At 41.7% G+C, this 464,099-nt stretch overlaps 15 protein-coding genes and 1 long non-coding RNA gene across 75 annotated transcripts; 11 read left to right on the top strand and 5 right to left on the bottom strand.

Moving 5' to 3' along the window:
- Nucleotides 1–12,877: 12,877 nt before the first annotated feature.
- On the top strand, nt 12,878–67,566 carry REV1 (REV1 DNA directed polymerase). Of its 12 annotated transcripts, XM_072030914.1 has the most exons (25): nt 12,890–13,034; nt 15,166–15,305; nt 24,446–24,554; nt 26,105–26,171; nt 27,545–27,677; nt 28,730–28,898; nt 34,053–34,202; nt 36,620–37,335; nt 39,161–39,268; nt 40,374–40,490; nt 44,966–45,098; nt 46,126–46,254; nt 46,982–47,136; nt 49,386–49,505; nt 52,091–52,311; nt 53,365–53,537; nt 54,601–54,703; nt 56,285–56,441; nt 56,748–56,950; nt 59,195–59,428; nt 63,047–63,155; nt 64,165–64,376; nt 64,537–64,696; nt 65,587–65,689; nt 67,132–67,566. In XM_072030914.1, exons 4-25 carry the CDS (start codon nt 26,115–26,117, stop codon nt 67,241–67,243), a joined length of 3,774 nt encoding a protein of 1,257 aa, XP_071887015.1. In that variant the 5' UTR covers nt 12,890–13,034; nt 15,166–15,305; nt 24,446–24,554; nt 26,105–26,114; the 3' UTR covers nt 67,244–67,566. The 12 variants fall into 12 exon arrangements, with proteins under 12 accessions (XP_038029139.1, XP_038029137.1, XP_038029138.1 ...); XM_038173211.2 differs by lacking the exon at nt 15,166–15,305 and having other exon boundaries at nt 12,878–13,034; nt 44,969–45,098; nt 64,540–64,696; XM_038173209.2 differs by lacking the exon at nt 15,166–15,305 and having other exon boundaries at nt 12,878–13,034; nt 44,969–45,098.
- Nucleotides 67,567–69,706: 2,140 nt separating this feature from the next.
- On the bottom strand, nt 69,707–101,519 carry EIF5B (eukaryotic translation initiation factor 5B). The gene is made up of 24 exons (XM_038173217.2): nt 101,350–101,519; nt 88,827–88,952; nt 88,658–88,742; nt 87,607–88,252; nt 86,905–87,125; nt 86,652–86,802; nt 85,628–85,723; nt 84,498–84,590; nt 83,048–83,131; nt 81,400–81,704; nt 80,630–80,737; nt 80,383–80,493; nt 79,249–79,316; nt 77,970–78,111; nt 76,733–76,864; nt 75,962–76,144; nt 75,642–75,803; nt 74,091–74,222; nt 73,222–73,353; nt 73,018–73,094; nt 72,732–72,896; nt 71,622–71,760; nt 70,920–71,081; nt 69,707–70,496 (listed from the first exon to the last, which is right to left on the bottom strand). Exons 1-24 carry the CDS (start codon nt 101,382–101,384, stop codon nt 70,389–70,391), a joined length of 3,663 nt encoding a protein of 1,220 aa, XP_038029145.1. The 5' UTR covers nt 101,385–101,519; the 3' UTR covers nt 69,707–70,388.
- Nucleotides 101,520–102,078: 559 nt separating this feature from the next.
- On the top strand, nt 102,079–112,491 carry TXNDC9 (thioredoxin domain containing 9). Of its 3 annotated transcripts, none has more exons than XM_027446242.3 (6): nt 102,079–102,230; nt 102,642–102,715; nt 103,901–104,117; nt 106,226–106,344; nt 108,699–108,953; nt 110,978–112,491. In XM_027446242.3, the coding sequence occupies exons 3-6, from the start codon at nt 103,929–103,931 to the stop codon at nt 111,093–111,095; spliced, it is 681 nt and encodes a 226-aa protein (XP_027302043.1). In that variant the 5' UTR covers nt 102,079–102,230; nt 102,642–102,715; nt 103,901–103,928; the 3' UTR covers nt 111,096–112,491. The 3 variants fall into 3 exon arrangements, with proteins under 3 accessions (XP_027302043.1, XP_027302032.1, XP_071886992.1); XM_027446231.3 differs by having other exon boundaries at nt 102,138–102,286; XM_072030891.1 differs by lacking the exon at nt 102,079–102,230 and adding an exon at nt 102,494–102,518.
- Nucleotides 112,492–119,320: 6,829 nt separating this feature from the next.
- LOC101790268 (lysozyme g-like) lies at nt 119,321–124,391 on the top strand. The gene is made up of 6 exons (XM_021268043.4): nt 119,321–119,372; nt 120,704–120,778; nt 121,395–121,484; nt 121,840–122,042; nt 122,307–122,445; nt 123,276–124,391. The coding sequence occupies exons 2-6, from the start codon at nt 120,736–120,738 to the stop codon at nt 123,404–123,406; spliced, it is 606 nt and encodes a 201-aa protein (XP_021123718.3). The 5' UTR covers nt 119,321–119,372; nt 120,704–120,735; the 3' UTR covers nt 123,407–124,391.
- A 130-nt stretch (nt 124,392–124,521) lies between these two features.
- On the top strand, nt 124,522–135,994 carry LOC101790069 (lysozyme g). 2 transcript variants are annotated; one of them, XM_072030900.1, is made up of 6 exons: nt 124,522–124,823; nt 132,534–132,607; nt 132,846–132,947; nt 133,122–133,318; nt 133,431–133,569; nt 135,277–135,994. In XM_072030900.1, the coding sequence occupies exons 2-6, from the start codon at nt 132,565–132,567 to the stop codon at nt 135,408–135,410; spliced, it is 615 nt and encodes a 204-aa protein (XP_071887001.1). In that variant the 5' UTR covers nt 124,522–124,823; nt 132,534–132,564; the 3' UTR covers nt 135,411–135,994. The 2 variants fall into 2 exon arrangements, with proteins under 2 accessions (XP_071887001.1, XP_005013440.3); XM_005013383.6 differs by lacking the exon at nt 124,522–124,823 and adding an exon at nt 131,425–131,831.
- An 8,844-nt stretch (nt 135,995–144,838) lies between these two features.
- MRPL30 (mitochondrial ribosomal protein L30) lies at nt 144,839–146,864 on the bottom strand. Its single transcript, XM_027446367.3, has 5 exons — nt 146,718–146,864; nt 146,386–146,466; nt 145,524–145,670; nt 145,115–145,188; nt 144,839–145,026 (listed from the first exon to the last, which is right to left on the bottom strand). The coding sequence occupies exons 1-5, from the start codon at nt 146,760–146,762 to the stop codon at nt 144,894–144,896; spliced, it is 480 nt and encodes a 159-aa protein (XP_027302168.3). The 5' UTR covers nt 146,763–146,864; the 3' UTR covers nt 144,839–144,893.
- Nucleotides 146,802–150,798, top strand: MITD1 (microtubule interacting and trafficking domain containing 1). Its single transcript, XM_005013433.6, has 7 exons — nt 146,802–147,077; nt 147,223–147,324; nt 147,442–147,578; nt 147,658–147,744; nt 148,420–148,535; nt 148,862–148,922; nt 149,010–150,798. Exons 1-7 carry the CDS (start codon nt 146,924–146,926, stop codon nt 149,103–149,105), a joined length of 753 nt encoding a protein of 250 aa, XP_005013490.4. The 5' UTR covers nt 146,802–146,923; the 3' UTR covers nt 149,106–150,798.
- A 2,841-nt stretch (nt 150,799–153,639) lies between these two features.
- LIPT1 (lipoyltransferase 1) lies at nt 153,640–155,499 on the bottom strand. 3 transcript variants are annotated; one of them, XM_027446337.3, is made up of 2 exons: nt 155,345–155,499; nt 153,640–155,102 (listed from the first exon to the last, which is right to left on the bottom strand). In XM_027446337.3, exon 2 carries the CDS (start codon nt 154,835–154,837, stop codon nt 153,716–153,718), a length of 1,122 nt encoding a protein of 373 aa, XP_027302138.1. In that variant the 5' UTR covers nt 154,838–155,102; nt 155,345–155,499; the 3' UTR covers nt 153,640–153,715. The 3 variants fall into 3 exon arrangements, with proteins under 3 accessions (XP_027302138.1, XP_021123716.1, XP_027302144.1); XM_021268041.4 differs by having other exon boundaries at nt 155,340–155,491; XM_027446343.3 differs by lacking the exon at nt 155,345–155,499 and adding an exon at nt 155,210–155,331.
- Nucleotides 155,500–155,587: 88 nt separating this feature from the next.
- On the top strand, nt 155,588–190,516 carry TSGA10 (testis specific 10). Of its 9 annotated transcripts, none has more exons than XM_072030843.1 (19): nt 155,588–156,229; nt 157,534–157,738; nt 160,936–161,147; nt 163,409–163,608; nt 164,060–164,215; nt 164,904–165,077; nt 165,233–165,310; nt 167,778–167,929; nt 169,219–169,334; nt 174,170–174,324; nt 175,519–175,574; nt 175,808–175,976; nt 177,885–177,995; nt 178,559–178,744; nt 180,459–180,668; nt 182,979–183,181; nt 183,592–183,696; nt 185,458–185,580; nt 188,122–190,516. In XM_072030843.1, exons 4-19 carry the CDS (start codon nt 163,582–163,584, stop codon nt 188,144–188,146), a joined length of 2,046 nt encoding a protein of 681 aa, XP_071886944.1. In that variant the 5' UTR covers nt 155,588–156,229; nt 157,534–157,738; nt 160,936–161,147; nt 163,409–163,581; the 3' UTR covers nt 188,147–190,516. The 9 variants fall into 9 exon arrangements, with proteins under 9 accessions (XP_071886944.1, XP_071886942.1, XP_071886940.1 ...); XM_072030841.1 differs by having other exon boundaries at nt 155,588–156,710; XM_072030839.1 differs by having other exon boundaries at nt 155,588–156,714.
- Nucleotides 190,517–192,589: 2,073 nt separating this feature from the next.
- Nucleotides 192,590–245,638, top strand: CRACDL (CRACD like). Of its 9 annotated transcripts, none has more exons than XM_038173201.2 (13): nt 192,591–192,826; nt 208,764–208,879; nt 208,958–209,198; nt 219,603–219,679; nt 220,633–220,795; nt 223,181–223,316; nt 223,677–223,841; nt 224,469–224,537; nt 227,652–227,882; nt 230,004–231,603; nt 238,985–239,184; nt 240,883–241,018; nt 241,830–245,638. In XM_038173201.2, exons 4-13 carry the CDS (start codon nt 219,613–219,615, stop codon nt 241,976–241,978), a joined length of 2,916 nt encoding a protein of 971 aa, XP_038029129.2. In that variant the 5' UTR covers nt 192,591–192,826; nt 208,764–208,879; nt 208,958–209,198; nt 219,603–219,612; the 3' UTR covers nt 241,979–245,638. The 9 variants fall into 9 exon arrangements, with proteins under 9 accessions (XP_012949223.2, XP_038029131.2, XP_038029129.2 ...); XM_072030800.1 differs by adding an exon at nt 214,896–215,080 and having other exon boundaries at nt 208,764–209,198; XM_013093769.5 differs by having other exon boundaries at nt 192,590–192,826; nt 208,764–209,198; nt 241,833–245,638.
- On the bottom strand, nt 197,480–208,846 carry LOC140000641 (uncharacterized). 3 transcript variants are annotated; one of them, XR_011805697.1, is made up of 4 exons: nt 208,706–208,846; nt 208,455–208,621; nt 208,118–208,244; nt 200,775–200,934 (listed from the first exon to the last, which is right to left on the bottom strand). It is a non-coding gene; the product is annotated as an uncharacterized lncRNA (long non-coding RNA). The 3 variants fall into 3 exon arrangements; XR_011805698.1 differs by lacking the exons at nt 200,775–200,934; nt 208,118–208,244 and adding an exon at nt 197,480–198,232; XR_011805696.1 differs by lacking the exon at nt 208,118–208,244 and having other exon boundaries at nt 200,776–200,934.
- An 8,637-nt stretch (nt 245,639–254,275) lies between the features above and the next one.
- On the top strand, nt 254,276–327,841 carry MGAT4A (alpha-1,3-mannosyl-glycoprotein 4-beta-N-acetylglucosaminyltransferase A). Of its 2 annotated transcripts, none has more exons than XM_027446443.3 (16): nt 254,276–254,371; nt 257,168–257,467; nt 280,363–280,530; nt 283,132–283,272; nt 285,085–285,218; nt 296,235–296,281; nt 296,810–296,923; nt 297,520–297,595; nt 299,047–299,161; nt 306,879–307,009; nt 307,640–307,747; nt 308,130–308,323; nt 318,697–318,775; nt 320,955–321,021; nt 321,805–321,917; nt 322,087–327,841. In XM_027446443.3, the coding sequence occupies exons 2-16, from the start codon at nt 257,374–257,376 to the stop codon at nt 322,111–322,113; spliced, it is 1,608 nt and encodes a 535-aa protein (XP_027302244.1). In that variant the 5' UTR covers nt 254,276–254,371; nt 257,168–257,373; the 3' UTR covers nt 322,114–327,841. The 2 variants fall into 2 exon arrangements, with proteins under 2 accessions (XP_027302244.1, XP_038029125.1); XM_038173197.2 differs by lacking the exon at nt 254,276–254,371 and adding an exon at nt 256,026–256,166.
- On the bottom strand, nt 327,757–332,864 carry UNC50 (unc-50 inner nuclear membrane RNA binding protein). Of its 5 annotated transcripts, none has more exons than XM_027446591.3 (6): nt 332,725–332,864; nt 332,082–332,391; nt 331,078–331,198; nt 328,777–328,916; nt 328,598–328,699; nt 327,757–328,066 (listed from the first exon to the last, which is right to left on the bottom strand). In XM_027446591.3, exons 2-6 carry the CDS (start codon nt 332,359–332,361, stop codon nt 327,930–327,932), a joined length of 780 nt encoding a protein of 259 aa, XP_027302392.1. In that variant the 5' UTR covers nt 332,362–332,391; nt 332,725–332,864; the 3' UTR covers nt 327,757–327,929. The 5 variants fall into 5 exon arrangements, with proteins under 5 accessions (XP_027302392.1, XP_027302414.1, XP_038029127.1 ...); XM_027446613.3 differs by having other exon boundaries at nt 332,082–332,385; nt 332,725–332,828; XM_038173199.2 differs by having other exon boundaries at nt 332,082–332,385; nt 332,720–332,804.
- Nucleotides 332,856–335,975, top strand: COA5 (cytochrome c oxidase assembly factor 5). The gene is made up of 3 exons (XM_005013363.4): nt 332,856–332,988; nt 333,095–333,178; nt 335,252–335,975. The coding sequence occupies exons 1-3, from the start codon at nt 332,887–332,889 to the stop codon at nt 335,291–335,293; spliced, it is 228 nt and encodes a 75-aa protein (XP_005013420.1). The 5' UTR covers nt 332,856–332,886; the 3' UTR covers nt 335,294–335,975.
- A 4,546-nt stretch (nt 335,976–340,521) lies between these two features.
- On the top strand, nt 340,522–451,725 carry INPP4A (inositol polyphosphate-4-phosphatase type I A). Of its 21 annotated transcripts, none has more exons than XM_027446459.3 (26): nt 340,522–340,651; nt 399,004–399,067; nt 401,523–401,741; nt 402,562–402,606; nt 404,007–404,125; nt 404,240–404,356; nt 405,084–405,163; nt 407,619–407,772; nt 408,823–408,913; nt 409,561–409,708; nt 412,525–412,655; nt 413,005–413,109; nt 413,566–413,674; nt 416,976–416,993; nt 419,611–419,794; nt 421,173–421,391; nt 424,068–424,365; nt 427,529–427,561; nt 431,673–431,845; nt 433,233–433,356; nt 434,225–434,351; nt 436,498–436,638; nt 437,994–438,091; nt 441,018–441,130; nt 441,479–441,633; nt 444,868–448,758. In XM_027446459.3, the coding sequence occupies exons 3-26, from the start codon at nt 401,636–401,638 to the stop codon at nt 445,046–445,048; spliced, it is 3,069 nt and encodes a 1,022-aa protein (XP_027302260.1). In that variant the 5' UTR covers nt 340,522–340,651; nt 399,004–399,067; nt 401,523–401,635; the 3' UTR covers nt 445,049–448,758. The 21 variants fall into 21 exon arrangements, with proteins under 21 accessions (XP_027302260.1, XP_071886830.1, XP_071886822.1 ...); XM_027446451.3 differs by lacking the exon at nt 340,522–340,651 and adding an exon at nt 366,891–367,166; XM_027446488.3 differs by lacking the exon at nt 340,522–340,651 and adding an exon at nt 366,892–367,166 and having other exon boundaries at nt 407,661–407,772.
- A 152-nt stretch (nt 451,726–451,877) lies between these two features.
- On the top strand, nt 451,878–461,092 carry LOC140000613 (uncharacterized). Its single transcript, XM_072030743.1, has one exon. It carries the CDS (start codon nt 458,567–458,569, stop codon nt 459,815–459,817), a length of 1,251 nt encoding a protein of 416 aa, XP_071886844.1. The 5' UTR covers nt 451,878–458,566; the 3' UTR covers nt 459,818–461,092.
- Nucleotides 461,093–464,099: the final 3,007 nt, after the last annotated feature.

Below are 464,099 nucleotides of genomic sequence, written 5' to 3'. Positions count from 1 at the left end.
TCAGAGGGTGTTGAGGCCCTGGCACAGGCTGTCCAGAGAAGCTGTGGCTGCCCCATCCCTGGGGGTGTTCAAGGCCAGGCTGGATGGGGCTCTGGGCAACCTGGTCTGCTGGGAGGTGTCCCTGCCCATGGCAGGGGGTGGAACTGGGTGGGCTTTAAGGTCCCTTCCACCCCAAACCATTCTGTGATTCCATGATTCTAAGAATGATAAATGTTATTTAAACTTAAAAGACAAAAACCACAGTATCATCTGTTTTGGCAAGTGGTTGTAACCTGGCCAGTCTGGATTTGGTGGATTCTTTTTATAGCTCTCTTCATGACGTTGCCTGGAGTAAAAGCTTCAAAAAGGTTTAGATGGAGCAGCCGTAACTTGTTCTCATTTCATCAGAACATACATTTTGACTAGGGAGAGATTTAAGGACCTAGGCTTAGGTCCTCAGGTATCTAGCTCGAGCTTCTATTTTCTAACCACAATAAAATATGGTAGACTTTGCTGTGCATTGAGCTGAGTCAAAACACTGTCCGAGTGGAGGAATTGAACTTAATGAACAAGGTGTACACAAAACATGTACTCTGTCTTGTCATGCTGCTCTAGGTCACAGTCTCACAAAATTCCTCCTTCCCCTCCACACAAAGCTACAAGAAGAGGATGAAGCTATATTGTCTGTCTCTGAGCATATGAAAGGGGTAAATTGATACCCACATCACAAAGCTCCTATCAAAGCACAGACAGGTGCTTTGAGCCGACAGAAGGCAGCTGGAACCCTGAAAGCAACCCAAAATTCACTTTTGATTATATCTTTGTGTGTGTGTGTGTGTGTGTCCTGAGGATTTTACACTGAAGAAGCAGAAGTGACCCAGCTGCAGCCCAGCTCTGCTCTTTGCCTTTCCATTCGCCTTACAAGTGCCAATTTAAAACGTGTTGTCGGGCACAACTGGCACATAATGAAACGATGGCATTCAGATTGTACTGCCTTCATTAAAGCAATACCGAGTTTCCACTCACCAGGGTCCTTCTCATTTTAAGCCATGCTGCAAACTGTTCTCCGTCCCAGTTGCTTTCTCGAAAAGTAACTGGACAGATCCCTCCCAGCATTTCTGCTGCACCTTTTTGAGTCAGGCAGCAGAAACAAGCGCATGGTGGCACTTTCCCAGGTAATGTTCTTCGGGTACCCTCCCAAACTTCATTCAGTCCACTCCTAATACGCTCCCAACTTCCTACCTTCAAGAATTTATCCATTTTCAGTGTTATATACTGATATGAAAGACACCTCGGTTTATCCAGACAACACAGCAAAACATGGTGGTATGAAGTAGGCTCAAAGAACAAGAAACATTTGGAAGTAAATTCCTTTTTCTACTTCAAGAATGTTTTGGGTTTTAGTTCAAGAAAAGGGTACTTTGCAAACAGGGATCCTGTACAAAAACCACAGTCCACAACAACTGCATGTGAAAGACATCACAGCTCCGAAACTGCAAGAAAGCTTTCTGCAGTGTCATAACGGGATGGGGAGTGGGATTTTCTATGTGGCTGAGATGCATTTGAGTGGCAAGCTCCCCAACAGCCCTGGAGGTCACTGCCTAATCCCACATGAATTATTTTTACCCTTCCAAGGAGCTTTCCATATGAGCAAGGAAGCATAGTCAGAAAACAGAATGCCTCACATCAAAATTACAGATACCTGAAAGGAAGGTGTGGGGAGCTGGGGGTCGGCCTCTTCTCACAGGTAACCAGTGATAGGACCAGAGGGAATGGCCTCAAGTTGCACCAGGGGAGATTTAGGTAAGAAATGAGGAGACATTTCTGCTCAGAAGGAGCAGTCAGGCACTGGGACAGGTTGCCCAGGGAGGTGGTAGAGTCGCCATCCCTGGGGGTGTTCAAGGAGAGGTTGGGCCTGGTGCCTGAGGACAGGGTTAGTGGGTGACAGTGGTGGTAGGGGGATGGTTGGACCAGGTGATCTTGGAGGGCTTTCCAACCTTAATGGTTCTGTGATTCTGTGATCTCAGCACCTCTCATGGACATACCATGTAATTCCAGATTACCCTGCCCTGCTGCCCTTCGCTCCGTCCTGGAGGTAAAACCGGAAAACTTGGCATTAAGGTGGTCGGAACAACTACAAAGTAGTAGTAACCTTATGGTTCAGCACGGAAAAGCTCATCCCGTACAGACTGCATGGGCAGTGTGGGAAAACCATGTCAGAGCTACTTATACATGAAAAAGCAGCCATGAATACTTTGAGGATGGCATAAAAGCAGGCAGATAGCAAAAAGAAGCATTAAAAAGGCCTTTTTTAAATGAGGGTAAGACCTTTCTTCCTGACATGATAGAAAAAGAAGTAATAAGGAAGGTGAGGTAAGGTCAGGTTGATGGATAACGCAGACCGCCTGGGTAGCAAGATATCTGCCAAATGAAGTGAGACAGCATGACTGTGAGAGGTGCCAGAGAGAAGATGCCTACAGAAATTAAGGTCTGAGGTGAAGAGCTCAGCACCAGCTGCCTAAACAGCACTGCAGACAGCTCACTGAAGACATCTGCTCGGGGTACAGCTGCAAGCCAAGCATCTAACAAGGTGTGTGGCTACTCAGTGGACAAGACGGTGGATAAAGCAGAAAATATTCTCCATTTATACCATTCAATGCTGAATTCTCACCTGGCATGCTGTCCATGCCCCTCTGCGAGCTCCAAAAGATCCTGCAGGAATGAGTGGAGGTCAGAGAGTAAGAGTGAGAATAAGTGAGTGGGCACTGGAGGCAGAGGCAGGACTATGGCAGGAAGAGCTTGGAAAGACTGAGGTTTATCTCAGAAAGGAGATGGAAAAGAAGGGACACAGCAAGGTAAAATACCAAATACTCCAGGAGAAGATGTCTCAGACCCTTCACTTTACCTTGCTGTATAACGCAAGAATAAAGGAATGTTCAGCGAAATGAAGAGCTCGTGCATTCAGAGCTGATCAAAGGAAATTCTCCGTCACGTAGTGTGTAATCGGACAGTGGAAGGTATCACCACAGGAAAGCACCGAGGTCAGGAACTTTGCAGGATTCAAAGAAGGATGGGATGGGCTGTATGGATCACAGGAATATCCACTCAGGACAATTATGCTAAACTTTGGAAGAAGCATAAAGACAGGGTTTCAGAGTTTAAGCCAGCATCTGACTACGGGAGAATAAAAATCAGGTTTCTGTAGGGGTAGATTATCCCACATCTGTCTCTGAGGTCCTTCTTTGCCAGCAGCTGATACCTGCTCCTGCCTTGTGTTCCCTTTTACAGAGTTGCCAGCATCAACAGGGAGGGCAAGGCTTAATCATGACCTGAGCTGAATCCCCAGCAAACTGCTCTCTGTTAGGAGGCTCGTGCATACAAACCACCTATTTCCTGACAACATGCTCCTGAAGAACCAACCTTTTCTAAAAGCAGCGGACATACCTCTTCTCTGACCACGATGCAAACTGAAGGGAGCCCAGGCCTTCTGTTGAGGTCCATATAACTAATCCATATGCTCCAAACTGTATCCGCCAGCTCCAGGACCTCAGGGCTAGGCTGGAGATCCAGGCTCCATCCAGTTCAGCCCAGCTGCAGCAGCAGCAGTTTCAGAGCCCCCATCAATTTACTTATTTCAGGAGCCTCTCTCTGACGCCCACACAGTCAAGCATGGATTTTATATGTAGTTCTGGTGCCTGAAGCCCATGTAATTGCAGTTTAAATGCTTACATCCCGTTTTGCAGAAACCAAACAAAACCAAACCCTGGAACACTGCAGAGTGGATTGTTCCCCTAAACCATTTTGCTATTTTTTCTGGGCCTTTACTGCCCTCCCGCTCGTTCCACAGGAGAGTCCCATGCACTCACCGACCTGAGTTAAGTGTTCCCAAGGCTGTATTCACCCTCAGCTAACTCAGTGAAGTCAAAAGGCAGTGATCTTTTCTTTTTCTGCAGCGGTTTGCGAAGTTTCTGCTCTCTGCTCAGTACCTCTTCCTTAATTTTTATAATCTCAGAGCACTCTAAGCATTGTCTGCTAACTGTGCCGATCATTACTATAATTTTAAAATCTCTTTGAGGTCTCTTTGACCCCTCAAAATGAGCCTCTTAACTTTGCCTCAGAACTGAAATCACTGAAACCATTACCGATTAGCTGCTTTATAATGCACCTTGCTCCAAACATAACCTTCCTGAGACGGTGACCCATGCTCCTTGCAGTGTTCTAGCGAGGCCTAATAACCATCTTCCAGAGGACTGTATTGCCTCTTTCCTGGTGCATTATAGCTCATTGTTCCATCGGGCTAGTGTCTTGTTTGCCTTTTTTATTGCAGCTGTGCACTGAAGTGATGGTTTCTATGATTTTTTTTTTCCACGGTAACCCCTTTCTCTCTCTGAGCAGCGTGCCGGATGTAACACCCATTCCTTACATTTGCTCTTTGTTCCCAGACTAATCACTTTTCATTTTCTATACCAAGCAGCATTTGCCATCTGCTGGCTCATCAACTAAATGATCCAAATCCCTTTTGAATCCGCTTGCATTGTTCCTTATCGCTCCTGCGTGCTTCCAGTCTTACCGTCCAACCAGCAGAGATTTCACACGCGCGGCGCTCAGCTCCAGCACGGGAATCCACAGGATCTTCTCACACCATGGGCAGGGCATCCCACCCGGATTTGCCACTTGCTGCCTCCGTACAGGAAAGAAAGGTTGGCTTTGGCAAAAAATTAGGCTCACATATGCTTCAGGCTGCTTGAGAAGGATGGCTTTAAGCCCAGGAGCTGCACCAGGGGATGGCGCAAGGCAGCGTCCTGCAGCACGGATCCCAAGGATTGTGGAAGGGCTGCTGCAGCTTTCAGAGACCCCCACTGGTGTGCCCACAGCAAGAGGCAGCATGCACTCAGCTCTCCCTACCTGTGTTGGAAGGACAGGCACACGCCACATCTCCTTGCACCACGTACCACTTCTGTGTGTGGTTGGAAAGGGAGAAAGAAGAGAGGAACGTGAACAAAACAAGACCTCACCTTTAGAAACCAGGGCTTCTGGCCCCAGAGGCAAAAATATAAATTTCCTCTCACCCCAACAGCGCACTCTCCAAAACTCCAGCACAAAGAAATTGTTCTGACTCTCTCTGGGAAATGCATGGAAGGCCAGACGTGTGGAAGAAGCAGGGGTCAGCTGGGGACACTCACTCTTTTCCCAGCTCTCAGCACCGGTTGTGGCAGGGTGGCGTGCGCTAAGCACTGATGCTTTTAAAGCAGGGTTTATGGGCAAGCCTTCTGCTGAGCTGATGCCTGTGCCACACGGCATTCTCTCAGAAACTCTTTTCTGTCTTAGCAACAGCCGGCCTGACTTGCTGGTCTATTGCCTGCACCTTATTTTGTTTGTCGTTTCAGGAAAAAATTGTCTGAGATTGCCCAGAGTGAGCAATCTTTTGGATGATCTTTTCCGGTCTTCCCTTAAAAGCATTCCTGTATTTGAGGCATTATCAATTGCCTGCCCAAGAAACACTCAGGTAAGAGAAGAACCGGACAACCTGTGCATTCTCTAGTGTATTTTCTAATCATATATTTATGTGGAAAATGACCACAGAGTGGTCAGTTCAGAAAGCTAAGATTTTGCATCTGTTTTGTGGTCCACATGTAAAAAGATCTAGTTTTTTCTTTAAAGTGTGTCAGTTTTTCTGAATGCCACATTCACAAGGGCTGGGCCTGATTTTGAATGACATTTGCTGCTCCCATGTGTAGTTTTTTCTACATGGGGATTTGAGTTCACAACATGAATAAATCTTTAATAAGCTACAATCGGAAATAGCTTGTACTATGCCTTTCTCAGTCAGGACACCATCATGCCCAGCCTAACTGACTTGCCCTTGGCTATAATCGTGATTGGAGATACCAGCTTTTATCCCAGACTTCCCACACACTTGAAAGCAGCTTGGGTTCTAGGTGCTCAGCATTTCTGAAAGACAATTTTTACCTTTATTTGAGCACAGAAAATCAGCATTCACTCCGTACTGTTCATATGTTCTTTCCTGCTAGCATAGGGTGGTAGGAAAAAAAAAAAAAAAAAAGAAGAGAGTTTTGGTAAGTAATGGCAGCATTCCAGTGCTCTTTATTAATACATAAGTCAGAGGAGTTCATCACAGGTATGGGTAGAAAGATTTTTCATAGTCCTCCTCTTAGTCTTACTTAGGTCTCCAATAAGAAAATGAAGCTCACAGACAAATTTAACTTAGTTTCACATCTAAAGAATTTGCATTCCAGGAGAAAAAGAAAAAAAAAAAAAAAAAGAAAAAAAAAAAGAGAGAGAGAGAGAACATTGACAGCCCAAATTCAGCCCTTTTTTAACAATAAAAGTCCTGCAATCTGGTTTAGACCTGTTCTTGTGCATTGTAGCTGTATGATTTGTGCAGCATGCAGCCTCATTAAACTGCCTGGAATTCATGAGTGCGATTTGAGCATGCACCTGTAAGATTATTTGATTCACTGGAACTTCTGAAAATCTCCTCTATTACGACATTTAGACACAGCCTGGCTCTTCTGTCTTCCTCTCCCTTTTGGCAAATTTGCATCCAGAAAAAGTAAGACAGGAATCTTGCAAAAGGGGTAGAACTCCCATGTCCTTTCAATAAAAGTACAATTTTCCCTATTTATTTCATTGTCTGAAGCAACCAAAATTCTCTCCAAGAGTACTGCAGAGCCTCTGCCTACAGGCAAAAATAGATAAATATATACATTGATCAATCTCTTCCTCTGGTTCACAAGCATCCTCCAGGTCTTTTCCTATCTCAGGACAAGATTTCTCTTGTCTTGTAGTAGGAGCCACTAGGCCAGTTGTGATGGTTGTGCTGTTTCATCCTGCTGACATGCTGTCCTCCTTTCCCCACGTTAACATCCACTGTCTACTTCTTTACCCCTTCCTGAAGTGTTGTGGTAATTCTGACTCTCTCTGGCACTCCATGTTGGGCTGAGGGCCTGAGTAGGGTAGAACAGTTCAAGAGGCTGCATTCTCAGGAGCTGTCAGATGGTTTCTCAGCAGCCCAGAAAATTCAAAGGATAAGGTGGCCCCTGTTGCCCTTACTGCACCTTTGATGCACTGAGACTTGCAGGATTCACAGGACTGCCCAGAGCTGTGTTTGAAGACATTCTCTTACCAAGGTTTCCTCATTTCAGACTCATTAGTCTCTCCTACAGCCCATTTCCTAGGCAGCCATTACATGTGATATTTGGGTTAGTAGCAAAAATGTTGTTTTGCCTTATCCAATTGTTTCTTTTCTCCCTATCCCTGTCTTTCCCTGAACCTTTTGTTAACTAGACATAGACAGGTTCTGATCCTGTTGTCCATAATATGACCATAAGAAGACTGTGATGCATGGCAGAAAGGTGAGATGGATATGAGATTGACTTCTGTGAGTAAGATTCATCTTAATTAATATCAAATACTCCAGAGTGTAGCCCTTTACATATGACCTAGTCCCACTAGGGTCATTTTATACTGGGTGGAGACAGCTTCATTCAAGGCTAGCTCAGCTGTAAGTATCTAAATTAGGAGAAATCAATTCAACCCTTCATTTCTGGTTCCAATTGCATCGCTTGTGTCTGCATTCACTGGATTCACTGCATCTACTTCACTGATGTCAGTGGCACTTTTCAAAACTTGCCCTCTTGGAGGTACCAGCAGGCATACCATGCAGAAATGTGCCAGAATACAGCCCTGTCTTCCAAACGTCCTCAAGGTCCTTCCTGACTGTTAACTGGAAGTTCTAATAGGATCTCTGCGACTTGATTTTCTGGATATGCCACCCACTGAGAGAACAAAGGTATCCACTAATTTCTGTCACTGAAAGGATGAGCTCTTCTGTGGCTGTATGGAAAAAGAACCCCTGCAATAAAGCTTTGCTGTCTGTGCAGTAAGAAGAGAATGTGTAAACCTGTTTAAATGCTTTCAACAGCACTCATTAAATCTCTTATCACCATGAGGGGGAAAAAAAAAAAAAAAGGAAAAAAAGAGAAAAAAAACACCTTGGCAACACTAAGAAGTAAAATTTAGGGATTTCCATATAACTAAGCTCTCAAACAATTCTGAGGAGGAGAAAACTGACTCCAAGTAGAAAAAAGGACAAAAATAATTGGGAGTGACTGGCCTAGTAACAGAATAATCCTTCCCCTACCTTAACACAAATACAGACCACATACAGTTTACAGCAGAGAACTGACCTTTCAGAGAAAGAATCCCACTCCTACCTAACCTGTGTATATGTTTGATAAGGGTCAAACTTCACAGCAGGCAGCAGAGAGTCTGTCTTGGTCCCTGCAAGGAGAGATCCACCTTTCTGAAAACGGAGAAGCTGGGGAGTTAGGTGAGAGACACAGCTTTAGGCTTCTTTATGTTTCTGTAATCCAAATTGCCTATTCAGTGTTTGAGTAAGGTATTTTTTCCCAGTTGCCTAAAAGTGAGCAGCTTTGTTGTTTTGCACAGGCCATCCCCATGTTGTAGCAAGCACCTGCTTTTGGCAAAACTCCAAAAATTGAGTGTTTGCGCCCAGCAAAGCTCTAAGCTCAGCTGGGAATGATGAAGAAACTGTAAGAAGAAACACTGCAACTGAAATCACGGATTCCATCTCATCTTATCTTCGGAGTGGGGATGCAGAAGTTATAATCAGTAAGGGAATATGAGCCTAGAAAGACTATTAAAAAGAAAACAAAACAAAACAAAAAAAAAAAAAAAAAAAAAAAAAAAAGGTCAACAGCATAAAGGCATCCATTTTATTATACCTATATATAGAGAAAGCATATTATTATCTAACAATATCTTTGAGTACTGAGTCATGGTTTCAGATCCATGAAAAGCTAGGCTGCAGGTGGCAATCCACTCATGCATATTTGCTCTTCACAAAACCCATTTTGCATTGAGGGAACTGCTAAAACGGAGCTGCCAGAACGCTATCAGGATGGTGCAGAAATCTTTGCAGATGCGCAATTTTCATCTAAAATAAGTTCTACTACTGCAGAGTCCTAGAGTACTTCAACACAAAATTAGCCAAAATGTATTTTTATGTAGTCTTCCCAGTTTCAAGAGCAGATGCAGCCCTGCTGTATGAGTGGAGGAGGACTGTTACCACATCATCAGCACCAGTTAAGTATCACACCAGTAGCAGGCAAGGGGAAAAGAGGACAGAGGGATCCTTAGAGTCCTGAATAAATCCAGACTTTGTGCAAAACAGGTTTGATATATCGGCTACCTTAGCACCTCTTCAGAATGACTACTGGGGAGTAAAGTTGGAAAAATAAAACCAGCAGAAAAGGCTCATGTGCCAGCATTTTTGTTCTTCTTGGTCAGGCACAGGTTGAAGACACAGGAGAAACATCCAATGGTGACATCACAGAATCACAGAATTTCTAGGTTGGAAGAGACCTCAAGATCATCGAGTCCAACCTCTGACCTAACGCTAACAGTCCCCACTAAACCATATCCCTAAGCTCTACTATCTTTCCCATCAACTGACATCTTTCCCATCAACTGCTGGACTGCAGCAGTAACCTAAGAGCTGTATTGCTCCGTTATTAGCAAAATGCCCAGAGCTGTCAGCTCTGGCTCTTTCCATCAGCCTTTCCAGATTCATTTGCTTTTCATATTTGTTTCGCTTCCCACCATTTTTCAGCCAGATCTTTGTCATTGTCTTGAGAGTGCCTTCTGTCCAGAGCCCGCCAGGCATTTCCCCTAATGCCAGGCCCCAATGCAGACTGCTGCTGTCTCTGTGAGTTTTGATCTTGTGCTGCTTTAGCCTTTCACAACTGCTCTTAGTAACACGCTCAGAAAAAAATAATAAATAAATAAATAAATAAACAACAACAACAGCAGATTGTTTGCTAGTGTAGATTATCCTGCAGAGGTTTCTTTTTCCTTTTCTTTTTTTTTTTTTCTTTTTTCTTTTTTTTTTTTTCCTGTGATGTCTAAAAACCATGCAAGAGAGACAGGGATTTCCATCCCTGGCTAGAAATCTTTCCTAGCCTCTTTCACTCTTGAAAGAGCAAAAGTAGCTCTGCCTAGCAGAACTGATTAATTGTGGTTATAATAAAACATATCCCTTCTAAAAATATCTGACTGCATTGTGTTTTAGGAGCTAGAGAAAATTGGCATCATGGCTAAGATGTATGTGTACGTAGTGACAGGCCTTATGTAACACATTAATGCCAGAACTAAACGCTGCAGATTGGATTTTTACAACAGCATTTTTCAACGGTTACCATGAAACAATAGTGCTTGGTCAGGAAACCGCTGCAATAATCCTGCAGCTTTTTTACAAGTCAATATTTAAGGCATCGCTACAGCAGGCTGCGTTACTACAGCATTGCAGGAGCTGTGAAATGAGCCTCCGTCATTCATAATTACCTAGACGTAGCAGACTGCTGCTGAGCACGTCCTCAGCTTCAAATCGGGGGCCGGGGGGGGGGTTTCCAGCCGTGCAGCCTAAGGCGACCCCTGCGGATCGCCAGCAGAGGCAGCGCAGCAGCAGCCTGCAGCCCCTGCCCGGCTCCACGGGGTGTCAGCAGCGGCTGGCGAGGGCTCAGCTGGATGGGGAAGGTGCCCACGTCTTGCTCTCACCTCCCTGTTAGATGCTGTCCAGGTGAGGCAGGTGTAGGAGCCTTCCAACCCAGACCGCCCCGTGGGTCTATCCTATAGGGCATGAGAAGGAAATGGGGTGTTGTCTGCTGCCTTGCAGCTGTTCCCAGTTGGTTGTTGGTCTGCTAGGAGATGCTGGCATGGAGTAAGAGCTGGAGAAGCTGCAGGACAGTGATGTATGGAAAAGCAGAGAACATTAACTGGTAGCCAGTCAGCTTCACCTTACTTAGCCTCTGGAGCTGGTATGAGGATGGTGAGCCATCCTCATGATCACCATGGCTCTAGCAGGGCCAAGTCATTGCCAGTCTTTTTCCTCTAAAACATAGCTAACTATAGATCAGTACAATGTGAATTGTGAAAAACATGAAAAACATGGCCAATGCTAAGTTATCCCCATTCCTCTTTCTGTGTCATAGCAATGGATTGAGTCCCTGTTGGCCCTCGTATTATGATGGCCCAAGACCAATCAAGTAACTGGGAAATAAGAGTAGAAGGAACACACAGAAGTATCAGTGTGAGGACAGGCCTTCAATTAGCGGCTCTACATGCCCTTCCTGGCACAAGGAGGCCCAAAGTTGTCCTGTATTTATGACAACAGCCTTCAAAGCTCACAGCATCTGCAGCCACTGCTAGGTCATGTCTCCTGTATCAGGCTGCAAGTAGCATGACACGAAGTCTCTCATACTTCACCTGAAATTCCCTCATGCTGAACTGATTGAAATTACTTCTTTGGTTTTTGTTGGAGCAGAATTTTAACTCATACAGTAGGATTTATACGGACAAGCTGCTTGCCAGTAACACCTCACTGAGATGCTCCAGCTAAGAACACAGTCCCATTGAACTGAGGCCTGTACATATGTTGCCCTTCTCTCCCCAGCCCCAGATTTGATTCCAAACTTGGTGAAGATAGAAAGAATTATTTTTCTGAAGTCAACACGCTTTAAGCTGGGCTTCACCCTGTAAATATTTACACAATGAGTAAGCCTATGCCCCGGTTCCTGATCTGGCTATTATAACCTAAGATGTTTCTGTCAGCTTAGAAGCCTGCCAGTGCAGATGAAGTGCAAAATGAAGGCTTTACAAGACACAGAATAAAATAATTCCTTTTAATATTTGTCCCTTTACCTAAACTTTTGTACTTTTTCCCTTTTACTTATTTTAACTAATTGTATGTAATCTTTGCTGGAAGTGTTGTATGGCTACTTCACCCTTTTTCACTGTTAACTCTTACCCTAGCTTTACTTCACAAAACTAAACAGCCGTCCCCACATGCCTCCCTAAATAATTGTTGGTTCCTCTTATAATTTGCTAATATGCCAGCTTCTATTTAAAAATAAAATATAATCATTGACTAACCATTTTAAAGCTGCTCTTGCCAACCTAAATTAATCCCCGTTCCACTTGTCTTTCTGCCTTTCTGCTCCACAACTGCCCCCTAGAGAAATAGCTCTGGAAGGAAGCAGTAACGCGCACATCCACTCACACAGCACTGGGAACACTTGGTTTGCTCCAGACTGGCAAGGACCGAGAGCGGTTTCATTAAAATTCTGGGTAAAAAATAAATGTTTTTGGGTTTGTTTTGTGGTTTGTTTGTTTTTGTTTTTGTTTTTTCGCATGAAGGTGCTAGGTTTCCCTTGAACATTTTTCTAAGTGCAATGAAGAAACCATGCCCTGAGGGGCACCAGACTTCAGTCTTCAGACATGAACTTCATGGACTCAACTTTTCCTTAGCCTATGTGGACATTTTGATAAGTGTGAGGTGAGGGGAAAGGTATGGCCAGTGCTAAGGCTTTTGGCTCCCTCACACAGCTCAGGGCAGGAAAACCCTTGAAAACTTTTTCTAAAGCACGGGACAGCCATTTCCGTGCTCTGACAACGCAGGTGGAGGAAGGACGATTATGGATAAGGGCTTCTGTTACAAAGAGGGATGCATTTTATTGCTGAAACTGAATCCACGTGAGGGCTGGTGGGCAAACTGGGGTTTGAGCCAGCGTGACTGGGGTTGTACCAATGTGTATTTGCGGGACTTTTCTCTTTATAAAGCCATTTTCTCTTTATAAAGCCAAATGAACCACAGACAAGCTTCCTATGAGCAGCAGGAGGAACGAGGGCCTCCTTTCTAGGGGCACATCCCCTCAGGGGGCCGCCCTCAGCGCCCCGCCAGGGGGCGCCGCCGCCCCGCGGCCATCCCTCAGCGGGGCGGGGCGGGGCGGGGAGCGGGAGGGGAGCGGGAGCCGCGCGCGCCCGTCCCGCCCCGCCCCGCCCCGCGTCACGTGCCCGGCGGGCGGCCGTTGGTGGCGCGAGGCGCTCCCGTGACGCGCGCGCAGGGAGGGCGGGGGGAGGAGGAGGAGGAGGAGGAAGGCTGGCGGCCGTTACCGGGGGCAGCCGCCATGTGAAGCCCCGGCCGGCGACACAGCGCGGCTGGGAGGCGGCGGAAGGTGAGCGGCGAGCGGCGCTGCGGGCTCCTTGCTTCCTTCCTGCCTGCCTGCCTTCACCCCCCCCCCCGTCATGGCGAGGCCCCCATGGCGGTTGGCCTGAGAGGAAAAGAGCCGTGAGGGGGGGAAGTAGGGGGGGGGGGGGGGGGGGGGGCTGCGGGGCCCCTCCCTGCGGCCTGGGCCTGAGGAGGAGGAGGAAGGAGGGAGGTGAGGAGGAGGAGGAGGAGGAGGAGGAGGGGGGGGGTGGCGTTATGTAACCGCCGGCGGGGGGCGTGAGGGGGGAGGGGAGGGGAGGGGGAGGGGGAGGGCTGAGGGGGCTTGTTAGGGTTGGGGGGGTGTTAAAGATTGGGGAGGGGGTGTTAGGGTTTGGGGAGGGGGAGGTTTGGGGGGGGGGGGGTCTCAGGTGCCCCTCCCCCGCCGGCACCTGCAGGGGGGTACCCGTGTGTGTGTATGGGGGGGGGTGTTTGGGGAGGGGTCGGCAGCGAGGGGTCACTGCGGGGAAATAGGGGAGGGGATAAATTAAGGGGGGGGGGAGCCCTGTCGCAGCCCCGCCGCCCTCTCCTCTCCTCTCCTCTCCTCCCTTCCTACCTCCCCCCCCACCCGCAGCCGGCTGCGGATTTTGCGCCCTGCGTTGATTGTGAGGGGGGAGGAAGGGGCACGGAGGGCTCGCCTCTTCTATCCCCCCCCCTCTCCTTCCCCCCTTTCCCCGCCTGCTGCTGCTGCTGTGTTTTGCTACGTAGCCAGCGCCGGCCTGACCCAGCAAAAGGCCCCTGATGGGAGGGAGGTGCGCGGGGATGGCATGTAAACCTTGAGAGCCGAGGGTAGGGTGAGAGCGTAAGCACGCGATTATTATTATATTTTTTTTTGAAGGGGGGGGGATAGGAAAGCCATGGTGCGTGCTGCAGTGTTCCATTATCCCCCCCGTGCTTTATGGTTAATGTTAGCCTTTGGAAAGGCAAGGCCTGCAAATGCTCGGTTTGTGTTAATGAGAGGTTTTTCTCCCTGAAAAAGAAGAGTTGATGTTTATTATGGATCTTGATTTAAAGTCGAGGTCCAATCTCGAATTTGATAGTGCAATGCAAGGAAGCAAACCCAGCAGATTGCAATTGCATGAGCTGAATTTTAACTATAACCTCTTATATTTAATAGCAATTAGGCAACAGTTTAAAACAGTCCTGTCGGAACAACAACAGCACCTAATGAAAAGGTTACAGCCAAAATACATTTGTGAAACAGCCCCGTTTTATTAAGGTATTTAATGCAGAAATCCAGATCTCTGACAAATTCTCTCTTTGCCATCTTGTCTCAGGCGTGTAGTCGCTGCCCATCCCCACCATAATTGTCTTTCACTCAGCCCAATTCTGCCACTGGACGGTGCACCAAATCCCTGTTGGTAAATAATCCCAAGCTGTCAGACTGGAGGTCATTGCTAGGACAGTTAGTAGAGGCTCAGTGCAGACACCTGCCTTGTGACTTGCTGCTGTTTAACTACTTGGAGATAGATTGTTTTTAAAGTAAAGCTGTGGTAGTATACTGGAAAAAAAAAAAAAACATATTTCAGGCCAATGTAGTAAGCTCCACATGTATATTTTTGTGCACAGTGTATGTCTTCAGTGCATTATTCATATTTCAGTGCATTATTCATATTTGGCCTTCCAAATGTATTGCCAGTCTGTCTGTCTGGATGGTGTGCATCCTCTTACCTAGCCATAGCCTGGTCTGCCTGGTGCAGCCAGTGTCTCGTAAGCGGGAGCTGAGTTTGATCAGTCTTTTCTCATCCCTCGACCTGGATTTCTGTCTTAAGGAAGCTTCATGGCAAATTTTCAATCTTGCTGCCATCCATTTCAGCTACTAGGAAGATTAAAAAAGAAAAAAGACTCTAATACAAAAACTCGTTTCAAGAACATAGGAAAAATGTGATTACAGACTTCTTAATGAATTAGTTGTTCAGGACATGTAGGAAAAGAATAACTTACCTGACCCTGCCATGTGCTTTCCCCCATTTAATCTGTTAAGCTATTGTTTACATTATGAAGAATGATTTTTTTTATTGAACATCCTTCTGCTTTAATTAAAGTACTATATTATCTCTGAGATCTCTGTCGGCTCTTAAGAGTGTGTTTGCCTGGTATAGATGCAGCAAGGGAGCTAAATACCCAAATGCTGAAACCCTCCCCCAAGAATACAACGTAGAGTTTGGTGACAGTGCCATGTGTTTACTGATGAAAGTAAAGAGAGCAAATCTAACTGGATGCAAAAGAGCATGAGGAACAGGTGAGGAATTCTCAAACAGTTCATGCAGTGTAATTGTGGAAATGTCTCTTTTTTTTAAGAGTCAAGTTTGTGTAGAGCTTCTTCTCCCTGAGAGCAGCTTTCTGCTCTGTTGTAGAAACCAGACAGCATTTTAATTGGAGACACAGCTGGTTTTAGGGAGGAGGGCTTCTCATGTCTGTGGTCCCTCTGCTTCTGTATTTCATGTGGAGTAGCTGGTGCTCATAAGATAGGAATGAGAATTAGGAAACTCTTCTTTCTCTTTAGTGGAAGAGAGGTGAGTACGTAGAACAGCTTTAAATTCTGGGCAGTGATGATAACTTCCATTCCTGTTGCTTGTCTTTTTAGAGCTAGCTGGAGGGCTGCTGCTACTGTAGTTAAGGAATCTGTGACGGTTAAATTCATCTGAGAGATACTTTTAATTTGGTATACCCATAGAGATGATCGCTGTATCTTCGATATTCTTTGCTGCAACTGTTTAAGCAGACGGTGTCCCCTGAATTTCAGCGTTAACTTTTGGGAAAAGTAGATGGTGGGTTGTGGTTTGTTTTTTGTGTTTTGTTTTTTTTTTTTTCCTAGTTCATTTCCTATTTCAAAGCTTAAGGTCTCCCAGTTAGTATTCTTCCTGTTTAATAGTGCTGAAGCTGGTGGTTTGGAACTTGCTGGCATAAATAAAGTTTAACCGTGTGGTTAACTCTTTTGTGTTGGTTTTGCTTCCTGTTCCCAGGTATCTGTAAACACTTTAACCAAATCCCAACGTAAGGAGGTAACAACAAACCCTATTTGGGTTGCTTGAATCACAAAGACCTTTTCAGCTTTTTGAATGAAAAAAAAAATCCTGAAAAAATACCTAATTCAGTTCAGGATAAGACACTGCTCAGGTTCTTTGCAGGTTAAGTGCAGATGGATTGGTTCAAATGCCAAAACTTGAAAGCAGTGCTGACGCTTAGTAGGGTTGAGATCTGCTGCAAGGCTTTTTTGTGCTGGCTTAAAGACTTGTCAGTCTTCTGGCAGGGTGGGCTATGGAGTGTGTTTTGGCAGGGGCCTTGGGACCACTGCTGCACCTTTGGGGTCAGCTTCTAGCTGTCAGTGCATCTCCAAAGTGAGCTGCAGTTCTGTCTGCCTTGTTTGCGAGTTCCTCCTCCTGAGGTGGTTCCCCTCAGCTCTTAGTCCAGGACACCATGAGTAAGCATCTAGGCAAATGGCTCTTCTGGGGACCTAGGAGCTGCTGGTGTTTAAAGGAAACCATGACACTGTTGATAATTCTTACAGGTAGGAAAGCCCAGGATGACCCTGCGGCATGTAAGGAGGAGGATTAGTGCCATTTATCAAGTAGAGCAAATGCATTTTACCATTTTGTGGCTTTTTTTAATGTAACTCCCAGTTGAGCTAAAGAAATGAAATAATGGTGTATAGTGGAAGGATACTGTTCTGGTTTGAGTCCACCGGTTGTTTTTAGGAAATATTGGGAAACTGGAAAAAGGGACTTAATAGTCACTATTTCTTAGATTTCCATGCTGAAATTGCATTATTTGGTGAACTGTTAATCCTGTGATAGAACAGTACTGGAGAAAGGGAGTAATGAGTTTTCGCTCTAATCTCTGATTGATCAGGAATTTGAAGTGATAAATGTTGCCCCTCCATAGTAATTCCTGTAATTTCTATGTTGATTTTTAACCTAGTAAGAGCAACAAGCCTCCTGTTTGCCTGAGGAAGGCAGTTTTTGCTCTGTGGCCTTTTCCTATCGATCTGTCTCTACTAAGTAGCAGTGTAACGCTGTTGTTTCAATGTCAGAGGTACTTACAAGACCAACTTGAAACCACATAGGGCCAAGAACACAATTCTGATGCGAGTTTTGTTTAGGGATCCTAAAGAAATAGAGCATTTTTGTTTTCTTGTAAGAACTTACAACTGTTTTTCCAATAAAATGCAGAAACACTGCGCCTGAACCCTGAATATCACTTTCAGCTGAGTCTAGGAGGAAGCTTGAGAATATATAGGATCAGATCAGAAGTTTGCCCAGCACTACTGTTTCTAGAAGTTGCAATAATGGATTCCAAGGTAATATTAGAAAAACAGACATACTGAGACACTTTCCCACAAGTAAACTAGGAAATGGAAAAAAAAAATGGAAATAACAAATATTTCCATTTGTTTTGATCTCTCCAGTTACAAGTTTCATCTGATTTCATGGTAGTTGTGTTGGTCTGAGTGGATGGTAAGAGTAATATCAATAGATTAAGGAAAGATACGGGTACAGAAACCTTCAAGGCCATGGAAGCCATATCTTGTGAAGATTTTACTTCAAAAAAAAAAGGTTGCTGCTTTGAGAGTTTCAAAGGCAAATCCAGAAAAAAAAATGGGAATGGGACTTATACGACGACAGTTGGAATTAAGAAACACCATTCAAAAAGTGCTGCAAACAAAAAATTTATCTGTTTAAATGTTGACTCTGCAGTGAGCACTGTTTTTGCTAACAAAGCTGCTTCATTTCCTCCAGGTTTGCTACCATACAATCTTAGTGCCACCCATATGCGTGTAGAGAGATGGTCCTCCTTAGTATCTGGCATCAGGTCCCACTTGAGATTCGCAAAGTGGATGTCTTATCTCTCTCTTTTTCCCTGAAGAGCTTGGCCTGCTTGGCATCTGCTCAGTGTACGCTGATAACATTGAGTTCAGCATAAAGCACAACTGCCCTGGGCACTTCCACTGAAAAATAACTTGTGGAGAAGAAATGGAGCCTTCTCTTTACGTTAGTTAAAACGTTGGTCCGAGGGCAGGTGTGTTTTGATGCCGTTCCAAAGTAGTTACTCCGGGTACTGGGTAATGAGATGGTCAGCAGCAAAGGCAAGTTGAATGTGTGTATGTACGCACACGCCTGTGCATGCACAGAAACACATACATGTGTATCAAAACAAATACATGACATTTTTGATTAATGTCATCTCTTCTGACAAGATTTTACCAGTCTGCTGACCCAATGCCTAGGGAATCTGGGAGACCTGAAGATGGGTTGTGCCAGAGTTTTTTACCGGCAGCGTCTCTGAATTCAACATTAACAAATTCAGAGTGTTCACAGGTTTTGGTCACCTCTTGAAAATTCTTCATTGTTTTTATTCAAGAATGGCTGTACCCCCTCTTACTCGCTTTTTCTGCTTTGCTTTCTTTAGCTTTCCAGTTACTTTCTTTATGGTTAGGAAGTCTTAAGTCACTCAGTAGCAGCAAGTCTCTTGGTTATCTGAGAAGAGGGATCTTTGTTTACTTATTGTACCTACCCAGGGCTTTACCTACTCTTCAGTGTATGCTCTGCGTGTAAGACACGAGTTGTAGGGCTGGATTATTGTCAGGTTGAGGTCTGCACAAACCCAGGTTTTCACTTCCTGAGCAAGTTCTATCAATTTATTAGGTTAAAAAAAGTGAACAGCCCACCCTCCCTTTTCAAAGAAAAAGTAACACAGTTCCTTTTCTCAAATGCTGTAGCCAGCTTAAATATATATGGACTTGAAGAATACGCAACTCACATGTTCTTCTCACTTGTTCTTTCAGATACTCACTTAAGTCCAAGAGAGAAAGAATTTCCTTTTAGTTTGATTTACAGTCTGTTCACTATGTTGCTATAGAGAATCCTAATTCTGCAAGCTGTTTCTTATCCCGATTTGACTTAATGATTTTTTTCTGGAATCTAGGCACTTAGAAGCTGGCATAAAGATTACGAGTGTGCTACGTCCTCTAGGGATTGAAGTCCCAAAGGAAGATGAGTAACAGAAATAATGAAGCCAGTTGCTGAGGTCTGCTGAAATTTGCCAGCGTATTGTGGCAGTATGAACAGTTGTATCAAAGACGTCATGTTTGAACTAAAAAGTGAACTGAGCTACATGGTTAAATCTGTCAATTAAAATTTATGGGGAGGAGCCACTCCACACTCAGGAACTCTGAAGTGTGGGGAAAATATTACCAAACAATGCAGAAATGTGGAAACTCCAGCCAGAGTCTTTTGTGAGCAGAAGAAAAAGTTCAACCAAGTTAAACCACTGCTTCTGACAAGCTCTAAATGGACTGTAGCTGCTACTGAATGTTATTCCTAGAGGGGAATGAAACATTGACAGTTGGTCTCAAATTGAATCCGGCTTGCTATTTTTCAAAGAACTAACCATCTCAAATGCCATGTATAAAAGCAAAAAGAGAGTCTTGTTGAAAACAGATTGCTCAAAGGTAGTGCAGGCTGCAGAACGATGCACCACCTTGTTTTAGGACAGCAAGTCCTCTGCTGTTTTCTGTACCCCATGCTCATGGTTCCTTAAGTTGTGACAGTTAAAGTTGTATGTCCCAGGCTCTAAGTTGGGTGGGAAAAGATCTCCATGTTGTTGTCCTGTACAGCTCTTGTATAAATGGTTGATTGCTGAGCAACCACTTTAGGCTGATGTGGTGATTAGTTCACAAAATAACACAAAATAATATCTTAGTCACTGCTTGTAGGTAAAGTATTTAGTCCTGGACGTTAAAGTAAACTGATCTGAAATAAAGACCATTTTGAGTTGCAGAAATAGTCTTGGAAACTGGAATAATTTACTTAGCAAAGTAAAAATTTGTCCAAGATTTTCGTGATTGTTGTCCTAGGTTTACTTGCAGGAGAAGGGTGTATTGTCAGTAGGTTTTGGGGACAGATTATTTTTTTTTATGTCTTTTGGCCAGTTTGATTTGTGTTGCTTCACAATATCATCAGAGATTGGATTGCAAACCAGAACTTGCTGGTTGACCCTGTAATACTGGTGCTTATAGTTAGAAGCGATTGTAATATGGGCATGTGTGAGTTAAGTTGGAGAAAAGACTTAGCACTTCTCTGTTGTTCAACTCTAACATTCTTTGAAAACTCTTTCTTATTCTATGGAAAAAAGTAAGGTAGTCGACCCCAGTTGTTTACTAGGGGGAAGAATATAAGCAGGGCCGGTAGTGAGGCCCCGGCTTATTGCAAATCCACATCCCCATTCATACCACAGTTGGTTGTTTATAACCATGACCTAAAAGTTGGTTTCCAGAAACGGCTGAGGGATTCATAAGCTGTCACTGGCACTTCAGGGAACAGTCCCACCCATCTGCCTTGGCTGTGTGTGACCCTGTTGTGACTCGGCTCAGCTCACCGACCTGGTGGAAACTGTCCATTACCACTGTGTGAATTTTCCTCTGATTTGGCCCAAAGTGCCAGGCATAGGGGTTGTGGGAGTGCGGAGCTGGAATGGAGAGGCTGGGCATAAGGGAGGCCAGCTGGCCTCTGTCGGGCCAGCAGAGGTTGAGGATCAGCCCGTTCCTTTTGGTGGCAGGCGGCCATCAAGTTGACTCAACCATCTTGTGAAACTTCACCCTGAGAGTTTATTTCCCGCCTAGAATAAAATTCAGTTGCTTTGCAACATCCAGATTTGTTTATTTTAATATGGAACAGTATTGTTAACTCTAGTGCCTAAAATCACGGGGGTTTAAAAATACAGTATCTTGAAAAAAAAAAAAAAAAACCTCTTAAACTATCTTTTTTAAGTTCCTTTACTGGATTCTGACATTTTTAGTACATAGTAAAAAATAGTTTTAGACCCTGTAGCAGCAGCTCTTTTCCAGAAGACTCATCCAAGAATAGGACTCTTGTGCTGAGAAATGTGTAAACACGTAAGACAGTTCTTTCCTCAAAGAGCTTGCAGCCTAGTGCCAAGCAGAGTGGTGAGTTTGATGTGGGAGCTGGAATGTAGATGCATGGAACTCAAACAGGCCACAAAATACCCATTTGATGGAAACAACTTCTAAGCCCTGCTGAGCAGGGATGGATTCAATCTACGGTTCAAGCAAAAGGTTCTGATATTCATTAGTGGTGGCCTGAGATAGCCGTACTTCTGTTAGCGTTAGAGCTGCACCTTCGAGAATGATGTTTGTGGTATTTGAACACGCTAATTAAATCAGGTTCATTTGTACTAGAGGATGTCAATCAGGTGTTTGTGCTGGTCAGAAAAGCAAAAAGCCTGTTGCTGTGCATTACACTTCGACGCAACGTCCTGTTACCTGTGATTGGATTAATTGGATTAGAAGTTACTTGTACTGTGTATTTAGACACAAGTCTGGCAAGGTTTTTTGTTGAGTCACATTGCAGCGTCTAGTTGCCTTTGGCAATAGTTCTTCTGCTTTTCTGTAGTGCAAAATATAAAATCTGCCTGCTGAAAAGGCAGCAGAAATGTCTCTGCATCATGGAAAAGAGAATGCTGCAGAGCGTGGCACAGACAACTGAAGTTTGGGCAGGACTGGTACTGACCTGGAATCAAAAGGCTTGTGAGGATCCATACTTGCTTCTCAGAGAGCTGCTGAGAACATTTCTGTGCTCCCAAGCATTGTGCTCATAATACCTATGGTTTTGGTCTGTATTTGTCTGTTATCTCTGTAATCCCAACTATCCCAGTTAATGGAAAGCCACCTAACCTATACCACACCATCCTGATCTTAAAGTATTTTAAAAGAAATATCTTTCCTGAATCAGATACTCAAATACTAACTTAATGTCAACGTTCACATCTACGTCGCTTGTTGTGCAGTCTGAAATCTCCCAGTTGCCATGCAACTCTCCTGTATGCATGCACGTGTTTATAGAATTTGTAAAATGCAGGGATAGTAGTTCGTTCTATTCCATGATCTGTACAGTTTGATTAACAAACAGCCTTTAATAAGATTAAGTGGTTGTGAATTGGGAAGTGTGATGTGAGGCCATGAATTAGCATGCAGTGGGATGTTGTGTATCTTTTCCTAGTGTGCTATCTTGACTGTTTCTGAGCTGCCAGTGACGTACAAAGCATCAAAACTCTTAGTTCCTCTTCTAGCTTCAGTTTCGAAAAAGATCTCCCAATAGAAATTTTAAATTAGTTAAAGAACTCTATTTTGCAGAACAGTAAGATTTTACAGTTTGTGTGTGGTCTTGAAAGATGCGGGGCCAAATTGTGTTAATTTTGATGACAGAAGATTTAATTTGACTTTTTTTTTTTTCTTGAAAGGTTGTTTCTCTTGCAATGAGAATTTGGATTCTGTTCTTAGGGATACTGTTTCTGTCATTACAGACTTTCTGAGGAGTTTCAGAATTTGTTGGGATTTCAGAGCAGAAGACTGCTCTGAAACAAGTTAGTATAAAAAGAGAGAAGAATTATTATTGTTTGATCACAAGCAGGCCGATTTCAATGCTTGTCCCCTTTTTTGCTTCTCCCTACCACCACTTCGAAGATTCTTTACAAAGCATTTCTTCTGCTCACCCCTTCATCTTGAGACCTATAGATAGGGCTTTATGTCTTCTTTACAGTTCTTATTTCAAGAGCCAGCAAGTATACCTCAAATCTTATTTAATTTTTCCTCTGATTTAATATATCTTGTGCAAGATGTTTCATGTTCATTTGTTCCTTAGGTTTCAGATAAGCAGCTCTAGAGGTTATGTTCATTTTCGAGGAAAACTGCCATGTAAGCACAAGGACTTAGCAGGATCATAGAACAGTCCAGGCTGGAAGGTACCTTAGAAGATGATCAGGTCCATGGGAAAAGGGAGCCTAGGTGAGGTTACCTAGCACCTGTCTAGTCACATCTCAAAAACCTGCAGTGATGGGGACCCTACCACGTCACTGGGGAAGTTGTTCCAGCGATTGATCCTTCTCACTGTAAAAAAAAAAAATTTTTCTTACATCAAGACAAAACCACTTCTGACACAGCTTGTACCTGTTGCCTCTTGTCTCCATGTGGCTCCTTGTGAAGAGGGAGCAGTGAAGATCCTCCTTAGTCCAGAAACAGTTCCTGGAACTACAAAGGGAGAAATTAATCTCCCAGGTTTTCATATCAGCATTAAGCAAATAATCTATAACTCTTAGGAGGTAAGCCAAAGGCATCTAGTAATCATCAAAATACCATGTTTCTAAGTTGTGTGTTTAGAATTGAAGAGAACAGGCTGAGTCGAAAATCACATCTGCCAAGGAAATTGTAAATCATTATCAGATGTTGGAAGTAAGGCATTACAGCCTAGCTTCTCTAGTTTTGCAGGCTCTAGGAAGACAGCTGAGCAAATGATATGTCATGCTTTTAGCAAGCTAACCTGAAGGAGTCATGTTTTCTGATCTGAAGTTTTAATTAAACTAGGTACATACCCATGATTCTGATTTTGATTGGCCCCACAGGTTGTGATGGCCTGATCCAATGGCGTTTGGACTAGAGGTCTCTCTTCCTCGCCTCCCAGTAGCCTAAATAACAATTAAATGTTTCAGGGTTTCAGAAAAAGTTTACTCCTATGAAAGGCAGTTCATTGGTTTAACAGGCATCGGATGTTTTTGTTTCTGTCTTCCTGATACTGGAAAGACTTATTTGAATAACCAAGAGGTCTGTATAGGGGTCAGAGTAACTGAAGTTCTCAAGAACTTTGTAATTGGAATGAAGAACATCTTAGACTGCTGGTGACATATGTGAGTTTTATACTGTGTTGAGGGCTCTCTTTTTTTTCCACCAGAGTAAGATAAATGTGTGTATGTGTATATATGTATGTACACACACAAGATTTTCTTTTCGACAGGCTTTTTCATCCTTTATTATTAAGGAACAAGAGTAATCAATGCTTAAAATCCTGGTGATTCTTACAATAGCTATGATACCTAAAATCAGTATGTGACATTTTCATGAATAAACATTTTCCTTTCTTGAACCTACACCTTTGTTTTTCTGTAAGAACTTCTCAGTCAGAAGTGATATATTTGAATTACGGTTTACTTGAGTTTATGGGAAAATAAATTTTTTCCATATAAAGGAAATCATCCAACCATTTCCAATTTGTACCTTCTACAGGAGAAAAAAAGTCAATTTTCTATTTCATGTAGTCATCCAACTCATCTCCTCTCATTTCTCCTCCCTTCTCCTTAAGGGGTCTGTGGTATCTGTTGGATAAAATTCAGCCCCCTCCCCCTCCTTCCTCGCCCCCCCTCAAAAAAAATAATTTCAGGAAGCTCAATATCTTGGAAATTGGTCCCTGGGTGAGAAACACGGGTACCTAGAAATAAAATATAACATACTGGGGAGGGGTAGCTTTGTTTTGATTGTTGGCATAGAGCTAATCTTGACAAATGATTAATCATGATGACTCTCTATTTGTGTAGGTTATGTAACAGATTACAACAAATATGAGAAGAATAGAACGAGGTTCATCATGATCTTCCTGTGTTTGAGGAGATCGTGAAACGTCCTACTGAAGTGTGTCTTTTCAAGGTACTTACACCTGATTTAACTCTGTAATTCGATGGTTGCCTGATTTGGCATATTGCTGTTATTCCATGAAAATGATCATGTTTATGAAAAGCTTCCTGCAGCTGTCTCTTACTCTGCAATGAAACTTGCCTGCAGTCCAGGGTGGGTTAGCTGGGTTTCAGAGTCCGCCTACTTAGTAGCTCTAGAACAAAAGGGATTTAAAAGATGAAAGCTTGGAATTCAAGTTTTAGCCAAGTTATTTGGAGGAAATAAAATTCTAATGTGATAAATGAGGTGGTCTCCAGGACATGCAGTAGAAGTTGCTTCCTGGATAGGTAAATGACCAAAATGGATAGTTATCTCCGACTACAGCTGTGTGTAGTTTCTAGTAGGCTGGAGACTGGGTGAAGCTTCTGTGCACCACTAACAGATGATTCTATGGATAGGCCAAAGAATAGGCCTCTTCTCAACAGCACAAGAGGAAGGAAAAGATCAATTGACTTCCTTTTATGTATGAACTGTAGTTTTGTGCATTTTTATGGGTATCAAGATTTATCTAATAAAATAAAGGTGACTGGCTTAAATTTACTTCCTGTTAGTTTCGGTGTATACAAGGCCCTATTCCTGTCATCCCACTCTTAAGAGCTTACTGCCCTAAAAGACAAAGCAGTGTTTTTATTTAGAGGACTGGTTAGAATAGAGAGTGAGAGATGTAGTGTAGCAGGCAGTGACCTCATGATGAGACTACTCCATTAATCAATATTTTAAAATCAGTGTTAGAACAGCTATAGTTAATGTGGATCACTTGGGTACAGTGAGCAGTTGGCCACAGTCCAAAACATTTCTTTTTCTCTCCACCAGTTCTGTTTCAGCTCACTAATAGCTCATCTGGGGATGCTGCTGTGTTCAGCTCATGGTCCAGGGATAAGTGTATTACATAAAGGAAAACTGTAATTTGCCTGGTTAGGTTTGTTTATTTATTTAAAGAAACCTAGCTATAGATCATACTAGATCGCTTAAATGACTGGCTTTTCCTTGAGGAAAACATGACCTTTGATTTTCTTTCTCTTTGTCTTCTTTTTTCTTTTATGTAACTTCATTGTTTTTTGGAACAACAAATGCTTGGACCTCTAATGATCAGCTCTGAACCCATTGGTAAAATTAATCCAGTCTCTCATGCCAGGAGGTGTTTGCCTGTATCCCCCCGTGTAAATAGTATCAAATGGGAAAGAAAAGATTGTTCGTGATTTAGGCAATATTTTGCAGGAACAGTAGCAATTTTATGTAAGAACCTTTTATAGGAGGGGTATGATGAACAGGAAGAATTTAATAAATCACAATGGCAACTGATCTTTGTGATGACTTTTTTATGTGAATTACTACAAAATTGAAAATCTGGAATTCAATGCAATTTTTAGTTTCTATGTTTAAATGCAACTCGTATATTTCAATGCATACACACTGAAAAATGTACTCTTGGTGATGCTCTGTAGATGGCCAGTAATGCATGATTGAAATGTCACTGATGTTACTAAACATCTAATTGATCGTGTGTTTTTCTTTCTGTGCAGAAGCTTCAGTATGAGGCGGGGTGGATGGAGGAAACGGGCTGCTGATGGCGATGGCTGGGGAATATGGGTATGTTTAAAACCAACTGCCTTTTTTCTTTGAAGAGGTAAATGGCAAAATGGGTAAGAAGGGTTTGCAATTTTGTTAAATATGCTAAAGGCATGCTATAAATTGAAACCTTTTGCTTCACTCGAAAAACACAATGTTTAAAAAATCTTGAATTTAATCTGGTGTTGATGTCTTAATTTGTAATCATCCACTAAATTGCATTATTAATATGTGCAGCTTTTGAATAGCTTTAACCACCATTTACAACTTAATTTTAAAATTATTTTTAGAAGTTAGCACCACTTTCTATATAGTTGGACGAACAGTAAGTGAGGCACCTGATTTACGTATGCTTCTATTGTCTTATCTATATTTAAGAACAGAAAATACGTGGAGCTTGACAAGTATTCTCTACATTGTTTCTTTGGGCAATGAGAACTCTGGCTTAGTGTCGTGGTTTAACCCAGCCGGCAGCTAAACACCACGCAGCCGTTCGCTCACCCTCCCCCCTCCCTCTCTGGGACGGGGGAGAGAAATGGAGAGTGAAGCCCGTGAGTTGAGATAAAGACAGTTTAATAAGACAGGAAAATAATAATAACAAAAATAATAATAACAATAATAATAATAATGATACAATGGTGATAATATGAAAGTAATAGTATGTACAAACAAGTGATGCACAATGCAATTGCTCACCACCCACTGACCGATGCCCAGCCTAACCCCGAGCAGTCCGGCCCCCTCCCCCCAGCTAGCCACCCCTATATATTGTTTAGCATGACGTCAGATGATATGGAATACCCCTTTGGCTAGTTTGGGTCACCTGTCCTGGGTCTGTCCCCTCCCAGCTCTTACTGCACCCCCAGCCTGCCCGTTGGCAGGACAGAGCAAAAGGCTGAGATGTCCTTGGCTTAGTATAAGCACTGCTCTGCAACAATTAAAGCATCGGGGTGTTATCAGCACTCTTCTCATCCTAAGCCAAAACACAGCATTCCACCAGCTACTAGGAAGAAAATTAATTCTGTGCTAACTGAAACCAGGACACTTAGCATCCAAACTTGCATTACTCTCTGATCTCTCTTTTTTTCTTCTATAAGGGTTTTTACACAGATGGAATACCTTCCTTATAGAATAAGAAAAAAGGAGTATGAAATAAATCCTGCCACGTTGGTAACGATATACCGTACCTTGCAGATAAATTTTAGTGTAGAGGACTTGCTATTTTTTATTTCGGGGAAAAAAGCATGCATCTTTTGTAAGTCAACAAAAATAGATTCAAAAGAATGCTGCATACTTCCAGTCTTCTCATAATTGACTAGTTTCAGTCTGTAAACACAAGAAAACAGGACTAGCATCATGGGTTTTGTTTTGTTTGTCTGTTCAACTTAAACTAGGGAGGATACATGTCGGCAAAGGTTAAGAAATTGGAGGATCAATTCCGGTCAGATTCAGCCATAGAGCACCAGAGGGATGGAAATTCATCAAGTATCTTTAGTGGAGTCGCCATCTATGTCAATGGCTTTACAGGTGAAGCTTTTATTTTTTAAGGATCTGTTCTGTTTTGTTCCTATGTCTGTTCAATGTCCAAAGTGTAGTAAAGGACTATAAAACACATGTGTTTGTATCTAAGTAAATAAGTAACAATTATCGTATATCTTAAATTTTGTGTATTATGTTCCTTTTGTATTTCATTATTTAGGTTTTCAAAGTAAAGTCACATTTAGTTTCTGAATATATTTGTTACTTTACTAAATTGTTTACATGAATGGGCACTGCTAGAAATAGCAGCAACTTTTTCCACCTTTCACCAGAACTTTCTTGATTTCTTGTGCCCCATTCACTATTCAGAACATTGTACTTGCTTGTGTTGACCCAAACCTTTTGTTGCCAATGTGGCACCACTGTGAAGGTTTTCTAAAAGCTTTTTTTTCCTTTTTTTCTACTTCTGGCAAAGTATTCTTTTTTACATGATGAAAAATATTCCTAATGTGAATAATTACTGGGGTAATCAGTAATGTTAGAGGGAATAAGAATAGATGTTAGTTTGTACGGTAGTCTCTCTTCCTTGTAGTAATTCAAGAATAGTCTGGTAAGGAAATGTTACCTGCTTCATGATGTCAGAAATTATACAGTAGGAGTTCTTTGCTGTTGCTAAACCCTTTTGATATTAATTTTCTGTTCTGTATGTAAACTGTTATCTCAAACCAGTTACAATGTGAGTTAATCTAAGACTGCATTTTGTGTTATGTTGCAGTGAAGTGTGTTGTTTTTTGTTTTTTTTTTTTTAGTTTAGCATTAAATCCACTTGAGTATTCTCCCCCCACTTACTTCATACATATTGTGGAAAGATCCTCTGTGACAATCAGAATGTTTGCATTTTGAATCACTCTTTTCAGAAATGTTTTTCTACATTTCTCAAGAAATGCATTTCTGATTTGGTCTTTGAAAACCTGCAAGGTTTTCAGGGGAAGAACGATGCTCTGTACTTGTTCTGATCATGACATTGTTTCTCAACCACTGTTCTTCTTAATGTATTTGCTGACACAAAGCAGGAATATTTCTGTTTTAAAATTTTATAGATCCCTCAGCTGATGAATTAAGACGGCTAATGATGTTGCATGGAGGCCAATACCATGTATATTATTCCAGATCAAAAACAACGCACATCATTGCCACCAATCTTCCAAATGCCAAAATAAAAGAACTGAAAGGAGAAAAAGTAGTTCGCCCAGAGTGGATCATGGAAAGGTGAGTTTTGATCTACTGCTTTTCGAGATTTCTTCATTTGGAGAGGGGGGGGAAAAGTAGAAAAATAGCTTTATAAAAGGTTTCATTTTGGGATGATGGTTTAGTTTAAAATAAATCTATCCTTGCAACAGCTGAGTAAAAATACCACTGTCACTTTGAAGATTTGCTTCTTGGTGATTGTTCCTTAGGTAACTTAGCAAAGAATATTCAGAAAATCTCAGGCATAGCGCAAACTGAACATTAGCCTGTTAATTCCATTTTAATATCCAGTCAATTGGCCAGCCCTCATCTCAATAAGTTTGAATAAATGTCAGATGATGGTTTTTAATTAACCTCTTGCCTTATGCTTTGCCTGAGTTTCTTATTACCTGTAAATAAAGAAGGTCAAATTTAAAAGCATTTTCATAAAAGTGAAATTAATCCACCCGAAGATTCATCATGTTATATGAGTTTGAAAAAACAAAATGAAACCCAAGGTTTGATTTCCAAATAACTTAAGTCTGTTGGTTCTTCTACTTGCTGAAATATATAGGTTCAACTAAAGTTGTCCTCAGGCCCTTGAAAAATATGATAGCTAGGCTCAGAGCACTTAATCTGGCTTGCATCTGTCTTCTGAGGAGCCCATGGGAAATATGGCAGGCAGGAATACGTTCTGGAAATCATTTTGTCAGTGTCATACTACTCTTAACTAGCCTCTCCTAGATGCCCAGCAGAAATAGGCAAAGAACTGTTTCTGTGTGCATACTTGTAAAATGCTGTTTACAGTTCCATATAACCTCTTGGTTTTGGACTCAAATGTTTCATAGCATGTAATTTCTTAAATGTGATTGTTGTTTGTTTGTTTGTTAGTTTTAATTTTGGTCAGAAAAGGCGGGTTCTTTGGTTTGGAAAAGATGTCCGTTTTTTGTTGTTGTTTTTAAAGCTTCAGTGTCTTACCCATTAACTTCAGTACTTGGAAAATTGGCAGGAAATGTGTTGTGGTTTGAAAGATGTGGATATTTTCATTGCCCATTAAAGTTCCTAGTGATTTTAACCAAGTTGGAAAAATCAGTTTACTTTCAGTAGAGACCTGCTAAAACCTAATCTATGAAATCCCCTAAAATTTTCCTTATGGTGTTTCGCATTTAGCTTCTGCATCTCCAGTTTTTAGAAGGTTGTACTGTAAGATAAGTCAGAAGAATTGAGGCCGGTTCCTGCAATTAGGCACAAGGAAGCAGAGAGCTGACTGTCTCAGTAGAACAGGGTTCACGTCAAAATCTGGAGTAAAAGCTAGTTTCACAAGTACACCCTATTTTTCCTATTCTCTCAACATTATTGAAGAACACTCGTTGGTTAAATACTCCGTCACTGTGTAGTACCTTGCCACATGGAGTACCAAGTGATGTTATCCTCAGTAGTTCAGTTGGTGAGAATCTGTGGAGTGGATCTAGAGGTTTGAAATTTGCTCAGTATTCATGTGCACTTCATGACAGTGCAATCTGATGGACTTTTTTTTTTGAGTTTGGTTAAAGTCAACCCTAAAATGTTACTGTCACGTATTGCCAATAAAACAATGCTGTTAGATCTTTAGTCCTGCCAACCAAGGTTGCAAAATGAAAGATTGTTTGTCCGTCCAGCTTTAATTTCTTTGTGTACACACATTATGATTTTGTTCTTAATTATATGATCACGTGTTGTCTTGTTTCACTATGGTACTTGCCACATTCTCTACACAGAAAAGACTGAATTCAGCTTACAAACTGCTAATTCATTGTCTTGTTTTCTGCTTCTTTTCTTTGTAACCCTATTCCTTATTTACTGCATGTGACTTGAAATCTTTGCTGAAAAATTGAATGAATAATTAATTCCCATCTTCTGTTGGTGCTTATCACTATAGCATCTGACTGCTTTCCAAAGATTAATGAACTTACCACAGCACTTATCACAATAGTTGTTATTTTAATTTTTTGTTTAGGGGCCACCAAAGAGATTTTGGTAAAACACCAAAAATGTCAGTAATTTGGAGTTTGCCATGTGAACTGTGTAAGATAGGATTTTTCAGAGTTACTTATACAAGAATGGTAAGGCATGTGTTGAAGTTTATTTCTGCATTAAAAGCTTTGCATATTCTGAACTGTGAACATTCTGATCTATGGTCCAAGTCAGACATTTATAAACCTGTTGTTAAGTGCAAATAGCTGTATCAGAAGCAAATGGAAGGCCAAAGATATTGCTGGCCTGCTCTTGAATGGCAGGGAAACCTCATGATAAAGAATATGGAAAAAGCTGAGGTGTTCGGTACCGTGTGTTCTTCAGCCTTTACTGGCACAATCTGCTTTCGTGCCTTGAAGGCCTGTGTGTCTAGTGGCAGAGTTTGGAGAAAAGATGTGCTGCTAAAGGTATACAAAGCAAAAGTTATGGTTCCCTTGAGCAAAGCTGACATAAACAACTCCATAGGACCAGGCAGGACCAGGGAAGCTGAAGAAGCCAGCTCATGTCAGTGCTATACTGCTCTGTCATCTCCGAACATTCATGACAATCAGCTGAAATCACAGAAGATTGGGAAAAGGCAAATGACTTGCCTGTCTCCTAAAAGGGAAAGAAAAAGAAGCCAGAAAATAACAGCACTGTGATCAGCTTCACCACAGTCAGTGAAGATAAAGGAATGTGCCTTTCTCGAAGCTATGTCTGGGGTGGCACGCCATGCGTGACCCATCTGGTTGTCCTCTGTGGTGAGGTGACTGGACAACGGGAGAGCAGTAGATAGCATTTGCTTTAACTTCAGTAGGGCTTTTGGCAGTCTTCTGTTGCATTCTTTTAGGCAAATTGAGGAGATGAAGATTGGATAGTGGGCTGCTAAATGGGTGAAAAACTGTCTCGACTGCTTGACTCAGATGGTAGTGGTCAGCATTTCAGTTGAACTAACATCTGTTTACAAGTGACATTTCTCAAGGGTCCATACCAGAGCTGTTGCACTTTAGTGGCTTTGTTAACAATATGGCCACTGGTGTGATGACCAATCTGTCTGACACTTCTGAAGCTACATCTGGAGTTCTGTATCTAATTTTGGGCTCCTCATTTACAAGAGTGAGTGCAGTGGAGAACTACCAGGACGAATAGGGGCCTGGAGCATGTGATGTATGACGAGAGGCTGAGGAAGCTGGTTTTGTTCAGCTTGGAGAGAGCACTTCGAAGGGGATCTCATTGCTGTCTTTCATTACCCATATGCAGGTTAAAGAGAACGTGGAGCCAGATTTCTCTTCAAGGTGCACAGCAAGAAAAGAAGCAATAGGTGCAAATTGCAGCAAAGAAAAACTTGACTGAGTATAAAGAAAAGATTTTTCACAGTGAAGGAGAGTAAGCAGTGGAACAGCTGCCTGAAGAGGCTGTAGACTCTCTGCCCTTGGGGATATTCAGTGTTTGGAGGGAGTCAGCCCTGAGCAACCTGAACAAAGTTAGCCTTGCTTTAAGCAGGCTTTGGACTAGAGACCTCTAGAGGTCCTTTCCAACCTAGTTGTTTAATCATTCTAAATTCTGTGATCTAGGGAGTGTGAAAAGGGGAAGGATGTTGAACAGTGCATCTCCAATGAGATTCCCACTGCTGCCTCTTAATACAGCTTGGGGGGGGGGGAAGAAAACAAAACAGCTGTGTATTGATCTAGCAGCACAGTTATTCCAGTAGCTAAAATCATAGCATGAACAAAATCTGTAAATGCCTTTTTTTTAATGACCTTGAAATTAATGAAATGATTTTGAGATAATTACCTGAGTGGTTATGCAAGTTCACAGAGTGATACAGGAAACATTATAACCACACATTTTAGCAGCTGGTTGGCTGCATCAACATTTTCTATGCATCACCATTTTCTATACAAGAAAGCTTTGGAACTCTACCATGTTATTTTCAACTCTGGCAATATATAGTGTAAATCATATTCCTTTTTAAATGTAATATATTCACGTATCAAACAATATTTAAGTGATATATTTAAGAGTTGTTTCTACTATCCCATTCCCATAGAAACCTTACCATGTATCTATGTGTATGCTAGCTGGTTTTAATTTATCTAATTGGGTAATGCAATCTCCCATTGCATTCTTCCCTAATTGCAGCAAGACAGCTCCTCTGAAGGGCTTCTGTTCCACTGTTCAACTCCCTTGACTGTATTACTGATTGGAGCTTGTTAAAAAGCACATCTCCAAGAGCAAGTGTTCAGGTGTTGAAAAACAGCAAAGGAGTTTATGTCACTGAGCTAAATTCTCTTCAAAAATTTAAATCCAATTGTAACTTCAAAACTGAGCATTAATATTAAGCTGCTTTGATGTGAAAGAGGTTCCTCTGATGCAAGAAGCTTCTGTATCTGTGACAGCGGTCAGTATGACAAGTAGTACATGAATGAGAGGTGGAATATAGGCTGAGAATGTTATCTTTTCTACCAGCAACATCCATTGGGATGGAGAGATGAAATCATGCAGTAGAGTATTTTTGAGAGGATACCACTTCAGTGTCCATGATTTCACTAAGGAGTTTAGCAGTTATTGAAATACAGTTGCAGTTTCAGTGGGAGAAGGAAAAGAAGAGGGAGATACAGTGGACCATGTAGTACAGAACTGGAATGATTGTGGAGTAGATAATTATGGAACGTCTATTTGGATTTTTTCTTCTCTCTAGATTTCTTCAGTGGATTTTCTCACAAGAAGGGGTAATTATTCTTTTGGAATGGAAAAAGTGAGAGTTCCTCTTTAATAGTGAACTGCATCCTACCAGAATTCTTTCAAAATCTGCCCAAATTTACTTGGAACATGTGTACTTGAATTGCATCAAGTTAAGAGATCAGTCAGCATTGCTCAGTTAGAATAACCTGGACCATTCATGATAGATATAGATTGATTAATATCACTTTTGACTAGTTGGTGTGTGTTTTTGAAATGAAATATATGGGTATGACAAACTAACCCCACACAACTGTGCAAATGTCTTTTTTAGTAAAGACAGACATTGCTACATTGGATTGAACTGAGAAGTAATTTCTAGTTACTGGAGGGAAGAGGGTTTTAGAAAGGACAATAAGTGCGTATTGCAGAACAGAAATGGTAATCAACAAAATAATAGCTTATTGTATATTTTTTTAAAATGCTTTTAAATGTAATCTATTCCTTTTTTGTTTGTTTCAGCATAAAAGCTGGACGTCTCCTCTCGCACATTCCGTATCAGCTTTACACCAAGCAGTCAAGTGTTCAAAAAGGTCTCAGTTTTAATAGCATATGCAAACCTGAAGATGCCATGCCAGGTCCAAGCAATATAGCTAAAGATCTCAACAGGGTGTAAGTGTTTCTAATCATATGTGCTGATGCTAATCATTCAACCATAACTACACAACATTTTTAAATTGATTTTAGCTTTATAGGTAGCAAACTCTGAGGAACTGAAATGAAAAGTAGAAGTACATGTGATATAATATTTTCTTCAGCTTAGAGACAATGAGTCTGAGGGTGACCTCATGGCATCCTGCTGTCTACTCATGAGGGAAGCAGAGGGGCAGGTGCTGAGTTCTGCTCTCTGAGGACAGTGACAGGACCTGAGGGAACGGCATGGAGCTGTGACGGAAGGATCAGGCTGGGGGTTAGGAAAAGATTCTTTACCATCTCTACAGGGAAGTGGTCACAGCACCAAGTCTGCTGGAGTTCAAGAAGCCTTTGAACAATGCTGTCAGATCTAGGGTTTGATTTTTTGGGTGGTCCTTTGTGGAGCCAGGAGTTGAACTTGATGATTCTTGTGGGTCCCTTCCAACTTGGGAGATCAGATGATTCCATAAGTAGTTGAAGATGAAACTTCAATTCTCTAGACTCCAAGGTTTGTCTCTAATCTTTAGATGACACTGCTTGATAACATGACCTGGGAGTCCCTCTATATGTAGCGTATCTGTATGAAAGCAACAGGCATACATTAAAGGATTCTGACTAGTAACACTGAAAAGTAGGTCTTCATTTCAATCATTTTTGATTACTTTAGCTAAAGGTATCTAGGAACAAATATTAATGCATGCTACTAGTTAAATTCTTAGTTTAGCCTCTTTTTTAAAAAAATAAGTGTACCTTACATATGATAGCACGAAGATTTGAGTGATGCTCAAGAGAGAAAATGGATTAAAAAATCCTATTACAACAAAGAATTTTCTAAAAGACTGCTAGAAGGGAACAGAATCAAAGACAGTAGCAAAACTCTGGTAGAGAAGTTAGAAGGTGAAAAGAAGCCGTCTACTTGAACAGTGTGTTCTGTAGAGGTGAATTTATTCTTTTTTAATTAAGATGGTTATTGCATTTTTTTCAGAAGAATGTGTTTTACTTTGTTGTACAGAGACGAGAATGACAGTATGGTTGAGGTTGGAAGGGACCTCTGGAGATCATCTGGTTCAATGCCCTTGATCAAGCAATACCAAAGATACTGTACAACATACTATAGTTTGGTTATCGTGATCTCTGTTCTTCCACAGTCCACTGATGAATTTAAAATCCAGTTGTGTGTAATGCTAGGGAGACTATACCATGAATAAGATTTTATATTTTTAGGAACAGATAAAAACTGGAACACAAAACAAATATCCTAAGTGGTATTTCTTACCTATATTTTGAATGGTGTGTGATATTTTCAACATCACCTCTAGCTATTGAGTTGTTGATGTTTTTTTAAATGCAAGGAATGTTCAGATTTCTAAAAATATTAATTTAATCTCAAATTGTAAATTTCAAAGCCTTTACACTGCGATACTACGTACCACTGGATATACCACTTCAAAGCATGCAACTCCTCAAAACTGTTATGTTGAATATAATTTATAATTGTGATAATCTTAACAAAATCATAACAATTAAATTGCTTTCTGGTATACTGGATAGTTAATTATTACCCATGTGTTTTTTGTGAGTGTACTTAAATTGCTAGCTTTGGGAGTTGGGAGTGGTAGTTGTTTTTTCCAGCAGACCTAGAGTATGCACAGCTTTCAAAGGCTATGTTTTTAATTCTGCTTAGGATTGCTATAAAGTTAATTTTTTTTGGAATAAAAGCTTTCTTTACAGCATCAAAGTAAATATAAATTGCCAGTACACTTGTAGAAGAATATTTTGTTTTACATGCTTAAAAGATTAAAATCATTCTTGCCCTTTAAAAAAAAGTTTGATTTACAGTGCTTGAACAGGTTTCTCCTTGAGAGAAGATAAAAAGGAATCTAACACACTGAACTAAATTGCTTTCTAAAAAAATTGAAATTTTCTATTTGTACTTTTTTTTTGGTAAAAAGAAGAGTAAAATTACATCTGATTTAAAAAATAATTTTAAACTCTCCTGCACCATTATTGCCATGCTGTCCATGGCAATACGTTTCTGTTACCAAATAATTGTAATTCCATTGGAGACTGATTATTTTTGACTGGTGAGTCAAAATAAAGGGCTTGGGAATAGGAGTGCCCAAAGTCATGCTCATGTTAGAAAAACTGTGTAATATCCTGGTAATGCTGCATTAATAACAGAGCAAATCTGTGAAATTTTTTGTACAGCTCTGCAATATTTTGTGACATTGAGAGGACATAGCCCAGAATTTGCAATAATTGTCTTGAGACTGTAAAAACTTCCCAGGTATATACTGATAACAACTGATAAGATAATACCTAGCACTTGAAGTGACCTGTAAGTATATCTTTTTTTAAATAAAAGAAACTATATTAAATTATCATATCTGTTTCAGAAATCATATTAAAAAGTGTGAGATGGAAAGTGAGATCACACCCAATGGAACAAGTAGCTGGAATGAAGAAGAGGAAGAAGAAGATGGTGGTTTGGCATTTACAGAGCTGGAGCAGATCCTTCCTGGAAGGAAACAGAATGGCATTCAGTCTCAGAAGGACAGCACTGCCATTTTTAACGGACACACACACAACACTTGTACCAGTGCCTTAAAAACGCAGGATTGCTCGGTGCCCTCCAGCAACAGCGTTGCAAGTAGGTTCTCTCCAGGCCCTGTGCAGGAGGAGGACAAGACTGAAAAAGGCATGGTTGACTTTAGAGACTGCACAATGCAGCAGTTGCAGCAAAGCAACAAAAATACAGACTTTTCGTGGAATACACATAGGACTATGAGTAATTCATCCTCATCTTCATCTTTGCACAGTAATACTAAAATAAATGGTGCTCACCACTCCACTGTTCAGGGGCCTTCAAGCACAAAAAGCACTTCTGTACCTAATCCTAGCAAGGCAGCTTCCTTACCTGTGTCCAAACCTTCAGATTGTAATTTCATTTCTGACTTTTATTCACGTTCAAGACTACATCATATATCAACATGGAAGAGTGAATTGACTGAGTTTGTCAACAGCCTGCAGAGAAAAAACAGCGGTGTCTTTCCAGGAAGGGAAAAATTAAAAAAATGGAAAGCAGGCAGGTCTGCACTTAAAACTGACACAGGTAGATACTTGTTTAAGAAGGTTTATGTTGAGAAGGTACCTTATATCTTTGTTCACACAGTGAATGTCTAAATGAGGTGAATTAGGTTAATGTTCAATATTCACATTACAGGCTGTCTGGAAATGCTTGTGACTTCGATGTGCTGAAAACTAAAAGATCAACTACTTCTGTGTTTGTTAAATTGTGACTTAATGCAATACTCTGGTCTGTTTTCAATACTTCTTGTAGAAATACTGTTCCTGACTTTACAAAGATATGCAGATTGATCGAAGGGGTGAAAATATATCTATCAAAATGTGCAGGTTTGCAGTTGCCATGTGAAAGCCTAAAGGAAAAAAAACACATTGCTGCTTTTATATAGTTCAGTATGAAAAACTGAAAGATGAGTAACATTTGGAAATGAGATACTAACAAAAAACTAATTTAGATTTCTGTGTACCTCTGGGTCTGTTTAAATGAGTAATAGTGTCATATGATACTTCTGAACCTTGCGTGTGACAGAAGAGAAATGTTTTGTCATTATATTGCACATCAAGGGCCAAAATGAAAGTATGTGTAATTTATGAGAGGCAAAGTGTTGCACATAGCGATTTAAGTATTTTGCATCTTTAGAATCTTAATTTAGTCTTATGCAATTAAAAGACTAGTTCTGTTCTGTTAAAGAGAGTGACTCTGCTATGCTACAAAAATATTCACTTATAATCATATGAAAATATGCTCCAGATGATGAAGTACCACGTTCTAAAAATTTATTGTTAGATAAATAATTTAATGGATTTTGTGTTTATGCTATCACGCCCCAGTTATAAAACATGTTAGCTTATAAACTACCTTAATGCATAATTTTCTGACAAAACATGGTATAAGCTAATATATCTTCCTCTTTGATTTGGCCTGGAGAATTCAAATAATTGCTCTGTTTCAGCTGACAAGTAGCAAATTCCGAGGTACCAACTTGATTGCATGATTTGTAAATAGGCCCCTCATAAGACAGTCTTGTTCTTGTTTTGGTTTGTTTGTTTGGTTTGGTTTTTATGAACGAGCCCCAGTGGTAAATTATGAAAAACAGGAAAGCATTTTTTGATTATTCAGCAATTGCCACTGTTGTCAGGCAACACAATTCAGTTGATATGTAAAGTATTTTTTCACTATTACACAGTATGTATTGTTCAAATTACGATATTTTTTGTTAGTTCTAGCTTTCTCTAGTAAGTCAGCAACATAGACTTAGACTTGAGCATCTAGAATAATTGACAAACTATGTTAGCTGTGTAAGTTCTTCAGTCTTTAGTTGTCTTGCTCATGTTAGCGTGAACGTAGTACAGCAGCGATGAAATCCAGTTGTGTAGAATGTTTAACACTCATTTTGTGTGTTTGATGAAGAATCAAAGGTAGTTCTCAGTGTAGCTGAACTTTTTTTTTTTTTAGTCTTTTAGAACAGTCTTCTGATCAACAAACAAAAACGTTCTCTGCTGCGTTGTGTTAACACAGTGGAGTTAAGATTCGGTATCCATAATGTGCATTAATCTCCTTGGGTTGAGGGAACTTGATATAGCAAGGCAGAAATTGTTAATTGCAAGAAAATAAAATGGAAACCTCAAGTTGATGAATTTTTTAGGGTGCTTAGCTACTGTATATTTACATTACTGTGAGAATTTAGGAAATGTGTATGGTGTGGAGAAACAGAAGTCTTTTTAACTTAAAAAGAAGTCTTTTTAACTTAAGATGGTTTAAAAAAAATATATAGTCCTTGATGACTACTGTAATTAGTACTAAAGTATATAAATTAGGGTTCAAGTTTTCTATTGGTATATCTTCATACTAGGTAATGTGTCTGTTGCAAGCTCAGCCAAGCCGCAGAGCTGTATAATGCACGTGGATATGGATTGCTTCTTTGTGTCTGTGGCTACCCGAAATAGACCCGATCTCAAAGGTAAGTATTTCATTCAAGATACTACAATTTCCTCAGTTAAGCCTTAAAAAAAAAAAAAAAAAAAAAAAAAAAAAAAAAAGCTGTACAAATGAACTTTGTTATTCTTTTTTGTTATCGTTGTCTGATACTCAGACCATGTGACTTTCACATCCTTATTTTCTCACAATCCATAAGCAAATGGAAGAGAGAGCCAGAATTGCCATTAGAAGTTGGAGCGTGCGATCATTCTTACAACACGCAAAGAGTTAGTGGAGCTCCTTAGCAAGTTGTTTGTTTGTTTTCTAAAAGCATAACATTCAGAAATGGAAATACTAGTGCTGTGCAAACACTGAACTTTGCTGATGCCCAAGTCTGAAGATAGTGTGACTATCTGATGCCCAGCTGTCATAGACCTTGGGAATGAAGAAGAGAGAGCTGTGTAATTCCTTTCTTCTGCCCAAAAGCAGGAGCAATAGTGTCAAAGATGATTCTAGTCTGTGTGTGTCTTTAAAACTTATTTCCTGCCAAGTTTCAAATTCCTTTACTAGAACATAAAGAGCCGAGGACTTTCTGCAAGTATTTTTTTCTGTTCTGTAGAAGCCTGCCAGAACTTTTACTGTGTAAATTAGCTTGCTGTAGAAAAATTATGGAGGTGTTGATATTACTAAAGTCAAAAGTTTAGCTAGAGACTTGATGTTACACAGGTAATTTAACAAATGAAACTGAGCGTGATGGTATGCATATGCTCTCTTACTTAAGCTAAGTATTTAAAATCAATACGGTGTTTGCTAATACGGTGTAAACTAATGAATCATTAGGGCATTGGTGAAGTTTCACAACTTTGATTTGTAGTAATTAGTAAGGACAAACAAATATGGTTGTGTTTCCACCCTTTCAAAACTTCTCTCTTTGCTTTCTAATTGCAGTCATGAAATCCATAGTGTCAGTGCAAAATCACTTCCATAGCAGTTTCCTCCCTAATGCTGTTGAGAGTGTGTAAGCTTGAAAGAAATCACTAAAAATAGAGCAGACTTCTTTATAATCTTACCTTAGTTACAGAGTTATCAAAATGTAAACTATTAGCAGCGTTGACATAATTCTAAATATGTGCATTTCTTCTCCACAGGAAAGCCAGTAGCTGTTACTAGCAACAGAGGGGCCGGAAAGGCACCGCTGCGCCCTGGTGCAAACCCCCAGCTTGAAAGGCAATATTACCAGAATAAGCTATTGAATGGCAAAGCAGGTACAGATAAGTCTGTTTGTTTAAATTGTTTTGTTATTGAAGACTTTTTCCTTAACGTGCATAATAGAACAATTGTTATTGTTTTTTGTGCAGAATTTCAGAAAAACGTCTTTGGACACTAATGCTCTGTGGCCTCAGTGTTGATGTGCCACTGACTTTTTTATCAGTTTTCTTTGCACAATGTGGGTGAATTATTTTTGAGTAATTTTAGATTTTAATTTATTGAGTATGAGGTATACTAAGTAATCTTAAGTAAGAAATAAAGTCTGGGATCATTCAGTTCTGAGTAAACCTATTATAGAGAAGGTACAAAATGAATTTTATAAGGCTACTTTTTTAATTATAAAAGTAGAAATGACAGATTAGAAAATCAATTGAAGTTGGCTTTTGAATTGTATGGGTACAATATCAGTGTACAGTGAGTTAAATTGGGTGCTTCTTATTGCATTTTGGGTGTCTGGAAGTTCTGTGGCAACTCCCATGAGTAATTTGTTTTCTCAAAACCAGGGCATTTGTAATTTTAGAATTCATTACTTTCCTACAGTAATGTTGAAATTTTTACTTTGTGTGTAAACAAAACGTACTATTAGTGAGAAGCTTTATTATTGTTGGACTGCCTGAACTGCATTTACTATGAGAAAGTAAATTGCTAAACCTAACTAGCAACTTTTCTTCTTTTTTTTTTCTTTTTACAACAGTCTGCATAATCAGTTTGAAGTTTTAAGTAACTAAGTATCTTTGTGCCCTTACTTAATTTCAGTTTAGATTTGGAAATTGTTTTTCCTCTGCCCTTTGTCGGTGCACTTTTCTTACCTGCCTTGCAGTAGGAAATGCTGTTGTTCTAAAGTTTACTGTTGAGTTAGTTTTATTGTTGATGCAAGAGGGGAAAAAAACAAGATATTACAGGAAGTGCTGCCATTTCATTTGCGTTTCTGATGCAGTTTCACACTTTGAAACTGAAGTAGAATATATGTTAGTGGAACCCATTGGCCTTGAACTTTCAAAAGACTCTTCAGGATGCTCCAGACTTAGCTTGTGCTGTGTTGGCAATGCCATGTATAAGCGTGTTACAAAGATAGCTGTGGTTTTTATGGAGTTGGGTTTCTGTAGTAATGGCTTGTGTATGAACTATTTATTGGTAGCTCAGTTTTACGCAGTGGTATCGTAACTTTTATTAGGTCCTTAGACTGGATAAGGATGCGACTTAATATAGTCGAGCAAAATGTGGAGAGTGAAGTGGTTAAAATTAAGGAAGTTTAGCTGATAACCAGCATGTTCTTTATGATTCACAAATTCAGTAGTATCTTTTCTACTATATGTATTGCTTAAAGGTACAGCACACTTCAGCCTCATTGTATAACAAACTCAGTTTCTTACTGCAGCAGCTTTTTCTGAACATACACATTCATGTCTTTTAACTTCACCATCCAATCTCACTGGCTTGCATACAGGCAGGCAGCTATCTCTTTCCTTCTTGATACTTAGTCTGATTATACAACCTGTTGTTTTGGTGAAAGGATTTTTTCTTACCACTCTTTTTACAGTCTCAATCTTATTAGCTGCAGGTTCAGAATATATTTTGGTCTCTAATTTTTATCTCCATATACAATGTTTTTATCAACGAAAATGCAGCATGCTGTTTCTGCTTGCATTTTCGTAAGTACATGAGTTGTCTTTTGGGGAGAAGAAATTACAATTAGTTATAGTCTTAGATGAAAAGATGGAAGTGCAGGTTAGATTTTTCTAACACCACGGTATCTTAGAAGGTGTACGTGAAACACTTCACAGCATGTGCTTAATTGTGCTATGCCACAAGTAAATATGGTCCAGCAGGCACATATTTCACATAGAAAAATGTTTTTTCTAAAATATCAAAAATACCAAATCTTAAAATGTACTCTGTTAAACATACACAATTGAGTTTGGGGGGAATGTTTTGTAAGTTGAAATAAAAAGGTAGTTGGGAACAACTTTCAGCACAAACATATTTTTGCATCCATGTTTCACCATGGAACCAACTTCATTTTGTAATGCTTCATGCTTTTCAGACCGTTGTCTGATTTTTGCCTTCTCCGGGTCTTTCCTATTAGAAAAAAATGTTTTAAATTAACAACCAGCAAAACAAAGGAAAAGAAAAACTTACGAATCACTTAGTTTCACCAAATACCGAATTCTGCAGCTTCAGCTACCTTTTTTTTTTTTTTTTGCACACTACTTCTTTAGTGATACTGGTTTTCCTGCCTTTGATCTGCATTGTTAGACAGATATCTATTATCAAGGGAATCTTGGATCTTTTATGAAATACTTTCTTTTTCTTGTTTGAATTCATCCAAATATGTATAACTTCTAAATTAAAAAAATTCTCTAAATCTCCAAATTGGAGATGGACTTCCTGAGTAGTAGAAATTATTTCTCTACATACGTGCCATCTTTAACATTCATGTCCTAAAGTTAGAGGATTAACATATGTTAATCAAAATTCATAGTTTGTGGTCTTTTTTTCCATGGCCAGGATGCCCAAGATGTGAATGTTTTTTAGGCTTCCTTTCCCCCAACCCTAGTATCTCCCCCTGTTTTTCATTCTAAAGAGCAGCAGTTTTTAACCATCATATTAGTCACAGATTTATTCTCAGCGATTTCTTTTTCACAGACTTGGGTCCTGGCCTCTGATTTCTCCATCCGTTGCTCCACATTCACCATGTGCCTGTCTAGTTTCCCAGCTTTTGGTGAGAGGTTCTCTACCTTGCCTTCCATTGAGGACAATGTGTTCTGCATTGCCCTGAATTTCACATGAAGTGACTCCATCAGCTCATGGGGGGATCTGCTCTGCTGCGATGTGGAAAAAGTCGACGAGTCCAATGAAGATAGACAAGATGACAGCATCATCTCAGGCCAGGGCACAGGAAGGCACGGACTAAAGAAATTGTTCTTGTCATTCTTACCTTTAGTTGGGGCACAATTTTGCTCTAATTTTCAGCTGCAGACATCTTAGGTAACTTACTGAGCTCATCATACATTAAAATATTTAAGACATAAAAAGGTACATGAATTTAGCAGAAATTCTGAATAAAAGCAGCTTTTCATGAGTTAGGTTCTGCCCCTGCTGTCTCCACTCATTACAACACTTTCTCCGGTCTGATACCAACTTGCCTGTGCATGCAGCACCATGTTTCCTTTCAGTCATGTGGTTAGTGTGTAAGTTGTTGGTACGGTGAAATATATTTAGGCACTGTGACACTCTGAAGAAAATTCCATTGATTATAATAAAGGTGTATTGATATTAAATAGATTGTAGAATGAAAAGGAACTACTAGATGCATAGTAGGTTTCATTTTAAGTAAGCAGACATTTTCTGTCTGTGTGATACCTTCTTGTTTTGATTCTGGTGAGCTTGGGAGGGCATAGTGGTTACTGCATCTAGACATTTTTTCAGACTGATCAGTTGTTCAGAGTACAAGCGTGTATCTTTCAAGGTTTGCATACCATGAAAACCCAAATAGAAGGAGAATGTTCCACTCAATTCCAGTATTATGTTATGAAATAGTTTTAGTATCTAGTGTATCGTGGACCTGATGGGCTCGTTAAAACTTACCTGAGAGATGTATAGAATTAGGAAAGGTCTGTCTCATTTTTAAAATTCTGTGGCTGCAGCATTTATAATTTTTTGTCTTTTTGATCCAAGAGAAATTTATGGTGATGCTTGAAAGAAGTTGATATATTTGATGTATTCTAATCAAATATGTAGTAGGAAGAAACAACAAGTTTTGTTGATTAATTTCCCCATAAGAGTGTTAGAGGAAATACAAGGTACTAGCCCGTGTTCTATTTTGTTTTAATTTGATAAAATTAGCCTTCTTGCTATTTCACTTCATCCCTTAAAAAAAATCACTTTGAGGTATCTAGATTAAGTAATTATTAGAGCGTAGTTTTAAATAATAGGTTATAAGTATCATGAACAGTGGAATTGTATTTTGAATGTAGTTGCTTTGTTCTGGTGGTAGGTAGTGGTGCATTCTAGGAAGGAATATAGCTAAGCATCTTGTTCTGGCAAGCACTTGGCAAATTTGCTTACAGGATAGGCTTGGAGCAGTCTCAAGCATTGGATCATTTTATTGTCATTAAAGCTAACTGAGATAAGTCTTATATTACAGCATAGTGTATGTAGCCACCAACAAGCTGTTGTCTAGTATTTGGGGGGAAAACAGAAATAGAATTTTTCTGTAGTACAGTATTCTTTTCAGTAATGTGTGCAGACCTACCTGTAGAGAGAGGTTATTGTGTGGGGGCTTCTGTGTTTTTACTTTATTTTTTGTTTACCTTGACTATGATGTGAATCAGTATAGTATTAATTTCTCACCAACAGTAGTATAGAAACTGTATCAAATATAATCTATTATTTTTACTTAAATTACATTGATTCTGTTGAACTCCTAAGAAAAATATTATAAAAATGAATATAAATATTATTTTCCAAGCAGAAATTAGAGTACCTGATAAGCTGGACTCATCGTTTTGGGAGCATCCGGATTCCACGCACATGAATGGAGGTGACTTCAATCAGACAGTTCTGTCCATGGCTGAAATTGCTTCTTGTAGTTACGAAGCCAGGTAGGTAAAAGTTACCTATCAATTGCTGGAAAAATCTCATACAGATAGGCATAAAATGTAAAACAAAACAAACAAACAAACAAAAAAAAAGGCAGTTGTTAGGTCACACTTCCTTAAACTTACCCAGATCAAGAAAGGTTTTTCTTTTCAGAAGCTGTGGTTAAATAGGCTGTTAGAATTTAGCACAAGGTTTTCACTGTGCATGTTGCTGATTCTTAAACACTGTTTAATAGCTCTCTGCCTAACCTACATGTTACTTAAAACAAAACCTATTAAGGAAAACCATGTCATTCACAGTGATACTGTTGGTTTCATAATGTTATCTTCATTTCATTGCATCCAAACTGCATTATTTCATGGAATTAAGAACACTTTGTTACTGAAGGTTTTAGTTAAAATGAGACAACGGTAAGTGTTATTACTAAGAACTTTCTTGCAAATTATGTTGAGCACCAAGATAGCATAGTTTATAAATATTCAGAATATGGAACAACTTGTTATAAACAACCACAGTGTTGAAAAGTAAGACCTTATTCTCTGATAAAAGTAATACTCCAGAAATTGTGCGTTTGTTGGATCCTTTCTCAAGAGTGCTAGAGTAGGCAAGTTTACATTTCTACATTGAAAAGTTAGCTTGTTTATTACAGCAGCAAAATGTTATAAATCTGCACAGTGGTTAGTGGAAAGTGGAAAAACAGCTATCTTAGTCACTGTAGTATATGTTTGCATTTTATTTAAAAATAAAATGGCAAGTAATTGCTTTCTAGAGACTTTCCATCTTAAGCACGTTTCCAAGGATAGGCTGTCCAAGCTGCATGCCTGAATATTATACAGTTAATTCAAATACTCTATTTGCAGTTGTTTTTCTTGCCATTTGCTAGCAGTTGAACTTAATCCTTTTTATTGATGTTATTGAATTTATTTATTTTTGTGGGAAGAGACTAGTAACTCATTTGGAAACAGCCCATATTAACATAATCTGTGGAAAAGTTGATACAGTATTTGTGTGCTTTTTATTAATTTTTAGACAAGTTGGCATAAAGAATGGAATGTTTTTTGGCCAAGCAAAAAAGTTATGTCCAAATCTTCAAGCAGTTTCATATGATTTTGATGCATACAAAGAAGTTGCACAGACCGTGTATGAAATACTAGCAAGGTAAGGTGTACTGGGTGATTATATGTTCTTCCATGGTAAGATTATCAAGCATATTTTAATATGCTACTGTTAATGCCATTTTTTTAATTTAATATTTTCATTCCACTTTACTCTTTAACTTCATTAAAACTATTACTGTTTAAGTCTTTCTTTTGTAGTATTTTTGTTACTTCTTACTCTGAGCACTGTCCTTCTTCTGAGTATTCTTTTATCTTGAAGCCAAACAGTCAATGTCAGGCTTCCAAAGAAGTCATTGTTAAACTTGCTACTGATAACACCATGAGGAGAAGTGGGTCTCTCCTTACTAATGAGATTCTTCCAAGGTGTTTTATTTTTTTCCTGCCGTTTGTTTGGTGAGGTTGGGTGTGAGGTTTTTTTGTGTGTTTTTTTGAGTAATTTAAGAATGAATTATTGGAATAACAACTATTAGAAACTACTTTCTGATTTAAAATGCACTCGAACAAAACTGGAAATTTGTTAGTGTGACTGAAAAACAAGCATTCAACTTTTGCTCCAGCTGTCGCTTTAAAAGCATGATGCATGTTGAAATTTGTCCTACATTAGTGATGTTACTGTAATGTGCTGTTCTAGGATTTTTAATACTTTGTGTCAAACAAAATAAGCAGGGAAATGCCACCACAAAAGGAAGACTTTATTTGCTACATATTTGTTTTAACAGATGGTGAGCTGTTGCTGGTGTTTCACCTCCTTTACTTTGTGTTGATAGCTATACTCATAACATCGAAGCAGTCAGTTGTGATGAAGCACTAGTAGATATCACTGAAATCCTTACAGAGACCAGATTGACTCCTGATGAGTTTGCAAATGCTATCCGCACCGAAATCAAAGCCCAAACTAAATGCACTGCTTCTGTTGGGATGGGTAAGTACTTTATTTCACTTCCATTTACAGGGACTGCCCGCTTTTGTTAGGCGTATCAAAGCTATATAAGATTGCCATAACTCATAAGTGTTTGTGCAATGTGGAATATATTGCCATTTACATTAAATTACCATAAATGAAAATGCAAGTAAATCTTCATAAGTGGAAAGTTTTTGCTTAAAACTTATAAAATTACTATCACTTCTCCTTTGATATCTGAACAATAAGCTAAAATTCCATCTGTGTGATATTCTTACATACGTTTTAATGAAATGCTACTGTATTTTCCCAGTAAATAGAAAAATGGGTACAGACTCTGTTGCTTATAGAAGAAGGCAGTAAGAGTTTATGAGGATTTAACATAATTATAAGGTGTTGAAAGCAAAGATTTCTGTGATTTGTAGCGGGTATTGTATGTGAAATTACATATCTAAAAAGACTTTTTTGTTGCTGTTCCTAACAGTATTAGACTTAGCATATGTATTTACAGATGCTTAAGTGTACATAAGTATATAAAATCCACTTGTGATGTAAGCAGAATTCTCTCCTTATTTCTTATGATACCATAGTAACAGAGAGACTAGTTCTCTAGATTCCTGTTTGTTTTTTACTCTTATATGTATATTTAGTGTTTCATTTTTTCTATAGAAAGAGCAGATTTACTTTAAAAAGTATATTTTTATAATTTGATATACTAGTTCTCTTTCTGATTTTAAGAGACAAATACATGTGAGGAAATACTTTTTTAATATTTTTTGTGAGGTTTTTGAAAAATGTCCTTTATAGAAATATGGTAGGTATTGTACAAGAACTTTCTTTTCACTCATAATTCATAAAGTAAAGGAATCAGAAGGAACAGTTACACTATTACGTGAATGTAGAGACATGATTTCAAAGATGTGGTCTATCAGAAATACCTTGTGTAAGTGATCTGTATGTTTCCCTGATGGGAAAGCTGTACCAATATAATAGAATGTAAATTTGAACAAATGCTGCTATACTATAGAGATCTCTAAAAACTATTTATTTCTGATTAGAGATAAATTAAGGATACCAGTTGAAATAAATTTAATTTTTACCCTAGAGATTCTAATGGCTAAACTAAACTGATTTAAACAATGCTAGTGAAAGATTAAACACTCATCTGTAAACATCCTGTATCCTGATTTTTCATTTGTTAAGTGAGGTATTAATTTTTTCCTACTTTATTTCAGTGTTCTGGGAATAATGATTAAAGAAGATAAATCACTAAGATTTTGTGGTATTAGAGGCTGTGTTGGTGTGTTTGGTAGATAAGAGGATCAGAAGTCTTCAGTACTCTATAGACAGAACAAGGATCTCCAGAGTTAAACAGCAGATTGAATGGGGACTATCAAGAATTGCTTCATCAGTTAACTTCTCAGGAGAAACAATGGACACAATTCTGTGTTGCCGTGCTTACTTTCTAAAATTTTAGAGTAGACTAAAATAATATGAACACAGATGGAAGGAAAATAGCGATAGTAACGCATAGTGCTGAGAGCTCTGGATTTCCCTGACGTTTTTATCAGCTTGCTTTATCTTAGAATGAGGCACCTGTGTAGCAATAATGAATCTTTTTGGGTATCATTTCAGAGATGTTGTTGGCTGGGCATGAATAAGCCTATGAAGAGGGAAGAAAAAATGTTGAAATAAGTCTTGTTCCCACCACATGTAATGAGTGCACAGAATAATTTAATGAAGTCACTTTTTTTAGTGAATACTTGAAGCCCAAATATTAGCTTAATTCCAGTATTTCACATGTAATAGATACTTGATAGAATTGTCACCTAATTATTACTTACATTGACCACAGTAGACTTTTTGGAAGCTACAGTGTTAAAGTATTACCATTCTACGTTTTTACTCGTTTGCAGTTAACTGTTTTCTTTACCTCTACATGTGTAGAACATCACCAAGACAAAGACTGAACATTCTTTATGAAATGTCGCACACTTGTTGGTTGCTTTGTTTGGGGGTTGTTTTTTGGCTTCTGTTTTTGTTTAATTGCAAATGCAGTTACCACTAGTTACTCTGCTGTAATCATAAATATTGCTAATTTTGGAGTCGAGATAGCAAAATATAAATAAATAGGTTTCATTGACTTTTTATTTAAAAAAAGAATTTAACTGTACTTTATTCTTCTTTTTTTTCATGACTGTTGAACTGCAGAATTCTACTTGAGAAGACAAAGGTTACTACAGACATATTTTAACTTTTCATTTTTACAGGTTCGAATATTCTGCTGGCCAGAATGGCAACTCGTAAAGCAAAACCAGATGGACAGTATCACTTAAAACCAGAAGAAGTGGATGATTTTATCAGAGGTCAACTTGTTACCAGTCTTCCAGGTACTACGTTCTTTTACAAGACATTTTGCCCCCTAATTTAAAGGAGTTTCAGCTTAAAAATCTGCTTTGTTCCAGTTATGAATCGGGCAAGATTAGATGTTATTTCCATGGTTATTATCCAAAAAAGAAAGATACGTTGATTTCTGAAATTTTCTGGAAAGAATCTGAGACTTTTTGTTATCTTTGAGGAGCTTTTTTTTTTTTTTTAAGAACTTTACAGAGCCATTCAATGTCATTTGTGGAAGAAGCTCAAAGTTTAATGTGTTATACAATCTTATGTTCTTTAATAAAATTATTTAGATGAGTCATCTCAGGCAAATGCTAGCTTGCTGTAATGGATGAAATAAAATGAGTAACATCACTTGTTATCAGTAATCATCACAAAGACAGGCAGGATGTGCTTAGAAAACGGAAATAGCCCAAGAATATTCTTTCCAAAAAGGAGTGTATAAAGTCAAGCGTTGGAAAAAATAGCATAAATATCATAACAAATCGAGACCATATGAAAGAGGGAAAAAAAAGGAGAGAAGTTCATCTGCTGCATCTAATAAACTACGAGAAGCACTGAAGAGTATAAGCATAGAAGGGAAAGAAAAATTGTCAGAGGAAAGTTTTTACTGAATTAGATGCTTCTGCTTGTAACATGAGCCATAATAGAATGGCAGATAAACAGAAAAGTATGTGAAGAATAAGGCTATTGAGCGTTACCACTGTTACACTTTGCATCCAGCTGTAGACAGTTTTTGGTTCTGGTAGATTTAGAATACAAATTAAGCACTTGTTACACGTGGAATTTTTTTTTTGTGTGTGTGTAAGGATCTTTAGGTAATGGTATGCTAAAAATTGTGACAAAGTGTTGATTCTATAAGAAAGAACAAAAGGTTTGAATTCCGACTTTTTTTTGCCTAGTTATCTGAGGAAATTACTGTGATGGTGATTATGACTTATAAGTGTGTTGCGACAGCACTAATAACTTTGAACTATTTGGCCACTTCAGCTTAGTACCCCCTTACTGAGGGGAGGGGTAGAAGTTTTAAAGATGTTAAATGTTTCAATGTTTCACACAAGTTTTATGTGAGTTATGTAGGAAAGAGAAGGGCTTTTGAGTAAGGGAAGAGTTATTGAGTGGTATTATTATTATTATTAGAGTGGGATTCCTGTAGATATAAAGATGTATGGAAAATGCTGTAGGGGAGGCATTTCTGGCCCACAGCTTTTAGGGAGGTTCTTCAAGGCACAATGGAATTCGACAGACGGCAGAGATTTGGAGTTACAGTGAAGGAAGAGTGATAGGCAGTAAGGATATATGGAATACACCTTTACAAAAATGGTTTTCAATATATATATATATATATATATATGTATGTATTTTATAGTTCCAGGAAAATACTTAAAAGAGTTGTAAAATAAAGTGTTTTCTGCCATGTAACTCTAGTGTATTGGTATTCAGTACTTTAGTAGTATAATGTGACACAGATGTAGTCCAAAAAGCGCTGAATAAGCACTCATTTCTGTTTTGTGTGCTAGCGATCAGCTGAGTTCAGCCTGCAATTGTGCACACATTTAACATTAAATGTTGAAAATACCTTTCTCTGTTAAAAAAGGAAAAAAAAAAGAAAAAGGGAGGAAGGAGGGGAATATGAAAAAATCACTGAAATGGAAAAGTGGTAGGAATAGCATGCATACACAGGTGCAGGTTTACCAGAAATTTTCTCTACGCATTCCCTTTAGACAAACATAATTTATAATGCAGCACCATTTCTCTGGCGTAACTTAAGGGAAATATTTTTCCTCTAGAAGGAAATATTTTTTCCTCTAGAAAATGATTTGTAAAGTAAAATGATTTGAAAGTCAAAAACTTCAAAATATGCATTTTCACAGTGATAGTAAAAACTTGTGTTTGTGTCAATAATATCTCTTGGTAAAGAATCATTATGGAAGATAGAAGCTAATTTTCTAACTTTCACTGACTTTGGTAGTGTAAACTCCAAAGACCAATATTTGTGGAAGTAACAGCCCACCTTTCCCAGTCCCAGAAATATACTTAAGTTTATCACACTTAGGTATGTGTGGTTGCCATGGATACCCACAATTTCCAGTGCTTGGTAATTCAAAGCACAAGTGATATACGTATGCTATCGCTTCTGCTTGAAAGTATTTTTTTTCTGCCTAGGAAGCGATGGAACACTAGTCAAAATATTTGTTGGTTTTCTTCTAGATTAAATCCCTTGTATATAAGCATACTGCATGTTGTACAGTCCTTTTGGACTGAATGCTGTGGTATTCAGAGCTATATACACTGCAACAGGTAGTACCTTGTCAAGCAGATTTATAGGCAGAATCATTCACACTTCACACAAATAAAAAACATTCCGCAGTACGACATCTTACATATTTAATACAAATTAAATTGAGGTGAAGACAGCAAAAGTTTCCATTTGAAACATGTTTCTCTGAGTGGAATTTACTGTCTTTATTTGTATGGTACAATGTAGTCTAGGCTTAAAAGGGCAAATTTTATTTGTTCAAAACCTGGATGGCTCTGACCTGTGTAGAGTTAACAGAACTAATTGCTTTGTTGTTAGGAGTTGGCAGGACAATGGAATCTAAGCTGGCTTCTTTGGGAATTAGAACCTGTGGAGATCTGCAATGTGCTTCAATGTCAAAACTGCAAAAAGAATTTGGTCCGAAAACAGGACAAATGCTCTACAGGTTTTGTCGTGGTTTAGATGATCGACCTGTTCGCACAGAAAAAGAAAGAAAATCTGTTTCAGCAGAAATCAACTATGGAATAAGGTTTACACAGGTAAATTCAATCTGTCTTTTCTGCAGTGACTTCTTTCAGCTGTAGAAGAATCTTCTCATATTCTGATTATTTTCACTTACACTTTGATCTGTTAGAGCACCATCTTAGCCACCAAATAGAAATGAGGAAAATGAAGAAGTAGGAGACCAAACGATAAAATGGGAGGAGAGACTGCAAAAGTATTGGACTGAAAAGAAGCCTGCACAAAATTAGCTGGCTATTCTGCATTCGTTATACGAGTCTGGTACAGAAAAAGAGAACTGCAGTAGGTTTGTTAGCACCTAGCATTCTCTTTCATTTAAATGCTGATTATTCAAATATGCCAGTGCTGAAACAATGACCAGCTTACTCCAGCAGAACGTTTTTGCTAGACTTTTCACAAGTAGTTTGGGGTGGGTTGTTGTTGTTTGAAAAAATTGTAGCAAAAAATAACTTTGTTGCAAACTTAACCATTTATAGAAATTCCTGGAAAAAAAATAGGTTGGGAGAGAGGTTTTGTTCTCCAGCCTTTTTCTCAATTTTCTCAAAGCAGGGGAAATTATGAGATCAGGCCATTTGCTCAGGGCTTTATCCAGACTGGTGTTGAAAATCTCCAAGAACAAACACTGCACAGCTTCTGTGGGTAACCTCTTCCACTGTTCAGCTATCCTCAAGATTAAAACATCTGTTGTCTTACAAGCCCTACACTCATCTTCTACATGTGTGCTTAAAATTAGAAATTAAAAATAGACGTAACATTTATTTTTAAATATTTTTTTAAAAGACTTGCTTCTAAAAGGGCTTAGTATTTACTGCTTATGTCAGCATTACAGGAGGAATCTACTATCTTGCCTAACTTCAGCAACCTGCAGTGTAAACAAAACACAAATAAGACAATTGCCTGTGAGTCACTTTGTTCTTTTAAGTTCATAAAATCATGCTTATTTTTTAAATCTTTGTGACACCCACTTCAACACTTTGTGAAGTGGAATACATTGAAGCTTAATGATTTACCTTATATATCTGAAAGAAGAGTAGTCATCTAAACAGTGGAATGTTGTTTTTCCTGTGTAGCCCAAGGAAGCAGAGGCTTTCCTTCTGAGCCTCTCAGAAGAAATCCAACGTAGACTTGAAGCTGCTGGTATGAAGGGTAAACGATTGACCCTTAAGATTATGGTCAGAAAGGCTGGGGCACCAGTGGAGCCTGCAAAATATGGAGGTCATGGAATCTGTGATAATATTGCCAGGTAACTACACATGGGGGAAAAAAGGTCTGTAGTCGGCACAAACACATTTCTGCAGGATGTTGAGCACTGAAACTTGCAGTAAGACAGGACAGAAATTTTAAAATGCTTGGTACCTCTTTGCCTATGTAGCAAACCTGCACTAACATCAGAATTAGAATATTATCACCAAAGTTCTCTGTGCCTGTGTTTCAGCTATTCAGGAATTTGTTCACCCACAGTTAAGTTTTTTCATACAGTCCTAAGTTCCTCATCAGAAGTTATCTTGTTTTCTTGTGGATCATTGCCAACATAGTAAAGCACCTTTTTGCTTGGTCTCCCTGCAGCACTGTTAAACTGACTGAGATGCTGCCTGTGGTGTCTGTCTGCTCATCCCTGGTGAAACAGGATAACCCAGCTACTAATTCTTGTTTGTTTCCTGTTGTTCTAATCGATGATGTTGACTAAAGATATATATTTTTTTTTTACCACTTATTCATTAATATGCTTGCTATGCTCATCAAAACACAAGAATGAAATGTAGGCATATGGCCTCTTGTAGTTGCATTTTGTTTAATGCAGGATAGCTCATGACCTTCAGGGACTGGTGTATCAAGAAGAAAATACATCAGTCTGTACTTTTGTCTTCTGCATATCCTGAGTTCAAATTGAAGATCTACTCTAAGAACACCTTTTTAGGACTGAAGACATTTAGATAAAGACATTTATTCCTCCTTTATCAGTAGCTAGTGCCACAGTGATTTCTCATGAACAGGTCAATGCTTTGGACATCATTTCCATAGTCAGGCAAGCTAATGTACATGTGCCCTGAAATTTCTCTATTTCTTAAAGTAAGAATTAATGTAATGTAATGGGGACATCCAGAGATGCTAAGCTGTTCACACATAGCCGAGACAGTTCTGATGCTCACATCTCTTCTGGCAGCTTCTGTGTTTCTGCTTCTGCCTTTACTGATGAACTTGGCAACCTGTATTTGAGGTCCTCTCTGGAATAAGTACAGAATTTTTGTTGTCTTTAGGATTTGTGAAACGGTTTCCTTGTTAATGCTGTTTTTTATTCTTTTTAGAACTGTGACTCTAGACCATGCAACAGACAGTGCAAAAATAATCGGAAAAGAAACTCTAAACATGTTTCACACAATGAAACTGAACATATCTGATATGCGAGGGGTGAGTTAATGGAAAAACCCAAATTTATTCGCTTTATCAGCTTTATTTTTTCACAGATCTTTAGTTCTCCATGGTAGGTGACAAACTTAAGGCAAAGTGTAGGCTATAAAAAACTTTGGTAAGTTAGGCTATACAACCATACTGTGTTTTGTATATTTACCACTATAATCTTTTAAAAAGCACAGTTACAAAGCCATAACTAAAATAAATAAAATTCTGTTGTGACACGGATTAATCCACAACTTGAATTAAACAGCCTGCAGTTACGAAGTTAGACTGTATATTCTGCAGTTTTATTACTGAGTGTAAATTTTATTTTGTCTTAGAATTTTCAGTAAACTTTTACACAGTTGTTAGTTAAGCAACTAATAGAAGTACTGTTTATAAGTCTAATCAGAGATACAGATCACAGGAGTTTTTAATCTAGACTGCAAGTGTTAGAGCCAGAATAGTTACCAGCCCGTGGTTTAGCCTTTGTTTGAAGGTGAATTGCTGGCTCCTTTGATTTATGACTTATTTTAGAACACTCTTTCTAATCTCAGTGGTTCTGTCATAGCAGTGTAAACCAATGATGAAACTGTTTTGGCATAAGCCATCTCTTAAAATGGAGCTGATTAAAATTCTTCCTATGACCACATCTCTGTTCAGTTGTGAAGGGGCCATTCAATCATAGATCGTATCATCAAGTGCAGGTATATCTGAGGTCCCTGATTAGTACTCATTTTAACTGACTTCAGGCATCTCCAATGCCTGTGTCTATATTGAAGTTAGTCCCCCTAAGCTTCAGCACTTAATATGATATGAGTCATGTGTGCACTTTGTCTCTCTAAAAAAAAATAAAATTAAGAGGGGGGGGTGTCCTAAAGTGATATCCTTAACTGTTGATGCCCACACTTAAGCAGATTGATCCACCTGTCTTGCAGACTTAACATAACACTGCCTCAATCTCTACTCCTTTTTTTGTTTGTTTGTTTTTGAAGTAGAAATAAAAAAATCCCTAAGTTCTAGAACTCAATCTAGAAATACTTGAAAGCAAAAAGATAAAGGTGCAAAGAAAAACTTTTTACAGTGATGTTTTAATAGCCCATTAATCACAACTGAAAAACTGGTAACAAATAATATCCTTGTTATGTGTTTATAGAAGAAGACCTGGTAAAAAAATACCCTCACTGGCTCCTCCACTGAGTCCTATACACAATTTTTTGCTGTGTAGCCATACTTAGTACTAATCACTTTTCGTGCTCAGTACTTCTGTATTTTTTAATGTCTAAGAAATTTCATAATAAATGCTTTGTTTCATGGGCCTGTTGATAGCATTTTCATTTATCAGAGAAGATAAGATGATATTACCTCTGTAAATTCTTAGTTGTTGGATTGTGGTAGATTATCCTAGGATTTGTTTGGGATGTTTTTAGTGGCTATTCATGTGGTTTTCAACATACTTTTACTCATTCTCTTCCACTCCTACAACAGGTATCCAGTTTGAGAAGGAAAAGGGAATGCTGTTACGAACTTACTGTGATTATTATATTTTTTATTTATTTTGAAAACAAAAATAATATATTAATGTTTTGGATTTAGGTTGGAATTCAGGTACAGCAGTTAGTTCCCATCAGTAAAACCACTTCGGCTCATTCAGCTGTACAGGCTGGACACTTACCTGGTGGATCGCATTCAGTTATTGATCTTTTTCATGTTCAGAAAGCAAAAAAGTGCTCAGAAGAAGAACATAAGGAAGGTCAGTAAGTTTTGTCCTTTGCACGTGTGATAATGATCAGTTCCTAAAGGTTTGAACTTAGATTGTCTTTTTGAATGCTTTTCCTATGTTACACAAGTATAAATTATTTAATACAAACTCTTCAAGAGCATGCTTTGCTGCTGAAATATTAACAGAGATACTTCAAAATAAAAAGTTACATGATTATGCCATACACTGTGTAAACTATTGAGCAATGAGAACTGGAAATTAGCTTCACTGTATCTTGAAACTTCAGAGTTTTTAACTATCAGATGATCATTCTGTGTTCTTTTTTCATATGTACAGTATTTGTTGCTGCTATGGACCTTGAAATATCTTCTGATTCAAGAACTTGCACTTTTCTTCCGTCTCGTGGTACACATCTCACATCTGGTCTCAATTCTAATGTTAACAAGACTGAGTCTGCTGTCAAATGCAATGGCTTGCATACTCCTATCAGCGTAAAATCCAGGCTTAATTTGAGTATTGAGGTTCCTTCCGCTTCCCAGGTAAAACTCAAGAATATAAAATATCTGTAATACATTGTAATAGTTTGGCATTGGTGGTCTTAGAGGGGGAAAAAAATGTATCACACTTCTTTTTTAAATGAAAACAACTCCAGTAGGGTAGAATGCACAGAAAGAGATTTGCCTTAAAATGATTTTAAAAAAGCAGTCCTATATAGGCCAACTCAAAGAATAAAGTTATATTTATTCAAAGAATAGAAGCTTGCTTTTCCGGCATCCCTTTTCTTCCCGTCACTTGCTATAGGATTGAAATGGAACAGGAATGGAAAATATGCCACAGATGAAATATTAAATAGCATTGCCTTTTGCCTTTCGCAACCAGAGCTCTTTAAAGAATCCCAAAACCTAATTATAAAGATTTGTCTATTACTATGTATCCCTAGGCCTAAAGCTTAAGCATACTCTGTTGTGGATGCAGGACAAATTCACTTTAGAATTGGAGTAATTCAGTTGGAAGGACCTACAAAGGCCACTGAATCCCAACTGATCAAAGGGATCAAATAGCCTTCTTAACGTATTTCTTAAAGTCCTGTACTGTACACCAGTCTTTAAAATACACTATAAATCTGTCTTCAGATGTTAATTGATGAGAAAGAATGGAATGGCAGCCTTTCCCACACTACCTCATATCCTTCTACAGTAGCTGTGTTCTAAATTTCGTCCTAAAATCACATCAAACTATTTGTATTTAAATGTAGTTATTAATCTTTATATGTTTTTTCAAGTTTTCTTGGTATTGAAGCTGGGAACATCAACTTTTAGATGAGAGGGGTACAGTCTTTAAAGTATTTCTTTGCGGGTTGGGGTTTTTTGGTTGTCTGGCTGTTGTGTTTTTTGTGTTTTTTTTTAATAAAGGAAGATCCTTAGTTCTAGCCCCTACATTATCTAAGCAGGCATCTGGTTTTAAAGGTCAGTTACGAGCAAGTTGTACTGAATTCTGTAGACGTCTTAGGTGTAAACAGACTTTCATGCTTTACTGTAAAAATATGTAGTTCTGATTTCTGTAATTTAAGTCTGCAAAAGCAATTGCTAATGTTTTGTTAACCACTTTCCCAAATATCTATACATTTTTAGAAGCCACGTATGCTTTTGGCAGAAAACATTTCTTTCTGTAACACAATGCTAAAGCTAACTCGGGACATACAGGCAACCTGACTGAACAATGTGGAGCTCGTCCACTTTCTCAGATTATCCTATAGAAGCAGTATGTTAGAATATTATATTAAAAAAATGTTTAAAAAAAAAAAATGCAGTAGCTGTGCAGTATGGTTCCTATAGCTTCGGTGACCTTATCACACAATAGGCACATCTTTTTTTGTGTGTGTGTATAATAACCATATTATAATATGGAATTCGGTACACGGAAAGCATGGTGACAGTCCTGTAATGATGCTTATATACACTGTGTTAGGAAAGAAACAGCACGATTATTTTAAAACCAGAATTTCCAGAAGATCTTTATAGGATTATTATACGTAGCAATCTCCAAATCTTCTTAAAGGTGAAAGGCAGAGTTTTCTAGCAGTCCTATGGAATTTCCTTTAGTAGAACTTAAAGGCAAAACTACATACTTTCACTCAAATTTTACTTGTGAGAAAAATTACACTGTGAATCTGTTTGTCATATTCATTTCTTCACTTCTGCAGCCGTCATTGTATGTGCTGACAACTTTTAGGTACTGAGCAGTCATCCTAGTTATTTCAAGTTGATAATTGATGGTAAATACCAATTGCAGTAAGGAAAAAAGTTTAAAGCTCATTTCTTTGTCAAAATCTATGGCAAAAATCTGACAGTGTGCAAATATGTAATAGCGTTAAAGTAAGCTGATAACATTTTACCATAGAATGATATAAAGAAAAATGAATTGCTTACTGTTTCGAACCACATAATTTAGCATTCATATCAACATGTCACCTATATAATTTGAACTCAGAAAATTCGTTTTCTTATCTGTAGAGGAAAACTTGTATGTAATTTGTGATGAGAACCCTAAATATCATGAAAAGATAAAATTGAGCATTCATATTTACTGATCTGTGTTTAAATGACTTTTCTTTTTAATTTACATCTCACTGCTGCAGAGAGCATCAGGTCACCAAATGTGTTTGCATACGCAGATTTTTTTTTTTCAAAATTCAAAGACTATAGAACTTTGGGGGGGGGCAGGGGAGGGTTAAAATTAACTTTGTGATAGATCAGAACCTAAAAGCTTTTTTGTATTTGTAGCTAGACAAGTCTGTGCTAGAAGCTCTGCCACCTGATCTCCGAGAACAAGTAGAACAAATATACACTATTCAGCAAGGAGAGACTTACGGAGAGAGCAAAAAAGAGCCAATAAATGGCTGTAGCACTGCACTTCTCTCACAACCAGTTGGAACAGTGCTTTTACAAGTACCAGAGCTCCAAGAACCAAATGCCAATACGGGAATTAATGTAATTGCCTTGCCAGCTTTCTCACAGGTAGGGTGTTTGCACGGTATCAATAAATGTTAACTTTCTACCTGCAGGGAGAGTTAACAGCATTTTTCTTGAGCCAGAATTACTATGATTTGTTACTTACTCAAAGTTTATTTATGATTGTTTAATATCTTTCAAAAGTCTGTGCTTTCAAATGTGACTTACTCCATCACAAATGAAGTATGATAGGTGTTTATTAAAGATTTATAGTCATCAGTATGTCTGTTTTTGCTGTTACTTAATGTAAAACCCCTCATTTACACTTTGCTTTGCAATCTAGTGTGTAAATAGCTGTTTTTCTGCATTGCAGCTGAATTACACTGCACCATCAGTCTCAAGCCATCATAAATCAGCTTAGCTCGTCACAGGAGACTCACTATTTAAGTGGATGCTCTGATGGTGTAAAGCCAACCTACCAGCTTCCACAGATTTGATTGTTCATATCACATTCCTGGGAGAAAAGCAGGCATGGCTAAGATTGTGCATATCTCCATAATTTTGGAATGAGAAGCTGGTTCAGGACAAAAAGTGCAAAGTTGTTTCTCAGAATAGTGACTGGAAGGGGAGCCGGTAGCTGGTAATGATGCTTCTACTGATATTCCACACTTCAATCCAAGATGGTGCTGAACAGATGTAGGGTAAAAAAAAAATCCCAGATTAGAATACCAAAGATATGATATCTTGCATATGCATGACTTAAAATTATTGTGAGTACTGCTCTGTTTTATTTTTCTATTTGCTATGTCACTTGCTGTTCTCAAATCAGATTTATAGAGAGATGTTTGCTGCTGTTTCTAAGGTGTAATGCTGCTTAGCTGACAAAGAATGCTTTGGAAATCAGGTAGAAATTCCTAACCAGCTTTCGCTAAACAGCAATTAATGCATAATTATTATTTAAAAGATGTGCAGTCCATTTTGCTACTAAAATTTCTTCACCTTAATGCAAGTTGATTGGTTCAGAAACAGTTGGATCGGTTTGCATTCCTGAACCACAAAGCTGGCTTTTCCATATGGGGATGTTGTGAGACCAGTAAAGGAATTCTCCATCCCTCAGCTGTTTTAAATTACGCACTTAAACTCTTGCCTATCAATCAGTGCATCTTGGACTTGCGGGTTAAATTATGCTGTGAAATCACATCCCTCCTCACTTCGTACACCATGCAGTACTCTTTTCTCAGAGAGAAAGTTATAACTATCTATGGCTTTCCGTAAAAATTGCATTTAGTTTATCATATTTATGCCTTATCCATATATTAAGTAGTTGAGAATTAATTATTTTTGTCTTTTCTGTTGTTTTTTTTAATAAGTTTTTGAAACTGTTAGAAACCTGTAATTTGCACGCTTAGTTTGTGCTGTTTTCCTGTTTCTCATCTCCTAGTGCATTTTGTGACTGTGTTACTCAATCCAAACACATCAGCTTAGGAGCATGACACCAGGTGGTACAGGAATCCACTTGGTCACCTGCCCTGGCTGTGTCCTCTCCCAGCTCTTGGTACACCCCCAGCCTACTGGCTGGCTGGGCAGCACAAGAAGTTGAACAGCCCTTGGCTCTGTGTAAGCACTGCTCTGCAACAACTGAAAACGTGGGTGTGTTATCACCACTGTTTTCATCAAAAATCCAAAACACAGCATTGTTAGAGCAGCTATGAAGAAAATTAACTCTATCCCAGCCAAAAGCAGGACAGATATCCATGCTGTCTAGATATCCATACTATCTATTTAAGAATGCCTTATGCTTGTACTCCAAACTTTTTCCTGAAAACCTTTAAGCTTCCTTTATTGGAAAAAAAAAAGGGTGAACTAAGATTCACAGTTTTCATTTTCTCACTTAGGTCCAAGTTTAATGCATAATGCATATATGATTGTATATATACATAGTACGTATTTGGTTGAATAACTTCTTTTTATTATTGTCAAAAATACGAACGTTTTTGTTCAAAACCTAGTAATAGATTTCAGATATAGAGGTATATGAGGATGTGATACATCTACATTAGGACAATGTCACTAGAGTAAATGTTATACTTTTACAGGGCAGTGGTTGGGGGAATGACAAAATTATGGTCAGTTCCCTGTACTGCCTTTTTTCTGAATGAGTTAGGTCGTGTTATGGAACAGTTGCAATTCATACACAAAAAATGTTTGGGATTTCCAAATTCATGAATTCTTGAATGCTTAGCCAGTGGATGTTAACCTTTTAAAAACAGTTTTAAATTATTTTTAAATATACATTTTATTAAATAAGCTTTGATTGGTGACTTCTAAGAGTTGATTGGTGATTTAAGACTTGATTGGCAACATTCCACTACAATGCTTCGTTCTGCGCAATGTGTAGAGCAATTGAGGCCAGAGTTGTTCTCATTTCTTCCTTTAATTAGCACATATTTCATGCGGTGAAAAATATGTTGGCACATGGAGTTCTAAAAATGCAAAAAACTTCGTTCATCGTTCTGACTTTTGATGACTTTTACCTGTGGGAGCATGATCGTGTTTAACAATATAATTTAGACACAACATGTGAATGGCACAGTCTACTTTCCTGACAAATATATACATTTTACAGTTGGGAAAAAAAAAAAAAAGATCAAATATCCATTGAAAATAAGATGTAGCTCTTAGGTGTATAGCAGTATTTTAAATACAGTATCTCTAATAATGGTAGAAACTGTATCGTGCACTTAAAATAGTAATGCAGGTTTGGGGTAATTTTTGTTGTTGTTTGTGCACATCTCAGATTTTTTTTTACCAGAGAAATGAAGGGCATTCTCCCACCGAGCAAATTTAATCCTCTAAATGATAGGTTTGCTTTTATGAATTATGTTTTGCAGGCTGTGAGTTGGAAACACTGTTCAAGAACACTGGGCAACTCAGAATACAAAAATAGACAGGCACTAATTTGCTCATTCAGCCACATAGTGGGGGAAGATGATACATGACATTTTCTGTTGTCCACATGAGTATTGCAACTGGCATACTTACAAACGGTTTCCTATATAGAATCCAAGCCTCTAGGCCAGTTGGAATGGACTCAATTTTTATCAGTCAGTAAAGGGATGGAATACTAAAATTCTGTAGTGTTATTTTAAAATTCAAGGTAGCTGGATTTGTGTTTCCTGTAAGAAGCAAGACTATTCCCAAGGACATTTTGTCTGAGGAACGTAGCGGTATCAAAAGAAAAGGAGGAACAGAAGTCCAGTTGTCAAAGTGATTGAGTTTGGCAATTGGAATGAAATGTTCTCCAACTTAGGCTTAATTGTGCTGTTAATATAGCTGTACTGTGTAATAGTAGGTGAGTAAAGATGGAACATCTTGGGGGGGGAGGGGGGAGGATGTTATAATAACACCTGTGATCATTTTTAATGGTTAATGTGTTACATGCCTGTAAATAGTAATTCCATAAAATGTAGAGTTAATCGTAAAAGGAAGATTTTGTAGTTGTTACAAGTTTAGGTACGTGAAGAAAACGTACAACATATTTTATTTTACAGTGCTTCGGCTGTGTTTCATTTATTTTTGCTTGGCATAAAATGGAACTACTGTTCTTATGTTGGTAATCTAGAGGAAAGCAAGCAGGGTTGCTTTCTGGTAAAATAATCAAATGAATCTTCTGTCACTGTTCAGGTGGACCCTGAGGTTTTTGCTGCGCTACCTGCTGAGTTGCAAGCAGAACTGAGAGATGCATACGATCAAAGGCAAAAGCAACCCGAGCAGCAACCTGCTAATACTTCTGGTAAGTATATATTAGTTGTACAATAGTTTTATATAGGAGTTGTTTACTATTTGAAGAGATTTATGCAACCCTAAATACAAACCAGAAAACATAAGCAAAGCTTCTAGGATGATACTGTGTTAAATCGAATTTCTGTATTTTTGGTAGACAGTGAGTTACCACCAGCTGTGGCCTCATTTTGCAAACAGATGCCTAGCTGTACTGAAATGGGAAATTAATTCAATTCATTGGGACTGTGACACGAAACCGCTCACGTCCTTATGTTTGCAGGATGGAATGTAAACTTGGTGCGTCTCGTGATTTAAAGTACTGCGTCTTCAGTACTTGGTTTAGGTAAACATGTATGCTCAGATTAGCATCCTCGTGGTTTATATAGCAGTAGTACAGATTTCAGGGAACTAGAGAGATGATTCATCTCCCCCTGTCTGATGGATGATTTTACTCAGAGCTGATCACTTAGGTCTCCTTTTTATAATCAGTTGAAGAAACGAGGTAACTTCCCTGTGAAAGTGAGTGTCATAAAATAGGTTGGAAATGCCAGTGGGTTCATTGTCAGTTTAATACTGCATTATTACAGTGAAACCTTGATTTCAGTCAGTGGACTACTGCAGATAAAAGCAGTTTGGGGACCCTTTTGCTGCTGGTTTTTTGTTTTTTTTTTGATAATCACTGGTGGAAAGTCTTAGCAGGTACCTAGGTTGGACAGTGCTCTAGGGTGAAGCAATTCATCCAGTGGGCTTCGGGTTTCCCTAGCTGCTCATATTCAAGCACTGAAATGCTTGATATTTAAAAGGCTCATAATTAAGTACACTAATCTTATAGCAGTGCTGTCCAAGTACTTAAACCATTGCCCATATCCAAAATGGCACATGGAAGCTAAGTCATTTTATCTAGATTATATTTTCCCAATTGATCCATAGATTGCTGTGGAAGATTAAGGCTTCCTTTTTGATGGAAAAGTATTAAAATTTCAACGTATCAATCACTGACTCTTCCTGTGTTTTTTCAGTATCCAAAAATCCTTGCCTACACCCGAAGCATGCGACAATGAAAAACAAGAAAAAAATCAGGAAAAAAAATCCAGTCAGCCCTGCAAAAAAGATTCAGAGTCCTTTGAAAAACAAACTCCTGGGTAGCCCTGCAAAAAACATGCCAGCTACATCTGGAAGCCCACAGAAGCTAATAGATAGCTTTTTGAAACAGGAAGGAACAGCTCCTCAGGTAATGGTAACAGTTTGCTATGTCCATTTCTTCAGTCTTTGTCCATGTTCACAAAACCAGCTTGTTTACTGGATTCCTTAGTATATACTTACCTATGCGTGCATGTATATGCTATTACCATATTTGTCAGACTGAGCATTACCAACTTCTGTGTTTGCAGCAGCCAGAAGCAGTTCCATCAACTTCGGATTGTTCAGGCCCGTCAGCTCTGCAGACTGAGCAGCCTGGTTCGTTCAGGCCACAGGCACCCAACCTAGCTGGAGCTGTTGAATTCAATGATGTAAAGACATTGTTGAAAGAATGGATAACAACTATTTCAGGTAAGGGATGGCATGCTAGCGATGATCTTGCATCACAAGGAAAGCTGTTTTGCAGCAGGCTTTTTGTACCTTCCTTCTTCATTCACTCTTGCTTTCACTGGTTGCTTCTCACAGCTGTCCTGAAGTCTTACTGCTTTGTAGTGTTGTAGTAACTTGATTCTTCCTACTCAGTTGTTGTTTTGTATTCTTGCTAGCTCCTGTTTCTTGCTTACAGCCGTGAAAATCCACCTACTTTCTCTTCAGCCCATTTGTTAGGCTCTTGCCGTATGCCTTGATGTTACTTGTATGAAAGGTTTTCCTTATTTTGTCCACCAGGTTAACAGCCATTAGAGTGGGAGATTTCTGAAAGAAATTCCTTTCTTAGGAAGATGTCCTTTTAGAGAAAGGAATGCATATTTTTCCCAAAAAAAAGACAGGAATTCTAGAATACATTGCAAAAGTTTAACGCCATTGTTAAATTGTGATTTCAATTTCAACAAAATGTCATACAATTAGCAATCCCTTATTATCCTGGAAAATCTGACCTCCAAGATTCTTCCTGTCTTGAACGCTGCTGTTCACCTTAGAGTTTCAAAAGAGCTATTCCATTCTAAATCCATATTTCTTTTCCTTTTGGTTAATATTAGGTTGGCTGTAATTTCTCCTTACAAGGGGGAGCGGAAGGGAATAAAAAGGAGAGGTTGACAAGCCAGATATTTCAGGTTGTTGCAGTCCGTTTATGTACAGAACTTCTGAGGTTGGGGGAGATACAAGAATACAGCAGTTGTCAAATTGGCACCTGATAGGCTAACACTGACAATTTTTTCTAGTATATTCTAATTATTCTGTAATAATTAAGTATACTTGGAGAATGGTTCTCTTCATTTTTTTTATATATTTTTCTTTCACAGATCCTATGGAAGAAGACATTCTACAGGTTGTGAAGTACTGTACTGATCTAATAGAAGAAAAAGATTTGGAAAAGTTAGATCTGGTGGTTAAATACATGAAAAGGTAGCTTAATTGCTAACGTTTGTGATGTTTGGGCTGGTTTTGTTTGCACTTACGCGCTAGGTACTTCAGTGTGAGACCACAAGTCTCTTAGGCATTCCACTGAAGATTGTAAATATTTTAAGCTTAAATTTTATTTTAAAAATGGGGTGAAAAAGGTTGGGCTGATAAAATAGGCAATCTGTGAAAAATTAATGGTATAATTTTAGTATTATTTGCTACAAAGTACTTTGTTTCCAGACAGGATAATTTTTGTTGTCATTGTCCCTTTTCTTCATCCCGTTTTCATTTGTCATGCTGCCTTAGATCTCTCATTTGTTTCATCTGATTTCAGTTCTGTATCCAGATCTGCCTCACCTCTCCAATCCTATTAAATCTGTTTTCATTACTTCATTACTGTGCTCCGTTTGCTCCTCCCGTATGTCAGGAAGCCCATGTTCCCTTCATGACGTGCTTACTCACTGATAGCTGTGCTGCTCAGCTTTCAGTGTCTTTTGGTTTGGAAAATACTTAATTCTCAGAACTAATCAGCACCCAAAGGACTACAACAGTGCAAAAGTTTGGTTACTCTTTTGTGTTATGGGATATCTTCAAGCTTCAGAAAACGAGAAATGCTCAGTGCAGTTAACTGTTTTGTTGAATGGTGTACAGTAAATTCGTTATAAAAGTTGAGAAAGCATCACATCCTGCTGCTGGTGAGATCAGCACTGGTGGCAGTACGGCTCTCTGAAGGCTGCTACGTGTAGGACAAGAAAGCAGGAGTCAAACAATACACAGTTGTCAATATGAAACTGATACCAGGTCCTACTAAGCTGTACATGTAGGGGCCCTCTGCTCTCCTGTAATAGCCATCTAGACGGGGATCTAGAGAGAGAGAGGACACAGGATGCATTTAAAATGCCTGCCTACAGCATTTTCTTCCTTTAATTTGCTTGTAGTGGCAGCTGTATGACAGAGGTTGCTCATACTTAGCTCTGCATGTCTGTGATTCTCTTTCACTTCTGGTGATACACACAATATAGTGCCCTCAACACGTATTATTAAAATGCCTTAATTATGATGGCATTTGTTGGAAGAAGGTTGTAGCACGTATGTCTTGATTTAAGAAAGGAAAGATTGGGTTCCAGAATCTTGCCATTTACTAAAGTTTTTAGAAGGTTACCACTTTAAGCACATGCTTACAACCACTGCAAAATGCTAAGGTTTACAAACTGGTGATACCATTTATATCAGAAGTATTGCCAGTGAATGTCAGAGGAACCTGTGGCATTAGCTAAGGCTTGGTATATTTGAAGAGAGAAGGCTTTACCAAAATCAAGTCAAAATACACACGGTGTACCATTGTGATCTTGTTTTCCAGTGTGAAGACCAAAAGTAAATGTTTAATAAAAAAAGGCAGTTCTGTAGTTGTAATTTTCTCCCTCTTTTTTCCTTCTTCCCTCCAGGTTAATGCAATCATCTGTGGAATCAGTTTGGAATATGGCATTTGACTTCATTCTTGACAATGTTCAGGTAGTTTTACAACAAACTTACGGAAGCACATTAAAAGTTATCTGAACTTGTAGTAAAGAGCTTGATGAGAGCCTGGAGCTCTCTGCTAGCTGTGCCATAAGTGCTTGTGAGGTATTTGCAAAGTGCATGATAGTAATGCCCTGAGTTTTTATAATTTCAAATTTCTTTTTAAACAACAAAGTGTTTTGTACATTTCTTTTCAGAAAGTGCCAAATTTGTCAGTATTGCATGTAAATAATTGTGTTAAAATTCTTTTATTGTAGTATAGAATCTATTTACAAAATGTTTGTTTATAAAGTTTTATGGATTTTTACAGTGAAGTGTTTACAGTTGTTTAATAAAGAACTGTATGTATATTTTTGTACTGATTCCATTTTGTCATGCTTCAGTTGAATACAGCCGATCACTGTTACTAAAGCTGCAGCTTTGGTTCATTTTGCAATGACATGGCTCGACACCATGACCCTCCACTGATGTTACTGCAGATCCAAAGGAAGAACATTGGCTTGTTTTGTTTCATTCTTCAAAGACAGGAACCAGGGTGGCCCAGCACACGTGGCACTCGCTGAGGCATAATTGCTTTCAGAGCTCTGTGTGTCCAGGTGCACGGCTGGGTTTATACCTGGAACGACCCCAACAGGTTGTGTCCATGGCAGGGATGTGCGTGCTTGTGTCTCTACAGGTGGTGGTTTGGATAAGTTTGGTTTTTCTAGACGTGCACCAGCCTCATCCAGTAACACTTGGCCATCCATCTTGAAGCAAAGCTGTTCCTTTCATTCTGAAGAGAATGAGGACTACAGCTCGCACCACAACTGGATGGGGAGTGCTCTGAAGTCAGCTGACCAGCTGTAGCACAGGGGCCAGGTTTTACATTTTTAGCTGGCATTTTAAGCTTTAGGTTGCACCCTCGGCATCCCTCGTAACCCACCCTGGGAGAGGAACCAACGTGACAGCTGTCTAGAACAGGGCACCTACCTCGGTGGATGAGGGGAGCACAGACGGTGTGTGTATAACACAAACTGCCATTTGAGTCACCAGAGGAGTGTGCTGTGTCCAGAGGGACCTCAACAGCCTGGAGAAATGGGCGGAGAGGAACCTCGGGAGGGTCACCAATATGCAATTGGACAAAGTCATGGGAAACCCTTCTCCATTTAAGAAAACCAGCTTGGTGACTGCTTCTGTAGAAGAATGCATTTGTTGAAGTTCAAGAAAGGATTTTACTAGTTAGGTGTCAGATACACAGCTTTGATCCCATGAGTGCTGCTCAAGCCATACTCCGAAAGAAAAGAGGATTACTTGTGTTTTCATTCTCTCTCATTGATCCCTGCATCAAGCCCTTAAATATTTTATTCAAGGTACCTGCTGCCTTAAAACCTCTTACTAAAGGCATTTCTACAGGCTCATAAGAGCAGCCTGCAAAAAACAGCATCATCCTTTTCCATTTTGTACTTGAGGAAACAAGAATACATCAAGACCACATTGTTTCACATCAGTGTTCTTAACTTAAGAACTTTTTATTAGAGTAGCTTTCATGATTGCATAGTTTGCAAAAGAAAATTATTACAATTAAATGCAGTCTCCTCACCATGACACTTGAGATCATTCTACTCTAAATCACTGACATGCCCAGTGATGTGAACTTGTACCACACACCAACCATACTTAAAAGGTCCTGGGTCAAGGGCAAGGTTAAAGTCTTAACAAACAAAACAAAGAGTCTGGTAAGTTTGATCAGGGAATCCAAGGTGGCACGTTATCACGTGTTCCTCTAATGGAGTTCACACAATCCCTATTGTGAAATTCATGTTTGTCTAACCAGAGAAAATGAAGAAATATAAGGGACAGAAGAAACGTGATCAGATCAAGCTGCCTGTTACCAGTTAGATTTTTTTTATAAATATTTTAAATGCTAAAAATCTCAGCTACATAAAAGGTCATTATTGATGTTGCTTCAGCTTGTGCTTTTGAGAAGTATTTGTTAGGCATTGCTCTCCATGAGTTAGAAATTACCAGGAGAGGACCTGATTACAGATCGATCTAGCTGTCAGCTTAGGAGGGCAACCAAAGGGAAGGCAGGGTCAGGCAGTGCTGGGGTTACAGACTGATTCCTGGTCATTACTTTTGAACTGGTCCAGTCCTGTGATGCTGGATGGCTCGACAGGTCTGAGACACTGTCCAAAGTCACCACTTACTTGGGGACGAGTGCTCTGCCTGTGCTTACTGCCACTCTGAAGAGTGGTTGGAAGATGCTGCAGCTACACTCACCTACACCTGCAGTGACCTCTGGTACTTCTGACCTGCTAAACACGATAAAAGGTGTGAGCCACTGTGAGCATCACGCACAGCACACAGCATGGGGAAGAGAAGCCAGAAGAAGCCCCTGCTGCAGTGCACATCCCTGACTTGGCCAGGCAGGGGGAGGCAAGCCTCAGCCCGGCACCTCCACCGTCTGTAAGGGCCCAGGAGGTGATGTTTGGTTTATTGAAGCAAACTGTAAAACAAAGGGGCTACCATGTCCATCTCCTTTATTTGCGGCTCTGCGTTATAATGATTACAGGTCGACTTTTGATGAACTGTACAAGCAGTAAAAGGCGGCCAACTATGCTTTACATCATTGTTTCACACAAAGCAAATACAGAAATATCCAATTGCCTAATTTTCTATTTAAAAAAATGTCTATAGGCACAAAGCAGAAGAATATTGGAAAAGAGAGTCAAGGGAAGAGGTATGCATAAATAAAGAAGTACTTCTTACATCAAAAATGTCCCAAGAATCACAAAGTCTGCAGAAGCTTGGTTAATCAAATACTGCAGTACTGATCTCATCAGTATAAAAGTGAAAGAGCTTTAGTTCTGTAATAAAAATTCAATTTATTTTACTTTATTTTGGAGAGAGGAGGGAAAAGGGTGGAAGGAAAGTGTAAGAGAAGAAAGGGCAAACTTTAAAACAGCAGCCAGTATTAGGAAGGGCAGTGGGAAAGGTGAACAGGCACATTGGAACCGTGGGAACATGTAAATTGACCACTGTCAAACCAGTGTAAATTTCTTGGTTTCTCATGGAAAACATTTTATCCACATATTTTCCTCCCAAACATATATCCAACACTGTCTTCAATATACGACTTTGTTGGTAACTTTTAGAACAGGAACAGCAAGTTTATTCCTGCCTCCCCATTGCTGTAAAAAGGTATCTAGATGATCTCAAACACTTTCTTCAGCTCTACTATAAGCTGCCAGTCAGACTTCTGCATTTCGTCTCTGAACCAGTCCTTCAGAGCGTCGATGGACTGACGGCTGATCTGTAACACACAAGGCAAACCCATCAGAAACATGTATCAGTAACGGTAACTGCTTCCACCACGCCAAGGCCGCTGTGCATTGCGTACATTCAAAACCAGGCAAACACAACCGCTGCTCTGAGCACCAGCTACGTACGAAGGTATGCGAACAGCTCGTTTGCCATTTACCCTCTCCAGTACAACAAGCTGCCAGGTATTTTTAGTCACAGTCCATCATTCCTTCGGTTCTCTCAAGTAGCACCACTACAGATCCCAAAATGAGGCTACAGAGAAACACTGCTGAACAACACCATCCATGAATAATTTCAAGTGTCTCAGCCTGATGGAAGGTTACTAATATTAATTTTCCAGGCTTTGCGCAACATTTCCACTTCAAGCAAGTTACCCATTGCGTCATGAACCAAAAATATAGATGGCTTTTACCTTGCTGACGAGGATGTCTGTTGCTTCAAAATGTCGCCCATACATTTTAGGTGATTCACCAGGAATAGGTTCTATTTTAACACATACTTCTTGGCCTTTCTTTGCAACCTCCACCGGCTTGTGGTTTATTTCAATACTTGTAACTATTCCAATTTCAACAAACTGTAACACAATGAAGAAAGTGTAAGACACATGAGCAAAACCCGTGCACACACCCTTCTCTAAATTCCTGCCAGTTGCCCATCCAAAGCAACGCATCAGAGCCCACCCCAGAGCAACGCGTATCGCGCAGTAAGCGTGCACAGAAAGGGCAGCAGCACCAGCCCACCTGTATTTCATCTGCCATACCAATTTGTTGACCTTCAGCATGTCAGGATGTGAATTCCCCCCTGGCTAGCAAGCAGGATAGAATTTTGCTTGTTCCTTTGTATCATAATACAGGAATTGGGAATTTGGGAGGGAAGGTGACAGCCACAGCCCCGCTTCTCGGTAGGGCACTGTGGAGACTGCAGAGGTGTCTCTCTGCTGCAGGATGCAACTCCCCCAGCAGAGCACAATGCAACGGCTGATCACTTGGAAGGAGATGATCTAATACTGGATCTCATCTCCTACCAAAGGCATGCAAACACTTCCTGGTGCCTCATCCCAGCCACTACCCGCTCAAACAAACGTCCGTGGGGAAGGCAAGAGGCTCTTACTTACGTTTTTGCTAGGTACGCACATGGGAGTGCCCTGCTTCACCTGGCCTGCCTCCACGACGACACCCATCACTATTGGGTCACGGGAGTTGAAAATAAACTGAGGGAGTATTTTCATCTTGCAAGGGAATACTGCTATATGCCTGGGAGACAACAAGGAGGAGGCATTTTGAAACGGTTACTGGAACAGTGTGGGGAGTATTAATGCTTCTGCCTTCTGCTGCACATCCTGGGCATTTATTTCTACCCCAAGTCACATACAGAATAAGCAGGAAAACGCTCTTGTCCAGTCTTTCTTGTTAATCTAGTCAACACTATCTTACAGAACTATAGGCAACAATAATCATGTATGGCTGGCATGGATTTTATTTTGACTGGTTCGGGCATCGAGACAAGACTGAGACCAAATGAATACTAATTACAGTATAATTATAATCTCAGAAGAGCATGGGAATAGAAATACTGTTGCCACAATCCGACACAGTGACTCAAGAAATTCTAAATTTTTGTTTCTGAAGAAGTACTTCAAAATGCTGAGCTATACAAACTCAAGTTTTGATTAAAAAAATGCATATTTTTTCCCCACTTAGTTTGTCATTACTGAGGATCAGCTAATGACACTGACTCCAAAAATTAAGTTTTGGATCCTTATAAATCCTTAAAATGATGGCATATTCATGTTATTACCATCACAATTAAGCTGTGTACACTGGAATTGCACAAGCATGAAACAATAGAACCCAAATCCTTCTGGTTGTTTTCTCAGCCCTGAGACTAACCCATCTGTCAGAAACTAAGAAAGGAAACCAAGTATATAAAGCAAACCTTAATAAAAACACTCCATATAACACGATGGGTTTTTGCTAAATCTTGCAACTGCTTCACAACTCCCACCCTACTAAATCTAATCCCAGATGTAAACATTTAGACTAGGCTGCTGAATTCCTGAAAATTAACAGTTTATTGTCCTTCTTTTCTGCCTGCCTTCCTATCAGAAATGCATGCTAAGTAATAGTATGCAATCAAGAAGTTAAATACAATTTCATTTAGTAATAAGACGATTAAAAGATTGCGTTACTTGGGAAGCACACAGAATAGGATTGCTTTTACTCACTTGAATTCTTCTTGTTTCTGCTTTTTGTAGTCTTGTCTATATTTTGTGAAGGCATCAAATAAGTGATAAATAATTTCAGCACTAAAAATTCGAACTCCTAAACTATCAGCCATTTCCTGTGCGTCGCGTTCAATCCTCACATCAAACGCTAGGATGACTGCGTATCTGCAAGTAGAAATCAAACAGTTTACCTACCAGACAGCCCACAACACTAAAGCTAGGCAGGGAGCCTTCCTGAAACAGCTCTGTGCGTTTATCAACAGGATAAAGCAAGGAATTTACTTACTGTGGGTCGTGCTCCAACATAACTGATGCCTTCATAACGTCTTTTTTATGGACAGGACCTATATTAATTCCTGCGTACTGTTGAAGAGGAAAAGCCACAGAAATCAGTCACTGACCTTTCTGAGTTGAAAGGAAACACTTATCAACTAAAACAAGAGAACACAACAACAGAAACAACATGAGACAGAGCACAGAAAGTACTTACTGGCACTTCTGATGTTTTAAGAAATTCAAGTAATGCTTCCAAAGACCCTAAAGTAGAAGCCTGGACATAAACACCTTTCTCTTCTAACTTGATTGCATTCAGTGTTTGCTTCAGTTCATGTATTAGTTCATCCTTTAGAAAGAAAAGCAACTTTCAGTTCTATTGCCATTGTTCCTCAGATTACAAAGTCTGGTCATGAGCTGCAGAAGTATGACAGCCACACCGACAGGTTTGCAGTACAGGCCACACACAGCCAGCCCCGTGACATGCTGCAGCTTGTTTCTGGCATGAGAAACGCCTGTACTGAGCTACACAGGGGGATTTGGCAAGCAGATGATCACCTAACACAAAGCAAGTGCCCATCTTGGGAGCTGGTAAAGTTTCTCCACAGACTGCACGTTGTTCCACCCAACACAGTAAGCTTCTGCCATCACGTTGAGTGAATGCACACAAAAAAAAAAACGTGTGCCAATACCTTTGGTTGCTCAACTGTACATTAACAAGAACAGGGGCCCCTAAAGCCGTTAGCTGAAAAGGATTATGAATGCCCTGTACGCAGCAAGGCCTAGGTGGGTATGAAAGCAGAAGGGCCATCTCGCTGCGTTCAGAAGAGTTAAAAACTCTTCTAGTTCAAAGCCATTATCAGGAAAAACTAAGGATCCAGATAACAAACGTTACCACAGCAACACTTCATATGGACTCAAAGCTACAGCATGTTATTGTAACAGTTTTTAAAACACAACCTTCAAAAAAAAAAAAAAAAATCAAGCTACTTGCATGCTGAACTCTCAATATTTGAATGAGCTTCATCACCCGAGAACTTAACCACCCCCAGTTTAAGTGTCTCATTTCAGCATTAGCCATCTCACCTTGAGGACTGGGACTTCATCCTCTTTATGAGCTACAAGCAGTGGCAAACCAGCCAATGTTTTTTCCAAATCCTTCCCAAGAATCTTCACACCTTGAGCAGCAACGACCTCTTTGTGCTTTTCATACTGGTTCTGAAAAAGAGAATACACACTGGCAACGAGTCCACATAGCTGCTACACAGCAATACAAAGTAGGCCAGAATTGCTAAAGATCTTGCCACCAGCAAGCACAGAAGACAGGAGGACAGTGAAGTCCAGCTCTCCCCATTCATCAGTAATTTTGCGTCTACTTCATATTCCTGACATGCACGTTTGTCTGTATGCTCCACTCCCATCACATTTTGGGAGGGGAAGAGCAGGTGCAGCAGCAGGGGAATTGTCTAAGGCAGAGATTCCCCATGCTTTTCTTTAAGCTGCAAGGCAGGTTCCTTTCTCAAATAAACATTTAATTCCTGCAAACCTTTACTCTTCAGCCCTGCATGCCCAATATTTGGGGTCCTTTTTCAATGATGACAATTCCCCATGGAGTGGCTGAAGTGAAATGTATCCCTGTTGCCTGCTTCAAAAAAATCCATCCTACCTTGACCCAGTTCCCCAACTAAAGCTTCCCAAATCAAGTGTCCTTCATCCCGGTGCTGGTACTCTGTATGTACCCCATCTCCCATCAACGTACCAAAACCCATCGGACAATCTTGTTGACCTGGGAACCTGTGATGATCACGTTGCTATTTAGTCCCACAAAGAACTTCACTCTCGTAACCGTTTCACACACCAGTTTATCTTCCACTTTAAATCAAGGGAAGCAAATGGACAGAAATGCTTTCACAGTTCATACCTCACAGCAAACAGGATACACGCATCAGTTTCCAACAAAGCAGAGGATGTAACCTAAGCACAGATGTCAATATTTTTGCCACTCTCTAACAATTATTAAGTTTTTACTGTAAAGCTGCAGCCCAGAGCGGGACATCAGACTTAAGGTTGTGCAAGGCCCTACCCCAGAGCTGTATCAGGCTGCCAAACGTTCAGGTCTATTAGGACTAGGGCAGCAAAACCTTCAACGCTCCTGAAAAAGACACAAAATTCTGCAGAGGTCCTGGGCTTCACCACTCACCAGCTGCTCCTAGCAACTTGCTTGGTTGGTTTTCTTAAATCTAAGCATGTGGGCTTCCCGTTACAGAAAACACTTTAACGACGGGTATTTTGACTCAGAAGTCACTGCACTGGTATACTCTGATTGCTGCGAAGATGAACATCTCCTCACACCTAGACTCGTGCTTGAACCCCTTACTGAAGTGTACACATCTTAATCCATGCTGCAAGGGAGCTCCTTGCTACTTTTCTTTGCCGCTGTTATGACAGACACACCAGCAGTTATACGCATGTACATTCACCCAGAAACACCAGATACGCACTGCCTTCCCCTTTAAGTCACCCTCAGACTCTGCTACTCTAACTGAATCCTACTAAGATATCAGTTTTATCAAAACCTGATTTTTGTCCTGGTTCTAAATGTTCTCTTCATGCTGATACACCAGGCAGTTTCCATACCTTGACTCGTAGCTCCTTCATAGGAGGAGGCAGCAGAAGACCTCTGATCTGGGTTACTATGGGACCTTCCACCCCAGGAACAATAATGGTGTCTCCTTCTTTCAGGCGCCCGTTAATCAAAATAACATCTATGGTAGTGCCCATGCCTGGTAGTGCTTTAACCTGAATGAAAGGGGAGGGAAAAAAAAGTTACTCTCCATTTTAACACATCTTTTTTTCCTTTTTTTTTTTCCTCTTCAATTTAAATTATAAGCAAAGTAGAAGGAAGTGGGGGAGGGAGATATTTCTAGGTGAATTTCAAAGAATAGCTGCTGAGTTACCTCCATGACTTGAGCTCTCAGTTCTTGACATTCAGCCAGTCTCTTGGTCAGCATAGTTTGCGTTAGCTCAACGAGAAGAGCTATCAGACTTCCCATGCCATCCCCTGTGTGAGCAGAGGTAGGTACAAGAGAAACAAAAGTGCGGGGATCCTTATTCTCATAAAACAAGGCAGCATTCAAGCCCTGGAATCAGGATTAATAGTTACTTAGGGAAAAATACATACATACATACACACACACACACACCGCAGTATTAACAGCAACATCCAATCCTAGCCAACCACTATTGCTTTTTTCAAATTAAAAAATAACAAAGTTACTGAGGGTATACCATGGAACATGTAACTTAAGCCCACGGTTGGATGTGGAACAGGATAACCCTACAAAGCGAATTACCACATGTAGCTTCTGGACACCATTGTATGTCACCAACAGATGTTCCCAGAATTGATGTGACTCATGCCCTGCCAGTGTCCAAGGGAACAAGGGCCAGATGGGTTTCCCTCTGGCGATTCCCATGGAGGGAAAGAATAGGGACAGAGAACTTGATCTGCTCTTCATGACTTCACTGACCGTGCACAGCAATTAGCTGCTACTTGTCTCCAAACCAGAACTCCAAAGATGGAGCGGTTAAAGGAGCTGGATTTAACAACAAAGCTTGGTTCGTGTGTGCTAAACATCAGTGTGTCAGAAGTGACCAGAAACACCACACCCACACACACCATTTTTGCTACCACTTCTATTAACAGAAGCTTGAATATCCCAACCTACCTGTTTCGCAAATTCCACTATAATGGCTTTTGCACGTTCTTCAAATTCATCTTTTGTATTCTTTTTCTGCTTCTTTAAAGTTACGGCTACATCTGTGTCTGGACTTTTTTTCCAGTCATATAACCTATCAATCTGAGAAAATACAGTAATACATCATCTCATGCAACTTAAAGGGCATCTTTATATTTAAGTCACAACGTGAGAAATACTTTACGAGCCAGCATAGCTAGCCATCCATTTGCTCCACTAGACAAGTTGAATCGATTTGCTTTGAAGCAAATATTCCTTGTATGTATTTCCCCAACGTCAGAGTATTTCAGGATAGCAATACTACTTCAGATATTAACATTTCAAATTATAATAATCAAGGTTCATATGGAAAACATATTAGCATTACATACATTACATTAAACATTACATCAAGTTTAGGAGAAAACATTCAGATGAAAAAGACCCATGTATAGCTTCACATACACAAATAATGAGGTTTTTTTATTATTATTATTATTTGAAAAGAGACTGCACTCATTTTACAAATGAGTAAAACTGAGGGGTGAATTTGAACCCTTTCCTGTGCTGCTATAGAGAAGGTTGGGGCTGTTCAAAACACACAACTGGGTGATTTCCTCATTACAATTCATACAAGTCATCACAAACAGCTCTACCACCACAGGTTGTTATGCAAGGCACTTCTACCAACAAAGCTGAAAATAAGTAGCTTTACCACCTATTACTGCAGAACCTGAAATCTTTCCCACCGGTGATCAAATACTAGTGTTCAATGAGCCCAAAAGACAGCTTGTCTTCAAGTCACAAACTAACGAGTATCAATAGCTAAAATAAAATAGGACTTTTACAGATGAAGTTAAGTCTTTCAATAGTATAAAAAAGAAAATGCAATTGAATGCAAGTCCATGTAAGTACTTATGAGGAAAAAAATGAAGTACAACTTCCCGAAATGTGAACCATTTACTGAAGCTCTTTAACCATTTACTGAAGTTCTTTAAGATAAACTTATCAGTGAGAACTCTGAAACAAAGTGCCAGATTGTTCTACAAAGCTTCTGTAAAGCACCTGGGGTATCAAGGACAACAAAAAACGCATCAGAATGGATCTAATAACCACTGCTTCATTCTTTGTACAAACAATTCAAATTCATGAAAGAAAACTGAAAAATGGCAGATGCAAAATACATTAGAGTACAAAAACATACTATTAGAGGGAAAAGCGATCTTACCTTGTTGAGAGCTACTATAAAGGGGCATTTCTTAGATTTCAACAGATTTATTGATTCAATTGTCTGTGGCTCCAAACCATGCATGATGTCAACTACGAGAATGGCGATATCACAGAGTGAGCTTCCTCTATTTCTTAGATTGCTGTAGCATTAAAAGAAAAAAAAAATGTCATGTAGCAACAGAACTTTAAGAAAAACGCCAAATACCACATCAAACTTGCACTGACCAACAAAAAGCTAAAGCTGATCAAGTAGTTATTTTCACTTCAGAAATACAAAGGGCTATCAATCAATGAAACACTGAAATTACACTGTAAGCGTAAAGCCCATTTAACAGAATATATCTGAGTACATGTAAGCAAAAATAAGAAACTACAATTCTCCTGACAGTTTTCCTACTATTATGTACTTTTTTCATGCTAAGATACATTGCTTCATTTTGAATGAGAATTGAGAAGGTTGCAGTGAAATCTGAATGAGACAGATCATAACAAATTACTACATGAACACTAAGATTATCAGACAGACGTGGTGTTGGATAAAACCTGGCTAGAAAATGAAGAGCTGTGACAGGATTGTAAGTGACAGGATGCCAAGGAACTGATCAGAACTTTATCAAATGCCCTAAGACCTGGCATTTCCATGCTTTTAAAGGGTTACATTCAAGAGTGTCTGACATCAAAGTCTTAATCCTTCTGTTTGGGGATTTCACCCAAGCACCACCTCAGCAAGAACGGTTCTGCACACCATCTTTTAAAGTTAAAAGCTGATTTTGCATCTTGCCCGTATGCCACTGGTGTTTCTAGACAGCATATGAACACTGGTAGGAGTCAGTCAACTTCTGCAACTGGTAACTTGCAGTCTTACGAACTCAGTTACCTCAACTGGGACACTGAACTGGAGGCTAGGAGAGAAGTCCTAATTTTTCATACCAGAGTACTTAGGTCACCTGACATCCTCACCTGTTCTCCCCTGGCTAGCTTCTCACCTCCATCTTTCCTCTTACATTATTTAGAAAAAAAGATAATTATGTGCTTTTTATGATATTCATGGCTCAATCGTCACGAAGACAGGAAATTAATCAGATGTAAAAGGCCAGGTATTAACCAGACATATAAAGCACCCATAAAATAAGCAAATCCGCTTATTCCTCTAGTTCAGTTTTTATAAAGGGAGAAGAAACACAATGAATTAGGCAAAGACATAGTACTTTGTTTAAAAAAAAAAAAAAAATGTATGCAGCTTCTGGGAAGTACAGTATTGTGAGAAGGAACATTACCTGAAAGACTCATGTCCTGGAGTGTCAATTATCAGCATTCCTGGAATTTTTATGTTCTCTCTGTCAAACTAACATTTCAAAATATTAGTCATCTTGGCAAGATCATGCAAGAAGAAAAAGCTTAAGACCTGGCAGCTTTCTGACAGGATTCACTTCAAAAAAATGCAGTTACATATTTTAAGGAAGGCCAGCACCCTCCATAAAAACAAAATAAAGCTGATTTCAGCATAAAAAAAATATGATGCAGCACAACCCCTATCTATCCAGTAGCCAGAAGCTCAGATAACATTTTAAGATGGGGGGGGAATAACACAAAAAACACGTTCAGTCTAGTGAGATTTATCATCCTTATTGTGAATGTTTTCTCCTTCTCCACTGATTTTACTTTTTTTTTTACTTTTTTTTTTTTTTTTAATAAATTAAGTTTTTGTAGGAAAAACACTCATTATAAAATGAAGAGAGATTTTACTGTTTGTGGCATTTAGCTCTTGTAAAAGCCAAACTCATCACTACTTTCAGTAGCAGCCAAATGTTCTGGGCAAACTTTCCTCATTAAACATCTCAGCACTTGGCTGACTAGTTTTAGAATTACTGAACTGAAGTTCTTAAATTACAAGTAGTATTTCCATCCCTCAGAAACAGCCATCACTACCAAGGTTTTTCAGTCAGTTGCTGCAAGCAAAATAGAATGTAGTACCCAGAACAAGCAATATACAACAGTTACTATAACAATAAAATTACCTGTGAATTGACCCAATTTCAGCACACAGAGTAAAACAAAGCTTTTTTAAAACAGAAAATATACTCAGTAAGTTTTGAAAGTCTTGACTTACTATCAAAGTATTGACAAATAAGCAGGCCATGCACAGAGCAGGCAGTTATTTGCATATTTTTCTGAAGTCGCAGTGCATTAACTGAAACCAAATGTATCAAATAAAACTGAAAATTGAGACAGCCTCCCATTTTAGTTTGGAGACGGGGAAAAAGAGGATAGGAATTAAAAACAAATCAATGCCAATACTGGAAATGGTGGAAAAGGCATCTGCTCTTGTTGGGAAGTCTCACAAGGCCTAAGTAGTAATCAGCTTACAATTAAGGTTTTTTAAAAACAGTCTTTGAGGTGCCATTACTTACATTTTTCACCATCTTAGTTTGTTCATTAATAGCTTCAAGGGGTACATTAGTCGCACCGATCTGCTGAGTGATACCACCAGCTTCACTGTCCTGTACATGAGTATGGCGAAGCTAAAGACAAAAAATACATAGATTTACATTTAAGAGGCTATTTAAAATAGTCTCTTTGAGTGCAATTCTGTTTTCAACCAACAAAACACACACGTGTAAGATGCATGGAGGGGTGCCTTCGCATTCTGTATCTTACCTTATCTAGAATTTTGGTCTTGCCTGTGTCTACATGCCCCAGGACACAAATAACTGGTGCTCTGAGTTTTTCAGTGTTCACATTTTTGCTATTTTCAGCTCGTCGCTTCTACATAAAAGACATATGAAAATTGTTAAGTGTAAAGAATTTCCTGAACTGATTACATGCATACCCAAAACAAAGCTAATTGTGGGACTTAAATTTTCCAGGCAATTCAAAGACTGACATTCCCTGTTTGGAAAGTCAAAAAATCTTACAGCTAAGAGTTGAAATGTTTTGTTTGTTTGTTTGTTTTGATGTTGGTTTTTTTTTGTTTTGTTTTGGGGGGAAGGGTTGTTGTTACAGTCTAGTAGGCTAAGCTATTATATCAACTAATATGTAGCTTTGCTGATAATGAAGTCTGAAGGAGCATCTTGGGTTAGGAAATAGAGAGCATAAGCAGACACAAAAAGCATTGAAAAATTTAGAAATACAGCTTTAAAAAATTCTCAAATATTCATCTACAAAGGATAAAAGCCTCTTTCACCAGCAGAGAGAGAAAGGTGGGGAAGAATGACACTAAAGTAAACATTCTTTGTGATCAAGTTGCCTTGCATCAGCAGAATCAAATATTTTTCCTCAATTAAGCCAATTTTTGGACCTGTCTAAATATTAGTCACAACACAGCCATCATTTTGACAAATATGGCTAAAAGGCCTTTCCGTGAACAGAAAATTAAGTTATTTCTCTTGCAATATGAAAATTTCTCAAATAAAGCTGCATCCTAATACCTCAATTCTCCGTTTAGCTTTGTCATAAGCACGTTCTTCCTTAGTACGGTCATCATCTGAGTCGTACTCGGAATCAGAGCTGATTTCCTTGCTGGGCTTTTTTTCCATAGATTGTTTTCCTGTAGCTTGGGAGTCTGCTTCTCTCTCATCTGAAGTCTTTTCATCTTCATCATCACTCCCTTCACTTTCTCCATCTTCAGATTCTTCACTCTCCTCCTCTTCTTCATCCTCATCCTCTTCCTCCTCCTCTTCTTCCTCATCCACTTCATTTTGTTCTTTGACTTCAATGTGGACAGGTTTGCTCTCTGTCAAAAAAATAAAGTAAAAATTCGCTTAAATTCAAATTTCTGATGGAAAGGACAACAAAACAAAGAAATGAAGAGAGTCTATTATCAGAGTAAAGACTTGAGATTAGGTTCCATTCAAGAAGTGCTATGCAAAATCATTTTTTAACTTTAAATATAGAAAGTGCTTCATGTTGAGAGTTACAGACTTAAGTGTTTAGAACCTGTGAGGGCAGAGTAAATTTGGGGTCAGGGGAGGAATAATATTACCAGCACTCTTGCACTTGAAGTCATTTGCAAAAATTCAGGGAAGTGACATCCTTTAATACTCTATGCATTTCAAAATGAAATGGATGCACTAACACCTCTAAACAAAAAAAAATCCAAATTCGACACAATATGGATTCAGAGAATTACTGATCAGGAATATGTATTTAAGCAGGAGAAACAATGAGAACAACTGGTCTCTTCTACATCTTTAAAAATCACATCCTAAGGTTTTATGGAATGTTAAGAGGTGGTTAATATTTTTCAGATTAATTCTTCAGTAAACAAACAAAAACAAACTATCAGAAAGTAATTTTCTTTCTTGGAAAGCTTCTCATTAATCATACTTGCTACATCATAAGAGCAAGACAAGCTAACGGACACTCTTTGAAGCTCTACACGGTTTTCCTTACAGAGTTGCTAGTAGGCTCACTGCTCTTCAAGATTAGTGATGTTTCCTTGCTACACTAAAAGCCAACAGCTTAGTAATACACTAAATCCAATTCCCAAGAAGGTTCTTTTTCTGGATCACATTTGCAGATCCTTCAAATCCGAGCAGCAAGAAGTGGGATGTGACATTCTCCCCTAGGATAGTGATGACAGACTTTTAAGAAGGTACTTTAAAATAGAACATTCCAGCAGACTATGACCACAAAAACACATACTTGTAATGAAATATGAAGTTTTTAAGTTTTCAGGGCTGAGCAAATCAAAAATACTTGAAGAATAGTTTTTGATTTCTTCTTAAGAAAGACAGATCACGGAAGTACTAACTACAGAAATCAACTCCTGTTCAGGAAGATTTGCAGCAATGCAACTTACTCCACTACTGGAGAAAATCTGGAACATTTCTTACTGGAAGAAAATCCCTGAGAAGTTATCCCTACAGTCTTGAAATGAAAAGCAGTTAATGAAAAGCTCTGCCTTTGAGGAGTAAAGGACCTTATAACTACTTCCTATTACACTTGCCTTGTAATTCATTTAACAGGGGGGAGGAGGGGAATCTAAATACAATACTGTTTTCTAAAGAGACAAAAACTAAACCTAAAGAATCTTGTTAATCAGAAAAAGCATCTATTTGGTATTTACATGCCCACCTTTCTCTCCATCTTCATCACTAACCATAGCTTCCCAGTCATCCAAACCTGTATCTTCCGCTTCTTCTTCTTCCTCCTTCTCTTCTGAAACAAAGAAAACCAACATTAAATGAAAAAGAAACAGCTCATCCACATACAAAAGGTTTAGATGGCCTTTCCTTTGGCATAATGACAAAAGCTCACAAGTTTGCTACCATAATTCTACCAAATTATCTCCACATTCCCTGAAGAGAAAATGCCACGTACTTAAGAAATATATAATAGTGCCTGCATAATTCATGCCACGCAAACTTCTAGCAGAATCGTGTTCCTTGTCAGGAGCTGCCCAATTAACAGTTAGCCATGTGTAACAAAGTGACAGAGAAACAAATTAAAACTGTAACCAAACTTGCACTCTTTAATTAGCGATAAAATAACAAAGTGTCTATAGGAAGTGCTATTTTAAGACTCCAGGTGAGTTAACACACTGGAATACATCTTGAATTCTAGAAACATCAAAATATTAATTCCAGCAGGAGCTCAACTAAATACAAGACTGAAGCCTTTAAGTGACAAATGGAAAAAAATACAGACTTTTAATCCTCTCCAGAAGAAGCATTAAACAAAATATAGACATGACATTTCAGGTATTTCAAAAGAAGAAAAAAAAAGTGTAAATTCCAGACTGCTAGAACATTAACTAGGAACTAACATTCCACCAGACAGTCCTTCTCTTTTATTGCACTGGAATTGCTCCTTCAAGAGATAAATCAAGCTGGAATTAAGAGTGTACTTTCAGCTTGATTTTCATAAAGCTGGAAACTGTATCAGTACTTTTCTGACTGAAGAATAAAAGGTAAAAACTGAAACTGTCCCCTAACTGAAAATGACGCCCAGTACAAAGTTACTTTGCCAAAACAAATACTGTGTGTAGGCAAAAGTAAAGGCAGCAATCACTCACTAGGCTGATACTGCCTGTTTCACAAGCTAATCCACATTCACTGCATCCAGCACTTAGGAAAAACGAAATACTTGGAATCAAGAATAGAGTCACAGTGAAGATTACAGTATTGATACCAGAAGCAGCATATTTCTCCCCCACCCACATCTAACAGCTGACAAAACAGCCCTTTAAAAAAGCAAATGAAAAGTAAAAGGAGCTAATTGTAAGGCACTGAATGCACCTATATGACAGCTGACTAAGGTTACTGAACACTGGAGTTCACCCAGAATAAGAGACCTTTGCAATCTCATTCTGAGGCTTCACACCTTTTTATTCCACAAAATTCCATCAGTTCTTCCTTTAGAAAAGAAAAAAAAAAAAAAAACAACTAGCAACTGTCTCAAGAAAGGATGGCCACTCAATCAACAAGGTACAGAGGACGGGTGTTAAAAACAGTACAATACTTGCCACGCAGTACTGCCATGCAGTCTTATTACACACTTTAGGTTTATTAGCATTACTACTAACCTGGCTCTACTGGAAGAGGAGTCTCTTCTTTCACTGGTGTTTCTAGTTCTACAGCATCTTCAGCTGGGGTAGTTACCTCCAAGCTTTCCGAAACTACAAAAAAATCAAACTAGTTGCTGCTACATTCTTTCAAAGTGCAAAATAAAGTTAGACATTTTCTCATTTAAGTTCCATTTTTAAGTTGTGCTGTTAAAAAGTAAACAAAATTTGAGTTTAATACCAAACTAAGTGAACTCCCATCTACTAGGCTAAAATAAACCTAAAGCACACAGCTGACTTGAGAAACATCTGGCCTGCCATGCAGTTAAATACATTTGTGTGACAAGTCAGTTATTGGATAAAAGGATTACCACTGCTTTTGAACATCAAAAGAAATCCCATTTTCTTAAAAATACGAGAGAAAATGAACCAGTACTAATGAACTACCTCCTTCTTGTTCTACTGTTCCATTAAAAAAAGAGAAAAAAAAAAACACCACTTCAGTTCAGATGACCAGCTTTCACAATCCTTTATACTTTCTTAAGAGGTAGGTAGCCACATAGTTCATTAAATGTAAAAAACCACAGCTGAACAACAACAAAAAAAATGATGCAGTTGTTTTGGTTTTAAACCAAGGAATAATCCTGGAAAGAGCCACAGTAGTACCCCCAAAAGAAAAATCAATGTTTTTATATATAAGTAAACAAAAAAAAAAATCCCTCCAACCTATAAAGAGAGGAACTTGAACTGGGATCAGTCCTCTTTCACCCTAAGACTTTAACTTTGACATAATTACAAGTTGTTGTTACTTACACTACATTGATTTAACCTACACATACATGCGAAGCATCTAGCCTCACATTCTTAAAATGCTGTTACATTCTGCATAATTTAATGTTGGATATGTAAAGAAAGAAAAAATGTTAGGGGAAAAAAAACAGCCAAGTAGATCATAAAGCAAAGGATTAAGAGAGCAGTCTTCAAGAAACCTTTCAGATCTTAATGTATCAGCACTTGCATGGAGAGTGGGGGTGTCAAAAGAACCTTGCAGGCACCCCGAAGTGCAATTAGTTTAGGATTAGCTAATATATTCCACAAACATTTCCTGAACTGTGACTAATAAATTAAGTATTCCTATATGCAAACCACACCTTCTTTATTTTCTGGCTGCTGCTGCTTCTTTTTCTTCTTGTCTTCATATATTGGCCTCTTCTTTGGCACAGAGTCTTTGGATGGCACTTCAACACCTGCAGAAACATTATTTAAAATCATTTAATTACTGTTGTACCTTCTGAAACACTCAACATTCTTCCAGCTACCCACGTGATTCACTGTGTTGAATTGAGCAAAATCGAGTTGTAGCAGTGCAGAAATGTAAGGTTTCTAGTAATGATAACAAGGACTGAAGAGAAATCATGGCCTTAGCTTGATTAGTAGAAACGTGATAGTAAAAAAGTTTCTTCAATGGGTACAAACACAGTGGTTCTCTACAAATATAAAAGGAATGATACTCAGCCTCTGGAATTCTCTTCTTTCCTCAGCCACATAAATAAATTACCAGGCAGGAATTAGGAGATGGGATTACAATATATTGGATACATTTACCTCATTGAAAGGAAGAAGCAGATTCAATTTGACTGAATAGCAGGAAAGCTTCTATATACCCTTTTCCTGACAGAAATGTAAGGAGATACACTGTTCCTAGAGACTAACTGGAGGCAAAGTAACCTACTTGCTTAAGAGAGCACATGAATTAATCCAAGAGGATACAGATCATGAGTCTTACAAGAACTGCAGCCCAGCTCATCTGCTTTTCCTGACCTTTGGATTAGGCAATGGAATTAACTTATTTTTTCATAGAGTTCGATAACTAGCATCTTTAAAACACACATGGAGTGTATTAAGAAGCCGGATATTTTAAGTGCAAGATGAAAATACACAGACATCAAGAACTACTTAAAAAAAAATGCCATAGTTCAACACTGCTAAAACACAACTACAGCACAGTAACTTTATGTGGAATTACTGTGCTGATTTGAGCAAAGTAATTGCCCACCTGGCCCCAGATAGAGAAAAACAAATGCAAAGAGCAGTAAGGAAACTGAAATGATTTTTTTTTTTTGGTTGGTTGGTTGGTTTTTGAAGAAATAAACACACCACACCTCTACAGCTTACCCTGAGCTTGGAGCAGTTTAAGCGTAGCCTCTGCTCTGGCTCTGGCTTCTCGCTGAGCTTTTGTTAAAAGTTTTCCCTCCTTCTTCAAACGCTCCTTCCTCTCTTTTTCTTTCTGCTTCTTTCTTTCTTTCCTCTCTTGTTCTAATCGTTCCTAGAAAAAGGTTAAAAAACACACAGAAATTTTAAAGCACACGTCGCACTACACCAGCAAGGGTACAGGTTAAGATTACCTCTCCCTTATTTTATGCAGTACCTCTTCTTTGCGCTTAGCTTCTAATTCCTCTAGTCGTCTTATGCGTTCTTCTTCTTCTCTTTTTGCCCGCTCCTCCTCCTCTTTCATTTTAGCCAAGGCTTCTTGCATAGCTTTAACTGTGGCTTTACTGGGCCCCTTTTTCTTCTCTTTTTCTTTTTCTTCTTTCTCACCTTTCTTTTTTTTCTTGTCTTTTTTCTTTTTGTCTCCTTCATTGTCATCAGCTATGGAAAGAAGAGGCACAAGATCAAAGACCCCAGAAATTTTAAGGACTCCAAATACAAATACTGCTTCAAATACTATAAATAACTCCAAATGAGGAACATTTTCACTTGGCTACTACATAAGCACTTCATTATGAAAAAATAAAACTCCAAAGTTATAAAGACAGGGCCTGAAGTCTTAATGTAACAGATGTCTAAGAATAATTGGACTGAAAAATGATGTTTGCATTACAGAACTGTTACGTACATATGGTAATGAGAAATCACCATCTGGCTTTTGTTTCCCCCTGTACCTGAGCAAAATACAAGCCAGGAAAAAAACAGCCACATGTGAGCCAACACAAAGAGACAGACAAGGCTACCGAGTGTCTAGGATTCCCAACTTAGAATAAAGTAACAAAGCCATCCTCAAAGCCTGCCAACTCTCTGGTCTTATAAAAACTAGTGTTAAAATTATAGTTTTAGAAACCAAGTTACAAACCCTCTGCTCCTGCAGGAGTCTCTCCTTTTTCCCCAGTGGCAGGGGCCATGACTTCAGGAGAAGCCTTCTCTTCACCTTTTTTTGGAGCTTCCTTCTGCTTTGCTGGTTCTTTACCACCTTCTAACTCTTCTTTCTCTTTCTGTTTCCTCAGCTTGGCTTTTTCTTCCTCGCGTTTTTTCCTTTCGCGTTCTTTTTTTTCTGCCTTCTTCTGAGCCACTGTTTTTACTTTGAATGAAGACTCTTCTTCCTCATCTCCACTTTCAGCTGCAGGAGCGGACTTGGGTTTTTGGTTTTTCTTTTGTCCTTTTCTAGGTTGGGAGACGTCATCTGATTCATCACCGCTCTCACCTGTAGACAATGTCCCCACACGCTCTTTGCTTTTCTTAATGTTAGTATCATCTTCTGCCGCCTCGTGCTTTTTATTTGACTTCTGAGTTTTCCCTTTGTTTTTCTTAAGCTGAATCTCAACATCATCATCATCGCTGCCAGAAGGCATGTCTTGTTTTGCTTTCTGAGTTTTTTTAGATTTTGTATCTTTATGTTCCTCTTCCTCACTGTCATAGTCATTTTCAAGATTAGCTTTTTTATTCTTTCCTTTCCTTTTTTTGTCTTGTTTTGATAAGCTTTCTTCGTTGTCATTTTCAGCCTGGTAATTAAATGATTAAAAAATCAGCCATGAAAAATGACATGCTATTGAGAGCTAAGCAGCAGCATTCAGAGATGTCAAGAAAAACTTCTCTTTAATATTAAAGACCAAGTTTGAAAAGCAGGGATTGTTACTGATGAGTATACGACACTCGGCCCACAATTAAAATTTATTCTGATTGACTTTGAATAATTATCTGCATTAGAGACATGGCTTGTGGTAAAATATTTCACAGTTGACGCTTACTATTAAATTATGATTGAGTATAATCAAAAATATATGCCAGTTGCTAAGTTACCCCTAGGAGCCCCAGCCACACTGCAGCACCAGAACTATTCTGGGACAGAGGTGTCCTGTATTCCAGCTATTTCCTAGTAAACAGCCCCCTTCCCTCCCATCGTTCACCTTTCCTGCAGAAGGTTCCCTGTCAGCTTTCCCTCCTTGTGCCTCTATCGACAGTTCTTCCAGCTCCTTCAGGATATCATCTTCACTAAAATAAGAAAGAAGTTACAGTACTTAAGTAAATGAGCTTTTGCATAATGAAATAAAGACAGACAGGAAAAAAAAATCTTACTCAAAATCCTGTTTCTTCTTCTCTTTTTTCTTTTTGCCTTTGGATTTCTGAGGTTCTTGCTCCTTTGCAGCTCCGGCACCTTCTATCTCAGCAGCAAGGGCATCAATATCGATATCATCTTTTGCTCTAAAATATAAAAGGAAAGCAGGGTTTATCAAGAGTTTAAAAGTTTGTGCAAGTAGAAGCCATTTGCATAAAACAAACAAAAGCTTCAAAATATAAGATCAAAGAGAACACGAGCAAGTCAGGGACCAAAAAAAAAAATCATTATATTTATTGCACCCACTAGGACAAAAAGGAAACCTTCACACATGTTGTCTGCTTCAAGAGAGACGAAATGGTAAAATATGTTCAGTTCATGAAGTACTGACTTTAAAGTTCAGATATGAAATTTGATAAATCTTCTTGGAAGAATACAACCAGATTGTTTCATTTTGTTCCTTCATAGGATAAATCATTTAGACCTCGATATCATAATAGGTGTCACTGACAGAAACGCAACCCCCCAAACTGGAAGTGTAAAAATGATTCAGAGGTTAAAAAACACACAGAAATTTTAAAGCACATGTCGCACTACACCAGCAAGGGTACAGGTTAAGATTGGAAGGAACAGAGTACAGTCCCTACCAGACAAGAAAGTGGATCATAAATTAAGAAACATACTAATGCAGTATTAGCAACACCTCTCCCAGGCCTAAGGAAAGCCAAAATAAGTTCCACTAGAAATATGAAATATGCTTCCCTCCTCACTAGATCTCATTATATCAAGTTTCTCTTTCTAAAGCATTTTCCTTTCTTGCTGCAAATAACCTCACCTGCAACCAAGCACAAGTGGCTCTTTTCCTTTCCTTTATCAATAGCTGTAGTTCAGATGCACTTTTTCCCTTTACTTACACCAGCAGAACTGAGCAAAGACCAAATCTAATGCCCAGAGATTTTTCCCTGTAATCATACTCACAGTGCAGCTGTGAGAAAGGAGTCATGACTATTCCCTGCTTCACACTTAAAAATTAGGTATTTGGACCAAAAATAGTCCGTTAAAGTAGCAAATATTAGGATACTAGTCTTACCACTGCTCACAGTTTCAAAACATCATTTAATCCATGCACTATTAATACCTCAGTTAACTCCCTCTTAGTGAAATTGTGAATCAGAGAATAGTTTTCTGTCCATGTATATCTATCTTATTATCTCATTTATTGCCACCCACTTACAACACACCATTGGCCCACCAAATATTTGAATCTATATCCACAAAACAAGGGAAACACATTTCTGCAAAACTCAGGACCACCAAGACACCAGCAGATATACAACTACCAGAGTTTCAGCATGGCCAATTTATAAATTCAGAAGTCAAGTATTAACAGAGAAAATCACGTATTTATTGAATATCAGAATTTTGAAGGACAAAACACATAAGTAAAAGTAGAGGGCTCAAAGAACTATTTTACAAGTGAAGGCTGAAATCCACCAACCCATTTTATCCCCAAAATTGCGCATAATACTGGGCAAATACTGTCTGTTACAACAGCACAAGTATCGATGCGCTTCCTTTTTGTTTAAATATTGAGAATTTGCATTTTCTAGACCTTAAGTTTTCTTCTATGCTGATAGAACAAGCCAAACATAAAGCAATATGATGGATCTCCTCACTGCACAGGATATTGCCAGGGATACATACTTCTAGTCAAGAGGGAGAAAAAAAAAAAGCACATCTCAAATGTACTTAATAGTCCTTCTTACATGCTGACACAATAAGTAGTATATTTCTTAAAGAAATGTAACCCTCTCAAACAGAGAATGCAAGATTTCTAAACCAATCTCCACAGGCCCCAGGAGGAAAGACTCAACTTTTTTGGCCGTTTGCACCTTAAAAACAGCTGACTTGGTGTTTCAGTGATTTAAGAGCTGTTTTTACACGCAGTTTAACTGGCTGTGCCCCAGAGGCAGCACAGACAGCTGAAATAAAAACGCCACCCATCACCTCTACACCTAGAGTCGAGCCCTAGCAGCAGGCTAACGATGTCACACGTAGGCCCATGCGCAGGCCTCGCACTTTTTATTGCGTCGAGTGCAGCACGTCAGATCATTAAGCACAACTGCTTACCTTCTTCTACTCTTAATGGAGGGGATCAAGTCAAATCCCAGCCTGAAATAGCTTGAAGAGACCAAACTATAAGCTCCACTACTACTACTAGTAGTGGCTGCCCAACTGGCACTACTACAGGGGCCTGCCCATAGGGTTGCGCAGGTACTAAGCCTTTAAACAGCTCGTATTTTACATGGATAGCCCCAAAAGTGACTTTTCACATGGCAACTTTGCAGAAAGTATGTACAAACATAAAACACATGTTTTTATGCTACTGACAAAAAGTGCTTCTAGTGCTTTATGTCTTCCAGGCGTTAAGGGGAGGGGAGAAGGGGCACGTGCATTACGGGTGGGTTTTGGTTTCGGTTTTAAATCTACTCGAGTCTTGAAAAGGAACACTTCTTCGGGGGAAAATATCTGAAATCAAACACTGAAAAAACCTAATTGGCAGACATTAAGCTTTAACACCCACCGGTAAGAACAATTCAGGAATAACAAGGAAGACAGTTCAGCTGTCACAACAGTGGCATAAATATAGCGCAAGACTCTTTCTAACCTTGGCTTCCGCAGCTGAAGAGTCAAAGCTTTCCAAGAAATCTACACTTAGCGCCACATTTCCACTTGGAAGAGGAGGCAGAGCAGGCTTTGAGCCTGGATGAAGTAAAAATTAAGACTGCATGCGTTCGTCCGCAATACAGAAAGTTATGATTCTTTTAAAGAGCTGTAAAGCACGAACGTCACTGGAAAGCCAAGTTCAGATATTGGCTCCCGTGACTGAGAGTTTATTTCCATACTGACCTTGAACTTCCTTATCGTAAAATTGTGGTCTAGGGCTCTTAGCCAACTCTGTGTTGTTGTGAAGATTTTGAAATGTATAACGCAGTCAACAACGTAATCGTTTCATTAACTGGAATTAGGATTCTGAATTCTAATGATTCTAACTTTAAGTACTTCCCAACCTCAAGTTTCAGAAGCCCAAGCACCTTCGCAAGGAACCTCCTCCTCCAAGTCCTCCAGAAGGTCCCACCCATCCTCCCTAGGCCCTAATTTCAGCCCTTGCACGGGTTTTCACCCCAACCCCAAGAGTACCCAACAGAGGAACCTGAAAACACCAGTATACTCAAACAGTTTTCAATTTTGTCACCAAATTGCTTTTGCATCAGGATCTTTATATATATAAAACTATATATGACTGGAATGACTTTAGCTATTCAAGTTCTTTATGTTTTGGACTCCAAGGAGACTTGCTGTTGATCAGATTCATGCACTGAAGAGCATCAAGGAGACCTGGAAAGCTCGAAACTGAGAGCTGAGTGCTACTGCACTGCTGAGAAGGGATCATTTGCCTAATTTTCTTCTGAGGCTGCTTCAGAAGAGAAGCCAGAGCCACCTTTCTTATTCACATGATTCATATGCTTTTGATCCCAGCCTCTATTTTTGATGCCAGATATGAAGCGAGTTCGCTCATCCCCTAGTTCTGGTACCGGTAAATCAGCAGTAAAGGGGAGCGAGAGCTAGGTGTGCATGCTCCACTCACAAACCTCAGCAAGTAGTTTTCAGAACATTAAATGTCTGCCTCCAAGGGTATCTGTGCCAAACACAGGGCAAAACTATGCAGTGGGAGAAGAAACAGCAGTCAGGCTGATTACAGGAGATAGCAGTAATCCATAACAAGTACGCAGGAATTACCACATTTCAGATGCCAAACAAAACTTCAGAATTACATCCCTGAGCAAAAAAAGGGTTCTGTACTTCCCCTATGCAGTTTCACTGCTGCTTGCCCTTTAAACAGGATTACAGGGCTTCAGAACATTCAAAACCATTTTGCAGGTAGCATATAGGAACATTCATACTGAAGAAACATCGACCTTACTGACCCAGATAGAACATCAAGAACATCTACTTCAATATTTTAAAGATGCTGTTCTTGCCTGAAGGGTTCCAGCATTAGTTGTGTGCACGGACTACTGAAAACCTGCATCACACAGGGAAAAAGCAAGACATTTACTACTAGATTCCTGCATATTCAGTGGGCCACCAGCTAATTGCTGTGCCAGCACACCATTCTGTACCTCAGCAGGATCAAATACACCCAGACCACCCCAAATACGTACATGGAGAATGGTTAAGAAAGGCAGGAGCAATACAGGAAATTCAGCAACATCCCTGGTGAAACCACAGCATCATCAGCACGGCAACAGAAAGTGACGCTCAAAAAATAATAGTAACCCAATCTAAGCTACTTGTGTTACATGTTTACCACAAACAGTGGTAAAAAATCTGCCTGTAAAAAAGAGTATGAAACATTTTCAGTGTCAAGATTAAAAGAGCTGGGAATAAATGAGGAGCTGTCACCTACCTCTGCTCAGCCAGATGTACACAGATGGCCAGTAGCTCTCCTACTTATAACATCCCAAGCAGTTGCAAGGTATTGAGTCAGAAAAGCAGAAAGTCCCTGTGACTGATACGCATATGGTCTGTAACAGACCATCCCACTGCCTCTTTTGCTTGTACACCAAGGAATCAACATTTAAGACTAAAACCCCAGTTAAAAAGAAAAACACACAGCCTCAGCTATTATCATATCTGATGAAAAATACTAAAATAGCACCTACCTTACGGTGGTGGTTGGTTGGTTTGCTGGGTGTGCTTTGTTTTTTCATTTTAACATGAGGAACTATCATGGAACAAGTTTTTTTTTTTTGTTTTTTGTTTTTTTTTTCTGATGCAATTGCTTGCAACAGCTAGAACCTAGAAATTCCCCATGGAAGACATTGTGAGGCCAGAGTTCACCCTAACATAAAGTTTGATTTATGGATGTGCAGGCTTATGTTAATCTTACTTTACATACACCCTGGTCTGCTTTAGTCTTTTAAGGGCATTCTTCGCCTTTTTGCGTCTAACTCGTGTGTACAATTAGAGAGACTGATTTTTGCAGCAGCTGGAAAGTTTGAAGTTTTGCCTTGTCTTTTGCAGTCTAGGATATTACAGGGGTTAATTAGCTCAAATCTCACCAGAAGTTGTCATGCCGCAGGATAAGATTTAACTTAAATCTCTAAAATATGATTAAAAACTTAGTAGCTTTCTAATGAAGTATTTCAGAACAGTTACAAGTATTTTAATTATCATTCATCTCTTCCCTGACAGGTTAAAAAGTGACTCCAAGTACTGCCACGGTTAATATATTCAAGCAATTTTTGCAGCTTGACAAACAGAAAAATGGGCATTAGAAACTACAAAGGCTTCCTTCCTGAGTGCTGCCCCAGCAAACAAGCCCAAATGTGGGGAAGACAAGACTACAACCATCAAAGATCTGTACATCTCGAATTTTCCTTTGCTCATTGAATTTCTGCAGCCCAAATGTGTGACTCCCTTTCCTCACCAAACGAGCTCCTCCGGCTTTCTGCGTGAGTAAAACAACAGCAGCATTTCACAGGAAATCTGATAACCGACCAGCAAGACCACCAGCAAACACCCATGTTTTCTTCATGCTCTTTCCTAAGATCTTCCACAATGCTGACTGAGCACACCTGTAATAGCACCTGCAGTGCACGAGCCCCAACGCAGAGCAGAAGTTCATTAGGAACAGGCACCGCGTGCCTGTGAGGCAGGGATGGCATCGCGACTAGGCAGCGGGAAGAGAAATAGAAAACTATTAATCCATGCGTGAACTGAAAGAGTGGAGCAATGGGATTAATTAGCAGTATACAAAGGAGCCGAGCTGCCCTCATTTATATCAATTTCACTCCATTGAAATTAGTTAAATGAAACTCAAAAAAGAAACAGAATTTAGCTTGGGATGAGGACGAGCTTTTAACTACTGGAAATCCAACAGCCAGCTTTGCAAACAAAGTCAGAGAGAGAATACTCTCCTGCCAAAACAAAAAAGTACATGCAGACCCAACGATTACAAATACTTTTTTGACTTTTGCTCAAAGCGTACAAGTACTACGCAGAGCAACACAAAAGTTTGCCTGCGCTTTAAAGCTGAGATAATAAGTAAAATTATGTTAAAATATTTTAATCAGGGTTGCTTTCAAACCGGCTCTGTAAAGAAGTTCAAATGTCAGAAAAAGCCGTGGAATTAAAAACAGACTGAAAAAAAGCATTCACGCGCACGGGGCAGAAGAGACAGAAAGTTGACACAGCAAGAAAGTTGCATCACTGCTGCGGACTCACTGCCCACATTCCTGCATAATCAGAAGGCTCATTTTTGCTGAGGCCACTTGCGAGATATTTCATCATCTGCATGACACCGGCTCCCTTAGCCAACTTCAAAGGAACGTCACTGTCATTAAGTCGTTCGCTTCTGCTTAAAAAAAAAAAAAAAAAACTGAACTTCAAAAAGGCTGAAAGAAGCTGAGCCATCTGTTTGGTTTTGCATTAGTGGGAGACCAAACGAAAATGGTGTATCTTTAACCAGGTCTTTATCGTCACCCCCCTAAAGCACTTTACCCATCCTCTGTACGTGTGGGTCGCTAAGCCCAGTAATAAGGGAGGATTTCTAAATAGGAGCTGATCAGCTCGTAACTAAATTAGCAAGTTACAAAGGCTGGGTGGCATATCTGTAGATGTCTTAACTCACAGGTATGTAGGCATATGCAGGAGTTTGAAAATTGGGAAAGAACGAGCTGCACTCCTTCCTCTGGCCACGAAGTGAGAGGTATCCATGTGAGCACAAGGTCGACTCAGTCAAGCATGATGCAGAAGTGCTCCTCCCTGTTTTCCCTGGGAAGATGAAGGAAGCTGGGGAAGCTACCTAATTACATGAGGCAGCAAGGAAGTAAGAGCTGACTAAAAGGGCAATTGGTTTTTATTCAGGCTCTCAGGATAATGATTTCGTTTCATAAAATTCAAGAGTCATGCCTTCTCTTTCAAGTTTGGCCACGGAAGGAGACAGGAATAACTATCAGCTAGGCCAAACCTTCTGAAAAAGGCACAGAAAAGGTAACCCTTAACCCCAACAGATTGTAGGGAGGAGGAAAAAAAAACAAACGTACAAAAAAAAAAAAAAAGACAAGAAAGTCTCCTTTACATATCCTAGACAAAAATACCCCTCACCACAACCTAAAATTCCCACTTAAACAAAGGTATAGCAAAACTTCAAGAACTTCAAGCTCCTGGGGGGGGGAAACACAGTTCTTCAAGGCTCAGTTTAAGTGTTTAGCACCCAAGGTGGCTAAAAGCATGGAATATGAAGCACTACGTACAGAAGTATCAGTCAATTGCCCCTGAATTATTAGTTTTTGGCTTTATTTGTTTAGAAAAAGCACACATGACAAAAATGACCCCCAAGTCCACTGCTTCATAGCTTCTGTGTATTTCTCATGGCATTTTTGTGATGTGTTCTGATTTTGATACAATTTAAACCACTTCCTGAAACACACTCTAGATAATCTATAATCCTGAGAAGCACAAGATACCCACCCACATGAACTACAACTAAACCCATACTCCATCTAGCAGCGTGCACCTAAAGGAACACATTACTGCATTAAAATAGCACATTCACGTTTAAAATCTCCAGACTACTGTAAAAAAAATAAATAAAAATGACACGTAACAAGAATAAGTCATCAGTGCTGCAAGCACCGGGATCAAAACACACATCAGCTGTGAGATACCAGCTGCTTTCAGACCAGAACACCCACCTGGCTGCTGTACTGCACTTTTTTTTTTCTAAGCAAGTCAAGCTTAGTGACTGAACTGATCACGTGCACACACAGTCTGTGTGCAGAATGATCTCCTCACAGTCCAGGGGACTTTATTTTTTGGCACAGAAAGGAAAAAAAAAAGGAATATCATGCAAGTAGTAAAAGTTATTGAACTGGAGGTTTTGTCCAGAGCTACAGCACGGAGTCCCAGGCAGCTTCTGAGCGCTGAACTGCACAGAACAAGCATATGGCAACGCACGTGAGGCCAGAGTCAGGAAAACAGGACAGTGCTAATGCAATTAAAACCGGCCGAGGTATGCAGAGCTGTCAGCTTGTCTGGCTGGATAGCGCAAGTGTCAACAACAGCAGCAGCAAAGTTTAACTTACCATAAAGCCCTTTATTCCCAGTGAGGTTTTCCAGAGATCTTCATGGAACTTGAACAGTTTTCTGCAATTCCTGCTGGCTTGCAGCAGCTATTTCTACACTTTTCATAAACAGTAATTATAGATTAGATTTAGATGCCTTCATGAAGGTAACAGATGAAGAGAATCGAGGTCTAGACGTGAAAAACTGCTTCTAACACTTTATCAAGTGGATGGCAGTGCTTTGTGGTTTATGCTGCCATTACTGCAAATATCTGAGGATCCTCACAGTGTTTATGCAGTGATATGATGCTTTGCTTTCAAAAAATATCCAACAAAATGTATAAAAACAGTTTTCTTACAAATATGCAATGCTTATGTTAAAAATCATAGCTTTGGGGAGTGCATAAATATATTTTTGAGTAGAACAGGCCAATAAATTTCTCTAATGGAGGAGTTATTTTGCACTGCTGTACTCCATCTTTCGGTACACAATCCTGGCAGCTCCCAGATGAGATGTGCAAAACAGGGATCTCGGGGGCTTATCAGCTGCTGGAGAAGCTTTGTTGTGGAACTATTCTCCAGAAGCAGACAGAGACAGCGGCTGTAAATTTTCTGGGGTACAGAATGCTTCTCGACTACAGGTGCTTGCAGGCTTTGGAGCCTCCACAGAACTTCCCAAGGCAACACCTCAAAGATTTCATTTAATACTCTAACAAGAAAGGGCCAAGCAGAATGATTAATAGATGGTGCCGGCAATTTAATTTGCAGAATAGGAAGCAATATATAGCAGCAGCAGCAGCACTGTACGTCTTATTTTAGCAGCAGTGTTCGTTCTTGGCTGCAGAATCACAGCTGGCACCTGTAACTTCCAAAGCAATACGCATGAATGATCAGAGCAGTATGCCCAGGCACCAGCTCACCATATCAAAGGGCACAGGAACAAACACACCTAAAGATTACGTGCTGAAAGCTGAAGAAAACTATGAAGAAGAAAAGAAAGAGAGGACTAAGCTGGGAGAAGAGGGGAAAAATGCATATGAAAAGCTGAGAAAGCCAAGGGGAAAGATTGAGGTTCCAGGCAGGAAATTATTTGTAGCTTACTGCTTATAGAACATTGACTCGAAAAATCTACAGCAGCAGTGTGAGGCTTGAATTCAAAGCACACAGTTCTGCAGTTTAAAAACAGCCCTGCTTCCCACGCATTTAAAAAAAAAAAAAATCCTATACTAAACTCACAAAAACAGCAGGGGAGAACCTTGACATACCTTCTGCCATCACAGGCCTATCCAAAAACCAAAGCACAGCACCATCGCTCCCGGGAGGTGCCAGATTACACATCAAGACACCCACACTTCCATTAGGGGTGTCTGGATGATCAGATGGCTCGTATTTTTATTGACAGCTTTACTGGGAGGTTGCATCTGAAAGCGAGCGACCAACACAGCCGCACGGGTTCCAGGGGAAGCCATTAAGGCAGCTTCCATATGGCCCAGCAGCGATTTACGACCCGAGACACTCTTCACCTTCACAAAGCACCTCTACCATGCCGCCTGGCCACCCTGCATAAACACATCCCTCATTCACGTAGCCACGCACACCAATGCAGGGGCAGGAGGCAATAATAAACTCCACGGGAGCGCAGCAGAAGTGCTGGTAGAGCAGGAACGGCTTTGAAGGTGCATTTGTTCGGACAGCAGCGTGTTCATAACAGGCAGTGATCCCACATTCCCATTCCTGCCCTGCTCACCGCTGCTATCGCCTCCCTCAGGGACTCGTCCTTGTGTACTTACAGCCGACTCCCACGCCAAAATTCTTCCTCAGCCTCATTTACCTGGACATAATTCGTTCCTAATCAGCATGGCCTCTGCTGTACTCAGCAGAAATGCAGCAGGGGGAAACCTCACAACCTAAGCCAAAGCCATGGGGGTGAAAGGGGAAAAGAGGAGGAGGGCAGAGTCAAGATGACGGGTACCTTCTGTAACTCGTCTCAGTACGTCAGGAGAAAAGCAGAAAATCTCCTTTCTGTCACACCAGGGCCCAAAGCAACATTTGTCACACTGACACACATCTGCATCTTCCCATGTGCTTCCTCTGCGCTGCAAGCTGTGCCCTTGAGCTGCTGCGTGCAGCCAGAAGGGATGCAAGGGACTGGATCTAAAACGTAGCTGTCAGGAAACGAAAGGGGAAAAGAAGAAGGAAACGAACAACTCGGCACAGCACAGAATTGAGTATGTGGGAAACAAAACTGACTGCAGCCATTCCTCCCTCACCTTACGGCAACAGCAAGGAGAGGGACTGGGGGTGTCCAAGCCAGTCCCCCAGCTCACCCCTCGTGCTGCCACGTGCTTTGCAGCCCCATAACACGGTATTGCCGCTCCGGTAGCAGTTGGTGAGCTGTGCTGCGTTTGCAAGGCCTCAAGCTTGCTTTGGCTGAACTTCTCCTAACCCGCCTGTAACTTTTGCTTGATTTAGCCGTGGCAGCAATCTTTCTAATTGACCAGGTGTCCATGCCTAATTGGGCTTCACTGCTGTTTACCCTGGCATGCTGCAACCAGAGCTTCGCGCAGGGAGCAGCGGTGAGCAGTTACCCTACAGAACGAGGTATTCCCAACCCTAACACAGCGTCGCAGCAGAGAAACACGGGCCTGGTATGAACGCAGAGGCGCTGAGAGGTGGAGACGCAGGCACAGGACATAAACAGATGCCTCGTACAGGGCACGGCACTGGATACCCCACAGCTCTCCAAGGTCAGCTGAAAGAAACAGGGACCTGGACAAAACTGGTTGAGGGGTAATAAACAGAACAAAGAAATCGTATTAAAGATAGGCCACCTTTCGGGTGTTTGGATATAGCATGCAGCTACAGACCAAGAGCAAAGACTTAAAAGCATGTTAGCAAGCATATAAAAATGATCTCATGTGTTTCCTACAGCGAGGAAGACAAAACCATCCACACGAGCACTCGTATCGCTCCTCGTGAAGGACACCTGATGCTGACAACTTGCCACAAAAGCTCACCTCCCCCAGGGTGAAACCACCGAGCGTAGGGCTCGGAGCAGCAGTGAGATGGTAAGCTATTTTAACTGCATCCTTGTTCCTTCTTTTTCTGTAACAATCAGATTTCAGTTATTCTAACAATCAGCTTCTGGCTTCTCTGTTAAGCTTCCTTCTTTTAGCCATAAATGAGATTTGGCAATAAATGAGACATGGCGACCGACAGAGGCCTTAGCCTGGTACTTTACAGACACACGGAAGAGAACGAGGCACCTGGTGGGCACGAAGGCTCTCCCAGTCTCTCTCACAGCCACCACTGCCACTGGAAGGGCCCAGGAGAGCAGTGCTCCAGTACCCAAAGGCTTCTGCATGATTCTGGAGCACAAGGCCTGTGAGGAGCGGCTGAGGGAACAGGGGGTGTTTGGTCTGGGGAAGAGGAGGCTCAGGGGAGACCTCGTTGATCTCTACAGGAACCTGAAAGGAAGCTGTGGGGAGCTGGGGGTCAGCCTCTGCTCACAGGTAACCAGTGACAGGACCAGAGGGAATGGCCTCAGGTTGCCCCAGGGGAGGTTCAGGCTGGCAATGAGGAGACATTTCTGCTCAGAAGGAGCAGTCAGGCACTGGGACGGGTTGCCCAGGGAGGTGGTGGAGTCACTGTCCCTGGGGGTGTTCAAGGAAAGGCTGGTCCTGGTGCTTGGGGACAGGGTTAGTGGGTGACTCTGTTGGTAGGGGGGTCGTTGGACCTGGTGATCTTGGAGGGCTTTTCAACCCTGATGGTTCTGGCACCTACTGCAGCACATACGAAGAGCACGAGGCCAACCCTCCTGCAGCACACAAAAATCCAACCCCTCTTCCTTCCTCCCCAGGTGACACTTGACTCATCTCCCCGCCAGCGCTGCTCCTGAGGCGCACCTGCGGATCACAGCCCAGGACACGCGATGCCAACAGGCCCTACAGAACAGCCTGCGTGGTGCGGCAAAAAGCGTGAGGAAAAAATAGTGAAGACGAGGTAAACCTCAGCTAAGGAGACACTCGTATTGCCCAGAAAGCAAGATCTGACAGGGGTACTGCCCAAAAACAGGCGCATTGAGCGGCTCACACCGCCTGCGGCCTCGTGGTTACGGCTCTACCCCGAGCCCCAGCGCTCCGTCCCCTCAGCCGCCACACGGCCGCTCGGCAGGGCCACAACCCGGCACCCTGACGAGCCGCTGAGCCGCACCCGTCGGCAGCCGGCTCCCCCAACGGCCCCAACGGCCGCAACGGCCTCCAACGGCCCCCTCTCCGCCACGAGGCCGCGGCCGGGGCCTGACTCAGCGGCGCCGCACCGGCGCTGTCACGTTCCCGGGGAGGGACGAGGCGGAGAAGGGAGCCCGAAGGCAGCCTCGTTACCGCCTCCTCCTCCTCCTCCTCCTCCTTACCCGTCCTCGCTCTTGTTCTTCTGCTTCTTGCCCATGGCGGCGGCCGCTCGTCGCCCGCCTCAGCGCCGCCACCGCCGGCCGCCCGCCCGCAGCCCCGTGCATACGGCGAGCCGCCCGCCCCGCACCCGCACCCGGCCTCGGACCCGGCCCCGGCCCCGGCCCCGCCTCAGCCTCAGCCCCGCCTCAGCCCCGGCCCCGGCCCCGGCCCCGCAGCGCCGCCCGCCGGCACGGAGGGCCCGGAGCAGCGGCCGGCGAAAAAGACACAGGAACCCTTCTTTATTTTATTATTTATTTTATTATTTATTTATTTATTTTATTATTTATTTATTTATTATTTATTTATTTTATTATTTATTTTTGCCGCCCGCCCCTCTCTCTTATCAGCCCCCCCCCAACCCCCGCCCGCCGCCGCCGGGGGAGCTTTATCTCCCCGCCGCACCCACCCACCCACCCGCATTTCCACGAAACGCTTAAAAAAAAAAAAAAAAAGGCCAAAAAACGAAACTTTATTATTACTATTTATTTATTATTTTTTTTTAATCGTTTGTAATATCCCCGTTTTCTCGCACACACACCCGCCGCCGCCTCGCTCTTCCGCAGCCAACGGCGCCCCGCGGCCGCCCTTACCTCGGGGCCGCTCATGGCAGCGGCAGCAGCGCCCCCTCCCCTCCCCGCCCTCCCTCCCTTCTCCGCCTCAGCCCCCACCGCGCCCGTTAACGGCCGCCCAACGGCCGCCGCCGCCTCCCTCACCGAGCGCCGCGCACGCGCGCGCGCTGGAGCGGCAGCCGCCTCCACCAATGGCAGAGCGGGGAGGAGGGGGGTGTCCCGCCCCCTCCCAACATCTCGCGAGACTCCGGCAGGGCGCGACCGGCGCGGCTGAGGTGAGGCGAGGCGGGGCGGCGGCGGCACCGGCGGCGGCGGCGGCTCCGGTGTTGGGGTGAGCGGCGGCGGGGCTGTGAGGGGGCCGTGGGGGCCGGGGTGGGGACAAAGGCCGCCCACGGGGCCGGTAGGGAGCTAATTGGGGCTAAAGGGCCGCGCCCGCCGTGGGCAGCTGTTGTTCGTCACGGCCGCGCGGCGCCTGCGTCGGTACCGGCCCCGCCGCCCCCCTGTGGGGAGCTCGGCGCGGGCGGCTGTGTCTTGAGAGGGGCCGGGCGGGGCTCGGCAGAGGTGTGGGTGTTGTGGGAGGAGTGGGGGTCGCAGCCCCGCTGGTGTGGCTGGGAGAGCCGGGAGCGCTCGGGCGGTAGTGGGGGCTGGAGGGGCTGATTTCTCTTTTTCCATGCTATTTCTTTCAGCACACGGCTTCCTAGCCCTGTCCGAGCAGCGTTCAGCCCTTTCCTGAAGACCTAGTGGGCTGCGAGCCGTGCTGGTAAGTTTTTTACTACCTTTCTATTCTTTCAAAATACAAGAAAGACAAAGGAGATGCAAACAGAGACCCCACATAAGGTGCTGCAGACCAGAGCAGGTCTGGCTGTGGTACATGTGGCGTTAGTGCAACACTGCTGACATTGCATTAAACTTGGAGTACTGCCATGGTGCTGGTACCCTGCCCATCACAACTTAAAATGGGTTTTTGCCTCTGTATGCAAGGTGTTTGCAAAGTCAGTGGTTCTGGTACTTTGGCTATTTTAAAATGTTGCTGAGAGTATTCTAGAACCCAGATCCGGTGCATCAAACCAGTGGCCAGCAGCTAAAGAATCTGATTAGGGTCATTGTGCACTGTCCATGTGTTTCCATTTTAAAGCTGTCACTCGTTACAGTGACATTTTTTTGTAATGTAATATAAAAAATTATTCAGGAGAACTATCTATTTTGTTCTCCTAGCTCTCCGAGCACCCCTAGTCTCGATATGTTCTGCCTTTTAAAGCATTTGGAGAGGGGGAGTTTTAGAGGAAATGATTTTAGCTGCGTGTCTTCACAAAGCAATTAAGATAGTGGCTTCTGGGGTTTTTTAAATCTTTTTCCTGGCTGCCATAAGGTGGTGCTTGCAATTGCAGTTTTCTTGTATTAAATGAAGCAGCGTGTTTGCCTAAGGCGGTTGCTGTTGAGTGCCCTTCCTTTTAGCTAAAGAGTGAGGAGCATTAATTCAGATTCAAATATGTTAATACACATCAGGTACTTAATGCATTTAAACTGTTGAAAACACATGCTGAACACTGCTTAGGCTTATTCTGAGATATCCCTTTCTCCCAGAAGGATGGAGTCATAAGGACTGCATCTTCTATTTTCCCAGCGCTAATTAAAGGTATGCGGATGTGGCTCAGGATGTCTGTTCCTTTGGAACTTGTTAATTTTACTTCATTGTATTGATTAGTAATTTCAGGTTCCTGTGCGCTGTCAGTACCTGGCCCTGGGATGGAAAGAATAGGGCTTGACTGGAGCCCTTCTTGCTACCTGTGTTCATTGTGCAGATGTTCCCCGGAGCGGGTTTTGATAAGGAACATATCCATGTGCTGCAGTTTTTAAACAGCATTGCCTTTTATTTCTGTACAATGTCAACTGCATTATGTAAAAATTCTTTACATGTAAATTCTGTGTATTGCTCTTTTCACAGATCTGAAAGGATCGCTTTACACTTAAAGATGGCTGCTGATACGTCTGTTGAAATTCTCCAGAAAGTTCTGGAGAATGAAATACTTCAGACCACCAAGGTAGTAGAAGAACATCTGGATGCGGAAATGCAGAAGCTGGACCAAATGGATGAAGATGAATTGGAACGCCTAAAGCAAAGGAGGCTTGAAGCACTGAAAAAGGCCAAACAGCAGAAACAGGTAAGTCTTGTGCTAATACAGACTCCTGAAGTGCAAAATGTAATAGTTTTTGGAAATGCTAGGGGAACTGTACGCATGACCTAAGTGTTTTCTTTCTTCACCTTTCTGTACTTTGTTAATTTTAAACAAATCCGAAAAGCAGATCTCTGTTCCTGTGTGCTTGCTTTGTGGCCTTTAACAGGAGAAAGGAAGCTCTGTGATTATCTTATGATAAGGACAGGACAAGGAGCATAATACAGAGATTTCAGTGTGTTGTTATTCACTGAATGTTGTCATCTGAAGTCATAAGTCTCACAGACAACCTAATTGTAAGCTGTTTTGGTGTATGAATCCTGGAGAATCTTAATTAAGGCATGTAAATGGTGCCTGTTCGTTTCTAAGGTATTTTGCAGAAGAAAGATTCAGGGTCTCTTCTTGTTCTAGGGTGGAATTTTGTCCCACTTCTTCTACTCCAATTAAATGTTGGCTGTGTATGACTGCTTATTTTTTCTTGCAGAAAAGGAATTCTGCTTTGGTCCCTGGTATATCTGGCTAAATTGTAGTCCTCATACTCCCCCAAAAGTCTCCTTGAGCATAGATGGTGTTCCTGAAAAGAAAGTTTTGGTAACATATGGTGTGAGGCCTAAATTCTAAATAGGGAAGCCATAGGTTACTTAACTTCATGCAAACCTAAACAGAGAAATAGGGACAAGGGGGAGGTGACTGGGTTGAAAGGAGATGTTTTGGCTGTGGTGGCTAATAGCATGCTTTCAAATGGGAATGCAGTAAAATGTTGTGTGGTTGGGATGCTGCAGGAGAGGCAGAGTTAGTTGCTTTGATTCTCTAAAGATGGAAGTAGAGAAGGTGTCACACTGCTTGTGTGTCTTCAGAAGTGCAGTTTGTATTCGACTCCAGTGTTGTCCTTTCTCAAAAGTTGTAATACTTTGACATGCTCTAGATGTTAACATGTTAGTTCTCCTGTAAAAATGTTTCATGGTACTTGATCTCACCTCATTGTTCTCATGCATTTTCAAATTTAAAGTAGGATACTGCTCTGTAAAAGGAGTAAGATGGCCCACATTCTTCTGGAATAAGAATGTGCAGGAAAATTAACTTATCTGCTGTTGAAGCATAAGTCAGTGTGTGATTTGCATCATTATAACTTATTCATGTAATTTCTTCCAACATTCATGTTAAAATATTCAGGAAATCCTTTGTTCTGCTGTAATTTAGTCTACGGGAAGTCTTTGATTTGCTAGGAGCTCCAACACCCCCCCCTTTTTTTTTTTTAACTCACACAACTGCAAGATCAAGAACGGTAATTTTTTTTTGCACTGAAAGCTGAAATGTCATGTTTTTGTCATGCTTCTCTCTTAATCATTTAGCTTAGTCTATGTGTTTTAATACAGTATAATTTTCTGTATCAGAAGCTGTTCTTGTTTTTTTTTCTTAACTGCATGTCTTAAAAATCTAGGGGATCATCTTTTCCCAGACTGTATTTTCACATTTAGTCAAGCAGGTTTGAAATTGCCTGTAAATGTTAGCTCGTGGATTTCTGTTTCTCCCTTCACTTTGTGAGTAATGGGTATGCACACCTGTGTTGTCAGGGTTTTTTTGGAAGCCTGTCTCTTAGTAAGACATGTTCAGTCTATATTCAGTAGATAAACATCATGTTTGTGCAGGTTTACTTCTTCCTATTTTTTTTGTAGAAAGATCAAAAGAAATAACCTGTTATAGCTTGAGTCAGTTTTAGACAAGTTCTTCTAGGGTGCAAAAATGCTTTAGAGTAGATTTACAGTTCTCTAATTCTGACAACTTTGTTTTCAGTGTTCTTTGAACTAGTCTAATCTTACGAGGAAGCTGCACTGCAGATTTGTGAGCAACTCTGTACAAGACTTGTATTTGCAAACAAGAAGGTGCTCAGCTACCTGCCTGCTGTTGAGAAGGAGGCAATTTAGAAGCGTTATCTGGCCTAGAGACCTTTGCCTAATTTGTTTCTAACTATTACTGTATGAAATGGGTTTTTACTGAAGCCCCCTCCTTTTTTTTTTTCCTTAAAAGCTGTAGAGCTTGCATGACAGCTGCAGGACTAACTAAATACTAATTAACTTCCTTTCCTTTTCCATAAGGAGTGGCTTTCAAAAGGACATGGGGAGTACAGAGAAATCCCAAGTGAGAGAGACTTTTTCCAAGAAGTCAAAGAAAGTAAAAATGTGGTTTGCCATTTCTATAGAGATACAACTTTCAGGTATGGTAAATAAGCTATGTTCAAGCAACCTTTTGCTTATAGATGTATACAAAAAAAAAGCTCTTTTCAAATCTCATAAGTAAATACAGATTCTTAGAAGCATGCAAACGCCTTTTTTTTTCTTCCAATACTTTCTTCCCTCTGAAAGCTTTTGATTCCAACTAAAGTTGACATGATTTGACAAGGATTAATCCCCTCTTGCATAGTTGATTAGAACACAAATGCGTAACTTCTCTGGCAGCATTTGAGAGATTGCTGTGGTTCATTATTGATTTAGCTGGAGGGAGCCAGCTCTAAATTTAGTGACCATAGCAACTTCAAAAAGATCTCTTTGGTTATTCCAGATGAAGATATTCTGGGCAGTTCTGGCAACCAAAAACCAAAACGTAAACGAAATCCTGTCTTAAGCATTTTCAAAATTCAACGTTTTGACTTTGAAAGGATTTGTGGATACCAGTTGTAGCTGTTTTCCCTTTGGGCCTGTACCTTTGTGATTGTCACTTCTTTAGGGTGTGAGGGACCTAGATCTATGTCCTGACTCGAAATAGGAACCTAAAATAAGATCTCCCACTTCCTTGGAAGAATTTCAGAAGTTCTGGGTTGTAGGCTATTTCTGGGTGGGTTTATCTCAATGTCTTCTGTTTAAAAAGCAATTGCAAAATAGAGCTGTTTGTTGAAGGAGGAGCCGGTTGTCCTATTTTTTTCCCCCAAGTTATGTTTTCTCTCATTTATGGAACATAAACTGAAACAGCTTCAATGTGAGAAATCGGAAGAGGTCAAATCCAGATTATGCACTGAGGCATATGTCTTGTGTTTTCTAAGTTAAATATTTGACTCGTACAAGTAGAGTTTATTTTTGAAAGAGCTTTCTTGTGAGACCCCACCTGGAATGCTGCATTCAGCTCTGGGGCCCTCGATGTAAGAAGGACATGGAACTGTTGGAGTGGGTCCAGAGAAGGGCCATGAGGATGATCAGAGGGCTGGAGCAGCTCTGTTAGGAATGAAGACAGGCTGAGGGAGTTGAGGTTGTTCAGCCTGGAGAAGAGAAGGTTCCAGGGAGACCTTACAGTGGCCTTCCAGTACCTAAAGGGGGCCTACAGAGAAGTTGGGAAGGGACTCTGTCAGGGCATTCAGAGATAGGGCAAGGAGAAATAGTTTTAATTGAAAGAGGATAAGTTTAGACTAGAAATTAGAAATTCTTTATTGTGAGGGTGTTGAGTCCCTGGCACAGGCTGCCCAGAGAAGCTGTGGGTGCCCCATCCCTGGAGGTGCTCAAGGCCAGGCTGGATGGGGCTTTGGGCAGCCTGGTCTGGTGGGAGGTGTCGCTGCCCATAGCAGGGGGGTGGAATTAGATGGTCTTCCAACCAAAACCATTCTACAATTCAAAATATTTGGAGCAGCTGTATTCAGCTAGCTTTTACTCAAAGTTGAAAGAATATCTGTGCAAATAATTAGTTCAGAACATGTTTGGGGTGTTTGGTTTTTCTGTACCAATGAAGACTCAGACAGGAGAAGGAACTTTAGAGAAAGTACTTTGTGAAATGTGTAGTGGTGACAACCAGCTTGAAGCTGGTGTGTCAGGTTTTCCAACTACAGTATCAAGTTGCTTTCATCCTTGCCCATTCCAGCTTTCTGATCTATTCAGCCTCCCTTCTAGTTAAAGGACAGCCACATCACAGAGTTTGTGCAGCTGAGCCTCACCACTCAAAGATGACAAGCCTACAAATGTCTTCCATCTGACAATTATTTTGAGCAGCTCATGTTACTGCCCCTTAACTGAGAAACAATTATTGTATGTTCATTCTTACTACATTTTAACAGAAAAGTGAAATACTTGCTTATGGCACTATTGAAACACTCTGAAAATAATTTCTTCTATGCAGCAAGTTACTGCATCTCAGCTGTGGAGGTAGAGACTAAAAAAACAAAGCTCTGTAACGTGTGCAGAGTACTTTTATGAAGATGTGAAATCTGTTGCAGAGAAGCTTTATAAGCTCACAGTCAGTGGAGCTGAAGCAGGAAGAATAGAAGTCAGGGAAATTCCATCAATAAATGGAGGCCTCAAGAAATGAGGGAAGCTGTCAGGTGCATGGGTGGTGTAATTAGGAAGAAACAAGAGAAATGCATGGTGTAATTGTGCGTTAAAGGTGCTCCAGGGCATTATTCTATTAGTTGTTAAATCTGGCTACCTTTAAAACACAGCTTCTCTCAGGACTAAATTTTTAATTGCATAGGTCATATCTGAGGAAGTAATGTGATAGAAATAGCTCTTTATGGTTCTTCTTTAACTTTCTGTAATGCACGTGTTCTTCAGCTTGAGTCTAACAAACATTTTATATGTTTTTTTTCGACAGGTGTCAGATAATGGACAAGCATTTGACCGTATTGGCAAAAAAGCATGTTGAGACAAAATTCTTGAAACTAAATGCAGAAAAATCTCCTTTCTTATGCGAGAGACTGCGCATCAAAGTAATCCCCACTCTAGCACTAATAAAAGATGGAAAATCGCAAGACTATGTTGTTGGCTTCACTGATCTCGGTAACACGGATGACTTCACTACAGAGACCTTGGAGTGGAGACTAGGCTGTGCAGACATAATTAATTACAGGTAATTGTTTTGTGATTGGTTTATTTTCAGATACAGTGCAAGGAGAACGTCCTTGCAGACAGATGAATCTGAAAGTTTGTAACTTTGATATCTTGTATGCTTTAAAACACAAGTGAGTTCAGTCCAGTTATTTCTTCTGTGTACTTTAGCAAGGGAAAGAAAAGAGCACCTCTTTGGCAACATACTAAGATGTTATTATCTTTATAACATCATTTTTGTACAGGAATAAAAAACAAACACAGCTCCTGCTGTTTGCTGCTACAGGGTAGCAACCCTGCTTTGATAAAGCCTGGCCCAGCCACGTGTCTAATGTAATCCTTCCTACAACAGCTTAGATGTCACGCTTGCAATACAGTCAAGCTTGAGCATTTTAATCCGCTTAAGTGAAAACTGTAGGTTGTACTTAAGAGGCTCCTTAATCCATATTGCATATGACTTTTTTTTCAATGGACGGTATAAAGAAGTGCAAATTGTTTGGCAGTATAAGATAATCATCGTAACTGCCTGCATTTAGGACTTTGGTACACAAGGCAGCTAAAAGCCACAATAGCCTAATTTTTCTGTAAATGATACAGCACCTTCTGCTTTGCTTTCCAGTCATGTTAAAATCTGTATTTTTTTTAGGTTAGTCTTTTTTTGAGTGTCTTTTTTATTTATATTTTTATTCTATTTTATTTGTCTATAAAGTATATAAGTTTATGTACTTATATAGTTCATTTCAATGGCTATTTCCCAAAGTTTGACAAGAGGCATTGTTAGATCTTAAAGGAAAAGACCTAATTATCTGTTGAACTTCTGATGAGTGAAGCGGAAATTATAATTCAAAACAAGTTGTAATTCCACTTAGCAGTTCAGTATGAAGCAAACACAACGGAATCAAAGGCAGTCTGGATATTTATTCTAGACAGCAACACCCTTTATGGGAGAAATAATTCAGTGAAATTGAACTAAGCTGCACTGAATTTGCTAAATTTTGATCGTTCTTGGACACATCCCTTTGAGTATTCCCTGGAGTTTCTCCTAACAGACTAGAAACAATTTTTGCTGTTCTTTTTTTTTTTGGTTGTTTTTGTTTCCTTCAGTCTGTGGAATAGCAGATGGTGAAAGGATACGTTGTATTTAGGAGGGGAAAAAAAAACTGTTCAGAACTGCTCAGGTCACATCATCTCAGCAAAATCAGGATTCGAGTGGTATATTGGCTAATTACTGATATGTAATTAACTAGCAGTCATTGAACTGTGTATTTAGGATCAATATCAGTAACATGTTATTTACAAAGTGGTAATAAGCAATTTCCCACCACCCTTCTGTAGCTAATTCCAGGAGGTTCTAATTGCTCACTCTGACATTGAGATGCAAGCCCCTCACAGCTCATGTGAGTTAAAAGCACATACACCCTAAGTGAGGAGGGGGATCCTCCTCTTGCACACCCCTGCTGTAGGACATGTGGGACCTCCAGCTTTATGTGAACGTCGGGAACAAGGTGTGGGTCCCTCCATGCCCCACCAGCTGTGCATGGTGTCAGATAAGGACACTACCATATCTGGCCTAGGTAGAGGTGGAACAAAGTGTCTTCTGGTGCTACAAAACCCATTTTTGACTCTTGTTTCTATTCCACAGTCTCTTCCTGGTTTATTTTCTTTTGTACTTCTTGTCTCTTCCTTTGGTGTAAAAAGCCTCTGTGTAATTCCCTGTTTACTGTTTAATAAGATGAATGGCTGTCCTTAGAGCCATCAGTTTGCTACAAAAAGCCCTTTCAGATTTTTTTCCTGCGGAGCTCTGATCACAAATGCTGTATACACTCACATTCCTGTCTTAGCTGTTGTTGTCCAGGCCCTTTTGCCCAGAAAGCGCTATGCTAGTCATCCCACAGTGCTTTTTAGGGTCACTTTAGGGAGTAAGGCTTGTATTTTCTTAGTGTTTTGTGGGTTTTCTTTTTTTTGGAGGAAAAAAGTAATTAGAGATGCTGCTTACTGTCTGCAAAAATAAGGCTTTAATCAACACCTCTTACTCTTTTCCTCTAGTGGAAACTTGATGGAGCCACCTTTTCAAAACCAAAAGAAATTTGGAACAAGCTTCACAAAGTTGGAGAAGAAGACCATCAGAGGGAAGAAATATGATTCAGATTCTGATGATGACTAAAATAGCTAAACGTGTTTGTAAATCATCTTTTGTTTATGCTTGGTACATTTTTAAGAATGTTTTTTATAAAGCTTATTGCTTTTTCACTACATCTGCACATAACGCTCACTTTTCTATACAGTTTTATACAACTGGGTCATATCAGGAGAAAGCTTAAATATTTTTTTTCCTCTTTTGGAGGTCATTTGTAATTCAACAATCTAAGTCCTATCTAAATAATATGTTGCAAATGATGAAGAGTACATCTTTGTCTGAGAGTACATCTATGAAGCGTTTTGAAGTAACTTAGAACAAACTGTACCAAGACAGATCAAAGGTCCATCCGGCCTAATATCCAGGCTCAGTGGCCAAAAGCAGATGCACAAGGAAGAGAGGGGAGGAAAAAAAGGGTGAGCAGATAGCGGTGCTTCCCCAAAACATACTTTGAGCAGTCTGTGGCTTGGGGAACTCCATATCTGAAAGCATTTGCTGGATAAAAAGAAATCTTTTGAAGTCCTCATTGCATCTTCTTAGCATCCACCTCACATGGCAAGGAGTCCACAACTTAAGTGTGTTGTATGAAGAACTATTCCCCATCATTTTCCTTGAATCTGACAATTCCCTTTTTTTTTTATTTTCTTCATTAAAGGAACAACAGACACTTCTAAGAATTTTCTCTATCAGTTCCTTTTCCAGTTCTCTTTAATCTTATTGTTATTGGTAAAAGCACTGCAAATTATTAGTACCAGGAATTGTGCATTTTAACGAAGATTGCTTACCTTATGGTGCCATATCACAACATTGAGTAACTTAATCGTATTGCACTATAAGCTGTAAAAACAGACAACTTCTGAAAGCGGTGGTCAAGAGAAATGCCCTTTTGCCATCTATGTACGCTGCATGTGGAAGCTGACACAGCGAGTAATAGCACATAGCAACAAGCATATTGAAACCAGCCTTGTTTGCGGGTTTGTATGATTCTGTGGTTTTGAACGTGTGAATTTTACAGCAGGTGCTTTGTACAGGAGGGTAGGCTAGAGAAAAGCGTTTGGGAGAAGCCTTGATCTGTTAGATATAGCGCAGCATGCCGTGTACTGTTTCTTCAGTAATGGACAGGATTTTCAAGGGAGATCTTCCTTGGAACACAACTTAAAGCTTCTGCCTAGGCAAAGTGTCGATGGCTTGTCTTAGTTCTCAAAAACAGAGTTTGCTGTGTGCTGGAGGACCCTTTGACAGTAGTACTTGGAATTCAGTTGGCCCAGAAAATGATGAACTGGGTCTAGTTACTCATGCTGCCTTGTAGTGGAGAGTGCTTGTGATTGGGCCAGCCCAGCAATATTACTCTAAGTTTAAAAATAACAATGATTCTATTTTATTTCAGTTCATGTACATTGAAATAAAATTATTTTAATTCTAACGTTGACTTTTGCATCCTTTCAAATAAAGTCATCTAGGTGCTGTGGGTCATTCTCTGTTAATAAGGGCCTGTCAGAAAGTTGCATGTGCTCTTTCTAGATTTGTAACAAACTATAGTTCTGTCTAAGGCATCACTGAGAAAGCAATCAGTTTGAGATGTATGCAGCCACGTGGCTGCATACTAGGAGCTGGAAGCATACTTGCTTCAAGTTGATCTCATTTTCAGTGCAGAAACTCTGAATGAACAAGTGTTCTTTTTGCATCTGGTTGCGTGGAATTAAATTTAGGTAATTCATATTCCAACAGTCTTGCTAGGAGTGCATTAGCAGGACTTATCTCCGAGCACTAATTACATTGTCTAGGCTGTGGGAATATTAAATCGTGTTTTAAATTGTTGCAGCCTCTCTGGAAATGCATTTAGGCAGTAGCTCGTTAGGTTTCTGACATATTGTGGTGTTAAAGGTTGCTCGGTTCCACGTGTCAACAGTCCCATTACAAACTCAGTGTAAATGCTAATCGGAGGCAGTGGTTTCATGGCAGTTTAAGTTGATTTTTTTTTTTCTAGGTTAATCTTCAATTCGACCTGTTCCTTCATCTGGCTTTTGGTAGGGCCACACATGTTCTGGGGCTGATACAAGGGGTCCACAGGAACATGCGACTTGGATAAAGGGGGGTGTATGCTAACTAGTTGTTTTTTTTTTTTTGAAGTAGTAGCCTCAGATGGATCTGCCTGCTCCAGATCTGTACTTTTACATCTGCTTTCTGCATTTTCTGTCCTAAATGAAGATTTAAACTGTCACCGAATGGTCCTTTTGGTGGGTTTTCTGCTCCTGATCTGCATACTGCTTTGATATGAACAGTCCACGTCTATTAATCTCGTTTTGGGTGGAATGTAGAGATTCGTTAAAATGTGGAAAATTCTTTTAGTTTGAGTATTGAGGAACAATTTTTTTTTCTCGTGAGGTGAAGCTCAAGCAGTACAGAGGTACAGATTAAATAGTGAAATGTCCATGATAGTATGTCCTTCAGCGAGCTAGAAGAGGAAGCAATACAAAGAACATTAATTTAACGAGATGTCAGCTGTACAAACTTGAAAGTTGTGAAGCTTGGCTTTGTCAACAGTGATGTAGTGGCAATAAAGGTGACAAAAAAAGATGTTGAGGACACGCGATAGCTAGAAAAGGCAGGGGTTGCGTGTCACCAGTTGCTTACGGCTGCAGGATGGTGTGTGTGAGGCCGTGACTAACTGGGACTCCTGAACCCGGGCTAATCACAAAATGGGGCCTGGCCTGGCACGTGTCAGCCGTGGAAGGGTCTTACGCAATGAGGGGATGAGAAAATGTTCACATGCAGCTCTTGGAGTTATGGGGCTTAAGCATGAGCCCAGCATGTAACATTAGCAGTGATTAGTGCTTGATGCTTCCGTGAAGTAATCATTAATGCTTGGGGAAAATAACAGCTGAACAAGGCCGGTGCTGCTCAGCTCTGCGTGCCAGGGGATGCAAGCTTGTCCGTGTGCTGATCCTCCACTGAGCCCATGTTGTGCTTGGGATGTTCTGAGTGAGGAATCCACCCAAAGATTAAATGGAGCTTTGGGACTTGGGAAGTTCAGTCCTTGAAAGGGGTTGAATGAGACGCAAGCTCTGGAGCAGGGAACAAATTAGCAGCTGCTCTCAGACCCCTGTTGTAGGTTGGGCCCCCTGTGATTGTAATAAAGGCCGTTGAGGAAGGCAGACTGGTGATGATTTGATGCCTCCCAGTTCTGTGTTCCAAGTAACCCACATTGTGCTATTTCCCTCCTGGAAGTTCTGAAAGGAACGCTTTTCTATAGAAATTTCTGTAGGAAATTCGGGTTTTGAGCAACCAGAATGTTGACACTCATTTTCCTCCCTTACACACACACACGCCTACACGTACGTGTGCACACATCAATTTGATGCAAAAATAACCTGGCTTCTGGACTCGTTGCATGCTCAATACCTGTACTCTGCTTTTCTCGAAGGGATCTTCTGTCAGTAGGGGGCTGATCCATCTTTTTAGAACTAGAGGGTCAGGGATACCCTCCCGAGTTTAAAAGCCTCTGGGAATCAGAATTGGAGCATATTTGATGTTACTGGGTGTTGCTCTTCATCCTTCTTTTAAAGGATAGATAGATAAGTAGGTAAATAGTTCTTCCACGTCAGAGCAATTTGTTGCTCTGAAGGTCTAGCCTGCTCCTTTGTTCTTGGGGAGCTGTCAGAGTTAAGTCTCACAAATACGACGGAGGTGCTTTTGGATGTTCCAGTCTCCCAGACCCTCCTTTTTATCCATCCCCTGGAGAATCCTGTGCTGTATCAGATGTGTGAAAGGAGACGTACGCTCATACCCCTTCCATTGATGTAAGCTAACACAGCAAACTGGCTAAAGCAGTACAAAACCGTCACAAAATAAAAAGCTCAAATTTGGTGAGTTAATTTCAAGTGCACATAATGCTGGCAGATGCTTGATGCTTTTTGTTAAGAAATCTTGCGTTTAGAGGTCCCGCGCAATGCGTGCTCTAAGGCTATGATTTTCCGACTGCCTGTTACAACCAGGGGTTGAGCTACCTGAAATAAAGCACCTCTGCTGCAGGAGCCACATAACTGTGTCAGCTCAGCAGTGAGCCTGTCTCCTTGCGCTTTGCGTTTCTTGAGCACAGCCTGTTCAAACATCATCTGCCCCGCGGTACGATTTCAACATCAGACTCCTTTTAAATATGTTTGGACCTAATTAACTTATCTTCTGCACAAACCACGCGATCTTCAGTAAACGTTGGCTTTTCCCGGGATGACATTGTATGAAAACCAGGTGAGTACAGCATATAAAAACAAATTAATTCCTGTCCTGTCCTTCCTCCTCGCTAATTATTTCATCTTGTAAGTGTGCTGCCCTAGAAAAAAATGTCAGAAAGTGCTTCCTGTTTGGTTTCCCAAGTGTTGACAGACCTCGGTGCTTTGTATCATGAATTCCAGGCACACAGAAAAGCTCGTAATAGTTATCATGATTAATGGGTGAAGTTAATTATTCAGAGATGTTACTTCGCCATCCCTGTGAGTCACTAATGTACTATCCTCATTTTATACATGGGAGACTGAAACAAGATTAGCTTTGCTGGAGGAGGACCTGGGCACACCAAGAACTAGGTGCTCCACTACCTCATTTCAGCCGCTTCCTGAAATCCATATTTTGGGAGTAGGTTTGTCAGTTTTCTCTCAGATGCACCTGGTCCTGGTGAGGTGTGTAAGTGCTTTACCCAAAAGGGAGTTGAGTGGGGGTTTCTGCCTTCACGAGGGTGTCTTCCAACCAAGATTGGTCTTGCTGCTGCCGTGGCTGGTGTAAACAGAGTAGGCTCCACAGCCTATTTTTGTGAGTAAATGCATGAGTGCGGGCTGCAGACTCCCATCCACACAGGGATTTTGATGTCGGGATACAAAGAGCAGAGCGCAGACCTTAGGAGGTAAGGACCACGCTGCTCTGGGCCACTTGAGGCTTGCACAGGAGCAAAAGTGCATCTCAGTGGCCTACCTGGAACACAGCTTTGGAGCATGACAGATGCTTCATGAGCTCACACCCTCTCATGGCTTGAACTCTAAATGACTTCTTTTGGGTGATATTTCTATGTCTAAGCTGGGATATGAACTGAAGTCTCCTAAGATCCAGTCCAGTGAGCTCTTTGCTAGGTTGTCTTCCCTGTGATAAAATTCAAAGTCTCGTTATAGAGAAAAAAAAAAAAAAAAAAACACTTTTTTTCTTCTTTTCATAAATACTTCTGGTCTTAGTTTTCTCACACGATGGCTGGAGAGAGGCTTTGTGCAGAGTGGGATGTTTCAATGCCAAACCCTGTTCTTCTGTATGGCAAGATAAGGGAGGAGCCCAGCCCTCAGCAGCTGCTCAGCTCAGAGCACAGTGAAAACCAAGAGCCTCATGCCTCACAAACGTGAAGCCCGTCTCACTTCACTTTTGCTGTTGTTACTCAAAGGTATATTAGATGCAGAAAAGAAACTCTATTATTAACTTGTCCGTGTCTCTTTAAACAGTGGGAGAGACAGCTCTAGAGGATTTGCCTGAGACGAAAGGCGTGGGTCTAAAACAAGCCCGAGAGGGGAGGCCACAGATGCATCTTTAACTGGCCAGTTAGTGCGAGGCATCCAACATGCGTCAGTGGGCATGGGCAGGTTCCCCATAAAGTAGTCGTAAGGTCTGTGAATACCTGGTGTTACCTGTAATTACATCCCAGACAAAAGGGATAGCCTGAGAAACGCACCTGCCAGGAGATATTAGGAAACCAGAGCTGAAACGCACAAAAAGAGGCGGTAATTAGCATGGATGTCGTTCCAGGTGCTTTTAGGTGCTTTTTTTTTTCTCACCATCCCACCAAACATGACGATACAGCCCTCAGCCTGGCAGAGAATGATATGCAGTACGTAATGCTGTTCAAAATGATACTGCGTTTTGATTATACCTCGATTAAATGAGGAAAAAATAAAATCGGTAGCTCACGTGGTCTCTCCTGTTGGTTGGAGGCAGATTTTATCTGGTGCTTGACATCATTTTCCAAATTAAATCTAGCACAAACATGAAAAATCCTGGTGGCAGGTGTGGCTCGCTCTCATTAAATGGTTCACCTGGATCTGCTGCTGTGGGTTTACACGGAGCAGACCAGAAATCTTGGTGTCTGAGGGACCTGCAGGTCCCTTCGCATGGCGGTGCCCTGGACAAGCTGGCTCAGAGCCCTGCCCCGTTCAGCTACGTGAGCATGACCTTGTTTCCACAAAGGCTGCCTGCTCTCTGCATTCAGTCGAAGAGATGGCAATCGGCAAATTTTGTGTAGATAGGGAAGTGTTTAGCACCAAAAAAAAAATCTCATTCATAATGCTGCTGAGAAAATGCCCCCTTATTTGGCCTCGTGCTGGAATTGTGTGACTACAAGGAGTCTGCCACAGGGATCTGACAGCATACAGCAGCACAGATAAAAATAATTGTATTTTAAAAATAGCAGCCACAATTCAAGAAGTAAATAAACAACAACGCAACGCAGAGCGGGCATTAAGAATTCATGTGACAGTACTGGGAATTGCACAGAAAATCTTTCTGTGGGCACTAAATGAGAGAGAACATACATAACAAAGAGAATCGGTATTTAAACTGAAAACTCTCTTAAGGACCATTAATGAATGACAGACCCATTAGGAAAGAAATCTTACCTACGATCAGAGGCTACTTTCAAACAAAAAAAGTCCAAAATCATCAACTTGATTGCAGGTTCAGTGACAGAGGAAGACTGGTTTATTACCACTAATATGATACCATCTTTATAAAAGGTTCCTGGGTGTCAACACCCAAATATTTCCATCTATTAGAGAGGATACATCTCTTTCCAATAAGATCACCTTGTTCTATAGGAGGCAAATGAATGTATCTACTGATTTTGTAGCCATCAAGCTGTGCACTCTGGCCTCTTCCCAGTTTGTTTCTTCTGTCTTTCCTCTCTTCCAGCATTTCTTTGGTCGCTGTTTGCTTTGGAAATCTTTGCAGCCACATTGTACATGTGATGGCTCTATTTTCTACCTGTTATTTCCAAAGATACCACATAGATTAGTACCTTATGTCAAATGTTACCTTGAATTATTTAAAATCTTACACTGTAGTAAAAGAATTAAGATTTCTTCTAGTCCAAGACACCGTAACACAACATCAGGTTTGCAGATGAAGAATGAATGCCTAGCCATTTTGTGGTCTTTGGAAAGATTTCTATTATTTCCATGTTTTCACCCAAATAAATGAGTGATTTCAGACACCTGAACTAACAACCCAACCCTTGTGTAACAACAGGGCCAGATTCTCCAGTGGAGCTTCCCTCCTTCTTACTAATGCGAGGTCTAAGTCCTTGATAGCTGTATTCAGGGATTTTAAGGTGGCAAGGCCCACTTGATCATCACCCGTGCTTTAACAACTAATAACCCTCGCTTGTTTTGAACTTAGAAATGTGTATCTGTCCGGAATAGGGCTTCGTACTCAGCAGGTCTAAAGCACAAAGGAGAGAGGGAAAAAAAAAAAAAAAAAAAAGAGAGAGAGAGAAATACATTGATTTTTCATTTATTAAATAACAAAAAGAAAGCTATTTGAAGGAACTCTTACGTTTCTAGCCTACACCCATGCTAGGCAGAGTCTGGTGAAGAGAAAAACGTGGGGAGGGAGACAGGCTTAGAGGCCACTGGCCTCCCAGACAATCTTTCAGTCCCCTAATTTGTTTTAGTAACTTACACGTACAAAAAGTGTCTCAGCCACGTGGTGCAAATCTGTCCCAAACCCTCTGCAAGCCCCCACTGACTTCAACTGCTGAGATATCAGTACCCTTCCTCCTTGCCTCAGCAGCAGCATCCCTTTTTGGAAATCATGTGAAAGTTTGATATTCAATTAAAATCTTGCCAATCTAAACTCCTTGGGGAGACAAGACAAAAACCCTTCCAGAAATGTGCCCAGACTGATCTGGGATGTAAAGGAAGGAGAGCACCAGGCAGGGATCTGAATTTTGCCTGGCCTCTGCCACTGATTCACTGCAATGCTTTCTGTAAGTCATTTATGGAGCATCAGTGTAGTCACTGATGGAGGAAAAACAATATTTATTTCCTTTCACAGAATTGTCCTGAGTCTTACTAACCACTGCTTGTACAAATCTTCGGATGAAAGAAAACATAAGAGTTCAAAGCTCTTATTATATATTACCTGTTACACTTTATAACAAATGTCATCACACTAAACAGGAATTAACATTCCAAAACCCAGAGGGTGGGTACCTTTTCATACCCATATATATAAAAGTCATCAAGTGACCTGCCTCAGAGGAAGGCTGATTGAAGACAGGTGAGTCTGAATCCACTCGGAGAATATCTGTGTGGACGCAGAAGCCTTGATTTTGGCTTTGATTTAGCATGCTGTTAATTTTGTAATTGTTTCCCTGTTTCTGCTTAAGGCTTGTGGTGATTTTTGTGATGGGACTAAAAAAAGGCTGATGCCTTAAAACCTTATAATGTGACAATTTTCTGTTTATAGAAACAGCTACAAACTGCAGCATTAGGTATGGATTTGCCATTGAATTAAGAGGTATTGGGTCAGGCTGCAGGGATCCAGGCTTGCAAATACTCAGTGTTTGGACTCAAAGTGAGCTGCTGAGCACAAACCCAGCTCTGGCAGTGGGCATTTGCTGGGCTGAATGATCTCTCTCAGGGCAAGGGAGTCTTTCTGATGACATTGGTGGCCTATTTGAGTTTGGGCATCCATGCAGTCTGCTTTACAGTGGAAATACCTATTAGACTGAAGAAAAGGTCAGGCATTACTAAAATCAATAAGGCATTTTCAGGTGTTAATAGCATTGCAGGATGACTGCCTGCAAGGCTCATGGCATTGTTTTGTACTTGAAATATTCTTGGGGGGGGGAAAAAAAAAAAAAGGCATTTGTAAGCTCTAAAACATGCTCAGTTAAATGCCCTCACCAGCAAGGCAAGTGCAATCAACGTGTTTTTTTTTCAGCCAATAGCTATTATCTGATGATATTTTGGAATTTTATTAATAAACACAAGAGGCATTCATTACTAAAGTGATTATCTGCTGTTGTCACACACAGGAATTAATGCAGAAATATTATTTTAACAGCAAAACCTTGGAACTGCTCTGCATGCTCTCAGCAGCAAAATGAGGGCTGTATTGCTTGATTTTTGGCAACGTGTTTTTCCCAAAGGCTTTCCAAAGCCATATTGCCTTTTGAACAGAGAGATCTATGTACTCTGTAGTACACTGGATGTCAAACACCTGTATATTTAAAGCAAATGTACTGAGCCTCCTCATTGTAGAGATGCTGTGGGTGTTCAAGAGGGGCCATGAGAGCAAGCAATGGGCTAAAAAAGTCCCTGCTGGCCCTGGTTTGGTGCTTCCTTCTTAATGTGATGGTGACAGCAAGGTGGCACATGAGATGGAGGAGCCATCCCTCCAAAAACTCCCAGATAATTAGGAAATAAGAAGCAGACAGGGCTCCATCACCTGCTTGTCCTGCCAGCACCATCCCCTGAAGCCAGCAGCTGACAGGAGAGCCCAGGGCTGGGGAGGAGCAGGGGGAGCTCTTGGCATGGACGCTTTTTTCAGGGCTGTTGAATTTCACCACCAACTTCTTCACGTTTTGCAAACTTCTGTGTTCTCAGGTGTCCTGGGGCAGCGGAGGAGAGCCATCGCCATGGTCCCCGCGCTGCTCTTGCTGGGCCTTTCGGCCCTGATCGGTGAGCCTGGGCGCGGGTTTGGTTTGCTGGGGAAAGCACCCTGCCCTCAACTGCTTGCAGAGTCACAGACATACCCAGCTAGCCTTGTCTGACCTCTCTGCCTACTCAGAAAGGTCTCCCAAATGTCACAGGCTGTTTGCCGGAGCCTATTCATTCCTCAGTTATTGAGGAAATTGGGGTAATTTGCCCAGGCTGAGGCACACGTTCTCCTCAGCTAATTCCCCGTGAGGTTGTGGGGACACCCGGGAGATGTTCCCAGCCATCATCTGAGGGGTGCTGGGCATCAGGGGGCACTAAACAGAAAGAGCCCTGTGAGGTAAATGTGGAGCCTGTGTCTCCTTCCCCCACACCGGCTTTTACACTTAGCAGGGCGGACACCTATTTGTGTAAATCATCATCAGTTTCATTTGCTTCAACCTATTCAGCTAGGAAAGAACAAATTCCTGCCCTCTGTCACCGGTAATGTCACTGACAGGGAGCAGTGGCCATGACATACGCTTTGATTACGGGCCTGGATGAATGAATGCCTCGTGCTTGCCTTGCATTCACCTGCAGCAAGCTGTGCGACACTGCTCCGAGATCTCATGTTTCCAAACACCTCCGTCTCATTTTCCAGCTCCGTCTGCGAGTTACAGTTGCTATGGCGATATAAATGCTCTTCAAGCCCCCACGATTTCCTGCACAGCCGTGAGAGCCCCGGACTGCGGTAGGTACCACGCACCGCTTGATCTCTCGGCCTACCTGTACCTGGCGGAGGGATGCTGTGCCTGCCTGGTGTCACCACCAAATTAAACATGCTGCAGCTACTCAATTAGCCAAGAGGGAGAAAGAAAGCCCTCTCCCCAGCCCCAAAAATGTGGCAGGTGTTGTGAAGCCTCTAGACTTGGTGGGAAGTGGGAGGGCAAACTCCACGGGCAAGATCCTCAGCCTGTAAGTAGAGGGAGCTGCAGCAAACCCCATTTCACCCCACACACCCGTTCACCAGCTGTAGCACCAGCATCAGCACGCTCCCCAAACCCCGTTTTTGTAAGGGCGGGTGGGTAAGGCTGCCTCTCCCCCAGCTGCAGGCATTGCTGCTGTGAGGAGGACGGCGGACGCAGACATCATTCGCCTGAGGAAATACGAGATCCCCATTAAGAGAGTCGCCAGGAACCTGTGCCTGGACCCGGCGCTCATCGCTGCCATCATCTCGCAGGAGAGCCGTGCCGGCCTGCTGCTGGACAACGGCTGGGACCAGGGCCGGCAGAGGTTCGGCCTGATGCAGGTATGGCCACAAGACAAGAGAGAGAAGAGCCCACAGGTGGCAGCATGGCAAGGGTCTGCCTCTCTCAGGGCTTCACCTTGGCCAGTGAGCCTCCCGTGTTCAACACTGGGACACACTCCCTTTGCAGACTGCATTTTATCACCTCAGTTTTATCACAAGTTGGGTCGCTGCTGTGAATCATGGACTGGGAGTGTTAAAACGAGGTGAAGCTACAGCGGTGGTTGTGTTCGAAGGGAAAACGATCTTCTTGCTTGACTTTTCCAGATCGACAGGCGCTACCACCAGCCTTACGGGACGTGGGACAGCGAGGAGCACATCAACCAGTGTTCGACCATGCTGGTGCTTGGGATCAATGAAATGCGGGCGAGGCACCCTACCTGGACCTGGGACCAGCAGCTGAGAGGTACGGCGTGCCCCATGCAGCAGTGGGGACATGCTGGGGGTTATATGTGGAAACAAAGAGGGGACATTGCATTACTGGCACCATCAGGACGTTAACAGCTGAGATTCTCTCTACTACATCTCTCTTCTACACCTCTCTTCTACTTTTCACCATCAGCGCTTTGACTTGTGATTTGCAAGGCACTTTCACACAGGTTCAGTGTGATATCCTACACATTATTCCCTTGGGTTCCTCTTTCATTCCCACACTGCCTTTTTTTTTTTTAAATATGAATATTTCAATAAGCTTTCTAATATTCTAATAACAGTTAGTCAACACCAGATGATCACTTTCTGTTTGTATGAGGCGAAGGCCTCTGAATGATGGGAGTGCTGTGCATCTGTTGGTGTCACTTTTAAAGGGAAAAGATCATCAACCTGGCAGATTTTATAGCATCTTAGCATCCCTTACTTTTTTTTTTTACTTTTTTTTTTTAATATGTTGGGTCAAGGAAGCTTGAGATACAGGTTTGTTCATCACCCGTGTTATCTGCATGCTGTTTTATTCCCTCTTTGCTATTTCTTGCTCTCCAATCCTTTTAGACTGCAGCCTTTTGTGGGACCAGCATGCTGTTCCTACCCACATTTGGAGAGAATCAGGGGCTTCTTAACCATACAAATAAGCATTTTGCGAAATGAATCACTTTTCAGTAATAACACACAATTAGCAACTTCCCAAGCTGTTGTATACGTCTGATGAGATGCATTGCCCTTTATACTAGGAATTTTTACTTTTTAAATCTGTATTTCTCATTTATAATCCCATGATAACTCTTTCTTAACTCTTCCCAGGGGGAATCTGTGCCTACCGTGCAAGAATCAGCAACATCCAGGTCTACGACGAAGACCCCTGCGGCAGAGACAACTCCTACGTCAACAGCGTGATCGGGCGGGCCCAGTACTTCAAGAGGCATGGGTTCTAGATCAGCAACCGACCCCACCACAGACCCTCTCCTCCACATAGTCTAGCCCAGTAGTGATGGTAGTACCCAGAGCGGTTCCTCCAGGGCTCCTGGCAGGAGCAGTGCTGGTGGCACCGGCACGTTGCTTGCTCCAGCACACCCCAGTTGCCCATGGGCAAGCTCAGTGCTGCCTTCCAGGGGACTGACAGGGGCAACACGCCACGAGCTCAGGGCCTTTAGAAGGCAGCTGAGGACATCCCCACTGGGTGAGGAAGCTCCTTGCATTAGGGGCTGAACCTGGGGCTGTTTGTGCATCCCTCCAGCAAGCAGCTCTCCCTCAGCATGGGCTGTGCTGTTGCCGTCTCCTCTCTACGTCCACCTCCTTCCTTCTCCCCAGCCAACGGGAGGGAGAAGCCCCCAAGCTAAGATCTTCCTCCCCCTTGATGTTGCTGGCTGCTTGGCAATGAAGAGGCTCCTCTCTGAGTCTTCCATCTCTGCACACTTCTGTTAGCTGCTTATTCCTGGGGCCAGCCTTGTGGGGTAAACCACCAAGCATTCTCCTGGTGCTCCCGTGAGCCCAGGAGCCCCTTAAGGGCTGGTGACCCCTAGAGGGAGAAAAACAGCCTTGCACAGGGGAAATCCTCTAAATGGGAAACACTACAAGTGCTGTAGTGGGCACACAAATCACCTTTCTGTTACAGAGCCACACTCTGAGCAGGAGCTGGCCCCGGGTATCCCTGCCCCAGGAGCTGCATTACAGCGATAGTGCTGGTATGAAACTCACCGCCTTTCCTCCTTTCCTTTGGCGTGTTTGTGCTGGGGCCCGCTGAGTTTCAAAGCGTGCATTTCGGCTTCTGTCCCTCTGCCAGGTACCCTGCCTTTTAATTAGGAGTGAATTAGCTCTGGGTGTATAAATTCTGTTTGAAAGTATTCTTCAATGCGGATGGGTCTGGGTGCAAATTTTGGTTTAAAGAGAATCCAAATAAAGAGAAACGATGTATTCCAATTCTTTTGTTGCTTGGCAAACAACTCATCTCTGCAGTTTCACAAGGCCGGGTGGGTAGCAATGTGTGGCTCTGGTAAATAACCCAATTTGGGACTTTCTTAGAACAGAAAGAGGAAAACCATGCTGCAGAGCAGGGGTCAGGGAAAATGGGCTCGGAGGCAGATGCACGGTAGCTCAAGCCCAGGACAAGGGAGCCAGGGCATCTGTGTTTAGTGCTGATCACCATTTTGGGGGTATCAGGGCATCTTCCTGGCAGCTGCCACCACCGCTGATGCAGAAGATACGTCTGGTGGTCACTGCTGGTCAGAGCTGACACAGGCAGTGCAAAAGCTGATTCGGAGACAGCTTTTGCAAGCCAGGCAATTTCAGCTCTGTGCTTAGTTTCCTACGGCCTCATCAGTCACTCATCTGCTTACCGTCACGGCAAGGACTGTGAGTAACTGAAGTATTCGCAGGCAACTTCATGCTTTGTCGTCTCTGGAGACCAGAGGGAGCTATAGGGCACCTCTAACATTACTGTGGGGTTTGTTTGTTTGTTTGTTTTTAAGACTATAGGAAACAGTTCAGTGTTGGGCTACCGGGCATATTCAGCTATGTATTAATTAGTCTCTAGTGAATTCTGTGCTATACTCAGATAATTTTAGTAAAATGACTACTCTGTAATGCAGACTTGAGAGACCTAACACACAGTTTCATTATCTCTACTTGATATAGCTTAGGTAAGATTAATTGAAATCTCTGCTTCGTTGTGCTATGTAAATCTCTATTATACAAACACCTTACCCTGTGTGCAACCTATATAAACACCTTTGGTAGAACAATATGAACACTTTTGATAGAACAATATAAACTTTGCAAGGGCTGGGGGCAGGGAACCTCAGTGCTGCCTCTGTCTGCAGAGTTGTTTTTTGAGTTTGGAGGATGCACAAGAGTGGAGCTTTCCTTGTTCCCCTCACATCACCTTTATTTGCTGCCAGCAAGCTCCATGCCATTGCTGTGAGTTGCCATCCCTGTGGATCTGTGGACACCTTGGGAGTCCAATTTCTGCGTGCATTACCTCTGAGGCTGCTGCTTCATGTTACGGTAACACCACCCGAGGGGCTGCAGATCTGCCTGCTGGTTTCTGCAGCTTTGCACAAAGAAATGTTTTAAGTCTATTTAAAGGTCCTGATTTCAGCAATTCCATATTTTGTTGCAAATATTATTTTATGGTATCAGCAGATTGTGCAGAGGAGGGAAAATCCCTGTGGAAAGTGAATTGAAATATAATTGCTTAATAAATTGGCAGGAAGGAGTAAATAATTAAGGAGAGTTTAACATCAGCATATTGCTTTCAGGTTTGAGCAAAAGCTTTCTTAACAAGCAGAGCTGGCATTGCTTTTGCTCTCTGATCTTTCCCTGGTCCATTGTACTCGGAGCCGCTTGTCTGGCTGGGGCGCACGGGGCTGCTGTGGCAGCACGCTCGGTCACCGAGCCTGTTGTGAAAAACAGGCAGCTTGCAAAGCGAGTGGTCTTCTGCCTTGTAACATGTCGTGGAAAGCTGAAGTACGAGTCAGGAAAGAGAAGAGATAAACAAAAGGGGAAAGAAAGGTCCAGCAAAGTGTATACTAAAGAGCCCAGCTACAGCACCTGGACAGACAGGAATAAAGGATTGAACACTTACTTTGTGAGCACCTGGGGGACAACAAGGCATCAAGAAGCAGTCAGGAGGGCTCTGGCAGTGTGGCTTGCCAGGAATAAAGTGCCTCAAGCCTACCACAATCCTTATCTCACTGGGTAAGTTGCCAAGAGAGACGCTGCGGCTGTGCCATATCACGAGCTTGATAAGGCTTTCACCAGTGATCCGTGAAGTACCCTGATATGTCAAGGGCCTGAAGATGAGAACAAAAAGCACTGCTTGGAGAAGCTATCAGCAGATTCTGGTCGAACTGGTGAGATGATTCAAGCGGAGCCACGGAAGCCTGTCCTGCAGAGATTTTTATGCAATTTGTGGTTGTGATGTGAATGTTGCACTAGAGCTATCAAACTATGGGTGAAGACAACGCTGATTGAACACAAGCACTTCTACCAATGGTTAAAAACTAAGGAAACCCATTTTAGGGATCACAGTACTGAAAATGAGTAAATACAATTGCAAAACACTCGAGGAACTTGGGGATGGGCATAAGGAGGGGAGGAGCAAGCAGGCGGCCATCCTGTGAAAAGGGCTGGGGCATTGCTGTGGAAACCCAATGAGCTGATGTCATGAAAAGGGAGAAGGGAACAAAAAAAGAGGGATTTATCTTTATCATAGCACAGTGAATGTAGCACCTGGGGTAATTCTCCTCTCTGTTCTTCTGAAGTCAGCATTAGTGTTTGGATGTGTTGCATCAAGAATGTTATCGGGAAAACTGCAAGTCAAGTGGAAGGTACTGCCTATAATAAAAAAGGAAATACACTTTTTTTTTCCAGAAAAAGAAAGAAAAACAACAGTCTTAATTTTCTAATACACAAAAGAAGTGGAGGGCAATGACCCACATCCTTCCCTTCCCCTGGAGCGTAGGGCAAGTAGTGCTGAGTTTGGCAACAGGTCTGTGTCGGTTATTTCAGAAATATTCCAAGGGCAGTGAAGCAACGCAACATTTGCTGGATGTTTCAAGGAACAAACCAGACCAATATTTAACATGTATGTATGCCATGCTGCTGTAGATATGGGGAATGCATGAGGAGAAGGAAGAACCTTTTCCAGGCCGTCGGACTCCACAGGCAGCAAATAGGAAAGACAATAAACTGCAGACAAGGAAGCAAGAGCTTCTTTGTGAGGATCTTGTGCACTGTTTCTGCTACCAATCTTGAGAAGAGTATTTAAATGTGCTTTTCTATAATAAATAGTAAATCTGACACATCAAGTTTTCTCCCTCACCCCCTGGCTGAGCTGCGGGTGGTGTGGGCTCCGTGGCTCAGGCACCGGTCTGCCCAGAGCCTGGGGCTGCAGCGATGGACTTCCACGGACACCAGGCAGAGTGAGCAACCAACACAGCAATAGCTGAAACAGCAGGAAAACCCTGCCAAAGGCAACTCCCCATGGGCCAGAGCCGTGAGCCATGTGGGCATGCAGGTTCCTTTGGTGGCTGACTCTGAATGCTGGATTTGGATGGATCTGAGCCACATGTCCACACGTCTTCTCTCCGAGAGACGTAAAACAATGGGAAATGCCACCACAGCAATGCAGACATGAAAAGCTGTTTGTTCTGCTTTGCTGCCTGTTGCAAGCTGGGCTGGGATTTCCCGGCCAAGAACCTGTTCCCCTGTCTGAGCTTTTTTTGTGGTTGCACACGCAGAACCACACCCTGAAATATTAGGCTCATCTTAGGATTTTCCTTCCTGGTAGAAACAAGTTTATGTTTATATGGGTCAGAAAGGGCAACGCCGGCCCTTCCTTCAGCTGGAGATGTCAGATGAACGTGAGAAACGCCTTGTGGGGCAGACCAGTGGTCACCCCACAGGTCTGCCTCCAGCAGCTGTAACAGAAGATGCTGCCCGGGGAAGGCACGCACATCCACTCTGTAGGATGCTGCTGAATCCATCCAGTCATTTGGGGAAAGTGTCAGTGCTGTCAGCCCAGAAGTCCACCTTCAGAAAGAAATGTTGCCTTTTGCCTGTTTTAAACTGCTCTCTTCCTGGTTTCACTGAGTGCCCCTTGGGTTTTATGCTGCAAGATGTGGTGACCAACATTTTTGCTTTCCAGCCTCTTCCCAGCCTCGTGACACGGCTGTACCATTCCCCTGTTGATTTTAGCCAGGTTTCTCCTAGTCTACATCCTTGCTGAGAGGCAGAGACCCTCAGTGTGGGCTTCCAACAAGTTATTTTTGAGCAGCCTCCAGGATGCTCACAGGCTTCTCTGCTTTGGGGCTGCTTCTTTTTATGTAGGCACTGTTGCTTTCAGTGTTTGCCTGAGTTTTCTTAATTGTCTTCCTTGAAACTCTCCCACTGAGAGCACATGGCCTGCATTTTTCACGTCATCTCTTTGTGATTTATTGCCACCAAAAAGTCTGTTTCTGTGCCTCACCCTGATGAGGCACTGGTCTAACCTACACGTAGGCTCCTGCTCTTACCACTGTCCTTCCTGTATTTGCTGCCTCTCCAATCTCACTGACCAGCATTGTCTTCATAGAGAGACAATAGTACAGTCCAACCATGTTTTTGTTTTTTTTTGTATTGTCTGGGATTTCTACCCATGGGATTTTAGGGCGCCTCACTTTTCCTGCAATATTTTTATGGTGCTACACTCGTATCCTTCACATAGGGCATCCCTCCTCCACCACTACACCTCATTCCTGTAAGGCTGGCAGTGCTGTATCCCATGGATTTTGTAGCCTCCACCAAGTCTCTGAGATCCCATCAGTCCAAATTGGGTATTCCTCTGCTTCTGCCAGCTCTCCCCAGCTTCTGGTTTAAACATCCCCCTACGACCTTCACAACCTCCAGAGCTGCAGCCTGGCTCGGTTACAGCTCAGGTGGAGCCCACCCCTCCTAGGCTGGTTCCTCTTGTCCCTGAAGCTCCCCAGGCTCCCCACATGGCTCTCTAAGCCACCACCTCATCCCTGCACCAAGGATCATACCCCCCTGCCTACCTCTCCCACCTCACTGGTGCTTCAGGCCCTATTTATGCCCCCCTCATTTCCCCTCAGGACCAGGGGCCTCCTGGCACCCAGAGCCTCCCACCTCCTCTCACAGATGGGGTGGCTGCCATCCTCCTCCTGCACTGCCTAAATGGGCTTTAATTGTGCTGGGAAGCTTGCAGCAGTCTCATTTCTCCCCTGAAGGCGTAACTAGGATCACTCATTTCTAAATTAACCCTTAATGAGCTAATTAGCAATAGAGGACAAACTTAAGAGCAGGAACAAGCCCAGGTGTTGAGGGTGAAGCTGACCCAGGACTCTCCTGGGCCTTCACCCCTGCAAACTGCCCTGCTGCCAGCACCGTGCCTCCTGAAGAACAGCAAAGGTTTCTTGTTGCAAGTACAGGGAAATAGGAGAATAATATAGAAATTAATCTGATATTTAAATTCAACTCCATGTCCCAAAGTAGGACGTGAGCAGGCAGCTTGTGGCAGATGGTGATGGACATTACACAAGACAAGGACATTCAGTGGTGGTAAGCATGAACCCAGCAGATGAGGGATGTCCTACGAAAAGAGCTGGAGAAAATGAGTGCTGCTCTGTTAAGAGAAGAGGTGAAGAAGGCAACATACCACTGAAGAGTAGTTGGTACCAGGTCTGACCCTGAGCCCATCAGTCTGACTTCTGGGTGAACCAGAGTTGCCTCTCCCATGTGATTGCTGTGATAGATTAAGAGCTGTGATAAATTAAGAGCATCCTTTGGCACGAGTCCTTGCTGGGGACCCCACAGTTGGAAATCATCTCCACAGAGAAGGTCCTGGCCGTCCTGGTGGACAACAAGTTGACCATGAGCAGGTAATGCACCCTTGCAGCAAAGAAGGCCACCAGCATCCTGGGCTGCATTAGGAAAAGCATCACCAGTAGGTCCAGTGAAGTGGTTCTTGCCGTCTATTTGGCACTCCCAGTTTTGGGCTCCCCAGCACAGAAAGGACCCTGACATGGTGTAACAGGTCCAGCACAGGCCACCAGGCTGGCTGGGGTTGGAGCAGAGGTTGTACGAGAAGAAGCTGAGGAACGTGAGTATGCTTGGGCATCTGCAGCCCTCCTTCCTGCAAAGTCGGGCTTTGTGTTTAGAGCTAAATATGCAACATTTTAAGAAGGTTGTTTGGGATCATGGCATTCCTCTGGCTACCAGAGGGAGTGAACTGCAGAGGCAGAGCAGGTCGGAGTGGCGGGGAAGGCGCTGCTGACAGATTATTGTGGTGATCCCACCACGGGAGCACAGTACCTGTGGGAAAGGCGAAATCATGGGGCTTGAGAGGGATCCTTTGGAGAAGGTATGGAGAAGGTACAAAGAGAGCTAGCCCCAGGACCATAGCAATTGATTAATAGCCAACTTATTGTTATTTAACTTGTTCTTTCCAACTCAAAGGGAGTGGAAATCCCCGGTCCTTTGTTTGTTATCAGCTTCTCCTTCCGTGATATTTCAAGAAGATAATGTTACAATAACAATATTCTTGAGCAAAATTTCCAGGTCCCCTAAGCACTCGCCAGCTACGGAACAGGAGAACAATAAAGGTAAACCTGGTGGAGCAACGCACTGCTCCTTTAACCACTGCCAGCACCGTGCAGTGGCTCCGCGTCCAGGATGTGCTCTGGGAGGTGGAGTGATGCCCACTGCATCACTGCGTACCAGCAAAGGCAACTTGTCCAGAAAGGCATTGGCAGAACTCATTGGTCCCACCACAAACACAGTTGGGCATCTCTGGCCCAAGAAGTCCTCACTGCACTATCTACACACCCTTTGGAGACTGACCACAGCCTCCCAAGACAAAAAAAAACAGAAGCCACAGAAGCCGATACTCGTTCTTCTGCAGCCTTCCAGTGCTTAAAGGGGGTCTACAGGAAAGATGAAGAGCAACACTTTATCAGGGAATGGAGTAATAAAACAAGGGGTAACAGTTTTAAAATAAAACAGGACAGATTTCGATTAGATATTCAGAAGAAATTCTTTACTACTAGGGTGGTGAGGCCCTGGCACAGGTTGCCCAGAGAAGCTGTGGCTGCCCCATCCCTGGAGGTGTTCAAGGCCAGGCTGGATGGGGCTTTGGGCAACCTGGTCTGGTGGGAGGTGTCCCTGCCCATGGCAGGGGGTTGAAATTGGGTGGGCTTTAAGGTTTCTTCCAACCCAAGCCATTCTGTGATTCTGTGATTTTTGGCAGCGCTATGAGGAGATCCCCACCACTGCCCAACAGGCTGTTGCACAGCACCTTTGCCCACCGAACTTTGCTGCATCCTTTTTCTTTCTTCAAGGGTTGCACCTCCCCAAAACTGGCTCTGGACAGAGGTGGGGCAGGAGAAGAGAGGGGTTTCAAAGAGCAATTGAAGTGGTGGGGAAAACAGAAATGTGTCTGGGGAATGGAGGGATGGAGAGGTCTTTCTGGGGCTGGTAAGGAGCTTGTCCTGCAGAACAGCCCAGGACACCAAGATGGGACCAGGACAAGTACCTGCATGACAGGTGGATGCTCGGCCCTCACTGAGGTTCCATCCAGGAATAGGGTGTGAAACACAAGAGTCACCCAGAGAAAAACAAGGTGGTTTTGTTTCCTTTTTGACATCTGGGAAATGCCACTCCCAAGACCGTAGCTGCCACCATGCCAATGTTTATAGTGCAACAGGTTCTGATCACACTGGAAAATTGCTGTTAAACCTTACAAACCACAGCCCAGTGCATTTCAACACAGGGTCAAGTTACCACAGAACGGAAGGCAGCTCACCCTATATATTAAACCTCCCCAGCCCTCAGACCTGTGGCAGAAGCTGAGCTGAAGACAAGTAGGTAAGATACCGCTCTGGGTGGGGCGTGGGGGTCTTCTCATTCCCTTCAGCCACCTCCTCAGCAGCCCGGAGGCTGCAGGTTTTTGCTGCATGAGATTTCTGCTTGCATAAGGACATGAAGATCCTCTAGACCCAGGTTCACCTCACCTGAATTTAGACGGCTCCCATCCACATGTGAGCCCATCTCCCCTGGTTCCCTTAGTAGCCAGTAAGGTGCTCCTGGAGTACAGCTCCCCCTGAAATAGTCATCCACAATAATTTAGACAAAGTGTAGCTTGCAAGTGCCAGTTTCTGTATATAAAGCCTCAGAAGACTCCAGCAAAGCTGTCTTGATGTCATGAAGGAGGTTTGTATAGATTATGGGTACAGAATAAGGGCATTCATGGTGGGAGCACAGCAGCGAAGATCACTGAACATCACTCATTTTATTTTTTTCTGAATTAAATATTGAAGTTGGAGGAGGTTGGAAGGAGGTTACTAAGACACTGTAGGAAATGTGTGCTGGAAACATCATCAGACATGAGAGATCCCAAGGCTCTGGTGAGGGCTTGCAAGCCAGCAAAGGGACATGACTGCACTTAAATACCACTTTGCACACCCAACCAAGAGAAATATCCCACCAGCTCAGAAACAGTTTCTTCGTGTTTACTCAGCAAGCAGAGAAACGTATTCATTTCTTCTTCTTTTCTGATTGATTTTGCAGGTTGCTTTGTGTGCTCAAGAAGAACTACCCCATGAGCCTGACGCTCGTGCTGCTGGGCCTTGCTGCCCTCCTGGGTAAGTCAACATCCCCCGCTCATTCCCCGAGCAGCCCCAGGAGATTAAGACACCTCCCTGTGTCCCCTCCCCAAAATCTCAGTTGCCATCAGATTGTGTTGGGCCGGGAAGGCGCTCAGCTCCTCCTGTGAGCCTTGCCGGAGGGGTCACCTCTGAGGGAGGGGTGGGTGCAGGGTGCAGGTTGCAAGGTGCAGGATGTAGGGTGCTGGATGCTCGACTCTCCACACAACCTTTTCAGGTGCTTGCCAGGGCCGCACGGATTGCTACGGCAGTGTAAACAGAATTGACACCACCGGGGCTTCATGCAAAACTGCAAAACCAGAGGGCTTAACCTACTGCGGTAAGTATCTCTCTTCTTCCAGATTGCTCTCTTCCATGGTAGCACGATAATCCCAGATCCTTCAGATTTCCAAAATGCTGGGCACACACCGGCTGCTGAGCCTGCATGATCTACCTAGAGGCACGGTCTGCCTCCTGGAGACGAAGGCATCTTTACTTTTGGGTTTCATTACAGGAGTTCCAGCTTCAAAAAAGATTGCTGAACGAGACCTGAAAGCTATGGATAAATACAAAACACTCATTAAGAAAGTGGGTGAAAAGCTGTGTATTGAGCCCGCTGTGATTGCTGGTATCATCTCTCGTGAATCTCATGCTGGTAAAATACTCAAGGGCGGCTGGGGTGACAATGGAAATGGATTTGGCTTAATGCAGGTACTTGTTGATGCTCCACTAAAAGCCGACAAACTAATGTCATATGAATAAAAGTAAACCTCCTAGACATGTCATCCATTGCCACAGGGAAATGACTTTTTGATATTTCTAGGTTGACAAAAGATACCATAAACTCCAGGGGACGTGGAATGGAGAAGCCCATATCACTCAGGGCACGACGATACTTATCAATTTTATAAAGAGAATACAGAAGAAGTTCTCAAACTGGACAAAGGACCAGCAGCTGAAAGGTAATGTGCAGACCATAGATTTTGTCCAGGGGAGAAGAAAAAGTCTAGGACAAGAACACACTGAATGAATTCACAGAGTCATAGAATGCCTTGGGTTGGAATTGGATCTCCTTTAACACCACCCAGTTCCACCCCCCTGCCATGGGCAGGGACACCTCCCACCAGACCAGGCTGCCCAAAGCCCCATCCAGCCTGGCCTTGAACACCTCCAGGGATGGGGCAGCCACAGCTTCTCTGGGCAGCCTGTGCCAGGGCCTCACCACCCCTCTGAGTGAAGAATTTCTTCCTAACAGCTAATCTGAATCCCCCCTTTTAATTTTAAACCATTCCTTCTTGTCCCATCTTTATCTGTCTTTGTAAAAAATGACTCTCTATCTTTTTCTGAGCCCCCTTTAAGTACCAAAAGGCAGTAGTGAGTTCTTCCCAGAGCCTTCAGGCTGAACAGCCCCAGCTCTCTCAGCCTATCTTCATAGGAGAGGTGCTCCAGCTCTCTGATCATCTTGGTGGCCCTCCTCTGGCCCCACTCTAACAGCCCATTAGGTTCACAGTAGGCTCACTGCTCTGTAGTTCCCTGGGTCCTCCTCCCCACCCTTTTTAAAAATGGGAGTGATATTTTCCCTTTTTCCAGTCACCAGGGGCTTCACCTGACTGCCAGGTCTTTTCAAATAAGTTGGAGAGAGGCTTGGCAACTACATCAGTTCCCACAGGGCCGCTGTCAGGGCATGTCATCGGGCCCCATAGACTCGTACCTGTTCAGTTTCATCGGGTGGGCTGGAGCCTGCTCTTTGCTTACAGGGGGAGGCACTTTGCTCCCTCAGCCCTCACCCACAGGTTCGGGGAAACGAGAGACGTGGGAAGCCTGACTGGCAGTGAGGGCCGAGGGAAAGAAGTTGTTGTGTACCTCAGCCTTCTCCTTGTGTCATTAACAGTTCTTCGTTATCATCCACCAGAGGGAATAAATCCCCTTGGTCTTTCTTTTCTGGACAATGTACCCATTGAATCCCTTGGTATTTTCAGAGTTTTTTTCACAGGCAAAAGGCAATGTTTGGCAAACTGTGTTGTTTCCGCCTTTCCTTAACGTGACAGCCTCTGCGTGTTTTCAGTGCCACACAGCAAATATTTATGCAGCTGAAATCTGATTTATAGAAGAGTCCAACGCTCCTCATCTGACGACGAGGAATCTCCCACAACCACCCAAGTTAATAAGGAGCTCTGAGTAGCTTGAACGCAGCCAGCAGCTCCCTCTGTATTGCTGTTGATGGGGGGAAAGAGGTATTTGGGGACTGCAAAGTGGTGTCATGCAACATGGAAACACTGCCTGCTGCTTGGCAGCCCCTGTGCAGTGCAAGGTGTGATTATGTTTTAAAGCTCGTTAGAGAGCAGTAGTTTTCAAGAATGAGTGAGAAGTTACGAGGCTGTGGGATCTTCTATCGTGCTGTGAACAAGCCTGCTGCAGCCGGAGGGCTTGTGCTGGGCAAGGTGGGTGATGCAAATTCATCAAGCTCCCAGTGTCTGTGAACGTACCCCCAGTATCTCTACAACATGTTGGTGGATGCAGCAATACGTGTAGGCCTTTTGCAGAGCCCTGGTTAAGACAGAGAAGCTCTGATAACACCACATCCCCAATCCTACACAAGCAAAACCAGGACACATCAGGGTGGAATTTTGTTTAAAGGCTGCGTGACATCTTTCTGTGCTTCATTTCAGGTGGGATTTCTGCCTACAATGCCGGAGACGGGAACGTCCGAACCTATGAGAGGATGGACATTGGCACTACCCATGACGACTACGCCAACGACGTGGTCGCTCGAGCCCAGTATTACAAGCAGCACGGATACTAGGCTGGGGCCCCTGCACCGAGTGACTTCCCCACCATCACAAAACACAAAGGAAGAAGGTGCATCCAAGTCCATACAGATGCAAGAGTACAGGAATGGCTTACGTGAAACAAGAATTTGCAGGCTACCACTCCCATTTATAGAAACAATATTCAGTGAGACACTCGTTATGTAGTTTCTTTAAAAGCTATATGGTTGGGATTTTACAAAGGGAATATTAACAGAATCTTGTGTGCTATCTACATATTTCTCTTAGTTTTGAGGCCGGTCTTATTGCTTTGAGGCCTATCTTGCATTGCTATTGATAACACTCTGCCTTCCAGATCTTAAAGTGCATTTCTGCTCAAACCTGTCATTCTCAAAATGAAATCAAAAGGCAAAATACTTCCTTGGGTATCTGCTTAATGATTTATTTTTTTTTTCAGAGCTGCCTGATACTTACTTCATATTATGGAATAGTCTTTCTTTTTTTTTCTGAATTCTATTTTTTCATATAAATGCATAGAACAGAGATGGGTTTTTCTGTCAGTTTTCAGTTATACAGGGATAAGCAAATAGAAAATGAATAAACGTCTTATTAGCAAATGAAACAGGAATCCAGTGTACTCATATTTCCGTAGGAGCACTCTTCATAGGAAAGTGCTCCAGCCCTCTGATCATCCTGATGAGCCTCCTCTGGACTCACTCTAATACATCCATGTCCTTGTGCTGGGGGCCCCAGAGCTGAACGCAGGGCTCCAGGTACCTACCTAAATACCCCCAGAGATGGGGACCCCACCACTTCCCTGTGCAGCCCGTTCCGAAGCTTGACCACCACCTCCATGAAGAAATCCTTCCTGATCTCCCACGTGAAATGTGAAAGAGCTGATCAGAGTAAAACAGCATTTCACCCTCACAACACTCAGCACAGGGGCGGCAAGTCGGCATGGATGAGTAGTGACGGGGAGGTCTGCCATCCAGTGGCTTGCTTTCTTACTTCCAAACAGCTGCTGTGGTTTTGATGCACACTGTGTGGTTACTTGTGTGCTCATTTTGAGAAGCGATAAAACCAGGAGCCTCGCGTACCCCCTGCATACCCAAATTCTCAGTAACTGCAGCTCTGTCGTGTGGTAGTTTTGCGGGGTCTTTGCCCCCAATAGCTTTATGACATCCAAAAGCTCGGGCTCCTCTTTTCCCATTGCCATCACTTTTTTGCTTCCAGCAAGAGGCAGCTGCTGTTTTCAGATGAGGCTCCTCCTACTTCCAAACAACTAGCAGCCGGGTTTTGAATCCAATTAAAAGTTACTTCCTTTTTGAACGGTGGCTAGAGAAGAAACCTTGTGTTTGGGTGGCTACATAAGGAGGTGTCGGGCGCTCCCATTTCCCATAAAAGCCCTGCTGTGTAGGAAGTGCTGAGTTGGCTGAGAGCAGCCGTAACACCCACACATCTCTAGCAAGCGCCCAGAGACACAGTGGGGAGACATCCTGCAGCAAGCATGTCAGCTTGGTGACATTTCTCTAATATTCGTGTAAATAATTAATTCCACCAAAGTCTCATTTCCATTAACTGCTGAGCCCGGATTGGCATTGTTCCTATCCATTGCTATTTGTATCTTACTTACCTTTCTGCAACAGTGTGGTTAGGCAACAGATAAATGTAGCTAAACTGCAAGTAAGACATTTATAGGATGCTTCTCTTTGATTTTTTCTGTTGATGGTAGCTATGGGAAAGCAAACTGGAGCCAGTTAGTTGTGCGGGCTTTCTCTTGACTAATTGATTCTTTTATTTTGAAATGGATAAGAGCCTTTTGGGGGTGCCTTTCTGCACTGGCTCTGCAGGAAGCTTGAGTGGCAAACTTACATTGAACAACTCAGTTTTAGGCAAGCTAAAACTAGGAGAAATTAATTGTGCACAAATATGATGCCGTAACTTCATCTCCTAGCATAAAGGTGCATGCTACTGTCTATACGATGCCAATCATTTCCACTTCTGGATCTGAAAATATTTCAATGGCACGTGCTGCACACATTGCTCCGGCCTGACTTTTCACTGCAAATGCTGCTCTTTTGGCTGTTCTGATCTCTGTGGGAAGATATTGGATGTCGACATGGCTGGAGCTTCAGAGGCCGCAAACTGGAAGGGCTAGCACCAAGTGTGTGATAATTCGGTTGTTTGTTTGCCCTCAAATCCATGCATGAGCTTGTGGCAAATCCAAATCCTTGACCATCAGCCACTGCCAAGTGAGCAGATATTTACACCATGACAAAGATCTTCCTTGGGAACCTTGAGATGCTGGAAGGAATATTCAGGACCATCACAGTGAAGACTCGGTCCCCTGGGTACATTCAATCCCAGCCATTAAACCTGTTTTTCTCTCTCCCTTATGAGGGTTTCTTCATGATCTAAGTTTTTGAACATTTCTCTAGTGTAGCTGTAAATTAAAATAAGTAAATCTGGAATTAATCCAACCAAAGGCTTGGATTTAAAATGGACACACCTTTTAGTCTGCACATGAAAGATCTGCCCTCTGGTTTTGAAAAAAATATCTTTTTATATCAGCCATCTATTGATATCTAGGCTACTTCACCAAAATTAGTCGATTCTGTTACTAATCTCTAAAGAGATTCAAAAGGATTCCAAATATCAGCTCAGTCATATCTGAAAAAAATTGTTTCTGATTTTAAAAATGAAAGGAAAAGTGATGCATGTTTTGCCTTAGGAGTTCCTGCTTCAGAGAAGTTTGTCAAAAAAGATTTGAAGAACATGGAGAAATATAAAGCCCAGATTATGAGAGTCAGCAACAGCAAGTATGTTGATCCAGCCGTGATAACCAGTATTACCTTGAGGGTCATACACTGGGACAGTACTGAAGGATGGCTTGGGCGACCACAGAAATTGATTTATTTTAATGCAGGTATGGCCAGCCCTCTTGGAAACTGAAATCTCATCCATGGTTTTTGAAGCAGAAAGCTAGAGGAGCAGCAGGGGCCTCCTTGAAAGGCAACCCCCTAATCTTGCTGCCAAGACATCGGGTTCAGCTGAGCAAAAGTTTACATCTCTTTTGAGGCAAGAAGTAGAGAGCTGGGACTTGGCAAGATCGTAACACGGCCTGTTCCCCATCCCAGCCCCTCACCCCCTCTAAAACTTGGAGCGATACCTTGGCTGGCTATCATTACTTAAATTAGGTAGGTCCAGCGGTAAGGGCTGTCACGCTCCACTGCCAGAGAAATGCAGTACAGTCCCAAGAGAAACACGGATAAAAGGTAAAGGAAATGAAATGCTGCATCAAGCACCGTGCTGCTTACTCAGCGCAGACTTTCCAAGTTTGAAGCATTTTGCGAAGTATGAGACGCCTAGCCAGAACTGCCTACAGTGTCCACCAGAAGGCTTTTTTTTTTTCCCCCAACATTTTTCAGACAACTTTTTGGCCAAATATAACTGGCATTGACCCATTTTCCAGCTGTCAGCACCAAGGGAGGGATGCTGGTTAGGATCAGGGCAGCTGGCATCTACATGATGAAACTGCTGCTTGCTTCCCAGGGCTCTCTGGGGAACGAAGAGATTAATTGTTCCTATTTCATACTTTAGATAATAAATCTTGTTTCAAAAACCTTTTTTTTAACTAAGTGTAGAGGCCCAGAGACTGCAGCTGCATGCAGTCAGGTTAATTACCCTTTATGCACCGCAGGGACTGAGCTAGCAGGGGGAATCTTGCTTCATTATTCATGCCTACACTCACGCCTCACTTGTTTGCCAAGTTGTACACTTATCCGTACAATCCCCAAACATTTGCTGCACGCATTCGGATACAATCCCCTGCAAGCTCCATCCCTCTGAGGGCTGCTCTGCACTGCCCTGCGGATCAGCGACAAAGCTGCTCCTCCTGCCCAGGGTAGAGCAGAACAGAGATGGAGCCAGGGGCTGACCCAAGGGAAAACGAAGTTTTTGGCACCCTTGATGCAGCTGGGGAGGACAGGAGCAGTGGTCTTACAGCTGAAAAACCTTACACAGCAGTAATGGTGCTCTCGGTACCCTGTCATCTTTGCAGCAGCAGCTGTCTTGGTTTTATAAGGCTCTGATAGACAGAGGTGGGGTACACACTCCTGTCCAGTGTCCCCATAGTCCACACATCTGCTGGTTTTGCCCACTCCTTGGGCTGACCTCGCTTCCTCTCTGCATGACAAAAAAACAGGTAAACTATGAGAGTAGAGATCAAAATGTGTACAGGCAGCCTGCAAGTGATGAAGAGCTCTAATATATATAAAAATATTTTCCCTGCTGCATTGATGTTCCTTTCTTCCAGGCTGACAAATGGCAGCATAAGACTGTTGGGACACAGGACAGTGAAGAGCGTATAAGGCACAGGGATTTTGTATTGGATGATAAAATCAAATCCAGAATAAATTCCCAGCGTGGAAAAAGGAACAGCAGCTCAAAGCCATGGCTTTGTCAGCTTTAAAATGGCAGCTTTATAACACTTCACACATATAAAAGTCAAGCATGGTAACGCTGTAAAACTGAGCACTTAAAACAAACTAAACACATCCCAGTCCCCCTGCTCATTTTATTGCTGTGTGGAATAATACTTCATTGTACTCACCAAAAGGAATAGAAAAATATGATGTGTTTAGCTCTCTAGCAGACTTTTGGAAAACTCAGCAAATATCATGACATTTTTCAGTCACAAGGATTTTTTTTTTCCTCCTCCTCACCTCCCCATTTGCTTTCTTTTATATTTCTATACCTACCTATAAAAAGCTACAATCCATACAACCCCAAAGACAGACCTTAATTCACATTAATTCCTAAACCATATGGTCCTCGCTGAAGGAAACATGTTTTTTTTTTTCCTGAGAAGTGATCACAGCTGAAGACGTCATGGTAGTTGGGGCCCTTTATTCCAACCACAACACAAGTACGTCTGAGGTTATTAATGCTGTTAGAGTTGAAGGACTACGAACAAAAGGAAACAGTCCTACAACTGAAGATGTTAGATTAGCAAAACACTGCAAGGAGATAATGAGCACCAAGTCTGGATGCAAATTATGATTTCTGCACAATGCTAAGACACAAATGGAACACCCCAGTGACAAAAGTAGCTGAAAATGCTAATACTGTGGCCAAAAATACTGGTGAAAAGAGACACACAAACTAAAACAATACATTTAGGTTGTGACTTTTGTTTGTGTGGTGAAAAATATCACCTCTGTTTAAGTGTTTCTTTCTCGTTTCAGGTGGGATTTCAGCCTATAATGCAGAACCTAATAATGTCCAGTCATAGGAAGGAATGGATATTGGCACAACACACAGCGAGTACGCCAATGATGGGGTTGCAAGAGCCAAGATTTTTAAGAGAAATGGTTGCTAAGAAAGATATCTGAGTAATGATTAGATTTGAGTTACTGCTTGGAAAATTCCTCCTAATTAAAAAGAAAAAAAAAAAAAAAAATATATATATATATATATATATATTTATATTTATATTTATATTTATATTTATATATCCTGGATTTCTCCCCCAGAAATAGGCAGGGCTTTGGGGGGTGGGAGGAGTGAGGGGTGTGCGAAAAAAAAAGGTATCCTGGACTGTATGAACAGCACAGCTCAACCGAGGGAAGAGGTTATGTGTCCCTATTAAACACCTGTTAGACCACAACTGGATTAGACATGTTCTAGGAACCTTGACACAGGGAAGATCGATTAAGTAAAGTTGGCAGAGAGCCCCAAGCTGCTTGGGGCTAGAGCACTTGCCCCATGAGGAGAGAAAGCTTCAGGGGGACCTAATAGCAGACCCCTCCTTACCTGTGAGAGAGAGAATCATAGAATTGTTAAGACTAGAAAAGCCCTCCAAGATCATCAGGTCCAACCACACCCCTGCCATCAATGTCATCCACTAAGCCATGTCCCCAAGCACCAGGCCCAACCTCTCCTTGAACACCCCCAGGGACGGTGACCCCACCACCTCCCTGGGCAACCCGTCCCAGTGCCTGACTGCTCTTTCTGAGCAGAAATGTCTCCTCATTGCCAGCCTGAACCTCCCCTGGCACAACTTGAGGCCATTCCCTCTAGTCCTATCACTGTTACCTGTGAGAAGAGGCCGACCCCCAGATCCCCACAGCTTCCTTTCAGGTAGCTGCAGAGAGCAATGAGGTCTCCCCTGAGCCTCCTCTTCTCCAGACCAAACACCCCCAGCTCCCTCAGCCACCCCTTACAGGACTTGTGCTCCAGGCCCTGCACTAGCTTCGTAGCCCTGCTCTGGACACACTCCAGGGCCTCGATGTCCTTCTGGTAGCGAGGGGCCCAAAGCTGAGCACAGCACTCGAGGTGCGGCCTCACCAGAGCAGAGCACGGGGGGACGATCACCTCCCTGCTCCTGCTGGCTGCACTGTTCCTGACACAAGCCAGGATGCTGCTGGCCCTCTTGGCCACCTGGGCACACTGCTGGCTCATGTTCAGGAGAGCTTCAACCAGCTGCCCCAGATCCTTTTCCTCTGCACAGCTTTCCAGCCACCCTGCCCCAAGCCTGTAGCGCTGCCTGGGGCTGTTGTGGCCAAAGTGCAGGACCCAGCACTTAGCCATGTTGAACCTCACTCCATTGGCCTCTGCCCATCAACCCAACCTGTCCAGGTCCCTATGCAAACTTACTGAGGGTGCACTCAATTCCCTCATCCAAATCATCAATAAAGATGTTAAAGAGGATGGGCTCCAACACCGATCCCTGGGGAACACCACTGGTGACTGGTCACCACCTGGATTTCACCACCACTCTGGGTCCAGCCATCTGGCCCATTTTTAACCCAGCAGAGCGTACCTGTCCAAGCCAAGGGCTGCCAGCTTCTCCAGGAGAATACTGTGGGAGAATGTGTCAAAGGCTTTGCTGAAGTCTAGGTAGACCGTGTCAGCAGCCTTTCCCTCATCCATCTGTTCATAGATGAGGTTGTTCAGGCAGGACTTGCCTCTCATAAGCCCACGCTGGCTAGGACTGATCTCCTCAATAACCGAGGGGATGGAGCCAGGCTCCTCAAAATGGTGCAAGGTGGGAGGACAAGTGACAGACATAAGATGAAAGAAGACAGGCTGACACCAGTTAAAAGTCTGTATTCTGCATATAACTTTATCTCCCACAAAGACAGATGGACAGCGGTGCAGGAGATTGGACCAGAAATCTGTGATCTACCTGCTAACCTCAATTTTCCTATCCTCTCATGTCATCTCACTTGTTTCTTGCACAAAAAGACAGCATTTCTTACCTGTGCTTCGCAAGCAGAACAATGCTCCACTACCAAAGTTATATGGACACACATTATGGTTTTGCACTCTGGTTGGTTCAGGTTTTACACCTGAGGACAAACCTTTAGAGAGCTTACGTCTATATAGAGAAAACCTGGGAAATTCTCATCACAGACTGTTGTGACCTTGAAGCAAATTTGAGGAACATTCAAACTTACACATACATTAAGAAATTTTAAGCACAATCTTCTTTTTCATGAAAACTGCCAGCCTGTCAGCAGTAGACACCTCTTTAAGCTAAATCTTACCGTGGAATAATAACAGGTACTGTCTAAAATGTTGTCCTTTCTCTGTACTTTGGAAGCAGTGATTAGCTCTGCTTTAACTCAGGTAGTTACCTAAAGCTTTGTAAATTGTGCACAATGCCAAGCAAGCTTGCTCATTAATACATTCTTTTCAGTACTTTCGAAGGTTGCAGCACCTGCAGTGTAATGAATCCTGTATCTGGATACATGCTGCGTGTAACTGGCAGTGCTCCCTCTGTTGGGGATTCACCAGGCTGCAGCGCTGTGGACACAATCCCGAACATGCTCGGTAAGGGCTGAGATCCTGGCTTTGTCACTCTAGGCCACCATTCTTAGTAAAGGCCTAATACCTGCTGTCCCTCAACACCAATGTGAGCAGACTGTGTGCCTGCTTTCCTGGGTGCCAGGACTTGTGCCATCTCTTAAGCATGCTCAGTACTTTGGATGCACTACATGTCCTTCCAGGCTGAAATTTCAGCTTTACTCAGTGGGAACACAGAAATCACCACACGGACTGTACATTGCAGCACAAGATGCTGTGCAGATACTGAAAGGAAGGGGGAAGCAAGAAAACCAACATCCATTTACCTGCCTCATTTTTTCCTTGCTATTCTATATCCTTTTGGCAGAGATCAGTCTTTTTTTTTGTGTCCTTCTGACTGCAGCCTGTAATTTGTTGAAAAATTGAGGTTTTTCAGCTCAAGTTTGCATTTCTGCCTTTGGCCTGTCTGCAGGAACCATTGCACTCTTCAGTGTACTACTACGCCTATCCTTTGTCTTTCTCCTGCACGCAGTATCTCTAGTTTTTATGTCCCTCTACTGATATGCCTATTTGTTTGAACTCCTACTAGTTTTTACTCCTCTCTGCAAGCATGCAGAAAGGATAAACATTCGTTTTCAGCCACTTGTATCCCTCTGATGTTCTCACAACACACAGCCATTAAGATTAACTCCTCTACAGTGACTCTAGCATGGGAGAGACTCACAGCGTGGTAAACTATGGGATTTATGCTTGCTGGAATGCAAATGACTTTATCATTTGATACAGCAGCAGCTTCCTAATTTTGACAACAACTCTTAAACCGTAAACAGAAATAGTCTTTAAATCATTGCACACAGTACTATTCAAGATAATCCCATGAAAGGTGTTATTTTGTATGTTTGGAGCTCATAATTACTAACCTAAATCAAACAGATACGCTTTAGGGCCTCCAGATTTCTTAGGTCTGCAATATTACCATGAGAAAAACATTAACTTTCACACAGATTATAGCTCTTAGGCTATTAATACTAAACACTTAGAATCAAGAAACACGTATGCAGTGACGTGTTTCCTGAAAGACAAACTGTACAACCTAGCAAGATGTGAATCGCTCCTTCTGTCACTCCCAAATGGGGAGTTCAGGTCCCTATTTTAAGATACATGTGAAGCCAGATGAGACTGTCTGCTAAGGAACAAGTTTGATACCTGAATGACAAAGCCTGACTCAATAAATTAAGCTGTCCATGGATACCCAGTCAGTTCTCAAGTAACTTTTGAACAGAAGCCATTTCAATTCCTGTTCTTTTCTTAGTACAGTAAAGGTAGAGTCATGCACCTTCATTGTAAACCTTTCCTAATAGCTGGGAAATGCACTGTCCATCATTAGTTACATCTATTCTGCTTACTTTCCTGCTTATCTAATCGTCTTTATAAAGGTCTCTAAAAGCTGGCCATAAACTGCAATAATCTAATCAAAATGCTCAAACATGAAGTAAAAACCCCAGCCATCTAGTATTTCAGACAAACATTAGCAACACTGAATTTTATATTTGTACACACGTAACCCTTCCGCAAATCTTTTAATCATCAGCATCATCTCTGCCACTTGTACCAGACGTGGTAAGAATTAAGCTTCCGTTTCATACACAAACACTGAACACAGGAGTTAAATTATTTATTTGAGAGAACGTAAATCCAACCAGCACACCTTATGACTTAATTTCTTTCTGCTCTACAGGTTTCAGACGACTTCTAATGATAAGCTCTCCCTTGCTCGTAAGAAAGGTGTCTGACATTTCCTCTTCTGTTGGCAATCCATGAGGTAGTTTCAGCGGCTGTATCCTAAAGGCAGAAGAGTTTGCTTAGTAAGGTTCTGTGACTAGAATGGAGTTATATTAAGTATTCCAAATAAAATAAATAGCTAACAAACCTGATCAGATGTTTAACAACTTTCAGTTTGGAATTCACAGAAGGAATATTTTTGTGCAGTCTTGGTTGATGTGCCTATAAAGGATAGCAGAGGTTTTCAAAATACACTTCTAAAGCACAAATCTCTGTTCACTGAACTTTCCACACTATCAGGAAAGATATAAACCATATATGCAAATTTAGATTTAGAGAAATAATAGTTGTGTATTACTGTTCAGCTCTTATATACATAATCCATTTCTCAGTTGTACTTTATAGTAGCTGTAAAGAAATTGAAGCTTAGTGACTGTAAAAATTGAAGTCCTTACAAATAAGCAAATGTGCAAAAAACCTGACACCTGAATTCTACCCTATTTCTCTACATATTTGACATGCATAACAAGTATGAACAACAACCATCACCACAATACCTTATCCAGTCCAAGATTATGTATTATCATCTTTTCCCAATATGGGCGACCAATAACACTTTTTATTCTAGTAACAACATGGATTTTGTGGGGCTGCTCAGGGTCGCCTCCATACTTTTCATGATCTCCAGGCCGTGGCTGAAATACCTAGAATAAAAGTGTCACAGACTGTTTTTCTAAACATGTGAATTATTATTACACTTTAAAAATATATTTTTATAATGTTTTGCAGATTAATGCATTGACTCTGAAGTTAAGCCATACGACTGCATGGAGATACGTAGAACCATAGAATCATTATGGCTGAAAAGCCCTGCAAGACCATCAGGTCCAACCACACCCCTACCACCACTGTCACCCACTAACCCATGTCCCCAAGCACCAGGCCCAACCTCTCCTTGAACACCCCCAGGGACGGTGACGCCACCACCTCCCCGGGCAACCCGTCCCAGTGCCTGACTGCTCTTTCTGAGCAGAAATGGCTCCTCATTTCCTACCTGAACCTCCCTGGCACAACTTGAGGCCATTCCCTCTAGTCCTATCACTGGTTATCATTGAGAAGAGGCTGACCCCAGCTCCCCACAACAGCACTTCATCCACATGTATCTGACAGAAGCACCTCTGTTCAGCCCATGAACGGTGAGTTTTTCCACAGGCTTTACGAATGATTTTAGGAAAAGTGAAACTAAAGGGTATCTTGCAGAAAGACAAGCTACAACACAAATTAAACCCAGCCTCCAGTCTCTTTGGTTTTAGAGCCATTTACCCACGTCTCCAGAAATGTGCCACAGCACAGAATTCAGCCCCAAATTAAGCAGGTTGATGCTTAATTCTCAGCGTCCTCAGCCAGGGCAGCACGTACCTCCTTGGGAATCCTCGACCTGGTGAACATCTGACGGGCCCAGACTGCGGGCGCTACCCCCTCGGCCCTCCTCCCCAGCACCTAAAAAAAACATTATATATTAAAAAAACCATGTAATTTGTCGTCTTACAACACCCTCCAGCAGATTATACAGCCGCTTAAATTCATATTCGGCGTGCACGCAGCCTGCATTTACTACATCTCGCGGCGGCTGAAGGCAAAGAAAACACCCCGACACTGAGGTACCCCGACCTTTCCCGGCCAGCAGAGACCCCGACAGACCCCTCAGGACCCCAACCAGCCCCTCACAGCCCCCAGGGACCCCCGGGCACCTTCCACCCAGCTACCACCCCCACGGCGCCGCGCCCCGCCGCCATTTCGTGGCGCAGCTCCCCGGCCGGGCACCGCCACCGCTGCGCCCGAGTTCCGAGGCGGGGGAAGGACAAGGCTGAGGCACAGCCCCCTCCCCCGCCTCGGTTTCCATTTCCCCGGCAGCCCGTCCCCGTCCCCGTCCCCTCCCGGACCCCTCCCGGTCCCCATGTCGCGGGCGGGGGGCGATGGCACCGCGGCGCTGGAGCGGGCTGGTGCGGAGACGGTGAAGCGGGCGGTGGAGCTGGACCTGGCGTCTCGTTTCCAGGAGTCGCTGGTGTGCTACCAGGAGGGCATCGACCTGCTGCTGCAGGTGGTCAAAGGTACCGGTCCCATCGCTGTCCCTGTCCCCATCCCCGTCCCCATCCCGCTCCCAGTCCTCGTCCCCAGCCCCGTCCCCCCGGGAGGTGCCGGTGCCCGGGTGGCCGAGGTGTGGAGGGCACCGACCCGCGCGGTTTGGCTTCGCAGGCACAAAGGATGAGGCAAAAAAGCAGCGTTACCGGCAGAAAATATCCGAGTACATGACCAGGGCTGAGGACATTAAAAAGCACATCGAGAAGGAGAAACAAGGTGGGGAGCTGAGACCGACCCGTGCGTCTTTAACTGGCCGGCATCAGGTGGGCAGGGTGGTTAATGTGGGATTTCTGGCGGGGTCTTTACTGAAAAATCCTTTTTTTTTTTTTTCAGACGGCAAATACCATAAGCAAATCAGGATAGAGGAAAATGCAACAGGTTACAGCTATGAAAAGCTTTTCCAAGAGTATCTGACCGAGATAGTTTCTGAAGTTTGGGTGGAGGACCCATACATTAGGCACGTTCATCAGGCAAGTGGATGTTCAGCATAGCACATGCATGTAACAACCAAAAAAATCCAGGTTACTAAATTAAACAAAACTTTTACAGTTGTATAACTTCCTACGGTTCTGTGAGATGCTGGTTAAGGGGCCATGCAAAGTGAAAACTATCCACCTCCTCACTTCCTATGATGAAGTAAGTGCATAGATCTTGGTTTCTTTTTCCCCGTTCTCAGGTGACACCACACAAACACACGCAACGTGTGTATGTATGTAAAACTGAAATATAAATTTATTCTTACTTACACGAACTTGTTAGAGAAAGGCTTTGATGCCTTTGATGCAGAAAACACAGATTAAGAGAAAAATTAAATGTGATAGTTGAATATAAGTAATCTCATACATTCAGAGTTCTTTGATAAGTCTAACAAATCCTTGGTAAGACGGATCTTAAATGAAAAAGATATTTTTGGTAAAAAATTTGTTGTTGAAAATGCCATCAAAAACAAAGTGTCAATATATTTTTTTTTCCTTTTCAAACAGCTTATATAGCTATCATTTTAGATGCTTTGATGAGCTAAAACCTTTCAAACTATCCCTGCATTTATTCTATATCAAATAGTAATCTGTATCTAGTTCTCAAGGGCTGAGGGCGAGCTCTTCCTCCACATCCTGTAGTGTATCTGTAATCTGTCTGTTTCTTATCCTGTCAACAAAAATACAAATATACTCTCATCCAAGAAACTTTCTTTGAGTTTAAATTATTATTAAAACGTAACGTTTTTTGGGGGGATTTTAGGAAGAGGTCACCAAAAATAGAATGTGTGGTTTCAAAAAAAAATAAATAAAGTAATATTTTTACTTCTATCAGGGCAGTGGGAGGAATCAACAGACAAGTGGCTTGGAAGAAATAGAACAGTCATTGAGGAACTATGGAGTAACGCTGAATGTTTCCTTTTCATCTTCAATACATGATCGAGAAATTAGGTGAGTGATATAAAAAGTCACTGAATGCCAGTTAAAGTCAAACTACTACGTAATGCTAACTTCTGAGATAATTTCTAATTACAGCTGTAGTTAGCAAAGTGGAAGGCACTGGCCCTCACTGGATAAAGTTAGTCCTCCACAGCTTCACAGTTATCTTTTTTTTTTTCTGGAACAGAAGAGTGCTTTCCATTGTTCCATTGTTTGTACAGGTATCAGCCATGCTAAGAAATAATTGTGAAGGAGCTTGTAAGTCATGTGAATATAACTGTTTTTTTTCAATGTGGTCATACACTTACGGTTTTCAAATTTGTTAATTTTGTAAACAGATTCAACAATGGATGGATGATTAAGATTGGAAGGGGTCTTGACTATTTTAAGAAACCAGAGGTAAAAATACTTTGACCTCTTTAATTAACTAACACTGTAGAATAGCTTGTTCTGTGTTACCCATGTCAATTCTGTCAATTTTTGTAGGGCCGCTTCAGCATTGGATACTGTGACTTTGACTTGCGGCCTTGTCATGAAACTACAGTGGACGTCTTTCATACTAAACATACAAAGAAAATGTGACAGCTGCTTTTAGTGAATGTTTTTATAAGCATAAAACTGTAATCATGACTGGAAGATACCACTTGGGTCCAGCTGTCCACCACCAGAAGCAAATCCATAATAGGTATTTTGTCCAGCACTCCTTTTTTAATCTATAGGATTAAGAATATTTGTGCCTTTCCACTCTGAGAAAACAAAATCATGCAGTTCTCCCACTGTGCTTATTTATTCTGTAATATTAAGGAATACAAGCAATGTCTAAATTGGAGCTTACGGAGTAGGGGTTTATACTATACCTCAGTACGGGCTCTCAAAGGCCTCTTTACTGTCATTTCTAGTTTTACTATTAATTTTCTTTGTCTTGAGCAAATTTTGGGGTTTGTATCTTTAATTGACCACCTCGCAAACTTTTGTGGCTGAGGCACCGCTTCAACCCACATGTTCTCTTTGATAAGCAGCCCATGTATTTCATCTGGGTCTTGTACTCTAGTCAAGACAACTTTTCTGCTGTGTTTTAATCAATCCCTTAATAACTGACTTCACAGACTACAAGTAACCCCAAATGTAGCATTCCATTCTCTAAGCTCCTTGCATGCAAACATTGTAGAGTTCAGTATGCGGACATTTTAGAGTCTTCTTGTACATTTCTCTGAATAATGGATTTGGGGCTGGAAAGGATGCAAGCAACGTTCTAGCTGTATTCTTCTCACTATTATTCGTATATGTGCTTGTATTCCCTGGTGCATTTCCATCCTTTGCATTAAGCTTGGAAAAGCATATGGTCCTCCTTCCTCTCATTTTAATGTCTGTCCTCTTACCGCAGTCTGAACTGTAAGTAGCTCTGCTACTTAGTCCCCTAAAAAAAGTAATAACTAATTTTTAAATTCTTCTAGAAGTTGGAAACCCAAAACTTTGTTGTTAATGTTGATCCTAAGGGATATGCTAATTGAAAAAAATGACAAAAAAACTTTTCCATCTTCCCTTCATCCTCTGGAAACCGCAAATTATCACCTGAGCTGCTGCTGCTTTTTCTCCTAAAACAAGATTATTTTTTTTAACCATTGCCAGAAAAATTGCGCATTCTGACATGCAGAACAGGCAGTGGCCTCTTTTGCAAGTCCCATAAGGAATTTTCAACCTCAGAACTGACACGTGCCTTATGCTTTCTATGCCTTGTAATACAACATGTTTCTCTAGTTTTAAGCCCCTGGGCTGTGGTCCTGTACCAGTGCCACAAGAGGCAGCCCTGTCTTCCTTCTCTTGCACATTGCTAGAAACTTTTTAGAAGTTTCTTTTTCCTGATGGCTCATGTATTCCATTATCCTTTTCTCTCTCTCTTTTTTTTTTTTTTTTAATTTGCTTTATTCCTCTTTCACCTTTTGTCATCGAATGCTGCTATTCTTTTAGTCTTAACTCTGATGCAACATATCTATTCCACAGCTGTCAACAGCTGCTCTTCGCCTTGTTTTCTGGGTGACAAGTTGCCTTCTTTATTTGCATAATAATGTCTCAGCTTCTCAGTGTTAAATCAGAAAAAGAGTAACTTGTGCCACAGAAGCTGTACGCTATCAGTTGGTCTCCCTAAACATTCCATAGAAGCTCCCCGTCTTCCTGCTGTGAAAATGTGTCTGGTCACTGTCATCAATTTTATTCAGTTGTGTGTAATATATGCCAATTTTTCATGTGAATAAAGGTTATTTTTTATGATTTGTAATTTTAGTCATCCATTTAAATTATTTTCTGTACTACATAGGGCAACTCCAAGATGTTTGATTTCTGTGTCTTGTAATACAACATGCTTCTCTGTTCCACTAGTAAGCCCCAATTATTTGGTCTGGTACCAATACCACAAGAGGCAGCCCTGGTTTTCCCTCTCTTCATTGTAGAACTTTTTCTGTGTTTTCTAATTGTGAAATCAGAAGCTAAGGCTAATGATTTCCTTCCACTTCTTGTGGATATGAAGCATTTACATACGTACAACTAAGCCTTCAGTGACATACTAGTTGGCAGCGTGCTGCAATTTTTACTTGCAAGTCCTTTATCCCTGCATAGTTCTTTCATTGTCAGTAGGAACAATGCCAGAAGAGGAATGGGCATCAGAAAATGGAAAATAAAAATCAGTTGTCCTCTTCAGCATTTATGTTATCAGAGCAATAGAAGAGCACAAGTTTTGCAATCATTTTACTTATTTCAGGGACTCCAGCATATTGTTGCATGAGATGATCTTGGAAGTCTTTTCCGACCTTAATGATTCCATGATTTCTCTCCTAAAACATGAGTATTTAAGTAAACAAGAGTTTCTGGACCAAGAATAATCCCTCTGGACAGTTTTATTTTGAATTTAATTTAGACAAAACAGTGTACTTGAGTAGCACCTTGGAGTACAGAGTGCCTAATGTACCCTAATTTCAGTGGCATGCATTTTTTTGATTGGCACAAGGAGGCACCCAAAAGAAAAACAATCCCAAACCACAGATTTGAGACGCTCTCTGGGAAAAAAGCAAATGATTAAGCATTTTAAAGGATAGTTAGAAAAATACCTGATTCCTGCTAACCCTTTGTTCCCCTAAGAATCGCTACAGGAGGAAGAAGAGTCCAAGGAGGGTATTTGTGTTTTCCCTTGCTCTCCCCCTGTAATACTGGCGGATCCATAAGCGTCACTGGATTATCAGGACGTGCCAAATTTTTCTGCAGTCGCAGGTCAGAGGGGACCTGTGATACAAGCACCTTAACAGCAGCTGCCAGGGCCAGGATGTTCACACCCCATGGACTCCTGGAGATAGAAGATAGCCAAAGAATTTCCAAACATGAGAGGAACCTCAGAAATTTAGAGAATTGTGAACTGTTACCAATTGTTATAATCCAAGTTAGGCTGATATAGACCAGCTTGTGAGTTGTTAAGCCTCATGAAATCAGACAGTGATTAATAGGGAAAGCTGGCTGGCCTTCCAAGGAACAATACTGAACTTAGGTCAGCTGCAAATCATCTTCAGGTGACACAGCCAGTCTGCCCAGGAAAAACAGACTGGGCCAAAATACGTAACTGTAATAAACAGAGTATGGGGGAGTCCCTTCCAGGCTGCTTGGACTACCCCAAGGAAGTTTTTCACTGGCATACTGGCATAGACAACACTGCTGAAAAAGCTCCAGAGGCTGTGGCAGCTGCCTTCGTTGTAGGCTTTCAGCCAAAAATTCAAGAGCAATTACGATTTGTTGCTGTTGTGTGGCAGACTAAACCTCTTAACTGAAGGAGTTACCCTTGCTAATCTCTGCAGTGCATGTCAGGAGAGAGAGACAGTGACACTAAATTCATGGCACTGCAAATTCAACATTTTGCTCCTGGAAATGCCAGCAGAAATATAGGAGCTAGAAGAAACTGAGGCAGGAGAAGAAGAGGAATAGAAAAGACTCGTCCTCCATGCCACAGTCTCAGAAATGTAATTAGGACATCCCGTAGGACATAAACATCATTGCTCCTTTACTTTCTTTAGACCAGATTTGTCTTTTTTTATCTTGCCCTCTTAATGTCAAGATTGCTTCTCGCCTACTTGACACTGGTGCTCCTCGATCCAATTTATGTGCTCTGATTTTCCTGTAGCCCCACTTCTGATCACCATGCTTTCAAGCCTTGCTGCCCCTCTTAACCTAGAAAAAGACTTATGAAAATTGCTTGTACTACATACTGTGCCCCGGTTGGAATCTACTTTGATGTGCCTGCTCCTAAACAGGGCAAATTTACAGCTCTTCTTGCTGAGCCTCCCATTTACAATTTAAGTACTCCTCAAGGGTAATTCGGTGGAGTCATATAGCCTGGAAGTACATAAACTCTGTAACAGCCTCATTTGGGCAGTGTTCCCGTCAGCAGAGACTGTCACGCTGCTGCACTGTGTTCTCTCCTATAGCCACGGCAATAAACTGCTCCCATTCTGACCTAGTCAAAATGGCATTCAGGTTATTCTGCAACAACAGTGAAATAAATCTTCAGCCTTTCTTTCATGATACTTTGGTATTGAGCTGTTATTATGATTTAACATGAAAACTGTCACTTTCAGTTCACTATTGCCTTCCAGTGGCAAGTTTTCTGCTAGTAACATGAGGAAGCTCTTCCTCCATCTGTATTCCCCCTTTTGGCTTACACACCAGTGCTTACAGCAGCAGCGACTCCCATCATTGTGCCTGGTAGGAAGGAGGCACGTGGAAGGCACTGAGACATGGCCTTTGAGCTGCTATCTGCAGGGAAGGAGATAAAGACTAAGAAGCCAATGCATGAGCACGGCATCAGTTTTCCATCCACCCCATCTGGTCTCTGTCAGCCAATTTGTACCGTCTTTGCCACAGAAGCAGTGTGGGATGCCTGCACCATTCTCCTTGGTTTAAGCAGCAATGATGTCTGTCAGCATGGGGCAATAAAGGGCTGCTGCCTCTTTCAGTGGCTTACATCTTACAACTTGGGAACCTTTAATACAGGCAGAGTGAAATCTAATTGCCAGTAGGTAGTATTTAGCAAAAGCACAAGATGAAACAGTTTTGATAGCTAATAAAGAAGAGTAAAAGCTTGTAGAAATTAACCCTTTAATTCTGTTTTCAATAAATTAGCAGCAGAGGTTTAATTAATAATTTCAAAATGCGAGTCACATTAACATTGTCATATTCTCACATAACAGATTCCACTTGCTGTGCAACTCGTCATCTTGTGGACACATTCTTAGTAATGTGCTTGATAATGCAGTGGTTTCGGTTGGGCAAAACTTACTGCCAGAAAGGCTCTTCACCAGTTCACTGCACAGGGCTGGTGGCAGCCACTGCTCCGGCAGATCAATGTTACAGGCTTCAATTCTTCCATGCTTTACATCCATATCTACTTTAACATCAAGAACAGAATCCTTATAGACCATGTTAAAACACGTACTAACGCTGAACTTTGGTGTCTTCCCATAAATCCATTCCCAGGTTTGTAGTTCTTTAGATTTATTATTAATTCCAGGAAGCACAGTCTCATCAGTTGGGTTTATTAAGGTGATATGATGATCTATTTGGTGTTGCATAGCATATTCTTCAGCAATGGCATCCAGTAGCATCTCACAAGTTAAACTAGGATCCTCTTCGAAGAGATTTTTCACTGATGCAGGCACACTGGGAGTGGCATTGCTTTTTAGTCCTTTATAAGGGCTCTTTAGCACATCAGATAAAACAAACTTATCTGCATTACAGAGTAAGGTACAGTGGTGATAAGCGGTTGTCCTTCCCAGCTTTGCAGCAGTACCTGAGATTTTGTATTGCCTATCTAGCAAGATGTCATACCTGTCAGTGACATGGATATTTAACTGTGGCCGCAAGGCTTTCAGTGCCTTCACAACTAGCTTCAAGTTTTCCATTCGTTCATATTTTTTCCTCGTTGTGAAGAAAGTCAAATTGATATTGCCTAAGTCATGGTAAACTGTCCCTCCTCCACTTCTCCTCCGGGCTAATTTTATATTTTTTTGCCTCATTAGCTTGAGATTGCATTCCTGCCAGGGATTCTGATGTCTCCCTATTACCACAGCTGGGGAATTTCTCCACAGGAAGAGGACCTGCCGGTTCTCTAAATTCATGTGGTCATGGATCCAGTCTTCCACTGCTAGATTGTGGTAAACATCATTAGAAAGAGACTGGATAATGAGTCCTCCACTAGCTGCGTCTCTGAAGCCAGCTTTTGGAGTCCTGAGGATGCAGGATAACTGTAGGCAGTTCTTGAATGATGACTGAAGTACCATGTTTTTAATAATGAAATAGGAGATGAAAAGAATATGTGGCCTGGTAAAGATGAAGATGGCAAGCACACAATCCGCTGTTGTGACAGCAAGGAACTGCTAACTGCAGTCATGCTCTTCCCAAAGTAGAAATGATCTCAAACTGCTGAGTTACAAGGCAGCCTTCTTCTCCAGAGGCTGACGATGCTGTTCCATCCCTGCCATGTGCTTCACACAAAAGCTGGGGCTGTCCGAGGAGCGTTTCCTTGCAGTTGGTCACCTCTAGCGCCTGAAAGACCAAGGGAACAGGTTGGAAGCAAGCTGTATTTTCTCCCTCAATACATTCTCGCTTGTGTTTTGCTAAACTGAGCTGTAGCACTCCAGCTTTATGAATACCTTTTCACCGATAAGAGCACCACACGAGTGCACTGACTCCGTGAGGAGAAAGGTCAGGGAACCCCTCAGCCCCGCGCCCCCCAGCCGCCATCTTATAAACCCCCCGTCGCCATCTTCTCCCCCCTCCCACCTCACCGGCCGGCTCCACGCTGCTCCTGGCGGGGCGGGGAGAGAACGGGGGCGCCGTTAAAGCCGTTTAAAATCGTTAAAGCCGTTGGCGGCCCCGCAGCACCCTCCTCAGCGCCTTCCGCTTCCCGGGTTAGAGGTGCTGGAGCGTGCGCCGCCGGCAGGGGCGGTCTGGGCTAAAGCCCTGCTTTAAACCAACAAGCAGCCCCAGTGGGGGAATGTGGTAAAGGTTTGTACGTGTGTACATGGTATTGAACGGAACGGGCCAGTGCTGATCGTCGCTCGGACCGTGACAGCTAAATTCACAACATATAAACAACATATAAAAGTGGATGGCTTGTGCAAGACCAGTCTGTGCAATTAATTCCTCGCCACGGGATGTTCTGGATGCTAGAAGCGTTCACGACTTCACAGGGAGACTGAACAAGTAAAGACCAATGCACAGAGGCTTAGCAAATTCAGAGAAAATATCCACGGTGTTCATGAAGATACAGAGCCTAAATGCTGGTGGCGTAATTGATAGCAAGTTGGAAATGATCAAAGGCTAGATAATTACAGACTGTATGCACCAGATTGTCTTCATATTTGTACTGATTAGGGCAGTTCTTAAAGTCTGCAAGACCTAAGCCATAATTCTACAAGGCCTATCATCTGTATTTAAATTGAGACTTGGGGGGCAATGCTCGGACCTGAAAGTTTAAGTTTTATCCTCAGTGGTACCCATATCTCTTGCCAATGTACATGTATTCATGAAGGATACCTTACATGCTTTCTCTCTCATTCCTCAGTAATAGAACTCCCAAGATATGAAGGAATTGTAGACAAAAAGGTGGAAGAGTGGGTTGTGAGAAATCACAAATGTAGGCTATTCCTTTTGAAGAAGAACAGTGACAAGTAGGATTCTTTTTTTTCTTTCTTGTTCTAGAATTAAGTGACTTGGAAAGAAACACCAAACTGATATCCTTATTCAGATGAAACGAATCATTCGAGGAAGCAAATTGGGGTTGGGAATGTAATTCCCAGATTTCTGTATGTTCACTTTACCAATAAAATTGTTCATTGTGGGACCTGAATCAACTTCTTCTGAGTGAAGAAACAATCCTAGGACACCTACATTCCTTGAAATGTGAAGGAGGAGAAAAAAGGCAGATAAAGGGTGAAAGATTAAAAATGTGAGCTTGGGGTTGTTTCCCGCTGAAGAACTGGAGCATTCACAGCAGGAACATAACTTATAAAACCCTTAAAAGAAATGTGTGGGTGTAGTAGGGCAAGTGAACAGAAAGAAACTGCTACCACATGAGAGAGAGACTAAAAGGAGCCTGATGTGACATGCACCCCAGCACTTGGCATATTGCGTTATCACATTAAAAAACAAGTTGGTAATTATTCTGAACATTTTGAAGTGGGCATAACTTGTTGCTAAATTAGACTGGTGATAGCTCAGCTTGGCACCGGGGTGGACTGTTCCCTTAATCCGTAGCATAAAAAGCACATGGACTTCATCCATAAAACCGTGTTGATTTAGAGTTCCAAATATTAGTTGGTATAATGCAAAGGTGAACTCGAGCCCTTGAACGCTGGTCGGAGGAAGTGAAACGAATCCTTTGGGATTTCTTATGTTACTGAAAGAAAAAATATGCGGGAGGATTTGTTTCCATTTTATAGCATTTATAGTATTTAGCCCTCAGAAATTTGTGTTGCGTCGCTTCCACGTTTTGCCACGGGGTGTCAGTAAAAACATACCGTCAGATGTTGGACGCCTTGCTTTTCAGGGTGAAAGAAGCCTAAGGCAACTTTTTTTAATTTTAATTTTTATTTTTTTTAGTTAGAACCAGAATTTGCTAAAAATGTTGTGTGCAGAACACTAGGTGGACGGTTAAAAATGCCTTGGGGGTGTTTCTCATGTGCTGATGAGTAAAATACATAGTCAATGAGAAGTACTTTTCCTGAAAAGTTGCTATTGCTGAGGGCAAACCCAGCAAGATAATTCGAAATATTGTCAATATGCAAAAAGCATGAATTTATAGACCGAATTTATAAGAGCATGAATTTACAGACTGGATTATATTGCATTATAAACCAGAATGTGCATTCACCTCTTGACAGGATCCAGCAACAGCTGCTTAGTGACACTTTTCCTGATTTTATTTTTATTTTTATTTTTAAATTTCTAATCTCTTGCTTGTTTTTGCCTCTAGTGTTTCAGCCCTGAGACCTGTGAGGATTTTGGAAGCGGCATTAAGGAGCAGAGGAGCCGGGACGGGGGAGGCAGCGGCGGCGTGAGGCGGGCAGCACGCGGGCCGTTGCCCGGCGCCCAAGGGACGCGCGGGGCGCAGCCGTTGGGGCGTGGCGGGCCCGGCCCGGGCAGCAGGGCGGGGGGAGCCAGGAGGGGAGCGCAGCGGGGTGAGCAACCGGGACGGGACGGGGGGCGACCGTCTGTCTGTTTAAAGTAGCTGGACGTGGGCTAGTCCGTGGGATCTGACTGAATGCAGGATGCTGGTCGGTGCTCGGCTGAACATGAGCCAGCAGTGTGCCCAGGTGGCCAAGAGGGCCAGCAGCACCCTGGCTTGTGTCAGGAACAGTGCAGCCAGCAGGAGCAGGGAGGTGATCGTCACCCTGTACTCGGCTCTGGTGAGGCCGCACCTCAAGTACTGTGCTCAGCTTTGGGCCCCTCACTACCAGAAGGACATCGAGGCCCTGGAGTGTGCCCAGAGCAGGGCTACGAAGCTGGTGCAGGGCCTGGAGCACAAGGCCTGTGAGGAGCAGCTGAGGGAATGGGGGTGTTTGGTCTGGAGAAGAGGAGGCTCAGGGGAGACCTCATTGCTCTCTACAGCTACTTGAAAGGAAGGTGTGAGGAGCTGGGGGTCAGCCTCCTCCCGCAAATAACTTCAAAAAGTTCTTTTCCACAGATTGAGTAAAAGTAGTACTGTGAGGGAGCAAATGCTGCATATTCTACCTGCAAATTTGAATCCTTAGCACAGTGAGATGCTGAGGCACTAGCAGCTTGTAAATGACTGTGACCTGCTATCTTCCCTTTCTGGAAAGACTTTGGTGATGCACATAATTGGAGATGGTTGTGAGTATCTCGGTCAGAGAGAACAGAATGTTAGGATAGGATCCACTTATGTAATTTGACATGTCAAATGATGGTGGGTGTAATAGAGATGTCCAGGCTGTCTTCACTGTCAGAAGAAAGAAACAGGTACTCCTAGAACGTGATTAATTTTAGGATGAATGTCCAAAATGGATCATGTGAATTGCACTTAGAAGTCTCTTTGTAGATACCCAGAATTGTCAGCTGAATCATAGTCCTAAACAAAGCCACCACTTAGGGTGCTGCTTAAAAACATGTTGAGGCTATTGGTCAGCCTGATGGTGACCGGGATTTGACTCAGACTAGGGTGTATGTGGTAGTGAAATAACACGGTGAACCAGCTGCCCTAAAGTTCCTTGAAACTCTTGAATGTAAGTATGGACAGAAGCTGTTGTGGTCATGGTGCTGGTGCTGAAGAACTTCCTGCTGGTGAACAGTTGCATGTTTGTATTCTAGTGCTGGATCTGTGGGCTTCTTCCAGTATCACAGGCACAGTGCACTGGCAGGTACTGAACTGCACTGCGAGGCATCGGTTTGCTTGCCACTCTCCCTGCCTCGCTGCCTCTTCCTTCTCTCACTGAGGGGCCCGCTCCAGCAACCTTACTTTATCATACTTATTCTTAGAAAGTTGCCAGAGAGCACTCTATCTTTCTCTCCTTTCTTTTATTCCAAAGTGTTTATGGATTTCTGAGGAATCACAGGCTGCACTACTATTAGTTGATGATAAGTAGCTGCATGTCCCTGTGTTTGACTGAATGGAGTTTGAGTGTTTACAAGTGTTTCTGCCCATGCTTGATATGTTAGGAGATGCTGGTAGATGGAAATAATTTGCACGTTATGTCCACGTTTCTTACTAACATGTATTTCTTCTGTCTTGTTATAGCAAATGATGATGATAATGCTATTCTCCATCCTTTTGTGGGTAGGGATTACAGAGGTGGTACTGTTGTCATCCCTGGTTTGTGTTGCTGGAACAGGCTGTCATAAGCTAGAGCAGAGTGCAAAGACATGCTAGGAGCAAAGTTGTTTGTACTTCAGGGTTTTTGTTGGCTATGAAGTTTTGTTGGTAGAGTACTATTGGGTTTTGAGTCCATAAAGCCTTAAGGGATCAGTATTTTTGTCTGCTTAGACACCACTTTCACCGTATAGCATCATGTACACAACTGCAATTAGTTAAGACACTCAATTACAATTCCTGCTTCATAAAGGAGATGGCTAAAAAAAAATATTTCCATGAAGAATCCTTGATTTTGTAGTCTAAATATGGCAGCTCTGAGTGCATGTCGGAACTTTCTTGGTTTTCCAAGAGCAGGAGAAGAGGGGAGAAAGGTATAAATTGGCTGGATGGAGCGATGCAAATGCTTTTGGTATCACTGGTTACTCGTGGCTTGTCATTGTAGGTGTTTACGTAATAGATGATCCGATGCAGAGTAGGATTTAGCTTCCATGCCCTTCGTTAGCAGTTCTGTTCTCACTGTCAAAAGTGGGCACCGTTGTGGACTTCCTTCAGTAACAGCACAGCTGTATTCTCCCCAACCTGTATAACTCAGTAAAAGGGCACGAATTCCAAACCACAGGTACAGAAACGGCCTGTACTTCTCTTCATGCATGTTTTCTGTTTGTTTTTTTCTTTTTAAAACTGCTTTTTCACTCAAACACTCAGAGTAATTATCACATTTCTAGGTTTGTGACTATGCTTAGGTATTAATTCAGTAGCATTAGTTGGATCAGGTTTGATGAAAATGTAAAAAATAAAATTATAATGAAAACCAATTCATATTTTGTTCACTGACTCTTAATGTATTTGCATATCCATTGAGCAGAAGTGGTAAAATTAAAAGCTACAGAATGTCACATGACAGAGTCCACCCAGTAAGCTTTTTTTGCAAAGAATCTTTCATGTCTTTCGAAATAATTCAAAATGCATTTTTTTTACACTGCTAGTATAAAGAAGAAAACCCTTGGATTATTAGAATCAAGTGAACGTCACAGAATTCACTACTGAGATAATGACTTTTTCATGCATTACATGATCAGTCTGTGTAAACAAGGGACTTTCTGCATCGCAGCGTATTCGTTTCTTGGTTAGACTGGGATTGTAGAAATCTGAGGACTCAAAACATTGGAAAGCTGTATGAGGAACTGATGCTTCTTTAAACTGAGGTGTTAAAGGTGAGGTGATACTTGCCCAAATAGTTAGCAACTCTCGTGTCTTAGAAAAAGGCCATATATATAAAATACATACTTTAAGACAATGTTGTTTCAAGGAAATTATTAATTCTATATTGATTAGTCGATGAATTAATATTAGTAATTGATCTGATAAATTTCTGCTGGCCTTTAGTATGTATGGCCCTATCTCAGAGGTGATTGAAGGGCTCTCCTAAGATCTGACAGAGCCATGGTAAGGCTGTTGAAACCTTGAGACCAGGCCTCTTACTGTGAAGTAGTTCCTGCAGATCCTTGAAGATGAGATAAAATATTTTATTCTTCCTTGTCCTCATAGATTGAAGATCTGAAGAAAATAAACCATGAGCTAAGGCAACATGTCATACAACTGCTTGAGAAGAAGCAAGTGGTTGAAAGTCAAGTGTGTAGGCTGTCCTGTAAAAATGATCATCTGCATAAAGAACTTGCTGTAGTTGCCAAGCTGAGCAGCTGCAAAAAGGAAACCATTTCTTACTGAGTACCACTGATAAGGAGCTTGAGGAAGCAAAGGTATCTGCTTATTAGAATTAATATTGTACAGTGATTATTTTAGTGTTACTCCCTAATATGGGGAAATATTTATTTTTTGTTTGCTTGACCTGAATTTTTAGCTTTCATCTCTGCTGTCAAGTCTATTTGCTAGAATGAAGGAAAATAGCTTCTGATAACTGATCTTTTTCAAGTGTAAAATGGTTCAAGGATTAAAGTCACATTTGCAGTTGAAAATACTGAAATTTCAGTGCAGATTTCTTTTGATTTCACATGATAATGGCAAATTTCATTTTATGCACATGCAATTACATGATTTAATGTAGTATTCAGATGGAAGAAAGGATAGTTGTTGGCCATTGGTGTAACTACATGTATATTTCTTTAGTCCATAGGGATAGTCAAACTGTCCCTAAATTCAAAAGTTTATTGGTAAAAAAGTTCTTGGAACAAGTATCGCATGCTTCCTTTTTCATTTCCTCACCTGAGAGTAATTCAACTGCTACTGGTTTTCTGAATCCTGGACTGCATCTGAAGATAAAACTTCTGATTCTCCTCTAGATTAAATTTATTGTTGGTAAATAGTGTTTTCAGCCTATGATAACTAAACAGCATATACAAAATATTAGTTGCAACAATAGCATGTACATAATAGTAACATGTACAAAAGAATACTTCAGAAAAAATGCTGGATCTGCCCTAACGATTATAAAAAATGTATGCATCTTTTTCTCTCAATTTTTTATGGTAGATTCAAATCCGACACTAACAGAACAAGATAAAGAAGCTGTCACACTCAGTGGAAACACTAAAATCTGTGACTTAAACATGCATTCTTAATACATATGTAGCTATGAAATCAGACAACTTCCATATTAAATTATCATTTTAACTAGTTAATTTCGCTTGCTTTGTTTTCACTGATAACAGGTGAGTTAAAGAATGGATAAACGTGTCTGTTCTTATTTGTAATTCTCTTGCTAAATGGATGGGAATCTGTTTCTGTTTTGCAGCTAGCTCTAAGGATTTTGCTTTTGAGAATCTTTTTAAGAATCTGACTTTTTTAAGAAAATATGTTTATTTTGAATACCTTGTAAATCATTTATGAAACAGAAAGAAACAACATTTATATTTAATATTTTTATCTTATTATTTTATCTTGTTTCAGATGTTACGTTACTGTTGGAATATTTAGAAACATCTACAATGTTGTAGAAATATTTGCAAGTGATAAATGTTACTTATCAAATTAATATTTGAATATATTAAGTGGATTCCTGAAACATAAATCGATAAGTTTTTTGGTTTTTGTTTTTGTTTTTTTTTTTAGTCATGATTTTAATTTCTTTCCATAATTTTAAGATTTGTCTCAAAATTCTGGGGTGGTGGTGAGTGTGAGGGAAGAATTTGTTTTTTACTTTCATGCATGTTATATTTGACCTTATACCACAATTCTGCAAAGAATCCCCTCTGAAAAACAAACAAACAAAAAACACAACACTGGGCATGTAGAGCTTACAGTTACCCCTGAAAGATTTTGATCCTTCAGCCAGAGAGTTTGGAATTTAAGAGCTAGATTCGCTGAGAGATTTAGGGGACATCTATAACTTTTTAGGGATTTAAAGTCTATTTCTGAATTTGTCTAAAAAAAAAAAAAAAAAAAAAAAAAAAAAAGGAAGAAAGAAATTTGTGGAGCTTAATATTCCCTAGCTGCTTAAACTTTCATGAGTTCAACAGATGGATTGTAACAGAGAAGGATTAGTTTTGCAGTTTTGAACTCTGGAACCACAGTTCATCTTCAAAATCTGCTTTAGGCCCCTGCATTACTTTCTGGATTTCAACTAGAATTAGTTACGCATGATGTTATTTCCATTTCAAAAGTTCATTTTTCATGGATCTTATGTAAACACAGTGACCTATTTTTTTCATACTAAAAAATTAAGGAGACATTCCAATACAAATCTATTTAATTGTCCTCCTTAGTTATGAATGGATATATTCCAAGTCAGTTAACACTTAGCTTTTATGGTCTTTTCTGTCCTGTTAGGTCAGCTTTAGAAGGACATTCAAGCATGCTCTGCAATTTAACATAAAAGAGAAAATACTGTCACTCAGAAGTTACTTTGAAATATTATTTTTAAATGTTTATTGTATTTATATTATAAATATTTGGATATTTAACTAGATATCTTCATTACGAAGAGTATGTTTATCCGTTTTATACTTTTTCATTACAAAAGTTCTGTTTCAGTGAATGAATTATTTTACTTTTTTAAATACAGGCTATTTTACAAACAGAAGGTTAAATAACACAAGGGAAGGCACCTTCCAGGCTTGGCACATTTATTAAGACATTGGGAGAGGACAGAGACTACTATACAAGTGAACCTGAGAATTTGCTGAAGGTATTTAGAAACGTGTTTTCAAGTCCTAACGGAGCTCTACCTGTGGCAGCATGTCAAAAAAAAAATCAGCCATCCAGGTGAGCTTGGAAAACACTTTGGAACAAAAAGAATAATACAGTCTTTTTCAATATTGGTTTATCTGATGACATATTACCAGGAAGAAAAATTAATTGATTGTAAATCAATGCATATTGATGGCAAAAAATGTGAAATTAACTAATGCTTCACACAGAATATATATGTGTGGCTTTAACTGTTTATATTTTAATAATTTCTTAGCCTGATTATCAAATTAACATTTGAATATATTAAGTGGATTTCTGAAAATTCCTGTACTATTTGTAATAAACACTTGCTGTTCAAAAGAAGAGTTTATAATATTAAGAAATGTGTATGAACAGTCTTGACCATCTAGTTACCTAGGTTGAAGTCTGATTACACCTTTTAAGTAAATTTGCAAAGCAGATATAAAAAAGGATATGAAAATTTGTTTCTCTACTTTAATTTTGTATCACATTATTCTTTAAGGAATTGAGTTCTGATCTGGAAGTTTTGAAAATATTGAGAGAGTGTGAAGGACTTAAGTCAACGCTGAAAAAGTATGAGCGCCATGTGGCAGAAATTCAGGGTAACTTGAAAGTTTTAACAGCTGAGAGAGACAAAATTGCCAAGCTTTATGAACGGGTAACTTTGTTTATGTTATTTTGGTTAATTGAAATAACTTAAAGTGATGTACAAGAAAGATGTCAAGTATTTTTCATGATACTTCTTTCAAGAAATAAAAAAAGTTATGAAAAGTCTGAATTTTACAGTTAAATACAAGCACAAGGTTGTAAGTGCTGACCTGAGTTAAGAATGCTTTCCTGAATCGAAGCATATATGCATAAATCATTGCTTCATCTGTCATATGGCATAGTTTTCGGGTTGCTCTGCACTACCAGCCATATTTGCCTTATTATATTGACTGTAGTCATAATTTTTTCCCACATTAGAAGATTTTACAGTTTTGCGGTAAGAAACAAAAATATTTTTACCAAACACTGAAATAGTTTGATTTGAAAATATTGATGAAAAGTCTCATGAGTGTTACTGTTCAGGATCCTTATTCTTATTCTCCATTTTGTTACTAAAATTCCATTTGCTGCCATGATGTGCTAATGTAATGCATTGTTATTTTGGCCTACTAAAAGACAATGAATATTTTTGTCACTGATAATTGCTTTTTGCATGCTTTTTAGGATGAAAATCAATTTCTTCTGTTGAGCAATTCTAACTGAAATTCTTTAACCAGTCCTACTTGTGATTTATGTACATGGTAATATGCTACATTATTTATTCCATGTTTCCGCTATATCGCTGTTTTTAAAAACAGGCACAGGAAGAGATTTCCCGGCTTCGTCAGGAATTTATCAAATGCCCCAGGACTCCTAAAAGTACTGTGACAGCTCAAGCTATGTTAAGGCATGTGGAGACAGAAAGGGATACAGCACTGTCAGATTTCCGAAGGATGACTACAGAGCGTGACAGTCTCAGGGAGCAGTTAAAGGTTTGATTTTTTTCACTCAAGCTTATTTTGATGCAAAAATTACACAGTATTGTAATTAAAGTTGCTAAAGATTTTTATTTTAATACATTAATTGTATTACATTTCTGTGGTGAGCTCTGATGTTCTATATGTGATTTCATTGTTATTTGACACAGATTTCCCAAGAGACTGCATTTAGTGAAAAGGCTCATTTGCAGCAGAGAATTGAAGAGCTAGAAACTACTATTCAAAATGTAAGGACAAGTAATTATTTATAGAATTGTAAATGTAATACAGGTGACATTTAGGGTTAATCCTGCAGGATTGACCTGACTGCCTTCTGTCAGGGAATAACAGGAGGAGAGCAGCAGATGTCATTTGCCTAGACTGTAGCAAGGCTTTTGACACTGTTACTCACAGTGTGTTTGTATCTAGGTTAGGAAACTGTGGTCTGGATGGGTGGGCAGCTAGGTGGGGAAGAATTTGATGGGTTGGTCAGGCTCAGCAGGCAGGAGTTAATGTCTCACTCAGCCTGGGGGCTTGTAATGTCGATTGTCACTTGTGTCTGTTCTGAGGTCTGTCCTGTTTAAGCTTTTCATCTCTTAAGGAAGCAACTGAACATATGCTCGTAAAGCCTGCAGATTTCCCCAGATTGGAGAAAACAGTTGATACGCTCAAGAATAGGGCTGTTGTCCACAGGGACCAATGTCTGGGAAGAATGGCCAACAAGGACCTTATGGAAAAATACTTAGGAAAAAAAGATGAATGCTGAGCCCTGAATTTGGGATCAAGAGTCCTTGGCACCAATATGAGCTGGGGACTGATGGGTTTAGGAGCGGCTCTGCTGAGAAGACCCTGAAGGTCTTGGTGCACAGTGAGCTGTGCATGAGCTGAGTGCTCGTTTACTGAGTGCTTGTTAAACCACATCTGGAATGCAGTTTTGCTCCCCAGAACAAGAAAGACACTGCCAAACTGGGGCAAGTTCAACAAAGGGCTCCAAAGATAGCCAGGGCTGGAGCACTTGCCCTGTGAGGGGAGGCTGGGGGCAGCTGGGCTTGCTTAGCCTGGAGCAGAAGTGGCTTCAGGGGGACCTACGAGCTAGCTGCCAGTACTCAGCAAGAAGTCAGAGCGAGACTTCTCAGAGCAGTGCATCGTGGAAGGATGTGCAACAATAGCCATAAGCTGAAACGAGAAAAGGTCCACGCTAAATACAAGGAAACACTTTTCCCCCCAGTGAGGCCAGTCAGGCAGTGAAACTGTCTCCAGTCTTGGAGATTTTCAAGACTTGACTGGACAAGCCTGACCTCAGAACTACTTTATGCAAGACTTCAGTCTAGAGACCCCTGGAGTCCATTCCAACCTCAGTTGTCTGATGATGGTGTCTTACTAAGCCCCAGTGCTCCAAAAGAAAATGAAATCATACTGTTCTCTCCTATACAAATAAATGAGGTTTAAATTACTGATATGTTCAGTTGTTTGCTAATGTATGGTCGTAAAATAGAAAATGAAAGCATAAATAACATGAATAGAATTCTTGAGGGTAGAACTTGATTTTAAATAGGTAAGCATTGATTTCTGTAGTGCCTCTTTCTCCTAGATCTTGTGGTTATAAATTATAGTTCATTTTAATTTTTCCCCTTCAACATTTTAAATCCTATCAAGCTTGTAAATATAGTTCTAGGGATTATCTTATTAAACCGAATGCATCTGTAATGAATCCTCTGAGTAGTAAATTAGCTTTAATCACACACTTGACACATGATATGTAGTGAATATCAGGAACAGTCTTGTTTTAGGTATGTTGTTTTATTTCTTCAGTTTATTCAATATCCTTCGAGGATGATACTTGAACATGAAATTTATGGCACTAATATTGAGGAAGGTACTGTACACCAGGAGCTTACTGACTTGCTCTTCAGTGGTCTGATCTTTGATTATAGTAACACAGAAATTAGCACTGAAAGAATCAGTAAATAAGGAGAGGGATGAAGTGAGAATTTTTTACTTTAAAAGAGCTGCTTCAAATAATTTTGAAAGGACAGTTCTTTGAATATTAGGAGAATATACAATATTACATTTTAATAATCCAGCACAGCTTCCTTTAAACTGGAAATTCCAAACTAGCTTTGCTAGAGCCTAAGCAAGAGTTTCTGGAACAGTTCTTTCTATGTTCTAGGTACACGCTTAAAGGTCTTCTGGTGATCACTTGGTCATGTGGTGCTTAATGGAGGTGTTTTGCAGTGTCTTCTCTTTCCAAATATCAGCATAGCTATATAACTTAATAGAGGCCTAAACACAGCAGTGGTGGTAGTGTATCTTCAGCAGTGATTTCTGCCTTAATACAACTATAATAATGTCTTCTGTTAACTAATTTTGCACTGAAAACTTTAATGCTGATCAGTGCCAAACGTTTTTGCCCTAGGACATAATTACCAACCCAAAATTTACATTAATAAATCAAAATGTTCCCAGGGATCTGAAAGACAGGAAATTGATTGTACATCAAAGGTAGTGAGAATCACATTTCAGCTCTTTGTCAACTATCTTTAGTAAGCTGGGAAGCCCTGAGTAAACAAGGAACTTGGAGATTTCTCCTTCGGTAAAAGATTTGTGTTAAATACAGATTTGAATTTGAATAAATATGAGAAAAATATGAAAATATATGTGAATCAGATTTTTTTCAGTTTTTCATGTTTAATTCATGTTTAATTATATTTCTAGTTAGATAGTGAACGGTTAGAACAGATGTCCAAAATGGCACTAATGAAAGAGAACATAGATTCTCTGGAAACCGAAATGAAAATATTGGCAAGAAGAGCCCTGGACTCTGAAAATGAGCTGAGCCACCAGAAAGCTGAATATGCTTCACTTAGGTAAGCAAAAATATAGAATTTCATTAGTTTGATGAGTAATGCTGGCCAATGTCTGTTGGTTTTCCTAACTCTTATTTAGCTCAAAGGGAGGAGAATCTAAGATAGCTGTTCTTGTGAGCCATCCTTCTTTTTGGAATGAAATGGTTTTCCTCATTGCTTATTTATATGTAAAATGTTGGCTTGATGGTATTACAATATGCTGAAAACCATCATTAGTAAAAAATTCACTCTGACTTAGATTAAGAGCTTTCTGTTAGAAGCTGCAGTGTGATTTTTTTTTTTTGATGAATTGCATATTAATGAATCATTTTCATTTCTAGTTGTTTTTACAACAAACACTTTCAAGGTTATGAGTGTCACACGTTCAGTTAGTTTCAAACACCTTTTTCTTAGTCTTGCATTCTTTTCAAGAGCAGAAATAAAACTGAAGCCTTGTGCTGAGTTTTTGGCCTGCTGCTCAACTGGAGTTCCTAACTGTGCTCAGAAACATACACTGGCACTAGACAGACTCAAGTGAAGCTGTTAGGGAAGAAAGCATAGGGTAGTGAGTGTGCAATAAAAAGGATAATTTAGTGACTGGAGGGGAAAATCAAGCACCTGTGAAGTCCCTGCAGAGAGATAAGGACTAGATCACAGACTGAACTAGGCTACAGAGTGAACAGACTGCAGAAGATACTATGGCTCTTTCCTTGTATTTAATAAATTGTAATTTAGTTAGGCAACTAGTTTCCTAAACCCATGTGTCCTTAAAAGTGACTGGTATAGTTGATGCACAGCTGCTGTTTTTTTTTGTTGTTGTTGTTGTTGGATTTTGATGGTTGGGAACAATGGGTGTTAGCGTGCTATTTTGTGCTGGCCCACAACACCTTTCTAAGGATACTGTGGTTTCTAAAATAACGTGAACTCCTTTGACAAATCCTGTCCTGAGTTACTGCTGTTTTATAAGATGTCAGATTTATGAATATTGTAAAAACTGGTCAAGCAAAATAGGTCAAGCATTCCAATTTGTATCCTAAGTAAAGATTTTTATTTTTATCATTTTGGACAAATTTTTAGTTCCCCTTGTTGTAAAAAGTTCTTACTTTCCTGTGATTTTTTTTATAGGTGTATTCAGTCTCTGATGTCCAGAGATTAAGGTTAACATTTATAAAATATCCTGAATAGTCTAAAATATACCAAAGAATCTTGGTTTTTCTTAACTTTGGCCAGATTAGTGGCATTTCAGAAAGGAAAAAAAAGACATTATATAAATATCTGAATTCTCCTATTTAATGCTTCTGCTTTTCCAGCTTATTGAATGAAGAGACAGAACAGAGTCTTTCAGAGACTCAGAGAAGCCTTATTAAGAAAAAATATGAAATGCAACTTTCAGAAGAGAAAATTAGACTTTTGGGTGAGAAAATTGGTGAGTGGCAGATACATATTTTCTAATAAAATTCAGTAGGATAATTGTTATATTGCTACTTTTTCTTTTGTTTCTTATGGATTGCAAGAAAAATATTGAATGCAAATAAATATACTTTTGCTAGTTTTAATGTTTTGTGCAAAACATCTTTTTTCTTTCATTGTTGGAAGGTTTTTGCATTTTTAAAATGATACAAATAAAGCTCTTGCAACTAAGTTTTGGTTGCTGCATGTGCTGTTGCCTGAACATGGTATATTGTTACCAATGTGCAGTATTTGAGCCTACCAGTTACATTTGTGAACCACTACGGTGGTGATTGTACCTCTCAGCATCAGTGGAAGATGACATAATCAGGAAAACATCCTTTACAGAGTATATCCTATATTCTATGTTGCGCCTTTTTCATATTATGGGGGGTAAAGAGGTGGGCACAGTAATTATTCCTAGTGTCCCAATGAGTATGTTATCACTTCCAGAAAAACAACTGTATCGTGTTATGTCTTTTATTATCTCCTATAGATGCAAATGACAGGATGTATTGTTAATTGCAGTAGTGAATTTGTGAAGGGAAAATAAAACTAACCTATAGCTAATGGTATCTAATGTTAGTGTTATCTGATACTATTAATTTTTTTCCATTACTTGAAACTTTTAAACTCCAGTTATTTGGGTTTAAGCATTTCACTTGAATAAACAGAGTGAACCTACATTTTTGAATGCTTTGGCTAAGGTGGTTAAGCCACTCCTGAGAAGGCTAGAAATAATATTTTGTCCATACTATAATCCACATATTTCATTCAAAAAGTCCTAGACCACGGTATAGTGAAGTACAGTCTTAATGTTTGATAGCAGTGTCAGTCTGTGTGTCATTGCGTGCTTTAGATCATTCCCAGAAAATGTGTCTGAATTAAGCATATTTTAAGCCTCAGAAAAATTGAGGTTTTTGAAAGCTGAATAGAATCTTTTCAGAATCTGGCATCACCGTGTTGCAGTCTAGATTCAAAAAGATGTTTTCATTACTCTGAGGCAAGTCCGGGCAAAGAAGCCTGAAGTTAATGGAAACTGCCTTTCTTGTACTCTTGATTATCCTGTCACCACAGGGATAACAGACAAAGATGCTGACTAGAAGGAAAGAAACTAAACTGTAGGTGTGGAAAGAGAAGGTACTGAGCTGAGAGATTTTAATTGCAGAATCAACAAGGAATGGATACTGAGACTGCAGTTTGGATAAGACAGCATATTCCTTGTGAAACAGGGAAAAGTAAAGCTAATAAAGAGCTGAGAGACAAAAAGTTGGGTTATTATGCTGCACAAGAATTTACAACAAGGAGGATGGGTTGTCAGAGGAGACTGTTAAGTGGGAAACAGACTGGGAGCAAGGGAGTGGAGAACCAGAGTGGCACCAGGGAAAGCTGGAGCTATGCGAGAAGCCAGACTGAAAAATAATAAAGGGAATTAATGAAGAAGGATTGAAGACATCAAGTGAACTGACCTAGTATCTAAGTGGTTAAAGAGACTAGGAAGAACCTTAAAATTGCCTGACTGGTTCAGAGATGACAGGTAGGACTTGCAGCTGTTGGACACGCGTAGGAAATAGCAGCCATACATACAGAAGATTTAGGACAATAAATCTGAAAGCAGGACAAAGATTGGAAGTAAAGGAGATTGAGGCAGAAAATGTGGATTTAGAAACTTAGGTTTGGTAGAAAAGGAGTTTACAGTGAAAAACCTTAAGACTTAGGGCTGACCTGTGAAGAGAAAGGATTAGCTGCTAATCCTATCTTCCTGGAAAGGTGGAATTGGCGAGGATGGAAAGAAAATGTGTCCTCACTAGAGAACCTTTTGCCTTTTGGAGTCTGGAATGGAGCTCAGAATTCACAAACCTCGTGTTACCTTTGCTGGTTACCAAAACAATAAACTTGGCAAAGCATCTCTGCCCAGTGCTCTTCCACAGAGAAAATGGCAATACATACCCTGATGGTTTGTCGTCTATGTCATGTGACACATGATGGGAATTCAAATCCTGCTTTTCACTTGTCACACAAATTTGGTAACGTGGTACAGAGACAATCACTAAAGGGTTGGGAATGCCATACGTAAGGTTGTCTGTACTGCTCAATTAATAAACCCTGGTGTTTTTTTAAGTTATGGTATTGTCTTTACACTATTGTGGTGTTTTTCTGTAGGAGCCTTGCTGCAACTTTTGCAGTTTTGTAGGGAGTAATCAGTGTTGTCTAGTGAAGCAAGCTTGTCTATCAGATCTCCTTAGCCGAAAATACAGTGAATAATGCAGGTAATTGCAGAAAGCACATGCTATTAAAATAATTAAATATTGTTATGCAGTGTTTTGTACTATTGCTGTCTGTACCTTAGAATTTTGGGGTGATGCACAATCAAACTTTTCAGAATTGCTCACTAACTGTACATATGACTTATTCTCAGAGTACCTGATTTAAGACTTCAGTTAACGATTTTCATAAATTTTCACACAGCTGTGGAAGGAATCCACGGTTGTTTGTATTGAACATGTAACACTCTATACTGAAAATTCAGGTTGTAATTTGGGCATCCAAAATACTCAGCATTGTGCATTCATCTTTGGGCCTCCATTCCTTCTCTGTGAAATGGTGTTTAAAAAAAAAACAAACACTTTGCTTAGAATCACAGAGTGGTTGAGGGTTGGAAGGGTCCTCTGGGGGTCATCTGGCCAAACCCCCTGCTCAAACAGGGCCGCTTAGAGCACATTGCACAGGCCCATCTCCAGGCAGCTTTTGAAGATCTCCAAGGAGAGAGAGTCCACCACCTCTCTGGGCAGCCTGTGCCAGTGCTCAGTTACCTGCACAGCACAGAAGTGCTCCTGGTGCTCAGAGGGAGCCTCCTGTGTGTCAGTTTGTGCCCACTGGATACCACTGAGAAGAGCCTGGTGCCTGTGTGTTTGCACCCTACTTCCAGGTATTTATGTGCATTGATGAGATCCTCCCCAAGCCTTGTCTTCTCTAGGCTGAACAGTCCCAGCTCTGTCAGCCTTTCCTCATCAGAGAGATGCTTCATAGAAAGGTTTGGGTTGGAAGGGACCTTAGACGCCACCTAATTTCACCCCCCTGCCATGGGCAGGGACACCTCCCACCAGCCCAGGTTGTCCAAAGCCCCATCCAGGCTGGCCTTGAACACCTCCAGGGATGGGGCACCCACAGCTTCTCTGGGCAGCCTGTGCCAGGGCCTCACCACCCTCACAGTAAGGAATTTCTTCCTAACACCTAATCTAAATCTGTCCTCGTTTAGATTTTAGCAACTCTTTGAGTGACATCATCCAGACAATTCCTTACCCACTGAATGGTTCGTGCATCAAATCCACATATCTCCCATTTTGGGGAAAGGGTATCATGGGGGACAGTGTCAAATGCCTTGCGCAAGTCCAGGTAGTTAGTATCAGTTGCTCTTTACCTATCTACCAATGCTGTAACCCCATTGTAGAAGGCCACCAGATTTATCAGGCATGATCTGCCCTTAGTGAAGCTATGTTGGACATCGCCAATCACCTCCTTATTTTCCATGTGCCTTAGAATTAGTTTCCAGGAAGATCTGCTCCATGATTTTTCTTGTCTGTTCCATTCCATGACCTTCCTTTGTCTTTGTGTCCTTTCTTTGGACTTTCCCATAGCTCCATGTCTGTCTCTGGCCTCCAGTTAGGCTTTGTGCCACTGACCACCACACTCTGGGCCTGGCCATTCAGCCAGTTTTCAGTTCACCTCATGATCTTCCCATCCAGCCTATACATCATCAGTTTGTCCATGAGGATTTTACGGGGGGCAGTGTCAATGGCCCTAATGAAGTGCAGGTAGACAATATCCACCTCTCTCCTCACCTACCAGGCCAGACATTTCATTGTAGAAGCTTTATCAAGTTCACCAAGCATGACTTACTCTCGATAAATTCATGCTGACTACTCCTGAAGATTTTCTTGTCCTTCATGTGCCTGGAAAGGGTTTCCAGAATCAGCTGCTCCATCAGAATTTAGAGTATGATGTCCCTGAAAGACTAAGCTACAGATCGTTTTAGTTCTGTTGTTTTATCTCCTGGAAGTAGTTTAAAAGTACCATTCAATTTGCCCAGTTATGGTGACAATTTAATGAGTAATTTGCAACCTGCATGCTTTTTATGAGAAGTAAAGGTCACTGTAAGAAGGATCTGTGCAGTTCTCCCCTGTGAATGCAGCGTGTGTACCTCATACAAGAACTGATTCTCTGACCTCTTAAAGATAAATGTAACGTGGAGCACTTTGTTAGCTGAATGAAGATAGATCTCTTCTCAAACCCGATTGTGTAATAAGTATATTAATTGTTTCCCTCATCATTATCTTTGCATTTTTAAGTGATGTTGATTTTTTTTAAGTAGTCACTTTATACACATGTACATAAAGTTCTTTTAAATCAAGGACTGTTTCACAAAAACTGTCTAATATCAGGATATCTATCTCCTTTACTTCATGTCAGTCACTCCAGGCTGCAGCATACACATGGTTTCTATCTATTGTAACTCTATTTAAGCCATTTATTTTTATAATACCCAACAAAGCTGCTTTGAATGATCCCAACATTTGCTGTTTAAAGATAGATTTATTTTTATTTTTTTTTAAGCCATGCAATTTAAGGTCTTGAAAGAAGAATGCAGTACTACAAGTATCGGTGGGATTGTGTTTCTGAAAATGTGCACGCTTTGGTATTTTCTTGAAGGGGAGCTTTTGCCATGTTCTTTCACTTCTGAAATGTATCAAAAGAATTTTTGTCTTGAATGGGTTGAATTAATAAAAATGAGCCCTTTCTGATTGTGTTCAGATAACTTTTCAAAACAAAGTCTTCTGCAGCAAGAGAAGATCTGTGCTTTGAAAGAAACAGTTGTGCGACTTGGTAAAGAGAAGGAAACTTTGCAAGAGTGTGTGGAAGAAGAAAGAGAGAAGATTGTCACTTTTGAGGAAAACCTGACAATTAAAGTACGTTCTAACATGTAAATAGTCAGAATGGGTTATGGTATCATGAGAGATGAAACAGAGGAAGGATCTGTTGGGTCATCACACCTATCTTACTTGGTATTTACAAATAAGAACTCTGTACTGATCTAGTTCCGCTTAAGTTTCAAGGCAAAAATAAAACTTGTGTTAACTTAGCAGCCGTGAGTTTGAGCAGTGTTTGGTGTTTTGCATAATTTATACCTATCAAGACAGGAGGCTTTAATTACTTTCCTAAAGTGGAGAAAGGTAAATTAGTCAACCAAGTATTTTGTTTGTCATAAAATTTAGCCTGAATTATTTCTCGGGGTTCACTGATGTTAAAGGTACAGTGCCAATTAATATTGCTTTTCTCGTCATTGATGTTGCATCTGAATGATATCCTTTATGACTTAAAGTACTAGTTTACCTAAATAAATTGCATCGTTTTGTTGCGTAGTATGATTTCAATCTGTATAACGAAGCTGTCTAGTTCACAAACGTTATCTCTCTTCTGCTTAAGTTATCTGGATAGATAACTGGATAATGGGTAGATTTAGGATAAACTAAATAAGGTATTTCATAACTGTTGTGAGTGTTAACTCAAGAATTTGCACTGATTTTAACAAAATATCGAAGAAATGATATTGCAGGGCAGACTATAATTATCTTGCCATAAGCAACGACTACACATTTTTAAAACTGTAAACTGTAGAATGGTGTCTGTTTTAGAGAAGAGATGTCTGTCTCTCATGTCTCTTCTGTTTCTAGTGGAAAACATTTCCTTAGCCTATTTATACTCCTTTAGATATCTGTATCCAAAGACAATGGAGCGAAGTGATATAATTTGTCTTAGTTTTTGTTCATTTGTTTGTTTGAATGGAAGTACAGTGGCAGAGTTCTCATTTTATCAATTAAAACCTACCAGACTGGTAGTTTATTAATTGTAGAGAAACAGTGATGACTTATCTAATAGATAGAAGACATCATTTACGTGTGGGCATGTGAGCCAAATGTTACCTTTAGAACCACAAAGGATTAAAAATTTTAATTAAAATGGTTATATTCTGCAGAAGATATTTGTCTAAACAGTACAAACTGTAATCCATTTTACATTAAATAGTTAAATTAATCAGCTGACTGGATAAATGGAAATTATAGCAGTGAGGCGTTTATATTGATTTTGTATTTCTTTTCAAGGAGAAAACCATTTCAGATTTCAAGACTCTGATTGCTGAGCTGGAGCATTCCACAAAGTAAGGATAAAATTTCAAGATCATTATTAAATTTTGATTAATGTTTAACATTAACTCAAAAAGTGAATCATAGTTATGGGCTAACGTATGCATCGTATTTTTTTTACTCTATTAAATATTAAAATGTTACAGCTTTGTTTCATTACTTGCGAACTTAACCATTGGAAAAGCTATCATTTTTAATAGGTTGGGCAGTATTGTGATACCTGAAATATTTATTATTTGCTGCATAGAAAATCTGCTGAAGCGCTCTGTATCAGTGAGAAAGATATCACCAGTTTGCGTCAACAGCTACAAGACACCAACAGAGAACTTGCAGAGACTAACAAGAACAGAGAATCATTAGCTCAGGAGAATGACAGGTTACAAGAGCATCTTTCTAATATTGAGGAAGAAAATCAGGTATATTTGTGTAAAGAACTCTTGATTACAAAGGAAATTTGGGTGTTTTTCTTGTAGTGCATGGAATTAGTGGGCCCTTATGAAAGGTAAAGCTGCAAATGAAATTTTTAAGCTTGTTTTTCAAACTGAATTTTTTCACTTACTGCTTAGGTCACTTGTATAAAGAGGACCAGCTATTCTTGTGTAATGGTTTGGCTGCTTATTTCCAGAAACAACTAATTAATGCTTTCCTTTCTGGTCTTCATGACAAACATTGTAGCAGTTATAACCACTCCTCCCACGGAAAAGTACTATAAAGGACAAAATGGGTATTTGTTATACTGTGCTTTGGCTGTCCCAGAGCACTTACAAGCTTATGTAAAAACTTATATCAAAACATTTGATTTACTAATAAGTTTAACACATGACAGTTATTAAATTTCACAATTTTATTAATATGATTCTACTTACAGTTCTTCAAAGGGGCTTTTGGAAATATTTGATTGTAACACATTATATTACCTAATGAGTTATTTATTTGTATACAGTTACTAATGAAATTAGTTAACGTACTAAAGTGTAATCTCATGCACATACCATGTTTGTGCATCAATGTGTTTTCCAAGAAGCTAGAAATAAACCTAAGTATCTGTAGTGGGTCATCACTGTGTAATGCTCTGCTATTTCTTCTTTTTGCTAAAGCTTCTGCCTTCATTTAGGTTTCCTGATGTTTGCTTTTTCTCCTCCTCCCTTGTTCAATTGCTTAGAATATCTTCATCTTTTAATATACTATCCTACCTTCTGACTTTCTCTTCTTCTAGAAATGCTTTAGTCACCAAAGGTAGGTAGTGAGTGTCAACAGAAACATGGATTGCTGACAGTGATGGCTCCAATAAATCACTGTTCAGAGCCTTCTCTCAGAATCCCTTCTGTTATTGATACAGTCAGCTGGCAAAAAAAATAAAGCCACATGTTCCTTCTAGCTACCATTAAAAGCTTCGTGGTTTTCTTTGCAATGTGCCTGCATGCTTGTAGAACTTAGAAACAAACAAACAAAAATGGTAGCATCACATCATTAACTCATTATTTTGGTCTTGCCTCTATAATCTGCATTAGTTCCTCAAGGTTTTTCTGTTAATATAGGTGAAATTCAAAGTGTTTTAATTAGCATCCTCCTATCTTCATTTGGGCTTGCTGGAGAAGCTCACACAATTCCAGAGCACCTTCCTCAGCAAGGCACAGCCCTTTCACAACAGAAACATGGGTTTCTCCATAGCTTAGTGTTTGTTTGTTTGTTTGTTTGTTTTTCACACACACTGTTTCTTGCAGCTGAGTAACTTTGTAGTTACTCTTTGTAACTTTGTAAGGAAGGAAGAGCTTCTGGAACTGCCTTGTTCAGAAACCTTTCTACAATTTTTTTCATTCTTTTCTGTTTCACAAGCAGTAGTTGCCAGAACTTCTGTATGCACTTTCCTAGTACTTGTGACTTTATTTTCCTTATTAGAACATAAACACTTAGATTTTTTTATTGCTGTTTTGTGTTTGTTTTTTTTTTCAGTCTTCTGCATTTTCAAAAGTGGAATTTTTAAGGGGTTATAGCATATAAAAAAGGGGGAGCTCCTTAAATGGGGTAGGCTATTTTACTGACCACCTAAATGCTGAATAAAACATCTTTTTCTAGCTAATTGCAGTATTTCCTGATTTACTATTTTCTTCATATTAAGATTTTGTATTATTTTTAAGTCAAAGAAGGTAAATATTTTTGATACATGCAACATTTTGTTTCTAGAAATCCACATGGTTTAGATTTTGTATATCCTTTAAAAAGTTACTTAATAAAGCCATAGGCTCTAGATACACATTGATTTTTTTCTCAAAGTTAAAATAGTATACTTTAACTTTATAAAAGAAAATAATATTTCTTTACAGGCACTATATAAAAAAATAGCAAAGTACCAGAATGAGCTTGATGACATGAAGCTGAAAGCCCAGGATTCAAACACACACGTAGTCAGGCTGAAGGGAGAACTGAAGTCTAAAGTGAGTACATGGATTAAACCTGTTAGTAAAAGTTGTTAATTTGACTAAAATTGAAATCATAAACGTGTTTCCATGGAAGAGTTTTCTTCCTAGCCAGAACTTATTTAGATTTTGTTAATATGTTTTTAATAGTTTGAACACATTTTCTTAGCTGGTTTTCCAGTATACAAGTAATGAAGTGTATTTCACTGTTTTATGTATGTGTGTATGTCTCTGTGTTTATTAAATTTAAAAGTTCAATGACTTATACAGGAACTCGTGACTCTTTTGTCTTTTACTGTATGGCATTAACAGTAATAAATAATAAATAAGATCTAGAACATATTGCTATACATCATATTTTTAATATTAATTTAGCCGTTTTTAACAGATGTTTCTTGAGCGTCAAAATGCAATCACCTGAAACAACACACTGTTTCCTAAGAAGTGTCCCAATGTTTTTTGCTAAATGGCAAAATTCTCTATAGAAAGAGAACATCCAATGCCATGTAATATCCGTAAACCTACAAATATCTCAGTTTGTGAAACTTACTGGAAATAATAAAATGAGCTTTATGTGTTAGGAGAGAGAGAACTGCGAGCTTTTGGAGAATTACCACCAAGCACGTGAGCAAGGAGAAAGCTGGGAAGCAAAATGCCGTCAAGCAGAAACAGATTGTAGCTCTGTTAGGCTGACACTAATCAGTGCAGAATCTGAGAACCGCAGGCTGAAAGAGAAAATAAAGTCCCTTGAAACAGAGATAGAGCAAGTAAGTTGAAATCATTATTTCTGTAGTTCACTCTTGAAATGATCTGGCAATATTTTTAAGCTTGCAGCTGTTTAAAATTATGTGTAATAACACATTTAACTCATATTTTAGATATAGTTGCTACAATGAATTGTATAGAGTTTGAACTTACTTAAGAATGTAATTAGACTTCCATTAGTCACACTTGGGAAAAAAATATTTAAAAATAAAAAAAGCATATTTCAAGGAAAAAAGTTATAAAACAGCTCTCACATTTGGAATCAGTTGAAGATATAAACTCCCACGGAACTCCACAGCATACCTGAAACATACTTAGTTCTTTGTCGCCTGTTATGTTCCTGTCCCTGCTTTCCTTGCTTCCAGCTTTTCAACTCTCTTTCCAGTGCTTTAGGTGTCCCAAAGATCATTTTCCTACCTGAAATTGTGAAGAACATAAAGGCAAGTACACAGCATGGCTTTGAAAATACATTATGAACATATAAACTATTGAACATATAAACTATCTTCTGGTTTGGGGTTGCTGCAGTTTTTGCTGCAGAGGATCTCTGCTTCCTAAATATCACATAGGCTACTGAGGACTGTCTGTGCACATTACATATTTAAGAGGAACTGATCTGCAACTGTTCATGAAGAGGGATGAGAGAACACAGCATTAGCAAACCAGCACAGGACATCTGTGTGTCAGATTTTGATTTTTTTTTTTTTTTAATATAACAAATCTGGTTGGTGGTCCTAGTTTATGCACTCAAACAGGTAGAGATTTCATCCTTCTTCCTCCTTCCCACATGGCTTATATTAATTATAGGAATAAACAGACCTCTTCATGAAAACTCTGTCAACAAATGGAGTCAGAATTCCAGATGGATATCATGTTCAGGTTTGTAAGGCGTGTATCTTAAATAACTAATTTTTATTAAGAAATCTTGATGTGCTTAGTAGTGCCCTTGTGCTTTTTTTTAGGCAAGACAGAGCTAGAATTAATGTGATGTACTCCCCCTACAATCATCTCTTTTCATCTCAGTTGTAAGAAATCTTTCAAGGAAGTCAGTGCCTTACATCTCCCCTTACTTTTGTCAACCTTCCACACTCTTTCTGCCACCCACTGAAAATTAAATGGTTAAAAGTGACTGGAAATACAAGTCAGGTATGACTGGGCAAAGTACAGGCATTTTTCAAACAGGAAAAAAATTGGTTATGTTAATTTAAAATACATAAAATTCTAAATGTCTCTAGTCAGAACTGCTGCTGCTGGTTTGTGGACTACTTTTTAGTGTGGCTTCTGTCATCTCTTCATTATGCCTGAGTTTACAAGTGACAGCAGTATAAATGTGACTGACAGTATTTCAGCATTCGCCGATCTTCTGCATGCAAGAATACATTTTATTGTAAAAATAAGAAGGTCTAACCTGAAATCAAATGGAGCCCATGACAGAATTTTGAACCTTATTAGCTCTGTAGAAAGAGTAGAATCCTAGGAAGATAATTTAAAATGTTAGTAGCTGGTTTTGCTATCAGAAGTGAGAATATTTTTTCTAGTTGTTTTATATAAAGGAGGTTTTTAAATAAATAACTTTAAAGTTTATTCCAGAATAAACTACTGCTGCCACTTAAAAATTCACCACCGCTGTGTAGAAATGTTTTTGTAGGATTTTGGAAGTGGTTTTATAATTTCTTTGCAGTACAGTTTTGATTATCTGATATTGCTTTATTGTAGCATTTAGCAACAGAAGAAGCATACCAGTCTCAGATTTCTACTTTACACAAGTCTCTTGTGAAAATGGAAGGAGAGCTGAAAATCATCCATCAGGAGAGAGTCTCTATACTTGCAAACCTCACATCTACACAAGAACTTTGCGCTAAGTTAGATGCAGGCAAAGAACTATTAAATCAGCAGTTAACTTCCACAGCAGAGAAGGCAGAAAGGGTATGTGAAATATATTAGAAAAATAATTTGATGTTATTGTTGTACTTAAGGAATGTCAAGCTACTTAGAGATCTAGAATGATCAAAGAAATCCCTATTCATCATTATTATCTCTTTTTAATGTTTAATTTGGCATACCTCTGGAACTTACTCCTCAGAGGGTGGATGCTGTGTGCTATCTGAAAAGCTCGCTTTGCAGGATTTTACTTTGAATACTGAGAAGTCAGGACTTAAAATTACTGATTGTTTTCTCAACAGAGGTCTTGGATTTTACATCCAATCACTTAGTAAGTAGAATATCTGGAGTAATTTATTAGCACAGAAACTTGACATGGGCATTAAAGTGCTTGGCTGTTTTAGGAAGTTACAATCTCTCTATAATAATTTCTCCTTAATTTTTCCTCAAAAATCAATTTCTGTTGCCCTTGATTTTTACAAAAAATACAAAATTAATATTTGATACACAAAATAAACAAATCAGCTTAGGTAAGCTCATAAAAATTGTTCATACATACTCAGAATATTTAGATATTTTATGCATAGTTCTATTGCTGTTCTGTCTGTTCCCTGCTCCAGCTGAGATAATTTCATGTTCCTTGGGTTTCCAGCATTCTCTTTTAACTTTTATGCCATTTCTATGTAAAGATGTTTTTTGACATTTGGTTATTCGTTCCAGCCAAATGTGTTGTAAGATGTCTTTTGTATAGTTCTGGAATACACTATGGTGCATTTGATAGGGAAGGTTTCCAGCATATGACACTTGTCTGAACCTTTTGTGAGATTTAATACAATTAAGTCTTCCAGTATCCTTCTGGAAAATTGTCAGAGAAGGGGCTTGCTGGGGTTGTGTGGAAAGGAGCAGAAGTTTCAGGAGAGAAAAATGCAGAAATGCAACTGGAGAGTTTTGTGAAAATTCTGAACCTGGGAAATTATCACTATTTTCTTCATACCTTTCAAACAGTAGTCTTTCATCAGCTGTGTATAACCCTCAGATAGGGCTCGTATTTTACGTGGTAGTCCATTGGAGAAAGCTACATTACTAGATTGCAGCACAAGTATATTCAGAAGTCAAAACTAAACCTGATGCTGAATAATGTTTTTTTTTGTTTGTTTTTGTTTTTGTTTTTTTTTTTCCCCCCAGTGGTTTTAAAACCATTTATTTTCTTATAACTTTTTTTTCTTGTAACTTATTTTCTTATAACTTTTCTTAAAACTGAAGCGGTTTATAGGCAAGGGAACTAGATTTTGATTGAAAGCTAGTGGAAAAATGGATCTTCAGAATAAGGAAAACTTTCACTTTAATTTGTTAAAACCATATAGTTTGGATTTTGCTTAGTGAAATGAAAAATGCTTTTTCTTCTGTTGGTCTGTTACTTGAGTTTTCTCAGTCTTGTCCTGATTTGAACACAAAAATGATTATCCTCTGAAAATTCTGAGGAAAGTGTTGGAGAGTTGGGCTGTTTGTTGAGGTGTCTCAGCTCATAGATTTTCCACAACCATTGGGTGAACATTATTGAGTATAATGTAAAATAGGGTGGAAGAAAATAGAGACAAAAGTGTTTACAATATCCAAAGTGGACTCAGATATATTAAAATGAATGGATAAGGGGAAAAAATAGCATCTATTTTACTTACTAACATTAAACCAGGCAATTTTCTGCATCTTTATCTGAATTGATACAGATTTTCCTGATACACTTTCTCTGGGATTTTTTTTTCTTTTTGTGTTTGTTGCCTTTCCAGTGAAACATAGTAGGTTTTATGGTATTCTTCTTTTGTAGGTTCCCCTGGGGATAAATAGATGTTTAATCTCTTATTTTGTATTTTATTCATTTTCCCTTCTTCCCTCCTAAATTTTTCTTGATGCTCTGTTAAGTAAAATCAGTGTCATCTCACTCTGCTGGAGATACAGATACTGTTTGGTTAAATGACATCTGGATGTCATCTCCTGCGTGAAAATAGTTAATCAGTATTCCTTCCCTCAACAAAATGTAAAACTTCCCTCCTTCTCTTTGATAATTATGTTTTTCACATAAAGAGTGTGTCCCACTGATCCATGTATTTCATAGCAGTTTGTCATCTGTAGTAAGCATGCTTATGTTCAGATATATACATTGGGTGAATTTATACATCTGACACAGGGTTTTGATTGAGGTCAAATAAAACAGTAATCAACCACCTTGGAGTAAGGGTGTTTCTGGGTCACTGATACCAGGATTTATTTATTTATTTATTTATAAGAAAGGTTACCCTAACAGATGGCCAGTAAGGTTAACAGATGTACACCTAAAACTTTACAATCTTTGTTTAGCTGCAGAGTGAGTGTGAGTCTTCCTATTCTGAAATAGAGCTGCTGAGAAAACAACTTGGAAATGAAAGAGCATCTCTGAAAAACCTGGAATCTTTGCTTGCGTCCATTTGTGAGAGAGAATTTCAGTCACAGATAGCAAAGCAAGAAAAAGACTCTGAAATTCAGCTTCTCAAGGAACAGCTTTCTTTAGCGGAGAATAAACTGTGAGTAAATGAAAAGGAGAATATTGTACTTCTTTTTTTTTCTTCTTCCCAATTATAAATAGATGGTTTATATTTAGATCCATTTGTACTTTGGATACCTTAATAACAGAATATACCAAAAATCTGCTTTTAATTCCTCAGCTATAACCTGAAGGACGTTTCCATATATTTTATATATATAAATATATAACATACATTAATTAAACATATAACATATATTATTATATGTTATATATTAATATGTTATATTAATATGTTATATTAATATATTAATATAACATATAGTGTTATATTTTACTCAAAACAGAGTCAACTGCATGGTGTAGCTCTTTTCATTTTGCATTATTGCATTTGGTACCATACTTGGAGGGTTATAGCTGCTGTCTAATTAAAGCATATTGGCTTTACAGTGCTGTGCAGAGCCGAGATTTTACTCAGCTCAAAAATACAGCAGCGCAGCTAGAGTCAGAACTGGAAATCACCAGAAGACAGCTGGGAACTGAGCGGGTTGAAAGGCAAGTACACGTTTTTGTATTATGCTTCCTCCACCTAATTGGGGTGAAATACAATATAGTACTGAGATTTAAACTAATTAGAAGGATAAACAGCAAAGTTTGTGTTTGCTTTGCTGTACATCTCCTATGTGCTCAGAGGCTACTGATGTCACTGAACTTTGTGTGAAACATGCATTCTGTCAAAATTCCTTGTCTGCCAATGGAATGAGATACTGAGATGAACTGCCCTCTGGAATGGCCTAATTTAGGATGGGGTGGGTCACTTTCCTGGAAATGCTTGTCTGTCTGCACTCATTTTCCATGATTTATGGTGAGAGTCTAAGTGATTAGTTGGCTAAATGAGTAATTTATAGACTACTAGTTCTGTGATATGAACACTATCTTTTGGATACATCTGCAGTAGAGGACTGAAACAGATCAGAGTCTTGACTTGAGGGGTACGTACAATTTAAGTGTTAATAGATACCCTGGAAGAATTTTAGCCCGTAGCAACCTGCCTTCTTCCAGGTACTGCTCGGGACGCAGAAGGTGCCGGAGATGGTTCCCAAATGACAATATGGAAGATATTTTATTTTTTATTTAATGGGAGTGGGCTGTGAGGAGGTATCTGGAAGGGCCTGTACATACTGTTAAACTAATATAGCTGCAGGACCAAAGAATATTCTCTGGCCTGCTTTATGAGTTAGTTTAGCTCTCTAGTCTTGGTGTCTTAAAGAGTTTCTTATCTGTGAAGCAAAAATAGCAGTATTTCTCTATCTCATGGATGTATTGAGGATAGAAATATTACAGTGCCAAGCATTATTTTGGGTAAAAAAAAAGAGATGACTAGAAGAAGCGAGTGATATGACTATAGCATAAATTGAGAATGAGGTCTGCTGTTTAATTGTGGCAAATTACATTGTTGATACTGTTCTCTCGTAAGGATGAGGGCATTGAAGGGAAAATCTTTACACTTGAGATTATGTATGTCTTTTAAAGACTAATTTCTTAAATATCACATTGTATGTTTCAATTTCAAACTGGATTCTCCTTTCTCCTGAAGTCATGGCAAAAGATGCAGAACTTTTGGTGTTAGATGTGCAAGTCCGTTAAGGTGGTGTTGTGTGCTTTGTCAGCTGCATAAAATAAGCAATATTGTATACTAATACAGCGGTACATTTGTTTCAAAAGAAACTCAGTCTTCTTTAAACTCTACTTACTTTCTCCTCTTCTTTCTCCATTCACCCTGCATGAATGCATCCATTTTGTAATGTTTGGGTGTTCCCTGGTGGGGGATGCAAGTGTTTTCTCTTGCGGTGTTCAATGGCAAAAAGTTGAATCAGCCTTCATACTTAAGCTCTCCTCCTAGTTAAGGATAATTTGCTACTCACTTGGTTATTTACAGTTGCAGTAACATTAAGTTTTAATTTACAATTTGTTAGCACCATAAACCATTACATTTGTTAGCACCTCATTCTGAGGCAAAGATCCTTGTTGCCATTCTTGAAAAAAAATTCTCTTCTACTTCAAGAGAATTACAAACACAATCACCTGAGATGTTTTGGAAAGAACAAAGTTAGGTTGCGTTATGCAGTCTGTAAGTCAGTACTTGCAAACACACTATGCAGACACAATTGCTAATCTGTCTTTCAGAGTATATTATGAATACCATTAAATCATTAAAAAAAAAAAAAAAGTGGCAAAGGAAATGGTAATGACTGTAAGATAACTGATCATTTTTTGAAAAGTGCTTAGCCTGTCTCTAAAATGATTTTTATCTAGGGAACGTGCTGTACAGGAGCTTCGACGCCAAAATCGTACAATCTCCTATCAGTTAAGCTCTACGTTAAGAACATCATCACCTGAACGTACACACCATCGATCTCTGGATTGGTCCCTGGAAGGGTAAGCAGTTCAGCAACATTTAAGTTCCAAGGACTGGAAAAAATAAATAAAACTTTAGACTCTGATACTTCTTCTTGAAACATTGGCTCAACTCCACAGAATTACACTGCTCAGAAAAAGTTACAAGATTCAGGACCATTATCTTTTGATGGTTCCTCTTTTATTTTGTTTTACTCAGCTATGTCAAAACTAGTTAATAGCAACTACTTGCACCAGGATGCTATAGCCATAAATTCTTGAAACAATAATAGTAACAATGCTACATAAAATCTCCACTTGACTTGCCATCATTTTGTGCAGCTATAAATATTTTTGTATTTCCTACATAAAAGCTCACAACAATCCTGCCTTTCTTCTTCTAGTAGCTTTCAGAATCGTTTTTACTCCCTATATGTATATGTCTGTGAGCATTTTGTTCAAGAAACATAAATGCATTCTGAAAGTCTTCAAACACATGTAACACTGCAGAGGAACAAAGACAATTTTCCTTTTAGCAGTCACTGAAAGTGATGGACTGCTAAAGTCCATCGTATACAGCTACTCCCATAAGATTCAGTCTGAGCTTAATTTCCTATTTGGTAGCTGCTTACTTGTTGCATCACAATTTTTATGGAGGTAGATGGCAGCATGCATAAAAATTAATTGCCAGTTGAGTGGGAAAATTTCCCAGTTCAAGATTTACAGGAAATCATTTCTGCTTTTGAGGTGGTTATGTACTTCCAAGATGAATTTTCTTAACACTTTTGGTACCTGAGATAAATGATTCATCCTTGTTATCATGGACTCCTCTAAGTACTTAAGTCCTAATAATTCAAGGCAGGTTTCTTTGGGCAAACGAGCTGGTCCTGGTGCCCTTAGCTGGAAAACTCAGGAGTCTAAGCTTGTGAATTGGTAACTCTTGGTAGCAAGTATAGGGAGTCTTCATTCCTCTGATAGAACCATGTCTACTTCTCCCTAGTCAGAATACAGCATAGGTTTTACATTTGTTGCAAAAAGCTCTGTATCATTTAGAACAATTTAATTTATTTTTTTATTACCATAACATTTTCTTCTATTTTTGATAGTCTAAAGAAAAGAGGGTTTGATCATCATACTGATATAGGTGATTATGGTGCTGTCTCTATTTGTATTTACCCCTTATCAGGGTGATAATATTCCTTTCTAATTAGTAAACTAAAATAAATTGGTTTAAATTAAGAATTGCTTAAATTTCATATCAAGACTAATCTTCAACAAACTAGATTATGAATTCAACTCCTTTCTTGTTTGCTTTTTGCATTGTTTTTCTCATTACTAGCCTGATGTGGCATGATCTGCTTTTGATGTTCCTAGGGAACAAGGAGTTTAAATAAAGACTAAAAATGAATGATGTGAACCAGGTACAAATACTTTGTTTGCTTAAGATCTTCAGCTGGTCTAAGCTAAAACTTTCTCCGTTAATTCAATGTAGCTTTTGAATGTCAATGAACTTCCAATTTTTTCTACTAAATTATTTTTAATTTTTGAATGCCCAAGATACCAATATCATTCATAAATTTTTACTTAACCAGTTCTTTTTTATAATTTCTTGGCCAAGTGAGGAGAACTAGGGTTGTTCCAGATTTATTTTTTTTTAATAAATGGTCTGTGTATTGATACAGTGATGAACAAAATAGCCTGTTTGATAAGACTCTCCTGAGATAAAGAGGTCTAAATCTAAATCTGTCTTTTTATATAGATGATTTGTATTTGTTTTACCTATGTCTGTGTGAGTGCTCTAATGTCCAAAATACTAAAGCTCATTATACATTTGATGTTAAAAACTTAAGAGTTTGCATCAAGAAGGCAGAACAGTAGAAATTCCTGAAATATTTATAGATGACGAAATCATTTCCCTCCCAGCAAAATCTAGAAAGATTCAGAAAAAAAAGTGTTGAGACCAGAATGAGAGAAAAGACAATGTAAAGTATGACCTGACAGAGATTATATTAATGCAAATAGTTGGGTGTAGTCATCAGCAGAATCATGGAATTAATTAAGGCAATTTGAATGTATATATAAGTTGATGAAATGTGATGTAGCTGTAAGTTCCTGTTGGATTTGAAGGAGTGTAATACTAGAAGCAGACTTCCAGGAGGTGAAATCTCATTTTTCGATGCTTGAAGATAACTTACCAGGGATTCAAAAAGATACTGTAGTAGACAATGACTTACTGGTGGAAAGGCCTTTATTGCCCCAGACTCCTTGTCTCAGGACAGTGAAATGAACATGCCTTGTATTTTGTCTTGCAGACCTGATTGAAGAGACTTTCTGTGCAACTTGTGTAGATGATAGGAGTGCAAAGATTGTCTTTTTCTTCAGAGAGCACTATAGCACTTTTGCACAATACAGTCTAATTCTTCAGATCATCTGGATTGACTGCTGAAGAGACTGGAAGGCCTGCTTATATTGCCTTCAGAATCAAAATCTTAAATTTTTGCACATGGAAACATCAGAATGTATTTCTATATTCATTGAACATTAAACAAAATAGACTTGGTTTTGTTTTCTTTTGTTTTCTAGGGATTCTTCATTAAAGGACTTTTAATGCTATATTCACAATGGCCTGTGACGACCCCGCACACGATCTGGAGAGTTAGAGTTCAAGTTTAATTTTCATTTAATTATCATTTTTCCCTGCTGAATACTCAATTTCATTAAATCTATTTCACAAATGCTTGCATGGGCTTTTGGACACTCTTAACGTTACTCAGTGGGAAGAAATCAGTCTAGATGGCTTCCCTTCCCTCCTCCCTCACATCTCTTATTTTTGTGTGACACAGCCCATCTCAGTAAACAGCGAAAAATGCAGGTTCTGTTGACTGTACTGACACTGTGCTTTTATTTAAGAAGTGTGCCTTATTTTAAAAAGTGATATAACTGGAAAAGGGGATATATTATAACAATATGAAACTTTATAAAAGTGTCTATATTCAGATGATATAATTTGACTGTATTGCTGAATTGTGTGAAGATTATGCTTGAAAGAATGCTATGCCATCTCAAGGTACGCATGGTTTTTTTTCTTTTTTATTTCCCCCCCCCCCCCCCCTTAAAACCTGACCTACTTCTTAATTTGGCTAAAAGAGGATAGTGATGCCAGGAGATACAGCAGTGTTTTGATATCTATGTGTGAAGATATGTATTTTTCGTATCCTTCTGATTTACGTATACACTTCAGGTGTTTTCAATTTTGGAGAATTTTACTACAACTGCACTAATTTTCTACTTGAAGAGCTTTTTAATATGAATGAATACTGTTTGGTGATAGCTGTTGGTGCTTAGTCTTGCTCAAAATTTCAGCTCTTTATATCATAATACTCATCAATGTTATATATTTGCCAACTTTAAATGCCAGGAGGGAATGTAGAATTCTCTCCTAGAAATCAACTGGAAAATCCCTGTCTTTGTCACTATATAAATCATTCCTATTAAAATCAGTAAATTATTAACTTTTTGCTTTGTTATTTTTTAAACAGTTCATCCTTCTTACTGCATTCCCTTCCTCAAAAGAAACAATACTTTATTCTTCAATGAAGGTGACTTGATTTTAATTTGTAGGTCCTGATTCTTCATTCTTTACTTATGGCACTCTTACTCAGCCACGGAAGTGATTTCAGCAGTCACCAGTGCTAATGGGACTACTTGCAAGTAATAAAGACAGCAGGATCAGACATAATGATATTGTACATTTCCTCATTATGCAGTTATTAAAAGGTGTGTATTGTACGCTATTCCCAGATGAGAGAAGATGATCATCTCATCATCCCAGAAGATATGAAAGAGTGATATGATGTTGTGCAGTCATATTGCCATACAGATTTTTTAGAAGCTCGTCACAAGGAAGTTTGAGAAATGTGATCTCAGTCTGTAAAACTAATACCCTATAATGTAGAAGACAAGAAGGAAAGGTTAAATGAACATAAAATAGGTAAAACTAGGTTCTTCCTGGGAGTGGATACACTGTGCAAAGGGCCGTGTCCTAATATGTAATTCCTTAGTTGCAACGACGTTAACTTTTCTGTGTAAGATCATAAAAAAGTCAGTAACTAGGGACTCCCCTACCAAATGCTACAAAAGATACAGAGTACAGCACTGTATGGGCTGCTGCAGGGAAAGTTAACATTCCAGCCAGACCCAGTACAAGATAAAAGCTCAAGATTCTTAAGCAATTTGGATTAGGCTTTGTTTAGAAAACAGTATGGAAACGAGGACTTTATTTTTCTGTGAATTGCAAAGAGATGATCAAGTCATGGATGGGGCCAAAGGAACTTTTGTCAGTTCCAATGGGATATAGACCTCAAGTGACTTCAGACAGTGATTAGTTGCTATATGATTATTCATAGTTAAAATAAATAAATAAATAAAAATCAGGTGAGATCTGAAATCATTCAGAGACCAAAGAGCAGTTGCACTGTAGTGGCAACTCTGCTACTTGTGATGTCAGAAACTGAAAGAACAAAAGAAAAGATAAAAGAAGAATGAATTGAAATTGCTTAAATTTGCAATTTTTTTACAAAAAGCCTGCTTGTTGACAAAAAAAATGTTTGTTGTAACCAAAGAGGGCTAGAATAGTGTGTGTTTGTTGGGACTTGTGTTTACTGTTCTAGCAGCATATTCTAAAAATCTTCACACCAATGATAAATGTGAAAATTTGCTTCATCCATATGTAAAGATAAATAATGAGCTCAGAGTTTTTAAAGTTCTCTACTTCTGGTGGCAACTTCTCAAATCGTTTATAACATATCTTATTTTTTCCATAAAGCAGGAAGTGCTATTGAATATGCCTGAAATCTATTATATTTGGTGATAATGTCTATTTTCTTATCATGTTGTTTATGTATCATAGGGTGGTTTTCTTGCTGTTCCTTTATTATAGTACTTTGATTGGAAATAAATATATAACAAAATCTATTTACCATTTGTTTACATTTGTGCCTTATTTACAATTGTAAGCAATGCTATACTTAGACACCTGATTTTTATACATTTTAAAATTGCCATTTACCACAATATTTTTCCAAAAGCAAGCCTGAAAAAAAAAAATTTTTAATGAAATAAGAGCATATTAAACTTGATCTCAGATGCTGTGCAATGATCTAAAATGATCTGTTTTGCACAACAAAGGTGCCTATAGGATTTTAAAAAGGGTTCAAGCTCTTCTGCAGCAATATTTTTGTAATTTCCAGCCACCGTTTTTGGAGCTGCTCCATTTAATTTTGCTTACCTGTAGCAGTGGAAACCGTTATCATTAACCACTAAAAGGTATTTTCCTTGAGCATAACTGGCTGTCAGGATTTGTAGATACCAAAGAACTTGGTGCCTTTGGTATCCTCCACCCTTAGTCTCTCCTTCATCCTAGAAGAAATGGAAGCTGCTACTTATAGGAAACAGTATCTCTGCTCACAGGTATAGTTCTACCAAAGAATTCCTTGTTTCGCTGGGCAAAAGTATTTCACTGTTTTTCTTCTAAAATCTATGCAGGCAGCCTTTCAGCAGCATTTGAAGCCTTACATCTACATGATTTATGCTGCTGTCTCCACTGAAAGTCAGATTTACTTTTTATTATTATTTTTTTCAGTCACTAGTAAAGCTTGATCTTTAGCAACATGTAATCAGAGATAAGATTCTGATGCCAGCATTAAAACAAGTGTTTTTAGCTTTTAACCTGAAAAAATGGTCATGGCATGGAGTGACATTGGTAGTACCAAAGAGAATTACTTTTTTCCTGTCTTTCTTCTGAGGTCAACTAATCCAGTCAGTGCAGGCTGTAGGGTTTTAGACAGACACATGGCTATTAGCATCAGATGCGCTTTAGCAGCTCAGTTTACTCTTGCTTTTTGTATATTTAATCTGATTTTGGTCTTAAATGTTACAATAAAATGCATATGAAGTTAGTATATATGGAATACTTCGTTTGCATTAACTGCTATTTTCATTTCTTGGTGATTTCAGTATTTCAGCCATGCAAAGAGGCATAAAAGTCGTGTTACTGATACAGACCAGACTGTCTGTAAAAAAGTATGATATTTAATAAAAGGAGACTGTATTTTTTTAAACATACCTTGCACTCTTAATAATCTGTGATCTACTGGACCTTCACATTCATTTCCAGCAGAGGGAGTATGAGGAATGAAGACGACTGAATGCCAGCTGTTGCGGCGTTCACACACACAGTTACCCAGACACGTGGAAAGGTATTTCACAGATGATTTTCCATTTCCGACACTTCCCATGCAGAAGAAAAACAGCTTGAGTAGATGGACAAAAAATTCACATGACTTGATATGGTTTGACTATGTTGAAACACTCACCCTTGTATCACGACAAGGATCAGATTTTTTTTTTTTTATTAACAAACTTTAAAGAAACAAAAAGTTTGCTTATAATTAAAACATCCTGGATAAGACATGGCCTGAAATGATGTCTCCATCAAATGGATTTTTTTGACATGACTCTGTAGTAAATTGCAAGTTATTTTTTTCGAAGGGTCTCCCACATTTGACTTGTATCAAAATCCATCAGGTGGTTTTCTCATTTACTTTAGGAGATGTAAAAGAAGCCCAAAGGTAGTTTTAAGCGTTGTGCCTTCTCATGCACTTTGTATTTCCAGCGTTTTTCTTTATTTTCTGAGGTGGGGGAAGAGCAAACAGTTTTATCTCGAAGGCAGCCAACACCCAGGCAGTTCCACAGAGTACACAGAGCAGCAGCCTTTGTCGGGACCTCGCCGGGGAACAATGCGCTCCTCAGGCCTGCTTTGGGCAGACACGGCTCTCCTACAACTACACTTGACAGCACAGCTTGCACCTTTTAAAAACCGTGATTCTTAATAAAATGTGTAGGTGGATTTCTGTCTTAGCCTGCAGCGACTGCTCCAAAAGGAAGGTGGAAGCGCAGCTTGGGCGCCGGGCTGCTCCCGCACCCCTCCTCTCCTCACCCCTTCTCTCCTCACCCCTCCACCTGCCCCTAACCCTGCCCACAGCCCCGCCTCGCCGCCTCCCGGACCCGGCCAGCCCCGGTGCCGCTCCCTGGGCCGTGCCGTGTCGTGCCGGGGCGGATCGGGTTGGATCGGAGCGGGGCGGCCCCAGGAGGTGGCCGCAGCTCGGCGGCCCCAGCACGGAGCCCTCGGAGGGGCCGCAGCCGCCCCGCTCGCTCGCCCCCCGGGGCCGCCCTCGTCCATCCCCCTTCTTCTTTCTGCGGCCTCGCTGCTCCTCACGACCGGCCCCAGGTGAGTGAGCGCCGCTCCCCGGGCCCCCGAGGGGAGGCAGCGGCGCCTGAGGGGGCGAGGGAAGCGCGGGGGCTGCCGCCGGGTCCCCGCCGCCTCAGCACCCCCCGGCCGCCATTTCGCGGCGTGAGGGGGGTGAAGGCGCGGGAGGCCGCCCGGGCTGGCACCGCCGCCGGCTTAAGGCGGCTTAAGCGCCCCGGGCTGGCTCCGCAGGCGTGTGGCAGGCTGAGGAGAGGCGGCTGCTGCCCCCTCATGCTTAAATTGCTCCGAAAGTGCCGGGCTGGCGGTGTAAGGTCGCTGCTGCGCGGGCTGAAGTTAGCCCCAAGTGTTGGGGCTTGCGCCATGGATGTGGTCCGGTCCCGCTCGCCTGTGGTAGCAAACTTCCTAACTCTTTAATTGGTGTTAAGAGACTTCTTAACTCGTTAACTCGTGTTATCAGACTCCCAGTTATCTCCCCTGCTGTGTGGGAGTCGTCAGCACGTCTTACAAGATTCACCTGGGGACTGGAGGCACCATCCCACCAGCTTTGCCATACAATTAACCGAAAATATCTTCAACACCCATATAGACTCTCATTGTTAGCATATTCCCGCTCCTCTTACAAATCTACATTTTTTTCTATAACTACTTTAATCCCGTCTACCTTCCACAGCCGGACACACGCCTTAGGCTTTGTGTACCCCCAACTACCAAGGCAATATGGACTGCGCCTCACATCATTTATCTGAGAGTAGATTGTTATTCCAGGTTGACACACACATGAGATCTTCCAGAAGTTTTTTCCTCTTCTTCTCTTTTTTCCCCTATAAATCTAGCGTACCATAATTAGCTCCCATAAATCTTTCTTCGGCTGGAAGTCAGCGCTGTGTATTCTCCCCTATTTGTCATCATTAAAAAGCTCGTTTTGCTTTATCACCCGCATGTCATTAGCCTCCCAAAATAGTAACCATGCATCAAAGCCCGTTTGATACTGATAACGGGGCCGTATATCATTTCTGTATATAATTTCTCGTTCCTTGCACTGCCGGGGCAGTAACACGGGGCTGGGGCACCAGCCCTTGGCTGCGCAACATGATGGGGATTGTTTTTATGTAAATCTTAAGTGGGAGCGAGCTCTCATCAGCAGTTTCTACAGGGCAAAGATTAGATTACGGAAGGCAGAAACGTAACGTTATTACTGGTGCTTGCCTTCTAGCTCTTTAATCATTGAAAGAGGGCAGGTTGGCAAGAGGAGCTGGCTGATCATTAAAGGCAAGGGAGCAGGTGCGCCTGGCTTGGTCTACGGATGAGGTTGGAGCGAGGGGTAATTAATTTGCCTATCTATAGACGTCAGAGTTTATAGACGGTAGGCAGTCTGGTTGTGTTGTCACAGCGACCTTCTGAACTCCACTTGTATGGTGTTTTTAATTAAAGGCGTTTCCTTTCGCACTGTGGGTGTGTGGGGCTGAGCCCTCTCCTGAGGTGGAAGCGCAGCCTCTGTGGTCCTGGCTGCTGCTGCTGCTGTCAGGAACAGGGATGTGAGTACCCCACAAGAGCTCTCCAGGGCAAAGCTACATTTCAGATTGAGCAGGACTAAAGCGAGCTCATTGATGTCCAATAATTTGGAGTCTCCTTCTCTGGAGATACTCAAAACCTGCCTGGATGCCATCCTGCGCAGTGTGCTGTAGGTGACCATGCTTGCACCAGGTGATCTCCAGAGGTCCCTTCCCACCTATATGTGATAACAGGAGACCAGTTCTCTCTGAAGATTTAATAAGCAGATGTTGCCTCCCAGAACATCCTCTCGCTCCACTCCTGGTGTCAGCAGTGCAGCTTCGTACCAGCACAGCTAGTATCTGACTGGTACACTGTAACCACACCGTGCTGTGGGCAGAGACCCTGCCAAGCACTCGTTGTGCAGAAAGCAAAGGTTTTTTTTAAGTCTGTTTTCAGTGGTGTAACATGTCCTGCACAGCTGGAGTGCATCACTTCTCTCGCCCTCTGAGGTCCTGCTTCTCACCATACTCATTAAATGTGGTGTATATCCAGCAATGCACAACTCACTTACCTTCATGTTTCCAGGTATCTCAGAATGCTTTTCTGGGACAAGGTGCCACTGAACTGAGCGTGTCTGTTTTGTGACAACCCAAAATATTAAAGATCTGAACGAATCTGTCAAGGGAGGCAGTAGAAGGAAGGCTGTGTATGCCGGGATTGTAACACACTCCTGTAGAAAAGAATACTTAATTTCCCAGCTTTGCATGCTCTGAAATAGAGTTAACAATCACAGGAGAGGGAAATTTATTCTTAAACCAATCAAATGTAATGTGCCCATGGTGTTAAATATACAGCCTTATCCTACTGCGAGATTTAGGATTTTGTATTATTAAAGAGCAAAGAGAGGCTATGCAAGAAGGTCAGGGAAGGAGACCATTTACTTGCACATTTTGTTACAGAAATTGAATTATTCTTCTCCAGTTTCAGTTTGGCAAGGCTGAGTCCTCTCAGCTTATGTTTTTGGATCAGCCACAAGTCCCTCCTCGTACTCCCCAGTGCCTTCTCAGGGTAGTGCCGCAGCCTCTTCACTGCCCCACGTGAAGTCAACTGAGCTGTGATCTGCTTATACAATGTGTGTGGTGCCATATATGTCACTAGCAGAAACATTTTCTAATTCAGGAGCAGATTTGATTCACATTTTGCTTATAGGTGTTGTGGATCCTCCTAAAGTGCAGCAAGGAGGCAAGGGGTCTTTGGCTGCTCTGAGCTACGTTTAAAATGGAAGGTTTTAAAAGCAGCTGCGAAAGCGAGCGGTGCCGTCGGAGCAGTAACGCTGGAGTCATTCAATTTTTGGTGTCTGCAAAGCGTGAGCATTGCCTATTGCAAGATAGTGAGTGTGAGGAGCCTACATCTGTTCGATGAGTTACAACGAGGGGGAGCTGAAAGCCTCGGCAGTTCCAGAAGAAGCTGACGGGTCTGTCGGGAGTGTAGCGTGAATGTATCAGTAGGGGTTTCTGCAAAAGCCATCACCAGTGGTGTTTTTAATGTTGCCGAGGTTTAAATAATCATTGTTTTGATTTTAAGGGGAGCTGAAATTCCTTGTGGCAGTCGTGGCTCGTGCGGCTGCGTTTGGAGGAACTGACCCAAGAGGAACACGTCTTGGTGCCCTCAGGCAGCAGGTGGTGCATCCACCCTTGTGGGACATATTCAAAATGCAGCCTGGGAGCAAGCTTCACTGCACTTACTGGAGATTCTCAAATTATGTCAATTTTTTAAAAAATTCAAAGGAAAATTGAATTGGTGGCTGAGGAAATGCTTGTGTCAAAACAGGTATAACAGACACAGTGGGATTTCTTTAGGTTTTTGTCACCATTGACTCTTGGTGCCCCTGAGAGAGCCTTGCAGCGTGTATTTACGTAGGGCGTGCAGACTTTTAGCCTGTTGATGCTCGAAGCCCCTGCGATAAATCTGGACACGGATTTTGTTGGTATGTCTCCCAACACGTGTTGTTTCTCTCGGGACTTGGACTTGGTGTCAGCTGGTTCAGGACAGACCTTATCAGTCAGCCAAGGGGATATGCGAAGATAAGGATGGGCCAGAAACCCATGTGTGTACACAGTGGTTGGTATATTTGGTGGTTTCCCCTACAAATTAGTCCTCTGACAGAGCCTATTGCGAAGGCAAGGCAGATGCAGCTTTAAAAAGCCTCCTCTGAGAAAAATATCTTGGGAGACCAAAGTACAACCTTTTCTTTTATGGTTACCCTTCTGGTCTTAGGTATGATGCACAGGTCTAAATTTACAAGGGAAAGACACACTTTAGAGAGTACACGGAGTTATAAAAAGCCCTTCAGCTCCGCACTGCTAAGCGACAGTCTCCATAAACACTTTATTATATTCTGTGGATAAAAATACACAATAGCTCTAGCTTTTTTACCCAGCAAAGCAGTTTATTTTCTTTGAAAGGCAATTTGTTTTGAATGTCAATGAGCTCCCATTTTTTTTTTCCAGGTGGTAATTTTAAAGTGTGCTTTGTTTCTGCCTCTGTAGCACTCAAAGGTGGCCAGGCAGGGGAGAGGAGTAGCAGTTTTATACCTTTGTATCTGGGAGTGATGAAGCGAGATGGAAAGATTACCTGGTTTGTCTGCCTTCATGCCATTCTTTTCTTATCACATCAGTGTCAGCAACTCTATTTAAGGAAAAATAGAGTAACAAAAGAACATCTCCGTCTTCTAGTTCGCTGTCTAATACTATAGAAGCTATAAATACCCAATAACATGGAGCTTAAAGTAGGACTTAGATGCATAGATAAAAAGGCACTGCCTGCTATAAAAATTAAGAAATCAGGAAATCTTACAGCAGTGGCATGCTTCCCCCAAAAGCTCAGTCTCTTTCCTCTGGGAAGGTCTTTGGGGCTGGGAATCACAGAGGTGACAAGAGAGTGTCCCCAAAACTTTATTTCACATTTCCCTTGTGTGTGGGGGTAATCAAGGTTTGTATCGAAGGATAACGATGCCGTTTTTATAAATGTAAATTAGAATCAAAGCTGTGCAGGGGTGATGTGGTCTTTGGAAAAACTATAGGTGGCAGCATCCTAAAAAAATAGCTTGACTGGTGCCTTTAGCCAAAGAGGGATCAGTCCGTAGTGCCTTCAGCGATGTGATGAGCAAAGGTACAAAAAGGAGCGTGAATGGAAAAGAGCAGATGAGAAACTTGTGGGAGCTGATCTCTGGGTAAGCCAGCAGTTAAAACGGGTCAGCCAATCTCCTAAATCCATGTCCTATTTACTGCTCTCCAATATTCCTGTCACATATGTGCTTATCTCAAAGTTTATTTGATTCACAATAATGGGAGCTATGGTAGACAATGCCCGGGATTTTTTTTATCTCGCAGCCGAGCTCCTTTTCACATCTTGCTCGAAGCAAGATGAAAGGAGGAAGAAATTATGCTGCAGCTTGCCTAATTGCTGCTGGACGTGTTGATGAAGAGCACTGTGATTCTTTGCTACTTGGGTTTCTTAAATAAAGTCGGGGTGCTCACTGGGGCTGGGTGATTTCAGCGGGCTGCACCCATCAGAGTTCTCAGGGGGAGGATGCTGGGGAAAAGCAAAGCGTCACCGTGCAAATAATGCGTCCTTGTGACTTCGCTTCCCTTTTAATTACTTCCTCATAAGCCCTTTCACAGCCTACTTAATACTTAACTATTTCTGCCTGTCTTTTAACTGCCTGGCGCTGGCAGGTAGTGCTGGAATTGCCCTTTGCAACTTCCATGACCGCACACATAGACTCGAAGCAAGACCTCGAAGCAGAATACGGAGCTGTTCTTTTTTTTTATTTGCTTGGAAGAGGGAGCAGGAGGAAAAGGCTTGCAGTATTATTTTTGTGTCGTCTTCCATAAGCCAGCAAAACGGATTGGGGACATTATTCCTGGGTGCCTAGGGATAAAAAACAAAACAAAACAAAGAAAAAAATGACTCTAGGACTACATCTGAACAGGGAAAGCTCGGAGTACGTCTGGATTACTGAGCTTACAGGTGCTGCATGAGTATCATTGAGTCTGATCCCGCAGTGACAGCAGGTTCTCCAGAACAAATTATTCACCTTATTGCTGCCTGATTTTTTTTTCCCCATTAGATGAGAGCCCCTAACCTAAAGATGATGTCTCTCGGTGCTGTGGGGCTCGCTGCCGAAGCCAGGTTGTGCCTCACTTGCTGCTAAGGCGGAACAGAAATGCCCACTGATGGCTCTGCAGCCAGGTCCCCCGAGGGATTTGTTCACCCAGGGATTAAAATTGTTCCACGGTTGTCTGGTTTGTTTAAAACTTGTCTTAAATTCTTAATTGGAGACAGAGACCTCAAAAATAGACAAAACCTTCCATTATCCTTACGTGCAAGATGTACAAGAACCCATCTTCTAGCCACTGCACCATTTTTATACCTCCAGTTTTACATATCCCTTGCTTCTGTTTGTCCCGAAACTCGAAGCTGAGTTTATATATCTGCCTGATGAATTTGTTTGGGGTGGAAGGAAGCCAAGAATTATTCTACCAAATGTTTTAGCTTGACGCCGAGTGGGGAGGCTGTAGTTTGCCAAGCTGGGAAAGTGAATACTGAGGCAGTTTTTGCGAGGCTTGTGCAGGGTGTGGGTCATCTTCAGTGTCAGCTCCAATCTGTGTCACATCATTACCCGCGGAGGAGCGTATGCTGTGAATGAACCCACACGAGAGGGAGGTTATACAACAACTTTGGTTATCAATTCTCCCCAGTTGTTTTTTAGCCTCAAATTTAACGATGGGAAGATGATGGGGAAAAAGACAGGCATTTCTTTCCCAGAAGTAAGTTGAAATCATAGTCAAAGGAAAATAAAGGGGGTTACTGGCGACTAGACCACAACCTTTCAGTCTAATTCTGCGATTTTTATCCATGTTGCTTTAACTGTCTGGTTTAGTAACCAGCTCAGCTGCACTGCACTCTTGTTATGAATGAAAGCTGCTAGCTGTAGTGCAGCCACAGCCCCAGTTTGGGTTATAACAGGACTGTGTGTGCAGATAGCTGCGTCTCGGGGTGAGCCTTGCTGCTGGACTCACGGGGACTTTGGACTGGGCAGTTCAGGCTTCAGCCCTGTAGCTGGTGAGTGAGCAGCGATGGAGCTGTGAGGCCTCCAAGCCTGGAGGGAACGAAATGACCACAGAGGCGGTAGCTTCCCCTAGGGACTTCCCAGCTCCATCTCCACAAAAAGAGGTTGCAAATTCTTACGAAAGGTATTTGGCTGTTTTTCCAGCCACGCCTACAGCAGTACATTTTGTCAGCTCTATCTCCGCAATATAGCGACTCATTTCCTATTAGCTTTTCTTATCAGCCTAATTGTCACTGCAAAATTGTCACCTGTTTCCAAAAAGTGATGCAAAACAAAACTGACCAACATGCAGATAAGTTAGTTTTCACTGTAATATTTACCAGTGACCACACCGTTTTGTTTTCGCAGTCCACTCTTCAGGGTTGAATTAGGCTGGAATTTACAAAAGCACACTCAGCATCGTCCCAACTCTGTTTGCTTTGGACTAAAGCTGGGAGCTCGTATTAGCTCAGCCCAAGAGTTTGCTGTGGAGTCATTGCATCATATGATATTCCACAATGGATTTGTACAGCGTTTGGTGACCTGGAGCCAGGACCTGCTTTAATAGGCCAGGGTGAGGAAGCAGAAGCTATTTGCTGGTGTAGAAGAGAAAAAAACTTAGATGTTCCTACCTACATGAGAAGATTCCTCATTAAAATGAGCTTCAGATTAGGAACAGCAGGACTGTGAAATGTCAGCAAAGCAACACTTCAGCTTTTAAACATTTTAATTAATTGTGTTGGCTGTGGGTTGGCTGATAGCATGCTCCGGCTGGCGTCAGAACGTCCTGGGCACCTTGTACAAACTGCCGGAGAAGCCCATGGTTTGCTTTGCTGAGTCAAAGTGTGAGTCTGAGCGTGTCAGACTCGCTGCCTCTTGGAGGCAGAGTCAGCTTGGACAAAGCTACGAGCAGCTGAGCATGTAGAAGGAAATTAATACGAGTACTGCTGTTATTTCAAATCTAGTGAGACGTCGCTGGCTTACAGTGAAAGCCAGAATGGGAGTTAATCAAGGAATGAAAACACAGCGTGCTGCAGAAATCAGTGCTCATTTCATGGAGCTGGAAAAGCGGTGGTGCAAATAGTTGACGCACAACTGTCCATTGTAAGACTTCCAGAACCAACTAGGAGAGCAAACTGCTTTTTTTTTTCCTGAGCTTATATGTTATTGGAGAAAAAAAAAAGCTAGGTAAGTCCCATTTTCTTAAAGATATAGTAGAATTTAAAGATTTATTTCATTATCAGCAATTTATTTCATTATCAGCCAGCACACTCTGTGCCAGCTGTGGCACTGCCCTGATGCCATCTGGAAGGAAACAGAGAGCAACGGTGCTTCTGCCGGGGTCCTTTGGGGTGTGCAGCAGAGGAGGAGCTCGAGGGGGTGCCCTCTGGACCGTCAGGGCAATGCAGCTCGAAGGCAGATGCAGCAGGAGGCTGGTATTGCTTGTAGAGATCCCAGTCAATCATTGCTGGTGCAATAGCTCGGTCTTTCGCTGGATGCTGTCCTTATCCAGCCATGGAGCCTTTATGAGTAATTACAACACACTAAAGATTAGGATTTGACAATCTAGAGCGGATGCAATTGCATCGTCATAAACATGCCCAGAACATATTTATCTCCACAAAGAGGAATGAGCCACGCTGGGACTTCGTACCTGAGTGCTGACTAGCTGCGAGCAGCCCCTTGTTCCTTTTTTTTTTTTTTTTTAGCTTACATGCCTCAAGCAACAGGTGCCTGGCTTGTGTACTGCGCTGCAGCGTGCACATTGTAGTGGGTCATCTGCAGCCCAACGGGGGGTGTTCAGCCGAGGTGGGACAGCTGAGGACAGGCAGAGAGGTGGACCAGAGAGCAGGCTTGCCAAGCCCCCCAGGGAATGAAGGAGCTGAGGAACCCACATTGTTCCTTTTCTGCGTTTCTTTTTTGTTTTTTTTTTTTGTTTTTTTTTTTTTGTGGGCATGGCCCCAGCCTAACTAATCTCACTGTATAAAGCGCGAGCTATTTAGCCCTAATGAAAAGGGGAAAGGAATAAAGCTCCTTTGTTCCCCCACCTCGCTGCTCCTTTCCCCAGGAGATCCTCGCTCAGTTACCATGGATATGCAGGCTGGTGGTGCGGTCCCGTCCTTTATGCAGCACACCTACTAACACCTGCACCAGAGCAGCTTTCAGACATGGGCCTGGCTTCTGCTGTATCTGGTGCTGAGTTATGCATCTCGTTATTTGTGGCTGGTTGTTCCACCTTCTCGAAGCAGATGCAGCGCTTCGTGACTTGTCACCTCCATTCATAACGATGCCGAGCAGGAGCCCGACTGGTGCAAGCCACCATCGTGAAGTCCGTAAAGCAGCTGGGGGACTTTAAGGTTTAAGGTTTCTCAGTGCCACTCCCTTGAACACCAGGCAGACAAAATACTGGGTTGCACTAAGGCCTGGAGTAGGCGTGTCAGTGCCATACAGCTGAAGAGTGAAGGAATTTGTATTGCTGATGATTTATGCATCTTGTTCGTCAGCTGTGCTCCGATTGTGCTTGGTTTGGCACTCACTGAGTAATCAGGAAACCTTTCCTGTGGCTTCAAGGGACGTTGGATCGAGGCTGCTGAGACTAAGGACACTGAACAGCTGGGATATGCTCATGAATTTCCTAACTGAGGGTGGGAGCTCTGCTAAACCACCACCAGCTCTGTAGTATCAGCATTGATCTGAATGTTAAAAGCTCTGGGCTGTGCAGCCCTAGCGCTGTTCCCCCTTACTTCCCTATGTGGTGTTGTCCGTGCCACCAAAAAAAACACCACAGGAGAAACAGAAAAAGACAAGTGCCTTTGCAAATTAAAGAATGCAGTGAAACATGGCAATGAGAGCTCTCAGGCTATTTGCATAAACAATTGGGCTCTTGTGGCATTCAAGAACGATTTTTTTTTTTCATGAAATGAATGCGTTTTCTGTCCTGAAATACCTTTAAGAGAGAGCAACAATAATAATGAGAGGATTAGAGAATGTCTTTGTTAAGAGCGTTGCTGTGTCTGTGATTTGTCCAGAGCCATGCGAGATCTCCTCCAATATGAATAGCAGCAAGCGTTTTACTGCTCTTATTATTCAATTGTATTCTCATGGCATTCAGAGGACTCGGCCAGCACAAGAAGCTGTTGTGCTTGGAGCTGTGAACACTCCAGAGTCTTCTCTAAAAAAATCAGAGAATCGCTTAGGTTGGAAGAGGCTTCTGAGATCATCTGGTCCAACCTTTAACCCAGCACTGCCAAGTCTGCCACTAACCCATGCCCCAAGCACCAGGCCCAACCTCTCCTTGAACACCCCCAGGGACGGTGACTCCACCACCTCCCTGGGCAACCCGTCCCAGTGCCTGACTGCTCTTTCTGAGCAGAAATGTCTCCTCACTGCCAGCCTGAACCTCCCCTGGGGCAACTTGAGGCCATCCCCTCTGGTCCTATCACTGGTTACCTGTGAGAAGAGGCCGACCCCCAGCTCCTCACATATTCCTCTCAGGTAGGTGCAGAGAGCAATGAGGTCTCCCCTGAGCCTCCTCTTCTCCAGACCAAACACCCCCATTCCCTCAGCCACTTCTCACAGGCCTTGTGCTCATTCAGGCAGCTCAGGAACATCTTGCTGTTAAACATTCAGGTTTTTTCCTTCCTCCTGCCTGCATGCTTCCTCTGTCCTCTTCCTCGTGCCCTCTCCAGGCAGCTGCTGGTGGTGTTTGGCAGCCTGGGCAGCAGCCACTTGCCTTTCCCTGGGCAGAGTGCTGCCCAGGCTGGGTGTATGGCACCCATCTCCACCTGAATCATTTGTTACTGTTCCTGGAGCCTCTGAAAAATGATTTAGAGGAGCCAAGGAAAGGTTTTTCCATGCAGCATTTGTTTCTCTTGGAAGTGTGCGGGCGATTCTCTGCCATTAGCTGGTGCACAACACGAGAGCTTTTCTTTGTACAAGACCTCACGATGCCAACAGCTGGGGCTGGAAATCCTCCATCCAAGCCACAGCCTTGAGACAACTCGCTTCAGGCCACCTCGGTACCCGTCTCTCTTGGCTTTGTGCTCTTTTGCCTCCTAAAACTTTTATATGTAGCTCTCAAAGGCAGAAGGAGACAATTCCTGCTGGTCAAGCACAGCCTTGCCCAGACCTTCCTGTCTGCCCGCCTTTCTATTTCGGATGCCAAGCCAACAGCAAGAAGGAATCGATGCTGTGAGATCGAAAAGCAAGTGTATCATTTAGCTGCCTGGACCAGCAGATGGCAAGTGCAGAGGAAAAAATCAATCTAAGAGCCAGTCTGGGGACTAGGCATTAAATAAAGCCATCTGGCGATGTATGAGGGGAAAGGAGAAGATGAGTCCAAGGGCTGCTTTAAATACCTGCTCACAGCAGAGATGAAGTTGCTGGGAATTCGTGTCAGATCCTGACCCTGTGGGAAGGTCTGTGAAGTGTTAAAAGCCTTGGCAGTGCTGAGGGCTCAAACGTAAGGCACCAAATTGCCAAGCAGAGAAAACCCAAGACGTAGCAGCGCTTCTGTGTTTGTGAGACCACAAGCCGTGCTCCGTGTTGAAGAGTAAATACAGACACTGCAGGTCTGAGATGCCTTATAGGAATCTGTCTCGTAGAAAAGGACTAAGAAGACAAGCAGAGAGTAAGCAAAGAGGGCAGCCTGATATATTCCTAATTCTGAAAGAGATTTATAAATCTGGTTTTACGCTGCTGCCGTCACAGGTTGTTACTTTGCCACACTACTTCCCGGAGAAGGGAGATGCATGTGGTTTTGCTCTTAGGCTTTTAAATAAAGCTGCTGAAGAGAAGCACAACTCGCTGGAAAGGGAAGTGGTGTTTCACCTAAGTGCCCAGCCTTTCTGTTGGAAACTTTGCTGTCAGGGAATGTGATTCCAGAGCCCAGAAGTCTCGCAGATGTTATTGCAATTTCTGTTGTACAGGTCAGTGCTTTGTCTGTTTTTTTTATAATCTAAGTGCACACAGCTGCTAGCCTGTCTTTTACATTATAATAATTCAGTTCTGGGTCTTATTCTTAAACTTATATGTGTTTAAGACATCCTTAAACTTATACATGTACTTTTTTTCTGAAAAAATGTGGAGACCGTGGCACATCCTGAACATCCAGGTTCTCCAGTAGCTGCCAGCTTTATTGGCAGACCGATTCTTCTTATTATTCCCATAAAGAGCAATTGGGGGATCATTTTACAACGAGTATTGGTCTTCTTGTCCAGGCCTGTGGCATTAAAGAGAAAAAATAATACCACCACGCAGGCACCAGCTGTAGTGAAATGAAAAAAAATCAGTACCATAATGTCAGTCTTTAATGCCTCTGTTGATAGTAAGGTTCATGTACTTGATGGCGTAGCAGCTATATTTCGTGCATTAACTGTCAGTTTCTGACACTTACATGGAAAATGGTTGCAACTCTCACTGAAAAAAAATCCCTTCCAGCTTGTCTGCGTGGTTACCGATCGGTTATGGCATCTGAGAAAGTCCAGTTGTCTTTATTTTCCCTCAGTCTCCAATAACCAGGCTAACAAAAGACACTATTTCAGTCCCTCCACTGGGATGAATAATTCATTGCCCCGCACTTTCTGTAAATGCAAACTATTTCTCTTGTAAAGGTTATTTACAAGACAGCTCCGGACACGCAGACGTTGATTTGCTGCCTCCTGGCACGTCACTCTCCTCTCATTGAGAGGGTAGCAGCAGTTTATTTCTGTGAAACCTTGGTTAAGGGTTTGCTCTCTGTCCCCGTGGAGTGGTGGTAGGTATCCCATGGCGGGCAGCAGGGAGCCTGGCAGGATTTCAGGGCTGGGAGGAGCAGCTCGTCTGTCTGTGGTTAAACTCGGGCTGTGTTGAAACACAAATTTTGAAGCCCATATTTTATTACAAGGTGTGCATGACGAGCTCAGTACATTAGCATCCTTCTGTATGCCTCAGGGAGATCAAACCCTTCGTTAAGCATCTTCCCCCGGAGAAGACACGTGCCTTGCCAAAACCTGCCTGCAGGCAGAGCTCTGTGGGTAGAGGGAACTGCTGCCTTCCTCTTCCTCGGTGCGGTGCGTTTGGCTGGCATCTTAAGCTGGCATAAAATGAAGCCGGTGCAGTCATGCATGTTTAAACAATAAGAAGATCTGACTGATTGTTTTTAACCATACGGTGTGGCTTTTCTGCACCCCACCCACAGCCCTTTTACTGCTCACCCATTCTTGCTGTTCAGGACTCAAACCGAGGAGATGTCCAGAGGAAGGAAATGTGGCCGGTTTGGGCTCTCATTTCAGGCTGAATTTCCAGCAGCGTTGTTCCTATCTGCATTTTTTTTTAAGCTAACTGACATAAAACTGCTTTATTATTTGGCAGTTCTCACTGTTTTATCGCCTGTTACCATTCTGCTCCGTATACCACTCACAACCCGTTTTCCACCCAGTAGAAATGTAAAATTTCCCTTGATTCTTCACAGAATTTTGGTTGTGCTCGAGAACAGCTAAAAAATTAATGGCTGTACAACAACTGGCAGCTTTGCCAGCAGTGTCAATGATAAAAAAATGAGCTGTTTGCTCACCCATGGCCAGGAGATGGTTGGATTGTGGCACTTAAATGAAGCAATTTCTTCATCTCCAAGTATCTCCCTTGGCTGTCTACCCCTGTGGCAGTCCTGGTAAACGCCCTTCAGTCTGTATACAGAAAAATGTGAGAACATTTTTCTCTTTATTTCACTACCTCTTTCTCTTTTTTCCCTTTCTTTCTCGCTTAACACCTTGTTACTGTAGGACCCTTCTCTGCAGTCTACCCATCCTTGTTAAGATCTGCTTCACATCTGAAAGTCCTGCCCCCTGAAAGGCTTCCCCTTTCCCTCTCTCTCTCAGGCTCAGCAATTCTCCATTTCATCTCAAATCTTTCATGCTTGTGTCCTGAAATTTCTCTTTGCCTCTAATAAGGGCCTTATTTTTGAAAGCTTGTTTTTGCTGCACTTTTCATTTTGCCAGGCTTTCTCTTTTTTCCTCTGATTTCTGCTGTTCGGTGTCAGCTCGTGCTCCTCAACAGAAAAGCAATTTGGAAGAGTTTGTAGGAAGCAAATGCACTGAAATCCACTCCATTTGGTTTGCAAAAGAAGAATCCAGTAAAAAAAAAGAACCTAGTGCTATCTAATATACGGCTATTGCTATGAACAGGGTCTCTGCATCATTCTGCCATCTGATGATGCTGTTTTTTGGATTGCCTTTCATAAATAAAATTGTTTCAGAATACCTATACTAGTTAAAGTTGAGTTGTGCTGCACAGAGCTCTGATTCCTGACTTACACTCGGTACTGTGTTATGCAATCAGCTTTTCTTTAGCAGCAGGCAAGTGTATATTTAACATCTTAAATTTTCACAGTTTACTCCCTCCAAATGTTGCTTGGTTATCTACAATGATTTAATTTTTTTATTGGGACTTTTTAAAAAATCTGGATTCATTCATCTTTGCTGCTCCCTGGGTCATGACATCTCTAACTGCATTGTTTGGAAATTTCGGTGCCTTTGAGATAAGACAGCCCTGGGCTCTTCCTATTTCTGCAGAAAAGGTGAGAGAAGGGAAATGAACAGAAACCCTATAATTTTCCTATCAACATGTTGGGCTTTGGCTCTTGTTCAGGAGGGTATTTGAAGCATCACAATATTCATCTGCTTTTAGGCTGTTGCAATTACGGAAGGGATAGACGGCTTCTCTGGGTAAACACAGGCTTTGTGAGGGAGGGGAAGATTTCAAGCACAGCCAAGAGATCGGCTGCTAGGTGTGCCATTGCACGGTTGAGATGGTCTGGCATTTCTGCAGATGCTTGTGTGCATTTCCCTTCTACTAAACCCTTGTTTTGTTTTTAACAGGTAAAAATGTTGTAGTAAGTGGTGGAAAACAAACATTTTAGGGTCACATCTGGACTCCTGTAGATATAACAGGCCGGTCTTCCTCTGACTGGGACTCTTCATTAAAAGTACTTCTACCCATGGGCTGGCTGGCTGGTGTATACGTGTATCTGCTATAAACCTTAGGAATCTGGGGGTTCTGGTTGGCAACAAGTTGAGCACAGGCCAGCAGTGTGCCCTGGCAGCCAAAAGGACCAACCCTGCCCTGGGGTGCATCAGGCACGGCACTGCTAGTGGTCAAGGGAAGGGATTGTCCTGCTCTGCTCTGGACATAAAAAGGACATAAAACTATCAGAGAGTGTCCAAAGGAGGGCTAGAAAGATGGTGAAGGGTCAGGGGGGCAAGACATGAGGAGAGGTTGAGGCCCCTTGGTGTGTTCAGCCCCGAGCAGAGCAGGCTGAGGGGAGGCCTCATGGCAGCCTGCAGCTCCCTCACGAGGGGAGCGGAGGGGCAGGCGCTGAGCTCTGCTCTCTGGGGACAGCGACAGGACCCGAGGGGACGGCATGGAGCTGGGGCAGGGGAGGGTCAGGCTGGGGGTTAGGGAAAGGGTCTGCACCCAGAGGGGGGTCGGGCACTGGGACAGGATGCCCAAGGCAGTGGGCACAGCACCGAGCCTGTGGCAGAGCCCACCCCGGCAAGGTGGGAGCTGCTCCTATAAGTGAAATATGCCCAGGTGTGACAGGGAAGCATTCAGCCAGAATCAGAGAAATCGCTCCTGCAGCGACACCCCTCATCCTCCTTGTTCTCCCTGGTCACCTCCTGCCATCAGGGGAAATACCCAGCGTGGTGTGCTCGGCACTGCTTTCTTACCCTTGTTTCCCAGAGTGGAGACGTTCATGTAGTCAGCAGAAAGCAAACAGGCATATTTTTCCTGATGTTCTCCTCTGTGCAACGCATTTATATTACGCTGCATCCAATGAGTCATTATTTTCTTTCACTATAAAGGTTAACTAGGGTCAATTATTTGCCATCCAAGGGACCCAGAGGTTCTGTAGCTCTTCAGCCCTAATTCAGCTCTTATTTTTCATCTTCTAGAAAATGCATACCGAGGAGGCTGCAAGCTAAACAGGGTAATGAATGCACTGGCATGACAGTAACTTAAAATATTTGAAAGGTCAGAAAATGCAGATTTTGTGTGTCATCTTACCTTTCCCGACTTAATTCTCTTCTGTTTTCTGTGTTACGAGTTTGGCTTAGAGTACTCTTTGTAGCACAGGTGTCCAGGACAACCTTAATTTCTTGGGTTTGCATGTTTAACCTTCTGTCATTTCATCTGTTAACCAAGTATGTGCTGGGTGGTTTCTTCCACTTTCTCTAATGACAAAGATTGAAGTACAAAGATCTTATTTCAAGCTTAAGAACTTAGAGCCTCCTTGGCACAAAGGACAGAAAACTCACCCCCAGTTTTTGCACGTGCGCTCCCCCTTTTCATGACAGGTGCCTTTTTTTGTCCCAGGAGCAGTTCGTTGCCATCCCGCTGCCTCTGCGAAGCCAGGAGGAACTTTTCCCTGCCTTGCCAGGAGAGACCCGGCTGAGCTCCCCGAGCAACATCAGCCTGCGCTAAGAATTCAGGTCAGGATCTCCCCGCTGGTCTCCTAGCAACTGGGGGATACTGGTGCTTTCTCCCTCCACTGACTCATTCGGCACCAGATGCAGGGACCTCACACTTTGGGAAGGCAGAGCAGAGCCCGGTGCTGGATAACTGAGGGGATGTAGCGTGTGCCGCCCAAGTCGAACTGAATCGAGGCTTTGCAGGATCCTCCACGCAAACCTTAAAGCACCTCCGTTGTGTTTGCTAGCACTCAGAAGTTTGGCAAGGTGACAGATCTCTTTTGAAGCACCAGTAGCCTTTTGTGTCGTGTCAAATCTGGCAAAACAGGAACGGATGCAGGTAAGCAGCTGAAGAAAGTTCACGTCTGAGTTGCCTTAAAGGTAGATTTCCTGCAGGTGCAGTGCGTTTCTTGGTTACACCGATGCACAACATTCACTCGCGCAAGTATTGACCTGTCCTTGGACTTAGTAAAGTTTCATCGGAAGGTAAGTAAAAAAATAAAGAGGAAAGATAAACTATCTTCCCTAGTTCCTTGTGCTATCTGCTTAGATAGTGCTGAAAACAACTTCTAAATTACTTTGGTTTGTTTATTGTAGAATGGGCTAATGAAAAACCTCTAAGTGGTCAAGAGTTTTTGGTTGCCACTCTCTCAGAGACCAGCTGCTTGTAGCATGGTTACAAAATGGAAAGCAGCAAGTCCTCCTGACTGTATTGTTTGCACAGGCCGGCAACGCTGCCTGTGGTTGTTAGCACTGTGGGGTTTCTTTCGGATTTTTTACTTTCTTCCCTAGATTGCAAGTAGAAACCCTTCGACAAGTGCAAAAGTTGAAGTATTGTGCTGTTCTAAAAAAAATATTTGGACCAAAAAACATTCCCGTGTGTGCTGTAGCCCCCCTTCTTTACTCACAAACACCAGAGATCGTGGGATTTACACCAGGGTGTATTCGTATCTAGTGCCAGCACAGGGGTGGCCCGATAGTTTTCCGAGGGACCGTTTCTCACAGAAAATACAGTTCTCATATTTTGAAAAACGTGGGAATGAATGTCGCCAGGTGCACACAAGCGATTCAGCTTGCTGTTTTCAGCAGTCTGTGAGCACTACGCTCCAGCTCTTCAGCAGTGGGATTTGGCTTAGCCCCAGTTAACTTGAGCAGAGGCCTGCCAAGTGGCATCAGCCAAAGAGCTGGCTGCGTGTCTCGGACAGACACGCTGCAAGCATGTCTGTGGGTTTTTTTTTGCACAGGAGGCTGTAGCGAGGTATTCTAAACAGGGATATAAAAAAAAAATAATTTAAGCTGTATTTTTTAATGATCTCTAATATGGAGCTGTTTAGTTTGAATGCTGACTCTAGGGCATTCAGGACCTGATTTCTTCAGAGAGACTGAGTAAGTGTGGTTTCAATTGATATTTTCCACGCTTAGTATTCAGAAAAACAGCTCCCAGAGTCTCACGTTGCATACCTGATACAGCGGCTGCTTTTCAGTGCTTGAATGGCTGGCTTGGTATCCCAACCTTTTTGTCTGTGTCAATGTATGGGAAAACTCATACCTGCATCCCTAGCACCCGCGGTGTATCTGTGCAGTTAAGAAGAGAGAAAAAATCTATACAGGGCCTGTAGTTCAGGATGTTCCTGATTACAAAAGGATCTCCTAAGTGGGTAAACGTCACACTTCCTGTGTGCTCAGGTGATATAGGATAGAGAGGGAGAAATACCTGAGCTTCACGTTTCATTTAATTGTTCCTTTCTCAAGATCAGCAACTTTCAGGAGACAGGTAACAGCAGAAACCTCTGCAGTCACTTCGATCTGGCTGTTTTAGCAAAGCAGCATCCTCAGAGGATAGCGTGGGGCCCGAGAGGTTAAGCTATCCGGCGCTGCCTGCTTGCTTTTGTTCACAAAGCAAAAGCTGTGGTGTCCTCTCAGTAACAGTCTTCTGTCAGAGCTGGGAACTCTGCTAGAGACCTCATTCCCTGACTCAAGTACTTCTAAAATGTCTGGAATAAAAAAAAATGGTTAAAAGGAAGGAGGCCCCTAAGCAAGCAGGGTCAGATTTTCCTTGTCAAGCTTGAGCTAGTGAATTTGCCAGCTGGATGGAAAAGGCTAAATATTTCCCTGCTACACCTACACTGGAGGCCCTCTGCGGATGTGCAGATGGCCAGGCACTTCAGAGTCCAGCCAAGGGAGTGTGTGCCAGCGCTTAGGGGTTTAACAAAAATCTGGAACGGGCCCTGTAGGCTGATGTCAGCAGCCGGCATCGCAAATCTGGGTGCCCGGAGATGTGGAAGAGCCAAGCCTGGGAAGATTATTGGGACACAGACCTTGCAATGGATGGTATTTCTTGATGGGAAATGCAGGAGGCATGTTCTGCTCTGCAGTAGAGAACAGGCCAGAGGTGGAAAGTGAGTGCTTGCATCGCCAGTGCCTGTCTACCAGCCCCTGCAAGGCTAGCTGGGAGCTGGAGAGCTGAAAGGGGAGACGACCATCTTCTCTAAATACTGCTGACAAGAGACAAAAGCTGCCTCAAGAAAAGGGTAGTGTTGGCACCAAAAAATAAAAATAAAATAGCTATAGACTGGCTGTTTAGTCAGGACATTTCTAACAAGCTCCCAGAAGAGCATTTCAGTCAAAGGAATGGGGAAAAATGAAATTGTTTTCAAAATAGGCTTTCATTGGCCTGTGAAAGGGTTATGTGAAGTGTTTGTCAGCACTAATAGGGGGCTGAATGCTCGGGAAGTCCCCTCTGGTAGTACATTCCCATGGTTTATCCTGACACACCTACACAGAGCTCAGGGATTTAAGGGCACCAAAACATTGCTGTTCCTCTGGAAACTACCCCATGAGAGAAGCGGAAGAGGTGAGAGGACTCATGGAGGCCCTGCAGGGGAAAGGGACTGACAGGAGAGCGCATCTGATAGCCATGGGTCTTTCAGAAACACGGCGCTGAGGAACCCTTGTGGACAAAGCGATTTATGACTCACGTGCTTAAGACACAATCTTTCCACATGGGGTCCTTTCCACTCCCCATAGGGAGCTCCTGTGCTTCTCTGCTCCCATTCCTCTGGAAGAGCATCCTCTGAAATCAGATTTTCTGGCACACAAATGCCAATGCCATTTAATTTATAAAAGCCGCAGCACATTTTGTTGTGCTCGTTTCAGGCAAAGCTCAAGTGTCGTACAGTCACGTGTGTTGGTGGTGGATGAGAGCTCTCAATGCCATGCTGGATTTCTACATCTCACTTGCATGATATCTGCCAAATTGCAGGCAGGAAATTTCTGAATTAATGACAAATATTTCCCAACAGTTGTTAGTTAAGTGCCTGCACATGTTAAATTAACCATAAGAATCTTGTCGTAGTCATCAATTAATAACTTGCATCCTATCAGGCGTTCGGTGTTGAAGTGAAATGTTTGTGAAGTATTCAAGGAAAGGAGCCCAAAGAGACAAACAGGACAAGTTCCCAAATTTTGGATTGGTTTGGGGTTTCTGCCCATTGCAAGCACCATTTTCAGGTCCCTGTGTAGCCTTTGGGTCTCCCTTGGCGCAGGGGTAGGGCAGTGGGGACGGGAAGGCAGAGCACCTCCGTGTGAACACCAGGGTGGTGCTCTTCAGTGCCATCCTTCCCCATACTTCCTACAATCTCCTGGCTTTGTTCTGCATTTAACATTTTTGCGTGTATTCCTCTGAGTGTCCTGCACACGTGCTCCCTGGCACTGGTCCTGGACAATCGGGCACGTCCAGGGTCTTGTGGATAGAGACAGCTCTGGACTTCCACGAGGTAGCAGTAAAACCCGTTAAGCCCCACCAAAGGAATGCAAAGTTCGCATCAGCCGAGCAGGACTAAATTAGGAGGAGTCAAAAGGTGCTGGAGGAGCTCGTTGCCATCTATCAGCCTGCCTCCTGCACCTCTTCTGAGGGAGCCTTGTGCAGCAGGCAGGCGAGGGGCCGCTCGCGTGGCCAGTGGGGTTCATTGGCAGAGGAATGTGGAATGTGTTTACCAGGTAGCGGTTATCACGGAAATATGTGAGCACCATCGCCCGGGGAAATTTTGGAGGATTGAGCCTGCGCTGAGTGTGGCCGTCCCTCTCGGACAGCCCCGCGTGGACCTTGGGGAAGGCACCGGCCTCTCAGCCCGCAGCCAGGGCCCGGCAGAGGGGCGAAGCAGGGCAGGATGCTGCCCTTCCTTGCCACCTCCTGTTGCCATCCCCACTGCTCCTTGCTGCTGGGATGACCCCGGAGAGGGACAGAGGGACAGTTCGGTGGCCCGGAGGCATGGCTGCTTTCTACCGCTGCATCCGAGGGGACTCCAGGTGAGAGCACGGCCGCGGCCGGGCTGCCCCGAAGCAGCACCGGGGGTCGCTGAGGACTGGGGACCCCGATGGGACCTTTCTGCAGCACTCCTGGGGGTCAGGCTGCTCGTGGCTGGCTCATCTCGGACAGTGGGCTGGCATGTCTCTGCCTAGAGGGGCTCAGGATTCCTTTAGGATATTTAATTAATTCTCCCCACATTCCCTAGCTTCTTTTTGTCCTTTACTGTAAATATTTAATGTTAACTCCATTTAGCACCCGGTGCTTAAGCGATCACAGTGCTTATTTCATCCCTCCAGCACAGGAATGCTGGAGGAACCCCGTACAGCGCGTCCTGGTCTCTTTGTTTCCTGCACTTTTACCTGTGTTCGGCCAAACCATGCTCTATTTTTCGTTGCATATATATCTGGGATATTGCTGTGTTCTGCCTTCAGGTGAAAAGACTCGTCCTTAACTTCTGAGGAGACGACAGGAGGGTTGGAATAAAGCTGCTGACTACCTCACAGTTATGTAGCCGAGGGTAAACAGGCAAGGCATTATAGATGGGCTCCGAAGGCACAAAAACGGGGCCGCATTCAGATCCAATGTTCGCAGTTGCAATTGACTTCATTGTCTGGGCAGCTTGGCCCGCTTGGAGTTGTGCTCTGAATAGCAGAGAAAGCTGCATAAGGATCTCATTTTGGTTAGTACTAAAGCCTCTCCGCATCCCAAGCTCCCATTAACCTCCGCACTCCACAAGAGCCTGCTTACATTAGCCTAATTGATGGGGCTGCAGGTGTAAGAGCCTGCAGTTCCTCGGGGCTCGCTGTGCTTCCTGGCCAGACTCTTTCTTTCTCTGCCACACAGTGTGTGTGTGCGTGTATGTATGGGGACGATTTATTGTAGGTACGGCTCCAAAAAGCACGGGGGGATCAATGAAAGCCCTGTTACGTTTTGCTGAGTCTAAACCCACGGAGACCTCAGAACAACGTTGATTTCTGTGCTCCCTCTGAATACCAAACGACCTTGTGTAATTATTTTTGTGAAATAGCTTCAGGAATGTTCCCGGTGCTGAATTGAAGAATAATTGCGATTGTGGCGCGTAGAATCAAACGTAATTTTGTTCTAACTAAAGCAAGACATTTTGCTTTCTTTTCTATTGCTGTTCAAGGAGAGGCAGGGTGAATTTTTAATGCTTTTCTGACCCTTGACTCTCAGCGATGTTAGCCCGCTACTGTACAAAAAGGATGAGCTCCTTCAGAACATCATTAGCCAAAGCGTGCGCGCTTGATCCTATTGAAGTTCAGCATAGAGACTGTGCTGCCATTGCTGGAACGGCTGCTCCAAGCCCCAAACTCCACTAGTTTGCTGAGCTGTTTGTGCTCTTAAATACAGCAGAGGATCTCTGGTAGGGAGCCAGCTGGGGGAGGTCTCGGGTCTTTGTGCAGAACAGCTACACTTCTATTATCCCGGTAGGCTGAGAGAGAAGAAGGAGAGTCAATGTGCTTTTATTACTCCAAGTGTTCTTTTAATAACGCTTTCCACGGTGGTGGAACAGCTCTCCCGGGCTGTCTGTTAAATCACAAAAAATATGAGCCTTCCATTGAAAGGAAGAAAGGAGGTGCTTTTACATACCAATAATGCATTTCACATGAGTTTGTTCCATTCTCTTGCCAATGTAAACTTTTTTTTTTCCTGTTTTTAATTCTTTTATGTGGATGTTTGATTTGCATTTGTTTCTTTTGTTTAAAGAAAGCGTACAAGCTAAGGCTTTTCCCATGAGCACAACGTGACTTTTGACAAGGTGTTTACCCCTCAGTTACTGAGCTGTGCTATGGACGAGGAGCTCTCATCACCTTTCCGGGGCATAATCTGTTCCCTGTAGCAGGAAAAAGTCCTGGGCGATCGCGGTGACCTCCTTCCTTCTGACCTCACAGGTTTGTGTATCTCAATGCAGCACGGTTTTCTAAAAAAAAGAGCAATCAAAAAGCTTGCTCTTCACTAGCTGCTTGAGAGGAAAGTTTATTGTATGTGCTATTTGTCTTCTAGCCTACTGCTTTCATGCAGAAAATACAGGGGAAGGGAGGTCTATCAATTCTCAAAAAATAAACAGGTAGAGAGAGCAGATTTTTTCCCCTGTTCCTTGGAAATGCTGTGTTTGTAATAGAGAAAGGAATGTGCTGCTGGCATGGGGCACAGCAGAAGGCTTGCAGAGGATCTGCACGGTCTGTGGAAACAAATACAAATGCACCAGAGATGAGTTTGGACTGCTAGGGGAAGGAACGAGTGGCCGGGCACTACGCAGACTTTCGGGTAACATGAGAGCATGTTGCAAGGGTGGCAGGAGCTGGAAGAAATGTCAGCCCTCTTCACTGAGCCTTTCATTGACCAACAGTGCAGATTAAAGAAATAAATTGCTGAAGATGCCGTCCCTTTGGGCATCCATAAAAAACCTGGGTGCTAGCAGCATCCTCACTGATACATAAAAAACACTCATGTATATAAAAAGTGACAGGCTGCCTGTCTTCTTGGTTTGGCATAAAGGTTGGGCTGGATGGTCTTAGAGGTCTTTTCCAACCTGAATGATTCTGTGATTCTGTAAAGTTTGTCTTTGGTATTTTATTTGGTATAACAAAGGGAAATGTGGTTTTCTCAAAACAAACACACAGGTCTGCCCTGGGTAAATTATTTTTAGGGCATCACCCATTCAAGGAGGATGGGAATGGAGCTGGAATACATGCAGATGCTGTTATAGGTGCTGGCATGCAGTGGAAAGTGAAGGTGGCCTTTTGGTCACAGAGACAGTGCCTGGGATTCCTGACAAAGCTCCTGGGATGACCGTGCACATGTAAGCATGTTTTTGAGTGCAGCTGTGCATTTGATTTAAAAGTCAGAGGCTAAATGAGAAGTGAAATTTGTGCTCCTTTGGCATCAAGAGAAGTCTGGAGCAGGGAAGTGCACGGCTTTGGAAACGGGGAAATGATTTGCAGTTGTTATCAACTTCTCACATCCCTTTCTGCGTGCTTCTTGGATGCGTTTATACGAACAAATGGGATTTCCAGAGAACTGTACCTCGCTCACGTGGATGCTGCTGGCACCTGGGCTGTGCGCCCAGTGCTGGCTCAGGTGCAGCACTGCTCTGCGCTTCCCACACCTCCTCTTGCAGAAGGAGGGGACTGGGGCAGGGAGAAGAGGTTTTTCTTAATAATTTGAACTCAAGGTGATGGATGACTTCTGGAGAAGATTTTATAATTAGGCATGCTCTGAGAGATTTACTTTGGGGTAGGTTCAAGCTTTACCAGCTGGGAGCACAGACTGTGGTTTGGGAACTTGAAGTGGGGTGATGTTGGGGTCTGTATGAGCAGGAAGGGGTCTGAGCAATGAGGCATGTTGAACAGCAGGGGTTTTTGTGCTTGGTGGATACAGATTGTGATCTGGGAGAGCATCCGCATAGTGCCTTGGTCAATCCCATGGGCCAGAGATGTGGAGCATCTCCAGAGGTATGGAAGCTCTGCTGCTGTGGCTAAATCCACAATGCTGTGTAAAACCAGTAGACATTTCAGTGCATATCATGGTATTGCAGAGAGGAGAGGGCAGGTCTTCCTCTCGTGTGAATGATTTCCCTAAATTCATATGTTTAAAATCACTTTATTTGCTGATGTTTCTTTGCCTACTAGCAAGCAAATGTTCTTGAACAGCACTGGAATAAAAGGTGCAAATTGCTGCTGTTTGGTTCAGCTTTGCTTTTTTAATACTCACTTTTGAGTGCCTTGACATTTGGGAGGGGTAAGGAAGGGAATGAGCACCCATTGTGTGGCCATATTCCCTCTTTCCCTGCACTCACGTATTCTCAGGTGTGTTTCCTCTCTCATAGCTCATACTAAAAGGCCATGGGAAAGGAGGAAAATGGAAAAACAGTCTCTGCTGGGAAAAGTCCAATACAGAAAATATACTATTATAGGCTTGGGTAACACTTAGCAGTTTGTCATCAGACATTTTGGCTTGATAAATCTTGTAATAAATTGACAAACCAGGTATCTCTGATATCCCAGTGTGAAAAGACCCATACATGAATCCTGAAGGGAAACAAAAAAAAAAGAAAAAGTGCAGCTGCCAGTAGCGTGGTAAATCTCGCCCTTGCTAAAAGAGGAGAAGGAAAGCAGACAACTCCTGTAGGATGTGAGCTCCACTGAGTCTTCAGAGCAGGGTATGATTGAAGTTAGCCCTTGGAGTCCTGCAGGTCCTTGAGGAAACTGGAGGTGAGCAGGCTCGGCCATCCTGCTCCCCTCCATCGGCCGTGCACGTGGGTGCTGATTCGAGGCGTGTAGGCAGTGTCAGCACAGCTATCAAGTCACAGATGTAACAGGCATCATAGGTCTCAAGTGAAGCTTTGAAGAAGATGACATTAAACAATCAAATCTCCTTACATCAGGGATGTGGCATGCAGGTATGGTCATACTGAGGTGGACCTTTGGCCTCTTGGTGTTTTTTTTCCTCTCACAAGTACCGTGCTTTAACTGAGTCTTTCCTCTGGTGCGTGAGGGTTTGTTATGGACGCTGAGGAAAAAGTGTGAAAATCTGCCTCGATGGACTGTTAAAATAATTTATGCTGAAGGAAAAAAAGGGGAGATACAGATAGAAGAGCCCTTCAAGTTCATGTATTTGGGAAAAAAAAACAGAATTTTCTTTCGTGCTGGGTGGTAAACAGGTGAAAAACAGTATTTCTCTAACAGTGTGCCACAGAGGAAGAGGGAAAAGCAGCTTCCCCCCATGTCAATAAAAATGCCACCATCCATTTTAAGGCAGAAATCAATGTAATTGCCTAATTGTAATTGCCTAATGCTGGGTTTGGTGGGACACTGAGCCGGACAGCCCCCTCCTCGCAGAGCGGTCTGACAGCGCACCGCGTTGCCTCATGGCTTCGGTGGAAACCGTAACTCAGCAAAACACTGAAGTTTCTGCTCAAGTATTTACTTAAAACCAAGGTTGGCCAAAATGATGGCTTCCGAGTGTACTTCCAAAAGCCTGGCCACCAGCATCCCATCCTGCCCATGTCCCTCCGTGAGCTGCGTAGCTCCCCTCAGCCGGCTGAAGAAGAAGACGCCCTTTCGTCTCATGGCGTCAAACAGGCCTCTCCTTGGTAACGGCGGCCATAAAACTCCTCCCAGATCCTTGAGGCTCAGTCATGGGCACCCTGCCACACCTCACCAGCCCGCTCACAAGCCGTGTGTTTCCACAACATAGCAACTGTGGTGAGGGCTCACGGCCTCCAGCGCCGCCGGCACCGCGCTCCGTCGATGAACCAGCACCGGCCTGGGAGGAGGCAGCCAGGTTGCCAGCCCTGGATCCAGCCTGGGGACTTTCCTTTAAAACTATAAACTATATAAACTACAGCTGAGATACATCTGCCTACAACGGAGAGGATGGGTCTTCTCCCAGTGTCCAGGCCCAGGACACTTTTTAGGAGGACACACTGAGTAATAAATGTTTCATTTCCATTTCACTCACTCTTTGAATTTATGAGCCTCGTTACTTAAGCCTGCTCTTATTTCAGGGGATCGAAATAGCTGTGGTGTACTTGTGCTCTGGTCTAGGTTCTGGTGTGAGCATCTGTCACCAGCACAACCCCAAGAGGTCCTCTACGGTATTTAGGTCACCCTCCAGTGAATGGCATCCATGACTTTATTCTGACTGAACCATGAAATCATGGTTTTCCAGATGGAGAAAAGAGAGCACAAACAGACTACTGCGCTGAAAATGCAGTTTTAATTACAGATACCCTGCTCTCAGGCTTGGGACATGTACAATTTTGGATGTATTTTTTAATTTTAATTTTATTTTGCTTCAAAAAAGCAAAGAAGAAAATTTATTGTTTTATTTTTACTTGTATATTTTTTTCTGCATGAACAAAGGAGTAAATAGAATGGTTATACCTTTTCACAAAGGGTTTAAAAAAGAAGAAACACTAGAATCTGTAGAATACTTCAAGTTAAATATAAACAAAAAATTCACGCAGTTCTTCACAAAGGTTACTGAGATGTGGTACCCAAATGCTGTGATTATCACAAAGACGTTATGTCTGTGGTCCTGAATAGGAGGAGAGAGGGAAACTTGGAGAAGCAAACTTCTGATGCACACTTTCAGAAGCATTCAAGAACTTCATTACACTCAGTTTTCAGTAAGGAGAGGCGAGCTGATTAACTGAACTGTAATGCGCCATCACCTTATTAAGTGGAAATAGCTGTGAAACTATTATACTGTAGCCTAAGCAGTTTCATCCTGTGGAATATTTTCATATTGTTTATGTATTTGTAAATATAATACATGTATTTAGACATATATTGCTTATGTATTTATATATGTTACATTTTTATATCTTTATATTTTAGTATCTTGCTTGTGCGTGTTGAAGTATTGTTATCTCATTGATATGACAGACACTTTTTCTATCTCCTTTAGTGAAAGTCACATGAGTTCCTCAAGGATAATGGACCCGAAGGTGCGAGAGACCGAAGGATATGGAGAAGACAGTTCAGGTAGAATTGCTCCCTTCCTTGGTGAATGAAAAGTGCTGTAGCTTCTTGAGCTTTAGTGCCTTATCTCTGCCACAGAAGTGAATCTGTTTATTTAAAGAATGTATTCTCTATTTCTCTCATTTTGTCTCCAAGACCTGTTGCAGCTTTGACATTTCTAGAGGCTTGAAGTAAAATTTTTGTAGCATCTTTTAAAAATTACTTTTTTACCCAATAAGATCTGTCAATAACTGAAACACAGACAGGGATGCTTTCCAGTGCTGTCATCCCATCATATACAGGACGGGCACAAGTTGTTGGGATGTGCAAAACCCTGATTTCATTTTAAGTACTTTTCTTCATGGATCTTGGAACTGATCCTAATTTAGGTCTTTCCTCATTGAGCAGACTAACATTACCTTTCAAGATTACTGCTTGATTTCTATTTTAATACTTTATCATCCATTGAGACTCATAATTAGCATTCAAAACATTCTGGGATGTATTATAAAACTGACATTATAAAAGCATTAGCCTCCCGACACTGCACATTCCACCTAAGTAAGCTATTTCTACATTTAAATTGGTTTTGGTAACAGCATTGTCCTTATCATCACTGTTTAGCTTGCTGAACAAAGGCAGTGTGTTTCTGAGTTGTAATTTCTTCTCCATATCCCAGGCTGTTAATACCAAAGTTTTTCTTCATAGTCTAATTATCTCAAGAGGCAAGTAGAAACTCTATTAGGAAAGATCCTACACTGTAGGTTATTTTTGTGTCATAAACATTGCAATCCATTCTCCAGGATAATAGTAATTTCATGCTATCAGTATAGCCTTGAAAGATATTAATGCAAGAGCGGACTGTGTTGCCTCTTCCATGAAAAAATCCACTTATGAAGAAATGATCTGGGACGTGTTATTGTTTCAAAAGCTTGCAAATGCTGCTGGTTGCATCTTCTTTATTTTTCTTCACTTAGGAAAGAAAAAATCGAAGTTCAAATCTTTCAAAAAGTTTTTTGGTAAAAAGAAAAGGAAAGAAACGTCTTCTGGGAGCAGCAGTCTGAAGCTATTCCAGTCAACAAGTGATGTGGCAGCCTCACACAACACACATGTTAGTTATTATTCAGAAGATGAAGTTGAGTAAGTATTTGGACTGTGTCTAGTAAACAAATACAGAGCTGCTATGATGTTTATAGATTAAAGATACCCTGAATTGCTTACTCCTTTTGTTTGGCAAGGCAGCACTCTCAAACAGTTGCCTTTTTAAGGAAAGCACAAATTAAAATGCCTGACGCAAGGCAAATCACAAGTGGATGGGATGCAGCAATAACTAATAACTTGTAACTAAAAAAGCTATTGTTTAAGCATAAGTAAACCTTGGGTTATCATTTCTAAACAGTGTAGTTCTCATCTTCAAAAATGGAATGAAGTGCTCAGTTTAAATTTGATCAGAGTTGTCTTATGCCCCTAAGACGCATCTCTTATGGGTTGTTAAAAAGATGCCTGGTCATCACTCTGATGACCCATGCTCTAGAAGTGCCTGTTTCTCCTCACCAAGTGTAAGTGGGAGCCTGGGGTGACCAGCTCCAATGTAGTGTTTGAGGTTAGATGAGGTGAATCCCAGTCTGCAGATCTGGATGCCTCTGAACATCCTGTCTTCATGCAGGCATTCCCAAAAATGCTATCCACTAGTTTTCGTCCAAGAAGTAACCGTGAGAAACACGGTACAAAGTCCAAAGGTGTTCCTGGATGGACAGGTGGACCTGCGCTCCTGGGTGAAGTGCAGCCAAGAGCTGCTGCTGTGCAGAGGCACTAGAAAGGCGAACCCATCCCGTCCACTTGGAACGACGCTGCACGATACAGCCACTAGGCAGCGCCAAACAACTGAAAGAAATTATTCACAAATCTCTGTAGCGTTGGCAAGAGTTGTGTCAGTCCAGCTTGAAGCCCCAGGAGTTCCGGGCTGGCAGCATCAGGTCTAGCAGTGGGCGATAGCATTTTTGTTCAACAACATATTTTTAAGAGGAGGAGTGGTGAGATTTTTTATCCCTCATGCGCTACTCAACAAGGTCATGACCGAGTGGGTACAATGTTTGGCTGGCTCAGCTGTGTTCCCTTGCCATGACTCGCAGGGTTGTAAAATCATTGTTTCTTCACATTTGTTTAAGTAAACAAAGACCAGAAAATACCTTGAAAGGAAAGAAAATTAAATAGAGCACTCATAATCTGAGATGTTTAGGAAACCTCCGCTACACATCCAAGGGGTACGTGTCTACTAGAAAGAGAAAGCAAAGGTAGCACGCAGGGCTAAATGTGCACGTGTAACAACACTGCTTTGCTGGCTGCTGTTCAGCCTTTGTAAGATGTCGGTGCATTAAGCAGCCATCCCAGCCCTGACTGGCACTTTCCCTGCAAATTGGTAGAGATCTCTGACCTTGGATGCTTTGCAGAGATCACATTTTCATGTAGATAAAGTGTTCTAATGTCTAATGCATTAAGCTGAAGCAGCAGGCTTTCCTTCCTTCTGCAGCAGTCATACAGATTAACTTTTTCCTGCAATTGTGTTATCAAACATATTTATAGCAGCTATTACAAGGAAAATGTTACTTTTTGCCATGTTTGTTTTTGTTTCTGAATGTCTCTAAGAGAGTATCTAAGATCCAAAAATACGCATTGCTATTTCTTTTTATAGACAGTCTGTTCAATTAATTTGGTAGTTACTTGAATCCGAGCAGTCATGTATTCTGGTTTGCCATTTCCCATTTTAAAAAAATAAAAATAAAAGAAAGGAGTCCTAGAAGAAATGCCTTGTGCACACATTTCTGGTCCCTGCTCAGCTGTGCTATGAGCTAAGCAGAGGAAAATCAGCACAAGAGACCTCCTAGCAGCTAGCTGTCTGTCCATGTGCCTCCCTACTGTTCCCGTGAGGAAACGAGGTTTTCATTCACCACACGTAACATTTTCAAAAGACCTTACATGCTGCAAGCATCAAAGGTAGGAATCGCAATAAGAGAGAAGCTTTCTTCTGCTTCCTATTGCCAGCCAACGAAGTGTCCATGAAAAAATGTGTCCCCAGGCTCCTCAGGGAAAATCCCAAGGACCTTGGCATAGGGCACAGGACCTCGCAAGGATTTTATGTAAATGGTCCTAGGTGAGACCTGTATCCCCTGCAACATTTTTGTTAATTACCTGGATAGCAGGGATACACAGTAAATGTTCTACTATGCTTACATAGTGAAAGGTACTATTTATTTTTCACAGCTCAGTTGCTGGGGTTAAACCCTCTCCAACCTTGATTTGGTTTGCCAACACGACAGATACTGACACTTGCATAGTTGGGTTGGTTTTGTGCTATGTAGATTCGCCTCAGTGACAATATATTGCATTCGTGGAGAAGTTTAGAGTCTCAGGTGTGATGTGTGCCTTACACATCTATCTTCCACCCCAAAATACCACCAGAGTTAAGAATAACAGGACTGGCAAAAGAAACCTGTGTGCATTTGCTTGTTTGCTGTGTTATTCTAGGAGCCACAAGGGCGTTATGGGAAGCAGAGCTTTGTCACACGACAGCATTTTCATCCCTGAGACCGGGCAAGAGCCTGCAAGGCCAGTAAGAGTGTTTTCTCAAGAAAATGTTTCTGATCGGATTAGAGCCCTACAGGTAATTTACACAACATATTGTTTTTAAATGCAAGAGGTGGAATGTCTTCCCAGGCTTGATTTTTTGATGATATTTGTAGTTGAGTATTTGATCAGCAAGTAATATCTGTCTGCAGCTTCCATCAAGTGTTGCTTTTATTAATTAGACAGCAGTATCTTACCTTGGTTCTACTTAAAAGGTATTTGTAAAATGGATAGGTTGTGTGGCCCCCTAACAGAACCTCTAAAGTGAGGTGTCCTGTGTTCTGGGTCATTCAACTGCGAAGCTAAAATAAAGGTAACTCATTGATCTGAACTAAAAAATAGACTGGGGGAACCTCCCTCATTATCACACGCTAATGTACATTGCACTGTGCTAAAGATGAAGCTCCAGCCTACCATGAAGCTGGGACCTCCGCCGCCATTTGGATTTCATGCAAAGCGGACAGAGGATGCTGGGACCAGTTCTGAAGACGATGGGTTACCCAGGAGCCCTCCAGAAATGTCTTTGCTCCATGAAGTCCTAAGTTCAGGCACAACAACAAGAGTGAGTAGTTCTGGTGTGGACAAAAATCAGTGTTTAATTGCTTGTTTTACCTATGTGTGGGAGGCAGAATAAATTACTTGGTTTGTAGTATGTATCACTGCTTTACCTCTGAACAATTCAGAAATACCTTACTTGAGGTGGAAAAATGCTATCTATCTGTGTAAACAATCTCTGTTCCTGTTGAAGTATAAATATAATTCCAGAAAATGCAGAACTGGGAAAGAGAGAGTGTGTTTCTTTGCATGCATGGGGATGCTCATTTTTTTTAGGGACTACAGAGAGCTGCAAGGCATAAAAAATAGTCTGTAAAATCTGTATGCTCCCTTGAATGTGCTGATAAGAGAGTTCTCTTAATGTTTTTCTAGTCTGTCTCGGGAAAAAGAAACATAAAAGAATTTGAAACTGTTTTTTTTTCTTTTTAAATGATAGTTTTGTTGTACAAAAATTCATTCTTTATCTGCATGTCTTATACTTTATGTTTGTAGTATCCTTGCTAATCCTTAAGACGACAGATAAGAACAACTTACATTGTCAGCATCTGTGTGCACTTTGCGTAGATGGTTTCTGCTGGTGTATCCATCTCATGTGTCGTCTCTGACTGAATCTCTTCCTCATTCCATCCCACAGTTCTCTGACTCTCACAAGCACCTTAGCTCTTTGAGTTTAGCTGGAACAGGCAGTGAAGAAGAAGAACAGGTAACTTCTGCCAAATGTATTAAGGGCCAAGCAATTATGTACGTTAGTCCTTTAATGAAACGCGAGGCATAAATATTACTTTGTTGTCTGCCTGCTACGAAAGCAGCCTTGAATGTGTGTAGTTGCATGTCTGTCTGTTTTGCCTTTATAATGCTTGTCCTCCTAATGTAAAGTTATGATTATTTATCAACATTATTCTGACGCCAAGTAAGCTCCCGTTAACTATAATTATGCCCTCTAAAATAGCTCGTATCCTTTAGCGAAATTCACAGGCATGATTTAATCTCCAGAAACAATTAACCAGATTTTGACATCAAAATTGTATCCCTTTTTTTAAAGATGGGAAATTGCAGTGAAGGTTGGTTAGGTTACATGCATAGGACAAGGGAGAAGGCTCATGGAGGGGCCATGAACAATATTTAGATCCTCTGAAACCTGCCCAGACCCTTGCTTTAAACGCAAAATCAGCTCACACTGATGCAGAAGCAGTTCTCCTGGTGACAGTGGCCGACATTGCTGCTTAGGAGAGTGAGGTTCAGTCTTCAGCCAGATTCTGGCCACGTGAGCCGGCGCGAGCTGTGAATTCTGCTGAAGGGATGTTTTCAGGACTTGAGTACAAGCAAATAGATGGCTTTCTTCAATCAGCAGTCAGATGTTCTGGCTGATTAAAGAGCTGTTTTGAAAGGCTCTAAAGAGTCCCTTTTAGATGTCCGCAGCTGGAGACATGGTAGAAACAACACAGGGGGTAAAGGGGAAAGTGTTTGCTAGAAATAGGAGGGATGGAAGGGAATTGCGGAAGGGAAATAGAAAAGCTAGTCCTGAGCTGACTATTCCTTGGTAATTATGCAAAAATGTATTTTAAGGCCAGCTGCAACAGGGCTCAGCAAAGATTTCTGGCCTCGCTTGTTCGATTCCACATGAAACTGTTTGAAAAACTGCTTATACGCAGCAAAACGCCAATATTTTCAAAGGAAAAAAAAAAAAGAAAAGGAACATGTGAAGAAGGTATTTCTTGAAAGCCGGTGCAGGCAGCCTGTAAATATATTGTCCAGCCCGGATGCGTGTTGGCTGAGGGAGGATTTATGTCTCCCCGTGGCTCCATTAACATCACTCTCTGACTCACTCGCTGACTCCCGAGGCGCTGCGGTGACGCTGCGGTTGCTCAGCTTTTTCCACATGCCCCATCACTTAGCTCAGCGCCCTCCTCGTCCCAGACTGGGAGAGAGGAGCTTCAGAGAGCTTAGCCCTGCTCCTGCAAGTCAGAGGAGGAGACCGGCTCGCAGAGGTGAGGAGCTCTGCCCAACGTAACGCTGAGGTTTTGGGTGGCAGCGACACCCTGTTGTGTCTTGGAAGCCTTTCTGGCTTGGAGAAGGGAGAAAGATCACACCGACCCTATCCCTTTTGGGATGGAGCTCTTCGCTGTTCCTCACCTTGTGCTACCAGCTGAAGGACAGCTGAGCCACGTGAGCGTGAGGTTTTGGGGATCTTCTAGCCCCCTCTTCTCCGTCAGGCTTGGCCAGAGCCAGGCTTCCTGAGAGAGGCGGCTTTTACAGCCGGCTCAGAGCTGGCGTTCACTCGGGCTGCTGAAACAGAAGAGGAGTAGTGAAGCAGATTCTCAGTTTTCCAGTGTAATGGCCAACGCCGAGCACTGCCAAGGAGAAGACATGCAAGTTGTCGAGGAAAAGCGGTAGCCAAAAAAAAAAAAGAAAAAAAAAGGCAGGCAAATAATGACATGCCTTGAAAGAGAACATGTGCTGTGTCTTTGTCATGGAGCTGAAATGTCAATGTATTCACTGCGAGGTACTAACGTGTGATGCAGCCAAGTATCATTTGTTGCACATTAGTCATGTTCCAGTGCTACACTGCAGATATCGCAGAGTGGAAATTAATGAGAGCATCCATTATTCAGCATGGCTGAGGTGCTTTTTTTTTGGTAATAGAAAGCATGATCGGAAGCTGTGGATCCAGCATCCCCTAAAATCAATGGGAGTTTTCCCTTGACCATTGAGGAAGCTGTAGCAGGCCCAAGCTGTACTACAGGTTGTCTTTTAGCTGCAGAGCACACTGGCAGAAAATGCTGATGCTTTTCCCCCTCCCTAAATAAAATCACCGCAATGCTGCTCTCCCTTTTTCCCCTTCAATAAAAAAACACTTGTGGAGCCTTCCAGAACAAAGTGTGACGAGGGAGGAGACCTTTTCTGATGAAATGAGCTGGAATTTCAAGCCTACAAAGGGAGACTTACCAAGAGGTGTCAGAGGTTATGTTAATGTTATGACAGATAGGTTAGAAATATCGTTTTGCCTGTTTGTACAAACTGAAGCAGAACGAAAGGAAGAACCCTCTTTAGAGTCATTTTTCATAATTTTTTCAGCCTCCTTTTTCTGTCAGTTTTTGGTGAAGCACTCAGGCAGGCTGAACTCCAGCTGCGTGAAAGTACTGCACCCTTTGGAGCATTCAGGTTGGAAGTTCCAGGCCACTAGCAGGAATTGTCCATCAATTCCTTCCCTAGGAAGGAATAAATAAGTCTATAAATTAAATATTATACTTCAGGTAAAATCCCTGCTTATTTTACAGATGTAAGTACTTGAGGTGAAAATGCAAGCTGACGTTAGTATCAATGCCATTGATGTTTGATTCTGTTTGAGGAAGGTGTTGTGGAGTTGGAAGGGACCTGATGCAGTCTAGGAAGGTAGAGATGTTCCAGCCCAGCAAAACTGTGGGTAGGAGCCTAGCAGGCAGGGATGCTGAAGGACAGACCCAGAAAGGAAACTGGCCCTTTAGGTTCTGTATAGCTGAGTGCTCTTCATAAATCTGTCTTCTAAAATGTGTTGACCGTGCATTTCTGTGCTTTACATCTTCTAGTTAAATGTGGCCTGCTCTTCCCCACTGGGCAGTAATACCATGATACTCAAGCAGCTAAAAATGCAGAATTGCTAATGCCAATGTTCCACGTACAACAATAGGAAACGCACTGTATTTTAAAAGGGCGTCAGAAAGAAAAAGAAGCAACCTTAAAATGGCAATAAACATAGCCCCTTCTTTGTAGAATTGTTATATTCGTATCTTGGTTTCTTTGTTTGATTGTCTGCTTGGGGGTTTATTTCATTTTTTAGGTTACGTTGGGTCCTCCTTCTAGACCTCGCTCTGCGGATGGTCAGCTGCTCCCTAAGCGTGGAAGTGCTAAAACTGGAACTCCCCAGACACGTGATGTTAACGTTTCACCTGCAGCTGACTTTGACACTCCACCCGAGCTATCCTCATGCTTGGATAATTCTGCTGCTAAACACAAGCTTTTAATAAAACCCCGGAACCAGAGGTCCAGTAGAATGAGAAGATTTTCTCAGGTAATTGTGAAAATAAGCCATGTCACCATTGACACGAAACTAGGAAGTTCTTGCTGGACTTTGTATTTCAGGCGCAGATATAACAAGAAAAGTCAGATTGTGGCATGGACATCTTCCTGGTTGTTAATAGCTGTTACTTGATGAGTGTTTCTGGAGCAGACAGTAGCAACAGACTAAATATTATCAGATCACTTGTCAGCTCTCTTAATGCAGCAGTTTGTGTCACAATTTCTTCTTAAATTAACCGTGCAGCACAGTTTAGTATTTTGTCTGTGATCCAGAAATTGGGGCTGACTGCTTGATTTCTTAGTTAAAAAAATGTTTAGAAGGCGTTACGTTCAACTTGTTTACTTTTCCTGGTCTGAAAGATGCTGTGAAATATTCAGTCTCTGAGAGACTGCTGATGGAGGAACTGGTTTAAATTCCCAAATGTAACAGGGCTTATATTTTCAGAAATGACAGAAATAATAAGTTGTGACCTATTAGTTGGAGCCAAGTTCTGTACATTAGAACTTCTCCCTGTCCCCAAAGCTTGTCAGCCTTTACATGCACTACAGAGATTTACAAGAAGTCTCCACAGAAAAAAAAACACAACAGCATGTAACTGAAACTGTTGTTGTTTTTTAAACCATCATTATAAAGCACCATTTTTCTGGTTCTGTGCTGTATCTTGGGAAGGGCATAGCTTCATTTTTCTTCTTTCTTTCCACTTTTTAGAATTAAAGTTTACAGCTCTTCTTTACAGTATTTACACTTTATTGTTTGTGGTTTCTTTCAATGTTTCCAATACATTAAAGCTGTTAAATTGGCTTGCTTAACAAAAGGAATATTATTCCCTCTGTCCTGAAATATTACTTAGCTGCTATTCTGTATTTTTCAAAATCTCTGAGTGATCTTTGGGCTTGGTAGAGCACTGCTGTGAGCAACACAATGATGAGGCCAATTATTTAGAAAAGCATATAAAGCAATAACTGTCTGATCAAACCTCTTCTCCCATTGTCATTTTATTACTGAAATACAATTGCTTTGTCCAATCTGCCTACAAACTACCAGATGATTGAGCCCTCCTGCTTTTCCATAAAGAGAGTTTCCACCTTTAGAAAATGCAGTTTTTAATATTTTCCTGCACAACTCTGACTGTGCACTTTCCTTCTGGCTTACCAGCACCTTCTTTTACATTCCTGGGCCCTCACCGGATATGCAGCTGGCATTGCAACTTTGTTTTTGCAATTGCACTTGCAAAGCAAGAAATTGGGAGAATCCTAAAAGTATCTTCAGAATGCAAGCTTCGTGTTCTTAGGGCTGGGGCCCACATTCAAAATCCATATTTACCTAGCAGCCTACAGTGACTCAGTGAGCTCATACAAGCACCATATGAAAAAATGCATATTCAATGGTTTAATAACATGCTTTCCAGTAATCCTGTGTGTTTAGCCAGTCCTTACCTGAAGTTTAATCTCCAGACCTCACGGGTAGATACCTATGCATATATAAACTTTTATCAGATAGTGCAATTCTTGAAAGAAGAATTGTACACAAAGGAGGTGAGATTGTGCTGTATCACAGTGCAATTAGGCAGAAGACTGACAAGTAAGGATAGATATTTAGCTGGCATGGTGTGTCAGAGCCTGATGGACTTCTTAGTTTTCTGCTTTTCCTTCCATGTACCCTTTCCTCTTCAGAGACTCGCTTTAGGAAGAATGGGTTGTTTTATTTTTAATGCTATTATGGAGTAGCAAAACACAAAGGGACAGATTTTCTCTTTCGAGTGCTGCTTTTTGCTGAGGAGCAGCACAACATATCCAGTATGCTCTGGGGAATCAAGTGCCAAGGACAGTCCAGTGGTCATTGTTGTGATGAACTTCCCATCTATAAGGGCATGAAAGCGCTAGTTGTGCAGAAGGAAGTGTCACTGATGGCTTTTATGCTGGTGAAATGTGTTATTCCAGGATCTGCGGAGATAAAAAAAGCATCCAGGAGGTAGGTTAAGAAAAGAGTATGCTCAGCACTGGGGGCAAGTTTTGCCTTCCTCTGTAAGATCTTGGTTGTGAATGCCATGATAAAGAAAAAAATGTGAATCTGTACATGGTGATGGGGGCTTTCTGAATCTGTTTCTTGCAGAGGACCCAGTCTGAATCCCTGACTGATTTGAGCTGCACCCCAGAAGAAGAAGAGGATGATGAAAAGGAGGTGCAGACAGACTTGCCAGATGCCGTATTCAAACCCAGCGATCAGGAACTGCCATGCGGCACAGCTGCAGCGCAGGATGCGGCTTCCTGGCAGAAACCCAGAGTGCCTGAGGACCTTCCCCCTGCTTTGAGACCAGAGATGACTCAGCCCACTTCTGAGCCTGCTGTTGTACAGGAAGCTCTGCTACCAGAGAATAAACCAGAGGGCTGCCAACCAACACTGGAAACAACATGTGAGAAGTCTGAGGCCCCACTGCTGTTAGAAGGCAGAGGCCCCATAACTTCTCCCTGTTCTGGCCCAGACAGAGAAGTAGAAGAGCAAGAAGATTCCCCAGGACCAGCGGTTCTCTTGTCTGGGGATGTGAGCAGTGATGTGTCAGCCCAGCAAGAAAGTGAGGAGCTTCCTTCTGTGTTTCCAGTGAATAAAAGACCATCTGAGGAAGACATCTCAATTAGTAAGAACAGTGATATTTGCTCGGAAGGGTCAGAACAAAATACACAGAGGGATGATCAGATGCCTGTGGAAACGTCCTGTAATGAAGAGGCAAAGATAGAGGCCGATGTGTTGTCAGAGCCTAGCAGGCAGCTTTTTGTAGGTTCTGCACAGCCCACGGATTCGTTCCATGTTTCACATCCCACTGCTTCAGCCCGGGTGGGATCAAACGCTTCCTGGTCTCTAGAGAAAACAAAGACTGTACAAGAAGCAGCTGCTTCTGATAAAGAGAGCAGGCAGCCGCTGGTCCACAAAGAGGAAATTTTGGGGAAGAAAGCTGAAAAAGCAGCCAGTGAACTCAACGCCTTGAGAAAGTTTTCCGTCTCCTCTGCACGGGAGAGGCCGAGGACCAGGAGCCTGCACTTCCCAGAAAGCTCGGAGTCTGACAACCCGTTAAGCACCAGGTTCTTCCTGGCCACTGCAAAGGCCTCCTTGAAAGATGAGAAGCGGAGCGAAGATTCGCAGAAGGGATCAGATCTGGAGGAGGGAAAATGTAGCCCTAAAAAACAGACTTTGCTGCCAGAATCTGGCTCTGAGAACGTGGGCCAGTGCACAGCAGCGCTAGCTGCCTGCGTGTCTCCAGCTGTCGATGCTGTTCCGGTGCAAAGGGATTCGTCTGTGGTATCTCCGAATCAGCCAAGCTGTGAAGATAAAAGTCCTTTTCAAGTAAAACTTAGATCCACCTCGATGTCCTTGAAATACAGAGACTACTGGTTACCAGAATCAAAAGAAATTAAAAGATACAGCGCAGAGTTTAATTTTGAAAATGAGGGACTGACTTCGTTTCTAAAAGGTGATAAAGCGGAGATCAGAAAACCAGCTGATACAAATATTGATGGCTCTTCAAACGAAAAGATCAAATCCAAAGCAAAGTCCTCTGAACAGCTTAGCAGCAAGCCTCCGCTGCCTAAAAAGCCAGTCTTGCAAAACATCACTGCTCCAAATGCTAATGCAAGCAAGGACAAAGCTGTTCATGCTCCCGAATCCAGAAACGAAGACAGAGACTTGGAGAAAAAGCCAAATTCTTGTAAAGTGCCTGGTAAGCCTCCTGATACTTTATAAAGTTATCGTAAGTAATGAGCCCTGTTGTGTGACTCTTGAAATTGGTGAGTTTGAGCTGACGGCTCTGCCTTCGGTGGTGTTGCTCCCCGATTCTCTTTGTGAAAAGATTATCACAGCAGCAGGGAAGAGGCAGCAGACAGGTATTTTTACCTCTTTTTTTTTTTTTTTTTTGTATTTTGAATTTTGTAGCATTGTTTAAAGGATGTTCCAAGTGACACTCACAAAAATAAGGTGCATTGGTGAGTATTGTGAAGCAGAAACACCGAGCTACCCAACGTCCCCATTTGGAGCTGCTTGATGGGAATTCAAAAGGCAGGAGCACACATGAAGTGCAGTGCTCTGTGTGGGATGAGTGACTCAGATCTGTAGACCTTCTTTCTCACCATAGTACTGAGGCAGGAATACTACTAACTGCCTGGCATGCTCAGCATGCTCTTTGTACATTGTCTCTTCTGAGCCTTGCTTATTCATTTACCCATCTTCACCATTACTCACTCCTTGTTTAGAAACAAGAATTAGCTACCCTGCGGCTCGCCGGAGTTTAAAGCCAGAAGAGACCCCAAGATCAAGTCTACTGCAGATTGTTAAATTTCACCCAGTTGTCTGTATTGTAAGCCAAAATATAATTGGGTTAGAGGAAAAAAAAATCAGTCCTCTGAAGACTAATATATTGTGTGCCACAGGCGGGGAACAGAAAAGACAGAAAGCAACACCACGATCTGAGGTCTTTGCAACCACACAGTAAACAAGCTCAGTAAAGTACGTTCAAGCAATTCGAGCAGGAAAAAAAACTCTGTTCTGACATTCAAAGAGTGGCCAAAAGGGGAAAAAAAACCCTTAGGTCTTTCAGTATATGGGAGAAACTTCTTCCCTGTGCTGAATCTGTCCAGTCACAAGTCTGATGTTCAGCATGTGGGCAGGAGACACAGAGGTTGCTTTGTGCTGCTGTAGGGCTGCCCCGCTCCGGTCGCTGTGCTCCACTGGGGGTCAGGCTCTGAGCTTCGCAGTGGGGGAAAACCAAGCCAAAAGGAGACCTCAGGACATGGCCTCAGGCCACTGGTGCTGTAGGATGGCAGAAGCCTCTTGCTTTGAACAGCTTTGCAATGCATCCCGCTATTTCAGCATGCCAGGGCTAAGGCAGAGTTTAATTCTAAACACAAAACACTCTGCTCCAAATGGACCTGAGGTCCTTCCTAACCCACTACAGACCTTTCTGCTTAGAAATGGGATCGAGCACCTCCTTGTTTCAAGCCACCACATCAGCTGCCTGGGCACAACACCAGCTTGGGGGGTACAGGGGGCTCACACAGCAGCACCCCAGGAGAATTAGGCATTACTTCTGCAATGGGCATCTTAGAATCACAGAGTCATAAACATAAAGGTTGGAAAAGACCTCTAAGATCACCCGGTCCAGCCTTTAACCCAGCACTGCCAAGTCCAGCAGGACACCCTGAGCACCACATCTACGTGTTTCTTGAATACCTCCAGGGATGGTGACTCAACCACTTCCCTGGGCAGCCTGTTCTAATACTTCACAACTCTTTCAGTGAAGAAATTGTTCCTAATACCCACCCTAAACCTCCCCTGGCACAACTTAAGGCCATCTCTTCTTGTCTTATCACATGGGAGAAGAGACTGAGAAGGCTCAAGAGTCTTGAGCAGTGAAGGAAAAATGACTTTGTAGGGCAGTGCATTGGCCCTGTGCAAGTGTCAGTTTGGTTCATTCGGTTTAATTTTGGGCTTTTCAGCACTCCTGGTGCCAAAGGTGGAAGCAGCAGTCTTCTCAGCAGCATGATCTGGGGAACTAGCAGGGGATGGCTTGGCCTCTGTGTGGCTGCAAGGTGACTTTTTTAATGGACATGTGAAATCAGTCACCCTTGCTTCCTGGAGGAGTAAATTTTAAGTTTCTGGAGCTAAAGGTACAGGTTTTTGTAAGAATTTAAATGCTAGGCTGTGCTGTTTGGGGCTGGTATTCTATAAATCCTCTAAAGGGCAGAAACAACACACAATAACGGGTTATTACAATAGCAAAACCCTAAGTAATACCCGTGAGAGTGTGCACATTAGGATATAAAAAAAATCAGCGACTAGGGGGCTGCAGTAACCAGACTTTCTCTAAAGGAGAAAAGGAACTCGAGGAAGGAAGGTGACTGTAATGGCGAATGAAATTGGTATGCCTTGTGTGGCAAATCTGGGCTTCAAAACGACTGGAAAAATGTTTCTCTCTACATAAAAGACATTGCTCTAATGCTGCCTATATCTGTCTATAGCTGAAAAGAAGGCTGCCCTCTTGTTTTTCCCAAAGAAGTTGTTTTTTAGGCTGTGTCAGGCTTTTTTCTGATGTTGCTGTTTTCCAGCAGTGAAACAGGCTGTGATGCAAACATAGCAATTTCTTCTGTAAAAAAAAAAAAAGAAAGAAAGAAACATCAGTGCTAAAGATCCAACCAAAAGACAAATCCCTCGCAGAGCAGCTTGGAAAAGAAAGACATTTCAGAAATATATAGCCAAACCTTTTCGAGTTGCTTTGTCTGAAGTTAAGGAACTGGCTGTGTATGCTGACACGGATGCGCAGAGCACTTTAATAATGAAGGGGAAATATTGAGAACAGAGCATACCGAGTGCCATGTGCATTTTTAAAGCCCTTTATGAAATATCTGGTGTTTCAAAAAGGAGCAAAAATACAACGATGGGGAATGGAATATGTGGAATGCAAGCATAAGCAGTCTTACAAAACAATGACACTTGTGTACACGGGGGGGTTTCATCCCCGGGTAAAGTTGTTTGGATTAGTTATGAGTATGTTTGCTTTCACAACACACAGGAAACACACAAGCTAGCTTTGCTTGCTGTCTGAGGTACATCTTTCAAAAGCCTGTAATATTCTGCCTCAGACCTTTTGTATGGCAAAAGTAACCACTCTTTGCAGTCCTTGCAGGGATAAGGTGCAGCCTCGGGTACGGGATCAAAATGTTATAAGGAGCCTCTGCTGTAGTTTGTCCGCATAAAGGCTTTTAGATTTCAAGGAAGCAGGTACAGTATCTGAGGCCGTCTCTCAAACAAATCCATCCCCGAAGTTCAGGGCTGTGTTAAATACGTCTTTGCTGTGGTTGTTCATGTTTGCAGTGCACACACACAACCCTGCACACGTTTAACAACCCTGCACACAGTAACAAGGCAGTTACGGATCCTCGTTTGTCCATGAAGAGTTGTGCTGTGCCTTCATCTTACTGTTCACACAGCCGGCCAGATGCACGTGAAAGAATGACACCCGACTGTCAGTCCAAAGTGGACACATTCATTTCCCCAATATTTAGGCAGGAGAAATCTCATCTCTAAGAGCAGCGCTGTAGCCTCTAAGAAGAAAATAAAATGCTGCTTTAGTAAGATGCAGAAGGAAAGAAATGCCTGCATTTAACCACTGCAGCAGGGGAATTTTCCCCTTTAGGGAGCGTTGAGCCAGCTCTGCTGCTGTCAGACCCAGCTGAGAAGAGCTTCGGTGACTTCTTATCTGCAGGAAAGAATTTAAAAGGTACGATAGGGTTCAGCTCATTTGGGGCAGCTCTCTTTGGTGGGGAGCCTTCAAGCTGAGGAAGTGGTGAGGAGCTCAGGGCTGGTGGAGCAGCAGGGCTTGTGTTTGCATGTGCTGGGGTGGAAGAGGTGGAGGAAGAGCTTCAGAAGCCTTTGTGCGTGGTTTCAAGAGGCAGCAGGCTTGAGCAGTAAATGCTGAGCTTTCCTGTGTGGTGACATGACGTGCAGAGCACTTGGACGAGTTCTGACCCGGTGCCCTCCTGTTTTCTGGGACTTGTCCCAAGGGGAAGAAGGGGCTCAGTCTTCTTTCCAAAAGCCTCAGGACAAATCCTTTCCAAGGAAAGGAACAATCATGAGATTAAAACTGAGCGAAGGAGAGATAAATCACTGCCATCCCTTATTAGTTCATGAAGTTATTAGGTAGAGGGTTGAACAGTGCATTGTTCAAAACAACCTGTTGTAAGCAGAACTGAGGGACGTGATTCAGAATCCAGTTTTATTCAGAAATTCCTGAGTGCGATGTGAAAACGGGAGGCTCACCCCTGCCTCAGGGAAGGAGAACTGAAAGGCAGAGCACTTGTGGAGCTGGGGGCATGCCAGCTCTGCACAGCTTCCCACAGAAGATGCTTCTGCTCGCGGTTTGGGCTGTGCTGTCTCCCGGAAAGCAGCGTGTACCTGCTGGGAGCCGGCGTGTGTGTGACTTACGGGAGAAGTGGGAATTGGATGGGTCTTTTGGGTGCTCCTTGGTTACGCCGCAGCTCGGCAGTTCCTTAAATGCTGAGCTTTGTTGCACAGTGAATCACGAAAGCATCCTGACTGCCTCGTGACTGGATGGGGTGAGATGCGACAGGGAGGGCTTGTTTGGGGTGAGTGGGCAGTCGCTGAAATGAGGAAGATGTGCAAGTAACGCTTCTCTTGCCAATAGTCACTTCCAGAGAAAGCGTTTGGCCTTGTAGTGCTCTTCAGGACTCCAGAGTTTCATAGGAGAGACTCAGGCAACCTTCAGCTGCAGCAGTGACTCGCTCCATGTGATTTCTCCTGCATTACTTTGCCACCTTCCATCTTTTGCTAGTGCCATAAAGCAGCGGGAAGAGCGATGCATGCACGCTGCCTTCCCGAGCTGGAGGCAGGAGGATGGAAAGGACCTCTGGGCAATGGGCAAGATAATAAATTGTGAACGCATCTCCTCGTCCCCGTACGGTAATTCTGGCTGACTGATAAGGTAGCAAATCCTGCACAGATTGCATCTAATTTTCTTTTTGCTGAAGAGAACACATTTCCCCTGCCTCGCCTGCCTGCCTTGCTTCCTGTAGCAGAGACTCTCACAACAACGAGAGAAAAACAAAATTGCTTGAAGAAGCAAGAGAGCCCCTCCCAGAAGCTCTTGATCCTCCCTGGTGTAGGTGTTACTGCTCTGCTGTCCTACTGTCCTAGGTCAGGCCTGCACAGGTACATACCTTTATCTTTAAATCTTTAAAGATGTTGATAAAGAGCTTTTTTATTGCTATTATCACAGGAGCGTTCTGATACCATCTCTTAGGGGATGAGGTTTGGCTCTAATTTGGCCGCCTTCTAATTAGCATGACTAGGTTGTCTGGTTTCTCATCAAGGAGAATTATCTGAAAAGCCAAAGTGTTTGATGCTGCCCATTGTAATACGCACCTTACGAAAAACATTGTTACAATAGCAGTCTCCTGAGGTATCGCTGAGGGATCGGCAGCCCTGTCGTGCTAGGAAATGCATATCAAAATAAGAGAGGACCTCTAAATACGTGAGGATAACAGAAAGGGGAGCACGAGGAGCAGTAAGACCGTTACACAAAGCACAGTAAGTAGAGCCCGAGCACAGCAGTCGCTGTCGGTATGGATTGTTTGGTGGGAGCTGAGGAAGAGCAACACGTGGTGCAGCTGCTGTTCACTGAAAGCCCTGTGGCGTGACGGGGAAATGGGACAAAGCACAAAGGGTGACTTTGAGTCGTGAGGACTAAGAAGTAACACCTCCCGTGTGTTAACCAGCAAAGCTGGGTTCCCAATATTATGGAAAGGCTTGAAGGGGGACTTCAGAGTAAAGGATTTGGTGTTGGTGGTTATCCTGGAGAAACCTGCTGAATGTGCCAGCTAATGATTCGCTGGCATGTTAACGCTGGTCATCCTGCTTGTGGCACCACTCGGTATTTTTTAAGGACATGGGTGATGGAGCTGTGTGTGTGCTTCCTACATTTGCAAGTACTACCGAGCTGGAAAGCCTGCGGGCAGGCTGCAGGACAAGAATAGAAATCAGTGTGCTCTTGAGAAGTTGGAGACACGGTTTGGAAAGAATATTTTTGTTAGAGACAAGTACGAAATGCTGCTATGTGTGCAAAAATAATCGGATGCACAGATGCAAAAATGGAAGGGAAGAAGGGAAGTAACACGAGCTGGAGCTCACAAACTAAATTTCAAGCAAGAATGATATAATCCCGTAAAAAAAAAAAAAAACTCATTGTACTGACCGATATCTACAGGAGACTATCTCTATGGTATGTGGAATAGCCCTTCCACCTGCTGCTAGCACCATTTCATCATGATGATACCTGCCAGTTTTGAGCACCATCTTTTGGAAGAAGATTTGGACTAAATTAGGACAATTCATACAAAAGCATCTAGAGGATACAACTAATCAGAATTACGTGTATATTTTTAAAAAATGAAATGCGGTCTCAGCCTTCAAATGCATAAGGAGGCTGCCACAAGGATGGCATTGAATAATCTGCTCATCTCCACAGCGTGTAGGAGAATTTATGGATTTAAATTAGAGCAAGGAAGATTTAGCTTACCCAGTGGGAGAAAATCTAGTGGAAGAAGAACAGCCAGGTCTCTGGATAGGTCATCTAGGAAGGCCGTGAGATCTGTCCCAACTTTAGAGGGTTTTAAGAACAGCCTAGATGTTGGTGAGGATAAAGTTTGTGTGAAATTGGTCTCGTAACTGATTTTTGCCTTCCAGCTGAAAGACAGACCAGGTGACACCTGGAGATCTCTCCCGGCGTTAAATTCTCGGCCTGTGAAATGAGACAAAAATGAAGCATCTTCCCTTGGCCTTAAAGAAAACCTTGTTTTCTCTCTGTGGTTTTCAGCTGACACAGGCTGTGCAGCGCTTCCTTGCTCAGCTAACTGGTGTGTCACGGGGAGGTACAGCAGTGACGTGAGGAAAGCCCTGAGCAAACAAACTTCACAGCCCTCGCAGCACGTGCCTGGGTTTGCAGACTGCAGCTCGTGTGAGGGCTGCCTGGGCGAGCAGCATCCCCTTCGTCCCCCGTGCCTGCATGAGGCGTCTCAAACATGCCTTCAGAGACACCTGCCTGCTTTTGTCACGGGGCCACGTGCTTCTAAATAGGTCACAGCTCTCCAAAAACATCTGCCACCTCCGTGGGGTCCTGAGGCAGGGTGACAGCAGCTGAGCACGGGTCAGCGATCCCTCCCGGCTGGGTCTGCCTCGCCCCTGGCCCCTGAGCAGGGTGATGAATTGGGGAGGAATTACCTTTGTAACCCCACGGCCCTGCTGTGTCCAGCTTTGAATCAGCTGCTGCTCTTCTGCAGGGGGAAGGGGAGACCTCGGGAAATGGGTAGTTTGATGGAGCTTGACGGACTTCCCTGCATCTCCCTCACCAGTAGAAATGGTAACTTAAAATGGTGAACACATGAAAATTGCTCTCTGGAGACCAAACTAAAAAGAATTCCTATTTCCCCAGGCTTACCCCACTTTGTGTGACAACCCAGTGTGTTGAGCAAGTGAGAGCTGAAGCTAATTACAACTCTTTTGAGTAACCACATGTATAAATAATCTGCCAACAGAGAGAAGTGTTCCTTCCCTGGTGACTGCTGGAGACTCCAGAAGGGATCCTGACAGTCCCACCGAGCCCGCCTGGATTACCATTGCAAGGCAGAAGCAGAGGGGCACGCAGCAAGAGCAGGAACCCGACAGAGAGAAACTCGTGACTCCAGATGCTAAATCAGACACAGAGAAACAGAATAAAGAGAAGGAGAGAACAGAGGTACGTTTGGTACAAATTGGGGATGCTTTTGTATCCCATTCCTGCAGCAGTCTCCGTATCTACTGCTATTCTACCAACCAAATGCCGCAATGATCACAGATACTGAATGAGTACAATCATAAGTAACAGAGACACTGCTCTCGTAAATGTGTTACTGATGCAGAGTCCCCTGGTTATTCAGATAAATACTTTTATATCTCCAAGAAATCCTGGAAGTAAGAGAGGTGTGTGAACTTCCTTGGGTTCCCAGTACACGCTCACCAGACTTGGGGTGTGTGTTGTAGGCTAAAATAACCCAAATGAGGTGCTGAATTGTAGGGTCTCTCTCAATACAGCGGGAACAAATTCCCTTAATTATTCTCCTAAGCACACCATTGCACTGAATCTCCTACACCTTCTGGCTGAGTTAACACTGAATGAAGAGCTTGGTCCCAGAAGGATTTTAGAGCAACAATTTTTAGAGCACTGAGAAGTGAAACGGGATAAAAATAACTTTCACACTTGCAGCCGGTGCCAAGATACAAATTCTGGCTCTTTGTACAGGGATAACTCAGGCGCACACGTGGTGCCACAGAACATGGGCCGACGCTGCCTCTTCAAAGATCCCCTGCAAAGGAAGATGATACCTGTAGCAAGAGATCTTCCCGGGTGACAAAGCTGTGCTAGCAGAAGCACTTGGTGTTAATGCAGAATACTAACAAGGCTTCCCTGGTGCTGGGCTGGCTCGTGGAGGCAGCAGCGTGCGAGTGCTGCCTGTGTCTCCTCGCCTATACCAGTTTACCATTCCCAGTGCAAATGACCTAGTTTCTTGCTTAAAAATGGTAGTATAAGAAACCCAGATCACTGTGCTATTCCCTCAAATAAGAAAAGATGTCTAGGTGATGAAAAATAGCAGTGGGTAGATTAACAAGAAATAAAATCTAATAAAACGTCTAGGCAAGATTGTGAACTGCAATAATAGGCAGCATTGTCACCGCAGTTAAAACACTGCGGGTTTAAATAATCCCAAAGTACGGTTTCTGTGTCAAAATAGGAAACTCCAGATTGTAGTTGGCAATGTTCCCTAAAATTCATGCCACGCGTTTAATTTCCCTGCATCAGCTAAGAGAGAAGCATGCCAAGATGCTCCTGACGGCAGTGTGCGAGGCGTGGTGCCGCTGTGCTGCTCACGCTTCCTCTCGCTCTCGCGTGGCACCAGGCACTATCGCTTCAGGGTACTTCTTGATACTGGCAAAAAAAAAAAATCATGGGAGGATGTGTTTGATTTCCTTTTTATGGAAATTTACATTCGATCCTCCAAAAAAGCAGTGTACTAAAACACAAAATCTGGGAGGTGGAGGGGAAACATGAGAGAACAAGGCTGTGTCTATGTCCTCTATATGTTAGTAGAGGTTTCCAAAGGGCTTGGAATACATTTTTACTTTATAACAGCCTACTCATAAACACTGTTATGACAAAAAAAAGATATACAGAGGAATAGTTTCAATTTGTGAAGCTGAGTACTGTGGGCACTAACGTGAACTCCCCAGAGCTCTCTGTACAGTTACTGGTTTGAGTGAGAGGAGTGGAGCTGGTGTGTGATAAGTCCCTGTGGTTTGGACCACAACAGGCACCACATTCACTCCCTTTTGTTCTTGTTCTTCCAAACTGGTCTTGTTCTCTGGGCATTATTTGGATTTTATCCCTCTCTGTGCCTAGGAGCCAGTGAAGCAGCAATGGAGCAAACCTTCATCCTTGGCACTTAAACCCACTTCTGAAGAACAGAGGAAAGAGTCAAAGTCTGAAGTGAAGGAGCCGCTGATGAGAACCAATTCACTGTCACACTTTGTCCCCGGTAGGAAAGAAAATGTTTGAAATGTAGCCTCTTATCTCATAACCTCGTCAGAAGAAATCCTGCTCAAGTGCGCAGGAGGAGTAGGGGTTAGATCCTAATCTCTTCCCCAGTCCCACATCAGCAAGAGCAAACTGTGTTCTCAGCACTCATGCCTGGAGTTTTATGGTGCCATATTCCTTTTCCCTCTTTGATCACACAGTAGTCAAAACTCAGGTTGAAAGAAATGTGAATCAAGAGTGCCAGGCCACTTCACAGGATTGGGTCCCAAACGTAAAAAGCAAAATGCAGGCAAAATTATTTTCAGCAGTGTTCAATTTCAACGTGTTTTCCCAAGCAAGCAAGAATGATGTGATCACCAACTATCTGCCCATCAGCCCTCCCCCAATAACTTTGCATCTACCTGGTGAATTCAAATCTGAAAGAAGGGCAGAAATTTGGACGGTAATAAAATTCCTGTGAGTTGAAGGTTGGGTAAAGGAGGAAGTCTCAAATGAGTGCTCTCGCTAATGGAAAGTCTCGCTCTTGTTTGGCCTGGCTGTTAACACAGAACATGGCAAGGAATCGAGGTCACCTTACTGTTTTTAGTAAGTTTAGGGACCAAAATGTATTTGTCGTTTCAAAACCAAACCAAACCACTGCATTCTGTTGTGCTCAGAATGGTTATTGCCTCAGTAATGTCTCGTAGAAGTTTTGCTGTGAAATGCAAAGATTTCCTACTGCAGAGCAAGACTCAGCAAGTTTTTAATGGGAGAGTTAGGCTGTATAGCTGCACAGCAAGCTAACGTAAACTGTACCTGTGTTTTATTCACAGTAGCTCAGTCACCAGCACTGACGGATAAAGAGGAGGAAATCATTCCCTTTAAGAAAGCCAGTAATGCTGCTCCAGACCAGCCATCGTGGATGGAACTTGCCAAAAAGAAATCTCAAGCCTGGAGTGATATGCCCCACATTATAAAGTAGAATGATGCAAACAAATGACATCTTTTCTAATTAAGTCAACTACTAAATCGAACTTCTACAGACCAGCTAATCACGATGAAGAATCTCTGATACCAGAGAGGGCTCTTACTACATAGCTGTGGAGAATGTGTGCAATAGGTGCAGTCAAAAAGTTTACCTTAAGCAATTGCAGCAATCAGGATTGCAATGGATTACTTAAATTATGCTGAGGACATACTTACACTTTGGAAAACAAAATTTCTGCCTTAAGTATTTCCTGTGTTTTCTGCATTTTAAGATGTTTGTATCAAAAGAGGATCTTTCTAAAATTTTGCTGAATTTCAGTCGTTGCTGGAAACTTCTGTTTGTCGTTTTTTGCCTCTGTTTACATGTATAAATTGTGCAGTAACATCCCGATTCTGTTGTGTTTCACTGGAATTGCCCGACGCTTTTTCTGTCAAAGCTGTGTGGACCACAGAGGTTTTCATGAATAGCTCCTAGAGAGTTCTCCACTAAAATGTGTTGCTTGAGCTCTGTGTTTGCCTAGCTGAACCGAGAGTGGTGCAGCCTCTGGTTTTAGGTTACATTTCATGAGACACAAGTGTGCACGTTTATACGTGACCATGAATAAAAATTCCTCTGCTCCTTCTATGAACAACCTTGGTTGCACAATATTTGCTAGATAGCGAGCAATAAGGAAACTGAAGTAGGAAGCTCATTGATGCATTCCAATCTTTCCTACCTGAATTTATCTGGTTGCAACTGTTTTTCCTTTCTGTGAAATCATCATTCTCAGTTAGGAGCATAGCATTAGTGGCAACAGACAGTTTGTATGTTTAGTTAAAAAAAATAGAACTGGAAAGCCTTGAGCTACAGCCCAAACTGAAATGTTGGAAGAAACTGTGAACTCCATTGCAGTGTCAGCTTCAAATGTCACCCCCTACCGACTCATAATTATTCTCATTAAAAAATAATAATCATAGCATCTCTGCACTTTACTACCTTCATATAATATTCTCACACTGTGCAACTTGAGTTTCCAGCACCAGTTTGGGACTCCAGCTCATGAACTGTAGGTAATTCACCTTCAGCTGCTTAACAAGGTTGAAGAGAGAAATATTTGCTGCTGATTGACCAAAATCACTCTGAATGTGTTGTAGCACCTCCCCGCGAGCTATGCAATTGCAGTTAAAGGAGCTAACAACAAAACCCATTCCAAAACACTGGGAATTGAATGTGTCACTGCTAAGGCAAATGTTTCTCTTTGTGTATGGGTGTATGTGTGAGGTGTTGCCTTACCACTGCACTCCCTAGGTTTATTTATGTTTGTATTTGTGACTTTGGGTTTGTTGTTGCATTAACATTCCTTTCAGAAAAAAAAAAAAAATGCAGGGGGACCTTAGGAAACCTAGGATTTCCCAAGAAGCACATCTGCGATGTTGAAGTTTTGTTTTCTCTGAGGAGGTGTGGACTAAAACCCAGCCTCGCTCAGTGACAATTATTTCATTTCACAACAAATAAGCAGGGCATTGGAGTGTGTGAGTATCCGAGGCTCCGACAGCAGATTTTGGACAGATATCGTTCATCACAGAAAACAGGAGGACGAAAACCAAGTGTTGTATTATTTATCAAAGCCAGGAAGCTCGCGTGGTTGCCGAAGGCCTCGCTCAGCTTTTTGCCCAGCTGCACCCAGCTCGCCAGCCAGCCGGCAGCGGGGCTGGCTCCGAGGTGGTTCCTGCCTACTGGCCCGGGGTTTTCTCTTTTACAGAGGCCACAAAGGGCATTGGAAGTGGCGAGACAGCCCTCTGCTAACAGAGCCACAACAGAAATTGTGACTTGGCTGTACGACAGCAGTCTTGGGCTGTGCTGTCCAAAGGCTGGTCATGCAAACACATTTTTGTGTTGTCCCCACCATGAGAATGGGTGCACAACCCTTAATCTCAAGGGTTTTTTGCTTTGTTTTTGTATCCAGGTCATCCTCTAGGATCTACAATAGAAATGGGCACATTTTTCAGATACCATAAGCAGCATTTTAACTCCCTCTGTAATAAATAATTCATTAGCATAAAGTGTTATTTTAAGATACATTGTTGCTATCTGTAGCAATCTTCAGCAAATGGTTTCTGTATTAATGGACTGTCATATATGAAAAAAGGACCCAATATGTGCTCTCCCATTATTGCCAAAGTCCCAACCCACATCCCATGCATCACGAGATGTAAATCACAGAATCGTCTAGGTTGGAAGAGACCTCCAAGATCACCGAGTCCAACCTCTGACCTAACAGTAACCAGCCCTCCACTAAACCATATCCCTAAGCTCTACATCTAAACGTCTTTTAAAGACCTCCAGGGATAGAGACTCAACCACTAAAGGTATGGTCCACCTCCTTGCAGTCCTCCCGCTGGCTAAAATCATGAAACCTGATGAATTGTGCCTATTTCTGGAGTGCGAGCTGTGCAGCAGCTGCGTGGGGAAGCCTGGAAAGCCCTCAGACCATCTCCTGTTGGAACAGGCTCAGGAATAACGGAGCAGGAAGGTGGGGGTCCGCTGGCATGGCCTGTGCGATCTCAGGGAAAGCAACACCCGGGTGCTCCCCATCTCAGACAGCTCTCGGACACCTCCTGGGGTGTTCTGGATCTGAGCAGGAGGCTGCAGATACCGAGGGTTTAGGTGCTTCGAAAAGCAGCTCACACATTTGTGGAGTCAAAACCCATCAAGTGCTGCTCAACACGAACGGCGGGGCCTTGGCCTGGGAGGTTGCTGAAGGCTCTGGCTGGTGGACTTGGCTTCTGCGCCACCTCCTACCGCAGCCATCGGCACTGGCCTGTGTGAAAGCAGCCCCGTGGTCCTCTGCAGCTTGGACTTGGCCACCCGGGGGAAATTTCATCCTCTCACGGCATCGCTCTGCACCCTCGCTTCTTTATTCCAAGTCCAAGGGTCGTGCGAGTGAGTCCCGACACCGCTGCGTGGTCAACAGGCAGGTAGAAAACAGGTTCTGAACCCGTGCATTTTGCTTTGGACAAACACCTCATCAGCGGCAATGGAAAGCTGCAAATACAAATCCATTTTTCTTCTCCGTATGAAGGGTGATTTATCGTTCATGCTTCACGCCACCGGAACAAGCCTTTCAGATCTGATCAGCTTTCCTAAGGACGTCATTGCACGTTTCCAGCCGAGAAGCAACATGACTGACTCCAGCCGATCCATTTTGGTCAGGCAGCTGCAATATAGATGGTCGGTACAGAACATCTAACACTGGCATCAAACCTAAAAATTCACCCTTTGTTCATGACTCACGCGCATAAACGGACACAGTTTGGATTGCAGTCAAAGAACAACAACAAAACACTTGGGAAACAGAACGGCTTCCTCTCCCAGAAGTGATTTGTGAGATGTCTTTGGCCTTCTGTCTGAGGAGCAAGGTGACATTTGGCAATCAGTTTTGTCCCCGCTGGTGAAGCGCCCCGCGCAATGCAAATGCAGCCGCGTGCCGTGCATCTTTCTCTGCAAGACCTGTACATTCGGTGACTTAGTTTACGAGTGGGATTATCGTAATTAGCTACCTCCTAATGTTTAGTAATTTTAAGTAAAAAAAAAAAAAAGACTAAATGATTTTTAATGTACAGCAAAGCGTAATAAATGTTTAAGGCCAAAATAGCCCTCCAGCCTTTACTTTGATATGGTGTTATGTGCTGTGTTGCTTTTGACAGTAAAAGCGTTTACGAAATGCATTGCATTTTTCTGAAGATGAAGAGGAATATAAAATCTTGTTGTCAGGGAAAATATCCAGCAGCAGCGTAGCGAGCAGCTCGCTGTAATTTTGCAACGCCATTAATCCCCTTTTAGTTTGGAGGGAGCGCAATAAACATGCCAAAATGTTTGCTTTGTAGACGTGATGAGCACTCAGCTGTGGGTAACAAAGGTTTAATTACAGGATTCCGTGTTTGCGGCTTGCAGATCACTTCTGCACTGTTAGAGTCAGAGGAAAAAAGAGGGATCTGTGAGCACAGGGCCGCGCTGTGCAGCTCATTAAGCCCCAGGGCAAGGCACAACCTGGGTGACCCGGCACGGCCTCGCCACGCAGGACTGACTTCTGCAGAAGGAGTGGGCACAGCTATGGGGCTGTCCCCTTGCTCCCTGGTGAATTTTACCTTAGCTCGCTTCTTCCCAGGGTTCACCAAGCTGCCCAGATGTTGGTGGGAGGTATTGAGTTCAAAGAGCATGCAATCCTCTGTTGTCTGATCGTCTGATCTCAGAATAAATACCAATAGGAGGTTTTTATGGATTATTACTCCCAGGTAGTTCTCTGCCTCGTGGTACTCTTCAAAGCTTTATGCTGGTGCAACGCGTTTTCCCAAGGTCCATTCAGACCTTCCTTCCTGTGGGTGCCTCTGCTTCACCCCCTGACCCTAATTCTCCTCTCCATTGGCTCTGTTCCCAGAAGAAACCCTTCTGACCAACCTACTGCAGCTTAAATGGAGGTCGTTCGGGAGATGCTGACCTCCCTCCCTCTCCAGGACCCCTGGCCTCTCTCAGGAGCTGCTCCAAACACAGCCCAGACTGCACCCAAGTTCCCGAAGCACGGCGATGGAGAACCATTTGCTTCCTTCCACCTCAGGTACCTTTGCAGTCTGTTGTTGTTTTCTTTTTGTTAGCTTGCAAGGCTTTGTTTATTAGCTGATTTGCATATGAAATGGGACGTGGAGCAGGCTCACAGTCCCACTGAAGCCTGTTCTGTTGTCTTCAAGGACACGGAGCCAGGTACAGCGGTACCTGGGGGCCTCCTGATGCCCTGTAGCAAGGAGTCCCCGTTTCTCCCCCATGATTTCTGAGTTGACGTGTGATTTCCTAACCTACCTTTGTAAGTAAATTCTGCCTGAGAAACAGGCTAATAACGGGAAGGGTCATGAGCTGGTCATTTACCAGCTGGTCCTTAAAGGGCCCTTCCAACCCAAGCAGCTCAACTGGGAGTTTGAACTGGAGAGCCAAGGTTGTCCCAAGTCAAGCTCTGGTAATAGTGTTTCCCCCCAAAATCCCATCCTCACTTTATTTTATTCATATTTTTTTATTTTAATTTACCCCTCTGAATTTAACGTGACTATCCATAACCCCTACAAACCACTGCCTACACCCAGGGTCCAACGAGAGCAGTCCAGAAAGAGCAGAAGGAAACCCCCCCGAGTTCAGACAAGAGGAGAATTCATTTAACAGCAGTTCAGGAAAATACAGCCACCCTCACGAAAGAAAGAACCTTAATAAGCGGCTGGCTCTTCCTCTCCCCGCTCAGCACAGGAGATGATTTTGATGGGCACGCTGCCTGCCGATGAGGCAGACGAGCAAGGCCCGGAGCCTGTCCAGACACAGCACACGTCGGTCCCAGCCTGGCCGCTCCTCTAAGCAAGGGTTGCCTGCTTTTAACTCCTCGGCATCTACCGGAGGCGAGTGATGCAAAAGCAATTGCTTTTTGCCTCGTGAAGCCTTTTGTGTGGTCACGTCCTTACAGCGACCCACAACAAAGGGACTCCTGAGCAAGAGCTGTCCGACCTGAGGGGGCTGCGAGGAGCCCAGTGTGCCCTCTTGCTCCGGACTCCTCCAAAAATATTAAAATATTCCTCCAAAAATATTATTTTGTGAAGGATTTCCCATTTCATTTTTCCCCCCTTTGCACAAATAACTCCTCAGCTCTACCCATAGGAGTCCGCGGGCACCGCTCTCAGCGGTGCTCGGACTGAGCCTTAGGCATCACGCCAGGGCTGTGGGAGGAGACGAGGTGGTTGCCTTGGCTGCTCTTGTACAGATTGATTGACGAAGAGGGAGCCTCTCTGCCTGTCTCTCAGAAGCTGCCTGGAGTAATTTGGAGACCTCGTTAGGAAGTAACGGATGAGTTTTGGAGAAGGCAGGAGGACACGAGCTTGATTTCTTATGTAACGTTACTGAAATGCTACTGAATAAACTCAGAGTTAAAAGGGGCATAAATCTCCATCTTGCCTAAATGAAATAACTTTTGAAGTTTTTTTGCTTCCCATAAATGTAAGTTAAAAAGTGCCACTTACTGAAACACTTGGTATTAGAGAAGATTGCTTGCTCCCAGGACGTACAGGATTTTTCCTCTTAATGTAGTGCGTGATCACACCTTTAAAAGGAAACAACTTCTGGTCCCAGATTCTGCCTTTCCTTCGAGCAGCTTGGGACAACGTGGGGCTTGGGCACGGGAGCTGTTTTGATCCAACTAGAGTACGCGGCCTGCCAACACGCAGAGCTCTTTTCTGCTGCAGCCTCTGAGCTTGACTCACTGAAGCACTCCCCCGAGCCTTACCTGGAGCTGGGGACATCCCAAACACATTCAGAAAGCTCATCCCAGCCTCTGAACCTCACAGGGAGTCACCCCAAAGCCCAGGCCTGCGGGCAGCCTGTGGGAGCAGGGGCTCACAGAGCCCTTCCCCAGAGCACAGGCCTTCAGGCGTCCCCAAACGTTACCTGCCACAGACACAGGGACCCAATATAATCAAAGCAGTCTGCGTGTTGATTAATGAGTGAATTAAGCCATGAAATTTGGGCTCCCCCATCTCTCTGAGGTACAGTGCCTGATCCGCTGTGCTTTTGTGTTCCTCTCAGCTGCCTGTAGGAGTTTCCGCTGGGCTCGCCACGCTTGGCCACCTACCTTGGCGTGGCGTCTTTTGATCACTGTAGCTCGGTGTAGTTACTTGTCTCTTTGTGACTAATACGCTTTATGAGCTTCCCCTGCTGTTAATAAACATAGTGGTGTTTAATTATTGAGACATTTCATAAAAATGTTTTGGAGAGGGAGACAAATTTTATGTTCTGACTAAATAATTGAACATTATGCAAATGCTAACAACTCCGGCGCTCTGGTTATGTAAAACAATACTTGGATGATGGCCTTGTTTGCACACTGAGTTAGGATTGCTGGGCTGTAATTAGCAGCAGAGAGAAGCGTTACTCCGATTTAAAAACAAAAACAGGTTTTGATGAAACGGGAAGAGCACCAGGCTGCGGGCCAGGCTGCAGAGATGCTCTCCATAGGAGATGGTTGGATGTTGTCCCCTCACCATCCCAGTCCCATGCTCTCCAGGAAGCAAGGCCAGCCCTGGGCTGATCCTGCAGCTGGCAGCCTGTCCTATATGCACAGGGAAGGGACAGGGCTGGGGCCTGTGACACAAACCATGGCGTGGGAGACCAAAGGAAGAAATCCACTGCTTGCCACCAAGCCCCTCACCTGCACCCAGAGTGACGCTCTCCACCTTGGCCTTGCTCTTTCCTCCGTTCAGCCACAAAATCCTGGCCTTTGACAGCTTAAAGGTTTCCTCACCTGTAACAAGGTTCATCGCGAGATGAGTCATCTTGAGGGCTGGCTATGAACATGCTGCTACACATCTGCCATAATCCCGTAACCCGGGGTTAAGTTGTAATCACCTGAACGCACAAAGGGCGCCGTGTGTCAGCACTGCGATATCTTACGGCTTGTTTTTTTAATTTATTTTCTCCAGGAATAACAGCAGCAGTAAGCACGGCATGAAGCATGCCAGTGGCACAGCTATTGCAGCTATCAGACGTGTCATCTCCGACACGCTACAAACTTCAGAGAGTGCAGGAATTGCTCGGTGTGCTCCGGCTGCCAGGAGCACGCCTGCCTTTGCTGGTGCCTGTCCTGACCCCGTCCCGTTTGCTCTCATTACCTGGGTGGAATTAGCGTTTGCCCACATGATTGCACAGCATGTGGGATCACACCGGGAGCTGTCATTCTGAAAAGTCCTTTTTTTCTGGGTATAAAATATGATATCAACATACTGCTCTTACACTGCTGTTTTTCCTTTGTGCGTGAGGAGAGCGATTTGCATGCGACTGAGAGAAAGCTGAGCGCCTCCTTTGCATGTGGAGACGGGAAGCTAAAGCTTCCTTTGAATCTGTAAAGAAAGGGCCATGCCGCTTTATTTTAAAGCGTGTGTCCTCGGCGTCCTTCCTAGGGAATGGAGCTGCCTAATAGTCCCAAAGCTCTCGCGCTATTACTGTCATTTCTTGCTGCTGGTTGGCGCGGCAGCAGTGCCCACCTTGTTGCTACTTACGCCTTGTTCCAGACACTCGGTTAGAGCTCCTCTTTGATTGAGGCTCATTTGTCTTTTTTTACTAAAACCTTGGTCTAAAAGGCCCTAAAATGCAGGAAAATGAACTCATTATTTCTAAATGCCACGCTCCTTTCCTACCTCTATTTTCCTGGCCATCTACCATCCTCCCGCTGCTGCTGGGGGAGCCGTAGGTTCGCTTTGTGGGGAAGAGATGGGATTCTAAATTGGCAGAAAGATAACTCCCCAATGAAAGAAACATCACTAAAACCTTAAAGGCCAGTCAGGATGGCTTAATATAGCCCGGGTTCCCGCTGCGACAGGGCAAAGAACGAGATCTTTTCATTGCAGCAGAGCACCAGCTCTGCTGGTTTAATGGAGAGTGGCTTGGATAATTATTTCCAGTGCTCCCAGGTTCACGCGCTCACAGGGATTGTCTTGACGCCTGCTGTGCTTCAGGGGGACACAAGTTAAGGTTGACAAAACCTACTGCAGGTAGTTTAAGTGAGGGGGTCTAAAGATGTCTTCCTCTTATTCCTTCTCCCCTCCACTCCAGATCAACTGCTGGCAACATCACTTTGGCACGCACCCACCTTGGTTTCAAGTGGCAGCTCTCATCCTCCCCGCGCTGGTCTCAGCTGCTCAGCGTGTACGGCCACAGAGCAAAACCTTTACCAGTGATAAGGGATGCATCTGGAGTTTGAGCTTTGTACCCGTATCTGATGCAAAAGGGCTGGGCGTGATTAAAAGGACGCGAGGTGCAGGGTGATACTTTGTCAAGGCACTCACGAATCTCCCTCTTCTTCCCCTCATACCGCTGTGAGCTTGCTTAAGATTTTCTGGTTGTTCTTCATGCTTCTGGCAAAGGATTTTGAAGCAAAGCAGTCAGGGAAGAAAGGAGAGTGGCACAGAATCATAAAATCACAGAATCATTAGGGTTGGAAATGCCCTCCAAGATCACCTGGCCCAACCACCCCCCTGCCACCACTGTCACCCACTAACCCATGTCCCAAGCACCAGGCCCAACCTCTCCTTGCACACCCCCCGGGACGGTGACTCCACCACCTCCCTGGGCAACCCGTCCCAGTGCCTGACTGCTCCTTCTGAGCAGAAATGTCTCCTCATTGCCAGCCTGAACCTCCCCTGGGGCAACTTGAGGCCATTCCCTCTGGTCCTATCACTGGTTACCCATGAGAAGAGGCTGACCCCCAGCTCCCCATGGGCAGGAGGACTGATGGTGAAGAGCTGGGTTGGACCAGACCACAAGAGAGACGAGACAAAGACAACAATGCAAAGACTAATGTGCAGCCAGCCCTCTCTTTGACAGGGAGCCTGTGCCAGAAGCCTGGAGTACATGGAGGCCCTGATTCAGATTCCCCTTTAGCTGCAGTTTCCTCACCAACAGTGGACCAACCACCAAGTCACCCCAAAGCAGATGAAAGTCATCTTTTAGGTGTGTTTTGCTTCTGATGGTGTCCAATGCACAAAGATCTCAAAAAAAAATCCAGAAAATGTTTATTTTCTGTCTTTTAAAAGACTCTCGTGGAATACCAATAGACAGTGCCATGAAGCAGGCACGTGGAAATGAGCTGGCAATCAAAATGCTTTACTCTTAGCATGACCTCCTCTCACGTGAACTCTCTGCAGCAGTACCTGTATCTGACTGTTCCTGACCCAGGTGTTGGACTTCAGCTACTGTCAGCACTGTGGGCACAACATGAACTTCACAGTTTCCAGGTTTATGTCATAGCAGGAACTCATCTGAAAGCTTCTGTCTTCAGAAGGAGATGGGCCACGTCTGCAGGGCTGTGTCCAGGTCTGCGCTCCCCAGCACAAGAGGGACATGGAGCTCCTGGAGTGAGCCCAGAGGAGGGCTGTGAAGGTGACTGGGGGACAGGATTCAATTACCAGTGGGTAGACACGGATAATTTTGGCCTGCCATTTCTCAGCTGAGCTGCTGTTAAGACTTTTGCTGCCCACTGTCAAACACCTCTGCCTCTTGTGCATCTTTCCTAACGCCCAGGAAAGCCAGAGCACTGGTGGTGTGAAATGCAGGAACAACAACGCCTTCGTGCTTCTGAATGAGTCCAGAAATGTGCCTGGATAAAAAGAGCTCCGGATTTTATGAATGCCAACAATTGTGCAGCCCTATAAAAGCAGACTGACCCGGTGTGCCAGACACAGTCACTGCAGCACGCATGAAATTATGGCAGGCCTGGAGCATCTTCTACTGCTTTGTCTTTACTCTGACACTTAGCTAATACCTTAGCAAAAATATCACAGCATGAAATCTTTCTATTGATGAAATGTAGAAGAGAACAGTTGGAAGGGACCTTCAAAGACCACTAAATCCCAACTGCCTGACTTCAAGGCTAACCAAAGTTAAATTATTTTGAGAGCATTATCCAAATGCCTCTCGAACAATGACAGGCACAGGGCATCAACAGCTTCTTTAGGAAGCCCATCCCAGTGTTTAGTGTCTCAATAAAGTTTTACATTTCCTATATTTTAAAAACAATTTCTGCCCCACTACAGCTGCTATAGCATTTGCACCCTTAACTTGCACATCAACACAAAGTTTGGAAGCGCTTCACCTGCTCCAGACTCCATTTGATTCTCCAGTTTAACTTTTTAAAAAATGTTCAGGCCAAAAAGTGAGCCTGAACCAAGCAGCATTTAAGTGTGTCAGCCAAACAGCCCCAAATCCTCTTCCCAGGCAGCTGCAGTATTTTCCCTCACCACACAGTTTTTCTATGCATCAAGCCATGGAATATGCCAGGAGGCATTTGTTTAGTGTTGCAGTAGGTCAGATGAGGGCAATGTCGATTTTTTTTTTTCCTCCTGCACTTTGCCTTCCTTCTCATGAAACTAACTCCAGGGGTAGATGTCAGAGGAGCTGAGCAACAAGCACATTATCGCTTACACTGTGGTTTGTCGAAGTTAGTAGTTAATTGGATCCTGTCAAGGTCCGGTTGGTGAACCTCTCTAATGCAAACGTTCAATCAGGGAAAGAACAAAAAGTAGAAAATAGGAGATAGCCCTACTCAAATAAATGTCATCAAACTCATCTTGTAACACATCCTGCTCTTCAGCAGACTGATCTCTCCTGACAAGAGCACTTTCATGTGAAAACATCTCCACCAGTTGTTTTTTTCCAGCACAGAAATGCAAAAATTCACATCCCTAAGCAACGCTAATCTATTAAAACCAAACAATGCTGGCTTCAGTGTTTTTGGCTTGCTGGGATCTCCACTGAAAATTCTGTAGTAGATGTGTGCACACATGTACATGTCAGTCTTTGAAAGTTATCGTACTGATTTTTATTTTTTTTTTTTTTTTTTACACTAAAACACCACTTCATTATAAAAAAAAGAGGACCAAAGCACATAACTGCACAATAAATTCAGCACCCCGTGAATAACACCACAGAACAGCTCAGGTGTGAAGACATTGGGAACTTCTCACACACTCCTTTTTGCCCTCCCCCTTAGCTGCTATGAGCCCCTCTTTGCAAGTTTTTAAGAAAAAAATCACAGAGAGCTACTGTGCAGGTAAATGAATGGACAAGGATACTGTAGCATGGTTAAGCCTTGGTTAAAAAAATCCATGTAGACTTGTTAAACACCACTCTTAGGGCAGACTAACTAATGGTTTTTGTGTGGCTTACAGAGTTTGAGTGGAGAACTACCCCACAACACCCAGTGAGGGAGCCTTAAATGAAAGCAATGACTTTTTCTGAATTAGGTGGAAGGCAAGGAAAGAGGAATAGGCAGAAAAAGGCTGGATGCTTAAGCAGTTCGCATGATTCTTGCAAGGTACAGAGCATGCTACTACAGTCTGAGGGCATTGGTCTTGAGGAGACCCTAAAAACATGACTGCTCAATGCAACTTCTGGAGCACAACAAACAAGAAATTAACATAGTGTGTGTTTACCACCACAAGTTCGGGGACCGTTGGAGCTGGAGCTCCCCTAGCTACCCACAGCGCAGCAAATAACGAAGTGCTGGGGTGCTGAGCCCTCCTTGTGCCTCCTCCATCACAGTGCCCCACACCTCAGAGAACTGCTCTCCGCACCGTTCCTCACCCACCCCGACCCCCACCGCTACTGAGGCAGTCCTCGCGAGACCGCCCTATTTATACCGCGCACCCAGCGGAGCGACAGGCGGCTCGACCAATGGGCGGCGCCCTTGGCCCCCACCACCCATTGGCGACCGAGGGGCGGGGCTTACGCGCCGGCGGTGGGCGGGGCGTCGCTGACGAGAGGCGGGCGCCGGGCGCTGAGGGCTCATTTGGGGGCTGGCGCCCGGCGGCGGCGGAGCGCTGCGCGCAGGTGAGTGAGCGCCGGGCACCGCTTCTCCCCTATCGCTGCTTTTTATTCCTTTTCTAGCTTTACTATGAGCACGGAGCCGGCAGCTGGGCAGATATCTCCCTGTCCGGACCCCCTGAGGGCTGCTGCTGTGGGGCGAACGGGACTAACGGTCGCTAACGGTCTCTAACGGCCGCCGGTTAACGGCTGGAGGCTGGGGCAGTCCCCACCGCTCACCTGCGGAGCTGGTGCCCGTGACACCCCTCTCGTCCTCCTCACGGGGCGAGTTGCAGCCTCCTGGGGTCGTGTGCCCTCACCGGACCGCCCCTCGGCTCCATCCTCTTAGTTTGGCTGGGAACCACCCCGGGGGTTAGGTAACGTGCATCCCTGTGGGGCTTTGCTGCCTTCACCGGCTCCGTTTTGAAGGGCTGGGGCGCTTCTGGTGCGTGCATGGCCTGGCTGTGCTCGCTCCGTGCAGGGCTCGGGCTGCGGCGCCGGGAGGGGAGGGACGGAGGGAGAGGGGGCACGGCACTGGGGGAGAAAAGGGAAAAAAACCTACGGAACCGGCTCACAAAGCCATGGCAATCAGCACAGCGACGCAATTTGGTGTGAGCTAATAGCTACCCGAGTTATATCGCTGCTAAGTAATTATTTTCCTCAATTATTTTAGGCTGCGTTTTCCTGAGGAGCCCCGCTCACAACCTCTCGGTTGTTCTTGCTGTGAATGTACGAGTGATGCTCAGGTTTCCTATCGAGTCAGGCAGTTCTCTCCTTCTCTTATCAGTTAACGTTTTTACGTTCCTGGCTGCCTGCTCTGTGTGCACGTTGGACCAGCTGTCTCTTGCCCCCTCTGGGATAATCCCCTCTAGCTTGCAGCACGGTCCCTTGTGCACACCTGAGTTGCTTCGGAGAGATCTGGCTGCTGCTAGACTCACAGTGAACGTACATTACTGTGCAGGCATCCTTACTCCAGAGCTACTTCAGCAGCATAGGCTGTCAGCATCGCTGTCAGAAGCCCAGTTGCTTATTCTGGTAGTTTGGGAATCACCTGAACTCTTTGCACTTCCTGCCCTGCAGACAGGCCTTGTGAAACTCAGGGCTTTTAGGATCTTTTCCTGCCCTTGCTCTGAAAGTTCGTACAGGCTTTTGTCTTTGACCTAATTACTGTTGCCTACCCCTCTGGCATTTATTATGGCCATCTCCTGTTCAGAGTACTGGTGATGATGATGCTTCCTGGCATGCCATGCTCTCCACCTTTCTTTAGGTCTCTCAGCTGTCTTTATCTTTCGTTGTGTTAAATTCAGGTTTCTCATACCATAAAGCCTTTCACAGTTTCTATTCCATTACTTGGTTTCTTAGCTAATTTTATCCTCTGCTTTGGCCTCTTCACGTGTGCTTGTGTTTGTTCTCAAACTTCAATATCACACAGTACCTATAAGGGAAAGTTTAAAGCCACCGACCTGTGTATGCGTAAACTTCCTCAGAACAAAGCGTGCTACTGGCATCATTATATGAGGTAATCATAGTCAGAAGGCAAACACTTTGAGTCTTGGTCACAAGATGCAGGTTGCTCAAATGCAAGAGCATGTAGTTCCGTAACTTTGTGGTTCCCTTCCTTTCATTTGTTGACCAGGCCTATTCGTTGTGTCTTGTTTTACAAGCTCTTGGGTGCAAGCAGTGCGTGCTGTGGTACAAGCCTGGTGAGAGCAGTTCAGACTTGACTGGAATCTCCAGGTACAAGCATGAGGAGAAGTGCTTTTCCCTCTTCTGAATGTAGCCAGGCAAGAGAGTGACAGATTACTTGTAAGGAAAGTCCAAAGTAAGTCTTTATTTACTGCTGGATAGCATGCTGGTATCAGATGTAGCTTGTGGTGGGGGAAAAAACTGCCTCCCTTTCTTTTCTTTCTTAAAAGAACATCAAATGTTTGGGCTACTGTAAATGATACTTCAGCTCTCTGTAAATCAAATCCCCACACCCCCAGCTTCAAAGCAGCCATCAGTTAATTTATTTCCATTTTCTCTTTGCCTTGCTCGGTTAGGACAGTGTGTTTAGATGCTGGCTGGCTTTGGCCAGCTGGGGATTTCCTGGTCCCTTGGTCTGGAACCTCCACCTGGGGTGAAACTGAGCTGTGGCTGACTTCTGCCTGCTTCCCTTGGCCCTGTGTGGTGGGGAGAGGAGTGGTGCGGTCACACCGTGCTGTTTTTCTGAGCTCTTACAGTCTCTGCTTGCGTGGCTGTCGTCTGTGCTTTCCCCGCAGCTAAGTGAGGGGGGAAAAAAATGGTTGTGGATGGATCAGATGCTTTTGTGCTGCGCAGGGAGAGATGAATGATATAGGTTTGTAACTGCTATTTAAAGCTCCGGTCTCTCGGTTCGCTGGGGGCGTTTCCACTGCTGCAGTTGCATCAGGGCTCTGCTCGCTGACCTCGGAGAGGCTTTGCTGAAGGCAGTGCTTAGCAGCGGGGCTCTGAGCTGCCGGCTTCCCAAAAAGCCTCCCGTATCCCTTCTGCGCCACCGGAGCGAGGTGTGAGCTTGCCTTGGGTTGGTGATGGCATCGTAATGTAGGTGATAGGTGTGTTTGTCCTTTAACAACCAAATTCGGGTGACATGCAGCTCCTCCAGGTACAGGCAGATCTAACAAAAAAGGATGAACTAATGTAACAAGTGCTGTTCCCTGAGCTGAGACTGGGGCAGTGCAAGAGGGCTGCATGTAAGCCACGGTAACGAGCACACAGAAGTGTTTCTTTACTGTATTTTGGTACATGGGGGACACTTGTAAATATTTTTGGTCTAAATATTAAAATTCTGTTTTGTTTAAACAGGAATAGAAGAATAAAAGAAACTGAATTTATGAGAACTACAAGAAAGCTTGCAGCAGTTCGTGATGGATTGATTCGTGATTCCTTTGCTATGTGAGAGCTACGTTTTATGCTGCTGCTGCTGGACTTGAGCTGACTTTGTTGCAGCAAGCCCAACAGATTGGCCCTAATTGCTAACAGAACATAAACAAGTGTGATGGTGAAATGAGATGAGGCTCCGCAATGGAACTGTGGCCACCGTGTTAGTTTTCATCACTACTTTCCTCAGTTTGTCCTGGTATACTGCATGGCAAAATGGGAAAGGTAAGTAAAGGGCTGTGAAAACAAACTGACCTCTACGTGGCTGTATGGCTGAGGAATGAATCGTACAGGTGTGTGCTTTGCTGCGCTGTCGTAGCAATGTGTGAACTGCTCGTTGACTAGCTCTGCTCCAGAAGGTATTGCCTTGGTGAGGGATTAACACCTGCTGGTAGATGCAGGAAAATCAACTTGGAGGGATCCTGACTTTATATATATATATGTATATATATAAAGAAATAAATGAGGAGAAACGAATCCTGCTGTTAGAGAGGACGGCTGGACAGTTTGTTTTGTTTTTCTTGGTTTATGGCTGTTGGAAAAACAGATGTTCTTTTTTCTTTTTTTTCCAAGTAACATATGGCCAGTGGACCAGGCTGGACAATGTTATTTTTGGTGCAGCTTTCTGTCTTCCCTGATGATTCGGTGATGGCAGTGGCAAACTGCCAAGCAGCATTGTCCAGAGATTTTTTTCTTTCTTGCTGTCTTTGGAGGAAATGTAAAATATTTCTTGTCTGAGTATGGTGTGAGAAATAAAGTAATATGAACAAATTGACTGCGTAACGGGGAATGTGTCTATTCCATGAGGTTGCACATATTATGAGTAACTATTGTCTGTAATAGTTTTTTACCTTCTTAAATGTGTTTCTTGATTTTATTGCACTTCATGTGAGCTCTGGAAGATTGAGTTGTTCTGATGGTCAGGACTGTTTACTGCAAGTGAAATGTTTTGATTTCTGTCTTTCAGTAAAGCAAATAAACTTATTCAGTAATGGTTTCTAGAAGAAGGTTTTTTTTTTTTTTCCATTATAAACATCTGATCTCTTGGAAAAAATACTAGACTGTCTTTCAAAGATCAAGTCATCCTGAAAAAGTCATCCTGAAACACACATTCTGTATTAAATGAGATTGCTACGTGGTTTGTTCTGACTATTCTGCTGAGAATGTTATCAGTTTTGCTTCAGGTCCAGTAAGAGGAGGCTGAGTCTTTCTGTAAATACTGTCAGTTTTATAACAAGCAACTTGCAACCTGTCTTTTATACTTAAGAATGAAAAGGATCCTTTGCAAAGAAGCAGATGAGTTCTGTGGCATTGTTGTGTTTTTTTTTTTTTTATTTGACACTTGTAGGAGAAGCAGATGCTTTGTGGTCTGATCGTTGCTGTAGCAGTTGGTTGGCAGGCTTGTCCTCTGAATGTAAGGATCAGTAAAAATGTCAGGTTCTTGAGCTTGGGGTAATACACAGATCTTTTAATTGGACAACAAAGTTTAGAAGTGCAAAACACTGAGAGAATATTTGAATTGCATTGTAAGTAGTATTTTATTCATTTTGGTTAATAACACATTCTCTAGTTAAATTTCATGTTACTGATTCTCTTACTGAGGAACCTCAGAAAAATTTTGCTTTCACTTCAGCAAAGATACAGATATATGAAATTCTGTTTTTTGTGCTTTTATTTTAACTTGACGTAGTTTACAGGTCTTGCTCTCTTTTGCCAAAGAATAGCACAATCTTTCCCAAAAATCCACTACTGGGAAAGTACTAATATATATAGCATTTGGTGACAATTCAAGCTTCTGTTGGTCAGACAGCTCTATTTTTTATACTTTCTTGTTTCCATCTGAATGCTCAGAACTTTCTTAATGGTGGTGTAAAAGTTCTGTGTTTATCTTCCTCCAGATCTTTCTTCTGAGCATTATGACTAATCTGTTAAATAAACATTTGTGTAACAAGCTATCAGTAATGTGTTAATTATGAATCACAGTTATGAAATTACAATGTTCTAGGGAACTTTATGGTTCAAAGAGAAATTTATACATAGAATATTGTTTTTTTAAAACTTGTTTTAATTTGCATAAGTTAACAAAATACGAATCAGGTTGTCTAAAAGCAGATTTGAGTTCATTTCAGTACACTTTAATTCCAAGGCACTTCCACATCAATGGGAAATGTTGAGACACTAGCAATATGTTTAAGAATCCATATTTTTTCCAATTCCCAAGACTTTTTTTTTAATTATTCAATAAGCATTGCATGGTGGCCTCTTAATTCACTGATGACTCTTCCATTGTAAATTGAGTGGCTCAGTTAGAAGCGAATAAGGTGCTTGCTGTTCCCATCGACTGAAAGGCTATGAAATGTCAGGTATTATGGTCATAATCTTTTGGAACTCATTACAGTTATCTGGCATGCATTAGATTCTTATAGGTATTTGTCAGTCTTTGGACAGCAAAGTAAATCTATGCTTAGAAAGAAAACATTACTTACATTTAAAAAAGTTAAAAGGTAAACCACAAATCATTAACTTCCCATCAGAACCAAACAAATTCCATTCCAACAACCCCAGTCCTCAGGTGATTCATTTTAATTGAACTAAGTTCCTGGATGACTGCTGCTTAAAGTGCAGAACCACTTGTAGACTGATAAGACTGGGATGACGTGGTGCGTTTGCATATCCTGTCCTCCTCTAGTAAATATACCTGGTCTCAGTCTGTGCAGGACACTTCAAAGTGATACAGGCATTACTACTTGTTCAAAGTCCAGAAAACTTGTCTCTGCAGAGCTTTAGTAGCTCTGTGGATGTGTTGGGAAGTTGTTAGCAGTTGAAGGAAATCCTCTGAGCTGCCACCACTGGCAACAGCATGGCTCTAGCCGACCCCCTGGCTGAGTTATGTAAGTAACCTTTCACGGGGCAGAGGCTATTTTTGGATGAAACGGCCAATTACATGTTTTTGCTTTTAAAGATATGTTTGAAGAAAGCCGACTGAGCTACTTCTCATCTCTGGAGGGTGTTTTCAAAATTAGGGCAAGATCCTGGGCTCTTTCTGCAGGCCCTGCGGTGCTGAGAAGCACTGGAGTTGTAAGGAAGCAGGGCAGGGGGCCCTGAATACACCTGGGAAAAACCTCAGTTGTCTGAGATTTGTGAACAGGAGCTGGAAGGCTGCTTCTTGGATGTTAAAAACGTGCTATGGTTAGCTCCTAAGTGAAACAGGGACTGGAAATCAAATCATACCAAAATGGATTACCTGGGTGCGTGTAAGGAACAGTTTTAATGAATCTGCTGTTACTTCAGAGCTAGTTTGGCTTAAGATGTCCTTCAAATCCTCCTGAGGCAATTGCTCCTTTTCCTCTTACTCCAGTGCTAACTCTGTGCTTAACACCAGCTATTTTGACTAAACCGTGCTTCCCAGTACTACTGACCTGCTCACAGGCCTTCACCACCTCATTTATGAGCTACAGAAATGAAGGATTTTTTTTTATCCTAAAGGCACTGCTCTTAAGAAGATCCAGCCAGTAAAAATACTGCTTTGTACTTGTTGCACCACTCACAAAAACTACATCAAAGCTGTTGCCTGCTATGTGGAGAGGGTAGCCTTGGTGCTTTGATATTTAATGTGCCCAGTGCAATGCTCCAGGAGAAGCTTCTGGGGCCCAGCAGCTTCCTGATGCTTGTCACCAGAGCATGGAAACTGGTAAAGAACTCCTAGGGCTGGCATGTTAGGATGAACTTCCTTAGCAAACCTCATCACTTGCTTCCCATGTGAAAGTCCTGCTCTCATCCTGCCTTTTTTTTTTTTTTTTAAGAGGGAAAAAAAAAAGCACAGCAGCTTTTTGTCTAAAGTATGCGTGCTTTGTTCTTGGAGACAGACAGTAGTTGGTAGTGTCTTGTGTCACTTTCAGAAGGCACTTGGCTACTGGAAGTGATGAGGACGTGTCCAGAATAATATTGTGAAAACCCGATGCAGCTTAACCCTTCAGCATTGCCTAAGCTACGTCATTTCCAGGGCAGTCTCAAGCTCGCAGTGTGTGCCATCTTTGCCTATGTAAAAACATTCTCCTCTTAGGAAGAATTCTTGGAAAGCTTCAACAGTTCTCAAATTGTTGGTAAAGCTGCTGTTTTACAGCTTTATTAGGGCTGTTGTCATAACCATAAAACTTCCTCACTGTGAGGACAGCTGATGCTGGTACGCTGCTTTAAATCCACATGGAAAGATGTCCGAGAAGGCTTTGACTTAGGAGATGTTTAACCAGCTTCCTAGTTCGCTGAACATTTCCTAATCCTTCAGTAATGATGGTAGGAGCTACTGGTGTCTTGTGTCAAGCCCACCTTTTCTCTCCTTTGGAGCAAGAATGAAAAATGTTTGGGGCTCTATAATAAAACTGCTGTCATCTTTCTCCTCTGGCTACCTTCACAACAGAGTTATCCCATTCAGTCTCAGCCACACTAACCTGAAGTGCTGAAAAGTATCTACACTTAAAAAAAAAAAAAAAAAAAAAAAAGATAGGAAAACCTAACTTAACCTAAAACAAAAGTATCAGCCAGTGATGGGAAACTTTGGAGTAAGATCCAGGAATATTAATTCCCAGAGGGAGAGAAGTCCTACGGAGGAAATAGGGCAGGGAGGAGAGGATTATTTTTTTCTTGGCAGTGGTTATGTGTATGTTCTCCTCAGATGCAGAATAGCAATTTGGGAGATACATGTTAGCACTCTGTGACCATAACCCTTTGTAGTTTATGGTTTGGTCCTAAGAGAAGCTGCTCTCTGGGTAAATGCTGGTTACAGTCCACCCGCAGCACGCTCTGATTTTCAGTTACGTGCCAGTTTCCCAGCGAGGCGAATTAAGGCTGATCAATGAAAAAAAGCTAAGTGGGCTACTAACTGGGAAGAGCTGAGGTAGGAGAAGGGGAAAAATGGGCTGCTAAAGTAAAATATGCATATGGAAATGTGTATTGGATAGCTTGCTTGGGGGGCAAGAGAGGGTTGGGTGTTTTTTTCTCCCTGTTTAATGGCAAGGAAGTATTGGTTTCCTTTAGAAATTCTGTTGCAAGTCTTCCAGGAACTGAAAATTAAAGGAAATGGGTGTTTCCTTTGTCTTAACACCAGCACACAGACATTGCTCTATTTTTTCAATCTGAAATATGTGCCCAGCTTGGTTTCTAGAGCTGACAACCTGGCGTATAGATTACAGAACTCCTGGCACCGGCGATTTGAATGAGCTGCAGCGGGAAGAATCGCAGGCACAGGGGCTTTTGCAGCACAGCTTCTTTCTCCTGCCTTGTTTGCAAACTGCCAGCTCTGCTGGCATGCCGGCCGGTGGGCTTCTGAAATGCGGTCGCCACCGGTGTTTTGTATGGCCAGCCTCAGCCAACAGCTTGAGGCGCTGCTCTTGATTGCCAGCCAGCCCTCGGAGCTGGGGAAAGTCGATGCGCTCGCTCTGCGTGGGTTCTTTTAATAGCTCTCCAGCCTGAGTCGCCTGTGCTTGCGTGACTCCTCCGGAGCACTGGCTGCTGCTCTCACGCAGAGACTATCAGAGGAGTGATTTAGCCAGCCCAGGAAAGACCATTGCATCTGGCACAGCTGCTCATGAGAACAGCTCCACGTAGAATACATTTCCACAAATTGATCTAATAAGATGTATTTGCGTGTCTTTATTTTCTTGTTCATCGTGTCTTCCCAGAGCAGCTACCAATAGATGCATCCTCATGTTTTGAAGTGAGCCAGAATGGCTTCACAGCGATCTGTCCTGGTTTTGGTGCCAGCTGATATTTCTGGTAGTGAATCTGGGTGATGAAAAGGAGCGAGCCCCAGACAAGACACAGGGCACAGTAAGGCAGAAGGAGACCAAACGTATGCATACAGGATGGGGAAGGAACGTGGTGCCAGGGTTCTGGTTAGGAATGGCAGCTTACTGGAAGTCATATGCTGACCGTGAGTCATCGCATTGTTGCCAGGGTTGAAGGAAATCGAGCAGAAGAGGGGTGCTTAGGAAGTAAGGAAATAAAAAGTGTGCTGCCCCAGCAAGATGCAGGAAGTGTTTCTGCTCTGCTTGGCACTGTTTCTGCTTCTGGACGGTGCACTGCGAAGAGGACATTCGTTGGGTAGGGTTCAAAGAAGCAACAAGTGCTCAAAGATCGAAATAATAAGTACAGTAAGGAGTTTGTACTGGCATTGCTCAACGGGAAGGTGTGAGAAGAGACAAAGATAACTTTCAAATATGTTAGGAGCCCTTGCAAAAAGAAAGGACGTAATCAAGTACAGTTAGGTACTGAAGTAGATGGTTGGGAGGGGTGAAGAACATCCCTTGCAGGCATTTTCAAGAACAGGTGATGACAAGTCAGGCACCCATAGCCTGTCTGAGACCACTGGAGGCTAGGGCTAGCACAAAAAGATGAGTCTCGCTGGGTTTTACAGTCAGTGTGATGACCCCACAACAAAGCTCAGGTGGGGAGGGTGCACAGCTGGCAGGAATGATCCCACTTCAAACCAGCTGTGCTGCTGAAACTGGATCTGAGGGGGCAGGGGTTGGGCTAGGTGACCCCTAGAAGACCTTTATAACCTGAGTTATTACGAGGTCTGTTTGACCTTGGCTAAATTTCTCTCTCCTTGTGCCAGGACTGACATGCCATCATGTTTCATTACTAATAGCAATGTTTGCGTAAGATATGCAGGAGTTGCCCTTAATTATTGTAAATATTCAATCCCTTAAAATACACAAAATGTTTGCTTGCATTTTAGCAGCTTCACTTCGCCTTTCGCTGTTAATGTCTGCTCACCTTCCTATGGCTAGGAACCTTTAAAATATGCTGTTAGAAAAATCTCAAAGTTGCTTGTTTTTATTTTAAAGTGCACTTTTTTTTTCCTTACCCTCACGGTTTAGAGTAGTATCTTATTCAATAACCTTATTCCTGCTGTGTAATCACAATTTTATTTGCTGCCTGGGCAACAAAAAAGCTTTCTCCTTTATCGATACCATCTCCAGGATTAGAATCCTGGAAGCTGTTTCTTTTTAGGATGAGACACTGGTAAGTCTATAATTTAGTTCTGTTTCTTTCTAATGCACGATGTTTTGTTTTCCTGAACACGGCAGAAAGGGAATGGAAAGCGGTTTCCTTGCTCACAGCACAAGGCTTTATCCAGCTGGTCTCTGCCTGAGAAGCAGTTACTCTAGCTGCTCTTTCAGAGCTGTGCTTCCAGCTGCTTTTCTGCTTGTCTCCTTGGCTTTCATGCAGCTTTCCGGCTATTCCTGCAGATGCTTCCCCCAGTCGTGCTGCCCATCCATCTCGTAATCAAACTTCCACAGTACTTGATTTTTGTGCTCAAGCTGCTACAGATTCCTACAAGTTTCAGCTCTTGGAATAGCATTGTTCCTTGTGGGGTGGTAGCGCTCTCTGGATCGCTGTTACCTTTTGTTAGAGGGATTTTCTCCTAATGTATGAGAATGCTAAACAGTTAGCTGTGGACCTGTCATTACTAATCTTCCTATAATTTAGGAAACGAGTTTTTCTTGCTGTAGTTTCTGGTTTGTAAGTACGTGCTTTGTGGTTTCTGAGGCGGAGGAAAGGATTGATTTAAAGTAAGTGGTTCGGTTTACATGTACGGAGGCTCCCAGATAGTTATTGACAGTAATGTGGTAGCAACAAATCATGTTATGATTTTTGAAGGCTTTCAGGTTGTCAGAATGGAAAAGTTGCTTTGTCTGCCTGCATCGTGGTTTTGTTTTCCTGCGTGCTTTGTTTTCTGTGCCATGGCAGTCTGTAGCTGCGTTCATCCATCCGAGACCATACAGCACCTTAAAAGTTGAGCCCTGAATTTTCAACAGTGCCTGAGCAGATGATATCAGTGATGATTCTTGGAGAAGGCTTGGGGTGCCTGGGTGTTGCTGGACATGACTTCTTTTCCTAGATGGAAACCCGGATGATCCCGTGCCTTGGGGATGACCCGGAGGGGTCAGCTCTCAGCCACTGCCCAGCTGCTCGCTGTAAATCGTGCTCGGGAGAGTGTGTCGAGGTGCACGTGTTGTTTTTTTTTTTTTGCTGGTAAGCATGAGGGTTAACCAGGTTTGCTGTGCAAAATGTATCTGGTGATCAGGAAGGCTCGAAGCAGAAATAGGTGAGACCTTTCTGCAACTCCCATGTGAAGCCGTGTGCTGGCGTAATAGCTGTTCTCTCCTGATGGAAATGGGGCATGCACATCCAGAGCTAGAGATGACCTTTATTAGGTCAGGGCTCATTTTCCCTTGTTTTCCTCCTGCACACTGCTTTACTGAGAAGGCAGTTGAGTTGTTTGCAATAAATGGGCATTTTTATAGCACACAGAGAGACTTAAAAATAGACTAATGCTTTGCCCTGTATTTACAATGCATTGTGGTAAAACTAACAGCATCTGACTTAGTCTGACAAAGTTTTTATCTTGGAATGAGCTGGAACTGAACAGAAGACTTTTCTCTCCTGTGTTCTGGGGATGAGTTGCTTCAGGGTTTGTGGTATTTGAGCTATGCGTAGCTTGCAGTGATCAAAGATTTGAATTGGGTAAGGCTGAGTGTTCACCCTCATGCAGGAAAAGGATGCTGGAACATTCATAATATGTTCCTGTACGGGGACATATGATAGAACATTCATAATATGTTCCTGTACGGGGACATATGATAGAACATTCATAATATGTTCCATAATATGTTCGGTATCTTGTAACAAGTGGTCCCAATGACTAAGTTGTTCTGCAGTGAAGTCAGACTGCTAAACTGTTTACTTAGGTGACGATAGTAGGAGGTTACAGTTCACTTTCTTCAAGAGTTGAAATGTCTTTGCTGCTCCTTCTGTCACAGGACATGCCACCGTATCCTTTTCTCTCTGTCACACCATGGTTCATATTTGGTGTTCTCAATGATGTTGTATTCCTGCAGGTGCTGAGGAAACAGGAATAGGACAGAGCAAGGCCTGTGGGAGCGGCTGAGGGAGCTGGGGTTGTTTGGTTTGGAGAAGAGGAGGTTCAGGGCAGACCTCATTGCTCTCTGCAGCTACCTGAAAGGCAGAGGAAGGGGGGAGGATCCTGGGCTGTGGGAAGGAGCCTTGGGGAGCAGCTGGAGTTCATGTCTCCGGCAGTGAGAAGGTGTGGAAGCAGCTGTAGGAAAGCAAATCAGTGGAGCTTGCACGGCTGCAGTATCTACGTTGGGTTTTGGGTGTTGCCTCCCCACCCCGCAAACTTGGCTCTTGCAGGTCACACGAAAATACCTGAGAGCAAGGTGACAAAGGGAGCGCTGCTGCAGTTGACACTCAAGCAGACGTTTGCACACAAATTATGAATGTTGTTTTCTAGTTGTTCACATTGCTGCTGGTTAAATCCTGCTTCAGAGAGAGAGCAAACTGCTTCTGATTGCGCTCACGGGTGCGGTTCTGTGCCTGGTCCTTTTTTGTCTTAGTGGAGATGAGCCTCCTGGGTCTGGTGAGGATATCTGCATAAGCTGTTTGCTCTTATCTGTGCCTAATCTCCTGCACGTCTTGCTGTTTGTAGACGCGTGTACCATGGTTAAATGCAGCAGAAAGGAAAAGGACGTTCGTGGCAGCTTTGCTGGGTTCTTTTCTGCGAGGTTATAGATGCGTTTTACAAATGGAAATTAAGTGTAGGAAGCTGAGGGTTGAGCTTTTTCTCATAAAGCGGGTGTTGCCACTTGTGGTGTGCAAGGGAAGCTGTGGTGCTGGTGGCTGGCGCCGTGGACTCTGCTCTTCACAGTCAGGTAAAAAGTGGCCCAGCAGCTTCATTTATATTCTGCAGGAATGGCCTAGGAGCAATGAGACTCTCACACCTCTGCTTCTGGTAACTCTTGCACTGGACTAGACCTTCCACAGGGTGTTTGCTTCCTTGTGACCAAAGAGATCAGTCTGAAAGTTGTCATTAAAAAATGACCACTTTTAAAAAACGAAACCTCAACTCGTTTGAAATAGTAAAGGATCCATGTCTCCCTGTGGCACTGTAGCATTGCAAACTAAGGTTCAACAATACCGATGAAGAGCAGTGCAAGGAAAAAAAAATATACATATGTGTAATTAACCCATTGATTTGAGAAAGTTAAACTGAAGTGTTAACTTCAGCACCGAATATTTTGTACTTTTTTTTTTTTGTGAAAACCACAATCTTTCAGCTTCTTACTCAAGTGATACATTCCCATGGCTTTAATCAAGTCGAACTCGCAACCAAGCAGCGCCTTCTCTAACCTCGTGAAAACGTGATCCTTGCTGCTTTTAGACCCTTCCTTTTCTTTTACAGCTTAATTTGCCATGATTGAAGTTCCGAGCTGTTGAAATACGTTGGTTGCTGTAGCGTTTGCACATGACATAAAATCAAACGTGTCACCTACCCCCGCCGTCAGGCTTCTTAACCTTGTGCTTGCTTTTATTCAGGTGGAAGTGAAGTCTGGGAACAATGACAGAAAATGGTGGGTTGATTCCACGTTAGAATTGGGATCAAACTAATTTCAGGGGTCCAGCTAGGGTTGAATTTTTAATTGCTTTAATGCTGTAATTATAGCGTGATTGTTATCTCTAAACCAGAGTACCTGGCTCTGTGTTTTTCCAAGTACAGCCCTGTCTGCGTCTATTGTAATCCTCCTGCTAGCTAGTACTTAACTCTGACATCAATATTCTCCAAATTACAGTTATTTAAAACTTATGGGTACTTCCCAAACAAAAAGGACCAAACTCTCACCTTATTCTCGGTTCTTAACCAAGACTTTTTGATTTCATGGCTTGGATCAGGAGGTCCCTCAGCTCTGGGCGCCGCGGGAGGCGCGGGCCGGCTTTGGTTCCAGCTGTGTATTTAACGGTGCGTACCGATAACAACGGGGTTTAGCTGTGCAATGAGAGCTGGAGAAGGGAAATGCAAGCTGGTTTGGGATTAGTTCGTTTTGGGTTTTCTAAGACAAGTTACATCATGAATGCAGGCAATAAAATGAGTAAGCTGTGACTAAAACTTCATTTAATTTTAAGATACAGCTACAGCTGTATTTGTTAAAGCAGAGAGTTGATGTGGGGGCATGAGATATGCAAAAGATCTTTTATTTTTTACAAGCAGAAGTGTAGGATGCAGATTCAGTTAATGACTGGCTGTAACCACGATGTGAGTGACTGGTAGTCATTCAGGCTTTCTGTGATCCTAATTCATTTGGAAATTGGTTAACTGTTTGTGCACCCTGGTTTGGATAATAAATGTTTGGATAATAGAAGTTCAGTAGCTTATGCAGAGGTGGTTTGCAGAGATTATATCTATGTGTGTGTGTTATGGATATGTGATATATATCTTTATGTTTAAAACCAAATCAACAACACTCCACAAATCTGAGGCCACTCAACAGCACACATGTTTTGATCAGGTGTCTCAGTATGGGTATGTGTACTTGTCTGTAGAAAGTGGCTGGATATCCTGGATGATTGAGGTCAGAGGAGGAACACGAGATGCCACAGATGACTTCTTCTAGTCCAGCTGACTAACAGGGGTTGAATTACCTACAGGTAATTACATTTGTTTGCACTGTCAGCAAATCTGAGTACTTCACGTGAAAGGGTTGTCCCTTGTTCTCTTGTGTCAGGTGGGAGAGAGCGGTGTTGTACCAGGGCTAGTTTTGGGTATTACATTTAATGGAGGAATTGCAATACCACACAGGTTGGTATAAAGCCACTCTCTGCTGGAACTACATGAGCAGCTACAGCTTCTTTTCTACCTCTGGTTAGAAAGCAGAACAACCAGCTATTCGGTAGCTTTAAGAAGATGCAGTTTTTATATTGGTAGCAATAAGGTGTGTGAGCTCAAGGATGGAAACAAACCCACAAACAGGATGCAGTGCCTGCTTAGCATATTTCTGCAGAAATGTAGAGTGCAAGGATTTGGTTTAACATATAAAAATAAAACGCATGCAGTGGGCGTGCTCTCAGCTCAGGTGCTTCAGTCCCTCAGTGCTGCCAGGAGTGCATCCTGTATCTCAAGAGGGTTTCAGTGCTATGATCCTGATTCCAGCCCCAACGGGAGCTCTGTGTTGCTTAAGCAGCAGTAGTTCTGCAGGACATTTTAGTAAGAGTTGTAGTGTGGCTTGTTAATTAGTAGTTAATTCAAAAAATAATCACGACATAATGAGCTTTGTAACAGCTGTCCCTGCAAATTGCGTTTCTGAGGCAGTGCTGTGACAGTGCTATTGACCACTTCCCGGTTTCAGCTGTATGCTGAGTCTCGTGCAAGACAGGCAGGAACTGCTGAGGTGGAGGTTTTTGATGAAGGCTGTTTAAAGGGAATGTGTTTTTTTTTCCTGACAGTGTGAAGGGTTAATATCCAACTCACATAAAATCAATGGATTGCGTGCTCATCTGAGCTCTTACTAATTTCTTGAACTGAACTTTTTGAGCTATACATATATATCTAAAGCAGAAGTTAGTTTAGTTTTGCCTTGGTCTGCTTTGCCTTTTGGGAATAGACTCTCTGAAGCTCATATTTATTCCTTACTGTTCCAGTTCGGGGTTAGAGAGGTGTTAAATGCTGATTGCTTATTGTGGAACTGATTTAGCAAATGATTTCAGTGACCTTTTTATATCGCTTTCCCTTTAAAGAAGAAATGCCAGCAGAGTTGACAGTGCTTCTTAGCACTGGGGGGTTTGTTTATTTATTTATTTATTTATTTATTTTAAAAAGCTGGGACGTAAAAACCTTTGAGGATTAATTTGTCTATAGAGTCCTGGGCACAGTTGTTTACTAGGCAAAGGAGAGTGAATGCTACTTAGGTGAGCAGTCAGGGCAGGAGAAAGCAATTGCAAACGTGAGGTTTCTTTATTGTTATTATTATTTTCCATCACTGCAGCTTGCTTTTCTTTCTTTTTCAAGGAAGACCAGATCAAGTGCTGCCAATTACTCTCCTCAAGCAAATCATGTGTTTAATTATCCTCATTGTCTGAAGCCAATGCACAGACAGAGCACCATATGCTTCTGTTGACTTGACCTCCTTAGTTGTGGTTGCCTGAGTTTTCTGATCCATTATTTTTCTTATTCCTTGCGTCTGAAGTAATGCTCAGAGCCTCTGTCAGCCCTCATCAGTTGACATTTGAGAGTGGTGTCGTAGCGGCTTTTATACCTGTATGGGAAATCTTCTCCATTGACCTTTCTGGTTTGATGATTTGTATATAGAGGCAAAGGTGAGCCTTTGCAGCTGGAGACATTTAAAGCTGTCCCTGGCTGCTACATTCAGCTTTTAAAATACCCCTTCAGTAAAACGTTCATTAGTTCTCACAATTCTACTTGGCTTTTTTTCGTCTTTCTGATTGCTCAGGATTGTTTTTCCTCCAGGAAAATGTTTTATTCGGGAGCTTTTTTAGCAACAACCTGCCTGAAGCACTACTTTGTGCCTCCTTTCTGACGTGCAAGTTGCAGCGTTTTTAGTATCTTTAAAATACAAAAATATCTTAATACGAAAGACACCAAAAATGGGGTTCTGAAGATTTCAGCTGTCTCGCTTTCCCATTTTTTCTGCTTCATATAAGTGGGATTTCTGAGCCAGTAGGGGTGTTTTTACTTCTTCAGAAGAATGTTTAGAAGTAAATTGATTCTGAAGTTTGCACTTCGGAGTGGAAAAGCTTTACCAGGTGATATTACAAATGTTTATACTCGGATTGCTTTAAAATTTTTAGTAAAAACATCTTCAGCTCCTGCTGCAAAGGAATGTTTAAACAAAAGTATCTGGATGTTGGTTGGATCGGGCCCTGCTATTTTCAAAGCAAGCACTTGAGACTTGTGCCAGTGCTGTTAGGATCAGAACAGAAAACATCGTTTGTTTACCCAAAGCCTTGAAGTGCGATACGTGAAAAAGCTACAGTGGAAAAAATAATACTTCTGGTGGTTTTTGGTTTGCTTGGCTTTTAAGTTAGGAAAAGCTGCGGAACCTTCCCTTTAAAAATAAGGTGCTCTTCTACTTGAATAAGCATTTTTTGAAAATACTTCTGTGTGGAAAACAAGGGCAATAAGCAGTAATTCTACCTGATTGTTTGGGTAGATCGAAATACAAGATTGCTGAAATGATCGGCCAGTTTGAGCAACAAGATTAGAGATAGGAGAATGATTTGATCGCTTGTTTTCGGAGATCTTGGCTTTTGTTTCATGAAGCGTGAATTACTATTTTTTTGTGGTTAGTAGGATTACCCTCCTTTACCGTCTTTAATTCCACAGAACAATATATTTTTAAACAATTACACGCTCCCTAGTCGTGTCAGAATAATAACTTCATCCTGCTTTACGTATGACTTAAACAAAACGGGCCCGGGATGAAGCGTTCAAATAGGGCTGATGAAATTTGACCTTGAGCAGTTTTCTTAACAGCTTTTATTTATAGCGTGTCTGTTGTTAGCATTTACAGTATCCTGCTTTATTCTATGATTTGCATGGTTGATTACTTTTCTGCTTCAGATTTTACAACTCATCATAACTTGCTTATAAAAGGTTTTCATTTCACTTTAGGAACAAGGCAGCTAATTAGCTTATGGGGAGTAGTCATCCGCGATAATGTATTGTAACATTTCAAGGACACCATTTATCAACGTTTAGGCAGTTTCAAGACAGAAAATCAGAATCTGATTTGTAAACACACTTGATTTAATTTTTTGGGCCAATTCTTCCGAGACCTTCTTTGATCATCACTTAGTTTGACATTTTGGTTACAAATATGATTTGTCCCTACACACGGTTTTTCAGCACCCAATCATTACCTCAGCTTGTTCCAACATTTTGCCTTTTTTTTATAAGCCTGAATGGCACGGGCGGCTTCTGGAAACCTCGCTAATGTCTCTTTTGTATAGACAAAGCTTTTTGGCCATGCTTTTGTGCTTGGTCTGATGTTTCCTCTCCACAGCTGCAGTGCTTGGGTCTGCTTCATGGATATCATCTGAGCACCGGAGTCACTGCTAAAGGGCAACCAAAGCGATGGATTTTCTCAGTCAACGCCACTGTATTTCTCATCTGTGTATCTTGGGTGCTGGGTGGTTGTACAGTGACAGCAGCATTTTGTGTCTCAGTATTGAGTATCTGTGTTTACATATAAGCTTTGCAAGACCCACACGAAATAGGAAGTCATGCCTTTGTCAAACAAAGGTGTCAGTGTTAAGATGTTGAAAACCATCACCAAAATAAGTGCTGGTGTAGCAGGAAGAGTCTTGTTTGACTTGCTAAGGGAATTCAGGCTTTCCTTTTTTGCCTGACATGGGAAATAATTCAGTCTGCCATGTATTAGCACAGCAGGATTTCAGTTTAAAGAATATCTGTGTGTGAGGGGAAGAGGAAGGAGAGATGTGATAGCCTGTAAGCTGCTTGGATATTGAAGATCAAGCATGGTCTAACAAACAAGCTGCATGCATCCCCGTGGGAGTGAAGTGCAGGTCAGTGCAGGTATTGCCATCGCATAGCAGATCCTGATTTCTGTGATACCATGATCTGATGGATTGCAAAAAGCATCTCAGCGACTTTCAGGGGATGTGCAGAACTTTCTACACCTTGTGTAACAGAACCAAAGAGCCTCTCTTGTAACAGATGTGTCTCTTACAAGATGTGTCTCTCTCTGCCCATTACACTTTCTAGTTTGTATCAACCCATAAACTGATCAATGTTCTTGTTGCAAGTATAGCAGGAATTAATTCATGAGGCTTGTTGCTGACTTGGCATAACAGCGACTGCCGTGTTTTATTTTTGTAATGGGAGTGAGTTGTAGAGCAACTTGGTAGTGAAGTGCCTGAAGTACTGTTCACTGCAGTGTGTTACCACAGATTCACGGATTTACTGGCATTTCCATAGCTTTTCAGCAGAGTGCATGCAGAAAAATATGACGTTTGCTGTGGGACCCTTTGACTTGTAACACTTGGAAAGGCTTGGTTTTGTTTTGTCAGGAGGTGCAGGCTGTTTTGCTTTTGGGTGAGGCGCTGAGGAGGAACCCAAGGGCTGGAAGAGGAAAACTGGAAGGGTTATCGCCAGGGTGGGCCACCAACTTGAGTGTTGCTGGATTTGGGAGTGTTGCCAGCGAGATACCATTCATTTGAACAACTTTTTGAATATCCCCCTGTTGGACAGAGGTAAAGATCCTGCCCCGCCAGGTGCCTGTTCTTGCTCCTACCCGTTTTGCTAATCGAATATTTGTGTGCGGTGCTTTGTTGGCAGCCAAAGCCTTTTGTCGGTGTGTCAGAAGGCAGTCACTCTTCCTGTTCCCATTTAGTGAACAAAAGGGCTGAGAGGTTTTGAGAGTCCAGTTTGGTAAGAGCAGGAAATATAAATCAGGCCTACAACGTGGCAAAGCGAAGCCTTCTGTGCCAGGTCTGTGGCTGGTTATCTTTTTCTCTCTGAGGCAGATCCATTACCAGGGTGTTTTGCTGATTTGCAGATTGAGGGAAGCCTCGACTGCCTGCTGCTGATATGGAAAGGTCGTGCAGCTTTTTGTGATTTGTGTCGTCTGATGCATCTGCCTTTGGAGACAAGCAGCTGTACCACCATAGAGCTCTTGAGCAAATTACAGCTTGCTTTTTTTTTTTTCTTTAAAAACAGTCACCTTAGTTCAATATGTTCTATTTCCAGTCGTGGAAATGGCCTGAGACTTAACATATTTGTGAACCTGCTTGATTGATTTGACAAATAACAGCTTGCAAAGCTTTCCTGCTGCTTTTTATGTTGTAGATAGCGCTCCCTGTAGCACACAGTAAGCGGCTTTCCTTGAGACAGTATTGCAATACCGACTGAGAACTGCAGAAACACTCCTGGGGGTTGTAAGGGTCTTAGTGCAATGTTGCTTTCCCCAGTCTCCCCTTTCCTGGTCCCACTGCCACCCCAAAAAGAAGAGGTGGCATGCTGACATGCAGTCATAGATCTCTTGTTCTTGTAGAGTGGCCGGGTTTTCACTGGAGCCACTGGCTATCAGAGCATGCCTGTCACAGGCCAGATGGAGTAAAGCTTTCCAGAGATTGTCAGGAAAGCAAACTCCCATTTTTAGATGGTTTTTGGCTCCTTGTCCAATATTTTTCTCATTTTTTTTGAAAGAGATGCTGTCAGAGGCACCAAAAAACTTGGATTTTCGTAGTGCTTGGATCTCCTTTCTCCAGTGCAACATTAACAAAGGTGGTGTATGTGCATCATCTAAATATGTACTGCTCTTTGTACCTCCTCTGCTTCTACCAAAGATACGTGAACAAAATCTGAATTCTCATTTCAGCAGACACGCAGCTCTGGTCTTGTACTTGCACGCTCTCAACAATACTAAATTGCAGCCACAACCTGCCTGTTGGATCAAGTATTTCTGCAGACTTCTGAGTAGTGACTTGGGTACGTTCCAGCGATTGTTGTTTTAATAATACCAAGGTTTTGACCAGGGATCCCGTTCAACTCCACTTTCAGTGTTTTAAGATTGATGCCAACATATACATGGGTTTTAATATATGGGTTTCCAGTGTGCATTGTGATTGAAGGTTAAGTACATAGGTCCTTTCTTCAGCACTGACCCAGCTGTGTTTCCTTTTTCAGTGGTTTATGGCAAACAAAAAGGCAGTCATGGCAGAATTTTGCTGATGCTATAGGTGCCCGTGCTACACTCTGACAGTTTGAGCGTACCCAAAGTAAATATCAAAGTAATTCCCTCACTAACATTTTTAGATATTTTTTTTTAATGTGAAAACTAACAACAAAAAAAAACTACTAAGAGCTGTTGATGGTTTTAAGAGCACTGAAGTTGAATATCCATAGAATTGCTTAACTTGTATTCCCAGGATATTTTCACTATCTCAGTAGGCTCAGTATGTTTTCTATCTGGAATTGCAATACACTGAGCATTCTGCCTGTAAAGGTAATTTACCTACAATACATACTTCTGTAGCTATTTCAGTGCTGAGATAATCAGCAAAATGCTTTTGTAAATTCAAAGTATAGGATATTTTCTTGTTCCTTTACTTCGATAATATTTTTTTAATCCAAAGGGAGAGCTCACTTTGCTCTTAGAAATCATGTGTTGAAGCACACAAACAGATTGCAAGTGTAGTACAGAAAACAAAATGGAGAAACTAGATGTATGATAAGATATTCAGAAATTCCATGTTGAGTTTAGAAAATTGGCATCTGGTTTAAAACTTGGCTTATGAGCTGTCTAAATTTGATGCAAAAATCAAATGATGTAATCAAGAATGTGGCAAAGAGGAGAACCAATTGAGTTTGTTACTTGGGGTAATGTTGTCCTGTGGGGATGACTACTTTTCACAGTAGTTTAATAGGAGAAACATAAATAACCCAGAGGAGAAAGAGTAGGCCGAGAACTGAATTTCCATCTCTGGCCCGAAACTTGCAAACCATCGCATGTTGAAAGAAGCAGTTGGATTTGCATTTTTAATTTTCAAAATATTTCATCAACGTTCGAGCGAGCTTGTCTGAATTCTAGGTTAGCATATTTAGAAGAACATCTTGCAACAAGGGGAAAAAAAAAGTTGAGAAAACAAACTACAGAATGAGTTGAAGTAGTGTTAATTTTCCAAGAAACGCACAGCATCAAGCCAGCTAAAATATTTAAGTTCTAGCTTCTGGGGTTTTGCTGAAAGTACTAGAGTTTAAAGGAAAATGATGAAGAATTAATGCTTTCAGTGCTCAAGTAATTTCTTAACAAGAGTATTCTTATTTGAAGTGTAAGGGCCAGTTATTTTTATTTGGTCTTTTTGGCTTCCAGAACAAAGTACGGAAAAGCATCACCTTCTTATTTCAAGGTAAAATAGTATAGCATTCTAAAAATTATGATTATGTATATGCTCAAGCTATTGGAGACTAAACATTTGACATTTGCTACCACCGCTGTTAAAGAGGGATGTTTTATTTGTCAGAGATCAGATGTGTTTTGGGGTTCTTCCATCAGCTATGTAAGGCCAATAACTTACTGTCTGAATTCCTTCCTCTGTTTTGTTGAATGATTCTAGGTTTCAGCATTAGAAGAAAAAAGTCATTTATAATATTGTAGAAACACAAACATATTTTTTTCAAAACAGTAATCGCTGGTCTCTGTGACTGTTTCCTTTGTGGTTTTTAGGTTCAGAATTTTTCTTTTCACCATAACAGCAATGGAAAAAGTGGTTTGATTCTTTTTGACAGAAAATCAATTCTTTTTTTTTTTTTTAAAGTTTTTGAGAAACCTTTGAACAATCAAACATTAAATGGTCAAATGTCTTTTGGAAATATTGGCTACACTTTTTTTTATATATACAATACTTATAAATCAGCTTGCCATAGATTTCAGAAAGTCTGCCCTGAATTTCTGGAGAAACTTGTACAGTCATTTGCAAATTTTCGTTTCCTCCTCATTGTGAGGAAAGAGGTGAGGTTTAAAATACAAGAGAGACTCTACATAATACAGTACCGTGTGTCTTCACCTCAAACTCGTAACTTTTTGATGAAAAGATTTTTACTAATGTTCGTGTAAATAGAATTGAAGAAAAAAAGCTGTCAAATGAATTCATATTTTGGAAAGGGGAAAGAAAAAAAATACAAACTTAAGTGAAGTCAAAGTTTAAATAAAAATAAGACCTTAAAGGTAGTTTTGTAGGCTTATGCCAAAGTACTTAGGAGTGAGATTTGATTTATTTATTTTCTTTCCGAGTTTTTTTGAGTATTTAGAAACTCTAGCTGCCTTAAGGGGACGTTTACTTTTCCAGAGTTGGGACCACCGAATGTGATACTGTAAGATCCCAAGAAGTATTTTCTCCTTCACAAGTGTCTTTCAGTATGAAATCGTATTTGATGTTGCTACAGTTGTGCGGTTGTGGTTTTTTGTCGTTTAACTGGGTATCGGAGCAGTTGATCTAGGTGTTGAAGTACTGCAAGGATACATTTTAAAGAAACAGCTGAGTGCTGTTATAAACTGAAATTTAATTCATTTTATTTCAAATCACAGCGAGTCATATTGTAAAACAAGTACTAAAAGACTGACTTACACATTAATCTCCAAATACACAAAAAGAATAACGCATCTTTACTAGTATCAGAGATGTGAATCTTTTGTGTTACCTCAGTTCTTACAAAGAATGAATTTTACTTCATTTTGCATAAATAACTAGAATAATACTTATAGGTTAAAATACAATTATGTACATCTTATTAGCATGTTCTGATTTTACTTGGCTCAATAATGTTGTAACCTAACAAAAGCATTAATACATTCACTTTTAAAGGATGCATTTGAGGAGTTTACATGTCTTTTAGCCTTCTTAACCCAGATGTGTCTGGCTGAAGAAATTGTGAGAAGTTGACTACTTTGAAGCAGCATATTAGTGTTTCTTAAAAGAACTCACTTTTGAGGTCTGAAGTAATATAAATTTAATACCAGTACAGCTCACTGGGAGCCCCAGAACTACTTGCTAATACTTCTGTTGGGAGCAATTTCATGGTGCCACAGCTAGAAGCCTGAGTTCTCAATGGTCTTTGCTCAAGAACTGCTGTGATAAGTTATGAAAATAAAACTTTACTTCCATTTATGTTATTTGAAATTTGTTTAAAAAGAAATAAACTAATTAACTTTTTATTTTTGACATTAATTATAATGTGAAGATGGGATAATGACTGCCTCCTTTGAAAGTATCCTGTTTTCAGTGATTTTTATTGGTAGCTCTTAACATTATGATTTTAATTCCTTCCCATGATAAAACGGCCTTTTCATTTGGCTTCTAAGTTTCTCGTGGTTTTAGGACTAAGGGTTTTAGTTGCTGTGGAATAGCAAGTGTCCTGTAATTCCAATTCTTACTACCTACCTGAATTAGGAAGGTAGAAAAATCTTAATTTCTGCATACAGACAGAGTTTAGTAGTAATGGATTTTGCTGGGTGGAGGTGGCAGGCAGCTGTTGCAGTTCTCCGCTGACTCCTAAATAAGTTGTTCCCCCTGGACTCTGCTGCTCCTCAGAGCACCAGAATCACCAGAGCACTGAGCGTGATGTGTTACCGTGGTGGAAGAGCCTGGAGAGCACCAGGCAAAAAATCCTGCCACAAATTCCTCTTTCAAGCAAAGGAAAGAAGACATCTCGAGGTGCTCTTCTGAACCACAGGGTCCTCTTTTATTTTCCCTGGAGAAATACAGGCTCTGCCACAGAGGAGTTCAGCCTTTTAGACAAAGTAGGAAGATCATTACTGCTGAAGTTTGTCTGCTATCTTGTACCATAAAGAAAGGCAAGAAGGGAGACCTGATGTGACAGGCTGCTTTGGATGTTGGATGGGTCTCTGGGAGAGCAGATTTAGGAAAGGGAAAAAATGCCATCCAACAGCAGCTGGGAGAGAGGAGTGAGGAAATGTGAGAGCAGCAGCCCTGCAGCCCCCAAGGTCGATGCAGCAGGAGGGCAGGAAGTGCTCCAGGCAGGCAGCAGCAGTTCCCCTGCAGCCTGTGGAGAGGCCCCTAGTGGAGCAGGCTGTCCCCCTGCAGCCCATGGGTCCCACATGGAGCAGATCTCCACGCTGCAGCCCCCCCATGGGTGGAGGAGCCCCCGGTGGAGCAGGTGGATGTGGCCTGGAGGAGGCTGTGGCCCATGGAGAGCCCCCGCAGGAGCAGGCCCCGGGCCGGAGCTGCAGCCCGTGGAGAGGAGCCCACACAGGAGCAAGGGTCTGGGGGGAGCTGCCGCCCGTGGGGGACCCGTGCTGGAGCAGTTTGCTCCTAGGGGATGGACCCCGTGGTATGGAGCCGTGTGGGAGCAGTGCTTGAAGAGCTGCTGCCTGTGGGCAGCCCCTGCAGTCGGGAAGGACAGCATCCCCATGGGGAGCAGGGCCAGAGATGCTTTGTAACCTTACTGTAGCTTGTACACATGTCTCCAAGCAATCTTGCTGCTAAAATGCTTTGTAACCTTACTGTAACTTGTAGACATGTCTCCAGGCAATCTTTGATTACTTTGGGTTATCATTGGCAAGTAAGGATGCCCTTCTTGCCAGAAATTCCAGAAAACTTTCCTGGCCATCTCGGTCCTGCTGACTAAAGCAACAGGTCCAGTTTCAAGCAGCAGGCTGGATTCACTTGTCAGTGTGTAGTCTGCCTAGCACTGCATTGTGCGCCAGCGTAGCTGTGTTCTGGGTTTGTTGGCACAAAAGCAATAACCATTTGGTTTTAATGAAAAAAGGAAAACAAGGCTGGCAAGGGAAGTGTTTTTGAGAGGTAGTGAACTATATTTTTATTTTTCTTTCTTCTAAACACAGGGCATTTTAGCTAATTATGTTTTCCAAACATAATCAGAACAGTACATCCCAACTACAAAAGAAGAAATAAGTGAATTGAAAGAAGTTGGAGGAAATGCAGCATAATTAACAAGGGAAAACCATAATTCCTTCATTATTCCATGTATTGCTGTAATGCAGCAACAGGAAGAGACGCAAATTGCTTGCAAAACTGCTTCTTTACCCCTGCAATAGGTGACAAACCAAAACAGTATCTCTACAGATGGCAACTGTGTGGTTGCAATATTGATGACAAGATACAAAGTCACTTCAGATAAGTCACTGTTCAATATCTGTAGATCAGCTAAAGGAGAGTGATGGTAAGCAGGAGATTTGGGGAATGATCAGTGGGATGAAGGAAAGATGCACAGAAAGGAGATGCTTACTTTGGGTAATAAGAGCATAGGCAAGATGTGAACAAATGAGCTTTGGTGTTTCCTTCTCCCTTTTGGTCTTCTTTCCAAAATAACATGCATTTATTCCACTCATTCTTACAATGCATTCAGAGAGGGCTTTCAAGAGACATGACCTGTGCTTTTATTAAGGCACTGTCCCTGTCATGCTTTTTAAAACAAAGGGATTATTTTAAAACAGGGCATCCCTTCCAAAAAAGGGACTCACAATTGCCTTGTGGTGTTGAGTAATGGGAGCTTAAAGGTTGCTCCTGTCTGTGGCCGTGGTGATGAGGAGCATATCCCTTAGCGCCTGCCTTGCATCCCTGCCCGGTGCAGTTACTCTTTCCTCTGTATGTTGTGTAAATACTCAGGAAGGGTTGTGCTGGGCTGTGTCCTTGCTGGCTGTATTTCAAGTGCTACATAGCTGAGCAGTCTCTGTCCCTTGTTGGAGCTCCCTGTAGTCATTTGTTGCCCGAAATAACCAGCATCATTTTTTTTTTCTCTGTAGAAAAGTTGATTGCATATCAACGGGAATTTCATGCTTTGAAGGAACGTCTTCGTATAGCTGAGCATCGGACTCTGCAACGCTCTTCGGAGCTGAATACTATCTTGGAGCAGTTCAGGCGTGCAGTAGCAGAAACAAATGGAAGTAAGAATGCACTGAATAATTTTTCAGGTACATACTGTGATTGAGCTTTTTTTTAATAACTATGGACTATGAATATCTCTCTATTACTCTAGAATAAGAAATTAATACTGAGAAATCTGAGTGAAATTGTTCAGTGGTGCGAATAACAAAGCTATGTAATATGTTGTATCTGCTGGCTGGTTTTCTTTTTCCATTTTCTATTCTTAGCAAGCCACCCACTCTTCATTCTCATAACTTTAGAGAATGAATACTGATTCCATGCTCAGTTTGGAACTTCTGGTTGCTTATTTAGCTTATTTGGACAATAACTTACCTCACTTTTTAAATAGAGCTTGAAGGGAAAAGTGAGCAAACAGTCTTTATGAAAAGGATGAACTTGAATGAATTAAAATATGTTTTAAAATAAGATGGATGATTAAAAAGCATACAGGCAACCTAAAGTATTGGTTGTGATTTGTAAAATGTACAGCTAATGGCCTTTTTAATAACTAGTCATTAAGTATTACATTTGTAAAGTCTTCTGTATTTTTTAGCCATCTCTGAGGCTGATGCTATTAAGAGCTGTGTTTGCAATATTAAAGAATGCCTTCACACTACTCATCAACTTATTAAAGTTAGCTTTTAAAATTACACTCAAATTGCTTTAATTGCTCTGATATTTCTAGATGGACAGTGAATAACAAATAAATATAAGCTTTCTGGCCAGAAGTCTGATTTGGTCATTTGCAGAAATGTCACTGTATTGGCCTAGTGAGGGTAAGAAAAACAAAGATTTTCACAAATCCAGAAGTTGGATAGAAGTTTTAAAATCTGTTGTCTAGTTGCATTTGTGCAATGGCTTACCATCTTCTTTAACTTAAAAAAAAAAAAAAAATTTTTTTTGAGGGTTATAATTGTAGGCCCTTAGTGCTGAGATTAATATTGTGATGATATTAAGAAGAATTGCTCAGACACTAATGGCCTGTCCACCCTGAACCGTGTAGTTCCCTGGATCTCCAGGAATGGTATTCAGAAAGGTTACATTTGACATAGTCCGTGATTCTTGTCTTGCTCTTCTGTCTGTATCTTTCTGCTAAAGTAAACAACTATAGAGGAAGTTGTGTAAATTGGATTTACAATTGGATTTACAATGTGGTATTACCACATGCATTTCTAAAAAAATGAATTAGTTTGCTTATGTGCATGGTAGTTATAGAGAATTATTCTCTTCTGATGCAGTTGAAGTTACTGATTCACATTTTTAATATTTTACCATCTCTGGATCCAAACTGCCTGTGCATCATCCTTTTTTTTTTTCATGTGGAACTGTGATTGGGAGTCAGCTGAAGTCTGAATTCCTGAGCTTTGTCCTCATAATTTAGGATTAGATAGACTTTACTAAGTTTAGTGTACTTAAGTCTACATAATAGTTGGTACTATTTGCTGTCTTTGAATCTGGAAGAATTCTGGATTGTTTTATGTAAATCATTATTCATCCATACAAAGAGGGTCATATTCTGAGGGACTTTTAGGCCTTTTTTTTTTTTTTTTTCAGTTGAAACTAAAGGAAATCTTAGCAAAAAATGAAAACTTGTATTGGAATCTATCAAAATTAGCATCTCTACTTGTGGCATCTATTTTCAAAGCATTTTTCAAGATCAAAGTGCTATGATTTGTTTCATTGCCCCCTCTCCCCTTTAAAACAAACAAACAAACAAAAAACCAAAACTTACCACAACCCAAACAAATCCTCCTAGCAAACCAAAAGACAATGAGCAGGCAACCCTTCTGTTTTTGTTGTAGTTATGCTCAGAATCTGAGAGGGGTGACATTTATGGAATTACTTTAGGCACTTCTGCACAAGTCAGATTTTCTTGGAAACCTTGAGTCCAGTTTCTCACTTAACTTATGAACCTTACGATACTAAGTTTTTAAAGGCCCATGTGCTATCATATCATATTGTGTGCTTGCTTGAAATGAGAGCTGTTTTCACACTTGATGGAAGAAAATTAACACATAAGAAACCGTTATTTGCAACTCTATGAGAACCACTTGGGTATCCTGAGAGGCAGTATTCTCCAGAGAAAGCAAGAAATATTTTAAATAATCTAGTGGAATAAATTAAATTCATCAGTGTATGCTTTATTGCAGAAATTTATTGCAAAATCTTGATTATATATTTAATGTTAATTTTTTGTCTGTATGAACAGTCTTTCTAATATGTGTTTAGAGTTTTGAAAAATGAATTATTTGCAGTAGCATTCCTACATGGTGATGATTCTATAGGTGTATGTCAAAAATAATCTAGGTAAACAGACCTGCCAGTTTGATCTGCTGGAGAAAACAAATAAACAAAACTCTAAGTAAATTGAGCATTCTTTACTTTTGTGATTAGATACTGGAAGTCTTGTGTGATGAGGTGAGTATTAACTGTATCTGGAGGAAAATAATCTAGACCATTGCTTACATTAAAATTTAAAATAAGAAAAGATTTCCTTTGTACACAAGATGCAATGCCTTGGTAAAATGGATCATTTCTTCCTTTTTTTTTTCAGTTAAGATCAAGCTGAGCATCTTACATGATTTACCACTGCATAAAACTTTTTATTGTTTCTTTTTCTGCATGACTGACTTCATGTGTGTTTGCAGATGAGACACTGAAATTATTAAAAGAACTAACAAGTAAAAAATCTCTTCAAGTGCCAAATATCTATTACCATTTGCCTCATTTGTTGAAAAATGAAGGAAGCCTTCAACCTTCTGTGCAGGTTGGCCTTGGAAGGACAGGAGGTAAGCTGATACAGTGTTTGTTTTATGTTTTCTATCTGGAGGAATTTCTAGTTCTTGTAATACAACATACGGTGTTGCTTAGTAGATCAAGGACATCTCATTTAACTTGTGGGATATTGCTATCTCTCAGAATTCACACTGAATCCAGGATGAAAGGAGTTTGGCTTCAGCTTTGCTCTTTTCTGCATAATCTTGGTCACGCCCCACCCCATGTTAAGAGGCATTTAGTTTGGGTGAATTTTTGTAACTGAGTAAAAGAGAACAAAGCACAGAAGTGTTACAGTTTCTGAACTGCTAATGGACATACCCCTTGGGCTTTTTCAGATTTGTGTGATAACTATGTATAGATATAACTATTTTAGAGTTGGTCATAAATTAAAGTATAATTTGGAGTTGGACACACTAAGATATTCAGACAGAATTGCGTCAATAAAATGTGGACATTGGTTGGAGGGGAAGAAATAAATATTGTGCTGCAATACCATTGATCCCCTTTTCTTTTTAATCCTCCCAAATTCTGAGCTTTGGTCGTTAGGATAGCTCCACTGAATCCCACTCTTACAGCTCTAGAAAATAGTTAGGCTGAAGCCAAACCAAGCTGGCGTACCTCAAAGCACATGTATGTGTTTCCAAGCACGAAGGCCCCACCAGTGAATCCACAGGCATGCCTCTGTGTCAAGTGTGTGGGCTCAAGCCATGAGGTTATTTTTCTGACTATAAACACCATTTGTTTCAAAGTTGTTAATTAGGAAGGCAAATGTTCATACTCCTTTATTGTTTTAAGTGAAGCCTTTAATATATTCCACTAGGAATATATGACAGAAGTTTGAAGTTAGAAAACAGCAACTGGAGTTTCTGTTAGTCTCCCTAAAAAGAGGGAGAAAATTGAGTTTAATTTATTTTCCTATCTTCTCCTTTCATGATCATGATGCTTTTTGAGTGTTTGTTTTATAAGATCAGAACTCACTGATGTATAGTTGCTAGGTGAAGCAGGTGCTGTGAGTAAGGATAAACAAAATTTTTAGTAGTTGTTTGATTTTATATATTTATGATCTGGTAAGTCATTTCACACAGATGGCTCAGAGCACTGACTGACTTCCTGAGGGCTGGTCTATCCTTTTATTGTGTTCCTGTTGATACCTGCTGTGTTTGCAGGAGGTCGCCAGCCCTGTGTGCAGAGTGGGGTGACTACGGTGAAATTTAAGGAACTTAGGAGTTGAATGGCCATCTATAAAGATGGGGTTAATAGCATTGTAGTATGGGCCAGAGTGCTTTGCATCTGAGGTACTTTTAACAGGGATGAGAGGTTTGAGTATGGAATTCTTGGGCTGTCCTGATGACCTGAGCTTGTTTTTCTAGAAGAACCAAAATCTCATGCAAGGGAAGTAAGAGTTCACCAGTACAACTTTAAAAGGCTTCTGAGGAGTTAAAAATAAACACTTGAGTTGTGAAGAATGATTGTGCCAGCTTGAAAATAAAACTAGGTTAGGGAGGTTAATCATTCTGTGAGTTGTGGTGCAGCCTTACCTGATTAATATCATGGTTGTTGATTATTACCTCTGCAATAGCCTGGCATGTCTAGGATTACTTTTTTTTTTTTGTTTGCGATGTTTGCTCTGAGCATTGGTGGTGATTATGTTAATCACGTTCCTGTTGATGGTGTTATATTTTTAAACTATTTTAAATTACTGCTATCTCAATCTTTTAACTCTTTGCGTTTCTTAAGTAATGCTTTATTATGAGACAAGCTTTTTGCTTTCATTCTTGTGTATGAAATTACTGAAAGTAAGTTTCTGTTTTGTTTGATTTCAGTTTCCATTGTAATGGGAATACCTACAGTGAAACGAAAAGTCAAGTCTTATCTTACAGAAACTCTCCACTCCCTTATTGATAAGCTGTCCCCTGAAGAGAAACTGGATTGTGTTATGGTTGTCTTTATAGGAGAGGTAATCACATAAATATTTTTATATGCTTTCTAACCTGCCTTTAATCATGAGTATTCCTTTCAGGAATTGATGAGGACCTTCTTTTTCTTTGCAATATAGACAGATGACTTTCTATGCCTCCATCTCCTTTACATTTAAGGAAAAGTCTTGTTTCTCTGAAATAAACAATTGTGGAGAGCCCAACCTTTTCTATTTATGAAGTGAGCATGGATTCAGTGGACTGCTAATTTTGCATGTCTTCTGATGTTGTACATAATGATTAATATGTCCTAATTATCTTATTCCTTCAATATCAGCATAGTGGCTAAGGGTCTGTGGTATGGTAGGGAGTTTTTTTTTCCATTTTCTTCATGCTCCTTTTTAGTCAGTCCTTCCTCGGGTTGGTGCTGCAGCTGGGGAAGTCGGGTACAGATTGTTACTGATTTTATTTTTGGACTTCCTGGACATTAAAAGTCCAGACCTTTCAGATAGTCCAAATGAAAACTGTTTGATTTAGTCTGTTTGGTCAGTTTGACTCTTGATTTAGCTGAAAGCTTAAGGAAATGATAGACTGCTTTCAGAAGTAATCTTGCTGGCTGCTGAGAGTTGTGTATACTTATTTTTTCTTAAGAGTCTGGCATGGAATGGGGGATTTTTTTTATATATGTTTGACCTTCAGCCATCTAACCATGTAGTGCTCTGTTCAATCAGTGTTTTGTGAATCCCACAGAGGAAAATTTGAGTCCTCTAGTTATAACTGTGAACACCATTTTAATCTTGTGAGCCAGTGTCCTTTCAGCGATGATTAAGTGAGAAAACAGCGTGCTAATACATCTAGTTCTATTAACAACAGATTTTAAACCTTTATTTTAGAAGTTTATAAACTCTTTTGCTGTACCTGAGACTGACCCTTCTAGTCTTCTAATATAAATCACTGTGGCTTATTTTTTTCTGACAGTGAGTCACTCAAAAGCCATCAGTCTAATAGGTAATGTTTTTCTGCAGAAAATGCTCTTAAAACATCCGTTGGTTGAGAATATCAAGTGATCAGAATTCATTTAGGAATTACTGGAGCAATGGCTTTCCTTCTCTGTACTGTTTGGAATAATTGCATAAAATTATTGCATAATTTTATTTAAGGTTTAAAACTTTCAAGGTTTATAAGTTTCCTGTTGTTTTGCTTAAGGAGGTCTGAGTTGTGAAGACTGTGTGTTAGCATTGGATTCTCAGTCTTCTACAAATCTTAGAGTAGGAGTGAAGAAAATCCACACCCCAACCCCAAATGAACAAGTTTCCTTGTAACCTTAGACAAGCCATGTAGGTATGCTTGAGTTTTCCATAGACTTCTGTGTTTTACTCTAGAGTGGGACCCTCTGCATCTTTTGGACATGGCTGTTTGATGTGCTTACTCCCATGTCTGCTATGGGCATAGCAAGCCATGAATGTTTGGGAAAATCCAAAGAGCCTAGGTTTGGATTCTTGTCCCATTATAACCTTTCCCTAGTTTTGCATTTCTTTCTCCATCCAATTTCTCCATCCGATTTTGTCTCCTTTGCTTTTCTATTCCTTTTACCATGCTTTATATTTCCTTAAGTTCAATATCTTATAGTTTGTTCTGTAATTGCTACAGGAAACTCTTTCAGTGAACAATATGGTACAGTAAATACTTTATCCTGAACTGTGCTGTGTTTTTTTTCTGGGTTGTGCTGTATTTTTCAGCTTCCTTTTGCAAGATGGATTATATAGGTTTAATAAGCATTTTCTCTGGCTACTTGAAGGAAAATCTATTCCCTTCCTGGGCTTCTGTTTGTTCTTAAACAAAAGGAAGGGCTTTTGCTCTTAAAATAGCTTTGACTGTGGGATTTCCTAGCCTAAAATGTGTTAGACTGTTATTAGCATTAACGTTTGCATTAATGAAGGCTATTCAAAAATACATTAGGGCTTTGATCAACCATGCCTCTATTAAAGATGATGGCAAAAGCTTCTGAAAAATGGTATGGCCTCTGCTGAACATTTGTGCAGCTCAAATACAACAAGATATGGTTTGTAGTATGAGGTTAGGTAATTTTACTAATAATTTTAAAACTACTATTTGTGGTTTCTGTATAAGCTATACAGAATATAAGCTATACCACCACCACCACCAACAACGAAAAAGTAAGAGTTTACAAAATTATTTTTCCAAGAGAACTACGTGAAAAGTGGTATTTTGGAAGGATTACGCGAGGATTTTCTTGCTGACTCAAACTGAGAAATTGAATTGACTGTGTGTAATAAGCATTGCTGGGAGACAGTCATAAATGACAGTTTCTTTGCGCTAAGCACCCTAAAACTTCTTTAATGATTAATTTCTTTCTTTTAGCAGTTCTATCTCACTTCTTTCTCACAAAACTGACTTTTCTGGAACCCAACTTGAAAATTACAGCTAATGGCCTTCTGCAAACAGCATGAACAGCGTAAACAGATAAGCTAGTAAATATAGGTGCATTATGGTTGCTAAATAAAGAGATCTGCATATTCATTTACTGTATTGATATTTCTCAGTAATGTGATCATACACAGTAAATTTCCATACTGAAAGTTCAAGGAATTCTAAAATACCTCGGTTGATGTGATACCTAATCACCGATTTAAATAATTACTAGAATTGCTTGACAGTAAACTGTGCAATTGTCCCAGTAACTGACATATGTCTGTGTTCTCCAATTTGTTAAAATAATTTTATTGCAGAATAATTTGCAGGGATTAATTAGGATGACTAATAAATAGGCATGAATCATTATACGTCTATACTTAAAATCTTTTTATTCCCCTTGACTGTGTAGTTAGCTCAGATGCTCCTCAGATGATTTAAACAAACGATTCATCTCTCACCAACCTGGTTTGCATGAAAACCTTCTTTCTGAAGAAACTATAGGCTCTGGGTTTAAGGAACTGTGAACTCCACATGAAAATGACTGTCCAGTTTTTTATTATTATTATTATTTTTCATAGGGATTGCAAATAACAAGGGAAACAAGGTTTTGAAATGCTTTACATAATAGTGGAACAACAGACATAAATATGTATGAGAGAAATTAAAATACTTTTCTGGTATCTAAACAAGATATTTTTTCATATGAGATCTCATTTACCACAAAGAAAGTGCATCTTAGACTTGTTCTAAATATATCACAAATTATTGTCAGTCCACTTCATTAATCAGTGACTGTGCTTAGCACAGCCTTTTGTACAAACAGTAATCAATGTATATTGGAAAGACCACAAGTCCTTGATTTGACCAAGAATATCAAAAAGGCAAATCACTTCAGAAAGAATCAGAAGACACTCAGAGCTATGCAAAAGGATTTTGCTAATATTACATAGTACTGATTACATCTGATTGGGCAGTAATTGTCCAGCCATTTGCTCTTGGAGCACCAGTCCATGTGCTACGCTTTCTCACACATTGCTTATTAAGTCTTAGACTGTTTCACATGTAATCCTAGCATAAACATACACATGTATACATATGTATGAATGTGTATATATTAAATAAATTAAAGCTAAACAAGGATGTTTTGCTAAATAATTTAATCATCAACAGGTAATTTTAAGGGCCTGCACAAGTGGTAACCTTTGTTTTGGATTTAAAACCAGTCAAGATGACCGCAGTTTCTAGTTATAATGCTAGCTCTTGTAACTAGAGGGCAGGTTTGTATACCAGTTATAAGTACCTATGTAAACTGCTGCTGTATTCTCAGCATCTTTAGCATCTGAAGAGTGTGGACTGTTGATGCTGGGCACCATTACAGGACTTTACATTCCTCTTGTCATGGTAATGGCTAGCAAAGTTTCACATGGGATATATAAAACATTTCTTAGATCTCAGAGAAAAATTTTGACAGGAGTTTGAAACCTGCCATGGACCTGAGACAAGCTTAGTGTCTCAACAGAAAGATGAAATTGTGCTTTTTCCTCAAGCTCTAGGTTTGAACGACTGAGATACTTCTCTTTGATACCTTTTGAGATGCTCCAGGGCCACAGTAACTATCTGATGTTTCTCATAAGGGAACATCACTGTTCTCACCAGTAACATCGAGAGCATCCATTTGTGAGATGAAAAGTAGCAGTAATAATCTGAGTTCAGAAGCCTTACAGGTGACTTTGTACCTGGATGATTGACTGAATTAACGCTGTATTAATAAGCAAGTTTAGGACAATGTTCTCAAATTTTACTACTGTGGTCTGCCTTGGCCTAAAGACAGTAAGGACAAATTCCTTCTGTCCTCCAAGTAAATGACAGAGTTCATTGAAGTGTGCTTTTGATTGTACACAACTACTACCTACGTTTGACTGGAAAAAATAGACCTTCTAGACCTTTTCAATGATTTACAGGCTCACCCAAGGACACGAAAAGATTTCCCCAGGTTTCCAGGCCACATGTTCTGCTTTCTTTCAGACTCTACAAAGCAGGCTTTGTCTGTAATACATTACAAAGTTAGTTGAAAGCTATATGATGTTAACATGACTTCCACCTAAATGTGCTGTTTTGAGTTGTCCCTTGACTTTTTGTTCTGGCTGGCCTTCTTAAAATCTAAACTTGCTCTCTGATGCGGTGCTGTGGTTCACAGCACAACACCTAGGGACTGGTGCCTTCATGACTGAGGAGGTGGCATGCAGGATACAAGGGTAGGGACAAATGAGAGTGGAGTGATAGAATAATAAACTTGTATTTCTGCTATTGCTGTGAAAGGCTTTGCATTGTGAAACCCTGTCCACTAGACTTTTCTTTTTTTCTTTGTACCTTGTTCTCCTTGTTCCCGTGTTTAACTTGAAACTGCTGCTTCAGATCTGAAAGCAGAAACTGTATTCCTGAAATAATCTTTTTCAGCTGTATTGGTTGAACTTTAACAGATATTGTTACCTTTTTCTACAGGCTTTGTTTATATCCTTACACTGTTGAAACCACTGGAAACCACTGCTGCACTTCTATTCCTTAGGGCTTTTTCATTGCATAAATCTTCAAAAACATGGCTGAATGCTATTTTAGTGGATGATTTTTCCTAGGTGAAGTTTAAGGTCTTGTATATAGGTAATTATATTCATACGTACTTTCACCATTTCAAGTCAAACACAGGTTTACTTTGCCTTTTCTGGAAGTTGTTCAGTTTTGCATTGCTTGTTATTTAAATTACATTGTAAAAATATTCCACCCATGTTCTACAAGGATGGTGAAAGATCAGATAAAATTGTTGAAATGCATAAGCAATTAAATTACTAATTTATTTTTTTGGGGGGAGGGTGGGGTGGAGGGTGTTGTTTCTTGAATAAGTTAAGACTGATTTATAGTAGCTAATCATTTAAGAATTAAGATCTGGGCAAGCTGACAGACTAGATAAACCACATTGTTTAGAAGGTCCTGTACAGTTGCTGTCTCAATTCTTCACTGCTTTCCCTGCAGCTTCCCTTCCTGAATTTATAGTATTTTGATAGTTTTAGTGCCATCTTTTGTCTATTGGTGCTTCTCTTCCTAAAACCAACTCTTAATGACAACTGAAATAGAAACTTAATCCGAACAGATGTTTGGTCTGCTGAGGGAATATCCAACAGACTAACAAAGATTGGAAGGGACCTCTGGAGATCATCTAGTCCAAGCCCCCTCCCCTGCTCAAAACAGTGTCAGCTGCACTAAACCTGTGCATTTTGCAGAGCATTTCAACTTGCGTCTTGAAAATTACAGCTTGTTAAAAAAAGTTAAGCTTCGAGAACAAGAAAATCATAGAATCACAGAATGGTTTGGGTTGGAAGGGACCTTTAATGACAGACTAGTTCCAACCACCCTGCCATGGGCAGGGCATCTTCTACTAGATCAGGTTGTTCAACTGCACTGCTTGTACGTGGTATCGTAGTATTCACCTGCTTTTTGGGGGGGCCGGGGGGGGGGTTGTTTTTTTCTACTCCACTTGGAGATACATAATACAAAAATGAAGTGCTCATTAGCCGAGTGTCAATGTTGATGCATACAGTTTAATTTTGTATAGCAGCTGCTATTTTGTAGTGCTTCATTTTGCCAAAGTTCAGTGTTGAGCACTTCTGCTCACTTGTGGTGGGAACGTCATGGAAACTGGGATAAGACTAATGTTCAGTGGCAAACTATGAAAAACGTATAATTTAAGTGGTGTCTCCAGTAAGTGTAGAGAAGCTTTTTCAGGAAAGAGTTGGACAGAAAATAAAATGGGAGAAGAATCCCACGCTTTGCAATGGAATGTAGTTGCCTGAAATTCATTTCAATGTTTTTGCTTCTTTTGCCTTTACCATGTCTTGTTCATTCAGTGGTTTGATGCAAAACACCTGTGCACTTACTCTGCCTGTGCATCAACCAAGCTCCAGTCCTGTTTGGACTCACTGTTATTGCTTGTTTAGATTTTATATATGTGGATTTGAACTGAGTCTCTGTTTGTGGTGGTAGGGATGCAATCTGGATGCCTCTAAATGAAATTAAGAGGCAAAATCTGAAATGAAGACAACATTTTTCATAGAGTGCGTAGCTAAATTGTGAGTGTTTTTGCTACTGGATATCGTGAAATACAAGTGAGTAAAAAGGTTCTGGAAGGCATTAAGCAAATTCACAGAGAACAGACACAGAAGGAGTTAATGAATCTAATGATATGGATGCCACTCAGGCCTAACAATTGTTAATTGCTGAGAACTGGGAGGTGTATGAAAGGAAGAAAAATTTGTTCTGTACATACCCTGTTTATTACTTTTTTTTTTTTCTGAGCATCTACTACTGGCTAAGATAGCACATAACTTTTGGTGCAGATAGACCTTTGTTCCGTATTGCCATGGTTTTCCTTACATTTTGAGAAGCAGTTCCCCTTCTGTATGCTTGAAGGTATTAAATGGATAGGTTTTAACAATATGAAAGAGTTGGTTCTTAAAACTAGAAATCTTTTCCTCTGACAGTTGGTTAGCCATTAAGGAGAGCATTCTAACCTCTTGTTTTCTCTGCTAGCTAATATATTCTACTGCTTTGCTATGTGCATCCTCACTCATAAAATCAATAAAAAAAAAATTGGACTTTTGTTCACTGCTGCTGTGGTTCTTTGTGCGTTTGTTATGAATAACAGTGTTTGTTCAGACAAACCTTAGAATAATTGCAAACTTGAAATATGGCCTCACATAAAGTAGAGAAGGTACTTTAAGCAACTGTAGAGCAGCATCTTAAAAAAACAGGAAATTTGAGAAAGACACCGACGCTCTGAAACTTTTTTTCCACAATGCACTCCAGGTTTTCTTGTAGAGAGATTCATCAAAGCACTGTGTGTGTCTGTCATCAAAATAGCTGATATATGAGTTAAACCTTAGATGTTGCCAGTTCGGGCTTATGAAACACCATAGACTTCATAAGCTAAAATCTTTTTTCTCCTGCTGAAAGGTTAGGTAGGCTCAAGGGAATACTGGCGAGGTACATGGAAAAGGGGTCTACCAAGGAATATTAAGTATACAAAATCACACCTGTCTCAGGAAGTAACCTGAACTGAAGACAATCAGAGCATGGATGGTAGCAGGAGGAAGTACTGTGCGTGCTTGTCCTGTTTGTACTCTTTTCTATGTATCCATTTTTGGCTGATGCTGATGTTGGAAGCAAGATGCTGAGCTAGGCGAATCCTTGGTCTTGATCTAGTATGAATGAAAAAAGGAGGATGTCTCATGCCACATGTTCTTGTTCTATCTGAGATCAATAATTTCTTATGACTAGGAAGAAAGAATGGGCAGGAAAGATTTGAACTGCTGATATTTGAAATAACCACTCCTCTTTATGCCTTTCATTAGTCCTCAGAGATCTACTTAACAAGACAAACTTGTTTTTGAAGCTCCACGATTCATTGATAAGATGCATCTTTTTGGCTGACGGTGTTAACTCTGGCTGTGGACTATCACAATTTGGCATTTAATCTTTAAGGGGATTCATTCTTGAAATGTTAATTTTTGCTTCTTTTTTCTCAGGTTCCAAACTCCTAGGGATTATTTCAGCTTCAACCTCAAAAGTTTTGCGAGGGAATGTTAACGCCTTCTAATTTAGCAGACAAAAGCATTCATTGTTATTTTCTTACAGGTTGTGCTGCTTTGATTGGGATCACCAGTGACATTTCCTTTCAATAGATGCAAATAGCACTGACACCATGAGCCAGGTTCTTCATAGCCATTCCAAGGTCAAACTGGTATCTACCAGATGATCTTCAATGCAAGCCTGAAGAACAGTTACACTTTCTTTCATGGATGATTTCCTTTTGATTAATTGGGATTTGTCTCTTCCTCTTTAAGGTTCTTGGAGAAGACAAGGTCTCTTTTATATTATCTGTTGTTCATACTTGTTTGCAGCAGTCTCATGTCCCGTAGGTCGATAAAGAGGACCATAGGTCTTACTTTATCAGGCAGTAAATGCCTTCTTCCTCAAAAGTGGGGAATGGATCTCGGTCGATAATAGATTTTTCCATCACTCTTCAGTTACTGGCTGAATTTATTGATAGTGCTTGGAAGATCCTTAGGCTAGAGCAATTCTCTGACTGTTCCAGATATCCTGCCATTACTGCACTATGAAGTCTTCTCTGTAGTTAACTCTTCCCTTGGGTATTGCGACAGATTGATCAAATTAATTGGACGCTCTCATATTTATTTCATCAGGTTGTGTGAAATAACTTCTGAGTGCCACCGTCCTGGCACCTGTCCACAGCTGAAGGGCATTGGCATAGGTCCTGTTTAGCATTAGGCTGGGTAATGAGAAGAGGTGGTCGCCTCTGGAGGTTCTGATGTGGAAGGATGGCGCGCAGCCTGCTGTCCTGAGGGGAGAGTTTGGTATTGAAACCCTGCTTCTGAATCTCAAATGCTGCTGGTAGATAAAAATACACTTATTTAGACATAATGGCAGGATATCAAGTTTGTAATGCATTTGCTTACATGAAAAATGGCATCAGCTATTTCAATCTCGATGTTCTTTTTCATTGAATATTGAATTCAACACGACATTGAAAGTCTACAGGCTACATCACTTTAACGTGATCCCAGTTCAGACTGGGAAAACGCCAACCTGGTGTGTGAGAGAGACGCACACACAGAGAAATAGTTGGAAGTGGGGAAAGAACTCTTATTCCAAACTCTCTAATCTTTCTGGATGTGGTCCATTTTGTATTAAGGAAGTCAGCTTTTAAAAGCACTGTAAAACAGGACAAGGCTATGTTCATTTTAAGGAGAGTTACAGTGAGGCAGGGGCTTCTGACTAAATGTATGCTTCCAGTTAGGATAAAATACTGCTTGTATTTTAATATCTGGAATACTACATAGAGATTAGCTGTGCTTTTGGTGACTATTCATTTAAAAACAAAATGAAAAACCCCACAACCTGTTTTCCTACGTAATTACATTACGGACAGTTTAACAAGTATTTGACTTATTAGTACTAGACTGAGTAACTGGAGTTTGGAATGTCAACTAAAAATTCAGATTGTTTCTTTTTCCTATGTTGACTAAACAACATTTTTTAATGTTTAAAAATAAATACAAATTTTGAAAAAAGGAAAAGATAGAAATAACGATTATTGAATTATCATTACGTAGTGATTTGCAGCTATTAACTCACAACAGAAGAAGTTGTGTTAGACTCCATTCTTGTAGAGAACTGTGCCTGAACAATCCATATGTGTAATTAAAGACCTAGTGATACGTGAAGGTCCATATGGGTCTGTGAGTCTGCTTGGGTGGAACTCATCGTGGGACAAGTTTTAAATTGCTAACACCTTAACTGCTTATTAGGATTTCTGTCCTGCGAAGCACTAGGAATAGTGCTTACAAAGGAAATACGTATGGAAAAAAAAAGCATGACAAATGCTTTCAACTCGCTTCTTCATATAGCGTTTGCAACCTGCTTTTGGAAGAAACCCACTGCTGTCCTTTTTGAAAATGTGTGTGTCACTGGCATTATGTTGGATTTTATAAAAAGTAAATCTTTAAAAATAGGAATGGTGATTTCTAAGATCAAAGGGTAAGAACCTTTATCGAACAAGATTAGTGGTTCCATAGAAATGCTTGGGAAGGATTTATTCTCGGTGTGTATAATCCTTTAATGATAATCTGCATTACAAATTCATCAGAAAGATAGTATGAACTGTTCCTTTGTTTCCAGCATTTCAAAGGCAGCTGTTTCTGCAGAAACCTCATGAGCTACCAGAATCTATGTTGATTTACAGACTGTAACATTTATTTTTAAAACTGATAAATAATATGTCAAATTATTAGATTAGTAAGTACAGCAAAGAGTAGTTTTTCTTAGTCTAGTTTATGAATTCAAAATCTCTCCTTTCCTCCATGTGTATGACCAACTTAGTAGGTTGCATAAGAAGCCAGTTCTGGCAAATTAGGTGATGTATACTCTTCCTCAATGTCAGAATTATTTTTTTAACCAACAAGTAATTTTTTAGAATATTTGCATCTTAAGAACCAGGTGATTTATCAAATTAATAGTCCTTCAAGTTTAGTCTCTGATGCAAAAAAGCAGCCCTTGTTAGGAAAACAGCATGTTCGTTGTTGTCTGAGGTTGGGTTATCCATGCTTTAACTGCAAAGTGTAGGAGATGTATTTATGAAAGAGGTGTCTGTTTATTGCCTTGTTCTTCAGAAATCTTTCCTTGATAATGTTTTTGTATAGCGTAATATTGTTAACAATAATATGTTCTTCCTACACAAACACTGGGTGATCATTTTGTCATTAAGATTATGAACTGCAAGAAAATGCCAGTTTTGTATTAGGACTGTCTATTAAAAGCAGACATAAAGCAAATGTTATTTCTCTGTGTTTACATAAAAGAATCATTTCTTCTTCTGTTAGTCAAAGGACACAGTTACCAGAGTGATGTGCTCCTGTGTTACTAAAATATATTACACACTGAAATTGATTTTCAAGTACCTCACCAGTTGTTGTCACTGGTTTCTTTTAAAGAGTAGCTGCAAAACGGTTAAGTATTTCGTTTGATAGTGTGTTTTTATTTTTGTTTTTCAGACTGATCTTGATTATGTTAACAACGTTGTTGCAAGCCTGGAAAAAGAGTAAGTTGTAGTTCTAAATAACATTGTGATCAGTAATAAAAAGCATTAGGGAAATAGAAGTTCATACATTTTTGTATTTTGGGGTTTTTGTACTTTCGAACCAAAAGGTATTAGATAACAAATTAAGGGCAATGATTCAGTCAGTTAAGTTGTAAAATAATAAATGGAATTAAATTGATTTTGTGCACCATAAATAGATTTAGTTGCCTTAAAATAAATGGGAATTTGTGACATCTCAGTTACTGTCTTGTATTCCGTACATTCAAAGAGAACTGTAGGGAAAAAAAAAAAAGGCAGTGTTTAGAATCTAGTTAGAATTTTGATTATTGGTCAAGAGACTAAGAGGCTATGCTTTTCTGAAAAAGCTATTAGGGAAAACAATATCTTCTATAGTAATTTTACTTCACATCCCTTATTTGAGTAAGTCATTGCTATAACCAGGCATAGTAACTATACCAACAGGAAGCTAGCAGGAAGTCTACAGAACTGAAAATATGTTGTATGATTTTATGATGCTTCTTTTGGCAGATTTTCTACAGAGATCAATTCTGGCTTGGTGGAAGTAATAGCCCCTCCTGCATCTTACTATCCTGACTTGTCAAACTTGAAAGAGACATTTGGAGACTCAAAAGAGAGAGTGAGGTTAGTTTATTCCTCCAAATCCTTTCCCATCTCCTCCCACATTCACACTTTTCTTGTTTATAACATGACAAGTGGGATGTGAATTCTTTAAATGTTTTCTTACTGTAATTCTTGAAAGTGTGGGGAAGTGAAATGAGCACTGAATCCTTTTCAGTCTTATCTGCATGCTGTTCTGTGCATGATCAGAGCCTAATGCTGAGCTTGGTTGAACTCATTTAATGTTAGATTCTGGGAGGCGAACAGAGACTTTTGTTGTGTTTTTTGTTTGTTTACTGTTTTTCTTTCTGAAATATGGTGTAAAACCCAGTCATTCCTGCTGAATTACTATTTAAAATGCACATGTGTTTTAGTGAAATGCTAGGTAGTTTTCACAAAATAGAAATCAGAATAAACCAATTTTTTGTCTGTATTAAAGTATAAGTTGGAAGCTTTGTTCCTTTTTTTCAGACAGGATTTCCTGAGGGAAAGATGCCAAAAGCAGTTGTCCTAACATTTCACCAATATGCGTCATTTTCATAGTGAGATTTACTTTGAATTACCAGTGTGTATTGAAAGAACTTTTTTTTATTATCCTTAAGTTTTTAATTGAATTTCAGATGGAGAACAAAGCAAAACTTGGATTACTGCTTTCTCATGATGTATGCCCAGAAGAAGGGAGTTTATTACATTCAGGTAAATTTCTGTTCTTTGTTTTCAAATGAGTCTGCATAAATTTTCAAATGAGTCTCCAGAAATCACGCTGTTGGGTACACCAGAAGGACTGAGACAGAGCAGAGATAACATGGTTATAACTTGGAGGGCACTAAGTATGGGCGTAACGGTGTCTGAGGAAGTAATCTGTGGAGTTCCCTGTCTCTGAAGTGGAAAGCTATTTGTCATATATGATTGATTTTATCTTAAGAAGCTTAGCAAAAAAGGTGAAGGAATGTAGACAGCTTAACTACTGTTTTCTCCCTTGTCCCCCAGCTGAGGTACAGCTGAGTCTCCTAGGCAGAAAACACCAGCATAGTTTTGAGTGAAATTGAGCTAAAATCTATTTTTCTTTCTCTTGAAAGCAGGTGCAATGTCACTTTAATATGACTCTTTGGTGTATAGGTACATTTTGAATGTGTTGCCAGACTTGTTTTCTTTTTTTCTTTCATTTTTTAAAAGAGGTTCTCAAGAACACAGTTAAGCAATTAATCTTAAGTTGAATTTAGTTCAGAATTGTTCCTGTCATGCCTTCCTGCTTTGAAGCAGAAGCCTTACCTATAGGTATGGCAGATCTAGTGGATTAGCTGTGCTTATGATCTTTATTTAGATTTTGGGACTGTATCCTCTGGGTGTAACGCCCCACTCATCTAGTTTTTTACAAAGCAAGCTCTGCTGTCTGCTCTTTGAAAGCTGTTGGAGACTCATTTTTCCTGGAAGCTGTGCAGCCAGTGACATATTGACAGCCTGTTTGAAACTAGGCAGTCACACGAATGTTAGTGCCAGCACAAGGGGGAAGAGCATGAATGTTCTAGGAGATAGGACAGGAGGAGCAGCATCCTTAAAGCAGCAGCCTTCACTTAGTGTGAACTAAAAGGATTGGAGCACAGCATCTTGGGAATTGCTCTGTCTGGACTACGCACCTGTTCTTCTCTTTGGCAACCAAAGTAGAAAATGGGGAAATGAATCCTGGCTCTGCAGATAACGTGTCTCTTAGCTTCTAAGAGGAGACATTATTTTAGTACTAATAGGGAAGTGAGTAAACTGAGTCACATTTTCATACAGATAGTACAGAAGTTCTAGTTTTTCGCCACATAATGTCCTGATGATGTCACTTAGTCTAAAATTATTTCATGGAAGATTCTTCTTTGAAGAAAGAAGCTAGATAAGCAATGTGATTTTAATGCCTAGTTTACATCTCCATTATGTTGAGATATGTTCAGATTCTGGATTAATTCTCCACAAACAGACTAACTGTGATCCCTATAATAGTTATTCTTGTCTGTAGAGTCTAGGCTTTATAGCAGTGCTTGTGCTAGAAATACATGGATATGGGTTAGCAATGTATTACAAATCAGTATTTCCCACTAGTACTTTTCCTATTGCTTTGGTGTTATTTTATTTATAGTGATATCATTGCTACCTTCCTCTAGCTTGAAGATGACATCGTTGTCAAGCAGAATTATTTCAGCACAATAAAAAATTTTGCGCTTCAGCTTGCTTCTGAAGATTGGATGATTCTAGAATTTTCTCAGCTGGGTTTCATTGGTAAGAAAATGTTCATTTCAATAGTTCGAAAGAACACATTCATCTTTAGATGCTGTGATTAATAGTGATCTGACTTCAAAGCTATCTTCTTTGTACTGGAAATAGACCATGAATTAGAAATTCATTGGCTTTTTTAGTAACTCTGTGGTTTAACTCATGTTTGCTTTTGTTAGGCTTTTCATCTATTTTTGTATAGCAGTTAAATTCAAACTGTTGGAAATGAAGACATTTTTATAACCAAAAGTTGGTATATTTATAAAAATATTAACAGTTCAACTGCAGGGAATTACCTATTTTAAATTTGACTGCAGTTAAAATAGAAATATCATTGAAACGCAAACGACTGCGAAGTAAAAGGAAAGAAGCATAAAAATTAACTCCACCTAAAACAGTCTCACTGGTGTTTATGACAAGAGCTCCAAAAAGAACCAACAGACATTGGTTTGTCTTGGTTGCTAAGCCTGTTCTATCTTCACTGATCTGCTCCATCCAGGAGAAGTTATGACAGTCCTCTCCTTAGAGGCAGGTTGGGTCAGTCTGTCATTTGCAATCAACAACGGTGAGAGAAAGAGAAGCTAACGCAGCATCTGGGGCTGTAATGGGTTGACTACCAGGGGGCTGATGAAATTACCTTATGAGTATTTGTTCTGTCTTACACTCATACATTTTTACAGAGAGATACTAGTCTTAACAGGAAAACAATGAAAGAAGTTTTGAAGGGATTTCACAAATTGAAAGGATATTTCGTTATTGCAGTGATGTGTCATGAACCAGCACCAAGTGGTTTTCATGTGTCATGAAAAGCACCAAGGTGGAGATATTAAATTAAACTAAATCAGGCTGGGGAGATTCCTATGCTATCCTTTTTAGAGCTCAGCATCAGATGTGTTGCTGAGGCAATGGTTTTCTGATATTCCGCATTTCAGAGACTGATAGATTTGAAAGAAAACCAGCAGTCATTTTCTAAAATCCTATTAGGGTACAAAATTGTGCTTCGTACATTTGCCTGCCAGTCTCACCTGTGATGAAGAGCACAAGAGGAAATGGGCAGAGGGAGGTCTCCTCATCCCCTTTTTGGCTACCCACATAACCAGTCTGCTTGGTTGCCTTGGGCTACCAGCAGAGAACGATTTCAGCTGCAACATATGTGACTGGTATTTTTGCCTCAGAGCTGGAGAGAGAAACAGGAAACGGAGCTGCCTATCATGGAGAAATAAGCATTTAAATAATTTACTGGAGCTTTTGTCTTAAACAGACTTGTCTTGGCTCTCTGTGGTTTTTGCAGGTGGAGAAATTGCTTGAATAATGGCATCTGATACAACTTTATTTCTACTTTTTTAATCGTGGACTTAAATGGGGTTAGAGTTTTAACTCCTGTCCTAATTACACTTTGAGTGTAAATTCTGGGTGAAGTTTCTAGGCTGTAGAAGCAACTTACCTCCATTCTGCATTTGCTTAATTAGCGCAGTACAGATGGAATGGTAGAGTGCAACACTTGCAACTTGCATTTTTGTAATACTGAGATATCAAAATGGACATAAAACCAACGGTTTAGGGCAAGCGTTGTCTAGCGCCTGCAAATATATTTCAGAAAGCTTTTTTCTGTATTTCACCTTTCACATCCCTGTGTTTTCAGCCCTGTATAGAGAGGACAGAGTCTAAGCCAGAAGGGTTAGTTAGATGGTTCTTTTTAATACTGAGATTTGGCTTAATCGTATGCTAAGCTGTATAAAAATACTTGAAAGCGTGTTGTCGTTGTTCCTGTATTGTCTACATGCTGATTGTTTGCAGTGGAGGCTCTAAAGACAGCTGTAATTACATTTATTTCTTATCTCCTTTGGCTAGACATCCCTGTTCTGGTCCTTGTATCATATTTGCTTGCCTCCTATCTAATTAGATACTATCAGTAGATTTTCAGATGCATTTAGCTACAGTTGTGCATCTTAATGTTATTTTTCTACCTAGAAAATTATTTTTTTCCCCACTGAATCTATCTACTTATCCTGTTTATAAGTTCTGAGAGAAGGATTAGTTATTCATGAAAGGGATTAATAGTTCTGGCTTGGAGACACATCGGTGTGCTGTAACTATATCCTGCATAGAAGTTTTATGCAAGTAATATGGATTTGTCTCCTCTCTACTGTTGCTTTATGGATCTTGACGCATTGGTACTATGATAATTTGGTAGTGCAGGGAGAAGAGCAAAAGTAGTTGCTTGCAATTGGGAATGATTTTTACGCGCAGATATCTGCGAGAGAAAGTAGAGTGCTGAATTGCTAGTGATTCAGAAGTAGTAACTTGAAAAGAGGTACGACTGATTCATCGTAAGCTATTGCAAGCCTTGATCAGCTTGCAAATTCTGCTAGGAAAGTGTTTTTTGTCATAGTGTATTTCTGAACTGAAAATCTAGCTTACGCAAGTGGTACATGAGGAAGTGGCAAATGCAACTGTTTAGGCTGACAGCAGAATTACAGAATTCTGTCACCTCTGCCATAGAGCAGAAGTTGCTTTCTTTGATTTTTTTTTTATTTTTTTTAGATTGTATTTTTTGATACTGAACGCAGAACCCTAAGTGCTGCCAAGTGCCTAATAAATAATGTGTGAGATGTATGCTGTTTCCCTGAGCAGCAATGTGGAAGGAGGTGTAGCATTTGGATTCTGGGCTGCGCTGCAGTCCCTGGCATACCACGGTAAAGTCCTGTCAGACTTTTATAGCAACACCGATTTGTCTTCCAGCTGCTTGTGAGCTGAAGTGTTTTCCTGGAGATCTGCAATACCTTGTCCTGTTGCTATAATGTCAACCGTCAGTTTTTTAATGGAGCAGTCGGAGATCAGCTTCTTGGTTGGATTTTGCAGTCCCTCTGGATCTTATTTTACCCTGAGGTTTTAAGGCCTGTTGTTCTGATTTTTAAGTTGTTCTGATCACAGTTTTGCTCACGTTGTCCACATAAGTGGAAGTTTGAGAAAGAATAGATCAAGTCAAATATCTGAGATATAAATAACTCCAAAGACATTTTGGTTCTAATGCCAGTAATTTGCATATCATAAACAGGGAAAACATTGAAAGGCTTGGACTGTAGTTAGAAAATAGATGCTCACAGGTATAAAGTTACTGTTGTAGACTGAATACATGCATCATAGTGCTTATACGGAATGCAAATGAATGAATGCAAATGAATCTTTGCAGTTCAGAGAACTGTAGAAAAAGTTTTTTTTTATTTTATTTTGCATGTTTCTTAAACTTGCCAACAAAATGCTGTGAGAAGGTCAGAACAGTTCACTAGGGATAGCATTTAAATGCACTGAAAATGAGATGGAAACCTTGGCAGGGCACAATAAATAGCAAAAAAAATGTTCCACAATATTTTTTTTCAGCCCTGGCACTTGCTTTTGTCTATGTAAATAAAACAAAAGTGAGACAAAAAGAGAAAGTTTCTTCCACGTCTTGTAAACCTCCAGGGATTTATGGAGCATCATCTTACCTTTGAGTCTAATTCTTTTGTGTTTTGAATTTTCCTTGCCAGTGCAGCTTGTGTGCACCCAGAATCTGAAGCCTCTGAAGTTTTGTCAGCAGAGTCTCCCTGATGCCTGTCTGTTCCCAGGCACTGTAACAAGTGCATGACCACGGTGCGAGGCTAGCCATTGCTTCAATTCTTTCATATCCTCTTTGCTTTGAGGCAGTACGTGTCGACTCTTGGTTTTGCTTAGGTCTCTGGCTTAATGATTTTTGACTGCATATTAAGGATGGCCAATGGGCAACCTGCAGGCTGGGTTTGGATGGCATCTGTATGACTTGCTGGCTCCCAGCTCTGTGGGAGGTCACAGGACTGTGGGGCTCAGGCAAGTGCTGCTGCTTGTTCTCAGGCCATGGCTATGCCCCAGGGGAGCCAGGCTGCTGCCGACACCCTCACTAAAGGGAGGCTAGGCAAGGGCTTAGCTGGTTTGGATTCAGAGGGGCTGGGCTGTCAGATCTGTGGAGCAGAAGTACTGGGCTGTTTACATCCCAAAAAATAGCTGTGGATGGTCAGGGGTCCGGAGCCTGGTGCAGATACAGTCAGCTGATGTTTACCTAGCATCTTCTGACTAGTTGCAGCTGAATGTGTCAGGCTGTGGGGTTTTTTGGTTGGTTTTGTTTTATTTCCGTGGTCTGCCCTGTAACATCACCATATTACCTTATATATATATGTATATATAGTTAGTGTATCCTGTTTCTGTTTTAGATGAAATTAAGATAATTTAAACGAGGGAGAAAGAGTATATTCCTACTCTTACCTCCAGTCTTGTTCTCTGCTTATTTAATTATAGGTAAAGATCCTGTACCTTACCATTCAGGTTTAGTGGCATGGTCTGTGAGTGTCTTTTCACCACAGATGACAATTGAAGACTGCAATCTTTGTAGTCTTCAGAAGATGAGCTTATCAAAGGAAGATGTGGTGCTGAGCAGTGTCCTTGAGTAGACGAAGAAAAGGATTCCAGAGCAGCATGAGCCCATATAGCTCCTGGATCAGGATAAACTGTTTCTTCAGGCAGTCAGCTTCCACTGGGGTTGGAACAATAGTGTGAGGATGTTTTTGTCTTCTGGTCCTGTGGTACTGTGCATCTATGTCACCACATGGAAAGGTCCGTTTCCTGTGGAAGCAGGTGTGACTGACAGACTGCCTCGACAGGTGTCATCCAGAAATGACGGTTTCAGTCCCATAAACACTTGATGAGCCTCTCCGTTTTTAAGCTGATCTTTGATTAGGGTTTCTTGTATTTTTCCCTTCTCCTGTGCTGTGTTGTTGAAAGCAGTAGGCAGAGATGAATCATCAGGAAAATTGGGAGCCCGTTTAGCTGGAAGTGTGACAAGCTGAAAGAGCTGTTATTCCACATGAATATTTTACACAATATTGTACAAATCATTTGATTGTTTCCTACACATTTTTAAATATTTACTTCTACAAATAACGTTAAACAATATGACAACAATATAAGTATGCAAATAGTAACAATATACTAATAAAAAACATGACATCTTTCCTATGTCTTTAAACAAGAAAGCTCTGCAGCAGTCCTTTGTTTAGTGGGAGTTGTCCCTTGTTTAGTGGGAGCCTCAACTTAGTCACACACCGTATTTTCAAGTGGAGATGTCTATTTGAGGACCTCGTTGCAGCAGGCACTAGCAAGTAATGTCAATGTTTTTGCAGTAAAAAAAGCAAAATTCAAGGTTTGTGTAAGGGATAAGTTCCTGATTTAGCAATGCCAGGTCAGTTAATGTATGTTACCACACTTCCTTCTCCACCCAACTGCATGAATGGTCTCCTTTATGATCACAGCATCATTCCAACGGATGAAATAATTGGGGCTTATGTTAGATGCCGCTTCCATATTGTACTGTGTCATGATATAGTGTTTTTTCATTATTATTATTTTTGAAAAAGATCTAAAATTACTGGTTGGTGGTCTGTCTCTGCTGTTTGTACCTTCAAAAGCTGAACTTGTGTGACTGGACTGATAACACTTGCAAATTTCAAGCATGTCTCAGATGCTTGAAATTTACAACATGGAAAATAATAGACACACGTCCGTAACTCTTCTTCCTCTATTTTTGCAGACTGAAAATATCTGTTCTTAACAAGATTGTGTTGTAGTACACACAGAATATTTTAGTGGCATCCAGATACATTGCAATGAGTTCTTGTTTGAATAGTTGTTCTGTTTTATTTAGTTTTGCATAGCTGGCAGCTATGGAAGCAAGGACAGCCTGGGAGCAGTACAGAGAAATTGTCCGAGCAGCAAGGGATCAGGTTAGGAAAGCTAAAGCTCTGATATAATTAAATCTGGCTATGGACATCAAGGGCAACAAGACTTCCGTAAGTACATCAGTGATAAAACAAAGACTAGGGAAAATCTGTGCCCTCTCCAGAAGGAAATGAGAGACCTGGTTACCTGGGATATGGAAAAGTCTGAGGTACTCAACAACTCTTTTTACTCAGTCTTCATTAGCAAATGCTCTAGCCACGCTGCCCAAGTTACAGAAGGCAAAGGCAGGGACTGGGAGAATGTAGAATTGTCTCCTACAGCAGGTAGGATTGGGTCTGAGACCATCTAAGGAACCTGAAGGTGCACAAATCCATGGGCCCTGAGAAAACTGGTGGATGAAGTTGCTAAGTCACTATCCATCATATTTGAGAAATCGTGGCAGTCTGGTGAAGTTCCCACTGGTTGGAAGAGGGGAAGCAACCCCCATTATTAAAGAGGGGAAAAAAGGGAGACCTGAGGAACTACAAGCCAGTCAGTCTCACCTCTGTGCCTGGCAAGATGATGGAGCAGATCCTCCTAGCATCTATGCTAAGGCACATGGAAAATAAGGAGGTGATTGGTGACAGCCAACATGGCTTCATTAAGAGCAAGTCATGCCTGAGAAATTTGGCCTTCTGCAATGGGGTTACAATATTATTGGATAAGTGAAGAGCAACTGACACCATCTACTGGACTTGTGCAAAACATTTGTCCCCCATGATATCCTTGTCTCTAAATTGGAGAGATGTGGATTTGACAGATGGACCACTGAATGGATAAGGAATTGGCTGGAGGATCACATTCAAAGAATTGTAGTCAATGGTTCAGTGTCTAAGTGGAGACCAGTTGACAAGTGGTACTGGGCTGGTATTGGAACCAGTGCTATTTGACATCCTTATTGGTGACATGGACAGTGGGAGTGAGCGCACCCTCAACGAGTTTGCTGATGACACCAAGCTGTGTGGTGCAGTCAACATGCTGGAGGGAAGGGCTGCCATCCAGAGGGACCTGGACAGGCTTGAGAAGTGGGCACATACAAACCTTGTGCAGTTCAGCAAGGCCAAGTGCAAGGTCCTGCACCTGGATCACAGCAATCCTGAGCATAAATACAGGCCGAGCAGAGAATAAATTGAGAGCAGCCCTGAGGAGAAGGATTTGAGAGTACTGGGGGATGAAAAAAATCGACATGAGCTCGCAATGTGCACTTGCAGCCCAGAAAGCTAACCATGAGGGAGATGATTCTCCCCCTCTGCTCTCCTCTCAGACCCCACCTGGAGTGCTGTGTTCAGTTTTAGGGCCCCCAGCATAACAAGGGCATGGAACAATTAAGAGCAGGTCCAGAGGAGGGCCATGAGGATAATCAGGGCCTGGAGCACCTCTCCTATGAAGACAGGCTGAGCAAGTTGGGGTTGTTCAGCCTGGAGAAGAGAAGCTTCTGGGGAGACCTTAAAGGGGTCTAAAAGTGCCTAAAGGAGGCCTACAGGAAAGCTGGGGAGGGACTTTTTGTCAGGGAGTGTGGTTACAGGACAAAGGGTAATGGTTGTAAACTAAAAGAGGGTAGATTTTGACTAGATATTCAGATATTTTTTTTTTTCACTCAGAGGGTGGTAAGGCCCTGGAACAGGTCGCCCAGAGTAGCTGTGGATCCCTGGAGGTGTTCAAGGCCAGGGTAGATGGGGTTTTGAGCAACTGGTCTAGGGGGGAAGTGTCTCTTGCCCATGGTGGAGGGGATGGAACTACATAATCTTTATGGTCCCTTCCAACTCAAACCGTTCTGTGATTCTCTGAAAAGTACAGAGTTTTTAATAACATTGAGATTTCAAGTTGGTCATCACTAACGTACCTTGTGATAGCACATATGTATCCATTATCTCAGTGATTTCAAAATACTATATTATCTTTAAAATAACTCCAGTTACTCTTAATGTCATTGCAGGTAAAATGTTCCAGTCTCCAGATATCACTCTTATTGTAGAGTTCATATTTATGTTTTATAAGGAGAAACCCATCGATTGGCTTCTGGACCATATCCTCTGGGTGAAAGTGTGCAATCCTGAGAAAGATGCCGTAAGTTTCATTTATTAAGAAGCTTCTAAAATGCTTTCATGTTAGTGAACAAGTTGAGTTTGGTGAATTGAAGGCTAGCATACTGTGTATCCTGAAAGAATCTCTCCTGCTACCAAGATTTTAATCTCAAATAAACCTGCAGAGATGGTTTTCAGAGGCGTTATAATTGTTGTTTCAGATTTCAGAGATGGATGTGGTAGCTGGTGAAAGAAAAAGTCCAGTTAGTTTCTGTATGTAACACTCCTAAAATAAATTAATTCTTGTAACCCCTGCTGAGGCTCTGCAGAACACTACTACTTGGATAACAATCACAGAGAAGGTTCCAAATGGCGATTAAATAGAATTTTTGTCCTTCATTCCTCAAGTAGTAGCTCCCTTGCTGAAAGACTGAATAAATGAGTTCTGTGCAAGAAGGAAAAGATGTAAATTTCTCCTTTATTAACTAGTATTACATTTGCACAGCAGTCTTGCTCGATTTCTGGAACAAAACCAAGAAGAATTCAATAAATAAGTCTAGGTTCTTGTTGAGTCTTTTTGGTTCGTGTAACATCACATACTTTCAGTAAAAACTCAGCAACCTTCTGTTGAATTTACTCATGTGTTTTTTTATCCCTCCCCTCTTTATTTCAGAAACATTGTGACCGACAGAAGTCAAACCTACGAATACGCTTCAGGCCTTCTCTATTCCAGCATGTTGGCCTCCACTCCTCCCTGGCAGGGAAGATCCAAAAACTCACAGTTAGTAGCTGAACTTTTCCTTCCTTCCAAGAACAGGCTGATTTGATTAAAAATGTTTTAGCCTTTGAGAAAGCAGGCGCTTTCTTGGTTAGCATTTTTGTGTTACTGCAGTTGGAATGAAATCTGATTTAAACTGGTTGCTATCAAGTATAAGAACTACCAATCTTAGCTTATTTTTGTTTATATCTGTTAGTGAATATTTTTATTTTTTACTTGATGGCATGTTCTTATTACTTAGATTACAAAATCTGATATATTCAAAAATGAGTAATGCATTTATTTTCCTTTTTTTTTTTTCAAGTGTTTAAGTGTAACAACTTGAGAAAAACAGTAAAAAAAAAAAAATAAAATCTGACCAGCATAATGTTTGTGTTTCAATTAGGATAAAGACTTCCTGAAACCATTGCTGCATAAAATCCACGTGAATCCACCTGCAGAGGTTTCCACATCTTTAAAAGTCTACCAAGGGCATACCCTAGAAAAAACCTACGTAGGGGAAGATTTTTTCTGGGCTGTCACACCGGTTGCTGGGGACTATATTCTATTTAAATTTGACAAGCCTGTCAATGTAGAAAGGTTAGTAATTATTTGTCTTTGGTCTCATATCTAAAGCTGCTTGCTTGCCAAGACTGCTTGAAGGTAGAATTTGAGGCTGTCATAATAAACTGAAGTGAAATCATCTGGGGTATTTGCAGTCTAGCTGAAACTGTGATCATCAGAGTCTTTTCCTCCAATTCTTTTGCTGGTTTAAATGTTGCCTTCCTCTTTACTTTTTCTTTTAATTTTATCTGGAGCTTTTTTGATAAATGCATTTCAAACCCAGTGTTTCTCTGGCAGGTCATAGGGGAACTCAAAAGAAGTCAGTTTGATTCTGTTTGTTTGGTTGGTCTGCTTCTAATTACAATTACAACTGTGCAACATGGTGTGTGCTACAGAATGTTGTGCCCTGCAGGCTCAGTCCATTGATTGTCCAGACCAGAAGTCTTGCTGGAGCATGTCACAATGTCCCTGTACCTGAAAGTTGGGAACTGTGAAGGGTAGCATTAATTTATTTTGTTAGATTTTGCTTTAGGGCTTGAGAAAAAAACACCATGCTAAGACTCCAAGTTGACCTATTTCAAAATTAAAAAGACTTGAAATATAAGTATCTGCGATTTGTTAGAGGACTAAAAGTGACTTTTCATTTGGATTTACTGTTTTGCTGTTTTGGTTTTCACTGTCTTGCCAACAGAATAGTCCAAGACATACAAAGTAAATTGTTTATTTAGTGTCCGTTTAAGTGTTGCTGTGTTAGTAGATTTCTTTTTCCTTTCTTCACATACCTTCTGTGCTTTTTTGAGATCAATACGTATAGTCTGGTAGAGCAAAGTTTCTTTGGCTCAATTGACTGGCTGCTTTTCTTGTGAAGGAGCCCTTTCTGCAGTTCTGAACTGAATCCAATTAGTCAACTTCTGTGCACGGTACATAATCAAAGACTAAGTCTTCACCTTGGCTTAGCACAACAGGGAGGATCAGTAGTTTCCTTGTTCTGTGTTGTACCAAACCAGTCTGACCTATTAAATTCAAGTTTGTTGTGTGACATGTCAAATTACTCTTCCAGTTGGTTGCTGTGCTTTAAAAGACTTTCTTGGTTGGCTTTCACAACAAGATGTATCTGTTGAGAAACATGACTGCCATACCCCCTTGGATTAAAGGCAGAATCTTTTTATATCCTGTGCCAGTAATATAAAAAACCTACATATTTTTCAAATCAAGTGCATGAATTCATTGATTCTTTTTGATCAAGTTTTTCTCTTCAAAGTTATGCCGTGAATGTTATCTTTTTTTTTTTGTTTGTTTGTTTGTTTTTAAGAATAATATGCCTCTACTCTATGAACAGGGTAACTGTAACCAACAAATGTTGATCTTGGGTGGATTGTTGTTCTGTTAGGATGAGTCAAGTGCACAATGGCAATTCTGGAAAGCGGTGCTAGCAAGTGTCTTAGATCAGCCCTGTAATTCAAAAGCCAGCATGCGCAGGTCTGAAGAAAATATGTATTTTTATGTCCTACCTTAATGGTGAGGGAATTGGGGGAACAAGTAAATACTAATTATCTATGCAACAAAGCTGGTGAGGGGCCTGGAGACCAAGTCCTACGAGGAGCGGCTGAGGGAGCTGGGCTTGTTCAGCCTGAAGAAGAGGAGGCTCAGGGGCGTCCTTATTGCTCTCTACAGATACCTTAAGGGAGGCTGTAGCCAGGTGGGGGTTGGCCTGTTCTACCATGTGCCTGGTGACAGGATGAGGGGGAATGGGCTTAAGTTGCGCCAGGGGAGTTTTAGGTTAGATGTTAGGAAGAACTTTTTTACCAAAAGGGTTGTTAGACATTGGAACGGGCTGCCCAGGGAAGTGGTTGAGTCTCCATCCCTGGGTGTCTTTAAAAGACGTTTAGATGTAGAGCTCAGTGATACGGTTTAGTGGGGACTGGTTAGTGTTAGGTCAGAGGTTGGACTCGCTGATCTTGGAGGTCTCTTCAAACCTAGAAATTCTGTGATTCTTTGAAAATGTGGGAAGGCGGTGTTCATTATTACGCTTTGAAAAATTGTAGCTAGGGCTAAGGTAGTTGTGTCTATCTGATGTGTTAAGAACAGTCTCATCAATAAAGGATTATACTATCTTTTTTGGTATTTCTACTTATTGAAGAAAGTCATTCCAATTTTAGAAAAAAGAGAGCATCTTGGATCCTATTGCTTTCTCAAAGAAAATCCACTAATTAGAATGATGTTACATATTTAGACTTAAAAACTTAGGTTTAGTATTGTTTAAACTATCACTATAGGCCATTTCAATATTTATTGTGATTTGTGTTTCTGTTGCCACAGGATCCTCAAAAATACAGCATTTTGCCTTTGTATATGTAGTTGTTGTTTTAATTACTCTATTTTCCCTTCCTTTTCTGTCCTATTAAACTGTCTTTCTCTCATGAGCTTTTCTGAGTTGCTCCCCCATCCCACTGGGGGTGAGTGAGTGAATGGTGGGTGGTGCTGAGCTGCCTGCTCCCTTAAACCAAAACAGCATCAGGAAAAGTTGCCCTGTGGGGAGATGAACCTGATTGTGGCAAGTAAAAGCAGAAAAGCCCTCTTGTGTTCATGAACCTACATAACAGGTGCTGTTTGTTTTATGTTGTTGTTTTTAAAGCAATAGAAAAGCTCCTTGAATTGACACCAAATGTTGTCTGCCAAGTCAGTTGGAGGTGCAGCTGCTTAATAGTTCCAGTAATAAATTCTCCATAAACAAGCTTTCTAATGGAAATATTTACCACAACTGACAGAATGAATGGCAGGTCTGTTACGGTGTGACAGAACACCAACTTGTTCCTATAGCTCGTTTTTCCGTGCCAACCGCTTTGCTGAACTGAATGTAATGTTTCTGTTGAGTGTAGCAGTACAGTAATTAGCTTTCATCAAGTCTTTAAATATTTAATTTCTGAGACCTGAGAATATTGTCAGGGATAACAGTGGCAAGGATCTCTTAATAATCTAAAGTGAGATCTGAACTCGTGTAGCGGAGCAGAAAATAACATTTGTGGCTATTTCATGCAAGACCTACTTGACATATCCTTGCTGAATGTTGAAGTCAAATGGGTGTTGATTATTTTAAGCCACACCTGTAGAACAGGGATGTGTAAATTGAAATAGTCAAAAGTGAAAATTGAAATGTTGCCTAAGTTTGAGCTCTCCCTATAGGTTTGACTGACGTAAGTTGGATAATGCGCGTGTTTTTTGAAAACACTTATTAACACCGAGGAAGTCCTTGGAAGTGCATAACCTATGGCCATTTTGATTATTGTCAGCTTTTCTGCAATAGCAATTTAGAATGGATATTTACAAAAATAAAGGGTTTCAGAGAGAAAAAACAACACACACAACCTCACCAATTTATGTTAATTTGCTTCATGATTTTTGGAATATGAGGCTCATTCTTATTTGTATGTGACTGCTTGGCAGTGTTTGAATATCTTCATGAGGGTTAGTAGAATTTTTGTGGGTTTGAGTGTTTTTGGAGGGGAAGGAAAAGCAGGGAGGTGGTGATTTATTTATTTATTTTTATACCCCCTAACACTGCTTTTAACTCTGTAGTTGCCCAGTAGTTGTGTCCTTGCTTTTAACGAGTTGTTGGTCCTAATGTGCTGTTGGTTATTAATAAAGTGATTTTATGAGGTCCAACTTGCTGTCTGGAATTTCAGCTTTAAACTGAAATCTTAACACTTTTGACAAATCAGTTTGTAGATTACATGTACTTCTTTGCTTTCTGATGTTGGCGTAGATACTTGATGTGCAGTATTTGAGGCTAATTATCTAATTTTCTGTGCTGTTGACCCAAGAATCGCAGGGAACGTGTGATGTTAACCTTGCACATATGTCCTATGGTGGCTTCTTGCAATGTATAATTCCCACTCATGTGAGAAATATATATTTGACTATTTAAACTAGAAAATCATTGTATTGTGTGAAGAATATCTTTTCTGGCTCCTGATAACATACAAGTTAATTTATCTGCTTTTAAATTGTTGTGACAGTGCTGAAAATTACTTGCATAAAAGGTGATGGTTGCTTGCCTGCTATTACTGCCACTAACTTGTAGAGAAAAAGCAGCACAGCTTGTAAAGCATGTTCTCTAGCAGTGAGATTTTGTTTGTTTGTTTAAATAGAATAAAGATGATAAAAGTGCATGATATCACCTGGCTGTACATGTATCTAAAGTATAGTTAATTATCTATGCTGTGGGATGCATGTCCTCTTTTTGGAAGAGATCCACAAAATCAAGTGTATTACAAAGGAAAAAAAAGGTTTTCTATAACAGCTTTCCAAAACTGGCAGTGCAATGAAGCCTTCTCATTGTTTCCTTTTGCAGTAACAACCACGTAAAACCTAGGGAATTATGAAATCATTGGGGTTTGGAGTAACACGGCAGTAACTTGACTAATGCGTAAGCTGTTCTCTGTTCATAAGCACTGTCCAGTATAGAAACTCTCCTTGCACAATGCAGCATGTTCTACTTTTCTTGTGCAAATTTAGCTGCAGTAGCACACAAATACATGCAGCCACACACAGCCACAATGTGTATGATTTAGAAATAATCTTTGTTCTGATTTTAAATGTGTAATTATGATATAGGTTGTTAAAGTCTAACATCACCTTCATCTTATTAGGCTTTAAGGTGGTATCAGATGATAGAAAATACTTTTAAGTCTCTTAAATTTATTAGAGTTTTTGTATGTTAGTGTATTTCAGGTGGGCTAATGTTTTTAGCATATATTAAAAAAAAAAAAAAAAAAGAGAGGAATTGAGGACTTGATTTCTGTGTTTGCATAAGCTTCTGTACTAATGAGCAGAACATCCTCCCATGGATACCCTGACAGCAGGGATTTGGCAGGCAGGCTCCCAGCCACTGATGCTGTTTGCTCTGGGCATGGGAACTCTGCCCACCACGATGAGGCAAGAACTTTGTAGGAAAAGAAAAATAGTACGGATCAGAGACAGAAGAAGGGAGCTCTCTGAGCCAAGGACATGCTGCTTTCTCCTTAATGGCACTAATATTCCACATTGGTGTCTTTGGCAGCATTCCTGGGTTTTACTGTTCTTACTCAGAAATCTTAGAGGTTTAATGCAGTTGCCTAAATGTTAGGTGTCAAATGCCACTTGAGATACCCTAAAATGCTTCACCTGATTTTCAGAAGGGCTTGAGCCTCTGACATGTCACAGGTGCATCTGCCAGCCTGTGAGGATGCCCATACCCAAGGGCATCTCAGCTGACAGTAAATGCTGATGTTTAAGAAAACTGAAGGGAGCTCCCATGTGCTTTCCAGAGAAATAATATTCCAGGTGCATATGTGTATATATAAACTTAAATAAATACAAACACATACATCTACAGTGAAATGTGGAAAGATTTTTTTTTGTTTTATTTATTATAGATATATTATAAAAGATATATTGCAGCTTTACATATTCATCTGTAGAATATATGTATATGACCTATATAAAACAAATATATAATCTGAAACTGTCTGCGTTTCATTGGTTTAAAAGTTTAGCAGAATTAACATTGATGTATAGCATAAGGGCCGTTTAACTAATGTCGATCAGATTGATAAACAGCTAAATTTCTTAAAGAAAAGAGTGAAGATTTCATGAGAGATCTTCTCCCTTTAGTAGCAAAACAAGCCAAAAGCCAGTACTCACCGAAACCCAGCATTAGAAATAGTGAAAATGAATTTAATGCCAAATCCTTTTCTATTACAGTTGACCTGTACGTACTTCAGAGAGCACAGTGGAGGTGTAGAAAGCCATTCTCATAGTCCTCACTGGGACATAATATATATGTCCATAATATATATTGACAGTGAGGCTGGCTATTTTGGGCAGAGAAAATGAAATCCTACCAAGCATTGTGCATAAAAGTTAATGGGGTAAATGTTCCTTCCCCACCGCCTCCCCCCGCAGTGGTTTTGAATCAGAAGCTGTAACAAGATGAAAACCTCTCCTTGGTTTTCTTGCCTCTTGTGAGTACTTGTGTGTGTGTGTGTGTGTGTGTATATATAGGCTTGCAGAATTAAGCTTTTTTTTTTTTTTCCCAATTATAAGCAATTTTTGCAAAGGAATTGGTGAGAAGCATAAAGGGTAGGAAAAGAAATTGAACCCAAGTGAAGGAAAATAAGTGATTCGTCTTTCTTTTATAACACATACAAGAAAAACATAAAAAATAGTGCATGGTTAATACCTATTTCCAGTGACAGTAAGTTAACATTTCCTGATGAGAGTTCTGGGAAAATGACAGAGTGGGGTTAGATTAAATTTCTTTTCCCACATTTGCATCCAGAGAACAAAAATCCTGGATAGAATTGGTGGATAATGACTCTTGCAGGGGTGACAGCCTTTGTAGAGAGCCAAAAATATGCTGACTGAATGTCGCTTTTATAGAAATTCACACTGTGCGGAATTTAAAACTGTTGTCCTGCTTGTTGATAGCAGATAGTGCACAAGTGGAAGGAAACATTTCCTCCCTGCCTTCCTATCTCTTCCTTTTTCTGAAAAGAGATATACTAACATACATAAAACTGCTAAAAAGATACGTAAGGAGGACATGCAGAGAAAAAGATTTGATTCCTGATATTTATGGCGGACAAAGGCCTGTGTTCATAAATAGATTCTTAGAATATTTTTGTATAATATCAAGTGAGATAAGACTTTTGTTTCTTTCCAAACAAAAATGTATTGGTAGTGGATGTGAATTTTATGCTTTTCTTGGGTGTATTATTTCCTTTTATAAAGCTGCTGTTTACTGGTAAGTTTTCTTGTGTGTCCTCTTCTCTGCTCTGTTTCTAATGGCTCAACAAAGCAGAAGATGCATAGAATTGTGCTTTTGTTTAAAAAAAAAATTAACACAATTAGTATTTTTTTCTTCTGAATAAGACATAAAAGGCAGTAAGACACCCTTGTTAATGCCTAAAAGGAAACATATCAGGTAACCGAGAGAATAATGTTTTTCTGAGTCTAAATATGCTTTGATGTGGGGGCAAAGAAGAAAGATACAACCCCTCCATTAGCAAAGTAAGAGGAGGGTAAAGATGTGTACTTGCTTTGTTCTTGTTGTGGTTTTGTTGTGTTTTTTTGTTTGTTTTTGTGTCAAAAGTGCAAGTGATGAACTAGTACTGAAAGATGGAAAAGTTTAGCTATTTAGAGAATACTAAATGTAACTAAAGTTAACGGCATTGGCAAGCTGATGACATCTTTTGTCAGTGTATTCATGGTGATCGTGCTTCTGTCCTTCCATTCCTCTGTGTTAGGATGTATATGAACACTGGTTTAGCTGAGTGGTTTTATTTTCATTTTTATTTTTGTTTTTTTCCTGTGGCTGGCTTTACTGTAGAGGTGAGTCCAGTTCCAAGGCAGAAGTCATACCCGCAGCTTTCATATTCAAATCACTCAATATTGAAACTGAGATCTTATTTGCAATTTGGCTCCCTTTTGTGTGTTTGTTCTTTAATCTTTGTTGCTCTTTAAATTTTATTGTGTAGGTTTTTATGTGCCACATGAGATGTTAATGTTTAGCATCCTCTTTTACCCTCTTATTACACTGAGGTCAAGAACAAAATGTACGTGAGCTGGTTCATACATCTAGGAACTTCTGGCAGATAGGAAGTTGTGGCTATTTTTGAATATGTACAGTAGCTAGTCACTATATTTGACCCTTGCCTCTTTAAAGAGAGACTGAAAATGGAGAAACGTCCTCTGAAGTTCAGGTATTTCACTTAGCAGTTGTGAATTAGAGTTACTTTTTGCTGATGACTTCCATCAAGAATGTCCAAATTTGCTCATCTCTTTGTCTTGTAATTAAAACAAGCTGTGAAGTAATGTTTTATAAGGCTTATTATTATTATTATTATTAATTATGTTAATATGTATTTATTTGGGATTATTATATTTAGAGGTCAGTGGCTTTCAGAATTTTAATTGGAAAGAACAGTTCAGAAGGCATTAGGTTTAAACAGCAGGTAGACAAAAAATGTCTTTGAGTCAATCCCAGGAAAAATGTCAGGTAACCAGCAGATTAAAAAACAACAACAACAACAACAACAACAACAAAAAACACGTTTTTAGTATTTACACAGGCTGTCACCTGCAAATCCCAGGACAGATGTCGGAATAACTTAGCCAAAAGCACAACTACTTCTGTGGCTTTCAGTTTCTGTCTTTCAGTCTCCAGGAAAAAAAAAAAAATATTAGCCTGAAATCTTTATGATTTTGCAGTGTGTCGGGGAGGCAAGTTTTATAAAATAACAGCTAACTGATGCTTCTTGCAGAACCTGTAGAACAGCAACTCATTTGTAAATGAAATGTTATTCCTAAGCAAATTTTCTAATTCATAAATTTTATTTCTGAGCAAAAGATTGACTATAGACATGAGCTGTGTATGTGCATTCATACTTCTATTTTTAATTTCTGGGTAACTTCTGTCTAAGTAGGTGTTATCTGACAAATGTTCAGGCAAGGCTCAGATTTAAAAATGCCCCTTCTGTTCTAAACATAATCTTAAGTAAGATGTGGAACATATGCATATGTTATAAGTGTATGTGCATATGGCAAACATACTGGAAAAGTGGTTTTGACTACATGGAAATCTGCAAATCCGTTTTTATTACTTCCATAAATTGTTTTAGCTTTGTGCCAGTTTTTGAGCTCGGTGCCCTAATGGCACAGTATCTGCGGGGAGTGCAGGGGGAGAATCTCCTCCCCCTTTAAACAGCTGGCTGTGCTGTTCTTAAACCAAAACCAACTCAAACTACCACCTGCCCCCACAGCACCCCCGAAGCATTATCTTCTGTTGAGAGAGCAGGGTCGCAGAGGAGGGTTATTTTTAATTTTTGTGGCTTTTTAGGTGTGTCTTCTCAGAAATGAGATTTGTGAAATAGAAAGCGCTACAGAAGAGTACTGCCCCTGGGGTTTGGTAAGAGAGTTTGATGTTTGCCTTTCAGATGCAAGCGTTCAAACTCTGGAATTTAAAAATATAAATCTTCGGATTTTCAGTGTTTTAGTGAGAAGAATTTAGAAATAGATATCAATGGAGCTTTCTTAGATCTGAGTGTGTGATTTTTACTCCTCTTCTGAGCCCTTATAGAAGACATGCTACATGCCTCCGAGTGTCTGTGTATTTTTAAATTATTTCCTGTCATTTTAGGATCACAGACCCTTCTAATTCAGGGTCAGAGAGCTCTGTTTTCTTCTACTTTCTGACTTGTAGCTATGAAGAACGGATTAATGACAAGTACTTACCTGGTTTCAGACATACTAGATAAACTGGAATTTACATCTCCAATTATATCTTAATAAATTGCAAATTGAGCTAATGTTTGTAATTTTAATCAAGTGATAATTTCTGAACTAATTTTGTCCCTGGCTGGTGATGGATTTAATGTAGAAGATAGTGCTTACTGTTTATTTCTCCAGTTTCCATCTGAAGGAAGATTTGAAATGTGTTGATGGATTGTTACATATTCATTTAAATGCATTAAAAGGAAAATAGGTTTGTTAAAAGTGGCATTTGAGTAGGTGTAATATGTAAGTAGTTTTCAGATAGTAATCTGAATAAGCTCCTCTGCGGTCTACTAGCAAAAAATGTCAAGGAATAATTTTTCAAGCATTGATACCACCTAGTGGTAAAAAAAGATTGTTACTTATTTGCATAGTGTGTGGATTTGACATCAAAAATACTATCAAGTTTGTGCTATATATAAAGAAATGTAAATTAAACCCTGTCTTTTGTAACTGATTATCTACAGGTGCATAGTACTGCAAAAACTGTTGGAGAGGGGGTAGTTAGATTTCTAAGACTTGCACTTCACCAGGTGATATGTGTAGGGATGGTTTTGATACAGTTCTTGACATACTCTGCTCCATTAAACAATAAAAAAAAGTTCATTAAATGCACATCCGAATGAGGGTAACTTTGCACAGGTTTAAAATAATAATAATCCTTCCTTGCTTATACATGTAAAAATGATTTTGTAAAAATAATAATGTGTCTTTGGAAAATAATTTTATATTCAGATAACGTTAGGCTGTGTGTATGGGCTGGGCATTCCTGGCACAACCATTAATGAGAGTGTGCAGCGAACCAGAGCAGTGAACTGCTCTTGGGGAAAACTAGCCTGGCAAAGGAGTTGCTGCAGATACGTTCCCTGACCTAGCTGTGAATGGATCTGCAGAGTTCATTCTGCTGGCACAAGGTGGGGGTGACCCGTGGTGGGAAGCATCTGCTACTTCTTATCGTCAGCTGATGAAGGTCCAGTATAAAAGCAACATTACTGTAAAACATACAAAGTGATTATTAACATATAAGGTTAAATTATTAACACGCACAGCTAAGTCTGACTGATGTATGCAGGCTATTTCTCCTTTTCCATTTGCAGGTACTTGTTTCACAGTGGCAATCCAGAGCACCCAGGAGATATACTTCTAAACACAACAGTGGAAGTTCTGCCTTTTCAGGTATGAATGTATTGATTTGTCTCTTCTCTATTATAGGATAAAAGCAAAATCTCCTAATTGTATTGATTTTTCTTTATTATTTTTATTTTTAGCTGGGTAAGGAAGGCATGAATGCTTCTTTTATAACTGTAGGCTTTTGATGCTCTCATACTTTTTTTTTTTTAAATTGGATCTGTTCACAGAAGGCTAATGGAACTATTCAGATGTTCATTTAAAGTACAGCCTGCTGTATGTGCTGTTGGTAATTTGGAGGTGAACAAACTCATTTTCTTCCAATTCACTGTTACTATTTAAAACAAAAAATAACCAACCAGCCTGCCATCTCCAATGTATTTTGGAAAATGGGAAAGCTATTTCAATCTCCTTTTTGACTTATTAAAAACAAAACAAACAAACAAAACTCTTGGTTCTGGAATTGACATGCATCTAAACCATACCACAAATACCTTATAGGTACTTCAGTATCTGGATTCTCAGACTAAGTCTGAATTTTATTTTAGGAGGGCACTACTGTCTAAAGTGTATTCTTGCTTGAAAGCAGATGATACAGGTTCTTTTTCTTCTACTGAATATAGTACCTGATCATTTACATCACAAAAACTATGTGTGAAGATTAAGATATTACTTCAAATAGGTTTATTTTATTTAGTCTTAAAACAGCAAAGTATTTGTCTTCTCCCATACACCTCATGTGGGTATCTTAAGATTTGTGCTTTAAGTGCTATACAAAAACCAACCAACCAAACACAAATGATCATGGAGGGATTCATTTCACTGTTCTTGTAGTCCACTGTCCTGGAAGCGAGGAAAAAAAATAAAAATACAGATTTCTGACCAGCTCCATCTCCCAGTAGAAGTTTGATTGTAGTTACATGATATGACACCTGTGCTATCATGTTGTACTATATAATTTAAACAATTTTGCTTCTCAAGACCTCAATACCTGATAGGTAATTCAGTGTCTGGATTCTAAATCTGTTCCTTTCCCCTGAAAACTGATTTTTCCTGATAACTGATAGACCTTTCCTCAGGGAAATATATTAAGCCATAAAACCAGCAGCAGCCCTTCCCTCATCTGGCCCCAAGATATCACAGAATGGTTATGTCTGGCTTTTGGATGCCCCTCAAATGGGGACATCCACTAAGCACATCTAAGCACATAATGCTCCCAAATTTCCCTTGCTATTGATGCAATGTTGGGAAAGGTGAACAAGAAATTCTGTACCTGGCCAATTCCTAAGCCATTGGTGTCACCAGTACAGAGACAGCAACTGCAGAATGATAAGTGCTGTTTTGAGAGAAGGATTTTTCTAACATGGACTTGAGTGGAGCCAGAAGCCCATTCATGTACTTCTACTCTGATCCCCCATAACCAGAAATCGGGTTGGGGGCTGGAAGAATCCTTAAAAAGAAAAGTGTTCCTAGACTGGATTTGTCAAGGAAGTCAAGCAACACACTCAGTAAATAAATAAAAATCCACCAGAGCAAAACCAAACCAAACCGCTTTTCAGCACCATCCCTTCAAAGCAGGAAACAACAAAAAGCTGAGGGATTTAATCTCCTGGGCCTGTCAAGAATTTTTAATTGATTCCTAGGAAATTTTTACAGGGGTCTTTTAGTACTGGGTCATGTGATTCTGGTTGCAATTCCCAGGCTGTTTTTGAAGCTCTGGTCTACAATTTCATTTTTCTGTTCTTATTAAAGAAGCTCATTGATATCCACTCTTTTTAGTAAGGTGGTGATAATTGGAATGCTTCCCTTGCTGTTCTGAGGGCTTTTCATTTTGCCCAAATTTTTATATCAAAACGTGAGCTGCAAGTTTCATTTGTCATGAGAGAAATCTGGCTCAGACACAGGAAAAGAAGGCAAGGTTTTGCCTTTGCTGTTCTTCTGCTCTGTGTGCCAGTATCTGCTGTGTATTCTGTTCACGTGGCAATTAGCATATCAGGTAAGTGGGGCACCTGAACTGCTTCCTTTTTCTACCTTGAAGCCAAATACAGTTCAGTTCTGGAGCACTGCTGCTTTTTCATTTCTTTGTTGGTTTGTCTGAGGCTATAAATAACTATTCTAGGCTTGTTCATAATTATTCAGAAAAGGTGGATGCTGGATACACACTTGACTTTCACTGGCAAAGTTGTATGTCAAAATAAATGATCTTGTCTGTGCTTTGTTGTTATAGAATGAAGAATTGGTATTGAGCAAAGAAACCAAAGACAAACGCCTGGAGGATGGTTACTTCAGGATAGGTATGACACAGACAGCAATGCTTTTCTGTTACACATGTAGAAGGACGTATTTTGTTACTTTTGCACACATTGAGACACTTTGATTAAAAACAAGACAAACCTAAAACTGAGTTTTTTCATCCTTCATTTTGGGTGTGTGACCTTGTGTAGGATTTCCTTACTATTGCTTCCAATATTTCTTCTTTGAGACTGATGCTCTAGCACCACTCTTATTTGGATTGCAGCTACACCCAACTTCTCTGCCAGAGCAGATCCACTTAAGTTATTGCTGAGGCATCTCCAGGTTGCTTAAGATCACCTCTTATGTCCTGTGACTGCACAAGTGCCTCTCTGTGAGCTGTTGTGCTCGAGTGTGTGCCGTCAGGGTCTGGGCTTGAACCAACCCTCCAAGCAGACGATCAGCTGTCTCATCGTGGGATGAGATTGGCGTTTCCATAGGCAAGCAGCTGCTGGGGCAAGTGGCAGGATACCTGTTGCCAAGGAGGAGAAATTTTACTCATGAGTTGTATTTAGCTTGTTGGACATAGGTTGGGCATCCCTGTTACAATGAAAGCAAGCTTTTTTTTATCGTAATGAGTTGCAGTTGGTATATGCATGATTTAAGTCTAAATTCTAACTAGGCTTTTAAATTGGATTCTTATCCATCCTAATATAATTGAGGATTCTTTAAATGGGAGTACATTAGGCGTGAATGGTATCCCATGTAGATGCGTTTTTCTGGGCGTAGATCCTGTACTTTGTTAGGAGGAGTTAATGGAGGATATGCTTTCACTTCTTTTGCAGGGAAATTTGAAAACGGTATAGCTGAAGGAACAGTTGACCCCAGCCTAAACCCTGTTTCATCATTCCGGCTTTCAGTAATACAAAATTCAGCAGTATGGGCGATTCTGAATGAGGTGAGAGGTGGTATATTCTTTTAAAAACAAAATGGCAAATGTGAGATTTCATTCTTTCGGTGTTTTTGACACTCAGAATTTTGGCTAGCACTGAGAACATTTACCCCTGATTTCTAAGAAAACCGCAGTGTCCTTAAAATATAACTTTCTTTCTGATTCTTTGTTTCAGATCCATATTAAAAAGATTACAAACTGATCATCGAATTCTCCTCTAGAGGAAAAAGAAAGAATCCTTGAAAACTTTTCCTGTAAAATCTGACATCCTTAACAAGTCATAAATTGAAAATACTGAGCATGCACCTTATCCCAAATTTCTTTCATTTTCACTTGAACTCTACCTCTTGTGAAATCTACTGTAGATGAGAAGATTGTATTTACCCCTTCTTATCTGATCCATCCAGAAACTGATGCTCCACACTGATATTGTTCATCCGAGGCCTAGGTTGCCCTCCACTTTAATGTGACTTCACCATCTTATGGTTGCAGAACCCTACTACACTTAATCTGTACTATTTTGATAGTATAGTAATATAGAGAAGTTGTACATATTGTTACATTCCTGGAAGAAGAAGAAAAATATAATTATTGTTAAATATGTTTTATGAAGGGGGTACTTTCGGAGTTCCATTTATTTTCTATAACGAGAACCCTCTTTTATAGATTTGTCAGGGATATATATTAAAAATGTTAGGGATATTTAATTTATTAAAATAATTTGAAAAGTACATATTTTTATGCAGTAAAATTTTAAATTGATATAGTTTTTTTTATGAATTCTCTAGTTTAAGTTATCTTTCTACATTTTTCTTTGGAGATGCAAACATAAATTAATACCATATTTCAAAAATACTGCCATGTTTAAAAAAAATAGATTAAGTTTCTAAATTATGTAGTTTTGTACACAGAATCTGAATTATGTTCAGTGGCATTAACAGAGTTCTGAAGAGCATTATTCTTTGGAGCTATGAATTTCCACTATGTACAGTTTGTAGCCACATGGAGAGCATGTTGAAATGTCTTATTTCATATTATGTACTAAATCTGCAGTGATTTTAGATTTAATCCATTGCATTTTAGAAGGATTTTTCAATTCCTAACTGTTCTTTCTTAAAAAAAAAAAAAAAAAAAAGAAGAGGAAAAAGAAAAAAAAAATCTTTTTAGACATTTCCTAGCCTGGACAAATTCATTTTCTGTACTACAAAAATCAGTCCCCAGCTTTCCTTGGAGTGACAGAGGTTAACCTCTTTAAAAAGAGTTAGTAGAAATTAGGTATACTTGATCTACAGCAGTATCCTCTTAAGCAGTTATTGCAGTATTTATTTTAGATACATGCCAGTGAATAGTTCTGGTTTACTTTTATTTTGTTCCATTGTTCAAGAATAAGGTTTCAGTTTGACTCTTTTTATCAATCAGTGTAATAACTCGCACTAATTTTACTAAGAACTGAATTTGGCCTCAAGTTAGTACCCTGCCTTTTTGTTTCAAGGAAAACAACAGTGATCTTGAATCAGAAACTCCGTCAGGAACATGAAATGGTTTGGATTAAATCCAGAGTGGATTTGTTGCAGTACTAATGCTGCCACTGTTCTTGAGTTCTGCTTAGGTGCTAATGTGTAAAGGACACAGGCATGGGAAGATTTAAGTTACCCAGTCAGAAATGGTCGGGAAGGAAAGAGGCAGGAGCTTCTCTTCACTAGGAATGAAGTGCCTGAGTGACACTGGAGAGGGGCTGCTGCCCTGGCTTAGGGATTCTCAGCTGCTGTGAACCGGCCTGCTTGAGCTGACATCTCAAAAGGTGGCACAGTTCTTGCGGGGTGGAGGAACTCCCTTATCCCCAACAGCTCTGTGGCCAGGACACAGACATGGAAAACTGCTGTGGGGTCCCTAAACTAGGGCAGGGATCTTGAATTTGTGTTTCCAGCAGGAATGTTCTAATGGGTTTGGTCTCTTTTTCATGACCTATTAATAAGGATTAGGAACCTAAACCTGAGTCTTCATCAGTGCAAGCTGAGAGCCATCACCACTGGGATATGGAGTCAACTTGTGTTTTCTTCTGCCTTCCTGGCTAATGGTATCTTAGGCAGTTCAGCAGTATTTCAGCAGTTCAGCAAGTTTGTAAGGTTTGTAAAGCTTCACTACTTCTACAGACCATAGTCATTTTCTTTTAGCTATGTCGTCTGAGAACACAGATTAGATTTGTACATGGAAGTAAGATCTTCTATTTAGACTAACTGGTGTAAGTTGAAAAAATAAGGAAGCTACTAAGCAGGCCTTGTTTACTTTTTTTTTCTGATTATATCGGATGCTATAAATAAAATATTTTACCTGGAAAGCTTGCCTTGCCCACAGAGACTGTGGACAAGCTAAGCACTGGCCTCATACATAGAGTTTATTCTTGAAGTAAGGAAGGTAAGGTAATAGGCTCAGAATCCTATTACATGGTAATAGCCTGGTATGATGCACAGCCTGGTTTGTTGTATGTACAATGCTATTCCATCAAATCATTACCAGTGGCTTTTTATCACAGATAAACTAGCAAAGGTCTAAGGAAGTATTTGTTTTCTTCTCAGCTGTGCCTGTGAATGAATGATGCAGATGAGGTAGGCTGTAGCTATTTACTACAATTTAGATTGCAGAAGTACATTAGATACTGCAGTTTCTTAAAATAAGTAGTTCCGTTGATAGTGGCTTTCATCTTTTTCTGTGAGTTTGTAAGTTTACTGGTACCACTTATCAAGGATGCTGTGTGCTTACTCTCAAAGCATCACCGTTCCTGATGTTTCATAGTAGTTAAGATGAATCATTGAAAATACACCTAATCACACTGAACCCTTCCAACACTGATTGCAGAACTCTGGTGTTAGCATTGTATTTAGATCTCAAGAACACCAAGATGAAATGTATCAGAAGCAACAAATTAACTAGTGCTTGATAAAGTACGGTTGGTTGGTCGGTTTGCTTTTCATAAAGGTTATTGCATTTTTATTGCATTGTGCTAGAAGGAATTGGAAATACTCAGGGCTCCTTTGACACTTGCAATGTTCTTGAGCATCTGTACTATTGAAATAATTGTGCCACATTAATACAAATCATGTTCTGGAGATTCAGGTAAATCAGGCTTGGTGTTTTCAGGAAGTTCTGCAAATTTGCTTGGAAATTATCTCTACAGACAGCTATTTCGGGTTTTCAAACTTTCAAATTCTCATCCCCGTCAGTCTAATGAAGTGCAAGTCTCCTTCCTGGAATTATGCTTGAAATAAGAAAGCTTCAGCTGTTTGCCTCAACAGTGACTAGCTTGGGTCCTCTGTGACCAGATCTGCTCTGAATGGGCTCGTCTGTCTTACATATGTCACACGTTACATTATTACCACAGGAGTTCCTCTCAGCACCTTAAACCAATTACCTGATTTTGGGGGAGTTTTTTCCTACATTTATTTAACTTCAAACTATTTTTGTTTTGGTCTTAAAAATAGTAGAAAGTGATTCAAAATAAACTGCATTATCCTATTAGCTCCTTCTGATGTTGTTAAAGCCTCAGAAAAGAAGCCAAAGTTATTACCCGAAAGCTTCATTTTCTGGACAAATTATTCTTAACTTCATGTATTAGATGATAAACAGAGCAGCTGATGACAGCACTGGCTTTTCTGAGCTGATCACGACTGCTCTGAACCGAGGAAATGTAAGACTCAGTATTATCTTGCTTTGCTCGTTTGGTGGGTAGACTTGTTGAAACCTTTGTGAACAGGATGTGATCCCAAGTTAATACTTTAAAAACAAAACAACTGAAGAGTGTTTCTAAAACTCTGTGTAAGGCTTCATGCTTTTGCAGACATCTCAACCATTTGTTGGCATTGATAAAAAATATTCCTATAGGCACATTTATTTTTTCTTAATGGAAACATGGCTTAGAAAAGTTAAATGTTTCCCACAGACCAATGACAGACTGGACTCTTGTTATAGCACTGCTTTTCTAGCTCTTCCAAAAGAAATTTTTAAACATCTTGAGTCAGTTATTGTGGTGGTTTTACCGTGCTGGGCAGCTAAACCCCATCAACCAGACCCAGTACAGTTACGAGCAAAGCGATTTATACTTTGCCCATGTGATACGTGATTCCTTGAATGGGCTGGACTATGACTAGTCTTTGGCAAAACCATATGAATTTGTAATGTTTTTCTTTCATATTTTTTTTTCAAATATGTATCATTTCAATAATGCTTGTTTTTTGTTGGAAATGCTGCAAATGAAAGATTGTAGTAATTTGTAGTTTGCTTCCAACTTGGCAAAACATTAATTTTCTAAAAAAAAAAAAAAAAAAAAAAGAATCAGTTTTTTTTACTCCTTACTTTGCTGAAATAAATCAACCTTCAGTTCTATATTTGTTCCTACCTGGAAGGATGTGTTATGGAAAAGCTAAGGCAAGTAACTGTAGTAGTAATGGGAGACAGCCCTACGTTTTATATCATCATTACAATCACCAGCATAATGCTGAAAGTCTTTTAAGCAACTGGTGTTTTCAGGCTAGCGTTGAATATTCATTTAAAAACACCCCCTGGCCATAATGAGTTGTTCTTTGAGTGTTGCTTTTTGACCCTGGTGTTCTCCTAAGGGTTTTGCTGATTCCTACTGCAGACAGTGAGCAGCTACTCCTTCAGGAAGCTTAATTTTGAGATCTATGAAGCCTTGTTTCGAGGGGACAAACTCCAGTATCTCTAAAGGCCCCAAATCCTCCATTGATTGCAATGGTATCATACCGGAGGGCACTGAACATGGAAAATGTTCAGAGCTGAACGTCCCTGAGTGGGTGATGGCTGGTGCTAGGATTCCTGGTAGGGAACGCTGCACAGTTTAGGCCGTAGCTGCCTGCAGGACAGGAGCTCGTACATTTAGCCAGGGTGGATGAGGTGGTGACTGGAGTCCTTAGCCTTCCCTGGATCCGTGGTTCAATGCTCTCCTTCTGCAGAGGGGAACTTCGCTCGGTGTCTGCTGGGAGGGGAACACAATTCTCTTCAAGCCTTAACAGTGGCTGAAACACACAGTACTGTAAGATGCACTGCCAGCATATTTGGTATTTTAAGGTAAACGTGGCTTTTCCTTAGAGATCAAGTTCTAGTACTGGAATATTAAGTCTTACTGTATCCAGTTTACTCTCGCGTTGTTTTTGAAACTGAATCCTAGTACTCATGTTTCATATTGAACACAATCTTTGGAGAACTTTCATCTTCATTTTCCGGAAGGTGTTGTTTGTGACGGTCAGTTTATACTCCTGCCTTGTGGACTTCACAGCCGTAGGCGTTGCCATAAGCCTGTGTGGCCAAATTAACTTGGACTCCTCCTTCCCTTCTCATTAACACGCCACTCGTAACAGTGGATGTAATAATACCCAGTGGACTTCTTTAGATTAGGTTTAAAAACTTGCTGCTATATTTGGAAACCTGATATGGGGTCATGTTAATTGTGCCTTTCATCAATGTTTCTTCTGTGTGCCAGCATTGTCCATGTATAGTTGAAGTAATCACGAAAATAAAGTGATCTAAAGTTCTTTCACAAAAGGAAAGGACGGTTCTGTACCTAGAGCTAGTTGTTGCTTTACCATTGCAACACTATTAGGAGTTCTACTTTCACGCAATCCCGAGGCAAGGTATTCCAATATTCTTCTTCTGTAAAACCGCTCTTTGGTGTCATTTGAAACCCTAGCAACGTAGAGCTTCTGCCAGTATGTGTAAAATAGCTGCAGTAAGAGTTACGCTAAATAGACTTGTTGCAGTTAAATTTAAGTTACAGTGTACAATTGTTTTTAGGAATGTACTGCAAAAGTATTTGAACAAACTTGCTAACATGTTTACTGTTGTAAATATTTTAATAAAAATGACACTTCAAACTTTTTTTTACACAATTATCTACAATAAAGAGAAATTTACAACCATTTACAATAAGTTCTTAACTGTTTTTCTTTATCATCAAGACAGCTAAGATAAAACCAAAATAAACGTTAGATTGGTGAAGTCCTGGTTTTATTTCACTCTGTATTTATAGAAGGAACAAAGCATCTTGGTGAAGTTCCATCCACATGCTAATGAGATCAAGTAGAGCATGATGAGAAGTGCAAAAGGGTACAAAAGAATAGCTGTGTTCTTCAAAAATGGTAATGCTGCAAAAAAACAACAATGAAGCCTGTGTAAAGTAGTGCTCTTCCAAAAAAGGTGCTTCATCTAGAATGACCCTGGGGAAAAACAGCAAGAAAAAATGGTACCCACCCCTCTGCCATATTTCTTAGAAGAACAGGCCCGTCATCTCTATCATCTCAGTCCTACTATCAACACCCACTTACGAGTACTTGACTTAAGCATTACAGGTAAAGTCCCAAGAAACTGTTTTACCTAAAACTGTACACTTCAACTCGATACAGAGTTTTTATCCAGTGCAAACGTTTTGAAGTGGATTTCCAGAGGAAAAAGAAAACCAAGATAAGTTGTTACTGGTCTAAAAGAACACCAGGCTGGTACAGCGAAGAACATAAAGCCTGCTGCTGCTCCTTACCCATCTGAAAATGTACATTTTTACCAAGCTTCTTTTACCATGGAGAGTAACTTCAACACCCAGCTGAGCCTCTGCTTGACAAATTAACAGACTAAACTCAAATTGACTGAAAGGAAGAGCATCATGTTAGTCTAATACTTACCACTGTATCCCAGGAATGTCACATAGATGTAGTAGCCAATTGCAATCAGCCACAACGTGTTCCCAACAAAATATCCAATGACTGAGTCAGATATGATGACATCTGAAAGAAACAACTGCTCTCAGCTGTTGCGTTTGAGCACGATTTTAGAGCAGAGAAGACACACGAAGTCTACTTACAATTGATGAAAAACAGCTGGATGAAGTGCAAAATGACTAGAAGTGGATAGAAGGCATTCAGGTGAACATCAAAGGCATATCCCCACTCCACGTCATAGTCTCTGTTCTGCTGCTTTACCAAGTACTTATTGGAAATGAACCTACACGAAGAGACATTTGAGAACAAAGTTAACGCAGAGCTTTGAAGTTGACTGACAAAACACTGGCCTGAGAGTCAGCCACACGTGATCCTAACTCTGTGCTCTAAGGGTTCTGTTACATGGGAGAAAGACACCCAACAATGAGCACTGCTGGTGTTTTAGACTACAAAACAAACCTCGAGACTTTACATTTTCTTCAGCTTAAGGTCTAGACATCAGAAAAATGATCCCTTTTACAAGTGGAACAAGAAGTCAATACGTGCTCAGAAATAAGAAGTTGAGACTGCAGATTTTGTGGTAAATTTCCCTGAAATACTCTTTATATCAAAAGAAGGGTCAGGAAGAGGCAGACCCTGGATGCAGAGTAAAGCAAGGCAAGAAGAGGTTTAGATTCATTAGGAACACGGGAAGCTTTTGCAGAAAAGGTGAGTGTACAGGAAGCAAGGACTAGAACCAAAGTGGAGCCAGGTGACTGGTATTTAGGCCTGTAGGAAGCTAACTCAAGGACAGAGGAAACCCAGCAGATGCAGAAGTATTTCTGGTTTGGGACAGCATAGCCTGAGACACAAACTGCTGGAGGAGAAGAAAGGTATTACTGATTCTAGGAGTCTACTTCAGGAAGTGTTATACTGAATGCTCCTCCTCAGGCACTTTATGGGCTGCTGCCCCAGACAGCACAGAAGATGAGATGGGTCTTTCATCTATCAGCTGCCATTCTCGTATGTATCTGATTCCTGACTTTTCCAACTAAGGTTGGAAACGCCCTCCAAGACCATCAGGTCCAACCACCCCCCTGCCACCACTGTCACCCACTAACCATGTCCCCAAGCACCAGGCCTAACTTCTCTTTGAGCACCCCCAGGGACGGTGACTCCACCACCTCCCTGGGCAACCCGTCCCAGTGCCTGACTGCTCCTTCTGAGCAGAAATGTCTCCTCATTGCCAGCCTGAACCTCCCCTGGCATAACTTGAGGCCTCTGCTCCTGTCACTGGTTACCTGTGAGAAGAGGCCGACCCCCAGCTCCCCACCCCTTCCTTTCAGGTAGCTGCAGAGAGCAATGAGGTCTCCCCTGAGCCTGCTTTTCTCCAGCCCAGACACCCCCAGCTCCCTCAGCCACTCCTCACAGGCCTTGTGCTCCAGGCCCTGCACCAGCTTCGTAGCCCTGCTCTGGACACGCTCCACAGCCTCGATGTCCTTCTTGCAGTGAGGGGCCCAAAGCTGAGCATAGCACTCGAGATGCAGCCTCACCAGAGCAGAGTACAGGGGACGATCACCTCCCTGCTCCTGCTGGCTGCACTGTTCCTGATACCAGCCAGGATGCTGTTGGCCCTCCTGGCTACCTGGGCACACTGCTGGCTCATGTTCAGGCGAGCATCAATCAGCTCCCCCAGATCCTTTTCCTCTGCACAGCTTTCCAGCCACCCTGCCCCAAGCCTGTAGCGCTGCATGGGGTTGTTGTGGCCAAAGTGCAGAACCTGGCACTTAGCCATGGTGAACCTCACCCTGTTGGCCTCTGCCCATTGACCAAACTTGTCCGGGTCCCTCTGCAGGGCCTTCCTACCCTCTGGCACATGGAAATTTCCCCCCAACTTTGTGTCATCTGCAAACTTACTGAGGGTGCACTCAATTCCCTCATCCAAGTCAGATATTAAAGACATAATAAAGATATTAAAGAGAGACGTTGCTTATAGTGGAAATAATAGCTAAAATCTTCAGCAATAAGCACAGACCGATTTTATACAACCCTACTTAAACATAATCATCCTCAGGCTTATGTTGTTTAACCAAGCTATTCAACCAAATTAAGGAATGAAGCTTCTTTTTTGATCACCAACTTTCTGATCTGGTATTATTGCTGAAGGCCAACCAGCTCAGGAAGAAAGAACACAGAATGAAATGTTCATTATAATACAGACTGGTTATTAATCATCTTCTCCAGGAAACAGTAAAGAAAGCTATGCTTTTTTTTAAAAAAAAAAAAAAAAAAAAAAAAAAAGGAAATTCTAAAATAACGCTACCAACAGCACAAAGCCTATAGTCAACACTACAATTTACTTTATAATTTTGCCCCAAAGAGGGAACCAAGCATCTCGCAAACAGCATAAGACTATCAGTGTCCCAACAGCAATACTGAACTCAGTTTCAGATGTTCATACTTACCACATTAAAGTTGCTATCAGGAGACCAACACCTACACAGTCTATGAATACAACCCAAAGAAGCAGCTTGATTGTTTCGAAAAAACCCATGTCCAGCACAAATCCAAACCCTACAGTGGACACTAAAAATAGAAAAAAAAAAAAAAGATTATTGAAGTTAACTGCAGAAAAGAAAGGATGAGATTGTAAATCAATATTCTTTTTTGAGTATGCTCTTAGGAAATCTCCAGTTTTCTTTTTCACCTTGTGATTTTTTCAGCCCAACAGCTCATTTTTTTCCACCAAATACTAGGTGCATCACAATTAGTTTGTAACTCCTTTACAAATTGAAGAACGCTAATGTTAAGTCCAAGTGCAAATTAACACCAAACCCTATTGCCCTCCCAACTATTTTAAAAATTCACACAACGCTACAGCAGAATATTCTTTGTTTCATAAAAGCCTGTTGTTAACCAAAGCCATATATCTGGTGATACATACTTTGATTTTGGAGTTAACAGCTTTGATGTAAGTAACAGCAATGTGCTATGTAGAAGAGGGTAATACTTCTTAGTGAGTTTTCAATTCAGTCTAACAATTATATGTGGGTGACTGTGTGTAGTTGGGCTTGATCATCCTTATGGGTCCCTTCCCACTCAGGATAGTCTATGATTCTTTAGTGTAATTCTGCAATATACAGAACATTTCTTAAGGCCTATATTGTAAAAACAGTATAATGTTCAGATAAACCAGACGTTCAGTACTTTTTAAGCAAAGCCCTGCTACGTGACGTGGCTTTGTTATTGTCTGTGAGGTTACAGGGAAGCAGCTAGTTTGGAATACAGGAAGAAGCGAGTTGAAATAGATTTGTCCAAATGAACTACAGCTATGCTGCCGGTTTTCTAGCTTCAGACAGGCCTTTTTTACTTTACTCTGATTAGGAGATACTCCACACAGACTGGACTTTCCTCCAGAGGGGTCAGAAGGGGCTATAAAGGCGGCCCCCCCCGCCTGCCCCGCACTCACCGCAGAGCCAGACGCTGAGCAGCACCAGGAAAGCGGGGTCATCCCTAGCCCACTGGTCCTTGGTCTGCTTCCTGTAGTGGAAGTTCCTGTAGACCCTCTGCGGCGAGGTGAAGAGGTAGAGCATCTGCCAGAGGGCGAACTCGAAGTCCATCTGCCTGAAGTGCAGCAGCCTGCGCAGGTACTTGTGGCGCTTGGCTCCGGCCGTGTGCCGGGCCGCGTCGCGGGGGCTCAGCGCCCCGTTGCCCTGGCTGCGGGCACCGGAGGAGGTGGTGGGCAGCATGGCGATCGGGACCCGTCCCCGCACCTGCACATAGGGGGGGGAATTACCACGGCTTAGCTCGCCTCACGCAGGCCCCGGGGGGAAGGGGCGAGCGCGGGGTCCGCCATTTCGCGACCCCCCCCACCTCCGCGGGGGCGGCCATTTCGCGACCCCCTCCCCACCCCAGCACATCACCCACCCCCCCTGCTCCCCATTTTCCCCCCTTTTTCCCCCCTTCTCCCTCATCCCCCAGCCGCAGCGCCCCCCCCAAGGGCTCGCACCCCCTCACGGCAAGGCAGAGCCAGCCGGGGGCGGCGGGACCCCGGCTCTCCTCAGCCCCTCGGGGAGCGGCAGCGGGGTCCCCCACGGCGCCCCCCACCTCACCCGCAGCCTCCTCCTCCTCCTCCGCCGCCGCCGCCCCGCGCCTGCGCCGCGCCCGCTGAGGGAAGCGCTAAGATGGCGGCGGCCGCCTCAGGGCGGTGGCGATGGCGGTGGTGAGGGGCGTAGCGGTCAGAGAGAGCGCTGAGGGGGCTGCTCCGAGCCGCCATGCCCAAGTACTACGAGGAGAAGGAGGAGGACGGGCGGGCCTGCGGGGGGGTGCGGGAGGACCTGAGGCAGTGCCTGCTGGAGAGCCCCTGCGTGCTGCAGGTGAGGGGGGGCACCGACCCCAGCCCTTCTCCTCAGCCCCAGCTTCCCCGAGTGCGGGGGGTCCTCGGAAGATAAAGGCAATAACCCTTTTTCTGTCGCCCAACAGGAGAACAAAAGCCCCAAGCAGTGCTTGAGGGAAGGACACTGTAGAAGCTTGCAAAACACGTTTTTTGCGTGCAAAAGGTCGATGGTAAGTGCCCGTGTGGCTTCTTCCACTAGCAGCCAGGCTGCTTTCTGTCCCTATCCTTGACTATTTTTTTAAACAAAACACTTCAGTAAAGCTGGTGTCACTAAGCGGGGCAGTTCTTGCCTCTAAATCTCCTTTAAACTTTGAATATTGCCCACCGTTCTCATTGAGGACGGCACACTTGTAGAGCAAATAAGCTGGAAGAGAAGCACGTTTACATTGAATCAGACTTAAAATGTGGCAGCTAAGGTAAATGAGTTGCACATTCTCAGTATTGCTTTCAGTAAAGCTTTGATTTAAGCACTATTTATGGATCGTGTAGTCTTAAGATACTGACTTAGGCCTAATATTTTTTTTCTGTGAGGTCACTGGAAAAAATGTGTGTAGAGAATTCTGTAGTTAGAAGGATGTCCTGCTGAAAGGGGCTTTCACCACTGATGCAGGCTTCTGCATTTGAAGGTAGGCAGTCACTGGTGTGTGTTTTTTTTTTTTTCTTTGGAGGTCTCAAAAGAGCAGGAGTTCCTGTTTTTTATTAAGTGAGCTGTCAAGAAAGGTAGTGAGAAACCAGTTGTAAAAATGTAATTAGATGATGTTTCCCTGGTTTTGGTATGAGTTCCTTATCCAGAAACGCTTTGCTTGTGTTTCCGTAGCATTTAAAATAGCTGAGTCATGGTAAAGATGGTATCAAAACTTTGTAAATACTAGTAATAAAAGCTCCCCCCCTCCTTTTTTTAAGCCAATTGTGATACCTAGTGGGGGATATACAGCTGGAAACCAACCTAAACATCCTGTCCTGTACAAGCTGCATTAGTCCATGTAGTGACAAATTGCTATTTGTATGGACATAAAGATATGCTATGTATGTGATACTTCAAATATCTACCATTTGATACTGCAGCTGCAATACACATGTCTCTGGATCTCTGGATGATGGGTCTGTGTTTCTGTCTGTAGATCATTAAGCAAGCCTGGTGAAACAAGTGTTCTAGCAAAGTGTCCCAGTCATGTGGGAAGAGGCCTGGCTCTTACCTGCTTCCATTTAACTGCTCCAAATTCTGAGGATGAAGAGTGATGTTTTTCCTGTCCTCTTAACTCTGTAAATGGTTGTGACAGTGCTTTGCCAAAGCTATTACTTGATATAACAGTGAGGCCCAAAGAGTACTTTATACAAAGGTAGAAAATAAATGCAACTGTAAACGTTAGTACACTTCAGATATAAAAGTAGCAACAGTGTTTAAAACAGAAGTTGCTTGGTTATTGGACAAGCCCATTGCAGGTTAGCTCTTTAATTTTGCTGCAGCTCTGAATTCTGAAACAGGGTCAATTATTGGAGATAAGATACCGCCTCAATCTAATATCTGGATGTGGCTCAATTGCAATCTATATCTGCAGTCTTCAAGACTATCTAAATTTGGAAGAACTCTATCAAGATCAAAGTATGTTTTTCTGCTTTACTGGGAAAGAACTTGCAATTTAGTTTCAGTAGGGGTTGCGTGAGAGATTATATTTTAGCTTTACTGACTTGCCATCTATTAAATGTTGTTTTTTATGACCGCCGGGAATGAACTTGAAGTTTTAATAGGCTGAAAATTTATTTCAGTTTTTACTGACTTTTTTTTTCCCAGGCACTTCCTGTGTTTGTTATCCCTATCCTCACTGACATTTCCAGTGACTCTCACTGAAACCAAACCTGAATTATACTCATTCCACTCATCAGTTGTTTGTGGGGAGAAAAAAATAAAAAGCTCTAAGCAGATTTACACTCCTTTGTTTTCATGTGTTCCTTGCCAGCCCCCAATGCTGTTCTTTATTTGTGGTGTTATAATGTTTATTTAAGACTGCACAGGGTTCTTGCCACTTCATTTTAACTTTGTATGAGATTTAAGGTAGTATAATATGTGTTTAACTGGAAAAAACGTATGACTTGTTGGTTATGTCACTAATTTTCTGTACAGTGACTTCTGCCTTATTTTGCACTTTATGCTATTTTTTCACTAGTAACATCAGAATAAGTGCTCTGAAATATTTCTTTTGTAGAATGTAGTGTGATCTTAATATATTGCCTTCAATTTTCAGTTGGATGCCAGGGCAAGATTCAGAGGAAAGAAAGGGTACTGATGTCCTCGTGGAAGAGACCCAGCTGTGGGAAATCAGGATTCATCAGCACGTTAACTGAAACAGAGGCTTAAGTAAGAAGATTGCATCTGCAGCGTCCTTTTGTGCAGTATTTTCATAGAAGGTATCTACTGCTGAGAATTGTGACAGATTGACCTGGATGTGCATTTAAATGTTAAAAAGAAGGCGTGCATAAAGCTGCGAGTTCTGGCCAAAATGGGTACCTGTCATGCACTTGTAATAAAATATGTAAAATCCAGAGTAAGCTGCAAAAGTTATTGCTGTGTTTTGAAGTTAAATTTCAGTTATACCAACTCTGATAATGTATTATTTGCAACTGTAAAACAGAATTACCGACTTGGGACTGGTACTTGACTGGTACGCCAGAGGATACCTCAGCACAGAGATGTTTCTGGAGTTGATGTGTTGACCAAGGTTATGAAACGTGTGTGCAAGCTGCTTCCTTCCCAGTAGGTTTGTTACACAATAACCCTGCACTAATAGGTAGGAGTGGCGATGTTTTGCAGTGCCACATGATCAAGGATGGCATCTTTTCCCTTGTGACACAAATGCCTGTTAATATGATGTTGGTGTGTACCTGTTCGTTAGCATGGTCTAGTTGTCAGATGGGACAACTAGATTAAAATCTGGTTTCGCTAAATTAAAAGATGTCTGATTAATCTTATGGTAATCTGTTTTCTCATTGTATTGATACAACAGAATGATAACGTTATTTTGTTCAGTAACTTGAGTGCTGAATGCCAAGATGTGGCTAGTTATATACTGTTGGGTGGGGGAGGAGGGAGTTCCTGACAGGCCAGCAGGTAAGGAGGCCATGGGCACTGTCACCGTATTCTTGTTTTTGCTTTGTCCCTTCTCTGAATTCTTTGGTTTGCATTTATGGGTGTAAAATGTTCAAATTGCCATTCATGTTCAGTTAAATTTAAACTGGTTTCTATTAGAACTTAAACTCACACTTCCTTTATATATATTTTTTTCTTTTGCTCAAGGAAAAAAAAACATGTAACTCCATAAGTTATGGAACAGATGCAGTGAAAAAGTGAACGAATAGAGGAAAATGATTTTTCCATTATGTTGATCAAGGATGACTGGCAGATCTGTCTGCAGTATGGCAGTGTTCTTTAATATGTAGGTAACATCTACGTTAGTCTCTTGCCACACCTTGGTAAGGAAGCAGGATTTATGGGGATAGCAAACATTAAATAGCACTAAAGCCACGACTAGTCAATATTTGCAACTTTTATTTAAGAACTTGCTTCTGAAGAACGTGTTTTCTTCCCTCAGTTCCTTCCTTACCTGCCTCTTGAAGTCGCTAAGAAATAAGGGATAATATAACTTGTAGAAACTCAAATACATTCAGACAAGCTGATTAGAAGCAGGATTAAGAAAGAGTGAGAAGGGAGAGAGCATAGTAACTTATTTTCTTGGCTAAAACTTGCAGCCATGTAGCTGATTTGCATTCAGTCTGACCAGATGGATGCAACACTTACTTTTGCATTTCATCAATGATAAAATTGATGGCTTCTGTGAATGAGCATGTTGATGATGTAATTCTTTCTTAAGCAATTTCTCTGTGATAAGTCACAGTATATTTATATTGCTTGTATATGTAGAACTTGCATATTTTTTGCAATCAAATCAGCACTGATGTCACAGTTTAATTTTGTGGTGATAAGTGAAAACTAGTTCATTTGTTGAAGTGCTGCAAACCTGTGTTTTCCACAATCCAGGTACTGTATTATTTGTATATACTAAACTGCTGAATTGATGTGATATGTTTGAAACATCGTAACTTTGCCCAGGGAGGTGGTGGCATCACTGTCCCTGGGGGTGTTTAAGAAAAGGTTGGACGTGGTGCTTAGGGACATGGTTTAGTGGGTGGCATTGGTGGTAGGGGGGTGGTTGGGCCAGATGATCTTGGAGGGCTTTTCCTACCTTAATGCTTCTATGATTAGTGCTCTAATTTCAAAATATTACTCACAAGCCTCCTTCAGAAAAAGGTAATTAAATGGGAGTAAAACCAAATTTGAATCTAGTTGGCAGATAATTGAATGTCACTTAGAGTGAATGCTACAGAGTAGGAACGGGATGTGGTTTGGTACTCAAGGAGTCTTCCACTGGCTGCCTTACCGCAGGGGACTACAGGCTCGATGCTCCATGTGGTCTGCTCCTTTCTCTCAGCCCTAACCACTGAGCTTCACCCCATGGTGCTGCGGAACCTCCTTTGGGGAAGAAACAGACAGGAAATCTCAGGCAGGTGACTAGCTGAAGCTATTTTTAGTCATTGGCTTGATCCAAGTGTTGAAAATCCATCTAGCATTTGGTGCTGAATGCTTCAGGATTTCATGAGGAATTTAACAGAAGTCTTACAAGAGTTGATCTGTTATAATTTTTTTGGTGTCAAAACTTGCTAATGGTTCACTAGGTTATCTAGACCACCATAAAAATGTGTGTACTGCACATCTAAATACTGATGTGCTCAAGAGACTGTCATTGTTCAATTCCAATATTGTGTAACATCATGTTCTGTCTAAAAAATGAGTAATTATATAATTGCCTTGGGAGTTTAAGCACTGTTCTACTTGAAAGCTGTTAGTGTTTCCTGTGTGACTTCTAAAAATAATTTGTTTTATTAATGGAAAGCCCTAAATGCTCCAAACTTGTGCACATGATTGCAGCTTTCTTCTATTGCAGAAAAATGTTTTCCTTTGAACGATCTGACATTAAGTCTTGTGTGTTACGCTATTCCACTGTTGTTTTTTTATTTTATTTAAAAATACAGATTTCCAACCCGTGGAAGGTTCTGCAAGATTGACCATGTAATGTCTTGGAACGTGTGCAATTGGACTGCTGAGAACAAAAGGTCAAAATGGTGCCCAAAGGCTCTTGGGTGGTTTATAGCCAGTCCTACACGCAGTGGTAATAATTCCTATCAGGGAAGTGCAGGATGCAGCTTGCCAAAGCCTTTAATTGCTGAAACCAACTTCTCCTGTTGGTTTCACGTGGTGGTGGGGTTCAGGGGTGCTGGATGCTTTGAGCTCCATGCTGCAGACTGGGACTTGGCTGATCTTGGGACGTGTCTGTTGTTATTGCATCGCATTTTGTCAGGGAGCACGTTCTCTCCTTGCTCCAGTCCTGCAAACACTTCTGTATTTGCATAGCTGTACGCACGTACTGCAGAGCTACTCACACATGATCTTAAAAAAAAGGTTTCAGTCACATACTGTGGTTTCAAAATTTTTAAGACAATTCTTGCTGGTTAGGATAAAGAGGTAAGCACATTGTTTAAGCAGAATCTGTTTATTAAAGGCCCACCTGTACGTACTGAGGCATGGAAGAAAGGGGTTGGCATTTAAGAAGGATGCACTGAGTAACATTTAAGTAACACCTCTGAAGAGGAAGGACATGGCATCTTAAAAATAATCACTACTTGAAAGCTCATCCACTTCCTGAGCGCGTGTATTTGTATTACAAAAAGCTTCCTTCGTTACTGGTTGATACAAGAAACAAGTTATGTAGCCTTTCTTCATTTCTAAGTTTCTGGGGAGTAGCAGGTTGGATGATGGAGCCTGAACTTTTGAAAGGTACTTCTTTATTTTTTTCCAACGTAGACATTTTTAAAATATTATTTGAGTGGAAACCCACAACAAACAGGATTGACACCCCACGCTCATAAGAAAGGCACTTCCTGAAGTCATCTTCTAAAAATTCAGCCCCAGAATGTAGGTGTTAAGTGGTGGCTGTTCTTTAAACCTCTTGTTAGAAAACTCTGAAATACAGAAGTGCAGCGGCTTTGCTCACGTGATGAATTTCAGCAAGTAATTCTGCTGCCTTAGCAGTCGATATGTGATTGCTTAGGTTATGTATATTTATTGTATATGTGTATATATATTGACCATTGTGTAAAACTAAGATCATGGCAGAGTTTTCCATCATAAACTACAGCTGACAGAACAGTAACCAGAAACTTTAAGATCCTTTCTTCTTTCTTTATCCAGATGTGCATGCTGAATTTTTGCTTTACCTGTCTCTGTCATAGTTTTGCTGCAGTTATCTTCAGAAAATTATTTACCAATTACTTCTGTAAGTGGTGCACTCCACGGTGACTTACTTGGTTGACTCTATCCGGAAAAAAATCTGTAAACGTAGAAGGTAGCTTCTTGAAGTGAACTGTGCTTTATTTTCAGTATTTACAGTAGGTTGATTAATAATGCCCTTAAACATTGAAGGGAGAAGCTTAATAGCTGCTTAATGATGTTAATAACAGGTGATAGATTTGAAATGTTGATGTATTTAACAGATAAACATTGAATTTATTTTTATATCAAGCTGAGATGTTTTTTCCTATGATGAAAGCTTTCATGCACTATTTTTTTTTTTTTTTTTTTTTTTACAACTAGGTACTAATGGGCTGTGGTGAGATGGAAGGAAATAATTTCTTAAAGATTTTCAGTAGCAGAGGAAATAAGTGAATCTCTGTGACTTGGTACAAGATCTCCAAAATGATTTTTACAGTATTGCTACTGTTATTGCAAAAGGAGATAGGGAGAAAACAGTGAGTCTAGGAACTGGTTTGTAATTCGTAAGTTTTATCAGAACTGTGCTAATGTAAAATTGTGTTGTCCTTCATTATCATGAAGGATGAGGAATATATTATTTTTCTGACAATGTGTTCAGAACTAAATAAAAATACCATAAAATTTTTTGAGGAAATGCATACATTGAGTTCCTAAAACCTTGTGTTCTGCCTCTCTCAGTCCCATCACAAAAATGTGGTGGTGTTGTAAGGAGATAAGACCCTGTTACAGGGGTTTTGCGTGATCTCTGTATATGTAAAGCCCTCTCTTCTTTCTTTGTAAACTATTGATTGTGCTTCTTAGGTGTGTGTTGCGTTTTGTTCCAGTGTGAAGTTGGGACCTTGTGTTCAGTTCCTTCTCCATTATGACCCCGATTCCATTTTCAGTCACGGTTCTTCCGTCTGCTGTTTTCCCAGTATTCAGGGCGTGGCTTTGTAATCTTTGCCTGGACAGATAGCCTATAACCTGAGATTTGCTTTTATAAAGCAGCCCTTTGCAGATCTCACACGGCAGGTTTGGGATATATCCAGGCAGCTCAGCGCCTCCCTAAATCCCCTCGCTGCCTTTTCCCTCAGCGCCGGGGTTGACCAGGCGGCCCTGCGCGGGGTTGACCAGGCGGCCGCGCGGCTGCGGCTCGGGGCGGGCCGCGCGGGGCCCGCAGGGGGCCGGGCCCGGTGGCGGGGCGGGGCGGGGCCGCTCCCGGTGCCGTCAGCAGCCGCGGGCTGGCGGCGGAGCCTGGGCGCGGGCCGGCGGCGCTGCGGAGGTGAGCGAGGGGCGGCCGGGGGGCGGCCATCCTGTGGGGGCGGGCGCCATTTCGCCGGGTTTGTTGCCCCTGCAGCCTCACAGCCCCTGCTGGGGGCAGCTCGGGGTCGGGGGAACGCAGCGCTGGCTGCATGGGGCTGTGGTACCGGGCTTGGCCGTGCTGACAGCCCGCAGGGGAGGTTGTGCTCCTCGAGCAGCTGAAGCAGAGGCTTCTCGTCAGTGTTTATGCCCTCAGATGGTGAAGCGAGGGAGATAAGGTTGCACAACCCTGTTGTCGTGGAAACCGGATTATCAGTTTCCCCTTGAGGAACCGCCGTGTGCTAGGGCTTGCTTCAGGAGGTCGTGTTTTAAAAAACTTAGCAGGGTTTTTCCTGCATCTGAAGGCTCAGCTCGGTGAGCTACCTGGCTTCTAGGACCTCAGTGGGCCCGCGAAGGAGACGCGATGTTCATGTCATTCTCCCTCAAGCCTCTCAGACTCTCGATGCAGATGTTAGGTGGAAGCAAACGTGGGCAGGGGATGGGCACAGACCATTGTAGCAAGAGCTCGAAATTCAGTATTTATACATTTAGCAGTCTGGCACTTTCCAAACTTTGCAGTGGATGTGGCCTCTTCAATTCACCTCTGCCCGTTGGCAGTACCCAGGTGTTACCAAGTCACGATTTCAGCGCTGTTTGCAAGTATCCACCTCTAGGTCGTATGCGTTTCTCTCAATACATGACAGTGTTGCCAGTGGTTTAATTTATTTGTAAGCTTTGATTTAACTTAATCTATAATGGCAGGTCGTAAGGGTCCATGGAGAAACAAAGAACCTTGCCAAAACGTGACAAGGAGTCGCGTGATCTTCGGAGGGTGGCTCCTGCTAAGATTAATTGCCAAAGACAGTGATCAAGCCTCTGCAAAAACTCCTGTACTTCTGTCCCACTTGCTGTCAGCTGAGTCAGAAGGCATCAGCTCTCTTCCCAGGCTTGTTTTAAATGTTCCTTCAGCTGTTGCTAGAGTAAATACCTGCTGGGGTGGTAGAATTTTTGGTGTTAAGATCTCAGATACATTGAAGGTTGAACATCATCTGCCATCTCATAAACCTCTTCAAGACCAGTCAGGTAATGCAGGTGCTGTATTCATGGGAAGAACTTCTCCCTGTGGAGCAAAATGAGCACTAGGAGAAGTGGCTACTCTTATTTCCTACATGTTCTGGTCTCCTTAATCTTATTGTTGTACTAGAAGTGGGAAGGAAAAGAGCAAGACCAAGGATCCCCTGCAGCTCTTGTCTTCTTGTCAAGGTGAATTCAGGCTTCTGGAGCATGCTTTGTTACAGCAAATATTAAATATCTAGTTACTAGTACATAGGATGCAAATTTAGAATATGAGAATACCTCCTGGACCTGCATTGTAGATTATTTTCCTGAAAATGCTTCCCCGTTTCTTGCCAGGGTGTTGCTTGGAGATGAAGCTTGAAGCCTCTACCTGTGGGGAGATAGCAGGTCGAGTACTGTAGGCAGCGTAGCTCAGAGCCCTGTTTTACGTGCTCTTTGTTTCTGCCCGTCACTCCTGTTCCTGTTTCTTTTCTGACAAGCCGAATTTCCTCTCTATTGTTGGATTATCTACCTAAATCTCCAGCAGACATCCTTTGCAGAAAGGATGTTGGAAAATGACCTTGGAAGAAGAAAGCTTTGGGGCGTATGTACCTCATCCACGTCAGTCAGGCAGCTAGGCATGGCCTCACGTGTTTGCCCGACACGTTGCTGTTTGACCTAGTATGATAAGCTCTTTACTATCAGCAAAGTTGTTTCCTCTGACCTTAAGATACAAGAACTTTCCCTTTCCCTTTCCCATTTTGCAGGCACTGATTGTTCTCTTTCCTTCACTTCAGTGATCTTTGCCTCGCAGTGGTCTGCGTACCGCAAGGAAATTGTCACCGCGGATCAGCAGCAGGCTGTCCCGGGAGGCAAAACCAAGCAACACAGCAAAGGGCAAAGCAGGCTGAGCAGTAAGCGTGGGCCGAGTGAAGTAAGGAAAATAAAAGGGGCATTGGCAAGTTCAAGAAGTGCCCGAGAGGAGGGCATGTGTCTCGGCTGTGCAGGGGAGCAGTGGAGTCATAGCTGGCTTTTGTGGTTCGCGTGGCACACGGTCAGGGAGGCACGCAAGAGATAGCAGAAAGGAAACTCCCCGATCACTTACCTGGCCATTGCTGCTGTGTTTTCCTTGTTTCAGGAGCTTCGGTTTATTGCATTGCATCAGCTAGCACAGGTAGGTATCACACTTCTGCTTCTGCCAGGCTGCTGAGCTGGCCGCTTCTCTCTCTCGCAGAGGAAAGGGAGGTGCCAGCTCTGCAGAAATACGTTTGCACTTCTTGAAAACAATATCTGAAAGCTGCAGTAAAGTGCATTCGCTCAGGAAGAAGGCTGTCCCTGGTTGTTCGTACTTCTACCAAGCGTGAATTTCTTGAATTTACGGTATTTTTTTTCAAACATGCAATAAGTACAGAAATGGAAATGCCAGGGTATGTCCTAACTTAGCTAGCACCATATTGATGAAATATGAGAGAGTAACATGATTTTCCCTCTAATCTTTGGGATCTTGATCTTAGGTGAAGGAGATTTTCTGTGCTGCTGACATGACAAAGGATTTCTGTGCAGCTGAGGTTTGTGAATGTGTGCCTGTGCCCACTGGAAGCTCATACAGCAATGAGCTGTTGTTAAGACCTGGTATGAAATCAGCAGAATACATTGAGAAAGCCAGGGAAAAGTGAAGGAGAAAGCGGCGAGGGTGTGAGTGTAGATGGTCCCTGCGGGAAAGAGGTGAGACTGCAACAGAAAAATACACACAGCATGGTTCTGATCTGCGATTTGTAATGTTTGCCCGTGGAGTGCTTTACCAGCTAGCTGTCCCCTCTGCAAAGAGCTGGAGAAGGAGCCACGAGCCCGTAGTGCCAGAAGGACTGGGCAATGCCTGCTGGTAGCACTGCCACCCATGGCTGGCACAAAGAGGGGGGCCGAGCGCGTCCTGAGCTTGGGCAAGGGCCTGGCCCTCATCCTGGCTGTTCCATCTGGCTGACAAAAATGTTAAATCACCTCTGTAAGCATTATAAGAGGAATTATTCTTTCCACCAGTTCATGTTAATATGACTAATTATAGGAAGCGCAGGTGTACAGGTGTCACCCGTGTTTGGCAACAGTGCCAAGTGCTCAGAAAGAATTAGATGCCTGGAATTTCGCCTTGCAATGAGTAGGAGAAGCCTCTAAGGTAGAAATTATGACCAATAGGGGAGGAACAGAAGATACTGGATTTGCTGGAAGCTTGTTCTTCCCCTCTCCCTCACTCAAAATTTATGGGCGTTGCCGTGTTGCTTGAGAAAACTTGAAGAAATACTTGAGAAAGCTACGTGTGCTCTGACCGAATCCTTTCCCCAGCCTGTTTCTCTTGGCAAGAACAGATTATCTGAGAACAGTTATTTTTTCCTGTTAGTTTGACCCAATCTGTATTTTAGTAAAATGATCACTTTCCAAGAAGCATTGATAAGAACTCTCTTTCTGACAGAAGTGCTAGCGGCTGTGGTAGCAGCGTTTGAGAGACAGGCTTCCAGCATGAGGCTTAGGTTTGGGCTAAGAGATGGGTAAGGAACAAGCCACGTTAACGCCGCATCAGGTTCTCACGTAGCTTTCTATCTTTGTTGGCAATTTCTGCGTCATGGTGTCGGAAATGTTCTGTACTTTATATATTAACAGCAGATTACAGCCCTGTGTTCCCAAGAGGCTTTCTGGCTGTGAGCTGTTATGACCAGTAGATTATATACCCTATAAAAAGATCGTACAGCAAAATACAGTCCGTCAAGAAATCTACACAAAAGCTCTGAATCTGCAATGAGACTTCGGATGTGTGCACTCTGTTGAACTTTGGGAACATTTCAGATTAAATATCTAATGAATATATTGAATGAACGTGCCTACACAAAATGTTCAGCAGTTGTTGCGTAGCGTAGGTAGAGCTGTAGGCAGAGAGATACATGCTCAGGTGTTTTCGGAAACAGGGAACTTCAGCACCCTGCAGGGTTGGGTGTGAAATGAGCAATTGTATTAAAATTCGTTAGGTTAAGTAAGCGTGCTGCTATAAATGGGCTGGTGGGATGTAAATGAAGCCATTAGAAGTTATCAAAGGCTCAGGGTTGGCTTTTGGGGCTTTTTGTACGTGGACTGCGCTGCTTTTCAGTGGGAGCATAATGCTGTTAGCCCTCCACAGGACAGCGCTGCCCTGGGCGAAGCGATGGTGGTGGAGTGGATGGAGGCTTCTGCCCTGCTGTGCAGGAGCAGCTCAGCAATTAGGCCGGCAGAGAGGCACGGGGAGCCTTGGGGAGCTGCCCTAAACACGCCCTCCAGCCCTAGTGGAAAGCGGGTGTGTGGGGAGATGATTAGTGGGGAATGAACTGCGAGGCATGGTTGTGGATCAGTGTTATTTATAGTGAGATTTTCCCTTCCAGGAGGAGCAGTGAAATCTTTTAGTGTTTTGTTAGGTAAATATCTCATGTAGATATCTCCAGGGGCTAAAAACCTAGCGTAGGAATAGAGGTTATTTATTTCCATGCTTCTCTTTTGTTGCCTCTCTATTCTGTTTCCCTCCTATTGCTCTGAAGGGACATAAGCATGTTTTCCGTGCTTCCGTGTTAAGGTGTTACAAGTCAGAAAGTGACATGCCAGTTGTTACCCTTGGAGCAACAGGGTTATGTTGGGTTGTCAGCTTGCTGTAGTATTCCCAGGTCTAGCTTTGAACATCTCCTGGCTGGCTTTGGAGTGTTAAAATCCCCAGTGTTTGCTCCTGGGGTATCTGCTGGTGTGTGCAGGAGGCAGGGCAGCACGGTCTCGTCCACTGGTGCACATATACAAGCAGGATAGTTCAGCCCAGCAGTTATCATTAGATGAGCAAGCATTAGGTAACAATCTTCCTCTCCATACCATGCCTAACAGCTCTCAGCTGGAGAGAGAAATGGTGATAGAGCATTCCTCCTGCCAGGATGCTCCCGAGGTGCTTTCAGTCTGAGGGTGGAAACTTATTTTGCTGTAAGTGCACCTCTCCCCCCTCTCCCATTTCTTGATGGCTCCCAATCTTGATGGCTCCTCTTCAACAATATTCAGTACAGTAGCAAGCTGTGGGCATCATATGCATTAATCTTCCATTTTCACCTCATGTTTTAAGTTTTATGTGCCCGGGAATGGTGTTGAGGAGCTAACGTGTCCTGCCAGCTTTATGAGTTGACCTGTAAGTGTGTTTTGCAGGCTCTATGCTGAAACCAGTAAGCCGAGAGGTCTTGGCTTTTGTCTTTCCAGCGTCTAACACATACTTCAGGGAGCTGGGGCTTTCAGGAAAAGGCCAAGTACTGTGAGACTCAGGCAAAACAGTCGGAAGGACTGGTGATTGCTGACAGAGCAACTGCTGGAGGCTCTACGAAGCTTGCGTGTTTCCAGTTTCTGCGAGGCCTTTCACAATGCTCATGAGGAGTGGCCAAGCCTACCTTTATTTGGACTTCTGAATATGTCTCGACTTGTATTATTTGTGCATGGTGGTTGTTTCAGGGATTTGCAGTGCAAAATTGTGTGTAGGATGCCAGTTGGATGCCAACAGCAGTATCTGCGTGTGTGGCGTTTACCTGGAGCTTTTAGAGAGTGAAACATCAGCAAAGCAGGCCGGTTTGAGGTATTTCTGCAGCAGAGTAATAAAAGGAGCTGGGCAGTCTCTGAACTGGAAGGTTTTGAGCTGAAAGCTTCATGGAAAGCATTTAATTTTGGGCTGCTCCCGCAGCCAGCGTGGTGGCCCTCCTGTCATGACAGAGGCCTACCAGGGCCCCGGTGATTTACAGCTGGGGCCTAGTACTGGGGTTTGTAAATTAGAGCTGACAAACACTTGCTCTGGCTTAAACTGTGCTAAGGGTTGGAGGAGGCAAGCGGTAGTAGAAATCCATCTATATTTCAGTCCTTTTTGGATTTATTGTTTCCTAGCTAGACTGGGGAGCCCACGAAGGCATGTCTCTGGGAGGGGGAGTGGTACGTGACTCTGGAAGGAGAGCTTTGAGTACATCTGAAAAGTGTCGAGAGCTTGAGAAATGAGAGAAAACAGAAGTGCTATTCTCTGTAAGTAGAAGGAAATGTGATTTCTTTTGTTCTGTTTTTTGATGACTCCCTTTTCTGGAATGCTGCAGTTATGCTTGCAGATTAGGAAGGGACTGGAACTGAGACCTCTGGAAACAATGAAGCCGTGCAGGTGGAGAGATGTGCCTGAACAGAAGGAGTGCTGTCAGAGCACGAGGTGAGAGGCACGGGCTGTCTCTGAACGCCAGACAGGGTTAGGAACAGGTAAGCCCATACGTATAAGTTCTAGGGAAACGGACCTTAAAACACCTTGAAAATAATTTGTGGGGAAGACAGGGAAAATATCATTTATCTGTAGTGTAGTTGATGGGAAAGAGATAGTGAAAGAACCTCTAGAGTTACCAAAGACCGTGACAGTGTAACTTACAGGACTGCAAGAAACCAAACATGATAAAAAGGGGGGAAAAAACAACAAGGAAGTGGAACTGCGAGCTCTGAGGGAACTTTGGTAGCACCAAAATAACAGAATTAGCAGTCAGAAAGTGAAAGTGTGCAGGAGTATCAAAACTTCTATTTTATATTTCTCAGAAGGAAAATGAAAGGAGAAGCAGCCTTCTGTGCAGTAAATATTCCAAATTTTGAAGTGATGCTTGGCGGGCCCACCTTCGGTGCACTGCGTGAGTTGTAAGGTCTGTTGCAGGGGCAGCGTAACCATTTTAAGTGATTTAATTTGTTGTACTTTCAGAATCCGCCTGCTAAAGCACGACAGGGAAAAAACAAATCCCCAAAATGAAACATGAGATTACCACATTGACTTCTGCAGTCAATACCTAAATCAAAGGGAACTATTAATTGCAGTTAATGCGTATAGAAATAGCATTTCACTTCTCAGGTCTATCCTAAAATATTCTGGTTGGTGTGCTCTGATTTTTAGAGATGATTACTAATATAAAAACTTCCTTTTGGTTAGCCTGTGGGTGAAGCAAAGTATGCAAATTTAGTTAATTTCCAGAGAGGCAGAAAGATGACTTAAAAATAAACCTCTGGTTGTTTATGGGACTGTATCTTCAGCAAGCCATTGCCACTGAGGACATCGCTAGTCGACCTATCGCTGGTAATCCCCAGGCACGAATTTATCTCGCCCATTTCTGACAGCTCCGAGATGCACAGCAATTTCTTCTGTCTCCATCCAAAGGAGAAGCTTTTTATTTCTGACCAGGCTCTTTCGTAGGGCATTTTTTAAGGCCAAACTCTTGTGGCTGGAGCTTTGATGGGTTCCTGCAATGCTGGCTCATAGCCTTACTGTCAGGTAGCTCTGGGTACCGCAGCGTATTGGATGCAAAGAGGTTTTTGTTTCCTGCTGAACCAAAAGAGTGGGCTGATGTCCCATGGGAGAGCTGCTCCTCAGTCAGTTTCTGTCTCAGGAACAGCTGCTGGTCTCTGAAGAGCTGCTTCCTGACTTCCCAAAGCGTGAGCCTTTCCAGTATGTGCAGTGGCAGCCAGCCCTGTCCCTGTCCTGTCACCCACGGCCCTGTTAACTTGTGTCCAGCTGCCATGCCCTGTTACAAGGTGAGTGGGTATGTGCTGAGGAAGGTGTTGGTTAACAGCCTTGAAATGCACTGTGCAGGTGGGTAAGTGTAAGGGGGAGAGGAGTCAAAAAAAAAAGAAAAAGATTACTGGTGGTTTTCTTTTTTAGCGGGGACTCTTTGTAATAGAGTTCTGTATTTGCCTGAGGTGGTTGTTTGCAGACAAGAACAAGTTGATATTATGGTGCGGGAGGTATGTGTGCTTTCCTGTTGTGGTACGTGTGGTTGGAAGGAATCTGGGTGTAGACTTGTTTTTCTGCTGAATGATGTTGCACAGGGCTGAGAGTGGGAGCTGTGAGTAAGGTTGTGGGGAGATGCTTGAGGGCTTCCTATCTGGAGGTTGAAAAGAAAGGGAAAGCAACATACTTCCTTTTCATGGTTGAGTAGTTTCATTTTGTTGTTGCTTTTTACACGTTTTGGGATGTTTATTTGAATTTTTTTCAAACAACATTTGGTGAAGATTTGAGGGAGAGTCTGCACCTGTGTGTGGATATAGCATGTGCTTATAAGCACCAGAATACCAGCACGGATGATAGCCCGTCTCTTCTTGCGACAGCCCAGCTAAAGCCATCTTCCACGTTGCCTTTCAGTCCGCTGTCCTGCTCTTGCAGGATTTATACAAATAAATTTATACAGATTTATACAAATAAACCCTGCTATATCCAGTCCTGGCTTGATACCCTGGCTTACTGTGCTCTAGATACTCAAAGTCCTTTCCCAGAGAACTCTTCCTCTGTCACGTGGAAATTTGAAGGTGGTATTTTGGTACTGATGGTGTGGCATTGCATGTACTGGACGCTCAGTCCCCCTGCACCATTCGGTCCTTTGTGCCAGCAGGGGTGGAAGTGAGGGAAGGGTTGAGACTCGAGAAGAGAAGTGCCACTGGCAGCGACGGCCGGCGGGGAAGCCCTTGATGTGACACGCACGATGAGCAGAGTTTGTAGGGTGAGTAGGAAGGGAGCGGTTTCCTCTCTGGAGAACAACGGGGCTTTTACTGGGTGGCAGTGGATGACGAGAGGGATTTGCAACACATCAGAAGCTTTTGGAGCTGTGATGCTGCCACTTGTTCTCACTGACAGGCTGACTGGCCTATTTTTCCTCCGACAAGAGTTTGGTAACAGCAGTGCTAAAAGCCCTCCTAGTGCAGACCCGGCCCCGCGCAGCAGCAGCAGTCCCTGCCTGTTGGAGCTGGGGTTTCTCTTTTCCATCTGCTTGAACCTGAAGTGTGCTGCTGCTGGCAGCAGCTCAGCCCCCAGGCTTTAGCCGAATTTCCATATTCATTGCTGTAGCTGTTGGCTCGCAGATGGAAGTGGAGACAGGCTCTCTGCTAAAGAGTCACAGAAAATCTGCTGCTGTCTGCGCTGCCGCTTTGCTGAGACCACAGCTTCTAATACGGCCAGCGGGGTAAAGCCACCGCAGCTGTTAATTAACTTTATACCCCGCTTCCACTGCCAGAGAAATGCTTGAAGCAGTGTGGGTTTGCTCCTCTTGTTGGAGTGCCGATTTCAGGCAAAGCTGAAATAAAAGAGGAAGGGAAGGGGGAGCATCACTGCGGTTTGATAACACATTTATATATTTATTGTTTTAAGGTGTGATACATCAAAACCAGCTGTCTATTTTTCAAGTAAGTTGATTGTTAATATAAAGATATTTTGGCGTTACAAAATGTGTATGCAACACCTGGGACAGCATTGCACAAAGTTCCCATTTAATGCTGGAGCTTTAGCCTCTCTAGAGCAGAGCCTTTGCTGAATCACACCCTGCTGGGTCTTACCTTCTGCTTTTTCCACCCCTCTCCTTCACCCCCAGTTCAAACGGCTGGCTGAATACGTGTGCTTGGGATGCCTCAGCGTGAGATGTTGCAGATGGCCACCAGCCTTAATACAGGCGAAGCTGTGATCACAGTTTTCTAAACAGCGCCGGAGATGCTGAATTATGCGTTCGGTATTGCCAAATCTCTTTAATCAGTCTTGACTGAAAAATGATGGCAGGAATCCCGGATTAGCAATGGTGCTTCAGCGAGCCATTAGCGGTGAGATCTGATTTTATGAGGTACTTCTCACAGACAAACAGGGGCTGGCGTAGGACAGAAAGGGGTATGGGCTGTGGACAAAAGGTGACTCTCCTGTCTCTGCGTTTGAAACATTTGATACTAAACAAAAAATCAAAATTTCCGTCCCCTGAGTGTCCTGGGGGACACGGGGAGGTCTTTCTGTTGGTGGTTCCAGCCTGGCAAGAACTGTCCATTGCAGCTCTGATGCAGGCCAGGTTTCCCCTTGTGAGCCCTACGGTGTTGATGAATGTCCTCTCCCTTTTTTTTTTAAGCTTAAGTTTCTGAAAGGTTGTGTTTTGACAGCTCTGAGGAATTAAGACTTAAACAAATCGTGTATAAAGTTTGAGCAACAGCAGCATATTTTCCTTCACGCTGTGGGTCTTGAACTGGAAGGCCTGTTTTTAATGAAAAAAAGACACCTACCGAGAAAAAAGGCCTCTTTGTTTGGATCACCTTGGTTTCATACAAACACTAAAAAGACCATTTTCTAAGCTCCTGTCCAGAAATATTTCTTAAATGTACAAGCTTAACTGAGCAAAGTGATTAAACTTTTTCCATTATCCAGCCTAAGAGCTCTGTTTGAAGAACATGAAGCACTTGTCTTCTACTTGGATTGAATGCTTCTACTTTTAAAGCAGTCTATTTCTGCTCACCACTTAAATAAGAAACAGGAAAGAGAAATGTTGTGGTGTATTTAATCCTACTTGAAAACATTTGCATCAGAAAAACGCTGCATGTTTTTCTGGACTCGCGCTTAAGTTATAGGAGAAAGGATATAATTTTTATTTTGTGCCAATTTAAGTGGGAAAGGTGTCTTGCTTATTTTTCTCCTTGAATTTTGTCAGGATACTTGGAATAGTGATCACTTTTATACATGCAGACGTGCATTTTCTAGGATTTTGTTCAACGTTTCACTTGTCTGCTCACTAACAGTCCTGTTGTTAGAAACAGAATTGTACATTTATATCCCAGAGTTCCACTGTCTGTAAGTGTGATACCATGCACCTTCCAGGTCCCTTGGCAAGTGTATGCTCCAGGTTTTGGATCATGATTTTGGTTACATTTTTTTCAGATATTTTTAGAAATTTCTTTAATATTTGTTGTTCAGTGCGTGTGGTTTCAGATTTTCTTTGACTTTAAAGTTAGTGAAGAAACAAAATATTCAAGAAAAACAGCAAGTTTCTGTTTATTAAAAAATATACATTTCAGCAACATATGTTTGAGCTTGAGATGTTTTATTGATGAAGGAAAAGAGAAGCAGTTCAGACCAATTGCAGGCAAATTCATCTGTAAGATGGTCAAATGACTCTTTTTCTTCCAGGTAACAGGTGATTAAATAGAAGAAGGGAATAAATATATTTTCCTGTCCAATTCATAGATGTCAATGTCTGTTGAATGTAATGATGGTGTCTACGTAAAGCAAACATATTCTGTTCTCTGGCTTTGGGGCAGTTCTCTGTTTTTCGTGTGTCTATTTTGGTATGCTGTAAAGCTCTGGACTTCAGATGCTGAATTTGTTCAGATCAATCTTCCTCCCTGCCCCCCAGATAATTCTAAACGTAATTAAATGTTCTGCATTTCTGTTATTTTCTTCCTTTCGTCCTCCCTCCCTTTTTAAGTGAAGGAACCAAATCCCACCAAGCGCATTTGGTATTTTTGGATTCCCACGTCTATTTTTGGCTGCTTGCATGATGGAGGGAAAAATGTGACACGGCTCACAGCAGGGTGACATGCAAGGCTCCACGCGTCTGTGCCCTGCTGGGAGTTGCAGTCCTTTGTGAACGTCCCTAGGAAAACCATAAGCACGAGCATCGCGGTGGTTCTTTACAGCACAGGGTGTTTCAGTTGGTTTACTGATACAAGTCCCCTCCTGCATCAGGACCTGCGACTTTCCTCTCCTTCCCTGCCTCTGGTTTTGTCCCAGGCAATCACTGACTGGGTAATTTATTTCCTGGACAAGATTGTTGCTACCCTTGAAAGTGGCTTTTAATTTCAGTGAAGTAGAAAAACAATCAGTAGCTGTATCTTCCACTGTGTGGAGGTCTCCAAAAATAACGAGGAAGCCATTCAAAATATTTTTTTCTTTTGACCCCTTGGCTGCTTTCCTCTTTGAACTGGACCTAATAATGGCAGATTTGCTTCAGAAAAGCTCTGGGCTTGTTCACTTACTGTTCTTTGGTGATGGCCACAGAAAGGGCAAATAAATGAGACAACTGGGATTTTCTTCAGACGTAGCTGTTTGTATACACATCTCTGGGGGACACACACTGTGAACTTTCACATCCATGTAGGTTACCTACATGCACAAGCTCCTAGCTCTGGCTTTATGGCTGTACAGATCACATATGTGGGTAAATAGGGACAACAGACCAGAAACTGTAGGTAAAAGAAGATAGGCTAATGTATTTTTTTTTCCCAGTATTTTTCTAAGCAGTTCCTTTTTAAAGAAAAATTTCAAGTTCTGTTTTGTTGCAGGAGCATAAATAGGTCACAGCAAGCGCACAGAGTTAGTGCTGATCACGAAACCCGAGAAAATGAACATGGAAAGTGAAGACCACACAAAACCTAGCCCCGTTTTACTCATGAGATCTGCTAGCTCCCAAGCTCGGTAGTCTTTGTTCTTGGCTCTTGCTGGTATGGTTACAGACTGCTAATCCTAGGCACTGAATTGGTCACAACCCGGCAATTTTCCTCTTTATGGCCTGTTTGTCTCTTCCCCTGACATCAGTGGGTGCTGGATCCAACTTTTATTTCAGTTAAAGTCGTAGAGATGGGAATTAGAAATCTCTAAACGTTTGCAGCAGGAGAAAATGCAAGCAATGCAGGAAGAGGTACTGTTACTTAAAACAGCCTCCTAATTTTGGCTTTGCAGCAATTGTTACAAGTTTGTTGCAAGCTCATCAACTGACTTCCGACCCTGGTTTGTACTGCCTGTGGTTGTCACAGGCAATTAAACCTGAAAGTCTCACAATCAACACTCGCTGTACTTCTAGGTGGAGACGTATCATCTGGTGTACGGGAAGAGACCACCTTCTCGCTCTGTTAAGTCACAGTCCTGTAGCCTTGCCCCTTGCCCTCTAAAACCTGGTGAAAACATCTTGTGAATGCCTGACCCCACTGCCTGAGTTTGCACCTCTGCAGCTGTAAATGTTGCAACCTCATGTTACTTGCTTATGCACGTTCTGCTGTTTATGTTAAGTACAGTGAGGCATTGTGCTGCAGGATTTATATTTTACCCAAATTCTTCATCTGAACTATTTTATTGTGTAATAGCTGTTCCTGCAAAGGTAGGGCTTCAAAGCAGAGCAGACCAAGGAGGAAGGAAATAATTTGTAACTAATCATGTCAACAGATAGGGAACAAGTTGGTGGGGATTATAAAAGTATATGCATTTCTCTCTTATGATATACAGAAAAGAAAAAAAAAAAAAGCCTTCTGGTGGGCCACTGAAAATAATTTTTAACCGAGCTGTTCTGTAAGAGGACATACTCCTGGAGGGTATGTCCTCAAGGAGTTTGAAATAGGACAAGCAAACATGAGGCAAGATAACAAGCAATATATAGGAAAAAATACTGCTAGAACTTGTAGCTCTTTGGTTTTAGATTAAAAACAAACAAAAACAAACATATTTAAAATAAGAATGGCATCATGTTCTAGTTCATCAATGAAGTCTTGCCAGGTGAGAGTTGGGGTGTCTGCACGTAGCTTCTCTGGGGAATAAAACCCCTGCTTTAGTTTCAGTGCCTCCTTTCTACCCACAGACCTTTGGACCCAAGAAATGATTAAATGGAAGAGGAAAATACAAAACTGGTCATTAAGCAAAATTAAGAGGTTTTTTAGTAGCTGTTGGAAACCAGCTGAAACAGGATGTGCTTGTTCGCATCAGAAAGTCTTGTAATAAAGAGGTGAGAAATTACACAACATCTTGGTGTCCATGAGTTCTTCTTGGTGAAGGGTTGGGGGAATAACATGCACGAGCCAGCTGAGACCTAAAGCACTGATGGATTTCAGCTGGGCATAACTATCTGTAGCCAGAGGAACCTGAGGTCTCTGTAGAGTTAAATACTCTTTTCCTTAATGTTTTTAATTCGTGCCACTCAGTTATTTAAAGTACTTTTGCTGTATTAAGCAAAGGCAACAAGGAAATAGTCGCTGAAAAGGATTTCTTAAGTAGTTTACATTTTACAGTAGAGGTTCTCAGGTTTTGTGGTCACTTTTTCATTTTTGTGGTCACAAAGCCTGTCAAAAGAAACACCAGAAATGTGGATCACAGATGTGTTAGGTTTGCTAGTCTCTGCTTTTTGTGTGCCTTGTGTCCCCACAGGTTCTCTTGCGCTCCTTTTATTCATTGCTAAGTGGAATATTTCAGCCATATACGAAGTGAAGTACTTCAGAGCTCTGTCTATCTGTTGGTCAGTGCTTCCTGTCTATTTTCTGAAGGGTACGAATTTGCACAAGACTCGAGGCACTGGGGACTGGCAGTGTGTGTTGGGTTTCTCTTCCTTGTCTGGTGCTGTGCTCAGAGATCCCCAGGCACAAAACTCTCGCCTTGGGAAACTGAACTCTTCCTGTGTCGTACCCAAAACTACATACTGAAAACAACTTCACGTCGTGTGTCGGTGCTTTTCCTGTGCTGAGGTAAGTTGCACTGACATCAGAGAAGTTAGTTGTGGAATAAGGAGGTGTCTGAGTGGAGTCAGTGTTTCAGATGCCTTCTGTTAAAGAAATTACCTGCAGCCATGGGGAAAACCAGTTTGTCCTTAAGCATTTGTCAGTGAAACTGAAAGGAGTCACTGGAGGGAGAAAGGGAGCTGGCTTTGTGGTGGTGGAGTCAGAGGGCAGCAATAATTAAGGTGGCAGCACCCAGCCATCTGACAACATGTAGGGAGATGCCTGTGTCTTTTTTAGGGGGAAGTCTCACATTGCTGTTGTCCTTCTGAGAGTGAACCATAGTCCTTACGAAGGGAGCCACCTCTTTTTACAAGGTTATGGAAAAGGAGAAACAAAATTCCTTGCTGATACTCCAAATAAAACCACATTGCTAATACTTCTGACCTGCATTGGCTGCCTACCATAACATTAAAAGTTAGGATGGTACTTGCACTGATACTTACTGCAGTATCTACTTATTTCTAGAATAGGAAATTTGTCCTCAGACACTTACTTAATGTAACCACTTGAGAACCTCAAGGAGTTGCTGATTTGTGTGGAAAACCACGAATTGGGAAAACCTCTCTCTTATTTAAGCAGCTGTCATCTTTAAATGTCTCTAGTCCCAGTGATAGTACCAGAGGTAAATATCATCTTTTTAATTGGAAAACCTCTGAGTAGTAACCCTGTTTCTTATCCTTGACTCACCTGTCTCCTGACTTCTCTGTGTATGTGACTGTCATATTCATATTCATCATGCAGCTGTTCCCCCAGGGATGGTCTGAGAGACCAGAAGGTGTTCTTGCTCCGTGGCTTCAGCAGGTCTCAATCTGTGAACGGTCTAGCTTGTAAGAGATGCATTTGGGATGATTTTGTCTCTTGAGGTCAGTGAGCAGAGATCTGACCTCTTACCCTGTCGCTGATGCTTAACTAGTAATATTATGCAGGTGTATTCTTGGCTTGTTGCAGCTGTAAAGAAGTTTATTTATCTGTATATATATATATATAAATATGTGTGTATATAGTTCACAGCAGAGTGTGCTTAAGCTAAGTGACCTTGGTTTGCTACTTGCTGTGGTTCAGCTGATGTGTTATTAAACTTCAGGACTTTGATCCTTAGCTTTTATCTTTGTAGCCATAAATGCAGTGTCTGGTCATAGCAAGCAGGTCTTCCGAGTCCACGGTTGCCATTCCTGTCTGTTGCGTCTGTGCTTTTCCTGTGTCTAAGATTGTGTCACGCTATTTTGATTCTAAGAAATATTCCTTGAGCTCCTTCCCCCACCCCAGCACTCTGAACGCCAACCTTCTGGTCCAAAGTACAGTTCTTACAGCATCATATCTGGATTGTATGGGCTATTCTTCATCAGTCCCTTAATCACTTCAATCACAGAATCATTAGGGTTGGAAACGCCCTCCAAGATCACCTGGTCCAACCACCCCCCTGCCACCACTGTCACCCACTAACCCTGTCCCCAGGCACCAGGCCCAACCTCTCCTTGCACACCCCAGGGGCGGTGACTCCACCACCTCCCTGGGCAACCCGTCCCAGCGCCTGACTGCTCTTTCTGAGCAGAAATGTCTCCTCATTGCCAGCCTGAACCTCCCCTGGGGCAACTTGAGGCCATTCCCTCCAGTCCTATCACTGGGTACCTGTGAGAAGAGGCCGACCCCCAGATCCCCACCCCTTCCTTTCAGGTAGCTGCAGAGAGCAATGAGGTCTCCCCTGAGCCTCCTCTTCTCCAGCCCAAACACCCCCAGCTCCCTCAGCCTGTAAAGAAAACTCTTCTGCCTTTACTTTAAGAATTACCGCGGCCTGTAGGCCTTGTTTTCAGGCAGGCCATCAGCTCCACACAATTTTTTGTCAGGTGTCTTTTAATCATCTGAAGGGTGACAAAGCAGATAGACTTAGCGAAACAGAGCAATCTGTCTAACAGACCAGCTGCTTGATTTTATTTAGTGTTTTTACCAGCAAGGAGAGTTAAGTGCTTGATTCTGGTGGATTAGTGGGACATTACCCTTAATCAGCCCCGAATGTACAGGTCACCCTTCCTTAGGACCCACGCGTCCGTCTGTATGCTGCAAAAATAGATTATATTTTGGTTGTTGGTGATTTTTTTGTTTTGTTTTGTTTTCAAACTCGCAACATGATAAAAATTTTCCAGAGCACTGACTGCTCTTTGGATGTTTGGCTGTTCAGCTGATGTCTAAAATAAGACGTATCAGTTTATCTACTTGAAAAATGTTATTGTCTCTTTCTTCTTTTTTTCTTGTTGTTATTAAGGTGGATGGCTCTCAGGCTTGACGAGTGGAAGGCAAAGAAAAAGGACTAACAGTCTTTTCCTGATTTTTCTCATTTTTGTGCTTGCAGATGATGATAGGAGCACTGTGGGACTTGCTAACATCGCAGAGATTAGCTTGGAGACATCCTGCTCTGCACCAGCTGCTCTCAGTGCTCTCCCAAATTGAGTACTAAGGATGCTGTGTTCTGCTAGGATTAATTTTAGGCTATTTTGAAAAACTGGGGCTGGCCTGCTTTGGTGCACAAATTGGTGTATGTTGACTGCTACATGAGCTGAAAACAATTTTTCCTTCTGACCGATGCTTTATTCTCCACCATGTTGTGTCTATGCTAGGTTTGTCTTGTACGTAGCTGTTACTGCCTTTAATTTTTGGAGACCAGGCAGCTCCTGGCTGAGGCTGGAATACTGTAATACAGATTATGTATCTGTCTCTTTCCATCTGCCTTTTCTCACCTTTCTTCACTGCTCTTTGCACTGCGAGAAGACTGAAAAGGAAGAGGTTTCTGAGGAAAAAAGGAGATGAGCAACCCCCAGAAGTTCCAAAATCCAAAAAAGCAGTCCTGTTAGTTCTCTCTTCTTCAAGTGTTTGTCATCCATCTCCTCAAGAAGGCCCTGTACTTGGGAGCTCCTTCTGGCAGGGCTCAGTTGACAAGGATGAGAACAGAAATAAATCAGGAAGAGGACTGTGGCTGGAGAGCAGCCACTCGTGCATGGTCCTTCTTGAAATAACCTGTGTCCCACCCAGATTGCTGACTTAAATCCGGCTTCTCCCCTGCACAATTTACTCTTTAGAGTATAAAAAGCAGTGCGTGGACTTCAAGAGGACAATAAAAGGCAACTGCTTCAAGCAGCTGTGATATAAATTTCAGGGTGTTGGTAAGAGTATCGTAGGAGGCTTAAACATCACCGTACTGTTTTGTCCTTTCTCTGTGGATGCGTGGGTTCTGCAGTAGTAGAGGCCAAGCCTGCCTCAATTCCTTTCCAGGCCTACAGCCTGTACAGCAAAGTGTCCCTTCATACCATGTAGCACTTGTTTGGGTGGAATAATTTTTTGCATGATGAGAAGCGGTCAGTCTGCTGAGCAAGGAAGGCTTGATTTTGGATTGAATGAATCTTTTTAAGGCTTAGTTTCTCACCAGGCTCCTGCCGGTCTGACTGAAAGTTTTGAGAAGTGAAAGGTTCGCATCTGAAAGCGCCAGTGGCCATGGGGCGATTGGAGCCTTTTCCCAGACTGATGCCTGCGGAGGTCTGCACGGCTCTTCGGTCACCTGCCTCAGTGGAGAAGCCCTGTCACCGTGAAGGAGTGCAGTTCAGCAGGCAAAGCCTTAACAGCATTAAAACTTTCTTTTAGCCTAAATTGAAGGGACGGGAAACAGAGCTTAAAAAGATGTTTTTTTCCAGAGACCTAACAAACACTTTTTCTTGCCAAATAACTCTTTTACAACCCTTTCCTGATGATTTCTGCCCAAGTCCCTTTGCCTCCTCTCTCCCTTTACTGTCAAAGAGCTTCCCTAGGCATCTCATTTTCTTGCCTTGCCTTCTGAGCAGCCTGTCAACCAGGCAGCTTACAAACATGCATCTGTCTCTATACCAACTACTCCTCCTGAATCCGCTCCAGATCTTTCTCCATCACACTATTAACGGTGTGGTTTGACTTGCCATCTCTCCTCCATTTCCCATTCTCTAAACTGGTTTGCCCTCTGCTTCCCTGGCTCCGTAGCACGGCCATGAGCAAGCCACTGCAGTGCCATTAGCTTCCCTCCTTTTGGGGCCATGCTCTGGGAACTGCACACAGGTTAATATATTAACTGGCACTCATTTTGCCTACTCTTTCCTCTTGATGCTAACATCGATCTTCTTTGCCTTGCTGAGAGTCTTGATTCACCAGCTCTGACATTTCCTCTCTCTGTCACCTTCTAAAAACATCCATCTCGTACCTCACAGCCAAATCCTTCCCATCCATATTCTATTTTCAGCTCAGCTTTTACTGGATAGCCTGCCTATTTAACACTTACAAGGCATACAGAAATGCTGCAGTGGCCTGTGGATTGCTTTGTTCTTTGCTGAGCCTGGTTGGGGCATCTCAGCACGAGCAAACTTCAGCCCCTCTGCAGTTTTGAAGGGAAGCAAGTGCTTTCAGAAAGTAATTTCTGGCGCATAAGTTAGCAAATTAGCTCCTGCTCAGCTGACGTGCTCCAACTCCCCTCCTCCCTGCCTTGTTTCTGAGGAAGTGGAGAATTCAATACGTTTTCTGACTCTCCTGGCCTTTCTTGTTAATGCAGTCTGTTCAAACTCCACGTTGCATATAATGGGTATGCATGGACTGAAGTAATTCTCAACCTATTAAAGATATAAGAAGCATTACGGAATGTTAAAATATCACTTTTGTTTTGATTTATATTCTTAAATATCCCTTTATTCCTGGTTAGAAGGTAGGAGGAATCAATAGGTTTTTCTTTAATGCAACTTCTACAGTTCCTACTTTTCCTTTTTTTTCTCAATGGGAGATTTTTCAATAAAAAACAACTCTACAAACTAGGTATTTGCTCTTTTTAGTACCTACATCACAAGTTTTTAACCCGTAGTGATAAGGACCATCAGAGTAATAAAGCTGAAAAGGCTTCTCATCAAAACAAAAACCAAACCAAGTAAGTAAGATACCAACAATATGCTACTTTTCTGTGTGGAGAATGTTTTATGTAGTTTAAAAATAATTATTGCCTTCTCACACTCTTTTTTTAAAAAAAAAAAAAAAAAAAAAGCTACACTTGCTACCAAAGGCGGGTTTTGTGATATTTTTTGAACCTTCAATCAAGGGCTTTGGGGAGGAAGGAGCAGGGGGTAAAGAGTGGGTAGGCAAAGTGCGCAACCACAACAAAAAATGCCTTGTGCTGGTTAGCTGCCATCTCAATTACAGACTATAAAAATAAATATTAAGCACATTTAAGTGACAGCTGGCAATGTCAGGTCCTTTTGAAAGTGTTTGACCAGTATGGGTTTCAGCTTGTTGTGCTGGTTCCGTTTTATTTTTTTATTTTTATTTTTCAAAAGCAGCCTATTTAGGCACAGCGCATAACAAGTACTGCTGGCATCTTCTCCCTTTTTAGACTTACTGTAAAAGGAAAGCACTCTGCGAGGAAAGCTTTTACTCGTCTTCCTTTAATTTTAATGTTATTGTGTCAGTTTCCTTTCCCACCTTAGCCACAGCTGTTATGCTGTTTTAAGAGCCCTATTTTAAGAGTCCGTCCCTAGTTAGGGGTTTGGATCACACAATTACGGGATCCTGCTGTGCCTGGGCAGGACTGGAGGAAGCTGAGGCTTAACACCAGTATTCATCCTTACGGGTGATTTCCTCAGTGAGCCAGTGCTCTACAGTAATTAACGGAGCTAGGGATAGTTCGCTGGTTCTTGGGAAAAATGAGTGGTTCTGAAGCTGGAAATGACTGTTCTTGTGTCAGGGAGACAATTTCGTCTCTGATCGCATTGAAGACTTGGTGCAGTTCAGGTGCTCCGTCTTCGTTCTCTTTGTTCAGCTCGGTGTCTCCATTCAATCTCGATACAATCAGCAAAGAAGAATGTACTGTGTTTCATTTCAGAAGCCCTCTGATGAAGAGAAATTTCTCCCAAGAGAAATTAGCAGAGAATTAATGCTATTTGGAGCTATAGTAATCGATGCAATATTTTTTACACTCCTTGTCTTTATGGATGTTGCTGGCTTACACTTGCATCAGTGATCGTGACTTACAGTCAGCCCTTTTCAGTAGATCTTCTTTATCTCTAGAATTATTTCACGAGTGTTTGAAATCCCCAATTTGCAAAAGCAAATGGCTTTTGGAGTGCGTCTTTGTAAGAATGGGACTGCCATTTATTCAATGGTTCTTTAAATAGTTCTGCATTGGTTTGAACCAGCCTTACAAGGTTTGGATGGTAGATAAGCAGATGTCTTCCTTCCAAAACCAAGGATTCTCTCAAAATTGCTCAACACTGTCTCGAAAGAAAGCTCATCCAATGTTAATGCACTAAGCAGAAATTAAGACTGGGGCACCTCCCACTAGATCAGGTTGCCCAAAGCCCCATCCAGCCTGGCCTTGAACACCTCCAGGGATGGGGCACCCACAGCTTCTCTGGGCAGCCTGTGCCAGGGCCTCACCACCCTCACAGTAAAGAATTTCTTCCAAATACTTAATTTAAACCTCACCTCTTCTCGTTTAAAGCCATTGCCCCTTGTCCTATCACTACAGTCTGTGAATGAACATATGTGCCTTACACTTGATAGGGAACTGAGTGGATGGAGGCTTTGTAGAATCACAGGATACAGATGTCAAAATATTATGTCTAAGTAGCACAGTTACCATTGTTTTTTTTCCACGGCCTGATTTTGGGAAAAATCCCACGTGATCTAAAGTCAATTAAGTTCTGAATGTCAAAATTTAGAGTAATCATGAAATAAACGTTTTTTTTTCCATCGTAAGTGTTTTTAATAAGCTTTTCCACCTCGGGCTCCTACTGGTCTCGATTCTGATCCGCAATCTAGCATGTGCGGTACCCTAATCTTCGGATGGTCCCAGTGATACTTGGTGGCATTAATCTGGGGAATAATTTATGGTGCACCACAAATAGAGGCTGGATTCACACGAGGCAATTTTGTGAGCTTCTGGATAGCTCTTTCTGATTGAATTGTTACATAATTTATTTTGAAAGAAGAAATAATGAACTGGGAGAGAGAAAAATGAAAAAGATTCAACTTTGGCTTTCCTCCTTATTAGATCTGTTACTTCTCCACATGCGTTTGGGGCTCCTCTTGGCTCTTGGTGTAGCGCTGTATCATACTGTAATGATAACAGGGCTTTGTTTGCGAGGCAAGGGCAAAGGACACCAAGAATAGGACTAACAGGACGAGGTCCCTGACGTGCCTAGGTAGGTACGTTAGTCATGACCTTACTGATGAGGAATGTAACAGCCGATGATTTCCCTGCTAAAAATCGGAGCTGGTTAACTTGCAAAGGAGTACAGATGAGTTGAGAAGACAAGACAAAGCACTGAGAAGCTGTTGTGCAGACACAGAAGTCTTGCATCGCAGTTCTTTCTTCGTGCAAATAAGGCGGAGTACGTTTTATTGAAAAAATGCTGAGAAATAGCAGGCAAAATTGGCCGGCTTCACATTCACAGTTTTACATTGATTTTTTTTTTTTAATTTAGTTTACGCAGCGCAGCAGATGGCATTGAGAAAACAGCCAGTCTTTACTTCTACTTTCTTTCTCCAGCACGAGCAATTGTTCTTTCGGGGGCATTTTAAGAACCTACCGCTCACAGGTCTCAAAGACTGGCATGAGACCTGCAAGTCCTGCAATGTGAAGACAGCAAGAAGAAATTAACTCAGAAATGTGTAGGGTATAGTGAATAAGCAAAATGAGTGGATGTAGACAATTCCCACCAGACTACAGTGTTTTGTTTGAGGGTGCAAGGAAATGTAATGTTGAAGTCATATGGTAACATCTAAGTGCCTCAAAACGAGTTTACACCTGGGTTTGGTCATCTCTTTTGTTGGATTCAGCTGAAATCATTGTACCAGAGCTGCAACCAGGGCATGCTGGTTTGAAACAGAGAGGTAGTTGTGCATTGTAGAGAAAAATAAAGATGGTTTGGAATGGGAAAACTGTGCCTGTGTTGGTGAAACAAACTATAATATTCTCAGAGGCCTGGGGAGACCAGGTGTTTTCTGCAGTGCCTTCTCTGTTATTTTTGATTTTTCTGATTTTCAAGGCAAGTATGTGATGCTTGAGATTACAGATGCTTCCACACGTGCACTATCTAGTTTTTTAGGAAGAGGCAGAGCTCTGAATTAAGGAGAGTAATATTGGGCAGATGTTAATCGGAAATGGTGCGTCATTTGATTGAGGTTTAATGCGTTATTAGGGGCTTGCTGACCGTCCCTGTCAATGCAAAACATGGGCAGATGTTGGTATTACGGAGAAAAAGAGAACAGAAGTGGATAGACACGAGCAGGCCAGCTGCCAAAAGATCAGCTGACACTCTGCTGACATCAAGTGCAATCTGGGGAGTCCTTATGCCAGCACAGCAGATGTGTCCCTGTCTGGGTCCCTGCTCTGCAGGAGCCACAGCAGTGTCCGTGAACTCGGCTCTCACCTGGGCAGTGCGACTTTGTTGTCATGAGAGATGTTTCTCTTGTCTTGTCTCTGATCTTAGTGTCTCAATCTCTGGTTTCATCTGCTGAGGACAGACCGTAAAGAGGAAAGAAAAGGACAGTGAGGTCATCTTGTGCATTGTCACCACGTGCACAGCACTGCATCCCTCTGAGATCTGTGCGCAGCGTGTTGCAGGTGCCTTGGGACTGTGTGGTTTCTCTCCAGCGCAGGATAGGTAGCTTTAGGTTGGTACAGGAGGAATAAAAAACGTCTCTCTCGAGATGTCGGTGGATGAGGTATTGATGGTAGAAAGTTCAACCATGGTAGCACCTCCTGTTATTCATCCTCAGAAGCCTTGAGATGAACTTGGTAAGCGCATCCTCTCCTCTCCTCCCACACCAACCAGTAAAGCTCCACTTCCACGCGTGGCTTACTCTGGAGCTGATGCTATTGCCAGCAGGAGTTTTTATTTTCCCGAGAAGCAAACAGTGCTTCTGTCACGGCGTATCCCAATACCCACCAAGGGTGATCAGCTGGAAGAAACGTCCTTGCTACTGAGGTGCACTGGAGGGGGAGCCTGATGTTCATTTCAGCAAGACGCTGAAATCTAATTTCTGCTTTTGGCTTTGCTGTGGACATGGGAAGCAACCTTGGTCAGGTAAATTAGCTGTGTTTGTATGATGACGCAAGGTTATTTCCCTTCTCAATGTTTTGCCTCTCTTTTCTAAATATGTGCTCCTTCTGCTGTGGGTCTCTTCTGCTGTGTGCACGCATAGTGACTACCTCCACGTGTGGCTCAGATAAGCAGGGCTGCAAGCCATCATTAGGACGGAGCAGAGTGCACAGCTGATGGAAAGGGGACTGGGAGGAGGAGGGGAGGTGTCTGTGGGTCCTGCCAATGGTCCTCGATCTGCTTCTGTTACCCCATTGCATTGGAAGCCAGCTCTGTCCTTGAAGAACATGAATGTGTTTTTTTTTTTCCCTTGTACAATACAGCTAAGAAGAAAAAAGGCTCAAGAACAGAGGTAGGGTTAAGTATACTCAATAAGGACAATTTGACTGTAGCCTGAGCTTTCATAAGAGAGCAGGTTAATATGGAATCAAAACCAAAATCCCCGAGACAGGGAAGTGATAAGGAGGAACAGGATTCCCTGCCCTAGCGTGTTCTGGAGTACCGTGTTGAATAGGTGCTGTAGAAGAGCCTTGGCTTGTTCATTTTCTAAAGGAGAAAAAGGAAAAAAAATATTATCTCAAGTCCTTGAAAAGTGTGTAATAGTCTACAGTGCCTTTAACACAAAATCTCCTGCAGTAGCGTTCAGTTTAGCAGCCTGTACTAATATTCACGTTCAAGGTTCCATCCACATCAGTGTCGGTTTTTAGGTTTTCGCCTCTCCTGGGGCAAGAGCCTTTAGGTTTTCCCACTTTCAGACCCAGGATCCAAGCCCTTTCTGCAGCAGAAGGTCAAGCCAGGGCAACTGAAATTAGGCAACACAGAACCGCTGCTTACAGCAGCTGGATCACTTCTCATTTTTAGGTGGGACCATTTGCAGAGAAGTATTTGCATGTTACACAGCGTGTGCTCACTCTTGGTGTGTTTTGTCTCCCTAAGGTCTTTAACAGCTCTTTTCTTTGAGTTGTCTTTGATCCAAATCTAGGCTTTTAGGTGAACTGCAGTACAAATTTGAGTGTAGGGATATAAATGCATGCCATACTTTCAAAAAACAGACAAAAAAACAACAACAAAAGCAAAAATGTTTGAAGTACTGCCCTGTTTGCTCCTCTCTACCTGTGCCATAGATGCCACTTGGACTGAGTTCTCGCTGTTTTCATGTTTAAAAGTCTTGGGGTTCTTAGTTGGTTTTGGGGTTTTTTAGTTTTATTTTTTATTTTTTTCCTCAGGCATGCTGGGGAGTTTAGCATTCTTCCGCATTTGCAACATTTTCAAGGCAATAAAGCCTTGAAAGCTTGGCTGGAGCAAAAACTCCCTGCCATTAGTAAACTGAGGAAAAGGGTGGGATTTAGCAGCTCCTGAAGATATTCCAAGGGATAGATATGATACGGGTGTTTTTAGGGGAAAGACAGCAGTTATTCTTTATCCCTTTGTTTGTGTTATCTCCATGACCATGCTTCAAGGATTGTTTTGCTCAGCTTGATTCCTTCTCATCTCTTGATCCCTGCCAAGCCAGTGTTCTTGGCTGCCTCGAGATGCAAGGAGAGAGTAAACATTACCATCAATAGCATGCAGTTTGTTCAGCGGCTTTAATAACAACCAGATACAGTACTGAGGGGTGTAGTGCACCTGCTTGGATCGGGCGGAGAGGCTTACCTTAAATTTGGTTGTGCTTTGCATAAGAAGTGTTTCTTTAATAAAATCAAACCCCACAAAACCTGTGAAGGCCAGCCACGCTTTGCTAGCAGCTTTTCGGCGAGAAATCTCAGTTCAAATCTGCTTCTCTGGGCGATAGCCAGCAGGACATTTGCTAAGTATGAGGAAAGATGTTTCGCTTGTAAATGCTTTGACATAAACCAAGTGCCTTTTCCCAGACTGCCTGGGATGTTTATATGAATGGCTGATAAGCAGGTTTAATGCCTAGTTCCTTGGGCCAACAGCTTCTTCTGACAGTACTCTTTCTTCATTCATCCCATCATTTGTTTCTACGGGGTTGACCTGCTGGCTCAGTAGCAGAGGGCTTCATTTACCTTCCTTGAAGCCTGGGTTTGCTCAATGCTTAGTATAATTTGTCTTTCAGAAATAAAATGCAGTCAGCACAGCACTCTGCCTTGCCGCTGCCTAGCACTGAGTGCCTAACAGGCTGCATAACTCCTGCCCCAAGCTGAATGTGGCGGGGAGTTTGGCAGGCGTGGGGAGCAACCACATGGATCACTGCTGCTGTGCTTGGGGCCACTGGTGCCTAGTGAGACAGGCAACCATGGGAAGGCTGCTGTGATCAGCCTTTCCCCAAAGGCACTGCCCCTGGCCGTAATGCAGCCCTGATCTCTCCGGCAGGCACTTCGCCCTTGTGTCTGCATCCCCCAGCCCTTCAGACAGCTCTCGCTGCATCTCGGGCCAAATTTGCCCCCAGAGGCACTTTGTTATACACTTACCACAGGTAAATGGATATTGCCCCAACTTATTTTTTGTTTCAGAATATTTCCTGGGGTAGTTGAGTTCTTCTCCTAGTCTTGATGGGAGGAGTGGGCTCACAGACACACGCCAGTCACACACTGCCTGCCACATCACGCGAATGGCCTGGCTCGCAAAGCAGGCTTCTCGTTCAGGATGAATATACTTACAGCGAAGACAGAATCGGAGCTGCCAGCCTAGAAAAGAAAGCAAGTAAGATTGCACGAAGGCAGAAACCCAACTCGCTGCCCAAAGGAAAGGCCGCGGCCGTCGGCAGGCGTGCGTACACCCAGGCACACGGGCGGCGCGTGCGTGCGTGCCTGTGCGACACGGAGAGGAAGCCCTGAAACTTGAACTCCTCCTGCAGCTCTGCATCTGCTCTGAGTCACTGCTATGACTCACGCTGACAGCGTTCACGTTTGCTAGCGTGCAGATGGAGCAGCTCTGGCACCGGGAGAGGCAGGTTGCATTATTGATTACCTGCTGCAGCAGACGCTTGCGCCAAGGCTTTTTTTTACGAGCGCAGACGAAACGCAGCGGGCTCTACTGAGCACGGCCATCGTTACTGCTTGCTTAAAGGTAAGAACGCCTGTTATTCGCTAGGGAAGGATAGGAAGGAGAAATCAGAGCTTGGGAAGGTTGAGCTTCTTGCTGCTGCTGCTGCTTGTTCTCGGAGGGAGCTGCGTGACCGCAGAGCTTTGTTTGCGGAGCCGTATGGGGAATCGTGTGGCTGACGGGCAGTGCGTGTCCGAGGAAAGAAAACAGCACGCTCCCATTCATCGTGTTATGTAAGGCATGGCAGCCATGTTAAGGACAGAAGACCTCTTTCGAAGAAACGGTGCTGCCAGACATCAGGGCAGGGAGAGCGGCGGGCGTCTCAGCAGCCCTCTGCCTGCGCTTCGGAGATTGCCGCAGGTCCGCGGCTCTCGCTTCCCACTGAGCGAGCCCGCTTCTGAATGGCTCTGGGAATAAAGAGCAGCAGCGTTAGGAAGAGCAAAATGATGATTGTTTACCTTTAAAACCACAGCGCTGCTCTGCCTTCAGCATCCAGGCTGGCAGCGGGCATGCCCTGTGCAGCGCCTGGATGTAAACAGTCTCCTCACATACCCGAAACGCTGCATCCTGATCCCGGGGTTGTTTTCATTCTCTGATGCTAAAAACCCGTGCGTATGTCCTGCTCCCACAGCTGGTTATATGCAGAAAGGGGGACACGTTCTAGTTAGCGTTCACTGCTGAAGAGTGAGGAAAATAGTTGGTTTTTTTTTGTAGTGGTTTACTGTTGTTTTCTTCCCTCTGGTGCAATAATTTTAACATAGTCTAGATTTGTGTTGCTAATTATCCTCAGGTAGAACCCACTGAGTCTTGAGCCTTTGCTGTCCCATCCCCAAGAGATTTTCTAAGTTATGAAACCTTTGGTTTTGGATTGCAATGATGAATTTATCTTAATTTCATTCTTTTTTTTTTTTTTTTCCTTTTCCTTGTATTTTTTGCATTTATGTTGGACGTGCAAGACAGTGCCATTTTCAGGTGCATATAACAGTGAGGTCAGCAGCTGCTCTTAATAACAAGGGAGCCTGGTCACTTCTGTGTATTATTTTCAGAATGAGAGAAAGAGGATGTTTTTGAAACCTCATCATTTATTAGCTTGCTCTCAGCTTCTCGAAACTGCCATGCATTTCCTTGTAAAATCTGCACAAAAGTCACTGCTCTCTTCTCCTCTCAAATAAACATGGCAACGTAGCAAGATGATTTAAAATGACAGCATACTTTAGGTTCTTCTTCTATTTATAATTTACAGCATTCACTGAGGCACAGTGTTTTCATTGCTATGAATTAATTACATTTGGCATGACTTCCTATTTAAAAAAAAAAAAAGATTGAGCTTCATAACAAAATGGAGAGCAAGGTTTGCTAGCACATCAGTGTCTGTACACATCTTGTGACATCCAATTTAGAAAACTGCTCTGAGTGAAGCTTGTAAAATAGTGTTGCTCGTGGACTCCCATCTCTACGAGCAAAATTTTGGTCACTGAATTGAATGATATAAAATGAATTGCTGGATATAAAATATCTCTGATGGTGCGGCGTTATGAATGCAAGTTTATCCAATATTAGGGTGGTTTTTAGGGCTGCTTGCTAATGGAGTACTGGCACGTGGCAGTCTTTCCTCCCCCTCACAGATCAAACAATCCAAATAAAACACTTTAATGTCCTAATTTTTCAATTGATTTGTATCTGTGTTATTGTTTTCCTGAGATTGTGTCAGAATTGTGTTTGCCTTCATGTCTGCTGTTAAGTATGTATACATTTAGACTAGGAACTCTCTACTATGTCAAACCACAACAAACAATTTATGACAATAAAACGTAAATATCTTCAGTGGAGTTTACAACATTTCCTTATTAATAAGTTGTGGGTGCATTTAAATAATCAACAGTTAACATTTTTGAAAAAAAATTGCAAAAACATGCTTAAAATCAAAAAGAGCGGGTGATGGGTAGCCCCTGAGTCAACCCAGCCCTGACCACAGCCTCTCCGTCCCAATTGTCCGTAAACCATCCGTGGAAGTGATGACCACCAGAGAGGCTCCTTCTGTGCATGGGGTTTGTAATAAATATGATAGGGCTTGTCAAAAATCTGCCCTTTGAAAATTGTTTTTGGTTGCCTTAAGTTGGCTTTGCATTAGGCCATAAAAGCAACGTGGCAGAAGCTGCTGGGGCCATTTCACCTGTCCTTTTAGCAGAACGTGAAGCTGAGAGTTTGTGATCTCCTTGACTTTTTTTTCTGCAATAAAAGTGTTCAGGCTGTCCTTTTATTTGTTTCCTCCTGGGTCCAACCTGCAGTGTTTTCCTCCAGTTTCCCTTGTGGCTCTGCCCTACCTGTGGTACTCTGAGCCCCTAGGCTGCCTTCCTGGCACGTGCAAAAAACTTTGAGGAGATCCAGTCTCGTTATTAGAGTGAGTTTGGGCGAATCATGTATAGTATGGGTGATTTTGGGACTGTGTGACCGTTTTACCCGATCATCAAAAATGAAGCACTGTTGTTGCCTCAGATGCTGAGTTGATGCAGAGCAGAAAATGGTCCGTTTATGTCACAAAAAATGATCGCTGTATTTTATGTGGTGATTTGCTATTGATGTTAGACTTCTTGAAAGAGGGCTCTGCAGTATATGGAAGGAAGCAATGTATCAAGGTTTATTTAACACCTCTTTGTGCCACAGAACAGCACGGCATTTTTATTTTCAGCTCAAAATTTGAAAAGGAGGGAGGAAAAAAGGTTGTGGGAGTTGGCTTGGTTACAAGTTTTTCATTTCTCTTTATTGTGTGTGTTAGAAATAAGCTCCTGGAGTTTATGTTGGAATAAAAATCCTTGCATGTGAGCAGTATGAATAGCACTGTTTGCAGTACTGAACTTTTGTTGTTGTTGTTGTTGGAGAACTCACTTTTTGTATTTGAGTAATTTTTAGAAATGACAACTTTTCTGTGAGTTGTTTTGGTGATCTTTCATTTATATGTCTGCATACATCTACAGGGCATCCGCTTTGTCCCTATGGATTTTCCTAGTTTCTGAATAAGTGGTCTTGTGTGGATTAGATTTGTTCCCTGGTTTTAAAGGGGAGGAGGAAAGAACTGTTAAATCTTTGCACATACTGTGAAGTTCTTCACTGAATCCTGGGGCAGGTTAAGCAGGGGGACACCAGGAGAGGTGGTAGAGTCATCCTGTTTGCCCTAGAAGGCCCCTATTGTAGAGGGCCTTCTGCTTCATCACATTGTGAGGTTTTGTATCATTTATGATTTTTGCCTGTTGAAACGTTTATGTATTCTTGAGTGTGTGCAAATTTAAGTAAAGGGCAAAGGGTGCTGCCTATACCTTGACTATATGAATGATAATCCTTTTGTTTGCCTTCAGGGGCCAACTTTCCACCTGACTAGTTCTTCATGACTGTAGTCTCTTTGCCCCCTGCTCTGGAATCGGAGCTAGTTTGGGGATGAGTATAGTTCATTTTGCCCTAGTCAAATGACATTGTGGCCTGGATTATGATGATGCGTTATTTCTGTACTGAGTTCTCCTTGTATTTTATAGGGATGTAGAAATCTGGGATTAATTCTGCTTTCAGTTTGGTGCTTCATCTGTTAAAGCAGCAGAGTACCTCCGAGTTTGCTGTGTGGGTTTAAATAAAGAATAGTGAATTGGTAAATAGGATATTTCGCATGACTGTAAAGTGACCTCCTGTGCCCAGGTAATGCAGAATTAAAAAGAAGTGGGTTCATGATCCTTAATTCAGGTTTATTTTTTAGATAAATGCTTGGTAGTGCCAGATGGCAGAGCTGCTGCGGGCAAAGGTGAATGACGGAGCATGTTGTTCTTGCCTCTGTTTCTGCAGGATATTTTCAAACCAGTAAATGTGATTTTTAAAATGCAAAACAACACAAAAGATGCTGCAGTATTCTGGACTGCACTAAACAGCCACTAATTTCAGCAAGTTTCCTGTGTGTTGTGGGTAAGATTTTAAGCCCTGGATCTGTGAAAACAAGCTGCTATAAAAGATTTCTTCTGTCTCGCTTCCGAAATAGACGCTAGCGGTGTGACTGTAAAGCCAAAGATATATTTTACCCTGTCATCAGTGTGATTTCTGTTGGGCAGGTGGGTGGGCCTCTCCTGGGGTCTTATGGAGCAACATGGCAAAATGTTGGTTGTTTCAATGCATAGAAGGACATGAAATAATCACATCATGGTGGCAGTTTCTTCTACTGTTTCAGGAAAGTCTGCAAGAAGAGAAGTTTCAAGCTCTGTGTGCTACAATAGTGGGTTTGGGCGATGAGGATCACATCCTGACTGTTGTTAGCAGTAAGTGTAGCAGCGTGGCTATGAATACGTGACATAAAAATGCACGCAGCCAAGCTGGCTAGCTGGAGGTCTTTCTGTTTTAAATTCTCTCTGACGTGATCGCCTGGGAAAAGTTTGTTAAATTATTCTCTTCCTGAGATAAGTGGATGACTTTCAGTGGCATTTTGGTAAACAGGAGGTAGTGAGTAATAGGAGGAATGTGGCCTTTGTGGTTTTGCCTACATAAGATTTCTATTGTCCCGTACCTTTGGAGGTTCAGTGGTGAGAACATGAAATCCACATCACCAACACTTCCACAGAACAGTGATTTTACACTGAAAAGTTGTGTGGAAAAGCGACTGCTGTTTCGCCAGTATGTATGCACAGAGGCAGGCTTGCAAACTGGACTACCAGAGATGGGCTTTGGAAGACAAGTGGGGAATTGGAGGAGATTTATCTTCTTGGCGGCTCTTCTGTGAAGCCCCCCCAGTTCAGCTGGGGAACAGAAGGGGGCTGGTTAAAATTGCATCCTTTATGATTGCCACCCTTTATCAGCAGCTTTTGTAACTGAATGCATGTGAGTATTACTGAGTATTACTGTCCTTTCAGCTCATATGGTCTGAGAGACACTCAGGGCCTCGGCCGCCTGAGGGCTCCTCCTCAGTGAACTTGCAAATGGCGCCCAGCAGAGCTCCTGTGGCGGGGGGTGGGCAGGAGGGCCCCGCAGCCGCTCGGGGGCTTACAGGATACTTCTGAAAACACCAAATCATTTCAGGGCACAGGGGTAGTGGGAAGGGCTGAGAGAGGCACAGAGAGCAGTAGAAAGGGGCCTTGCTTGTGCACCTGGAAGGATAGACTTCCATTTCCACAGGGAGCACTTGGCTTCAGCACCAGCCTGTCTGAGTTTCTGGCTACCTTGTGAGGGCTTTGCCTTTTCTTCGGGGATGGAAGGATTTCCTAATAGCTCAGGAAGAACAGAACATTCTTCTCTGTGCTTGTTAGGAGGATTTATGGTTCGGTTACGAGAACATCCTCCGTCTTTAATCAATGGCAAATCCAAGAATGTCAGAAGGAGCCACTGGTCAGGTTGTATTGAGGGCTAGAAACAGTTTGGCACATGCAATAATTGTCTCTTTAAACACTGGAGGTGTCTAAATACCAATTGCATGTAAAATTTAGCAAAAAGAAGAAGGGAAGGCAGCACAGTCACTTATCATTCTGAAGATCTGTTTAGCCAGTGTTATATTCAGGATCAGCAGCAGACAGGTACCCACTAGTCACTTGACTCAGTTTTCCTGAGGTGTTTGTGCCCCTTTCTGAGGTACCCAGCATAGGTGGGAAGAGTTTTTCCTTCCTAGCACCTGGCTGACATGGCACCAGCAACATTTGTGTGCTTCTAAAAAGCTTCCAAGAAAAAGAAGGCAGGTGGCAAACAGGCATTTGGGAGGGCTGTGGTAGCTGATGGGGAGTGCAATATTTTGCAGCATTTATTTTTTGAAAGTTTAACATCTCTTTCCCAACTTTTCTACATCTTGTACTTTTTTTCCCCACCATTCCTCTTTGGTTCATATTTCTGGGACCCGAGAGAACAGTGTCTTTACAGTAAATGTGACTGTAATGCAGCCTGAAATTCCCCATATCACGCTGCACATTCTGTGGCAGGAGTGCCCAATGTCCCAGTCTGCACCAGCCCTCATGTTGCATTTGGGAGTACATAAAATCTGTGTGTATGACGAGATCAGTGTGATGGATTACTCTAGAGGGAAGACTGCTCTTAATGTCATCTTCCTAGGGATTTTCATAAAACTGAACTAACTCCCTTGGAAAATTATCATTTGGTTACATTGCAGGAAGGTAATTTCCATCCATTACTACTTGAATGGTTGGCTTTACAGTGGAATGTTACTTAGCCTGAAAGCATAGCCTCTGGTGGTAAGAAAGACAGGCACACGGACATTGAGTAGCTGAGAAAAAATGTGTCTTGTTTGTTTATTTGTGTCTTACTTACAGCTTTTCTGTAGGCCCCCTTTAGGTACTGGCAGGCTGCTGTAGGGTCTCCCCACAGGCTTCTCTTCTCCAGGCTGAACAACCCCAAGTCCCTCAGCCTGTCTTTGTAGGACAGGTGCTCCAGCCCCTTCATCATCTTTGTGGCCCTCCTCTGGACTCATTCTCATACATCCATGTCCTTCTCCTGCTGGGGCCCCGGAGCTGAATGCAGCACTCCAGGTGGGGTCTCATGAGAGCAGAGAGGAAAATATTAAAAAACGAAAGAAGGGAGAGAGACTTTTAGGTACTGGACTCAATTCATATTACTGTGCAGAACATCACAAACCTGTTAAAGTTCATTCAGTGTTATCCTGGGTGTTCTTCATGTACCTCATCTCTTCTGCACAGTCACATAGTGAACAGTCGGGCTGGTCACACTTGTAATAGCAAACCAAGGCCCCTCCTTAATATTTAAAATGGAATGTGAAATACAGGATGCACTCATGTAAACCAGTTTGACCTCGAGACTGTGTTTTGTAATCTTGCTTTCCTCACATCCTGTGTTGTAGGACAGCGCTCGCTAGCTAGGCTGACTGGTGGAGGTGGCGGCTGTGTGACGACTTTGAGGAACAGGCCCGATGTCGGGGCATGCTGCAGGAGGTGCTGGCTCCATGTTTGTTTGAGCTGGGACGGTATTGGCATGTACTGTGATTTTCTTTCCATGAAAATCTAGTGCACAGTAAGTAAATGGTGACTGTGTTTCTGCCCAGCAAGGAGCTGCGACTTACTCAGGAGCACAGCCAAGCACTAGGATGCTAAGGAAAGCACTGCTGCAAGCAGGAATATAGATACAGCCATAGATGTGTGTTTTATTTCTTTCAAACTAGTGCTGAAAATAGCTGAAATTTTAGTGTTCTGAAAGCACAAGCTGCATGCATAATGCAAGCAAAGGTGATGCAATTCTGGGGAATCAGATCGAGACAGTTTCCTCTCTTTCAGTAAGGCCTCTTGATACAAATGTGATTGCATCTTGTAGAAGTCACTACTTCAGAAAGAGTTCCCATACTGATCACAGTAATCACTTTGTCAAAATGGAGAGAGCTTTTGTTCTTTAAAATCTTGAAGACTGGTATTTTGAAATGTGGAATGTGAGCTAAGACTTGAGGAAGTAATATACGGTTAGTTTGTAAAAGAATTTAAAGAATTGTGCATTTTATTTGCCACAAGGCAAAGGACAAGGACAGACAGCACAGCAGGATGGATGCACGGTGTCTTCTACCTTCTGTCTAGCTGAGGTTTGTAGCAGGGGTAGTGACCGTCTTGACCTAGAAAAAGAACATATTGCCTGAGTTTGCAGGCTGATTATTGGAAACTTGAGCCTTTAAAATGTGTTCACAGGAAATGTCTTCTGTGCTACACTGAGTCTGACAACTTGCTTTGAATGAGCATTTGTTTGCAGCTCTCCTGTCATGTGGTTCGTCTGCAGCTGCTTGGCTGCTGCAGGGGTTCCTGCTCTTCACGTTTGCTATCATAAAAAGCTAATGTAGTTGTTCCTCAGATTGATACTGTCAAAGGGATTTGGTTTAAATTGTTCCTGTTGTAAAGTGTTTTACTTTTTTTCCTGTCCAAGTATTCTAGGTCCAAGGTCCTAAAAAAAAAAAAAAAAGAGTTTGGGTGGTACCAACATGTGATTATGCTGACAGATACGAGGTGCAGAAAAATGAGGACAAGCAGCGGGAGGCAGTAACTTAGATTGGCTCAGCTCCCATGGAAATAAATGTCTGTTGGACTGAGTCAGAATAAAAGCTAGCCTCTGTCAGAGTAGCTTTGTTTTTCTCTGCTTAACTAATGGACAAAATCACTCCTCCTATCGTGGGTTGCAGGTACCCTTCAGAGATGTTGACAGCACATTTAATTAGAAAGGAAAAGGGTGAGTCATTCATTCCTCTCTGGAATGATTTAGCAGTTCTCTAGTGAGCAAGAAAGAAGGAAGGAGCATGGGGAGGGAGAGAAAGTGAAGAATTTCCAGTAGACGCGCGTGCTCCCAGTCATTTCTGTGTTTGTTTTGCATCAAACTTTCAGGATGTTTCTCTGCAGGGAATGGTATCACATGCTTCCTGCTCTGCAGCAAGCAGAGAGCAGGAATAAAAGTATGGTGGATTTAACTCAGAACTGGCATTCTTACCAGTTTGCATGGTGACTCTGGTTGCAAGTACAGGGACTGGGGGAAAAACGTCTCACTATATAGCATCTCCTTACAGTGAAGGATCTGAATGGCTTTTAAAATCTGGCAGCGAGCGTTAGGGTTTGCACTGCCGTCATCAGTAAAGTGCATACCAATTTCCATTTAGTTTTAATTAAGCAAAAAATATACTGCAGTCTTTGAAGGTTCTTTTCCTTATCATCATCATTTCTTAATGCAGGAAGCCAGAGGCAGCGCGCGCCAAGAAGAAGCTGGTGCTCTGGTGTGGCTGTAGTGCATTACCACACTCTGCTGTGGTTTTACTGCAATGGCAGGGCCGTGTAATTTAAAAAGCACTCAATGTAGGCTAAAACACAGGGATCTGAGCTTGCACCCAGTCAGAGTCATTCAGATATAAGTTAGGTTGGCCTCTTTGGGATTACTACCTGGGCATGTACCACCCGTGTTCAGTTCAGTTGTGGTGAAAGCTGGCCCTTTAGTGGTTCTGCATCCAGTGCCAATGCAGAACAGAACTGGAGTGCAATTCAAAAAGACAAGTGGTTGTGTCAAAGAGGGGAAGTCATAGGCATACTAGAAGTGCAGTTAAACCAAGTTTCTTTTAGAGTGCAAGTCAGAGAAAAGGGCATCTGCAGGAGATGACAGCATGCTACGGTATCAGTAGGTACGACATTAGTAGGTAGAAGCTGCAGTATTTTTCTAAAAATCTCTTTGACAGATTAATGATAAGACATGCCACTCCGCAACATGTGATTTCCACTGCTGCTCTGTAAAATAAGTGTGACTTCCTGATGCTAGGGAGCAAGGTATGAATGGAACTTGCCCATATAAAAACTCTTAGGTATTTACGAAGTCACATCATCTGTGTGCAGATGTGTGAACTAAACCACAGAGGTGATGGGGCTTCCCTGTGGCCACTTGAAGTAGTCATAGTATATTAATAGGATTTCTAAATGCCTCCATCATCTCTCCCACTTTCATATCTCCATTTTAAGTGAAAAGATAACGTACCATGTTTACATATTTATATTAAATTTCCTGAAGATGAATGGTGGCATAACATTTTACAGGGTTATAACGTAGCAGGTCCATTGTACCAGCTCTTCATCTTGTGACTGTGGCTGGCTGGCAGTGACTTGGCTTTGTGAGTAGCTTTTGCTGTGCCTAGGAGCCTTCACAGCGTGTGCTCTGCTTTTAGAATGGAAAAAGAAAAAAAATAGCTATACTAAATAAATGCAGTTATAAGTTATAAATAAGGATAGCAACCAGGAACTTTGTGTGCCTGCACTGAACTTACCAAAATGAAAATGATTAAAAATAGTAAATGACTTTGCCAAAAACTATTGCACATCCCATTTAACCCTGAACATGGCTGCACATAATGTCATTTGTCTCTGTCCTCACTGAGGAACTCTCTAATAGCCAGGGTAAGTAAAATGCTATCTAACTTCTGTGACTGTCAGTTCAGATGAGAACTGAACCTCAAATTTGTTCTGCCTTCACCTTGGACAATGAAAAGAGAAGAAAACTTGAGCTGCCTCGTAGGCCACTTGGTTAAATTAGCTTTCTTTGTTGATGTTACCCCAGTTCATCTAGCTGTTTTGGTGACATTGTGTTTGTCATAACTCGGTTTTCACCTCTCTAGTGCTTATCCTTGTCATGTATTTCTGGAGAGCTGACTGTAGGACATCTCAGCCTCCATTTTGTCGAGCTTAACAGTCTTATGTTTAGCTCTGGTGAGGATGTCTCTGCTATCCTCATAAGTCTTTCTCTGTACCTGTTACAAACTGAGGTGGTCAGTGTATTGCCTGCAGTAGCCAATATTCTTGATTCAATTTAATTGCTGCTTTTTGTGCAGTTCATTGCCTGGTACACCCTAACACAGTACCTACCTCTTTTGTGGGTGCACTGTCTGACACTGAGGTCTTCCTTCTTTGTTCTTCTCAACTGATAAAAATTACAGCGGAAGCTCTTCTTGTTAGTCTGAAAGCGTGTGGTTTCGTATTAGTGCTTTCTAACTTCATCTGCTTTCTTTTATTTCAGTGCTGGTGGATCTTTAATAGGTTGATTTTCCTGATGTTTATAAACAACATCCTAAACTGATGAATTGCGTCTGAACTACCACATTACAAATCTGAACACTGTTTGCTTTAGGTACGAGCCCCCCCTGAATTTAACATTTTCAGAAGTGTTTTGCTTGTTGACTGGTCAGTATATTTTCCTTTGAACTGAAGTTTTAGCTTTGTTAATCCTTCTATATATATTTATGTATCTGCCCCACTTGTATATTATACTGGAGCCCTACCTTCTCCACGTAAGAACAACCTGTTGCCTTGCCACAATTTTGTGGTGTCACAGTCAGAGGTTTCTTACATGCACTGCTGTAGCAACACGGCCAGTATTTAGGTTAAAAATCATAGTTGTTCTCATCCCAGATGGGATAGTAGTTGAGATTTTGTTTTGACCTTAAGATTAAAAAAAAAAAAAAAAGAGTTTTCCCAGGTACACAGTTAATGCCTTTGTTCTGTAGTTTGGAAATTCAGTGAGAATAGGTGGGCGAAGATGTGAAACCTAAAGATCATTTTGCCTCAGTTATGCGGTAATTAATTGTGAATAAATTATTGTTTTCCTTCTCTAAAGCTTTTGGAAATGTGAAATAATTGTACTACTGGTTCTGGCAGCCCTTGTAATAACAGGTTATCCAGCAGGCGAGCAGTGTGCTGAGAGAGGATGAGCAGTTTCCATCTTTGGAGGTTTTAAGACCCATCTGGAGAAGTTTTATGTGACCTGAGAGGTAGCAACTCCAGTGGTACCACGTTAGAGGAAGCCTGGCTGTGTGAGGATGAGGAGAGCCAGAGCATTCAGCTGGCTGCTGTCCTGGGCTGCCCTGTCACAGCCCATTTCCCATCAGGTTTATCCACACTTTGCTCTCTGGTTCACTCCCTTGTGCTGATCCCTTGCTTTTGGTGTGGCCAAGGACAGTATGTTCCCTGTCACAATGGAAGAGCTGTGAGTTTTGGAAACAAGAAATGAAAACTATTGAACCTCTCTGTGGGTGACATCTGAATTCAGTCTGGGCCTGTGGGGAGTGAAATTTGCTTGGGGACCTTCACAGAAGAGGGCAGGGGCTTGGTGCTGTTGCTGGTACGTGGAGAAATCTCTCAGGGAAGGATTTGTGGTGACCCAGCACTGATGGCAGCTGGAAGGAGCAGACAGGACAAGGTTAGCAAGAGTTAAGAAGCTGTGCTGGAAGAGCGAGACTTGCTGGGGACATGAGGCAGCTACGTTATTAAGCTTGCTATACCATGCACTGGGTCTTCATAAGGTTAATAGAAAAGTCACCTTAGCTAAATGAATATTTTCATCAATATAGTAGAAGGAAGATGAACATCACAGTCCCTAAGCGTAAAATGGTACAATAACAGTACCCAATTCTGGAATTTCTCATCCAGCTTTATTCTTAGATTCTCCTTCCTCAGAACTGACCCACAGTCCGGATTCCATTGGATGCAAATGGCAGAGGAACTAAATTATAAAGTGTTAACACTCTGCATTTTTTATGAGTTTTTAGTGATTTTTTTTTCCACTTGTTCCTATATTTGTTGTTTTCCCTGTGATGCTAGACTGTTTATTTCTATCCATTCAGTCAGAAACACCGTCCTTTTTAAGCTTCTAGGCTTTGTTTAAAAAGAACTGGGTACCCATGCCAAATTTCATCTCTGAAAGCTATGGGAAGGTAACACAACTTTAGTGATTAGTACTGTCACGTGTGGTGATCTACGGGCACTGAATGCAAAGGTTCAAAGATGAAAAAAGTTAGAAACAGGTAAAGCAAAAGGAACTTCAGCCTTAGAAAGACCGAAGTGGAAATCTGTGAGATGTAAAGTACTTCCTGCGCTGAAAGGCCCGTATTTGTAACCTATTTCTGCTGTAAGAACAAACCGGCGGTTCTTTAGGTTTCCTCCCTTGAACATCCTGAGGGTAACGGAGAGGGAAGAAGGCAGATCTGGTTTTTGTCGTCGCCGAGTATTGCTCTAGCATAGAGCAGTATCCCTTAGGCTGGGAGCTGAATCCTGTCGGGCACCTCACAAACATTTGTCAAGCATTGCCTTCTCCATGTGATGTGGGCGTGTGAGGAGACTGATGGCTGCGTTACCAGGCTGTGAGGTGAATGTGTGTCCTGGTGGGGTTCCTGTTTGCAGAAGACCCTTGTGAGGTGACCTTTTTCCCCTCTCGCTCCCAGGGATCAGCCATGGGGCTCTTCTTGCCTCCTCTGGGCCACAGCAGCTTGTGGTGGGCCTTGTGTCGGTCTCACCAGCTGCGCCTCATGTCTGGGACTTCAGGGACCGAGATAAGCGGCGGCAGGCATGCTGGTGCTGTGTGGGGCATGGCCTTTACCACAGGGCAGCCAGTCCATCAGGTCATCTGCTGGAGGCAGGAGGTTTTGCTGGCCTGGGAAAAGGAGGCCGTGAGAGGTGAAATACCAGGCTTGTGGCCATGTGGTTAATCACATGCAGGAGTTGGGAGGGAACCCTCCTCAGCCTCCTCTGGTCTCCTCAGTGTTGTTTTAAAGAGCTCAGCAAACAGCTTGGAGACAGAGGTGAACAGCTGTTACTTCTCAGAGACATTTTTTCCCTACTACTGCTGAGGGCGAACAAGCTCCTATATATCTCAGGCCGAGTCAGCAAACGCACTTTCTCATGTAGCAATTGCCTTCCTTGTGTCAGATGCGTGTCTCAATGCAGACTGAGGATTGGTTTCTGAAAAGTCCATGGAAGGGTATTGCCACGATTGTACCTGAACCTGGAATTAAAGCAAGCAGTGAAAACTGTGGACTGGGCTGTTCAACGGGGGCAGAGAGGAACGCAGTGCACAACGGGATGCTCTGGGGGCTTGTGTGTGATTTTTCCTTGTGCCATCTCAAACGGTTCAGTTAGGAATAGTTTGGGAGTCAGGCATGCACTTACAGATCTTTCTGGATCCCAAGAAGGCAGGGATGAGGTTGCCAGCAGCAAATTAGCATTGCCAGAGCCTGGAGCTAGCTTTACTGAGACTTAAAAGGAATTGCAGTAATACTCGTCATTCATGCCATCTTTCTTTCTTCTGTTAGTCATTGTCTCCATTGGAAAAGATATGCCTGGGGCAATCCTGCATCTCCATCCAGTTCAGTGGGCTTCTTACTGAAGAAATTAAAAAAGAATTTTTTATTCTTCCCCAAGACAGCCATGCCTTCTCCCCCGTGGGGTCTGTCTCCACACTCTCAAAGAAATCCATAACAATAGAGGAAAAAAACAGCATTTAGGGCTGCCCTGCAGGGACAGCGTATCATCCTAATTAAGTGTTTCTCAAAAACGGCCCTGGCTGTGCAATCAGCTCCATATAGACAGATCCCACTACTCATTTGAAGCTTTGTGTTAAGTTGGTTCTGAAGAGGAAACATGAAAGAAAGAGAAGAGAGTGCCACCCACTTCTGTTTGCCTGCTTGCTTGATGTTTTGGTGCATGTTTTCTCTCAGCTAATTTGGATTCGGTGGTTTCTTCATTAAGAGTCAAGCGCAGCGTTGTATGCATCAAGCTCCACATAACTTTTTTGGTTGTGCCTCCTTAACGTGTGCGTAGCACATAAAGCTTCTTGGTGACTGTTACTCTTAGTTTTTAATGCAAGCTTACTATCTGTTTTTGTTACGTTTTCTTTTTTTTTAATGAAACCCAGCATTCATTAGTTTGTTCCTTCCCCTCTCACTTTTCCCTTCTTACCGGTTTGGTAAAGTATATTAAAATGCAGAGCAGGCCACGTGTGAGTGCATGGCTGTGTTAAATACGCAGCAATTGTGTTTCGTAGACCATCATGTTCATTGCCCTCTTGTTAGTGTGGGATCAATTGCATATGCCATGGCTGATTAGTGTGTATAATTGCAGTGACTACGTGTGCAGCGAGTGCGTAATGTGAGGCACTTGGCCTTTTGATAATGTTCTACATTACATTAAGTGTTTTTCTATCTGACTCTGCTGATTCTAGCCTGAAGAATTAAGCATGACACCAGCAATGCAGACAGAGACAAAGGGCTGAGTCTGACTAACACACCAAACGAAGGCGTAATCAGATTGAGTAGAGCCTGAACGCACGGAGACAGACCGACAGAAGGGTTAGAGGACAGGATGAGACTGAGCTAATGAGAACATCTGTAGCGGGCAGAGACTTAGGGAGAAGAAAGAAGCAGAATTTCAAATGTTTTAAGCATCTGGAGAATACAATCATCTGTGGAGTATTTGTTTCTTCACTGCGATGACTTCTATGTCTTTTTACAAGTATTTAACCTACATTAGGTTCCATACAAGCACAAAATAAATGAAGGGTTTTCTGGAATTAAATGCCGCTGTTACATCAAGGCATTAGGAGTGTTTGAAACATTATCCTGTCCTAGTTTACATTTGATTCAATAACATACTAATTTTACCCCTGCGCTTGCATTTTAATTATAAAGCTATTACAGTGTTTAAATTACAATTTTTCCAGTACCTAGTTGTTAATAATTTCAGCATTATCCTTGGGAGATACATAGCTGAACTACCACAGAATCATCATTGTGAGCATTTCAGGAAGGATGGTGTCACTAAAACATGCTGAGAGGGTAGCATTTAATCCAAAGCATCTAACCCAACCCACAAAATCAGCTCCCTGCCATGCTGCTTTCGTTCTTGGGAACTTCATCTGTGGATCATTTTCTGTTTCATTTGCAGAGTTTGCCTGCAGTGGTATTTTCCATATAGCTAGGAAGGTAAGATTGGAAGTGGCCATGTGGGTCCTCAAGTCTAGACCTCCGTACATCAAAAGCAGCCCCTGGTGAAGTCAGGAGCAGTTGCCAGTGATCCAGGGCTCTCAGGAAGATGGGTCAGTCTTAAAATCTACATCAGGAGAAATCTTTGATGGCGATAAGAAAGTGCTAAAAGAACAGGAAGTTTCTTATAGGAAAAAAAAAAAAAGGTTCTTCCATGCTATTGAACTATTTTCTTGAACTGTGTGATATATTTATCCCTTTAAAAAACTTTTAAATTTTATTAGGAAAATCATGGCTCAGCACAAAAACCTCTCCAGATCTACAGTGCTTGAAAGAGACCCAACGAATCAGAAAGTCTACACGAACATGTTTAACAGTTGGTGAACGTAAGGAATTGTCCTGAACGGTGAGAGTTTGAGGTACTGTGCACCTCTTACAGATGTTGTGCAACACAGATCCCAGACACATCTCACAGATCGGCAGTGGGGTTTCACACAGCAAGTCAAAAAAGGGCCATAGCTATATCTTGCTGTGTATCTTCTCACCTGGGGGTCTCAGGAGATTTCCAGAAGTCTTGAAACCAGTATACGTAACTTCTCGTAATCTCAGAAGAAGCATACAGTTTTTGAATCTTGTATGTTTTAAAAGCAATCACTTTCACTCTGTCAGAGTGGCTTGTTAAGTTGCCATGCAATTAGGAACTTCTTACAAGAACCTTTTTTACTGTGTAATTAAAATATAGATCAGCTAAGATTTTTTAAAAGGATTTTTGTAACCTGATACTATTGACTATAATATAACCCTCTAAGGAAATGGAAAATATGATTTAGGCAACTTTAGAGTTGTTAATTTGACCTTAAAAACCTTACCAAAAATTTGAAGGAATGAATAATTAAAGACACAAGAGGTGGATAGAAGAGGATAAAATATAATCTATTTTACTAAGACAGGTCATGTCAGACTGACCTAATATCTTTTTTTGAGTAAGAAATTAGGCTTTCTAGAAAAAGAAAGCTGTGCTAGATCTGGTCTCTCTGGATCCTACTGAGGCATTTAATATCGGGTGGCTTCAAAGTTACTGTTTAAGGTGGAGGAAGGTTAGTGGAGTGCTCAAGCAGAGAAATGGCACAAGGGGAGACAACAGGAGGTGGATATTTAAGATGAATTAGTTATGAAGTTAGTTGACTTTTTTTTGGAGTTGTAATGTATTGAAAGCAGGCTGTTGAAACTTGCTGGTGAGAGGAGGACATTAATTCATTCACAGGGCACTGTCTTAGGTGAAGTGGCTGTATAGGAACAATACCCACACAATTAGATAGCCCAAAAGGGGGGAATTTAACACAGCAAAGTGTCAGGCCTCACACTGGCAGGAATTCACTTAACCTTGGTGTCAAAATTAGCAGGCTAACCTCTTATATAATCAGTGGAAAGAGGCAGATTTTTAATTAGGCACCCAGCTCCTGCCTTTTTCTCTTAACTTAACAGAGCTTAGGCACCCGGGTGGCATCTGTGTAGAAGGCCTGAAATCGGGTGGTGCTACAGCTTCGGTTTAGGACGTAAGGCAGGACCTTTATCCATGATCGGGAAGTTCAGCAGCTGAAGACGTTGAAGGAGAAAGGCCTGTGTGAGGGTAAGTGGGTTCAGGTTGTATCTGGCCCATCAATCTGACACCGTCATGAAAACCACAGATGGGACCCAGGAAAGTGTCAGGAGTATTTCCACTGAGCTGGTGCTTAGTAAGTGAGCAACACTCATTGCAGCATCCCAGAAACCTCAGCTCACAGCGTGGCAGATGCGGAGAAGGGCTACGGGGATGATCAAAGGCACGATGGTACACGAGGAGGCTGGATATGTCAGGGAGGCTGGCAAAACGTGGCTTTTAATTGCTGCAGCGATGTAGCTGGAGTAATAGGGAGCTTGGGAATGCGGCTGATAGCAGCGAGGTGAGAACTGACAGCAGGATGTCGTAGCCCACCAGAGGACTAATGACAGCCTGCAAGTAACAGCAGGGTATGGCAGGGAGACAGCGGCACAAACTGAGGTGTCCAACTGCATTGCCCTGCAGTTTCCCTGTAGTACACAGGGGAATCTGTGATAACTGGGCCTGAAGTGAATTTGTAGGGCTGAACAAAGGCGTGTAAGGTTAGTCCATGATAAAGATGCATTTAGAGGCTGATAGTTGGGCAGCAACTCACGGCCAGCGGAAGAAAAGCTTGCTCGATGTGAAAACTGTGGTGGAGGATCCGTGATGTGCCCGCGGTGACAAGTGACGGGTGCGATACTTCCCGGCAGTGACAGCCCTGCCCCAGATACCTTCCTAGCTTGACAAATGCTTAAACTTGCAGCTGGCTGCTGGCGAGGGACTGCTCGTTGTGTAGATGCCAGTTCGTCTCAGCACCAGGCTCAAAACAGAGCTGAATTCGTGGAGTAAGGGTGAGTAACCTGCTTGCTGCTGTTCTTGTTTTATGTGCTGTTATCTGCAATAAGGACATTGATCAGGTCATTCTTTAAGAGAATGATCCATAAAACAGCAGGAGCACAGGGCCACAGCAAGAAGCCTTTTAAATGGCTTTTAAGTGGTGCCTACTTCTGGCACCACTGTGTTTAGCTCTCCAGTTACTTGTTTATTAATAAGTGCTTAGCTTGTGTTTTTGAGGTTTTTAAGTGCCTAGCAGAATAGCAGCAGAGAATAGTGCAACTTCTCTTATTTTTTTTTTCCTGCTTCCTAATTAATGATTACATAGTGGTACTAAGTAGTTATTGTTCCGTGGTAAAAACAATTGTGTGATGATCTCACAGGCCTTACTTGGGAAATTGCCACAGTAAAGAAAAAAAAAAAAAACAAAAACAACACACTGTTTATGGACTGAATTGTTAATAGTTTGGAAGGGGAGTGCTCTGCTGGAAACACAGAGCTTTGAGTGACGATCCAAGAGGGTGGATGGCAGGGGGGAGGACTGAGGAGGCAGACATGAAAATGTGTGAGTGCTTTTTCAGAGTTTCTGTTTTATTTATTAGAGCCGTGGTCTATTTCCTTAGATTTAGAATCTGTGTCCCAGTTTGGGTTTGGCCTTTTTTTTTTTTTTTTTTTTTTTTTCTGTATTCTGGGTTTTATTTAGCTCTAAGTGAAGCTTCGCTGGCTGGTAAACATCTCAGAGTTTTAATTTGAAATTCTGTCTAAGCATTTTCCCGAGAGCTGACGCTCGAGAGAATCTCAGAGTGGCATGGCTGTTGCTTATAGGATTCCCAGAAAAACTGGAAGAGCATCAGTTGAAGAGGTTTCTGGTTTAAGTTTCAGGGAAAAAGGCATCTCACGTTCCTGTTGAAGAGAGAAATGGAGGAATTTGCAGTAAACCATTTTTTTGTTGAGTTAAACAGAGCCTGTATGAGCTGTATCTGTGCTAAGCTGTAGGCAGTACAAAAGAGAAGGTAGCTCCAACTCGGTTGGAGCTTTCTGTCCTGGTATTTTTAACAGCATGTTTTCTGTTTGGAGAGACTGGATGCTACAAAAACTAAAAATAAAATGTGCCAAAGTATTTTGGGGGTTTGTAGGCAAGCGTGACAGGCAGAGAATGTCAATTTCTTCTTCAAATGTGTTTATGCTAATTTGGCTTTGAAATGAAAATATATCCATTTGGGAATAATTACGTTCAAGATTGTTCTGTAATTTCCATATTAAAAAAATCGTAAGGCAACTCCTGCTAGATTTTAACCCCAGAAATGCCTAGAGCACGCAGATGAGATGGTCTAAAAGATGGGTTGTGGCTCAGGCCTCCATGAGAGCATAGTCATCTTTGAATGAATTTCAAAAATAATTGTACTTTCTTGTTGACTTCTTGCCCAGGTTAACACAAGCAAACAAAGACAAAGAATAAGAAAGCACTGCTCAGCTGTTAACACCGAGCTATTTTCAGTGGAACATTTGAACATCGATCTCGTGCTTCTGAAAGGAGGCGTTTTCACCGTGACTGTACACGTTCACTTCGGTGACTTTCCTTTAGTCAGATCTGCTGTGATTTTGATATGGTGATTTTGGGAACTGTCCCAGGCAGCTGCCAAGTAGAATATTTGTGTGGAGAGACACCGGTTTGGGTGGAGAAAGCTGCAGCTGTGTAAACCTGTAGGTTTGGTAGAAAATCCTGTAAATATCTTGATAACGGGGCGTCCACCACTTCAATTGGGAGCTTTTCTTCAGAAATGTAGAAATCTCCATCTTGAGGTGTTTTTCTTGTCTTTCAGCTGACACTCTCACATTCATTAATGCCATCCCACAAGGTGACACAGGCTCCATTTAATAGATGTGCATGTTGATACAGCTACCTTAGTCTTCAGTGAAGGTGATGAGCATTAAATGAACAGACTCTGGCTTTAGAAGCTAAACCTGTTTGAGCCAGGGCACCAGCACTGATTTTTATGGGTGGTGGGAGGGAAAGCAGCCACTCTGAGACGCCTTCTTTTTGGTGGTCTTCACTGTGCATTAAGATGTGGAGTAAAGATATTGTTATCAGGGGGAATTTCTAGCTAAACTTTGAAATCTATGTGCTATAACAGGAAGAAAACCCTTTTCTGTTTTGAATTGATATATGTGACAGACCAGCTTTGTTTTGTACGGTGCCTGTTGGTGCGCTTTATCCACAGACGAACAATGGGTTACGTGTGTTAACCCATTGGCACTGCTGGGTTAAGTGATAAAGTCAAATAACATCACCACCCAGCCTTGTATATCTTTGAGAGAGAAAGTAGGAATAGAAGAGCTTTCAGGTAGTATTTGTGTGGAAGGAGGAAAAATGGAAAACAAAACTTCTCAGGGGACTGTTTTTTCAAGAAGGCACTGTTGGGAGCAGTGGTTGTGGATCCCTGTGGGTAAAGCAGCCACACAGAGCTTTAGGAATGAGTGAGCTCAAGTGATCGTATTTTGTCATACAAGTGTATTGGTATTTACCTGTTTTTTTTGAGAAATGGACTTGGTGGTATTCCAGATTATCTGTAATCGAGAGCTTGGATATCTTGTTCAGCAGTGAAGGGAAGAGACAACACACAAAAAAATGCTGACGATTTTTCCTCAAGACTTAACGTAAAAGCAGCTTGTAATTTCCTCAGTGGGTCTTGTTTAAAAACTGTGCTTTTTCTCTTCCCAGAAGCACCAGTAAGTACCAGTAAGTACTTGGCATCCAATACAAGTCATCTTTTATTAGAGTAGACAAAATAAGTGCACTAAATAGGAGCATCACAGACTAGTCTATGACCAGCTGCATCCATCACCAGTGAGATGACACTGGCATATTGTAACTTAACGTTTTAGCTTTGCAATCATATAGCCCAAAAAGCATAAGATGTCTTCTGTCCTGAGGTCACTTTCCATACTCGTGATCAAAAAAGGAAAATCTGAATGTGAGAGCTGAAAAGACTGTGGTTTGTGAAGGTGCCTGAAAAACACACACAGCAATTGCCACATGGTCACAGCTGTCCAAGAACCAGAAAAAAAATCGTAGGTATTAAACTATGGACTCCTGCAGTCTGATTTGTAATCTTGGCAGCATAAAGAGTCCTTTTCTAATATTGCAGATTAGATTGGGAAAATCCATGTAGATAAGGCTGTGCAAACTTTATTGTTACTTATGCGGGAGTGACTTGTGGGTGTTACTGGGGAGGAAAATAGAAGATGCTTTACGTTGGTTGTCTTGGTGCCACCATTGCCCACTCCCAGATAGAAAAGGCAAACAGTCCTTAAAGGCAAACAGTCCTTAAAATCTGGGACTTTGTTATCACAGAGCTATCCCTCCTGTACTTAGCCACAGGGCTTTTCAGAGTGGAAGAGTTAACGAAGAGCTGACATTTGTTGAATGCACACTGATACCAATGTTTCTGCATCACCCATGAGTAGCCTGAAATTTCACAGGGGTTTGGTACAGTTGCAGCTTCAGTATTAAACGACCTGCTGGGCACAGGTCTCACGGATTTCAGCCAGAGGTGCCTGGCTTCCCTTGCTGTAGGTTAACGCCAGACTCTGATTTTTCTTTAACTCACTTACATTGTTGTTAATGAATTGCTTGTTTGCTTTTTGTAAGTGCATACCTCACAAAGAACTATTTGCCATATAGGATTTCAGTTACAGTTTGGTTTTATTTTCTTTGTTGAAAAAGGTGACTTTTTTTTTCTCGGTTGGATAAAGAGGTATTATTAGGCTTCCACTTTTCAGTACTGGAAAATGCCCAGAAAGGCTTGTGCTCACACTTTCTGAATACAAATTGTCTTCTAGAGTAAGACCAAACATGGAAAAATGTAGAAAGTTAGGTGAATAATTTGTGTAGTCCTGAGCAGATGGAAACAATGTAAAATGAAAAAAAAAAATTAGTCTTGACAATCACAGCTGGCTTGGTTCTTATAATGTTTAAGTCAGTGGTTTTACATTGTCCATCAACTATGCAAACAAGCTTATAAAAAGTGACTAAGGAAAGCAAGCCTACAATCAGTAGCTTTAAATTATCTGATGCTGAAATGTTCTTCCACTGGAAAAAATTCAGGGAATTTTCAAATCAAAATAGATTGAAAGCTGTTGATAGAAGAATTCAGTAAATCTGATTTCATTTTGTCATAGTACTAGTTTGCTTCCCTTCTCATAGAAGCTAACCTTTTATTTAGATTTTTTTTTGGTGTTTAAAACAGCCTGTTGTTCTCCAATTTTTATTTATTTATTTTAAGTCAGGCAATAACAGAGTTAAAAAGTTGTAGTTTGATGACATTTGCTGTCTTAAAAATATTTGACAAAGACATGTTATAATTCACAGTGATTCCACTGCAAGTGAGCAATCATTTTTTGTTATTAGTGGGAGCAAATAGATGGTGCTTGGAGCATAAATCCCAGCGATCACAAACTATCCTGACAGTGTTATTTCCCCCCTCTCTCTCTCTCTCATTCTTGCATTGTTAGTCCATAAGGACACTCTAAATGAAGCTACAGAGATGAGATCTGCAGGACTTAAAAAGCTGGAGACTTAGTAAAATCAGTGCTCCCAGCTGCTTAAAGATTTCTCTCCAAAAATACAGGATGACAGGAGCATCTGCTGGTGCAGGTAAATGGTGAAGAGTGACATTAAATTCTACATCTGTGCTGCTACAATAAAATCTCTTTTTATGGGCAAAGATGAAACACTTCATATCTAATGCCAAGAAGCTGTTGTTGTTGATATAAATAAAATCTTTGTAGTCTAATTCAGGAATCATTCTTTGTCCAGATTCAATAATTACAGGAAAAGCAATACCTAATGCAATTAAAACGCTTGGACATGCGCAGTACCTACCTCTTTTTCCTGCTGTAATGCTCACGCTTCCCCTACTCCTCTGGATCCTAAGGTTGGTAGTGTTGTTTTGGTGGTGGGGATGGGGGTGTTTCAGCAAGCTGTCAGTATCTGAAGTCCTTCACTGGAAGGAAAATGATGTTTGTGTTGATGGTTTCTTCTTCTTCACTGTGGGATCCACCTGGGATCATTTTTCATGTTTACTAACAAGCTTTTAAGCTTGACTCCTTCTCCACTGGTCTGCAGTAACACGTTACATCCGAATTTGGTATGCGGGTTACCTTTCACACACTAGATACTTTTTCTTTCTTCTGTTTATGACCCCTAAAAGCAGTTTTGGCCATCCCCAAGTCGGTGTTTCTTCAGGTGACCATGGGTGAGCCATCTATAGACACAGTGCCTCCAGTGTCTGTAGTCTGTTCCCAACCTCTTGTTCTCCTCCCTGCTGCATCCTCCATCTCTGCTCCTCAGGACCTCCCGTTACCGTACCAGGCCTGTATTTTTCTACGCTGCATCATTGTTTTGGAGCTCTAAAATCATGACGGTACCACACAAAGATAAACAGAAGTAAAAACAATTAGTCACAGGCAATCTGGGCCATCAGGAAAAATGTCGTTAGAGCTGAACTGAGATAAAACCAAGCTGCAGGCAGGTCAAGAAAAGTTCAGACAAAGCAAGCTGGGGAAGCCACAGTCCTCCAGCCTTGCAACCCCTGCGAAGCATAGGGCCAGTCACTGGTGCTGACTACTGCAGGGTTTTAGGATCATGGTGCTGCCAAGTGCAGGGCAACACTGAGCTGTTGCCCTACCAGTAAATGTGGTAGTAGTTTGGGGCACTCTCTCCTGGGGTGCTCGTCACCCCAGGCTGGGAGGTGCCTCACAAGATCCCAGCCCTGCCCATTGTATTGTTTGCCTCAGTCTCTGTCACTGCCCGCTCTCAGAGGGGGCCGCAGCCTTCATTAACCTTTTGCTCTGACCCAATTTTCATATTCAGCTCTTGGTCCTGCTCTTGTGCCAGAGAGTAGTGCCTCTAGTCTCTTAGTTTAACCCATTGCTGAAAGTGGTTTTGATTAGGTGGCAGACTGTGATCCAGTAGAGCCAAAATGCAGATACCCGCTCTCAGCTAGGCCGGAGGAGCGAGGCAGGAAGCTGTGGGCAGAAACACCATCCCTGCTGCCTTGCCGTGGAGATTTGACTGCTGGGGTTGGCAGCTTGCATATGAATTCCTGAGAAGGTGTGGTGGGAGGAAGGCAGGGATACTGAGGCACCCGGAGGGAGCAGGAGAAGCCGGCGTCACTGCTGCTAGCCTTCAGCATTAAACAACAACAAAAAAAGAGTCAAATACGTCAGTGGTGAGAGTGACTTATTCATGAACTTTAAGAAAAGTAAATAATTCGGGATGTATCCTTTGCATTTCCAGGCTTTTCTGCATCCGTGAGAAATGTGCTTTAGAAGAAGTGAGATTCTGATAAACTTGGCCTGTAGTTAACACACCACTTTTATAAGGAATGCTAGCGCTTGGAGAATTGACAAAACCATGACATTTAAGCTCATATTTTTGAGTACTGAGTGCTGCAAGGAACTCGGCACTAATATTTGCCCTTTGTCCTTGCATAGCGTTTGTATCTTTTGTGGTTGTTGCTAGCATCCCTGCCACAGTTGTTATTTTTTCAAACAAACTTTTGTAGCCCTCCAAATTACGTCAGTTCTGAAGACTGATCAGCAGCAATTGCAGAAAATAAGCCAGATTGAGGGCACAAACATTTGATTTTTTTTATTTTTTTTTTAAATGGACTCTGGAAATGCAAAGTCTATGGCCATAGCCTGTAGGAGGCTTAAGTTTTCTCTGAATTTCAGACTGAAATTTTTGTTACGTTTGGTCTCTTAGTGGATTGGAGTGAAAGTATTGTTATAGTAGGACAAAAAATGTTGCACAACACATACTGCAGCTGCACAAATCCTTGCTACCACTTGTTGGACAGACTGCTTTCATCTGTACTGTATTGGGGTGAGGAGACATGAACCCACGAAGTACCCACAACAGTTTTATTTGTCCACGAGTGTTTCTGTGCTTGTTTATTTTACACATTAAACTGGTCAGAGTAGTAGCAATGCTTCCAATTACTCTTTTCAAACTTTGTCTTTTCTGTCTTAGAATTAGCATCACAATGTCCCCTGCAAGATACTCATTTTTTGCAACAGCTCATCACACCTCAAGAGAGAACACAGTATTTCGCTAAGGTTGATATTCAAAGCTAAAAAACCTCATGCAAATTTTCACTAGCTGGGGACTATTGTTGAAATATGATATTCTACTAGAAAGCTGCTGATCTTACATCGGAGAAGTATTTGTAGTCAAATATGTAGAAATCTTTCAGTGATATTTGGGCTGATTTCTTTAAGGTTACTTCAAGGAGACACAAGCCACGTGTGGTCTAATTTTTTGTAGGTCACATACTTTAATCTAGTTTGTGTTACTCATTTAGGCCTTTTTAATTAATCAAATAAGGTAGGTGTATTCCAAATATTTTTCCAGTATGTTTTAAAAACTGCCCATGTCTGTCAATATGTGTAATCTTCTCCACAGAGTTGTTTTTCAGTAGCTCTGCTGGAAGTTAAGAACCCCTTCAGTAAATGATGGCCAGGTCCTGGTGGCAGCAGTTCAGTTCGTACTTGCTAGGGACATCGATTTTTGCAAATGTGGTGAAACGTACTTTCTCTTAAAATCTGAGTGTTAAAAATATATAGGCAAATACGTTGGTCAGCAAATTTGTGTTACTGATTTCTATGAACTGTTTCAGTGGGCCTTGCTTATATCTTCCTATTTCTGTTTTCTTACCTTTCTAACTTGCAGTCTTTCTATCCGCTGCTGGCAATTCCTACCAACACAGTTGCTAAAATGAAACTACTGCTGTTGAAGTGTAGGAAGGTTTGTTGCTCTGATGTTAGTCATAACATGTTATTTTATTTCTATTTTGACTTTTTTGAAAATCCTCATCATGTCTTTGCTTGTGACCTGGAATGGGCAAGCGGTGACATTCTGCGACTTCTGAAAAGCTGCTTCTTAATGTGGCCAGGGTTTGATGGAAAACAAAATCGTGGCTTCCTTTTCTGAAAGAGAGGTGCCTGCAGCTGTTCCTTGCCTATCTAGCAGAAAGTAGGTGGACAAACTACTGCGTCTCAGCCCCTGTCGCCTCCTGTCCCACTTCCCCTTCACGCTGTTCTTCATGAGAAAGCAGCTGCTGTAAGGGCGCTGTGCAGGGCCGGGAGGACGGGTGGGCGGTGGGGTGGGTGCAGGTATGTGGGAGGGAGGCACAGGGTGCAGGGGGCAGCTGGGGTAGCACATCTGCATCGTCAGCCCCAGAGCACACCCACTGCATTGGGCACCACAAGTGGAGGATAACACGGTCCCCTCACTTGCCCTGTTATTTCAGTGCCTGTCTTGTGGCATGGCCGACAAATGATGAGCTCTGTGTTTTGCCCCAGTAGTCCCAAGCCCTACCACTTCTCGAGAAACAGCTCAGCTCTCCATCTTTCTTCAGACCTACCAGCTCTCCTCTCTTCTGGCTGTTATCTCCTCATTTCAGAGCTGCCCAGAGAAGCTGTGGGTGCCCCATCCCTGGGGGTGCTCAAGACCAGGCTGGATGGGGCCTTGGGCAACCTGGGCTGGTGGGAGGTGTCCCTGCCTATGGCAGGGAGTTGGAACAAGGTGATCTTTAAGGTCCCTTCCAACCCAAACCTTTCTGTGATCCTGTGACATACCGGTAGCTTCTGGTTCCTTTCTGGAGGCCCTAAAGGCTGTAGCTCAGCCAGGGCCAGCGGAGTACGATAGGGCTCTCTTTATTTTCACTTATGCTTTGTCTCTGTTTTTTTCATGGAAAGGACTATGGCCGGTAGAACTACTGTGCCCTTTCCATGTCATTTCACCCTATAGCAGTTCCATGCTGTGCTTGGATTTCCCCTCAGAGCACAGCTTTCCTCAGCTCTACAGAGCAGCAACTGAGGCAGATGTGCTGGCTGCCTTCTCCACAGTGCCTCCTCACAACTTGGACAAGAAGGCAAACCAGATCTTGGGGGTCTCTGGCCCAGCTCCAAGGAATCCTGACAGGATTTTCTGGATGAATTTGGTCTCTGACAGTGCCAACAAGCCAGGGTCTCTGCATGCTGTCTAAATAGATTTTTCGAGGAAAATATGTTTAGAAACTGGCAAGACATCTCACAGGATCACCTTACTGTTAACCCATGGGGTAGGACTGGTGTGAAAAAGGATTCCTTTGGCCATGCCAGCTGTCCCGGCGAGGTGTTGAAATGAGAACAGTGGTGGGAAGCGTGGACTGTTGTTGGGGTGTGTGGAGCTGGGTGCTTCACACTTCAAACCAGCAGCATCCCACTGCTTGGGAAGGAGGGGCTGGTTACGTGACTGCAGAAGTGAGTCAAGGGAAGAGCATCTTGGCCCTCTCCCCCACTGATTTGGAGAGATCGGAGTAAATAAACAAATCATGTTGTGTATTAAGAAGAACAAATGAAAGCAGCACAAAGGAAACAGGTATCTGGAATCAAACAAGAATTATTTTGTTAGAAAAGACATAAAAAAATCCTCGCCAGTAGGCACAGACTAGGTGTGCACAATATAAGAAAAAAGATGTATCAGAAGTACAAACACGAGCCCCAATTTAGAATACAAACCAAATGCTGATGGAGAAATATGCATCGACAGATCTGTGTGTCAGTCGCAGCAGTTTTGCTATGCTGCATCACTCCTGGTAATAACCTTTGTGCAATATTACTCCCACCCTAGCATTTATTTCAGATTTTCTAAATACACGACATGTTTCATTTCCTGAGTCCATTAATTATGTCTTATTGAAAGCCACATATGTTAGAGAAATAACTTGTACATTTTCTGGCTTGCCCTCTGCTGCTGTTTTGTATTTTTAATTTATATAAACTTTTCAAATGGTAAGCGTAGGAAGCAGAGCATGTCAGAGGAATGCCACATGAAAATGAAAAGTGCCTGGGAGATGTTCTGGTGTGCTTGTGACCTAATGGAGCATTTTTTTCCATATGGGAAAATCCAGGGTCAAGAAAGTAAACTCCTGCTTAGTCCGTGACCCCGGAGCACAGTCGAAGCTGAACACGACCCAGTGGTTTCCGAGCAGAATGTGAGATGTGACCCAGGCACACAGAGGACAGCGCTCACAGTAGCTCGCCAGTGATTCCCGGGTTGTTTTGACCAGAATAAACTGCCTTGAAGTAGTGCTGCATTGGTCTGTGAAGTGGATAAGTATTGCAGGCAGACAGTTCAGATAGTTCCTGGGACTTTTTGTTGTAATCAGACTTTGAGCAGAACTTCCCACGGCACATGCAGTTCGCGTGCTTCTATTCCTGTGTGTTTTCTGTGGTCCCCACAGCCTCTCACTGCCTGTGTGATGGGGAATATTTCATTGCCACCCATTGTGTCAGAGAAGAGAGCCTGCCATCTGTAATCAACAGCTGTAATGAACGCTGCAGTGAATATAGAAGTGTACCAGATACCAGACCGTATCTGGTTCATCTCCAGGTCATAAACTGCTGGTTTTTTTGCTTGTTTTATCCCCGTTCTTCCCCTCTTCCCCCACCCCTTTCCTGCAGCAGGAGGACCCTAGAGGAGGGTGTCCAAAGGACCGTCAAATTCAGCCATTTGTTCCCAGTCCAAACTCCTCAACAGCGAATATGTCATCTGCCAGTCTCGTGGGCTTTTTCCGTGTCTGCGTGGGCAGTGTGAGAGGCCCAGGTGGTATGGAAAGAAGTCATCCCGTGCACAGGAAGCTTTACCGTAACATACCCTGTGTATTTCTTGTGAAGAGCCTAAAGATTAGTCTAGAGAAAAGACCATCCGTAAGCTGTTGGTAAAACAGTGGAGGAGTACCCAAAAGTATCCAAAATAGCTAGAGGAGAGAAAATCGGGTTTGTAGATTAATTGGGTTTGCTGAAGCTTCTCATGATTTCGTGAAGGTGGAGGTGAAGGATCGAGAAGAAAGAGTGTGACTTAGATTTGTGTGTAGGTAAGTGGGAGAGGGCAGAAGGGAAAACAAAGAGAAAGCAAGCTACTTCCTGCTGCTGAACTGGCATTTTATCTGAATATCACCAAAAGGTCGCTCTTGGGGATTTCCATGCTGCACAGCTACATTCATTGTGTCCTGCAGTAGCTGATTTCTTTTTCTTGTGGAGGATGTTTCCCTGTGCCTGCTGAGGTCACCCCCTTGATCAGAGTCCTCAGGAGGGCTTCAGGAGGACAAGAGGCACCATTCAGGGCAAGCTTGTTTTCCGTTCCTGGTAATTGGGTTTCTGGTCAATGAGAGGAGGAAACATTGAGCCATCTTCGGAGGGGAAGCTAGATTTAAGGAGCAGACTGAGAGGGGAATACAGCCCCTTTGTGGAGCTGACAGACTAGCACCTGCTGAGGATGTTTTGGTGGGGAGGTAATTTCAGTGGGAGGCAAAGGTTCATCCTGGGTGCTGGCGCCGCTTGCTTCCTTCTGCCTTCCAGGTGGCCTGGTAAATGGATGTCCAGGGTCACCGAGGGAGTGAAGGGGAGCGAAACTGTTATCAACCCATGGATCTGCAGTTGGCATTGAAATAGTCTATATTTGTCAGTGGCAACAATGGGAGCATTTGCAACTCGTGGGAGGCTGCTCGTAGAACTAATAAATAAGCCATAATTGATCGTACGGCTGCATCTATATCATACCCTTTATTTATTAATACATAAATATAAAATATTATTATATATAAGTATTATATTTATAATATATTTAATTATATATAACATATAATTTTATTTATAATATATAAATATTTAAATGTATAAAGATTTATATATTTAAATATTATATTATATATAAAATATAAATATATCCTATATCTAGGAGTCCGTTTTGGAAGTAAATCTTGCTATCGTCCCCAGTCACTGCATTTTTTGTTCATATCTCAGAGCACATGAATTGGGCTTCTTGCCTGAAGCTAAGCTGGAGAGGGCACACTGTTTAATGTGCGTTCAGTCCCCAGAGCCAAATTAGCTCTGGACCATAATGCTAAGTATCACCTTGAGATGTGCACTGGGTGGGTATCAGCTTTTGGCACCAGCTGGTTCATTCCACACATCCTATCTTTACGAGCATCGATATCCGCTGTGTTGTTGCTCCCATGGGTTTGGCTGGAAGGAAAAATCTGACTCCAGGTATCAAGCTCATGGCTCCGACTTTTCCTTTTGTTATATGACCTGAATCAGATTCAGGACATTCAGTGTGATGTTAGAAAAGACAGAAGAGCAAAGTGCACATGAGACTGCAAAAAACAGCTGTTAATCGGTATCGGTCTTAGGAGGCTTTTGCTGGAGCTGCAGACCTTGAGCTGATGTGCCACTCTTGGGCTACCTCTGCAGCCCTGAGTGATGGAGTTGGTCCAGACCTTCACCTCAGACCCTGGAGCAAATCTTATTGAACTAAAAGGTTTTCAGTGGTTGGAGGTAAAAAGGAAGAAAAAATGTATCTGATAAGCATGCTAGAGATGGTGCTGTTACATGCAAGGAAGCGTAGTCATAACTTAGTGTCTGGTATTTCATCCTTTCCATTATTTTGTCCACAATGATACAGTTATCTGATGAGGCCAGTTGGCTGGAGGTGTCCTTTTGATCTTACAAATGGATTATTGAGGAGCAGCAACCTGAATTTGTAAGGTCCAGAGAGTGGGCCTTGCAGTACAGAGAGAAGTAAAACAGTTTGTTAAGTACCCACAATTACTTTTTCACTCCACCTTGGAGATGATGGTAAACTTTTAGCAGGATTTCATCCCCAGACCTTTCATCAAAGCACTAAATGAGCTGCCACATTTTCCTTTTCTCTGTTATGCTCCTCCTGAAGATTTATCAATATCCGCTGTTTGCAGTATTAGTAAGGGCACAGCCAAAGGCAGTGTGTAGGTGTGTCATGCTGTGCTCCAGATGAGATTTGCCTGGACATGATGACTGAATTACATCGCCCTTTGGGATAGGAGTGATACCTGTTGTAGGTGCCGTCTCAGGAAACTGCCAGGTGTGTTTGTACTACCTTAAATTTGGAAGAAATCATAGCTCCACCAATTTCTATCAAAAACGTGATCATAAAGTGGCAATGGTAGAAATGGTTTTAATCTAAGAGCAGCTATTATTTGGTCAGGCCATGCGGTGAAGGGAAGGAAGTCATCCCTGCCTGAGCTAGCACAGCTGGGGGAGGGATTCAGTTTGCCCAGCTGCAGCGTCAGGCCCAAACTAGTCATCTAAATTGTTTCTAAAATGAGAGAGAGAGGTGTCTTCATGGGGTGATTCATCCCACCTACCCTGGGAAATGGTGAATCATTTTCTGGAGGTGCCTGTGTCTCACCATTGACTACGTAGAGAACCTGGGCAATGAGGTGAGATCAGCTTCTTGCCTCCTACACGGATTAAGTTAGGCGAGATGAAACCCTTTCCGTAAGTGATGATAAGAGCTCAGACCCGTTTTCTTAAGCAATCCTGGGTATTGATAGGGCTGGCGATGAAATCCAGAAGCTGAGCCTCGACTCCCTCGTCTCTTTTGTTTGTATGCCATACTTGAGAGGTCTTAAAAGGCATATCCTGCTAATGTAAGTGTACTTGAATTAGATGGTACCATCAGCAAATTCAAACCTTCAGGTAACCTGTGGTATATTTATAAATAATTCACTTTTCCTGTATGCGTATTTCTAGCTGTTCACAGAAACCTACATCACATAATTTCGCAAAATGTAGAAACAGCCCTACGTCCTGATCTTTTGATTTTCCGTGTTTTGACTGCTTTGCATGATCTTTCCTCATGATGTTTTAACTCTTATAACTCTTCCAAACAACATAAACTTGGAAGCTTAACTTATGGAAAAGCAAGTATAGTAATTTTTTCATTACAAAGGCTTTTCATTCTCAACATGTATCATATGCGTTCCTTTTTCTTATAGCACCAGGCCTTTCTGTAAACATTTTAACATATGTTTCTTACAGCCATCGCACCCACTCATCAAATTCTGACCTGAAGTCAGTCCTTTTCAGCATAAGCGTATTTCTTTGTGTTCCTGTTCTGTCTGGCTATTGCTATCACCAGTGGTGGTCCAGGTTTCTCAGAGGATTGTGCTCTTATTTATTTTCCAGCGTCGTTGGTCTTAGTTTTCAGTAAACTTTAATGCAAGATCTAGTAATCAGAAGTGAAATTTACAGTTAATCTAAGGATACTTTTCTGTTGGCACTGATTTACAATGTATAAAAGATTGATTATTTATACTGGTTGTTTTGTTCATTTCTAGATGTGGACTTAACCAATGTTATGACATGCAAAATCCCTCCGCACATGAGGAAAAGAGCCCTCTTGTAAGTAAAATTATTGTAAGCTATTGCCAGTAAATTAACAATTTATCATATTATCATAGGTGATAAATTAATATTGCAGTGTAAAGGAACAGTTGAGGACTTAGACTTGGAATAGTATTCTCAGTGATATTTACTTAGAAATAGTGTTTTTTTTAAAATCTATCCCTATTTTAACTTTTCAAAGATTGACTCTTTTTAAGGATATCAGCAATTACAGAGATTCTGGCTAAAAAAAACAGTAGACTCTTTCACCTATCTGCTCTATGACCTTTAGCTATGAGAACGTGTTAGTTGTCTAATAGGGTAGTTACAGTAGGATTTGGAGGAAGAGTTTGTGGCATCCTGCCTAAATCTTTGCAACTATATTGTGTAGCTGTTCTGTTTCATTAGGCACTTAGGGTTAATGGACTTACAAACCATTAACATCACCTTGCATAAAGAACAAACCAAGGAAAAATGTATTGCTGAAAGAAGGAAAAATGATAGAATGGAAGAACTTGTAAACTGGCAAAGAGTTCTGATGGAAGTTTGATTTGACCAAATCTTAGGACATTCAATACTATTGCAGAAAGACTGTTGGTTCTCTAGCCACTTTACCACTTAAATGTTAAAAGAAAAGATAAAAAGCTTTTTTACTGTGAGCAATCAGACATGGGAACAACCAGGTTGCTCAGAGAGGTTGTGGAGTCTCCATTCTTGTCCACAACTCATCTGGAGACAGTCCTGAGCAACTTGCTCTAAGTGACCTTTGAGCAAAGGGGTTGGGCTAGATGAACTCCAGAGGTTCCTTCCAACCTCTGTGATTCCAACCTCAACTATTCTGTGATTCTGCAAGAATTGGAAAACTACCTGCTCTAATTTTTGGCTGTCATTTTGCATGCTGTCAGAGTCTCAAAGCTTTTGGAGATGGGATGTTCAGAGTTCTCAATTTCTGCTTCTTCCACTCAACAGTTTCTTTTTTTTTTTTTCTACTTGGAATTAGTTTATGACATCCTATTAATGATTTAGTACTGTATTGAGTATGACAGTGTTCAGTCATGAATTGAATCACTGAAGGAAATTATTAATTCTGAGGGGCAATAGACTGGCCCATCTGCTGGACATGGCCCAAGTTCCTTCCTCCCTAGAATGAGTTCCCCATTTCAAATCCCATTCCTAAGCTTCTGTAGGTGGCCAGGACTGCACTCAATTCAGTTGTCTTAGGTGCTTAACTTGCATCTACATTTTAGATGTTTAGTGAACTAGAGCTAGTTAAGATGACACTTGAATTCATTGTGGAGAGATTATTTTGAAATGTTCCAGAGGGAGGTGCTCACTAGTTAAATTTAGAGATCTGAGTTAGGCGGGTTGAATACTCTTCTGGGAGGCCTTCAGACAGATTTAAAACACCTATTAAAAGCACAAGTAAAAGTTAGGGGATTTATTTAAATATGATGCATCTTGTCCATTGTTAGGTCCCTCAGCATAAGAGGGAAAAAAAGTGTGGTTCAAATATTTTGTAATATGAATAAAGGGCTGCTGTGGGCATTAGTCATTGTATTGCTGCCTTTCAGTTTTTCAGATTTTACTCCTAATGTCACTTTCTAAAGGAATGGATTTTGTCATAACACTGTGAAAGGAATGCAAAAGTTCCACAAGTGCAGTGCTGACATGGCTGATGGAAAGAAAATACAAATTTACCAGTGAAACCAAGCGCACTGCATTTAACCAAATTTAACTACATAATCAAATGATCTCTAGGCACGGTGTTTCTTTTCTAGCATAATATTTGACTTTATAGTCATTGTGAAAGGAAGAAAACCCTTCATATGTGTTCACAGAGTACTGGGTGAAGGAGAAGCACAAGCACTGCTGTATGCCACATCAGCAGTCGTCCCGTTTTGCTTTTTCTTTACATCGCCATGCCAACATTTCAACGTCACCCCGACCCGGAAGGTTTTATTTATAGTTTTCAATATCCCTTTCTCACGGCGGTAGAGCCTAGAAAGACACAGCTTGCTGACACTAAGAACATTTCCTGCCCTTTTGTTCCACGTCCTGCCAACCCCATGTCCCTTTGTCCTAATCTGTTGCCCTACCTCTGCAGACAGAGGCCCCATCTGACAAATTTACTTGTGCTCCCTAGGGATTATGAAAACCAGGAAACTTCATTAAGCGTGATTTAATAACTTAGACAAAGGGGAAGAGCAGCTGCTCTGTTAACGAGTCTCTCAACCCCCGTTCTCTGACAGAAGAGCCTTTCTTGCATGTGGTACAGTCTTCAACAATTTACAGTAAAGTGCTACAGATGTACGGTTCATGAAAATTGACTTACTGTGCTTTGGATCTGCCCTGAGTGCTTTATTTGAGTGACCTGAGGTAATTTTTTGGCAGGAAGTTTGCTGCTGTTAAAAAGAGCAACAGCTGATCGTGGCCTAAAATTCTGGTGTATGTTTTTTCTCTCTTTATGGCTTAGCACGGTAATGTTAGAGGAATAGCACTTGGAGACAACCTGCTGCACTCTGCTGCTCCATAAGACAAACACCAGTAAAGCAAAGCAGCAAGAAAAGAAGGGTTCTTCATGAAAAAATGACAGCAAGAGAACACAGTCCCCGCCATGGTGCAAAGTCCCGCACCGTGCAACGGGCCTCCACCATTGATGTCACCTCAGACATGGTAGGCCTCTCTCTAGCAGGTACGTACCTTCATATCAGCTATTGCTTTATTGCCCCTTTCAGAATCTGCCCTTTACTAACATGACCGTTTTTTTATTCCCATTCCTAGAAGATTTAGATGTGTCTGATTATCTGGAGTGTTCAAAAAATTCCCATTCTTAATGCAGGCAAAACACCCAAATTGAAGAGAGAAGGGAAAAGCAGTTAAAGTAGATTTTGTGCAGTTACTATTTTCAGTGAAAAAAAAAAAGCAATGGGGCAAAATACTAAAAGCATGTCAAGGTTGTCTAGGAAGAGTCTTGGCAACCTCCTAGTTTGACATTGTATATACTTTTCAAGAGAGTTCAGGAATCTTAGATTTATCTTCCCCATCTTTTACGGTGAGTAAATTAGCACTGTAATCCCTGGAGTCTTTATTTGATTAGTGAGAGAGACAGGTACTTTCCAACTTTTCCCTGTTCACTGATTACTGAGGAGATATATCTGATTTAATAATTCGGAGCTAATAGTGCCTCAGACGCTAAGTGGCTCTAATTCTTTTATTTTCCTCTGAGATTTGACATTTTTTATTCCCATTTTCAATACAATCTTGTGTAGTTTTGCATATTTTAGTCATTGTTTTAACATATCTTATAAAATTAGTTCATCTCAGGTTTTTTAAATAAATTTTAAGTACCAAAGATTAGTTAATGAATATTCTAAATATTCACAGCTCATTGAATTAAGAATGTTAATATTTTCTATTAAATTTAATTTCTTCCCCTGTAACTGCCATTTCAAGGACGGGTTCACATGAGAGCAATGCTTTGCTAACCTTGTGCTAATTTTTTTGGTTTACAGGAAATATTCAGGATCCAGATGAGCCGATATTAGAGTTCAGTTTAGGTATGTTTAGTGGTTTTTAGGATTGTTTAGACTTATGATAATTTTGATTGTATGTGCTATTAAGTACATATAGCTTTTGATAGACAGCCAAAAGATTTTGTGATGTTTTTAAAAATCTGTAGTTAAAACATCAGTCCTATAAACTTTAAAATGTTTGATTTGTGAATGTTATTTTTAAATGTACATTTAGTTTATGTGAAGATACTATGAAACTGTCCTCAGTCTCAGTATATCAACAGTTCAAGTCTTCAAGCAAACTGAAGATTTGGTGGAAACACCATTTTCAGACAGAATATTTTGTAAGAGTTACCAACTATCACACATACCTTTTTTCCTGTGGTCTTTGCTATCAAGTGACAATGTGAGATGCTTCAGTGACCTAATTTCTGGGATGTTTAAATATGGACAAGAAACTTGTGCATTGACTCACCTCACTTGAAAAATAAGTGAGATGCATTTTTCTCATTAAAATTCAGTCCACATTTTCAACTGCAGCATGCTTTTCTTGCACTAATAGTGTTTGGTTGTTTGGAAGTTTCTGCTCTTACCAGTATGATTGAAATGAAAATTAGATAATTTGCACAGATGTGTATAATAATACTATGAATAATAATGTTAATTAGAATTCCTCGGAACTGAATAAGGATTTTTAAATATTTTCAAATAAATTAAAAATACACAGAACTGCAAAGCTGTACGGTGTACATGTAAGCATTTTGCTAGCCCAGGTAAATTCAAAACTAACCTTGCACATCTAGCTAAAGCAGAGCCAGACCATGCTGTAATTACTTGTATCTAGCTAGCTAGAATTTAGCTCTGAATTGCAAAGCAGATGTGCAGAGTCATTCACTGGAATTTTTGATTTGTTTTCTCTTCACTGTAGTCCCTTCCCAGTAGTTAAACTCTCTGTGTCATTTTAGAAGAGATAAATTACTGTCCTTTTGTAATTACAAGCTAGTTCTCCTCATAGTAGTGCTTCTTGATCAACGTTCAAGGACTCCTTTTGGTTCTCCATGGCAAAATAGCGTTTGGTAATGGGCTTAATGGAGTGTGACTTCAGATCAAATACAGCCATGCTCATGAGATTCCCAGTGGAAATTCTCTGTGTGAGCACTGTTCTAATGAGCTGTGCTGGAGGGATGGATAGGCAGGTGTTGGAAGAGGACATGTTTAATGGACAGTTGTACGGTTTGGAGCAAGAGTGATCTGATTGCATGTTTACTGTCTGTATGCACAAAGGTGAATGATGTCTGCTTTCATGGTGTAGTGGTAGACTGAATCCTAGGCTTTCAGGGCTTTATTGCTCAGATTACATAATATGCTTTAAAAAAAACTATAGTCTTACAATAATATGAGAAAGACTGTAAATCTAAATTTATTTCTCTGTTACATGCCTGAAGCTTGCAGTGAGCTGCTAACTCCATCACTAGACCGAAAACCAAATAGTTTTGTAGCAGTGAGTGTAACTACACCTCCTCAGGCATTCTGGACGAAGCATGCACAGACAGAAATTATTGAGGTAAGTGTTGAGGTACTGTTGGGTTAGACTTAAAATTGAAGCTAACATAAGAAGTATTTACTCCTAATAAATATCACCTTGTGTATTCTTTGCCTCTTTTGTTTATGATTACAGGGAACAAGTAATCCTATATTTCTAAGCAGCATTGCCTTTTTCCAAGACTCTCTTATCAATCAAATGACACAAATCAAACTCTCCGTGTATGATGTCAAAGATAGATCTCAGGGAACAGTAAGTATTCGTCATTCTGTTGCCTCCCCAGTCAGTGTGGAGCAGGCAAATGAGAAGCAATGAGATAAAAGTAGGAAGTTCTGTGGAAAAAAGCAAAGACATAGCAACGTGCCTCCTAGAGAAAAGATGGGTATGGGAAGGAGGGACAAATGCCACAGGATGGATTTAACAGAGTGGGGAGTATTGCCAGTTTTCTCAGATAAAGCTGGTCTGTAGCAAGATTGCCTTTAGTTTAACCACAGTTATTTTCTTCTCTAAGATCACAAGGCAGAGAGAGCAGCAAAAAAGCTTCTGAGGAAGAATGTTTTTCCTTTCCTCTCAGAAATTCACTTGCCCTGATCCCTTAGTGATTCTGTTCAGGGATAACATTTGCTGCCTTACAGAAAAAAAATATAAGTGCCAACCCTCCCACCAAACTACCTGGATCAGGGGGCCATTCCAGCCAGTTGTGCTCAGGCTGTTGGGCAGAATGCTGATTCAGGCCCCACGTGCATGTTTTCTCACAGCTTCCTCAGGGAAAGCTGGGCTGTCCTCCTCTGTAGAGTGCTTCATGGGGAGGCTGTGGGGAAAGACAAATAGTTCCTGCAGAGGTGTGTTCTTCACAAGGAGCCAAGTCTGGGTCAGACTTAGAGGAAGAATAGAAATTGTATTTTGGACTTCGGTGGACAAAGGCTTTTTTTGTTGCAAAGGTAAATAATTACAGTTCTGGTAATCATCTTCTTTCCAGATGTATCTGTTGGGTTCTGGGATGTTCACTGTAAAAGAGCTTCTTCAGGAGAAGAATCACAGGTTGCACTTAACACTAAGGTTTGTAGTGTTTTCCTTCATTTAGGAATCAGACATCTTAATTCTTGGAAGCATGGTTAAGATGTAGTGAGAGCTATCCATGAGATGGGATAAAGACTTTTTATTTTATTTTATTGTTTTTAAGTTCCAGGCCACCATCAAGGAAAAGAAAAAATAAAAAGGGGGAGATTTTATATTGCGTGGTAATTAAAACTTGTGGAACAAGACCTTATCAAACATGGTGAACTGTGTTAGACTTTGGTTCTAGTTCTACAAGTCAAAGAGTGTTGTCAAGTCCAATTGCATTTTTGCTCATTTTGTCCTATCACCTCTGTGTATGTGTGTGTGGAGAGTGGCAACACAGAACATTTTTTAATTATGCTGATGGGTGAAGAGCTTGTGGTAGGGAGATTGGAACCCATCAAAACAGAGGCTTACCTTACTTGTTTGGAATACCTTGGTGTAAACAGATAATAGAAGAAAATTAACAGATAAAAAGTAGGAAATGAAAAAGAAGAGAACGTGAGTTTGATACACATCATCAAGGTAATAGCTTTAATCAGGAGAGTTAAATCACACACATGAAATCCAGTGAAGGATGAAGTTAAGTGGAGGCTTGGAGAAGAATGAGGAAAGCAAAGTGAGATTAAGAAAAGAGAGCCTTGGAGTGTAAATGTGCATTGTAGTAATATGTGTTGAAGGCAGGACATGAATCCTTGTTGGAGAAGGCAAGGGAAAATCTCTTGAAAGGGAAAAATATAATCAGAGAGGCTGAAGAAGAAAGTGTATGTAAATCAGCATTATCAGCATTAGAAACAGTGACTGTGACAAACATTCAGGAACTTCTTAGCACAGCTAACCGAGCCATGGACAAAGCTTTTGATGCTAAGAGGAGAAAGAAGTAAAATTTTGGGCTTTTGTCCAATGTGTTGTAAAGAAAAATAAATACACGATTTAACAGGGGGAGCAGATGAGGGAAGTGAGTCAGAAAAGACACCAAAAGTATGACACTGATGATGGGTCAAACAGTACAATTTATTGTAACTGGGAAGATGAGAGTGAAAAAGAAGAGGAGTGTGATAGCTGAAATTTCATGGTTCTGTGATAGATGTGGTTATTCTATTAGATTTATTCTTTCATGACACAGCTGAAAGTAGGTTTTATTAAATGCTTGTTTTGATATCAAGTGTATTCTGATTATTAGAGCAAAGCATGCGAGTACATGCATATCTTTTCATTGTCGTATTACCCTTCAGATGTAAAAGCTGGATGCTAAGCAATGTTTATAAACATACTGCATGACTTGGATGTTTAGACCTTTCCTTGTAGTCTTCTAGTGTGCTTTTTCTTTTGTCTCTCCGGTGGTATCTGTTCCAGGGTGGTTGTTATTGTTGTTACTGTTATTATTATTGTCTTGGTTGTCCCAGCATATTGTAAAATGTAAACAACAATCTTAAAATACCACTCAGAACTTATCTTCAAATAATAACATATATCTCTGCCAAGAATACTCTGTGTCATGGGAGAGACAGAATAAATGGCAGCTGTGCTAGATGAGGGTACTGGGGTTTATTTAAAAAACAGCAAGGTTAGAGCTTTTAGCTTATTGGATTCTGTCACACACACACTTCCTCCCTCCTCTGTGAAAGGCTCATGTGGTCTTGACTTCCATCCCCAGCAAGGAGATTGCTGCTGGTCTGGGAAGGTTGGGTATAAAGTTGTTCATGCTCTGCAGCTGCTCAGCTGTTAGTTGCCAAGGACCATGGCTGTCCTTGGCATTTGTGTCCTTGCACCTCCCTGATCAGTAGGATCAACCCTCACCTCAGTGACCTTTCCTTCACTGGGGATCTTTACCTTCTTCTTCCCTAGACCACTTTCTTTCAGGATCTGTCTCTTTAGCATCAGCTCTTCTTTCTGGAATGTCAAGCCCCCGATTTTCCCAGTCTAAATAATCTAACTGCAGAAGCAAAAAATGTGATCAGAATCCTAATGGGTGGCTTTGACTCAAGTCTCTATTAACTGGAGGGTTTTCAGTGTGCTACTTCTATCTAGTCCACGTATTATCAAAATATGCAACCAGCCTGTACCAGTTGCTGCATGCAAGTAGCAGGCTCCCCATTGAGAGTTAAAAGATTCGATTTTGGATGTACAGGCACACATGCACATGTATGCATCCAATTATCTGCTCTCTGTTAATGTTCACAATTTAAGATTTATTTATTTATTTTGCCTACAACAGGCTAATTGTAAAATCCAAACCCTTTCTGGTTTAACAAAGGTATTGAAACACACTCATGGTTTTGTGATGCCTTTAATGAGGAGGTCTGACAGTATCCCTAAGGAATGAGAACATTTTCCTATTGGAATAGCCTGTTATAAGAATATGTAGAATTAAATTGAAAAGCTTCCTATTTAAAATGTTCATCAGGTCTGAAGATTAATAGCCTTTTATAAGTGTTCCCTTGTTGATAAACAGGTCCACCTCCAAAAAAATTTCAACGCAGAGTGTTTGTTGCAGGTCTGCTGAAAGTGACCGCGTAGGTAACATTACAGTTATTGGATGGCAAATGGAGGAAAAAACTGACCAAAGGCCTCCAGTGACAAGGTCACCTGATACAATTAATGGAAGGGTGAGTATCACCATTAGCTCAGCTTCAGAAAGGTGCAGATTTATTGCCAGCATTGAAACGAACGCTGTTGAGACCTGCTGTCAATTTGCCTTGTAATTTATTGTTGCTTTCCAAATTCAGAATACTATGAAGAGCAGCCTAATGGTATGGAGCACTTTTGTATTTGGCAGAGATCTTGTTGCTCATGTTTGGAGTTTTAAATTCTAGAGGAAAAAAAACAGCTTACAGTAATCAAGCGTTAGCTTCAAGTGCCTTTCATCAGAATAGGCTTGTGGTACTGTGTGTTAGTACACCTGCTACCCTGAGGAATGCATAAGCAGTTTCACAAAGCTGTGGTATTGCACATTGTGAATTGGACACTGGTATCAAGCAGAGCGGTGTGGGGTGGTCAGGGAACATTAGGTAAAATTTCCAGAATTGTCTCAAGCACCTTTTAAAAATGTATCTTAAAAGTAGCGTAAAAGATTTTAATAAAACTGAACAGGTTACTTGAATACTGCATTTTATTTTTTATTTTATTTATTTTTTATTTATTTATTTTTATTAAATCAAAACCAAACCAAACCAACCAACCAAACAAACAAAACCTCAGCAGATTTCTCAACCTAGACATGAGCTTAATTCTGTAAACCTTGTGTGCTGAATGTACTGGTGATAATTGCAACCATACCTGTGTATCACAGTTGCAGTGTGTATCAGTATCACTTTGTATTAGAGCAAACCTACAGCTGTTATGCGTTTGAGTAGCTCTGAGGACTCTGGAGCAGTGCTAATATTAAGTAGTTCAAGGACTAGATGAAATTTTTTACAGCATTTGAAACTCTGCAGTAGCATTGAACAAGAATGTCTAAATTGGTACATTTAAGTGGATTTATTATTTCAGTCTGTGATAGCTTTTGTTCACAGTGAACGTATCTGCAATATCTATTTTTAAACCTTCCTTGTGTTGAATACTTCCTTTAAGTCTGTCTAATAGGGTCATCACTTCATGTTGCCTTGGCACTGAGGCTATTTTCTTTATTGTTTGTTTTTGTTTGTTTTTTTGTTTAGACTGTGTTACCAGTTGACGAAAGTTTAACAGAATCTTTAGGAATCAGATCCAAATATGCTTCATTACGGAAAGATGCACTACTGAAATCTGGTAAGCTGCTGTGGACTGTAACAAGTAGGCTTTCAGCATCAGTAAAAGCTAAGCTAAGCTCTTGCTCTCTGCTTTGGCCCCAGGGCATTTAAGCAGATGTTTAATTTGAATAGGAACAGGCTGCTGCTGACTGAGCAGCCTACTGAGGGTCATACAAGAATAAATTATTTTATCATTTGCACTAGCATTTTCTATTGTAAAAGCAGCAGAGGACAACTTTTTTCATTGTTGACTGTGCTATAAAATTTTCCATAAAATTTTCCTAAGCATTTTTGGGGTGGGGTGAAGCAGAGCAGTTGTTCACATTTTTTTATCTTGAAGAAAGATTAGCTTTCCAGCAACTGATTACATGAGAGGAAAGTGCAGGAAGTGAGGAAAATAAAAGTTCACAAGTTGAATCTGTGTTTTATTTACATACCAGTGTTTTAAATCATTTTGAGGTTCTTCATGTGAATGCTAGAAGAATGGTCATTGCAGAATGTGCCTGTTTGGAAAAACTAGACTGCTACCTAGTTAAACTGGATTTTTACAGCAGTGTGTTACAGTATGTTAGTGAATCAAAGCCACTTTAAAAAAAATAGTAGGAGAGATTTCGTATGCTTTTAACTCAACCCCTCTGATTAAATAACATGTTTTTACCACTTCAGTGTTTGGTGGCGCCATTTGCCGGATGTATCGCTTCCCCACCACCGATGGAAACCACCTGAGAATCTTGGAGCAAATGGCTGAGAGCGTGCTGTCGCTGCACATACCCAGGCAGTTTGTGAAGCTTCTTCTAGAAGAGGATGCAGCAAGGTACGTACAGGCTGGTGTGGTAATAAATCCATGATGGGGCTGTTACTGAGTTACCAAGGAATTTATCCATGTTAAAGCATAGCAGCACTGAAGGAAAAATGGTACAAGCAGCAAGTTGCTGACTGTGCTGTTACAATGAACAAGATTTTGTGTTGAGTATAGAGTTTGGGCTTGAGTATATGATAACATGAACATACAGAGGTGTTAAGGGAAGAAAATTGTTGGCAGACTGAACAATTAAGATAATACTACAGTTACCTGCACTTAAGTGTTATCTGTCCTTTTTGAAGCAGTCGTCTCTCTTCCAGGCAGCTTACCCATTTATGTGTATTACTTCCCTACGTTTTGTAGGCAGTGCTTTGCAAACAGAGGGTCATACAGAATGGTTTATGTCTTCTTTAGAAAAGACAGGATTTCCATTGGGATGGTAAAATGATTTTAGCCTTATTTCTGAGTATTTGGGGCTGAGTTTGAATCCCTCTCCTAGAGGCCTAATTAAGTCCAACCTTACCTAAAAATAAAGCTATTCAGTGCTCTCAGTGTCCTATATTAATACATTTCAACCCTCTTGGGATGTTGTGAAAGAAAGTCAAGTGTTAATCCATATGAGGAGGCAGAAGGAGTCTACAGCGTTTGCAAGTATTTTTCAGATTTTGCAAAAATGGTAACTTTTCAAAAGAACATTGCAGTGATTTTTTGTAATGTATGGAAAAACTACACAACACAACTGAGTTTCTGAAGTTCACACTGATTTTACCTGCTGTTGCCTTTTGTTGTTTAGGGGGGTGCACTTACTTAAAGAGTAGTCAGGTTAAGTCAAGTTAAGGCTTTTTAGTTCTTAGACTCTAGAGAAAGAATGATGTACCTTGCATAGCCGTGCTGCTACATCCTTGGTGGTAGAAGGGGCTTGGGGTGTGCCATTACACATTTAGCTATGAGTTATATTTTATATTTCTAATGAATAATTCTTTTTCTTTAAGGTGTGTTACTGTTACGTCCATGTTGAATCAGTGTCCTATTTTGTTAGAGTGTGGGAAATAGCACAGTCACAGTTTGTATTCAGTCAGATATCTCAGATTTGGCCAAGTGCTTTTTTCTTCAGTTTTGGTGCTGTAGCCCAGAAAAGTGGAGAGCAGCTACACAAGCACAGCTGCTTCTGTCTTAACATTGTGGTGACTCCTAAAATACCCTTGGATAGTCGCAGCTGCTGTCACTTACATAAAGCCTTTCTGGTCCAAAGCTCTTTGAAAGGAAATGTCTAACGAGGGGGATATTTTGACTACCCTAATTATTTATGGTATGCACATCCCCTGCTATCTTAGCCTCATAGGGTAAACAAAGAAGCTTGTTTTAAGCTGTGAATTTACTTCAGGAAGACTGGGCTCAAATGACTGTGTTTTTTTTTGTTTTGTTTTTTTTTTGTTTGTTTTGTTTTGTTTTTTTTGAGTAGAGAACTGGACAAGGTGGTTACAATAGTATATTATGTAGAAACAGTTTATAGGATGAAAGCAGAAGTGTCTTTTTCCAAGTCACTGATATGTATAGTTTACAGTGTTGCCTCTTGGCAAATCAATCTGAAGGGTGTTCTTTTTGAAACTTGCCTCCTTCTAATAATATCCTAAATAATGTAGGTAGAAATTATTCTGTCACGTGCTGCCTCAAATTATGTATGGACAATTGATTAATGCTATGGATTAGGGATATTGAGAAAACTGCAAAAAAAACTTCTACATCATTTTGACACATGATCTACCTTTCCTGTGGTAATTTCTGTTGAATTCTGTCTAATGCTGACTTGTTTACTTTCTCCAATTTCTTTATTCCAAATAGTGTATTAGTTCAACAAGGCAATAGTCACAAGCATGACATGAGATAAACTGAATGTTTTTTTCTGCAGCACTGTTGGGGTGCACTATGTAACACAGGATAGCCATGTGTGACTGAAAATTTAGCAGTCAAGGTATAGTGGAAAAGCCAGGGGCTTTTCTGTTCAGATCTGGGGGGATTCAGTCATTCTGTATTCCAGCCAAAGTGAAACTTGAGTGCCTAAAATCCGGAATCCTAGATAAAGGCTTTGTTGGGTTACCTTATATCTTTCAAACCCCTTGTGAATGCTTATCATAGAATCATTAGGGCTGGAAAATCCTCCAAGACCATCAGGTCCAACCATCCCCCTGCCACCAATGTCACCCACTAAGCCATGTCCCTGAGCACCACATCCAGCCTTTCCTTGAACACCCGCAGGGATGGTGACTCCACCACCTTCCTTACTTCTTAAGGCTTCCCCCTTCCTGGCCTTGAAAACTGTCATGTAGACACCTGGGCAGCACAGATATTCCTTGTACCTAATGTCAGGTGCTTATCTCCCAGCTACAGTCTGTCGTAGCTCTGATTTAATTTAGAGCCATAAATGTTCCGTGGAGTGTCCTAAAAAGGTCATCATTGTCCCAAGTCACCTGACATGATGGCAGTGCTCATCATTTGCAAATCATCGTATGGTTTGATGGCTCCTGCAGAAGATGGGAAGCTTTGCTTTTGACTAACACCTCGGGCTCCTAGGGAAACACGGTGTATTCGACCTGCAAAGAACCCCTGTTCCTTGGGATACAGCTCACCAGAAGTGCTTTGAGACATACGGGGGGAGCATTCCCAGTTTGGTGACTGAGTTAGATAGGAGTGAGTTCACAATGCACCAGCTGAGGAAAATGCTACATTGATTGCTACAATGGGAAACTTACTCTCCGTCAAGTAAACAATGGAGCTAAACACCTCTCTTATTTCTTTTTTCTTTTTCCTTTTTATTTTTTTTTCCATAGGGTCTGCGAACTAGAAGAACTGGGAGAACTGTCTCCGTGTTGGGAGAGCCTTCGTCGACAGATAGTAACTCAGTACCAAACGATTATTTTAACTTATCAGGAAAATTTAACTGACCTGCATCAGTATAAAGGTCAGCAAGATTTCTTTTTCGTAATAAAGTGGTACTTGTCAAACGTGACAGTTAGTGCTTCTCTTAAACTGGGAACCTAGAATGTTTCAGTTTGATGAGTAAAAAATACCATTTAGATTAATTTTCTCTATTAATTTTTTGGGAGGGAATGTTTGCTTTCTATTCATTCTCTAACTTTATCCTTAAAGTATAGAAGAATTTTGAATGTTAACAGAAAGACACATCTTTTTATATTTTTTTTCCTCTGCTTTACTTTCAGCATGTAGCCAATGATGAATGAAGCCCCTTGAGTATTTTAACGTAGGCAGATGCAGAGTTTTTATGCTAACTTTTCTCCTGCATTTCTCAGGTCCTTCATTTAAAGCCAGTAGCTTGAAAGCTGATAAAAAATTGGAATTTGTTCCCACGAATTTACATATACAGAGAATGAGAGTCCAGGATGATGGAGGATCAGGTATTTGTTTAAGCCTTTCTTCACCTTGTTCTGTTCTTGTCTTTTTTCATAGTCAAGTTTCCACAAACTATAGTTCTGTAGTATTAACACAACTTGGCATTTGTATAACACTTTCTGTCCTTGGATTCCAAATCTCTTTGCAAAAAAATAGGTGTAGATGCAATTATCCCTGTTATACAGGTGGCACAACTAGATTTTGGAGTTAACTGTGCCCAAGGTGACACAAGCCAGCCTTTGTGCTAGGGAATGTATTGGATTAAGCTGCTGTGTCACTTCCACTTGTTTTGGTTTGTGTCAGAATAGCAAAGATTCTGATCATTATTTACTGTTATAAGTTTGTATGCTTTTTCTCTGGAGTCACCATGTAGGGTTATGCAAAATCAGGCCAGTTGTAAACACAACTGTTTATGTAAAGATGATGAGCTTTCATTTGTAAGTCCTTTTTGTCCATCTTAGATCAGAACTACGACATAGTCACCATAGGAGCACCAGCAGCTCACTGTCAAGGCTTCAAATCAGGTGGCCTGCGGAAAAAGCTTCATAAATTTGAAGAGGCAAAGAAACAGTAAGTAGAGATGTTGTTGTGTCGACTGATATCTTGCCCTTTCCTAGCAGCCCATGTTCAGTGATTTGAAAAACCATTCCATTCTATGTTTTTGTTGCACCTCATTCAATAGTTCTACTATACGGTGTGAAGATTATTCTATATTTTCTTCCAAAGGAGGTGAGGAAAAAGTTTCCCCTTTATATTGCCATATTTGTTTAATGATAGGTCCTTACTAATAGTTCTTTTAGTGAAATCTTTATTTTTCCTGAATACTTGTTCATTCGTTTATTTAGCTGCTTTAAGTGTTGGGTTTGAGTTTACCAAATTGTGGCCTAGAAAATTGGCCTGCAGAAGCTCTTCAGCTGCACTACATCGTGCTTTCAACCCACAGCTGTGCCTGATGGGCAAAAGCCTCATGGACAATTTGTGTTTATTGCTTTTCTAGCGAGACTGGTGGGAAGGAGCACTGGTACAAGTTGCCCATAGAGATTTTGGAGTCTCCCTCCTGGGAGATCAAAAGCCGCCTGGAGATGGGCCTGGGCAGCCTGCACTGGGTAGCCCTGCTGGGGCAGGGCTGGGGCCTGGTGGCCTCCAGAGATCCCCTCCAATCTCAACCATTGTGCAATCATGAGAGAGACTGCCTGGCGTCCACACCAATTGCTAAGGAAAAGATAATACCATTTGGGTCTGCATTAGTTTTGCTGCAGTGTGGAGAATTGGAGGAACAATGAGAGCAGCATTATACAGAGTCACTGTAGCCAGGGAAAGGAGACTTTGATAATGCCCTTCCAAAGAAAGGATTTGTACCATTCGGAGCTGATCTGCCAAGTGCAGCATCAGTTTTGGCAGTCGATAATGAGTAGCAACACCCTGTGAATATCAGTCAGATGTGTACTGGAAAGAAAAAAGTATGCAAAAGTATGCCTAGTGCAATTATTCCCAACTGAAAGAGCGTGCTAGGATGGGACCTTTTTTTTTTTTTTTTTTTTTTTTTTTTTTTTTTTCTCCTCACTCAGTAACTCACTCAGTAACTGAGCTCATCAGAGAGCTTAATTTCTATCTGGTGCTTTTCCTGTAAGTGTTACTGAACTGTTCTTTCTGGGTCCATTAAAACTGCAGGTTCCATATTTGAAGAAGAACGTTTCTGTGGTAATATGCTCAGCAGATTACACAGGTTGTGGGTCCTTCTTCTGCTACTCTGTAGAATCAGTTTGGGAGGAATTTTGCTTCTCCAGCGTTCACTTAGAAGACCAGTAATAGTAGTGTAGCAATTTATTCCTAGTCATCTAAAAGCAAGGAGGCACAAATAGTGTATCTACCCAGAGAATCAGAGCAGATTTTTGATGCAGCAGAACAGAGAATCAGCCATTCCATTTCAGCCAGGTTATTCTGTTCAAGTAGGCATTTCTGTCTTGGAGCAGTTGCTACACTCATTATTTGGGAATGTAGGAAGCACACAAAAAAAAATGAAGTGCTCTGATGTTTGAAGCTAACAAAATACACTGTGAAAGACCTTGTGCTGTATAATTGAGCCCTCCTGTCATGAGCTTCAAGTGTAAAACCATCTCTATGGGCTACCAAAAAAAAAAAAATAATAAGATGAACAAGTGCAAAACAAATTCAGTTAATACAAAAGAGTCTCTTCCATGTGGATAGGTGTTTAAAAAAAAACACACAGTGACACTCCTGACAACAGTCTGCAGAAATCTGCAGGTAAAGGCAATGTTTCAGTCAGGAGTGGTGGAATTCGTGTCCTCTTCCTTTAGATATCTTCAGTGCAATTGTAAACATCTGAGCTAGTTTATCTTGGGTTGCCTCCAGAGTCAGCGGGGGACATGACAGATAACCCTAATGTAAGATACCTGTGTGTGGTGGGTCAGCCAAACTTCCAGCCAGCTGCTTGCCACCCCCTTCTCTCTCCAGGACAAAGGGAAAAAGATAGGAAATAAACAGGAGTGGAAAAACTTGTGGTTGAGATAAAGACAGGGAGATCACTTACCAAGTACTATTGTAGGCAAAACGGACTTTTACTTGGGGAAAATTAGCTTATTGTCCATTAGAACAGACTCAGATAGTGAGAAACTGAAAGACAAAGAGTAAAAGAGCATCTTTTCTCCCCTGCCTCCCAAGGCCAACCCCACTCCTTTGCTGCAGTCTCCTCTCCCCCTGCCCTGAGTGGCTCAGGGCAGGCTGAGGCAGGAGAGGGGTTACATTCACTACACTGCAGTTTCCCTCTGTCACTCCTTCCCCCTCACACTTCTCTGCTTCAGAGTGTCCTCCATGGGCAGCTGCTCTCCAGGAATACCCATCTGCTCCAGCATGTGTCTTCCACTGGCTGCTGGAGATGTCTGCTCAGGCACCTGGAGGACCTCCTGCTCTGATCTTAGTGCTTCCTCAGCTGTTACTCACTGATTTTGCTCCCTCCTCCCCTCCTTCCCAGATGTTCTTTTCACCTTTTCTTAAACACATTATCCCAGAGATGCCACCAGCATGGCTGTGGGGCTTAGCTGTGCCCTGTGGTGGGGCCACTGGAGCATGGGGTGGCCCCTGACCCCTTCTCACAGAGGCCACCCATGCCATGCCCCACTGCCAACAGGGTGCCAGGTAAATCTGATGCACTTCAGTAAGTCCTGTTTCTCACCATGGACTGCACAAAGAGTCCAAGACTGGCTAAGGTGTAGACATCTAGGTATTAGGTGTCTGAATGAAGCTAGGGGAGTTGACCTTTAGCTCTGTATACGTCAGTGTTGATTTTAGGGCCTATATTTCCAAGAAGTTAGGGTTTGGAATTGCAGTGGGCCCTACTAGCCTAAAAGACATCAAGAGTGAGATCCTAATTTGGATTATTGATTAAAAAATGCATTGTATTATGAATGTCTTGATAGCTAACTCAAGATATGCCAGTAATCTGTTCTTTGTACCACTCTGGAAATATGAATTTCAACTTGGCTGTTAATATAAAATACAATTATAGGATCTCCCTGGTAAGATAGCTCTTATAAGTTTTTCAATGTTATCATAACAAACACTATAGTAGAACTGAGTTCCATCTCCTCAATTTCATCGTTACATAGATACTGTTCAGTTCTTTCTCCTTTCATCGGCAAACTTGCGCGTACTGCATCCCCAACATTTCCCAGAACAACACACAGTCCCCTGGCAATCTGTGTTTTTTTTGCTTAAAAGTTTAATCGTATGTACCTGCCTTGTTGAAAAGACGACACAAATACGTTATTTCCCCAAGCATTTGTTTTGTTTTCTGCTTTTGGTATTTGCTAACAATCTGCTAATTTTATTTTGGTTTTTGTTTTTTTTTTAGCAGTTATGAGGAGTGTTGGTGAGTTTTCTGTTTCTGAGAGTTCCGTAGAGAGAGCTTATGTTCTTTGGGTTGTTTTATTTTCCTTTTCTTTCTTTTTCTTTGGCAGAGATCTGGTGTGTTTTAATGTGTGCAGGGCTTTTTAATGTCATGCATCACGGCACCCCTAATTGTGCTCTAAATAATCATAGCTGCTTTGTAGAACACAATGTGTGAATGAATTTAATTTCATCTGCAATGTTTGCTTATAATGAACAGCTTCCTGGTGCTCTCTGAGTATAAGAAGTTAGAAAGCTGAGGAACAGAGCATGAGGATATTGTACCTTTTCCTCTGTTATTTCCAGTGCAAACTCCCTAGAGAGAAACCTTCTGCCAGCGATGAAAGATAATTAGGATAACACTACAGATTCTTGAACCTTTGTACCAATAGATTGGGCTTGGGTTATACTTTTGTAATCCATGTCTGCACTGAAACGTTTCCACTTAACTTTTGTTTATTTTTCTTCATGTTCAGTGCTACGAAAATGAAACATTACTTGGTGGTTCAACAGTGCAGAAGTTCTCTCTAAATTGCTCGTATTAAAGGTTGAACCCCTAATTCACTGAGCATTTAAGCCAGTGTTCAGGCTTCTTGATATTGTGCAATGAGAGCTGTTCATTTGAAAAAGCAATTGCAGGTTGGAAGGTGAATTTATGTGAACTTTATGCCATAAAATTTTCCTCCAGTCATCCCAGCAAACGTTTGTGATTGAAAATGTAATAACTCTAAATCAGATCTCAATACGCTGCATGGCCTTTCCTGCCAAATACATCTTTGTGCATGTCGTCCACGTTGTTGTGGAAAGAAATTGCTCAGAGGAATTGTCACTACGATCACTTGTCAATACGGAGTACAAATCACGTACAAAGAAAGACCTAAAAGCTAAGATTAATTTGCTATATAGCATAGCAGTACTGGGCAGTGGCTGTTCTCTGCTCCACTCAGGTGGATGACCAGAGGGACACAAACAAGGAAACTCTTTCAAAAATCCCTTCTGCATTATGTCCTGTCCTTGGAAAATGAATCCCCTGTCTTTTCCTGTAACGGAGCTCAAACAGATATGGGACTAAGTTCCCCCTTGCCTTAATATCTATTAAGGGACAAGAACTGGTATTTGTGGCAATGATTTCAAAGCATGCCTCATGCAACTCTCCTGTACTACCTCACAGAGACACTGCAGAAAGGAATGGTATCGCTCTAGGAATAGCAGAGGAATCCACGTTTCCCAGAGGTAGAGGTCTGAGGCAACTGTGCCTGGAAAAGAAACTCCTCTCTCTGTAGTCCCTTGGCATTGCTCTGTCCTTCAAGCAGTGCTGAGATCGATGCTCACAGCAGGTTCGTCTGTGCTGAAACCATTTGTGAGTGGAAAAAAAAAAAGAGTGTAATTAAAATAATTAAGATAATAGAGAATAGATGCTCATGCTTGATGCCATGTCATGAACGGGCATCACACTTGTCACAGCTGGAGCTGAAATAAAGGCCTGATCTTCATCTAGCTTTCCCTTTAGGGGAAAAGGAGTGTAAAAGTGAAAAGAGTGTAAGAGTGAAAAAGAGGTGGTGGGTGGGTTGATTTCAAATAGCCATGCCCTTTCAATTAACTTCAGTTTAAGTTAATTTCCTAAGCTAAAAGGCAGCTTTTGTGATTTTTTTTTTTCTTTCTCCACCAGGTAGGATTAATTCAGCCTTTAGATGAGTTAACTAGTGTCTCCCCATCAGTTAGAGAGAGAGAGTCAACATCTGGCTTAGGTTAGGAGAGCAACTTCAGTAGGTGTCTAAACAGCATGTGAACATTCATCCTCTCCACTACCAGGTAAATGGTCTTAGTGGGCCTGCAGTGTACCAATACAAAGATATGTTTTACCTCTATGGTTTTATGTAATTTAGTAGTATAATAGTTTTTGTAATTTCCCTTCCTAGATGGAGAAAGCTAGTTTGTTACAGCTGAGCCTGTAACAGAGTGTTACCAAGGCCCTAGTTTAGCGTAGTGAGGGTGTGCTCACAGAGGCTAAACAAAGGATGGAGGCCTCAATTTGTGTTTGATAAGATTGTTTTTTCTGGTGTAACTCCAGTCAGGCCTGCAATAGAGGAAAGGATATGCTAGCAGAAGGAATTTTGTTAGTACCACACCGTCTCCATTATGGATCTGGGTGCCATGTCCATGTTGGAAATAGTGCAGGTTTTCTTTTCTTTTCACAGCACGGATAGCTGTGTGGTAATACTGTTTTGCAAAGCAGGCCTCAGTGAGGTGTCTGTGTTGTAAGCAGAGGGAGCATGGGGCAAGCTGTCATTGCAAATGCTGGTTCTGTCTCTGACAGTAAAATCTATCTCACACATTCTCATCAGCAAAATTGTCCCTCTGGTATACAAGCTCTGCCTACGGTCACATAAGGGATTAGTAAATCTGCATCTGAGTGCTTTCAGTAAAGGCAGAGAAAGCTCTAGGATCATGTTCCTGCTGTGCAATTGCCCACTGGCCTTTCACTGTTGATTGCTAGCTTAGGTAAAATTTTGTTGTCTGCCATTAATTCCCCAGCATGCTACCGTAATGTGTATACCTCTAGAGCAATTTTCCCCCTTAAATCCATCTTTCTTTTTCAGCACTTCAACAAGTTCCCAGTCTATAATATACATCCCACAGGACATTGTTAGAGCAAAGGAAATTATTGCACAAATCAACACCCTGAAAACTCAAGTCAGCTACTATGCAGAAAGGCTCTCAAGAGCTGCCAAGGACAGATCAGCTAATGGCCTTGAAAGAACACTTGCCATCCTGGCAGATAAGGTAGGAGAAGAATACATCTTCACACTGAAGCACACTTTTTTTTTTTAACCCTTCTTTACCCTTCTTTAGTAAAATTTCTTGAAACATTTATTTTACCTTTTCAGTAATGTATTGTAACATGCATAGTCCTAAATAAAAAATGAAAACAGACAAGCTTTTAGAACTTGCCGCATTTTATTTGGGTTTTCTCCTACTCTTCATACTCCTTTGCCTTCACCTCCTCTCGAAAGTGTCCTCTGTTTGCCTCTATTCGCTCGTCCTATTCCAGAAATGAACATTTTTTCATTTTCTTTTATACACTTTTCTCCATAACCACCTTTTTTATATGCCCAAGTTACCTGTTAAGCAGCAGCAATTGATCAAAACTTAAGTGTATCAAACTCTTCTTACTGTTCCACTGGTAAAATAAGGAATAATGGTGACAGCCTTTGCCTGAATTAGTGATGTCAACCGGTTATTTTTTGATAGCTGTTAACAGAAAGCAGACTGAAACCACACCTGAACACAATCTTATTGACAGGGATAAAAACAACTACAGTTTTAGTGATGCCTTCTGTCCCTGAAGCAGATCTGAAGGTTGCACATGGCAGGAACAGCAGTGACAGATCACCTTGCCATAAATTGTTCCAGTTGAAGGGAAATTTATACAGCCTTATAGACCGCAAAAGATAATGTGACCCCATGTAAATGTATTAGTTATAATGTTCACTCTAAATGACTACAGTGTGTATAACTAATCCGTGGGGTTTTCTAAAGCTGGACAAAGTGTGTATATATAAAGCGAAGCTTGTTTTCTTAATAGACAAACAGGCCAGAGTCTTTTCATATTCACATAACTTATAGAAATCTTTTAATATAACATTACTAAATAAGGAAGCAGATTATATTGATTCATGAATTATAACTTTTAGCTTTCCTCTTAAGTCTTAATTGCTGTGATTTGAGACAGGTTGGTGGGGCTTAAGCACGGTCTGTCTGGTGTGGTAACTGTTGTGTGGGCCATAAAAATATCTGCATGGTGTTCTAAACTTTCATCAAATGCAGGGTGAAGTGCAAATAAAAATGTTAAGAATTGCACATTATTGGTGAAATTTTCAGCAACAGCAAGGCTAGTATAGTAGTACAGACTTGGGAAATGTACCCTTTGTGTTTTGGTACCCTATATAGCTTTTTAAGGACATGGTATAAAATGATTTAAAGGCACCTCAGAGACTCCTAAACAGTGGCCATTTTCTTTTACAGGATACTCTGTGGTGCCTATGTGGGTCCTAAATGTGGTTTATTTATTTATTTATTTATTTCTGTGAAAGAATGTAGTATAAATCATATGCAGAATAATAGAAAGGTGTTAAAATTCGAGGGGTTTATTGCTTTTTAGACGCGGCAACTCGTCACAGTCTGTGACTGCAAATTGTTGGCAAATTCAATACATGGACTGAATGCTGCAAGGCCAGATTATATAGCTTCAAAGGCATCCCCAACCTCTGGAGAAGGGGAACAAGTGATGCTGAGGAATGATCAAGATACACTTGTGGCCAGATGGACAGGAAGAAATAGCCGATCTTCTCTGCAGGTGGATTGGCATGAAGAGGAATGGGTATGTTTGCTCAGTGGAGTGATGAATATTTTTTCCTATTTTTTTTTTATTTTTCTGTGTTCTTTTATTTATAATGTTTGTAACCGCTCACCAGGTACACATAGTTTTTTTTTTTTGAAATGTATTTTTATGCATCTTACTCATCTACCGGAGGTACTAGTCAACAAGAAAGACATTCTCCATCCTATGTGCACTTACTCCTTGGCATGGAGATATAAACTGGCCTTAATAAATAATTCTTAGTCTCCTAAACATCAGAGATCACTACAATTGGTTCATGTTTTTTTTTAAAGTCAGTTCCAAGGGAAAGTAAACAGCCTTTAAAGTAAACTGACCATACTACAAAGGGCTCTTACACTTCTCCAAAATAAAGCATATTTTGTGTGTGTTAGCTATACAGTTCAGCCTTCCAAACTTTTCCCTGGTTCTACATTCTCATCTAAATATTTAGAACTTGCTGTCCATCTCTGTTTTGATTATGAACAGCTTTGAAAAACTGTTTGCACAAAGAATATAAATGGTTTTCCATACCACACTGCCAATTGAAATGAGACATGGCCTGTGTAAATTCTGTCATTGTGTAATATAAACAGAAGTAAATTAAATCTCACAAATAGTCAAGATAAATTAAAACAATGATTAATATTGTGCAATTCCACTTTAGAAATGAGATCCAATTTGTTTTCGAAATGCATCCTTGTTTGTTTTAATTGTTCTGGCATGCTTTGACTTAGAGTCAGACTCAGAATAATGAGATACTAATAAGGCCAATTCAGTTCATTAGATACTAATACAATACAGTAATTTTATCTGTTGCTCTGATTTATATAGGAAAAAGACATTTGTATAGAATTATTATGTCATCTTTTTGTTCATAGAGTGTTTCTTGCTATTATTTCAATTAACAGTATAGTTGAATAAGTTTTTCTGCAATACAAAATGGGAGATAGTTCTGAATCTTTGTAAGCATTCCAGAAACATTTTAGATAGTTTGACTGTGGTGTTTTTACCCAGCTGGACAGCTGAGCTCTACCACAGCTGCTCTCTTGCTCCCCCTCCTCAAAGGGAAAAGGGGAGAAAATACAATGGAAAAGTCTCAAGAGTTGAGATAAGGACAGGGAGATCACTCAACAGTTATTGTCACAGGCAAAACACAATCCGCATAGGGAGATCAGTATCATTTATTGCCCATTATTTTCAGGCCAGAACAGTGAGAAACTAAAAGCAAGCTACAATATGACCCAGGAGCAAACTGCTCCAGCACGGGTCCCCCACAGGTGGCAGTGACCCCCTGCTCCTGCGTGGGCTCCTCTCCACGGGCTGCAGCTCTGGCCCGGGGCCTGCTCCTGCAGGGGCTCTCCATGGGCCGCAGCCTCCTCCAGGCCACATCCACCTGCTCTACCGGGGGCTCCTCCACCCATGGGGGGGCTGCAGCGTGGAGATCTGCTCCATGTGGGACCCATGGGCTGCAGGGGGACAGCCTGCTCCACCAGGGGCCTCTCCACAGGCCGCAGGGGAACTGCTGCTGCCTGCCTGGAGCACCTCCTGCCCTCCTGCTGCATCGACCTTGGTGCCTGCAGGGCTGCTTCTCACTCCTCACCCTCCCAGCTGCTGTTGTGCAGCAGTTCTTTTTCCCCTTCTTAAATCTGCTCTCACAGAGGTGCAAACAACATTATTCATTGGTTTGGCTCTAGCCTCTGGTCCCTTTGGAGCCAACTGAAACTGGCCCTTATCTAACATGGGGCAGCTGCTGCATTCTTCTCACAGAAGCCACTTCTGCAGCCCCCCTGCTACCAAAACCATGCCACATAAACCCAACACATATTTGTACATATTATATCTTTTTATTCCTTCATCCCATAGAATCATAGAATGGGGCATGGGTCAGAAAAGACCTCAAAGATCATCTAGTTCCACCCTCCTGCCATGAGCAGGGATGCCACCCACTAGATCAGGATGCCCTGTCTCAGTTCCTTTCAACAGCCTGTATAAAAGTAGCATTTACATTTGCAGAAATAACCACTTTAAAACATAGAGCAGACACACCCACTTTATCTGACTTAACAGAGATATTCCCATCTTCAACCAAATTTCTAAAATGATTTTAAAATATTTTCTGCATTTATCTAGCTTTTGGGCTCATCCATGTTTATAAGGGAATGCCAGTTTTTTTTTTTTTTCTATCTTACTGTAGCTTTGAAAGGAATGGAGTACGTCAGCTTCTGCTAGCCTTTTGAAGGGAGGAAAGGCTGTCACTGAATTTTAATTGCTCTGGGCCTTACGGAAATACAACTTTAAAGGAGAAATGTAAACATTTGTCAGCAAAAGTGATTAGGCATTTCCTAGTCAAACATTAGAGTCTAAAGAATAAACAATAGTGCCAACTGGAAACGAGAATAAATGGTGAAGGAAGAGGCACTTAAAATTGTTCAGCTAATTTACTTTGAAAATAGTTTTGCAATTTACCACTCATTGATTTTACTACATGTTGCTGACTTGCTCGCATATACTATTTACATATACAGAGCTTTTGTGTGCACAAATGTAAACATGATAGCCCAGAGGAAACTTTGTAGAGGAATTGGGACTGAAATCATTGGAGGAAATATATTGCCAAGGGATTTGTTACCTAATGTCTCTTCTTTTTAAATTGAGAAAGGAATGTTTTCTTTTAAGGAGAAAGTTTGGTTGAATGTTGACAAAAGTCTGGAGTGTATTATACAGAGAGTGGACAAACTTCTCCAGAAAGAGCGCTTGCAAAGTGACAGCTGTGAAGATGTTTTCCAGTGCGACATCAGCTGTACTAGTAAGAAAGGTAATCGTGACACTCGTGCCTACTGGATAAATCCAGAAGATTTAAATGAGAGCTCATCATCCTCACCACCACCATCATCATCCTCACCACCACCATCATCATCCTCACCACCACCATCATCCACACCATCCTGTGCATGCCATTCTCTCACAAAGACAAGTGCGTATGCCAGACACTGCTTCTCACTGCTGCTCTCTCGCTGTGCGCTGGCATCGTTCCTACGCCTCTGTTACATCCTTCCATGTGTTTTTAGTTCGGTGGTGTTGTTAGGCACTGACATCAGGCAGAGAGGGCTGGCGGCGTATGTGGAGCTGCTAAGCCCGTAACTTGCTTTGAAATTGTGATCCCACTGAAATCATCGCTAAATCTCCTACTGATGACAGTGACATTTGGGTGTCTAAAGCTAGTAAAGCAGAGGTTTGTGTTAGCATCTGTAGCTTTCCTCTTGGCTTCAGCTTCTTTGCCGCAATCCAAGCTTAAAATGGTGAACCTCTATAAAAGATTGAGGAAAACATGAGAGAAGTGCAAATACTACTGCAGCATGAATCGTCCCAACAGCCAAAGTGTAGGAGGGGAGCCAAGTAGTCCCATTTAGGCTGAACTCAATTTGCATGAACCTACTGGAGTTTAATCTAAATTACCAAAAGCTGTAGCACTGAAGGACTCTATTAATTAGACTTCATGTAGCTGGAAAGTAAGAATTGACAGTGCAAGTTCTCAGTAGAATAATCCTAACAAAAATTGAGGTAAAGTGGATGCTATATTGAAAGAAGTTGCATATTACCATGAACATGCGAATGAGAGAGACATGTACCAGTTTAAGGCAGCCTTGCATTAAATTTCAAAATTATTTCATTCATATATGTACTTCTTTGACTTCCTCTCACGTTCATTACATGTGGTCACTATGATATGACCACTTAATAGAGCAGGTATGCCAAATTAAGCTCTAGCAAGATTGGTTTGTGTTTTCATTTCCTTCTGTTTTGTCTTACGTTTGATGGCCCTTTGTCCCTCAGTGTCTGTCTGTGACTTCACGTCCATTCCATTGGTAATGTTGCAGAAAAGTTAGAAGGCAATACCTTTAAGAAAAAGAAAACAAGAAGAAAGTTAAAATAAATGTTTAAGTATCTTTGTAAAGCTCTTGTTACATGTTAATGTATGTTTTGCTTAGTATTTTAAATGACCATATTTTTCTAGATTAGTCTGACATTTTTGTGTATTATAAAGGAGAGCATAATAGGAGAGTTGGCTCTTGTTTCAGAACGTGTTCTTTATTAATCTTTGACTAAGTTTGTTCTAGCAGTTTGATACCTTTGAATGCTTTTATTTGCTGGCTAGTTTATATGAAGTTTTGTATGTATTTCTATGAAAGTTTTATCGGTACCTTATATCAATGATTACCACTTTTTCATTGTTAATATTAAAAAAAAAAAAGAAGGAAATATCTGTTGTGGATGATATCAGAAGCTTTTCCCAAGTCAATTCTATGTTGAAAGCAGAATAATTATTTTCTGTCCATTTACTCAACATTTACAGTCAGTCTTACATCTATTCAGGATCCTGACACCTATGCAATATAAAAGTGGAATTGGCTGCATTTACCTACCAAAGGTTTCAGTTGTGCCAAAAGTTTCGGTAACTTTTCCCTTCTGTGCCTCCAAAATGGGGGAAAAAATCTTCCCATTTAATCTACAGAACCTGGGAAAGGCAAATTAAGTCAAAAAGTGCATCAAACTTTAAAGCTAAGGGGCTTGGTGCTGTTTCCCAGTGCTACCAAAGCATAAGGGCTAAACCTAAAGTCTGACTGTTGAGTGAATGTAAAAAATCCTGGAGAGGGAATCCTGTTTCTTAGGTACCTGCTCTTAATGAGGAATTCGAATTGCAAATGGGAAGTTTGCTGTAAGGCCAGAGCGAGCCAAGTTCTCGATCACATTCTCATAAGATTTTGTTCCTAGTCAATAGTCAGTATTTCTGACAGAGGAACAGGTTCCTATGAAATAAATAAATAAATAAATAAAGTTTTGCATTGACTCCACACCAAACCTGGCCTCTAATTCCCTTTCTGTGTCACTTTCCACAACTGATCACAGGAAAAGTTGAGAGACAAAGAAGATCCTTTCTCTAAGTTTAGAATCAGAAAAATTTAAAGCTTTTCCTTCTCATATGTTTAAAGAACTATCACTTTTTTGTTAGCAATTCTGAATTTTGAATAAATGACACTGAGCAGATAGCAGCCAGAATTTATTTTTTTTAAACAATGTAAAAAACAGCAAATCAAGATAGAACTGATAGAGACCAGGATGTTATTGTAATACTCTAGATCATCTCTCTATAAATGGATGATTGTAAGAGAAAATACTGCCTGAAATAATAGAAAGAAGAGTTAATGGATTTTGTTTGTTTTGTTTGCGTATTTTTATTTATTTATTTTTTTATTTAGAGGTATAGGTATTCAATTGCATGGGATCAGATATCATCTTTAATGAATATAATTTTTAATTTACTGAGAGGTTATCCCAAATTGTATAGGTCAGCTGATTGCCCTAATGCATACAATTGAATGTGATATATCTGTTGTTATTTTGGAATTTATAATTCATTGGGTAGTGAATCTAGATATAAACAGGGGAAGTGTAAATCTTGCCAGTTTAATAAACTACTTCTTGTGAATGCAGGGATATGCAGGGTATATATTACCCTTTTACTGTTTGCATTGCACTGTAGTGTTTTTTTTACCTGAGAGCCTGTTCTTCCCACTGAAGTGAGTGTGACACACTCACAGGCTTCACTGGTGAGGTTTCAGCCCTCAATATACAACCTAATTCTTGTGTTACCTTTCTTAGAAATCGTATAACAGAGATGTGTCTCAAATAGCATGGTAACAATTCTCTATTACTCTTGCAGTGTGGGTGCCTTAATGCCTTTTTCTGTTAAGTGCATTGAATTTACTGCTAGTCTTTTGCTCTTCTGTTTAGCAGCCTTTCAGCCAGCTTATTTTGTAATTGCACTAGACCAGTGGTTCTCAAATTGTGCCCTGTGGATCTCTGGGGATTGGCAGTGCACTCACTGTTAATCCACAGAGAGCTCCTGAGCTAGCAGGTACTGGCTTCCCTCCGAGTCCCCATCCTCGGGTCTCTCTGAGCAGAAACAGTGGAGTGGAGGAGGCAGCCCGTGCCCTCGGGGCCCACAGGTATCTGCTGAGCTCCTGTTCACCCAGTGAAAGTGTTTGAGAACCCTGGCGTTGAGCATTTGAGTTGCTTATGTTGAGACTGTGTTGCTGCTCCTTAATCATGCATGTTGCCCCTCCATTTCTGTGCAGATTGCAGCCCCGCTCCGGAAGAATCTGGCCCAGGTATGTGCGTTCATGGCTTCTGCTTCTTCTGAAAATTGCAAGTTTTTGTTCATAATTTACAACTGAACAACTGCCTTGCTGTTAAGAATGACCATTTTCAAACGGTAATGCTCTGCAATATCACACGACCTACCTAAAAGATATTGAGAAGTGATTATTTACCCATATAACAGTGCAAACAGGTAACTTCTCAAGTGTGGGAGAACACTTTTTATGGTCACTTTGGTTTCTCCAGTTGACGTGTTTTAGCGAACTAATGTGGGTGACAATAATTTTCCAAACGTCACTGAAGTCCTTGAGGGTCTGATCTTAAGGATCTTTCAGACACATCCTTTCACATGTGCTGTTGAGCTTGCCTTTCTGAATGAGAACTCGAGCAGAACATGGAGCAGTCAAGAAGAGTGATGGTACAAACCTATCTGTATCAGACACTGCAAATCTAACATTTCAGAATACAAAATTTAGAAGACTTTCCTCATGCTGTTAGCCTCTCATTGTGCTTCTGCACACTGGTTTTACAGTTACAAGGTCTCCCAGCTGTATGGCTGTAATTTCTCCCATTTCAGAGTGGCTTAATTTGAGTTCAGTGAAGGCTCAGTTTTCGAACTGTTACAGTGTGGGCTCCTGGGTTTAGTGAAACCCATGGGAAATAAAGCACCTGTGCAGGCGTGATTTTCATCCTCAGAGAGCCTATAATGAATAAAACTCATTATGCACTAACTTTTAGTTCTTGGAACATCCTTTTAGTTTTCACAAAATAGGAATGTGGTACATAAATGAATACGGAGTTATTTTTAAGATTAAAAGGGCTCAGGTTACCCCAGCTGGGTACCCAGATGTACCCAAAACTGCACCTTAAACATAAGTGGCTGAGGCTGCAATGAACTGAAGCACTTAATGCTTGCTTCCCTCTGAAGTCAAATGTGACATGACTGTGCTCAAGTGAGTTGTCAATTACTCTTTACCAGATTAGGGCTAATCAATTCATTAAATAAGTAAGCAATTTATTAAATAAATATTTCACTATGCTTTGCATAGGTGAGTCCTTGCAAGCCTGACCTAAATTTAAGGGCAACTGCAGGTTCCCAGTACTTTGATTTACAGATGATGGTTGTTTGTTTTTAATATGAAAAGACTCAAGATATCTTTTCAAGGCTCTTGAGGCCAGTTATTTTAATAACATTACTGTTGTTCTGGGGAAGAGAGACTGTTAGGGATGGAAGAAAGCAAAAACTTTTCTCACCTGCTTTAGATATTTTCTTTATACAGACTTACATGTTAGGATTTCTTATCACATCGACATTACTTGTCCCTTACCTTTGGGCAGTGTATAGTCAGAGAATATAATGCAACATTTCAAAGCGTACATGGAGGTATGATTTCCATCAGCAGTGGTCATAAGAAAAACAGCAAAGATTTACAGGGTCACATCTGGCCCTTATTTACTGGGCAGAATTTAGTTATAGCTGCCTGAGTGGAGACTGCAAGGTTTGTCCTTAATGTACAGTATAAAACACCTGAAGTAAATGACAGGCTTCCTGTCAGATTGACTAATGCCAGTTTTGAGACAAAATAGCTTTTAGCATGAAGTAGAAACTTCTGATTAAGAAGTGGGGGTTGTGTTCAGGAGGTATCAACAGAGACCTTGGGTTAGATCTCTCTCTGTTTTAAATCTGTAACAGCTTGTTGAATCTTCATTGTTTCAGGCCCTTTGCCAAATCGTTTTACGTATGGATCTGCACAAGGGAGTGTATAAATAGTTTTAAAATGGTCTGGCCATCTCACAGAACATAAGAGCAGATCTCAGAATGGATTTCACATTAGAATTAGTGCCTCATGGTGTTTAAAGATGCCATTGATTGATTGGATAGAAAATGTTCTTTCAGTAATGAAAGTTTTGTGAGGTGAATTATGAAGAAAGTTGGAAAAATCCAAGTGAGTACTTACAATCCTTTCAAATTTATTTAAATGCTGTCAATGAAATATTTCAACCTGATTTGAGGCTGTGAGTATAATTCTTTCTATTCTTGTTTACTGTTCATGGCAGCTACCATTGACCAATTAAAAGCCACACGTGACACCTCTGTGAAGCAGTGTTTAGAATTTTGTAGACTGATAAGGACTTATTTTTTTCATGGCCAGTATCTGAAACCAAGAAATGGATGATTTTTGCTCATTCCCTTAGATGAGCCATTGCATTGCATGTGAGTGCTGGGAGGAGAAAACATCTAAAGATGGCTTTCTCTTCAGGCATGCAGTATACCACTAGTATACTTTGAGATTACCACAGATAAACTTATCTTTCGAATGAAGTGCTGCCAGGCATGCTACAATTTTAAATCTCCACTGAGTTAATAACTACATGCGTGCATGTATATCCAGGCAATGAAATGATGATGTGCTAGATGATCTTTTCTGTTCCTTCTGTAAGTCTTACACGTTTATACAAAAGCTATTAACTGTATTAAGAGAAATGCTCTATTAGTATCATCTGTACTTTGCTTTATAATTATTTACAGGCCAATGTTACGGTGTCTGTTTTATTTTGAGAGAAGAACTATTAATAGAATAGAAAAGCTCTAATTCCTTACCTGCTCTTTTGATGTTTCCTGCTTTCTTTGTGGCAGTGGAGCAGAGCCAAATAACTTCCCCTTTGTGTAGTTTGTAGGCATTGCTATGCAGTTCATCTACCACATAACAAAAGGGATAGTTCTGTTAATCTTGTCAGTTATGTTTTTGTTGGCCAGTTTCCAAAGTTCCCTTTGTGGCTGGTTATCAAAAAAATATATATATATGCATGTGTATATATATATTACTAGCTCTTAGTCCAGTTGTTGAGTCAAAATCACAAATAACTTCCTTTCAGGGGCTTGAACTGACTCCATTTATGAAGGTTTTGATCTGTACATGGCCTTGTTTGTATGTTTGTACAACCTACCAGGCTGGGGTCACACATCTGCTGTTTGTGGTGCTTTTAAAATATAAAACACAGTGTCCTTTCCTTTCAAAAGAGATGTGTTCTTCTCTTTCAATATTCTTTACAGTAAAAAGAGAAAATTTTCCATTCTATTTTCTTTTTATATTGCAGAGAGAATGGATTTTCATATGTTATCTGAGTAATTCATGGAAGTAGGTTTTTAAAATTCGAAGTTGATTGAGACAAAAGATGAAAGAAGGAAAGAAAAGAAACTGAGCCTCTTGGATATTTTAAGGCAGAGCAGTCCCTTCAGGGAGAATGAATGGCACAGTGTTTGGGGTACTAAAATAAGACTTTGGCAACCCAATTTCATTTCTTTGCTTCCTGTGTAGGACCTTGAGCAGAGTCACTCTGGGACGTATTTCATGTGTTTCAGTGCAAGTCAAGCTCATAAATACTTCAGGGATCTGGCTAGCTCTCATCTAAGTTACTGTTCTTGGTATTTCTTGCTAGCTAGCTGTAGGCCTTCGAAGCCTCCCAACAGACAGGGCATAGGTAAAAGAGTACCTACACAAGTTTTCCCCTCTTTACTTTATTACTCCTTTGCTGAAAAGTGAGAGAAGCATTGTCTTACCTGACTGAAGATAAATATCGTTAAAATGGTGAGGCAATTGATTGATACACCTGAGTCCACAAAAGGTTCAAAGGCAGAAATATCTGGGAGAAGTCTCATTCTTAGAAATGGCCAAGCAGATGTCCACTGTATCTGTTATGCGATGGGCTCCATGCTGTCTGTCAATGAATGCACTGTGAAAGGGTGTGTATGAACTTGTACACACAGCTATATATGCTTGTATGTATAGATATTCGTCTTTCTGTTATGCTTTCCAAATCAGCTATTGTATGGCCCGTTCTGTGGGCACAAATCTGGGAGCTATTACATGGCCGGGAAAGTCATAACAGCCTTGGAGAGTGAAATTCTCCATGTTTTCCCTGTGCAATATCCACTCTGTAAGATTAATTATTAACAATCAGGGAGTAGCCAGCCAGCCAAAATAAAATGAGCGCCACATGTGGATTATCAACAACTTTTACTTGCAATGGGAAGTTTCTTCTTAATGTATGTTGTGTTTTTTTTTTGTTTTGTTTCAAATAAAGTAATTACAGCGCTGTTAATTTTTTTCTTTCAACCAGGTGAATGGAGCGAAGCTCTTTATCCCTTGCTGACAACACTCACAGACTGCGTGGCCATGATGAGTGACAAGGCAAAGAAAGCCATGGTCTTTTTATTAATGCAGGACAGTGCCCCAACAATAGGGCTCTGCCTGAGTCTTCAGTATCGCAGGGATGTTGTCTTCTGCCAAACTGTAAGCAAGCGAATTTGCAGGATTTGATTACACTAGGACATGTGCTGGGTTTTTATGAAATATGAAAGATGGGTATTTTTGGAATTTTTCAGATCTGTTCTTAATGCTGTGATCTCCTCTCACAGACTGTACTATCCCCTCCTTATTTGTCACTTACGTGCATTTGGCAATATAAAACTTAAATGTTCCCTGGGATATATATTCCCAATTTCAAAACAGATTGTGACAGAAATACTGAAAATTCTCCTGTGTACAGAAACAACCTTTGTCATCCAGTGCCACTAAACTAAAACCAGAAGTAAGATGTGAAAGAGCTTTAAAAAAAATCCCATGAACTGCAAGTACTCCTTTGGTTACCTTCTGTTGTTTTCAGCATCAAGAAAACCAGTAGGAGCAGCAGTACTTAAGGAGGAGAGAAGTGGGGAGGAATAAGTGCTGAGGTTTCTCTAAAAGTTCTGTTACTGGGCCTGCTGGGGTCTCTTCTGTGTCAGTCACTGACTAGCAGATGTCTGTAATAAAAAACCTTCCACACCTCATCTGCCCACTACACTTCTGCAGTGTGTCTACTCCCTGTGAGATTAATATCTCCTTCATTTATTTCAAACAGCCTATCTCTTGGACATTGTTTGGTAGGGTTGTTGTTGGCCCAAAATATAATATCTCGTAGAGATAAGTTCAGAGAATCTTCCTATACAAAGCCCACTTCATAACACTGCTATTTTTTTTAACTCAATGCTTTGAATACGATTACTCATCATAAATATAACTTTAGTCACTTCTGTTTAATTCTGGAAGTCATATATATGTGTACATCACATCCGGCAGTCACTGTGGAAATTCCTTTTTTAACAGAAAGAGTGAATTAAAAAGGGTACTGGTTTTAGATCTTAGTACTAGATCAGTCCAAGGGCCTTGTGTAGAATATCTCATAACACTACAGAGTTTGAATCTTCGCATAATGTGAACAGACATCACATTTTTAAGCTTTCTTAAAATATCATTTTAAAAAATCATTTATTCATGCTTTCAATATTTGTGGCTTCGAGTTGGTAGTATTGCTTTTCCATCTGTAACTAAAGCAATTCTCCAAGGAGACTCTTTTGTAATTCATAAGTTGTAGATTCCAATGCAAGTGGTCGTGTCAAGAAAACAAATAACAGCAAGTCCACCTTGGGAGAGCTTGCGAGACGAAGGCAGTGTGCCCTAAATCAGTTTTTATGAGTGTTTTGATTTTTGTTGGTTGGCTGTCTCTCTTTAGCTGCAAAGAGTGTCATTTAAGGTAAAAGAGCATCAGTCTGACAGATTTTATGGCACCTCTTTCTTATGTGCAGCGTTGTTTCCATTTGGGGCTGAAGAGCCTTTTTTGTCTTTGTTTTCTCTCCCACAGCTGACAGCTCTCATTTGTGGATTCATTATCAAGCTGAGGAACTGCCTGCATGATGATGGATTTCTAAGACAACTCTACACCATCGGCTTGCTGGCGCAGTTTGAGAGCCTGCTGAGCACTTATGGTAAAGGCACAGGGCAAATGGGAGATAGCAGCTGTTGAGTCAGCAAATTCTGCTTTAAATTGGCTACAGCAGAACATGAGTGTTTGGTACAATCTGCAGCTCAGCTACACAATGGTTTTGAAAATTGAAATGCAAACCCAGATTATGTATGGGGTATGTAATTTGCTAACAACTCCGAATTCTTCACTTTTAATTGAATTACTTCTAAAAAACAAAATGAAGTTGCCTTATGACATACTAAGGCCAACACTTAACAAAATCATTTTGATTATTTTTAAAACAAAGAAATGGAGCAAAATTCCAGTAAGCTGGGATAAACTGTGCACAAAATATGCTTTTTGGATATTCTTTGTAATTTTTCTTTGTAATTTTCTCTTGTAATCCTACAGTACAATGTGAGGTTGAAGAGAGAATACAAAAAGTGAAAGTACTTCACGAGTACTGTTCTTGTGTCAGAATAGCCATCTGGATTCCAGTTAGGGAATAATTTACTGAACAAATCTGGAATACCTTGTAAGGCTGCAGTACAGTGTGCCAAAAACAGATTTCCAACCCAAAGGATGACGTGTCTGTGACAACGCAAGGAAGATCTTACTAGTTTTGTCTAAATAAGAAAATAAGTGTGCAGTCTACATGAAGGATGGTAGCCTGGACTGTGCTAGATAACTGGTGTTTTCTAACCTTGGTAGACTCATAAAGTCAATCATGCCATCATCTGCAGTCTGTAGACCACAGTGAAGGCGTGGACTCCCTAGCTTCTTCGTCCACAGAATTCATGAGATCTGTGACCTATAGCCTTGATCAAATCAATAAAGGGAAAGTACATAACAACTAGTGATTACAATTCACTTTTTCCTCCTTGATTTAGGTGAGGAGCTGGCAATGCTGGAGGACATGAGTTTGGGAATCATGGACTTGAGGAATGTAACCTTTAAAGTAACTCAGGCAACATCAAGTACATCTACTGACATGCTGCCAGTCATCACTGGAAATCGGTGAGAAAAAATGGGGACGGCAGAAAGTGGGGTGGGTCTGCAGAAGGGCAAAGTGCTGATACTGCGCTTGAAATTCAAATGAATAAGTTTAGAAACCAAGAAACCATGCTGTTTTTGTTTTGTTTTGTTTTGTTTTTTTCCCCTCAAAACTTAGAGAAATGTTATGAAGCAGATTTACCATCTTAAGCACTTGTGCTGTTGTAGGTTTCAGACTGACTTTTGAGGCTGATCTCATCTGAAATTCACTGGTGTTGATAAGTTAGTCAGTGCTTTACTGGATGCCATTGATTAACGGGTCACTGTTAGCACAGTAGGGCATGAAATGTGTGTCAGGCAGTTCATGGGCTGCTGTTGAGGCCTTCTTAGGGTCAGTTTCTAAACTATCATGGCCAAAGTGGATTTAACATATAGATGCTTGTGAAACACTAGACTGCTTCTCGTTTTGGCCACTTATCTAAAAAGAGCTATTTTCAAGTTTGAGCTTGAAAGCATTTTTTTTATAAAAAAAAAAAAAGTCTCTCTCAAGTAACAAACATCCACATCCTTTTGTAGCCTGAGAGTGATCTGCTGCAGCTTTATTGTGACGGGAAGCTTTTACAACAGTCTCGCTTCCATCAGGCTGCTCAGCCTGCTTATCAGCTGCCCTCACACTGGCTTCTGAGGTGATGCTGATGGGGGCCTGCAGGAGAGCTCTTGCCCAGAGGAAGCCAGTTCACAGATAGGAATGAATGGATGTGAGGACAGTTGCCTCACGGAAATTGGTGTTTTAATATTTCTGTGTTTTAGAGTCTTTAGAGTCTTTTGGTTTTGAATCTGATTTCTGGGGGAAATAAGGCTTACTCGATGACAGTTTGATGTGACGAGCTCCACTGAAGCTCTGCCCAGCTTCACCCACATATGAAAAACAGCTAGAATTTTCTAAGATAAGGACTTTAAGAGAAACTTAATTAAGTTTAGGTTAACATGCAATGAAAAGTGCACTAGCTGAAGGAGGACTGCAGCGCAATCATAACAGAAATTGCTGGGACCTTTGGGAATGGCAGTTGACATTAAAATCCTGTTCCAAGAAGATTTTTAGTTACAACTTGCTGTCAGACGTAGGACACAAATCAGTAGGAAACTAGTCTTCACTAGATTCAGGCTTTGCTTATTATTTTGCTTTAGAGATTTTATCATAGGAAGAGAATAAAAAAATGTGCTTATTTATTTTGGTGCAAACTATTGGAAGCTTTACAGTACGAGGTGAAAATAGGCTTTTTGCTTTCAAACACACCCCAGGATTTGTACCTCCATCCAACATAAATGTGGGACAGGGCAATTCTGATTACCTTGTATACTTCCCAGAGCTCTTCTGCTATACTTGAAAGTTTACGCTGCACTTGAGAGTGCTGTTGACAGCGTCTTGTGAGCAGATAAATGATCATAGGAATGTTGCACTGTAAGGACTTGGACTGCAGCTGTTAGGGTAGTGCACAGCACTCAAATCACAGTAACTTTTGTCCTTGCAATCCCTCAGCCTATAGCAGATGGAAAGTAATGTGACTTACCTTAGTCTGCTCTTATGTTATGTGTAAAGGTAAGTTGCAGTACCTCACATTTACCAGGAGATGAAGCATACACAGTGCTCTTTGCTGTAGCTCAGTAGATCCAAGGTAACCTAGTGTGTAGCAAGAACAGGCTTCTAGGTCTGAATCACAAGGTTCCACATCAGGGCTTTTGTTAGCTCCCCCTTCAACTTATACTCGGGTCACTCCTATCATTGTCTCTGTCCTTCAGCTAAGAAATGTCAGCACTACTTACCATATCCAAAAATGTATCCTTCTTTGCACGGGCATCATCACCAGCCTCTATCACTTTAAAATCAAATACACTTTACTCTTGATGAGACAGAGACAAGACAAAAATTGACTTTTTTAATCAAACTTGTATGAGATCTGCAGTATTAATGAGAAGAGCAAAATCAGCTTTTGTCAATTTGAGCTAGAATAGCTTGTCTGACTAGGAGCAAGCTGTAGCAGTTCTTTTAAGTCCTCAGCTTTGACCGATTCTTATTTTTTTAATAATTGGATTACATTCTGGATGTTAGCCCATTCTCAGAATGTTGCTTTTTGATCTGTATGTCTAATATCTGTTTCTTTATCCACAGTGATGGATTTAACGTGAGGATCCCTTTGCCAAGCGCCTTGTTTGATTTACTGCCGCGAGAGATTCAAAGTGGCATGTTACTGAGGGTTCAGCCTGTTCTTTTCAACGTGGGGATCAATGAGCAGCAAACCCTAGCAGAGAAGTAGGTATTCATTCATGCAAGCTTGCCCTTAATGGCAGTTCACCATTCTCTTCTGATGGTAGTAGCTCTCTATCTCTCTGTGGCATTATACGGTTGCATTATTAACAGCAATTCGGTTTCTCCTCCAATACAAAAACAAGGTAACATTAAATAAATGAGGCTGGAAAATTTGAAATAAACAAAAGGAGATACTTCACATGACACAAGGCCGTGGAGCTCCTTACCTCATGGGTTTGTGTCTAGTACAAGTTCAGAAGTGGATTTACAGAAGAGATGTATCATGGGCTGTTTAACACAGACGTGCTGCTTGTGACCTGAAACCTCTGTGAGCAGTGAATCACTAGAGGCTGAGATTATTCTGAGTATCATTGTGTATTTACCCTTGTGCTTTTGCATTCTTCTTTAGACTTCCTCTTCTGGAGGAAAACTGTCAAAAAAACAGGATATTGGGCTAGATGGACCTCTGTTTTAATGCATTGTTGCAGGTTTTACATAATGCAGCACCACTCTAGTAAAGCTGAACAATGTAATTATGTAACAGTTTTTGTAAGGGAAACTTCAGTTCTGGAATAGCCACCAGAGCTTCCCTTTGTTATGGCCATATCTGTAAGGAGTACATTGACAGATCCTGCTTTAATGGAGAACTGGGTGAAGTCAGGCACAGGCACATTGTATCAGCAGGAGTGTGCAGGCAAATAGAAAAATCTAACTATGGCATTCCAGCAGTTGCTTTTGCCTGCAAAGGGAGCTTGAGATGACTAGTGTAGTTGTAGATTTCAACACCATGTGCATGCTTATATGTATGTGTGTATAAATGTATGTACATATACATTCATATACATATATATATACATAGTCAGGTGAGCTGAATCACAGTATTGATGACTATTTATTACATCCACATTTTATCACTCTTGGATCCATACTTCTCATTCACATGACTGAAATCGAAGTTCTTAAGCATGTCTCCTGATGCCATGGTTATTATTACTTTATGGACTAAACTGGTAGATCAAAATTCAAAGTTTGAATTTTGGCAAAATGATTTGCCAGATGGGCATGTAGTATTGGAAGAGAGATACAAAACCCAAAGTGTTTTAAGTATTGTTTTCTACAAGCTTTTTCTTTCTGCCTTCCTTCCCACACTTCCCCTCACACTCAAGTATTTTCTTTTTCTGGAGTGAATCTCTGCAACTCCTTTCTTTTATGCTTTACTTTGCATTTGAATGTTCAGGAATTTGGGGAGATGAATCTTTGAACTGTTTTCTCATAGTTGTATTGCCAAGTGAAGTTCTTTTGAAGAAAAGGAGAAGGATTACTATATGTTTAACTGTTCCCTTCTTCACCTTTTAAAGGTTTGGAGACACCTCACTGCAAGAAGTAATTAACATGGAAAGCTTAGTGCGGTTGAATTCATATTTTGAGCAGTTCAAGGAAGTTTTGCCTGATGATTGTAAGTATTGAATAATTAACAGCAAATCTGGTTCAACAGCAGTTCAGGCTGATGTTCTTGTTTGCTTGCTTCAAGTTAGGTGCTTATACATTGATGATAGGGTAGTGTCAGTAACCTCCAAGAAAAGATGCAACTCTAATTTAATACATTAGTACTAAGTAGAGTAGATTCAAGTGTTTTGAAGTTCAGTCTGATTAACTTTTTAAAATTTACTTTGGCATCTAAGTGGCATTACGTATTGTATAAACACAGCTAGGCAGTAAGAGGGGAAGGCAAAAACATGACAGGTCATAGAAGCAGCACTTCTGTGTGCAGTTTTTGGTCATTTTCTGTTGATGACCTGTACAGAGAGCAACTGACATTTTGGGGAACTCCTTAATCACTTTCCCTCTGCATATTATTTGGCACTTGAATGAAATTGTTGTATCTGCAGCCAACAACAGAGAGGTCTAGAACCTGAAAGACAGACAGTAGCTACAAGCTTGAACTTGCTTCTTGTATGTCCTGCTTGCTACTGTATTTTGAGAAGGCAGTGGAATAAGCTGCCCCCAGAAATGGTGAGAATTCATTGCTTTGTTATCAGTAGTACCAAATATCCTGTAAGCTAATTTCATGGGTTCCACAACCGCAGTTTATTGCAGGAATAGAATATTTTGATATTCTATTCCCTCTTTCCAGTTGTTCACAATTGCACATAACAATTTCTCTGAAATTTAGCTGCAAAATTTTAAACTGTGTTTTTACTCTGTGGTACTCTAGCATCAGATTTTCTTGTAAACTTCAGAAGTTAATCAGTTATCATTGATTTTTGTTCCACTTTTTTCACCATTCCTTCCTGTTTCTGTCCATAGTCTTTCTTAACATACTTCTCAGTCAGTTCCTTCCTCTACTTTTTGGTTTAGCTTGCTTTTTTTTTTTTTTTTACTACAGTCCCTTTCCAGATTCTCAAGCCTCTTACGTTGATGTGGTCATCTGTTAGCTTTAGCCTTTTTCTTTAAACATTTTTTATTCTGCAGTCTATTTTCTGTCCTATAATTTGTTCATTCTTTTCCATGGCTTTTGAATTCTGTTTTATCATTACACTTACTCTCCTCTATTTTCAAAGAGCACTGGTGCCACAGCTTCGAGCTTCTCATTTGCCAGTAAGGCTTAGTCCTTATACCAAAGGTTTTTCCTCAAGCATCTTGAAGTGCTGAATAAAGCTAGAGACAGTGTTGGACAGGTGGCATTAACATGCACCTTAACAGTAAAACAAAACAAAACAGTCTTGTGTCCACCTGCCTTTTCTCCTTCAGTCGAGTTACCTGTCATTACACTGAACTCCCTGCCACATGAGATGAATACCACTAAGGGGAAAAATCTGCCCTCTGCCTAAACTTCATTCTGCTTCACTGTTTGTCCTGGGTCAGTGCAGACATATTTTTGCAATCCAGCTTGGATAAATGTTTTGTGGTTATAAACACTGAGCAAAAATTTGGAGTAGAAGTGTGAAAATAATATTGCAGGTGTCCCAACAGATTTGTTAGAGATGCTCTGTGAAAAGCTGGGACTATATGGGCACACCTTGGGATTTGTGTTTGTCCTAAGAAAGGTCTGAGAGTATGCTTGGTACCTCCTCTGTGGTGATATTTGGGTTGTACGTAGTGAAACATGCTTTTCCATGAACCCTTGTCAATAGAAAATAATGTTTTCTTTAACTGAGAGACAGGTGTTTATTACGACCAGCCTGTGTAAGTTTGGGTAAATAAACAACACCAACAAAAACAGATCATTCTAGGGGTCAAGAGAAGTATCTGCTGGCAGTTTGTGGAAAATGTTCCCTTCAAGAACAATGCTTAAGGAAAGCTGATGCCTGCTCCACTGTCCTTTTTCTGAAAAATGTGTGCAATGAGTTCTGAGCACTGCAGAGTTTCCAACAAGCTAACTACTGCCATAGTTGCTCCATTAGTTCTCCTTGTCTTTAGACATACCCAGAGAGATGGTCTGTGCCATCTGTGATGATCTTTTTGATCACAAATATTTCTTCCCAGGTATATAGTTTACATAGAGCAGGCCAGGACAGGCACAATATTAGCTATATTAGCTTACATACTATATGAGATGAGAAAAGATGTTTCTTGAACTAAAACCTCATATACTACCCATGCAGAGACTTTTTTAACACAGTCATTTTTTAACAGTGCATACCACCTCATTTATCCAGTCACAGCTTTAGTTGGTGTCCTCTGTAGAAAACCCTCAAAAAAAAGAAAAAGACCTATTTAATAGTTATTGTTGGTTGTGAGAGACAATGAGTAGCACTTTGAGCATGTAGGCATGAGATGGCTGTTGAAAACACTCTGACATACTGAAAAATTTCAATAGCTTTATTTTCACTTACTGAAATATTAATAAATCAATTTTGGCAGTGTAGTGTCCTGTTGGAGTGTGTGTTTCTTGTAACTGAAAACTGCCTAGGCTGCAAATTGAATATGTGAGCTGAATATAAGCTGATACCTTCAGAGTTTCTGTGGAGACATATATGTTATCCTATCACCTCTGAGAGGGGATAATACAGACAGTTACATGTTTATGCACAGTTCTGAGCAGTATGTCAAAGCAAGTATGTCCAGGACACACCAAACAAGACACTATACCAATCTTTCTCCCTTTTTTCTCCTCTATTACTATATTGCCATCACTATTCTGAATCCCTGAAATTTTAAATAACCTAAATGCATATTTCCGATAGAGTTTAATTGAACGTGAATTTGGTTTGTTAGTGTTACTAAGTAATTAAGAATTGGGTTAGTTTTAAGCTCTGATAGCCTCAAGAAAACATGTCTGCCTTTCCAATGAACATATAGGAACACTTCTTGTTTAACTGATCTTTCTAAAAGTGTTGAATACAGATAAATAAGTAGAGTTGGTGTTGTTTGTATTATAGGTCTACCTCGATCTCGTAGTCAGACGTGCCTGCCTGAACTGTTAAGATTTCTGGGACAAAATGTACATGCAAGGAAAAATAAGAATGTTGATATCCTTTGGCAAGCTGCTGAGGTATTTATTAGTCTAAGCATTTTTGTATAGTTCAGTTGATTTTTTGTATATGTGTGTATTTTCCCCTTTTTTTACTGGTATGTTCAGATTTCATCATTTGCATGCATGTTGCTTGGAAATGCTGCTATGCTCCCCTGACGATGGGGAGATAAAGAAAATGTTTTTATTTTCACATCAGTATTTTCCCTACAACACATGCAACAAAGTACTGCTGTACCAAAATTGACAATTTTTGACATCACAGTCCTACAAAATATTTGTATCTCTAAGAAGGAGAAATACGGGTGTGTTCTCTGATGGAAGGTTATACGTGAGGAAGGAATGATGAATTTCATATCTCGTTTCTAGATATGCCGCAGACTGAATGGTGTTCGGTTTACAAGCTGTAAAAGTGCCAAGGATAGGACTGCCATGTCGGTCACCCTGGAGCAGTGTCTGATCCTACAGCATGAACATGGAATGGCCCCACAGGTCTTCACCCAGGCTCTGGAGTGTATGAGGAGGTAAGAGATTGACTGTGTCCCTTATTCCTAAATGAGGAACCATGCAAACTGCAGAGGAGCAGTGGTGTCTGTTTCTATCAAAAGAAACGAAAAGAAAAATAAAGCTAGAAAACTGCAAAGCTGGCTGCTAGGATTCATCCCTCACTTGCATGTATTAATGTGTTTTATATGGTAAAGTTGGTGGTTACCAGACCTGCATCAGATGGGTTTTAGTTTTCAGTAGTGAATTGGAAGTTTTCAGAGAAGCATGTAAAAACATGTTTGCAGTTAATGCTGAGCTTACAGAACAGGAAAGTGCTACTTCTCTGAAAATTGTTTACTGGGGTTGCCTTTGCTGTCGTAGTAGTGGGTTTCTTAGTTCTAGATCAGGCAAGTTTGTCCGAGGTGACTTGTATTTTGTTCTTTGAAACATAGACACCTGCAGTTTGCACTGGTTTGCCACCATGTATTCTTTAGCAGTGAAACACCTTGCTCACTGGGCAAAACGTTAGTGTGAGTGTTTCACAATACAGCACCCAAATTTCATCACAGCGTGTCAGTGTGCTGTTGTCATATCAATATAACGATGTTCTGTATTCTGAAGCAGCAGAGATGTTTGCAGAGTTAACAACTGTACTAAAAAAAATCTGTTTACTGTTGTTCAATGCCTTGTTTCAAGCACTGCTGGAAAACTCCGTAACTCACATACCAAAAGAAAGGATAAGAAATCTAGCTTTAGTCTTTATCAATGTAGTTCAACAATGCTGTTCAGTCCTGTTTTTCAACATTCACTCTTACTGAATGTACTGTACTGTGTGTCTTCTCACCAAATTCTCTAGAGTGTTCAATTCTCTTATCCTTTCTGTATGTTTTTGCTGTTTGACCCTTTCTTACTCTTCAGTAACTTAGAAGGAAAATGTCTCATATAGTAGTATTTCCAGCCTCTCACAGTAAAAAATTGTTTTTAATTTCTACATGTCACTGGACTTTTTTATTTTCATTTTTTTTGCTGCATTTTTTGCTGGATCATTACACAGTTACTCCAGGACATGAAAACTGTGTATCCAGAGACCAGCTGAACCTTAGTATTAGAAATAAAGACAGCTTGGAACAGCTTTATGAGGGAGAAGTTACTGACTTAAAAATGGAGCTAATTGTCCCTTAGATATCTCATTATTTAAACTACACAACATGTTGACTTAGACACCTGAAACAAAAAAGCTTTGTTGCACAGGTTTAATAAAGCTGTTATTAAAACAGTTTAGTAAGTTTTGAATAAAAAATGAACAAGTATAATGCTAGAAATCTTGATAGGTTCTTTAAGTTGGTTACTGAGTTAATATTTTTTATTGCTGTCATGGTCACAGTAGAGACAGAGATTAATAACAACATTGTTTTGGACCATCAATTCAAGTTAACACAAAATGAAATAAAACATTGACACAAGAAACACATAGCTTTATGTTGACCAACATTGGGATGTTGAAAATGGGCCAGCTTAATCAAAACGTTTGGCTGACATGTTCTAGCAGCATCCGGAACTTGCTCTACTAGGTGAAAGATGTGTCATTCTCGTCTGTTAAATTGTTGACCAAGAGGGATTGTACAGAACAAATACTGAGTAGACCTGATGGAATACAAAGATTGTTTGGGTTTTCATCAAGCCCATCACTCTTCCTCACATCTCATTGATTTTCAGGGTAGGATGTGATTTGTTGTTATTTTTCTTTTTAATACGTTCTCCAATTCTATTCGGAAACAATGGCACAGAATTAACAAAGCTTGAGGAGACATATGGGATTACAAAACAAATATGTAGGAACCCAACTCCACCCAAAACCATTTCAACATGGACAGGACGACCTGACCTAGATGACATATCCAGGAAGTGAAAGAGTTGCAATTTACTTTTAGGGCATTCAAAAAACTTCCTTTTTCTTTTAACTGTGACCTTTGATTTATGTAGTTGTACTACAAGAAGGAAGGCTTGGTTCAATCTTGAAGCCTTTTGAATTTTCTGGGCCAGTTGGAAGGTCAGGGAAGAAGTTGTGAGAGTCCAAGGCTTGAAGCGTTTCAGCTCTTTGCTGGGAAGCTTCCAGAGAAGAAAAGCATCTTTGTTTACAGGATCCTTTTGCTGTACAGACTGCAGTTTCCTTCAGGAAATATCCAGCTATTAGGTTGTGGGGTCCTCCACGTGAATATCTGCCTGGCCTTGGTCCTTTCTATGGGCAGGAGGGGAATCTCTGCTCAGGTGCCTGGAGCACCTCCTGCCCTCTTCTCTAACTTCAATGATTGTAGGGTTGTTTCTGGCACTTTTTTTTTTTTTTTCCCCTTGCTTCTCACTTCTGTGCAATGATGAAAACACATTTTTAGTTGGGCCAATACACAGAATTGTTCCTGAATCTTGGAGAATAAACCGAAGCACTGCTGCCTTTTCATTCTTTTAAGCATACTGACAGTACATCAGGTGTACAAAGTTTTCCTTGCCATCGTGCTCTGGGGAACTGATTTTGTAATCTAAACCCAAAATTGCACTGGGCAGGTTACCTGAAGATGCGTGTCCCCCGATAGGCCCTCTGTGCTCAAAGCAACGTAGGAAGCAGGGGCATAACGAGATGGGCTGTGCAACCTCTTCCCTTCACACGTGTACCTTGGGGCACTTCATTGAGGTGTTTTGGGAAGTGTATTGATACATGCCTGAATTCATTCTGAAGCTGAAAAACAAGCGGGTGGTTTGGGTGGTTTGTTTTTTTTTTTTGTTGTTCATCTGTTGAGCAAGTAGTGAAGAGGTTAAAGTATTTCACTGCAGCTCACATGGAAAGATGTTTGAAAGGGTCAAATACGACAATGGTTATTCATGTTCAGCTTGCTTTTCAGAGCTCCACTTTTTTGCAGCATGTGGGAGCATGGCAGAGCAGCATGGGATATTGCTTGGTAATCTGAAAGAATGAACATGGAAAACCATTTATGTTCAACCTACATGTGTTTATTTTCGGTAGACTACAGTACTTCTTTCTTATTTTTCTCTTTTATTCTCTTTCCCTCTCCTTATATCTGTAATTGTGCTGATATATATTTTTGAGATGTTTTTTCACTCTTTCTTTACTTCATATTCTGGTTTTGTTGTGGCTTCTTCCATCTTTTTTACATCTTCTCGACCACCTTGTGTTGCCATCTCTTTTTATACATTCATTTGCATGTCCGTCTTCCTTTCTGTTTTATTTTCCCTCCTCCCAACCTTCTTCCTTTTCACAGCATTGGAACACGGGAGGTAGTCACCCAGAAGAACTTGAGTGGCTTGGTGCCCATCCGAGATTTCAGACTAGATCCCAGCCTCCTCTACTCTATTCCTTTACTAGCTCTCAGCCCCAATTTACTGATTGTGTGGCTGTTCCTGAGCATAGCATACCTGGTGGCCAGATTACGTTGCAAGTGAAGATAAGGTTAAAATAAAAACAAAAACAAAACAACAACAACAAAAAAATACCGCTTGAATGTGTATTGCCACTTGGTACCTGCTGGACAAAGGAATGTGTCATAGCATTGTCTGCCAAGAATTATTATTATGCCTTACAATTTTACGTTTCTATTGTACTAAACTGTAAATATACATCAAATTATTTTATCAAAAAGAATTGTATTGAAACTTTAAATTATTGTTCTGCTTTCAGTGCTTGTAACATAGTCTGACATTTGGCCTGTTACCTCGTTACTTTAGCCGGCCTGAAGATCTCTTACCAAATATAGTTTTGTGTTATTTGTTTCATGTATTCCAGAGAAAGGAACTCTGAAAAAAAAATATTTGTATCTTTTGTATATCAAAGGTGTATGCTAATCTTGCCTTTCATTTTTACGAGGTACGAAGAGAAAAATAAAAATATGGGTGGGGTTTATAAGAAATTATAAGACATTTATTTAAAGAAATAAACAAATTTCTACCTTCATTTCAAAGCATAATAGCCAAATTACATTATTATTATACAGTTTGTAGAACCATAGTCTTGTTCCTTTCTCATGGTTAAGTATGTGCCAGTAGACTAGTGTACCCACTCCAAATGCAACTTGCGGTGCGCTGCATGCAGAATTACTCCATTATATTTGTAGATCTGCGTTTTGTAATGTATTAAAGACACAATGACTTGTGGTTAGGGAGAGTATGTAATCGGCAGAGCCTGCTAATGATCCATTATCAGTTTCAGGTGCTTTGTTGTATAACTCACTCTGGAACAGGGTCATTGTCATCCTGCTGAAGTTAGTCTTCAGTATTTCAGGCGAGAAAATGAAGCTATTAATTAGCTCCTGCATTTAGGTGGGTTCTAGGTTTTCCATCGGGCTTTGTGTTAATGACACTAGGCTGGAATATTATTGTTATTTTCACTGTTAAGTGTTGGACAGCTTTAATAAATTATGATGTTGATAGGCGGTGACTTAGAGATAAATGAATTATGGTAAGTTCACATTTATGTAAGTGGTGATACTAAAGAAACTTACCCAGCTTAGTCATGCAGAATGATGCTAGAAGAAATTTGATCACCATTTATATCTGACACCAACGTGGCAGATGCCTGTTTAAATTGAAGGGTTTTGTTGATGTAGTGGTCTGGAAGAGCTTGTCAATAGCAATAGTTCATCAAAAACCTAACCTCATTTAACATAGTTTGCTAATTTCATAAAGGGATTTACTTTGCTTGGTGCCTGAGACGACAGAAAATTGGGCTTGATGACTTGAGAAGAACTCTTGTAGTACTGTGATTTCTGATTTCTACTATTACTGACTCGCTCAGAAAACATAGATAGCTGCAGCTTGTATTATTAATGTTAATAAACTTTGAAAGCTCCTGAAAGAGGCAAGCTTTAAAAAAAATAAGAAATAAGATAAAATCAATTCCTGAATTTGGTAAATATTCTGACTAATTAAAGTACATATTTACATTTGTGTCTTCATGAAATAAGACTGTACAGTACACTATCTCCTGGTATTTTTCTCACTATTCTTCAAATGCTGTTTTTAAAATAGGAGAAACAAAGGCCACAAAGACATCTATATATTTCCTATTTATTTTTAATTTTAATGAACTTAGGCAAACCTTATTGCTGATGAGATTTCAAATAATAATCTGGTGGTGACGGTCATTTCCACATCCTGTGCTGCTACCCAGTACCACCGCATCTCTGTACAAATTATTTCTTCTTTCTCATGAAGGCTGGTTCATTTGCTATGTGTACCAAAATCTATTTTTTTGCACAGTGAAGGAATGTCAGGTTGCACTATAGCCTCGTTGTAGCAATGCATTGAATGTCCTGGGTTCAGTCTAACAAGATGTGAAAGTAACTGGAGCATCTCCACTGAACTCCCTGGTACAATTAATCTGTTTTAAATAAAGTATGAAGCTTTGCTCATGACTGTCAATAGGCAAGGTTAGGCCTGAAGGCCACCCTGAAATGAATTTAGAAAGAAAGCCTCAACCCTTTGTAAACAACGTGTTGGGAAAGGGGTTCCTAAACTTCAATAGGGGCAAATTTTTGGCTTTCCTTCTAGCTCGGTTTGTGCTTTCACTCAGGGTTTCAGATTTAAAATGCTGCAGTGTGGACTGCCCACATGCCTCTGGCAGAACCGTGGCACATAAAATAGTGTGAAACACGTCTTTGTGTCTGAACGTGGTCAATAACCAGATGCAGTGGAACGGGTAATGAACAGGACGATCCACCTCCGACTGAAAATGCTCAGTCAGCATCCTGTTGTGTTTTATTTAAGCTTGGTGGTTTCATTAAGCTTGATGGTTTCATTACTACACTGAAACATATTTTCTGCCAATTCTTGATTAATCTGTTTGTCTGCAACAGCCGGGGAGGGTGTCTGTAAAACACAAAACAACGTCATAGAGACGGTGTCATAAGGTACAGTCCACTCTATAAAAGACCGTCACAGAATACACTGTAGAGACAAATTTGGGACATAAACTGCTTCTTGGAATGAAAAATGATGGTGCCAATGCTTTATGAAGCTAGGTGGTACATATATGACAGAGCTACAGTTGGTTTAATTAACCAAAATCGGACGAACAATGAGCTCAGGAAGAGCAGAGAGCTTGCAGACCGAACCAGGATCCAAACCCTCCTTTTAAAAGAGATGACTGCCATGTACCTGATACCTGCTGCAGCCACCTCCAAGACAGGAGTAACAGGAGATTTCCACCATAAGATCGTGTACTGTACACTTTGTCATGAGCCTTTACTATTAAATGGTTGTTTAGGTTCCAGTTCTCTATCAGGGAAAGACGTTCTCATGCAAGCCTAATTTGATTTATAATATATATTTAAAACAGTGCTTCCTCTTTGTATGTCTGTTTTGGGTATAATCAAAGGAACTTTGATGTAGATTTACAATTGTAAAGAAGCCTTATAACTGGAATAGTTTTTTTATCGTAGCACAGGACCTCTTTGTAATGTGGGGCAGTTGCACCAAAACCTTGGGTAGAAGTTAAGCTCTACGTTCTGCACAGCTTTGTCTCATTGGGGTGATGGCTGCCAATGCAGCCAATCTCTTTTGCACCCACACAAAGCTGCTATTTCATGATTAAGATTTTTTTTTTTTTAAGTATGTTGGTTTTCAAGTCAATTTATGCATGCAGAGATAACTGGAAAGCCATTATTTTTGTATCAGCTTTAATCTTTAAGTAAGTTCTGATAACAGCGACATGCAGGGAACAAGAGAATTACTCTACAGCTCCTTTGGAGAGATCAGCAATTTTCCTTTTTCAGCCTAATGTACTAATAAATTAGCAGAACTGCTTTTAAGCAATCTTTTGGGATCCCTTGTGCGATGAAGCGGCATGTGAACTCCACAACAGTATACCTGGAAATACATGAAACCTCCCTAAAAGAACTCTTTCGGTAGACGCACTGCTGCTTTTTAGAAATGCAAAACTAGCAACCAGACATAGCATGTGTCCATTCTGTGTGCTTCTTACTAGCATTGTATGATGAGTCATCATTTTTAATATTTGCAGTGGCAAATTAATTAAGCGCTCATTAAATTTAACCAACTTTTTTTTTTAATGCTGTAAAATAACCAGTTCATTTCATCTTAGTTTAAGTCTTTTTTTTTTTTTCTTTTTCCTTTTTACTGCTGTCATTTTTTTGTGCTTGTTTTTTTTCCCCAGCGAGGGTTGTCGGCGAGAAAATACAATGAAGAATGTTGGATGTCGCAAGTATGCGTTTAATTCCCTGCAACTGAAGGCTTTCCCAAAGTATTACAGGCCTCCAGAAGGAACTTATGGAAAAGTTGAAACATAAGCATACCATGTCCTTTAATTGCTGTTCCATTAAAACGTGTGGATGCACTCTAGATTAACACCTGATTTTGTCATCCAGAAGAGATAAATAACCTTTTTGTACGTTTCACTAGGTTATACAGAGCATGTTACTTACCGAATTGGGATCTGTAGTAACACTTATTCTGACACCTTAGCTTGAGAATAGTGTGATGACCGTGCCCATTTAAATAGCCTCCAGTGTATGTAAGATGACCAGACATTGTGCTACTCGGTAATTACCTATCTGCGAAGTGCTAGGTACCTCCTGGATGGGCAAGGACTCTGCGAATGGCATTTAGGCAGCTGTTTCACACGACATCTTTTTATACTGAGTTGACGTGAGATTGAGCTTTTCATAAACTTTTTAAAACAGAGTAAAACTCAGAAAGTTGTAAATAAAAAGGGATTGGACCCTAGGCAGTCTAATAACTGTAGAATGCATTGTTACAATCAAGGAGCAGGTGTTTAACTTTTAAAAATAATCAGCACAATAAAAGCCAGGAGACGAAATCGTTTCACTGTATATAGGATACCATCTTGATAAATGAAAATAACAATACATAAAAGGCATATGAGGTCTAGTTTCTAGTTCTGTCCAAATAAAGACAAATTCCTGTCATTTTCAGCACAAAAGGACTTTAGCAAACATCTTAACCAGTTTTAAAAAGTGTTTTTCAAAAACATCATGATGCTTAACCATTGATGCCAGCAACAGTTCCCCCAGCCCTTCCCAACTCTAACATGTTGAGTATGTCTCATGGTACTGTAAATTATTTAACACATTTTTTATCCATGGCTTTTTATAATCGCTTCTGGATTGTAAGCATTAGTATGTCAGGGGGTCGCATTTTTTTGACTGATGTTTTTTTTTCAGTATCTGTCAATTTGAAAATGCTCAGAGTGCCCAGCACATCCCCGTTACTCCGTAACAAAAATTTGTTTCTGGTATTTTAGGACTGTAAAAAATAGCTTTGCGTTTTACCTTACTGAATGTTCAGAATCATGTGTGGGCAGCATGACTATTTTCAGAATATTTCTGAAGAAGATAGCAATGTCCCATTTTGACAGAAAGTCATGTGCTAGTGCACGAGACCCTCAGATGTGCTCCAGCCTAAGACTAAGGCAATCAGTTTGATAGCATTTGATAAAAAATGTTCAACAGATCTCCTTGCAAATCATGTCCCAAAGAATGCCTTCGAAGATGAGATACCTTCTTAAAAAGCAGCTAAACATTAGGTTCCGAATTTTAACAAGATTAGATCATTCCCAGCTGGCTTCATCCAGCCCGCTGTGCCCTCCCCCTCTTGGTTTCTAGAACAGCAAAATCTGGTCGTTTGCTCTTGTGAGAGTAGCAGCAGCCAGGTAAGTATATGGCTGGCTTCTTTCTCCCTCGCACTGATGTTTGTCTGTGCTGTCACTGCTCTATCAGTCATGTTCATTCTGCTCCCATACAGGTTTGGGGGTTTTAAGCCTAGCAGTTTTTGCATTTTGCTTTCTGCAGTCCAACACTGAGCAGCATGTCACCTCGCCAGTTAAGAGAGTTCTGCTGAGCTAGGTCGTTACCATTACTTCAGTCTTTCTAGGAGAACAAAACAAAAAAATTCTGAGCAAATTCACTGCTTTTGTAGCACCTGTCCTGAACAAACCATCTGTAGAAGAACAGTCCCTTGGAAACATTACGAACCTGTTCTCCAACTAATAAATGTGTTGCTTTTATTTTTGGGTTTTTGCAAATATGTAAGCAAATATACAGTTGAAAAACTTTTCAGTGGGATTTATTTAGGCATTATTCCATTAGTTCTGTTCAACCTTCAGTCCCTGGCCCGTTATTAAATGCTACATTTATTTTTGTATAAACTATACTCTTTGTATCCCTTAGTTTTTATGAGTTGATGATTTTATTTTGTATATTTCAAACATAGTTAATATTTTAAGTCCTGTATTGTTACACTAAAAACCTTCCAATGTTCCGCTTCAGAAGAAAATACCGAGAGGTCTGTTGTAACAATTAGCAGAGCCACTCTCTTAGGTTGTGGCCAGCAATCATTAGATCTACTCTAGAGCTTAGTGAGCCTTTATTTATTTTGTATACCAGTGTAATCAGAAAAAGTTCCCGAATTTTCTATATGCATGGTTTTCGCTCACCTTTTTAAAGTGGTGGCATACCGGTCTCCAGTATTGCATTATTTTGTTTAAAATATTCTGATTTTAGTACGCTTACATGTAAAACCTCATCGTCCAGCTAACGTTTTATATATACAACGGTGTCAGTACATGCACGTCAATGGCTTGTTTTAAAGGGCATCGCGAACAGTAAGATCTTGAGCAGTTCATTGAAAAACTGTGAAACTTGAAATCCACATCGGGGACTTCACAGGGGTGAAGTAAGCTTTTCTGTTGCACAGGAGAGGCAAATTTAAGGATTACTGTAAAATGAAGTTCTGTCTAATGTTCTTTTTTGAGTAATTTTTTAAATTATAAAACATACAAAGGTAAAAAAAAAAAAAGTTGCCAAGTATGTTCTGTGTATGTTCTGTGAAAGTACCTACAGCACAGTTGCCTTTTGTTTCATTTATACATGTAAAATTATTGTATAATACAACACTGTTTTGTCCCAACACAATTGTATTTGCCAAGCTTTGTGCATTGAAATATTTTTATTTATTTGTTTTTGGGCAGTATTAATATATCATAAACATATGGCTACTGTTTTATATATTCTAATTCATCCAACCCATGTATGCTGTAAATGTGCTAGTCTAGGATGAAAACCAATAAAGAACTGACAAGAATAACAGATGGTGGCTTACTTTTACTGCTTTGGGGGCAAATTAATCAACGCTTTCAGGTTGCTTGGCTTGACGTGCTTTATCTGTTGGAGAATATATGAAAGTGTGCATGGAGATATTTTTACACGGATGTGCAAGTTGGGAACTCCTCAGCCCTGCCGCTGTCAATTTTCTGCAGTGAAGTCAGGCACTGGTTCATCCTGTGCAGACATGCCAGTCTGCAGCAACAGTTAAAGAAATGGTGAGAGATTTGTGGGTTTCAAGCTTGTTTCTTCTCCGTTAATCTTCTGCAACTCCTTCCTGAGCTTCCTTCTCCATTTGGCACTCTTTCTTCCAGTAACAATTCCTCCTCTCTTCTTCAGTCAATGCATCCCCACAGCAGCTCTGGTAGTTATGCTGATTTCAGTAGGGATGGGTTGTCATTGTTGATTCTCATTTTGATATCAGATTAAATAAATTTCACGTGGGAGTGTAACAGACAATCATCCAAAGCATTCGGATTTCTATAGAATACAAAGAATAGAACATAAAAATTAAATTCTTCTGTCACTGAATGTTTGAGAATTGCCAAATACAATTTTATTTGTGTGAGAGAAGACTGATGGCCACAGATGGGAAATGACTTCTATGGATTCAGTTTTCTGGTTACACAAAATAAAACAGTACCGGGAAAAAACAAAAAAACAAAAACAAAAAAAAAACAACCAAAAAACACACACTGATTTCATTAAAGATGCAGAAGGAGAAGATGCTTGACAGGTGGGATTTCCTAAATGGAATATACAAAATACATCTACATATGTGTGGGGGCATACATACATACATTAGTATTTCGTGACTTTTCAACTGATGTCAAAAAAAGTATCCGCCAGTGTTCATTTTAATTTAAAATAATCAAAATCCTACAAAAGAAACATTTTGGGTTTTCATCCATACTCATAGCAATGACGAACACTGGGGTTTGGGGGTCTGCAGAACAGAGCGGGTTCCCACGTTGCCATGAGTTTGGTTAATTGATGCTTTCAACCTGGGGGTATTGACTAGTGCTCGACTCGCTGGAGCCACCGGGGGTACCTGCAGTGATAAGGGCACATCCTGAGGTTATCACCACCGCAACGAGGAGCTGCTGAGAGCAGCACTGACTGCAGCCCAGACTGAACCACTTGGTCTGGAGTCAGTCGCTGCCCGTCAGGCTCCTGAGGTGTTTCATTATTCATAAAGTTGATAAGTTCAAAGGAGAGAGATGAAGACCCATCCTGCAGAGGCTAATGGTAAAGGAATTATCCGGGACATGAACACTGTGGTGGAAAGCAATGATCTGGGGTGGGAAGGTGTTTGTTTGCTCGGCTCTGTCATCAGGGACACCACAAATCTCTTCTGCTGAGCCTGCACAAAGGTTCCTGGCAAAAACCTTTGTTGGGAGGAATGAAATAATTTCCATTTGGCTGGGGGCGGGGAGAAGGGGCAACGTTTCAGAAAGTTCCCAATCTATATGAATTAAAATTTTAACGATGATCAATATGGAACTGGGGCATAAAGCAGTTGCTTATCCACGTGGTCTCCAGATCAGACCTGGTTCTGGCGACTAAGATGTACGCTTAATTGCTGCTACTTCATACAAAGTCATAAAGCTTCTCCAACATGCACATCAATGCTGCAATAAGATCTTATTGCTGCCTACGACTCACGTGAGTTGTGCCTACTTACCAGTACGATGCAGAGAAAAGCTGCTCAACTCTTAGGCTTTAAATCAAGTCAGGATGGGTGAGGTTTGTCAATTTATTGATGACATGTAATTAACCATCCATCAGTGAATATGTTCAGAATCAGCGTGAGCAGTACAGAAGATAAACAACAATCTCAGACGCTTATAAAGTCTTCCTGGACACCTAAAAATGTCTAAGTACCCTTCTGTAACTAATTATAAACATTTCACAGCTTTGCACGTGTGACTCCTTTACAGCCACACGGGTTACACGTGTGCACCCCAGTCCCCCATGTGGTGGGTGCCCCCTTCTTTGCCCACTCCTCCAGGCAAGGAGGCTGCAGCAGCTCCACGTCAGAGAATCATCAAATGGTTTGGGTTGGAAGGGACCTTAAAGCCCATCCTGTTCCATGGGCAGGGACACCTCCCACCAGCCCAGGTTGCCCAAAGCCCCATCCAGCCTGGCCTTGAGCACCTCCAGGGATGGGGCATCCACAGCTTCTCCGGGCAGCCTGTGCCAGGGCCTCACCACCCCCTGGGTGAAGAATTTCTTCTGAATATCTCATCTAAATCTACCCTCTTTTAGTTTAAAGCCATTTCCCCTTATCCTGTCATTATCTGACTGGATATCCGACACATTTTCCCCCATGTCAGACTAACATGACTCAGCTCGGTGTTGGTACCTCTGCATTTCAGAAAGTTTGTCTTAAGATGCTCTGCAAAGCATAAGGAAGTGAAAACTATCTAGTGTTACAAAGGGGAAGATGAAGACTCATTGAAGGAGGACAGAAGATTTATTTGGCCTGCCTTCAAGTCTCAAGAGAAAAAAAAAAAAAAGTGTTCCTTTTTTGTTGTTTTGTTTTGTTTTGAATTTATGCATATCTAAATTTTGTTTGGTTCCCTAACACCAGCTGAATCAGAAGGTGAAATTCACATTTCATCCTCAGCTCTGTGCTCTAATTGCTCAGTTACTCACGGTGTCCTGTTTGCTGCTGGCACCCTCTGCTCCTTGGTGCCCCACTTCTCCTCTCCGGATCCTTTTTGCGGCTCTGCTGAATGAGCCTGTAGCAGGGGCTGCTGGAAGCTGAGCTTTTCTTTTTCTCTTACCTATTATTTCCCAATATTAGGGTTTGAATGTGTGGAAAATGCCTCTTCCTTGTAATCCCATGGCAGGGTTGATCCCCAGGACACAGGGCCCTGCTGGGGCCTGGTTACTCACAGCCGCGGAGCTGCCACGTGTGTTGTGGGTGCTGCAGGGGGGCCTACGCAGCTCCAGGGCTGCCTAATTAAACGGGCAGGTCATCAGTATATTTATGCAGCCAGACAGAGTCAAGACTTACTGACCTAAATGAAGAAACCCCCCAAAGTGCCTGTTTTGAGGCCTAGTATCCTATCTCAGACAGCAGCTGCTAACTTCTGGCCCTGAAAGGATGGAGTAAGCATAGCCTGGGGTTTCCAGGTGTGTTTGTACAATATTTTTGTGACTTGTGTTTTAGGAAACATCTACCCTCTTCTTCATTTCTTCCTCTTGGGGCTCTCATCAGCTGAACTTCAGAGGAGAAGGGCTGTGGGGTTTATGCAGTTCACGCATGGAGTACTGGAATTAACCCATAATGAGTTTGTCGTTATGGTAGAGGTAGTTAACTAGAAAGTTTATGTGTCTTGTAAGCCAGAATTTTTAGGTGTTTTTATTTGTATTTTACTGATTCTGATCCTGTCTACTGCCAGATTTGGATCTAGGCAGACATTAATCTGCTTATTAATTCCTGTTTTGGTATTGTAAAGCAAGGGTGGGAATTGTTTAAAGAACACAGGGCTCTTGAATAGTGGCACTGAAAGTGCAGGAAGGAAAACTTCTGAACTCCTGACAGCTTCATATGACTGATCGAGGAGAAGCCTCTGCTGTTGTGGAAAAGTAGAAAAGAAGGGCAGACGCATCGTAAGTGCTTAAACTGAGGGTATTTTTTTGCTTGTGTGTTTACTCTTTTCTTTAGTCACTATTTAAGCCGTCAGAAACCTTGTGACGAAGGTGAGCTGCTGTGAGGGAGCTGTGTTCTGCACGGGGCTCTTTGGCTCTTAGTAAGGTATGACAGCAAGCAGCATAACAAACTTCACCATTTTTGCTAAAACAGAATAAAAAAAAAAAGGATAGTAGCTAGGCAGTAAATCTTATGTCTCATCGGGTGCTGGAAAGCCTGTTTTAGCGCAGCATTGGGTGAGGATGGACGAACCCCCAGGGCTCCCCTAGAAGCAGGCCAAGTGGCTGGGGCCACAGCAGAAACTACTGCCTTGGGGACTTGAGCAAAAATACCAAATAATGGCATAAAGTATCTTGGGTAGGGGTGTAGAATGGAGTTGTTTGGGGTGAATTGGAGGAGCTGAGTGTCTTGAACGAAATAAACATGGAAAGAATTTTGCTACGTGAGCAGATGTAGAAGAAAAGATACCAAAAGCATGTAAAATGGCGGAGAAAGAAAAGTGCTTCATTTGTTGAGAGTTTGAATAAATACTAAAATAAAGCTAATAACTTTAGGCTTGCTAGCATGTTGGGATACTATGCCTGAAGAGAAGTAAAAGCCTAGAAAACTAACCAGGTGCCTTAATGTGTGGACCTCTACACTTTCACCACTAAACTGTAAGAGCTGTATACTGCCCCATGTACAACTTGTCAACCCAACATGCTGCTTCTAGAGCTGAGGCATTTTTTAGTTTTTTAAGGTGTCAAGAAAAAATCATAGAGGAAATTTTTAAGGCCAGCTGGAATTGCTGTGATCTCCTGAGTGCCATTTGTAGCCACACAGGGGTGCTGTTTATCTAAACATTAGGACTGTAATTCGTCACTGGGAAGAGAGAGGGAACTGCATTATTAATATTTATTGAATTAAGAAAAATGTTTTCCACTTTGCTGTTTTAATCAGAATTCCCAAAATCCTGCAGGATTTTTTTTTCCATCTGTGGGTTAATAATGCTGTATTGACCAAATCTGTGATTTTATTTATTTATTTTTTTTTTTAATGAGGACACTCCATTTTAATTAAAAACAAACAAACAAAACAACAACAAAGCAAGCAAAGCACTGTCCATTTCCTAAACTGTCTTACTGCTGTAATAACAGCATTACATGGCTTTTTGCTTGCAGTAGATCAGTCAGTGGCACTAAGGCAGCATGCCCTGGGCTGTGCCCTCATTCCCAGTACCTGGCACCACAGCTTAAGACTCCCTGCCAGTGCCCAGGTCCCACATTTGCACATCTGAAGCTAAGCTCTGAGTACAGGTGAGGCTGTCCTGTGCACTGCTTGTAGTAGTGCAGAGGTTGGGTTGTGTTACAGCTGAGACGAGCTACCCTTTTGAAGTACATCTCCAGACCATTGGGTTTGGCCGCTTCAAAGAAAGGAACCCTCTTTCAGTCCTCCTGTCCTCCCTCCCATCCTAACATGTGCATAATGTCTGAATTTATTACTAACTAAATTTCTAAATTAAATACAGCCAAACTATTTTCTATTTTCTTCCATCTTTTTTTTTTTTTTTTTTTTTTTTTTTTTTTTTTTTTTTTTTTTTTTTGTCCATTTCTTCCCCACTCAGGTTATTGCAAAGCATGAAGCTATTTCCATTCTGCCATGACCTCTGGTTGATAACTGAGGCACTCAGCCTTTATCCTACTGCCGTCTGCTGAAGCTCCATTAACTTCCACCCACCCCCAAAAACTGGAGGCCTGAGCTGTCAGCCACAGCAGGGCCCTGACAGGCAGGCAGACGTGAGTCAGAGCTGGCAGCCAGCCCCGCATCAGACGCTCACAGGAAGAAACCTCCATGTAGCTGGTTTGCTGTGGGATGCGAGTGAGTAGTCCTGGAGGCTGGCATGGTCCTGTTAGATCCCTGCTCTGTACAGCACAACAGGAATTTCCCCGCGAGTCGTAAGCTGAGTCATACCCACTTTATGTAGAAATGGGTTATTGCGTAGTTTTTAGGAACTTTCTTCATTGCCAGACTCTAATCTCAGCAGAATTTTATTGGTAGCTTGAATGCTGAAGGAGGGGACGTGCTCTGCGGACTGGGGACGGAAGGGGCTAAAAGGTCTTTCCCTTCCCCCAGAGCCAAGAGCAGCCAGTGAAGCTGCTTCCCAAGGAGCATTTTAGTCTCCCATCTGGTTCCAATATTCCCTTGTTGAATGACTAAGCCAGCCCCCGAGCTTCTGCCATTTTCCTGCGTTGCCATAAAACTGGTTGTCCCCTTTGCCTGGTGAATATCGTCTTCCCTGAAAAGTAACTCCAGAAAGGGGCAGCGAATGACCTTGGGTGAAGCACAAACTGCTCCAGATACTTGTCCCCTGGTAGACATGCTGCACAGCAATTTTCTTGTAATTAATACAAAACAATCTCAAGCCACTGCTTGTAGCCCCATACAACTTTTTTTTTTTTTTTTCTCCTCCCTGGGAATACTGCCTTAGCCCCCAAATTAGAAACAGACAACCTGTACCAGGGAGAAGGGTTTGTTCAGCTTGGAGAAGAGGAGGCTCAGGGACGACCTTATTGCTCTCGACAGGTACCTTTAAGGAGGCTGCAGCGAGGTGGGGGTTGGTCTGTTCTCCCATGTGCCTGGTGACAGGACAAGGGGAAATGGGCTAAAGTTGCGCCAGGGGAAGATTAGGCTGGGTATTAGGAAGAACTTCTTTACCGAAAGGGTTGTGAGGCATTGGAACAGGCTGCCCAGGGAAGTGGTGGAGTCACCATCCCTGGAGGTCTTTAAAAGACGTTTAGATGTAGAGCTTAGGGATATGGTTTAGTGGAGGACTGTTAGCGTTAGGTCAGAGGTTGGACTCGATGATCTTGAGGTCTCTTCCAACCTAGAAATTCTGTGGTTCTGTGATTGGACGGTCCTGTGTGGACCTAGGAGTTGCACTCAATGATCCTCATGGGTCCCTTCCAACTCAGGAGAGCCTAGTATTCTATGTGCAGACGGCTTTTCACTCTCCCTCTATGTAGTTCTGCAGCGTTCACCAGGAGATGTTCTTTTCAGCTTGATCATTTCCCCCAAAGCAATTCAAGAAATAGCCTTTCTATCTGAAGGAGTAAGAGCAGGTATATTTTGCGTCACATCTGAAGAGAAGATGCAATTTGTCCCTGGTTTAGGGAGCTTGTGTGTGACATGCTAAGCCTTCTCCTGTCCAAGAGCTGCAAGGACCTTCACCCAAACCTAGAGATGCGAGGCCAGGGGGATTGCTGTGATGCGGCTGTGACGCCGGTGACAGCACAAAGGACGGGTCACAGTGCGGGAGCTGTCATCAGGGCCAGCAGCAGGCAGCGCCACCCCACTGTGGCCTGGGCCGTTGGTGAGTGCAGCTCGCACCTCCTGCTGGCTATGGCTCGCCTGATCTTCCTCGCCCTGGCTGTGCTGGGCATTGCCCAGAAGCCGTGGTTGCTGGATGATCCCATGGATGCGGATACACAGAAGAGAATGCGAGAGCATGAAGAGCAGCTGCGTCAGGGCATGGCTCGGCTGCTGCAAGAGATGGAGCAGAGGAGACTGGAGCAGAGCCGGGGCGTCCTGGGAGCTCTGCTCTTCAGTGCCTTGCAGCAGTGGCACCTCTGGGCCTTGCCTGACCTCCTTGTGCTGCTCTTTGGGCTCTGCCGCTGGCTCAAGAAAAGGAGCCGTGAGCCGGGCAGCCGCAGCAAGCAGGGCGGCTCTACAAGCAAGAAGGAGGACAACGGTGATGCGGACCAAGACGGTGACTCGCACAGCACCTGGCATCTGGGCAGGGTTTGGGCTGATTGCAGCCAGTGGCCGGCGCCGTCCATGGCTGACAAGTGCAAGGTGGTGGAGGAGCTGGTGGACGAACTGCTTGGGGCCTGCCGAGGACTCTGCAGCAAGTGTCCCTTCAAGCCACAGCTGCAGCCGGCCATCGGCCTGGGCTGCCTCTCCGAAGGCTGCAGTGCCCGCGAAGACGACGTCGTCTACCGCCTGCTCGTGCCCCTGAGGCCTCCCCCTGGACACGCCTTCCACCCAGAACTCGGCGCCATGGGGAAGAGAGCAACGAGGAAGCCCGGGCTGCGCGTGGACCTGCAGTGCACCTGCGCCAGGGAGCGGCTGCTGGGGGACATGCTGTGCTTCCTCCACCACTCCGAGGACGAGCTGAGCAGAAGGCAGGAACCCAGCCTCCTACGCAGCCTCTGCACGGGCTCCTACCTCAATGTGGAGGAAACCACACGCTGGTTCCAGGCCTTGGTGCAAGCAGCCTGGCAGCTTCTGCCGCGCTCGCGCCACTGCCACCTGACGCTGCTGCCCTCCCGCCGCTCCTGCAAGATCAAGCTGGCCAACGCCTCCAAGAGCACCGTCTCCATCGAGATCACGCTTGGGGTGCAGATAGATGGCTCGGGCAGCTTCCTGAGTCTGCAGTAGGCCGCGCACAGCTTCGGCTGCAGCCCGGCGCAGCCGCACAACACCACTTTCTCCAGCAGCGCAACACAGACACCTGTGCGCAGCCGGGCACTGACCAGCCAGACCCTTGGGCAGGCTCCATTCCATCCAGGAGCTTCAGCCCATGCAGATGCCAATAAACTGCTTGTGTTAACATCCACTCTGTGCGCGACTGTCTGTGCAGCACTGTGGGGGGAGGAATGCAGGCATTGCCCTGCTCCAGCAAGGCCACCTTGAGCAGGCTGCCCAAGGCTGAGCCCAAGATGTGCTAATTCCAGGCCTGTCAGGCTCGCCTCAGGGCCAGCTTAACCTGTGCAGGAAGTTCTAGGAGTCACTGAGAAACACCTGAAAGACACTGTAGTCCTCAGTCCTAGACAGCACAAGTTCCTGAGGGGGAAGTCCTGCTTAACAAACTTCTTTGCCTTTTACAACGAGCTTTCCCATCTAGTTGACCTAGGGAAGCCAGCTGAGGTCATCTTTTGGGATTTCAGCCAAGCTTTGGATACTGCTTCACGCAGTATCTATCCTGCTGGGCAAAACGTTGCGCCCACAGCTAGATCAACGCATAGGATGATGGGTGAACAATTGGCTGAAGGCTCAGGCTCAAAGGGTTATGGCAAATGGGGTTCCATCAGGCTGCTGGCCAGCCACTAGTGGGGTTGCCCAGGGCCCCATTTTCGGTCCACTTCTCTTCAGTGTTTTACATAAATGACTCGGGTGCAGGACTTGAAAGTGTTTTGAGTAGGCGACACTAAAAGTGTGACGCTGAACTGGGAGGCACCGTTGACTCCCTTCAAGGGTAGAGCGGCCTTGCAGGGAGATCGTGACAGACTCGAGTGCCGGGCAGTCATCAACTGTATGAAGTTCAACAAGAGCAAGTGCTGGACTCTGCCCCTGGGAAGGGGCAATCCTGAATATACATGCAAATTGGGAGATGAGAGGCTGCATGCAGAGCAGCCCCACAGCAAAGGGGGTTCTGGTCCAGGGCAAGCTGAATAGGAGTCAACAGTTTGGGGCACTGAAGTAGAAGGAGGGTCCAAAAAGAAAAAAAGGATCGGGTATCCAAAGGAGGCCAACAAAGATGGTGAAGGGTCTAGAGGGGAAAACTTGAGGAGCAGCTGAGGTAACGTGGCTTGTTGAGCTTAGAGAAGAGAAGGCTGAGGAGCGACCTCATCGCCGTCTCCTGCTTCCTCAAGATGGGAGCGGAAGGCGGTGGTGCTGACTTCTCCTCTGGTGAGCAGCACTGGGACCCAAGGGAACGGCACGCAGTTGTGACAGGGGAGGTTGGGGCTGGCTGTGAGGAAACCGTTCTTCTCTGGGAGGGTGGTGAGGCACTGGAAAAGGCTTCCCAGGGAACTGCTCACAGCACCAAATCTGCTGCAATTCAAGAGGCATTCGGGCAATGCTCTCAGACGTGGGGCTTGGTAGTTGGTCTGTCAGCCTGACCCTACCCGTAGGGAAGTCTGCTGCTTCCCTGGGGCCAGGGTCAGGGACGTCGCCAGGAAGCTTCCCAACCTGGTTCGCCCCTCTGACTATTATGCTCTTTTGATAGTCCAGGCTGGCAGTGATGACATTGAAGAGAGAAGCCTGAAGGCTATCAAACGGGACTTTAGGGGGCTGGGGCGATTAGTGGAGGGAGCGGGAGTACAGGTGATGTTTTTGTCTATCCCGACAGTGGCAGGGAGGGGCACTGACAGGACACGAAAAGCCCACCTGATAAACACATGGCTCAGAGGCTGGTGCCAGCACAGACATCTTGTCTTTTTTTGACCATGGGGCGCTTTACTCGGCACCCGGCCTGATGGCCGCAGACGGGTCCCTATCTCTTAGGGGAAAATGGATCCAGGGCCAGGAGCTGGCGGTGCTCTTTGGGAGGGCTTTAAACTAGGTAAGATGGGGGATGGGGCTGAAACAAGGCTTGTTGGAGCTGAGCCAGGGGGAACAATGGCAAGGCCAGGGGATAAGGCAATGGCCCAGCTGAAGTGCATCTACACCAATGCACGCAGCATGGGTAACAAACAGGAGGAGCTGGAAGCCATCGTGCGGCAGGCGGGCTACGACTTGGTTGCCATCACGGAAACGTGGTGGGACCACTTTCATGACCGGAGTGCTGCAATGCCTGGCTATAAGCTCTTCAGAAGGGACAGGCAGCACAGAAGGGGTGGTGGTGTGGCTCTCTGTATTAGAGAATCTTTCGATGTTGTGGAGCTCGAGGCTGGGAATGACAAGGTCGAGTCCCTTTGGGTTAGGATCGGCAGGGACAACAAGGCTAGCATCCTGGTCGGGGTCTGTTATAGAGCGCCAAACCAGGATGAGGAGACGGATGAGGAGTTGTACAGGCAGCTGACGGAAGTTGTGAAATCGTCGGCGCTTGTTCTCGTGTTGGACTTCAACTTCCCTGACATATCCTGGAAGCACAACACAGCCCAGAGAAGCAGTCTAGGAGGTTTCTGGAGAGCGTGGAAGACAGCTTCCTGACGCAGCTGGTTAGTGAGCCTACCAGGGGTGGCGCCCCGCTAGACCGTCTCTTCACAAACAGAGAAGGACTGGTGGAGGATGTGATTGTCGGGAGCTGTCTTGGGCAGAGTGACCCCGAAATGGTGGAGTTCTCTATTGTTGGCGAGGCCAGGAAGGGAACCAGTAAAACCACTGTATTGGACTTCCAGAGGGCTGACTTTGAGCTGCTGAGGACACTGGTTGGCAGAGTCCCTTGGGAGGCGGTTCTGAAGGGCAGAGGAGTCCAGGAAGGCTGGGTGCTCTTCAAGAGGGAAATCTTAATGGCGCAGGAGCGGTCTGTCCCCACGTGCCCAAAGACGAGCTGGCGGGGAAGAAGACCAGCCTGGCTGAACAGAGAATTGTGGCTTGAGCTTAGGAGAAAAAAGAGGGTTTATAATCTTTGGAAAAAAGGGCGGGCCACTGAGGAGGACTATAAGGAGGTAACGAGGCTGTGCAGGGACAAAATCAGAAAGGCCAAAGCTCATCTGGAGCTCAATCTGGCTACTGCCGTTAAAGACAACAAAAGATCTTTTTACAAACGCATCAACACAAAACGGAGGACTAAGGAGAATCTCCATCCTTTCCTGGATGCGGGGGGAAACCTAGTTAGAAGAGATGAGGAAAAGGCGGAGGTGCTTAATGCCGTCTTCGCCTCAGTCTTTAGCGGCAATACCGGTTGTTCTCTGGATACCCAGTACCCTGAGCTGGTGGAAGGGGATGGGGAGCAGGATGTGGCCCTCACTATCCACGAAGAACTGTTTGGTGACCTGGTACGGCACTGGGATGTGCACAAGTCGATGGGGCCGGATGGGATCCACCCAAGGGTACTGAGAGAACTGGCAGAGCAGCTGGCCAAGCCCCTATCCGTCATTTATCAACAGTCCTGGCTATCGGGGGAGGTCCCAGTTGACTGGCGGCTAGCAAACGTGACCCCCTTCTACAAGAAGGGCCGGAGGGCAGACCCGGGAAACTACAGGCCTGTCAGTTTGACCTCAGTGCCAGGGAAGCTCATGGAGCAGATTGTCTTGAGAGTCATCATGCGGCACTTGCAGGGCAAGCAGGCGATCAGGCCCAGTCAGCATGGGTTTATGAAAGGCAGGTCCTGCTTGACGAACCTGATCTCCTTCTACGACCAAGTGACGCGCTGAGTGGACGAGGGAAAGGCTGTGGATGTGGTCTACCTTGACTTCAGCAAGGCTTTTGACACCATTCCCCACAGCATTCTCCTCAAGAAACTGGCTGCTCTTGGCTTGGACTGGCGTATGCTTCGTTGGGTTAGAAACTGGCTGGATAGCCGGGCCCAAAGAGTCGTGGTGAATGGAGTCAACTCTAGCCTCCACACAGAAGCAGTGTGGCCAGCAGGGCAAGGGAAGCGGTTGTCCCCCTGTACTCGGATCTGGTGAGGCCGCACCTCGAGTACTGTGTTCAGTTTTGGGCCCCTCGCTACAAGAAGGACATGGAGGTGCTCAAGCGAGTCCAGAGAAGGGCAATGAAGGTGGTGAGGGGACTGGAGAACAAGTCCTACGAGGAGTGGCTGAGGGAGCTGGGCTTGTTCAGCCTGGGAAAGAGAAGGCTCAGGGACGACCTTATTGCTCTCGACAGGTACCTTGAAGGAGGCTGTAGCGAGGTGGGGGTTGGTCTGTTCTCCCACGTGCCTGGTGACAGGACAAGGGGAAATGGGCTAAAGTTGCGCCAGGGGAGTTTTAGGCTGGGTATTAGGAAGAACTTCTTTACCGAAAGGGTTGTGAGGCATTGGAACGGGCTGCCC

The sequence above is a fragment of the Anas platyrhynchos genome, chromosome 1 (genome assembly GCF_047663525.1).
Source record: "Anas platyrhynchos isolate ZD024472 breed Pekin duck chromosome 1, IASCAAS_PekinDuck_T2T, whole genome shotgun sequence".
NCBI classification, from domain to species: domain Eukaryota; kingdom Metazoa; phylum Chordata; class Aves; order Anseriformes; family Anatidae; genus Anas; species Anas platyrhynchos.
The sequence above is the reverse complement of the archived record's forward strand: the minus strand, read 5'-3'. Positions and strand labels throughout refer to the sequence as shown.

Excerpts from the sequence above, each read along its gene's own strand:
- REV1 (XM_038173206.2), top strand. The coding sequence starts at position 26,115 with ATGAGGCGGGGTGGATGGAGGAAACGGGCTGCTGATGGCGATGGCTGG. Across the intron at positions 45,099-46,125 it reads TCTTGTAGTTACGAAGCCAG|ACAAGTTGGCATAAAGAATG; the intron begins GTAGGTAAAAGT and ends ATTAATTTTTAG. Across the intron at positions 49,506-52,090 it reads ACTTGTTACCAGTCTTCCAG|GAGTTGGCAGGACAATGGAA; the intron begins GTACTACGTTCT and ends CTTTGTTGTTAG.
- EIF5B (XM_038173217.2), bottom strand. The coding sequence starts at position 101,384 with ATGGGCAAGAAGCAGAAGAACAAGAGCGAGGACGG. Across the intron at positions 84,591-85,627 it reads GCAGCCAGAAAATAAAGAAG|TTTCGGAAAGCTTGGAGGTA; the intron begins GTGTGGTTTGCA and ends ATTTTTTTGTAG. Across the intron at positions 71,082-71,621 it reads TGTGCGTACCTAGCAAAAAC|TTTGTTGAAATTGGAATAGT; the intron begins GTAAGTAAGAGC and ends ATTGTGTTACAG.
- TXNDC9 (XM_027446242.3), top strand. The coding sequence starts at position 103,929 with ATGGCTGCTGATACGTCTGTTGAAATTCTCCAGAAAGTTCTGGAGAAT. Across the intron at positions 104,118-106,225 it reads AGGCCAAACAGCAGAAACAG|GAGTGGCTTTCAAAAGGACA; the intron begins GTAAGTCTTGTG and ends CTTTTCCATAAG. Across the intron at positions 106,345-108,698 it reads TATAGAGATACAACTTTCAG|GTGTCAGATAATGGACAAGC; the intron begins GTATGGTAAATA and ends TTTTTTCGACAG.
- LOC101790268 (XM_021268043.4), top strand. The coding sequence starts at position 120,736 with ATGGTCCCCGCGCTGCTCTTGCTGGGCCTTTCGGCCCTGATCG. Across the intron at positions 120,779-121,394 it reads GGGCCTTTCGGCCCTGATCG|CTCCGTCTGCGAGTTACAGT; the intron begins GTGAGCCTGGGC and ends CTCATTTTCCAG. Across the intron at positions 122,446-123,275 it reads CTGGGACCAGCAGCTGAGAG|GGGGAATCTGTGCCTACCGT; the intron begins GTACGGCGTGCC and ends AACTCTTCCCAG.
- LOC101790069 (XM_072030900.1), top strand. The coding sequence starts at position 132,565 with ATGAGCCTGACGCTCGTGCTGCTGGGCCTTGCTGCCCTCCTGG. Across the intron at positions 133,319-133,430 it reads ATGGATTTGGCTTAATGCAG|GTTGACAAAAGATACCATAA; the intron begins GTACTTGTTGAT and ends TGATATTTCTAG. Across the intron at positions 133,570-135,276 it reads AAAGGACCAGCAGCTGAAAG|GTGGGATTTCTGCCTACAAT; the intron begins GTAATGTGCAGA and ends GCTTCATTTCAG.
- MRPL30 (XM_027446367.3), bottom strand. The coding sequence starts at position 146,762 with ATGGCGGCGGGGCGCGGCGCCGTGGGGGTGGTAGCTGGGTGGAAG. Across the intron at positions 145,671-146,385 it reads GGTCGAGGATTCCCAAGGAG|GTATTTCAGCCACGGCCTGG; the intron begins GTACGTGCTGCC and ends CTTTTATTCTAG. Across the intron at positions 145,027-145,114 it reads GTTGTTAAACATCTGATCAG|GATACAGCCGCTGAAACTAC; the intron begins GTTTGTTAGCTA and ends TTCTGCCTTTAG.
- MITD1 (XM_005013433.6), top strand. The coding sequence starts at position 146,924 with ATGTCGCGGGCGGGGGGCGATGGCACCGCGGCGCTGGAGCGGGCTGGT. Across the intron at positions 147,078-147,222 it reads GCTGCTGCAGGTGGTCAAAG|GCACAAAGGATGAGGCAAAA; the intron begins GTACCGGTCCCA and ends TTGGCTTCGCAG. Across the intron at positions 148,923-149,009 it reads ACTATTTTAAGAAACCAGAG|GGCCGCTTCAGCATTGGATA; the intron begins GTAAAAATACTT and ends CAATTTTTGTAG.
- LIPT1 (XM_027446337.3), bottom strand. The coding sequence starts at position 154,837 with ATGGTACTTCAGTCATCATTCAAGAACTGCCTACAGTTATCCTGCATC.
- TSGA10 (XM_072030843.1), top strand. The coding sequence starts at position 163,582 with ATGTCAAAAAAAAAATCAGCCATCCAG. Across the intron at positions 177,996-178,558 it reads AGGGAGAACTGAAGTCTAAA|GAGAGAGAGAACTGCGAGCT; the intron begins GTGAGTACATGG and ends TTTATGTGTTAG. Across the intron at positions 183,697-185,457 it reads GGAACTGAGCGGGTTGAAAG|GGAACGTGCTGTACAGGAGC; the intron begins GCAAGTACACGT and ends ATTTTTATCTAG.
- CRACDL (XM_027446410.3), top strand. The coding sequence starts at position 219,613 with ATGAGTTCCTCAAGGATAATGGACCCGAAGGTGCGAGAGACCGAAGGA. Across the intron at positions 231,604-238,984 it reads AAATTCTTGTAAAGTGCCTG|AGAGAAGTGTTCCTTCCCTG; the intron begins GTAAGCCTCCTG and ends ATCTGCCAACAG. Across the intron at positions 241,019-241,829 it reads ACTGTCACACTTTGTCCCCG|TAGCTCAGTCACCAGCACTG; the intron begins GTAGGAAAGAAA and ends TTTTATTCACAG.
- MGAT4A (XM_027446443.3), top strand. The coding sequence starts at position 257,374 with ATGAGGCTCCGCAATGGAACTGTGGCCACCGTGTTAGTTTTCATCACT. Across the intron at positions 297,596-299,046 it reads AGGGAGTTTATTACATTCAG|CTTGAAGATGACATCGTTGT; the intron begins GTAAATTTCTGT and ends ACCTTCCTCTAG. Across the intron at positions 321,022-321,804 it reads GGATGGTTACTTCAGGATAG|GGAAATTTGAAAACGGTATA; the intron begins GTATGACACAGA and ends CTTCTTTTGCAG.
- UNC50 (XM_027446591.3), bottom strand. The coding sequence starts at position 332,361 with ATGCTGCCCACCACCTCCTCCGGTGCCCGCAGCCAGGGCAACGGGGCG. Across the intron at positions 331,199-332,081 it reads GCTCAGCGTCTGGCTCTGCG|TGTCCACTGTAGGGTTTGGA; the intron begins GTGAGTGCGGGG and ends TTCTATTTTTAG. Across the intron at positions 328,067-328,597 it reads GACATTCCTGGGATACAGTG|CATTACCATTTTTGAAGAAC; the intron begins GTAAGTATTAGA and ends GTTTTTTTGCAG.
- COA5 (XM_005013363.4), top strand. The coding sequence starts at position 332,887 with ATGCCCAAGTACTACGAGGAGAAGGAGGAGGACGGGCGGGCCTGCGGG. Across the intron at positions 332,989-333,094 it reads AGAGCCCCTGCGTGCTGCAG|GAGAACAAAAGCCCCAAGCA; the intron begins GTGAGGGGGGGC and ends GTCGCCCAACAG. Across the intron at positions 333,179-335,251 it reads TTGCGTGCAAAAGGTCGATG|TTGGATGCCAGGGCAAGATT; the intron begins GTAAGTGCCCGT and ends TTCAATTTTCAG.
- INPP4A (XM_027446459.3), top strand. The coding sequence starts at position 401,636 with ATGACAGCAAGAGAACACAGTCCCCGCCATGGTGCAAAGTCCCGCACC. Across the intron at positions 424,366-427,528 it reads CCATTCTCTCACAAAGACAA|ATTGCAGCCCCGCTCCGGAA; the intron begins GTGCGTATGCCA and ends ATTTCTGTGCAG. Across the intron at positions 433,357-434,224 it reads GAGCCTGCTGAGCACTTATG|GTGAGGAGCTGGCAATGCTG; the intron begins GTAAAGGCACAG and ends TCCTTGATTTAG.
- LOC140000613 (XM_072030743.1), top strand. The coding sequence starts at position 458,567 with ATGCTAAGCCTTCTCCTGTCCAAGAGCTGCAAGGACCTTCACCCAAAC.